Source organism: Neovison vison, chromosome 3 (genome assembly GCF_020171115.1).
Source record: "Neovison vison isolate M4711 chromosome 3, ASM_NN_V1, whole genome shotgun sequence".
Classification (NCBI taxonomy): Eukaryota; Metazoa; Chordata; class Mammalia; order Carnivora; family Mustelidae; genus Neogale; species Neogale vison.
This window is the reverse complement of record NC_058093.1, coordinates 147,561,867-148,138,582: the sequence shown is the minus strand read 5'-3', so window position 1 is coordinate 148,138,582 and position 576,716 is coordinate 147,561,867. Positions and strand designations below refer to the sequence as shown.

General features: G+C 47.5%; 5 protein-coding genes, 1 long non-coding RNA gene, 2 other non-coding genes and 1 pseudogene across 53 annotated transcripts; 4 read left to right on the top strand and 5 right to left on the bottom strand.

Annotated features, from left to right (window-relative positions):
• Positions 1–118,205: 118,205 nt before the first annotated feature.
• On the bottom strand, positions 118,206–148,535 carry ACAA2 (acetyl-CoA acyltransferase 2). The gene is made up of 10 exons (XM_044243016.1): positions 148,434–148,535; positions 141,593–141,759; positions 133,179–133,307; positions 131,565–131,681; positions 129,540–129,687; positions 127,390–127,565; positions 126,707–126,836; positions 122,237–122,307; positions 119,934–120,088; positions 118,206–118,614 (listed from the first exon to the last, which is right to left on the bottom strand). Exons 1-10 carry the CDS (start codon positions 148,447–148,449, stop codon positions 118,530–118,532), a joined length of 1,194 nt encoding a protein of 397 aa, XP_044098951.1. The 5' UTR covers positions 148,450–148,535; the 3' UTR covers positions 118,206–118,529.
• Positions 148,222–153,136, top strand: LOC122902890. Of its 2 annotated transcripts, none has more exons than XR_006383888.1 (4): positions 148,222–148,344; positions 151,187–151,260; positions 151,944–152,134; positions 152,959–153,136. It is a non-coding gene; the product is annotated as an uncharacterized LOC122902890 (long non-coding RNA). The 2 variants fall into 2 exon arrangements; XR_006383887.1 differs by lacking the exon at positions 148,222–148,344 and adding an exon at positions 149,048–149,170.
• LOC122903895 lies at positions 149,133–149,275 on the top strand. The gene has a single exon (XR_006384096.1).
• On the top strand, positions 149,353–149,435 carry LOC122903888. The gene has a single exon (XR_006384090.1).
• Positions 153,137–157,947: 4,811 nt separating the features above from the next.
• Positions 157,948–491,130, bottom strand: MYO5B (myosin VB). Of its 3 annotated transcripts, none has more exons than XM_044243014.1 (39): positions 491,096–491,130; positions 347,566–347,676; positions 334,923–335,094; positions 331,134–331,278; positions 295,916–296,072; positions 290,154–290,297; positions 288,729–288,810; positions 284,588–284,695; positions 280,512–280,621; positions 275,000–275,265; positions 264,473–264,554; positions 263,821–263,961; positions 257,307–257,429; positions 256,039–256,122; positions 245,805–245,963; positions 244,641–244,738; positions 238,866–238,952; positions 226,581–226,692; positions 222,326–222,537; positions 221,163–221,319; positions 218,898–219,137; positions 211,255–211,488; positions 198,318–198,402; positions 196,988–197,133; positions 195,785–195,904; positions 193,664–193,804; positions 190,160–190,225; positions 186,381–186,620; positions 185,236–185,336; positions 176,232–176,430; positions 175,878–175,971; positions 174,638–174,781; positions 172,302–172,453; positions 170,634–170,723; positions 168,704–168,854; positions 167,086–167,371; positions 166,318–166,492; positions 164,625–164,705; positions 157,948–158,304 (listed from the first exon to the last, which is right to left on the bottom strand). In XM_044243014.1, exons 1-39 carry the CDS (start codon positions 491,120–491,122, stop codon positions 158,152–158,154), a joined length of 5,475 nt encoding a protein of 1,824 aa, XP_044098949.1. In that variant the 5' UTR covers positions 491,123–491,130; the 3' UTR covers positions 157,948–158,151. The 3 variants fall into 3 exon arrangements, with proteins under 3 accessions (XP_044098949.1, XP_044098948.1, XP_044098950.1); XM_044243013.1 differs by lacking the exon at positions 491,096–491,130 and adding an exon at positions 424,123–424,164; XM_044243015.1 differs by lacking the exon at positions 491,096–491,130 and adding an exon at positions 387,793–387,867.
• A 25,793-nt stretch (positions 491,131–516,923) lies between these two features.
• On the bottom strand, positions 516,924–553,878 carry CFAP53 (cilia and flagella associated protein 53). Its single transcript, XM_044243012.1, has 8 exons — positions 552,793–553,878; positions 548,808–549,037; positions 547,915–548,088; positions 532,582–532,885; positions 529,497–529,715; positions 522,153–522,369; positions 520,272–520,374; positions 516,924–517,321 (listed from the first exon to the last, which is right to left on the bottom strand). Exons 1-8 carry the CDS (start codon positions 552,859–552,861, stop codon positions 517,093–517,095), a joined length of 1,545 nt encoding a protein of 514 aa, XP_044098947.1. The 5' UTR covers positions 552,862–553,878; the 3' UTR covers positions 516,924–517,092.
• LOC122902086 lies at positions 536,944–539,063 on the top strand (annotated as a pseudogene).
• On the bottom strand, positions 549,001–567,662 carry MBD1 (methyl-CpG binding domain protein 1). Of its 42 annotated transcripts, XR_006383886.1 has the most exons (19): positions 567,516–567,662; positions 565,973–566,107; positions 563,242–563,356; positions 562,985–563,151; positions 562,815–562,897; positions 562,611–562,651; positions 562,090–562,236; positions 561,857–561,985; positions 561,605–561,679; positions 561,347–561,466; positions 561,195–561,263; positions 560,462–560,629; positions 559,804–560,100; positions 559,573–559,710; positions 559,093–559,227; positions 558,945–559,006; positions 557,932–558,074; positions 555,728–556,022; positions 554,115–554,250 (listed from the first exon to the last, which is right to left on the bottom strand). XR_006383886.1 is itself a non-coding variant. In XM_044242995.1 (18 exons), the coding sequence occupies exons 2-17, from the start codon at positions 566,080–566,082 to the stop codon at positions 557,718–557,720; spliced, it is 1,896 nt and encodes a 631-aa protein (XP_044098930.1). In that variant the 5' UTR covers positions 566,083–566,107; positions 567,516–567,662; the 3' UTR covers positions 549,001–549,037; positions 557,686–557,717. The 42 variants fall into 42 exon arrangements, 41 of the variants coding, with proteins under 41 accessions (XP_044098930.1, XP_044098921.1, XP_044098937.1 ...); XM_044242995.1 differs by lacking the exons at positions 554,115–554,250; positions 555,728–556,022; positions 557,932–558,074 and adding exons at positions 549,001–549,037; positions 557,686–557,757; XM_044242968.1 differs by lacking the exon at positions 554,115–554,250 and having other exon boundaries at positions 555,047–556,022.
• A 1,082-nt stretch (positions 567,663–568,744) lies between these two features.
• On the bottom strand, positions 568,745–575,342 carry CXXC1 (CXXC finger protein 1). 2 transcript variants are annotated; one of them, XM_044242966.1, is made up of 15 exons: positions 574,212–575,342; positions 573,248–573,366; positions 573,047–573,147; positions 572,519–572,754; positions 572,251–572,427; positions 571,815–571,841; positions 571,492–571,737; positions 571,215–571,322; positions 570,856–571,040; positions 570,354–570,561; positions 570,165–570,275; positions 569,987–570,036; positions 569,744–569,840; positions 569,272–569,424; positions 568,745–569,188 (listed from the first exon to the last, which is right to left on the bottom strand). In XM_044242966.1, exons 1-15 carry the CDS (start codon positions 574,212–574,214, stop codon positions 569,042–569,044), a joined length of 1,968 nt encoding a protein of 655 aa, XP_044098901.1. In that variant the 5' UTR covers positions 574,215–575,342; the 3' UTR covers positions 568,745–569,041. The 2 variants fall into 2 exon arrangements, with proteins under 2 accessions (XP_044098901.1, XP_044098902.1); XM_044242967.1 differs by lacking the exon at positions 571,815–571,841.
• Positions 575,343–576,716: the final 1,374 nt, after the last annotated feature.

Sequence of the window (576,716 nt, the reverse complement as noted above, 5' to 3'; positions counted from 1 at the left end):
ACATGGGCACTTTTTCCAAGAAGGATTTCAATGCCCTTACCACAGCAGTGGACAGAGGAGCACCATGGCCTACAGGGGAGTCTCAGAGTGTATGGGGTTCCCATAGACTGCTCCACGACTGGCCTTTGGCTCCAGACTACCTTCTGAGATGGTAGGTGGAAGTCCCACAGGCAGAGCTGTCAGTGACCCTCAACCCCAGCCCCTGGGATGACTGTTTAAAAGATGTGACAACTCATACTTCATTTGTCTTTCCTGATTCTTTTTTTTTTGTCTATCTGATCTTCTGTCCTGCTGAATTTTTGAGACTCTCTCTCTGTTTCCCTGTCAGATCAACAGTGAATATGCATCCTGATGGGGCCAGTTCCAAGATGTTGCCTTTCAGATGAACACCCTGAGTTCATCACCCAACCTCCACCCCACCCCCAATCATGTCTTTCATCCTGGCCCCCTCCTTTGGCTCTTGTTAACTGGGGTAGGGAAGCAGACACAGACAGATGGGGTCTGCCTAGAGAAGAGGGAGTAGGGGATGCTCTTCCCTGCCTCCCTTGGACCTAGCCTCCCTCCTGCCTCCACTCAACAGCCCTATTTTCTACATCCTTTACATGTTCTCTGATTAGGACAGTCTAGCCTGAGTCCCTCTTGTACTCTAAGCCTTACATATATGGGCACAACCACTTTGTGAAGTCAAAGCTTCATGTGAGCACATTTCCTCTCCCTGATTAGATCAAGGAAGGCAGGGAATATGCTTCTAGTTCTCACTAGTGCCCTGCATGCTGATGGACGTCCAGCTGTTCTAGGTAACTGACCCCTCCTGCTCAAACACACCTGGTTTCCCTCTGCTCTGGAAGGCACTGGGAATAGTTTCCACCAGTAGCTTGGTCAATGAAAAGAAGAGCTCTCTTGTTGGGAAGAATTCTGGCTGTAGGAAGGAAACATGGCTCTGGCCAAAGCAATCCATTTCCTCATTCTTATGTCTTTTCATTTATTCATTCCCAGCAGAAACACCCAGTACAATTCTAGGTAACACAGGGTCTCTGGGAACTTACTGTCCTATTGGGGCTGTGAGGCTTAAAACAGACAACAAGGCAAATCAGCATGTGACTGAATGCCTCACATATTTGATTTGAATCATGAATTGAGGGGGTCAGAGAAGAGGGGTGGCAGGGCTGCAGGGGAGTGTAGGCTCTGGGTGGGGAGTGTTTTCCCAAGCTGCAGAAGCAAGAGCAGAATGTAGGCATGGAGTAGAGAGTGTGGGAGACCTTGCAAGTGGAGGGTACAAAGCGGAAGGAACTTGGTGTTTTGCACATCACAGGAAGTGTGCTGGGGCAGTGGAGGGAGCGGGAGAAAATGAACATTGGTTCCATGCTGCTTCCAGGACGTAGCAGGCAAACGGGCCCACACTGGCCATTCCAGGCCTTGTCTGGGAATCGCTTTGGTAACCAAGAATGTCTAAGAGTAGCCCGCTGGGGCAGCACTCGCTTCTTCCCATGGCCTGTAAGCAGGCCCAGCCGGGGCCAGAGGCCTCAGCCAGACCACTCTTGCCTCGTTCCAGGCGCAGAGGTAGCAAGAAAGGCTGGAAAGGCAGTGCTCTTTGATTTCCAAGGCTTTCCAAGCTCGCCAGGTGGAAGGCAGCCAGAGAAGCAGCAGCTGGTGACAGCCTGCCTAACTGCTTCAGATAGCAGGCAGCCCCTCCAGGGAACAATTGGACAGAAAGGGGGGTGGCAGGTCAGGGAACATGGGCCAGTGGAATTCTGAACAAGGTCAAAGTCCAATTTGGTACAGTGCTTTATTACCAATTTAAATCTCGTCTTTCCTCCTGGGGTGGCTGCCACCCCTGCAGGAGGAGGCCAGGGCTGCCTCAGGGGAAATTTGCATTTAAAGACTCCAAGTGCCTGGCACCCTGGGAAGGGCTGCAGTCTGGCCCGACTGTTCATCCAGCATCCAGGAGTCGCACACCGAGGATGCTCCTATTTCGTCTGTATCTGGACACCTGCTTGCTTGGAGGTGGGGGGGGAATACCAGACTCTTTGTACTTCTTCCAGTAGTGGGCAGGATCCCAGAATGTGCAGAGTGGGAGATGGTGGCGTCTAGAAGGTGGTCATGCTTTGTTTTTCTTAACTGGGGCCAAAAGGAATTCCTAAGGAAATGGTGGCGATCCAGGGCAGTGGGGATATTAAAGACCCCCACTATGGTGTGGGAGGGGGAGGCTATGGAATGTTGGCTAATGGGATGAGGCAAGGATCCAGGTGACCGAGAAGGTCTAGCAGGGGGATTCTACAGAAGTGGTGGGTGGCTGGTTCCTGGCACGTGGTTCAGTTGGAAGAAAGGCTCCTCTTCATGCCTCCCTCCTTGGGACAGGTGTTTGCCAGTCTTTGGTTTCATCTGGGGCATTTTCAGAATTACTCATGGTTGACTGCAAGTGCCCCAGAGATTCTGATGTAGCAAATCTACACTCTCTCTTATCCCCCGTCAGTCCTATTACCTCGACCACCATTATCAGCACCCCAAGGGAAAGAGATGGGCACGTTTCTCCTCACTGCCATGGGCTACCCTTCCTTGGGTTTGACTTTTTTGAGCCCCGTACCATGAAATCAACATATGTTTACTGGGAACCTAGGAGTTGGTAGACACTTAACCCCACAGCTTAAAATCTACTGTGTTTTGGTGTTTGATGCCAGAACTGTCTGTGAGAAGAGGGAGCATATGGTACAATGTGTTCGTGACATCAGGTCTCATGGGGCCAATGACCTCACAAGGAGATTTGCTTGTCAGCACCCTCGGAGGCAAAGCCTGTCACAATCCCTTGGCTGTTTGTTGGGCTGGGACATTAGATGTGGGTCACTCAACACCCTGTACCTGGGAGCCGCAGGTGTACACACACGAACCTGCCTCAGCCGCCTGGAGATACATTCGGTATATCCTACAGCTACGTCAACCTGTGGTCAACCAGGCTGGCCGGCCCTGCTCTGTCTGAGCACTCCTAGGCCTCAGAGAGAGCACTTAGGGTTTGTTGTGGGCCTCAGGGATTCCTCAGCCCTTTTCAGCTCGCAAATGGGGAACAGAGTTATGTGACGGGAGCCCTTGGTTGTCTCTTCCAGTCTGACTGGAAGAAATAAGGAATGCTGGGGATGAGCTATTCAAGGACATGTGGGCCCCTCCAGGCCTCTGGGTCATGCTGGGCAGGGTTGAAGGGCTCTCTGAGGCTCTGGTGACTGACCACGGCTGCAAGGAACTCTGGGAGAGCAATACTCAGAGGTGGGCACCAGAGGAACGGACCGCACCTCATCTTTACCGGGACACATTTCTCACGTGAAAACACCCAGCCCCCCTTGGGCCCATTTGTCCCTCACTTTGAAAGCAGGAGTTTTTGTGGGTCATATTCAGGGCCCCACCACAGAACAGAGATCATCAGCAGTTCCCGATACCCACAGCCTAAAGCTCAGAGGTCTTGGGGTGCCATCCTGTCAGCTTCCAAACTGTCCTGTTCTTCTGACCTTCCAACTACCTGCCTCTTTGCTCTCGCTTCAGATATTCTCAGACCGACCCACTCTGCCTACCTCACCTCCAGCTCCCCTGGGAGGTTCCATAGGCCACTGTCTATGCGCCAGTTGCACCACAGGTGTGGAATAATAACCTGCTTCCTGCTTAGATACTCATCAAAGTCTACCAGCCCATCTAGGTCCAATTCTGGGAAGTCTCCCTCAACTGGAAGTGATGTCTCTGCATTTCTCAGGGATGGCACTTTGCATGATTTATCTCCATATCTCCAGAGCACAGCATGATATGAAGAAGCTGAAGAGGACTGGGTTGAATAAACAAGTACACCTTGATGACCCAGGTCACTAATTTGGCACTCTGCCCTGGGTGTATATTTCCATGCACATACATTATCTAACTTATGAGCTCAAGAAGGCACAGATCTTGCATTTCCCATCTCTCTCTACACTCTGCAGCACATAGCCCAGAAGCTTGTACATGGACATGTTCAGAGACAGATGTGTTTTATTTTATATTTTTTAAAGATTTTATTTATTTATTTGATGGGCAGAGATCACAAGTAGGCAGAGAGGCAGGCAGAGAGAGAGGAGGAAGCAGGCTCCCTGCTGAGCAGAAAGCCCGATGCAGGGCTTGATCCCAGGACCCTGAGACCATGACCCGAGTCAAAGGCAGAGGCTTTAACCCACTGAGCCACCCAGGGGCCCCGACAGATGTGTTTTGATAATGAGGAAGAGAGACATGAAAAGTGGGTTCCTTTCTGCTCCCTGATAGGGGCCATATGTTCCAGCCAAAGCCATTTCTTCACTATCCCTGTCACCCACTCCCTGCTTGCCGGGGCTGTCATGTGTTTGCTCGTTCTGTTCCCTAGTTCCTCTCTTTGTCCCCCCCAAGCCCTTCCCATTGTTCTCAAAGTGAGCTTGAACCCCACCTCATTGATAATACCCACCTCTAGATCCTTTATACCTGGGATACCCAGTTCACCAACTCCAACGTGCAAGCAGTAGCATAGTTCTTCAATTCTAAAAAACGGCTTGTTTTAGTTAAACAACTTGATGGGGTTAAAGGAGGCCCAGAGAGCTGGTAGGACATTATTTCTGGGTGTGTCTGTGAGGGTGCCTCCAGGAGAGGGTAGCATCTGAATTGGTAGACTAGGAAAAAGACGTTCACCCATGTTGGGTGGGTGTCACCCCATCTAATAAGGGCTTGAATAGAACCAAAAGATGCGGGGAGGGAACTCACTCTGCCTGAGCTGAGACATCCATCTTCTCACACCTTAAGACACCAGAGCTGGGGGAATGTCTCTTTTTGCTTAGAATCTCTCAGAGTCTTACTTTCCTCATCTAAAAGGCGGAAAGAATGATATCAGTCTTGCCTAAATCAAGTTTTTATACTGATAATTTAAAAATATCACAGATAGAGAATTATATTCAAACCTTTGTACTTCTCAGGCCTTCTTAGTCCTTTGGGCTCAGACTAGGACTTAGATCATCTTCTCCTAATTCTCAGGTCTTTGGCTTTGAACTGCATTACACCATCAACTTTGCTGGATTTCCAGCTTATTGACGGCAGATCCTGGGACTTCCTGACCTCCATAATTATGTGAGCCAATTCCTACAATAAATCTTTGATATCTCTCTCTCTCTGTAATGTATATATGCATATATATCCTACCCATTCTGCTTCTCTGGAGAACCATGACTAATACACAGCTTAATACTGATTTCATCTCCCTGGCCTACTGGGCTGTGAGGAAATTCAATCCAAATCTTTCTTTGGTCACTATGGGATCCCCTACTGGGTTGGGTAAGGACCCCAGGCCACTGCAGCCGTGGGTCACTGGTCCCTGTGGCTCACAGTGGCATTGCCCCCACCCAACAGGTACCCTGTCTATGGTTCTGCTCGTCCGTATCTGTCAGATCACCTTTGGGTCACGGGTCGGTTTTCTGGTATATTTTTGAAATTTAATCTTTTTATTATGGTAAAACATATACCACATATTTATACATAACATAAAATTTACCCTTTTAGCCATTTTTAAGTGTACAATCTAGGAGCATCAAGGACATTTGCAATGTCGTGCAACCATCCCTACTATCTGTTTCTAGAACTTTGTCCTTATCCCAAACAGAAACTGTACGTGCTCTGAACAATAACCCTTCATTCCGCACCCCCCTTTTATCCCTGCCCCTGGTAACCTCTTCTCTGCTTTCTGTAGACAGTGCAGGTGGAAAAGTAACAATGAGGTTTTGGCAATTTGAGAAATTTGACTCTCAGCCATGGTTGGGCAGCATGGAGCAGGGGGAATGTCTGTTTTTGCTTAGAATGCCTCAGAGTCTAGCTTTCCTCATCTGAAGCATCGAAAGAACGAGACCAGCCCTGCCTAAATCAAGTTTTTATACTGATAATTAAAAAAGTCACAGATACAGAATTATATCCAAGCCTGTGTACGTTTGTTAGGTTTATAAAAAAAAAATTGCGACTTCATTGATGCTATATAAGTAAAACTGTACTTTATATGTCCAAGCGGAGTTGTCTTCTTGATGAAGTCCTATCTTTAATTATATTGTTAAGTGAAGGATGGTCTGCAAATGTGTCTGTTTGGATATTCAGTTTTTAAATCCCTCTTTCTTTTTTTAAAATTATTTTTATTAAAAAAATTTTTTTTTAAGATTTTATTTATTTATTTGACAGACAGAGATCACAAGAATGCAGAGAGGCAGACAGAGAGGGGGAAGCAGGCTCCCTGGGATCATGACCTGAGCCGAAGGCAGAGGCTTTAACCCACTGAGCCACCCAGGCACCCCTAATCCCTCTTTATTAGGAAAGACTGTCTTTAGGAAAAGTGAGTGGTCTGTAGAGAGCAGAGTATAGCTTCTCGGATGCTGGCAAACTGGTGAGAACCTTCCGTAGATAGTCAGGAGATGTCTTCTTGTTTTCCTCACACCTTCTCTAGAAACAGGATGGGTGACTTCGTCTTCTCCCTCCCTGAGTGGAGGTAAATGGATCTTTGCCAAGCTGTGGGGCCAAGGTAGAGAAAGCCACACTTTCTGGAGGCTCCGTGGTTTGTGGGAGCTTCTGCCAGGCCGTAGGGAGCTCATGGAAGCTTACACATGCTTACACCACAGAAATAGCTCCCCTGTGCATCTGGGCACCATGGGCCATCTTGGAGAAGCTAGAAGGACATGTGGACTATAGCCAGCCTAGGCGGCAGGGGTCTAGCTTGGGTAAGTCTGGGTTTGCTTTTTCTTCTCTGGAGACTTGTCTCCCTTTTATTTTTCCTCAAGACCCTGAGCCAGGGGATACCCCAAGAAGCAAGAACCAGGTCCCAGACACCAAGGTTGTGGGCGTGACCACCAAGAGAAATAAGGCTCCGTTCCTCTCACTGGTTGGTTGCTTATGTAATGGTACAAACTAGACCCCTTGGCTAGCCTAGTTTTGCTGTGGTTTATTCCACTCACATTGCTGCCTGCATCAGCTGTGGTTGTGGGGCCACTCAGCTCCCTGTGCTGGGCCTGGGCAACGTCAGGCTGTGACTACCCATACATAAACAACCAGCCACTTCTGGGCTGAGGACAGTTTTCCACTCACTTGGCTCCAGATTTCCAGGGTCTCTGTCTGTCTGTGTTTATGTCTTGGCCCTGTGAGTAGACTCTCCTTCCTGGGGAGGCCTGTTTTCAGGAGCCAAGACTGGTGGCTACCTACTCCACATAGGGAGCTGGGCACGCACACCTGAGTCCTTCAGAACATTCTAGACATTTCGAGAAAGGCAGCTAGGATCTGTGATCTGTCCTGGGCTAGAGCAACACTGGGTTGGGGAGGTCAATCATACTTCGGGCCCAGCAAATAATTCGTGGTGTGATTCAAGGGGATGCTCCCTTGTTCAAACACATCTACTATCCCCTGTGTTGCTCAAAATTCTACCTACGGGTGACTCAGATCAAAAAGTTGCAATAATAGGGCACCTGGGTGGCTCAGTGCTTTAAGCCTCTGCCTTCAGCTCAGGTCATGGTCTCAGGGTCCTGGGATCAAGCCCCGCATTGGGCTCCCTGCTTAGCAGGGAACCTGCTTCCCCCTCTCTGTCTACCTGCTTCTCTGCCTACTTGTGATCTCTGTCCGTCAAATAAATAAATAAAATATTTTAAAAAATTGCAATAATAATAATGACTATATTTCTTGTCTGAATTGCACTTTCCAGATCTCAATAGCCTGTTTAGTCTCCATGTCAGGCTCACAGTAGGTAGGCCAGGAATCATTCCCGCTATATTATCGATGCAGACACGGGGCACATCAAGGAGAAGCAGCAGGCTCTGGTCAGGGGTCAGGTGGCCTGGGTCCTCTCTTCATTCTGTCCCTGTTGCTTTGTCACTGTCACAAATGACACCTTCTCTGAACTTTCCTTATTTGAATATATTTTATAGTTTCTAAAATTCTCTTCATTTAAATATGACATATCTGGGGTGCTTGGCTGGCTCAGTTGGTGGAGTGTGTGGCTTTTGATCTCAGGGTTGTGAGTTCGAGCCCCACATTGGGTGTACAGATTTCTTTAAAAATACAATCTTTAATCAATCAATCAATCAATCAATCAATCAAATACATCAGTAAAAGTCGACTTTTATGTACTGATATGAAAGGGTATCCAAGATAAGTTGCTAAGTACAAATATGGAATGTGGGTATAATCTCCTACTGTTTGAGTTTAAGAAAGAAATGGCTATAGGTCCACGCACATGCCTGATTCTATCTGTGCCTCAACACCACTGGGAGGATATACAGAACGTGTTGTCGGCAGGGGTGGGTGTGGAGGGTGGGAGGAAGGAGGAAGTTAGGGGTGGAGGGGAGGTTAACTTTTCTTCATATTCCTTTGTACCTTTTAACTTTCTGCATTGTATAAATAAAATACAAAAATAAGCATTTTATATTGGAGGACTTCAGGTTTTCTTTTGGAGTCAGTGGGATGATGTAGATAATATCAGATGCTTTATGTACATCAGGGGCTTACTACCATCCCAGGAGGCACCCGAAAAGACTGTTATCGACCATTAGACTTGACAGCATTGTGTGCTGGGAAAATTACAGGCTAGAGAATTGAACAGACTCGAGTAAAACTCAGCCTCTTGCTTTCTCATCTAAAAATCTTGGGGGAGAAGGAAAGAATGACCCGCTATTACGCGCTATAAAAAATAAAATGAAAACATGAAATCATGGATGTAACAAAGGGCTTCTCCCCTCGCATGACTATGCGAGCAGGACTCTGGAAAATGGAAAAATGTTCTATGTTTCAAGTAAGTTTTGACATCAGGTAAATTCTCTAGGGCAGCACTCTCCAAGACATATGCAACGCAAGCCAAATGTGTGCTGTTAGGTTTTCTAGTGGCCATGTTAAGAGGAAAAGCACAAAGAAACAGGTGACACTAATTTTAGTAATATGTTTAAATTAACCCTGTCCATTTAAAATATACTTTGTGTGTATACAGTGTAAAATTATTCCTGGGATATTATATTTTTTCATACCAAGTCTTTTGAAATCATGTGTATTTTACACTTACGGCACAGCTCATCTCGGCCTGGCTCTATTCGGACCTCCTCTGGTCCATAGCTACCTGGGGCTAACAGCTGCCGTACCGGAGGGTGTGGGCTCTGTGCCAGGAATGACACCATGGAAGGCTCTCAATAACCCAGGGGCCTGGGGCTGGGGCTTAAAGGAGCAAGGTGATGGAGAGGAACCCACGTTTGTCCATTGCAGGCTGTGATTAGGTAACGAAAGCACAGAACATGCTGAGTAAATAAACAAGGGGCTGAACACGCTGCCCTACGAGGCTGTCCTCCCATCACCCTGAGAAAGGTCAAGTGCTTTCACTGCTATGGCAAAGTGGAAAGGGAACTGCATGGGAGGTGAGGACAGGGCTGGACATTGTCAAATGTGGGCGGCTTCCCCCCTACCCACTCTCCTGGGCTTCCTCAGTCTTTGCTGGAAGCTCTTTGTCGGCCCAGGCCCTGAATGTTTCTGCTCCTCTGGTCTTGTTCTGAGCTGTCATCTCCCCCATGCTGGGCAAGGCTCTCTCCTTATGGCACCAGATCTGCCCATGGGCTCGCTCTGCAGCCCTAAGAGCTCCCCTGAGCCAAAGTCTACTGCACTGAGTCCAGAGTCTTGCCCACATCCCCACTGGACCTGCCGTCCCTGCCTCCCCTCGCACGCCCCCTCCTGTGAGGCCTCCTTCCGTTGCCTGAGTCGTGGTAATAAAAAGTGACTCCTTTCCTTCCTCCTACTTCCAAATCACCACCACACCTTGTCAGTTCTGTCTCCCAAATAGCTATCGAATGTCGAGAGAGACTTCTCACTGTATCACAGCAATCGCATCCTAATGGGGTCTCCTGCCTCTCATTTTGTGCCTACCCAGTCTGCTCTCCCATTTGTACTCAGCATGTCTTTCTAAAGCTTCAACTCCATCCTGTAACTTTTTGGCCTAAACACGTCCACCTCTCATCTACACGCCTGGATGAAGTCTAGAGTCTGTGTGTGTCCCGAGCCCGGGGCTGAGAACTTGTCTCCCTCTATTTCTGCCCTTGTCCTCTGCAGTGGGCTGAAGAGTGAGCCCCCACATCCACGTCTACCTCGAACCTCAAAATGTGACTATTTTAGATAGGGGCCTTGTAGATGTCATTAAAGATTGAGATGTGTTTATTCTGGATCAGGTGGGTCCTCAATCCAGGGACAATTTTTCCCGGAGGGGAAAACACAAAGGTGCCCAGGAAGAAGTTGTCCACGGGAAGACAGAGGCAGGGATTGGGCTGATGGAGTCACAGACACCAAGGATGACTGGAGCCACCGGAAGCAGGAAGAAGCAAGGACTTCTGGAGCCACCGGAAGCAGGAAGAAGCGAGGATGCAGAGTCTCTCCTTGAGCCCACAGAGGGAATATGACCCTGGCGACACCTTGATTTTGGATTTCTAGCTGGTGGAAGAGTGGGGGGATACATTTCTGTTGCTTCACTCTACGAAGTCCGTGGTAGTCATTTCCGGGAGCTCTACGAAATCAACACACTGTTTCAGCTGTAATGAGTAATTGCATTTCTCTATACTTGACCTTCTTTCAGGGTCTTCCCCCTCCCTGCCTCCTTTCCCCTTCAGCCCGACTCCCGGAAGCCTCTTATGTGTGTTCCCAGCTGGGTGAGGTGCGTCACCTCTGAGTCTTCAGAGCACGCAGCACTCTGCGTACCAGTTGCCTCCCTACTTGCCTGCAGCCCCCACTGGACTGGAAGCCCCGTGGTGACAGGGACATCTTGGAGAGACAGCCATGATCCATGCCCCCCCCCCTCCCATGCCCAGATAACACCTGGCTGCAGCAGGTGCTGAGTACACATTTGTGGAATGACTGAACGCTCGCTCTTCTGTCAACCAGGATTCTTTGTGGGTATTATTTCTAGTTGTCCTTCCAAAAGGCATGTAAGTCTTTATTTTAATTTTTATTTTTCCCAATTCAAGACACAGAAACCAAGGCTTAAGGGCCTCTGGGGGCTGACCTGAGGGACATAAAGTTCATTCTATTTACAAACCTTTTCATCAATAGGAGTTTCCAAATTTATTTTGGGCTCTCCGCAACCTGGCTCTCAAAGCTATAGTTTTCACTGTTCAAAGTCCAAAAGTCACACTTCACTGACGAACGTGCTTATGATATCCGGGGGAAGCAGTGGAGGTCATCGTAATGTTGACTTGTACAGAGCTCCAACCTACATGTCCAGACATAGGAAATGTGTGGGAAAGTGCTTGGCCCCTGTCACTGTGATGCTTATGACTGCCACAGGGGAAGAATTGAGTTTGAAGATCAGAAAATCTTTACCATAGTCCAGGATATCCCTGTAGGCAGCTTTGTGTCCTCAGCATCTCTGGGCCAGCTGAAATTGCATTTCTAGGGGAGGGTCCACATCTGTGTTATTAAAAAATTCCTGTGCAGGTTCTGCGGCTCAGGGAGGTTTGAAAATAGAGGGAAGAATGGAAGCCTGGAAGCCTGGAAGCCTGGGGAGCTTAGATAGGAGAGGAATCCCCATGGGGAGAGAAGGCAAAGATGGAGAAGCTGCAGAAGATAAAGGCAAACTTGGCCGAGGTGTAACTGTGCCCTGGGTGGGGCGTGGGGAGATCTGTTTCTAGAAGAAACTAGCCCCGGAGACTAGTCCCCTGGGCCTCTGTGAACCATCCCACCTACCAAGCCCACTTCTTCCCCATTAGATGCAGTAGTGCCCAGCCCTCACCTTGGCCCCAGTGGGCTGTAGGCCTCGATGGGCACTGGGTCTTGATTTCTGCTGTCTGCTCCCTCCCTCTCCCATCTGCTATGTGAGGTCTGGGCACCTCTCACCTCCTGCCCAGAGCTTCCCTGCACCTCGACTCCACTGTTCTCCTGGAGGCAGAACTCCTTCCCCCTGAGTCTACACCTTGTACCGTTACCTCGTCCTTGTGGCTACACGCACATGCATTGTGTCTCTCGTGCCTGTTTCCTGCCCTAAAGAGCTGGGGCAGAGTCCCATAGTGCAAAGGGCATGGGCTTTGGAAGCCCACACCTGAAAGTGATTTGTCGCCTCGCAATGCACCTGGGAGCAAATGATTAACCCACAGTACAGCCTCCATTTCTTCGTCCATAAAATGGGAAAGATACCTTCCTCTTAGGCTCTTGTGAAGATAATGTGAGGCAACGTGTGGAATGTCCTTGGCATGCAGTAGGTGACTGATAAAACCATGTCGATTAACCAAGGAGCTGGGTAATCATTGCCATGGTTTTAACTAAGACTTCGGAGAGCACTTCCCTATTTTCACATTTAAAAAATCTTTTTCAAAGATTTTATTTTTAAGTAATCTCTCTACCTAATATGCAGCTCGAACCCCTAACCCCAAGATCAGAAGTCACATGTTCTTCTGATGGAGTCAGGCCGGCACCCACAGTCGGCCTGAGGGTTTTCATCACTCTCCTCGCTGCGGGCAGGGAGAAGGAAGATTCAGACAAGTAAGTGATCATCAAGGCTCACAATGCCCTAGAGGAGCACCTGTGGGGCTTTGAGGGCTTCTTGCCTTAGACCCTCTGCTTTCTCTTGCGCCTTGGGTGCACATGACAAGCATAGGGACAACTGTCTCTGTTTTAGCTCTCCTCCTGGGTGGAAAGCACAGTCTGAAAAGGCGCCCTCCAGGGTGTCAAGAGTTAAAAACAAAACAAAACAAAACCAAAAAACCTAAAGTAAAACCAATGAGTCACTGAAACAGTAATTGGTAAAAGTTTATCATGCTCGCCCCAGAAAGTCTGCAAACCAGGAGCACTCAAACCAAAAGAGGGAACGAGGCTCGGAAGTAAATTGCTAAAAGGCAGCTTACGTGGTGCGGAAGCAATTATTCTTCACGATGATGTGTTACAAATTTAGAATTTTCTTAAGGGGCGCCTGGGCAGCTCAGTCGGTTAAACATCTGCCTTCAGCTCAAGTCACGATTCTGGGGTTCCTGGATCGAACCCCGCATCAGGCTTCCTGCCCAGTGGGGCGTCTGCTTCTCCCTTCCCTCTGCTCCACCCCTCCCCAACGCTCTCTTGCTCACTCTCTCTCAGTAAATAAATAAAATATTTTAAAAAGTTTTTTTTTTCCCAAATGAAGGGGGAACTGGTTGGTAGTTGTTACCTCACATCAATTCTAGAGAACAACGTTAAGTTTTACTTACACAGTTTTCAGAGACATAAGCAAGAAGTGGCCCAGATAAAGTCAGCTTCTTCTGGCTTGCAAAAAAAAAAAAAGCTAAATTAAATTTTGCATGTGTGACTGAACTGGTTTGGTCTGCTCAGGGAATTTTCAAGCCTGGTCATTGCTTTTGATTTTAACAGGGGTCTTTTGGATAGAACTCAAGCGTGGACCGTGTGGCTGGTGCTCCCAGCTGCCGGGGATGTGGGAAGGACTGTCATGGTTGGCTGCAGCTCTGGTCATCTTGAAAGGGCCTGGGCTGTGTCATGTTTTGATATGTTGTCCTGTGTCACTGCAGGTGCAGCAATCCCACTCGTGCCATGGGGCGGCGGCGGGATCGGGCACATGCTCTCTGCTTCCATTTCCCCCTTGGGTCCTGTCCGTGCTGGGGCTGCCATCAAGGTCTGGAACAGCACATGTTTTATAGGGATGCATGTCATTTTAGGGAAGGGGTGGAGCTGAAGAGGGGAAGGCTGCAGAAGAGAGGCGGAGGCAGGGGAATGTTGGTGTTGGGAACTTTCTGGAAAGACGCTGAGGAGACAGGATCCCCCTGTGCTTCTGCTCTGACTGGCCTGAGACCATACTGATGGGAGACCAGCCAGAGGAGTCAACTCTGAGGCAGCAGAACCCAGAAAGGAGGCGTGGGCCTTGAGGTGGGAGTGGTGGGCGATGGGGCTGGGGGTTGCTGGTGCTGGGCTGGTGTTCCCCTCACCTGCAGACCCCGACAGGAAGCCTGTGGAGTTGTCAAGCGGCCATGTCTAGGCTGGGGCCTGGCTTCCTGGGCCAAAAGCAGGCAGCTGAAGAATTTAGTGACATATTTTCAGGACCTTGAACGGGCTCCCCAGGTTTTGGTCAGAGCTGCAGAAATGATCTCATGTGGGTTTTTTTTTTTTCCCTTTGAATTTTATTCTGAACAGAAGAGATGGCTCCCCCTCCACACCCAAATAGTGTCCCCAACCTCTTTTCCTCTCAGGCCCTGGCTGTGTCATATGGTGAATGGGGTCCACAGCACACCTCCTGCGGCTCCCCTACCCAGCTGAGGGGTGCGAAGGGAAGCCATCCAGGGCTCCCAGCCCCTCTCCCTGCTGCCAGCCATTCTGCTCCCGAGAGAGCAGCCGTCTTTGGGGGATACCTGCTGGCTGGAAGCTGGGGATGCTGGGAGCTGAGAAAGGGGGAAATGCCGCCAATCCTGGGCTTGAGAGAGAGAGCTAGAAGAAATGAGCCGGTGAATGAGGCTGCTGGGGACAGAGGCAGAATCCAGAAATGTCTTCCAGGACTCCTCCAGCCCTTCCAGAGTGTTGAACTGACAGTTTGCTTCCTCACTTCTGCCCTCCCCTTGCTCAGCTGGGCTGGTGTTTGGGGTGCCTGTATGCCCGGGGGCTCCTTCTGTGGCCAGCTCAACCCCTCACAAGGTCTCCAAGGCCAGAGAGAAGCTGGGAAGTGAGAGGACTCCGGCTCCGAATGGGGAGGAGGGGTGCCAAGAGAAGAGGAAGGAAGAGAGGAGGGTGGTTTGATCTGGTGATTTAATTTGTGGGGATGTTTGGCTGCCCAGAAACGCACACTGAATGAGGCTCAGCCTCTGACCTCTCACCATTTGAGGTCAAAAGGGTCAGTGGTGACCTAGGCACAAGGGCAGGTGACCAGATAGCCCTTCACACTGGTAACTACTGTTTGATGTGAGAGGACACCTAGTTACCAGGAGGAGAAATGCACTCTGAACTTTGGGGGTCGAACTGAAGGATAAAAGCACGAGCCTGTTTGGGGGACCCTCAGGGAGGGTCCTCTATGGGCTCAGCTGCGGCCAAAGGGAGAGGACAAGTGTCATGGAAGATGTTGGGAGTGGGGGCAGGGGCGTTAAACTCACAGGGTGTGGCAGGAGAAGGCACCTTCCCTACGTCGGTTCCTCAGATAAGGTCACTGAAGATCCTAAAACACTTTCACCGTCATTCTATCATCTCATCTGTGTATAGACCATGGTTTTATTTTTTTTTAAGATTTTATTTGGCACAGAGGGAGAGAGAGGGAGAGCGAGCAGGGGGTAGGGGCAGTGGGAAAGGGAGAAGCAGGCTCCCCGTTGAGCAGGGAGCCCAAGGAGAGGTTCCATTCCAGGACCCGGGGATCATGACCTGAGCCGAAAGCCAACCGACTGAGCCACCCAAGTGCCCCTAGCCCATAGCTTCTTCAGGGCAGGGCTGCTGTTCATAGGTCTTACACTCCTTGACATGCCTGACACAGATGTTGGCCCAGAGCTGCGTGAATGATCAGCTGAGCTGGGCGTAACGACAGGTGTGCGGAGACAGGAATCCCAGAGTTCTGCTGTGACTCTAGAGTCTAAGAACCACACCATGTTCTTAATTACACATTTTATCTGCATAGAGCTTTAGTTGTTTTTTTTTTTTCCCCTAAGATTTTATTTATTAGGGAGAGAGAGAGAGAGAAAGAGAGATAATGGGCAGGGGGAGCGGCAGAGGAAGAACCAGACTCCTCCCCGCTGAGCAGGGAGCCCATGCTCAGCTCAGATGTAGGGCTTGATCCCAGGACCCTAAGATCATGACCTAAACAGAAGGATGATGCTCCACTGACTGAGCCAGTCAGGTGCCCCGAGCGTTTCTTTGTTTCTTTCTTCTTCTTTTTTTTTTTTTAGATTTTATTTATTTATTTGACAGACAGAGATCACAAGTAGGCAGAGAGGCAGGCAGAGAAAGAGGAGGAAGCAGGCTCCCTGCTGAGCAGAGAGCTCCAGGGAGTAGGTCAAAGGTATGGGAATTGGGTCAGAAACAAAGCAGGAGGTGTAAGAAGGGTGTGTTTTCCGCAGGAGATTATCACTGCCAGGATTTATGACGAGAGGCTTTTGCTGGACCTTGTGCATTGCTTTCGGTATCCTTCCATGTGAAGTACAATCTAGCAGTGAGGCAGGGGCCCTGCTGGCCTCCCGTGCCAAGGTACCACAGGACGTGGATTGTAAATGGGCAAAAGGCACATCCTTGTGTCCTCCAAAGACCCACGACAGGCCCTGTGTGTCGTAAACGTTACTTATGTTACAGACATTCTTGCCTTAAATGGTTCGTGAGTGAAGGGATAAAGCACTTTACTACAAGACAAGAACTTAGATTCTGGTCCCAAATTTGACATTTCCCCTCTCTGGGTCTCACTTGTCTTTTGTGTCACAGGATAGAGCTGGACCAGGTGATTTCTGAGTCTACTTCTAGCTCCGACCTCCTCTCATTCTGGTAATGTCCATGATGCTTAAACAGCCCTCAACTCTCATATATGGTGGGCATGGAGAAAGCAGTACAGGCAGATGGCTTCCTCCAAGAGCACACAACCTGAGTGCAGAAAACATCAAGGATTTAGGGCCAGCTTCCGAGGGTCTGAATCTTTATGAGCTGTGTGATCTTTCCAGAGTTATTTAAGCATACTGTTTCACCATCTATAAAATGAACATAGTCACAAAATACTTAGTCACAGAATGAAGAATGTTCCTAGAACAATGCCTGCCATGTAATAAATTCTCATTATCTATCAGTTATTAATCTTATTACAATACACTGTGAGCAACATCATGGTAAAAACACAAACAAAATGCTAGGGAGGCCCAAGTGAGGAACGCTACCCAAGTCAATGCAGAAAGAATAGCCTGTGGCAACTCTGTAGCTCCAACCAAGGAAAAGACTCAGAAACCTGGAACAACCAAGCCAACCCAGTTCCCCAGCATTCCCCGTGGCTTTGCTGAGCCAGCCAGATGTTGTCCAGAGGTGGGGAAGTTTGGTTCCCCGCTGTGTCCTCCCCACTGTGGCCTGGACCCAGGCTCTCTTTGGGTCACTCCAGACTCATGGAGCTGGAAACAGCTGCTTTCAGGGAACAATCAGCTGTATGTTGAAATAATGGAATTTCCTAGCATTTTAATTGTTTATGGTGAACAAATGACCAGTGATTCAGAGAAATGATATCTACTACTGGTACTGAGCAAAACCCTGAAGTTTCTGTTCAGTCTTAGTGAAGGCAAAGTCATAACTGTCTTTCACACCTAGGCACAACTCAAACACATCAGATCTGGGGAACTGACAGAGCTGACCCTAATGGCAGGTCACCAACAGACATGCTGGTCCCGGAGAAAGGGCATGGGCACCCCAGGTAATGAATAAATCCTTAATTTCTCTTGGCTTTGGGCTTTCTTCTGGCTCTTCACTGAATGCAACTCTTAAGTGCCAAGACAATTAATAGGGAAAAGGACAGTCTTGTCAACAAATGGTGCTGAGTCAACTGAATAGTAGGTGTGATGGAATGACATTGGATCCTACCTCACACCATATACAAGAATTAAATTGGACCAGTGGTCTAAATTATGAGCTAAAACTATAAAACTCTTAGAATAAAACATAGGAGTAAATCTTTGTGACTTTGGAGGAGGCAATGGTTTCTTCAGTGTGACACCAGAAACACAAGTGATACAAGAAAAAATAGAGAAATTGGACCTTATCGAAATTAAACACTGTTGTGCTTCAATGGGATAAAATTTAACTGTAAAAAAAGGAATGAAGTGCTGCTAAATGTAAAAAGCCAGACAGAAAAGGCCACATATTATACAATTCCATTTCTCTATAATGTCCAGAATAGGTCAAAAGAGACAGAAAATAGATTGGCACGTTGCAGTGGTGGGGGTGGGGAGTGACCGTTAGTAGATACGCATTTTCTTTTGAGGCTGATGAAAATCATCTGGAATTTGGTGGTGGGGCTGGTTGCACAACCTGGCAAATATCCTAAAAATCACTGAATTGTATACTTTAGAAGGGTGAATTTTATGCTAAGTAAATTATACTGCAAAAAAAAATGTGGCTGTCAAGTGAGACCTTTCCCCCTGCCCACCATACCTTTCCGCTCTTTCCTTAGTCTTTTTTTATCTGCATTACCTCAAGCCAAGTGTATCTATTCATTTGTATTCATCTTTTTGCAGTTGATTATCTTTAATATGGCAGAAATTTATTTTGTCCTTGTTCTATGTCTTCTTGTTAATTTAACTCATCTCGGGGCACCTGCTGGCCCAGTCCACAGAGCACATAACTCCTGATCTCAGGCTCGCGAGTTCAAGCCCCAGATTGGGCATAGAGCTTACTTAAAAAAATAAAATAAAATAAAAAAAAGCTCAATTTTTCTATCCTTACAAAATCTTGAACATGTGATGCTGGCATATGCAAGTGATCTCCTCAAGTTACATAACATCCATAAATGTGACAAATGTATATCTTTCATTAAGACATTGATTATAAAGTATTGAATAAAAATTGGTCATCAGCAGAAGGAGACATTTTTCCTTAATAAAATGTATCTTGGAAATTAAAACAACCCTGTGGTATGTATGAGAATAATTCTGGTATCCGGAGTGACTGACAGAGTTTAAGTCTGTGTTAGTGGTTTCTGTTGACTCTCGCTCATGCTACCGTATTTCCTCATGTATTTTATTTTATTTTATTTTAAGATTTTATTTATTTATCCATTTGACAGACAGAGATCACAAGTAGGCAGAGAGGCAGGCAGAGAGAGGAGGAAGCAGGCTCCCTGCTGAGCAGAGAGCCCGATGCGGGACTTGATGCCAGGATCCTGGGTTCACGACCCGAGCCGAAGGCAGAGGCCCTAACCCACTGAGCCACTCAGGCGCCCCTCCTCATGTATTTTAAATTTTGGATTTTAAATGCATGTTTTGCAAAGTTGCATCTGTGAGATTTTTGTGTGGGGTCTGACGGGCAGCAGTATTGCATTTGAATCTCATGGTGCTTTCAGCCTGAGATGTTAATCTCTTACCAGAGGTAAGATGGGGGCTTACTGGATCATACAGATAATATAAACTTGAATGCTGAGTCTAGATAAAGACAGAGCCCTCATATAAATTATCAGGAGACATGCTTCCTATCCAGAGCCCTGGACAAGATAGATAAGCTACCATATTATCTCTCTTTGCAAGAGAGCAAATTCTTTTCCTGTCATTCTTTTTTTCTTTTCTTTTCTTTTTTTAAAGTAGGTTCCATACCCACCATGGGGTTCAAGGTGGGGCTTGAACTCACAACTCTGAGATCAAAACCTGAGCTGAGATCAAGAGTCAGATGCTTCACTGACTGAGCCACCCTGGGAACCTCTTTTCCTATTGCCTATTTATCAAGGGTATAAGCCTTGCAAATTCTTGGCTCTGTGTAGGAATTCCAGCTCTGGTACAGGCTTGCCTCAGACCCAGGGTCTGTCGCTGCTGTGGCCTTTAACCTGAAGCTCTTCGGGTACCAAGACTGGTCACCCTCCCACCCCACCTCCACTCCAAACAGAGAAGCCACAGTATTGGCCTGCTTCCTCCCTTGGTTTCTGTTTTCTCCTTTTTCTTTTTGGTTGCAGGATTTTCCTTTCTTTAGTAAAAGCTCAGTTAATACAATTGAAAGATACTCATTATCTTTTATCTAGCATTTCTAGGGGTTTTTACAGCAGGAAGGCCTGATACCATTTATAATAAATATACATTTGGTCTTGATCCGTGGTTTCTGGCTCACAGCTCCCCAAACCTTTGGAATTTCCTGAGCAACAAGAGCAATAGGAGCTTCTTTTATCAAATATTCCCTCCTTATCCTCAGTTCCTGAAGTCACTTTAGAGCCATAAAAGTGACATGGCTTATCTTATTATTCATAAAAAGGCCTTTCCTGGGGTCGCCTGGGTAGGGAGTCAGTTAAGTCTGACTCTTGGTTTTGGCTCAGATTGTGATCTCAGGGTCTAGATCTGAAGCCCTGTGTCAGGCTCCGTGCTCAGTGAGGAGCCTGCTTCTTTCCCTCTCTCTCTGCCCGTCCCCCAGTTCATGTGTCTATGTGCTCTCTCTCCCCCATCCTCTCTCTCTCAAATAAATAAATAAATCTTTAAAAAATTCTTTCCCACCACAGCTGGGTTAATGTTCATGAGAGGACTTTTAGAAAGATCCTAAAGGTGGGGTGCTGGTTGCCAGGGGAACCGTCCATGAATAGAGGGGTGGAACTTTCAGTCCCATCCCCCGACTCCTACAGAGGGGAGGAGGTGCGGGAGGTTGAGTCAAGCACCAATGGCCAATGATTTAATCAACAATCCAATGTAATGAAACCTCCATGAAGTCTAAAAGGAGGGGGTTGGAGGGGCACCCTGGGGACTCAGTCATTGAGTCTTACTCTTGGTTTGGGCTCAGGTCTAGATCTCACAGTTGGGGAATCAATCAGGCCCCACTTAGGGCTCCACGCCCAGCATGGAGTCTGCTAGAGATTCTCTCTTCCTCTCCCTTCCTCTCTCTCTCAAATAAATAAAATCTTTAAAAGGAGGGGGTTGGAGAGCTTTCAGGTTGATGAGCCAGAATGCTGCCCCATGCCACCATGCCAGCCCCAAAACGCCAGGGGGACAAAAGTTCCTTTGTCTGCTACCTTGCCCCAGGTATCTCTTCATCCGGCTGCTGATTCATAACCTTTTCTATTGTTTGTAATAAGCTGGTCATCTAGTGAGTAATGGGTTTCCTGACTTCTCTGAGCCATTCTAGCAAATCAGTTGAACTCAAGGAGGAGGTCATGAAAACCTCTGATTTATGGCCTGCCAGTCAAGGAGCATGGGGGAACAACCTGGTCTTGCAATTGGCTTCTGAGGTGGAGGGTGGTCTCGTAGGACTGAATACTTAACCTGTGGGATCTGATGCTGGGTAGACAGAGTCAGAATTGAGTTGAATCGTAGACACCCAGCTGGTGTCAGGGCATTGTTTTGGGGTGTGGAGAACCACCTCCCATGTTGGAGTTGGGTGCAGAACCCTTAGAAGTTTTCAAGTCTGCTGCACAACCAGAAATGCATGTTCCTATGGCACAATTTCTCCCTATTGACCTGGACAAGATAACAAGGGCATAAGCGAGGATGAGGGAAGGACTCACATGCTACTGGTGGAAGTTGAAGCTGTTACATCAATTCCTAAGGGAATCTGGCAACAGTAGTTTCATCTCTGGGAATTTACCCTATTGAAAGCATCATGGATATGCATAAAGTTTCAGCTTGAAGGATGTTTGTGTCAGTGTAGCATTTCCCAAAATTATCAACTGTTTAAATATTCCAGGCAAGAGGAAGAAAAAAGAAGGGGAAGCATCTATGTCAGGAAAGGAAAACTTTCTGAGAAATTCCCAGCAGATAAGGGCCTAAGGGCTCCAGAGACCAACCACATCTCCTGGCCATCCCTTGTTATAAGGGAAACTAGGAAAGGCAGGATTTTTATTTGGGTACAAAATCAAGGTATTCTTAATAAGAAAGAAGGGAGGAATGGACACTCTAGTGTTCTTCAATCTGTCCATCTATCTGTCCATTTGTCCATCCATTCATCCATCCATCTGTCCACCACTCTTATCATCCGTCTGTCTATCATCTGTCTATCTATCTATCATCTGTCTGCACCTGGAAGGATAGACATAAATTCATCAGAGTATATTCCTAGTTGGTAGAATTTTATTTATTTATTTTTAAGGTATTTATTTATTTGTCAGAGAGAGAGAGAGAGAGAGAGACTGCATAAGCTGGGGTAGCTGTAGGGAGAGGGAGAAAGCGGGCTCCCTGCTGAGCAAGAAGCCTGATGCATGACTTGATCCCAGGACCCTGAGATCATGACCCGAGCAAAAGAAAGGCACTTAACTGAGCCACTGAGGTGTCCCAACTCGGTAGAGTTTTAAAGGTGATTTTTCCTTTATTTTTATATATTGATATTCTATTTTCAGTGAAGATGTATTATTTTTTTAAAAGATTTTATTTGTTTATTTGATGGAGACAGAGATCACAAGTAGGCAGAGAGGCAGGCAGAGAGGGGGAAGCAGCTCCTCACTGAGCAGAGAGCCTGATGCGGGGCTCGATCCCAGGACCTGAGCTGAAGGCAGAGGCTTAACCCATTGAGCCACCCAGGTGCCCCAAAGATGTATTGTTTTTATAGAAAGAAAAATTCATTTAAAAGAGTTGACAGTCGAGGACGGGACGGCACATGGTAGAATTGGTACCCAAACCAGGTTTGGTGCCAGAGAAGCTGTTGAGAAACAGAGAACCAAAATATCTCAAGAAGAGTGTTTATGGAGACAGCAACTGTGGTTTGTAGGGCATTCTGGTTGTTCTTGGTGGGCTGTTGTTGAATTTAGGGAGAGTCAAAATCTTGCCTAATGTCTTTTTTTTTTTTTAAGATTTTATTTATTTACTTGAGAGAGAGAGAGAGAGAGAGAGTGTGTTTGCAGGTGCACAAAAGCCAGTGGGAGGGAGAAAGGGAGGGCACAAGTTGGTGAAGGGAGAAGAATAGGAGAGGGAGAAGGACAAGCAAACTCTGTGCCGAGCACAGAGCCAGGCACAGGGCTCAATCCCAGGACCCTGAGATCATGACCTAAACTGAAACCAAGAGTCAGATGCTTAATCGACTGAGCCACTCAGGTGTTCCAAAATATTGTCTGATGTCTTAAAGATGCTGCCTAACCTATTCAGAATTTATAGAACAGGAGGTAGGACTCTGCCACTGCTACAGGCTGCCCACTTATGAAGCTAAAACACCTTGTTATGCGTAGATTTTGCTAACACCCAGGTGGCCGTCTGACACTGCGTATGGTTCCTCATCTCAGCTCATGAGTTGGTTCACACTGTTCCAAGACCTCCTTACTGTGGTGTTCAGCCTCAGAAGACACACCAGAGGTGCCCTCCCCAAGAGTAGAAGGCCGTATGGCTATTAGCATCATAGCAACTGCTTGGTCTTGGACTTCTCTGGCCCCAGAAGGGCAAACAAAATGTGCCGGGGGCTCAGAGAAGCACTGTTCACCCCCTTTACCTGCGATGAAGCGGAGGATGACAGAACCATTGACTGAGTTTGCTGTATTTCCTCACCCAGTCCTGAAAACCACTTCACAAGGTGGGCACATATGAATAAGAAAACCAAGGCTCAGGCTGGTTCAATAACTTGTCTAAGATCCCACAGCCAAGAAAGCAGGAGAGTGACCACAGGTTGTCTGGAGTCCATGTTCACGATCATTACGTCCTCCCACTCATGATGTGACTAGCCACCTGGTTTGCTCTGGACAGTCCTGGCTTCAGCATTTAAAGCCCCCCATCTTGAGCAGCCCTTCCGTCTCAGGCAAACCCAAATGGTGGGTCACCTGGGCTGCTCTCCTTTCTCTCCTTCAATCCAACCCCTATCAGTCTGAAGCCCACTCCTCATCTTCCCTCTTCTCTGAAGGCCTTCCTGACCTCCACTGAGCCCTGAGTGTGTGTTCTTCATGCGTGGATGCCTTCAGTGCTGTTGAGGCTGGCTGTTGAGGCTGGCTGTTTTCTATATTGCTGAGGGCAACAATGGGCAACAAAGGAAAAAAATTCTAGTGGAATTAATGAGTGCATGAACTATTGCATCACCTAAAGCAAAGACTTGCAGAGCAATTGTTATGAGTCAGGCATGGTTAGGTGCTGTGGGAAATGAACAAGTGATTTTAATTACATAAACAGTGAATTAATGCAAATAACTGAATTACGTACTGGGATAGTGGCCTGTGCTGTTGGTGATGTCAATGAAGATTAATAAGGGATGTTGCATCACAGGCTTGATGTCTGGAAAAACACCAGTGCGACCGAGAGCAGCAACACCACTCTGCTTCAGTAGGTCCTCTAGTTTCTAAACTTCCTCACTCACATGATCTCATTCTTCTGACTCCAAGCAGGCATGGGAGATAAGCAAAGGAGACATGCAAAGCCCCGTTTTATAGGCAAGAAAAGCAAGTCAGAAAGCCACAGCCTGTGATCTAAATCCACAATTAAACAGTGGAGTTTTTCCAGGCCATGCAAAGCGCACTGTTGTGTTCTATGGTCTGTGTAACTTTCTAAATACTTGAATTCCAGGGCAACGTTTAAAGACTGGGAGATTTCACATAAGAACATGGATTTCTGGTTGGTTTGTTTGTTTGTTTTTAAATTTAGACAATTTTTTATTTTTATAAAAAACATATATATATTGTATTATTAAACATACACATAACATATTATTAGCCCCAGGGGTACAGGTCTGTGAATCGCCAGGTTTACACATTTCACAGCACCCACCATAGCACATACTCTCCCCAATGTCCATAACCCAACCATCCTCTTCCTACCCCCCTCCCCCCAGCAACCCTCAGTTTGTTTTGTGAGATTAAGAGTCTCTTATGGTTTGTCTCCCTCCCAATCCTATATTGTTTCATTCATTCTTTTCCTACATCACAATTCCAGACTTCAAGCTCTATTACAAAGCTGTCATCATCAAGACAGTATGGTACTGGCACAAAAACATACACATAGATCTATGGAACAGAATAAAGAGCCCAGAAATAGACCTTCTATTAGTTTATTAGTTGACTCTATGGTCAACTAATCTTTGACAAAGCTGGTTTGTTCTGGCAAATGGAAGGTGGGATATCCCTCATCAGTGACAATGGCTGTCACTTTGGATGAGTCATTGGCTCTCCAGTTCTTCCACTTCCAGGACCTTCTAGGCTTATGCCAAGGCCACTGAGGCATCAAAACAAAAAGACTGGACAGTAAGGACGGTATCTCCAGTGCAAGAAGTCTGTGGTTACAAGTAGTCTCAGTGTCTCCAACAGTATTGTCCTCCCTGGGGTTGTTCCAAACAATCAAGGACACATATGGGACTGGCCACATCTACCCAGGCCTCGGGCACACGTTTCTCCTCCAGGAATCTAGAAGCTGTCCTTGACTTCTGCCTCGCTGTTGTCATATTTTCCCCTCTGTCATCTAATTGGCAAAGTCATAAGCTGAACTTCTGATTTTCTTTCCCAGTTAGCATTTTCCATCAGTAAATGGCAACTTCATTTGTATATTTGTTCTGGCCCAAACCATGGAATCCATTCTTGCCTGTTTCATATCCCACCTCAGCAAACCTTGGCTCTGCCTTAGAAATAAATCCTGGAACTGCCTACTTCTTCTGTGCTCGAGCAGACCACCCTTCAGTGGACTGCTTGGACCACTGTAGTAGCCTTGTCATTGTTCTTCCTGATTCCACCACTACCCTGCTGCTGTCTTTTCTCAAAAGTGCCACTTCATTAAATTATAAGCGAGATAATATTCCTCTGCTCAAATCCCTCTGGAGTTTGCCAGTGGAGTAAATCTCCACTGCAAAGGTCCCTAACATGGTTCCCGGCTACTCTCTACCTTCATCTCCACTTTTCTCCTCCCTGTTCATTCTGTGGCAGCCATACTGCTTCTTGTGCCCGCCCCACTGATCTTTGAACACAACAAGCACATTACTGCCCGGCATCTTTGTACTTGCTGGTAGTTTCAATTATGTAAAGCAGTATAACAGATCACCCAACACTTAGTGGCTTTGAACAGTAATAATCATCCATTATCTCTTGGGATTCTGAGATGGAAACCAGGAGCAGCTTATCTGGGTGGTTCTGGCTTATGCTATTTCGTGAGGCTACCGTCAGATGTTGGCAAGGACAAGTCATCTGAAGTTGAGTGGGTTGGGGGGAATCTACTTCCCAGGGGGCTCACCCACATGGCTGGCCAGTTAGTGCTGGCTGTTGGTGAGAGGTCTCTCAGTTCCTTATCACGTGGACCTCTCCACAGGTTTGTAAGATGTCTTGAGGACACAGAGGTTGGAACCCTTCAGAGTGGCATAGCCAAGAGATCAAGGTAGAAGCTACAGAGCCTCCTGTGCCAGCCTCAGACAGTCACACACTATCACTTCTGCTGTGTTCTGCTGGTCCTGCAGGGCTGCATAGGGGTGGGCGCCCAGGAGGCGGAGATCACTGGCGGCATCTTGGAGGCTGCCATGATGCCAGTGTCTCTAGCTGTTGTGCTCTTCCTTCAGTAATTCCAGGGCTAACTTCCGTGTTCCCTTAAGATCTTTGTCCATAATAGTCCTTGTCAGAGAGGTCTTTACAGACCACCCCTTATAAAATTACACCCCTACCCCTTGACATTCTTATCCTGCTTTGCTTCTCTTCACAGTACTTATGATACCCAAAATGTTTTGTTAGGTCTAGTGTTTGTCTCTTGACGGTAGAATGAACCCCCAGCATGGACACCAGTGTGTGGTGCATGGAAAGTACTTGATATTCTTCATATTAATGAATAACCTCTAATGCATTAAATATTTGTTGAAAGAAGGAAATCTTATCTCTTTAAATATACTTCCTCGGGGCACCTGGGTGGCTCAGTGGGTTAAGCCTCTGCCTTCAGCTCAGGTCATGATCTCAGGGTCCTGGGATCGAGTCCCACATCGGGCTCTCTGCTCCCCAGGGAGCCTGCTTCCTCTTCTCTCTCTCTCTGCTTGCCTCTCTGTCCACTTGTGATCTCTGTCAAATAAATAAAATCTTAAAAAAAAAAAAAAACTAGTGAAGTGTTAGCAACTTCATTAATTAAATATACTTCCTCACTTCACATCAGGGTATACACGATCAACATGGTTTAGCACTATTGTTCTTGACCTTGATCACCTGGCCGAGGTGGGTTTGTCTGGTTTCTCCACTGCAAAGGCCCCAGGTTTTCCCCTTTCCCATTCTGCCCCCATCGGAAGGAGCTCACTATGTGTTGCTCATACGTCAGGGTGGGGGAGTTATGATGGTCTGCATAATTTATTTGGAATTCTTCTGCCAAGATTTGTCTCTTCTTCCTTATTTAGTTATTCAATCTTTTTTTTTATATCAGCATGGATTCACGGATATATATTTTATACTTTGGGTTATAATCCAATGATAGTTGATTTTATTGCTCAAACTGCTCCAGCTCTGGCCATAGAGAGCTCTTTCCGTTGACTTCTGTATTCCTTGGACATATTCCTATGCACGTGCAAGGGGTTTGTTTTGTTTGTTTTTGTGTTTTATTTATTTATTTTTTTAACATTTCCTTATTTTTTGGCACTGCAAGATGCTCTAGGCTCCTCTTGTTTATTTCTTGCCCCAGGCATAATGTCTCCAAAGAGCTCTCGTTCCTTTTACTGGAGCATAGTTATTAGAAACCAAGATGTGCGAGTGTCCTTCGGAGGCTCCTACCATTTCCTCAGGCCTAGTTCTTGCTAGACCACCGGCTCCCTTAGTGGTGCCCTGACCACCACCCACGGTATTGCTTCTACATTTGCTCTGTCCACCCTTCTCGTTCCTCCCTCAGCAGGCAGCAGCCTTCTACGTCATGCATCTGAGTGCGTAGAGACTTTATCAGACGCCATTGCTCTCAGGTTGAGGTTGGAACTGCTCTGCGCGGTGTCAGACTCCCTTTCTGACATGGCTCCTACCCACCTCCCGGCCTTGTATCTTCCCGTGGCCACAACCTGGAGGCTGCATCCAGGCCAACCAGAACTTGCTTTCATCTCTGTGTCTTTACTCTCTTCCGCACAGGATTTTCCCATGACTGGGAGACAAACCCTTAGCCCAGGAAGTGTTTGGTACTATTAAAGCATCTCTCTGTCCTTTCTTTTGTTTGGAATTGAAATATAAAAGGCCCCTATGATATGAAAAGTAAATATTTGGTCTTTTCCCCTGGCTCCTGGCACCCAGCTCCTAAATCCCTTGGAATTTCCCAAGTAATAGGATTGTCTTTTGTTCTAATCAGGCCACTCTTGGTGGGCCCCTGGGTAGCTTCAGGATCAGGGCTGGTCACCAGAAAGACCCAGGCATGATTAGAGGGTTGGAACTTTAAGCACCGCGCCGCCTTGCAACTTCTAGGGAGAAAAGAGGGCCAGGAGATTGAATGAATAACTAATGGTCAGCGATTAACTCAATCATGGCTACGTAATGAAACTTCCATAAAAACCCACAAACAGGGAGCCTGACCGGTTCAGTCAGTGGCGGGTGTCACTCTCAATCCTGGGCTTGTAAGTTCGAGCCCCACATTAGGTGTAGAGATTACTTAAAAAAATAAAATCTTAAAAAAAAAACCCCAAACCCATAAACAGTGGGATCTGAAGGGCTTCTGGGTTGGTAACATGGTAATACACCATGGTGCTGGGGGTAATGTGCCCAGAAAAGGGGGGCTGGAAGCTCGCATTCCTTGCCCTCCTCATCTCTTCCATTTCGCTGTAATAACCTTTATAGGAAACCAGTCAATGTAAGTAAAGTGATTTCTTGAGTTCTGTGTTCTGTTCTAGCAAATTACCGAAACGGAGGAGGGGGTCATAAGGACTCCTGATTCACAGCTGCTCAGTAGGAGGCATAGGTGACAACCTGGGATTTGTGGTGCATTTCGGGTGGGGGCAGTCTTGTAGGACCGCGTTCCTTAACCTGCGGGGTCTGCGCTAACTCCGGTAGTCTGTGGCAGAACTGGAATTGAATTGTAGGCCACCCAGCTGCCGTCTCAGGAGCTGGAGAATCGGATGATTTGGGGAAAACTCCCGCGTATTTGTTTCCAGAAGTGCTGAAAGTAAAAACAGTTCACCGCCCTGCTGCTAGTTTGCTGTGGTCCAAACTCCGTGATACGGTCTAGAAACATGTGTGTGCATGTGTGTGATTGTGTGCACGTGTGTGTGCATCTGTATGTGCGGCATGTGTGCGTGCGTGTGGTGGGCACGGGGCTGAGCTGGTCTTGCCTCTTACTGCCCTAGACCTGTGTCTCATGAAGGGGGAGACACTTGTAATCCTTATGGTGTCAGCATCTGGGCACGCCCTTGCAACACAGGAGACTGTCAAGTATTTGTTTCTTAAATCATTAGCAGGATGAATAGCTAAACCACAACAACAAAATGATTAAATGTAAGGATGGGTAAATGAACAGATAGATGAACTGGTTGTCTTTTTATTTTCCCTCTGGGTCAAGAGTGGTTTCCAGATACTGATTTTTTTTTTTTTAAGATTTTATTTATTTACTTGACAGAGAGACACAGCGAGAAAGGGAACACAAGCAGGGGAAGTGGGAGAGGGAGAAGCAGGCTTTCCGTTGAGCAGGGAGTCCTATTTGGGGCTCGATCCTGGGACCCAGGGATCATGACTTGAGCTGAAGGCAGATGCTTCATGACGGAGCCACCCAGGAGCCCCTCCAGATACTGACATTTTGGACACTGTTCAGGACTGAAGGGAATTTTGAACACCACAATAGTCCACGGGGCACATACATGGGCACGAACACTCGTGCACTGGTGGGCATCAGCTCCCCTTTCTCCACAGTATACCAGCAGGGAAAGTGGAGTGCAGCCTGTGAGAAGCCTGCATTAAGCTCATGCCTGGAGCGGGGTGCTTCTTGGGAAAGTGAGGTTTTCTTTGTGGCTTAATTAGAAGCAGTGCCTTCAAAGACCATACAACTTCTCAGATGCTGAGAAGGCATATGGGAGGACTGGGTGGGACTTTGAGGAGGACTGGGAGCAGTGCTGGGATCTGAACGGGAGGAGAGGAACGTGAGCGAGGCTGGGGGAGATGGTGGAGCAGGGCCCCAGCAGGGGCGGGAGGCAGGAAGGTGGGGTCTTGGGCCCTTTAGGAAAAGGCCTTGAATGCCAGGTGAGGAGCTGAAGTTTTTGCTAGAGAATTCTTCTATTTATTTATTTTTAAAAGATTTATTTATTTATTTATTTCAGTGCCTGAGATCATGACCTGAGCCAAAATCAAGAGTCAGAAGCCTAAATGACTGAGACACTCAGGCACCTCCTCCCCAGAGAACTCTTTTAAAACAGATCACCAACAAAGAAATACACCGTTATTTTTTATTTTAAAGTAATAAATATTAATTGCAAAAATATCGAATGCTATAGGAATGAATAAAGACTAAAAAATCACACGTCAGCTTCTGTTGATTTCAAAGGCCAAAGAATAAATTTCCAGAAACAGAAGTACTAGGCCAGAAAAAGCGATCGTTAGCCATTTGGTGTTTTTCCCTCCAGTAATTTTTAGATGCAGTCATATGTGTATGGTGGTTTATGACTTATTTTTAAAATGTAATTAATAATATAAAAAGAAAAACAAAAAAATTTAAAAAAATAAAATGTAATCAACATACACAAGAAACAACAGGAGTTGGCGAGGCTGTGGAGAGAAAGGAACCGTCTCACGCCGTTGGTGGGAATGCGAAGTCGTACAGCCCCTCTGGCAAACAGTGTGGCTTTTCTGCAAAGCTAAAAATAGAGCCACCCTACTGTCCAGTAATTGTCCTACTGGCTATTTACCTGAAAAATACAAAAACACTAATTCAAAGGGATACACGCTTTGTGTATAGCAGCATTATTTACAATAGCCAAACTACGGTGACCGCCCAAGTGTCCCTCGATAGGTGAATGAAAAAGATGATGTGGGATATGCGCAATATACAGTGGATATTGTTCAGCCATGAAAAAGAATGAAATCTCGCCAAGCGCGACAGCGTGGATGGAGCCAGAGAGTATAACGCTGAGTGAAATAAGTCAGTCAGAGAAAGACAAATACCATATGGTTTCTCTCCTATGTGGAATTTAAGAAACAAAACAAATAAAAAAGAGAGAGAGAGAGAAGTAAACCAAGAACAGTGTTTTAACTACAGAGAATGGACTGATGGTTATTAGCGAGGAGGGGGCTAGGAGGATGGGGGAAGAGCTGATGGGGACTAAGGAGAGCACTTGTTCTGTTTTGCTTCATTTTTAAAAAGATTTTATTTATTTATTTGACAGAGAGATACACAGTGAGAGAGGGAACACAAGTAGGGGGAGTGGAAGAGGGAGAAACAGGCTTCCCGCTGAGCAGGGACCCCGATGCCGGGCTTGATCCCAGAACACTGGGATCATGACCTGAGCCAAAGGCAGACGGTGAATGACTGAGTCACCCCAGCGCCCCTAAGGAGAGCACTTGTGACGAGCACTGGGGGATATATGGAAATGGTGCGTCACTATATCATACACCTGAAATTAATGTAACATCATATGTTAACTAACTGGAATTAAAATAAAAACTTAAAAAAAAAAGACATGGATGTGTTATTTTTTTTAAAAAGTCATACGTTGTGAGCATTTCCTATGAAGCAAACAATCTTTTAAAATGTGATTTTTAAAGGCTGCGTAGGATTCTATCTAAAATTTATTTAAATAATGTCCTATTAGTGGTATCTGATTTTTGTCAATTTTTCAAAATATAAATGATGTGGGACGCCTGGGTGGCTCAGTTGTTTGGGCGGCTGCCTTCGGCTCAGGTCATGATCCCAGTGTCCTGGGATCGAGTCTCACATTGGGCTCCTTGCTCAGCAGGGAGCCTGCTTCTCCCTCTGCCTGCCTCTCTGTCTGCCTGTGCTCACTTGCTCTCTCTCCCTCTATTACTGATAAATAAATAAATAAAATCTTAAAAAAAAATGATGCTTCAACGGCATTCTTGTATATGTGCATCTATGTGTACCTCTGATTATTTCTTAAGAATAAATTTCCAGATACAAATCAAAACCACAGTGAGATACCACCTCACACTAGTCAGAATGGCTAAAATTAACAAGTCAGGAAAAGACAGATGCTGGTGTGGATGTGGAGAAAGGGGAACCCTGCTACATTGTTGGTGGGAATGCAAGCCACTCTGGAAAACAGCATGGAGGTTCCTCAAAAAGTTGAAAATAGAGCTGCCCTACGACCCAGCAATCGCACTACTGGGTATTTACCCTAAAGATACAAATGTAGTGATCCAAAGGGGCACGTGCACCTGAATGTTTATAGCAGCAATGTCCACAATAACCAAACTATGGAAAGAACCTAGATGTCCATCAACAGATGAATGGTTACAGAAGATGTGATATTTATATATATATATATATATATATATATATATATATATATATAATGGAATACTATGCAGCCATCAAAAGAAATGAAATCTTGCCATTTGCAATGATGTGGATGGAGCTAGAGGGTATTATGCTGAGCGAAATAAGTCAATTGGAGAAAGACAATTATCACATGATCTTCCTGATATAAGGAAGCTGAGATGCAATGTGGAGGGGCTTGGGGGGTAGGAAAGGAATAAATGAAACAAAATGGGATCAAGTGGGAGACAAACCATAAGAGACTCTTAATCTCACAAAACAAACTGAGCATTGCTGGGGGGTCGGGGGGTAGGGAGAGGGTGGTTGGGTTATAGACATCGGGAAGGTATGTGCTATGGTGAGTGCTGTGAAGTGTGCAAATCTGGCAATTCACAGACCTGTACCCCTGGGGCTAATAATACATTATATGTTAATTAAAAAAATTAAAAAAATAAAAGAATAAATTTCCAGAAACAGAAGTACTAGGACAAAGCTTCTGTTGATTTCAAAGGCCTTTGGTACCTCAGGTCCTGGGGAATGACTGCAAGTTTTTGAGAAGAAGAGTGATCTGGGAAAGGTCTTCTTTTCTTTCCATGTTTGCTGATCACTTTCATCTTTGTGGAAGACAGTCCGGGGGCGGGTCTCCTGCCTGACCTGCACCCTTTTTCAGGAACAATCCAGTGTCTAGAGTGCCCAGGAAGAGAGGCCCTCCCCTTCCTGTTCCTCCTACACATGTCTCGTCCCCCTTCATCCTCCCCATTTCTGTCCCCACAGATGTCACCTCTCCCCTGCCCAGTAGTTCCCATCCCTGACCACACATGTTCTCCCGACCATCCTCCCTGTCCCTGACCATGACCTGTAGGGCCCAGGGGTGGCCAGGACTGGGCAGCGGCTGGGGCCACATAGAGCTGAGGCTGGGTGGGTAAGCCATGTGCTTGCTGAGCAGCACTCCCCCACCCCCCCGCCATTGACAAGATCCTCCTTTACCCCGTATTCTGGTATGGCAGACGCCCTCCCACAACGTCAGTGAATCCCCGGACTTATGGGTCCTTGAGTCACTCTGGCTCCAAATTTCCCTTTTTTCTGTCCCTTGTCTTTGACCCTCACCACCTACTCTACTGCGCAGGGACTCTGAGTGTCTTGTCCTAGAAAATGTAACTGGCAATTCAGGGATTTATTTTTTAAATTTTTATTCATTTATGTGACAGAGAGAGAGAGAGATCACAAGTAGGCAGAGAGGCAGGCAGAGAGAGAGAGAGAGGAGGAAGCGGGCTCCCTGCTGAGCAGAGAGCCCGATGAGGGGCTCAATCTCAGGACCCTTGGACCATGACCTGAGCCAAAGGCAGAGGCTCTAACCCACTGAGCCACCCAGGTGCCCCAATTCGGGGATTTTATATGAGGACAGTTTTATTGCAGTTTCAGACAGTGATTACTTTAAAGCCCAATATTCCTGTCTTTAAAGTCCCCGCCCCCCGCCCTCCACTCACTTCCATTGTTCCAGCCCCCATAGACCTGCTCCAGCCACCTCTCTCCCCTGCTTAACTCTCCCTCCCTCCCTCCCTCCCTCTCTCTCTCTGTCTCCCTCTTTCCCCTCCTGTGTTCTCTCTCCCCCTCCCCCACATGTGGAACAGGCATATGGATAAGGATTCCCACGTCACAGAGGCTGCGGATGTCTGTCTGTTCACATGCGGACTGGAGGCAGAGGCCACTGGCTCCCCAGCTCACTCTCGGTCTGAGCCGGCCAAGCCGGTGGCCTCCGTCAGAGGAGGAAGACAGCTCTGCGGTGTGTGGCCCTCAGAGGCTGCCAGTTCCAGCTTCGATCACTCTCTTGCCCCGTAACCTCGCTCTCCTGTTTCCTCGCCCGCCAAGTGCCCTGTGCACTGGGCAGAGTTGTTCTAAAGACAAGATGAGTAGCGGGTGATGATGATGAATCTTGCAAACTGGGAATAACCTGAGATCTGGTTAGGACGAGTCTTTAAAAGGTCCTTCCAGGGGAGGCAAACTACTAAGCCTAAAACAGTAAGAAACCAAAGCCAAGGTCTGGGTAAGAAAGAACTTTAGGAGGGTGTAGAGGTGTATCGTACACCGTAAGTTGTGTTTCTTGATAACCTGTTGGGATGTGGGTGGTTAGTAGGTTCCGGGCAGTGTGCTTCGAGGGGTCATGGCCTGGACAGCCCCCAGAGCCAGACCCTCTGCTTCAGACCCTAACATCGCCACTCATCAGTCACGTGACCATGGGTGGGACACTTAGCCTCTCTCCGCCTCCACTCCCTTCCCTGTGACATGGGCCTAATGATACCCATCTCAGAGAAGTAAGTGAATTCATTCATGTGAAGTACTTAAAAGAGCGTCCGGTACTTAATAAGTGCTCAGGAAATGGGCTCTCTCACGATCATCTGACACAGTCATCCTGGCCTTGTTCTAACTACTTGTGTGATCTTCGGCAGATGATTTCACATTCCTGTGAGGAGAGGACGTGTTGGACTTCTGGTGCAGTGGGCTTCTCAGCATTAGCACCATTGGTATTTTGGGCCAGATAATCCTTTCCTGTGGGTGGTGGTCCTGCTCACGGCCCACTCACTAGATGCAGGGGCCTAGTTGCCCCGGGTCGAGAACACTGGACTAGGAGCAGAATGCCCGGGCTAGGGGTCCCGACGATGGCTTTTGAGGAGTCTGTGAACCTCCTGAATATTGTATATGAACTCGTGTGTGTTGGTGTGTGTGTGTGTGCGCGCGCGCATGCCTGCTTGCGTGAGGCACACGAGTAAGCTCATGAATTCATTTTTCTCAGGAGAGATCCCCGGTTCTTATTGGTGTGCCAAGGCGGTCTGTGACCCCAAAGAAGCCAAAATTACCAGTCTTGAGCCCCATCTAGCTCCGAAGTTATGCTAGTCTATGCTCTGGGGCGAGGCAGGAGAAAAGGAGGTGATTTTTAGATGAGCACCACGTTCCTCTGGTCCCCGTGGGAAGCTCAATGGTTTTTCCCTCCGAGGCTTTCTGATAACCCTTTGCCTCCAACCCCCCTTTCTCCTCCACAAAGCTTCTTCTTACTCTCCCATGTCGGTGATTTCAGGGGCTTTTCCTGGAAAGTCTGAGTGTACCCTCCAAAGAGCCAGCCGCGCCATGCCGGCTCTCCCTCTGTGCCCTCTGAGCTGGATCCTCCTGGCAATGGTGGGTGGGAGGGAAGGAGGAGGAATAGGAATGAAGAGACATAGGAGGAGGGTGTCCTTGGTCTTATGCTGGCTTTGTTCATGCCCTTTCCTTGTTGGTGGTCCTGTCCTTGTCATCCTGGGTGAAGCTTGGAATGCCAGCAGCTTCTTGCCTGAGATGGCCCTCCTGGAGGACGAATATTTATGTTGCGTCTGGGGTAAGGAATGAACGTATTATGTTCTTTGTTCTCAGCCAGGCTCAGCCCTGGACCTCTTCTTGCCATGGTATCAGATTGAATACTCTTGAGTATTCCAGTAAGAATTTGGCTCTTAACCAAGGAAACCTGTTCTCCTTTTCCGTAGAATTGGAACCCCCATTTGGAGTGGATCAGGAGTGGAGGAAAGGGAAAGAAGGGCCAGGCACTCAAAAGGTTCCTGGCTTAAAAAAGAAAGAGGGGCGCCTGGGTGGCTCAACAGGTTAAAGCCTCTGCCTTGGGCTCAGGTCATGATCCCAGAGTCCTGGGATCGAGCCCTGCATCAAGCCCCGCATCAGGCGCTCTGCTTGGCAGGGAGCCTGCTTCTTTCCCTCTCACTCTCTGCCTACTTGTGATCTCTGTCAAATAAATAAATAGAATCTTTGGGGCGCCTGGGTGGTTCAGTGGTTTAAGCCTCTGCCTTCAGCTTGGGTTGTGATCTCAGGGTCCTGGGATCGAGCCCCACATCGGGCTCTCTGCTCAGCAGGGAGCCTGCTTCCTCCTCTCTCTCTGCCTACTTGTGATCTCTCTTTGTCTATCAAATAAATAAATAAAAATCTTAAAAAAAATAGAATCTTAAAAAAAAAAAGAAAAAAGAAAGAAAGAAAATGTTTCTGGCTGTGTCCTAGTTTAAATGAATGAATGGTGAGTAGGATGAGAAGAGCAACTTCATTCAAATACGATCCTGCTGGTGTAGGTCACCTTCTAAGGCGCTGGAGCCCCAAAGGCACGCTGCTGGGATGTTCCAGCTTCCTGTTCCCACAGGGAGGGAGTGGATGGAAAGCACCTGCCATTGTCAAGGCTCTTGCTCTCCCTTTTCTTCCCACTTTTGCCTTAAGGGATGGCTTAGAAGGACTGGTCCCTCCAGTGTGAGTCCAAACCTGAAGTATTTACAAGGCATTGAGACCGAAAAAAGGCAGATATAGACCGGGAAGGCTTGGGTGTCTGTCCGAGGCAGCTGGCCCTGTGATTCTCTGCACCCATTGTTGCTTTAATAATCCAGGGCTCTTCTTTCCACAACACGGTTGGGTCATGTAAGCATGGGGCAATCTGGATTTGCAAAATGGGTGAATAGAGGTGTGATTGTTCACTTCGCAGTTTAACCTTCACTGGTAGGAAAGTAGTTACTAAAAGGTTTTTATTTATTTCTTTAGTTGGTTGGTTGGTTAGTTGGTTGGCTTCATGTCCAGTATGGAGCCCAACAATGGGGCTTGAACTCATGATCCTGAGATCATCTGATCAAGAGTCAGATGCTCAACCAACTGAGCCACCCAGGAGCCCTATCATTAAAAGGTGTTTAAAGGCAGCTCCCTTACATGAACATTTAATAAGGTTTGATGTCCAAGAGTCCCAGTGCACAACATTCGTTACAGTGTGAAGACTCGGGCCACTGCAGCTTCCAACAGCATCACCACCCTCGACCAGGACTTATCAGATGCCTGAGGGATTTCCGAGGCTGGCGCTTCTGGAGTTTTCTGGGTTCACATAATAGGTCTATGGCACCTTACACAGGAGAAGGGAGGGAGCTATGCGGTGTCTGTCAGGCTTCCTTTCCCCTTGCCTGGGAAATTAGGGCAATGTGACAGAGCATGCCCAGAACAGTTGTTAGACTCGAAAGAGACCCTAGACATGAAAAGAGAGTTTTTCCATGGTGGCGTTCAAGGTGCGGCTAGAATAATACACAGATCGGATGGTACATGGTGTTAACTTATCCAAAAGGCTCAGTGCCACAGAAGAGATGAAGGGAAAAAACAATCATTACAGGGCAGTCAAAATAAGCATATTAAAGCTACGGAATGTTTTTTATGTGAGAGGTGCTATACATATTTTTCATATATATAAATACATATTTACATATGACAAGGCCTGTACAGACATAATTTCCTTTAATCCCCGTCTGTGACCTAGTCATTACCGCCACCGCTGATGGGAGAGGAAACGAAAGCTTGCATCCAGCTTACAGACAGGCATTCCAGAGCCCACGTGCACGTGCATACGGTTACAGGAACACAGGAACGCCCTCACTGCAGCCTGGATCCCCTCGGTACATTGCTTCCATGGTTCTCACAAGTTGGTAGCTGGGTCTCCAGCTTGCCGCAAACCAGGAGGTGGTGCAGAGCAGGGAGGTTGTGTGGTAAGAAGAGGAGGTCGACAGCCCCACAAGGGGTGCAGGGACAGCAGGTCTAGGAAAACAGGCCTAACAACCAAAAAGGCAGAGTGATCTGGGCCAGTTAGTGTAGGGAAGAGCCCTATCCCCTTCATGTCATCAGCCCTCAGGGGAGTCCTGTGTCCCTGTGTCCCAGGCCAGCACGACAGCAGAGGCTCATCACAGATATGCTAACTTATGCCGAACACATTTCATTTAGCAAGATAAGAGAGTGCGTGCACTCATCGACGAGAGTTCCCTGAAAGCTGGGTTGAACACAGAGGCTGCCGCAAGAGTGAGGGCTTTGGGGCAGGGTTAGGGAGAGGAGTACACTGGAGAAAAGACATAGCAGGGAGAGTCGGGGATGCGCCTTCCCCAACCCCACCGACAATGAGCCTCTGAGTTTTGCCAAGGGTTCTCCCTGAAGGTTCGATCTTTTGCTCACTTTACCCTCTTGCCTTCTCTTTTGGCCCCTGGATGACTCTGGGCTGTAGGACCTGGCACCATGATGTCTTTAGGCAAAGTCCATTAGTCAACACTTGGGGCTTCCTTGGTTCAGAATGGGATCCCAAGTTATGCTTCCCTTATTCTTCTGCCCAAACGACCTCCATGTCCAGGGAGGTCTCTAGGATCAGGCTAGCCCCACTCTTTGTGAAGAAAATGACTTACAGAGCCAATAGTAAGGTTCTTGTGAGGACAAAATGAGGTGATACATGCAAAGTTTCTAGCACAACGTCTGCCATGGAGTAAGCACCCGATAAAAACGAGTTGTTATTTTGAAAAAGAATAATTATTATTTCCAGCGGGGCTGAAGACTACAGCACTTGAGACTATACTGAGCAGACATAGCTAATGCGATTGTACCCTCTTCAGAAGTAAAGAAACTGGATAAGCAAGAGAATGTTGTAATAAAATGAGTATTTTCTGACCTCAGACTTAAGGAAGCTGGGGCGGCATCATTTGATGTCTATGACCAGAAAGCAAGGTTTATGTTCTCGTGCCAACCCAGAGATTAATGCCATAGCCTCGAATGAATTAGCCGTATCCCTCTAATCTGGAATCAGAATGATACCATCTACCTCCTTGGGTGGGATGAGAACACTGACTGTCTGGGAATCCAAAGCCTTGAAGATCCAAAGGGAGATTTGTAGAGTAGATATCTCTCCCCTCTGGTCTTGTCCACAACTAGCCCAGACTTGACCTGCCACCCAAGAATGAAGGCGATCCTACTTTGGGTAACCAGCAGAGTCATGAAGACTAACTGAAAAGTACTTGGGAGAGCAGGATTTGGGGTGAGTGAAAACTTGTATGGGATGAGAGCAGAGCTTTTGGATTTAAATGGTGAATCAGAGGCTTTGGGGGATTAGCTTATTTGACATTTTTGGTAAACCCACCACAACAAGACTCTGGAAGCCCCCATGAAAACAGGAACTAACTATGAATTAGGATTTTCCAGAGAAACAGAACCAATGGGATGTCTCTATCTCTGTGTCTGTATCTATCTTCTATAGAGGGAGATTTATTTTAAGGGACTGGCTCATGCAGTTGCAGAGCCTGGGGAGTCCAAAATCTGCAGGGTAGGCCAGCAGGCTGAAACCCCAGTGAAGAGTTTCAGTCTGAGTCAGCAATTCTGCTGGTAGAACTCATTCTTGCTCAGGAGGGATCAGACCTCATTTTATTAAGTCTTTCAATTGATAGGATGAAGTCCAATCATCTTATGGAGGGTAATCTGTGTACACAAAGTCTACCAACTTAGTAGTTCATCTCATTCAAAAACCACATTCACAGAAAAATCTAGAATAGTGTTTGACTAACTGGGCATTATGACCCAGCCAAGCTGGCACGTAAAATCCATCATTACAAACTGAAAATGCATGGCTCAAACTATTGGTCCTTAACTGGTGGTGTAAGGCTTGGAGATAGGATCGTAACCTCTGATGAACATCCAAAATGCCTCATGTTCATGCTTTCACGGGGTGGGAGGTAGGAGTACATTTTCTGGGTAAGAGTTTAGTCTCCTGCTTCTGGCATGTCCAAGTTCATGTTCTTTACTCTTGACTTGAGATGAGAAGAGAAACTTGAATCTGCTTAGTGATTTGTCTGTAAAGTTTCCATCTCTTTCCAGAACTTAAAAGGTACAGTCCTGGTGAGGTAACTTGGCCATTTGGCATCGAGATATTTGGAACAGATTTTCTCTGCCAATGCAACACTTGGCAACCATTGTACAATAATTTTATGCTTATGTCCAGCCTAAACTGTGAACAGTATAGTCAGTGTTATGAATTCATGAATAGAAACCCTGGCGCTTTAACTGCCCAATGCCCAGTTCCCAAGCATGGGAAAAGGAGCCCTTCTTCGGAGCAGACATAGGGGAACATTCTTAGCAATTCTACTCACAGACTTCAGGGTGAAATGTTGTCAATAGAAGGCAACACCATATGAAGGAGGTTCTCATGACCTTATAGCTCGTGTAGCTGGCTTGGGATGACCTCCCCCAGGGCCGCCTGAGAGTCCTGGGGAGCCAGGCAGGCGATTTCATAGTGAGCAGATTCCTGGCTAATCAAAAAGTTTCCCAAGAAGGCCAAAAGTTGTGTGTGAGAGACACTGAAGTAACAAGCATCCTATCACTTCAAGAGCTAGTCACGTAGCTGGGAGAAGAGCATCCAGCTGATGGTCTCCCCAGATGGTCATTTCAGTGAACACAGAGACTCAGCTTTGAGCTGAGTCCTTCAGCCTGAAGGTTGCCAGGAAATGAGAGGGAAAGTTCCCTTTCCCACCAACTCTTCCTCCAAAGCACTCCAAATAGGCTTGATCAGGCCACTAGGAAGTTCTCCTCCAAGACTGGTGTAGGGGGCAAGCATGCCCCCTGTGTTGATGGGCAATTCTGGTTATATTTGCAGAGTCACAGGTGTCCCGAGGACCAGGGGATTGTTGTAGCAACATACTGTGTGGAATCAGAAGGTGCACTGCCTATCCCCCGTGCTCACCCCTCATTGTTTTCCGCCTCAGAGGAGAATTTATAGTCCCCGACTGTTATACTCCAAAGGCTGTGCGTTCATCTGGAGCACAGGGAAACAATTCTGCTTCTTACACACAACCTGCCAGGGCCAAGAACTCACACATGCCTTATAAATATAAGTGCATTTTGCTACTGGTCAGCTAATTCCTTGATTATGAATGTTGGTCAGATAAATTGGCTAACAAAGTCTGCAAAAGGATAGAAAGAGATTAGATACTTTGGATCATGAATCTTAACAGACCCAGCATTTGGCCCACAGGAGGATAAGGGTCTTCAGGTTGGTGTGCTTGGTTACAGGAAATTCTAAATTGGCCGTGAAAGAAAATGGTTCTTTTGTTCTTGGGATACCACATGCTTTAAAGAATTGATCCAGGCCTATCTGGATTTGTTCTGTTTGAATTTGATCTGATTTTGTTCCGTTTGGTGAATTAAATTGTTGGACACCTGCTATTTGGAAGGGACAAAAAGAAAGAAAAGAGAATATGTTCTGTTTCTTTAAGGAGCTGATAGAATTATAAGAGGTACACCGTTGACACAGTCAACAGCTACAAAAAGTGCTTGACACCCAGGCACCCCAATGGTCAAACATTGAATACAAGCAGGAGAAGAGACAGATCTTTACAGAAGCATTCCACACAATGGACGTCAATACTCTCACTTTGGGGACAGGGGTGGGGCAGGGAGGAATTTAACCTATTCCTGTCCCTACCCAACTTGTGGACCAGACTTAGGGACTTGCTTCCAAAGACAGAGCGCAGAGAGGGGAAAATAGTAGTTTCACTCAGGGGAAATCTGGTAAACACCACCTTGATCAGGTGACCAAAGTTGTGACATCTCTGGTGAAGTTGATGTCATGGGTCCCCCATTTGTATAAGTCAGGCTTTCCAAAGAAATAGAGAAACAGAACCATATAAAATATGAGACAGAGAGATTTCTTATAGTAAGGAGATTTATTATTGGCTCTCAAGGTTATGGAGGCCAAGAGATTCCATGATCTGCCATCTGCAAGCTGGGCAAAGCAATGGTGTAATTTGGCTTGAGTCCAAAGGCCTGAGAATCAGGGTCTGATGGTGTGGGTTCCAGTCTGAGACCAAAAGACTGAGAACCAGGAGTGCCAATGTCTGAGGCAGGGGAAGATGGATGTCCCAACTCAAATAAAAAGCCAATGTGCCCTTCCTCTGCCTTGTTGTTTTATGTGGACCCTCAAAAGATTGGATGAGGCCCACCCACGTTGGACAGTGCCATCTTGTTTACTCAGTCTGCTGTTTCAAATGCTAACCTCTTTCAGAAACACCCTCCCATACATACCCAGAAATCATGTGTTACCAGCTTTTCAGGCATCCCTGCGCCCAGTCAGCTTGACACATTAAATGAAGCATCACACCTGATAGGATGGGATGTGATGGGAAAGACACTTTGCTTCTGTGTATTCATTTCAAAAAGCCTGTAACCCCAGTCCAGTTGTGAGAAAGCATCAGACAATCCCAAACTGAATGTATTCTGCCAAATACCTGACCGGAACTCCTCAACACTGTCAAGGTCATGATAAACAAGGAGAGGCTGAGAAATTATCAGAGACCAGAGGACCTGAACGAGACCTAAGAGCTTACACAGTATGGGACCCTGGATTAGCCCTGGAACACAGAAGAAAGCAGATTTAATGGAAAAACCAGTGGCTCCTAAACAAAATGTGGAGTTTAGTTAATAGTCACGCGCCATATTGGTTTCTTAGTTTTGACAAATGTATCGGGGGAAGGTGATTATATTAGGGAAACCAACACGGGACAAGCAGTGTGTGGGAACTCTGTACTAGCTTACAATTCTTCCATAAATCTAACTCAGTTCCAAGATAAAAAGTTGATTAAGAAAAAGAGGGCATTTTCCGTAGAACTAAGGTTTTGGAACTCTTTAGGTTTGCAGGCTTTTTCCCGTCCATGTGATGATGAGATCGTTGTGTTTGTAGCATCTGTGGGGTGAGCGAATGCAGATCAGCAAACAGCTGGAATAATGCAAGGCCCCGAGCCTACATACTGTGGTCAAATCCTGTCTCTGCCACCTACCAGCTCTATGGCCCTGGGCAAGCTACCTAGCCTCTCTGAGTCTCAGTTTCCCGTTAAGTAAAATGGGGATCATAACAGTAATTTTAATTGTACTACTCTCCTAGGAGTGAGTGAAATGAGTTGATCCATGTAAAGATCCATGTATCTTAAGACAGAGGCTGACAAAGGGGAAATACTATGTACATATTATTGTCACCAAAAAGTCATTCATTTTTTTAAGTGACCTTGCCTTTTGATCATAGCAATATCAACATACATTTAAAATTTAGGTGTGACACGTACTATTTATTCAGTCTGTGAGAAATATGGGTCAAGGATTTGTATGTGCAAGGATAGAACCAGGTCTGCATATGGTTTTTCAGGGGTTTTTGCAATAAAACTTTGCCTCACCCGACTTGCACCCCTGGGCTGGTCTCCACAGCAGCATGGTGACGTGGTGACATCTCTGGGTAGAGGATGTGGATATCCTGGGTCAGGTGCAGGATAATCCGGGACTTCAGAGAGCATTGGGTCTCAGTGGAGAGGAGGAGGATGCTGGTCAGAGCCTAGAGTGGCTCCCCAAAACAGTACCTGTATATTTGGCAAATAGAGCCCTAAGAGGTCTGAATGATAAGTACAGGGGAAGAAAGATCAGGGCTCCAGGACCAAGATTTTTTTTTTTTTTTTTTAACCACAAAGGAGGACATGGCCACATAATTCATATTTTGTCTCACTATGAAATGAACCAAGATCCACCAATAACCTCTTTTAAAAATTTCAGCTTTTAGCTTTGCATTCATGGAAACACATTCTCCAACCCGCATGCAAAGATTGCATCAAAAACATAAATGCCTTTCCCTCTTTCTGAGAAGTATGACCTGATCAAAGAGATCATGAGCTCCTGGGATGAATGCCCAAGTGCCATTATTGGCTCTACCATGTCCTGTGTCCCTTCGGGCAAGTTACTCAACCTCTCTGTGCCTCCATTCCTTCTTCTGTCAATTTAGGCTAATAAATAATAGGACCTTCCTCACAGGGTTGTTTTGATGATGAATTGAGATAAGAAGCGAGAAGACCTTAGAATGCTGCCTGCCATGATAAACTTAGGATAAACTCCAGGCAACAGTTCTGAGGGCTGGGGATGGGGTGGGGATAGAAAGCCAGACTGTGGGAGACAGGGCGGTGAGTGAACACACTTAGTTCCTTCACATTGTTTGCCTTTAGAAATTCTTTTTTTTTTTTCTTCCTTTTTTGAGGAGGGTAGAGAGGCAGAGGGAGAGAGAGAATCTTAAGCAGGCTCCACACCCAACATGGAGCTGGACACCAGGCTCCATCCCAGGAGCCTGAGACCATGATCTGAGCCAAAACGGAGAGTCAGATGCTCAACCAACTTTGCCACCCAGACGTCCCTTGCCTCTAGAAATTCTCAATTAATCCTCCTTTGAAGTTGGAGTGTTCTTTAGGGCCTCAGAGCACAGGCACACGGGATGTTCTGGTTTTCTTGTTGATCCTGTAAATCCTTGGTTCTGCCACCTCTAGGCTTCTCGTTACTTCCCCAGCTAGAGATGCCCAACTCCAGGCAGGGGACCCTGAGGGTCAGAAACTTCCCCACCACCTCCCTTCCTGCCTGGTCAGTTGTCCCAGAGAAACCAGCAGTGGCCCCTCATCCAGTCCCAAGAGCAGACAGGAAGGTGTTACCTCGTCTCTTAGCTCATTTTGATTCGGAACCCTGAACCTGTCTGGGAAGGCAAAGGGAGCCAGTGGAGGTGGCAGGAAGCAAAGGATATTTTCATCAGGAAGGAGGAAGGGAATGAGGAAAACGAGGCTGTTTTTGTGCCCTGAAAACGAAGCAAATTTTTCTCTCAGAATTCCCCCAGGCTTTAGGGACAGTCCTAGATTTTTCCTGGAATGATCCTCCAGGACCTGGTTGTTTCTCCCCTTGAATGTGGCCGAGTGGTGAACTAAAAACATGCCACCTGACCTGATTACAGAGGTTTGCAGTGTTGTTTATTTAATTTAATTTTTTATATTTTATCAATTTTATTTTATTTTTTATTAACATATAATGTTAATAAATGTAATATAAATATAATGAATTATCTGCCCCAGCAGTACAGGTCTGTAATTCATCAGGCTTATACATTTCACAGCACTCACCATAGCACATACCCTCCCCGATGTCCATAACCCAGCCACTCCATCCCTCCCATCCCTCTCCCCTCCAGCAATCCTCAGTCTGTTTCATGAGATTAAGAGTCTCTTATGGTTTGTTTCCCTCCTGACCCCATCTTGTCTCATTTTTTCCTTCCCCACTCCGTATAACCCCCTGGCCTGCCTCTCAAATTCCTCATATCAGGGAGGTCATATGATAATTGTCTTTCTCAGGTTGACTTATTTTGCTCAGCATGATACCCTCTAGTGCCATCCATGTCATTGCAAATGGCAAGCTTTCATTTCTTTTGGGACGCCTGGCTGTCTCAGTTGGTTGGACAGCTGCCTTCGGCTCAGGTCATGATCCCAGCGTCCTGGGATCGAGGCCCACATTGGGCTCCTTCCTCGGCAGGGATCCTGCTTCTCCCTCTGCCTCTGCCTGCCATTCTGTCTGCCTGTGATCGCTCGCTCTCCCTCTCTCTCTGACAAATAAATTAAAAAAAAAAAAAAAGATTTCATTTCTTTTGATGGCTGCATAGTATTCCATTGTATCTATATATACCACATCTTCTGTAACCATTCATCTGTTGATGGACATCTAGGTTCTTTCCATAGTTTGGTTATTGTGGACATTGCTGCTATAAACATTCAGGTACACGTGCCCCTTCAGATCACTACATTTGTATCTTTAGGGCAAATACCCAGTAGTGCAATTGCTGGGTCGTAGGGTAGCTCTATTTTCAACTTTTGAGGAACCTCCATGCTGTTTTTCAGAGTGGTTGCACCAGCTTGCATTCCCACCAACAGTGTAGGAGGGTTCCTCTTTCTCCATATCCTCGCCAGCATCTGTCATTTCCTGACTTGTTAATTTTAGCCATTCTGATGGGTGTGAGGTGGATCTCATTGTGGTTTTGATTTGTATTTCCCTGATGCCGAGTGATGTTGAACACTTTTTCATGTGTCTGTTGGCCATTTGGATGCCTTCTTTGCAGAAACGTCTGTTTGTGTCTTCTGCCCCTTTCTTGATGAATCAAAGAGGAGAGATCACAAACAACACCAAAGAAATACAGACAATTATATTATAATTATTCATGAGGATGACTGAATAATTTAACTAGAGTTAGGGTAAACTTGTGTCTCCCCAAATTCATATACTGAAGTCCTAAGCTCCGGTCCCTCAAAATGTCACCTTATTTGGAAAAAAAGATGGGAACTGATTGGAACTGATGAAATGATTGGAACCAGAACAATAACCACTTGAAATTCAAAATGATACAGAAGATGGTGTCACATTAGTCTTGTCAACTGTCCACTTCTCCGAAGTGTATGCTTATGTGGACATTCACCATGTCCCAAACTGGGCAAAATTTTGGGCTGCTGACCTGCTTGAGATTTTCCAGCTGTATGTGCCTCTGTCATTTGAAACTATCCCACAGAGCAGGCAGGCTGCTGGGCAGGTCTGAGGCTGACCCAGAACCCCTGTCAGAGTCTACAGTGTCTGAACTGTGTGCTCTAAGGTTAGTCAGGTGACCTCTCTGGGCTAGTGTTTTTCTCTGAACCCTGGGGCTTATGATACTTACCTTATGGCTTTTGAAAGGACCAAGGGAGGATCTGATGGAGAAATGCTTAGAGAAGAGTAAGTGCCAGCAAGTCGGATGGGCTGCCGGCTCTCTGCTCTGTCCGCTCTTCTGCCTCCCATGAGGTGGCTTGGCTGTGGGCAGAGATAAAGCCTGCTGGCTCCCGCCAGGAGCCACCCTGCAAGTCAAAGGTTTGCTGTCATTCCTGAAAACTTAATGACGTGGAATAGGACTGTCCTGTTGGAACAAGGATCCCTGGGCACTGTTCTGACTAGGACCTGCCAATCTCCAGGCTGGTGTTGTACCTACTGAGAGGGTGTTGGTCACAGAGAAGAATGTGAGTTGGGTAGAACAATTTCAGGGACATGGGGAAAAATATACCCCTTATTTGGGTCTCCTATCTGGCTTGATAGACTTTGAAAATGCCCACTTAGAAATGCAGTTCTTGGTTTCCACTGAAGCGTAAATCCCCTTGGAAGGAGTAATTGGATACCAGTGTGAACCGTATATGTCAAAGTTAGTGAGTCTGCCAGCTCTCTGCTGGTCCAAGAACCTGAGGGTTGGGGGACAAGAAAGAACAGGGAAGGGAAGAGGGAGAGAGGGGAAGTGAAATGCAGACCAAGGATAGAGGATAGGATTGTGCAGTTACAGAGGTTAGCACATTTCTGGTCTGAAATAAAGTTTGGGAATTGCCTGTGACTTGAAAATGGCTAAGATCTCCTTTCTCTTTGGCATCCAACAATTTTGAGTTAATTGAATTTATTTTGATGTTTTGCTATTTATCAATTAATAATTTAATTTCCAAGATAAATTTTTATCCATTTAGAGGAAACATCAGATGCATTTTCTCCTAAACGATCTACATGGGGCGCCGGGATATTGAAGTGGGTTGGTCATCTGACTCTCGGTTTTGGCTCAGGTCATAATTTTAGGGTCATGAAATGGAGCTCCGTGTCCAACTCTGCACTCTGTGCCAAGTCTGATTAAGATTCTCTCTCCCTCTCCCTCTGCCCCTTCCCTAGCTCGCTCTCTCTAAAATAAATAAATAAATCTTAAAAAAAAAAAATGAACTGGGCGCTAGTGGTTGCATGGAGCTTTAGCAAGTGTGACAGCATATTGACTCATGTTATCACACATTCTGCAATAACTCCCCAATGACTTCTCTGCTTGATCCCCTTGCCAGGTCTTTGTGGGAGTTCTTGTTCTTTTCCTGGAAGGGTGCTTTATAAATAATACATCTTCTATAATTTTTTAAGGTGGTAATGATGATGAGAATGATGGTGCTTTAATGAGCCCACCTCCTCATTTATTTTCTTAAACAGTCTCTGTCTCCTTGACCTTTTTTGGTAGCACACAGCAGGGAAAGAATGGGTCCCCCTAGCCCTCCCCAGCTTAAATCCAGATTACTTCCTCTCTCTGAGTCTTGGTTCCCTCATGTTAAAATGACACCAGTTTGGATGCTTACAGGGGTGAAGCAAAGTGAGTGAGGGAAATGAGACTGGTGGGGACTGTTGCAGGCTGGAGAGGCTGTGCTTGTGTAAGGGGTGGTGGCTATTGGGTTCCAGATGTTAATTCTTGTAAAAATAAAGACCCACTTCTACCAGAACACTTTCTCTTTTTCCAAAGAAATTCTGAAAGTCATATTTTTTTTTAAAAAACCATCTGATTATTTAAACGTTGGCAACGAATTCAGATTTTTTTAAAAGGGCTGCAAGTCAGACAGAGCTCAAACTGAGAGCCAACAACAGCCTGTTATCTCGGAATGGAACAATCCAGAAGGCCCCCCTCTGTAAGCAGCCTGTGGTTCTTTAGATAATGTTAATGCATGGTAAGAAGGGAGACTCTGATTCCCTTTCTAGTGTTAATGCTAAAGCTTCCGCAGCTGGAAGGGGCAGAAGTCTCCACCCTGGCTAATTATCAGAGTTACCCAAAGAATTTGAAAAATTACTCATCATGAAGTCCCACTGCAGACCCACTGAGCAGGGATCTCTGGGAGCAGCACCAAGACATTTTTTCTTTTTATTTATTTATTTTTTTAAAAAGATTTTATTTATTTATTTGACACATAGAGATCACAAGTAGGCGGAGAGGCCGGCAGAGAGAGAGGAGGAAGCAGGCTCCCTGCTGAGCAGAGAGCCTGATGCGGGGCTCGATCCCAGGACCCTGAGATCATGACCTGAGATCATGACCTGAGATCAAGGCAGAGGCTTAACCCACTGAGCCACCCAGGCGCCCCTATTTTTATTTTTTAGAAAGATTTATTTGAGAGAAAGGGAGAGCATGAGCAAGTGGGGAGAGGGACAGAGAAGAGACGGAGAGAGACAATCCTTGAGCAGACAGCATTCAGCATATTCAGACCACTCTGAGTACGGATCCTGATGTGGCCCCACTCGGGCTCCAACCTGGGACCCTGAGATCATGACCTGAGCCAAAATCCAGAGTCTGATGCTCCACTGACTGAGCCACCCAGATGCCTCAAGGAATTTTTATTTTTAAAAGGCTTCCCAGAGGACCATTGTTATAAGAGGTTCACAGTTTACGTCTTGAGAAAGACTATTTTGGGGGCTCTCATACTCTAATAAGATAGGCATGGGGGCACCTGGGTGGCTCAGTGGGTTAAGCCTCTGCCTTCAGTTCGGGTCATGATATCAGGGTCCTGGAATCAAATCCTGCATCAGGCTCTCTGCTCAGTGCGGAGCCTGCTTCCCCCTCTCTCTCTGCCTGCCTCTCTGCCTTCTTGTGATCTCTCTCTGTCAAATAAATAAATAAAATCTTAAAAAAAAAAGACACACCACATTTTTATTGCAAGAAGGAAGCAAGGAAGGATAGGATCTAGTACACAGCGTGTCCGTGGACAAGGAGCGCTGTAGAGGGACTGGATGTCTTTGGAAACTCTTCCTCGTGGGTAAAGCAGACTGAGTTCCTATTTAGTTCTAATTGTTGTTTTCCTCTCTCTCGTGAGGTGATTCTATTCTGGAGCCATTCCTGGCGGCGCCCTCCCACTACCTGCAGGTTCAGTTAATCTTGCCCCCGTGTTCAGATAATTCTTAGAATCAGTTTTGGAGTCAAACAGCTGAGTGGGCCTTGGGAAGGTTCTTAGTGTCTCTGAGTTTCAGTTTTCTAGTGTGTAAAATGGGGATAATCATACCACGTCGGAACACTGTGACACAGATTAAGTGCGATAGTATATATTAAAGAGCCCAATGACACCTTGGCATATGAAAATTCAGTGTATGATAGAGGTGACATTTCAAACTACTTGAGCAAAGACCTTTTTAATAAGTGGTGCAGGGGCAACTGAGCAAATACTTGAAACAAATAAAATTACATCCCTACTTCACTTCATACACAGAAATGACCAGCAGCTGCCAGGTACATGTGGTAGTGGAGCACTTGGAAGTGATTAGACTACTGGGTATTGACCCCAAAAATACAAATGTAGGGATCTGAAGGGGCACCTGCATCCCAATGTTTATAGCAGCAATATCCACAATAACAAACTATGGAAAGAGCCCAGTTGTCCACTGACAGATGAACGGATAAAGAAGATGCAGCACACACACACACACACACACACACACACACACACAATGGAATAGCATGCAGCCATCAAAAAATGAAATCTTACTGTTTACAATGACGTGGCTGGAACTAGAGGGTATTATGATAAGCAAAATAAATCAATCAGAGAAATACAATTATCATGTGCTTTCACTCATATATGAAATTTAAGAAACAAAATAAAGGATCATAGGGAAAGAGGAAAAAATAAAACAAGATGAGATCAGAGAGTGAGACAAACCATAAGAGACTCAATCAAAGGAAACAAACTGAGGGTCGCTGGAGGGGAGGCGGGTGGGGAGAAGGAGTACCTGGTGATGGGCACTCAGGAGGGTGCTTGATATAATGAACACTGGGATGATATAAAACTGATAAATCACTGACCTCTACCTTTTAAACTAATAATACATTATATGTTAATTAATTGAATTTAAATTTTAAAAAAGGAAAGGTGATTTGTATGAATTGAGATCTATCATAAGTGTAAAATGCTGGTATAAAAAAAAGCAAAATACGGATTACATGTTGAGATGATAATATTTTGGACATACTGGGTTAAATAAAATAGATTATCAAATTAGTTTAATCTGTTTCTTTTTTTTTAAACATGGAAACTAGAAAGTTCCAAATTACATATGTAGCTGACCTAGTACCTCTACCAGGCAGTACTGTAAAATTTTCCCAAGGCAGATCGTCTGCTATATGCAAAGGTTGCCCAGTGGGCTGTCTTGTCTGGAGTTTTCTGAGAAAAAAAACTAGAGCCAAATTTGGTGACAGGGCATGAAGATAATCTTCACTGATTTAAAGAGACTAAGGGTATTAACATCCAATCCTCCATTGGGACAACATGAAGAGGCTTTTCCTTCTTTGGGGATAAACTGAGATAGGTTTTTTACAAGGGCTCAATAAATATTATCAATTACAATTTTTACTCCTTTAACTTTGAGTCTTGTCATAATATTCCCTAGAAAATACTAGAATCATTTCTCTAAGATTGTTAACAAAGACTTGTCTCCACAACATTCAACATTGTATTAGTTAACCATACAACTAGATGAGAAAAATGAATTATCGGTGTAAGAACTATTTCTTTTTAAGTAAAAGAAATAAATTTTCTTCTTTAAATTTTTTTTGAAAAATATGTTATTTATTTATTGGAGAAAGAGTGAGAGAGAGAGAGCGTAAGAGGGGAGAGGATCAGAGGGAGAGGGAGAAGCAGATTCCCTGCTGAGCAGAAAGCCCAACACGGGACTCAATCCTGGGACACCAGGATTGTGACCTGAGCCAAGGGCAGACGCTTAACTGACTGAGCCACCTAGACGCCCCAGAAATCAATTTTCTATTTGCTGAAGATATGCTTGGGTATTTGGAAAACCCTAGAAAATCAATGATAAAACTAACTCAAACAATAAAAGAATTCACTAAGGTGGCAAGGTATAAAACTGATGTACAAAAATCAAGAGATATCATATACACAAATAATTCCAGTTAAACGACATAATGGTAGAGAAAATTCCCTTTATAATAGTGGAAGGGAAACTTAAATATTCTAGGATAGACTTTGTTTATTTTTGCTAGAAGCATACAAAATCTAAATGAGGAAAAATTTTAAAGACATCTGAAAAACACAAAATAGGTTTTAACAAATGGAAAAGACATTTGTTGTTGTTGGATATGATGACTCAACATAGTAAAGACATCAGTTTTCCCTGTGTTAATTTATACATTTAACACAACTCCCACAAAGACACCAATGAGCTTTTTATGGAGTTAAACAGTTTGATGGTAAAATTAACATTGAAAAACAAGCATATAAGAGTAGACAGGGAGGGGCACCTGGGTGGCTCAGTGGGTTAAGCCTCTGCCTTTGGCTCAGGTCATGATCTCAGGGTACTGGAATCAAGTCCCGCATCAGGCTCTCTGCTCAGCAAGGAGCCTGCTTCCCTTCCTTTCTCTGCCTACCTCTCTGTCTACTTGTGATCTCTCTCTGTCTGTCAAATAAATAAATAAAATCTTAAAAAAAAAAAGAGTAGGCAGGGAAACATTAAAGAAAAACTTTTGAGGAGGATAGGCCCCAGAGGCACTAAAACATACTATAATGTATCCATAATTAAAACCTCATGGTACTGGTGCAGGAACAGATAATTAAACTAAGAGAAGAGAGAAGAGAGACCATCTAGACCCAAGAACACATACAATTTTAGTATATGAGAGAGGTACATCTCATATTACTAGAGCAATGATCTTTTTCATTTTTTTAAAGATTCACTTATTTATTTATTTATATGAGAGAGCGAGCATGAGTGACAGTGGGCAGAGGGAGAGGCAGTGAGAATCTTAAGCAGACTCTGTGCTCAACGCAGAGCCCAGTGTAGGGCTCAATCTCATGACCCTGAGATCACAACCTGAATTAAAACCAAGAGTCAAATGTTCAACCAACTGTGCCACTAAGGTGCTCCTAGAGTGATGATTTAAAAAAAAAAAATTAATGATGCTGGGACAACTAGAAAAAGGTAAAATCAGATCCCTATCTCACTCCATACATGAGAATAAATTCCAAATGGACTTGAGATCAAAATGAAAAATACAACAATGAAAGTACTAGGGGAAAAAAGGAGTGAATTCCTCTTAACCTCAGTGAAGAGGTTAACTCAACTTTGAGTCAAAACCCAGAGACAATAAAAGAAAACACAGAATGATTTGACTAAAAAAACAAACAACTGCATGGCAAAAAGTTACCATAAACAACTCAAAAGACAACTGACAAGGGGAGAAAAATATTTGCAATATATATCACAGATACATGAAGAACTCCTAAAGGGACAAAGGACCAAAAACCTTATGGAAATACGGGGCAAAAGTCACAAACTTTTATATATATATAAAACTATATGCAAACACTATACTCTAGTTAGTAACTTTATGTCTCATTGGATATGAGATTCGGGTTGGCAATTCCGAAACTACTTTATGTCTGTACTAAGATTGAACAGTAAGTAAATAAATGATGGACAATGATAGCCAGGTTTTTTTGTAGTTAAATAAAAGTTACAAATAAGGGAAATAGAAGGATAGAATAAAACACACATACGCACAGATAGATGGATACAGAAATAAATAGTGTGGATGCGTGTAGGGTTTCCTAGGTCTGTCTGCAGAGGGGACCTAGAAGAAATGAAACCCCATTCACAATGAGAACAGTTAGTGTCAGATCTTGGTCTCTAAATATCACTCTCAAATAAAAGGAACCCAAGCACACTGGAGAAATGGTTGATTCCAGGGCTGGCCCTGGAAATATACATGAGCCTGAAACATCTTATGGTCCCACAAAATAAAGAAGTTGAAGAAGAAGGGGGGGAGGGGGGGAAGATAGGGAGGAGGGAAGGGGAAGTTGGAGAAGGGGAAGAGGAGGAGGAGGAGGAGGAGGAGGACACAAGAGACCATTGGAAGGAGTTCCTAATGCCAAAGGTGGAATAAGTTGAGTAACAATAATAATAATATTATATTATAACCCATGAAGTAAGTAAATATCCATTAGTACATATTATTATAAATAAACAACAAAATAAAGAAATACCGGAGGAGAAAGGACAACTCTGTCTTACAGAATTCCAGTTAATATCTGCAAAGGAATAAGGAAAAGAGCAAATCACCAGTGAGCGAACATCACACTAATAACTGTTAAAAGCAAGATCTGTCAATGGGTGCTTAAATCAGTGGGCAAAAGTGTGATGAGAATCAGAATGTTTGCATAGTCTAGAAGTATCTCCCCATAAGATATCCATTACTTACAAAGCAGAGAAATGGTTACTTCGTAGTGGAGCAACTTATCACCTTAAACAAGTGGTCAAGGCTAACCGGTTATCCCCAGTGATAACATCATGTACCCCTGGGACCACGCACAGAGAAAGGCACGGCGTCTTTTCTGTCGGGTTCTTGCCCAAAATGCGTGGTCTCAATCTAATCATAAGAAAACACCAAACCCCCGAACTGAGGAACTGTCCCAGACCAGAGGAGACTTCTGCAGGCATGAGGACAGCCTGCTTGTGGGGTTCTGAATGCAGTCCTGGGCAGGAGCAAGGACATTAGTGAGAAACATGTTGAAATCCAACGATAGTGCAATTAATAGTATGGAACTGATGTCAATTTCGTGCTTTTGTTAATAAGAGTGTTTGTCTTATATAAAGTATTCACATCAGGGAAAGCTGGGTGAAGGATATAAGGATATCCTACATTATTTTTACAAGTTTTCCATCATCTGAAATTACTCAAAATATTTTTTTGAAAAAAGCCTCCTACGTATTTGCCTGGTCAAAGATCTGGAGTCAGGTACAGACAGATGCCTCATGGCTCCCCATAGGCCCTGTTCCTATCACAGGGTCACTGAGCTACTGCATATTTAGTTCATTTTTTATTATATGTCCAGTCTGTAGTCTCTACAGACCCAATCCTAGAAGACCCAAGTTAAAATACCATCATGCATTAAAAGATTTATCCATGGCAGTGAAAACACCACGGAGGAAAACAGAATAAAAACCTGGGGAAAAAAAAAATAAAAGTAACTCCTGTTCTAACTTCTTTGAAGGTCAGTATAAAAAGAAAACGTGCTTCGGCATTCCTGGGAGACAGTGCCTTAGAAAGCCGAAAGAGATGGCGTGAGAAGAACTGAATCCCATCGGAATTATCTGATTCAGCTTGGTTTCCCTACACGTGGTGTGTAACTGATCCCTGCTTCCAGAGCTAAATAATTACTCCACCCCTCACACTCCTCCGTCCCTGTGAATCTACCAATTACGTCCCAGGGGAAGCAGCTTTGTCAGAATGAGTTGGCTGTAGCTAGGATGGGAGTAAACTAATGGAAAAAACAGAAAAAGGGAGAAAGGCGTGGGAATAAGAACCTGAAGGACCTTAGCTGAGAGCTAATGGTGCCTGGAGACCCACTCCCAGGAACCTGGAGGGGTTTCTGCAGAATTTCTGCAGAAATTCCTTGTATGGGAGGGATGGCCCCAGAAGGTGTGGGATGGAGGGCTACCACCAGCTGGTCAAGGGTGTTTCTGAAGCAAACAAAAACGTCAGGCACACATGAGCCTGTTTTTCTAGAGCATTTCTGGTCCGCATTTCATATACCTTTGCTAGTGGCTCCAAAGTCAGACAAACAGAGGGTGTCCGTGTCCTGTCTGGGGATTGCTTTGATACGGAACTGACTGGGAGCCCTAGAAGGGGAAAAACCACCATGGCTGGGCCACAGAATGAGCTCTAGCCTGAGGGATGCCACCATTCTGATGGCAAAGGCAGGTCCCAGCAGCCCAGCCCCAGTCTGTCTCCTAAGACAAGTCAGACCCACCAGCTTGTGCATACGTAGGCAGCCAACTACATGCTTCTCCTGCTCATCGGGGCCCTGATACTCCACATCACGGCTTTGTGCATTTGGATTAGTAGTGCATGAATGATGGGTGATGGGTATTAAGGGGTGTGAGGTGGCTGAGTCACCTTTCCTTCTAAGAAGTCAATTTTAGTGGGGCAGGGGGACAGGATGTCATAGGAATACGGCTACTGTCCCAGTACTGTCCCAGGTGAGCATCTTGGGGTGGGGGGGAGCTCTGAAGGGAGCACCGGGACAGCTTGCAGGTAAGCGGGCTTCGAGAAAGAACTGGGCATCCCTGGACAGGGAGGGAAGTTGCTGACAAGAACAAACCTGGCCCAGGTAGGTGGCAGTGACAATATCAGACTCTGGCAGGCTTTTCCAGCCAGGGGACTCTGTGGGGCCTTGTGGTGGCATGGCAGCTCCAGAGTCCCAGCGTGGGCAAGGGCAGGAGAAAATGCCTCTCCACTTCAGAGGAACCTCGAGGTTCTGGAACTGGGTGGGCAGAGGTCAACAAACCACAAGCCACAGGCTTCTTGTGGCTCACTGCCTGTTTTTGTGAATAGTTCCTCTGGCACACAGTCATACCTATTCTTGGACGTTTTGTCTGTGGCTGCTTTTAGGCTTCAGTGGCTGCCAAGTTGTTGTAACTACCTGAGCCCACACGGCCAGCAGAGGCTCTAATATTTATTATCTGGCCCTTTATAGAAAAGCTGTGCTGACCCCTGATCTGGGGTGCATTGGGTTCTGCCTGTGCTTTCTAAAAAGATAAAACCCTCCTCTAAAGAAAACCCCTCTTATGAAGCACCCCAGGTTCTGTTTTGACTGTTTGACCAAATGGCTCTAGTGGCCAAGACCCCACATTTCCTCCCAGCACCTAAGGAAGTCACAGCACTTCTGGGAGCACAGATCCCTTCCTACAGGGGCTGAAAATAGGGTCATCTCTTAGGACACTTTGGGGGATGACAGTCAACAGAAAAGAAAGGAGGGAGAGTAAGAGGAGTCAGGCTTAAGGGTTGGAATTCTGTGAAACAGCCAGTGGATGTGTACTATTTTTAATCTCAAAATAAATGTGTTTTTCCCTCCAGAGTGACAACTTTTGCTAACAATAACTCACTGCCGACAGATCCTCGGTGAGAGTGACTTATTTCTGGGGACGCCCAGAGTCCCAGGCAGGAGGTAAAGGCTTTGGGAAGGAAAGATGCGAGCTGACGTGTGGGGCAGCAGACCTCAGTGTTTCTGAGAGTGCAGAGCTGTGTCATAGTCCCCAAAAGGAATTACACTTCCAAACATGGCAAGCTCTTTCTAAATTAGACCTGGAGTCCTGGACAAAGGGGAATTATTCCAGCCTTCAGTAGCCACTGGGGACTTAGAATGCAAATAGTCTTCACAATTTTCCAAAAGCCAGTAAGATACACTCACCAGTCCTTGGCTCTAGATGGGGCCTAGGTTGAGCTAGGTATTAACTGGGATCTGAGAACGTTCTAAGACATCACTTCCTCATCAAGAGACATATAATCTGCATAAGAAGATACGTGTCCATGAAAAATAACAAAGCATTACTGTATATATTTGGGGTTAAGTTCAGCTATAGGTAACAAAAAACCTCAAGACAGGATAGAAAGTGCCCAGGTATGCCTTCAAGAGCTGGTGGGTAGCTCTGATCCATGGGCCCCTTAGCCCTGCACCATCTCTAGGCTCTGGCCCCCATCCCCTCCTCCGTCCAAGGCACTGCTGCATTCCAGGCAGCAAGAAAAAGGAAGACAGTAGAAACAAAGATTGTGGCTGTCATCAAAAAGACAAGAAATGACAAAGCATTGGTGAGGACATGGAGAAAAGGGAACTCGTGGGCTCTGTGAATTACCCTATGATCTCGGAATTCCTCCTCTGGGTACTTATCTGTAGAAAATGAAAACACCGGGCACTTTCGAACGCACACAATGATCCGTAGACTAGATAAATGCATGAATATTCCCATTAAGCGCGTTTTTCTGTCTTCACCTCTTTCTCTTTCTTCCCCTATTCCCTTTCTGATTCTTTCTTCTTCCTTCCCCACTTGTGCCCGGTGTTTTCTCAGACACATGGACATTGTATGGTCCTGCTGGACTTGAAAGATTACTGACCCTCCAAAGCCCAGTGACTCGGTATCATAAAATCCTAAGTTTTCTCCTTTTCTCTGCCTTTTCAAGAAGTGTGTTCTAATTTCCCTGCAGGAGTGGAAGCGATCAGGACAGTTGATATGTTTGCACAGGCAACAAGAGAAAAGAAGAGGGGAATTTGAAGGAGTGAAAGCAAACCTTCACAGAGGTTCTGACCAGTGGGAGGAAATTCAGCTTGTGCTCAAAGGCAATTTTGCCATTGATTGTAATTGTCATCAAGCAGGGTGCCAAGAAAAAAAATTTATGCTGATTTTTATTCATCAATTTTAACATCTAAACTCATTAATTCATCAATGAAGTGGGACTTCCTCATTTGCCTGTGAGGGACCTAGAGAAGGATGCACAGTTTATTGTTAATTGGAAAATGAATAAAATGTTAACAAATAATTTGTTTTCCCTAAAATATAATATCTAAAGTAGCACAGTGCCCTGATTACCACCCAATACATGCATTCAGGTTGAATGAGCTCAGTTTTAAGTACATGGGTAACAGCTGAGCAAGTGTATTTTGTAGCTATTTCGATATTAATAATAGTGGCCTCCAGACTTGTCCCATCCCCAGAAAAGAAACACACACACACACACACACACACGAGACTAGGAAGGGGCCAAGGGTGTAAAATGCCTGTCTCAGGGAAGGTTTCTGATAGCTGCCACAAGATAGTTTTGGTAACAACCCATTCACCCAAACTTCGACCACACCTGGCTGTATGAGAGGCTGGGAAATAGTTTTTCATCTGTATGACCACGTGACTCGCTCGAAATATCAATGACTATGAAAAAAAGTAGCGTGCTTCCTCTTTATCATGAAAGAGTTGTTTTTATTGTTGTTTTTGTGGGTAAATTCATTTTGTTTTAGGGACGCCTGGGTGGCTCAGTTGGTTAAGTGTCTGCCTTCGGCTCAGGTCACGGTCCCGGGGTCCTGGGATTGAGTCCCACATTGCATCGTGCTCCTTGCTGGGTGGAGAGCCTGCTTCTCTCTCTCCCTCTGCCTGCCTGCAGCTCCCCCGGCTTGTGCTCTCTCTCTCTCTCTCTCTCTCTCTCTCTCTGTGCATCAAATAAATAAATATTTAAAAAACAAAATAAATAAATTCATTTTGTTTTAATAATAATATTGTTACACTAACAGTCTTTTGATTAACATTTGCATGACATACTCTTTCCATTCCTATCTTTTTCAGCTTTTCTGAATGGATTCATTTAAGCCAAGAATCTTGGCCATAGCACGTAGCTGGATTTTATTTCCTTTTCTATTCAATCTGACAGTTCTGTCTTTAAGTAGGTGACTAAATCCACTACCTTTATTGTGTACAATTTTATTTTTGTTTTCTGTTTACTATCCACTTTTTCTTTATTTCTGTCTTTTCCATCTGTCTATGATGGATGTTGAGCTGAGTTGTATAGATCTTTCCATGCCCCCACGCTCAAAGGAATTCAGATTTGGTTGAGGAGCCCATGAAAGTCCCTGGGATGTGCTTATTGGCTCTGATCAATCCATCTAGTGCCACATGTATACTCCCAAGCCAGTCATCGCCACTGGGATGGGAGTGGGGGTAGGGGTGGTACTCTCCTTGGCCATGCTTGGTCATGAACCAGTTTCAGAGTCAGGTTGAGGGATTAGACTCACCCCATAAGAGAGATGAGACATGGAGGAGGGGTACTATTACCAAAAGAAGGGGGACTAGATGTCTGCCCAGGAGAATCTATCCTAAGTATACACTTACCTAACAACAGAGCTTCAAAATATATGATAGAATTGATAGGGCAGAAGGAGAAATATACACATTCACAATCTGTTGGAAAGTTCACAACTTTATTTTTCCTACAACACTGGAAGACTGGAATAGAATTCATTTTCTCTCACCTGCTTGAACAGTTAAAAGATTAATAGCTCCTTGCCCTCAAGGTAGGGAAATATATTTTTTTCTTTTGCTAATTATTCTGCCTTAGAATTTAATGAGCCATGGAGAATGGTTGTAAAAGAAAAAGTGAAAGAAAAGAGTGCCTTTGGGAGAAGCAGAGGAGAGAGGGGGATTTTACCCAGAACAAGGTCAAAGACGGGAGTAGGTCTGAGTCCAAAGCAGAGCCACATCCCATTCAGGGACACAGCCCAAGGAGGCCTCACCTGAATGACAGTAGGGTGCTCTAGGAAGGTGGATCTGCAAGCGCTGAGAGATGCTTTCCAAGGTTTTCTGTACCCAAGTGAACAAGTGCTGCCGGAGTAAAGGGAATGTGTGAGCTATGACAGCGGATGTCTAGGCAGTCATTAATGGAGACAGATTGCTTATGAAGGGAGGGGCCTCCTTGATGTCCTGGTGTGGCCCAAGACACCAGAACCTATGCAAAATCAGTAGGAAGTGGGTGGAAATATCTAGTAATGAATGAAACTGGATTATCATCATAATTAGAATTGAGCTTAGAATTGAGTTCATGCATTTCTTCCTTTTCACTGTATCTTTCCCTTTCCTTCCTTCCTTCCTTCTTCCCCTCCTTTCTTCCTTCCTCTCTCCCCCACCCTTTCCTTGCTGCAGGAAGAACTAGAACTTCCAGTATGATGTTGAATGACAGTAGTGAGAGGAGACATTCTTATCTTATTCTTGATCTTGAGGAAAAATATGTATATATACATATATATATATTCATTCTGCTGATGCTGGATGGAGTGTTCAAGAAATGTCAGTTAGATCAAACTTGGTTGATAGTGTTGTTCAGGTCTTTAATTTTCTTACTGATTTTCTGTCTTCTTGTCCTTTTGATTACTGATTGAGGAGTACTGAAGTTTTAATTTCTAACTGCAGATTTCTCTATTTTTCCTTTAGTTCTATTAGCCCTTGCATCATGTTTTATGATTCTGTTGTCTGGTACATATACCTTTATTTATAACTTTTTTGTCTTTTTGGAAACTTGGCCTCTTTATTATTATTTAAGTTCTCTTTTTATCCCTGATGTTCCTTGTTCTGAAGTCTTCTTTGTTTGGTATTAATATAGCTATTCTGGGTTTTTTTTTGGTTAGTGATGACCAAATTATTATATCTTGTACCTGTGCTTTTATACTTAAAGGGGATTTCTTGTGGAAAGCATTTATTTGGGCCTTGCTTTCATGTTCAATTTGGTAGTCTATGTCTTTTAATGAATTATCTAACCATACAAATTAAAAGACAGAAATTGATTATAGATTATTATGTGGTTAGATTAAAATCTACCTTATAGCTCAATGTTTTCTATTTGTTCCTTCTCTTCTTTATTTTTTCCTTTATATGTATCCTTTTGGGTTAATTAACTGAACATATTTTATGATTCCATTTTGTCTAATAATGTATTAACATTATTTATACTTTAAAATTTCTTTATGTGGTTACCTCAGCATTTACAATATACATCTTTAATTAATCAATGCATACCTTCAAATAATACTATATTGCTTCATGTGTACTGTAAGGACCTCATAACAATATATTCCTAATTTTCCCCTCTCATCCTTTGTGCTATTATTGCTATGTATTTTACTTACCCATAAGCTATAAAAAATATATTATTTTTGTTTTGGACAAGCCATATGTTTTTTACAGTAATTAAACTTAAAAAGATACTTTTATTTCATCATCATTTGTTCCATTTCCTTGCTTTGGATTCTTTGTGTAAATCTAAGTTTCAGTTCAATATCACATGCCTGAAGAACTTCTTTCAAAATTTCTTTTGAAAGACCTAGTATAGGTCTGCTGACAATGAATTCTCTCTGTTTTTGTGTGAAAAATTCTTTATTTCTCTTTTATTTTTGAAAAATATTTGTGCCAGAGATAGATCTCTGGGTTTATGGTGGTTTTTTCCTCCTCTTCCTTTCTGTACTTTATTTATTCATTTTTTGAAAAGATTTATTTATTTATTTGTGTGTGTGTGTGAGAGAGAGAGTGCAAGCATGCAAATGTATGGGGGAGGAGCAGAGGCAGAGGATCTTTAAACAGACTCCTCACTGAGCATAGAGCTGGATATGGGCTCAATTTCACAACCCATGAGATGATGACCTGCGCTGAAACCAAGAGTTGGACACCCAACCTACTGAATCACCCAGGCGCCCCTTTTTAGCACTTCATTATAACTGCCACTTCTTGGGGCACCTGAGTGGTTCAGTCCATTGAGTGTCCAACTCTTGGTTTCAGGTCAAGTCATGGTTTAGGATCCTAGGATTGAGCCCCACATTGGGGTCCACACTCAGCATGGGAGTCTGCTTGAAGATTCTCTCTCCCTCTCTTTCCGTCCCTCTCCCACTCATGCGCATGCATGCTCTCTCTCTCATAAATAAATAAATCTTTAAAAAAACCAAAACCTGCCACTCCATTATCTTCTGACTTGGTGGTTTCTGCCAAAAGAAAATAAAAGGAAATAATTTTGCTCACTCATGTTTGTGGATTGAATTTGTAACCACTGCTCATATAGAATATTGCCATTTGGTTTGTACCATCCTATGAGGTAAGGAATTACTATTCCCATATACAGATGAGATTCAGAAAGGGTGAGAAGAGGAGGTAGGATTCCATTTGGGTCCTACTGAATTGCATGGGACCACCACCCCAGGGTGCCTTCTGGGACTGTGAGGTGTGAGTGTGAGAATCAGGATCAGGACGTGGCACTGCCCATGCCCTCAGCCTGTGCTAAAGAAAGCTTTGAAGAACTGAAGGGGTTGAGGGGAACAGAGGCATTTAGGGTGAGGGGAAAGACCTGGCATGGCTTAGTGTGGACGGAGGCAGGGTGTGTGAAGCTGGTGGGCTGCCCACATGGACTCAGTAGGAAGCAGATCTTGGGGGAGAGAGTAGTAATGACTGGAGATGTGTGGCTTTTCCTCCTGTTCCCATGTGAGAGGGGGTGGACTGCTCATAACCCTGGAATGTGGGCCCCAAACCAGGGCAGGGGTGGAGTGTGTCCTGATGTTGAGGAATCCAGGCCCTGGGTACTGGGGGTGAAGGTGTATGAACGGGAAAGTGATGAAGAATGGAGCGGCGGAATAACAGCCCCATGACTTCTGCCCACTCAGAACTCACTCCCCTTCTTCAGATTCACCCCAGCCTGTAACTCCAAGTGGAAAGGATGGGAGGAGGGGGTTGCACCTCTTTCTTTTACACACACACATGCACGCCACCCCCCCACCCTGTACACAATCCTTTTGTGCCTTCCGGTAGGTTTAATTACATTCATTTCTTTTTTTTTTTTTTTAAGATTTTATTTATTTATTTGACAGGGAGAAAGATCACAAGTAGGCAGAGGCAGGCAGAGAGAGAGGGGAGAAAGCAGACTCCCTGCGGAGCAGAGAGCCTGATGCGGGGCTCGATCCCAGAAACCTGGGATCATGACCTGAGCTGAAGGCAGAGGCTTTAACCCACTGAGCCATGCAGGTGCCCCCATTCATTCATTTCTTTACCCATTTATTTATCAATAGATATTATTGCCACCCCTACCGTGCAAACTGATTTTCCTGAATGGGGGGTGGGGGTGGGCAAAACATGCTGCTGAGTGGCTCACAGTTCCCAGCTCCCCTCAGAGCTAACCCCGAGTAAGACCTGCAGGCGAGGCTCAGTTTTCTGGGGGCCCCTGCAGAGAAGAAATGCCCTGGTGTTATCTGGGCGGCTGGCCTGGCACTAGGTCTCTGCTGGGGCATGAGCAAGGTTCACCTTTGAGCCCACATCTCCATACATGAGAAGCTGCTGTTCTTCGCTATTCAATACATTGAGCGATTCGTCCTAACCTCCTCCCTTCCTCCCCTCCTTCCTCCTCCTTCTCCCTGGGGGACCAGTCTGCTGGACCACCTAGTCCCAAGGCTGGCCTTCCACTTGTAGGCATCCAAGACTTCTTGCCTCCCCGCTGCCCATCCATACCACCATGCCCTTCAAAGTCCTCCTTAAAGACCACCTCCTCCAGGAAACCTTCTGGGAATCTGTAACGGAATTTATCTTGTTAACCTCTTGGCTCTCGTATCAAATTGCTTTTACCTCTGTTCCACAGTTAACCTGGGTTGGTCTACTTTCAGTAGCGGCAGCTCCTGGAGAATGGATTATCCCTGTTCTTCCCAAACCCCAGGTGTGCTCTGCAATGTTGAGACATGACCAGGCCTTTCTTGTAGAAATGCTTCCGTGGCCTCCCTTTGCTCTGGAGATCAAGTACGAGCCTGTGAGTGTGATCTGGCCTCCCTCTCCCACCTCATCTGTAAACCCCACAAGAGCAGGGACCAGAGGAAACCACGCCGTGTGCCACTCATCCCAAACAGCTGGGCAGACAGAGCTGACCGAGCTCAGCCCCAGTCCCAGCATGGGGCTCCTGAGGGCTCTGCCAGGCTGGAGTGGCCTGGAGGAAAGATCCCCACTTTTCTTGCAAGAGTAGTGAAGTGAGGATGGGTCCCCAGAGAAGCCCTCCTCTTGCCACTTCCTGGAGCATGAAAGACACACAGGCATGCTAAGCCCTTCCCCTCCAGCCTTTCCTGGCTCCGACAGAGTCCAGGGCTGCAGAGAAGAATTCTCTGGAAGAACACTCTGCAGCTGTGGAAAGTCCCCTGAGTAACGCTTCCTGACCCCTTGGTCTAAATTGTCTGTGATGTCTGGCTTCGCAGGCTCTAAAAGAGAGGTCCGCATATTTGTGATATGATTCCATCTGATGCTAACCTGATATTTCTAGCAGCTTCCCTCCCCTACCACCCCAGGGAGGTGGAAGTCATGAATTGGAGGAGGATATGGTCACGGCTCTGGAATCCCAGGCTTAGAAAAGCACAAAGACTCAGCATCTAGTTCACCCACCTTGGAAATCGGGCACATTGCAATTTCAGTTTACTTCATCTATAAAATTATGTAGTAACTAATAATAACTAAAAAAACAGCTAGAAGGAGAGTTGGATGTTCCAACTCTTTTCCCATGGCTATGGAAACCTCTTTAAAAAACGCTGTCAGTGGAAGTGGCCGCATGAGGACATCCTTGGAGCTACAGCTGCATTGGAAATGGGGACAGGGACTCGGTTTCCAAAGTCCCTTCCCATTCGAGGGGCTCATTTGGGCTCTGTTTTACAAAACCATTGCTCTGACTCATTCATCCTGCTTCTAGGTATCAAGAGAAATGCAAATAGATCCACACTTGCACCCAAATGTTCATTGCAGCCTTTTTGGGACCAGCTCCAAACGGGAAGCAACCTCAATGTCCATCAGCAGGTGAATGGATAGGAGCAAATGATGCATTCGTCCAACAGAATACCTCTAAGTGAGGACAAGGCATGGATGAACTATTGACGTGTGCCAGACCACAAGAAGTATATCCCATACAGTGCATTTGTAGGAATTCTAGAAAACACCAAGTAATCTGTAGTGATGGAGACTGGGCCAGTGGTTGGTTGCCTGGGGGTGGACAGGGAGGGAGGGGGGCCAAAGGGCATAAGGAAGTCTTTAAGGAAATGCTCCATATCTTGATTGAGGAATGGTTTTAAGTATATATGTTCTATATATGAAGACATATCAATAGTACACTTTAAATACAATTTATTGTATGTTAATTATACCTCAGTAAAATTCATAAAAGGGAAAAAAAGGCCATCAGATTGTTGCATCTTGGACAACTAGCTCAAAAGCCACAAAAATTCTCACCGAATTGTCACCAAAGCTAGTCCTGGGGCCTTGTTCTCCCCAGAGCCCTGTGACCAGTGTTGAACCCAATGTTCATCCCGCTAGTGTTCCCCAGCTGGGGAGAGGCTCTAGAGATTTCCAGGAGGATACAGGCGAAGACCTCTTTGTCTTTTTGCTGGCAAAGAACACTAGAACCTGGAGTTTTCGGACTGTGAGTGGCTTCTTACAAGAGTCCCAGAGGCTCACTTCCAGCCCCTTCACAGGCAGGCCCAGTCATCTCCCATTAAGAGTGTTTCCAAAAATCCGGGCCCCCAATCTCCCTCACTGCCGAACTCCATTTTCCATGATCTTCAAACCACCTTCTTGGAAGGACTTGCTCCCCGCGGGTCTTGCTGAAGACAGGTGTCAGGTTTATGAGGACCTGTCCCCTGGGAGCGGCTTCTCCAGGAAAGGGGTCACCGTGTGGTCAGCGTTGGAGTGGGGTGCGGGCTATGGGTTTTCCAAACAGTGGAATGAAATGAAAAAACCCACACTCATGCTACCACAAGGTAGCATGAGAAGAAGTTAAGCAGAGAAGAAGGCAGACATTTATTTATGTCCTCTGCCAAGAGCTTCTCAGGAAAGACTCAGAAACGGAACACAAAAGTACTAACCAAGCAACGCGTGTTTTGGTTTGATTGTTTTAGTCTTTGCTTTTGACTGCTTTCCCGGTACCCGTTAGTGCTGGGAAATGCACGGGAAGCTCAGAAATGAGAGGATGGGTGATCCACTCAGAGATAAGATGGGTGTGAGGAGTGGAAGTGGGGGGGGTGTGCGACAGGGGTCATGTGCTACTTTGAGATGACCCCAAACACTTTCTAAATTTCCTTATGCCTTGAAACTGTTAGGAATTGAAGAAAAGAGAAATTCTTTTGGCCTAGGATTATCAGCAAGGAGGAAAAGGGGTTTGCAGAATAGAATGAAAGAAAACCATGAGGGAGAGAAGAAAGGGTAAGAAAGTCCAATGATAAAGCAAGAAATAAATGTAAAAGAGAGTAGAATTTCATTTGATTGGACACAATGCTGAATAGGGTCATAATTATGTAAAGATTAAATAAAACCCAGAAATACATTCATTCATATGTCTCTGTATATCACTGAAAATGCCCACACACCATCTAGAGGGATATGCTTCAGACCGTAGACAATGGGAGTGTTAGAGTGTAGGGTAATCAAGCAGGAGTTTTTGTTTATCTCTATTGTTTAAATATTTTATTATTATTCCCAAGACATCTGTGCATTTTTCTTTCATTATCTATTTTTCAACTTTTTTTTTATGGTGGTAAAATGTATGTAACATAAAATTTATCGTCTTAACCACTTCCAAGCACACGGTTCAGTGTCACCACTGTGCATCCATTCTTCTCCAGATCTTTTCCCTCTTCACCCCCAATGGAAACTCTGTAGCCATTAAACAGTAACATCTCCCAGACCCTGGTAACCACCATTCCATTTCCTGTCTCCTTGAAATTTGACTACTCAGGGGCACCTCATGCAAGAGGAAATATACAATTGTCCTTTGGGATCTGCCTTATTTCATGGAGCACAATATTTTCTTTTTTTAAAGGTTATTTATTTATTTACTTATTTGACAGACAGAGACCACAAGTAGGCAGAGAGGGAGGAAGGGAGAGAGAAAGGGAAGCAGCCTCCCTGCTGAGCAGAGAGCCCGATGCGGGGCTTGATCCCAAGACCCCGGGATCATGACCTGAGCCGAAGGCAGAGGCTTTAACCCACTGAGCCACCCAGGGGCCCCTCATGGAGCATAATATTTTCAAAGGCTGTGCATGTCGTAGCACATGTCAGAATTCCATTCCCTTTTAAGATGGAATAATATTACACCGTATGGATAGACTACATTTTGTTTAGCCATTCATCCAGCCATGGACACTGGGGTTGTTGCTGCCTTCTGGCTATTAGGAAAAATGCTCTGAACATGGGTGTACAAATATCTCTTTGAGACCCTGCTTTCCATTTTTTAAAAAGATTTTATTTATTTGAGAGCGAGAGAGTGAAGGGGAGGAGCAGAGAGGGAAGGAGAGTGAGGGGGAGAGAATCTCAAGCAGACGCTGTGCTGAGCTTGGAGCCCAAGGTGGGGCTCGATCCCACGACCTCGAGATCATGACTGAAGCTGAAACCAAGAGTTGGACACCCAACCAACCAAGCCACACAGATGCCCCCTTTGCTTTCAATTCTTTGGGTGTACACCCAGAAGTGGGATTGCTGGAGCCCACAGTAATCCATGCTTATTTGTGCTAGCAACCACTGTACTCTTTTCCCCAGCGACTACAGCCTTTTATCCACCAGCTGTGCATAGGAGTTTCAGTATCTCCACTTATTTGCCAACACTTACTACTTTCTCTTTATTTTTTTGATAACAGCCATCCTAATGGGTATGAAGTGGTAACTCATTATGGTTTTGATGCACATTTTCCTAATAATTAGTGATGGTGAGTATCATTTCATATGGATCTGTGAATTGTTTTTTTTAAGTTTATTTATTTATTTTTTAAAAATATTTTATTTATTTATTTGACAGAGAGAAAGCGAACACAAGTAGACAGAGAGGCAGGCAGAGAGAGAGGCTCCCTGCTGAGCAGAGAGGCCAATGTGGGGCTTGATCCCATGACCCTAAGACCATGACCTGAGCCCAAGGCAGAGGCTTAATCCACTGAGCTACCCAGGCACCCCTATTTACTTATTTTTAAGTGATGTCTACACCCAACGATCTCAGGAGCCCAACTTCATGACCTTAGGTCAAGAGTTGCCAGCTCTTCCAACTGAGTCAGCCAGGTGCCCCATCATGTAAATGTGAGAATTTTTTTAAGTAATAGAATATTCAGAAGATTTCAGCCTGAGATGTGACCTTTCTGCACTGGATGGAGGCTGCCCTCCTCTGCAGTGGTAGCTCGACATAGGTATAGGGGTCCGGGATGTGGGAAATAGGGGCCAGGGATGTGGGAAGGTCGAGGAGAGAGGGTAGGAAAGTACCAGCGATCAGCATATTAGATAAGGAAGTTACAGCCCTCCTGAGCAAATACACAGCTATTTCGCTTCTAGATGGGCAGAAACCAGCCCGTAGATAGGGCTGTTCAGCTGCCTTGTGGCTGAAAGGCAGCCTCTGCAAAAGTTAAGGGCAATTTGCAGGTGCAACAAGCTCATTCCCAAGTTGTGTGGAAGACACAGTCCAGGCAGGGTGCAGATGTGCTTGACCTCTGGAGAGTTTCTGGAAATGCCCGGGTAACAGCTGTTAATTAACCCACACAGTTTAAAGAGATTTTCCGAAAGGGTGTGGCAGCCTGGCTACCTTCACTTTATCGAGAGCTTCCCGTTTGCAGAGCGAGCTCAAGGATATTTCTCCACGTCCACCCACCTTTCTCTCTGGTCATCTCTGGTCACACGGGTTTCTGACCTTGGGCGGGGGGTGGATAGGCGGAGAATTGTGTAAGTGGCAGCCAAAATCAAAGTCAGCAGTAAGACTTCGTGGCTGAGATTTTGTTACCTCCGAGTTCAAAAGCTGAAGGCTTTTCAGTAATACGATTTGTCCTGGGTGTAACACTTTCTTAACAAATATTGCTCAAACCAGAAGTCAAGCTGGGTATTTGTGATTCACACCCTTTCCTGTCTTACCACATCCAAGCCTAATTCGGCTTCCTGGGCTTTTGCCGTGTTTGTTAGTTTAAAAATAAACAATCCTCCCCCACCCCAAAATAAACAAAATCCCTTTGACATTCCCACAAAGAACAAGTCACTGTAGTGGGAGGTTTGCAGATGGGGAAAGTGACCTAAGAGACCGGACTTACTCAAAATCTTGATGTAAGTGCAATTTAGTTAAGCCGGAAGGGCCCCCGCTCTGAGGGCCCTGTGCTCTACCATTCCATCTGGCAAATTGGCCCTTCCACCTGCCATCTTTGTAAAGCTTTTTTCTGCTCACCTGGGCAGTTAGAAACTCCCTCCTCTGGACTCATTCAGCACCTCGAGGGCACTTAGCGCATCCAAGTGGTGCCTCATGTAGACACTTCCTCTCTCCCATTAGCCTAGAACCCTGCGAAGTGTCCAGCACACAATAGGTCTTCTGGAATCTCTGAAGAGCCAAGCCTGCTTCAGCGTGGTAGTCTCTGATTTAGGCAGGAACCAGGCTGGACCAGGCTCCACAGTTTTCAGCCCCAGTTTCTACTGAGCACAGGGGACTGAAGAAGGCCCACCAGCAAAGCCCCTGGTGGGATCCAGGATATTCCTGTTCCCAGTCCTCAGGAGGATGCTGATCCCACAGCCAGCCCCATTGGGCTTCCCATACTCAGGGGGGGGAAGTGCGGGTTTGCTACTGAGAAGAGCCACAAATCAACAGTACTGAGCACTTTTCTAGAAACTTGAGCCTGACCCGAGGACAGCACCCCGCCAAGCTGCTCTGGGCCAGCTCCAGTCTTGGTACTTCCTGGGGAAGTACTCCGGAAAACATGGCTCCTCACTGCCAGTATCAGGCCTTCAGGATCTGGGAACTGCCAAGGGGCTGCAGAGCTGCCCAAGGGTAGGCTCGCTCTCTGCTGGGATAGTGGAGGGGAATGTGAATTGAGGAAATACCCATTGTGGAATGCCCTCAGGCTGTCTGCCCCCACCTCTGCCCGGTTCCTGTGCCTTGGGCCACTGGGAGCCCTTGGCAAGGTTTCTGGGCCAGATGCAGCAGCCCTGGGCTTTTTTGTTTTCTTCTGTCGCATTTGCTTTAATATGAAGGACTATGTTCCCCGCCACCCACCCTGCATTTGGAACAGAGACTCAGCAAACACTTTAACTCATCCAGGGGAACTTTAAGTAGCTTCGATGTGACTATTATGATTCTTCATATCTTTTGTATAACTTCTTTGTGTCCCTTCCATGCATTTATAATTTTTTTAAGTTACCGAAACAATAGAACTAGACAAGGAAAATCGGAAAGTACCAAAAAAGGGAAAAAAGCTGGTTTACTCAAAATCTCATCATTGAAACAGCCATTGAGGTATATTTGCGTTCTTTCTCAGGCAAGTGTCTCTGCTTAGCCAAAGTCAAAGTGAACGTGAAACACTGTGACTCGTTCTGGGTTTTCGTCCCCATTCACATGGAGCTGTGAGCAGCTTTTCCTTGAAACTCTATGTTCACCATAGATCGTTTTAGTATTTAAAGAATATGAAAGGATGGAATTTCTTTAAAATCATCCCTTACTTGTTTCTTGAAAAATTTACTTCTAGTGGTGCCTGAGTGGCTCAGTCGGTTAAGCGTCTGCCTTTGGCTCAGGTGATGATCTCAGAGTCCTGGGTTTGAGGCCCTCATCCGGCTCCACATCACGTTTCCTGATCAACTGGAGCCTGCTTCCCCCTCTGCCTGCTCTGCCTGCCGCTCCCCCACTTGTGCTCTCTAGCTTGCTCTCTCTGTCAAATAAATAAAATCAATAGGTAAATAATTTTACTTCTAGGAATTATTCTTTAAAAAATAATAAGTTGGCCTATCGTTGGCAATGCAAGCTGGAACTGGCAACCGCACTGGAAAACAGTATGGAGTTTCCTCAAAAAGTTAAAAATGGAACTACCCTATGACCCAGCAGTTACACTATCAGGCATTTATCCAAATGATACAAAAATGCTGATTTGAAGGGTACATGCACCCCAATGTTTAAACCAGCGATGTGCACAATAGCCAAACTATGGAAGGAGTACAAATGTCCATCAACTGATGAATGCGTAAAGAAGGTGTGGCATATATATATATATATATGAATACTATGAAAACACCAAAAAGAAAAAATCTTGCCATTTGCAACAATGTGGATGGAACTAGAGGGTGTTATGCTAAGCGAAATAAGTCCACCAGAGAAAGACAAATATCATATGATTTCACTCACATGTGGAATTTAAGAAATAGAACAGATGAAAATAGTAGAAGGGAAGGAAAAATAAAGTAAGGTAAAGACAGAGATGGAGATAAACCGTAACATACTGTTAACTGTAGAGAACAAACTGAGGGTTGATGGCGGGAGGTGGGTGGGGGATGGGTGAGATGGGTGATGGGTGAGGAGGGCACTGGTTGGAATAGCACTGGGTGTTTATGGAAGTGATGAATCATTAATTTCGACTCCTGAAACCAATTCTACACTATATGTTAACTAACTTGAATTTAAATTAAATAAAAATAAAATAAAATAAAAATAAAAATAAAACACATCTAAAAAAAATGTGTTGGTAGAAATGAACTACTGGGACTTCATCAAGATAAAAAGCTTTTGCACAGCGAGGGAAACAGTCAACAAAACCAAAAGACAACCAACAGAGATGGAGAAGTACATTTGCAAATGACATATCAGATAAAGGGCTAGTATCCAAAATCTATAAAGAATTTATCAAACTCAACACCCAAAGAAAAAATAATCCAATCAAGAAATGGGCAGAAGACACAACAGACATTTCTGCAAAGAAGACATCCAAATGGCCAACAGACCCATGAAAAAGTGCTCAACATCACTCGGCATCAGGGAAATGCAAATCAAAACCACAATGAGATACCACCTCACACCAGTCAGAATGGCTAAAATTAACAAGTCAGGAGACGACAGATGCTGGTGAGGATGTGGAGAAAGGGGAACCCTCCTACACTCTTGGTGGGAATGCAAGCTGGTGCAGCCACTCTGGAAAACAGTATGGATTTTCCTCAAAAAGTTGAAAATAGAGCTACCCTATGACCCAGCAATCGCAAAGATACAAATGTAGTGATTTAAATGGGCACATGCACCCAAATGTTTATAGCAGCATTGTCCACAATAGCCAAACTATGGAAAGAGCCTAGATAACCATCAACAGATGAATGAATAAAGAAGATGTGGTATATATATACAATGGAATATTATGCAACCACCAAAACCATCAAAAACCCAAATGTTTCCAACAACATGGATAGAACTAGAGGCTACTATGCCAAGTGAAATAAGTCAATCAGAGAAAGACAATTATATGATCTCACTGATATGAGGAATTTGAGACACAAGACAGAGGATCATAGGGGAAGGGAGGGAAAAATGAAACAAGATAAAACCAGAGAGGGAGACAAATGCTAAGAGACTCTTAATCTCAAGAAGCAAACTGAGGGTTGCTGGAGGGGAGAGGGGTAGGAGAGATGGAGTGGCTAGATGATGGACAATGGGGAGGTTATGGGCTATGGTGAGTGCTGTGAAATGTGCAAGACTGATGAATCACAGACCTGTACCTCTGAAACAAATAATACATTATTTATTAATAAAAACAAAACAAAACAAAACAAAACAAAACAAAACAAACAAACAAACAAATGCGTTGGCATTCTCTGCCCATGTCCAGCTCTTGATGTCCCATTCAGTTGTCTTTGTCTTGGTTTCAGTATCATCTAGGTCCCTGGAGAGTCTTTACCTCTTCAGGGCTCCTCCCTGTAGCTAGCCTGCTGGGAAGACACAAGCACAAGGAACTGCTGGGACTTCCAACCTGCAGGCCTCCTGCTCTTGTGTCCCCACGCTGAGCAGCGGTCAAGACAGTCAGACAGTCAGACCCATGGAATCAACACATGGCCCATTTCACATGGTTCCTGACCAGCGGCAGAGAAAATGTAGCCGGTCTGCATGTGGTCAGGCAGGCAGATAGATGATGATTTTTTGAAGGCCCCTGAAGAAGAAATGAAAGACTAAGTTAAAGGTCCCAGAGCAGCCTTGGCTAACAATTACAGGAACTGACAAAGGGCTGTATACACAATACCACGTGGGAGATAATTATTGGAAGATTTAAGGGATTTTCAAGGGCAATTTTTATTTGACTTTCTACTTTCACTCTGACTTTTGAACAAGACATGACTCCATGACTGTTGGGAACAACCGAAACTAATTTGGCGGCTTTTCTAACATAGGCCATGTTCTCTCGGTAACCTCCAGGAAGGGAGAAATGATAAAGGTCATTCATCCCCTTCCTCCAACTTCTCCATGTGATGGCATGTAACAACAAAAACAAGTCTTCTGGGGTGCCTGGGTGGCTCAGTAGGTTAAAGCCTCTGCCTTCAACTCAGGTCATGATCCCAGGGTCCTGGGGTCGAGCCCCGAATCGGGCTCTCTGCTCAGCAGGGTTTCTGCTTCCTCCTCTCTCTCTCTGCCTGCCTCTCTGCCTGCTGTGATCTCTATCTGTCAAATAAATAAATACAATCTTAAAAAAAACAAAAAACAAGTCTTCTGCCAAATTCTGCTAAGGGCACGCCTGCATAAAAGCTGTCTAGGTAACCAGTTCTTGTAGGGTCAGGGATGGGAGAGCCAGCCAGTGTTCCGTGTGTCCAGCAAAAGAGCCCTCCATGACGTGGGAGAACCCAGGACCAAGTAGAACGCAAGACGCAGGCTGTACTCCTGAGGGGTAAGCCTGGTCTTGCAATGGTGGTGTGTCTCCTAAGCTAACCACAGTGAGCAACGTTCATTGACCCAAGAAAAAGTTAAAACTTTCTTCTAACAGCCAGCCCTGGAGTGTGGATTCCTAGTTAGACTGTTTGCATTGTGAGGTGCCGACAAAGGTCGGCATACACCTGGAAACAGCCAAAACATCCACCGACAAGGGATTGCTTTCATAACATTGGGCATAATCCTGTAATGAAACCCTCTGCTACCGAAATAAAAAAATAAGGAAACTCTCTGGGAATTGGGGAAGCAAAGCTTCCAGAATGGAGGAATCGGCAGAGAGAGCAAAGTGCAGATGCACTAGTGGATAATAACCTCCATTTAGTGCACATGGATGTGGAGGGAAATAAGAGCTAATATTTGTACTTGCTTATAATGGCAAAAAGAGTCTCTGGAAGGATCCCCCAGGAACTAATGAGTTACCTCTGGGGATAGGGGTGGGAAACAGGTTTGGAAATGTGGCCAGTAGGCATAGGCGGGAAGCAAGACTTTTCACTGTAATATATTTTATACTGTTTTGATTTTTAACTATGTCAATGTATTACCTCTTCTAAGCAAATAAATATATGACTTAATTTTCACATGCATACATCATACGCTTTCTACCAAAGTATTTTAAAGTAAATTCTGGCACAGGCAATGCGACAGTGGCCATCCAACCTGGTGTCTCTTTAAGGCAGTGCTTCTCCAGCTAGGGGGCCAGGCACACAAAAACCACAGGACAAATATCTTGCCAGAAGATCTAGAAGGAAAACAGATGCAGAGGTATTCTGGAATAGAAGGTAGCTTTGCAGGGAACCCTCCTGGCTTGCTGCGTATAATCAACTATTGGCCTTCAGTTCTGTGGGGTGATGTGAACAGTAATCGGGGGATCTCTGTGCCCACCATGGTGTTAGGGTCCGCCCTTGGGAGTTTTCAGCTGTCTGGGGATTTGGGACTTTGTAAAGCAAATTTCATTTGGTTTCCACAATGCCTCTGAGAAGTAGTAAATACTATCCTTGTTTGACGCACGAAGAAATAGGACTCAAAGGCTATGAGATTGGATGAAAGTAATTCGACTACGGTACCTCTCAGATCAGGACTTTTATTCTGACACATGAACCGTGGCTCTGCCCTGTTAGCAATTTTACGTATATCTGGATTTTGTCATTTAAGACAAGAGCTATCATTGTCTTGCACTGGGCCTCTGTATTTTGTTTTGTTTTGTTTTTATTATGTAGTGTATTTTCCTGAGGGTTTCTCCAGGAATGTGTACATGCACACACCAATGAAGGTCCGGGGACAATGAGAGGAGGTAAAAGAACTTGAGGCCACGAGGCTTCCACCCCTGCAGCCGGAGGGTCACTAAAATGGCCTTGACCTTTCTGACGACCATTGCTGAAAGGGAACGCCAGCCACCCGTCCCAGGCTCGGCCCCTGGAGGAATGCTGGCGGGCCGTGCAGACCTGTGACAGCCACAGACTCAACATCTCTGTCCACAAGTAGAGAGAGAAAACAGAAGTCTGGAAGTGGAGAGGTTCTTCCTTACCCTTGGTCATTCTTACATGAGAAACTCCAGACCCGCTTCCTGGACAGGGTGAGGTGTGGGCTGATCCGTGATCACTGCTCCTTATCAGTGTTTCTGACTGTGACTCAACCACTACCAACACTCTGTACAGAGAGATTGTCGCCCTGCAAAGGGCAGGGCTAACTAGGGCCATCTCACGGTGCCATTTGCTCTCTGATCTCAATAGCATCTTGAGATCAGCTCTCTGATCTCAATGGCATATTCCTTGATGCTCGTGTAGGAACTAGGACGTGGCATTTCCTCACGTGATTCTGACAGGGGAAGACAGGGGAACCTCAATGCCTTCACTGTAGGAAAAACAAGACCTAGAAAAGAGGGTGGAACCAGGCCTCAAATCTGAGTCAGGAAATGCTTGTCTTCCAGCCACGACAAGTATCAGTGCAAAGAGTCTTGGGATCAGGAGCTGCCCATGCTCCTGGCCACAAGAGCCTGTTCTGGTCTACTGCTGTGTCTCCAGTGCCAGCCAGAGTGGCAACCTTGGCAGTCACACCGTCGTGTGCTCAGAAAGGCCCACACATGGTTTAATGTTCTGCTGTCACCACCTGGAAATCCCTGATAAATTTTGCCTTTAAAAAAAAAGAAAATGTATTGTGGTAAGATACACAGAATATAAACTTTGCCATTTTTAAGTGTATAGTTGGTTTCATTAAGTACATTTACAGTGTTACATGGCTATCATCACTATGCATTTCCAGAATGTTCTCATCGCCCCAACCAGAAACTCTCCCCATTCCTCTCCCAGCCCTCAGCCTCTAGGCGTCCCTATTCCACCTCTGTCTCTATAAATGTTACTATACTAGGAACCTCACATGAGGGGAATCATTCAGGATTTGTCCTTTTGTGTCTGGCTTATTTCACTCCGAATAATGTCTTCAAGTTTCATCCATGTTGTAGCGTGTGTCAGAATGTCCTTCCTTTCTAAGCCAGAATCATCTTCTGTTGCGTGACTTAACATATTTCCACGTCTAGCAGATCTGTGGGTTGCCATTTTGGTTTTGGCTATTGGGCACAACGTCGCTATAAACAGCAGCCTATACGTTGGTTTTCGTTTCTTACTGTTTTTTAAAAACGGAAGATACACTAGTAAATGGAGTGTGGTAGGTTCAAAACCTTCAAAACCCAAAGCCAGTGGGAAGAAAATAGCAAGAAGGATCGTGGGTGGTTAAAATATAGGGAAACTTGCTCAAGGGCAAGGTTGTTTCTTGGTTGACTTTCTTCCTTGTTCATTTGCGTCAAGCTGTTTGTCCTTAACCAGGGGTCAGACACCTTGTTGGTTAAATAATAGCTTTGGGTAGGGGGAAAGAAACATTAAATGTATCTACTGACTATAAATGGATCCCAATTTCAGAAATGCTTCACATGGATAATTATGAAAGCTGGAGGACATTCACCACACTGTGCTTTAACGTCTGAAATTTTAATAAGAAAATAAGAAATGATTTGGAAAATTTAAAAAGTGTATCTTGAAGGAGAGCAAAGAGGGTCCATCCTCTTTCCCGACTCAGACCACCGTTCCCGACGAGTCTCCATTGCAGGGGTTGGAAGTGTGAGACCTGGTTCCGGTCCGCTGGGTCCCGGGGGAAGGCCTCCCAGGGGCCAGAAGTTTTGTAAGTAAGTTGCCATGGAATTATTCCGCTCCTCTCCACGACTGGCCCCATACACCGAACTGAACTGAATTCCAGAGCAATTAGCCTCCTGGATGGAGAAGCAAGAAGAGGAGGGGGAGCCCCCAGCTTTGCTCTAGGGAAGGGATTCTGTCTCCTGCCACCCCAGGAGGGCCGGGAAGGGCGGAGCTGCCTGGGAGAGGGGGGCCCCACCTTGTAAACTGATGCTTCCTTCAATCCCCAGCCCCCACCCTTCCTTTTATTCGGAATTGTAACAAAAGAAGGAACATTAAACCAGATAGTAATACTCTGCCAGCTTTCTTGTGGTCCGGGAACATCTGCTTGAGAAACTACACACTGTGGGGTGAGTCACTGGGGTCCGGCCTGCTCATTGGCTGAGACAATCTCCTGATGCTGGAGGAAAAACTCGTCTTTCTCCCATTGGAAGGGAACAAACCCAGGGTGTCCTGCTACGGCGTGGCTCGGTGATGGTATCGTCCACTGCTCCAACTGCTGCCTCTCCGCGCCTCTCCAGCCCCTGACCGTGTGCAGGGCCTCCTGAGATCGCTAAGTTTGGAAAAGGCTGGGAAAACAAGAGACGCAGTTGCCGTCTTGCCAACAAAGTCTGTGCATGAGTGTCTGCTGCTTAAAGAACGGGCCCCAAGCCCCACGCCTGGTTTAAATGAGCCGTCCGTCCTGGGGATGTCGGTCTTGATGTGATTGAAAACCTGTGATGCCTTCTTAATCCTGCAATAAAAATCCCACTTTCCAAGGGAGCAGCAGCCCATTCCTGGTTTGGATCTGAGGACACGGGGCTGGCAGGCGGCTCCCCAAGCAGCTCAGCGAGGGCAGGGCTCCAAGACTGGAGTGTGGCTTATTGGGGGAAAGGCAGTGCCGGGCCCTGCGCCGCGTGGCCCTGGGCAGGACACTTCCACTCTTGGTCCTCAGTGTCCCCATTGGTGAAATGCTTGACTCTGAAGAACTCGTCCAGGCGAGAATTTTGGGGAGACAAAGCCAAAACACCGCTGGCGCTCTCTCTTCAACCTCTACAAGAACTGCCCCATTCTCTCAGGAAAAAAAAAAAAGCAGTGGGGGAGGGAGGTGGGAGGAACAAAATGACCCATGGTCATGGAATGGATCTTTGCTGGTCCGCATCAGGCAGGAACCTGGCAGAAAGGAACAGCCCTGCGCTGCCCTCTCTCTGCCCCGACCAGCAGCCTTCCAACCTCTCACTTCACATTCTGGCAAAATACAGTGGGTGGGAGCTTTAGGGGTTCTGAGTTCAGCCCTGGCCGTTGCTGTGCTCAGTCCCCAAGTCTGTCTGAACCGGTGCAGTCCCCAAGTCTGCCTGAGCCCGTGTTCTCACCTGTGACATGCTGGTGGGGGCGGGGGTGGGGGATGAGGGCAGGGGAGGTGGGGCAGAGCGGAACACTCCTGTGCTAATGGTATTGTGAGAATCAAATATGAAAGCGCTTTTAAAAGGATAAAGTTCCACTCCTGTTTAAAGGATTATTATTTACTTAATTCCTTGAAAGAAGATCACAGTGAGAACTTTCTCTGTTGGGGTGGGGTGGGGGCATGGAGTTTTCTGGGATAATCTCGACATCATCTGGTGGGACATTTACACCTGGCCTAGCTAGTCAGTAAACCTTTACCCCGGAGACATTTTCAGCCGGATCTCACTGTTCTGTAAATGCACCAGAATATGGCCTTAGTGTACTGGCCTAAAATATTTCCAGGTTGGTTTTTTACTCACAGCAGTCTCAGGCTGTTAGCCCAAAACTGCCAATGCCAAATTCAAATTTTTACACACCCAACTTCTTAAAATATAACCCAAATAAATATATTTTTAGCTACTTAGGGCCTACCTATTTTTCATACCCCATGAAACTGCACCCAATGTCTGCTCTCCACAAATAAGACAAATCCTGTGAAAGATCACCACATCGCAGCTGCCTTCTGGAACTCTCTGACCGGGAGACCACCCCCATTCTTGCCACCTGGGTACATAAGTGTCCTTTCTGCCCCCAGGAGTTTGCACGGTCTGGTGACCCTCTCGTAATGGGCTTCGTGCCTCTGTCTCTGGAAGGTCTCTGGCTGGGATAACCTTTCCTTCTGCTTCCGCATTGTCCATCCGAGGGCCGTCCAGTGAGGCTTGTTGCGTGTCACTGCTCTGTGGTCCTGTGTCTTCCTTGACCATCCCTGAATTCCTCAGACTTACCACTCACTCAGCCTGTTCCTGAGTCAGAAAACCTCAGACATTTTTCCAGCGGCTCAGCTTCAATGTTTGTGCAAACATCAGCAAACCTCCTTAGTCTGGAAATTCTCCGCTTGGAGCCATGCTCCTCCTCAGTGCTCAGGGCCTTCTGAACTGGCAGCAGCTCCTGAGAAACCAGGGGGCAACACCCCAAACCCAACCCAAACGTCTGGGCTTCAGGCATGCCATGAGACCTGTGATCAGACCCGCGTGCCTGGAGGTGGGCACGACTGCGCTCTGGGCAGGGATGGGGTTGGATGGGAACCTGGCAGGTAATTTACCCAAAAGACATGACTGAAGAAGGGGGAGCTGGAGCTGGAGGGCCCCAGAGAGAATAAGAGCAGCTTCATTTCACAGAAAGGGAAATTGAGGTCTGGGAAGCTGTGTGAGTGACTTGCGTGGCTCACAAACTAATTTCCGGCAGAATGGGGTTGCAGAATCCATGACTTTTCAACCACATGCAGCTGAATCTTGCACAGAGCCAGGCTGTACCTGTGGGCATGACGTGCCAGGAGAAGGGTGCCTGCAGACGGGCCGTTACTTTCCTCTTACAGCTCTAACATCTGAGCATCTCCTTCCCCAGCCCCCACGACTGGTTCGGGGCGAGAAGCATGCCGGCAGAGCCTGCGGTCATCAACATGACTTTTGCTGGAACAGTGGGAAGAGTGCGAGTGTTCTCCTAGCTAGCCACAAACCTGGACAGTGTGGGCGAGACCTGCCATCAGCCAACCCTTCTCTCACACACAGATGGCGAAGCGATTCCATCCAGAGAACAAGAGGTAGAGACTGAATCCTGGGAATATTGTTTGCACGCCTGGATGGAGCTTCACCTGAAGTCCTCCTGGGCTCTTTGGTCAGGAAAGACCTGGAGTAACTCTTTCCCACATAACACATTTGAGTCAGCTTTTTTACCCTTCTGAGCTCACACTGGGGTGTCAAATTGGCCATCTCCCTGCAGTTATTTTCTGCAAATATTCTTTGGCTATGGTCCTTCTGAGCACAGTACTCATGCTGGTGCATCTCCTGCCAGAGCCCACTGGAGATGTTCCCAACGCTCAGCTTAGCGCCACAGACATTTACTGGACTTTCACTGTCTGCCAGGCTGTGTTGTTATGCTTTGGGAGAGAAACAGAGATTAGAATACAGTTAGTGCTTTCAAGAAATTTATATATTCATGGGATGCCTGAGTGGCCCAGTCGGTTAGCACCTGCCTTCCGCTCATGTTGTGATCCCAGGGTCCTGGGATCGAGCCCCACATTGGGCTACTTACTCAGCGGGACGCCTGCTTCTCCCTCTCCCTTTGCCTGTCGCTCCCCCTGCTTGTGTTCTCTCTCTTGCTATCTCTGTCAAATAAATAAATAAAATCTTTTTTTAAAAAAAAGAAATGTATAGATTCGGAACTTGTTATTAAGTGAACCACAACACACAGTACTATGTGCACTTAGCCTAAGTCCACGCAAGGCCCAGGTAGAGCATCTAGAGAGAAGGAACTCTGTGTGGGAGGTGGAGGGGGCTATACGAACCGGACTCTAAATGAGGCGATGTCCTTGTGGTGTGGACAGTTGTTCCCCAAAATCAGTTGGCCCTGCAGTGAGGAACTGTAGGTCGCTATCCCTCATCCTAATGGGCTCGTTCTTTCCAGTGAATGATGCCTTCTGTAGAGAAACTGGGACCAAGTTCCTCCAAATGGTCCTGAGCTAAGGACCATTTGGCCATGTGAACCACTCCCGGGCTTTCAGGTTGGAGAAGAGATAAATACATTCAAATGTATATTTCGGGAGCTTGAAATTCATATTCGTTTACCTGAGGAATCATCCATGGAAAATAAGAAAAGAAGAGAAAAGGAAATAAGAAAGCATTGCATTTATTTGAGAGGTCTTAGAAACTGAGACAGGACCAAGTACAGGTAGACTTTACTGGATCTTTTCTTCCTAGGGCCCTGGTGAGCTGCCTCACCTTCCCTCCTGCCATACCTGCTTCCCTGACCCAGACACATGTGAAGCTTGAGCGGTACTGAACTGCTTCCTGCTTCCAGAAAACACTGATTCCCTTACCTCCACATTGTCCTTTTCTGCGAATGCCTCCTTCTTGGTCACCAGCGTGGGAACTTCTCACCCTTTACTCCCTACCTAGAACCTTCCCATCTCTTCCTGAGACACCTATGTATTCCTTCTCCCCTATTCCCACAATCCACTATACACCCTTTGTGGGGAAAAGGGAAGAAGGGTTGAGACCTTCCAAATCGGGAAGGTGTGAAACTGAGAACATCTCAATCTCCACAGGGCTGGGAAATCTTAGTCAGACAGAACTGGTCTTTGCTCCCCCGCCACTGAGCATCAGCGCTATCACCCACCCAGGCAGGGCTCTACTTAGAATGACATCACCTGTGTCCTGAGACGATGTCAAGGCCCTTCTGGCTTAGGACTTAGCTCAGTTGGACAACCCCTGCCTAACTGCTGAAACCATCCCTAAGCCACCTGTTACCGCAACATCATAGTCATCATTAGATTATGTTGTTATTGGCATCAGGAATGTTCCCCCTCTGGATTACAAGATCCTTAGGAGGGGGACTATGTGTTTTCATCTTTCTGTCCTTGAGACAGAGCACAGAACTTAGCTTATAGGCAGCATTCAATACATGTACACAGAACGAGTCAGTCAGTGAATAAACACAGGAATGAATGAATGAGTCTCTCCCATGGATGGAGACTGGTGATAAAAAGAAAAACAATAGGTTCAAAGCCTTATCTTCCTGACCTGAAAAAATGAGGAGAGTGCACACCCATAGCCATGCTTCAAAATAGCCATTCTAAGAGCACTGAACTTTCTTAGAATGTCAAGTTTCCCCAAGGAAATCTGCGCCTCTTGAAAACCTTTTAGTCTGAGGATTCCTGTCAGAATCCTGCACAGTCTAGAGGATCAAGCGCCGCCCCCCCGAACCCTTCTTAACACAAAGGCTCTTTGCATTGGGGGACCCACGCTAGTTAGGGAAGAGCTGGACACTCCATCTAGTTCTCTTTCTAGAAGACCACATTGCCCCATCACACTGACAATACCTGGAGGACAGCAGACGTTTGAAATATGCCAAGTAACTCCATAGACATGGGTGCCATTGCCAGCCACAGAGGAGACCGTAACTAGAGGGGATAAGGGAAGTCAGTTGAGCTCCCTGGAGATATAAAACCAAGAGACAGACTACTGGGACTTCTTGGAACCTGTTTGGGGTGAGAAATCAGAGAAAGTAAAAAATGAAAATGAAAGAAGAGAAGAATTTGAAGAGAGGTTATTACTAGAATCTAGCCAGTTGGTTTCCTGCCAGCAGCCATGGCCACGAAGTGGCTGTTGGCTGAGGAGGCTTGCTTGGGGGAGCCTAGGGGGATGGGAGGTTGGGCTTGTAGGGCTTGGGGTCATTGCTTTCAAAGTTAAGAGGGCAGGAGGCTATTTCTCCTCAATGTGAACTCCTAAGTCCATTGGACCCTGTTGAAGAACTGGTGGAAGAGGAAGGAGAGCTGCCCTGGAAAGATTCTAAAATATGGCGGTGTGCGACAGAGGCAGAATAAGTTTCAGCGTCCGAGAGGCCTGCTTTTCCACCTCATGATTGAGACCAGGAGCTGTTCTCAAGAATGCAGAGAACCAGAGAAAAATTTAGTGTCAGATGTTCACTCCAGAAATGGAGGAGTTTAGTTTTCCTGGTTCTGTGACCCCAAGAGATTTTGGTTACAGCGGTATTTTTGAAGGCATGTTTCTGTGGTTAGATGTTAGAATTCCGAGTGCAGAGGTTAAGCACATCTCTTTCAGGCTGCATGTGGCAGACACTATTAATTGGCCATCCCTCAAGGCTCTCCAAGCCCCTTCTCCCTTTGTTCTTTCTTGTAGGTGGGGGGGCATCTGACCCTGTTCTAGCCCATGAGATATATATGGAAGCCTACAAAGGTAGAAGCCGAGGGGTTCTGAGGAAGCTCAGGATTCTATGATAAACAAAACAGAGAGTCAACCTGGGATTTTCCCTTCCTCCTTCCTCTCCCTGCTGTAAATATAGATGTGATGGCGAGAGCTGCAGCAGCTAGCATGTAATTGTGAGGGGAGATCAAGAAAATGGCATTGACATCTGCTCTGGCATGACCAGTCCACTGAACCGAGGTCACAACCACCTCTCTCCAGGCTTCTTATTTAGAAGAAAAAAAAAAGGCAAAGCCCTATATTTGAGTTTTCTGCTTTTTGCAGTTGAATGCAATCTTAACTGATCCCCAGGACTTCTCAGTGCAGTTCATATGCCAGTGTGCATTGCAAATCTCCAAGAAGGGAGGAACATAGGCAGTAATTCCAAATGTATTTAACTGAAGTATTATTTTTTAAAAATAATTTTGGTGTGGGACTAGTATTTCTTTTTTTAAAAGATTTTATTTATTTATTGGACAGAGTGTGAGAGAGAGGGATCACAAGTAGGGGGAGAGGCAGTGGGGAGAAGCAGACTTCCCACTGAGCAGGGAGCCCGATGCTGGACTCGATCCCACAACCCCGGACCCCAGGATCATGACCTGAGCCGAGGGTAGCCGCTTAACTAACAGAGCCACCCAGGCATCCCAGGACTAGTGTGTCAGGTGTACCCTTTGGGAAACTCTGGGCTAGGCCTGGTGTGACAGACAGACCTGGTGTGATCACAGGCCTGGTGTGACAGACAGACCCTAGGGTCCCTGCATGTTCATGCCCAGCTTCATCCCCTCCCTTTGGGAGTGGGTGCCACCTGTGACTTGCCTCTAACCAGTAGTCTATGGCAAGTGATGCTCCCACGATGATGTGACAATTACGTAGAGAGGAAGTGTAATTTCTACTGTCCCACCTATCTGCTCTTCTGGAAATCTCACAGGAAGGCCTGTATTTTGAACGTCCTCAAATGAGGACGGAGAAGGTTGACAGATAACCAAAACAGCAGGGAACCGGCTTCTCCACTCTGAAGGGTAAAATCTAGTCTTTAAGAACATTGTCTGTACCCTGTAGTGAGAGGACAACCAGTTTGTTTCTCTCCAACCAGAGGAAACATGGAATGAACCGTCCATTTGAGGCGACTTGGCGTTTCTAATGACTCGAAGGTCAGAACAGCATGTGCTTGGAGCTGTTCCATTTGAGGGTTTCTATTTTCAAGCTCTTTGCTTGCTAGATTAGAACGTCTTATTGGAAGAAAAAGTCCTCACAGAGGGGCGCCTGGGTGGCTCAGTTGGTTACGCATCTGCCTTCGGCTCAGGCTATGATCCCAGAGACCCAGGATTGAGCCCTGTGTGGGCCTCCCTGCTAGGCGGGGAGTCTGCTTCTCACCCCGCTCATGCTCTCTCTCTCAAATAAAGACATAAAATCTTTAAAAGAAAGAAAAAGGAAATACCCTCGCAGAAAAGTAGGTGAGTCCCAGGGGAGAGCCCCGGCTTTATCAACCGTAGACCCTGTATACCACAACCAGCCTACAAGCTGGAGTTTTATCCTGGGAGCTGGCCCTTTCCCAGGTGTGTTTGTTTTCTCGGTAACAGTTAGCACAAACGCAGCATTTATTTTTTTTAAGATTTTATTTATTTGAGAGAGAGAGGAGCAGAAAGACAAGCAGACTCTGCACTGAGCAGGGAGCCCTACGTGGGGCTCAATCCCAGGACCCTGAGATCATGACCTGAGCCAAAATCGCATCAGATGCTTGGGACGCCTGGGTGGCTCAGTCCGTTAAGTGGCTGCCTTTGGCTCAGGTTGTGATCCCAGTGTGTTGGGACCAAGTCCAGCATCGGGCTCCTTACTCTACGGGGAGCCTGCTTCTCACTCTGCCTCTGCCTGCCACTCTGCCTGCTTGTGCTCTCTCACTCTAATAAATAAATAAACAAATAAATAAAATCTTAAAAAAAAAAAAAAAAGTCAGACGCTTAACCAACTGAGTCACTCAGGTGCCCCCCGAACACCGCATTTAAAATGACATGCACATTTATTATCTCACAGCTTTCATGGATGAGAAATCAGTACAGCGTGGCACGTGAGTGGCTCGGTCAGTTCAGCATCTGCCTTGGGCTCAGGTCATGATCCCAGGGTCCAGGGATTGAGCCCCGCATCAGGCTCCCTGCTCAGCGGAAAGTCTGCTTCTCCTTCACCCCCACCACCCGCTTGTTCCCTCTCTCGCTGTGTCTCTCTCTGTCAAATAAATAAACTCTTAGAAAGAAATAGAAAGAAAGAAAGAAAGAGAAAAGATCCGTACAGTTTAGCTGTTCTGCTCCGGGTCGGTGTCCTATGGCAGCAATAAAGTCAGTGGGACAGCTATGTTTCACCTGTGGCCTGAAGTCCTCTTCCAAGCCCATGTGGTTGTTGGCAGAATCCAGTTCCCAGTACTTGTGGGACTGTGGCCCTTAGCTCCTAGGGGCCACCATAGTTCCGGCCACGTGACCCTCTCCATAGGCGCTTCACAAATGGCAGCTTACTTATTCAAGATCAGCAGGAGACTCATTCCGCTCCTTGTGGTTCAGTCAAGAGACGTTCATGGAGCATGGTCCACGTGGCAATTCGTTCTGGCTCCTCAAGTTAGTCCTAGAGGAACAGAGCCTTCCTGCTTGTGAGTTTCCCTTCCTTGCCTTCCTCAGACAGCGGGATCCCCCATAAACCATTTCCATACTATTATGGACATTTCTGGGCTCTGCCATCACCATGAGGGTGTTTCTCTGATGTCATCCAAGACATTGTGGGCATTTTAAGTTTCAAGATCATTTTACATCCTTCAAGCATAGGAGTAGCTCCAATTAATAATGTCCAATAGCAAGGTAGTAAGTGTCTCTCAAATTGTAATTCCTGGGGCACCTGGGTGGCTCAGTGGGTTAAAGCCTCTGCCTTGGGCTCAGGACATGATCTCAGGGTCCTGGGATCGAGTCCTCTTCGGGCGCTCTGCTCAGCGGGGAGCCTGCTCCCCACCACCCACCGCCCCCGCCTGCCTCTCTGCCTACTTGTGATCTCTCTCCTCTGGAACCACTCCTGGAATTTCCACGTGTTCAACAATCCAGAATCTCTCTGGACTACTTCATGACGAGGCATGATTGATTAAATCATTGGCCACTGGTGACTAAATTTAACCTCTAGTCCCTTTTAGAATCTCTAAAACAAAGTTTTATTTGAGCTGGAGTAAGGTCAGCTGCCTGCGGGAAACAGGTCCTTCGCAGGGAAGAAAGTGCTCGGGGAAGGAACAGTTTTTACAGAGTTAAATACTTCTTCCCTCCTGTAAAAACTCAAAAGATTGTAGATTAGCATATCATAAAAGAATGCAAGGAGTGGGAGCATTGATTTATATCTCAAGGACGAGATGGGTTTCCCTCAGGCTACATACGCCGTCACAAGGAGGTTGTATGACGCTTGTGTGGGGCCATAAATCAGGCTTTGGGTTTGAGCAAAGTTTATACACAATTGGGTTGACTTAGAAAGAAATCTAAAATGGCTTCCCTTGAGCAGGCCTTTAGAGAGTTCTTCTGTCATCATAATCAGGAAGCCAAAGATTTAAATCGTGCCCGTGGTTGGGGCCACATTTTATGCAGGTCTTTATTTCTTCATATTGAGACCTGGTCACTACATATAGCCAAGTGGAAAACGGCATGGTCCTACTTACCTCAGACTGCATGCTGTACATCTATGACGGCATACGGTGTAAGTTATGCCTGAAGAACTTAGAGACAGAGAGAGGGTGTAGAAAGATGGTCACTGTAGCTCCTTCTGGATGGTGGGATTTGGGGTTATCTTGTTCTTCCCTTATGAAGTCTGAGAGATCAGCCTGTCCTCACCCCATCCTCACACAGCTCCCTGACAATAGCCCCTGGTCCTGCTCCCCTTCAGCTACCTGGCTCACCTGGTCTATGGGGGTATAGCCACACTAGGAAAGAAAGCCATTCAAAGGAGCACAATGGAGATTTTTGCCTATGGAAAGGAAAATAAAAAAAGTCACTCATTTTATTTTATTTTTTTTTAAATATTGTATTTATTTATTTGACAGACAGAGATTAGAAGTAGGCAGAGAGGTAGGCAGTGAGAGAGAGGGGAAAGCAGGCTCCCTGCTGAGCAGAGAGCCCGATGCGGGGCTGGATCCCAGGACCCTGGGATCATGACCTGAGCTGAAGGCAGAGGCTTTAACCCACTGAGCCACCCAGGTGCCCCAAAAGTCATTCATTTTAATACCAAAGAACCACCACCTTGGAAACTATGAGAAACTCCCTGGACTAGACTACCCTAAGAAGACCAAAGTTAGTCACTTATGTGGATTTTCAATATATATATTTTTTCCTTTTCTTTCTTTCTGGAGCATGTATCCATACCTCCCATTCCCTTAGATTGTGCTTTCAGTCTTTTTTGTTTTTTGGGGTTTTTTTCCCAGAATGAAAATTTTACATGCGCAACTCAACCAAACTATAGGAAGTGTTCTACAAAATGGTGTTTCCTTAGCACAGCACCCTCTACACCACCTGGACCAACCTGGAGGGGTTTGGTGCCCTTGCACATTTGGGAACAGGGAGAGTTTCTTCAACTTTCCATTCTGCTTTCTTGAAACAGCCGGGCTTCCTTAAACTGTGTCTCGATTGGAAAGTTTTATACAAAACAAAAATGAGATTTACTTCAGAATCAGTTTTATGTTTTGTTTTCCCTGGACCCAATATTCACTACAAGGGAAAGACTAAAGAAGAAAAAAGAAAAAGAAAAAAAAAAAGACATGTGAGTCTAGGGTTTTCTCTCAAGAGAGAAACAACTGATGTTCTAAGGCCTTTCTTCTGCTCAAGGGCTGGAAACCCCTAAGGATGTGGAAATCAGTGGGTGGGGACTCTAGTGAACTAGATCTTTTAAGGGGCAACCTTAGCGAAGAGTCAGGGTAACACCTAATCCACTGGGATTTGAAAGAAGGCTGAGATTAGATTTTCATGTCAAATCTCCTGATATGTAAATATGGGTAATTGATTAGAATATTTAAAAGCTATTGAATGAACTGAAGAAATAGAGCAGGAGAAACCCTAGAGATCATTAAATCAATCATTTTGGAGATAGAAATCTGAGGGCAGAAGAAATGACTCACCCGGATGACACCAAGAGTCTATAGACCTACGGAATCATGGTGTACTTTCATCAATGGATGGCTCTTTCAAATAACAAAAGCCTAGTTAGTTGGGTTAGTTCTTCTCCAGAACCCGCCATGTTTTTTCTCCCTCCCCCCTCTCCTCCCTCCTTTTTTTCCATTCTTCTATCCATTCCTGCCTGAATCGACTTTTTCATTATTTTCTGGACAATTTTAAATTGAAATTCCTCTGATCCAGAAGATATTCAGGAGTGTTTTTAATTCTAAGTACTTAAGACTTGTGAAGGTATGCTTTTTTTTTTTTTTTAAGATTTTATCCATTTGACAGACAGAGATCACAAGTAGGCAGAGAGGCGGCAGAGAGAGGGGGAAGCAGGCTCTCTCCTGAGCAGAGAGCCCGATATGAGGCTCAATCCCAGTACCCTGGGACCATGACCTGAACTGAAAGTAGAGGCTTTAACCCACTGAGCCACCCAGGTGCTCCTGAAGGTATGCTTTTTCATGTATTTTTAATTTTATTGTTCTAGGCTCAGGAAATTTGTCTTGTAAATCACCATTTTTTATATTTTGTGGAGGTTTTCTTTGGAGCCAAATATGTGATCAATTTTTATAAAGATGCCAAGGGCAAAATAAAATAATGTTTATTTTTTCATCAGTGAGACACTGAATTCTATGTATGTACTAAATCAAGCTTGTGGATAATAATATTCAGATACTCTATGTCATTTATTTCTGTTTTACTTGATCTGTCAGATTCAGAAGAAGACGTATTAGGGAATTTCACTACATAAACGTGTGTACGTGTGTGTGCATGCTGTAAATTAAGTCCTTGTATTTTTAGTAGTTTTGTTTTATATATTTTGTAATTATACTGTTGTGAATATCAAAATTTATCACTAGTATATTTTTATCCAACTGTACCTTTAACCATACTGTAGTATCTTTCATAATTCTGATGGATGTTTTTGACTTTAAATTCCACTTTGTCTAATGTTAATATCTGTTTTTTGAGTGTATCTGTTAGATATCTTTGTCCACTTTATTTTCCTTAAATATGCCATTATTTTAATATAAATGATGCACCTTATATTAAAAAAATTTTTAAGTACAGAAAAGGCAGCACCTGGGTGGCTCAGATGGTTAAGCATCTGCCTTCGGTTCAGGCCACAATCCCAGGGTCCTGGGATGGAGCCCCACATCAGACTCCCTGCTCTTGGCTTCCTGCCCCAGGCGGGAAGCCTGGATCTCTCTCTCCCTCACCCCTGCTTGTGTTTCCTCTCTCACTGTGTCCCTCTCTGTCAAATAAAAAAAAAAAAAAAAAAAAAAAAAACCTCTTCAAAAATAAATAAATAAAAAATAAAGTTCAGAAAAGTATGAAGAAGAAAGCAACAAATTACTAAAAATTCTACCTAAAAATAACTGATGATGAGCTTTGTTTGACATTATTTCAGACAGTTCTCTATGCACATACAGAACGAAAGATTTAGAGAAAGACAGAGACTTGAGACGAAGACAATCGTAAAAGGATGGTATCATTCTATATGTAACACGTTATTTGAAAGATAAATACAGCATTTAATTTAATTTTATTTTTTGTATTTATTTTTATTTTTAGTTTAAATTCAATTAATTAACATATAATATTAGTTTCAGAAGTAGAGGTCAGTGATTCATTACTCTTATACAATACCTAGTGCCCCTTATATCACGTGCCTTCCCTAAAGCGCACCACCCACTTACCCCATCCCCTCACCTCCTTCCTCTCCAGCAACCCTCGGTTTGTTTCCCATGATTAAGAGTCTCTTAATGGTTTGTCTCCCTCTCTGGTTTTGTCTTGTTTTATTTTTTCCTCTCTTCCCCTATGATCCTCTGTTTTGTTTCTTAACTTCCACATATCAGCAAGATCATATGATGACTGTCTTCTCTGATTGACTTATTTCAGTCAGCATAATACCCTATAGTTTCATCTACATCATTGCAAATGGCAAAATTTCTTTATATTTTTTTCTTTTTTGGCTGAGTAGTGTTCCATTGTATATAGATACCACACCTTCTTTATCCATTCATCTGTCGATGGACATCTGGGCTTTTTCCATAGTTTGGCTATTGTGGACATTGCTGTTACAAACATTGGGGTGCAGGTGTCCCTTCAGATCATTACATTTGTATTTTTGGGGTCAATACCCAGAATGCAATTGCTGGGTCATAGGGTAGCTCTATTTTCAACTTTCTGAGGAACCTCCATACTGCTTTCCAGAGAGTGGCTATACCAGCTTTCATTCCCACCAACAGTGTAGGAGGGTTCCCCTTTCTCCACATTTTCGCCAATATCTGTCATTTCTTGATTTGTTGATTTAAGCCATTCTGACTGGTGTGAGGTGGTATCTCATTGTAATTTTGATTTGTATTTCCCTGATGATGAGTGATAATGAGCATTTTTTCATGCGTCTGTTGGCCATTTGGCTGTCTTCTTTGGAGCAATATCTGTTCATGTCTTTTGCCCATTTCTTGATTGGATTCTTTCTTTTTTGGGTATTGATTTGATGGAAGGATAACTTCCAAACAGAAAGAGTTTGGAAGTTATCCTTCCATTTCTATTTTTCAATTTCCTTGCTGATTATGAGTCTATTCAGGTTTTCTTTTTCTTCCTGGTTCAGTTTTGGTACTTCATATGTTTCTAGGAATGCATCCATTTCTTCCAAATTACCTAATTTGTTACCATATAGTTGTTAATATGTTCTTTTTTTTTTTTTTTTAAGATTTTATTTATTTATTTATTTGACAGATCACAAGTAGGCAGAGAAGCAGGCGGAGAGAGATGAGGAAGCAGGCTCCCCACTGAGCAGAGAGCCTGATGTGGGGCTCGATCCCAGAACCCTGGGATCATGACCTCAGCTGAAGGCAGAGGCTTTAACCCACTGAGCCACCCAGATGCCCCACTCATATGTTCTTATAATTGTATTTCTTAAGTGGTGGTTGTGATCTCTCCTCTTTCATTCATGATTTCATTTATTTGGGTCCCTTCTCTTTTCTTTTGGATAAGTCTGGCAGGGTTTATCAATCTTATTAATTCTTTAAAAGAAACAGTTCCTAGTTTCATTGATCTGTTCTACTGTTCTTTTGGTTTCTATTTCATTGATTTCTGCTCTAATCTTTATTATTTCTCTTTTCCTGTTGTGTTTCGGCTTTATTTGCTGTGTTTTCTCCAGCTTCTTTAGATGTAAGATTAGGTTGTACATTTGAGACCTTTCTTGTTTCTTGAGAAAGGCTTGTGGTGCTATATATTTCCCTCTTAGGATCACCTTTGTTGCACCCCAAAGGTTTTGAACAGTTGTGTTTTCATTTTCATCTGTTTCCGTGAATTTTTAAAATTCTTCTTTAATTTCCAGGTTGCCCCATTCATTCTTTAGTAGGATGCTCTTTGGCTTCAATGCATTTGGGTTCTTTCCAAATTTCCTCTTGTGATTGAGTTCCAGTTTCAAAGCACTGTGGTTTGAAAATATGCAGGAGATGATCCCAGTCTTTTGGTACCAGTTGAGACCTATTGGTGACCCAGTATGTAAACTATTCTGGAGAATGTTCCATGAGCACTAAAGAAGAATGTGTGTTCTGTTGCTTTAAGATGGAATGTTCTGAATATATCTGTGAAGTCCATCTGGTCCGGTGTGTCATTCAAAGCCCTTATTTCCTTGTTGATCTTCTGCTTAGATGATCTGTCCATTGCAGTGAGGGGGGTATTAATGTCCTTTACTATTATTATATTATTATTGATGTGTTTCTTTAATTTTGTTATTAATTGGCTTATATAATTGACTGCTCCCCTGTTAGGGGCCAAAATATTTATAATTTTTAGATCTTTTTGTTGGACAGACCCTTTAATCATGATATAGTGTCATTCCTCATCTCTTAGCACAGTCTTTGGTTTATAATCTGATTTGTCTCATGTAAGGATTGCCATCCCACCTTTCTTTTGATGTCCATTAGCATGAAAAATTGTTTTCCACCCCCTCACTTTCAACCTGGAAGTGTCTTTGGATCTAAAATGAGTCTCTTGCAGGCAGCATATTGATGGGTCTTGCTTTTTTTAATCCAATCTGATACCCTATGTCTTTTGATTGGAGCATTTAGCTCATTTAAATTCAGAGTAACTACTGAAAGATATGAATTTAGTGCCATGGTATTATCTATAAAATGACTGTTTCTGTATATTGTCTCTGATCCTTTCTGGTCTATGTAACTTTTGGGCTCTCTCTTTGCTTAAAGGGTCCCTTTTTATATTTTTTTGTGTGGGGCTGGTTTGGTGAGGACAAATTCTTTTAGTTTCTGTTTGTCCTGGAAGCTTTTTATCACTTCTTCTATTTTGAATAAAAACCTAGCTGGATAAAGTATTCTTGGCTGCATATTTTTCTCATTAGGCACCCTAATACTGCATTTGATTTTAAAATAATTTAACAGAAACACACATGTAAATCAAACTTCTTTAGATAAGGGAAGTAAGTTCCTAAAGGAAGCAACTAAATTGTGGGATGTTTTTGTTTTTTGGGTTTTTGTAATTGTTGTTGTTTGTTTGCTTTTTAATGTGAGTTTCTGTATAGACAGGAGTAGCTGATTATGCCTTGGAAAAGATAAAGGTTAATACAGATATATCCTCCATGCTGCCCTCTCCTTCCTCCCAGTGGTGATAATTATATTGCTGTAATTTTGTTGGATTTCACATTTGAATCCTGCAACCATAATTATTTCAGATGTTTAACAGCATTTTTAAATGTCAGTAGAATCTCTGCTTCCACCAGGCCCATCTCCATGGCTTTCTGGCTTCAGAGAAAGAGGCCTCTTTATTTCCACTGAACATTCAGTGAGCAAGATTTCACCAAGTAGATTTTTCAAAAGGGCTCATAGATGCTGTATTTTCTGGGTCCTTTCATGTCTGAAACGTGAGATCCTGCCTTTATACTTAAGCTCCAGCTTGGCTGGGTAGACCTTACTTGGATCATACTCTCTTTTCCTTGTAGACATTCCTCTTTTGTTCTGGCACTCATTGCTGCTGGAAAGACATCTGAAACCTACCTTATTTTTCTTCTTGTATGTGAATTTCTTTTTGTCCCGAATGTGAAAAATATACATACTTTTTATATTCTAAGTTTAATAGTTTAGCCAGAATGTGTCTGAAGTTTTACTGCTATAGCTTTTTTCTATGAAATGAACTGTATTTTCAATCTTGCAGGTTTAGTCTTTATTCTCATGCTCATATGAGTTCACATTTTTAATATAGCTCTCTCATCTGTTTGGAATTTATTGTGGTGTATGGTATGAGAGATGGGTCCATTGTTATCTTTTTCCTAACAACTATCCAGGTGTAGTTCGGGGTATGGATTTGAATTCGAGGTATGGATGGAACATGCAGGTGAAGCTGCTTCTGGAATCAGGCTGGAGGGGGTCCAGGGTCCAGGTCCCCATTTGAGGGTCATAATAGTGATGTCCAAATGAGAGATGAATGGGATTGACAGGTGTCAAAAATCCAGAGGTAGCTAATAAAACCTACCCATCAATGACCACTACTTAGTTAAGGGTTTACTGTGCATATGAGAACAGTATACCCATGGGAACTTTTGAATTCAGAGATGACATGGTGCTGAGGGGCATGAGGTGAAAATGACAAAGCTATTTAACCTTTCCAATGACCGGTTATTACAGTGGGGGTTTCCAGATGGCAAGGGATTGGTTTAAAGTGGTTATCTCACATCATTTTTACAAAGAGGACATAAGTTTAGAGTTTTGCTTGTTTTGTTTTTGTTTTTGTTTTATGATTTTCTGGAAATTACAAGAAGTCGCCAAAGTTTACTTTTATTTGTTTTGCAGAATAGGCTAAATTAAATTTCACTTACATTGCTTAACTGGTTTCCTCCACTTGGGATTTTCAAGTCTGCTCTCCATTTTGTGTTTAAGTTTAACAACTCCCCCCTCTGGTCAGTAGGCTGAAAATATGATCAATGAAGTATAGTTACTCTCGGTTACCCCTGTTGAAGTCAAGCAGAAGAAATCTTCAGTTTGCTGCCTCTGCCATGGAGTCGACAGGCTCTGGGTCACATAACCACCATTCCCAACAGCTGCCTGGGCATCATGAATGTGGGGGGCCAGATTGTTGAGATCCTCCAGTTTTCTAATCCTGATGGATAGATCTAGTTGATGTGTGAGTAGCTGCAGAAAGACATTTAAAACCCTTAAGAGAATATACAGCATACTAGAGAGGTTAATAATGACAATTATAAGGACAGTAAAGCATAAGAATTAAAAAATTCCCCAGAGCAGGGGCACCTGGGTGGCTCAGTCAGTTAGGCATGTGCCTTTGGCTCAGGTTGTGATCCTGGGGGTCCCACATGGGAGGGGGTCTTTCTCTGCCCCTCCTCCCAGCTTGTGTTTGGTCTCTCCTGCTCTCTTTCTCTCTCTCAAATAAATAAATAAAATCTTTAAAAAATAAAATAAAATTCCGCAGAGCAGGGGCACCTGAGGAGACACAGTTGGCTGGGTCAGCAATTCTTGGTTTCAGCTCAGGTTCATGAGCTCAGGGTTGTGAGATGGAGGTCCCACATGGGGCTCTGAGCTCAGGGTGGATTCTGCTCCTGGGTGTCTTTCTCCCTCTCCCTCTGCCCCTCCCCACGACATTCTCTCTCTCTCTCTCTCAAATAAATAAAATAAAATCTTAAAAATAAAATAAAAAATAAAAATTCCCAGAGCTGAGATTCCCGGAAGCCAAGATTTAACCAATTAAATCAACCAAATGAGTTATAATCAGATTCAGGCTTTACCTTTCTAAGTCAGTCCACATTTCGGGGGATAGTGTTCAATCGTGTTTCATTTTTTTTTTTTCTGAGGCAGTTACATAGGCCTCACATGTAGTACAAGCAATCATGGGTATCCCTTGGAACAGACAGGAGGGACACAAGGGTGTTTTATTTCAGGAGGCAGTGTTGTAAGTGAGGCCACCTAATTCAGGTCTCTGCATGATGTGAGTGAGCAATTTAATAAGAGGCATTTCTATGGAAACAGAAGGAAAACAAAGGTTAGTCATTGGAGGAAATTATAAACAGTTTGAGTTTGGAGAGCAGCCAGTTGAGAAAATTTCTAGATGTGAGTTGAAAGCATCTTTAAATGATGGAACAGGGATGGCGGTTTCTATCTGATGGGCCTTCCTTGTTTGCATTTTGAGCATCTCTGATGATCCCCTTGAATGTTCCAGTGAACGCCCTTAAATGGCCTGACATCATCTTCTGTGGGGGTTTCTCTGAAGCTTACAAGATGACAAAGCCTCAAAGACTGTGGCTAGGAGGAGAATCTGGTTTTCTACTGAAACAAATTTTTTATAGTCATCCCACTTTTACCAAAGATAATTGTAATTATAATGAAGCTAATTTGTTTGTCAAAATAAGTCTAATCTTACTAAAATTGGCTTGATTGGGGCGCCTGGCTGGTTCAGTCGGTTAAGTGTCTGACTTTGGCTCTGGTCATGATCTTGGGGTCCCGGGATGGAGCCCCATATTGGGTTCTGTGCTCAGTGGGGAGCCTACTTCTCCCTCTCCCTCTGCCCCTCTTCCCACTTGTGTGCATGTTCTCTCTGTCTCAAATAAATAAATAAAATCTTGGAATAAAATAAAATTGGTTTGATCATTTATACAATTGTAGTAAGAATAATGATTCTATGTATATTCTCAAAATATGACATTCTAGCCAAATCTCTGGCAATATCCAAGGGGCTTTATTGGTTCCATAAAGTCAACCTTAGTTTTTCAAAACTCCCTGGTAATTAAGAATCTCAGATTCCATCTTTAAAAGTTTGTTTAGGCTGGGGCACCTGGGTGGCTCAGTCAGTTAAGCATCTGCCTTTGGCTTAGGTCATCTAGGATTGAGCCCTGCATCGCGCTCCCTGCTCAGCTGGGAACCTGCTTCTCCCTCTCCCTCTGCCCTGCCCCTCCCACTCCTACTTGTGCTCTCTCCTTCTCTCTCTCTCTCTCTAAAGTAAATAAATAAATAAAATCTTTTAAAAAGTATGTTTTGACTTAGAAGTCAAGCTAAGGACTTACTCAATTGTGTCCTGTTATAAGAAGATCAGAATCTTAATGAATTTATATAAATACATATATTTTCATGGAGAATAAGAATATTTGAGAATAGTTTCTGAATTTTGGAGGGATCAGATTGGGAGAAAAAGATAAATGTTTCAACTGTAGTTTATAAAAATATGTTTTACTAAATTGCTGTTAAGTTATTGACACCTAAAAAGAGAGGTCTATAGGGAGTTCTTTCATTCTGGAAAACAAGACATTAAAAAACAAGCAGTGTTTTAAACTAAGTCATAAAAATTATAATCACCTTTATCAGTTCTTTCATTCCTATGTAATGAATTCTTGTTTTGCCTGGTTTCGTGTTGCAATTTTATAAATCAATCAGCTTTCCACAGTTTTTGTCAGAATCATTTACATGAATCTCTTTGAAGAGGACATATTTTTACCTGTAGTTGATTGTGAGTGCTTTTAGAGAGGAATGAAAAGTAATATAGTAATTGTCTGTGAATGATGGCAAAAGATTAAAAGTGGCCATAGTTATAGATCTGATGACAGTTTACTAAAGAAATTTAAAAAGAAAAGAAAAAAATCAATCAATCTATCTATCTACTTACTTATCTATCTGCAATTGACAAGTAAATTTGGTTATTTCCATGATATATATTATTTTAATAGCTGGAATTATGACTGATAACATTATGCCAGGACATAAAGACTTTTAGGACTTTCATATAACTTCTGAATTACTTATATTAAAAATATGTACTCACATAAGTACAACCCAAGAAAGTTAAATATTACTTTTTAAAAATAATGTTTCCCATGCAATTTAACATACCAAATAAACCTAAATAAATTAATATTTCTCCTTTTATAAGAAGAGAGAACCCATCTTTGAGGTTATTCAGAGACCCTCTGGAAAAATCTCCAAGTCAGTTCAAGGTCAAAAAGACTTCAGGGGTACCTGGGTGGCTCAGTTGGTTAAGCATCTGCCTTCTGCTCAGGTCATGATCCCAGCGTCCTGGAATCAAGCCCCGCATTGCCTCCCAGGGTTGCTCTAAACTGCTGGGTCCAACCAAGGATGGAAAGTGCCCTGAGGGCAAAGAGGAGTTTGCAAACCACTGAAGACAGGTTTCCGGGTGAGTTGAACCACACCTGCCAGCCCGGCTGGCTTTCAGCAAACCACAGAACTAAGAAGAGAGGAGAGCATTTGCTAAGCAGATGAGCTTGTGATCTTCGCCATCATCATGCTTGCTACCCCTCCTGACCCTCGTGTGCCAGCATCGTGCAAACCCTTGATCACACAGTACATCAGCTGGGAGCCTGAAGACCTTGGACGGGCCCTGCCTGTAATCTGGCCACTGACCACCACCTCATGGACTCCAGACTCCTTCCCTCTGCCTCCATCACTGCTCTTGAGCCTGAGAGATTCCCCCATGTCTGTAGGATGTCAAGCCTCCCCATGCCCACCATTCCCGTGCCCTTCCTCCTGTCTGGGACTCTGCTCCCAGAAATTGCTATGTCCTGGGCCTGTCCCCAAAACGGTGCTGCCCACTCACATGGGCTCCCTTCACCTCCTCACCCAGCTGTACTTTTTTCTTAAGCTTATCAATATATGACACTGGAGCGTGTATCTATTTGTGATGAAGCTGCTTCCCCCGTTAGAACCTGAGTCATTGCCTTCATTTGAAATCCCAATCTTCCTTCCTGTCCCCAATCGCTAGGAATTTCCAGAATCTACAAGGATAGGATGGTGATCTCTCTAAGAGCACGTTGGGCTCTCTTTCTCTGCCTTTTAACCTGTGGTTTTTAATCTGGTGAATTGGGGTTTAAAATCGTGTGACTTTGTGCTCTGCTTTGCTGGGACTGGCTTGGCCTAATTCATGACCACTGTCCTGGCTCCCCTCTCACTCTCAGAAGGGTTCCTGTTTGAAAATAAAGTATGTGATCACCGTGGCTAAAAGGATTATCAAAGGCTGCCTGAGAGAAGGAAGAAGTCAACCAAGGGCAGTCTAATCTAGGTTTGTCCCACCGTTGGCCTTGGGCGGGCGAATGGATAGGGTCTGCAACCTATGAACTTCCTGTCCCTCATGGAAAGAGCCAGGCCCCCCTACTCCAGATCCCACCTGCTGCCTCCCTGAGCCCCTGCTGCCTGCTTGGTCAATCAGCAGCTCTAGCTAGTGCTACCCCAAGGTTGGGTTCTGACTTTGAATTAAATGCAGCTGGAAACACCGCACAGTTACTAGAAACAGAAGAACCTTCTTTCGGAGACCTTCTCCTCTTTGGCCTTTCTTGGGGATCATTTTCTCTTCCATCTTGTCTCCCTCTGCTGTGAATTGCTGCAAAGATGAAATAAAGCATTTGGGCGACCAAATCAAGCCAGTGGCTGACCGATATGTGGTCCTAGACGAGCCAGGTGAAGGGAGGTAAGAATCAATAAACTCGAGAGCTGGAGGCTGATTGGGAGGCCCCCTTGGGACTCGTCTTCAGATGAGGAGGTGACGTTCAGAGAGGTCACTGACCATTCAGCGTCCCTTTGTCAAGTGTCCATTGTTTGCCCGGCACTGTCTTTAGCAAGGGCGTTTAGTGGTGATGACAGTAGGAGCCTCTGTCCTCCTGGGCCTGACATTCTGGTGAGGCGGCAGGCCAAACCAAGTGCAGATAAGTTAGAAAGAATGCCGACCTTCAGGATAGGAGACCTTTCATGACGCAGTGGTTGGTGGCAGGCAGGTGGGTCATGGGTGTTCCTGCCGGCACTCCGATAAGGAGAAGCCAGCTGGACAAAGAGAGGGCAGCTGTCGGAGATTTGGGCATGTGGCCCAGGGCCCCGGGAGCAACGGCAGCCATGAGGGCAGCCCCCGGCCAGTGTCTCATGGGCTCCTCACACAGATCTGCCGAGGAGGCAGGGCCGAGGTTACTCAGCCCCTTTTCAGTGAAGGAAGTTGAAGTGCAGGGAGTGAGCTGGACCTGGAGTCAAATCTGGGCCTTTCCCATCCTGTCCGAGCGCACTCTGGGACCCACGCATGTCAGAGGATTTGGTTCGAATGGACATGGTATATGGCTTAGGGCTTCCAGAACTCACTGCACTGAGCTGGCAGCTCTCGGAGGAGGAGGTTACAAGCTTGCATGACCCGTGGCTTCCAGACGGACCTCCCTGACCTTGCGTAGACTGGTGGGTGCAGAGAGACACCCTCATGCCTGAGGGAACATTCCCCACAGTCCCCATCCAAAACAAGAGCACATTTGCTTAGATTCCCTGGAAGGAAATTACACACACATACACCTTGAAACTAGGCCAATATGAATGAGCCCTGGACCCACCTTCAGAGGGTTTCTGGCTGTCCCCACAAATAGCTCTGTGACTTGCAAAGATCACTTACCCTCTCTGGGCCTCAGTTTCTCGAACCAGCAAATGGCAACAGTGTTTGTCTTGATCCCCACACAAAGCTCTTGTGAGGATCAAATCAAGAAATGGATGTGAAGGAATCCTGCAAATCGTACAATGTAAGGCGTTTTCTCATTACTCAGGTACCAGATGGCACCGAGCCGGAGTTTTCTGATTCTCCCCACCCCCATCTCCACCCCTGCCCCCACCCCACTCCCCACCCCGGTTCCATTAAAACCAACTCAGGATCTCCCACAGGAGGATCTTGCTGCTTATTATCCAGAAGCCTGACTCGATCTTTTCTTCTACTGCCTGATCTGCTGTGTTTATCCAGAATGTAAACCGCCCACAAGCTGACAAGCTAATCAACAACAAGGGAGAAGGGGGTGGGAGACTGAATCAAACTTGTTAGGGATATGAGGACCCGAAATCTCGGGAGGTTTATGCCATCCTTGCAAAGCTTCCTTCTGCTGCTGGAAACGGAGATGATTTAAACATCCTCCGTGTTGGGCCAGGCTGAATTCTGTCGCTCTAGGAAGTCGTTCTCAATGTGGGTTCCCTTGGGATACTCAGCGAGAAAACATTTGATCCCTGGTCACATCCTTTTGGGAAATGGCTGCCTCTCATCCCCCTCCAGGTGACCAGGGAGCACCCAGCCTCTTTAAGGCTCTGAGAAGCCCTAAGTTTGAGAAACCATATGACTTGAGCTTGCTATTTTCCAAACTTACTTTGTCGTGAACCCCCGCCCGTCTTTCACCTCAAGAGCTGCCGCAGGGGTGAGGGGAAGCATCAGCCGAGGCCGTGCAGGCCACCTGCCTGCCCAGGATTGAACAACAGCCCAGCTTAGCTAGGATCAGACTTGTCTAGGAAATCCAGGCCTTCGGGGCTCAAAGAGCACATGATGGCCTCTCGCTATAAGGAGCTTACGTCTGGCCAGAGACCACTGACTTTCACATCAACTGTGGGGGCCTGTGTCTGGGTGCAGGGAGTCTGCTGGGGGTAGAGAGAGGGCTTGGAGTGAGTGCCCCAGGGGACAGCGTGTCTAGGACCAGGCAGGGGCTGAAGTGGGGGAGGGGGGGGTGTCACTGTGGTAGGTATAAGGGTCTTGGTGGCCAGTCTGGCTGCATAGTTCCAGTCCTGCCTCTATCACCATGAGCTGTGATGCTGGGCCTGATCTGAAAAATGGAAACAAGGATGATAATAATAATGATCCCTGCCCCCGAAGGTGGTGGGAGTTTGGAAGGCCTGCCGGAGGCCCTCAATAAACCTCAGCTGTTACTTACATGCGAATCCTTTTTCTTTCTCTCTTGCCTTTCAAGCTGCCTCCTCCTCAGGCGCCTCCATTACCAAAGTCAGCCCATCTGTGGAGGCTGAGGGAGACGCCATTTTAGAATTAGCGCACAGTGTGCTCCCGAAGCGAGTGTGAGGCGAAGGTTTACTCGGCCTCTTCCCAAACGGCTCCCGCGGCCCCTCGGAAGGCCTCGTTGGTCTGGTTTAGGTCACCTGTGATGTGCTGAGGTGTTGGCTAAGAAAGAGTTTTGTTGTTGAAAGCGCTTCTCACAGGCTTGAGGGTCAGAGGTGGGGCTGGGGAAGATGGAGCAGCCTCCCCTGGATGGGCTGGCAGAACCCACAGCCCTACCTGGACAGTTCTACACACACACACACACACACACACACACACACACACGCTTGCTCGCTCTCTCACTCCTTCCAGGGCCTCCTTTGCTGCCTGTTGACCAGTGGCCTGTGGAGAAGGACGCCAGGAGAATGGCCACAGGGTTCCTCTGTGGCTCTGGCAGCTGGGACGGCCCTGGGCTGAGGCAGGAGGAGCTGAAGGGGCCCAAAGGCTCTGTTGAGCAAAACATTCTTTCTTTCTTTCTTTCTTTCTTTTTTTTTTTTTTTTAAGATTTTATTTATTTGATTGGTTGAGAGAGAGAGAGCATGAGTGGGCGAAGGGGCAGAGGCAGAGGGAGAAGCAGGCTCCCCTCTGAGCAGGGAGCCCTGCCAGGGCCCTGGGATCATGCCCTGAGCTGAAAGGCAGACGCTTAACCAACTGAGCCACTCGGGCGCCAACCAAAACGTTTTCATGCAAATGCCCGGGATGCCCAGAATTCTACTGTTGAAAGACTCTTTGGATTAAGGCCATTGGGCCTCCAAACAGGCCCTCCGTGTGCTGGTATGTCCCTGAGGCAGAGCTGCAGGCGAGCACATCATCACGGGGACCCAAGCAGTGGTGGTGGTCGGCTCCGAAGAGTCGGAAGTGGTGGAGGCCCCAGAGGACGGAGCTGCTGGAACAGCCTGAGGCCAAGGAAGAGGCTCCGAGGCCCGCATCCTGGTTCCGGCGGGGCCGTTCTTCTGAGGATAAAAATGCAACCCTATGGGGCAAACGTGGGAGCCCCTCACAGGTAAACTGAGGCAGCAGTTTAGACTGTCGCCAGGGTCCACCGGTGATTTAGGCCTCACGAAGGACTGTCTGGGTTAACTTCCAGTTTTCCTGGTTCTTTGCTGCCAGAAGCGCCCAGGGTCAGCGAAGCACCACGGTGCCCTGCGGGGGACCGAGGGAAAGAAGCCTCCGAGGCCCTGGAGTCCTTGGCGTTGGGCCCAGTGCCGTCCCCACTGCCGCCACTGCGAAGCCCTGCCCCTCCTGGTGATGGCTGCGGGGACTCAGGTTTCCCAGGGTGAGCGGTGGCCCGAGGCCCAGCAGCCAATCTCCAAGCGGCTCCCCTCCTGCGCCTCCCCTGCCTTTCTCTAGGCCTGCCCTGCACCCCAGGGCTGGAGGGGAGCCTACCACCCTCCCCTGCTCACCCTCCCCTTCCTGCTCCCACACTCCCCATCCTGCCATAGCTCCCCACCCCTCGCCTGGTCACCATCCCCCTCCCACCCTGTCTGGGAGGCCCCACCCTCCCCCTAACCCCCACTTGGGCCTGAACAAGATGAAAAAGCTTAGGGAGATTGGGCAGGACATATGGCCGCTGTCCGAGAACCTCCCGGCCACCTGTGGGACCCGCCGCTATCCCAAGGGCCTCTGGGCTGTGCAGGGACAGTAGAGGGGAGTCAGGAGTGGGGGCAGGAGGACATCATCTCCCACCTTTGAAGGAGCAGTGTGCTCAGAGAGGGCCTCTGACTTCAGCCACTTTGCCCCCTCCCGCACAGAGGATGCCCCGGATGGGTGGCGCCTGGGAACCCTCACCTCTGCCCCCCACCCCTCCCTTCAGCACCTTCTCCCCTCTGCCTCCCTGCTCTCCTTGGCTGCTTTCCCCCTTTGCTCATCTCCCCTGCACCACCTTCAAGCCAGAAAACCCCAGGCCCAAGGTTTCCCTTACTTGTCCTGTCCTTACATGGGCGATTTCTTGAGTCCCTCCCCAACTCTGCTCCAGCTGCCCAACAGGGGGGGATGGCAAACCCCCTCTTCTGTCTGTGGGGTGGGGTTGAGGGGCCTGCTTTGAGAGGCTCTTAACAAAGCTCAGAATGTGACATGCCCTGAGTTAGGGACCACAAAGAGAAATCCACTTAAGCTTAGGTTTTCCTGGTGTTAAATAACAAAAACTCAACTAAGTAAATTAAAGACTAACTGGAGTTATTAATGGGTTTATGAATCAGGCAGTATCCCATTTGGCAAGTAAAGGGAGCTCCAACGGGCTGCAAGAAAGGATGTTTCTTAAATGTAGAGATGGAGAAGAGGGTAAAAAGGAAATTATTAGCAAAGAAACCATTATTTTAGGTGGGGTCTATCAGTGCCTAGTGCTGACCAGGAAATTCTCGGGTAGACTGGTTAAATGTTACATTTCAGGGGTTGAAACAGCAGTCAGGTTAGGTCCAGAGTTTGGCTTTACTGACATGGGGTCTCATCCTAAGTGATGCCACTTGGGGTGGTTTTCTTTTTAACATGAAGTTTCCCTGTTTTGATCAGATTCTCAGCTTTACTGAGAGAATCCAAATTTAAGGCCTTAATGCCGCTTTTAGCTGTGCTTCCTAGTTCTTAGGGCTTTTGGTCAGCTTTTCTGTGATACTCACAGGTTATAGCCCCAGGTTCAGAATTTTTAAGTCAGTTGTCCTCTTTGCTCCTCTTGTGACATTCCAGTCTTAGAGAATCTGCTTAATGGTTCGCAGCTGTGAAAGTGATTTCAGCTTCCGAGAGTGTATCCCGTGCACGGGGGATTATGATGATTACCGAGGTTCAGAGCATAATCAAATAAAAATAAAAATAAAAATAAAAAAAGTCAAAGAAAGACCCTGCTGAAGGAGTCACTCTTAGGCCAAGCAGGCTGCTCAGGGATATGGAATTGGGTTTCGGTGTCCCTAGAATTGTTAATCCAGGAGATAGCAGACGGCGTTGGGTAGAGCGGATTCCTCCTGGTTCCCCTACAAGACGATCAAGGGCTATTCCAGTATCAAGAACAACTTCGGCCAGAGAGTCTAAGGGGTCTTAGCTGGGCCGTTATTGCTTAGTTGTGGATTCTGCAATGATTTTAAGGATTCAAGAGAAGTTCCTGATCCTAGCCTCATTTCTGTTTATCCTTAATGAGGGAAGTAGGGATCTGCCCAAAGGGGTGGATTCTGAATCCCGAAAGCCCCTGGTGGGTCCTTCCCAGCTCAACCAGGTCCGTGCAGGGGAGTCGACCAATGAGAGGTCTTGTTTTGCTTTTCTCCTAGGCTGACCTAAAACGCTGTTCTGAATTCCAGAGGTCACTCCCCTTTAGCCAGGGCCTGGGCGATGAAGTTGAGGGTGTCATCTTTGCAGGCCAATGCCAGAGGAAAGAAAAGGAAAGGAAAAGCAGGAGAAAGGGTTTCATATTCAGTTAGGGTGAAGTTTCGATCTGTTGCCTTAGGCAGAAGCAGTCTCCTTCCATGTCAGCTCCTTCTCTTCTGGTTTGGAGGCTGCCAGCATCTAGAAAGGACCAGGTGTTAGCTGGAGCCATCCTCAGCTGTGTGATGCAATGGGGCTCGAGGGCTGTCTTCCTTTAATGACATTTTGCAGCAGTGTCAGGGGTCAGGAGCACCTGGTAAGATCCCTTCCAATGGGGCTCGAGGGCTGTCTTCCTTTAATGACATTTCCAGAATACCTAATTATAAGGCTTTAAACTGTGACCAACAGGATCCTTTGAATTGAGATCAAGAAGCCTTCTTCAACCTGATGATGATGGGTTTGAGCAGAAGACATTAGAGAGAGCAGCTGGTCATAGCAGCATGAGACAAAAACTCCAAGAAGTTTGCAAGGTTTTCATTGGGGGTTTGTCTGATTTGCCCAGTGAAGTAGATGCCTTGAGCGCTGGAGACTGTAGAAGGTCTATCCCAGATGGAAAACACATTATCTAAAACTTATTTTTTTCTGGGGCACCTGGGTGGCTCAGTCGTTGTGTCTGCCTTTGGCCCAGGTCATGATCCCAAGGTCCATATCGGGACCCCTGTTAAGCAGGAAGCCTGCTTCTCCCTCTCCTACTCCCCCTGCTTGTGTTCCCTTTCTCGCTGTGTCTCTCTCTGTCAAATAAGTAAATAAAAATCTTAAAAAAAAAAAAAAGATAATTTTTTCCACAGGGAGAAACTTCCACAGGAAGTTTCAACTCATCTAGAAAACATACAATAACAGAGACATCTTAGTAACCCGTACCAAGTGACAGTTGAATAAGGTGTACAAAGGTCCATAAGGAAGAGGTCTGAGGCCCCTGGGAACAAAAACAGGTTTCCCAAGATTGTGGACCTGACAAGGCAGCCACTGCCGATAGACTGTTTTTGCAATGTTATAGAAGTCTCCCCAGTAATGTCTATTTATAATTGGAATTGTCTTAAGTGCCCTATGGTGGGTGAAGGAATGTAGAAACCAAAACATGGGATATGCCAGGGAGTCAGGAAGAACCAAGCAGCCATCTTGGTTTTCCCATAGCCCAGACTTGTTCATTTAATTTACAGCCATGATTTACCCACCTTCCCTTCTGTGATGGCAAAAGTCTGGCGACCGGGGGCCATTTTTGCAGAAGCAAGATGGACTTGATCGGCCGTGACACAATCTTATGGATTCAGTTGTGCTGCCTTGACGAAAGCTTGATGACATATTAACGTTTTTCTCCCCACAGATTCCCTTTCCACAAGCCTTCTACAACTTTCAGATTTTGTTCTAAATGTTTCCTTTTTAAATAACTAACCTCCCTTTAGGACAAAATTACTTTCTTTTCCCTCAACAAAAACGTATGTCCCTCCCTCGTGTTTTTCTTACAGTAAACACAGATCCTACTTTTCCTGTACACAGAGTTGTTTCCCTTATGATTTCCAGTAGTCTTAGTTACATTTATTAGAATTCTTAACTCTTAGAAACCTTAATTTCTCATGAAAGAGAGTAAGTAAGCAGTTGTGAACTGTGACCCTAGCATTCTTTAGATTGGCAAATTTAGGAATTTCATCATTTCTAGAAATGTGCTTCTTCTTAATCCAGTCTTTCAACGAAGCATAAAACATGTTGATTAACAGACCCAAATTTATCTTCAGTTTCTCTGTAATAAGGAAGCCAAAAGTAGATAAACCCGTGTTCAGCAATGAATGCTTCAATATTTTGTCTGATTTGGAGGTAGTCTAGATATCTAATGGCTTTAACTTAACTCATCGCTGAACCTAAGTCAGGAAAAGTTTAAAAAGTTTCAGGTTACCAGGAAGATTTGGGAGACACTTTAAAAGTTTGCCCTTGGTGCCCGGCTGGCTCAGTCAGAGCAGGCTCCTCTTGACCTTGGGGTCCTGACTTTGAGCTCCATGCCGGATGTAGATATTACTAGAGAAAAGAAGTTTGACTAAAATTTTACTTTTATTTATATCTATTCAATCTACTTGTTTTAAAAAATTATGCTTAATTACCCATAAAAACTTCACAAGACATCAAAGTCAGTCATTCTCCCTAATGATTTTTTAAAAAACCTTTTGTAACAAAGAACATCAGCTTGTTTGATTTTAAGTAAACACAGGAGGAATAAAAGTTTAAACTTTAAGGCTGGTAACTTTAAAGACATGTCTATTGTAATTAAACAGAATTGTTTTTCCAGATCACATGAACTTGAAAAAAACATTTGAGTTAATTTCTATCTTTCTGAGAGTTTTCGAATGCCCTATCCTTTACAAGCACTTGCCTTCAAACCAACTAAATAGAGCTTTCACAAATTAATTTTAGCAATACCATCCAGAGGTAGAAAAATATCTCACTTTGACAACATATACATACAACATACACTATATGTACATTATACTGCATTACAACATACACCATAATATATATATTTGGACACACACATAAACACGCAGGCATGGAAAGACTCCATAGCCACTAATATTTGTGGAGAAGATTTTTCAGATTTGCATTTGCCCCAGGAATTAATCTTAAGGAAGTTGTACTGGAGTTTGGGTGCAAAGGCTGCCTTCCCTCTTTGGGCACTTCAATCTCAGGTGATTGTAGGCTGTATTTACATTTCAATGGCATGATAAGATTTATAACTTCAAGGGTCAGAGAGAGAGATGAAAGTTCAAGAAGGACTTTGGTTTCCTAAGGCCAGAACTGACACCAAACCGTTGGTGCTGAACAGAGGAAATGTGCGGGTAGGTGAACTTTGACCGCCTTAGAGCTGCCTGTCTCATTTTGCAAAAATTTGTAAGATAAGGGTCAGTTAAGTTGCTTTAAGCTCAGTGGGTTGAGCGGCTGCCTTCGGCTCCCTTTGGCTCGGGTCGTGATCGCAGGGTCCTGGGATCGAGCCCCGCATCGGGCTCTCTGCTCACCCGAGAGCCTGCTTCCTTCTCTCTCTGCCTGCCTCTCTGCCTGCTTGTGATCTCTCTCTGTCAAATAAATAAATAAAATCTTAAAAAAAAAAAAAAAGACATTATTTTCAATTTGCTTCTTTCCCTCTGGCTACATAGTTCTACTTTTAAATATTTCGGGCAGTATCGAAGAGCGCCCCCCACCGCCTTTGGTGTAAGAGGGGTCCCCCAAAAGGGTGCAAATAATACCGACTTAACCTTCCTAAATCTAGAGTCCCTCCCAATGAGAACCAAAAAGAGAACCAACAATGGGCAGGTCCTGGGCAGGCAGAAAGGCCAGTCTGGTTACGCAGGTTATACAAACTGGTAAAGCAAGAAGTCATTAGCTGACTGTGGGATAGAAGGGATCAATAGCCAATAGGTCTGGATTTGGAAAGCAAGGGACAGTGCACAGCTCTCTCTCTTCCTCTCCTCAACTACAGATAGATACTCAGAAGAGCGGATTCTGGTAAGAATTTTCACCCTTTGCTGGTTCTGTGTTCTACCAATTACCCCTTGGCTGTTTAAGGGAATAATGCAGCAGTGTACCAGAAAATTCTTGAGTTTTGTCAATTCTTTGAAAGTAGATATGAGGGTGTCTGTAAGGCTATCAACCTGGAGGACCTTTGTTGACAGGTGTGCAGTCTTCTCAGAGTGGGAAGCCAGTTCAGCCAGAAGAGCAGTAGAACGAGTGCTCAAAGGAGGAAAGTGGAGAGCAGTCGGAGTTATGTCCTGGAGTCTATTGTTTTCACTACCTCTTGCATCTTGAATTTTTCATTAGCCTTTTACCATAACTCTTTCCGTTTTCTGGAAACTGCTTTGGGATTTTGAAACCTTTTGGAGGCTTCAGCTTGCCAACTAAAACAGTTACCCTGTTCTGTTTAATCTGGGAAGGCTTGTCTCAAGTCTGTTCTGGAATGATCTTATCTAATTGGAACATTCCCCTTAACCATTGTATTGCTAGGTTATAATCCCCCTGAGGCTGGCACTCGTTTGGGAGGATCCTAGCTACAGAGGGAGTTAACCCACATTTCTGTCCAGCCTTATTTGGGGGCCCCCAGCCTGGTAGTCACCAAGCCAAGCTCTTCGGAGCTCTAGCTCACTAAAACAAGCTTAGAGAGATTTTGCTGTTGCTAGTGAGATACCCGCAACTTCCAAGACTCCAGTTCTTAGATGTAAACTAAGCAGAAGGTGGCCTTCTAAATTCTATATTCTTTTTTTTTTTTAATTTAACAGAGAGAAATCACAAGTAGACAGAGAGGCAGGCAGAGAGAGAGAGAGAGGGAAGCAGGCTCTCCGCTGAGCAGAGAGCCCGATGCGGGACTCGATCCCAGGACCCTGAGATCATGACCTGAGCCGAAGGCAGCGGCTTTACCCACTGAGCCACCCAGGCGCCCCTAAATTCTATATTCTTTAGAATTTAAGGATCCCATTAACAAAGACTTGGGGTTTCTTGGAGCCAGACTAATACCTACAAGGGACTGCCACTGGGTTGGCGATTGTGCCTGTTTTACGGTGTACCTTGTTGCTCAGAAGTTTTCTCGAGGCTGGCTGGGGACTAGTCTCAGTCCGACCTGTTTCACGACCGTCTTACCCATCAGGAGAGTCTTTGCAATGTGGTGAGCTCTAAGAGCCTCTAAATACTTGACCAGTGTCTGCCAGCTTTTTCAGCTTTCTGGACTCCGAGATTCCCATTAGCAGTAGCCTTTACACAAGATAAGATAAACACGCGTGCCTTAACAAACGGGCAGTAACCAAGAGATGTCGCTGAGTCCTGGCCATAAGAAGGTCCTGTGCATGTGGGCGCCCTTGAGTCTCCTGGAACCCTGGATTGGGGAAGGGATTGAACCAGCAAAACCCAAGGAATGGAGACTGTGGACTGATTCCAAATAATGTGGAGAAATCCAGCTGCCACCAACAGTTCCTAGAGTGGAATCCCAGGACAGAGCTGAGTTTGGGGTTTTCTGCCCCCCCCCCCCAGGAATTGTGGTCTGAAAAGCTGGGGGCTTGGCTCTGGTAGACCTTTCTGCCAGCTCATCAGTGGGGCTCTGGGCAGAGCCCTCTGCCAGTGCACGCTGACATGCCCTGTAAAGGAAGGCCGGTTAGATCGGGATTCTGAAGCAGAAAGAGCGGACCTCAAATCACCCACGGCTCTTGGAAAGGGCCAGCGAGACCGTGAACTGAGGGAGATTCACGGGGTACAATTCCCATGTTCTTGTTGTCCCCAAATGCCTCCAGGAAATTCATTTTGAATCTCATCACTGCCAACCAATCTGTGAAATAACAAAAATTCAACCAGGTAACCTTTAAAAATCTAACTCATGAATCAGTCAACATCCCCTGTAGAAAGTAGGGAGAGTTTCAAAGGGCTCCAGTAAAGGAGAGGGAGCAGAAAAAAAGGAATTATTAGTAAAGGATCCATTATTTTAGGCAAGGTCACCCTCCTATGGGGAACTGTCAGTAAAGGGGTCTGTCCGTAAATTTCTTAGTGCTGACTGGGACATTTCTATGTCAGCTGGTTAAAGATTACAATCCTGGGGAGTTGTAACTGCAGTTCTGCATCAGATCTTAGTTTTCTGACACGGCCTTAATCTAAATGATGCCATTTAATCAGGTTGACGTCTCTGGACAGAGCAGTATCTGGACAGAGCAGTCTCGTCTAGAAGTAGACAGACCTTTTTAAGGTCCTAATGCCACAAATCCAGAGTTCGCATGTTTGGGGAGAGGGGTGTCCCGGGTTGGAATGTTCTGGGGTGACGGACGTGGGAAGTTTCAGGAGTTAAGTCTCTGTAGATTCCTTTTAGGAACCTCAGGGGCTATATTTCAGCGTGTTTGGCCCAGCCGTAAAAGGCATCCTGGGAGGTCAGCAGATGAGCTTTGAGAATTTACAAAACAAAAGAGAAGGAGATAAAAACACCAGGCTGTGTGGGGCTTGACCTTTGGAACGGCATCCAGAGCTGGAGAGAACGACCTGCCTACAGCTGGGGAGTCAGGGCGCATGCCTTCTGCCAGCACAGCTGGTGATGGGAGCCACAATCTCGGGCAAACCATTTCCCGGCTCTGGGCATCAGGGTCCCCAGATAAGGTGGGGGTTAGGCCTGCAGGCTTCGAATGATGGGATTCCATGTGGACAGTAAGAGGGGGTTCTCCATTGTGCCTCTCCCGGCCAACCCCAACCTCTGCATCTGTGTGCCCGGTTTGTCCTCCTTTAGAATTAACTGATCTCATAGGAATGTTACTGATAATTACCCTTCTCTCTGTTTTTATTGTTACCTGAAGATATTCACTGAGTATTTGGAGAATGAGGCCTGGCAGATGTCCCAGACTTGGAGGGTCAGATTCAATGTTGCACTGAGCCCAGAGCTGGTTTCTTGTGGGATGTTGGTGCCTGCTGTGGGCACTGGGCCTTCCATCTCTGGGCCTGTGTGTTATGGAGCCTTCTGCTTCCTCCTAGGGCAGGCACTCAACCCATGGGCTTTGCCCCTGACCTGTGGCTGGGCAGAGGGGCTGCTGAGCCCCGAACTGTTCCCATCCTCAGCAGATGGAGCAGCCCGGGGGCTCCAGCCTGAAGGTGCCCAGAGGTAGGGAAGGCTCCAAAAGTGAGGGTGCAGTGGATAGAGGGTGCAATGGAGGGAGGGTGCAGTGGACGGACGGAAGGTGCAGTAGACAGATGGAGAGTGCAGGGGACAGATGGAGGGTGCAGTGCATGGCTCTCTGAGGAGCACACAGCTGTGGTGTCGGGTGCAGCACCCCAAGCAGAAGATAAAGATTTAATGACCATGGGCATCAGGCACTGCTCTAATCTTTTGAGGCCCATGTCAGAGTCGACCTCCTCTGTGCAAAACTGTGCAACTCAAAAAAAGGAAAAAAGGGAGGAAAAGCAACCCCTCCCAAGTTCTCAGCTGGAGCTTTCCCCGGACTCACAAAGTCCAGAGCAGCTAACCTAGGATTCTCTACTGTCTTGCATTTAATAATTTCATGGCTTTTTCAGTGGGTTCCCAGAGTGGATATGACCCTTCCAGGGACTTCATGTCCCCTGCGTGCAGGAGAAGCGAGAGAACCCCTCACAGAAGTACCGAGGGGGGCATGTCTGTGGATTAGGTGATGACACATGTCCACTCCCCATCGCCCTCCAGCCCTGAGAGGCCTGACCTGTGTGTCCTGCCCACCCTTTGCCCTTCTCTCCCATGTCCGTTGTTCCCAGTATGTGCCTTTTCCTTGCGCCACACGCTCAGCCTTTTCTTGCCTCTGGTGGCTCCTTGATGGCAGTTTTCATGCACAGAGACGTTTCTTCTCCTGCGTCTGCTCCTGGAGGAAGCTACTTTCTCTGCCGCCTGCCCTGCTGGAAGGATGCAGCGAGCCCCAGGAGACCCCAGCGACTTGGGCGAGCCCACAGGCCTTCAGAGACGCTCGACCTCTCTGAACTCGGAAATTAGAGCCTCCCTCATCATCCGGGCGCCAAGGCTCCTTCTGGGAGTATCTCTGAAGTGGGGATGTGTCATCTCTCATGGGAAGCCGGCTCTTCCAGAGAGGGCTGTGGCCGTTTTTTTTTTTTTTTTTTTCTTTCAAGATCATATTTAAGTTCAGGTTCATTAACATTGCAGTCCCTTTTGTTGGGCACCCGGGAACCACTTATAGGTCTGGGCTTCAGGGTTTTGGGTGCCCACGTGGGGGCAGCGCACGGACTGCAGACCCGTGCGGGGCAGAGCGTGTGGTTCACACTTTCAGAGACTTCTTCCCCTTCCCTCCGCCCAGTGACAGGGTTGAACGGAAAGTGTCCGTGTGTCCCTCACCGCAAGGCGGGTTCCTGACTTGGCCCCACCTCACGGAGCCCTGGGGTGTGCTGGCTTTACGCCTGTGAGAGGCGCTCCGTTATTTCTTTCTCAGGGACCCATGAAACGCTTCTCTTAAGAGTTCCTAGGCAGCTTTGATTTGGAAAAAATATGGCCTGTGGTTTATTAACCTCTGAACTCGTTTGGTGACCTCCAGCATGGCGGTGGTCAGCGGGGATTCTTCTGTGGACTTCCTACACAGCTTGCCAGACTTTAGGGGCCCGTCCCAGGCCACCCAGATGTTTTTTTTTTTTTTTTAAAGATTTTATTTATTTATTCGACAGACAGAGATCACGAGTAGGCAGAGAGGCAGGCAGAGAGAGAGAGGAGGAAGCAGGCTCCCTGCTGAGCAGAGAGCCCGATGTGGGACTCGATCCCAGGACCCTGAGATCCTGACCTGAGCCGAAGGCAGCGGCTTAACCCACTGAGCCACCCAGGTGCCCCCACCCAGATGTTTTTGAGTCTCCCCAGTGCCGCCGGGCTTGGTGGCTAAGAGCAAGTGCCATCAGACCAGTCGGACAGGGAGTGGCCACCCCTGGGCAGCCCCGGCCCCACCCGGACGAGGCTGAGGCAGAGGCGGAGGGGATGGATGGATCCGCTGCAATCTGTCAGGGAGCGGACACGCCTGGCTCACCTCCAGGGCCGGGGCGTGTCCAGGGTGGTGAGAAAGCTCTGGGAGGGGCCTCCGAAGCCACGCAGTCACCCACCCAGGGGTGGCCCGGCTCGTCCTGCTTTCACTTCTGCCTTCCGGCTTCCACTGTCAGGACCTGCTCCCCACGTGGCGCCCTGGAAGCAGGAAGTGGACTTGTAGGTCAGTGAGTCACTATCCGTGCAGAGGGTACTGACCGGGCAGCCTGCCCATGCCCTCCCGCCCTCAGAGCCACAGGCCAGTTTACCGATGGCTGCGTTGGCTTTGCCACCTATCTCTGGTCAGTCAGCTGTGACCCGGGTCACACGCTATGCAGCGCAGAACCTCCCGTGATCACTTTTCCTCAAGAAGGGCTGGTATCACTGCTCAGGAAATGGCTTCACCCTAAGGTGTAAACCCATGTCCCAGGAGGGCTCGTGCGTCACCGTCCCTGGGCACTGTCACCATCCCTAGGTGCTCTGAGTTGTAACTAGGGATCGAGTTCACCATGTGGACTGTTCATTTTTTAAGTTTTTTTTTTATTGAGATGTCATCAACTTATAACATTATATGAGTTTCAGGCATATAACTCTATATAATGACTCAATATTTGTACAGATGGCAAATGTGCTGTTCTTGTTCAGCTCTCCTTTTCTTTGATTTCTTTGGGCCCCTTGGCTGGGAAGCGACACTCCTGTAAATTCTATGGCGTCCACGTCCACGGGCATCTTCTTCACCATTTTGAAAAATGGCGTAAATGGCACCGTCATGGATCTGCTGTATCGGGCCCATGATCCACCTAGAACAACGCGACTCTGATGAGGGGTAGCCATGTATGTGTGGGGAGGCCCGGCTGGCCGTGGATGCTGGCCACTCCAGCTTCCTCAAATAGTCCTTCATCTACCCTTGGTTCCCTTTAAGCACCCACTCTGTCACAACCCATTAAGTGTAGAGCTCAATGGATTTTTACATATGTGTACATCTGTGTCACCACCACCCAGATAAAAATGGAGAACATTCTAGCACCCTAACGTACACCCTTGTGTCCCTCTCAGGAGCGACTCCCTCCAAGGGAAACCACTGTTCTGACCTCTCTCATCATGGATTAGTTCCACCTGTCTCTTGAACATCATGTCAATGGAATTATAGAGTATGCATTGTTTTTGGTCTTTTTTCAAAAACATGCTTGTGAGATTCACCTGTAGGTCTCAGAGGTTTGTGTCATTGCTACGGAAGGACTTCCGTTGCTTGTGTTATCTCCCCCCATGCCACCCCCGCCATCTTGGCATGACCACCACTAGCATTTTAATGGAATGACCTATCCATTACATGTCCTCTGCATATATATATATTTTTTTAATTTATTTGTGAGAGTGAGTACACAGAAGGGAAGGGGCAAAGGGAGAGAAGCCTTAAGCAGTCCCCACTCTCTGCATTCCCATTGAGTACAGAGCCTGCCTCAGGGTTCTGTTCCGTGATCCTGAGATCAGGACCTGAGCTGGAACCAGGAGTTGGACACTTCACCAACTGTGCCACCCAGGTGCCCCTGCCTATGTATTTTAAAACCTAGTTATAAGGCAGTGTGCAATAGTTTACAGTTGACATTTCTGGTCTTAAGGGCATTTCTCTTTTCACCCTCTACCATGTCCTGGAGAAGACTTGCTGGGGGCTCCAGATGACGGCGTCCTTCGTAACTTGGCTTGTCCTCACTTGGCCGTCATCCCTCCAGCTGGAGGTCTTGTTCTCTCTGCTGACCACGGGCAGTGGGAACAGAGTGGTGGGTCCAGGCTCATGCCCACGATGGGCACCCAGCAGCGTGTGGAACACAAGTCTCCCACCTGGCACATGGCCCTCACTCAGGGCTGGTTCTCCCTAGAGATGCGGGCCTAGAGCCCTGGGGGATGGTCGGACTGAGGTCCTGGCTCCCCCCATCCCATCGTTTCCCAGCCCCAAGCCCATGGTCAGAAAAGGACAGATCTAAGGACTGGCTGGGCTAGGTAGGAGTCCATGGGCCCTGTGGGCTTCAGCTGCTGGTGACTTTGCTTCTTCTTGCTGCCTAGATGTGCAGTGGGACGTGTGTGTGTGTGTGTGTGTGTGTGTGTGTGTGTGTGTGAGAATAACCAGCACAGCTCACTCCTTGCTCGCAGTACGGACATGTTCCCTCATTCTGTAGTTTCTGATTTTATCTTGTCTGATACCTGAAAGGCTCCTGAGAAACTGCACATTCAGAGCCCAAGGCTGGCATTTACTTCCGTCCGAGTTCCTGGTGTCTGCAGTGACTTCGGGCCTCTCGGGCATGTCTGCAAACACCCCCACTCATTAGTCCCCCTTGCTCTGACTTACCGGAACACGGCGCACGGTGGGGAGGGTGGGTGTCACGGCACCCAGACAAAAGGGGGCCTTGTCTCCTGCTCAGGCCACATTTCCGAAGAGCTTTGCCTCCATCAGATACCTGCTCCTCTACTGAGGCTCTTACAGCAGAGGTACTGCGGTGTGTAGGGAGTCCAAGGCAGCGCTCCTGTCCCTGGGGAAGCTAGGCCAGGGCCCAGGACACACAGCTCCCATGTGTCTTTGCTCCACGTCCCAGCTGCTCCCACAGCCCTCGGGCCACACTGGTTCTGGCCTCATCAGCTGAGGTCAAGGGTGGCAGAATGCAAGCAGCTCCCTGCAGCCCTTGCTCTCGGGGCAGCCGGGGTTTCTGGAGTAAGTAGGGTCTGGAGTGGGGATAGAGGAGCCCCGCAGGCTCCAAGTGTCCCTGAGGGTGCAGGGGGCAGGGACTACCATGGTTGCTGCCTCATCAGCTCTGCTGCACCAGACTCTGTCCCCAGCCCAGTCTCCCTGTGCCCCCACTGTCAGGGGCGGGGCTGGGGCAGGGTCCAGAGCCTCACAGAGCCTTGACCAGTGGGTATACCCCAGTTAGCTCTGGGGCTTTGCTTCTGCTGTTTCCACTGTGGAGCCATAAGGGGCAGTGTCCTGGGCCAGAGGGACTTCCAGATTCCTGCACTGGGACCCGCACTGCCAGCAGGTGAAAGAGATTTTTGTCCCCCACCTGCATTCCAAGGTTTCTTTACTGCTAGCTCCTTCTCTCCCTCTAGTCCCAGGAGGTGAGGAGGACCCCGAGTGGCGAACTTTGCTGAGAAGCATCTCCAAGAGGCTGCTGAGAAACAGACCGGGACAGCACAGACCTGTAGTGCCACCTAGAGGACAAGTGTCCCTGGGCTTCAGGCTGGTGCACACAGACTCCTCATTGCAAGTTAACCCAATTTACAAAACCCAGGATTCACTTGAAGAATAAAAACGGGGGTGGGGGGGGTGGGGGGGGTGTGCGCGCCTGGGTGGCTCAGTGGGTTAAGCCTCTGCCTTCGGCTCTGGTCATGATCTCAGGGTCCTACGATGGACCCCCATCGGCTCTCAGTTCAGCAGGGAGCCTGCTTCTCCCCTCTCTCTGCCTGCCTCTCTGCATACTTGTGATCTCTCTCTGTCAAAGAAATAAAACCTTTAAAAAAATTATTTCAGTTATTTCTCCTTTACAAAGGCATGCCTTTTAGAGTACCTTTAAAAATGTATGCTCCCATCCTACATTTTAAATGATGATTTAACAAAAAAAATTATAGTTTTTTCCCATGAAGGTGGGAAGAGATGGCACTTACTGTGTGGAGTGAGGAGAAACCAGGAACGCACTGGATCAGTCTTCAGAAAGGCAATGCAGAGATACTTGGTTTTACATATTATTCTCATTCTTCAAGCTTTTCTTTAAGTCATGAAAATGAAAACCAAGGAGTGTGTACAGGAGGAAGAACTGTTCCTCCCTTGCTTCGATCCATCCAGGGTAGAGGCCACTAATTCTTGATCACGTCCTATTTAAATGCCAGTGACTTACAGATCTGCCCCCCACCCCCACCCCACGCGCCAGACTCCTTCCCCCAGGTGCCCGTTCAGCATCTCCGCTGGGATGTCTGAACCAAACTTTCCCCTCCCCGCGGCTAGGAAGCGCAGGAAGCACGGGAGTCATCCGTGACTCTTTTCTCTCCCAACCAACAGCCAAGCCAGGAGGAGATCTCCAGTTTCCATCTTCAGAATATAAGCAGAGCCTGGCAGGTTCTCGCTGCCCAGTTGCCGCCTCTAGGTCCGACACCAGTGCTGTTGCTTGGCCTGGATTGCGGCAGTGCCATCCTGACTAGTCTCCCTGCTCCCCACGCTGTCCTTCCGCAGTCCAACTAGGCAGACCGAGGCATCCTTTCTGTAAGTCAGGTGACGGCTCTCCTTGACTCAAGCCTGCAGTGGGTCCGTTTTACTCAGAATGAAAGCCGAAGTCCCTACAGTGGCTTCTCAGGCCCACGTGATATGCACGCAGCTGCTTCTCTGCCTCCTCTCCAACCCCTCTTCATCTTGTTCCCCCGCACATCACGCTGGCTCTTTGCACACGAGGCCACGCCGGCTTTAGGACCTACTCTTCTCCCAGGTGTCTGCAATGATCACCGCCTCTGAGTGTTTGTTCAACTGTCAGGACAGCGAGCTGTCTACCCTGACCAACTCCTTTATAATCATCGAATCCAACAGTCCTACTCTAACAGTATCTGCTCAGCTTTCTTAACCTTGAGGTGGTCATTGACATGCACTTTGGTTAGTTCAAAGTAGGGCGCCTCTATGTCCCCATTTGTCTAGGATATAGTTCCAGGTGACACTTGTTGCCCCACAGTTACAATAATAACAATAGCATCCCCTTCACTTTCCGGTAATAAATATACCATTTATTGGTATCAAGACTTAAGTTCAGTAATTTGCTCCTTGGACATTCATCTCAGAATGAATTCTGAACATCGCTTAACAAAATTAAACTGGTTTTCAAAAAAAAAAATAAGAACTCAACTACATCAAAAAGTAAACGATTCAACTTAAAAAATGGGAGGAGGACTTAAAATAGACATTTCTTCAAAAAAGATGTAGGGATGGTCAATACGCCTGGGAAAAGATGCTCGACATCACGGATCATTAAGGAAACGCAACTCTGAACCACAGGGAGGTGCCCCGCACCCCCACCAGGATGGCTATTCTAAAAAACAGAAAAGGACAAGTATCTGTGCAGAACGTGGAGAAATTGGAACCCCTTGTGCAAGGTTGGTGAGAGGGTAAAAGGGTGCAGCTGCTATGGAAAACTGTCAAGTCCTAGAAATATTTCCACTTTGGGGAACATGCCCAGAACTAGGGCAGGGCAATGAAGAGATACTCATCACAAAAGCAACGCAAGTGTCCATGGGTGCATGGAAGGACAGACATCGTCTATACCTACAATGGAGTGTTCTTAGAAAAGGCGGCAGTGCAGACATGTGACAGCACGTGACGCTGGGTGAGATAACCCAGGCGCAAAAGGACAGCTCCTGTAGGACTCCCTTTCTGTGAGGGGCCTAGAGTAGTCTAACAGCAGCAGTAAGAATGGTGCTTGCTGGGGTGGCGGTGAGGGGTAGAGAGGGGGGCTGGGGAGTCTGTACTGAATGGGGCAGAATTTCAGCTCTGCAAGATGAAGCAAATCCAGAGGCTACCGGCGGTCGCACAACAGTGGGAATGTATTTGATGCCACTTAAAAATGGTTAAGATGGTAAATTCTATGGTATGTGTATTTTTCCTCAATTAAGAGATTTTTAAAAATCCAAGGAAGACATTAAAGGATCAGCAGAAGTTAGAGCAGTATTTATTCCATTTTCTTGCAATCGTATTATCTAAGGCATTTGTGGTAATTACATGGCAAGAGAATACAATTTCTTTTAAGGCCTCTGTAGTTGGACTTTTGTGCAGAAATATATCATATTTTGTATGCATTTGAGAAAACTTATTTTATTCATGAGAAATACATCTTTGCCTCATTATCCCTTAATCACACTCAGCCACTTGTAGTAGAGGGCACGTCTCATTTCGTAGCTGCTCCGAAGATCCCCTGCTTTGCTGTGGCCCAGCCCAGACAGTACGAGGGGGCCTCACTGCGTCCCCTGCCCCTCAGGCCATGCTCTCAATGATAACGGCAATGCCTTGGCCTCCGCCGATGCAAGCTGACCCAACAGCGTATTTCCCGCCCCGACGCCTAGAAGAGAAAGCAGTGGCTGAAATCTACTCAAATAAAAAACAGAACTCATTAGAAAATTAGAAGAACTAGAATTAATAATGACCACATCTGCATTATTCATCCTCATTCAGCTCAGTGTCTCAATCTTTTCTCCAGGCCTCAATACTGATCTATAGTCACAAGGTAAGGAATTCAGGAAACATTATTTTTATTAAAAGAAGTTGTTAACAAAGAAGAGAGAAGCTGAAACAGATCTAGAAGCTGAGGTGTGCTCTGAGAAAGGAGAGGGGCCAGGTCGTCACGGAGATGAAAAGGAAGCTGAAGAAGGGGCCGGCCTCTGATTTTTATATAGTCCAGATTTTCATGGCACAGGAGAGAAAGGGCAATCAGTGAAGTGTGCCCATGTGAACGGGTAGATAATTTAGAAGCATTTCTTGTCCCTTGCATAAAAATTAGATTCCTCTAGACCACGATCTATTCTCGTTCAATCCTAGAGAAACCACCTAGGAACTTTCTGGTGCACATTATTCATTTCGACTCCGTGAATTATTAAATGAGGGGCACCTGGGTGGCTCAGTTGGTTAAGCAATGATGACCTTCAGCTCAGGTCATGATCTCAGGGTCCTGGGATTGAGCTCTCTGCTCAGTGGGGAGTCTGCTTCTCCCTCTCTCTATGACTGCCACCCCCCTACTTGTGCGCTAATAAATAAACTCTTAAAAAAATAAAAAATAAAATGAAATGAAATGAATCCCATTTACCTTAACCTAACAGGAGCCAGAGTGATTCTTTTTTTTTTTTTTTTTGCTTGACTTACTTCGTTTTTTGCTTCTTCCTAACAGAGCAAAATGGCCCAAACTACATAGTACCAGAAGGAGGAGCTCTTGTATTAAAACTGAGAAGTATCAGACCCACAGAAGGGCTCTTCTGGAACCCTGGCACCGGTGAAGGAACACTTAGCTCAGACCCAAACTAGCAGTTTGCTCTGGTTTCTTAAATGACAGCACCTAGCTCAGAATCCTCCCAATATTGTTTGTTCTCCTAAAGAACCATATCTCACTCTTGTAACTGGCACGAGAGTGTAAGCACAAGACGATGAACAAGGCCTCGGCAACACGAGGAAGCGTGCACATCCCAAGTGTAGAGCCCTAACAGGTCAGCTGGGCCATCTACACTGCCAGCCGCAAAGGGTGTGGCCATATAACATGTTCCTGGTGAGCAGCAGTACATGGGGATATGAGGACGAATGAAAAATGCCGGACTGTTCTGAGGAAACCCAAATCCATGCATTTTTAACCAAAGATGGCAAATATGAAATGTAACAACTTCTAGCAAATACCTTAATTCGTGAACCAGGTGTGCCATAATTCTCGATCCAGATCCTCCCAGGGGATGGCCCAGGGCGATGGCTCCACCATTCACGTTGGTCTTACTTGGGTCAAGACCCAAACTCTTCTCGACTGCTAAGTACTGAGGAGCAAAAGCTTCATTCACCTAAACATAATCAAAACACAGATAAAAATCCTCGCTCATAAGTTGATTTTTAACTGAGAATGTCCAGTCCTACTGATGACTAATTTTGCTTTTTTTCCTATTTAAACTACCTTTTATCTTCAACCACTCTTTGTGAAGATAATCAGGTTTGAAAATGGGTGTAATTTACTAACCGATACTTCAAGTCAACTGCACCCCTTGGAGAAAAACCCTCAGCAACGTTGTAAATGGATACCTAGTGGAGGCAGTGGGAGATGGCCCACAGGTTTCGGAGCCAGAGGGATGGCTCAAATCTTGGCCGTATGCATGTTCTTTAAGCTCTCAACACCAAGGTCCCTTCAACAGTAAAATGTAACTGTAGTGCATCCTAGGAGTTACTGTCAAGGTTAAATGAAATCGTGGGTATTAAGTGTCTGGTGTTATTACCTGACACATACCAACCACTCAGTAGATGGTTTGTCCTATTATTTTTATTACTACTCAATACTACTGGCCATTCTTCTAAGAATAAACTGACACACAACCGAGGATAAAGCTGCAGAGCCAGATACGTAGAGGAACTGCTACCGTGTTGGAATCTAGCAGATCTGAGAGGATCACATTGTATTTACTCAGCAAGGTTGGCTATGAGAATTACCTTCCTTCAGGTTCATAGCACTATAGTTTTATATGATCTTAGAAAATTTTATAGGTAAAAAAACTGATTTTAAGAAAGGTAACTTCTACAGAGTCGAAATCAAAATCTAGCCTTGTGTTCTTTTCTACTGTATTTTGTGCTTTTCCAAGAAGGCGTTTTGTTTGTCCTTAGGTCCTGCATTATTTTCCCATTTTATATGGTCATGTTTAAGGTGGTACTAAGGGAAGTGGAATATGAACCAGCGAAACTAGGTTTCTGAGCCAAGGTAAAACTACCATGATCATCAAAAGTCCCAAAGACAACCCTATCAAGGTACTGAGAGCTATGTCCTTGAGCACATACACATCTATAAATGATTATGAACAGCTTCGCAGAGCTGACATATTTAAACAGAGCTTTAAGTGTGAAATCTAGAGTCAGAAATCCAGGAATATTATTTGTGAATATGATAATTAAGCAGCCGCCTTGAGGCTTTAAGAATGAAGAAGAGATTGAAGGATAAGCTGTTTGTCTAAAACCCTGGTTTCCTGGATGAGAGACAATCACACCTGTGCAGAGTGACAAGCCCCTTCTCTACCAATTTAGAGAGATTTCCTTTGTTATGTTAGTTATTTCCCAAAGTCAAGCAGCAAAGATGTTTAATTACCTAAAATTTTCAAATAGTCCCCAAATGTAAAATGTATATAATCCAGCTCTATTTTCTTTTCCACTCTTCCTTTTAATTGTGCTCAATGCTTAAGATGCCTTTGCTCAAAATGAACATTAAAAAAAAAATCAGGGGCGCCTGAGTGGCTCAGTGGGTTAAGCCTCTACCTTTAGCCCAGGTCATGATCTCAGGGTCCTCGGATTGAGCCCCACATTGGGCTCTCTCCTCAGCAGGGAGCCTGCTTTCCCCTCTGCCTACTTATGATCTCTGCCTGTCAAATAAATAAATAAACTCTTTTAAAAAAATCACCATACTTATAATAATAAACTTAAGTTTTCTATGCCAAAAATTATCACACCCTAAATCTAGTCACAACTATGGTGTAAAAGACAAAGGTAAGTCTGGGGGATGGAGAGTTTTAACTTGGTGCGAGGGCAAGAAACCAAGAAACTTCTAGATTTGGCACCAGATAATAATTTTTCTATTATGCCAATTTTTTTGCTTATATATTTTTTCATTTTAATGCATCAGAGGTCGAAGTTATTCTCCCCCATCTTATAGAATATTCAATTCAACAAACACACTGGTAGTCTAAAATGAAATATTCTTGTAAGGTCCTAAGACGTTTCCAGGAATTCATATCTTAGTAGGAGAAATCAGGCTATTTTAATTATCTGAATATACATATTTTAATCAGGTAGAGAAAAGTACCTATTCAAAGCACGTAGCGGAAGTAATACTTGGACACATGTAATCTGGAAAGGCTAATAGCACGGAAACAAAAAAAGCTAAAAAATACCAAATTAAAGCCATTCATGCTATACATGTTAGTAGCTTATTCATGTAAAAGAGTCTCAACACTTACCTCTACCAAATCCATGTCCTTAAGACTCCGTCCTGTTCTCTTCAGTGCCCCGCTGATAGCAGGGACGGGACCTACATAAGAACAAAATCAGTTCCATCTTATGTGGCAGTTATTAGTAGCCACAAATCCTACCACCTTAGCACATTATGCAATGATGGGACCATAAAAAACCGGAAAACAGAACTAAAGAGAAAAGATGGTTGTGCAAAAGTGCAAATGAGAGGCTCACATGGAGACTTCTGCCAGAAACAGCTTTAAAAGCTCAGACAGGGGCACCTGGGTGGCTCAGTTGGTTAAGTGCCTGCCTTCGACTCAGGTCATGATCGACCCCAGGGTCCTGCGATCGAGCCCTGCATTGAGCTCCTGCTCAGCAGAGAGCCTTCTTCTCTCTTTCCCTCTGCTTGCCACTCTGCTTACTTGTGCTCTCTGTCAAATAAATAAAATACTTTTTTTAAAAGAAGAGTTCAGACAGCCAAAGGCGATCTCTATGGGGTTCTGCAGTCATTGACAGAGTGTGCCTCCTACCGAAGGTCAAGGCAGACTGAGTGCTCTCCTGGGTCACAAGTAATATGCATTCCCAGTAGAGAATGACTGTGGCCACTCTGAATTTTTCAGGTCCATCTGGACGGAAGACAAGAAACGGCAGCTGTATCTCCACGAGGGCACAGCAAGACAGGAAACCACAAGGCACTTCAAAGAAAAGATACCTGAAGCAAAGAAGCGTTTCTATTGCCAGTGGTAGGCAGAGATTTTAAACAAAACCACCCCCATGGCAGAAATGCAAATCTACCTAGTAAGACTTCTGAAACTTTAGCTCCCAGATTACTGATGATCACCAACGACAGTTTAATGCTGCTCAAGATTTTCAAGTTATACTGGTATTTTCTCCTGAAAGGTAAAAAAGCTGGCTGAAGAAGATTATCTACTTCACTATTCTCAGAGAATGGAATGACCATGTCTAAAATAATTTGTGCGTTATGTTCTATTGAGTTTAAGTAGTCAGATACTCTGCAGCAAGTGTCATACATGTGCCTAAGGGAATATGGGCAATCGGTCTTCACAAGAAGAGCATGATGCAATCCAAACACAGTGTACTTCGTTTTGTCACCTAGTTAAAATGTTCCTTGGACAGCCGTCTGCTTACCGGTGAAGGGCATCCGGTTAGCGCTTTTCAATCTGGCTACCGATTTAACATAAAACCTAGTTCTAGATTCTCTTTGAATGTCTCAGGCACAAAAACAGGACAGTCAACAGCGGAGCCAGCAGTTAGCCAGCATGGCCGGGGATAAAGTTACAGGGGTCAGAGACACACGGAACCAAAAGCTGAGGGGCTAACTCGCTCTACACACCTCCTTGTCTTCATCTCCACAGTAAGCGTGACTCAGTGCATTCTTATTCACTCAGAATCATTACAGTCGATTGTTAAAAATACGCAGGTTCACAGTCTGACTTTTAAAGGTCTGTTCCCGTAACACTGTTACTGGACTTCACAGGGACCCAGAAAGTTGTAATAATCTTGTTGGGAAAAGGAAATCTCATTTCTAGTCCTGCCACTAATAGCTATGTGACGCTGAGTACCTTTTTTGGGCTGTAAGCTTCTCATCACAAGTGCTCTGAACTGGGTTTTAACCTTCCTTTTAACCACTGGAATCCTCTCTACAAATTAAGCCCAATAAAAGATAAAACCAGAGCTGCTATAGCTGCAGAGGTTCAAGGCTTCCCCCACCACTGCTGCCACGGGGGAGTTCCAGGGAACACTGACTGTCTTTCCGTATGTGTCCTTCCTGGGAGCCACTGCGAGTGCCAAGTGCCCGCTTTCCTCCCTTTTCTGAGTCAGCAGCTTCTCTGGAAAGGCTAAGGATTGCTTGATGTTGGATAACTACATAACCCAGGGCACCATTCTTAGAAACTGGAGTGATGAATCAATCCCCACCACTCAAAAACCACTCTCCATTGTTTATTCATTTGGGGCAATCCGTGTAGTCACCTTGTTTAATCCCACACAACAACCGACAGACAGCTGTTTAGTGAAGGGACATCTGACACTGAGACATTTGGCATTTATGGCTCTGCTTAAGCCCTGAGGGAAAAAAGCAATCCTTCCACGATGGTATTCACTGTACTGCAGGCGCCTCACTTAAAAAATACTAGTGCTGGAAGCTTTGTCCTATCCCGTCTGTACCCTCATACCCCAAAGAAAAGGCTACAAAGAAAAGGCCAGCATCCAGACCCTGGAACAGAAGAAAGGAAAACTGCATTTTCTTCTTTTTTCTTTTTCTTTTTCTTTTTTTTTTTTTAGATTAATATCTATCTAACAGAGACACAGCGAGAGAGGAACACAAACAGGAGGGGTGAGAGAGAGAGAAGCAGGCTTCCCTCTGAGCAGGGAGCCAGATGTGGGCCTCAACCCCAGGAGCCCAGGATCATGACCTGAGCCAAAGGCGGATGCTTAATGACTGAGCCACCGAGGCGCCCTGGGAAAACGATATTTTCTTCGCTATGTTAATGTACCAGAACCAGTGATATTAGACTGAAAAGAACTATAAAATAACTACTTACCTGTATCAAATAAATTTAATTGATCATCAAGACGAGCCAGGTACACTTAAACCCCATACTCCCCAGGCTTCACCCTGGAGCTACTGAAACAAAATCTTTTGGGGTGGGGTTATGGGTAGATTTTGATGATCATTTGGGGTCTGGGAAACCACTGTTCCAGACACTGAAGTGATAAATACCATACTGTTTAAAGCTACTTTCCATCTCTAAAGCAAAAGCAGCATTTTGGTGAAAGCAAGGAGCTAAAAGTTAATTAAGCTTTTAAGCCTGAAACATAGAAAAAACTGACTTTTAACAGATGGTCACATAGCTTATGGTTTTGGTTAAAGTAATCTGAAACACAGTGAAAGTGACAAAATATAAACAGATACAGTTGGGTATTTACTATGTCCCCAGTGAGCACAAATGCTATTACTTGAGAAGAACTTTGAGAGACAGACCGAAGGATCTCTGAGAACACAGGTCAGCAACAGGTCGTCCCCCTTCTACCCTGGATCCTACTTCAAAATCCAATTTAGTTGGAAAAGGCCTAACTGCGCTCACAGAAAAACTTCTGGACCCATCGAGAATCTGAATCTAGCCCGAGTAGCCTTTTCTTTGGGGTATGAGGGTACAGACAGGATAGGACAAAGCCTCCAGCACTAGTATTTTTTTTTTTTTTTTATGTATTTATTTGACAGAGAGAAATCACAAGTAGATGGAGAGGCAGGCAGAGAGAGAGAGAGAGAGAGAGGGAAGCAGGCTCCCTGCTGAGCAGAGAGCCCGATGCGGGACTCGATCCCAGGACCCTGAGATCATGACCTGAGCCGAAGGCAGCGGCTTAACCCACTGAGTCACCCAGGCGCCTCCAGCACTAGTATTTTTTAAGTGAGGCACCTCATCAATTCTGTTTCCTGGAGAATGATGACAGACATTACTAAAATTCAGCACATCTGAGGTTCCTAAGAGCACATCCAGCAAAAAGCTGTTTCTTTTCCTAATTTGTATCTTTCAAGCCAAAAGGAGCATACAGCAGGCCCTTGAACAGCACAAGTTTGAATGGAGCAGGTCCACTTATGTGCAGATGTGGTCAATACAGTACAGTACGATGAATGTATTTGCGTACAGTTTTCTTAAGAACATTTCCTTTCCTCTAGTTTACCGTGAGAACACAGTGTGTACTCCATGTAACATACAAAGTGTGTGTTAAAAGCTTATGATACGGGTCAGACTTCTGGGCAACAGGAGGCTCTTAGTGGTTACGTTTCATGGGAAGCAACAGTGGTACTTGGACTCCCGCTGTGTGATGGCTGGCACCCCTTGTCCCCACGTTGTTCAAGGTCAACTATACACACTTGTAGGGAGCTCTCTGCTCATCTCTGCCAAACTGAGATCTACGGGAATCCTTCATTTTCCTATGGAGTGGCAGCTGAGCCAGGTGGGCGTGACTCTGACTTCGGGGACAGCACAGTGCGAAGAGCACTGGAATTAGAGAGGCCCGGTTCCCATCCTGGCTCCATCACTTACCCGTCTGGAACTTGACAAGATAACCTCCCTAAGCCTCCATTTTCTCCCTCACAAAGGGGTTGTGGGAAGAGGAAAGGAGACACACCAGGGGCCGCATGCAGGACACCCAGCGTTCAGCTATCTCTGTTTGGCCCCAGGATCTCTCCTTGCCTCTTGTCTCCTGTAGTCAGCACCTTGTAATTCTTCTGTTATATGCTGGGAGCCAGTCTTAAATAAAGACAGTGAGATGTGATAACGCCCACGAGCAGTCTTGGTTTTCCTACTGGGCCCAGCACAGGTTTTCTAGATTTGTTTAAATGACTGATGACCAATCTTTTCTCCACAAGTGACCTTGATCTGGCTACTGTTTCAGGTATCTGAAGGCCAAAGTCGACTTTTCTCCAGAAACATAAACTACAAACTTACCAATACCCATGATGGAGGGATCACATCCAGACACGAAATAGCCCACAATTCTTGCCAGTGGTGTGAAGTTATGTTTTTTAACAGCATCTTCACTAGCTATGATAACAGCTCCAGCACCATCGGATACCCCCTTGGAAACAAAAACAGGAACACTGACTAGAGGGCAGAAGGACCCAGTTAATCAAGGTTTGAACTAATGCGGTAGTGTTAAGACTGTGGTACTATGTAAGAAACAGCATCACAATCTGGGCTATGATGAGGGCTCACAGTGCTCCAGGAACTGTTTTAGGCACAGAATCTAACCTCACCAAGGGAAAACAGGAAACAATGTCCAGGAAAAGATTATGTCCAGATATGGGGAGATGTAAGGAATCTGTTGAGTTGTATATATCAGAAAACCAACAAACCAACCAACGAACCCAGGAAAACTGGAATAATAACCAAGCAGATTTCCTTCTACAGTCCTTGTAGTATTTTGAAAAGACTAAGAAACTGGGAGAGTATTATATGCGATTAAAGTATTTTGTTTGGGACTATGAAACCCCCAATTAACCGAATATGAACGCTGCCAGTTGAAGGCAAACAGCTACAGACTAGCACGAGAAGCCTCCAAAAGACCCCACAGGACTACTTTGCACTGAACACGGCAGCAAGAGTCCAAGGTGAGCTGTGGCGTCACCTACCGAGGCGTTGCCCGCGGTCACGGTTCCCTCTTTCTTGAATACTGGGGGGAGTTTAGTTAACTGCTCCAGGGTCGTCTGGGGCCGAGCGTGCTCGTCTACCTGCATTGTCTGTTTCCCCTTCTTCGTCTTCACCTCAATGGGTGCCATCTCATTATTAAAGTAGCCAGCATCATTAGCTGAAAGAGGAGCAAGACCATCGTGAGAATGGGAGAAAAAGAAGATACAAGAAACTAAACCAAACACATCCTTCAGTTTTGGCTCTACCCTTTCCTCGCAGCCTACTTTAACATAAGCCTCTGTTACAGGTACAACTTACGCTGCCTCTCGAAGGACTTAATACACTGCCATCAATCTATGCAAATGTATTCTGCCTCTTTTTAAAATTGTAATTTTGATCTTTTTTGCTGTAATTTTTTTTTTTTTAACAAGGTATCACTAGATTATTAGCAGTCCTTGTCTGTTAGCTACAGATAGAATAGCACTAAGTAAACTTAATGTCTCATTTAAACTGCTCTGGGTGAGGTAAGAAGTAAATTGAAAAGTCACCAGGTCATACAACAATAACGTATTGTACACTTAAAAAAATTTGTTAAGGGGGTAGAGTTTATTTTAAGTGTCTTTACCACGGTAAGAAAAAAGAAGTTGTCTCCAAAAGAAGTTACCGATCTAGGTTACCAAGTAATCTATCACTGAAATTTAATGACAAGCAACCCAAAGAAATTCTATGAGCGATTACCGACACAGTTGTGAGTCAAACAGCTGACCTGCTTCCACCTCCACTGACCTCAATGGACCGCAGTAATCTACAGCCTCCAGAAAGAGAATACGCCAGGAGCGAGACCACCTTCCTTCTGATAGCCCTTTACAAGGGCAGGCTACACACTTCCCTTATTTGGTTTTCATAACTCTTAGGGGAAAATGGGAGGCAAATCTTCTTTATCTCAGTTGTACAGACGCCCAGTGAAAAAATGACTCGGTAGAGGTTGGTTAACTTGTTTATGAGGCAAAGGGAGACACAGAGCGGATGACTCCTGGCCTCCGGACCAGCATGCTCCCACTTCAATGTGTAAGAAAAACACAGACAATGAGCTGGCCGGCATCCGCTCCATCCCACTTCTCCCTCTGAAGAGCTAAGATGAACTTCATTCTCACTACTCCGAGTACTTAACGCCCCTGAAGTAGAGTTGCTGCTCATTTCTAATAGTTTAATTTAAAAAATCTTTTTCAAGAGACTAACAAATGTCTTCGACTCACCATACTGTCATGTTGCCCACCTTGGACTGGTCTGACAGTAGTGGGAAGTGTTACAGCAACGGCACCAGAGCTCTGGCCGCAGAGAGTTCTGAGTCTTCGAGTCAGCGCGCAATGGTTCTCAATTAGGAATGGGAGGAGGAAGGCGCACAATGGGTCCTTTCCAGACATGCCACCCCTTCCTCGTGAACAGGATATGCCTCACAGAGGAGAACACCCTCCCCGGGCCCGCAGCTTCCGGGAGCCATTGTCTCTCACAGAGTATCAAAGCCCTTGCAGCAGAGTGTTCTACGTGTTCTGCTGACATCAGAACCATGGAGGACAAAATTCAAGTGGCCAGATAAGGTCAATTAGCAATGCCACTTTTTATGTAGCATTACTGTATTTCAAAAGAGAAACTCCCGGTTAATTTTGCAATCATTCACAGAATATCTAGGCATCTAAACACAAAGGAATGATGAAAAAAAGTGACTTTCAAAAGGTACAATTTTAAATAAATATTATTATATGGCCATTATAATCCGAAAATGACCAAAATCTTCTCTATTTTTTTAAACCCAGGTATAACTGACATACAACATTGTATTAGTTTCGGGTATACAACCAAGCCATTCGGTATCTGTGTATACAGGACTGCACAGTGATCACTGCTCTAAATCTAGTTAACATCTGTCCCCATACATAGCTGCACCAATATTTTTTCTTGTGACGAGAACCCTGAAGACCTACTCTACTAGCTACTTCACGGACGCGCTCTACATTGTTATTAACTACGATCACCATGCTGTATGTTATATCCCCGGGATTTACTTTATTTTATAACCTTTGACTCCCTCTGCCCATTTCACCCACCCCCCAAGTTTTCTTCTGTTGACACTTGCAACATGCATCTCACTGACCAGCTTTCCACCTCTGCTGGGACTGCAGGGCGTACTTGTCACAGTCTTCTCTGCTTATGTTATGTTTTGCAGCAAGATTCTCCGCGGTGATCCCCATGGGGAGCCGGATATGCTCATCTGTTAATCCTGACCACAAAGCATCTTCCAGCTATTGAAAGACATGAATAGTAAGGTGATTTGTTAAGGTGTACCTTTTGAAAGTAATATGCTGTAATATCTTTATATTTAATTAATTGTCCCAATAAATGAAAGTAAAATTACGTTTTCTGATTATTATTATTATTATTCATCTTTGGTTCTGGGACATTTTAAAAAACACGCAATGCCATTATCAAATGCACGCATCCTCACTGTTCAGGGAGGGGACACAAGAGATCATCGTACAATCAAAAACGAAACGACCGGGGCACCTGGGTGGCTCAGTTGCTATGCGTCTGCCTTTGGCTCAGGTCACGATCCTGGAGTCCAGGGATCGAGCCCCACGTCAGGCTCCCTGTTCAGCAGGGAGTCTGCCTCTCCCTCTCTCACCCCTCCCCGTATACTCTCTCACAAATAAATAAATAAATAAATAAAATCTTAAAAAAGAGAAAAGGGGCACCTGGATGGCTCAGTGGGTTAAAGCCCCTGCTTTCGGCTCAGGTCATGATCCCAGGGTCCTGGGATCGAGCCCCGAATCAGGCAGGGAGCCTGCTTCCTCCTCTCTCTCTCCTTCTGACTGCCTCTCTGCTTACTTGTGATCTCTGTCTGTCAAATAAATAAATAAAATCTTAAAAAAAAAAAGAAAGAAACCCTCCAGGCTACATTTTTAAGAAACCTAAACCTAACACGGGGTCCTCATCCGATGTTTCCCTGTAGCCACCTATGACCCATGATTCTGCGCTCCGCAGGAACAGACAGGACCAGCTGGTTCTGTCAGCTACTGGGAGGTGGAAAACCCCACACAGGTTCCTTGAGGAACAGAAAAGTTACTTATTATCCAGTGGGTCAGTCTCTGAGAAGGGGGCCCCCTTGTGTCTTCTCCACTGCCCCTCATCATCTTTGAGCTACTGACCTGTCTTTCCAAAGGTTTTCTTAATGCTTGGTGTCTAAAATACTATTTCATATTTTCTAGGTCTTATTCTTTCCAACTTTCAAAAAGGCCAGGGGATGAACTAGGTGAAGTGTGAACCAATCATTGCTGTTGGAAAATGCTAACAGAGAATGTCATTAGCCCTTTCCCAGGGGAGGGACAGCACACTACTGCCCTCTGTCAGTACTGTCATTCCCATGCCAGAGCTCTCAAAGATGGGAAGGTCAGTTTTTGTCTGACTGACTCAGGACAACATCATCTCTATTCAAAGAGAATTTAAAAAAAAAAAAAATTTAAAGAGCAAAAAAAAAAAAAATCAATAAAACAGAGTAGGTTTTCTGTGAAGAAGATACCTATTCAATGGAGACTGCTCCAGGAAGAAAACTTCCATAAATCATGGTCAAGATTTAATTACTGGGTTTACCATTTATTCAGTAGAGAAATTAATTATTTCAACCTCTGCCTACTTTTTGATCTGCCTCCTCCTTTCTTCTGCCTCCCCAGTGTATTAATTCCATGATCAGAGGCGTGGTGAGATAAAGTCTATGTGGATTTTTAAAATGCGGGTTAGGATGTTAAAACTAAAACCAGACTGGGGTTTTGAAATAGTTTACAAATTTCAAGTCATTTTTGTATTTTGTCAATCCCCTATTAACGAAACTAGTTTCAAAATCTGTTTTCCCTCTCCCCAAATGGTGTTATTAAAATTATTAGCATGGGGCACCTGGGTGGCTCAGTCATTAAGCAGCTGCCTTTGGCTCAGGTCATACTCCCAGGGTCCTGGGATCAGGTCCTGCATCAGACTCCATGCTCAGCGGGGAGCCTGCGTCTCCCACTCCCACTCCCTGCTTGTGTTCCCTCCCTATCTCTCTGTCAAATAAATAAATAAAATTTTAAAAATATATATTAGCATAAATGCACGACAAATCATTTTTAAACATTTGAATGGTTCTAACCTTGAGATCTGATCCAAACTTGGTTCCAAAGCGTACGTTTCTGACACAGTAGGGGGACTGGCTCATGCTTTCAGTTCCTCCACATAAGACAACTTCGGCCTCTTTAACACAAATTTCCTATTGGAAAACGAATGCGCAGCAATAACAAAAAAACTTTTATTGTGACAGAGGTTTGTATTAAGCAGTAAACTAACAGTAAATGTAATGGTTTACAGTCTCAAAAGGAAATACTTGTCAAGTCATGGTAAAGCACATGCCACAGTACCCATCCCTAAGACACAAGGGGAGAAAAACCTAACAGACGTCAATTGTGTGTGCGCAAGTGACAAATTCTACCTATGTTTTGGCAAGGAATGGTAATTCTTAGCCTCGAAATAAATACTGAAAATCAGCAGAGATATTAATGCCTGGTATAATATATAGATTATCAGCGGAGGATAAAGAACAAATCCTTTAAAAAGGCGGAAGAATTTATCCCATTAATGCAGGAGTCTGCTGCAAGTAACAGACCACACACAAGAACTGAGTTAACTGAGGAGGATCAGAAAAGGAAACCCATTTCTTCCTTCTAACACCTCCCACTATTTGCATTTCTCAGACAAGAAGCAAGAACAAGCCTCCAAAGCCAGTATTCACAGTGACTGCTAAGAGAATCAGGACCACTGTTTCAGATACATTGTTACAGAAATAAATTAACATGAAAATTATTCATCACAATATGTCCACGTCCTTCATTCTGTAAGAAAATGAAGATCTGGACAAATAAAATTGGATTTCACTGTATCCCTTTCCCTGTGCTCACGAATCAAATGTATTTGTCCAAGTACCCATCCCTTAAAAAGGAATGCATTTCTTACCATCCCCTAAACCCTCCAACTTTCTTCCTAGCCTTATAGTCTTTATTCCGTGTTTCACAGGCCTGCGTTCAAGTTCTGTCTCTGTAACTTAGTCACCTTACTGATCAGTTTCCTTGTCTGTTAAATGCGAATAGTGATAGCTCCCGTCTTACCGGATGGTTGTGAAGCCTAAGTAAGATACTGAATGTAAATCTAGCATAGGTCAGGCACACAGGAAGCACTAGATAAAAGTGAGAGTCATGATTAACTTTAAAAAAAAAAAAAAAAAAAAACTGTGATAAAATATACCTAACTTCAAATTTACCCTTGTAACCAATTTTAAGTGTATAGTTCAATACGTGCATTCACAGTGTTTTCTGACCAAGCACCACCACTCATCTCCAGACGTCTTTTCGGCTCTGCAGGCTGAATTCAGTACCCGTTCAACATGAACTCCTCCTTTTCTCCTCCCCCAGCCCCAGCAACCACCATCCTCCTTTCTGTCTCTATGAATCTGACTACTCATATGAGGGAGATCATACAGTATTTGTCCTTTTGTGGCTCATTTATTCCACTTAGTATGTCTTCAAAGATCCGTGAACAGCTTTTAAGGAACTGTGGATTCTTGTATTCCTGTGTACTTTTCCAAGAAATATCAAATACTGACCTTGCCTACCGAAGCACTATAAAACAAAAGCCTAGGTGTTCTGCTGAAGTGGGGCATTTTCTCCAACAGCTTTTAGCATATTTTCAGAGAAGTAATAAAACGTTCCCATACCTGACATCCACTCACAATGGACTGGAAACCAGAGCCACAGAGTCTGTTGACAGTGAGAGCTGGGACCTCTTTTGGGACTCCCACCCGCAAACCAACATGCCGGGCCAAATATGCAGCATCTGAAGAACTCTGGAACAGAGGGAGAAGGCAAAGAATGTCCTCGATAAATCTTGGCAACAAGAAGGACAAAATACACAGAAATGGTGGCAATCTATCAAAAATAATAAACTACAAGGCTCTAAGCTAGGACACAATGTATACAGGTATAGCATGTATTTTATGTAATACAAGTGTTTATTATTTGAATAAAAACCACAATGTGGTCTGCTGGTTTTTAAACACACAAAGTCCGAGAAATCCTTATATTACTACAGTTAAAATAATTCTTGTATTAATAGAAGATAGAAATTTGTAACAATTAGAAATGTTTAAAAATAGGGGCGCCTGGGTGGCTCAGTGGGTTAAGCCGCTGCCTTCGGCTCAGGTCATGATCTCAGGGTCCTGGGATGGAGTCCCGCATCGGGCTCTCTGCTCAGCAGGGAGCCTGCTTCCCCTCTCTCTCTCTGCCTGCCTCTCCATCTACTTGTGATTTCTCTCTGTCAAATAAATAAATAAAATCTTAAAAAAAAAAATGTTTAAAAATAAAATGGGCTATCTTAAAATAGTATGTTCCTTCAAAGAGAAAGTATCTGGGCTGCCTGGGTGGCTCAGTGGGTTAAGCCTCTGCCTTCAGCTCAGATCACGATCTCAGGGTCCTGGGATCAAGCCCCGTGTCAGGCTCTCTGCTCAGCATGGAGCCTGCTTCCTCGTCTCTCTCTGCCTGCCTCTCTGCCTACTTGTGATCTCTGTCTGTCAAATAAATAAATACAAAAGCTGTAATTTTCAACCTTTGTTGCATACTGGAAAACCAGGACAGCTTGACATACGAATGCTTAGCATAATCAAACCAATGAAACCGGGAAAGCACAGGCAAGGCAAGGTTATCAGTAGACACTTTTAAAAGCACCCAGGGAGGGGCGCCTGGGTGGCTCAGTGGCTTAAGCTTCTACCTTCGGCTCCCATCAGGGTCTCAGGATCCTGGGATCCAGCCCCGCCTTGGGCTCTCTGCTGGGGGCGGGGGGGGGGGCTGCTTCCCCCTCCCTCTCTGCCTACTTGTGATCTCTCTGTCAAATAAATAAATAAAATCTTTAAAAAAAAAAATAAAAGCACCCAGGGGATAATGTGAAACTGAGGCTGAGACCTGTTGACCTAGGGAGGGGAGAGTTAAACAAGAACCTCAGGTTCCAAAGCAAAAGCGCTGGCCTGGCTCTGGGGTCCCAGAAGAGCAGTGATGGCAGGTGGTCTGCTACAGACTTACCAGCTGGTTACAATTTGCACTTCAGTGTTTTTATAGGTTTCCTACCCTATAACCCCAACCCGTGTATTTGCTCTGTGGTTTCGGTCTCCTGTTTATTTATTTGTTCTTTTTTAAGATTTTATTTATTTTGAGAGAGAGCGTGCACAGAGGGAGATGAAGACTCACCGCTCGAGGACAGCCTGATACAGGGCTCCATCCAGGATCCTGGGATCATGACCTGAGCTAAAGGCAGACGCTTGACCCACTGGGCCATCCGGGTGCCCTTGGTCTCCTGTTTAATGGCACACAAGTAATACTACCAGGTAACCAGAACCAGGTGTCAGTGTGTTGAGACTTTGTACTGTGTTTAGCATGATAGGAAAACTGTGAAAAAACACATACAAAAGATATAGTGGCATAAAATGCAGAGCTGGAAGCGGACTCCCAAGGAGTCAGACTTGGCGTGGGAGTGGGAACGTGTAACGAGCTTCTCACGCCTGCACGGATGCAGTCAGTGCGCTCAGCCTTTGGGAAAAACCTGGTGGAGTGGGTTCAGCCTAGTGTGACAAATAAATCGTAAAGGACAAAGGAGTAAATTGATACCATACACAGCAGTGCTAGCTCTGTCTGTATAAACAGAGAAATGGGCTGAGCCACAGAGGTTTAAACCATCTGCTTGTCCCACACAGTAACACAAACCAGGGCTTGGATGCACCATTGTATCTCATGTCTTATGGACTTCCAGGCTTTCCATCCTAGGCACTTTTGGACAAATCTTTGTCCTCGTTCAAGGCTTTGTTTTGGGTTTTGTGGGTATTTGCCACATTGCATCCCTCAGTTTTACAGGTAGACAGATGTGATTCAAAACTTGTGTTCTAAGGTGTTCCTTGTTGAGGGGTAATTGCTTACTTGTTGAGGAATAAGTCATGCTTCCCCACTAAAGGGGGTGTGGGGGTGGTAACGCACAAGACAAGCCATGCCATAAGCCACTAGAAGAGGGCGCCTGGGTGGCTCAGTGGGTTAAGCCGCTGCCTTCGGCTCAGGTCATGATCTCAGGGTCCTAGGATCGAGTCCCGCGTCGGGCTCTCTGCTCAGCAGGGAGCCTGCTTCCCTCTCTCTCTCTGCCTGCCTCTCCATCTACTTGTGATTTCTCTCTGTCAAATAAATAAATAAAATCTTTAAAAAAAAAAAAAAGCTACTAGAAGAACTTCTTTTTTTTTTTTTTTTAAAGATTTTATTTATTTATTTGACAGAGCGAGATCACAAGCAGGCAGAGAGAGAGGAGGAAGCAGGCTCCCTGCTGAGCAGACAGCCCAATGTGGGCCTCGATCCCAGGACCCTGAGATCATGACCTGAGCTGAAGGCAGCGGCTTAACCCACTGAGCCACCCAGGTGCCCTAGAAGAACTTCTTGATGGGAAATTTTAGCTTTGCGTTTTGTTGCTTTACTTCCTAAAATAACTTGGACATGTTCCTCACTGGTCCATCTGATGTGGGAAACAAAGGCAGAAGAAAAAAATATTAAATTTCCTTACTACTCACAGCTCACTGACAAGTCCTTGAAACAGATTGACAGTCCTCTAGGAACTCAGCTGCCTCGATCTTAATAGTTTCCCAATGGCAAAAGGCAATCTTAGCCCCATGCCCAGGATCCTGTTAAGCCTATTTCAACATATAAAAATTCCTTTTGCCAGGGTTTTCTGTTTTGGAGTCACTTCCCTTATAATACTCTAATGTCCAGACTGGCAAAACAGGTTGTTTTATAAAATCAAGCAGTAGTCTGAGGTAATACAAAGATTATTATTAGGTCAGGAGTCAGATCTGGATTGGAATCTAGACTCTGTCATTCACTAGCAGTGTGAACTTTGGTTTACCTAACTCTCAGTTCCTCCCATGGGAAATTATCTGCAAATGGATTCCTAAGTGCCTTCTTTGTAAATAAGAGTAGAGTAGTTACGCTTGAGTTGTTAAATTCTAGCCCAACTGACTGAATAAAGATAGTTTACGGAGATCGCGATAATGGCATACATACTTACTTGTATGGATATTTTGAATGTGGTCCTACCTGATGCTTAGAAACCAGATTATCTTTTACTTTGGCCACTATATTCCAGAAAGTAACTGATAAACTGATAATTTTTCCTTTTTTTTTTTTTTTTTAACATATTCTCTAAGTGCTCCCATGAAATGACTCTACATCCCTTTTAACGCCAAGATTTGTGGGAAGAGCTTAGTACAGGTGGAAGAATATTGAACCAGAAGTCAGGAGCATTCCAGCCCAGGACTATTACAGATCACCACTCCGCAACTCTGCAACTTCCCTGGAGGTTTCCTCATGTGTTAAGAGAGGCCTGGAGTTCTACAAAATCTCTAGGGTTTCTTCTGGCTTTTTAATATTCCATAAATCTTACTTGGAACTTAACCCTTTTTAAAAGTTCCTATTCCTGTTTTATTTGTCAACTGAGGTATAACTGACATAAAACATCTTAGTTTCAAGTGTACTATGTAATGACTCAGTATTTGTATAGGCTGCAAATGATCACAGTTAAGTCTAGTTAACATCTGTCATCACATATATGACGAGAGAGCAGAAGGCTAGCTGAAGACAAGACATAAGCTGGCACAGGGCAACCTCCCCATAACCCCCACCCTGGGATGGGACATGTGGGACAGTCTTCCAGGAATCTCCCAATTAGGTTAACATTAATGCCTTGCCAGAGGGAAAAACCACCTTAACTTGACAATGGCAAGGCCTCGGGTATCCTGTGTCTTATAGGTGGGTCTTCTTTAACATGAAAACCCTTTTGAAACTTTCCTTTTCCTTACTTTCCCCCACTTCCCCTATATAATAACCATTCCTCAAGACTGCCCACGGGTCCTGTCCCAGGGCTTTAATAAAACCACCATTTTGCACTGAAGACGTCAAGATTTCTTTCTTGGTTGCAGACTCTGGACCTCATCCTACCAAAGCTCACCTATATTCCAACACCACATTATATAGTTAAACAAAAAAATTTTTTTGAGGACTGATGTGAGGCTGGGAGCGAATGGTCAGAATTCTTGAGACACTTCTGGTGCAAAAAGGTACTTTTATTTAGGCACAGGGACAGGACCCATAGGCAGGAAGAGCTGCACTGGGGTTGTGAGTGACTGATTACACACCTTGTAGTTAGTGGGGGGTTAGGGATAGCGTTAAGTCCCTATGGAATTTGGAAGCAGAGCTTATCCAGGACCTTGAGGGGCTGGCTGCTGCTTAGATAAGGTTCTTTACTTCTGTCTAGTAAACCAGGAGTCTTGAGACCCTTCAGGTGTATGTAAGCGGCGACATGTCTGAAAGATGACTGCTCTCTAATCGGCGGAAAGATCAGTGGCAAGTAACAGGAGCAAGAACAAAGCTGCAGTGGTAAAGTACTAACCAGTCCTTGACGGGGCGGGAGGGGTGTACCTCAGGAATTCTGTCTGGAGACTACAGCGGCAGCAAAACACAGCCTTTGTTCCTGTTTCTCCCATCAAGGACTTTTAATACTTATTAGCATCTTTCAAATGCCCGGTACAGTATTATTAACTATAGTCATCACGCTGTTTCGTTACAGCCCCAAGACTGACCGACTGACTTAGAACTGGAAGTTTATACCTTTTTGACCTCCGTAACTCACGTAATTCTTTTCATGTATGAGAACTGCTAAGGACAGAATACTTTAATACCTTTAAAACCTCTCAAAACATCAGTTAGTCGATTCCCATTATTTGTAGATTCTATACTTGTGAATTCACCTACGTGTTAAAAATTTCTTTGTAGGGGCGCCTGGGTGGCTCAGTGGGTTAAAGCCTCTGCCTTCAGCTCAGGTCATGATCCCGGGGTCCTGGGATCGAGCCCCGAATTGGGCTCTCTGCTCAGTGGGGAGCCTGCTTCCATTCCTCTCTCTCTGCCTACTTGAGATCTCTGTCAAATGAATAAATAAAATCTTTAAAAAAAATTTATTTGTAACCCCAAAAGTAATACCTCCAGCACTTCTGTGGTTATTTCCAGATTATGAGCAGGTTGGAGGAACATTGAGAAAATTTAGTCGCCTAAAATAATATACACCTTCCTAGCTGAAGATGAACAAAGGGACACTCAGCCTTCTTGTTTTAGCTCTCATGCTATAAACAAGTGTCCTATCAGGGCGCCTGAGTGGTTCAGTCCGTTGAGCATCTGCCTTCCGTTCAGACCATGATCCCAGGGTCCTGGGACTGAGCCTCCTGTGTAGGCTCCCTGCTCAGCAGGGAGTCTGCGTCTCTGTCAGCCCCTTCCCCTTCCCTCCTGCTCTTACACTCTCTCTCTGAAGTAAATAAAATCTTAAAAACAAAAAAAAATCTCCTTTTTGTGGTCTATTTATTGCAATGTTTTTTGCATTTTTGTGCTTTTTGTTGGAGATTTTGCTGTTCAAAATCGCCGCAGGCATAGTGCCACTGAAATGCAGTGATCCACAGAGCACTGCGGAAGCACACACTGGGGACCTCATCTGGACCAAAGGAAACCGGGTGGTCCAAGAGCTAACTGCTGCCATCAGGGACATCTTACACAAACACTCCAACAAGTACGAAAGTACCAGTGCCACTCTAGTGTGAGAACTAGAGTGAGAACTAGTGCTGGATGAAGCAGACCCACGAGCAGCTATGATTTGGGTCGGGGCAGAGATGAGTTACTGAAGAGCTTCCCGGAGGGTTTTCCTGATGAGCCCAGGTGCAGGTCGCTCTGCTTCCTGCCACAGCGAAGCTGCTTCTCAAGCAAACACCAGAAACACAACAGCTGCTACAACAAGTCTTGAGTTTGACAACACAGGATTCTGATAAACCTGACCTTCGAGAGCAGGGCTATATTTACGGGCCTCTTCTCTCAACAGACCCTGTCACAGGCAAATTAGTCGTCTCGTGTGAGAAGCCACTGACCCTGAGACTGATCTTATTGTGCTAGCTCTGCTGGATGAGCTCATCTGCCACACCAATCTTTGGCCTTGGTGTACCATAAGCCTCCCAATGCTTTTGTAGAAGGAGTCATGGGATCCGTCGCAACATGTGCCAATATATCATGGGAGCACTGATGTAGATGACAGCCTTTGGCACGACCACTGCCACGATCTTGGAACAGCCTCAGGTTATCCTCTCTCAAGGTGACCTTCTAGACCTTCTAAACCTTGACCTCAGTCTCCCAGTCAATGTGCTTCAGGTGTCCTCCATAAAGATGGGAGCAGCAGATCTCCCTGGAGGAGGACTAGATGGGCCGGTGAGATGGTCTTTCATCCCATCCTCAGGGCCTGTAACCTTCTTTCCTCTACCTGCTCCCACTGGGGTCAGCAGTGGTCTGAATGACGTGTCAGCCCTCTCCATGGGACAGGCATGGGACCTGCTGGATGGGTGGTGCCTAAGGCTGTCTGGCTGCCTGCAGTAAAAAATAATGGTCTGGAGATTTCCAGGACATTTACTCACCGCCAAGGGCACACCTATGTGAAAATGAACTTCACCAACAATGCTGTGCAGCACATGACAGACTTTGTAATCCAGTTAAACAAGAGGAGCTTTGGGGTCATTCCCAGCACTCCTCTGGCTGACCACACACCACAGATGCCAAAGCAGCGTGCGGATGTCTCCCTGCCTCTGAACACCTTAGGTTCCTTCAGTTTCAGATTAAGGAAATGTCCATTAAATACTGACAGTTTCCAGCAAACTGCAAAACAGCAATGTTTACTGCCTCGCCAAGAGGAATGTGGAAGGGGAGGACATGCTGTATCAATCCTTGAAGCTCAATAATGGCATCTGGAGTTTGGCTGAGCTACGTATCCAGACAGGAAACCCACACAGCACGCTGTCGCTGAAGTGCAGAGCTCCCGAGGTCTCCCTGTGAGGTCTATGGCAGCATTTCTGAAAAGCTAATAGACGGGTCCGGTGCCCTTTGGCCATCCTGTGACTGGTGCAAGCCAGGAACTCTTAACTGGAAGAAGTCGTTTTGCCATGTAGACTCTGAACCCAAACATGCTGATGCCACACCGCAAGGTAGTGACTAGTCTAAGCTGTGCTGCCATCACGGCACAACCTGCTGCATAGTTTGAGCTTCTCATGAACATCTGTAAGCACTGCTTCAGTCACTTCCCACCTCTTGTCACATGCCGCTGCTACCTGTCCTTACTTGTGAGCTTCTCCACAGTGTGTCAACGGCTGGAATTTTTGAGCGGTTTGATATTTTGTAACTGAGAGCTCATTTGGAAAGCAGAAAAGGACAAAAACTATTAAAGGAAAAGTGTCACTGAAGAAAAAAAATGAATGAAGCCCTTCAGACTCCACTGCAAACAAAACTGGTTGTTGCTAGAAGTGAAATCTCTATGAGTCATGGCTCCGGAGCGGAGGTTGCGGGTGGAAATAATTGCACACCCGTTCTGGAGCCTCATCCCTGCCCCAAGAGCTGAGCACGTGATGGAGGTGGTGGCAGCAGCCTCCAGTCTTCTCGGCCTGCCTCTCCTAGTATGGAACAACCACTTTCTGAGCCAGCAGAACAGTGACAAGGTACTTGGGGTGGCAATGCACTCTGCATGGAGCTTCTGTTAAGCCAAGGGCCAGGAGGAAGAAGGGAGCCCCATCTCTTTGGCAATACTTCAAAGAAATATACAGCTTTCATTATCTATGAAATGATGTGATCTATTTTGTTGACCTCAACATAGCAATATAGAAGGTAAAGGAGTTTCTTATTTCCATAACAAATATTGACCAAGGTCCTGCTGGTTAAGAAATTATAGGGGATGTCTTACACTGACCAGGTTTTCTACCCTTCTTAGTTGGTAAACAGAGAGAGCCAACTAACTTTAGATAAGTCAAGGAAATGAATCTGATAGAGAAGCAACGAAATGTAACTCCAATGGGATAGATATAGAGCTTCTGGATTATATGGTGGCTTTGATATATGCCATCACTTCTAGAGTCAAGGATTACTTAAATCATAAATACATTTAACTATTAACTAGTTCACTATTAAGACATATTAAGTTATCTTCTTAATAACACGAAGCAACAAGAATGAATACCGACCTCCCTTCTGCCCTACTGACCTGGATGACATTGCCTACAATGACACTGTCAATGGTCTCAGGTGAGACCTTGCCTGCAGACAAAGCAGCCTTGGCAGCAAACTCAGTCAAGTCGGTAGCTGTGAAGTCCTTCAGAAGACCTCCGTACGCTCCAAAAGGGGTTCGCTTAGCGGCAACAATGAACACACCTGTAAGCAGAGACAGATTCCTCAGTGTCCCGAACATGCTTTAAATAATCTCACTATGAAACCTAGTACTAGGTACTGTTTTCAATTAGAACTTAGACAATTTTTGTCCCAGAACAGTACATGGAACAAGTCCCACTCACGGAAGCAATCTTTTAAGGAAGGGGTATCAGCTGGAGCAGTACCTACATGCTGGCCCCCAGAACTGCACGCTGCAACATAAATCCATCCTGATAGACAACATTCTTGTCCTCCGGTGAGCTACAAAGCTAGAAACATTTGTTTAAAACTAAAATACTGGGGTGTCTGGGTAGCTCAGTAGGTTAAGCGTCTGTCTCTGCCTTTGACTCAGGTCATGATCCCGGGGATTCCTGGGATCCAGCCCTGCACTGGGCTCCGTGCTCAGCGGGGAGCTTGCTTCTCCCTCTCCAGTTCTTGCTCCCCCTTTCCCCAGCTTATAAACTCTCTCCCTCTCTCTGTCAAATAAATAAAATATTTTTTAAAAATAAAAATAAAAATAAATAGATAAAACAAACGCTGGGACAGTTGGGTGGCCCAATTGGTTATGTATCTGCCTTTGGCTCAGGTCATGAACCCAGGGTCTGGGGATGACATTAAGCTCCCTGCTCAGTAGGGAGCTGCTTCTCCCTCTGCCTGCCGCTCCCTCTGCTTGTGCTCTCTAGCTCCAACAAATAAAATCTTAAAAAAAAAAAACAAAACACAGGGGCACCTGGGTGGCTCAATGGGTTAAGCTTACTCTGCCTTCGGCTCAGGTCATGGTCTCAGGGTCCTGAGATCCAGCCCTGCATTGGGCTCTCTGCTCAGCAGGGAGTCTGCTCTCCCACCCCCCACGCTTGCCTCTCTGCCTACTTGTGATCTCTCTCTCTGTGTCAAGTAAGTAAAATAAAAAATCTTTAAAAAATAAAAAATAAAACAAAAACAAAAACAATGCTTCTTCAATGTGCTGAAGTACATTTCCTAGTCACAGACTCAAAGAATCTCCAAATTAAAAGTTCTCTTGAGGTTTGAGGCCAACCACTCACCCTACAGAAAATTCCTGACACAAGAGACAAAAATTCCTCTGCTAGAAAATTTACAGTAAGGCACACTCCACTGTGTGAAGCAGCATGCCTATGAATGGACAACCTGAAGTATGATTTTTCCTCCTACATAGCTGAGCCAGCTTAGCCCGTCTTCCATCTACCAGCTTACCCAAATGTATCCCAAGTCTGTTTCTACAGGAAAAAAAAAAAAAGGAAAGAAAAATTGTTTCTAGAATTGATAATGTTTTGAATGTGAACTACATATGCCTTTAACTTTGGAGCCACAGGATGACTAAAATACAAATTTCAAATAATATGAACCATTCATTACCTTTTACAAAGTGGACTATCTTTTACACAGATAGCCCCTCCAGATCTAAAGTCAGCTAACCTGTAACATCTCCCACCTCTTAAGTAAATAAAACGCATTCTTACAAAACTTCTTTGACATCATTTCTGGTTGCTTTCTTCTGAAGACATTCTAGTTTGCCAATATCCTGTTAAAACATGTCTCTTAGAATACAACTAGATTTCCTGATCCAACCATAAAGAATATAGAGGAAATTATCTATACACACAGTAATGTAAATTAAGAGTAAAAGATTATGGTATCACTATTAGTCCAACAGATGTCCCGATGCAAATAAATAAATCGCTCCTAACTGAGGCACTCTACCGCCACCTCCCCCGAAAAAGGCTACAGAAGTCTCCAGCGCTGGGAATAATACTCTCTAGAGCTGTACAAGACAAAACTTGCACATCGGGAAGCAGCACCCAATAGAGCCCGTTTCATCCCACTAACATTTATTAGGCACCAACTAAGCACTAGACATTTTATCACTTTTCATTATCTAATCTTCCTAACAATCCCGCAGGTCAAAAGTACGGTGCATACAGGAGGCACTCAGTATGGGGCGGACCTCATGCTTGGTGCTTTGCATACGTAGGCTTCTCCCAAAACAATCTGAGCTCACATTTCCATGTCCTGCCAAGAAATGATGGGACTTTTAACAATGGGTTTGTGTCAAGATATTAACCTGTAATTGAGACCATACAAATATTATACCACGTTTGGTATTTAAGTACAATTCTCCTGATTACGTTAGTGGAGGCTATCTCTTTTGTGGAACAAACTCAACCTATCCTAAAAAAACCCAAAAAACAGAAACAAAAAAACCCTCCCAGAACCAAAAGAAAACAAAAAACTTCAGCTTCTCCTTTCATTCCTACTTTGAGAAACTCACAGTCTAAAAGAATTTTAGGAGGGGCACCTGGATGGCTCAGTCAGTTAGGTTAGGCATCAGGTGGTTAAGCATCTGACTCTTGATTTTGGCTCAGGTCAGAATTTCAGGATCCTGACATGAAGCCCTGCTATGGGGCCACTTCAGAGTCTGCTTGAGATCCTCTCTCTCTCTCTCTCTCTCCCCCTCTGTTCCTCCCCCTTCTCATGCACTCTAATTTTTAAAAATCTTAAACCCCCAAACATTAAAAGATAAAAGAATGCTACTCCTAACATATGCAATTGTAATTTAGAAGAGAACCAATTAATCTTTACAGATACAATATTCAGATATTTACAAGCCCATAAATATTACTTCAGTGCATTACATATCTTTTGTTCTGATAGATGGGTTTCTCTCTGGCACTATACCTTCCTCAATTTCTGCCAATGTCCTCTAAACTTCCTTGCCTGGGGCGCCTGGGTGGCTGAGTTGTTAAGTGCCTGCCTTTGGCTTAGGTCACGATCCCGGAGTCCTGGGATAGAGCCCCGTATTGGGCTCCCTGCTCAGTGTGGAGCCTGCTTCTCCCTCTCCAGCTCCCCCATGCTTGTATTATCGCTCTCTCTATCATAAATAAATAAAATCTAAAAAAATAAAAAATAAATAAACCTCCTAGCTTTAATATTTTACCTATTTTTATACTGGTATTTTATTTCGGTTTTCTTTCCCCTTCCCATGTCTTCTTCCTTATTTAATTACAGCCTGATTGTGGTCATGGCTCCTATCTGATCACCTCTCCTGCAAATAACAATGATGGTATAGAAAAATGACTACTTGACGGCCTTGGAAAATGAACAAAACTAGACAGGTATGGAGGAGATGTGGAAGAAGGGAACAATACAGGGTGAATGTTCAATTTATTTATAGCCTCTGACTTCAAGGCAAAAAGTCCACATTACGTGAATGGCTAGAACTCAGAAACTCAGTCTTACTGGCTTGAAGACTCAGAGAACTGATTTCATGGCAACCCCAGCCACTGGTAAATAAGAATGAAAGTGGGAAAGGAAAGGACCACAGGCAAGAGCCCAAATCATACACACGAACTCTGCCCAAGTATCTGGCTGGCCCTGTAACCATGATCTACAAACACCTTAGCTAAGGCTAAAAGAACTGAACTTAGATTTGAGCTGTTGTCCGCTCCCAGGGAAACAGTTTACCGATTCCAAGTTCAGCTGAATTAACTGCCTGCAAATTAAACAGCCAACCAACCAATCAATAAATTAACATGCTTTGGAAGAACATAACAGAATCGGGCTCTACAATGTTTCATATGCAATGTTCATGCTACAATCCAAAATTACTGCACATATGAAGAGCCAAGAAAATATGATTTTTAAAATTTTACTTATTTTATTTTTCTTAACATGATTCATTCTTAAAAGACAGTCAACAGAGACTAACCCCAAGATGACCCAAATGTTAGAATTAGCAGACAAGGATTTTCTAACTATGCTTAAGGATATAAAGGAAAGTAAGCTTGTAACAAAGGATAGGCCATCTCAGTAAAGAAACAGAAACTGTTAAAAAAAAAAAATCAAAATGGAAATTCCTTTTTTTTTTTTTCCAAAATGGAAATTCTAAAACTGAAAGGTATCTGAAATAAAAAATCCACTGAATGGGCCTCACAGAAGAATGGCAATGAGAGATTCAGTGACTTTGAACATACAGACACAGAAATTTTACAGTCTGAAGAGAGAACAAAAAAACATGGGCAGAATCTCAAAGTCTGACAAAGGAACAAAGGTAACTCAATGGAGAGAGGGCAGTCTTTTCAGCAAATGGTGCTGGAGCAACTGGACATCCACATGCAAAAATAAAGTAATAAATTAATTAAAAAATAAAATCTAGACGCAGACCTTAAACCTTTCACAATTAATTCAAAATGGCTCGCAGACTTAAATGTAAAATGCAAAACTATAAAACTTCTACAGGATAATATAGGATAAAATCTAGGTGACCATGGGCTTGGTGATAACTTTTTAGACTGAACACCAGAAGTTTGATCCATGAATGAAAAATGTGGAAAGGTGAATGTCATTAAAATTTAAAAATTCTGCTCTGCAAAAGACCATAGAAGGAAATGAAAGGAACAAGCTACAAACTGAGATTATTTAAAACACACTTATTTGATTAATGACTGGTATTCAATATACACAAATGATGTGGTTTTGGAATATAGGAAAGTTTTAGTGGGGTGAGGTCCAGAGCCAAGAAGTCTTTGGTGCAAAATAATGGTTTATTAAAGCACAGGGGACAGGGCTCTGTGCAGAACAGCTGCTGTGCCGGTGTCTTAAGGAGAGGCTGATTGGGGCACCTGGGTGGCTCAATGGGTTAAGCCTCTGCCTTTGGCTCGGGTCAGGATCTCAGGGTCCTTGGATCTCTACTGGGCAAAGAGCCTGCTTCGTCCTCTCTCTCTGCCTGCCCCTCTGCCTGTTTGTGATCTCTCTCTGTCTGTCAAATAAATAAATAAAATCTTAAAAAAAAAAAAATGCCTGATTATCCCCTTGGGAGTTGTAAGGAAGGAATTGGGAGGTTTCCAAAGAAATTTCCTATGCTAAAGAGGACTAACCTACAAGGTACCTACAAGATACCACAAGTTCAGGTTGTTTTCCCCTCTAGCAAGATATTAAGGAGATGACAGTTGGGAGATTCCTGGAAGAACATCACATAGGTCCCAGGAGTGGGGGCTGGGCGGAGGTTGTATGCTTCTTCTTCAGCTAGCCTTCTGCTCCCTCACCACATATACATCTTAAAATTCAACAGAAGAAAACCTACAACCCAGTGAAAAAGTGGGTAAGAGAAAAATCTTAACACACCCCACAAAAGATGATATAAAGATGGCAAATAGCAGTAAGAAAATATACACACCACATCCTACGTCATTGGGGACACACAAATTAAAATAACGAGAGAGCACCACACAACTATTAGAATAGTTAAAATCCAAAACACCAACACCACCAAATGCTGGCGAGGATGCAGGGCACAAGAAACTTGTTGCCGCTGGGAATGCAAAAGACAAGCACTTTGGAAGACAGTTTGGCTGTTCCTTAAAAAACTAAAACAAAACCTACCCTATCCACATGATCTAGGAATCACTGTTCCTATGCATTTATACAAATGAGCCTTAGACTCACGTCCACACAACCTGCACACGAATGTTTACAGCAGCTTTATTCTGAACTGCCAAAACTTGTAAGAATCCAAGATGTCGTTCAATAGGTGAATGGATGTGGCACAGCCATACAACACGTATTCAGCAATAAAAATAAATGACCTGTCAAGTCAAAAAAACACACGGAGGAAGCTTAAATGCATACTGGTAAGTGAAAGAAGCCCATCTAAAAGGGCTACAGACTATTTGATTCCAAGTATATGCCACCTGGAAAGGGCAAAACTATGGAGGCAGTATAAAGATCACTGGTTTGCCAAGGGACTTGCAAGGTGTGCTGATGTGACAGCACAGGAAAAAAAAAATCTCACTAGAATGCAAAACAGGAACACTGCCTTCCTGTCTGTCTCAGAGAAAATATTAACTTATTTAATTAGAGCAATGACACACAACAACCAGAACAAATTAAGGGAAACTGCTGCTACAGCATCCATTTCAGTTTCTAGATTAATTTGGCAAGCATACCTAGCTGCCTTGAAAGGATATACAAACAATCCCAAAAGCCAAACAGCAGTAAGAGAACGATTCCTTGGGTGCAACGGAATGCATGCTGAAAAAGAAAAGAAAAGAAAACAAAAGCCCCTGGGGTACTACTGTTCTTGTTCCTGAAAATTAAAGTTCTATTGACTGTGACCATTTGTTATGAGACGAGAGTTTGTAATTCTTTTTTTAAAAAGGTAGTAACCCTAAAATTTATGTACTTAGTGATTGCACTTTCCTAGAGTTAACTTAAAGTAATGGAAGGGAAAGGGAATAAGCTGGTCTTCCAACAGAATGCCACGAAGTATGTGGCGGAGCAGGTCACTGAGGCAGAAATTCCCCGGAGACCCCAAGAGACCGTCAGTGCGTCCCCACAAGATTCTGCATCCCAGACCTGTTTAGAGGCCGGGGCTCCTCTGCGAAGCACCCCCCGCCTCCCAGGCCGCCCGGTGCTTCCGGCGCCGCCCCAGTTTTCTCTAACTGCTGCAAACACCGGGCGCGGGCGGGGTGGTCTGCGCGAAGAAGGGAAATGACCTTCAAGGTCAGAAGCAAACCTTGGTTTCGACCCTCAGCTGGAACCTGCATCGGAGTCGCTGTCGCTAGTGCCTTACAAGTATGTTCCTCCTTGACCCGGGAGAATCCTTCGGGTTGGGCTTTCATCAATCCCCTCCCCCCCCCAAGAGAGGAACCACCGACGCTCACCTCTGAGCAGGGACATGGCTGCGAGCGGGGACGAACGCAGGGCTTCCCCTCCAGCGACGAGGAGGAGCCCCGGCCCACCTCCCGGCCTTAAAGCCAGGGGCGGCGACCCGCGAGGCCCCGCCCCCGCCCTTTCACCCACTTCCCGCCTCTCTGGCCGGTTGGTGCTCGTCGCCCCTGGGCGAGACGCCACCCGCTGAATGGGAACCCCAACCCTGCCCGCAGCCGGGCCTTGCAGAAGAGAGCGTTCCTTGCCAGCGCATTTCCTCCTCACTCTTGTCTTTAAACACTTTACCTCCCTTTTCCCTAGCGAGACAATGACTTGACTCTGCCCTTGTCCCTCCTGTCCCCGGCCTCTATAACCCGCTCCGTAATCCTGTACTGAACGTCCCCTTTCACCCCGCACCGGATCGCCTTAGTCACTGGACCAGGCGTCCCGACACCAAGACGCCCCCCATGTGGAAGGGACTCGAGGGGAGAGGGCGCGGGGCCGGAAGTCGGGTGGGCCAGGCGCGAGGTCGCCGCGAGGGGATTGGCTGAGCCTCTGTCGCAGGCTGCGCGGTGCGGCTGCGCGGAGGGGCCGAGGGCGGCGGGGCCGAGAGGGGCCTGGAGGCCGGGGGCCGGGTGGAGGTGGGGACGGGGCGGACGGGCGAGCGGGGCGGGGGCGATTGCAGCGGGAGGGAGTGCAGCGAGTGTCGGAGGGCAGGGAGTCCCCAGTGTATCCCGCACTTGAGCTCGCGGTATTTTCCTTATATGATCGGGCCCCATTGCTGGCGGCGCCGCTGGCCTGGAGCCCGAGAGGATTATGAAAACGCGTCAGGCGAAGGGTGGCTGGGGACCGGGGCGGGGAGATGAGGGGCAGCGGGCTAGGCTGGAGGTGAGGGAGAGTTAGGGAGGCCTCCGCCGCTGTGACTGTGAGCCCTGGTCGATGATGACGTGACCACTGCGCAATCTGAGTTCTAGGAACCAGGTGATGGAGTGTGTGCTGAGAACGGGCTGAGACCGGGCGAGCAGCGCGGCCGCGGCCGAGGCGCGGGGCCCGGGGCCGGGGCCGGGGCCGGGGCCGGGGGCGGTGTGTGTGCCTGCGAAGCTGCGGCGGATTACGTCGAGGTTTTCTGTGAACCCTCAGAACGTGCCTGCCCTAGACTCCCGCTTTCAGGCTCCTGTAGCCTTCTTGCAAGGTGTTAAGTCCGTCCTTTTCTTTATGAAAACATTTGAACATACAGAGAAGTGGAAACATTTCTGCAGAGAACACCCATACATCCACCACCTGTATCCTGCAGTTGTTAACGTTTTGTTGTATTTGTTGTATCACATCTAACATCAAACTACCTTATTTTCCTAATGCAGAAATTAATACAGTAGTCTCTGCCCCCCCACCCCTGAATGGGAGGGAGACATGGTCCCAGACCCAGACCCCTAGGGGATGCCTGAAACCAGATAGTGCCAAGCCCCGTCTTTTTTCCTGTATGTACATATCAATGATAAAGTTTATGATTTAGGCACAGTAAGAGAATAATAGCAATAATAAGAAAATAATATACCCTAATAAAAGTTATGTGGGGGGGCGCCTGGGCGGCTCAGTCAGTTAAGCCCCTGACTCTTGACTTTGGCGCAGGTCATGATCTGGGAGTGGTAAGATGGGGCCCTGGTTCAGGGCTCTTTCTCTCTCCCCCTCTCTGCACCTGTCCCCGCTTTCTCTTTCTTTCAAAAAAAAAAAAAGTTATGTGAATGTGGTCTTTATCTTTCTTTCTTTTTTTTTTTTTTTTTAGGATTTTATTTATTTGAGAGAAAGAGCGAGGGCACAAGCAGAGGGAGGGGCAAAGGGAGAAAGAGAAGCGGACTCCTCGTTGAGCAGGGAGCCCTAGGTGGGACTCCATCCTAGGACCCCTGGGGTCATGACCTGAGTGGAAGGCAGATGTTTAACCAACTGAGGCAGAAGCCCCAATATTTCTTGTACTGAACATTTTTATGAGGATATGAGGTGATAAAAAGCCTACCTGACGTCGTGAAGTGAGGTGACTGCCTTGGTATTGTGACATAGCCTTAAGGCTACTATTGTCCTGACACCTCAGAAGAATCCTTGGCTTCCCAGACCCTGCTTAGCTGCAGGTGACCTGGGTCACTGAAATGGAGGAAAGTGAAGTGGCAGATGAAAGGGTTAAGTTATACACTTCACTCTGGGAACACTTGGCTTGGGTCCTATTAGATATCAATATTTATTTCTGGTTTTTCTTAAGGCAGAATTTACATGTGGTCATAGGGTGAAAATCTTAAATTGGTTGAATTTCACAAGTGTATACACTCTTGTAACCCATTCTATCATCGGCTATAAAACTATAATTAAAACATGTCCATCATCACAAAAAATCACTTTATTCCCCTTCCTACCTTCTGCCTCCTCGTTGTCACCCATTTTCTTGTGATCTACTGCAATTTGACCCTTAGATTTATTCCTTTTCTCCTTTCTGTCACTTTAAATGGAATGAATGCAGGAAATGGATAGCTGATTTAATATATAGGTAAGCTCTGAGGGTTATTAACTTTTAAAAATATATAAACTACTTTCCCACAACGAGTATGTATAGTCAATAGAATTCTGACCGAGATCAAAGCTTCTCACCAGATGGTTTTTTTTTACCTGCATCTTCTGGATGATGAACAGAGAGTAATAATAAAAGCTACCATTTTTTGGATACTGTGTGCCCAGCATGTGCCAGGCCCTTACATATGGTGTTTATAAATTTTATACCCAGGTGTTATAAAAATCCTATAAAATCCACACATATTGGACAAATCCTGACTGAGGGACAGTTTACAACCCCATGAGGTAGGTTGGTTTTTTTTTCTCTTCTCATTTTATAAATGATGAAGCTTAGCCTCAGAGAAACCAAAGACCTTGCCAAGGCCTCCAATCTAGAAATTGCTGAATTAGAATTTTGAACGTGTGGTTCTCAAATGCCCAAGGCCTGTTGTCTTCAGGACTCAGAGGATATGGAAATATAGGAGTGCAGATAGAGAAGCTGACAGGTATCATTAGCTAAGGTCTCTGTTACACAAAAGAAAGTAGGTGAATGTTAAGTGAATCTTCCTTGGAGGAAGAAGTGAAAGTACTTGGGAAGAAAGCCTGTTAAGAATGACTTACTATATTTTCCAGTGTATGGTGGCTTAGGTTCTGAAGATTTATTTTCTTTTTTCTGCAGGGGAGGGTCTGTGGGGGGGGTGGGGGGGATAAAATGGTTTCAGGTAGGTGGAGAGGTGAGGCAATGTGTCAGCAGTAAATGTTCACACTTACCCAGCCAGAGTTCCTGCGGGAAACAATATGAGTAACTTTTTTTTAATCCTATCAAGGACGGTACAGAGCACGTACTATTCTAGGTGTAGGAATTAAGTTATTACATTATATTTAACGGAAACCTTGGACTTGATTTGGGTTTGACAGTAACTCAGTTCTAATATTTTTTTTTTGCCATCATAGTTGCTGTGTTAAATAAAGGCTTATTTTTCCTTTAGGGCTAATTATCACTTGGGCTGCTTTTGGCTGCAAATAACAGAAGACTTAAAATGGCTTAAACAATAAGGTTTTTTATTGTTCCACATAACAAGAAGCCTCCAAGTATTACCATGTCATCAAGTATCCAGGCTTTTGGTTGCTACAGCTGTAGGCATCATGTCTGCACGAAACCATGTTCAAATGGGGGAAGGTAGGTACTTACTGATGTGGTTTGGAGTGGTGGGGTGGTGGGGTGGTGGGGTGGTGGGGTTCAGAGCCCATGGCCAAGAAAGAATTCTTGAGATGTCTTTGGAGTGAAAAGGTGGTTTTATCAAAGCACGAGGACGGGACCCATGGGCAGAAAGAGCCGCACTGGGGTGTGAGTATATGAAGTTTTCTATCCTGTGGACGGGAGGGTGATGTTAGGGAGACTGAGTCTATAGGTTCCTAGAGATTGCTTTCTTCTTATAAATCACTGAGACAGTTGCAAACTGTTGGAGACTCTTATCCTGCTGACTGTGATCTCTATCACTTAACCATTTGTTTTCCCCTTTCCTTTATTGGAGGGCAGCCAGGAGTGCCTGGGGAATGTCACATATAGGGGTGTGGAGGGGTCGGGTTCTGTCTGGAAGTAGGGACAATCCTTTGGATGATATAATCCTATCTAGGAGGAGGCAGATCCAAGCTAGACTAGCTTGCTGCTGGTGAGGCTGCATTCACTCCTATTGGCTGGGAGAGGCTGGGTTGGAATCAAGTGGTTTGCCCGTGGTCTTGTCTCTATACTTAGACAAAACCATCAAGTGGTCTTCAGTCAAATGTTGTCTCATTTCATCATAGGCACAGAGCAGCCTTGCCTGATGTTGGTGTCTTGTGAGATTGGGCACCAGGGGAGGAAACCCTGGCCTGGCTGGGAGGGCCAGTTTAGCTTCTCATACCACAAGTGCCAGACCAGGTCCCTGATGTTGGGCTTCTTTGCTCTCTCAACTCTTAAGTAGTTAAGTGTGTCTTGTATGAAATTTGACTCTTCGTGGACAGTTTTCCTGTGGACGCCTTGATGGTAAGCCTAGACCTCTCTGGGTGTGAGGGGAAGAGTTTCCTGAAGAGTGACCTTATTCTTCCATCAGCCACCCAGAAGAGAGGTGAGTCCATCCTTAGGTAGGAGTTTTATTATTTTTTGGGGGGTTTTATTATTTTATTTTTTTAAGGTTTTTGGAGAGAGAGAGCACCCATGTGTGCATGAGCAAGGGGGAGGGGCAGAGGGAACAGCTGACTCCCTGCTGAGCAGGGGTCCCAATGAGGGGCTCCAGCCCAGGACCCTGAGATCATCACCCAAGCCCAAGGCAGGTGCCCAGCTGACTGAGCCACCCAGGCACTCCATGGAGGTTGGTAACTTTTAGAGGTAACTTTTTTTTTAGAGGCAACTTTTCTCCAACCAGTATTTCTGTATCATGAAGTGTTTCATGGTGGTTCCTAGTGACGACTGTTTAAGGGCACTATCCCTGGAGAAACCTTAACCAACCCTACTGGTGGGGTTGCTGACCTAAGTTTCAAAGATTTCCAGGTGATTTTGGTGTGTTCTCTTGTAGGTAAGAAACAGCCTCCCCGTGTTTCTGTATCTATGTTTAGTTTCTGGGCTCTCTATTCTGTTCCAGGGGATAACTGGTCTGTGCCATTTCTACACATCTCACATCTTAATTACTAAAGTTTTATATTAAGTCTTGGTACTTGTTGGGAAAGTTTTCTCTTTAAGGAAGGTCTTCCTTATCATTGGGTCTTGGCACTTCCCTATCAATTTTAGAATAAGTTTGTTGATTTCCCCCACAAAAATACTGTTGAGATTTTTTTTGGTTCTTTGTGTAGATCAACTTGGAGACAACCAACCACAGTTTTGGTATTTAAGTCTTATTATCCGCAAACGTGATATAATTTCTCCAGGCTGTCAATGTTTCACTTATGTTATAAACTCCATACAGATCTTGTAAATATTTTCCCACTATTTTTTTTTACACATATGCAAAGTTATACATGTGACTGAGTCTGTCCCTAGGCTCTGTGTCCTGTGCCATTGATCTACTCGTCTTTTCCTCTTCCAAACTACTGTGTTTGAATTCTGTGGCTCTGAGGTAATTGCTCAATAAGTCTGTTATTTTACAGGGAAAGTTTGCTCCCACCCCCTACCTACAGGCAGAAGTTTGCCAACCCCTGGTTTAAGTGATCATGATCCATGTTTGAATATAGGCCCCTAGAATCAAGTTTCTCAAGCAGGCATTAAAAATAAGCTTTTCAGCTGATATACAGCTGCAGAGTTTTAAATTTCATTTAGATTTGGCACACCACTTTCTTCAAAAGTATTTATTTCCACAAATTTTTATCCACAGCTGAATATTATAGTAACTAATACAAGCATCTTTTTCTATAAACAAAGGTGTACTTTACAGATTTGTTCAAAATGAAAAAATATTTTTATCAGTAGTATTTCTTCTTACAATGTTAGATTTACTCCGGCATATCATGTGAACCCTCTTAGGAGAAGCAGTCCTTCACCTAAATAATAGTTGCTGGCAAAATGTTATATCCAAATCTGGGTTATTCTGTTATAGTATCATCTTAGAAAGTAGCTTAAAATCATTTGATTGATTGCTTTATTAGAATTAGAAATTTCTTTAGGAAAACCAATACTTAGTATCAACCTAATAAAAGAACAGTCCTATATTTGTCATTGCCATTCACCTCTAATTTTTCTATACCCCCTAATTCTCTAATTATGGCACCAGCGTGTGCAAAAAAATGAATTTTGCTATTTGGCTCGTGCAGCAAATTAATTTGAGAAACTGCCTAGGAATACTCTAGGAGGAAAAAGGACAGGGACCCGCCCCCATGCTGTCACACTGTAGTGACTGCCCAGTCCCCTAGGCAGGAGACAAGTGCTTCAATTCCGGATACCCCTGCTGCCTAGAAGGAGGTCCCATGTATGACAACCGTTACCTATATTGTAGGCAGAAGAAATGAATTCTAATTTATTTCCTGTAATCTTGATGCGGTAAGGCTCTAAGAGTGGTGAATTGATGGTAGCAGGGTTAAATTTTTCCTAAGTGTTCCAAGTTCCTAGGTTTCTCTTTTGTCTTGTATTTACAAAAGCCTGAAAATTTTGAGTATAGGAAAATCAAGGGAAGGAGCTCCTATGGACATGCCGCATGGAAAGCGGAGAAACAACCCACATAAACTTTGGGTCTCATCTGCTGTTCAGCTGCCACAGAGCAAACTGCAGCTGTGAAGACCCAGGGAGAACGCAGAGAGGGAGCGCGCTTCCCAGCTCCAGCAACAGTGACTGATCTGCATTACCACCGGCAAACAGAGCTCCCCCATGATACTGAAAACACAGGCTGTTTATAAATATTTGATTCTTAAATAATCGTTAAAATGCTCTTAATGTTTCAAGAAACAAAGGAAAACTCCACCATGACGTCGAACATTAAAATTCTTCCCTTTACAACTCTTGTTTCCGAGAAATAATTGACAAGTCAGTTATCTTAGTAACTGCCCAAGGCACGGGGTGAGAGTGGGTGTCGACTAAATTTTAAATAAAAAGGAGAGACAGGTATCCAGTGTGGACTGAGGTCAGACCTTGGTGTTGACTTAAGTTACACGAAGTCATTGATTTCATGAAGTCGGAAAACCTTTAGCTTTAAAAAAGCAAAGAATAAAAATGCTAATAAGCGATTAAAGTTTCTCTAAAAGTGCTTCTTTTCAGTCTCTAAGTGTTAAGTTAAACAGGGCTGACCCACGGCTGACCCAAGCATTTTCCAGTCACTGTTATTTCTCTGTTGTTAGTACTCTGTTAAGTACAGCTCCAGTAAAATGCCCCTCTCTCCTGGAAAAGGACTATTCATACCCCGCTCCGCTGCCACATTTATTCTAATTGCCAAGCTTTTATTTAATGAGTCCTTCGCACCTATGATTAACGGTAACAGCAGTAGTGACCCATGGAGATGGAGAGAGGGAGGGTATAAGACAGAATGTAAGGACAGCAAGCTGTTGCATTTCTAGAATCAATGCTTTTCAAACTCCTCAACACTCTAAACAAGGCCATTTGGGGTTATCTTGAAGATGAAGGTCAGTCCTTACATGAAAGCTCAGTTTTAAACTGAAGTGCAACATCAAGCAAATTATACTTAATAAACGACTTTAAAAAGAGGTAGCCCCAGACCCACAGACTGGCCTTCCCAAGGAAGTCACTGTGTGGGCTGAGGGGGGTGCATTGTGGGTTTCAGAGGACATAGCTGTACCCGGCGAAGGGGGGACAGGCACAGCTCTGCGGATACCTGCGAGCGGCCTGCCATGGTTTCCATGGACGTGTCGTGCTGGGGTTGTAGATTTGGACGGGATGCTCCAGAGTCTGCCCAGGCGCTGGGCCCAAGAATGGCGGAGCAAGTGGAGCCGAATGGACACAGGACAATTCGGGTCTTGGGGTGTGCGGTGTTTCCAGGAGCTTTTGGAGTTGGCTGGCTGATGGACAGGTGGTGCTTACGTGTGTGTAAGTGTGTGCGTGTGCATGTGTGCGCATAGGGGGACGTTCTACCTGCCGTTCATGGGGTAATCTTGATGTCATATAGAGGCTCTTCTCAGTTTTGCAAATACCATCTCTTCTGGTCATGGGAGCAACATACTGTTATCTGTTAGAAATATGGAAAAAAATCACCAAAAAGTGGGTTTAGAGAATATGCAGGGTTTTCTAATTGAATGCCTACTGTTGAAGAGGCAAGGAAGAAACCTATGAAACCTATAAAAGCAGTGAACATAAAATTGGCTGTCATATTTCACTGAAAACTGTTTTAATCCTTTTTTCAAAGCAGAGGTATTTGCCGTGTTTATGTGGTAAATTTAAGAGTTGTTGAAAACGGATGCCTGGGTGGCTCAGTTGGTTAACCATCGGCCTTTGGCTCAGGTCATGATCCCAGGGTCCTGGGATGGAGCCCCACATCAGGCTCCCTCCTCCATGGGAGTCTGCTCCCTCTCCATCTGCTGTTCCCCCTGCTTGTGCTCTCTAGTAAGTGAATAAAATCTTTAAAAAATAAATAAAAAATAAATGTTCAAAATAACCTGAAAAGGGAGTGTTGACCTAAGCTACTCTCACTCTTTAAAAAGAATCTACATTTATACAAACATACAAACCCAAAAAGACTTTTGGATGATAATAATCCCTGAACTGAATATTTAGAAAAGTTTTTCAAATAATCGGATTCTCAAGTTCATTTTCTTTTACTGTTTCTGGTTACCTGGAATTACAGTGCATTATGTGATGTTCTTATTGGAAGTTTCATGGCATTAAGGGATTACAGGCTTTCATACTGACTTGTTTGGTTTTTTTATCTGTAAATAAAACCAAAGTTGGTATTCTTTTCTAATATTTAGATTACATAGATTTTTGTGAAAGTTTTGTGGACTCAGGAAGCACATGGACTAGCACCGGAAACAAACACTCTTTCCGTGTGGCTCACACTTTAAGTTTGGGACCGGAGCATTTTAAGCAGGACTCTTCCATAAACCCAAGACTATGCAAAAAGGGTTTAAGCATGGGAGGGACAAAGTCTTCTAATTTTGCTTTAGAAACCTGTCCTCAGAATGTTTGGAGGTTAGTTATACCACTGTCTCTGCATCACCAGGCTTTCAGAATACTTTCGAAAACTTCTCAGAAGGCCCAAGCCCTGTATTTTTGTTCTCTGAACATCTCCCCACAAACTCATTTGCACTGGTGGTTTGTAGACCTCAGGAGATGGCCCCACTGTGCGACAGCTTGTTATTAGTACCATTATTTGTTCAAAGTCCTTTGAAGGCAACTTACGTGGCATATTTTTCATATGATTTTACTTTGGGCGCCCTCCAGTTATATGCAAAGATCAAAACTGGGCAGTTTCCATTTTAAAGACTGACACCTTTTATATGGGCCATGGGGGCTGCTGGGTGGCGGGAGAGGATTTTACATGTATTCGTTTACACTGAAATCATATACTTAAAAAAAAAATCTTCCATACTTTAAGTGTTTTTATTCTGAGCAGTACGTACAAAAAAATAATGCCAAATGTGTCTTATTCCGTATCGTTCAGCACTCTGTACGGGCTCTCAGTCTTTTACAGATTTAACAGACCCCTCACTTCACCATACATAAGAGGCTTCCTTCTTGCCCTCACTGGAAATGGAGCCACGGGCAGGGGTGAGGGCTGTGCCTCGTCAGACCTCGCTGAGGAACTCCAGGTTCAGATAGGCCGGGATGTGGATTGAATCCATGGTCAGCGAGGATGGGTTGAATGGAAACAAGACGGGAAACATGTGCTTGGAGTCTAACAGCAGCTGCTGAGGGTCATTCCGCTCTTGTAGCTGTGCCTGTGAGGGAGACGACAACCACATGAAAGGCCACCCCCAAAAGAGCTGGTTTAGAGAAACTCACAAAAGTGAAGTAGCGTGTATCATGGAAATATTTTTTAAGACAATTAGGGTGGGCTTCGGGAGAACGTGGCCTCCCTGTCCCTGTGGCATTCGGCAGGGAGAGAAGCCCTGGTTTCAGCCTGTTGGAATCCAGATGACCTTAAGCTCTCCCCAAATTCTGGCAGTCTTTAAAATAAATTTTCCAGCTAAAGGAGAATAGAAAAATCCATTTCAGATGCAAATCGTGTGGAGAGGTACTATAGTGAAGGGCTTAAGACCATGGGCTCTGGAGGCAGACAGCCTGAGCTCTGATCTGGTGGGCAAATTCCTGAACCTATCTGTGCCTTAGTTTCCTCATCTGCAAACCAGAATGTGGAGAGTGACATCACACAAAATGGCAGAGTGAAAGCACTGGGCCTCAGTCCCTCCATTGAACCAGCCACTGAGCTGGAAAAAGCAATTGCTCTCAAATATCTTGGAACTCTGGAACCTGATTAGACACTCAGAACCAGCAGAAGCTGAAGAAGGGGGAGGTTGCTTATCTCTGCTAAGGGAGCAGTCTATGTGAACTGGCCACTAACCTAAGTCTCCAGCCCCTGTGTAGCTGAGGGACAGAGGCCCACACTCTGGGAGAAGCCAGCCGGTGCAGCAGGCCAGACAGTGGGACCTCGTCCTCCAAAATCTGAGTTCCTGCCCTTGCTCTCATGTTCCCTGATGGATGGGCACAGATGCCTGCCTTGATTTTACCTTCTCTTGGGATACAGTAGCTTCCTCCAATGGCATCAATTGGAAGATTTAAAGGGACACAACCCCTCCTTCCCCCCCACCTAATTTGGACCCAAACATTTTAGGAAAATTATAATAACTCAAATGAAACTTTTCAGTTCACTAAAGGGGTTCAACAGCAGACTTGAGCAGGCAGAAGAAATGATCAGTGAACTTGAAGATAAGGCAATTGAAATTATCCAGTTTAAGGAACAGAGAAATAAAATGGATAAAAGTAAACAGAACCTTAGGGACCTGTGGGACACCATAAAGCATACCAACATATACCTCATAGTAGTCCCAGAAGAGGAAAAGAGAAAAGGGCAGCAAAATATTGAAGACATAATGGCCGAAAACATCCAAAATCTAATGTAAGACATACACCTGTTCCCCCTCCCCAAGACTCTCAACTCCAAGCAGGAAAAAAAAAAAATCCAAATGGGATAAACATTCACACTGAGACACATTATAGTCAGATTATCAAAGCCCAACAACAAAGAGGGACTCTTGAAAACAGCAAGAGAGAAAGGACTCCTCACTTACAAAGTATCCTCAAGATTATGAACAGATTTTTTTCATCAGAAACCACAGAGGCCAGAAGGCATGGGGTAACCTATTTAAAGTCCTAAAAAAAACTCTTAACCAAAAACTCTATACCCAGCAAAACTATCCTTCAGGAATAAAGGAGAAATTAAGTCACTTCCACACTGACAAAAGAAAGTCCTGCAGGGCGCCTGAGTGGCTCAGTCGTTAAGTGTGTGCCTTTAGCTTGAGTCATGATCTCTGGATCCTGGGATTGAGTCCCGCATGAGGCTCCTTGCTCAGTGGGAAGCCTGCCTCTCCCTCTGCCCCTGCTTATGTTCCCTCTCCTGCTATGTCTCTCTCTGTCAAATAAAACAAAAATAAAATCATTAAAAAAAGTCCTGTAGGCTGACATGGAAGGACACTAGACAGTAATTTGAGGCTATAGGAAGAAATAAAGAACATAGCCAGCACTGTACTTCTGCTTGTAGCTCCTTCTTACATAATTTACATAATTCTTACATAATTTCTGCAGATGCAGAAAACAGTTAAGCATTTCTGTTAGTGGGAACATATGTACAGCAGATGTGGCAGTAACAACATAGTGGCAGAGACAGAGATAGGGGTATGTATGTAGCAGCAGAACATGTGTACTATTGACCCAAGTTGGGATTATTTAAATTAGGTGGTTCCAAGTTTAAGATGTTAGTTGTGATCAGCAGGGTGATAAAAAAGTACACAAAAAAGGAAAGTAGGGAATCTCAGTGGTACACTACAAAAACTAAACACACACAAAGGCAGTAATGAGTAACACAAAACATAGAAGGCATACAGAAAATAAGTGGTTCCCTAGCAGAGGTGATGAATGATAGAGAGTTAACAGGGTAAAGCAGAGAATGGTCTCTGGCACTAGGTGAGTCCCGTGTGGGCGGCTAACGCTCCTTTGTTCCTTCTGTAGGTTCACATCCCATCAACCTCTGAACTAGGAACCCAGGTGGAGACATCCTTACATGAAGGCCACGGAGACTAGTTAGCTATGAGTGTTGCGCAGAGGAAAATCAATACATGTCGATCTTGTAAAAATACAGGCCATCGCCTACTAGCTTAAGCTATCAAATTTTTTTTCCTCCTTAGGAAAACTCACCACTAGGCAGTGGTAACATTTGGTATGTTGTAACTTTCTAGAAGTTTCATCATTATACTGTATTAGCCAAAACCAACAAGAGATCTTATATGAACTCATTAAGCCTTTGCATGTCACAGGTGACTATTACTCATAATAGCTCTGCGTTTCTAAAGCCTTCAAGTGGGGCTGAGGTTAGTAAATAACGCAGGAGCGTTTGAAAAGTGCTGGGAAACAGATTTTTAGAACAAAATCTGTGTGAGCATAGGACTGTGAGTCGATTCTATAGTGGAATGCATAAAGGTGAACCTGGATAATAAATGGAAAAACTCTTTAAATTTCCAGTTGTCAAGTAAAAAACCTCCATGTGGTTGGTATCACATGAAAGGTGGGCCAAAATTTAATAAATAAATAAATATATATATATATATATATATATATATTTAGAGAGAGGGAAGGAGGGAGGGAATTGTGTATGTGGAGGGGCGGGGGGGGGCAGAAGGGGAGGGAGAGAATCTCAAGCGGACTCAGTGCTGAGCATGGAGCCCTATGTGGGGCTTGATCTCACGACTCTGAGACCATGCCCAGAGCTGAAATCAAGAATCAGATGCTCAATCCACTGAGCCACCCACATGCCCTGGGCCAAAATTTTGAAGTAATTTTAACAGTTTGAGAAAGTAGCTTGAAATAATGGGAACAGTTTAGCAGAAGAAAGGACATTTAGAGACACATAAGCAACTACTGTTACTAATTTAAGATACCAAATAGTGGCTCTGTTGAGAACCTAACAGAATGGTCTCTCCAGGACCACTGATGTCCAAAAGTGAACTCAGCTTGGCTGTATTTATTATTACAAACCTGGTCACACAGCCTATAAAGGTGTACATAAAATGTGAAAGGGCAAAAGGCTCTTAAAAATTGTTTTGTAGCACTTAAATGTCCTTTTATTTCTCAACCTCAGATCAGCAGGTTCTACTCTTTAAAGGGTTTGAAGAAATTGTAAGGGATTGAGAGGAGGGTATAAAAATTTAGAAAAGTTAATGCCTATATTATTTATAATTCAGCAGCAAAAGGTGCACATACTTATTTAAAATTAACAAGGTAGTCATCTTATAGGCATTATCCTATGAATCCTTCTGTGAGTTTAAGAATCCCCTCAAATTTACGTTTTTAAAGGTCAGCACGTTCTGCCCATATCACCCAAGCAAATGGTTTTAAGGAGCAAATAGTATTTTTCCCACAGTAGGTGTGTGCAAGTACAGGAAGTCGGCACAAATCATTCCACCCTTTCCTCTGTGTAGCTTCTGTCTAGGGAGAAACAGAACATAAAACTACAGCTGGCAAAAACAAAAAACAAACAAACAAACAAACAAAATCCCGAAATAAAAAAAAAAAAAAACCAGACCCCCCCCCAAAAACAAAACAAAACCAACAACAACAACAAAAAAAAACAGAAAAACAAAAACAAAAAAGCACCAGACAGAATTTTTTGATAGAGTCACCAGCCACTGAGGGTGGTGGCTGAAGCGACTCAGAACCTGATTCTGGCGCTGCAGAGACGATCTGACCAACCTCTGCTACCTTTTTTCCCTCTGCCCTTAATTCAACGCCAAAGTTTGATGTGGCAAAAATCCTTTGACCTTTGGCTTGACTTCCAACTCTTCTTCTAAACAGCGCCACTGTCAACCCAGCAGCGGTTCCAACTCTCCCTCTGATGTGTGTGCTAGTATTTAAAACCAAATAAGACTTTCTGAACTTGTACTTTGATTTGTGTAAATTATCAGTGCTCCACAAAAATCCGTGGGGACTCAAGAGAACCCGGTGGCTTTTCTTTGTCATCGAAAGGCTCCCTCTACTTTCAGTAGCAGATTGTGGCTGTGTCCGGACTGGATCTTTTCAATCAGCACCCCACCTTCTCGAGCTATCTGTGGTGCTCCCTCTCCGCCTGCTTTCCCTGTGCTCCGCATGTCACTGCGTTGCCTTTAGAAGAACGGCCTTCCACCTGACTTGGCATCCTTCCTTTGACCTTCAGCCTCTGGTTTCCCCTTAGACACAAGGCTGAAATGTTCATTTGTCCTTAGACACGGCTGACTTTCTCAATCTCTGGATCTCTACGTGGCCATGGTGTAAGGCGCTCGGAAGAGAAATCCCGAGACTACACCAGAGGAAGAGCGTCTCCTACCCGCTGTGTTCTCCAGGTTTTTGAGTGTCTTTTTGATAAAGCCTCATTTCAATTCCCCTTTTCCTGCCTCCTTGGCTCACTTTCGTCCATTTCTTTTGATCCTGGTTTCGTATGCTGGGATCACAGTGCATTGGCTGGCTAAGGAGGCTTAGGCATTGAGAAAGTGTTGTATCTCCTCAAGGTGTTCCCCACGGTGGGTAATGGGAGAAATGGTCACCGTCCTTCTGAGTCACCTGGACGTGGCTACAATCACACTTACAATTCTACTATTGCTACACCATTTGGAGCCTGGGAAATTTCCTCACATGTGTTGTTACGACATTACCGTTAACTCCTGCAAGGTCTCCCAATTAATAGGGGACATTTGTGATCCATTAAACATAACCAAGATATCCACTGCTATTTGAAAAACTGGTAATTGGGGGTCTTATCTAATCTATCATAATTTGGAGCCTAACTTGTTTCATGTTTCTCCTTTTGCACGTGCTGATGCATGAACCATTTGCTGGCCATTGTGCCCCCCTGGAGCCATACTGCAAGCCCCTGGACCGACTCCTGGATTGATTCCAACTGCCTCACAGCCCACCGCCCCATTTCAGCAGGAAGCAGCCAGAGTGGTCATGGCTCCAGTCCCTGACAGCGGTCCTTACTATTCCAGGGGGAGGGAGGAGGGAGGATCAGGTGGGGCGAGGCAGGGAGAGATAGAAAGGGGGCTATGTGATCAGGCTCACAGAAATCCCAAAAAAGTGGAGGTGTGGGGAAGCCAGAGAGAAGAGGACAAACCGGACCACCCTACCCTAAGGGTGTGAGGTGGGTAATGTCTCTACAGATAACCACTGTGACCAACAAAGAATAACCAGGCACTAAAAAGGAAGTAAGCCATGGAAGGTGTTCTCAATAGAGATGTTAAAAGGATTTAAGTTCCCTGGTTAGCTTTCTAGAAAAGACAAACCCTAAAGGCCCTCATTGGCAACCCAGTTAGGACCCCTCTCACTCTTGAGAGCTTTTTCTGTATCTTCACTTAATAAATTTCTATCACTTTAGTTAAATAAATAAATAAATAATATATATATATATATACATATATATGTGTGTGTGTGTATATTTTTAAGGCATTCAGCCAAATCACCTAAGGCTCAGCTTTAGGAAGCTCATCTTTTAAAAAAGAAAAAAAAAAATCCCACAATCTCAAGATAGATTTAAATAATCACTTCCCTAATACATTTTCTTTTCTTTCTTTCAAGCATGTACCTAAGGACAAATGTTATGAGTCTTAGAGGCAAGACTGAGAGCTCAAATTGTTTTCTTAAAATAATATTTCTTAGTTTAGTTCATGGGTGGGGATGATATTCTGCTGACTTTGTTAATTCCACTTGGCGCTCTAATTCAGTGATGTGCTAGTGGCAAATACCACATCTAAAATCCAAGCAGAGATTATAAAAGTTCAGTCTTTTGTGTATACAGCTAAGTTATTTATGTGTGATACAGTTAGTATTTACCCAAATGAAAAGCCTTAGGATGTAAGGTCTTTTGGCTTAGAATATAACCAGTGATTTATTAATACAGAGAAGCAAAGTTAAACTCTAAACTTTTATTTCCTTTATTAGTTTTAGGTGAGAGCTTTATAAAATTGATTCTAGTTTTGGACCAGGACTTTATAAAATTGATTAATGTTTTAAAACTCACCTGGATTGTTCGTATAAAGGCCACGGTTACCCGTTCTTCAAATTCATTCAGGGGAGTATAAAGGTTTAAAATTTTGACAATCTGTTGGAATAAAAGCAAAAGCTTAGCAAGACCTAAAGGAACATATGACAACTTTTGGATTTCAATGAATATAGAACACTCACAAGAGTATACTCTTCTTTACACAGGACCCATACCTTGGAGCTGGAGTGAAATAGAGGAGAGGAGCCTACACTTTGTAAACTACAGATCAGAGGCTTCGTCTGCTAGACCTGAGCCCTCTTACTCCTGTCTCCATCACGCCTCCCCACCCCCGCTCCTGGCTTAAAAGATAATGGTTCTAAACAGTGTGGAGATACCTCAAGAAATTGAAAGTGGAGCTTTCCTATGACCCTGCAATTGCACTACTGGGTATTTACCCCAAAGATACAGATGCAGTGAAAAGAAGGGCCATCTGTACCCCAATGTTTATAGCAGCAATAGCCACAGTTGCCAAACTGTGGAAAGAACCAAGATGCCCTTCAACGGACGAATGGGTAAGGAAGATGTCTACTGTATAGACATTTTAAGCATGGAGGACATGGGGAGATGGAGAGGGAAGGGAGTTGAGGGAAATTGGAAGGGGAGGTAAATCATGAGAGACTATGGACTCTGAAAAACAATCTGAGGGGTTTGAAGGGGGGGTAGGAGTTTGGGGGAACCAGGTGGTGGGTATTAGGGAGGGCACGGATTGCATGGAGCACTGGGTGTGGTGCAAAAACAATGAACACTGTTAAGCTGAAAAGAAAAAAAAAAAAAAAAAAGATAATGTTCTAGGAAACCTGCCTGAAACTCTCAGCCTCTTACCTACTAGTCATTTAAAGATTTCTTAAAGAGTACTGGAGATCTTATCTTAGATAATGAAAGTGTCATTTTTACCACACCTCCCTACCTCCTCCCACCCCCCAAATCACTTAATAAAAGGAACAATTTTTCCTAATTGAACAGAGAGGATAATCTTCTGTCTGCCTGCCGACTGTTGGGTGGAAGTAGCCTGCCCAAATGCAAAGCGAGGCCAGCTGAACTCTAGAAGTAAACTTCGGAAAGCAAAATATATATAAAAGGGGGATAAAGTTGGCAAACTTGCAGTACGTCTGTAGAAAGAAGCAGTTCTCTGAAGAGTTTGTCATTTCATGTTACAGTGGTTAGTGGGGAGGTCAGGAAAGGTAAATTTACAACACTGACTTTGGATTTTGTTCTTTAGGTGCTCGACAGGGAGAAGAAGGTGTATGATCTAACTTAGAAAGTCGGATTTGGGGGCGCCTGAGTGGCTCAGTAATTTAGTGTCTGCTTTTGGTTCAGGTCATGGTCCTGGGATCAGGTCCTGCATTAGGGTCCCTGCTCATAGGGGAAACTGCTTCTTCCTCTCCCTCTGCCCCCCCCCGCCGCTTGCGCTTTCTGTTAAATAAATAAATAAGTAAAAACTTAAAAAAAAAAAAAAAGAAGAAGAAAGAAAGCCTGATTTCCTTGTGCTGGTCTCATTTTGTGAGGCCGCTTTGTGCTGGCCCATTTCTAAATAGGCATACTCATGGTGGAGGGCAAGCCATCCCAGGTGTGGGCAGGATCCATCTTCTGACAGTCTGGTCACATCTCTGCAACCGAGTCCTGGTAGGAAGACAGTTTGCTGGGGGAAGGCAGGCAGGGCAGGGAGTACCTGCTGCGTGCTGAGGGAGGTGCACAGGGAGCAGATGGCCTCCGCGTCCTCCGGGGTTTTCTTCTTTAGCTGCAGAAGCTGGGCTGCTTGGATCAGGGGTTCCATGGTCTGGACAGCTCCGCTCTGGTGAAGGTTCCTTCCCCGAAGCCACTCTTCAAGTTGGCTTATGTTGTACCTTAGACACAGGTCAAAGGGAGCCGAGTTAGGCCGGACTCCTAAGGGCCAGGAGCGAGCACACCTGGCGGCAGGGCCTGTGGTACCACCCGGCTGCAAACAGTGGGCTCGTTCTCTTCACCCGCACGAGCTCACGCGGAGCACATCTTGAAGAGCACTTTGCTGAATGAATACAGCAATGAATGGGTGTTTAAAATCAAGCAAAGCTGAGGGTCGTGAAGTGTCTGTGAATTCGATCTACCGAACTGAAGCGATTGGTACTTCACCTTCACAAACATACTTCTACGTGAGCCTTCTCCAGCCTCTAACCTCGCTGGGGTTTCCCCCTGACCTACCCACACTGTCTTTACAGTCTTTTGAGTGCGTCAACGTCGTTAAAGCTCTGAACTCATTTGTTTCCCAGGTTACTGCCTTGGGGTGGAATTCCACCAACAAATGAGCAGGTGGTGGAACTGTGTCTCGCACTGACTGTGACAAGGACCAGCAGCTCGTTCTGGATGTCACTGTCAGAGACAAAGGCCCCGGGCTCCGACTCCAGCTGGCGGGGGAGGGCCCCTCCGGCCACGAGGCTCGGGCAGGGCGCCCCGCTCCTACCTGAGCTGCATGCCGGTGCTCCACGAGCAGACATCCTTCCGCAGCAGCAGGTTGTTGAGGGTCACGGCGTTGATCATGTAGAACAGCTGCTTGAACACCTGCAGGATGATCTCAGGGTCCAGGCCCTGGTCTCGCATGACCGTGTGGAAGGAAGTCATCTGGCGGATGACGGCTTCCAGGCAGTAGGAGTTGTCCCCGTCCACCATGCTGGAGGAGCGCTTCCGGTAGCCCGTTGGCTTCACACCAGAGAGACCCTGAATGCTCTCATTTTCCAACATGGCGGAGACTGAAAGAAAAGCATAGTTGGAGAAGCTGGCATGTTCCCCACGGAAAATCTGTTCTTGGACCACTAAGATCATTCAGCGCCTTGGGCTTTGGCGATGGCACCATCCACCGGCATACAATGTTGATGTGCTCAGAAACTCACAGCATTGAGCATCGGATTGCTAATGTGTTGGAGTCTATATGGAATGAGGTTTGCCTATAGAAATGTTGGACCAAATTTGTGCTTAAATTCATTAGTGATGGGACAAAGATAATGGGCACGTACCAACTCAGTTTTGTACTGGTTTCTGTGCTAAGTACAAAGTTTGAGACTTGAGCAGCTTGGGTATAATACCGGCCCAGCCCTTGACTTCGTCTTGGACCCTGAGATCATCCTACTCGTTTTCAAAAAGCTCTTTTCCATGAGCCACTGACCATATAAATCTCAGGTTAGCTGGTCTTATTACACTTATTACACTTTCTACTCAGTGTTTAACTATGTGCCTTTATACTCAGGATTTCTTTCCATCTCCCAATAACCCATTTCCTGGTGACAAAACTGAGGCACACAGAAGTTAAAATTACTTGCCCAAGGTCACACCACTAGGAGTCAGCAGGGCCAGGATTTGAATCCAGGTGTGTCCAACTCCAGAATTGTTGCTATTAGCCATCACATGATTCGGAATCACAAAGCACCCCCACCGTTCTCTATGCCCTGTGCCTCATAAGAAGGTTCTCGGGAATAACAATGTGGAATGAACCTTATGCTAGATAAGGTTCTGGATGGCATGGAGTGCTCTGTCCAACTTGGAATCTACATATAACCGAGCTGTGTTGTAAGAACCCTGGGGAAAGCTTTACAACACAGGCACAAGGGACAACTTCCTCCCCAGCCTTCTTGGAGCATCCCGAGTGATATGTGGATGTGTCACTCCTGACTCAAAAAACAACAGGCCTCTCATGTTTCAATTCTGATTTATTGCTAAGTGCCCCAGTCTACTGCTTTGGACAGAGTGTTCTGTAAGTACTTATTGTATGAGTACTTGCCACTGTGTTTCTTCATGTGCCCCTGCTTAATGCTTTTATTTTTTTTCATGAATAAAGTACACATATGGGCATGAGGATTATATTTTTTACTCTATATGCAATGATAACCTTTTGGATTTATACTTAGTACCTATGGAAGACTTCCTAGCTCTTCTGAGCACACAGCACACACCTCCTTGCTGCCTTCAGTGGGAAGGTTCAAGTTTTCTGGAAGCCACACCTAAGGTATGGGCTTTCCTGACAGCAGGCGGTGTTCACCGTCGTTTCTGACCCCACAATGAGTGCCGGAGAGCTGCTGCCCGCTTACCTATCATAGGCTGCAACACACCCTCGGCGATTTTAATGAGCTGCTGGTAGATCTGAATGGAAAGGTCACTCAGCACCTGGCGGTATTCGGTGAGGTCGAAGTTCTTAAGACAGTGCTCATTCTGCTTGGGCGTATTCTGAGTCATGAAGCCCTGCAGAGAGAAAGGGCATTTGAAGGAGGCTCGGCAGGACTTCCGGGTCTCCATCTCGTCCATGACACCCTATCTGTGGGGTTCCACCAGCCTCTGTTAACATGATGGTCCACAAGAGCCTGTCAGTTCCTTGAGGCCTCAGTGGGGGGGGCCCTTGAATCTGAAGGCAGAGCAAAACCTCAGCATGATAGAGAAGTTGGAGCTGTTTGAATTAAAAGGCCCGAATCACTTAGTCCACATCTTGAGGTGATTTCCCTGCAGCAGCAGACTCAGCTTGGTGTGAGCTCCAGGAAAAGAGGCCTCTGACCTGAGTCTCTGTCCATCTCTCCTAAAAGGCCAGGATACCTTACAGTGTGAAATGCACAGCCATGGAAGGAGTACGGCCGGGTCAGATGATGCTTTTATAATGGGAAATTTTACATGGATTCTATTGTTGGATATCAGAATTAATAGACAAACAGAAATGATCTCACAGCTACAGCACCTTGTCCCCTTAGCTTTCTACACGAACAAGAGGAAATAATGTTGTCAAGAGTTGCTAGTATCGAGAGGAGTCAGGGGACCAACAGCCCTTTGTATTCAGGCTGAGGTACACCAAGGGCAACCAGAAAGATCAAGTCTTCCAAAGAGTGACCATCCCCAGCAAAGTCTCTCAAACCAGGTCCCATTACAAAGCAGTTTTAAATAAAAACTAAAAAGCAGGTGAAAGAAGGAATCACTGTGACAGCTAAGATACATATTTTTCTCCATCTTTATTTACACTACACTGATCTGGCTATACTGTGCTTCGGGTCTTATGCCCCCGCCCCAATATATTATTTTGAATAAAAGTGAAAAAGGAAGGGCAGAAAGAAAAAGTGGAGGCATCCCCCGTCCAGGGGCCTGGGAGTGGTATCTGGGGTGAGGTGGAATTTTTACTGGAGAAACCAGAGTGAGGACATGGCCTGGGTCACCGAGTTACAGGGCTAAATGCAGAGCATGGGCACAGTTCTTTCAGGGACCAGTGTTGGGAATGGTGGGTTCCAGATGAAGCTGGGCTCTCGAGGGCCAGAGCAAGATAGGAAATAATGCAATCAGTTGGGCTGCAGGTCAAGGAATCAAATTTGGTTAGAAGTAAGAAGCTGGGCCTCCAGGTCAAGGTATAAAAATGTGGTCTCATCACATTGTGCCCCTTCTCGGCGTCTGCCTTAAAATGGACAAACTACTGGCTGGCTTAAAAGAGTCTCATACATGAGACAATTGACCGGGCTTTCTTCCGGCATTCAAGGAAACGGGGTTCTTCCACAGATGCTTCCGAAATTTAAGGTCACAAGGCTTTCCCTGGAGAGTCCCAGGGGTTCTCGGATAAAGGATGGGTCACGTAAACTCATTTCCCCACCAATTCTACTTATTTGATTCCAGGTGCTTTCTGGGGCTGCTGGGACCCTCAAGGCCACCTAGAGGACAGGTGTGCTGTGGCCTGCCTATCCCTGAGTCAGGTAGAGGAAGGTGTGCCCTGAGCCTGCCTATCCCTGAGTCTAGCTACCAGGTAGAGGAAGGTGTGCCCTGAGCCCGAGGTCCCAGAGGGTGCTGGACAGACCTGACATGCTCTCCTCAGGGTAGAACCGCGTTTGGACAGAGCAGGGCTGCCCTCCACGACAGCTCAGTCTCTGAGCTGACATCTGCTCTGAAGCAGGACACACATTGCTCTGTCCAAGGAAGCGAGTGTCTGGCGGGGGATCTGGGGTGCTTTAATGGTTTTTGAGTGCCCTTTAGGCGTTGGGTTATCTCAACACGTACCTCATCCCCGCTGTACTGCTTCAAGCAGTGAAGGAGGCGGCAGGTGTTGGATAACCAGAATGATGTCATCTCGAAGTCCTCGTTGTGCTTCTGTGGAAAGAAAAAGACATCTCTCATTAGTAGGGGCTCCCATCTGGTTAAACACTCACCTGCAACCTTTCCAGGTTTCTAGAATTACTCAGCATGCCCCAAGCAGACACGATGGCCCATCATGAAGAGGAGATCCACTGTCCAGGGGCTGTGTTACCATTCCTCCACTGCTGGGAGGGGCACAGAGGCCCCCACCCTGGTTCCCTGAGCAGTGGCGCACCTCTGTGCAGCCCTGGGCTGTATGCTGAGCTCTGGGCAGCTGGCCCCGGCAGGCTCCAAACCATCACCGATCCAACCCAGGAGATGGGAGGAGCACGCCAGTGAACTACTCTGGCACTCCATTTATTGAGAGAGCAGATGTCCAATGGGTTCAACCCTCTGGAAAATGACTATAAACTGTAATTTGGTGAAAAAGGCTGTTGCACAGCCCAAAGAGCTGAGACACAGCTTCTACCCTAAGGCCGATGACTGCACAGAGTTCATTTTGTTCAGTAACGCTGCCCGTTTAAACGTCAGAGATGGGAGCTTCAGTGGCAATAAAACAAAGGGGTCAGACAGAGAGTGACGGGTAGGGCTTGGCATGCCGGCAGAGCCTGGTGATTAGGGAGGGTTTTCCTGAGACAGTGACCTCTTAGGTCAGCCTTTGACTTGCCCAGACCAGCACAAGCCTCTGGACGAGCTCGAGTGAGGGGTCGAGGCAGGAGACTCAGACCCAAGAGTTGCCAGCGTGTCTGTTTAGAGCCAGGAGCGGATAAAATGGGGCAGGAGGTGCAGTACCTGAGACACAGCTGGCACGAAGCCAGAAGCTACAGGCTGGTGTGACACACTCCCAGAAGGGTAGGGGGGCAAGTGACAGCGGTCTAGATTCCGTGCTTCTGGGGATGGCTTACGCCGCAGAGTGGCAGAGCGGGTGAGAACGGGGGGCGGGCTCAGAGCAATGCCGCTTGGGGTGGGGGCCTGTGCTGAGTCATAAATCTCTCTTACAGAGCGCTGATCTCCCTCAAAAAGCTTACCTCTCCCCATAGCTTCTATGTGGCCCGGCCTCTCCCCTCCCTGCAGGCCAGCCTCCTTCTGCAGAGGCTGTCACTACACTGGTAAGGGGCCTCATGCCTTTAAGTGGAGTTCCTCCAGTGAGGGCCCCATAAGCAGCCCTGTCCTGCCCGGGGCCTCCTCACTTCGGAACCTGATAAATGTTTATACCCTTCCTTGGGCCACTGCCCTGCCTGGGCAGCAGGCACCCAGCTCCTCGGAAAGGTCTGGGAGGAAGTCTCTATTCAGGTTGTGTTCCTGCATGGCACTGCAGGGAAGGGTCAGCCTGCCCTGGAGTGGAGCACAGCATCCTCCTGGCACCACAGGCCAAGGCTTTTGAAAGCACCAGGGCTCCCTGGAGGCGGCTGGACAGCAACACTGGATTTCTGGGCGTCCCGCCGTTTCTGAGCCTGAGCATCCTGGCTCCGCGGGCGAGCTGCACCTTCCGAGCTGGAGACTCGAGGAAAGCCCAGACAGGGCCGAGCTATGGGGAGCCGTAGGCATCCCTCCGTCCGCTGCCAACCTCCACCTCTGGCGCGAGGCACCTACCTTCAGGACTTTCTTAATGCCGTTGATGGTGGAGGTCAGCAAGGAGTGCACCTTGAGGTCATCGTTGACGTAATCGGCATGCCTGATGCACATGTAGAGGACGTAGGCAGGAAGGCAGGGCACGGTGCCCGCCAGCGTCTGCGGCTTCAGCTCTGACAGCAACAAACACCAAGAGTTAGACTCTAGCAGATGCCTGGGGCTCTGAGAAGCCGGCTCTGAAATATTTTCTTTCCTCTTTTTTTTTTTTTTTTTTTAAGATTTTATTTATTTATTTGAGGGAGAGAATGAGCAAGAGGGCACACAAACTGGGGGAGAAACAGAGGAAGAGAGAGACCCGGACTCCTTGCTGAGCAGGGAGCCTGATGCGGGTCTTGAACCCAGGACCTTGAGATCATGACCTGAGATGAAGGCAGATGCTTAGCTGACTGAGGCACCTAGGCGGCCCTGAAATACAAGTATTTTCAATATTTTCCTGGAGCTCCTCTAAGAGTAACCTTTCAAGGGGCCGGGCGGCTGGAGGAGGAGTAGGGGAGAAGCTGTCAGGGATACACAGATACCTTCTGACCCCGAGTACTAGTTTTACAAACTAGTTAAAAGCCCCAAACTCACGAAAGCACATTCCTCATTGTTTGGCCAGAACAATAAGACAGGCTCCTAATGCCTGGTCCTTAGAACATGAAGGAGAAGAGCCTACAGGTAGCTCTCTGCCAGGTTTCCACACAGAGGGCCCGGGCCCCGGGCCAGCTGCAGGGAGGAGCCGGCTCCCCAGCCAGTGAGAGAGCTCGGGGCGCTTCCTGCTGCGGGCACACCGGACTCTCCCGCAGCGGACTGCAAGAGCAGGTTCCGGGAGAAGCTGGCAGACCGCAAATTTCCAAAGCCAGAGCCCATGTGCCAGGGCCCGGAAGGCCACAGGGACCTTTAGCCCACTTAACTGTCCATTTGGAAACTATGTACTTGGCAGCAGGTGCCTAGACCTCCTCAGAGCCAGGAATAGATCAAGTAGGCTGCTGAGTGGCCACGGCCATTCCCCACCCCCCAAGGGCCACACTGTGACACCTGTCTTGCCAGCCTCTCCACTGACGGGTGGCCTGACCTGCGTACAGCTTGTCCTTGTCCTGTCTTGGGCTGTCCTATCGTGACCTGAGTCCCGTGTCCTATAGACTCACTTGGTCTGCCCAGCTAAGTCTTAGCGTCTGGGGCAGGACCAACGGCTCGACACATCTCTATCCTCCACAGCAACCGCTTGTGCCAGGGACCCAGGAGGAGGTCAGATGGTGTCTTGGCATTTGTTTGGATGACGAGAGGGAAGGAGACTAGGTATGACGTGCAGGCAGCTTAGGGGGAGATGGCCTCGTCTGGGGCTGCCTGACTGGGACAGTGGGGAGGGCCCACCGTCTGCTGGCACAAGCAGTCCCGGTAGTTTCGGACTCTATGGTTGGGAAATTGGACTTTCATTCCCCAGAGATGAAAGGCTCATTCCTAGCAGCCTTAGAATCAGATGCAGCCTGCTGAAAGAAGAGGGGCTTCCCGTCAGATTGCTGGGCAGCTCTAGGGGGAATTAGCCTTTAGAAAAAGAGCCAAAGCACTCAGTCGCTGGAAATACCCAACGCAAAGAACAAGAACGGAGGGAAAATCTGCCCTAGGCTAGAGTCCATAGCATTTGGCCCTCAGCAAGCTGCTCAGCAGGGTGGGACTTTGGCAAACTCACATTTCTCTAAAACAACCTTGACCTCCTAGTTGACCACCCAGTGCCCCTGCAAAAAGCAACCACTTCATATTCATCACACTGAGAAGAGTCTGTGACTTCAGCATAGCACCTTCTCCAGTCATATTTCCCACGTCCGCATTTTACGGAACACCTAAGGCTCCAAGTAAAGGAGCTTGTAGCTCAGGGTCCAGAGGACCTTCTACCCAAGATTCTTCCCCTTTTTCACCCAGGACTCTCTCCTTCAAGCCTCCTCCCCCTACTCTGCAGGCAGCTGCTGGACTGGGCTGGGCTGGGCAGAAAGGCAGGCCTGGGGAAGCCAGGTGGAGCAGGACCAGACAGCAGTGAGCCGGGCCACGTGAAACCAGGCTGTGGCTCGGGGTGGCAAGGAGAGCTGCACCCAAGAGCCTGGCATGTGGTTGGTCCCCATAGCATCACAGCATGAGCATGGCCTGGGGAGGGGTGGTTGTTGGGAGCTGGTTAGAGAAGCAGCCATGTGAAGGGAGGGTGATGGAGAGCCAAGGATGGGTGGGAGGTGGCGGGGTGCAGAGTGGGGGGTGGGTTATGCTGGGTTGGCCACGCAGCTGGGGAAGGAGCTGTGTGGGGGTGGGATGCCACAGAGGGTCCCGACCTGTCACCAGGTTCCGAATGAGAAGGGCCTCGTCTTCCTTGTGGTACTCCAGCATGCCCTGGAAGTCCTTCTCCTTCCGTTGGACGGTGACCTGCCTGTTGAGCTCATGTCGCTTCCGCTCACTCTGGGTCAGTGCCTGGGCGGCTGGGCAGGGAAGAGACAGGGAGCATGAAGAGAGAGCTCCAGGCTGCAGGCCCAAGAGGCGGGGGTGCCTTAGGTCAGTGGTGCTTCGCTCTGGGGATCCAGCGTTCCAGGTTCTCTGAGCTCCCACACCCCTCACGTGGTCTGTCCTTGCGGCCCAGACCACACTCCAAGGAGCTTAGCACCAGGCCCTGGGGGCCCCGCAGGATAAGAATTCAGAAGAATGAATGACAGGTCTTCAAGACTGAATGAGAGAGAGAAGCCTGAAGCCGGAGAGGCCAGGAGAAGAACTCAAGGAGAGCAGAGAGATTCCGGGATGGAGAGGGGCTGAGCAGAACACGCAGCCTCTCCTCCTAGATCCTCCTCCAAAGCAGCAGGTGGGCATAACCAGGTGAGTAAGCAAATGACACCCGTGCTGGGTGCTGTGCCCGGAGGCACTTGGTATTAGGATGAGAGATGGGACTCAACCCCAGGGACACAGCTCTTGAGATGAGAGTAAAAAGATGGGGGGGGGGTCCAGGTGGTGAGGGGACCCAGAGAGGATTCCACACCAGGTGGCATGTGTCAAGAAGGACCGGGGCTGACAGATTTATAGCAAGGAGTCAGAGAAAGCAGATTCTGGATGTTTCTGGAAGAAATTTAAAACTGCCTGACCTCTCTGGGCCAGATTCAAGGTTAGAAATTTAAGGTCAGAAATCATAGGACTGACCCTGTTCCTTCCTGACTACCCGTCACATGGAGTGAGGCCCCTGTGGTCGGGGTCTGTGTGTTATGTAGCATTTTCCCCCACACCAAAAAGCTTTGCCTCCCAGCTCCCTTGAGGGCAGGGCCACAGGGCCACGGTCTCAGTGCAGAGCTCAGAGGAAGCACCCAAACATCTGCCAGGCTGACTTATCTTCATCCAGATCCCAGCCACCTGAGAACGTGTGAGCCTGTGGGGTCTGACTTGGTCTATCCCACAGCTGGACTGGGCACAGGCACCAGAGGACGGGGGAAGCAGGAAGAACCTGCAGAGGGAAGTGGGCCGTCTGTTCCCTTCCCTCACTGAGCGCGCGCGCACATGCGCGCGCGTGCACCCCCCCACCCCCATGGGCCTTACCTTCTAGGTCCTGGACCTTCTTCATGTAAATTTTCAGTTGTTTCTTGAGCTTCCTCTCATTCTTTTCCAGCTTTTCTACCAGTTCTTTGAGGTCCTAAAATCAGAGGGAAGCAGTGTGAGAACAGACTTAACCCAGCCCTGGAGGGCAGGGGCTAGAATCCTGCGGCCCAGGGTGGCCCTCGGTGGCCACCAACCCCAGTCCTAAACCCTTACTGAAGGGTGGTTTCTAGATTCTGTTCCTGATATGGGGCCAAGGATGGAAACTTGGCCCATTTAGCTAAAGGCCATCGCTGGCTCCAACTGTTTCCAGAACGTGACTTTCCAGAGTGTGATCCGATGGGCAACATCACTCACCAGGTTCTCGTTGGTCAGCCGGGAGATCTCCTGCTGGACACCAAACTCCACCTGGGCCTCCGGGGACAGCAGCAGCGTCTGGCAGAAGGTCTGCTGCTGCTTGTCCAGCTCCTCCTTCAGGGCTTCCACCTGCGCCTTGAGGCCCTCCACCTCCTCCTCGTGCTCGCGGCTCTGGGCCTGTAGCTGTGCCTCCAGCAGCCTGCACCAGGGGGAGGGGGGCCGGTGACCGTGGGGCTCAGGTCAGTACCCCATGTGAGGGGCCACAGACGGACACGCAATGGGGAGCAGCCAAGCACACAGCAGCAGCAACTGCACAAACCCAACGGGGAAGACGCCGAGGGGAACAGTCTGGCAAGCAGCCCAGCCCGTCCCGTCCTGTCCGAGGATAGGAACTCGGGGCCAAATGCGCACCCCTGGTCCGAGGCCTTTTCCTTGCCACCCCCTCCCCCATTCCGTTCCTCATCCTACACAGGCGATTGGTTTCGGACTGAGAGACTGTCTCCGTGTCAAAATGCCATCCACAGAAATAAATTTCTTACAGCATCATTTACAGAAAAGTATCCACATCTGCACCAGCTTCTCAATAATCTCCTTGTTAAGACAAAAGCCTAGTAGACTCCACTAGTGCCTGCGTATTTCCTCTATCCTAGATTATCTGCCCGTCTTAGAAAGGCGAAACCCAAGCGCCCTTCTTTTTCTCGTCACCACCACCTCCACTTGGTCTGCGGCCATAAATACACAAATTTTTCTCTAGTCAAAACAGAAATTAAGATTCCTGGCGAACCATCTGGGGGAAGGTTTCGGATCAGCTGGTGTCATGAACAGAAGCAGAAGAATCTTGAGAAGATCTGGGCGAGGTTGGCAAGAAGTCTCAGAAGACTCTGAGTCTGAAAGCTCCCCAGGCAATTCTGGGAGACGCCTGCTCCATCCGTCATGAGAAGGCAAGGGATTCTCGAAGCTTCCCAAGCAGCTTCCTCCTCCTCGGGAAGCACTAATGGGAACGAGGTGCTACCTTCTTGGGCTCAAGAGCAAATGTTCTGATTCAGGGTAGTGAACATCACATGGAAGAAAGGTAGGACGTCTGGATGAAAGGTATGCCAAAAGCTGTCTGACAAGACCCACATGATCGAAAATTCTCTTGGGTCTCTCCCAGGGGTGTGCCAAGACGGTGACCAGAGCTTAGAGTCAGGAACCTGGAAGTGCCTCAGAAATGCCAGTAAGAGTCCCCAGCTGCCCTGGAGACACCTTTTTTGTTTTGTTTTGTTTTGTTTTACAGTTGTGCTAGTTTGGCCACAAGAGAGGACGAACCAAGTTGCCAAGCGAGCGAGAGATGGGGAGTCTATGCTGTCAACGCCCCCATGGCTGTGCCCGTGTCTTCTGTAGCTCAGTCAGCTCCACAGTGACACGGGGGGGGCAATGCCTGACTCCCAGGGGCTTCTCAACAGATTCATACAAGTGAAGAAATGCTGGAAGTCTGACTGACTCACCCACGCCACACGCCGCGTCATCAGCTGAAAGCACTAATGACGTGAGGATTAGAGGGAAGAGCTCTGTGATTAAATAAGCATTTTAGAGGACACAGAATATTTAGAGAGCATCTTGGCTACAATACACTAAAAGCATCACCAAAAAGTTATAAACGTCTCAAGAGAGAACAGAAACCACTAGGTTCTAAGGACTCTCCCTCAGGATTCAGTTCCTGACTTGGGCTGTGAGTTTGTGCTGGCAGCTTTCTTATTCTCCATCTAGACTGTAGTTGGGTGGCTTCGGTTCTGGGCAAGATATGAGAATCCCTAGCCAAGCACCGGGCTAGACACACCTCCTCTGAGGCCAAGAGTTCAGGGGCCTCAGCCAGTGACGGAGCTGGTTCTAGAAGCCGGGTCTCCTGATAGATACATCTGACCTTTCAGTTTTGTTAATGCATTCATTTGCTTATTAAAAAAAAAATCCAATCTGCTGATAGAGAGCCACAAGGAATCACCTGGTTTTACACGGGGCTTCCCTCCCCAATAAAACAAACTTCTTGTTGGGGCAGGTCTTACTGAATAATGGCCATTATAACAGAAATGTCAGACAACATGGGTCCTGTGCTTACTACGTGCCAGGCACGTGCCAAAATGCTCCACCTGCCTTAACCCTATTCCTTAGAATGACTCTGTGAGGCAGGTCCCATTCTGATCCACATCAGAGCAGCGAGGGAAGAAACCGAGGTTGCCTTGCTCACAGGCGGTGGGGCCACTTAGCAACCTAGAGCCAGGAGGCACGCTGCCTCGAGGACCAGCTGATCTGGACTTTCTTCTCTCAAGAACAGATTCTTGCTGTAATGGGCCCTCCAGCAGGTCATGGGCAGGTAACACTTTGGAGGTAGTATGGGAGGGCATCGGGTTCCCACCCGGCCCCACCACCGCCAGGCTCAGGGGCCTGGGCCACCACGGGCCCCACCACCATGGCCTCTTCTGGGACACAAGCTTGTGGACCATTGCCGCTTTGGTTGCTGGGGGGCTCAAATGCGTCAAGCTATGCCACAGACCCAAAGGGCCACACGCAGGCAGCCAAAGTGGGACAGGACTATCACGTGGTGTCTAACCTCCCTTGGTAAACTGCTCACCCACAGCTCAAGGCCAGTGGCTTATTCAGATTCTGGTACCACATGGAGGGTTCAGGTTCTAGATCTTCCACTGAAGCGGCAAGTTCCTTGAATCCTGGAGGCATCAGTGAGTGTCTTGACCCCAGGAAGGTTCCCCTGAGCCTTCAGCTGCTGTCGCCTAGAACCCTATGAGCAGCTCCCCGGGCCTCATCCACACAGAGCCCGGACACAGAGAGGCAGCCAAGTGACCCCGAGGGGCAGCCCACGGCACCCCTGAGACTCGGGCCCTGGCCTCCACTCCGGGAAAGAGACAGGTAAGCATAGACACGAGCAGGCGGGACAGACAGAGCAGGCGCAGGCAGGAAGGCGTATGCGTGACCTGGCAACTTGCTTTAGGCCTTGGTAGGCCAAGCCGAGCTCTCCATCTTCATTCAAATATCCCCAATCCTCAGTCTTGCTAGAAATAAAGGACAAAAAACAGGGCATCGAGTGTAGAGGGAAGAGACAGGGAGGCAGAACGTCTAGGAAAGTGAGGCCAAGCGTTGGAAACCAAAAAACAAAAAGGAAATTCTCAAACTCCCAGCTTCCCTTCTTCCTTTGCGATCACCAGCCCCTGAGCACCTAAGAACATCCCTGTTCCCCAGGCCGGGTCTCAGAAGGGGCTTCGTGCGTTCTCATGGGGGATTGTGGATCACGATGGGAGCCAAAGGCTGCACTTGCCCCAGTACATTCTGTGAACAGCAGTGGTCCACCACCACCCCCTCAAGGATTCAGAAAAGGAAAGAGAATGAGGAGACCCGCAACCAGGGCAGGGAGGCGAGGCCCGTGCTCGGGGCCTTTGAAGAGGCGGCATCTGCTGTGCTCTGACTGGGGACATGAGGCTCAGTGACACTGAGGGAGACAGCTCCACGGGAGGGAGCAGGGAGATAGCTGTCTGCTTTTCAAGGCCGTTCTCCACTTTGTCACTAAGGACGCAAAAGCATCAGCTCACCTCACCTCCAGCCCTCATCGCAGTTGCGCAGTTGCACATAAACCATGAATAAAGGCCAAGCAGATGCCTGTGGAACTGTCTCTGCCACCCAGCCCTGGGTGGCATCTCTCTTATTCACTCAACCTGGAAAGCAGATGGTCAGCTGCCGTCTCCTTGCAAATCCTTTGACCCTCCCCAGGGGCCCAGTGCCTGCCTAGTGCCAGATGAGTCCCTCCTGGAGGTCAGGCGCGTGCCCCCCGTACCCCCAGCCATGTACCTCCCTGAGGCACACACAGGAGATCCTCAAGGGCCGGTGGGAGGGGACTGTGGGCCGCAGACTGAGCCTCTTGAACCTCTCGCACCTGCCAGGAGGCTGCCCCCGACACTCTGTGTGGGGATCCTCCTCGCGCTGGCTGGATCCCAATTTTCCTGGCAGGAATCCCGGAGGAGCTGCAGGCGGTGTGCCCACTGTGCCCGGATCGGCAGCCCCGTCCTCACAGCAGGGAGACCACCTTCCCCCGGAGGAGTGGAGCTGCTGTGTTGCTCCTGCTGGGTGCTGGGTGAGGTCTGGGGGAGTAGCTACCCCGTTACCCCCTCCCCAGAGCACGGCCTCATGAAGGGCGGCCCCAGGCCTCGGCAGGGCTCACACAAGCTGCTTCTAGAGGGAAGCGGGTCACGCGGCTCCTAGGTCTCACCCTGAGAAGCTTGAAGGAGAGGGAAGGGGCAGGGACCGCTGGGAGCATGCGGGCTCCACGCCTTCCTTTCAGGGCTGTGCTACCTCCCGCTGGGCAGCGAGCGGATTACTGCCAAGAAGTCCATCGTGGGGGCCTCTCCTCTTTAGGACTCTGGCTCCTCAAATGTCCAGAGCTCTCACGGAGGCCTGGCCTCCCCAGAGACTGTGTTGACTGGAGACCCAGTCCCCTTGTTGACTGAGCCGTCCCCTTCAGTTCCTAGCACAGAACTCACCTGTGTGTTCCACTTACCCCAGCAAATCCAAAAGGGACCCTGGCCATGTCAAGTGGGAGCTGGCAGCCTAGCGCCTGTCCCTTCTCAGCTCCTACCACATTTAACTAGGGCAGTCAGTAGCCAGTACTTTGTTCACCAGGAATGCGGGACCTTTTCCGTCACCTTGTTTACCATAAGTGAAGGGACCCCAAGAGGGAGAGGACCTGCCTGGCCCGGTCAGCCGCCCACCCGGCTGGCCCTCTGGATGCCCAGGCGGGGGGAGGGGGCTGCTGGCTCTGGCAGGGAGGGCCACGGTGTTCCTATAGTTCCCGTGATGGCACACGGAGTCCTACCTCTCACCCTCTGGCGGGTGCCTGTGCATTGCTGAGTTACACAGAGAGGAAGTTAGCATTAATCCCTGCTCCGAGGGAGATGCTCTCAGAATTCTTAATTCTGGAACAGGCCAGGCATGATGCACAAAGATAAAAGTAGAGACTGTGCAGGCTCAGGAAGTCGGGCACACCGGCTAATGAAAAAGTAGTCAGCCGGCTCAGGTCCGAGCCTTTTTCCTGGATGAAAGAGGACCGGTTCCTCCACGGGGACTCTCTCCCCTTCGTGGGCCCTCATGGGGGGAGGCCTGGGAGGGAGGGCCACCTAGTGGCAGGAGAAGGAAAACCCAAACGCCAGTTTAGGAGAATTTTTTAAAAATAAAGTACAAGAGGTCAGTGAACAAATCAACAAACATTCAAGGAGGATGGGCTATGTACACACCACTGTGTCGAGTCCCATTCCGGTGAGCCTACAGACACACTTGAGCAACCAGCAGGTAAAGTCTCCAAGTTGCTCCAAGAAGGCAGCAAGACCGCGCAGAGGAACCCGGCTGGAGAAACAGGCACCCCAAAGGCGTGGTCGTGGTTGTCGCCTACATGTCCTGGACCTGTTTCATGTGTAAAATGACTGCCCCGCTGACTTATCTGAGGTTCCTTCTAGATCTTTAATGACATAATCTTGTTCACTATAAAGCTCATGCAGCCGAAAAGGCGTGGGAGAGTCTTTGCTTTCTCTCTGTGGGCCCTGTCCACAGAGTCCCGTGAGGACTTTGACCCAACAGCCATCCCTCTGTCCTGGCTGGAGGCCTGCCTCCTTGTAAACGGAAACAGGCAAGGTTCCTAAGAACACGAAAATGGTCGGTTTCCAGTCTCTAAAAAACTGGAAAATGTCCTGCTCCATGGATGTCCTTATTTCTGTAGCTCAGAGCTGGATGTTCTGCCCAACTGCCCAGGACAATCCCCACAATCTCCGAGAATGGGAGGCCGTAACCCCAGCACCATGAATGAGAGAAATCTGAGCTACAGGCGGGGCCCGGGAAGGTGAACTGTCTTGGGATAAATATGGCCATGCCTCTGAATTACAGCAGACAGGAACTATGCTGATGGTTTGGGACCCAGTGAATTCTGGGAACCCTTATGAGGGAATCATCGCCCCACAGAGTTTCCAGCTGGGAACAGTGACAGTGAGGATTCAAGGAAGGGAGCTGGGGAGGCTGAGGCTCTCTTCTCCCTCCCTCTTTTGCTGTCTGAGCAAGACATCCCACAGCAGCTGGGGTTCAGGCTCAAATGAGCCATGAACGCCAAGCCTATCCTAAGAAATGTGCACACACCCTTTTCTGGTTAAACAGGATCTCCCCTGTCCCCAGCAGGTTCATTGTAATAACCCCGGCTTTGCCTGTCCAACAGGCAAAGCTACCTTTTGTGCCAAGGGCCTCCTGTTGTTTCCTGGAACCTGCTGGGTAAAGGGATGGCAAGGTTTCCTGGGACCCAAGCAGAGGTCCAATAATGCACTCTTAAGTTTCTCTTTGCAGTTCCACAGGCTTGAGTGGAAATAGCCAGTGGCCAAAGGTACACTGTTCCCAGAGCTAGACCTGAGCCCTCACCACACTCCTGCTCCTACCTCGCTCTGTGACCTGAGTGCACGCCTGGAGGGGAGCCTAGCCTGTTCTGCTACCCACTTCCCCAGCCCTTCCCCCCCTCCAACCCTCCAGACACCCACCTGTGTCTGCAACAGCCCATCCCCGAGGGCAAGGACCAGCTCTCTCTTTAATTTGATTTTGGCCACAGATGAAATGGTCATAATGTTGCTGATTTCTCTTAGCTCCCAGAACATGGAAATGAAAGCACTTTCTGGAAGCAGAAGAGCTATCCATCTTCCTGCAGTCCCTTCCCAGAACAGACCCTCATGACTGGCTTCTCTCCCACAGTGGAGAACAAAGAAAGAGGCACAGTCATAAAGATGAAACAGAACTCTATAAACTCTGGAGGTTAGCACGTGAAAAAAGTTCCAAACTGGGGAACCCTGGACTCTCAGAGGAGCTGTGATTGGGTGTGGGGAGTAGCCCTCCAGAAAGCTAAGCAAAATCCATTGCCTGGGAGTGTAAGCTTTTTCTAGGTAGAGGACAGATTTTTGTAACTCCTCCACCCCAAAGCACACATGCATTCATGCAACTTCTGTTCCAACCAGAACACTCCGTTACAGGGAAATTGCAGGCTGGGTCTTCGGAGCTCTCTTATGGGCAGGGGCTGCCCTTGTAAGAATTGATGGCCTCACTACCTGGGCCCGGGAATCGCCGTCTGCACCCCCTCTGCCCTGTATGCCCCCCGCGCTCCTTCCTCACTGCTGCGGTTACCAAACCTCGAGAGGCACAAACCCATCATGGTCTGGTCGGTCACTTTCCAGCTGTGGCAGGCACTGGGGACCGGGTTCTACAGGCTTCCCTCCATGAGGCAGATTTCTGTACCTAACCGGGGGTCATGGGCTGGGAGTCCCCTATTGTACCCCGGGCTTGCTGGGAGTGCAATTCTTTTAAGATATAAGAAAAGCTATTTTTACTTTACCACACCATGATTATTGCTGCAAAGGAAGACAAATCCACAGTAAGTAAGCAGCCTGCGGGACTGGATCCCTGACAAGCACTGGGGTGAGTAAGAAGGGAGCTGTCAGCGGCTGAGAGCCACGGTGCAGATCAGAAAGACCCGCACTCGTGCCCCCCCATCAGGGTCCAGCTCGCTTCCTTCCTTCCTCCCTCTTCCTTTAATTTCAAATACTACACCTGTGTTCTGTTCTCTTATGCAATGCATTTCTTCACTCGAGATATATTTCAAATGACTAAATCTCGACTCCAGTTTCAGCACCGAGAAGCTCGCCTTCAGTTCCTTCTCTCTCCTTTCGGGGACAGAACCGCAGCGCTCCGGGGACGGACTCTCCTCCTGGGGGCCCGCTAGAAGGCCTTCATCTTGTGATTACCTACACAGTGCGCTGGGAGCAGCCCAGCCCAGGATCAGGCCTTCCGGATCGTACCTTGATTCGGTTTCGGGCTGGCTGCGGGCCAGAGCCACTCACCCCTTCTGGGCCTCAGTTTCCCTATCTGCAGAAATGGGGCTGGAAGACCTAGAAATCGCAGCACTAAGTCTTCAGGTCATTTTGAGACGTTCTTGCTGAAAACATCAGGCTGCATTCCCAGTGACACCTACTGACATTTTCCTAGATTTGCTTCTGGTTTTCAACAATTCTGTAAAACGCTTAGTGACTGATGGGACATTCGGTTGAGGCGAGAGAGAAAGGCAGCCAGGAACAAGGCTGGCTCTGCTCTGATGAGTAACCACAGGGTCACAAAGAGGCAAAGACATTAATAATGGCGGTCAGTGTTCTCAGTGCACTACACAGACCAGCTCACATGGTCTTCTCCATCATCGTGCGTGCTGGGACTGTCCCCAGTTCAGAGGAGGAAACTGAGGCATGGAGCAGTTGCAAGTTACTGAGGGAGTTACTGCATAGCTAGTAAGCAAGTAGAGCCCAGGGTGCACATTTGCCAGGTGCTCTGCCACACTGCCTGGGCATCTCCTCCGGGCCCTGCCGCCTCCCCCGGTCACACTCTGGTGCCTTAACCTGGGGGAGCTCATCCTTAAAGAGGTACTAGAGGTTGGTTAAGTAAAATCCAGGGAAAACTCATGTTCGCCCATCTGGCAGTGGTCTAATTCTCCCGTCCGGCTTCTGGGGTGACTAGCTTGGGTTCCAGCTCTTAAATGCTGGGCACTGAGGCCCATCAGCTGGGTTGAGTCCGGCTGGTATTAAAGCAAAGAGCCACAGCCAGCCCCTCCCACAACTCTGGTGGGCTCATTTGGCGCAGGCTTCCCCCTCAGTGCAAAGAGCCACTCTCGCCATGTTCCCCACTCCTCCCAGGGAGGGTCCCTTTCCTCAGGCCCGTCAGAAGGTCTACCTTCTGGAGGCTCCAGCTGTGTTCTTGGAGTCTTGCAGAAGCTAACAAGTGGTTTCCTAAGGGCATGGGATTCAGGGAGTCTGTTCCTTCTTATTTGCCTCCGGTAAAAAGTAAACCCTGATGCTGAAGCACGGGGTCAGTGTCTGAGAAGCAGACATCACACAGCAGCTTGGGGAAGACCCCTTCCCATCACCTCCTCCAGGCAGAGTTCCCGTGGGGTGGGACTTACCGGTTTGTCTGGCAGACCCCGTGATAGGCCTCGATGGCGTCTTCCTGATCTACGTGCTTTTCACTGTTAGGCCAACTTGTTCTGGCATTAATGTTCGGCTCCTAGAAGGTCCCAGATTAAAATTACACTCTGGTAACATAAACAACTGTTATGAAACAACTTCATAAACTTTACATACAGAGGCACAAAAACAAGTTTTTTGGGTGTCGGGCTGGGGTGCCTGGGTGGCTCAGTTGGTTAAGCATTCCACTCTTGATCTCAGCTCGGGTCTTGATTTCAGGGTTATGAGTTCAAGCCCTACATGGGGCTCCCTGCTGGGCCTGGGGACTACTTACAAAGAAAGAAAAAAAAACAAACAAAACCCAAGCTTTTGGGGGAAAAAAAAAGGCCCAGGATGACCTCAAATAAGAGCAGTTAAACCCCGGCAGGAATGTGACTTCCAAAGGCACAGAATGATAAGACCTGGCTGTAAAAGACCCTGAATGTGGGATGGTGGTTGGGGGGTCATGGGGGATGACAGTGTCTCTGGAGGTGACAGCACCCCAAATCCAAAGGCCAGGGTGACAATCTGTCTCAGCATTGATCCTCCACACTCATGACTACCTAGGACTTCCTATGTATCCCCCATGTCACCCCTGGGCCATACCTAGAGTGATCCAGGTCCTCTAGGGTCCCTGTCCCCTCCCCCTTCCAGTCTCCAGTCTGTCCCAGAAGGTGAAACTATAAAGAACAAATCCTAAGCCGGACTTGCCCCACAGGGGAGGGCTGAGAGGAAAGAATTTCTCTACCTCAGAATCAAGGTAAACAGCAAGGGGCAAAGCATGAGGTGAAAAACAAGGCCAAGGGGGCTGCTCAAGCCATGGCTCTTGCTTCTCTAATTCTCTGCCTTGTTCTTTTTGAAACTATTCATACTGAGTAACTTCAGAAGATTCCAGAAATTTCCAGCAAAGTCAGCCATGAAAGGTCACGCTGAAAGGGCAGCAAGTATCCTGCTTTGCCCTTAGGGGAGAGACCCCTAGAGCAGGAGAGTTTGCTCTTTTAGGTTTAAGGTTCTCGTGGGTAAAGATATGAAAGAAAAACCCCACCTGTATTACCACCAAGGGTCACCCCCTCACCAGCCCGGCCGGGGGCTGCCGGATCGTTACCGTGCTCTTGCTGGCAAGTCGGCGCTGGTCGGCGCTGACGATCTGGGTCCTCAGGATGAGCACCTCCTCCTTGCGAACCTCCAGCTCCTCGTTGGCCAGCTTGAGCTGGTTCAGCAGCAGGTGGTAGCTGTCCGGGGAGCCGTGGGTGGAGTTGTTCTGGGTGGCTTGGTCGGCCACCGCTTTCCTCAGCTCATTCAGGTCATTCTTCAGCTTCTTGTTCTCCGACTCCAGCTCTTGCCTCTGGAAGACAGCCCAAGTGACACACTCCCTTTCTCCCTGGACCTCGGTTGGGGGTGGGGGTCTCCCCATGCCGTCTTCCCCTTCCACCTTCCTTAACCAACCTGCCCTGACTCCCAAGAAGTGAACAGCAGCCTTCTGGTTTTAACAAGAACACGCACCGTAAATGTTCTGACTGGCGAAAGGCCAGTAGTTAAAACTGGATTTGAATCCACAGCCCTAAGTTACTGGCGTGAAGCATCGCACACGAGGCCTCTATGATAGCATTCCCTGAAGTGACTGACAGTGTTCATATTTCTAAGTGTACTTGGCCATGAAACCCCTACCTATCCTTGTGGAAATGTCAGCTTAATTTTACAGAACATGCTTTTAACACTGGACTTCCTAGAACCTTAATACACTAATGCACTTGGTGACTTTCCAGAGAGCATATAGACTGCAGAATTTCCTAAACTTATCTCTCAAGAGATCACTGTCCACCTCCCCACTCGCCCCCCCCCCATTCTAAGGAGCACCACATGGACTAAAGTTTTAGAGTATATTTTGGAGTATACCAAGAATACTCTTTTGTTGGTTGGGTCACATGGAAAGCCACCAACAGTCTTGTGTATAGAGTAAAAAATACCACTGAAATTCAACTTTAGGATGTATTTTGAGTTTTCTGGGCATAACATTTAACTTGGTGTTGGACGAAATCAGACCATATATAGTTTGATGATCACACATATAATGCTTTTAAGGTCTTGCTGTATATGGGATTCAAAATTTCCCACCCCCAACTGCCGGCCCCCAAAAGTGGATAAGTGGGGGACTGGCTGCAGATTACAAAAACCACAGGACCCCAGAACTAGGAGACCGTATAAACAAACAATGTCTTTGTTTTCTGAATGAGGACAAGAGAACAGAGCTGAGAAGGCTCACAATAAAGAGGCCCTGCCAGGACTAGCACCCAGGATTCCCGATGCCTGGTCCAGGGAGTCTCACCTTCTAGCCCCGCTACATCACATCAGGCCTCCTTGAGCAATGCTCTGCGGGTGTGGTGGGCCTGCGGACCCTCCAGTCCCTCTTATCCACAGTGGGGGATGTCTTAGCCTGGAGCCCAGTACCCAAATGGTGTGCTTCTAGCCCCTTCACGCACTAGAGAAGGATCAGGACCATTTCCAAAACTCTGGTAGGGGGAATTCAGAGTATCAGCAAAAACCACTACTCATGGCGGGGAGCGGGGGTGGTTCTCCTGCAGTTGCCTCATCTCTCCCCCTGTAACTGTGGGCAGGTTTTTCAAACCCGGTTTGCTGAGGATTGGGTCAGAAAAGATGGCTCAGTAGCCAGGTGTGTAGACTCGCCATCTGCTCAGACCTCTGCTCAGGCCAAGTATACACTCTGAGAGGGCATGGTTGACCTCCCGCCCTCCATGCCCTCGGAAAGCAGCGGCCAGCTAGATATGGGTTGGCAAAAAGTCCCATTTTTCCTCCTTTCCTTCAAGGTCTGGGTCTGTTAAGTGAGAAGCATCGCAGCCAGCCTCACCAGCGTTGGTCTCTTGCAAACCCAGGGGTCCCCAGGGCCAGCCTCTGGGACAAAGGGCACAGGTTGAGCCCAGTCTCACCAGAGACAATGAAGGGAAAACCAGGTCTTATAATCTCAGAACCCTGGCCTAACAGAGCAGAGGGGTCATGGAGCTTCAAGAGTTTGGGACAAGTATTTGTTGAGGTTTCCGTGAGCCCAGCCCTGTGCTGGCAGTGTGATGCAGCCTACAGGACCCGGGGGAGCACCTTCCTCAGGGGGCAGCTGAGAGAAGGGGGAGATTTTGACCAGATTGGGAGATGGGAGCCCTGGGAGCAGCACTCTGTGCTGGAGTAGAGCAGTGGTTCTCAGGGTGGCGTGGGTAACAGAAACCTCACGACGGCAGGTGAAAACCAATGGATATGGCAGGGCTGGGCTGGGCATTTGCCTTTCTAGCATGTCTGCAGTGATGCCGTTCCTAGACCACTCCTGGACACCCCCCAGGCTAGACTGTCTTACTGGTTCTAATGCAGCCTAACAAGTTCGCATGCTCGGGGACGGCTGTGGAAGAATGGCGTGTGGAAGGCCCGTGCCACAGGCATCTACCACCAACACCCCCGCAGTGCTCTGAAGCTTTTAAGTATCACACAAGAAAAATAAGTCCGATCAATAATTCAGAAAAGAAAGCCCCCACACTTCTGTGGTTCCCGTTGTTCAAAAAGCCATGGGCACGATTCTGGGCTGTTCTCCTGGGGCAATGAAGCTGTTGCCAGAGATTTCCATGGTCCTATGAGTACAGCCAGACTGCCCACAGCAGAATGGATAAATTCCCAATTCCCAAGTCTCTGGGAATGGGAGGGGTGGTGGGGGAGTGCTCTGACGCCCCTTTTCTGTACATTCCCTCCCGGCCCCAGAGCCTAGTCCTCCATCACTGTAGTCAACATAGGCCTGCTTGCCCTGGGACCTTCCACTCTCTGACTTCCCAGCTCTCCCTCGGGCCAGCCCTGGGTGCATGGGGACATCTCTTCATGCAGGTCTAGATCATTTTTCAAAGTGAATTCATCCCATTGGTCACCTACGACTTTAACTGGAACTCTATCAGGTAGGTAAAGACATATGTGACATAACAAATACATATGTGGTTCCGACTCTGGTTCCTGGCCCAGAGCTTTGAAAACTCTTGTGATTTCTACTGATAGAGATGAGAGGAACAGCTTTCATTATATTTGGTCTCAGGGCCTGGTTCCGGACTCAGGGATGCTAAAACCCTTGGCATTTGTTCTAAGTCCTAACAAGCCCCTTTCCGCCCCACCGAGTTGATGCCAGCCACCAGGGGAACCAGCCCTGAGAGCACTGAGTCTTACCGCCCCACCCCAACCAACACCCCGAAAGGGAAAGAGGAGGGCTGGAGATCTAGCTAAACACCCAAGGCCAATAATTTTATCACTGGTGGCTGTGGAACGGAACCTCCACAGAACCCTGAGCAAGGAATTTGGAGGGCTTCAGGCTGGCGAGCACAGGGAGCTGGTGGGGGGCGGGGTGCATGCCTGGAGATGGCCTGTGAGCTCTGTGCCCCTTCTCATACACCTTGCATCTCTTCCGTTCGGCTGTAGCTGAGTTGTATCCTTTATAATCAACCAATAATGGTACATAAAATGCTCTCCTGAGTTCTGTGGGCTGTCCTGACAGATGGTCAAACTTGGGAAGGGGGTTATGGGATCCTTCGATTTGTAGCCAAGTTAGATAGAAGTGTGGGTCACCTGGGGACCCACCCATCTGATTGGCATCTGAAGCAGTGGCTGTCTTGTGGGACCGAGCCCCCTAACCAGTGGGGTCTGTGCTAACTCTAGGGAGCCACCCCTTCGTTGGTGTTTCCTATGCGCACAGACTATAGCTGCTTGTGGTGAATACACATTTCCTCCATTTCCGAGAGGAAGAGACCAAAGGGGGTCTGGTGTGCTGACGGCACCGCTCGAGAACAGACTCTGTCATCCATCCTCCGCAGGGGAGAGTTCGAGGATCTCCTGCGCTAACAGTCTTACCTTCAGACTATTGTAGGCTAGATCTGCATCCTGGTCCAAGTCTAGGTCATTCTTCACTTGCTCCCCCTGCACAGATGAGGAGAGAGCAGGTGAGCCGGACCACATGCAGGGTTCCGCAGGTATGTTTCCACCCCTGGTCCCCGAGCTTGTTTGCACAAGTGTCCATACCCGCTGCCCCTGCCACCCAGCAGGACCACCTCCTTCCCACCTCTAAAACACAGCTTACAGCTCCAGGCCACCAGGAATCTCTCCACAGATGACCCCTCCGCCGGCCCTCACTCGCTCTGTGACTTTATTCATGGGATCCTCATGTATACAAACATGTATACCCTCTGTTGTGGGTCGAATTATGTCCTCACAAAAGAGATATTAAAGTCCTAACTCGTGGTCCCTGTGAACGTGACGTGATTTAAAATGGGGTCGTTGCAGATCAAATCAAATCAAGATGAGGTCATTAGGACAGGCGCAAAAGCGTCCTCACAGGAAGAGAGAGCACGCACGCATGAGCGCACACACGCACGCAGGGAGGAGGACCGCCTGAAGATGGAGGCAGAGACTGGAGTCCTACGGCGCCAAGTCAAGGAACTGGAGCTGAGGCATACCCAGGGTTTCCAGCAACACCAAATGCTCGAGAGAGGCATGGAACAGATTCTCCCCCAAGGCCTTTAAGACAGTATGGCTCTGCTGAAACCTTCATTTTTGACTTCTGGCCTCGAGAAGCATGAGAGAAGAAAGTTCTGTTGTTTTGAGCCATCCAGTTTGTGCGACTTTGTTCCAGCAGCAGAGGAAACCAGCACCATAACACGTATGTACTTACTAAGAAGGTTAATCAATAATTTTGTCCTTATTAATGAGATCCAGGAGTTACTCTGGGGTGTTTTGGGTGTGTGTGCACAGGTGTGTTCTGTTTTCCCAGCTGCTCCCTCCATGTCCCCCTCCAGGAGGGGGTCCAGCAGCTGGCCCCTACAGCGCTCAGATGCTGCCTGACACTAAGCTCCGAGAGATGTGGACAGTGGCATCCGGAATGCTAGCCCATCAGGACTCAAGGAACCCAGGACTCCTATGGTTATTTGGCAGCTATTGGACTTGAACTGTCAATGAGAAGGGGCAGGAACACTCTCATAAAGGGGGTGCTCAGGGCGATTTCAAGCAGCGGGTGATGGTCCTTAAATAAGATAGGTTTGGGAGCTAAAACCTGACAGTGCTTCACTGTACTATCTGCGTGTTAGCAGCCTTAGGTCCAGGCTAAGGCCATCACCAGCCATGCGTGGATCAGGTGCACCCAGGCAGAGGGCCCAGGCAGAGCATGCCGAGCACCTCCCGAGGACGCTCCCAGGCTCAGGGTTGTGGCGCTGACCACTGGGCTCCCTGCCCCCTCGACCTGGGAAAGCCGCTGTCCAGGGTACCAGTCTCTGCCTAGCCCTCCCGCCTCAGCACTGGTCTGGGTCTGCTCCTCACAGGCTGCCCAGTGAGAGGCCTGCACTTGCGTTCCATGGAGCGGGGGTGTGACGCGTGGCCATGGATCACTGTGGAGTGAGTTTGGTTCTGGGAACATGGAGATCGTCTGCAGTCTGGGGGGATAGGTTAAGGTGGATTGGCAGTTATGTTTCTAAATGGGCAGCCTGTTCAGATCACCCTGGTGGCAAAGGTGACTGTGTCAGGCCTGGGGAAAGGGAGCTGGATGGACGGGAAGCCCAATAAAGGGGCAGCCCATTGGTCACAGAGGCCCCCTCCTCACAGCAGGCTATCACTCCCACGCTGATGGCACAGGTTATAGACATCTCCGTCCCTCCTCCTCCACAGCATGGCCTCTCTCAAGAGGCCACCCCACGGTGACAAGAGTTGACACCCTGAGGCACGTCTCTCCAGGGAAAAGACCCAGTGGCTTAGGATCCCTCTTGCAACCGAAGGCAGATCCAAGAACATGATCTTGGCAAGTTCAGTTTCAAGGTGCTCTAGAGGGATTCCAGAACTTCCATCCCCTGCTCCACTCTTGCCTTTCTTACTAAACTCTCAAAAACAAGATCCTTCTCCTTAAAGGAAGACCCTCAATTTACATCCAGGGCTGGGTGGCAAGCCTATGTTCTAACTCTAGTTCAGTGATTGCTTTCAAAGAAATAGATTTTTTTTTTAAATTTGGTATCAAAGAAAAATCCTAAAGCCAAGATTTTAGAATTATTTGGCATTTCTGTGATGGGTGGAAGTCCGGGGATAGCTGGGTGGGCCGGGGACTTTGAGGTCAGGCACTGTCTGGTGTCGTCGATGTGGCTTTTCATACATTTGACTTGTGCGGCCTGTCAGGGCGGCTTCTCTTCTAACGGACCGAGTCATTGGTAAACCTAAACCTTTCACTCTCCATTAGGAAACTAATCGATCTTAGAGACTCAAGTCCACCACAAGATTCACCTCCCCACTCAGTGCTCAGAACACCCAAGAACACGCTAGCGATACAGACCAAGGTCTGTATTACATCTGAAGGGAAAGGAAGCCAGGTGTTACCAAAAGGAGACAGGGTGCAGAGGTAGGAGCGGGGGCAGGGCTGAGATGCGGGAAGGGGGTCAACCCCATAATGGGAAAATCAGGCCTAAGAACAGAGCACAGGCCTCTGACAAAGCCACCAGGAGGTCAGCTAACGACATGACCCATGTCAGAACCGGTCTTCCGCCCCATCGGAACGGGTCCTTCTACTTCCCAAGACTCGTGCGGCTCCTCCCTCCGTGCCACTGCTCACTTCCGTGGGCTCTGTCCACTCCCACAGCACCAGTCCGCACCCAACCTTGCATGGGTTGGAGCGCTTCCCATGGTATTCTTTCTTTTTCACCCGTGTTATGCCTGGTCCTTCCAACCTGGATCACAAATTCCTGGATGGCTAGGGAGTTTTCTGACATCTTTTATGTCTTCTCCTTTCATAAGCATTTTGAAAACCTGCTATGAGCCCAGCGCTGAGTGCGGAGCAGGGGCCGAGTGGGTCCCGGACAGAGAGGGGACTAGATCGGGGACACTAAGGGTTCAGGCAATACCCTTTCGAGACGCAAGATACGGACGATCATCCAGGCTGAGCCCAGGGGGCAATCATGGGACAGCAGGGTGAGCGCCTGCCAACCTGGGCTTCCCCACCCGAGTGGGGCTAAACTCCAGTCCACGCCAGACTCCACATAAGGGGCGATCACTCTTCTCTGCTAAAATTCAGCTGTGGCTTATATTTATACTTGAGTCACACATTCCAGTCCTCTTGGCGAATAGGGGCCAAGGCCACAGCACCTCCCCCACCCTCGGCCCAGCCGCTTTGCCTCTGAAAATCCCTTGCCCTGGGGTACTTGGCAGAGCCTCCTCCTGTTCACCTGGGGTGGTGTGGGGGCACCGGCAGGCAGAGAAACTCAACAGGACATCAACAGAAGAAGCAGCTCTTCCTTGCTCCCCAACACCCGCAGGACCCCAGCGGTCACAGCCTGAGCCCCGGGAGGACGTGGGGCCGCCCTGCAGGCTTGCCGCCCCCACACGCACCTGCACCTTCCTGCCGTCCAGCTGCTCTCTCTTCTCCAGCTGCACCTGCAGCTTCTTCCGTTCCTGCTCAAGCTCGCGCACTCTCTTCTGCAGCTTCAGGAAGACCGTCATGTCCATGGCCGCCTTTTCCAGGCCAATGTCCTTCAGGGGAACACAGGGAGCCGGGAAAGAGGTTTCAATAGCACCAGTGCCTTAGGGGACATGCAGCCTGCCTCTCTCTGAGCTGCCTCTCTTGCCTCTCCGCCCAGACATCAATCCACGCCCCAGAGGCAAAGCCAGTGCCAACCAACCATCAGTTCTCCTAGTAAAGTTGGCACTCCAGGCTCATTTTCTGTCTCGATAACATCTGAGTCTTGGCCATTTATATTCCTGTGAGAGCCACTTAAGATAACCGCTCATACATTCCCAGAATAGATAAAGACACAGCCATTTTATTTGGAAGTTAAAAGAGCTCGCTTATGGAAACAGTCTCATACCAGAGAAACGGTAAAATGCAGGCTTTAATGCTCCCTGACCAAGAACTGATGCGGTTACCTGTCCCTGCAAATGTGTTGTCTAAACTCCACTTGATGGCACCTTGAGACAGAACCAATGCTGCCCGGCCACCGGACCTGTTTCTTCCACAGACTGTAGAGCGTCAGTTTCCCAGATTTCCCCCTTTTCAATTCAGGCCTGGCTTTGCCCTCTGGGTTCTGTTGTGTGCAGGTGTGTCTGCATGAGCATATCCATGTGGACATTTAAAGTCCACGAGCCCACACGGAGGACAACAGAACTCGTTCCATACGCATGTCAGGAGCGCATGGAGCTCACCGCTCTGGCTCATCCCAGGAACCAGCCTTAGTCTCCCTGAAGAGTGAAGTCCACCGACAGAAGCCCTTATATCTACCCAGAAAAGGCCACACGTACACCTGGGCAGCTCATCTGGAGCTCAAGTGGCCGAAGCCTCCGGGACCCAGATTTAGGCGATCGCAATGGTAGAACCAGGGGCCCCAGTGAGCATATTTAGGCACTTGCCAGGCATTCATGGCCAGCAGCCTGTCAGACCGCCTTCTCGTCCCAGGGGCCCCTTTTCCATCCTCCCCACCTTTCCTCTGTCACCTGCTGTCTCTCATCATATGCATCACACGTGCCCGCAGTTATAGTCCAAACTTCCCCTACCACCTGACTGTCCCCTGACTCTGCACCCGACAAGCCCCAAGAGGGGCCGTCTCTGGCTTGGTGACTGCTACTTCTCCAGGGCTCACCCGTGGTGCATGGCACCAAGACGTGCTCAGGGCACATTTGTGTTCATGACTGTCTCTCCTCCAGCTCTCCCATGTGCTCTGTAAGGTCTTATCTGCTTGTGGATTCTCTTCTCTTCAAATGCCAGAGGAAAAAAACTGTGTCTATGCACCCTTGACAAAACCACACACAGGTCACCAAGGCCAGTGAGTTGCACCGTATTTAGAGACAAAGATGTAGTCACTCAGCAAACATGTGTGGCTCCAAATACTCCAAATAATTCTTCTCTGAGTTTGATCCGCTTCTCGGTCAGAGAAAAAAAAAATTCTTGCATATGTATGGATATTCTGTATGTGCTATGATACTAAATAGGGATGGTAATCTCTATTTTAACAACTATGCTATTCCTTCTTCTTCTTTTTTTAATTTGAGAGAGAGAGGCACACAAGGAGAGGGAGAGAGAGAGAACCTCAAGCAGACTCCACGCCCGGCAAGGAGCCAGACATGGGGCTTGATCTCACAACGCTGAGATCATGACCCGAGCTGAAATCAGGAGTCAGATGCTTAACTGACTGAGCCCCACAAGTGCCCCAAAGCTGTTCCTTCTTAAGCCAGCCGCTTTGCCTCTCTGCCACGGGTTCTCAGTTTTATAAGAGTGACAACCAGGGATGTACCTTCTTTCTATCTTCCTGGATAGTGGGTAAGGTGAACAGTAATGTATCCCTTTTCAGAGTAAATATTAACTCCAGGGTCCTGTAAATGCACTATAGGCCAAGTGACGCCTCCATCAGGAAGAAACCCCAGCCAGCAGCAGAGGTTTACAGCTGGTAAACCTCCAACTTTGCCTCCCCCCCCACCCCCCGCCCCCTCCCAGAGCAGCCACTGTCCTGCCTTACTCACCTCCACCTGCTGAAGGGCGTCCTCTGTGTCTCCGACCTCAGATGTGGAGATGGAGGGGTAATTGGAGTCAGACTCTAAGCTACTTTGGTTTGATGGGTTCCGCCTGTGGCCTGGGGTTTGCTGTTGAAGGAGAAAAATGGGAGTGCTCATAAAGAACAAATGTTAACGAGAACGGTTCCTTTTCAAAGGCCAGTAGATCCTAGAATTGGACTTTTGCCTTATTTGCCAACAAGAGCAGGTATCCCTGTTTCTGGGAACAATGGCTAAATGGAGCTATTCCCACACAAACTTCACTGACATCCATCTAGCCAACAAAATGACCGTGAGAAGGGAACCCCGTGGCAGGACAGAACTCCCTAATGAGTCCCCTCATGACATCCAAATCCCTGACACTGGCCGATTTCTCTGAAGGTCCTGTGGAAACAACTCATCTCTCCTGGTCTTGCCCTGAAAGTGCAAACACACCGTCCTGTCATCGGTCCCCACCCCCCGCCCCCAACTGGCTCATACTGTAACTTGTGCTCCCCCAATTTTATGAAAAGAGTAAGCATATTAGAAATAGAGGTTACCATTTATACTGTTCATTTAAAAATACTTTTCCCCCCCTTGCATATGATTTGGCTTTGAGAGTAAAAACTGATCTTGGTCAGAAAATTCTGTATTTATGTATGTTCCTATTTAGTTTCTCTTCCTGGTTTCTATGCAATTAACTTATCAATCTTGTCTGAATACGCATTTTTGGAAGGAATGTTTACGTGAGGTAAAAAAGAATGATAAATCCTGAAATAGGACATTTCTACATCTACTGCGTTTCATCTAAGATTGGGAAAAATAATCAGACCCTGGGGGTCTCTCTGCAGTACATACCACTGACGCAGAGGTCAGAACTCGCCCCCACACCGTCACTGTTTCAACTCAGGAATTCCCCAGAACAGGGAACAAGACAGCATACACCTAGGTAGGATTTTCCTTAGGCTCCTGAGAACTCAATAAGACCGCAAAGCTGGGAAAGGAGCCATCCCTGGGAACGATCACCCGGCCCCGTTACTTCCATGCATGGCAACTCTCAGCAGGAAGGGGAAGGGCAGGGGCAGCGTGGTGGCCCGACGGCAGTGCGGGGGCCAGACTGCGCAAGAATGGCGTGCAGTGTCAGAAGTGGGGCCGGCTCGGGGCCGGGACCGGGGCCAGGACTGCCCTCCTTGCCTTGATGATGCTCATCTCATCCCGGAGGTTGTCATATCTCTGCTCCAGCCGCGAATATTCCTTCACGAGGTTCTGGTACCGGGAGCGCTCCTCCTCCAGCTCTCTCTTCATCAGATTCTCCTTGACAGAGTTTTGGGCAAATTCATCTGGAAAGCAAGCACACTAAGCTGCAGTTTGGCTTTCTGAACGGGGTCCTCTCACGCGTATTGATTGACTTGTGCTTTCTGATTCATCTCTTTTAAAAAGGCTGCCCATGATGAGCTAGCTCCTTTTATGGACCCCTGATGCCTTTATCCAGCAACCTCACCCACCGTAGAGCAAGGGGCTGCTGCTTCTGGTGGCGCAAGTCTTCAGAGAAGGGGAGAGCCCACCCTGCTTTCAGGAAAGTGCGGGAGAAGCAGACAACCTACATGACATCCCTTCACTTAACACCAGCTTCTCTCCTGGGACCACGGTCCCGGCAGCGGCTAGCGCTGTCCCTGGGAGAACCCAGGCTTTGTTCCCCAGTTTTGTCCCCATTCCTGATCTTCCGTGTTCTTGAAGTGTAGGGAGACTGACGAAGGGAAGGCAAATAGATCACATAGATGGGCTTTCCCCCCACCCAAATTTATTATTTATACCAGTAGAAAGAAATCATTTTAAAAGGGAAATTGAAAAGTTTAAGTTTTCAAGGAGATCTCAGGGTTCGGGTGGGGGACAGACCTAAGGATGGGAGAAGGTGGGTGACTTGCTTAAGGAACCCACTGAGCCAGGCAAGGACTGGGGTCTGCGGAAACTCCCCGTTTTTCTTAGGTCAGATGGCCCTGGGGGGTCAATGGTGGTGCAAGCTTTGCTGGGATCAGACCCCTGATTTCTCTTGCAGCAACATTAACAGAAGAAATCACAACATGCGTTATGGACGTTATAGTTAAAATCAGCAGTAATGAGTAATGAGGTGCTCATTATGGGTCAAACATCAAGCTAAGTGCTTCAGACGTCTGAGGTCTGTACTTTTATGTTCATTTCGCAGATGAAGAAGCAGAGGACTGCAGTTATTAAGGGACTTGCTCAAAGCCAGGCAGTCACATATGGTAGTCATTCTTCAAGTGCAGGCCCCCTGGGCTCCAAAGCCCATGCACTACTTCATCCATTATGTGCGCATCTCACCGCATTCAACTCTTGAATCCAAGAGTCATAGCAGCATCATGAAGATCACCTTCTTTCATATGCATTAAAGCCTTTCCTCCAGTGCATCATCTTGACCGTGTCCTTGTTAGGAGTCCTTGGGGGAAAAATCAGCGAGGAAAAGAAACTGAACTCCGAAATGAAAAATCAAGCACTTTGCACTTACCTTTCACTTGGCACAGGATTTGGTTATTAAGCTGTTCTTTCTCATCTTTTAAGAGAGCGTTTTCCTGCTCCAGGACTGCAACTTGCTGAAAGGAAGAGCAACAGGAGAAAATGTTTGCCCTGTGCAGCTGGGCAAAGGAAAGGCTCCTTTTGAGAGGTCTGAAGTTTACCTGGTATGTTTAAATGCTCTTTTTAAGAAAATCAAGTCAGCTGATATAAACGGCATAAACGGCCAACAGACAAATGAAAATATGCTCCATATCACTTGTCCTCAGGGAAATACAAATGAAAACCACAGTGAAATGTCACCCTACACCAGTTAGAATGGCTAAATTTATCAAGGCAGGAAACAACAAATGTTGGCAAGGATGGGGAGAAAGGGGAACCCTCCTACATTGTTGGTGGGAATGCAAGCTCGTGCAGCCACTCTGGAAAACACTGTGGAGTTCCTCAAGACCTTAAAAACAGAGCTACCCTATGTCCTAGCAATTGCACTACCGGGTATTTACCCCAAAGATACAGATGTAGTGAAAAGAAGGGGCACCTGCACCCCAATGTTCATAGCAGCAATGGCCACAATAGCCAAACTGTGGAAGGAGCCGAGATGTCCTTCAACAGATGAATGGATAAAGATGTGGTCCACATACACAATGGAATATGACTCAGCCGTCAGAAGGGATGAATCCCCACCATTTGCATCGACATGGATGGAACTGGAGGGGATTGTGCTGAGTGAAATAAGTCAAGCAGAGAAACGCAGTTATCATATGGTCTCATTCACATGTAGAATATAAGGAATAGCACAGAGGATCTCAGGGAAGGGAGGGAAACCTGAAGGAGAAGCAATCAGAGAGGGAGACAAACCATGAGAGACTCTTGACTCTGGGAAACAAACTGAGGGTTACAGAGCGGGGAGATGGGTGGGAGGACAGGGTAACTGGGTGATGGGCATGAAGGAGGGCACGTGATGGGATGAACACTGGGTGTTATACACAACTGATGAGATTACTGAACATCACATCTAAAACTAATGATGTACTATATGCTGGCTAATTGAATTTAAATGAAAAAGAAAAAAAGAAAATCAAGTCAGACAAAACTGCTTTCATTTCAAGGGGAAAAACAGACCGAAAGAAAAATCCCATTACAACAAGACAGATGAGCTCCCCACTCTTTATGGTCTTCCAGGGCCCACAAAAACCTCATGAAAGGTCAGCACCACGCTCACATGCCGTGTGCAGGAACTGACGATAATAGGCTTTCACCTCCTGTGTTTGATTGCTTGTCTTGGTAAATTTTGAGCTCTCAAGTCTGAGTGTCAGGAGAGCCCAGAGCTCCCAATGAAGCATCATCTCCGGCCTTCACCCACTTGCCCTCGCCTGTCTCACGGGCCAGCACACAACCTGGGTGCTGCAGAAGGAAAGGGAGCGCTAGTGTTTAGCTTCTTCCTGAGACCTCCAAAGGAAGCATGAAGTGAATAGTATTGAAAATGGCACAGGAAGAAGATAGTAATTAAAGAAAAATCCTCATCTGCTCATAGAATGAAGAATTAAAACCATGTGTGGCAAGCTTTTTTAAAAAATGAAAATTTGTGGCTATTCAGGATCGGGGCAAATATTTGTATAGATTTAAAAATGGAACAATGCAGATGTGTTCCAGGAGAACTAGAAATTATTAGTTGTCATCCAGGAGAAGGGGAAAGGGGTCCATCTCTTTGGTACCATGGGCGTTCAAGTGCAATGGCGCCACCTCTGCATTTTCTCTCAGGACCCCCCCCCCAGGGACCCACTTTGCAAAAGGGCACTGAGTTGTTTTCCCCACCAAGATTGCATCCCTGCCTTCATGACAGAGGCAAGGAGGTGAGCGCTGCAGAAACTGGACAGGAAGAGGAGGAGGAATACGTGCCCTTATTTCAGGCATCCAGACTTGAGTCCCACTTCCCGGAGGTCCTCTGAACCACTGCCAAGTCAGCAGAAAAAAGACCCCTGTGATCCCACCACCATCAAAGCACAGCAGCTCTGGCCAATGGCAAAGACCAGGAGCTTCTCAGCCACAGAGCACTCCCTCTCCACGCCGCGGCCCCCCCCGTGACATGGACATGGAAAGGGCATCTGAAGAAACCCATGACATTAGACTTTATGGTGAAACATAGACTGCCTTTTGCATCCATGGTCAGGACAAACACGAGGATGCTTGCTCTCGACGAAACCAGTCAACGCTGTACTAGAGATTCTAGGTAGGCAACTGAAGAAGAAAAACAGTTCAATGAGGAGAGAAGAGTCTTCTCAACAAACGGCTAGGACAACTGGATGTCCACACACAAAACAAAATTGGACTCCTACCTCACACTATATACAAAAACAAGCTGACATTGTATCAAAGACCTAAATGTAAGGGTTAAAAATATAAAACCCTTGGCAGAGAATATAGAAGCAAATCCCTGTGACCTGGGATTAGTCAATGTTTCTTAATACAACGCCAAACGCATAAGCAACCAAAGAAAAAAACATTTAAGTTGAACCTCATCCCAATTGGGAACTTCCATGCTTCAAAGGATACTATCAAAGGCAAAGGGCAACCCAAGTATGAGAGTAGATACTTGTAAATTATTTATCTGAGGTGGGACTTGGACCCTGAATATACAGAGTATTTACAACAGAAAAAAAGAAATCCAATCAAAAAATGGGGGGGAAATTGAATAGACACTTTTTTATGTGGTCAATAAGCACACGACAAAAATGTTCAAAGTCATTAGGGAAAGGCAAACCAAGGTCACAATGATTTATCACCTCACATATACCATGATGATAGGATACTAAAAGAGAATCACAGGTGTTGGTGAGGATGTGGAGAAACCCGAATTCTCGTCTCCCCCTGAGGCAACAGGAACCAGTGCAGCAGCTTTGGAAGCTCCTCAAAACTTGCATTTTAACTCTAGTAAGACCAACCATTCCATTCCTAGGTTTCCAGGAGGAAGGAAAACCCATGTCCACACAAGAACATGTACACCGATGGCTGCAGGAGCATTATTCAAAAGGGCCAAAGAGCGGAAACAGTTCAAATGTCCATCAATGAACCAATGAACCAACTATGGCGGGTCCCGGTGATGAAATACTTTTTAGCAATAAAGAGAAATAAAGGGGCACCTGGGTGGCTTGGTCGTTAAGTGTCTGCCTTTGGCTCAGGTCTTGATCCTGGGGTCCTGGGATTAAGCCCTGCAATCGCAATCGGGCTCTCTGCTCTCTCCCCCTCCTTCACTATCTATCTCTCTGTGTCAAATAAAATCTTTTTAAAAAAATAAAGAAAGAAAGAAAAATAAAGTACTGGTCCATGCTACAACACAGATTAATCCTGAAAACATGATGCTCAGTGAACAAGGCCAGTCACAAAAGTCACATATGGTATGATTCCATTTATATGCAATTTATATGAAATGTCCAGGACAGGCAGATCCATAGAGACAGAAGATGAGCAGTTGCCTAAGGCTGGGGTGGGGAGCGAGGGGGTTGAAGAGGGTGTGACTGTTAATGGATAAAGAGGATTTTTTTGGGGGGGGGGATAAAAATATTCTAAAATTAGACACTGCAATAGTTGTAAAACTATTTTAAAAATACTGAATCGTACACTTTAAATGGGTAAACAATGGGTTGTGAATTATATTCAATAAAGCTACTAAAAATTGTTCCACAAATAAGCCAATCCACTGAGCACAGTCCCCTGTGCTCAGCATGATGGGAGATGAAACGAGGAGTATCAGACAGCCTCTGAGGGACCAGCTTCTCCACAGACAGCCCCAAGACTGGTGAGTGATGCAATGAATGACCTCTTCCCCGGTTCAAGTCCTCGCCTCTGCCATGTTTGGTACATTTCATGATCTACCGGTGGTGGCGGGGGTAGGGGGAGAGGTTAGGACTCCTCCTGGCCTGTGTAGAAAGATATCCTTGGCACAACACCATGTTCACTGTAGCTGAGCCTAGAGGGTGACCTCCAGGGACCGTTGTCTAGGAGATAGGTCCCTGATGGACCCACCTGCATCCCCATCAGAGAAACACCTTTCAGACTCTGCCAGAGTCCTGTGGCAGTAAAAGCAAGAAAGGAGGTCCCAGGGATTCTGGCAAGGGGCAGAAACCTTCCTGATGTCTGAATTTCAACTATTTATGAGTAAATGCTACCCTCCCGTCCCCCCAGCTTTGAAGTTCAGCTTAAGGAGCTGGGAGGTGAGGTAAGAGGACAGCTTCGCCCCCCACCTCCCCTGAGATGCTCAGCATGGTGTGGGAAGGGTCAGGAGAGAATTTCAACAAGGCTGGAGTCCAGGAGTGGGGTCCCCTGCCCTCCTACCTCCGTGGGGTCTCGGAAGGCAGCAACTGTCTCAGGTGCGTCTGCTACTCTGGGGGACGGACGGATCCGCAGATGGCTGGCCGTCCACGGCTGCAGAAAGAACTGCAGATGCACAGCATCTTTGGAGACTTACAAAAAGCTCCAAGTACTTACTTCATCGACAGTCTTTTTACACAATCCAGAGCCTTCCAATTTCAGAGTTTTCAATGTCCTTCAACAGGTGGCTAAAAACTCTGTTCCAGGAAATTGTCCCTTCTCTGCCACACAGTGTTGCTGCTTTTTATTCTCTCTTCGTTCAGATGGACTCGGTTTCTAGCATGAGTTCTCCTGTGGATGCAGGGCTCCAAGCTCCAGGAACGAGGCTCTGCCCAGTGCGGGTCACCCTGACCCCTCTCTGGGTGTCTCACAGAGCCCACGCCCACCAGCCAGAGTATGAGCCCTTTCGTGGAGAGTCAGTGAGACGGCTGTGCCCTGCTGCCCCCTACCCCCACCCCAGGATTCCCAACGAGAAAAGGCTGGTAAAAAGACTGATGCATGTAACTAACGGCACCACACTCTTCTCCATCAGCCAGTTACTGCCTATTGTGATGAACACAGCTGATGTGTGTGTCTGCAGATACTGCAGCCTCCTCTGCTGGGGAGGGACGGTTCCAGAAGCAGCGGCTCCAAGTGACGCCCTTTACCGATCTGGGCGGCCGCGCATCGAGCCTCGTTCTAGCCCCCCGGGTGGACACAGGGCAAGGCGGTCCCTCGTCCATCAGACCCTTCCTGACATGACTCTCCGTGCCAGGAGCTGGGGAGGCAAAGTGAGCAACACTCCGGGTAGCCGCCTTCTGAGACCGTGTCCCTCGGCAGGAGCGAGGGACAGGTGTGTGGCAGCAGAAAACCAGGAAGGTCCGAGGCAGACTTCTGTCCATGGGGTTTCTGAGCCTCGGCACCATGGACATGTTAGGCTAGAGAATGTTTGTTGTTGGCAGGGAGTGCTGTGCTGTGAGACACTCTGCAGCGTCTTGGCCTCTACCCACCAGGTCCCGGTGACTCTGCGGCTCCCCTGCCCTCAAGCCAGCTGTGACCGCCGAAGGGTCTCCGGACGTGGCCGAAGGTTCCTTGTGGGCAAGGGACCACTGCTACAAGGGGATTTAGGATAAACGGAGGTCACAAGGAACAGAGGCCCCAGGAGATCCCCCGGGAGTTGCAGGTTGTCTCAATCAGACACGCGGGATTTGCAGGGAGCTGAGGGCGCTCTAGGTGGAAAGAGGACGTGGGGCAGAGGGACGGTAGCCATGGTTTGGGAGCGGAACGGCGCTGCAGTGCTAATGTGCGGTTTGGATGGGGGGGTGCGGTGGGTAGCTGAGAAAGGACGAGGCTGGGTGGGGAGCAGAAGTGAGAACTGGAGAATGCTTCACCCCCTTTGTCCTCGGGATAAACTCAACTCTTCCACACACCTCCCTAAAACGGCCCGAGCAGGGCCCAGCTTCTCCTGGTTCTGGTTTCCACCCAAGTGTGTCCCTATTCCCCCCGCTGAGTTCTCTTCCCCAGCCTTCCTGCGGGGGTTTCTCCTCCTTGTCTAGCTCTGGCCCCTGGTTCATTCTTCCGGGAAAACCTCTTATCCTGCAGGTGTGGGGCGAGCCCCCCAGCTCCATGCTCAGCTTACAGGGCCTGCCTGTCCCTCCAGAGACCCAGCCAGGCTGCTCTGTAGCCTCACCCACCTGCTCAGCCCGGGCCCATGTGGCGTGTCACACCCAACACGCCCGAGCCCACGAGGAGCCCTGCAGCTCCAGTCAAGGGGCCTGTGCTTCCCTCAGTTGGGAAAAAAAAGGTTCCTTCAGTTTTTGTTTGTTTTGTTTTGTTCTCAAATGAATGGGTTTATGGTCGATTAAAACATCAAGAACGCAGGCGCTGCCTAATCAAACGACTCAAGAGAAACACAATCTGGGGGAAAAAAACCATTCCTCAAGCACATCTGATTTCCTCTCACTGAAGACAGCTCACCCCATGAGCACGTTTAAGTTAGCTTGGCAAATCCTCAGAATAGCTTTCCCATTCCTCAACGCACATGCTGGAAACAGCCCTTGGAAGAGACCACGAGGGGCGTGGCGCGACAAAGCAAGCCTGGATGCCGCCTCACGTGAAGCTCCACCTGGCATCACGTCCAGAGGGCAGGACTCCGGTCACCCTCGGCCAGGGAACGAGGCACAGGGACGGAGTCTCTGAGTGACCCGGTTGAGTCACTGTGCGTCAGGTCACCAGCCTGCTTCCCGGGACTCACTCCCTGAAAACGCAGAAATGGCTTCCAGGGCACGTGGCCACCCGCGCAGGCGTCCCAGCTCCCTCACAGTCCTCATTTCCCCTTCCTTAGGGGCATCTACAGTCAGTCATCGTCGGCAAGGGAACACAGAAGTCAGACAGGCCTGGGCAAGACAGCGTGCCTGCCACCACCACTAGGTGGGACCCCCAAATCCCCATTCCTGGGAAGGTAGTCTCAGAACATGAAACTTTATTGCAACCGCTTATGATCAAGGAGGAGACTTGTGGGAACAAGCCACGGTCAACGGCATGTACCCTCTGACTTGTTCCACTGTGCCAGAGTCTCCTTTCTTCCCTCCGTCTGCCTCCAAGGCTTTGAGTCATGAAGGCAGGCCCCTGAGGACCCCAGCTTTGGTATTCTGAGCCATACATTACAGAGACAACTGGGAGCTTTGCTTTCTTCCTGCCTGCACAACTCCGGAGGTAGGCCCACGCTCCAGCTCTTCAAGCCCACACTCCGCTCCGCACCCGGGGAGGGCAGCGCGAACGCTTCCCCATCACACGTCCCCAGCTACTGGCCACCCCTCCGTCTTCCCAGCCAGCTAGCCCACTCGCAGGCACAGCAGGTGACAAACTTCTGCAGCTAAATGGCCTCCCTTCTGCCAGTGGTCAGGAATGCAGACTAGAGGGAAAGACACTGAACACAGAACCAGGCAGGTGTGCTCCCTCCAGCAGGATAAAGAATACCTTTGCTCGGGTTTGCGACTCAAACATCATTCAGCAGCTCCCTTTTCTCTTGGGCAGGGGCAGGGGGCGGGGGCAGGTGGGGCTCCGCGCTTGCGGGGCAGTGTTACCAGGAGGGTTTCTTCTACAGGGTTACTTGGGACAGTTCATCAGAACCAACGCTGAGGCTAAATCCCATCACCACGAGGCTAATTTAGTTCCTGCTAAGCTAAATGAAACAAATATCCCAGCTTCATGTTTAAGAACTGTCTTTACTAATTAATCTTCAGGGATATGGATTTATCTCTGAGCTTTTGATTTTGTCTTTTTCCGAGGTGAGTTAAAATTTAAACTGTAAAAAGGGCCAAGGGCAAGGTTTTTAGTAGAAAACCACGGGAAGAACTGGTTAGATGGAGCCTATCAGAAAAGGTTTCTTCTGCCCAACAATGAGTCGCGAGTCCCTGGTCCTCCCTGCCATGCACGAATCATCTAGTAGAAAGTTACAGGCACGGCCCTTGGAAGGGACGACACTTCTAATTCTGCAAATTCTTGACAGGGTTTCTTGTCTGTCCTGAGAGGAAGGTAAATGGCAAGCACATTCTAAGTGGGGAGTTACTTGGTCAAAGGGAAGGGGGCCTCAAGAGGGAAGAGAGAGGCGAGGACGAACAGACTCGCCCCAGAGGACTGTGCAGAAACACAGAGGGAGCTCACCTGGGACGCGCGGCTGTATCGGGCATGAACGCAGCGAGAGAGACGAAGCCACGGGGAGGACGCCCTCACTGTTAGAAGGAAGCGGCTATTCCACCATTCACACAAGAGCCCCATGGAGGCCCCAGCAGAGTCCAGAACCCCTGGGCCCTGCATCCTGGGTGCTCCCCCTGTCATTCAGCCTCCACTGTGCCAAGGCCTGGGCCAGAGGATGAGGGTGGGGTCCACGCAGGTTCAGGTAGGAGAGCACTACCTCCACACGCTACAGGCGAGGGGAGAGTGAACATCTACTGAGCTATTGCTATGTCTCGAGCACAGTTATAAATTGACTTACTACTTTGAGGTAGGTACCATCCATGTTTGGGCTTGTAGAGAAACTAAGGCACAGAAAAGTTAGAGACCTTGTCAAAGGCCACACAGCCAGGCAGGGGGTATAGCTGGCCTTTGCCCCGAGCAGTCTGGGTGCAGGCCCCGCAGTGAACCACTGTGCTACCATGTGTCCCGACGGTGCAGAAGGCCGGCGTACGAGGAATGGTGACGTCAACAGTCTACAGCAGGCCGCAGACGACGGGTTCCCAGAGGAGAGTGACAGGAAGACACTCAGGGCAGGAGAGAACTAGTGTGCACTCCAGGGCCTAGTGCCCAAGACAGAGCAGTTCTCTGTGGTTGCTCCATAGCTAATGTTGCCCTCAAGGTCAGGAGGTCCTTCAAGGTCAGAAGGTCCTTCCCAATCTGTCCTCCTCCTTCCTCATTCACTCTGCCTCTGCCCAGTGGCCTCCTTGTAGATCCTCAAAGCTGTCCAGCCTACTCCTACCTCAGGGCCTAGGCACCTGCTGATTGCACTTGTTACCTGCCCCTAGAAAGGCTCATGGCTCAACCTCAGAGAGACAGTCTCTGGCCACTAGAAGCAAAACCATACCTCTCCCTGCCCCCACAGGTCCCGCTCTATCCCGTTCACTCGGCTTTATTTTTCTTTATGGCACATGATAGAGAATCTGTATTTGGTTCCTGTCTGTACATTTTCTCATAGCCCCCAATATTTGAGCTCCGTAAGAATGACAAGGACTTTAAAAATATCATTTCCTTTTGCCCCAGTGTGTAGAACAGTCCCTAATACTCACAGGCACCCCAAAACTATCTGTTCAGTGAATGAAGGGCCTGGACTTCCAACCCGTCTTCCACAAGGTGATGTCCTTCCACGCAGTGGGCGTGGGATCCTCATTCTAACCACCACCAGCCTCCTTACACACCACAAGCCCTGGAGCTCTGGGAGCACAACTGTGTATCTCCACTGGCCAGAGAAGTCTTCTCCGCATCTTTAGGGAAAGAAAGACTCAAAACAACTCACTGTGAGAATCCCACTATCCCAAGTCAGCTCTCTCCCATTCTATTTGGAAAAACTCAAAACCTTGACCCTGGAACTTCCCAAGGTCCGTAACCAGCGGCCCACAGATCTGCGACAGATGAGGTGGTACAACTTAGCTCAGCTACTGAGCACCCAAACCTAGACGCTGTTCTCTGCCCCTCCCAAGCATCAGGGACCCTTGCTCAGAGCCAGGGCCCGCGCCCCCGCACTAAGCCAGGCCTTGCTGGCTCCACCAGGCAAGTGCTGGGGCCGATTCTGGATAATGAGTTACGACTGAGCATCAAAGGTGGCCCTGGGGGCCACATCTCTGCCATCACGGACACGGAACAGCTCCACCATCCCAGAAAGCACAGCTGCACACGATGGTCAGCACGGGGGTCACGGAGAGCTTTAGAAAATGAACCGATCACACAAGCTAAGAGGAGGGGAGGCTGACAGCCTGGGTGCAACTGCCCTGGGGAGAGGTCCCTAGGGCAGAGACCTTTAGTGGAGAGGGTGTGTGTGGACACGTGCCTGGGGTGGGGGCTGCCCCAGGTCTGCAGCCACAGGGGAGGAGGGGCGGGGAGGGGTCCTGCCCTCAGGGAGACCCAGCATCTCCCCCCTGGAGGCAGCATAGCCCTGTGGCCAGACAATGAATATGGTCAGTAGTGGGAAGCCCAAGGTTTTCCAGGCCGCCGGCTCCAATAAAGCATTGGCTGACGGACATATCATAAAAAATTAACATCTACCCGTGGTCGGCTTCTCACGGTGCTCTGACTGTCTCATCAATCTTGTTCAGGGCACAGCAGCCTCCAGACAAGCCTGAGAGGAAACCAACTGTCTGGTTATTCAGCATTTGTTAATATTGGACACGGTGCCTTTGATAAATATTAAACCCTGACCAGACACAAAAGACGAAGGGGGGTGGTGTGGAATAAAAGCTAGCCCCTCTCCCCACCCACTCTCCATGGCCTCCAGAATAGAAAGTTCTGGAAGACCCTGGAGAAGGAGGTCACTTTGCTTCCACTTTCTCTCTTCTTGGAGGGGGTGGACATTGCACCTCATGAATCATCTGGGGCCGGTTCTCTCTTATGTTCCCAGATGGGGATTGGTTCACATTGCGGAGTCAGAGATGGTGCTTTTCCTTCTCTGCCTCTGTGCCTGTTGTTCTCCTCCTTCCAGGGTCCTTGAATTGTTTTCTCTCGGCAGTTCCAAGTTCTCATTGTGTTTACAAACTAGCTCAACACACCCCCAGGAAACATTTTTGTAAGGAGAAAATGTTATGCTGTGCCCAGGAACAGTTTCCTATCACAAACCCTTAGGACAGGGCTCGATGCTGACATTTTTAGAGCACTGAGTCCTCAAACCACAGTGCCCAAGAGGAAGCAGGTAGGGAGGCTCGGTGGCTGAGGAGTCGAGGGCTCTCTGTGGCGTGGAGACAGGAGATACCCAGGTTTTTGTGGGTTCACTGGGTGAAGACTTCCCACATGCTTCACCTCAATCAGGGGCCCACGCAGGGAACTTGCTTTTGTTTTTCTCCCGGAGTCACTAATCTCAAGGGTTTCCAGTTCTAATCCTGGCATCTTCTCTGCCTTTGGATTCCACTGCCTTGTTTTTTCGTCACACGGAAGGGTCACCGTCCATCTGTTCCCAGAGTCAGTAGACACAGGGAAGAATTCCACGGTTTGTGGGTTACAGGCTTATAGCTACACTGTAATGGGAGCTTCCTAGTACCACATGCTTTCTCCCAAAGAATGAAGTCCACATCCGGCCTCGTGGTGGGTGCGCAGGCAGGTCTGCCTGGTGACACACGGGGGCCGGAAGCTCCCACTTTCCTTGGCTAGGCTGGCTGCCTGCTCCGGGAAGCCCCATGTGTCACTGTATTCATCACCCAATCCGCACATGGACCCCATCTCTGATGCTAGGGAAATCCCCAGGCCCGGGCAAAGCAGTGGCCAGTGGTCGGAAGTTTGGCCTGGGACAGGGAGACTGTGTTAGGCAAGCTCGCCACGAGCCGGCCCAACCGCTCTCTGGGCTTGCATCCACATGGCAGTCTGCGTGCTCCCCAGCCGGGCCTGAGGGCTCGGGCCAGGAGAAGGTAACGGGGCAGAGGAAGAGGGACGTTCTACAGAGCAGGGTTGGGGTCCTTTCTTCTAGAGCCCCCAAATACCGTCTCATGGAGTTGGCCAGTTAAATGTCCAGAAGAATCCTGAGAGATAATCTACACTTTAAAAAAATAAACAGCTGAAGGAACTAAGGCCAGTAAGCTTGCCCATGTGCACTTGGTAATGGCAGGACAGGGAGCAGAATCTGGCCATTTCAATGTCTACGCCTGAACACTTTCTGTGATGGCAGTTAGCCAGCTTTTCTTTTCTTTTAAGATTTTATTTGAGAGAGTGAGCACGTGAGAGTGAGGGGGAGGGGGAGGGGCAGAGGGAGAGAATCTCAAGCAGACACTGCACTGAGCACAGAGCCTGACACGGGGCTTGATCTCATGACCCCGAGATCATGATCTGAGCCAAAACCAAGAGTCAGACACTCAACCAAGTAAGGCCACCTAGGTGCCTCTTGTCTGCTCTTTTTATGAAATATTTGAGAAAGAGAGAGAGAGAGAGCATATATATGTGGGTCAGGGGAGGGGCAGAGGGAAAGAATCTTCAAGCAAACTCCCCATTGAGAATGAAGCCCAGGGTGGGGCTGGATCCCATGACCCATGAGATCATGACCTGAGCTGAAACCAAGAGTGGGATGCTTAACTGACTGAGCTGCCCAGGCATCCGCGGCTCTAATTCTTAAACACTCAGTTATTCTGACATTAGAAACACTGAATCCCTCCCTTTCCTTAGTTTCTCAAGCCCCATGACTGTCCAGTACCGGAGGCACGGAACAAGTAGGCAAGGTGCTATTTGGCCTGTGGGCTGCGGGTCACTGCAGAGACGCAGGAGCAGACAGCAGTGGCCTGCGTCCATGGGAGGCTCTCCGAAGAGCATGTGGCATTCCCTGGCTTGAACAGTTCGCCTAGTTGAGGAGAAGGAAATCTGACTTTTGAGTTAGGAAAGTAGGGATGAATCTTGGGAAGTTCTAATCTATGGAACACAGAGATAACCTAGAGAGCCCGCCAGCCAGAATGCGTGAGGCAGGCTGAGGCTATCCACACAAACTTAAGGCAAATACCCCAAGTATGATTACTGCGAGGTTGCCCTAATTCCTGCGATGTCAAGAAAAGCCACCAGCTCTGTACCGTGCCTCTTGCTTACGAAAACGCGGGCGACAGAGTTGACTCAGTGGCGAACTCTAGGCTATGAGAAGGATGCTCAAAACACATACAGGCAGTCCTTTTAGGGGATGCCACTGCATTCAGCTAACGGCAAAACTTGATCAACAGGTCTTAGGTGGATGAACACGAGCTCGTGTGGACTCCCCCAGCACGCGAGCACTTTACGTCTAAATGCAGAGAGAAGGTCCATTCCTGGGCACAAGCCCCAGTGAAGCCCAGGGCAATTTTAGAGGAGGAAGAAGAAACCGCCCTGAAGGGGTGCTGCCCACTGCCATGGCACTCCCTCCGGCCTTGACGTACCTTTTTCAGCTCGTCCTTCTCCTTGGTGTGGGTATCCTCCAGGATCTTGCGCTCTGAGTGGGCCCTCTGCAGCTCAGCCCGCAGGCTCTCGACCTCCTCCTGCAGCCTCAGGCTGCTGTCCCCGCTGTGGCCCTGCTGGTAGCGGGCCAGCTCCTTCTTCAACTTCTCTACCTCCATGGTGTGCGTGGAGGTGACCGCCGACAGCTGCTCTGACAGCGTCCTGAACTCTTTATTCTGTGAGTGCCCCGGCAGAGGAGGAGAGAGGAGAAAGAGCGGAGAGCAAGGTTATAGAGGCAGGCAGAAACCACGAAGGCAATTAAGGAAGGAGCTTCCAACGTGGAATTCGAGTTTGCAATCATGGCACGCTTGAGTGCTCTCCTGGCATCCCCCAGCAGAACTCTGTTGGGAAACTGGGGGCAAGAGAGGGAAAGAAAGAACTCACTGAAGGGACGTTCAAGAAGTGTCCGTGAGCAGTGGCAGGGCTGGAAGCTGGCTGATGGCAGTCAGTCTTGTGTGGCTGGACAGACCTCATAGCCCATTTTTAAATTGTCGGAACAATTTAATAGCTGGTTTCCCAGATCTGCAGCCTTTGCTTTTCAGGTTTTCGTGGTCTTTCGCAAGGGGCCCTCCTGCCCTTAGACTCACTGACACAAAACACTGCAACCTAATCGCTAGCTCTGAGACAAAGGACCCCTTCAGCATCCCCTCTTCCAAGGAGGCCCTCCATGGGGCCGAGGGATCCTTCTCGCCACCTGTCAGCTTGCCCTGGCGGACTCTGACGCCACACATGGAGGCCCCCGCAGATTCTGCCCGTGCTGTGTCCCCGCGGGCTGGACACGCAGACCAACAACAGGCAAGCGAGCAGCCCCCCAGTGTGCCCGGTGCAGATTTGGAAGGGGACAGCACCCCAGATGGGCTCACACAGAGGGAGCACGGAGGACCCAGAACCAGTGTCAACAGCTCGTGTCAACACGGGCAAAACCTCATGCTCCAGGAGGCGAGAGGAGAAGCTGAGAGTGGCCAGTGGGGACAGGGAAGAAGGGGTCCTCCAAGTAAGCAACGGATTGTCACTCATTATTCTTCACTGGCTGCTCTCTGGGGAGCTCCTTGTAGACCAGAGCTGTTGGCTGAAACACCAGTAAGCTGGGGCATCAGGAATGAAGCTTCATGGAAAAGCTGTGCAGAGTAGCAGAACAGAGGCTGGCGAACCCCGGAGGGTGCCATGCCTGCTGTGGGACCTCCAGCCCGAGACCTGCTGTGGGAGTTCAAGCAGAGCGTGGCCTGCTTTGAGACTGCAGAGAGAGAGATCCTCATACAGTCCAGGCACACCTTTGGTTACAGCCTGACATGCCCCTAGGTCTGTTCTGGCAGCCAGCCTTGCTGGAAGTAATCACAAGAAATCCAGTTAGAGGTCATCTGTTGAGAAAACTCAGTCCTGTCTGTACCTCCCACCCCAACCCTGGCCTGGGGTTGTACCTCCCACCCCTCCCCACCCCGGAGGCTGAAGGGTCCCTGCCCAAGGAGTGGGTTCAGGGAGAAGACAAGTCAGGTCAACTTTTCCCCACTCGGGCTGGGAGTAGAGTGTCACCTCCAGGTGGCACACTTGGGTCACATCACCGGGAGAGTGGCGCAGAGGACTGGGCAGTGAGTGTTTCTAGCTGGAGCTAGTGTGGGATATGGAAGGAGGCACAAAGTGTGGTGGTGGACAGGAGCACAGGCACAGCCTGCTCCTCTGGAAGAATGTCAGGGCGAACTATGTTCTGCAGACAGGCAGATAATGGCACCCTACTATGAACACAGAGGACAACCTAGGACCCCTATGCAAAGAAAATGTGTTCTTCTGGGAGGCTAGCTCTTTGTGGCTTCTGACACCCAGGTGGACACAGGACTCAGGACATCAAGGAGGTAAGAGTGGCTGGAGGCGGACAGACCTGTGTTCCTATGCCAGCTCTACCCTTGATCAGCTGTGTATGTCTGATCAGGTCCTTCCACCTCTCTGTGCCCCAGTTCCCTTGCATGTGCAAGGTGAACTGATAGTAAGTCTTTCCTTGGAGTTTTTACCCGGATTCAGGGAGATCTAGTGCTTTGCCGGTGCTTGGCACATAGTAAGTGCCCAAAAAACAGGGGCTGTCGCCTTCACTCAGTTCTGCAGGGAGTCCCGAGCAGAGGAGCTCTGAACACTCTGCTGGCCCTAACAGCAGCACCTGGCCAGCTCCTTAATTCATTGGCAGCATCCAAATATAATCACTGGGGACTCACTGCAGCTGCACAGTCCATGTCCCGGAGGTATGATTTCAGAAAGGAACACCCCAGAAGAGCTCAGCAGATCCCCCTCTTATCACGCCTGATGTCCATGTCACGTGTTCACAGCTATGCAGCTAAGCCTGACACGGCAGGTGGTGTGGTGCACCTTCTCCCTCACAGATCCCAGAAACCCTCTGTGCAATGGCAGGCTGAGCTCCTCAGGGCTGCCTTTGTTGGTGTGACCGGGAGACCCGGTCTGCTGTGTCCTGCACAGCGAGGGCCTGTTTCTAACAGCAGGACATGGGGATTTCCAGATAGACCCATATTCTTCGGCCTCCTCAAACATCCTAAGAGGATGTTCACTCTGCCTCTACCACTGAAGGACACAGATCTGTCCTCAACTGCCAACAAGGAACCTGTCTCTTGTTCATTACCTTCTCAAAAGCTCGTATTTTTTTTCCTCTCAAAGATTTGCTTGGTAAGATTTTTTACGCTTGAAATGTTTCCCCACCTGAAGGGGATGGCATTCACCTGTTCCTCTGGTCCATGGTCCTAAGCACTCTGCTGGGCCTCTATAGCACTATTGTATGAACCAGGAAATTCACCACCTCCAGGAGGATGAGCTCCACAGAGCTGCCTCTCTGGGGGAACATGGGCCCAGGGGTGCACAGCTTAGAAAAGTGGACACCTCTTCCTTAGGGTAGCAATGCTCCAGAGCTCACAGCCAGATGAGCAGAGCAGAGGATGGTCTTCGGCTCTATGTGTCCCCACAGCCAACCACACTTGTGCAGTGTACAACCTGCAGAACTGCATGGAAGAGGTTTCAAGTAGCTCCCAATCAATGGTCTACAGACCCCTAGGGAAGGGGGTGAGCGAATCATTGCAAGACTGCATCATGAAAAGTAATATGCTCCACACATGCTAGTAGTGGGCACTACCTGGCTGGCACTGTACTACATAATTCATATATACACCAACTCATTCACTCCTGAATATCCTAGGTAGTGCGACTGATTAAAATCCCCATTTCAGTTAAGGAAAATGAGGCACTGGAGGCCATAAAGCTGCAAATTATACTATTTTTTCAAATATATTTGGATGCTCTTGTGAATCAAAATATCGACTAATTTTACGTTTCTACTGAGTGCATATTAAGCATATTGAGTCAAACTGACTTAAAAGGCTACCAATTGAACCCAAAGAATGCTCTCATGATTTTTCTGACAAAATATTTAAATCCAGCATTGTACTCATAAAGGTCTAATAAACTTGACCCTCATTGTAAAAGAAATGGTAGACTCAACTGGCCTGGTCATTCTACATGTTGTGCTTGAGTAAAGCCAGAATGATAGAAAGCCAAGTTCACTGGCTACATCATTTTGGCTGAAACATGTCACAGCACAGGCCTACATCAGGGGCACCGTAAGAAATGGTCCCAGGAACTGTCACTGTATTTACTGCTGAAAGATATTAGGAAGGATGATGTGTCTTCTAAATACACAGATGACGAAAACCGCAGGAAAGATGTCTCAGCACCCGGGACAGCTCCAATCCTCCTAAACTGCTCTCTGACCACTGAAATGAGACTCTAATTTCCTTTTTTCTGTTTGCTTGGGAACTTGGTGCCAGTTTTGTGTCTTGTCACTTTAGCTAGGTGCACAAAGCCTTAGATATGAATTTTGGTGCACGCTTACCTTGGCTTTATTCTTTAGTTTCCTCCTTTGCTGACCTCTTGGCAGTGGGGACACCTCTTAAAAAAACAAAAAACAAAAAACAAAAAAAACTTCCCCCAGGTAATCCTACAGTGCAGTGCAGCCTAGAGTCGGAAGCACTGTTTTATCCACATCATGGTATCAGTGAATTTTTGAGCTAGAAGTTACTTTAGAAATCTTGGGCCAATCTCTTTGAAAGAACTCAAGGCCCAGGTATAGATTCGGCTGTAATCCCAAGCTGTTAGGTCTGGTTGCAAGTATAATGGAGAAGAACTCAGGCTTCCATCCAGCTGGGACTTTGTCCACTACCCCATGCTGTTCTGACAAGTACTTTGGGATGCTTCTGCCTCGCCTCTCCTTCTGGCTTAAGAACCTTGCGTGTCAGGAAAGCGTGAACAGAGTTGTCTCCAAGGCACAACAGAACAGAAGAACATTCAATTCCAAATGGCTAGCCCCACCAAGCATCTCTGAGGACCTGGGGCCAAGACCATGCTGGTGATCGTGCTGGCGCCTCCTCGCATGACAGAGCGCACATCCTTTGACAGTGGATCACACAGCCCTCTGTAAAAGGCCAACTGGGCCAAGGACGACACCATCTATATGCGAAGGACCCAAAACAAAACCAAGCCTTCCTTGGATTGAGGAATTCTCCCATGTCCAGAGAGTCTCCAAATGTGCAGGTAGCCTGCATTTGGTTGGAGGGGCCAGCATGTTCTCTGGAACCAGACCACCAGGTTTCAATCCCAGCCATGCTACTGCCCAGCATGTGGGCTTGGGTGGACTGCCTACCTCTGTGCCTCAGTTTAAAGTGGGAGCATTATCATCTCAACAGGCCACGGTGAGGATTAAAGAAATGAACATATGAGGATGGTGCCTGTTGCATATATCCAGGCAATGCGGGGAGGGGTATCAGGAAGCAAGCTCTAATCCCACCCTCCTGCCTCTTCTGCTCATCCTCTGCACAGAGGGCACCCCGCCCAGGGTAGAGAGCACCTGCCACCACTCACAGATGTTTGCCAAGCAGGAAGCTTAAGGCAAAATCTCTTTTTAAAAATAGGCCTTTTAAATCTGCTTCTCTTTGATGTTCTAGCACGTGGGTTGTAAAATATCAGATTTATTTTTAACCTCTCAAGTTAACTTCAGAAGTCAGCAAAGCCAACACAGGGCCCAACGGCTGGAAACCAAGGGCTGCGGCGGCCAGGCAGCGTGTGGGGCTCCTGGCGGGGAGTCCCTCCGACTACACTGCACTCAGTCCCTCCAACTAAACTGGGAAGTTTTGACTCTACAAATATCTTCCACGGTCCTTTGTCAATGGCCACAATAACAACAATAATAAATACCTAGGTCCTCCCTGGACTTGGCGTTTTTCAAATGGCCAGTTCTTCCCGCTCCTGTCCCCTGGGCGCTGTCATCGCGGGATGAGCAGAGGGTCAAGTACCCAGTGTCTCCCAGCCCCACACTGAGCTTCCACACTAAGGATCCCAGCCAAAAAGACACCCTGTGGAACTCACACAGGGAACACCAACTACCAGGACAGCACTTCTTCCTGGGAAGCCCAGTCTTTCACAAAAGCAGAGATGCAAGAACATTTTACTATGCTCTGGGCACTGCTTCTGGGCTGCTGTCTGGGGCAGGTGGTTTAGGTATAAAATGGATTATGTTCTTGTCCCTACTGGGGTTACGTGAAGCTTCCCAACTGTCTCACCGAGAACAGACGCGATACAATGGCGTGACCTCTGGGGCTATGCCTGCTGACTCTAACTCGAATTCTGTCTCCATGCTCTGCAGCCTGCTCCCGCATTCTTTGTGTTCTCTCCCTCTCCTTTCCTTTCTCAGGAAGCACCTGAAGCCCTCGAGGGCACTGCAGAAGCCTCCTCCTCTGGTTATCTTGCCACCCTGCATGAGCAAAGTGGCCGTGAGCCTGCTTTCAAGGCTGGGAACCCATCTTGGCAAGGACAAGACCCAGGGAAGTGCTCACAGTTTAATGATGTTGGGGGTAAAAAAACAAACAAACAAAAAAACCCAACCTAGTATCATCCTCCAGAGAAGGCAGCTGAATGCTGACTCTAGAATTTTCTTATTCTGTGACCTCAGCCCAGTACTTGATATCCCAGATCCACATTTCCTCATCTGTGAAGTGACCTCACAAAGCCACTGGGGACCAAAGGAGAGTGAACATAAAATGCCTGTCACAGGGCACGGCATGTGGGGGTGCGCAGGATGTCATTGGGGGTGAAGTGCTGTTGGCCACACTGGCAGAAGATTGTGCCCTTGTAACACAGCATCGAAGTGCGTCGGACTCATCCTCTGCTTGCCGCGCCTAACAGAGCACCAGCAGTGGTCAAGCACCAGATAAAGTTCCTAAGAGGAGGATGAAGGAAGACCGGCCACTGGAGCCACCAAAGAGCGGGCATACACAGAGGCCTGCCTCATCTTTCCAACCTGGTCGTGGGTACCCAGCGTCCTGTGCTTGGTTTGAATTCCCTGCAGTGCCCTGCACATACTGCACACTCACAGGGAGCTGACCAGTGAGCTGTCACTTGTGTGACTGGTGGGAGAAGGTGGCCAGGGTAGGAAAAGGAAGCAGCAGGAACAGAAGAGTGGTAAGCACCTCCTGAGCTCCCCAGGGCAACCAGACCCTTGGTGCATGTTCAGTCACTTGCTTGTCTTATAGCCCTAGCAGCCCCATTTTGTGGATAAGAAAACTGAGGCTCAGAGGGGGAAATCAAGTCACTTCACTTTAAAGCAGCAGCAGAGCTGAATTTGAATTAGAATCTTTCTGATTCCAAAGCAAGTCTTCTTCCTACCACACAGCACAACTGAGGCAGAAGAGCAGAGTGTGGGCTTTAGAGCCGGACCGGTGGGGTTCGGATCGCAGCCTTGCCACTGTTGCCCATGTGACCCTCACCTGTAAAGAGAGGAGGATGACACTATTTCCCTTCTGGGGCTGCTGTGAGGATTGAACAGGCTAAGAGAGATGAAGCACTAGGACGGTGCCTGGTGCTCAGTGAGCCCTCCCCAAACGTCCACTCTCATTACCACCCCAGGCTGCCTCCACCGGGGCAGGAAACCATGGCTCTGGCGAGTGTAGCCGCTTCCTCTCACTGCTGCCACAAATTACCATTAAGTCAGCGATATAAATCTATGGAAACACTACAAACCTTCTGACCTTACAGTTCTGGAGGTCAGAAGTCTCAACGGATCAGAGCAGGGCTGTGTTCCTCCTCGAGGCTCCAGCAGGGAACCCCGGTCCTGCCTGTTCTAGCTCCCAGAGGTGCCTGCGTCCTTGGCTCACGGCCCTGCCTCACACCAACCTCTGCCACCACCTCTCTTCCAAATCTGACCCTCTCGCCTCCCTCCCACGAGCATCCTTGTGAATATATGGTGTCCACGCAAATAATCGGGGCTCATCTCCCCATCACAAGACCCTTCACTCCATCACCTCTGCTAGGTTCCACTTGCATGTGAGGTCGCACAGTCACAGGCCTCAGGGATCACAATGCAAACATCTTGTCGGGGGTGAGCATTACTCTGCCGTAGTGGGTGGCCATTCTTGCTGACTGCGGTGACACCCTCAGGACATCTGTGCTTCCTCAGGTCCCTGGTGCACGCAGTTCCATGGGGAATTCTCTCAAACATGCCCCCCAGGGTGTCCCCCACCCCGGGTAGGGAGCTCCAGCTGCTGACCTGATCATCGATTTTCCGCTGCAGCTGGACCACCTTGTTCTCCATGCCCACGTTGAGGCGTTTCAGGTGCTCTGCAGAGCGGGCTTCGATCTTGAGGGCCTTCAGCTCCTGCTTGGCCTTGAGCATCCGGAAGGCGCACTGGATGACGATGGCCGCGCCCCGCAGTCGCCGAAAGCGCCTGCGTGCCATCCAGCCCCGCACGTGCTTCTGGAGGACGGTGGCCTTATGCTCCATGAGGACCTGGTGGGGGACAAGCAAACACCTGCTGGGTTTACACGGCAGGAAGAGCAGAGGCTCCTGCATGGCCCAGAAGAAGGGAGAGCCAAGGCCAGCCTGGGTTTTAGGAGATAAATAGAAAATATGCCTCGCTAAGACAGAAGGCTTCGGGGGCCATTTGTGGTAAGAACCAGTTTTAATGAAGTTCTGTAGCAGTCCATATACCTGCAGAGAATCAGCTGTTGAACTCTTGTTTTTAGTTTGTTTTCTGTTTTACTGGTCAGGGAACCACAGGGTTAAAAACCCCCAAGCTGGAGGGGCTGAGATGAACCGTGTTGATAACGCCCCATTCAGCAGATTTTGATCCCCGCCTGGTAACACTGAGCCAGAGAGACGAGTGGGATTCTCTAGTCAGAGCCCATTAATGAGCAGCCACAGACTTAGAGTTAACAAACTTGGTTTGGCAATCTTGTTCCTATGAGGTTAAAGATCGCTCGGAAAGCAAAAGCATCATTGCTGTGTCCACATTGCTATGTCAACACAGCATTTTATGTTATTTTATTTTACCCCGCAAAATAAATGTTCGTGCCATAAATGAATAAACGAGCAGACATGCCCAGTATGCCAGCTCTAGGGGAGCGCCAGGGTTCAAACCTTGTGCCCCCCACGTGTTGCCTGCCCCTTCCCTGATGACATCACACAGAAGTCACCGATCTCCCAGGAAAGCTCACAGAATGGGCCCCACTGACGAGGGTGTGCCCTACCCTGCTGTCTGACCACGTTTGGTTTTTCATGTTCCCTTCAGTGTTTGAGTTTTATTTAGAAAACCAAGCCTCCTCTGATCACAGAAGAGAGAAATGTTCCTTTTAGGAGCAAAGTGTATTTTTGACATTTCCTTCGAATCCATCTTCCCTCTCGGCTTTGAGCGTCAGCTGTATGGGGGTGAGAGGGCAGGATGGATATGCCCCGAGTCCTTCAGCTTCACTGGAATAATGGCCTGGCACGGAGGCCAGGGTGCCCCTCCCCTGACCTCACCTCACCAAGCTTACGCTCTTAACTCATCGAATGAGGGGGTAAAACCCGATGATGCCCACTATCGCCCCCTGCTCTCACGTCTGAATGAGTCCAACACAGGTCACCAGGCTCTGCCACTGGCTGACCGAGTGGCCCTGGGCAGGTGACAGCTTCCCCAAGCAGCTCAGCTGTTCAAGGGGCACAATGATGTGCACCCATCCTACCCATGATGGTTATGGTCACACCTGGACTTGACTGGTCTCAGGGTGCCCAGATTAAACACTCCTCTGGGTGTGTCTGTGGGGGTGTTTCTAGAGGAGAGGGGCATTTGAGTCAGTGCACTCCCCTCTCCAAGGTGGGAAGGCATCATCTCTCAGGGTCTGAGGAGAACAAAGGGCAGAGGAAGGAGGAATTCGTTCCTTTTCTCCTGCCTTGCTGCTTGAATTAGGACATCTCATCTCATTTTTTCCTGCCCTCGGACGGAGATTCACACCATCCGCCTCCCTGGGTCTCAGGTCTTCAGACTTGGACTGTATGACATCACTGGCTTTCCTGGACCTCCAGCTGGTGGATGGCTGACTGTGGGACTTCCCGGCCTCCATAACTGTGGGGAATTTCCTGAGAATCTCCACATATGTACACACACACACACACACACACACAGGCACGCACGCACACTCGCACGTCTCCTATGGGTTCCATGTCTCTGGAAAACCCTAATACAACACACCTCATGGCTGGAAGCAAAGGTGTGAAATCACTTAGAAGAAAGTTAGGAGCAGCCTACAAATGTTCATAGTGGTGACAATCTATTTGCTGCTGCTTTAGTTCTCTTTTTAAAAAAGACCTTATTTACGTATTTTTCAGAGTAAGCCAGCAGGAGCATGAGTGGGGAGATGGGCAGAAGGAGCAGCAGACTCCCGGAGGAAGATCCCAGGACCCGGGGGTCAGGACACTTGGCCGACCGAGCCCCCCAGGTGCCTGCGGCGCTGGTCCTCAGCCGACCGCCTGCAAGTCCCCCAGGCGGCTACCCACCTGCCGATAGCTTCTCCGCACCAGCATGCCACGGGTGAAGGCCTGGATGATGACAGCGGCCCTGCGCGCCCTCTGGTAGGCCAGGCGGGTCCTCCGCATGCGGTACTGCTTCTGGAACACGATGGCCGCTCGGGTCCTCCGCAGCTGCTCGGCTAGCCTGGGGAGGGAGAGGACGGGCGGGCCCCACTGAGGCAGGCTTCGTGGCCCTTTGAACTCGAGCCTCTCCCCATTCAGCCCCACCAGCTGGAAACACTCTGACAGGATGCAGCGACACCACGGCCCCTGAAGCTCAGGCTCTCGACAGCAGAACGAGCTTCCTCCACGTGGTCTCAGGAGTCAGAGTATGACCAACTCCATGATCCCCATCTGCTCCCTCACCTGCCACGAGCCCCTCACTCCAACCTGGGAAGCCCCTGATGACACTTTGTGTTTAGGCTTCTCTCTGTCCCCCATGTCCCCAAGAGCCATGAGTTGAAAGCTAGAAAAGCCCTCCAAAATCATCTAGCAGAGCCCCCGAGGAGGAAGGAGCCCCCCAGCTGCACCCTGCCTGCTGAAGGGAGTCGGTGCTGGGCCGGGGCGCTGGGTCAGGGCATTGGGCTCAGGCTAGGCCGGGGCACTGGGCTGGGGTGCTGGGCGGGGGCACCGGGCTTGGGCTAGGCCGGGCCGCTGGACTGGCATCCAGGCTCCGCCACTGGGTAGTTGTAGGTGTTCAGACAAGTCACACCCTCAGCACCGGCTCCAGTGAACGACTCCTGAACAGGACCTCCAGAGATCTTTCCAGCTCTATTACCAAATTGGCAAGATGTGTGGAAACCGGTGCTACAAATCATGACGGAGAGTGGAAGCCACGAAAGGCAGAATTTGTCTCTTTTCCTAAACGATTACCTTGGGATTTAGGCAAAGGGGAAATGGTGGCTTTGTGGCAAGTACAGCCAGTCCTAGGTGAGTGCTGGCAGGATGGGGACAGACTGGGGAACCAAGAGTCTTGGAACTAGACTTACTCCCTCAGGTGAGAAGGGCACGGGACACAGGTGCCCAGCTCCTGGGAGAAAGCCAGGGTGCAGACAGAACCACTCTAACTAGGCGGAGAGAGGCCAACCAGCTAAGCCTCCCCACCCTCCCTCCCCCACTCTGCTCTCCAGATGTGCCCCCGCTCAGCTCACCTGCGGGCCAGGTGTCCTCGGCAGAACCTCTGCAGAGTTAAGGTAGCCGCCTTCAACCTGCGGTATTTCACCTTCTGTAGCCAGCCGCGGACCGTCTTCTGGATCATGATGGTGGCTGCCCGGAACTTGTCGGCGCGAAGCTTCTCTAGGTAGGCCACCTGGCCTGCCCGGAAGAAGATCTTCGTGCGGCCAAACTGGAACTTGTCGGGATCCTTTACGAGGCAGGGAGGGGAGCACCAGTGAGGCAACACACCCTACCACCCGGGTTCTTCGGGGCAGAATTCCCTGCCAGAGCTCGTGTACCCCCGCTCTTGGATGCATGCTCACTCTTAGCATCCACTGAGCAGGCTAAGTTCCTTCTGTTAGACTCAGGGTGCTAAGGTGTCCAGGGCACAGCAGGTAGCAAGAAGCCTGCACTTAAGCAACTGACATCATGGTGAGAGCAGAAGACAGCAAAGGCTGAGTAAGTTTTCAGGGAGTGGTGAAGATTACGAAGACAATAAAACTGGGGACTTTATAGGTGGGATGGGGATGTTTAAAAAGGATAATCCAGGAAGGCATTTCTCTGGAAATGATATCTGAACAAAAACCTGAATAAACTCAAGGAGGCAGCCTCAGGAAAACGTAGAAGAAGAAAGTTTCAGAAGATGAGCAAAGCAGATGCAAATGTCCTGTGGCAGCCGAAAGCGAGGTGTGTTTGAGGAACAGGACAGCCGGGGTGGTTAAACGTGGGGGAAATGATGGAGGCTGGCAGGAGAAGCTAATCGCCAGAGGCCTTGCAGGCCACAGCACACAACTGAGATGCAGAGCCCCTGGTGGTGCTCTGAGCATGGAAATAACCTGCTCGGGTCATTTAAAAAAGATTATCCTCAAACAACCACCCTGTTGTATGCATAATTCCAGATTGCAATTAACCTTCCAAATTTTTGATTTCAGACTATTTTGAGATATTTTTGACATATAATTACTGTCTTAGTTATATTTATTTAGGTTCAAATTAATTACCCTTCCTCGTGCTCACCCCCATGGATAAGGAACGAAGACCCAGCAGTGTGCTCACGCACAAGCCTGGGACAGAACCCTTGAGAGTTAACCCACTGTAACTGTGTTCCCTTTGTAAATAAACTTCCTACTTTTATTCACTGGCATGGAGACCATAAGGAAGAAGGAACTAAGGTCTAAAGAAAACACACACACAGGAACATGCTTCAGGTTGACCAATGGCTCTGCACTAATGCTGAATCACTATTCTGTATGGGCTCCTTGCGCCAGGACGATGGGGCTGCCTAAGCTGTCTCTGATGGTCAACTTCACAGCCAGGCTGTAGGTGAAGCTGGGAGGGGCAAGGTGTGGACCTGGCTCTCATCCCTGCCTCTGCTCAGGGCCGTGCACCTAAAGGGCCCCAGCAGATGCTGTGAGGAACAGGGCTGGATCAGGGTGGGAAGCCTCCAGGCAGCCAAGGTCCTGTCCTCCTCACCACCCTGCTGGCAGGGCCGCTTCTCTGTGGAGCAGGGCCGAGGAGCAACGGGTGGGCGCCTCCACCCTCACAGTCAGAACAAAGCCTGGCCACTCGGGCTTCCACTGTGCCAAGGCCGGGGGACCCTGGTGCACCCTGGGAACCAGAGTACACACGTTTATTTCCTAGTCTGGAAAAGCCACCAGGAAGGGTGTGATCTGGTGGCGAAGCCACTGTTTTCACAAATAAGGATCCTTCTGAAAGTTCCACCACGACAACCGGTCACCATTAGCCCGATTGCCACGCTTGCTCAGCCTACGTCCTGAGCACACGCCCTACCCCGGATCTGCTTGCTCTAACCCCGAGAACGTGCGGACTCCACTACTCATGTACCAGGCCATCAGGGCTCCTTTCCCGAGAAGCTTCTCCCACAATCCCAAACTGAAGGAGAAAGGAATCTCAGCAACCATCCCAAGCCACCCTTTTTATTTCACAGATGGCAAAACCAGCATCTGCAGTGGTGAAGCGACTTGTTCAAGGTCTCGCTGAAAATACCGAGCCCCGGGAGTCCTGGGCAGCTGTCTCTCACGGCGCCAGGCCCCTTTTGTGACCCAGTCTGGTCTTCACACACTCACGGATGGAGTTCCCTGTGCTCCCGGGGTTCCCTGGAAGTCCTTGCTAGTAAGACTCTGCTCCCCCGTCATGATCAAGCTTCAGGTCCCCACGATCGGATTCCCTCCAGCGAGGTCTACAATCGCGTCCGGGATCAGTGGTCCCGGAGGGCAGGTGCACGCGTTGTGCTCTTCCTCTGGGGATCTCCCAGCCACCACTCCAGGTCAGAGCACATTAAGGATGCAATACATCAGCAGTGGGATTAAGGAACCAACTCACGCTGAGGATGAAGGCTGTTCGCCCAGCCCCTGTGGGAGGTGACCAGCCCTCATGAACACCCCACAAAGCAGCCCCCGGGCCCCCTCCCACGGACGAGGCTGTAGGCACCTGCTGCCCGGCCCCCACACCACCGGCTTCTTTCCTAACAACTGTATTCTAAAAGGCACTGGCACTTGCTTGGGGCTGGCAGGGGCCCTTCTAGGCTGCGGTGTGGCTTCACCATAGCAGCACTGGTGACTAGGAGACATGGCCCTGAAAAGGAGCGGGGGAAACAGATGAGATATAAGGTCTGTGGAGAAGTCCTGAAGCACTGATCCTGAGTCCTTCTCCAGAAAGGATAATTACGTGCGGTGACATTCATCGCTTAGACTGGCTCAAGGGGCACGGCGACCCAGAGTAGTTTGAGGGGGTGTGTGTGTTGAGTCCGTGTACGTGTAACACCTTGAGCAATCTTTACCAGCATTTTCCTCCTTAGTTCCCTCGTCTGTAAAATGGGGGAAATGATGCCTGTATCTTCCTCATGCGGCGCCGTGAGGATTAGCTGAGGCAGGTACGTGAAGCAGTCAGGAAAGTGACTCCTGGGTGCTTCATAACCACGAGCCACTACTGTCAGGCGACAGTCATGAGGGCCCACCTAGCGTGTCTCCCACGGAGCCACCAGCATGAACGCATAGCCCCTGTGAGAGCCAGTAATGGCACCAGGAACACACGGACAACAGGATCCCTGCCATTTCAGGGTTCCCAGTCCAGGGAAACGACAAACTCTTGATTGCAAGACAAGGGGACAGATGCAGTGATAGCACAGAGTGAGCACTGTTGGCCCATAAAGGTAGGGGTCACAAACTCCACCTGGGAGGTCAGAACCGGCTTCACAGACCAGAAGACATGCTAAGAGCCCAGCTGGGAAGGAGGGAAGTACCTAGGCAGACCAACAGAAGAGGGGAAGGAAACAGCACACGTTCATGTAATTTTTCATTAGGGAATTCACTTAGTTCATCCATTCTACAAACCTTCCTTGTGTGTAGGGCTCGGTGCTTCCAGCTAGGGGCTGGGGGCATTAACACAAGGATTGTCCTTGGCAATAAAGGATCTACGTGTCTCCAAACAGGGCACCATGCCCCAGGCTTCCGGTAGTTCAGTCTCAGGAAGCCCTAAGGTATACGCGGATTTTCTACTGCGGTGAGATGGGAGAAGCGGTACCCCTAATGCCCACATTGTCTGTGGGTGAGCTGTACTGGGAATTGGCCATGTTTTGGATGTAGTTCTCTCCGTTACACTACCTTCTGAAAGGGAAGGAGTTTGTTGTACCCTTCACTGAGACCACCCGGGCCATGCCCTGCGGCAACCCCGGAATACGGTGGAGCTGGTATTTCAGATCTGTCCCGCCAGGAGTCCACAAAGGAGCTCCAGAATCAAGACTCAGGTTTGAGTTCAGGTTGTTGTAACTGCAGCCTTTGCCTTATTTACAACAAGCATCTGGGGGAAGGTCTGAGGCCAGTTAGGCAGTGAGAAGATATGAGACGTGCACCTGTTTTCCCAACCGCTGAGGAGAGCTGTGCCTGGGCTAAGACTGGAGCCCCTGGGCAGCTGCGTGGTGTGGGCAGGGGCACGGCGGGCAGATCTACAGAGCCTCGGGCTCTGGAGAAGCCAGAGTCCTGGGCCAGCAGCAAACCCCAAGGGGTTGTGCAAACATTTTTTATTTTCTACATGTGCAGAGATGTGAAAAAAGGTAGGAAGTACTCTATACACATGAAGGAACTTCTCTTTTACAGTTGCTGATGTTGGGAAACAGACGAACATCTCAAACATTTTTAAGAGGAAGGATGAAGACCAGAGCACGCCGTTAAGCCCCCACTTCCCAGTTCTCTGGGCATTCCGGGTAAGCCTCCAGGGGCAAGCCTAGCTCACCTTGATGAGGTTCTCCAGGACAGACCTGCAGATGGCCTTTTTGTCTGTGTTGGCGAGCTCTCTCTTCTTGACCAGCACTCGATACCGGTTGAAGAAGTCATGGTAAGCCCACCTGGAGGGAAAGCAGGTGCATCAGGCACGTGTCCTGCCTCTCAGCCACACAAGGGCCTTGGGCCGCCACAGACCATGCCCGCCCCATGGGGTCACAACTCCTGGCACAAAGCTGTTCTCAGAGCAGCATAAAACATTCCAGGGCCTCGTCTTCCTTCAGTCCCTCTGAGAATTTCAGTGTGTGGCGGAATTACACGATCACGAGTGGAAGAGAGAAAGGGAGGCTTCTGCAGATCGCTCTGGAAGGACTGACCAGAGGCAGAACAACTTAGAGGGCTTCTGCCCATGCAGATGCGGGGGCACTCCACTACCCTGCTGGAGGAGGAAACTTGCCGGGAAGGCAGCCTGGTTTTTAAATGTTGGTTTTGTCTTACGACATTAATATTTCTCATTGAAAACTTCAAAAAGTGCAGAAAAGTAAACATTAGCTGATAAAAAGCTATATTCTAACCCTAAGCAACAACGCTGTTCACACAGTCTGGCATACCTTAGAAGGAACCCTTTTTCTCCCCAAAGTTATTTCCCTTAGGAGTCCCCCCATTCATTAGAGAAATATGAGCCTGCTGTGAAGGAGATGTTCAGCAACTCACATCCAAAAATAAATAAAAATTGAAGAGCTCGTCTAGTCCCACTACCTTTCAGTAAGTGTGCTCTGGTAGGTTCCAGAAGGGAATCTTCCAGAGGGCCTTAGGCCTGTCCCTTGGCCTGTGAGGAGAGCTCTGCTTAAACAAATGCAAGCTTTTCAATGAGTGAACTACTTCTAGTTCTAGAAAGGGGGTCCAGCCCCTTTCCCTTCATACAGATGTTCACGCTCTCTCTTTTGGCTCCTGACCTGGGGTCGGGGGAAGCTCACAACCGCCTCAGGTCAGCGCACATTCTGTTCCTGTGCTATGCTGCTCTGCGGAGCCTCAGCTCCCAATCCAGACCCCTGTGACGGGGAAGCCGGCCCTCCAGCCCTCCCCTCACCCCATTCTGCGTCCTCAGCAGAGGTGCCCCATCAGCCCCCGCTCACCCCTTTGGAAGCACCAGGAGGTGCGGCACACAGCCTGTCCCCAGGCCCACGTGCAGTCCTCGTTGCCCACTGAAAAACCAGTGAGATGCTGCTTCAAGGTTGTGCATCTACCACTTACCATCACCTGGGGCCTCGCAGAGTGACGGTCTCTCATTCTAAAGTACTAACTGGGAGTAAATGGATTGAACCCCTTCTCCCGGAGCACGTTTGCCTTTAAGGGGGGGGGGGGTCCTCTAGAAATTTCATCCAAAAAACTAAGCACTGGGGAATATTAGGTAGTCCTTGGGGGGGGGCACACCACGTGCCCGGGAGGCTGGTTCTTCCAGACTGCCTCTCCTTGCGCTCCACAACCACCTGCCAGTGTGGGCCTCGGGTCCCCCTTCCCTCCCAGGCCATTCTCAGTGCCCTGCCCAGACTGAGCTCCTGCCTCTCCGCCACCTCGGTGACCACTTCCCTTGGTTTGGTGGAAATTTCTAACCTAGCGATGGGTGTCAGAGTGGGGAGCATAAGAGCAAGTGACAAAAAGCATTCTCACTTTTTTCCACTGTGTAAGATGGTTGTTTAGAAGTTATGCTTTCTTTTCTAACCAGCTTTACTGAGATAACTCACATACCATAAAATTTACTTTTAATCTGGAAAACAGACTTTAGTATATCTCTAAAGTCATGCAACCATACCGAGTACTGCATTCCAGAATATTCTCATAATCCCCCACCAAGCTCCCAGGCCCATTATCAGTCATTCCCCATTCTCCCCTCAGACCCTGGGGACCACTCATATCCTTCGTTTCTATGCTTCTTACCTTTTAATTAATCCTGTCACACAGATAATGGCAGCCTCTACTCTGCTCAGAGCTGACTGGGCATTACATGGTCCTGCTCCCAGGCTCCCCGTGATGTGCTCAGGCACCTTCAGGAGGAGGGTCGAGAAGCGCTGGGAGCCCCCAAGGCCTCTGTTCCATGGCCTGGGAAAGAGTCCCTTTACCCACTGTGCTCCTGTGGCTTCCTGCCCCTCCAGTTGTGGGGAGACTATGAACCACACCCACTGAATTCCGGGCCATCTCTAATAGGTGGCTTTAGGAAATGGAAACATTGAAGGTTATCTGCCCAGCTGAAGGCTGCTTCCATTATTCCAGTCATGTGCGATAAATGTCAAGAAAACTCCCGAGGTTGGACCGTCTTAATTTTGGGGGCTTGGGAGCAGAGCCAGAGGTGATAAGCCACACATCAGCTGTGCGTTCTGTTTTTAAGGCATGGGAAGGCTACCGGGTTTCTCCAGAGCTCTTTCGGCCCCAACCCCCGAGCCTTAAACACAGGCCATTCTCTCCACTGATACTTCCACTTCAGGTAAGAGGCAAACAGAATGCCGGACACTGATCAAGGGCTTTGCAGGGTCCAAGTCTTCTCGGTCCTCACACCCAGCCGTCCACCAGTGGCTCCACCAAGCCACTGTTCCCGCCCGCTCAGGAAGGCGTGGGCTCTCCCCCAAAGGCCGCTCAGCACTTTCTGGGTGACTTTCCGAGGGCACCTCCCCTCCCTGCAATAGTTATTTGTGTACTTGTCTTATTTCTCCCAACGAGTTTGCAATTTCTCCGGGGGAAATAATCAGAGCAGCATTTAGCTGGGCTAAAAACCTTAAATGGTTCTAATTTGAAGACTTCTTACTGCTGACAGTTCCAGAACTCAGGGAGGTTACGGGCTCAAGGAAACAAGTCAGTAGGGAGATGCGACAGCACACATCCAGGCAGGTCCAGAACAAGCTTGGGGTACAGAAGCACGCAGGCCTCCTCCGACACGGCCCGGCCCTGTGACCTCAGGCAAGTCTTGGACTCGTCCCAGGTGGAGCTCTCTGAAATGGAGAGACCACCCCCTACCTCACGAAGTACCTCCTGCATGGTGGGGGCTGAGGAGTTCATGCATGTGGAGTGCTTAGAAGCTCTTCCCCCCCCCCCCAAGTGACCCTCCCTTTCTGCCTGATCCCTGCCCCTTTTCTTACAAAGGCTTCACTCCTCCCAGGTAGTACTGAGGCAGGAGGAAGGCAGCGGCAGAAGCCAAGCCATCCGCTGCAGGGCCTGGGGCGGGCTCTCCCTCTCGAGCCACCCAAGGAGCACACGGCCAGCATGGAGTGTCCTTCAGCTGAGGGCCCAGAATCAAATGGAGATTCTCTTTTCTGTGGGCCTCTGTGCATTTAGAGAGAAAGGCCTTGCAGGAAAGGCCCCATCACTTGTGAAGAAAAACCTCCCAAGTGAAGCTAATCAGAGTTTGTGACTGTTTTTCAAAAAAACTGAATTTCTTCATAAAACTTCCTGATTTGGTAGGGATATCTGGATGGAGATTTTTTGTGGCCATGTAAAAATTGGGGAAGACCCCTCTATAGGGCCACAACGTGTCCAGGATTTCCCCTGAAAAAACCCATGACCACAAATCTCTCCCTCCCGGAGCATTTTAATGATTCCCGTTTCCCTGTGGGATACAGAGCTTTATACCTTCTCTAAAAGCTAGCTTTCGTACATGTGTTAGCTTCTCCGCTCGGCTCTAGCCTCCTCTGGCTGGGCTAGGATATATTTTTAACCTCTCAGCCCCTAACATGGTTTCTTCCTACATAGTTACTTACATTTTAAAAGAATGGGTGTTTTCCTGACCAGTAAAGAGGTTGGAATCCCAATGTTGGACCTTTTCGTTCTACTAGTGTTTCTAAAAAAGGACACTATTGGCTTTGGAGGAGGACGATCCTTTTGTGCTCCAACGGACAAAGAGCCTCTTCAGACCATTCCTCACCACACCATTCCTTGGGATACGCAAACATGTTTGCAAACATCTGCAGAATGTTCCCTACCGAATATCGTTCTAGCCCAGAAAACCGCCATCTTGAGACCAACCAAGCATGCCTGCCATCGTCCTCCATCGTCGAAGTCCGCTGCTTCTGTTCGTGCTTTCCACCCTCCTCAGGTGGCCCTGGACAGGTCCTCTCCCACTTACACTATGGCTGTGTGACTCACTGGCCTGGACAGGTCTTTTAAGCCTGTCCTAGGCCTGGCTGCTTCTCCGTTCCGTATCACATTAACAGTGGGAGAAGAGGTCCCATTCTTAGTCTGTTACAGGCCCCAGCTGTGGCCTCGGCCCTGGGCTACATGGAGTCCCAGCGGCCCCAGGGACAGAAGGCACTCAGCGCCACTCTCCCTGGATTTGGACTCCCAGGCAAGGGGCTTGGCCGAATGTCCTGGACTTCAGTGCCATGTTTCCTGTGGAAACAAGGCCTGCATGCCCCCGGCCAGCTAGGGAGATGTGCCCATCTGGCAGAGTAGTCACAGCTGGGTGTGGGGTAAAAGCCCAGGGCCTAGGATCGCTCCTGGTGAGAATGGGGAGATCAGAGGCAGAGGCAAGGTCGGAAAGGTGCTTCCTTACAACAAGCTCCTCAGGCTCGAGACAGCATGTGGTGAACACAGCTGCTGTTGAGTGTGGAACAAACACAGTAGGGTGATGTTCCAGTTGACTAAGTTGCTATCTAGAGCCCCATAATGGACGTAACCATCTGCATGTAGGAACATTCTAGAGAACATGCCTCCCTGAGCGGTCCTCAGTGGATGGCTGTGAACAGATGGAGAACAGTCAAAGTGATTGCACTGTGTATTTCCCTTCTCTCGAATAGATTCCCTCATGCAGGATTGGCTGGAAAAACAAACTCTAAGAGTCCCCAGGAAGAACCCTTCAGGATGGTGGGTCAGATTATCACGAGGATGAAAACAGCAAGCATGCTTGCAATCTATCCGATAAGCAACTAGTATCTCGAAAATATAAAAAACTCCTATAGCACCAAAGCGACAAATAACCTGGTTAAAAAAATGGACAAAAAAAAACACCAAAACTGAATATATTTCTTCAAAGAGGATATACAAATAGCCAACAAGCCCACAAAAAGACGCGCAACATCATTAATCATCCAGGAAATACAACCAAAATCAAAATGGGATACCACTTGACACCCTCTAGAATGGCTCTAACGAAACAGACAATAACAAATGTTGGCAAGAATGTATAGAAACAAGAAACCACATCCATTGCTGGTAGAAACATAAAATGGTGCAACCACGGGAGTAACTGTCTGGCAGGTCCTCAAAAGGGTAAACAGAGTTACCATGCCAGCCGGCATTCCCACTCCCAGATACGTCATCAAGAGAAAGAAAAATGCATGTTCACACAAAAATACACACATGGATCTTCAGAACAGCATGATTCATACCTGCCCCAAAGCGGAAATAACCCAAATGTCCATCGATTGATGGATAAAACCCAGTGTATCCTCGCAACAGGATGGTATTGGGCAACATAAAAAAATAAAGTTTTGGTACGTGTTAAAACTGGGATAACACAAAAAGCCACTTATCATAGGCTTCCACTGGTTTGAAATGTCCAGAGTAGACAAATTTATAGAAAGAGAGAAAGTCCGTGGTTGCCAGGGCTGGGAGAAGAGGGAAAGAGGCCGTGACCACTAACAGGAACAGGGTTTCCCTCCCGGGTGATAAAACAGTCTGCAATTGGTAGTCATGGTTGTACGATGCTGGGAACACAATGAAAACCACTCTAGGACTGCCTACTTTAAAAGAATATGTTTATCGTACATAAATTATATCTCATTTTTTAAAAGTCAGTGTGATAGCAAATGAGATTTGGGGAGGGCCTTTGTCAGGCAGTGCATGAAACCTGGACTCGTCACCGATCCCGCGGAGGGGTTCCCAGTGCAAACGCGGCAGGGTGTGTGCCCACCATTCACAGCACTGCTGATTAGCCTCTACTTGTCTTCCCTGCTGTCCCCACGTACGTCCTGGGAAACACAGCCTCAGAGTCAGAGGTGGCCCCGGTCTGAAGGTCGCGAAGCTTTGCTGCCGAGGGAGGGAAACCTAATTCTTCCCCACTGGCTCGGAGCTGGGACCGAGTTACAAAGTGAGGAGCAGAAATCCTCCGTGTTGGCACTGCCCAGGGACAGCCACGGGGCTGCAGCTGACCCGCGGCCCACAGTCTCCTCCAATGGAGGGCTGCAAGACAGGGCACGTGTGCAGGCCAGCTGCCTGCGGGCTGGGACGAGCGGCCCCGCCGAGGACCCCGGGACAGACTCCAGCCCGAGGGAGAGCGCGCCGCCCTCGGGCACAAGAGCCACGATGAAGGGCTGTGAGGTCACGGGGCAAGAACGATTGTGCTCCAAAGTAAGCTCTGCGTTACTGGCTTGGTGGGGTTTTTAACAACAAGGCAATTGATGATGGGTCTTTAGTCCTGACTAAATGGGCAGGTGGACTGAGCAACTTCTCCAGACTCCACCCTCCTTCTACGGTCCTGTGTTTTGTCTGCGTGGCAGCCGAGGGATGGAGGCTGGCAAGTGATAAGTCTTTTCGGACTGTGCTGTTGAGTTTTACTGAGGTAAAGAGGAGAGCACGGAAGATTTAGGCGTTTAGTTTTTACATATAAACCTTGCATACTCAAGTCATCCTCCTACAACATGTGTGTTGTGGTTAAATGGAGTTTGCTTCACAAATCCTCGGGGACACAAAGCTGCGTTGAACACACCCCCCTGCCCCCCACCCCCCACGGGAGACCGAGCATGGCACAGGCACAGAACACAGGGCAGGGGTGCAGCCGGGAGCCGGGTGATGGGGACAGTCATGGTGGCCCAGCGGCCTTTCCCAGACACCGCATTCAGCACGGTGATTTCTGTGTGTGCTAACGGCCATAGTTCTTAGCTACTGCAGCGCATTTCAAATGGAATGATACATTTTCATTTTCAATCAGACTCACAGAGAGCCACAATTCTTAGGCAGATAAAAACAGACAAGCATAGAGCCTGACAGTGCGACGAGGGGTCTCCAGAGAGCTGCCGCTGGCCCGCCAATCTGTGTGCGTCCTCCCGGGCTGGCCGTGCTTGGGGGGCACTGGGCACGTGTTCGCTTCAGAATGGGGCTAAGTGTCCTGCGCCTAGGGCATCAGAGACTGGATACAGAAACCTGGCCTGAAATCTCGGCTGCAAAGGGTTGGCCTCTGTATGGGTTCCCGGGGAAGCGGCCTCCAGACATTTCATCGTGAGTCCCTGGGATCCCGGGCCATGCATTCTTCCTCTTTGCCATCTTCTTCCCTGGAAAGAGTTGGCATGTGCCCTTTGGCCACTTAAGTTGGAGAAATGTAGAAAGATGTTCTGAGTGGTAGTCCCGCCTCCTCAAGCCACTCGAGTTTCGTTGGGCAATAGCTCTGCAAAATCGTGTTACTTAACAAGCTAAATCAAGTGAAGTCACGTTGCTGTCTGGAGTCCTAGCACCATGGAGGCGAATTCTTTCTGAGATGAGCCCCCAGCCTGCTCAGGCCCATAAGGGCTCCCACAGGTCTCCCAAAGTCAGGCTAACAAAATGGGTGCTCGGCTCTACATTCTGAGGTTACGCTTTTGTTAGCTTCAAAAGCTAACACCTTGGTGGGTACAGAGTAGCTGTACCACCTTGTCTGGTTTATCCCCAGATACAGCAGACACCCCAGCCTCTGGGACAAAGCAGTAAGGGAGAGGTTCAAGCGGTGAGCTCCCTCCGTGCAGACGGGCAATGTGTCACAAGATCATGGGCAAGGTAGTTCTGCTCCCAGCCCTCTCCCCACTGCTCAGCTTTCAAAGAAAGGCCACCCTGGGTGTGTGGCTCTGGGAGAGGGGATTCGCATCAAAATGAAACAATATGGAGGATTCAGCTCTACCACAACACCTACAAAAGTGCCATAAAACTGTGTCGCCTCTTTCCGAAAGAGAACACTTCAAATGGCCATTTGGGGAGGGAATCCTCCCTCTGAGGCCTCAGCAAAATCTGCTAAGACAGCAGAGGTAAGGCAGCACTCTGGACCTAAGCCCAAATGTGTAAATCATAGCAGTAGGTAACATTTTCTGTGGAGCAGAAAATACCAGGGTTTTTTTCCCTTCCCTCCTTACACTCGCCACAATACTTGCAATTATGAAAACAAAAGGTATAGATGCCCTTGTGATTAGGTGCTAGAAAGAGGGGTGAATCGATCAGGGCGGCAGAAGGACACTCATCGGCTGCCCCCCAGGACATGGAGTCTGCGGACGCGTCAGCTTTGCTGGCGGTGATGGAGTCAGGTGGAACGCACGGCAGGAAAGGCTGTTTCCTATGTAGGTCTAAGGACCTCGAGGCAGTGTGCTCTCTCGGCAGCCAAGGCAGAGGAGGTCTGAATGAGGACACAAGTCAGTCTGGCCCGCTACAACTAGGAGACGGAACAGGAAGATCGAATGAAAACTGACTGGCAGAGAAGGTCTCTTCCCAGATTGCTGGGCGGGAGACGTTATCGTCCCTTCTGTGCCTGCACGTGGAGCTGCTTCCGGGCTGGTAGAATCTGCCCGCTGCCTCCTCGTCCACCCAAAGCCTCCTCCCCCGCTTTGAGGCCCATCTCAAACCTCACCTCCTCCAGGAAGCCACATTGCCTTCCAGACTTGGCCTAATTCTATGCTGTTCTGTTTTAGGTTTTTATCCCTTCTCCTGGACTGTGAACTCCTGATAGGCTGAGGTCATGACTTAGATCCTTGATTCCCTCCCGGCCATCGGCACAGAGCCAGAAGCTCCACAGGGAAGGAGTGGAGCAGGTGGCCGGGTTAACAGGAGAGGAGACATGGAGGCAGGCAAGACTTTTTCATTCTATAGCAGCTCAGGGAACACCATGGGAGGGAAATCCTGTCCCCCTTCCTCTTCCACTTCCTCCGACAGAGGATTCTGTACCATAGCAACAAACTGGCAGGAACGTGGGTAGGACGTGCAGTTACTGATTGCACAGCGAGGCTGCAAGCAAGTCGGGTGGGTGAGTCTGAGGTGACAGAGAGGCCCAGGGACCCTTCCCAGAAGCACAGTCTAGAGCTCATTGCATCAGACCCCGGCTCCTGGCTTTTGCTTGATGATCTCCAAGACAAGAGGTTCACACCCTCTGCAAAGCACCTGTCTATCAAACAACTCATTGTGTTCAAAGTTCTCGATAAACAGGAGCTCCTTACATCCCGGGATGGAGCCCCAGGGTCTCAGCTGCCCTAGAATAGCTCATTTTTCCCATGCTTCCCTCCTTTCCTCTCCCCTGGCGTGGCATGGTCCCAATGTTCATGCCTCCTGCCTGCCACGCCCCCCAGCAGCATCAGTTAGAGTGAGAGAGAGAGAGGAGCACCTGGGCTCCTCCGCTCACCCGGAGTCTCTGTGCTGCGCAGCACAGGTGTGGCTGCGAGGACCCATGATCCCCGAGGTTCTTGCACAAGGACCCTCAACAGCTGAACGTGGGGCATCTTAGTAATTCTTAGACCAACCTTTTCAATTCCTTGGAGAACTCTGGAAAGCACTTTTGAGGTGACCAGACACAACAGGTTTTCACAAAAATAAAGCTAAACATTTCTGGTAAAGGCCTGTTTAACCCCGTAACTGTATCCATAAGGATGCAGGTTCTTGCTTGTATCTAAGTGAGTGATAAACACATTATGGAATGTTTAAGTGCCTAGCACGGAGTGGGGGACTTTAGAAGCCTTACTTCACTATGACCACCTGTGATGGAAGTACTCAGTGATAAGGGAACCCAGGCTTGGAGATAGACTCGTTTGAGGTCGCCCAGCCAAGGAGGCTGAAGCTCTCCGCACAAGCCACGCCAGAATCCAAAGGCCAAGGGTTCAACCACAGGCTCCTCCGGTTCTGGCCTAGGCCTCGCACCATTGGGCAGTCTGCGCCTCCATGTACCGGCCGGAGCCGGCAGGGTGCAGTCTTATTCCAAGCCTCAGGTCTGGGCCCAGTTCTGGGAGCATGCAGAAAAGCCTACCGTTGCTATTCAGCCCCCGATCCCCGTGTGGATGGCGCCTCTCACCAACGCGAGCAGTCGGGTGCACGGCAACAAGCACACAGCTGGGCAGAGGAAGGGGGGCTCTAAGTCCTCACTCCACCACAGCGACCTTGAGCAGTTCGCTTCCTTCCGTGGGCCTCATCAGCAGAAGCGTGTTCCCACCATGACGCACCCATGTCTATATATAAAGCTGAAGGGAGGTCACACTCCAATACCCTTCCTACTGCAAATTGCCATCTTCAATCTTCCATCCTGGGTCATTTCACTAAATAAACAAGATGCCGGTCGTGACCCATTACGGTGATTTCCTGACCCACTGACGGCTGCAAAGCGGTTCTGAGAACCAGCGGACTGAAGATGACAGACTAAAGACCCTTTTGTGGGGAGGCTAACAGATAGGTGAGCCAGAGCAGGAGCAGAGCCTGGCTGCTGGGGAGCACGCTTTATAAAGCAGCGGCCAGGCAGCTCCCTAAGGCCCTTGCCACACTTGTAAGTTGTATGAACCACATCTGATCTGAGCGCTGTGTCTGGAGCAGCCACGGAGGGTTGATCCGATGTGCTAGACCACAGTGCCTCCAACTCCAGACACACCTGCTGCGCCCATGGCCTGAACCCGTCCCCTCAGTCAAAACACTGGTGCTGGGCCCCGCAGGGCAAAGAGAAGGCAGGCAGAGCCCTTGCCTGAGAAGGGCAAGCAGGGCTCACCTCCTTCATGGAGCCGTCAGCGATCTGTGTTCAGACCCGAGGGTGGGAAAAGGAGATGGAGCCCAGGACACTCCCTGTCTTTCTTCTAAGCTGGGAGAGACATGGTTCAAAGCAAACTGAAGAGTCTTCCTCTGGGGCCAGAGCGCACTGTTGGGAAGGATGCTCCAACCTGCTGGGTGTCGAAAAGCTGCCTGGAGGTTCCAGATCAGTGGTAGTTCTTGTACCCTTCGGGTCAAATGCAAACTCCTAATTCCATCACTAAGTCCCTTCCCAGGTCTAGCATTTGGGAGCTGTTGACGGTTACGTTGTTTCGCGGTCACTACCTGCTGCTAGGAAGGCATTCCTCCACTGCAGTGGCCAAGCTCCCGCTGGAGATGGCAGGGAGGCCGGAGGGAGGCCTGGCCCACTCATCTGCCTCCCCGTTTCCGGCTCCCTCCACCTCCTGGCACACACAGGGCTTCCAAGAACAGGGGCTGCTACACTGGCTCTGCTCAGCTCAGCTCAGCTCAGCTCCAGCTCACGGCAGAAGATGCCTAGACTGTGAGATGCTGGTACGCGGTACAACCTCACGAGAGCTCGCGGGTCACCATCCACACCTCCCTCCTACTGCAGGCAAGCCTCTAGAAAGGATCCAGGACTGACATGGCTTCAACAGGCTCTAGGTAGCTCGAGGACTCATCTGCAGTGCAAGTTAGATCTTGACAGTGGTTTTAAATTCAAAACTATACGTTCTGGGGCACCTGGGTGGCTCAGTGGGTTAAAGCCTCTGCTTTCGGCTCAGGTCATGATCCCAGGGTCCTGAGATCGAGCCCCACATCGGGCTCTCTGCTCAGCGGGGAGCCTGCTTCCTCCTCTCTCTCTGCCTACTTGTGATCTCTGTCAAATGAATAAATAAAATCTTTAAAAAAAAAAAAAAGACTATACGTTCCATCATGGATTTGATTCTATTTTAAAAGGTCTAGGGGTCCATTAACAAACGGACAGATAAACAAAAAGCTGTCTACATGTACAATGGAATAGTATTCAACCTCAGAAAGGAAGGAAATTCTGAGCCATGCTACATGGGGGAGCCTTAAAGACACCAGACTAAGTGAAAGAAGCTGGTCCCCACCACTGTAGGATTCCACACAGACGAGGGCTGCAGCGTCGTCAAAAACAGAGACCAAGTAGAATGATGGCTGCCAGCCGTTGGAGGGGGACGGAAATGGGGATTTAGTGTTTAATGGGCACAGAGTTTCAGTCTTGCAAGATGAAAAGAGTTCTGGAGATGAGTGCACAAATACGAACATACTTACCACCAAACAGTGCACGTCAAAATGGTTCTGACAGGGAATAGGTGTATTTAAAAAAAAAAAAAGTAAAGGGCACAAGGTGCGAGTAAAGGAGAAATCCCCTTTGCAGCTCTAGCTGGCTCCTCGCCCAGACCAGTGCCAATCTGAAATGGGAAAAGCTTCCCCGGAGGATGCCGCCGTGGACTTCCAGGCTTCTCAGGCCAAAAGGACGTTCTCCCCTCTGTCAGATCCTGCGTGGGCCCTCACGCAGGATGGGTCTCTGGCTGACAGCGTGTAAACAGGTTCCCTGGGGAGCCAGGCTCCGGTTGCCCCAGGAGGGCGTTACCTGGACGGGTAGCCGGCCGCACTGATTCGGATGGTCTCCAGCACCCCGCACGCCCGGAGCTGCTGCACCGCTCTCTTTGGGTCAAAGCTGCAAACACAGTAAGACAAGCTGTGAGTGGCCGTGCTGGCAAAGAAATGGAACTGGAGAGGGACAGACGACTTCTTCCTGCGCGGAGACACAGACCATCATGCACCTCGAGCACAAGGTCGGGGGCCAAGCACTGACTAAAAGGCAATGACTGGCAGGTGCGCGAGCCGTATCAGCACCCCGGTCCTGTGCGCATTCGTGTTCTCAGCTGGGATACGTCATCGTCTTTGTGGCGTGACTAAATTCTGTCTAGCTTCCAAGCCCAGGCCTCCTCCCCAGGGTCTTCCCTTATTATCTGCACCGATGGGGGTATCTGTGCTCAAAGGCCAAATCACAAACACTCACCACCATACTGCTGGCTGCCACCAGCAGCATGTGGCTCAGGAGTCAGACATGGTCTGGGTTTGAACCAGGACATGGTCACTCACCGGCTGCATGGGTCACCTAGGGAAGGCAACGCCACCTCCTCAGGCCTTAGCACCCTCATCTATAAAATAGGGTAATAGTAGGACCCCTTTTTTAGGGTTAGTGCCAAGATGAAACCTAATGGCCCGGGAGAACAGCTAGCCCAGCAGCGAGGACATCAGCACACGTGCAGGGTCAGCTGCTGTCACAACAGCTGCCCGTTAAGACTCCAAGACCGATCATCTGGTCTTCAGGGATATGAGCCACATCTTCAGCAACTCCTGTCCCCTCAACTGCTTAGCCCTGAAAACCCAGGATGTCCGCCAACATGTACATCAGGTAGCGCACTGTACAGTCAGCAGTCAGATATGGTCTGGGCTGAGTCCCCCCACCCTGGGAGAAGTGTACAGAAGCGCACAAAGCCATAGGTGAGAACCAAGATACCAGGGTGGTGAGAAGCCAGGGGGAGAGAAGCCAGGGTGGCCACGGCAATCAAAGGTGGGGAGCTTCTTGGGGAAAGAACTCAGTTGAACTAGAGTTAATCTCCATACTTTGCTAAGACCACTGCCCCACTCAGAGAAAGGGTGGGAAGTAAGTGTTCCCTTTCTTTCTGGCTGCTCCTGAGCTCCGTTCCAGCCCAGGACCATGCGTCTTGTGCTCCTTCTGCTCTGGGAAGTGGGTGGCAAGCGGGGTGGAGGCTCAGATCCCGGGATTCTGGGATCCCACTCACTGGCTGCAGCACACACCTCAGGAAGCCTGTGGACCCCATGGAGAGAGATGAGCAGCTTTATTTCCAGGACACCAGGGGGCACCCATGCCTGATGCCTCGCTAACAACCCTAGGAGTCTTCCAGCAGCCGGCCCCTCAGGATTCTGCAGGATGGGTCAGGAACCTGCCATGCTCAAATCACAGCTCTCCACGGGAGACTTATCCTGCCCTCCCACCTCTCTGCAGGAGCTGATCGGCTCCTAGTGCCAGCTGCCTTCCTACGCCAAGGACCCAGCAGTCCCTCGAGGCAGATGCACTGGGCCAGCGGGCACCTTCCAGGTGACTGGAGACCACAAGCTGACCTTGAGTCGGGACTCCTCTGCGTTCCAGGTCAGTCCTGGGGCTCAGTGTCCTGGGAGACACCCATACCCTCCTCCAGGCCTGTGCCCCCTCTGCCTTCTGCTATCCCCAAACTTGCCCAAGTCCTGCTACTTTGGATACCCAACTCCTCCAGGAAGTCCTCCTGATTACTCTGGTCCCAAGGCGCCCACGGCTCTCGAGTAAGGGACAACTGAGCACTCAAATCTGCACAGTCCTGAGCAAGCCAGTTACTTTAGGGGAGTTCATTGCATGTTTTCAGGTAGGCAGAAAGCTCCTCAGCAGAAGGTCTTTCAGGATGAAAGAAAACCAAAGGAGCATGCATGGGGAGCCTCCATGGTCCCCTCTGCACTAATTCTGAGGCATCACCGGGACACAGCACTGTTCTGGGGTCCCAGAAAAACTAACGCATGTGCAGTGGTACTGAGGAGTTTGAGAACACGGGGCATAAAGGATGCTTTTGACCCGGACTGACCCGAGGCAGCCTTCGGGGTGCAGGCTCGGCTGCTCTCGTCTTGAAGGCGGCCAGCTGGGCCCCGAGTTCGGAACACACGGTGGATGTGCTCACGCTTTGGGGAGGGTTTTCCGTGGGCTGCCGACCTCTCCCCCGAGGCTCTCTGCACCTGTGCTCTCCAGGTCTGAGTCAATCTGCTGTGTGTGCCGGGGACGGGCAGCGTGCTTGGCAAGGCTCTGTGACCCCTCGTCCTTCGTGGGCTGCGGGCCCACCCGCGGTCCTCCCCGCTCCCCTGCTCACACGCCTGCTTTCCTCCTGAGTTGGCCACATTCTCTTCTGCGCGGGATGGGGGAAGAGAGCAAGGGCAAAGCAGAAAACTCGGTATGGCCGCTAACAGCTTACACCACTGTGGGCAACACATCCTCTCTCGGGAGCTCCCTTTCCTCATTCATTCATCAGAGGCTGAGAGTATCTGCCCAACCAGAATTCGCCGGTTGGTCGTAAGGACTAAGTGGTCTCAAAGAAGAATACTATTAGGAAGAAGCAAGCAGACGCTCTGCCCAGCAGCTCTTGCCACCCTCTTCCCTGTTCACGGCCCCCGGGGGACGTGGAAAGCCAGCCAGCCTCCTGTATTTTCATCTTCTCTCTTCAACAGGAAAGAAAGCTGTCACCAGCGTGTCTCTACCCGCCTCCCCATGCGTGTTACCAGGCGAATCGGAGTGGAAAACCAGCTCCTCCTCGCTAATAAATTTTGGAGGACCACAGTGAGGACCAGTAACACTTAATTCTGGACTGAAAAGTCGCCAAAGATCTACAGGGACCGCTGAAACACAGGGGTGCACTTTCTCCTCCTGTCACTGTGCAGACTCAGCAGAGCCCGGAGCCAAGAACCCGGCCCCCTTGGCAGTCCCGCGCCACTTCCCTGAGTTTCGCACACGCTGCCAGCTCCCACCCCTCTTCAGCACCCCTCTGCGGCGTGCTGCAGTCACACGTGAGGACCGCTCAGGGTTGTCCGTGTCTGAGCTCAGGGATCCGTCCAGTTCCTCCAACTAGCGAACCCAGGCAGGTCACACTCCCCCAGGCCACCTCCTCCCCGGACACTTAAGCACCCCCGACCCTAGCAGGCTTCTCTGCTCCTACAGCACTCCCACGTACCCATGGACGGTCCCTTCTATGCTGCTGTCCATGACTAGCGACTGGCAACACCTTAAGGATGAGGGACATTTCTGTCATTCCACTTGTCCTCACCCAGTGTCCAGTGAACAGTGGGTATGATGGATGTTTTTGGAATAAAGGAAGAAGCAGAGGGAAAAAGACTTTTCTACGAGGGATGCTATCAAAGCATGTAGTGTGGGACAGCAGTCCTCCACAGGGGGTGCAATTGCGTCCTCCAAGAAACACGTGGCAATCACAGAGCACTTCTAGTTGTCACAGTGATGGGGATGCTACCAGCACACTACAGTGGACAGGACAACCCTTACAGTAGCATATTACCTGGCCCACAATGTCAAGGATGTGAAGGTCACGAAAACAGTTGTAGGGGATCAAGGGGAGGCATACAGAACTTTCTTTCTGGAATAGTTATATATATATATTTGTAATAAAATATTTTAAATAATGTTATATATTTTACTCATCAAAATTTTTGTGCCTCTCACAAATAATCTACACCATCTCCTTGATTTCTTTCATCAGGATGACCTGCGATGAAGAAAGGAGGCCAGCGGTATAGGGCTAGCTCGTGGAGCAGCCCAACGACTGGGAGTAGAGCCCAAGCTAGAATCCAGGTGCTCTCACCTCGTTCACTATTCTTTATTACAGAGATTTTACAGAGATTTTGGTCCTGAAGGCAAAGGAAAGTCTTAGAAACGTGGGCCATTAGGACGGGACAGGCATTCTGAAAGCCTCCAGCATCTCTTTTCATCTGGGAGGGGAGCTCCGGGAGAGAATCCGGCAGGTGGCAGGCACCAGGCTCTGAGGAACGAACTGCTCGAGTCGCAGCTGGCACCCAGCCCTTGACTCTCCTCTCCAGGGCCCCAGCACGCTGCCCCTGCCCTTCACGCATAATCCAAGTCTTTCACGCACGCTGCCCTTCTAATAGCCTCTCTTCTTCTGGAGTCAGCTGGTAAACAGATGTCACACAGGGGGAATTCCTAACCACTTCTTGGAAATTGGGAGGAAAGGAAAAGAGTCAACAATCAGCAGGCTTCAAAGAAGGCTGACTCGGTGTTGTCTTCCTGACCTTTTCCAGCACAAGGCCCACCTAAGTGCGGGTCAAGCTTTATCAAATAAGAGGAACGGCCAAAGGGAGTTCGGATATTCACTCTGACAGAGTTGCCAGAAGAATTTATTTCCCAGAAGGACGTTATGCTAGGACCAAAAAAGGAAGTCAGAATGCTGGGAATAAAGGGCTTTAAAAATTTAGAAATATATCTCCTATGACCAGAAGATAGAGCCTGTGTGCTGGCTCAGGGCGGTTGGAATAATGGGGTTACAGAGGTAAGTAAGAGACTGTTCTAAAGACTTAGGGCAGTATTCCAGGCAAGTAACAGAGTCTCAAACAAGGTGACAATGGAAGAGAAAAGGGAGACCAAAATAACACCCTTCCAAGCAGACTCCATGAGACTTTGACAATAACTCGACATTGGGGAGTAAGGACGAGGGAAGAATCAAGGCTTATGCCATCCAATATGGTAGCCATCAGCCAACTACGAGTATGTGAATATAATCAGAATGACAATTCAGTTCCCCAGTCATAGTGGCCACATTCCAAAGCCCACAGTAGCCGCACTTGACTTGTGGGTACCGCGCTGGACAATGCAGGTTATAGAACAGTCCTATCCAACACAGAAAGTTCTATTGGATAGCACTGGTTCAGAGCGACTCTCAGGCATGGTCAGTAACGAGCTGTCAGGAAGTGGTTATGCCATTTACTACATAAGAGACCAAAGACAGAGGAACCATTTTCGGGAGGGTGGGTAGGGACAAGGAGTCTGATTACGGACGTTGCTGAATGTAACTCAACCAACGAAACTGCTGGAGGCATTCAGAAACTCCGGAATCTGGCAGAAACTGGAAATGAACAAAGACACTGAAGAGTCACTGCCATACAGACTTGGGTGGGGTCAACCATGTGGGCATGGACGGAGTTGGAAGATGATATCCAAGACAGGGGTAGAAGCAGAATCAGACTAGAGGAGTGGGGTAGGAGAAGATGAGTGGGTATGAATAAACCCGGAAGCTCAATGGTAGAGGGGATGCAAGACACAGGACCATCTTCATGTCTCCTCACTCAACACGTTGTCTGAGGTCAAGTGTCCCCAGTGGAAGACGTCTTCTCTGACCACTCCAGCTATCCTGCCACCTCTTAATTGAGACCCAGGTACACCTACATTTCATGACACACTTTTATGTGGTTCTCTGATTCAGATGTGCATACTCCTCAACACCACTGTAAACCCCACAGGACGAGGGAACTGTACCCTCTCATCCTCTTGAATCCTTCTAGACAGCAGACAGGCAGAACCTGGTAAATGTCTGTTGGCCTGTATTCAGCAAGTAAACCATCTGTGAGGTGTGAGATTATTCATCCTGTTGCAGACCTCCCCCCCACCCCACACACATACCTCAAGGCTGTCCTGAGTCTCTTCCACATGAACTTGTAAGGAAAAGTGAAGAGACCAGGCTTGATCAGCCTGACCCCGGCCGAGAGGCAGCTGGCCAACGCCCACGGAAGCACTTACTGGAAGGGGAGCTTCTCGTCGTTTGGCTTGATGCAGCGCACGTAGTGTGGCGTCGTGGCATTCAGGGTCTCCATGAGCAGATGCAGGGAGGTGCGGAACTGGAGAGACAAGAGTCAGCACCTGGTTATTTTTCTCTAATGTGCTGCAGATGTGTAATTAACCAAGAAACTCCTGCAGACTGTGGGTTGCTGATACGGTTATCGTCATTATGGATCCAGAAGGACAAGACAAAACACAGAGACCTGGGGTCAGATTCCACCTGACCCGCCTGCCTGCCTTGCTGTAGGTCCAGAATTAAGGCCCTCCCATGTCCTGCCATCAGGGCTGTTCAAACTCAATGGAGGGAGCCCAGTGGCTAACACATCTGACTTAGCACAGTAGATCAAATGAAATAAAAGGGGCGGGGTCAGTGCTGGGAAATAAGACAGAAGTCATTACAGTGACTGGACGCTGACTATTGGTAAACCAGAGGCCTGGAAGCCCCAATATCCAGTGCCTGGGCATCCTGGAAGTTAGGACAGTAATGTGAAATGTCCAGAAGAGGGCGCCTGGGTGGCTCAGTGGGTTAAGCCGCTGCCTTCGGCTCAGGTCATGATCTCAGGGTCCTGGGATCGGGGCCCGCATCGGGCTCTCTGCTCAGCAGGAAGCCTGCTTCTCTCTCTCTGCCTGCCTCTCCATCTACTTGTGATTTCTCTCTGTCAAATAAATAAATAAAATCTTTAAAAAAAAAAAATGTCCAGAAGAGGCCAAGTCCAGTACAATGGAAAGGTTAGTGGCTTGGTAGGGCTCAGCAGGCACTCCCTTCTCTTGGGAGAGACACTGGACATAGACTCCCACAAAGACCCACAGAAGAGGCTTCAATTTTCCAAGTCCCCAGGCTTCTTTAACTCAACCTGCAGATTCTAGGACCCTCTTGTTTCTTCTACCAGGTGCCTATGATCCTACTAGGGGAACGAAATGCACTGGGGCTATACTCATCCCCTTTCTCTTTCTGGTCAGTTCTCTCTAGAGACGGTTTCCAGTGTCCTCCTTCAAAGAGCACATATGGGCTGAGCTGGGGGCTGAGGCTGCTCTGGGCCCCTCTGACCCTGCAGCCGGCCTTCAACTACAGAGAAGCTGGCCTGGCCACACACATCCTGACCCAGTGTCCTGCCAGAGGCTGACCTGGTGGCCCACGGTTTTCTTGTGCTCCTTATTGGATGCTTTCAGGGGGGGTCTGGCAGAGCGAATGTTGATCTTTGAAGACGACGAGCCCTTCCCAGATGTAGTAGCAGCGGGAATGGAGTCCTTGTCATCGTGAAACAAGTCAGCCACTAGTGGAAACTAGAAACAAACACAGGAAGAACACTGAACTCAAGATCTCTTGGACTTTCCAAATAGCTTTCTGGTCCATACCCAAGACAGCTAAAAACAAACATCCATACTCAGACTTGCGCACCAAAGTCCATAACCACATTATTCACAGCAGCCACAAAGTGGGAATAACACAAGTATCGATCAGCAGGTAAATGGACAGAATACGGCCGGCCCGTACCGTGGAATACTGCTCAGTGACCTAGAGGAATGAAGTACACAATGCCCACAGCATGGATGGGATGAACCCTGGAGATATAGCAAGTGAAAGAAGCCACACACAGAAGACCATGTTGTGCATGATTCCATTTACACGAAATGTCCAGGGAACAGAAAGGAGTTCAGCGGGAGCCAGGGGCTAGGGGAGAGGAAAGTGGAGCGACTGCTAACAAGTACAGAGTCTCTTTTCGGAGTTAAGCACGTTTTCTAGAATTTAGAATTTCTCCTCTCTGGTCATTCCAAGGGGCCCATCTCTCCAGGCCCAGCCCTGCCTCCTCCGTGGACTTTCCCTGGTCTTTCCCTCATGTCTCCATCATGCACTCAGGTACCAGCCAAGGTCTGTGCTGGGCCCTGAGCCCCATGCTTGCTGAGCCTACCTATGGCCTCCCAGCCTCCCCCTCGATGGAGGAGGAGGAAGGCCTGGGTAAGAATTAAAGGAGAACATCCACGTAAGCATGTAGTAGGGTGCGCAGCCTATCACAGACACTTAAATGTTGCCCAGTTCTATTATCTTTGCTGGGGGGATATACATGAAAAATCTGTCCACACAGTAGAAATTTTGAGCTACAGAGGAGACTCAGAATCATAGAACCTTAGAGCTGGAATATAAAGCATAAAGATCACCTCTTCAAGGGGCAGGTGAGGAAAGAGGAACTCAGGGAGCAGGGACCCTCCAGAATTCTGTTTCTATCTCCATTCCTCCCAGCACTGGCAATGGTGGCCAGTATCAGCTCACTAGGGGCTGCTGACTAGTGACTGAGCCAGGGCCTAAACCCCAGCTTCCAATGTCCAGGTCAGAGCCTGTTTTAATAGACAATGGTCTGGTCATTTACACCAGCAGTATGAAGAAACTGGAAATGCACTGGGTTTAAGATACGCTCTCTGATGCATCTGTTTATACCACCCATCAGCTCATCATATGGGTTACAAAGCAGTTAAACAACTCTGTATGTGCACACACGGGCATACATGGAGTCAACACGCGCTCTGGAAAGTTCCATTCACACTCTGCACTTTTCGTTGATCACAAACACAGCAGTCATCAGAAGCTCCCAACTTCCATTTTTTATTTTTTTTTAATTTTTTAATAAACATATAATGTAATATTAGCCCCAGGGGTACAGGTCTGTGAATCGCCAGGTTTATACACTTCACAGCACTCACCATAGCACATACCCTCCCCAATGTCCATAACCCCACCACCCTCTCGCTATCCCCCTCCCTCCACCCCCCTCAGCTTGTTATGTGACATTAAGAGTCTCTTATGGTTTGTCTCCCTCCCGATCCCATCTGGTTTCATTTATTCTTTTCCTATCCCCCAAACCCTCATGTTGCATCTCCATTTCCTCATATCAGGGAGATCATATGATAGTTGTCTTTCTCTGATTGGCTTATTTTGTTAAGCATGATACCCTCTAGTTCCATCCACGTCATCGCAAATGGCAAGATTTCATTTCTTTTGATGGCTGCATAGTATTCCATTGTAGATATATACCACATCTTCTTTATTCATTCATCTGCTGATGGACACCTAGGTTCTTTCCATAGTTTGGCTATTGTGGACATTGCTGCTATAAACAGTTGGGTGCACGTGCCCCTTCGAATCACGACATTTGTGTCTTTAGGGTAAATACCCAGTAGTGCGATTGCTGGGTCGTAGGGTAGCTCTATTTTTCAACTTTTTGAGGAACCTCCATGCTGTTTTCCAGAGTGGTTGCACCAGCTTGCATTCCCACCAACAGTGTAGGAGGGTTCCCCTTTCTCTGCATCCTCGCCAGCATCTGTCATTTCCTGACTTGTTAATTTTAGCCATTCTGTCTGGTGTGAAGTAGTAGCTCTTTGTGGATTTGATTTGTATTTTCCTGATGCTGAGTGATGTGGAGCACTTTTTCATGTGTCTGTTGGCCATCTGGATGTCTTCTTTGCAGAAATGTCTGTTCATGTCCTCTGCCCATTTCTTGATTGGATTATTTGTTCTTTGGGTATTGAGTTTGCTAAGCTCTTTATAGGTTTTGGATACTAGCCCTTTATCTGATATGTCATTTACAAATATCTTCTCCCATTCTGTCAGTTGTCTTTTGGTTTTGTTAACTATTTCTTTTGCTATGCAAAAGCTTTTGGTCTTGATAAAGTCCCAATAGTTCATGTTTGCCCTTGCTTCCCTTGCCTTTGGTGATGTTCCTAGGAAAAAGTTGCTGCGGCTGAGGTCAAAGAGGTTGCTGCCTGTGCTCTCCTCAAGGATTTTGATGGATTCCTTTCTCACACTAAGGTCCTTCATCCATTTTGAGTCTATTTTCATATGTGGTGTAAGGAAATGGTCCAATTTCATTTTTCTGCATGTGGGTGTCCAATTTTCCCAACACCTTTTTTTTTTTTTTAATGCAGTGATCTACATGTAAATAAAGGTGGTGGTTCTTTAACTCCACGGTCTGGGTTTGAAGTTCAGTCTAAAAGCTAAAAGCACAGACTAATGACTGTAAGGCCAAGGATCTCATCGGATAAGCGGCTCAAGCCCACCCTCACTGGTGGCTCCTCGGGGCTGACATCGGCTGGTGACACCACGAAAGCACTAGGAAAATCTACCATATTCCTGAGTAAGACACGCCCCCAAAACCCCTGTTGGAGACCCTGGTCATCAGCCTATGGCTTGGGAGGTCACCCAATGAGGTTAAAGACGTCTCCTAGAGGCAAGTGCCAACAGGTGACGAATCGGTTCCTATTTCAGCATTTTGGAAACCGATCAACAACTTCCGTCCACACATGGGATTTCAAAATCATAAACATTGTCCTTCTCTGGGGGTAAGTAATGTGGCTGTCAGAAGAATAAAGACGACTCAGAGAGGATTTTAAAAATCTATGGCTAGGGACGCCTGGGTGGCGCAGATGGTTAAACAACTGCCTCCGGCTCAGGGCGTGATCCTGGAGTCCCGGGATCGAGTCCCACATCGGGCTCCCAGCTCCATGGGGAGTCTGCTTCGCTCTCTGACCTTCTCCTCGCTCATTCTCTCTCTCACTGTCTCTCTCTCTCAAATAAATAAAATAAAATCTTAAAAAAAAAATCTATGGCTAAAATGGGCACGTGCCAACATTATAAAAATGATACATTTATCAACTCATCATTTCCATGTACTTGCAAAGAACAGGAAGTAAATATTAGGTCCCTGAATGTCAAACAACTAGATGGACTGGGTCGCTCATTTACTCAACAACACTTAACTGACTGCCACACATCCCACAGAGAAATACTGTGCTCGGAGCTGGGGACATAAATATGAGCAAAAACAAACAGAGCCTCTTAGGTATCATGGAGTTTATGATCTAGCATGGAAGGTGAACTCTTACCAATTAACCCCATAATGAAAAGCTTAATGACAAAAGATAATTTCCTCAAGGAAATAAACAGATGCACATGACTGAATGAGGACCCTGGGGTAGCAATCAGGGAAGGCTTCTCTTAGGAAGGGATGTTTGAGCTGGTGGGTCATTGGAAGGGGGGCGGTTAGGAAAACACATCAGCAAGTATCTGCATCTTCAGGAGCTAATTTGAAGGCACTACAGCTTTGGTACACACCCTGAGGGGGAAGCATGAAAGCCCAGCTTGTGCAAAATCCTCTTTATTGTAAAGGCAATGTGAAGCCATTAAAGGTGTTTTCGGTGTGCCTGTTTGTGCAGGGCAGGCGGGGGGTGGTTTAAATAATAGCAGCTAACACTTATGGAGCACTTAGAATGCACCAAGCATAAAATTCGTTCAGTTCTCCCAATGACCACTTGGTAGGCCATCCCCTTTTACAGATGGGGAAACAGAGGCTCAGAGCCCTAGATCACAGAGCTGGTCAGCAGCAAAGCGAAGATTTGCACCCTGACAGCCTGGTCCCACAGCCCACGTAATGGAGGGCCACAGAAGGGAGCAACGACCAGGGATCTTTCAGGGAAGATCGTGCCAGGAGCAGCACGACCGAGCAAAGTCCGCCGCGCAGGAAGCTCTGGGGTACAGCAGTATAGAGAAGAGCCCGCAACCTAGCAGGTCTCTGGAAGATACGGTGCTACGGGACCCACACTAAGTGAGGGTCATGAGACATTTTAGATCCAACTCTGCCACTGAATTAGCTGTGTGGCCCATGGCAAGCTCCTAACCTTATTAGATTTAAAATTTCTCATCTGTAAAAATGAGGGAATTGAATAAGAGGATTCCTTTAAGTTTGATCTGGACTCCTGCATTTTCTCCTATCTGTAATCTCTCCCTGTTCGTAGATGCCCTCCCTTCAACACACAGCTAGGTTCAAGTTCCTTCCATGCGGGGCCACCTCCTGGTCCAGCCATATCTCCCTGTGCCACGTCCCCCCGCCTCCCCACTCCGGCCATCTCAGGCAAGGCATCCGCGGACACCACCCTGGGTCACCCTTTCCCGACCCCTCCCCAACACAACATGTCATGTTCTGCCCCACACTGCCTAAACCCGCCCTGAGAGTGCCTTCTGGGGAACGACCCTACTTGCCGGATCCAGTGGCTGCAAGTGGTCCAGCTTCACTCGCGGTCCAACTTCTGGTTGCTGAAGGACCCAAGTCCCTCCCTGACCGGGCAGCTCTGCTTCCCTTCCCTCTTTCCCGGCCGCTCCCACGGGCCCATCTTCCTGCCCATCTCCCCGCAGTGCTGCTGTTTCCCAGGACAGCATCTTCGCCATGTATCTTTTCTAACCCTTGTTCCCTGCACCGTCTCCTTCACACCTGTGGCTTCCACCACCCCCTTCAAGCCGGTCCCTCTAGTCTTGCTGTTCTTCCATAACCAATGATCTGCTCCGTGCCTTCCTCCCTGTGTGAGTTCCACTGGAATCTCCAAATCTGACACGGCCTACACAGCCCTCACCTCCCAACTGCCCAAATTTGTATTAGAGATCCTGCCAACACCCTACTTCTTAACCCCATATCCCCAGGTTCTGTCCACGGTTAAGTTCCAGGAGTCCTGAATCACCAGAACGCCGCTGCCCCAGCTCAGGCCTTCCCGAACTCTCCCAGACCACTGTGTGTGCTTAGAACCTAAGAGTCCAGCTCCAGACACACCTTCGTCCCAATGTAGCCTATGCGCCAGCCAGAGTCTTCTCCAAATACAAACTTATCCAGCCACTCCTTGTGTAAAGAAAGACTCGTGGATCCTCCTGGTGTGGGGCAGAGAGCCACCATCACAAATAGTGAGTGAGAACACGGGGAGCGGCAGAAACAGGAGTGAGTGGGAGGCGGGGAGAGACGGCCCGGGCACAGGAGGGATGGGGGACTGATGGCAGAGGCACGCGCGAGAAGGGTCAAGTGCCCAGACTGCAGCTGAGAAACTCCCCCAGGGGAAGAGCCAGAGGCTCAAGGCAGGTTCGCATTTTAAAGACCGTGATTCATCCAGTCTGTGGTGTCTAAACACAATGCTGACTAAATTGTAATTCACTTACTTTCTAAAATGGATTTCTAAGACATCTGAGTCAAGGGTAGAAGTTATCACATGCATGATGATACTGTTTCGGGAGTCTAATTTACAGAAATCATTAGTAGTGGCTTTTTCTTTGAAAAATCTATTAACTTCTAAGGTCAAGAGAATGTATTAAAGCCACACACGGAACTTTGAAATCAGGTTCAACAGTAAGACGACTTGTAAATGGAAACCCCTTTCTCTTGCTTCCATCAGACATTCCTCCCCAGGCCCCACTCTAGAATGTGGGAAAGAACATGGCCAAGGTGTAGTCTGGAGAACTTGCGTTTTATCTTAGAAGTGAGGTTTTAATTCTAGGTCTCGGCTATTGAGACGGTGCTTGGAAATGGCAGGATATCTGGGGTGGAGAGGGAGAGGACTTGGTTGAGACCTCACCTCGAAGAAAAGCAGTAAAGAGAACAGTCAGGAAATACTGATGACTGTACCATCCTACCCCCCTTCCAGCCACTGGGACATGGCGCCTGGTCTAGACAGGGACCTCCTGGTCTCAGCAGGGTTCCAACCATAAACTAACCTCAAGTCTCAAGGAAACGTAGTCACACCCAGTTCCTGCCGGACTAACAATTCCTGCAGAAGAATGAGCATTCGAGAACGTTTTTTTTCTTCCACTAACTCCAGTTACGCTTCCAAGGCACTGGGAAGTCTGTCTCTGAGCTGAGTGACCAGGAACGCAACGACTCCAGCTCGTCTGGGGGCAGCAGCCCTGGCAAGCAGCGCCCACGGGGCTTTTCTGAGGATCTGTCCCCTCCAACCATGAAGACACTCAGTATCTCCAGACTAACCAAGCCCTTGCCTGACACTGCTGGTCATGTACTTCCAAGTGTCCAGTGATAATGGCTTTGGTACTCTCTGCTAGTCGGGGCTAGAGCTAAATTTTTAAAAGCCCGAGGCAAATGTATTTGAAGAGGGATTAAGACAAGTATGAAAACGCTTTGTGAAGACCATGCGACAGTTGAGAAATGTCCATTACAGCTGTATACATAGCTGTTACCTTGGAAATCATGCCTGTTCACTTCTGTAGGAATATAAGACACCTTTCCTGTAAAACAGACGCATGAAAGCAAAATAAAGACGTGCTCAAAAAAACCATTTGATTGGAATCTCTTGGCCAGAATCTTATCCATGAAACCTCACTGCACACCTACTAAAAAATACACTTTTTGGGGTGGTTTTCACATAAGAACTGCTGCCCTTTGGGGAAAAAAGCTCCAATTTTTAGTTACAAAATATTTTGTTTAAAGGGTTTTAAATGGGCTTTGGAGGAAAAGTCTCAGCACTTCTTTTTTTGTTGTTAAAGACAAAATTGGACTTTCCCGTACTGGAAAGGGGATGATACAGTTTTATTGACTAAAGAGTTCTCTCTTCCCTAGCGACTTCCAAATACAATCGGAAGCTTTTTAACTACCAGCGCCGACTCATCTTAAACAGGAAGTACTTCGAATGCCCTTGAAAGAGTTATGCTGTGTGTCAATTATATCTTCAAGTGGTTCTATGAAAAATAGGTTCAAAATACTTTTTAAATTGAAGTAGGATGAACGGCGGCATGTTAGTTTCCGGTGTGCACAATGAGGGTTCAACAATTCTACGCGTTACTCAGTGTTCGACATGCTAAGTGTCTGCCCGATCCTTTACTTCTTCCCTCCCCGTGCCCACCCGCTGGAGAGAGGGGATATCTGCAGGCGATGGGGAACTCAACATCAAAAATAATCGATTTAAAAAACGTAAAGATTCAGAGAGCTTGAACAGACAACTTCCCAAAAACGATGCACAGATGGTTAATGGACACATGAAAAGATGCTCAGTATCACCTCTCATCAGGGAACTGCAAATCAAAACCACAACGAGGTATCACCTTCCGGGAGAATGGCTAAAATTAAAAAACCCAAACAATAACAAGGGCTGGCGAGGACGATGACCTGACAAAAGGGAGCCCTTGCGGGCTGTTGGAGGGAAGGCAAATTGGTGCAGCCACTGTGGAAAACAGTACGGAGGTTCCTCAACAAATTAAAGTTACCACAAAATGTAGTCATTCCGCTGCGGAGTATCTACCCATAGAAAATGAAAACATGAATTTGGGAAAAAAATACTTTTTAAAAAAGCAGATGTATTTGCTCAAAATGGAATGGGTCTGTAACCTGTAAGAAACTTAGGGGTGTGGAAACAGACACATGCACAGTGTCGTTCCCTGAGGAACGGAGGTCGAGCCGAAGTGGTAGAAAGGAGACCCAGAGCACACGCCCCCGGGCCTTGTCTGAGGTACACCACTGCCAACTCTTGGACCTCAGGGATTGCCACGGCCCAGAGTAGGTGGCCTTGGCCCAGTATGGTCTCGTTGACCTCTGTACCATATCGGTCCCGAGCTCCCGTCTGCTGGGATGAGTGAGGAGCCGGCCTCGGGACTGCCGGCCTGGGAAACAGCACCCGGACGACCCTGGCTGCCCAAGGCTTACAGACAAACCCATGGGTGTGGCTCAGGCACTGGAAATCTTAAATATGTGCTCCTTTGGGATTTTTTTTTTTTTTAAATACTGTTTTTTTTATAATAAACACTGGGACCAAGAAATCTTCACTTCTAGTACCTAAAACAAATCAGTCTGTTAAGGACTTGAAGTAGTGTTTTAAAGAGGCATTTCCCAAGTCTCTATTTATAGCTCTCCAGTAGCTGAGAAAGCAATTAGCCACATTATAACCTCTCAGGCGGTATAACTGGCTTTACTAATTGCATTCTCATTAACACTGTTTTATTTCACTGCTCTTGGTGGGAGGGCTTTAAACATCCCTCTAGCTGGTAGGCTACACGGGAGTCTTCCGTCCCATCCTGCTTAATTATTCATAATGATTTCTTAATTTCTTATCAGGGGTGCCACACGAAAGAAAAAAGCTAGTAGGTGACCCATAAAATAAAAATGCTCTAAGTAAAATTATGGATTTACATATGGGATTTGAGATTTATCTACGCTCAGAGAGATGGAAAGTAACACAAGAAATGGGGCACTAACTCCATGCCACAGAGCCTTAGGTCTTTATTTTACATGCTCTAACACAGAGTTGGAAACACAAACCTCGTAAGACTTCTATTAAAACAAAGTTTTAGAGATGACAGGGGCTCAGGGAACAAAACTTCAAAAACGCCACCAAGACAGGTGCGGCCAGACATGTCCACTTGTCCAGAGCATTTAAAGCCCAGGGAGAACCACTCTTCGATGCGTAGCTGCAGTCTGGTCGGGCCCATTTGCAGGTTTATAGGGACCCAGTTTCGAGCTTTGCTTTCTGCTCTCTGGGATGTCCGCAGTGTGTAGATGGCAGAGAGTGTACTGGGCTACACTCACCCTTCTGTCCTTGGGTCTGTTTTGCCAGGTGTATTTTCTCCATTCCGGCACCTTGCCCTGTTACATTCATCTGAAGCTTATCACCGAGAGCCATTAATCTGCAATTTCTAGCGTTATCAGGCCCCTGCAGCCAGTTCAGGGGTAGGAGGTCCAGAGAAAGCCTCCCCAAACCCTGGAGAGTCCCTTTCTGGGTTTTCTCCAAAGGGCTGCAGCTGGCCCCTGGGAATCGTGGTGCCCAGACTACCCGCTCCCCAGCTGCCGGGCCCTCTCCCCACGCCTCCCCACTTTTCAGCGACCGTGTGATTATGAGCCACTCATAGCCCACGAGGATGTGAGCACCCGCAGGGCAGAACTGGTCTAATCCACCTTTGCGCGATGCTGGCTGGGTGTGGGGCAGGGCCTCACAACACAGGCACTTACTCTGTGCCTAGGTCAGTCAGTGCCTCGTGTCCTCTGCCGGGAGAAGGGACACACTACTTGCCATCTTTCTGTTACGCTCATGAGAAGGAAATAAATTCTAGAGATAAATCTGTTTTGGAATGTTAGCTATTAAGTGTCCCTCACATCCCACACTCTGTTCCATTGAACTTTTTGCTTATAGGAGGCTCTGTGGGCACCGCACAGAAATGAAGTGCGTAGGTACCAGGATTTGAGGCGTCTGAGTTATCTACCACCTGCAGGAAAAGAGGTGACAGATGACACAACGGCCGCAGTAACGTTTTCCTTGCTACACTTGCTGCTGTCTCCCTTCCTGATGGTCACCTCTCTCTGCGTCCCCCGCCCCTCACCGTGTCCTCCTTTCCCAGTCACTCCTGTCCTTCACCATCTTCTGCTCTCTCCCTTCCACTGGGCCATCCTCAACTGTTTTCAGATGGAAATAACCCACAAGCCCCCTCACAGTCACCCTGCCTGGCATCTCTGCCTGGCCCCATGCTCCAGGCTGGGGCCAACACCACCCACGCCCAGTCCTCTGGGTCCTGCTGTGCGCGTCCCTGCTCTAGCACCCCTCCTCTGGTCCCCTTTACCTTGCTGGCCTTCAGGATGTTGATTTGCTCTTCATACACCGTGTCTCTGTTTTTCTCCAGAAAACCATCTGAGAGGTACTCCACCTGGGGCCCCAGAGGGAAACAGAAACAGGGGTCAAGTGCTTCAGCCTGACCCGGCACCTCCTACAGCAACTTGATAACCTGAGACATTTCAGCTCACCCATCCATGTTTTCTGACGAGTGGTGAGTAGCTGGTAAACCCACAGTTGTTCCCATTTAAAGCGCAAACCCAAGATGTGATCAGGATTTATACAGAGGAAGTTGAGTATTCATTTTGTGGAAAAACATTGTTTTAAAAAAGGAATTGCCATAAGAGGACCTAAGGCCTCCTTTGGGGGTTGAAAGGGCCATCAAATTAGAATCTGCATTTTGGGGGGATGCCTGGGTGGCTCAGTCGGTTAAGCGGCTGCCTTCGACTCAGGTCATGATCTCAGGGTCCTGAGATCGAGTCCCACATTGGGCTCCTTGTTCCGCAGGGAGTCTGCTTCTCCTTCTGCCTCTACCTGCCACTCTGCCTGCCTGTACTCTCTTTCTCTCTAACAAATAAATAAATAAAATCTTAAAAAAAAAAAAGAATCTGCATTTTGTCTTTGAAGATTTTAATTTGAGAGAGAGAGCATACATGCAAGTGTGTGTGCAGAGGGGAAGGCAGATAGAAAATCTCAGAGCCCTTGCTGAGCCCAGAGTCCGACGCGGGGCTCGATCTCACAGCCCTGAGATCATGACCTGAGCCAAAACCATGAGTCAGATGCTTAACTGGCTGAGCCACCCAAATGCCCCTGGAGTCTGCATTTTAGGGCGACCCCAGTGACTTATGTGCAGATTACTATTGGAAAGCAAGGGCTAGGGCAAGCAGAACAGAAATTGATGTAGGAAAATTCTGTGTACACCAGGTGTGGGAAAGGAGCCAAAGAAGAGCGCCTTTCTGTTCTCACGCCTTCCTTCTCCCTCCGGGGTAGACTCACGACTGTTTTATGGGCTCCTGTCCTCCCAGGAGAGACGCTCAATAAATGTTTGTCAGCCACATGGCTGGCGAGCTGCAGCGCCCCCCGCCCCAGCAACTGGGGCTCTGCCAATGTACTGACAGTTTGATGTATTACAGAGGGGGCTGGGGAAGGAAAGAGAGGGTAGACAAAGCCCCTAAGAGACTCTCGGGTCACTTGAATTCAAAAGATCCCACATTCTCTTAGCCTTGAGTCCCTGTAGGGTGGGGCTCACAACACACCCAAGCCCACGAAGAAACTCACCTTGTCAGCAAAGTGGACGACAATGAAGGCCGTGTTGGACATGCGGGGTTTCTGGAAGTGCTGGCTGCCAGAGTGCCGGTCATAGAGCTTCTGGGCCCAATTCTGGTCAGTTCCTTTGGGGACCTGCAGAAACACGTAAGAGGACAGAGTGCTCTGTGAGGAGGAAAAAGCAAGCAGAGAGCCATGGCAGAGGGAGATGGAGCCCACCAGTAAGTCGATCTCACAGGGGCCGGACTCATTTAATCATCACAAGATTCCTATCAGCTAGGTACTATGTTTATACAATTTTACAGATGAAGAAATGGACACAGAGAGGTTAGGTAACTTGCCCAAGGTCACACAGTTGGGAAGCAGCAGAGCTGGGGTTCAAACTGGGCCAGGTTGACTCCAGAGCAAATGCTTCCCACTACTGCGCTTTCCTGCCTGACAACAGAGAATCAAAAGCAGCCACGAAGATGGGGTTAGACGGAAGGCACTTATCTCCAAAAATGATTTGAAACAAGCACAGAAGAAAGCAAATCTTATGTTTTGATAAAATCTGGGTTGTGGGATCAGTAGCTCTGGAATGCTGAATCAAACCCTTTAGAAAATACTACATGTGGCTTCATGCAAGTGGCCTTCCTCTCCTCTCAAAATAACATGAAGAGCCTGGATCCGAGCTCTGTCCTCATCTACATGAGGACAGTCCCTCAGAGACCCAGTCCCCCTGACCTGCAGGGTTGGCCACTGGTCAGATCAAAAAGTACAGGTTTGAATGCATAGGAAATGTCCGGAATAGACCAATCTTTAAAGACATTAAATAGATAAGAGTCTGCTTTGGGTGGTGGAGGGAGTCTGGGTGGTGGGGGGTTGGGGAAGTGGCTATGGGGGAGGGAAGAGTGACTAGCAGTGGGTTCTGCTACTGGGGCCCAACTCCTAACAGACTGCCGACCAGAGGTTGTGTACTTTAAATGAGTGAATTTTATGGTATGTTAATTGCATTTCAATAAAGCTGTTAAAATGCATTAATGCATTTAATGATTTTACTCTTTGTTATTGAAACTTTAAAATTTAAAAAAATAAGGAAGAGGGAAGAGGGTGAGTCCTCAGGCTCCCCTAGCCCCTCTCCCCCATCAGCCTGCATTTCAAGCCCAGGGGCTAGGGTGCTCGCTGGCAGCTAGGGGCAGAGACAGGCTCCTTCCTCTGCTCCTGGCTGCCATCCCCAGTGCCGGGTCCAGGATTTTACTTTTCCATCTTCACAAAATGCCCCTCTGTGTGCTCAGCAAAACACTGAGGTGGGCCGAGTCCACAGGTCAACAACTCCTCTTTCCTTCATCAGGTCCTGCTGGGCACTTAGTACCATTCCAAAAAAAGTACCGTGCCAAATAAATAAATAAATAACCACCATCACGTTTACTGAGAGATGCTACCTCTGCAGAGGAGGACACTGTGCCCAGATAGAACTGGGAGCTGGCCTCAATGACCCCCATCTTTTCATGGTCTTTGACCTTCCCTGTCGGCAGGACAGCCATTCCCCTGCTTCCTGCCCTCTCCGCCAGCCCCCAGGCTGCCGCCTCCTGCACAGGACTCATAATCATCTTCATGGGGAAGCAGAGGAGCCAACCAAGCAGGACCCCAGAAACGGAGCATCCACACGGCCCCGCCCCCCCCCACCTCCCGTTGGAGGGAGCGCTTCTCCCCACCAGGGTCCTGTGCACTCACCGGCTGGCCTCCTGCAGCCATGGCCTGGGGAGGGGGGTGTCAAACTTGCCGCCTCTGCTGCCTCACCTCATCCTCCCCACAAAGTCGCAGAAGCCAGGCTGCTGCCCGGACAGCTCCCTGACCAAATTCTCTAACCCACAGGCTTGCTGCCAGAGGCGGGGCCCTGTGACCCTCTCTGTGCTCTCCTGCAAGTCTTTTGTCTTCCCCGCCTGGACAAAGGAGAGTAGGATGCCTCCCTGCTCCCCTCTCTCCTGTCTTGCTCTACCTCGGCTTCCCCACAGTGGCCGGCGACATCCGTAAGAAATGATCACACCTGTCCCTGCCTCCCAGCCCTGCATCCCTAGAGCCTTCAGAGTCTGGTCCAAATGCCCTCTCTGGACAGAGCCTCCCATTCTGATCGTTCTCACTTTCCAGTTGCACCTGCCACCACCACGGGGTCCGGACAGGTCGGACCACTTCAAGTTCTCCCAATGTGACACTCCTTTGACCCGGAAGGCCACCTCACTCCCGACTTCTCTTTGTCATCAGCCCTTTGGGGGCTGCTTCTCCCCACACAGTCACCTCCTCCTGAACGTTCCCACCCTGTCACCGTGGTGATGACGGCAGCCCTGGCCTGACCCCTTGAGGTCCTGTGTGAAGGGCAGGGACTTGGTGGCAGGAACAAGGGCTTCACTGGGCAGGTGGACGAGCAGAGGTGGGAAGGCCCCTTCACCTCCCTCCCTCTCCGGTTTTGACCTGTTTGCAAACATGCGGGACAAGGAGACCTCGGGGGCAACAAAGCACGAACCCTTGAGCTTAACACTGAGCAAGCTCTCCTGAGAGCAGGCTGGCCCCACGTGAGAAGCAGGGGGCCTTCAGGATGCCATCCCTCCACTGCCTCAACAGGGAGTTACGGAAGATCTGCTCTTTGCCAGCTTTTTAGGCCGGCCCCGAAAATGGAAGAACCCACTCCCCAGAGCAGAGCCTGCTTCTGGCCTCGGGACTGCCCTCGAGTCCCCAGACTCTGCCCAGACTGAGTGCCTCTGCGGTGTTACTCGCAAGCACTGCTTCCAGGGGTCAAAGCCTCACTTTCAGAAAATTCCAGCTGATGCGAGCAGGTCACTTACAAGGAAACACGCTTTGACTGTCTGTCTTATCCCATCAGCCCCAACTCGTTGCTCCCCCCGAAGACAGAGGGCAGGGAATGCCGCTCCAAATATGGCCTATATCGTGCCCCAAAGCAGCCTTAGAGAGCAGTCAGTGGGCACCGAAGAGTTTAAAGAGTAGCCTGGAAAGAAACACCAGCTGCAAGCAGAACCCCCTGTCCTCCCCCCTGGTTACTGATGGAGTGGCCTGGGGCAGACGGACCATGGATCAGGATTGCAAGAAGGCTCTTCCCCCTGGGGAAGGAGCCCTGGGAGACTTCAGTCACTCCGTGAACACCCCTGTGGCTGCAGGTACCCATTCCGGGCTCTGGGGGGAGCCACCCCTGTGCTGCTCCTATAAATCCATGGTCACCCCCCTGCCAATTTCTAATTTAAATGCCAGCCTGCTGGCTCTGCCTGCCGCTGTGTGTCTTCTCCAGGAAAAGCGATTTCCCAGTGGCCACTTTTAGAGCAGGAGTCTAATCCTTCATGTGGCTTTGTGTCCTGTCACATGGGGGTCACGGTGCAATCCCATTCTTTCTCATTCTGTGGCGTGTGTCTGAGCGGCAGTGGAGGGGAGGGACGTGGTCTGAGGCAGCTCCGCTGTTCCACGGGATGGTCCCTGAGGGACACTGTGTCACTGGGGTGCAGCCAGCTCCAGGGGGACTCCCTCCCCCGCTCAGGCTCACAGCCAGTGGTGCTGCCAAAGCGTGCAGCAGGCCCCCAGCCCCCGTTTTGTGGAGTTGGGTGTGTGACGGTAGGCTCTCCCTACAGCAAAACACACCCTGTCAAGGCACACGAGGCCTGTGAGTTCTGACAAAGGCACCACCTGTCGGTTCACCCTCTGCCTGCTCACGTCAGGCTGCACTGAAGCACCCGCCTCAGCAGGGAGGGGAGGGGGGAAGCTTTCCACACCGGGGTTTTGTACTCCTCCTTAAAGAGGTGCTTGTCTTGCCCGCCCTGCTCCTCTTCACCCGTGTCCTCAGCCACCACAGAGTTTCACCAAGTCCCGCTGGCAGGAGTGACACCCTCTCAACACCAGCTGGACCGACCGGAAATCCGGGTTCTCCTCAGACCTGCCCCTCCAAGGATCCCCGGGCACAGGGAAGCAAGGAGACCTAACAGAACGGCCCTCTTTCTGCATCGCCATCACCGTCCCCTTCCCTTGATTCTGCTCAGGTCTTGCTCTGTGGCCCTTGGGCTGTGGTCCAGGCCTCTTCCAGCCTGCTCTGGGCCCAGGGGGCACTGGGCCTTGCCCACAGCCCTTCTGCACCCCCCCACCCCCACCCTCAGAGCACAGTCCTGTACCTCTCCACCCCTACTGGCCAGTACGGAGAACGCTCCTCTCCTGAGACCTGACAGACGGCAGGCGCAGGACATATTCGGGGATGTAACATATATTCAGATGGCAGGGGCAGAATTCAGGCAGATGCAGTCTTCAGCTGAAATCAACTAATTTTTAAGAATCTGACCCAGTCAGAAGGCTCTACAGAACATGAAGGCAGAGATCATCCACCAAGAGAGTTTCCATTAGCTTCTCAAAGTAAAACAGATTCCGCAGGGAGGCCGCAGGTGGTTTGCACTTGGTAGGGAGACAGCACTGGAAATATGCAAGGCTGCAAAGTGTAGGGGTCTGGGCTGTTGAACACGGCTTGCAGCCTGAGCCTCCCAGTGACCACTCTGCTTTTCTGCTAAGGATCTCCCACCACCCTGGGAATCACCGGCTCACCAGGCCCATAGGACTCTGGTTTCCCCTTACTGGCTTGGTTCCCAGCCTTGTGGACAGAGGTCTAAGGTCTCTGCACCTGTGTTCCTACCACCCTGACTTGACCTTCCTGGGACCTGTTCCCTTGGGTAGTGGCACCTTTCATATCCTCAAACCATAAGCCAGAGCAAACCTACCTCTATCAGTCTTTGTCTGCTAACCGCAGATAAATCACTGGAAATCAATTAGGCAGCTGCTTGATCCAGAGAATCCGTCATCCTGAAGCCTTAGGCGTTTTTCTAGGTGTGTGTACCCAGCAAAGGAGAGACCATGCCCCAGGGCTTTACGTCTGAGCTGCGCGTCTAGAATTGCTGGGTAGAGCCACGCAAGGTAAACCACCCACTTCAAGGGCCTTCGCAGAGCCCATGGGTCTTAACCTTCACCCCGGGAGGGCCCTGAAGAGCTGGAGTCCTGGAGCCAGGGCCTGGGGTGGACACAAGGACACGGTGGTGCCTTCGGGGTTGGGGTGTGGGGCAGGAGGAGAAGGTTACGAACAGGAGCACACACCACACGGGAGGAGGGGAGGAGGGGCCCTCTGAGCTGAACCCAAGTGAGTGAATGGTGAACAAAGGGCTGGGGGAGGGGAGGAACGACACTGAAGAGTTGGCGCCATGACTTTGGTCATCGAGCCAGTGGCGCTCCACGCAGGAACAAGTGTCCTATCAGCTTCACCGCTACCTCCCAAGCTGAGCAGGCCCAGACACACACCTTACACACTGAGGAATCAGCCCTGCCCAGAGCTGATGTGGGGCAAAGCCCACAGCTCAGAAGAAATGCTGCAAACCATTAGGAGTGAAGATGTGCGAGCTGTGGACTTTGGCATATCTCCCTCCATCTTCCACAATTCCATCAACTACTCCTTTTCATTGTCAGAGACAATGACACTGGGAGCACCCTCCGGGAAGGGAGATATCTGCCTCCTCTAAACCATCCAGCCATGCCCAATCCTTCACAGGCAAGATGTGGGAGGCCAGGGAGTAAAGGAAACCAGGTATTTTCCTTGCTATCCCAAGAATTGTGTGTTTCTACACATTTGGATGAAAGTTTCCACTGCTCGAGGAATGTTACCCTTTTATCAGCATCCACTGAACTGGGTGAAATTCTGAAGATCATCAGATCCAAACCTTCTAATCCACAAAGCAGGAAACCAAAGGCCAAAGCAGTTAGGTGATCAATAAGACCCAGATTCTTGGTGCACCTAGGTGGCTCAGTTGGTTAAATGTCTGCCTTTGGCTCAGGTCATGGTCTTGGGATCTTAGGATCAAGCCCTGCATTGAGCTCCCTGCTTAATAGGGAGCCTGCTTCTCCCTTTGCCCCTATGCCCCCACTCAAGCTCCCATACATACAATATATACACACATACGTACATATATTAAAAATAAAATAAAATAAAACCCAGATCCTCCTAAACCACATTTTCAAGGCTGCCTGTCTTTGCCCTTGCTGGCCACACACGACATTGCTGTCCTACCAAGTAAAAGCCACGAAAAGCTGGATGGGGGACCTATGGACCTCACCTGCCACCAAACTTGCAGCTCCATCACTCATAATGCATCTGGCCTGACAAACATGCCCCTGGGCTCTTGACCTTCACTCTCAGAGGATGTCTGTCTAGATGTGAGGGTCTTTCTCTCAGCACCTAGAATATCGGGGGCACCAAATCCACACCACCATTCTAAGGTGCCAAACCATACCATCCAGTCTCTGCCAAGAGAGGTACACATTCACCTACACAGTTAGCTTCTAGCGTGTAGAATGGACATCAAGTCTTCTCTCACCACCCTACAGGTGGGCTAAGTGCCCATGAAATCCCCGCTCTGAGACCTCACGCACTCCCTGCAGCACAGAGTGTGGGCTCTGGCAACCCCCACCCCCACCCACCCCCGGCATCGAACTAACACAATGAGCATGTCATCAGTCTTACCTTACACTCTTCATCCAGCAGATCCAAGATGCCCAGCTTGGCTTCTATGAGGTCAATACAAGGCTGGTTATCATAAAAGTCAATCAAAGTCCAAGGGATCTGCTCCTTCATATATTCTTCTTGCTCTAGTTTGAATACATGCTAGGGTAGGTGAAAGGTCAAGGTTAGTGAGCTGCAGGCACATCCCAACATTCATCTCCCCTGAGCTTCAACCACGTGAGCTTGGAGTCCCAGAGAAGGGGGCATGGATGTATACCCATCAGAAAAGGTTTGAGCACTAAGTCACAGTCGTGACTGCAGAAAAGGAGCTCAGTTAGGTGATCCCCATTCCCACGTGAACCCTTCTCTAGAATATTCTAGTAATCAACTGGCTTACAATCCAGCAAATACCCCAGAAGCCTAGAATCAGGAGGTGGGGGAGTCAAAACCAAGGGGAGGATCATTTACCTTCTCAACCCAGTTGCCCCATTCCTCCTGACCAGCAGGGAATGCCTTCCCAAAGCTGGGGCACCCCCCACCCAAGACACTAAGAGAAGGCTGGGGCAGAGCTAGAGCCCACTGGCCCTGGATGGAAGAGAAGCGCCCCAGGTTGCTGCTCGGAGGGCGACAGGTTCCCCCCACCCCACACCCCGGGTCCAGGAGCCGAGCCTACCGAGTTGAACTGCTGCTGCAACTTCTCGTTTGCATAGTTGATACAGAACTGCTCAAAGCTGTTGACCTCAAACGTCTCAAACCTGCAGAATGGAAAGGGAGGACAAAGGGGCATTCGTCTTACCAAAGGAATCACTGGGACTTCCAATAGGCTACTCTCATCTCCTCTCTCCCCCCATCCAGCTCCATCCTCAACTCCAGCACAGAAGCCCATCACAAGCCTGGGAAGGGGGCTTTCCGCCCAGAGGGGGTTTCTTTTTCCAATTCACACAACAGCCCCTCATGGGCTGGCAGTGGCCCCCACCGAACACAAATAAATCGCAATTTAACCAATCCCCTATTAGGCAACGTTTTGTTTCTTTTCCTGATTTTTAGCTGCTATCAATGCTGGGGCAAATGTTGTATATGCATCTTTCATGGTTCTTTCTGTAGGATGCAACCATCTTAGCAGAATCACCGTGTCAGAATATGGTTGTTTTTTTTTAATTATTTAAAAAGATTTTATTTATTTATTTGAGAGAGAGAGAGTGAGTGAGAGAGAGAAGAATATGGTTTCTTAAAAGGTAGAAGGAAATTAACTTCCAGAAAGGTGGAACCAACTCATGCTATCACCCCTCAACCACCCCAGCCTCCCATGCATCCAACTGTCCAGTTGTCCTAGTACTGGTTAAAGTTTTTTTATTTTTTTTTTAATTCATTTCCATGAAGTTCAAGTTTACACACAATTCGAAGACAATCAGATGTGCAGCTTAAAGCTGGCAGGAGGGTGGAGAACAGCTGATTTGGGGGAAGCTGTGCAAGACCAGAGGCAGGAAGTCAGTAAGGCAATTATTACTGCAGTAGTGATCCCAAAAGACCAATCGGGGCATGGCGTAAGCTGGTAGTGACCGAGTAATGATAAAGGATCAAAAGACAATAAGGGAGGGACAAATGAAAGGGCTTCAAGTGACCAACGGGGCACGGAGGCAAGATTCACCCCCACAACCAAACGGACATGGTAAAGCTCGCCAGGCCAGAACGGTCTAGCAGAATCAGCAGCATTAGCTACAAATGAGTGGGGCCATCTTGCACACTGGGTAGCATCATCGGGCTTAGGCAGTGGCGGGGCAGAAATGTAGGAGGAAGAGGAGCCATTTTCTCATTCACACCACTGGCTGAATGAGCGCTCGGCCCCAAATGCTTCAAAAGCTCCTCCTCACTCCATGCCCACAACGATTCCATGCTACAAGTGGAAGAAATGAAGGCAGGGGAGATGAAATCTGGTCCAAATCAGAGTCCGTATGCAGAAGAGCCAGTATGTGAACCCAGGTAGTGATTTCTGAGGCCCCATTCTTAGTTTAAGAAAAGTTTCACTAAGAAAAGGAGGGAAAGACTGGGGAAGGGCAGTGGACAAGGATACTTCCCAGAGCAGGAGTGGGAGTTATCAACAAGGGACATGGGGTGGGGGGTGCACAGGCTTCAGCCTTCCCATAACCTTACACTTTTACCCCCTCATTCTTCAGTATACACAAGTTTCTTAATCTTATATAAAATTATGCCAGCCTTCCCCAATAGACTGTACTCCCTAATTACCACTCCCAATTAGAAATGTCAGGGTTGTAGGCTGGTGATATCGGAGAGGCAGCATCAAAGAGAGAATAAATGCATCAGACAGCCAACAGGGCCACAGCAGGGCCCAGAAAACATCAGGCTTCTCGGATCTACCTTCCCCACCCAAAATATAAAACATGGAGAAGTGGAAAGTCCTTCTGAGATCAAAGGAGTCAACTGTTTGGAGACAGCCATATTAAAAAACAGCCTTCGGTCATGCCCACATAGGAGAAATAATTGTAAGTTAATCAAAGAAGACCAAGGATGGGAGCTGCACTCCCGGCTGTGTGGGGGTGGGGGGCTACTGTGCCTTCCAGTTCTCCTGCTGCCCTGGGGCCCCCTCAGTCCAGGGGATGGCCCTAGACATGGAGTTCTGTCACTTAGAACCTCATTTCCTCCCCCGCTGCAACCGTACCCCAAGACAGGCTGCTGACACCGTCAACCCCCCAGAGGAAACTTAATTAATAAAACCTACACAGAAGATAAAGGACCCGCCCTAGCAAATGGCCAGAAAATAGCGATCGGGTGTACATGCAGAGCTAACTGAGCTCCACAGATAAAGGATTTAAGTATCTCCCACTTGTCATTTGTTAAAGGTTTATGTTGGTAGCACTCCACCAAGAACATTCTCATTAATTTGAGATGGCCTAAAATTAGCTCCTAATTCCCCTATTTCTAAGATATGATCTGGTAACAATTCCTCTGCCATCTAGTGTAATTACTGTAATGCCGCTGTAAGGCCAGAGATGAATGTGGGGTCTGGGTAGCTTGGAAAACGTCTAAGAGAACTGACCTCAGAAAGCCTCAGCCAGGGAGACAGGGCCACTTCTCTACAATAGAAGTCTATCTGTAGCAATTCTTCCCATCAACAGAGATGATTTTTTAAAATAACCACAATGGATCAATTTATAGTTCACAGCATTAAACTGTCACAAAGAAATTTATATCCTAGAGGGCATTGGATTTCTCCTGTATAATCAATGTTGAGAATAGTTAGACCAGAATCCTTAGGTGGGAGGAAGGTCAGAATGCAGAATAAGACTTGATGCTGAGACCCAAGTTCTGAATTCATGGTGGTACAACCATCACCCCTACCTTCACTAGCCTCTTCTTCCTGAAACGTAGAAGAGGACAGAATTTCCTTCTGGTTCTGCTCCAATTTCAGGGTGTGGTAAGGGCCACAGAGGTCTCTAAAAATAAGGTAGTGTCTGCTGGAAAGTGAAACCACAATGAAAGGACATCAACCAAGCCCTCTGAGTTCATTACTAACTTCCACAAGCCCCTTGGTGCAGAGCAGAGGCCAGGCAGGGCTTTCAAGGCTGGGGAAGACTTCTTCCCCTGGAACGTGGCTCAAAGGAACCCAACTTCTTATCTCAGTCTCCTTTCTTTTTACCAAGATCTCGCTCTAGCCTTCTAACAAAGGCTAAAGGAAAAAATATGCATTGTAGGTTGGATATAGCGAGAGGGCTGTCAGGGAATGGTTATTAAAAGTTAGACAAGTCCCCTCAAGGTCTCTTTCCCTCCTGAACCCCAGGAAACCTCACAAGGGCACCCTGTGGTCTGTTCATGACGCCAACTCCTCTGATCTCTTTACTCAACCATCTTGGGATGCTGGCTAGAACACCAGGATTTGAACTCTGTTCCTGTGCTTCTCTGGGCCTACATGTCCCCACACAGGATTTGGCCTTCAGGGAAGGCGCAGTACTAGGCACTGCTCACATCCCAAGGCCAAAAACAGTTATTCTTCTGGAGGACCTAAGTCCCAAGTCCACTTACTCCACAGTGTGCTCCAATTCCCTGCTCCTCTATGTGCCAGGAACCTCAGTGCGGGACAGAAAAATGCCCACTGTATGGAAACCCTCTCCCAGCCCATCAGTCAACTGCCTCAAGGATTGCAAGGTCTGCAAAAGAGCTCTCAGGAAGACCACAGGAATCTAGTATACGCAGCCTTCCAAGAGATTTGATGCATTTATAGGACTTGAATGGCGGGTGAACTCAGAGGGGTGACGGCAAGGTCAGAGAGAACTGTGACTTTATCTGAACCTTAAGAGTATGAATGTGTGTCTGCCTCTAGGCACAAGCCCAAGAGCTGTGTAAAGAAATTCTGGAAGGTTGAGATGGACTTTAGAGCAATCTGAGTTACAAGGTTCTCCTGGGAGACTCAAAGATTCCAAGGCAAACCCAATGGCTTCAGGGATCTGTTAGATCTGACAATACTGGGGCCAGCCATGCATGTTTACCCGGAGGATGACATGCCCAGGGATTTCCTGAGCTGCCCACGTCTGGTCCACTGTTTATAGGCTTGAAGGAAAAGGCCACTGTTTTTTCACCCTCCATTCACCATGAACCCTTTTCATACTAGTCAAAGACGAGCTAGGTAGTCTTCTCTGAATAACTAAATTGGAACTGTAAGACCAACTCCAAGAAAATAAAACATCCGTTAAAATGAAGGTAGGGACGCCTGGGTGGCTCAGTTGGTTGGACGACTGCCTTCGGCTCAGGGCGTGGTCCTGGAGTCCCGGGATCGAGTCCCACATCGGGCTCCCAGCTCCATGGGGAGTCTGCTTCGCTCTCTGACCTTCTCCTCGCTCATGCTCTTTCTCACTGTCTCTCTCTCTCAAATAAATAAATAAAATCTTTAAAAAAAAAAAAATAAAATAAAATAAAATGAAGGCAAACATTGGACCTAAGAAGTTTACTTTAAATAGATCATTAAAGGCAACTTATGTACAGTAGGAAGTATTTGCAAATTATATTTCTGATAAGGAGTTAATATCCAGAATATACAAAGAGCTCTTACAACTCAACAACAAAAACCAAATAACTCAAAAAATAGGTGAAGGCCTTGAACATTTTTCCAAAGACAATATATGAAATATGACCAACATCGCTAAATATTAGAGAAATGCAAATCAAAACCACAAGGAGAGATTACTTCATACCTATCAGGAGAGCTATGACCAAAAACCTCAAAATAACAATCGTCGTCAAGGATGTGGAGAAACCAAAACCCTTGTGTGCTATTGACAGGAATGCAAAATGGTACGGTCACTATGGAAAACAATCTGTAGGTTCCTCAAAAAATTAAAAATAGAATTGTCATATGATCCAGCAACCCCACTTCAGGGCATATGTTGGAAAGAATTAGAAGAGATATTTGCGCACCCTCGTTCCCTGTAGCATTGTTCCCAACAGCCCACGGGAAAAAGAAGCCGGAACATCCATCAGCAAAAGTGGGTAAACAAAAGGTGGTGTGTACACACACTGGAGCATTACTCAGCTTCAAGAAAGGAAATTCTGTCACGGGCTGCAACATGGGGGAGTCTTGAGGACACTGAGAAGCCAGTCACATAAAGACCAGTGTTGTACGATTCCCCTTACGTAGGCATCCAACATAGCCCTAAGTCACAGAAACGGTGCAGAGTGGTGGTTTCCAGGGAAACATGGGAGCTGCTCAATGGGTGTAAAGTTTTAGGCTTCCACCATGAAAGTGCTCCAGAGTTCTGTTGTGTAACAATGTGAGTATACCTACCACCCCTGAACCGTACATTTAAAAATGGTTAAGATGGCAGGGGCCGGGAGGTGGGTGTACCTGGGGGCTTAGCCGGTTAAGCGTCTGTCTGCCTTTGGCTCAGGTCATGATCTCAGGGTCTTTGGGGTGGAGGCCTGTGTCAGGCTCCCTGCTCAGCGGGAAGTCTGTTTCTCCCTCTCCCTCTGCCCCTGCTCCCATGCACATTCTCTCTCTCTCAAACAAATAAAATCTTTAAAAAAAAAAAATGGTTAAGATGCTAAGTTTTATGTTAGTGCTTTTCGAGCTACAGTTTTCAAAAATTATTTTAAAAAACTGATATTAAAAAGTACTGAGTAGAGATGGGTTCTAGTTTAAAGTCAGGAAATATCACAAGAAACAGAAAATAATGTGAGAGCTGAGGACAGAAAATCCCAGCAAGCATAAAAAATGACTTCTCGAACACTGAAAAGAAATAAAATACAATTTAAAAGAAAAAGAAAGAAAATCCCAGCAAACCCACTTCCTTCCTCCTGGGTCCTGCCTGCTCCTCTCCACTGGCCCCCTCACCCCTGCACCCTCTCTTCCACTGTCCCTCTGCATGATGCCCAGCTCTCCTCCTCCCTCCACAGGTCTCCTAGTCCAACTGTCCATGTCAAGAATGGGCCAGGCCCGGATGCATGGGTGGCTCAGTGGGTTAAGCCTCTGCCTTCGGCTCAGGTCATGATCCCAGGGTCCTGGGATCGAGCCCCAACATCGGGCTCTCTGCTCAGCGGGGAGCCTACTTCCCCTTCCTCTCTGCCAACTTGTGATCTCTGTCAAATAAATAAATAAATAAAATCTTTAAAAAAAAAAAAAAAAAAAAAAGAACGGGCTGGCCGCAGCCAAAGCCCCTGCCACCCTGGCATGTCGAAGGCTCAAATCAAAGACAAATAACTAACTGCCTTTTTCCCAAATTGAAAATTGAAGCCAACCATTTCTTTTTGCCGTGAGGAGGGGAGAGGAATGAAGGATTACAGTTACAATTCCTCAAGCCTGGAGAGGCAGGCGCTGGTTAATGTAACATGAAAAGGAAAGCCCGGCCACAAGCTGCCTGGCTCTGTCCTATTCATTTCCATCCCCTGCCTGGTAAGAAACACCCGCAGGCAGGGAGGCAGCCACGTCACGGACCCTCACTGAAGGGACAAGCCGGGCTCAGGTTGGCTAAACTGCTGCATGGGTATTGCTTGCTTTGCACTTTTCGGAGCTGAGGCAGGGGAGCAAGCTAGGTGGGGAGCCATCCCTCTTGCCAGGACACTGGGGGCCTGGGGAACCTGGGGACCTGGCCTCTGAGCAGCGGCTCCCCACCGTTGTGCCCTTTATGTCGGGGTTCACAGCCTTTCCTACCATCCAGACCACCAGTCAGAACACCGTGTTAATGGCGGGGTGCCTACATATGAGGCTGGTCATTGCACTGTTTTCTTACCTACAAAGGAAGGAGTATTCGCTCTGGCAGCGGATTCTGTAGTAACATTTTAAACATTTACAGAAAATTCTGGAGCGGCTCACCCACCCTACAGAACTCTTTTCTGTTGTTTCCAGAAGGAGCTTGACTGGTGAGCCAATAACTCCTGAACAGGAGCTAGAGTTCATCTGGGGACAGTTACCCCACTAATTACTAATTAGTGTCTCCCTGTTGGGGAGGGGGTGGCAATCCCACTCTCATTGGCTAGCTTCGCACATTTCTAACCTGATTAAGAGGGAGATAATTCCTTATCCCTTTCTTCTTAACGAATGGGGCTTAATATATTCAGAAGCACATCCCCACCGTCCTTCACATTCTTTCTAGCTTCCACCTGCCGCCGTTTTTGCTCACAGATGACAAGAAAGAAGACAATCAAAGACTTTAGGTCATCCCAAGGGCATCTTCTACATGCACCACGTCTCCCCCGCCTCGGGCTGAGACACAATGAGACCATGGAGAAATGCTCTCTCCCTCTCCAGCGTTTGGTGGTCAGGGATTTGGATAGAAAGCTCAAAAAATAAAAAAAATCATGCTGGACTTTTCTGAAGTCATGGAGGATGATAGTCCTTAGAATCACTTCCCCTAGTTACATTATGAACGAAGCATAGACAGGAATCAGTTTGGCAGTTGGGAGGGGGGTTGGAGAACACGACAGGTGGAAGAGTGTCAGGTGTGACATCCGACCCAGATAGCGGAGGGACGGCCACATTAAAAAAAGATCCAGCGGCTTTCTGTAAGATATCTGAAAGTCCATCAAAAAGGAGACAGATACCAGGATTGCAAAAGGGAGAGGACAGTAAACAGCTCCATTCAAGGTCAGCCCAGACTCCCATCCATCACTGTCATTTCCTTCCAGACGAAGAAATGATGTCTCCGACCAGACAGAGCAGACACAGTACCACCGGTCCAAGTGATCTGCTTGCTGGGGGTGAAGTTTTTGGTTCTAACCTCCTAAGAGTTCATTACATGCCTTCTGGCCAGAGAAGAGAGCCTCGGCCAGCGCAAACTCTTAACAGCAATTTCTCGGCAGACTCGCACTGCTGAGGAGCATGCTTACGGACATTCAGGGAAAGTGTCTAAGTGCTTTCTTGGCAACAGATGGCCCAGACAGCCAGCCAGCTCGCTAACTGTGAGCCTGCCCCAGCTCTAACTTGCCATCTCGCGCTTTGCTTCGAGGGCACGAATGCACCATTCCATGGAGCATGTGTGTCCGTGTCCGGCATTGGACCTCTGCGAGCGGAGGGTGCCTCGCTCTGCCAACAGGACTACTTTGCAGCACAGTGTGGAAAACGAAGTGAGCTCCTGAGAACAAGGACTTTAAAAAGAAAACAAGACGGTACAGCATGTCTGAAGGAAGCATGAAGAGTAGGAAACTTCTTAAGTAGCTGGCCCGTGGCCCTACCGTGGAACCCCGAGGAAGCCAGGGCCACTCCAAGAAGAGAGGGGAACGCACGGGTCAGGAGACTGAGTTCTCGGACCCCCACCTCATCACAGGCTCGATCTCCTCAAAGCACAGACAAGCCTTCCCTGAAATCAATTTCTCCCCGCTGGGCAGTCACAGGACTTAAGAAGAACAGACTCAATGATAAAAAAGGTAAACAGCAAATAGAAGCACAAAATCCAGCTTGCCCGAGGCCGGTGGCGTCTCCAGACCCAGGAGCGTAACAGGCCAGCAAGGAGCAAAGCCTCTCACTGCGGATGCCGGGGAGGGAGGGAAGGCTTTGGTGCCACGAAGACAGCAGGGGACCATGACAGTAGTGAGCAGCGGTAGCACACAAGTCACGATGTTTTGTTTTGTTTTTTTAATGTTCAGTCAGCCAACACAGAGTGTCCATCATTAGTTTTTGATGTAGTGTTCAACAATTCCTTATTTGAAGTCACGATGTTTTCCCATGCTATTCACAACACTGAGCCTACCTGTTCGTCTTCCCTGATCAAAAACACAGTAAATTAGATTCCTACCTAGGTAAAGTCAGGGAATCAGGTCAAATGCTGTGGCCTGGGTTTCTCTGGGTCTTACTTCAGAAGGGAGCATGAAAGGTCAGATTTTCAGGGGAACCCAATTTCCTGAAAATACTCATGGTGAAGAGAATAATGGAATTACTGACAGCAAGGAGGCAGGTTCCCAGGGTAGGAAATGCTCCATGCTCTCCACAGAGAAATGGGAGGGGCTGAGCCCAAAGCAGGCACTCAGTGGCCAGGAGAAATGGTCTGGACCCAGCCACTCAGATAAAATCCCAAACAGCCTGGAGAGGACGCATCCGCCTTCTTCCTGCTCTCGGTGATGCCCCACTGTCGTCTCACCAGCTAGGAGGCTTCCCTGCCACACTTCGCTTTTTCCCAACATCATGACAGTGCTCCCGGGTCCCAAAGCTGCTGCCCCCACCTCCCGTATTTTACTCCTTCCCTTTAAAAGATCCAGTTCAAACCCCACCTTCCACATAAAGCTTTCCCTGACGGTGCCAACGAGCATGCCCTCTCCTGCCTTGACACTCATCCCACACTGAGTGCCCAAACCTTCAAATGGACTCTTCTAGAATTTCTTCGGTTGTCTCTTGTATTATGTGGCTCATGTATGTGCATTAGTTCCTCAGCACGAGGCCTTTGTGATGCCAGAAATCAAGTCTCCTCCTTCCATGTGCTCCACACCCTGCAACACAGTTCAGTCGAAAGCCCAACCGTGAACAAGTGCAGCAGAGCTCTAACGAGGACAGCCAATCTTTGCATGGGGACGTGGCCACTTCTAGGAGGTTCCCTTTGCTCTAGTCTCAACATAAGCCCATCAGCCCACTAAGTAGTTGTTTCCACCAGAGCAGCCCTGTTCTTACAACTCTGCACTTCCAGGGGTCTGAACTTCTATTTTAAGACAGAAGCCATAACCTTCTGTGATATAAACACCCAGGAGAATTCAATCTATTATTAGCTTAAAGAAGGCAAGACATTGATCATAAAAGATGTGCAAAGGAGGTTGCAGATCAGGATGCAGAACTTCAAAGAACTCTAGAAGAATCTGGAAAGGACCTCAGAGAGACTGTGGCTCAATGCTTTCCCTCCAGCTTGGGAAACAAAGGACCAGAAGGAGGCTGTGAGGTGGGGAGTGAGCTGGGGCCAGCCATGAGTCACCACCCCTGTCTTCTGACGCCGAGTCAGGGAGATTTTCCGCTGAGCCATGTTGCCTCTCCCTGCAGAAGATGCTCTTATAAATAACAGTCCTTGCCGTTAGGCTAGAATTCTGAAAGGAAGAGAAGCCTCAAGAATGACCACACACGAGTCTTACAGTGCTGGGCAAAATTGTGCTATGATAATAACCATCTTGATGGGGAACACAGTGAATGAGGTCAGATGGTAGATTTGAATAAAACAGCTGAGACACAAAGCCTGAAATTGCATTCAGAGCAGCTTCCTGTCCAGTTCCGGGCAAGACCCTTTGCTCGCCAGGCCTGTTTCCCAGTTGTGAAGACGGATGTGTACAGGGCTTCTCCATGCAGGAGCTACTGGGGTACTGAAAGGGGTCACTCTTCCTTGGAACTGTCTTCCATATCGTCAGACACCTAGCATCCCCAATCTTAGGCCACTAGGTGCCAGTAGAGACCCCAGTCGCTGTGACAACAGAAAATGCTCCCACGTGTCACACTGCCTGGATGAGAATTGGGAAGCAAGGTCCCCTGCCAACTCTGAGATGCTCGCAGGAAGACACAATCAGGGCACCTGGCTGGCTCAGTCAGTTAAGTGTCTGCCTTCGGCTCAGGTCGTGATCCTAGGGTCCTGGGATCGAGCCCCACATCGGGCTCCCTGCTATTCCCTCTCCCTACCCCCACTCGCGTTTCTTTTTTGCTCTCCCTTTAAATGTTTTGCTTGTTTGCTTGTTTAAAAAAAGGACGACACAGCCATCAGGCGGCGGGAGAGGAGGCCGGGAGCAGGCCTACCCGTAGATGTCCAGGACACCAATGAAGGCGTGCTGCTTGAGGGCGGTGCGCAGCGCCTTGTTGACGTGCTCCACGATCCAGCCGAAGAGCTGTGCGTAGATGTGCTTGGCCAGGGCGCTGCGCGCGTTGGCCACCTGCTGTGGGGACATGGTCTTCACGTAGGTCTCAGAGGTGGTGACCAGCTTGCGGTGGCAGAGCCAGTGCACCATCTGGCTGTGCTCCACCCCCAGCAGCCGGCAGAAGTCGTTCAGGTGTGCGTCCTGGGGCTGGAAGAGACGCGGAGGAGGGCTTCAGGAGGGAGCGGAGGGTAAGCCTGCCACCGTACCCTGCCCATCACCACCCCCAGCCAAAAGGAGCCCCTCCCCCAGCACCGCGGACCCACGACGCCCCTCGCCACGCCTTGCCGCAGCAGCAGCAGGCTTGCACACTCCCACACCACTAAGCGGAGGGACAAGCAGGCCCCCAAGCATGTTGGTGCAGTGATCGTTACACTGAAGGATGAGGGCTTTGCAAGACAAAAGCTTTCCCAACTTTTCCTCTGCCCTCCTCCTCGGCCAGCCGGCTGCCAAGTCACAGGCTGGAGAGAATTCCTTGAGTGAAGGGAGCAGAATGAGAACTGACAGCTTAGGGACGGATAAATCCATCAGGAATAAGGAGCCAGAAGGCAGCAGGAACCATACAAAGCAGCAGATGCAGAATCACGGTTAATGTACGGTTTCCATCTGCAGAGTCCCACGTGCAGGGCTGAGCCCACAGCCTGGAAAGACATCCTCACGGGCAAGCATTACCTTTGACCGGCTGCACCCGGTCCGACAGCTGAATGTTCTGGAACGAACACAGAGCTGAGCCAATGGGACATGCTTCCCCACATTAACACTGCAGTGCTCTGAGCAGACTTTCCCGCAACCTTAGCCTCAGGGATAGTAAGTAACACACACTTGGTGTTCTACTCTTAGAACCCTTGCTGCCTGGGGAAAGAACCCATTGATGTGGAAAGCGAGGACAAATAGCAAGAACAGAGAACAAACTTTGACTGGAGAAGAGCCACTTGGAACATTGCAACTGGTAATACCACCCTTTTAGAGCTGGAGAGAAAACTAGGAATTCCTCCTCCTGAAAACCCTTCTCTAGAGAGAGAAGCAGCACCTTCCACCCAACATACCCAGCTGCCTCTAATCTCGACCCTCATTTACCCAAAGTACCCATCATACCACCTGGCCTTGTGGTCCCCAGTAAGCACGCCCTCCGCAGGTCTTGTCTTCACTTTACCCCCATGTGTAAGTCACATACTCCTTGCTCTGCACTCAGAGCACCCCACAACCCCCCCCCTGTTCTTTGCTCTCTCATCTAAATGCCCTCCCCCCACCCGGAAAGCGGATAACCAACCATGAGCTTGCCAGATTGCTTATTAAGTCTCAAGCAGAAAGGGAATCCTTCAGAACACGATGTTGCCACCTTCTATAATGGCCCTAAATTGCCTTTGCTTGTGGGACTCATTTTCTGATGAGGCTGCTGTGGAGGATCTAAATGAGAGTTTGAGCGTTCAATGAAAATTAATGCAGATAACTGTACCATTTCCTCCTTAACACCATTTCCCCAGGCCAGCTTTTTTTTTCTTCTTCTACAGATACTTAAAATCCATCTACCCAAAGCAAACACAATTACAAAATAACAGAAAGTCAGAGTAGGAAAGAACCTCCCAGTAAGGCCAGTGTTCTTCCAAATACGATCTGTGGAGCAACAGCTACAAAGCACTTTAATGGGCTTTACCTAACAAGAGGGGCCCAGGGATGCTACCAGGTTAGACACAGCTGAAATGGTGCATTAACGAACCCTGAGAGCCCCAGGAGACATATTTTATGCAGCATTTCCTGAACTTAATTGACCAAAGAACCCCTAGCTTCTTAAGAAATTGCCTAGGGCTAAGGTTCCCAGGAAAATTCCTTGGGAATCATCATTCTAACCTAATCCCTCTCATTTTTCAGGTAGAGAGAATGGGGGGTGGGGAGGTAGGCCTGACTGTAGCCCAGAGCTCCTGATCCAGCTGGGAAAGAGAGTCCGTTTGGACTGGTGGAGAAGACGAGGCCCTCCATCTTTTCACACAGCAGGCGGGGCTGCCACGGCTCCCTGTCCCGATGGACAGCATCTCTCTTGGTGGCAGCCTGCCTGCACCTGCCCACCTCCCCCTGCCACACACCCTTCCCAAGAAAGCCACCCGCAGTGCTGGTAAATGCCTGGGGACTGCCTGGCAGGCAACAGGTTCGGAGGTGGCGAGAGCCCAACTTCTCAATCTGACCTACTTCCAAGGTGTTCTTAATTGCTTGGCATAGCATTACCACTGGATTCCCTGACCTGTAGATGGCCTCCCAGCAGCCGACAGGGCGGTTCGAGGCCTGCCCCCTGGAGCCCTGACTCCCCCACCCAGCACCTCCCCGGGGAACGCAGTGGAGACAGAAGCCCATGTCCTGGCACTGTTTGATGCTCGCCTCAGGACAGGCTCCCGGCTGTGCGGTGGCATGGGGCTTGTCCCTCTGTTACCCCCTTCTGCCTGTTGATGAAAGGTGCTAACTGCGACTGACTGAACATCACGTAATTACATCAGGCTTAATTAAATGATGCTAAATCCATTAAAAATGGCCAGCATCATAGGTAGATTGGGTTTTGTGGGCCCATATTGCCAAACTCAAGAAACAAATTGCCTCTGGTGCCCAAGTAATTGCACTCTGTTGCCTCTCCAAGGTAACTCTGGCAGTCGCAAACACAGCTTAACGCTTTAATTAAAAATCAAAACTCCAGAGCAGAAGGCATACTCTGTCTGGACAGACAGCCTTTCCAGCAGGAGGCCCACCCTCTGCACCAGAGGAATAAACCAAAATCCATCCGAGAGACTTTCACCAGCAACCGCTTCATGAAGACTTCCTGCGCACACCATGTGCCCAGCTCTGGGCTTGGCACCTGCTGGAGAACCCTGGCCGGGGAAAGTGGCCCAGCTCCAGGATGGCAGTGGTTCGGGGCAAACGGCACTGGCTGGGGCCCGACATGACCATTAATAGTCATTAAGGTCTTTCTGGGCCTTAGTTTTCCCCACCCTGTGAAGTAACAGGGATGTCCATAAGGTCCACTCTGCCTCCAACAAATTGCTGGGGATGAGTCAAGAGCGACGGGAGCCCCGGGCTCCTGTCATACCAAGGTCATATCAGCCCCCACTCCACAGATGAGGAAGCAGACTTAGAGGGGTTAGCTATCAGGAAGCAGCAGAACCAGGATTTAACCCTTGCTGTCCTGACTCACAATGAGTTCTCTGCACAGCCTCTCATCGGAGAACAACGTGAGGCCAGCCTAAGCCAAGTTCCTGTGCTCAAAGCCCTGACTTCCTGGGGTGTCTGGGTGGATAGGGCCCTGCATCGAGCTCCCTGCTTGCAAGGAGTCTGACTTTCCCTTTCCCCCTGCCCCTCCCTCCCACCCATGCTCACTTGTGCACTCTCTCTCAGATATATAAAATCTTTAAGAAACAAGCAAAAAAAACCCCTGACTTCCTGTTATTGAGAGACGGGGCCTGCTGCCCCATTTGGTAGCAAAACCTTTACCTGTCAGCTTCCTCCATCTTCTCCCTAAAGCACTACCCGTGCCCTCTGTCCAGTCTTCTCCAATTTGTGTCTTGGTATTCACCTTCATATAGTCTTTACAGAAACACTGGTGGGTGCCAATGTGTGTCAGGGTTGGAAGGTCCCCCTGCCAGACAGGATATGGCCTCCTACACCAGACACACCCTAGAGTTTAGTGGGGAAACCAGCACTGAGCAAAAATGCACTCATCAGGCACCTACCAGGGGCTGGGCACCGACCGTCCCAGCTGCTGGGGTTACAATAATTCACCAACAGTAGCTGCCTTCGTAGATTGTGATGTTTCATGAGGGGAGAGATGTGCAATACCCCCCCCCAATGGAAAATGTAAAATTACAACCAAGCGCAGCACCATGGAGAACAGGCACAGGTGTTGTAAGAATCCACAATGTGGTGGGGTGGGGGATTAGGGTTTGGGTGAGTTGGAAACCCAGGGAATGTGTCACCTTTCCTGTATCTCAGGACCCAAACCAGGAGTTTCTCAAAGCACACGTCCTTAATCTCACCTGTCCCTGACACCAGGACATACATGGCTGCCTAAGGAAGCAAGAGGCATTTACTGGGGTACGCATGGGGGTTGGGCACCCTTAATATGCCTTCCTCACAAGGAGAAAGACATGGGAGCAATACTTCCCTGGCCCGAAGGCCCACTCCCCATCCTACCAGGGCCCAGGATCTCCTCGCACAACACGGGCTTTCTCTTAATACCGTCACTGCCAATCTCCCTGCCCACCCAACACACATACCCAGCATTGTCTGTGGTCTCCCACACTGCTCCAGCTCCAGCATGCTTTCGCACTGGGCCCAGGCACGTGAGCCTCAAAGCTCTCCTCAGGTAGCAGATTCCATGTGGAGGATGCCTTGATGGGCCCAGGAGACCCTCTGCCCCTAAGACCATTTCTTTTTCAGGAACAATATATGGGGCAAGGGTCTTCTCTCTAAAGGCAGGACTGGTTTCAACTTCTGGTAAGCCCTAACTCTAGGCAAACAGCAGGAGGTTAATAAATATGTGTTCAATTGAAAAAGCATCAGTTGTGAGTGGCATTGACACAGGCCCACGTTTATATGCTACAGTACTGTCTTATGTCTTTTCCCAGAGTACAGGTTTCTAAATTCTAAGTCTTTGGCAACAAGAATCCTCCTTTGGACCTCCCCAGGATGCAGCCACTAAGGGGCACAAGAGAAGTGTCTAGTCAGCAACCACAGTCTCACATACTCAAGGTGGGAACACCAGGGCGGACCTAGCCGGACACACACAGTAGAGAGCACACCCCAGCCGCTGACTATGGGACCACACATCTCCACCATCTCCCACATCTACCCATTTAGACATTCCGTACCTGGCACATATCTGATGCTATACTGGGCACCAGGAAAGTAACAGTCACTGTGAGCATTAATGGAATCATTCACAATTTGCCATACTTTCATAAAGGTGTCTCAATGTTCTGCATCGTACTGCCAGAATCTTGCCAAGCAGGGTTGTCTTTTGTCTACCCAATTACACTGCAAGCTCCGTGGAGACAGTCACCAAATATGGTGTCCAGCTGCGCGGACCTCAGTGGGGAGCTCAGAAAGTACTCATGGATGGAGAACACTTTGTAGAATTCCATGGACCTCAGGGTCCTTGGAAAAGCAATCCATAAGATAAAGAATTTATTCAATAGCCACTAAATTCCCTGCCCTTGGTGATAGAAATTTGATGGCAGCTGATTTGAAAAGGACTTGTTCTTTTAAAATATTATCAGCAAGAGAACAGAAACCATTACTGTTAAGAATAAATAACCTACGAGTGTCCTCTGAGTGTAAAGACACATTTCAGTTGTATCAAACTCTAAGAGCAGAGTAAATTGTGTATGTTTTATCTTGGGGGCTGGTGTGCGACTTACTGATACGCTACAGGAATCGCCATCACGCTCAGCCTGAATCTCCACGTTTCCAAGGTGCAGGATAGAAGCAATTATCTTAAAAATGCTTATCTGATGGGACTCTCTCACTCCTGGGGGGAAAAAAAAGGAATGAATGACACTCAGCATCCCTGGTAGGATAGAAAGGACATTTTACCCTTTTTAAAAGGACTTTTAAAAAGTTTGATTTTTCCTTTCTGGGCCAATGACTCCTAAAGTGCTCCGGCTCCTCACCACGTAATTACTAGTCATAGTAACAGCTCCGAGGGCAAAGGGGCTCCCTGGACTAAAAGGGAAATATCCTCGCTCTGATTGTTCTGATCAAACCAGATGGGTTATGCTACCATTTTAACTTCTCCAAGAGCAAAGGAGAAACAGCAATCATGCAGACTCATTTTAAACTTCATTTCAACCAAATACTTTATGGATGTTTTTATGAATTTAATAAGAATGGTCATTTATCTGCAGTCATTTCTCTCGGAACATAATAACCAGCAAACATCTGTGTCCCACATCCAAATGGCCGACGGGGGAGGAAGAGGAAGACCTTCTGGGAGCACTACTGGAGGAGCTGGACAGCCAGCTGGCTCTCGGCCACCGCTGAGCAGAGCCACGCTCCACGCCCCCTCACGGGTCCAGACACATCGAACTTCGAACTGCCAGAGCCAACACCTGATGCCGCACTGACTTGAGCATGGGAGTCATCAATGACACGGACCGTCTCTTAAAACTTATGTTTAGGGGCGCCTGGGTGGCTCAGTGGGTTAAGGCCTCTGCTTTCGGCTCAGGTCATGATCCCAGGGTCCTGGGATCAAGCCCCACATCGGGCTCTCTGCTCAGCGGGGAGCCTGCTTCCCCCTCTCTCTTTCCCTGCCTGCCTCTCTGCCTACTTGTGATCTGTGAAATAAATAAAATCTTAAAAAAAAAAAAAAAAACAACTTATGTTTAGCTTTAAGACATAATCATTTCTTTTTGAAGTACAAAAGACCAGACCTACAAAAAAAGGCTGCAGAGTAACAGAACACCAGTCAACCTACCACTCAGTTTAAGAAATAATACAATGGTCTCCCACATTTCTCTCCAGATGCATTTATTTTAAAGGCAATAATTTACACAGCCTAAAAAATGTGACACCTATAGTAACTGGGAGGTAAAGACGGACTATGCTGGGATGAAAAACTATCCACAAAGTGGACAACCCAGACATGAACTAGACAGATTCACTCTAGACTTCACCAGTGACAAATGACTATTACACTGTGTAAGTGTCATAGGGGCTGGGATTTACTTTTCAAATTTTTTTATAAAAAGTTTCAAAATAGACAAAGAAATAGCAATATAATGAATCCCTGTTCTTGCCTTGGCATACAGGTGCTCAGAAACACGAATAATGGAACTGAACTGACGACAGGTACATAGATGGCAAGTATTCCCAAATGTCTACAGAGATGTACGAGTCACTGAATGTCTGGCTTTGTTTAACCTAATTAAAAAGAAAAAAACAAAAAACAAAAAAGAGCTGGAGGCCAATAAATTTAGTGTAACTGAGTAAGGACTGAAAAAAACGAAGACAGGTTAAAGCCAGAGGTTGGTATCCTCAGACAAGATGGGGGCTTGGTGGTAGTTCACCCACACAGGGAGTAAAGTCCTGGGCTTTCAATCCGAGCTCATGCATCCTGCTCTCAACTAGGTCCTACTAGTCAGGAAGTGGGTTTTGGACCATCCCAAGAGGGACAGATCACTTCTCTCTCCTTCACTCACTCTTGGAAACGAATGCTTTGTCCATTGTCAAAGCCTTCACTGCACAGTCATGGTAGGAATTTAAGTAGTAGATATTGAAGGACTATTGAATTCTAACAACAGTTAGGATCACTGCACTATACTGACCAGAAAGCCCCTTCTTTATAAACTATCCTAATAAGCGGTACTCCACTATGACAAGCAGAAAACCAAATATCAGAACTGAAGGAGTAAAGCAGGGGCTGCCAAGCTATGGCCCACGGCCCACGGCCCACAATGTGTTTTTATAAATAAAGTTTTATTGGGAGAGACATGCCCACTCATTCACGTTCTGTCTATGGCTACTTCCCACAACAGCAGCAGAGCCGAGTAGCTGCTTCAAAACACTGCGTGGCTCCAAGAGCCCCAAATATTTATCATCTTGTCCTTTAAGAAAATGTGTGAGTAAAAAAGTAGATGTGTTTATTGAAAAGTAGGGATGAAAGGCTTATTTCAACAGATTTTCCTGGTGCCATTTTCTTTGCGAACGACAGCACCCGGCCTCCTTGGAGCCTTGGAGGGAGCCGCCTGCTCCTTGGACCCGCACCCGCCCACTGCTCACAGCAGCCGCCAGTGGCGGCCTCCTGCCTCTGGCCAACAGGGCAGACTGGTCTCCTGCTCAGCAAGTCCCCTCCATACCTGCTCCCCAACCGAATAAAGTGATTCTGGGACACTGGAGAAGTCAAGGGTGTGAGTCACCGATCTATATCTCTAGGTCTCAAATCCGCCCCGCTGTGGGATACTGGATCGAGACCTGGTGAACATTTTCCCTTTGCCCACCGACAGAACGGCCAGCTTGGCCAAAGACCTCCGCAGTGACCGAGCCATGCAACAGCAGCAAGAGGACATGTGGGTTCTCAGTTCTTGTCCTCCACCGTTCTGATTCATCGCGGCAGCATAGCCAGGCCCCAGACGAGCCACTGTGGTGCCCTTAGGCCATGTTCTCTGCATTAGCAGCTGCCTCTGAGAGCTTCTGGTCCCAGCACGTGCTGCGGCGAATGCAGGCTGCCTTGCAGACCAGCCGTGGTCCACGGCCTCCAGCAGGATCCCTCACGGGCAGGCTTCCTGATCCTGCAACCACAGGCTCCCGGAAGGGGCTGGAATGTCCGCCCGGCAACAGTGCCTCTATCTGCTGCTCTGCCTTGCTCTTTTGCACCTGATACTTCTGCATCCCTAAAGTCGTCTTAAACACCTTTATCATCATCATCAATTACTGCTCTAGCTAACTGATATTGTTCATCGGAATAACCAGCGTGGCTTTTAGGTCATTATTTCGTGGGTACTCGCTCAGATTTCAGCCCACAAAGCCCTGCTTCCACTGCACAGAGATTAGGTCATGTCCGGTTTGGACAAGTTTTACTTGGACACTGGGTGAGACCACCTGGATTCCCACCAAAGGACCTAAGAAATGCAGCTCTGAAGTAGCCACACGACTCAGAAACCAGATGTCTACCTCGGTCACAGAAGGGGCTGGGGGAACACAGGGGCCGTTCTGAGCCGCTCCCTGAGCTTCAGGCTGAATTCCCAAGCTCTGTTTTCCTGGTTGCACGTCCCAGGAATTAACTCATTCAATTTCCCCATGAAGAAAGGCTTGCCTTCCACTCTGCCACTCAGGCTCCTCTTCCTCAAAAATGGCAAAGGGGAAAAAAAAAAAAAATGGCTGGGGAGAGGAGTTTTCTCTCACGAGTCACTGAAATATCTGGCTTGGGATATTCATGCCCAGGAGGACACTTGATGTTATTAGCCAAAAGGCCGAGGAGCAATACCAGAAGAACAGAGAGCTCTTGAAGAATTCCACTAATGCTCTCTATAGAAAAAGTGGTGAGAGAACAGCACTGTAGAGGAGAGAACACTACCAGACCCTCATGGTCTGCTTCCAGCTTGGATCCCAGGACTGTGGTGCATGGGTTGGTTTGGTCCTAAAGACATGCTCTTTCTGCTAGAACACACGGTCTAACCCCAGACCACGGCACAAGAAGATGTGGTTCTTTTCCATTTTGTTCCACTGGCTTTGGTGGCCTGAGGAAGTGGAAAGGGCCATTTTGCAGTGCCTAAGAACATGACTCTCAAATGCTTATTTTTAAGACAGATCAACAAAGGTACAAGTCTTAAACTCTGGAGTCTGAGAGTTGGGATGAATTAAGAGTAGGACAACATTCACTGAGGGCAACAGGGCTCCTCGTGGGCTTACGAAGTTTGGCAAAGTGGGACACTGTCATGCTTTTCTACTCTCCGTGAAGTCAATCATCTGGGCCTTTCCCCACTCAGAAGCTGCTTACCCAGGAGTGTGAAGGCTTGTCGCGTCTTCTCAAAGTCCTCAGCATCATCAATGCCCTCGATGCGTGTGTCTCCTCCCTGTGATGTGTAGAAGAAGTCCTCTGCGCATGCTAGGAGAGGCGAGGAGGAAAAGCATCAGGCATCGGAAAGAAGCTCGATCCCGGTTTACCCACAGATCACGACCCATGAACAAAAACAAAATTTTATTCCCAGCTGAATGTGCAATCCTTATAAAATATCATCTTTACTGACAATGGCAAATGGAGAGAAAACTGGGTAAGGAGCCACAGAGCACTACACTAACAGGATGCATTGCTGTGTTTGTATAAAACGAGTACACAAAAACACGTGACCATAAAAAGTCACAGGTGGTTCAGATTTACCACAGATTTGCTTTTTAAAAGGATCTGAGTGGGGGGCGCCTGGGTGGCTCAGTGGGTTGGGGCCTCTGCCTTCGGCTCAGGTCATGATCCCAGGGTCCTGGGATGGAGCCCCACATCGGGCTCTCTGCTCCGCGGGGAGCCTGCTTCCCCCTCTCTCTCTGTCTGCCTCTCTGCCTAGTTTCTCTGTCAAATAAATTAAAAAAAAAAAAAGAGAAAAGAAAAGGATCTGAGGGGCGCCTGGTTGGCTCTTGGTTTCAGCTCAGGTCATGATCTCAGGCTCGTGGGATTAAGCCCTGCATTGGGCTCTGTACTCAGTGCAGGGTCTGCCTGAGATGCTCCCTCTGTCTCCTCTCTGCCCCCCACCCCTGCGCACACTCCATCTCTAAAGTAAATAAATCCTTTTAAAAAGGATCTGATATACAGTGAGAGCTACACGCACCCTAGAATCACAGACTTCCAGGACCGTTGATAAGCTGACTGTGACAGCCTCATTTGACAGAGAGGCAATGATGTGCCCAAGGTGACATGGTTTTTTTCTACTGAGAAAAAAAAAAAACATTTGTTCATTTGTCCTACCGAGTTGGGGCAACCCTGAGCTCTTCAGGCACACAAAGAGATGAACCTTGAGATCCTCGTGTGTTTGATCTCACCTGCGGCTCGGCTCCTCTCAGTCAGGCCTCAGAGAGCAGCCTGGGACACAACTGGTGAGAAGTCCCAGGTCTGCCTGAGAATTCAGAGCCAACCCTCTGGGCAGAGGACTTCAGCCTCAGGCTTGCAGACAGCCCCAGAAAAGGCAAATGGTTATGGAGGGAGTCACAGCAGGTCTCTGTGGAAGGTGGTAAATTCAGCTCTTTTCTATGGAATCCCCCCTGCGAGCTCTGGCACAGAACAGAGGAGTTTCAAAGGCTTAAGAAAAGCATCATTCTTCCTTTCACTCGCCTTTCAAAGTACTTCCTTTTTTTTTTTTTTTTAAAGATTTTATTTATTTATTTGAGAGAGAGAGACAGTGAGAGAGAGCACGAGCGAGGAGAAGGTCAGAGAGCGAAGCAGACTCCCCATGGAGCTGGGAGCCCGATGCGGGACTCGATCCCAGGACTCCAGGATCACGCCCAGAGCCGAAGGCAGTCGTCCAACCAACTGAGCCACCCAGGCGTCAAAGTACTTCCTTTGATGATTTTTGCAGGGGCATGTTAGGATGACTGAACATATTTATTCCTATTTTTCAGATGGGTAAACTGAGGAACATAGGGCTGGAGCGGATTACCCGGGCTCCCCCAGACTTTGGCCGGCCTGGGAGCCCATTACCTGACCACCCTAACATGGAGATGGTTGTTTACTATATGGCTTTCCCATAAACACAACCTAACTCGTTATCGAAATCTATCAGCTGACACATCAGAAAAATACGCAGGATACCAGACCTCTCTGCTGGAGGAAAGGAAGCATTTTCAGTGTCTACTGAGACCCTTCATTGTCAAAAGCCAGGGCCCCCCTTGCTTATGTTCTGACTCAGACTGACCGCCCACCTTCCCTGCTGCTAGTTCCCAACCTCGGGCCCCACAGGAGAACTTCCTTGGGCTGGGGCTCATCCCTGCCGGGCCCACCGGGCTCAGTCACAGCTTCACTCTACTAAATGACTGAATCCAATCGAGATGATCATCTCTCAGGCGTGCAATCAGCTCTGTCACCGTCAGACTCCAGACCCTCATAAACAGGAGATAGTCCCCTGCCATCAGCTTAGCGGCCCTGGATCCGGGCTCTCCTTTCCAGCCCGTGAAGCCAGTGCTGACTGTCCCGTCCCAGAGCAAGAGCTCTCCTCCAGTGTGGGTCTCTCCTTAGTTCACATTTCCAAGGAGAAATACTCCACAAAGCCCCCAGTAACTGGCTCACCAGACAGACACCGAACCGTGTACAGCCCAGAGGAGGCGTGAGGCCAGTGCTTAGAGTAGGGGACCATCAGGGGCCCCGCTGCGGGCTGGTTCACCTGGGAGGCTACACTCCAACTGTGCAAAGCAAGAAGGCTGTTCAGAAGACTATCAACATACCCATGGAAGAGAAAAATAAAGAATTTACTCCTTACTACCTGAAGGCTCTATGTAAGGAAATAAAAAGCCCATTATACTTCTTTTTACCATGATTTATTTACACTTTGACCCATGATTCATGGGAGTATTGTTTTTTAAAATCTCATCCTCAGGTCGTTTTCATGCAACAGACCACCATCAACAGAGGAGAGGGAAGTACGGACAGAGTGTCCCTCCGCTCCCCCTCGCTGGGCCAAAGGGTCCCACAGGGACTTCTGCTCAGTTGAGGAGCATGTTCTAGCTGAAGGGAAGGGGGAAGGAGGCAAGGCGGTCTATCCACTAGGAACCCCTGGCTAGTCTTTCATTTACTTCGTGTTTCAAACCCCCAGCCATTATCGTGGAACTGTCAGGCTTCAGAGCTCACAGCCAACGCATCCATGAGGCCAAACACGGCCTCACCCTGAGCCCGAGAGCTCATCAACGCAAAGGTCTGCATTCCTGGTCACTTATGGCCATAAACCAATACCCGAGCCCAAGCTGCCAGCTCCGGGAGGGACGCATCCAACAAGGCTTGTGCCCGTCCCTCCCAAGGAGTTTACAGCTTCACTGGGGGAGAGGCAGACTTGCAAACACGGAGTACGGTACAGCAGAAAAGCAGCATAGCATGCCCTCCTGGGCTTCCTCCTCTGGTTCTCAATTTCCTTCCCCTGGGAACCTTCCACCCACCTCGGCTCTGCTTCCCTCAGCCCAACCTTCCCACCCTGCACGGTCACGGGCCATGAGCTCAGCGAGGGCAGGCCCCACAACGGGTACACTGAGCGCTGCATCCCCGGCGCCTCACACCACGTCTGTAGGCGTCCGTGAATGGACCAAGGACCCAGTGCTGACGACCCAGGCACTAAATGTGGCAGGAATCCATAAGTAAAGCAGAGAGTTAGGAGGGCAGTTAGACCAAAGTTGGAACTACCTGGTGTGTGTCAGCCTTGAGGGGTATGGGCTGGGGCTGTCAGAGGTCGATCTGGCACTGGGCCCTGAAGACAGCTAGGATCTGGGCCGTGGACAGCCTCAGGGGTCGGTTTCTCTCACAGACACATAAGGGTCAACTGACCCCTGTCTAGACACCCAGCTTTTCACACCATTGGCTACCACAGCAGCGCCCCCTCCCCCAGCCCCCGCCGGGTGCCAACCGCTGCCACCATGCCCCACCAGCTATGGGGAGGTCTGCACACCCTGGGGCCTAATGCTCAGCAGCCCCTTTCCCCCACCCCCTCGCCCCGGGCCAGCCATCTTCAGCCTGCCCCCAGCCGCTCACCCCCTCCTTTCCTTCAGCTCTATCCTTGAGTAGGACTTAAAACTCCCCGGCTACAATGACATGAGCTGCACTGGGTAAATCTCTAGATCCTCATGGTGGGACGGCCTTTTTATGCTGTCTGAAGTGTGATCATTTTTCAAAATAATGCATGGAAATTCTTACGTGCTCTGTAAAATACTATCCCGCCTCCCCCTTCCCCTCTCAAATGGTTTTCTGTGGCAGGCTGCCTGGGGACAACTGGCCCGAGTTTATGGATTGGGGCCAGATGCTCAAAGAGGTCTGGACGGGGACATACTCGCATGGGAAGCAGAGCTGGGACAAGAACCCAGGACGGAGGGCTCTGTGCAGAGCCCCCCCACCCCGGGGCAGTACCCCGTGGCCACACAGCCCCTCCCCGAGGACAGGCACACCCACATTTGCATACTTAGCGCAAGCTCTTTGAATTCTGGAAGGCTGGCGGCAGCACAGAGCTGGTAGAAAATGTGGTAATTCCGCTCACCGTCCGCCTGCAGGAGGAAACAAGTCCAGCAGCTTTAGGACAATGACCCCAGCGATCGTCCCCTCACTCGCTCTCATCCCAGCGTCCTGTGGGTGACAGTGGTCAAGACTTGTGCTCACGTCTTCCCTCACAGCTCTGCCACCTTCAACGCCCACCCCTAGATGTTCCATTCACGGTTATGTTCCTTCTTCGAGCTTGAGGATTTCTAGCTCTCTCCTGTTTTCTTCTCGTTCTCTGCTCTTCCACAGTGGTGGGCTGCCAACTCCCACACACTCGTATGGATGTCCCTGCTCCCTGGCTCAAGCCACATAGACTGTCACTGGCCTGTGGTAGGCTCCCTGTCCTCTCTGGGAGGCTGGGAACTAAGTCAGAGCTCTGCCCTTGCCCATCACGTCAGTCTGGGGCAGCCATGGAAGGTCCTAGACAGAGGGAAAACTCACAGCGGACAGTCGGGCTTCACCAGCCTTAAACTGGCAGAGTGGTGGTGGGGCGGGGGGAGGGGGGGTCAAAGAGTGGCAGGGGGCGGGGCTTTAGGAGGCCTGGGCAAAGGAAGAGGAAGGCTCGAGGGGTGTTCAGCAAAGACTCTGGCCAGAGCCACAGGCAGCCCTGACCGGCACCCAGCACAACGGGGTGTTTGCTTTGCTGCTGTGAGATGAGGATTTGGGGCCGTCGAACCAAATTTGGGAGGTGGGGAGAGATCCTGAACTGAAAAACGGAAAAACAAAGCTGGTTAAAAAATTCGTTAGACGTTTGTTAAGCACCAGCCTGCAGAGGGACGTCTCTGAGAAGCAGCTGAAGCTGTTCAGGATGTCCCCTCTGCAGGCAGTTGAATGTCAGGGTGTGGGGCCACCTCAGACCGGGATGTGTGCCATATCAAGTCGTGGACAGGACACTAAAAGGGGGCTGGAGGAGGACTGTTTTTGGGCTAAGTAGATATCCTAGCAGTGAGCTTTCTTTTGTTTAAATAGGACCTACAAAGTAAGAAGGTTCCTGGGGAAGCTGAAGCCCACAACCTTCCCCTAAGACTCTCAAATCCACAAAGAACAGGACTATCTCTTCCCTGTGTCTCCGGTATCACGCACAGAGCTGGTATGTAACAGGCACTCATTAGGTTTGTTGACTGAATCTAAAAACAATACCCACTTCAAAACAATACCGAGCAGATTTCCAGGCCTGATGTCCATGGCCTTCACATGAATAGTTTTCAACATAAAGAGAGAAAAGCTAAAGGTCAAGTGTATCCTAAAAAGGAGATGTTCTCTCTGGGCATAGGGAGTGGGTGGGTCAGGGAGCAAGTGAGCAATCACTCATGGGGAAAAAGTACAAAAACGCCCAACTCCTGCCACTCACCTGGAAGACCACTCTGGACTTCTCCAGCAGGTAGGTCCTCATGTTGGCCCCAATGATGTGGTACCGCTTATCAAAGCCGATCTGAATATACTTTCCAAATCGGCTGCTGTTGTCATTGCGAGTCGTTTTGGCATTTCCGATGGCCTGCAGAGATCACACAAGAGGTATGCAAAACCAGGGAAGCTTGCTTGGTTTCTAGGTGGTGTGTGTGCGCGCAGCTCTCTCTCCTCTTCCATACAAAGCCCCCCTCCACTGCAGGGATGACAATGAGCAGAGCTAAACACAAAACTTCATTCCATGCCTCCTTTACTCCTAAGGATGGCCAGTGAGACTAAGGAGCTGACTGGTAGACTCTTTCCAGTGATCCAACCTGGAACGTGCGTAGTGATGGCTGCAGCTGGAGCAGTCACCTTGGGACCATGAAGAAAAGGTCTGGAGAATCACATGCTGACAGGCTTGAGCTTACCAAACCAATGCCAGTCTTTGAGAGCTCTCAGCTTGAAGTGAGAAAGGCAAACTTTCCCGTGCTTTAATCAGATCTCCATGACTAAGCAGGTAAATGTCATTCCTAACTGATAAATGGTATTTCCGAGAAAGAGACCAAGGTCCACACCAACCTCATCACTAGATTGTATCAGGAAGCCCTCACCCTCTGGATACCTTTTCTCATGCAGCTGCAGGGGCACAGTTCAAAACACCTGATGAGAATTTAAAAAGTAAGGGACTAAATGGCTTGGCACAATTATTCACTTTCTACAAAGCATCGCATTGCTAATGGATCGGTAATGAATATATTACCTTTTTAACTTTAATCCCTTTCACACGTTTACATTTTTAGGTGGTTGAAACGCTTGAAAAAGTTGTCTATGAAATTTGAGGGACGCAGAGGCTGAAAGAAGATCCAAACCCAGATTGTGCTTCCACCCTTTCTCAGCCGGATCCAAGCCACAGAGCCACTAGTGCCTCCCGGTGTTCCAAAACTACACAAGCTTAGCTGGGATCTGTTGTAACAAGGCAAACAGGGCAGCTGAAAGCAAATCCTTGCTTAAAGATCCCAATAACACATCCTCACGAAAATGCCCCATTCCCATTCTTGAGAGGAGTCCGGCGAGACCCTGAGTCATGCAGCTGCTCACTCCCAGAACCCCAAGCCTAGCTCTGTACTACGGAACGCATCTGGTCTGAGGGCGCCTGCACTCTACACACCCACCTCTCATCCAGGTCCCCCTGGTGTGATGGCCCGAACGTTTGCCAAAAATCCAACCTTAATTTAATCAAGCTTCTGAATTTTACAGCCCTTTTACAGGAAACACAGAGGACAAAGGAACACGTTAATCAGCATCAGGAAGATACAACCGGCAAAGTCTGGTTTGTGGAACATTCTCAAAGACCATCTAGTTTCAACGAATACAATTCAATGCAAAAATTTCAAAATATCCAAACTCTATAATTCGTAAAATGGCAACAAGAGCCTTTGCCATACCTATCTAGTAAAACGGAATACACATGCACCTCACAGTTCAGCAAGTCTACTTCTACATATTACCTGGAAAAACAAGTAGTGCACACATGAGTGAGCACAGAAATCTCTGGCACAGGTTGTAATTACTAATAAAAAAAATTCATTCTCAATGCCCACTAGTAAGGGAATGGATAACGTGTAGTGGATTCACACCACGGGACATTATAAAGCCAGTATAGGCAAACCAGAGCATGATTCGTGGATAAATTTAAAAGATGTTGAGGGAAAGAGTTGCAAAATGACAAAATACACTTCCATTCACACAGTACATAAGAGAACCAGCTTCTCTGTTGTTCATGCACGTGCACAAACATAGGAAGAGCAAACGGAGTAGTTTCCGTATCATGAGGATTATAGAACAACGAGGGACGTATCAACGGGTGGAGGCGCAGAGCAGGGAGCAGTTACCCATGGCCGGCAGCACGAGTGGCTCGGAGGGGTGTAAGCTGACAAGGGTCTTAAAGGGGGAGTAGAGTTTTGCTAGTGGGGAGGAGGAGGGGTTCCAGTTACGGCCCGGCCTGGGTCAAGGGCGCACGTGCGGAGCGGCGAGAGTGTGCTGCACGTGAGAAGAGACGTGCTGCGTGCGTGCGTGTGGGCACAGACTCTTACACGAACAGGCGGACAGCTGCAGGCCTGCTTTCTTTAGCTCTAAAGGAAAAGCCTTAAATCCCCGAATTACATAGTAACTGGTCTTAGTTTAGATGACTTTTGCTCGCTGGACCCTCACAGTCTCCTCCTTCTCCCGGGATGGGGGCATTCTCGGGCTCCTTGACTTGTGTGGTGTAGACGCTGGGCACCCCAAGAAGCCACGTGACCCCTCCAACCTGGGCTTGGTTCTGCCTCTGCTCTAACAGCCTCTCAGCCAGCGCAGACATGTGAACAAACCACTCCCGGAGGCTGGCAAGCTCACACGGAGCAGGGTCTGGCGCCGAGAATGAATCATCCCAACCCACCCTCAAGTCGCCTTTAATTCAAGCCACTGTCACTTAGTGCAGCTCACTGGGGATTCCATTTCCTTGGACCGTCCTCGACGGTCTCCCTGGGAGGCGGCTGCGGAAAGAAGGAGATGGCGTGGGAGCATGGCGCGGGAGCACAGCGGACTGCTTGGTCGGGACGGGAGCCGGGTCATCAGGAACTGGCTGGCCCCCGGGGAAGATATGCCTGGTGTTGCCTCCAACCTTCTGAGGAGCCACAGAGCTGACTGGGCTTCCTGACACACGGGCCCGCCTAGACCCCTAAGCTGTGAAGAGGCAGGCTTTGGTGCTGCAGAAGCTGCTCTCTCTCGGCCCAGAAACACTTTCTGACCCGCCCAGAGTTCTTCTTGGCTATAATGCTTCCTTGCCATGTTTCTGTCCAAGACTTCTCTCAGAGAGAACACTTAAAAACTCAAGGCACACTCTCCATGATGACCAGATTCCATCATCTGACAGAAGGAGCCCTAGGGAATTACCCACAGAGTTTCCAAAGTAGCACCTTGCACAAGGTAGAAATTGAATGTCGCGAGCCCAAACCACTGCACTGTTCCTTTACGTGACATCAGGCTCGAGGAGGTTGCTCCGTGCACACACTCCTCCTCTAGACCTTAGCAACTGAACCACGTCTTACATGTTTTGGGGTGTCGTGTTGTTCCCCCACCTCTCCATGCCAAAGGACCCCGAATCCCCAGCAGTGCACAAGTCCATTCACAATGTAAGAGCTACTGAACATGTTAGGTTGTTTTAGACAGACTCCATCATTTGAAAACCACCCCCAAAGCTGGGACTCATAGGCTTGCCTGCCATTGTCCAATGGCCTTGTTCACACCAGCCAAGAGGTGGAAACCCAAGCAGTTCATGCAGAGAGGGATGGATTAACAAAACATGGTCTTATCCACACAACAAAGTATCATCCGACCATAATAAGGAAGGGGACACTCCTACATTCTGTAACACACTTGAACTTTGAGAACATTAAGTAAGCCAGACACAAAAGAACAAATACTGTATGATTCCATGTATATGAAGTGCCTAGAACAGGCAAATTCTTGGAGACGGAGAGTAGAATAGAGGTTACAAGGGCCTGGCAGGGAAGAACAGGGTTATTCTTTAATGGGTATAGTTTGGGATGATTACAGAGCTCTAGAAATGGATGGTGGGGATGGTCGCCCAATGTTACGAATGTCCTTAAGACCCTTCAAGTGTTCATTTAAAATAGTGAAAGGGTAAATTTTATGTATGTTTAAGCACAATAAATCAATTAAAATTCCTCTTGTGTCTTGTACATGTTTAATAATGGGGTGATCTACCTTCATTAAATTCTCATCTCGACTTAAATTACTTTGTCCAGTCACTGAAGATGTAACAGATTTCTTCCCTTCTCTGTTTTGCCTGGAAAAATTACCTTCTTTATTTCTTAAAAGAGGCAGCACTCTGGGTCTTTGAAACATTACCTTAAAAATGGCCTGAGTTTTGAAACTCAGGGGCAAAGGAGAAGCTGAGAGCCTGGTTTGACTCCCATTTGAGATGAAACACGATGCTGATCGTAGAGCACAATCTTAACTGCCTCCGTTTAGGTGCATGGATGGTCTCGGGCAGGCCAGGGCATGGTCCACCATCACATTCTGAATTGAGGCCATGGCCAGGCCCCAACCTTGGGCTTAGAATAAATGCTATGAACAAATGGGCTACTAACTAGTTGCAGGTCTGACAATATTAATATATTTGCTGCTAAGAAGGCAGTTCATAAAAAACCTCAATGATACAGAGAAAAGGCTTATGACTATAATATTCAGTGAAAAGCCTGTAAAGAAACAGACCCAAATATGCAACAATTATCAGTAGGCTGTAGAAAGACAAATTGGGGGTACCCAACCCAGACCTTCTAAATCAGCAACTCTGGGGGGACTGGGGCCCAACAGTCTGATTTAACAAGACCTCCAGGTGACTTTGATGCACTTAAGTTTAAGAACCATTATAAGAGAATAAAAGTCTTCTTGCTCCTATCTTTTCAGTAAAAATGCCTGCAACTGTACTAACCGTTCTCCAATCCATGTAAGAATTCCATAGAATTCCAAGTTTCCATGAACTTGCTTTTGTTGAATTGTTAATGATTATGTTATGTCCTGTTAGTCAACAGAGAATCAAAGTTCTCCAGATAATCCAACTGTGTAGGCAGATTACACCCACAAAAAACAATGAATTCCTAGGAATTGAGGCTCAGTCTTTAGTCATGCACTTGGTAAAGGAAGGGGGTGGGGCGAGAGAGTGATCTAGGAAGGTCCTGGCAAGTTCTCGTTTCCCTCAGCTCCAAAATGACCTGAAAGACTAACCACCTTGGCGACTTGGGTCTTAAAATGACCTGGTCCAAGGCACTGCAGAGAATCTGATACTATCTTGGCAGCTTTTGGCCTCAACTCAATCTCTTCTTCCTAAAACAAGGAGCAGCCCTGGGCTGCCGGGGGTCCCACCAGACCGTAACCCAGACAATAACCAAGGGCCTCTACTTCAGAGGCAGGAAATCAAAGCTGGCCCAGGGACTGCATACCCATTTAGATTTACTTTATCAGAATTAAGCTTTTGTGGAGGAAAGAGAGAGAAAAAGAGAAATGGAGTTCCAACCCTGACACCCGGGGAGTTACAGCAAGACTGAAGTTTTAGGAAACATCTCTGGCCTTGTACCTGTACTGACTGCTCTGGAGCTGGGGTGTTGAGGAGAGACAGAAGGCCCCGGCCGTTCATGCCGTCCAGATAACTGCTTCCCGAGGATCAGCAGGCTCCCTGCTGTTACAGAGCTCTTGGCTCTACCTTTCCCCCCACCCAGCCTCCCGTGCCCATGCGCATGGCCCTCCTGATCCAGCAGGCCTTCAAAGTCCCGGATGGCTGGGGGGAAGCAGGGACCTGCTGACACACGATGGCTGGTGACAGGGGAGGGAACAGCTACAGAGGTGGAGGCAGGATGGAAGGACGCTCACTCGAGCATCCGCAGAGTCTGGGGACAAGGCTGGCATGAAAAGGACACTCCACTCGGTACTAGGGACCTGAAGGAGGCTGCCAGGAGAGATTACCTCCCAAATATGTGCTCTCACATATGTTCTTTCCTTACTGGGAGACAAAGGGTTCTGCAAGAACGGCAGGAATGTGGACCCCATAAGCTGCTTCCACGGACTCTGGTGGGTGACCGCATGAGGCAGGTCACCCAGCAGTCTGGCTGCCGGACAAAGAAGCTCCAGCCAGAAAGGCCAAGTGTGTTTGGAAGGCTTTACCTCCATGATGGGGCTGGACGCCAGGACCTTCTCTTCGATGTTGGTGTCACTGGCTGAGCCACCCACCGTGGCGAAATAGCGCATGGCGTACTTGGCTGACACGGTCTTGCCGGCTCCTGACTCGCCGCTGACTATGATGGACTGGTTCTTCTCATCTCTGGAAGGGAAAAAGCTCTGGTCAGTGGCTGGCTGTGGAAGGGCTCTGTTGCCGTCCATGGACTCTGTGGACAAGGGCCTGAGCTTGATCAAGATCATCTCATCTTCTCTGAAGGAAAAATATGAGGCACAGCGTTAAGACAGTCTGCCTTCCCTCCCATGCTTGCAGAAGATCCCCAAGCAGGAGAAAGGAGAGTTCGGAGAAGGGCTTACAAAAGGCACACGTCCTTCCTACGGGCCCTCGGCAAGGGGGATGGGGCCAGCTGGTCACACCCACACTCCCCTGGGGAGGCAGTACCCCCTCACCCATTTCTTTATGTGCGCGTATACACACACACACACACACACACACACACACACAGCCTGAGAATTCACACATGTGCCTTTGCAGGTACACAGTCTCACTTCTGATTCTGTGGCATGCCCAGCCAGAGCCACTGTGTGAGTTACAACTTTTCAAAAACAAGGATCTCTTCCTCTCGTGTTTCAGCCCAGCGTGCCAGCAGATAGTTTCAAATTTCTTGCTCATATGTATGTCTCCAAAAAGGCATGCTATTAACCACCAGAATGATCTTGCTTCAAGTTTATCAGAATTAGATAAAACAGCTATCCATTGCAGTGAGAAGGATTTCAGTAAGACTAAATGGAAGGCAGAAAGAAGATCCTCTACACCAGATAAAAATGCATCTATATTTATCCCTTTAAAACAGACAGCAGAAGGACAGGCAGGTAATGCAGAGAGCAGCCTATCAGATCTCTAAGGAATGTGCGTGTTCAAGCATGGGGCGAGAACACATGTGGGGGGCGGGCACAGGTTTGGCTCACGAATCGCTCGTAAGGGTTATAGTCAGCCACCTACACCCAGCTCACAGATCCGCTGCCGGGAAGGCCGGCTCCTGCTCTCATCTCCAGTCCCTCTAACAGTGCAGGGACTACCCAGCACCCCCTCCCAGCTAAGAAAGCCTCGGAGCGTGGAGGTGGGTTTATGACACAGCCCTCCTGGCCCCCGCCCACTACTACTTACACCAGCTCCTGGGGCTTCCTGGGCGGAGCAGGCCAGAGCAGAATGAACAGAGAAGCCACCACTGGCCGCCTGCCCCACCCTGCTAAACACCAACACAGGTAGACTGTGGCTTATCAGCACAGCGGAAGGAGTGTTGGCCCTTCTTCTGATCTGGGCTGACAGCCAAGACGTAGGAAAGCAGCGTGATGACACTGATGTCAACTAGGAGAGGACTAGAAAGATAGGAGAGATCCCGGCTGGGGTGGGAGCACTGGGCAGACTCAGCTGTGGTAGCTGGGCTGAAGAACCCCTAACCGAGAGCCACTGTTCAATGTCAGCAAGGGGCAATGTGGTCTTAGCCACAAACCATGGTCTCCAGCTGGGGAGGGATCAGAATAAACACAGGGGACTAGTTCCCGGTTGAAGATGGGGAAAACACAATGGATCTTCCCAACTGGCTCCACAACCAGTTACCTAAGAACAAAGGCAAATCCTGCCTAGTATCTGGAAGAGTAAGAAGTGGCTTTCCGAGATCCCTTGTAGTGCCAGAAGCCTGTGGACAATGCTTGCATTTCCCGGGTTCACTCGTTTTCATCGTACACATCCACCAGACCATGGTGATCGTGACAGGTGTCGCCTCTCAATACTTCATCATCAACCCCCTAGAAAAGAGCTCAGAAGCACAGCCCTCCTGAATGACTCAGAGTAACTAGATGGACCTCCAGCCCTGGACCGTAGACTTCCGAAACAGGCCTGCGCCGGATGCCAGCTTCAGAACGCACCCGTAACCACAATAAAGAGAAGTGAATTGCAGGAGCCACACGCCCAGTTTGGCTGAAGTTTGGCCGCAGGCCCCTACATTCGACCTAAAATCAATCAATAATGAGCACAGCCTGCGTCTGTGCCTTACTCCTCAGCAGAGGGTCACATGGAAAGCAGAAGTAGAGACTGTCCAAGGAATTCAAGCAGGCTCCGCGGCAGTACCACAGGGATGCTAGGGGAGTGTGAATGGGAGCGGCGGGGGCCAGGGGTGACACTGTCCAGTTCCCTGCGGCAGCAGCGCGCACGGCAGACTGGCCTAGGAGAACACAGCTGGCACAAATAAGAAGGCACAGACCCAGGACACGGGTCACTTTTCACTGCAGTGTCAAGATGGGAACTGCCCTGGGCATCACTGGGAAGGGACTGCAGAAAGGTCAGGCACTGGGCTCCGGAAGGAGAGCAGCTCCTGCAGGAGGCAGCGAAGTCTGAGGAGAAGCAGGCCATTCTAAGGCAAGCGGTCAGGAATTCAAGAAGGGGGGCTGGCTGACAGGACAACAACATGTCAGGAACTCAAAAGACCGAGTCAAGGCGGGGAAACGAGATGGGCAGGATGCAGAGGCGAATTCTGATGCTCTGATGAAAATGCATGCATGTGGCCGAGATACTACAAGAGTTATAAATCTCCCCAAGTTTTAACAAGTCTTTGCATTCAAGGCTGTTGAGCCTGAGGAAGTGTGGGCAATGGCCAGGAGCACTAACTGCGGCCTAATTTGATGGCTATTAGAGGTGATGTTGACATGTAGGATAAAGTCAGGTAAATTTACCTCTTCTCAGACCAACAAGTACCTTCTGACACCTTCCCCGACTTTGACGATTCTCAAGTATTTTTAACTGGAGAACTTTATGTAGCTTCCCTGCACTTCTGCATACACGATCCCCTCCCATCCCTAATCCACTGGTGGGCTAGGGGCACAAAGGGTACAGTACACACATACACTGTTTGGTCACAGCTTGTAAGCTGGCCTGAGGGATGATGGACAGCAGCACTCTCTTGTTCTATGTATATTAGCTTTGCTTCCAACTCAAACACCTGGCAACCAGAACATGGGCATTAAAAACCAACTGGGACCTCATTTGCAGTAATTAGCTAGCTGACATTGGCCAAGGTCACTCACTAATTTGACCCTTGATTATCCCAGCGCAGTCCCTCATGAGTAGGAGGCTCAACTATGCTCCTGTTTGTCTTTGTGGCCACCCTGAGGTAGGCACCCAGGCCTCTGATGCATCCCCCCACTCCGGCCTGATTGCGCAAGCTAGCTCGCATCAGGTTTCTCCCACTCAAAACAGCAAAAATCTTACTGTTTGTTGAATCAAGTCCGGGCCCCTTCGTTGAGCATTTGCAACCCTCTCCAACGTAAGCCCCAACACAAAAACCCCTCACAAGGGTGGCAGATGGTGCTACAGATAAAACACTGGGCTTTGGGGCACATGGATGGTTCAGTGGGTTAAAGCCTCTGTCTTTGGCTCATGTCATGATCCGGGGGTCCTGGGGTCGAGCCCTACATCTGGCTCTCTGCTCTGCGGGAAGCCTGCTTCCTCCTTTCTCTCTGCCTGCTTGTGATCTCTGTCAAATAAATAAATAAAATCTTTAAAAAAAAATTTTGTTTAAAAAAAAAAAAAAAACAATACACTGGGCTTTTAGTCTAAGGATCTGGCCTGAGCCTGGTTCTGTGATCCATGGGCTCTTGAAAACCTCACACCACACTGCAGAGCACATACCCACTTCCCCGACTCACTGCTCACCGCAGGAGATGCTCTCTATACCTTCCGTGGGATGACAGTACTGGAGTTCAGCCCAACAAGACTGCCCATCAGTCTCTAAAATCGCATGCTTTCTCAGCCCTGCCATGTGTGCTTTCCCTCTACTGACCTCACCTCCACCACGGACCTTCTCTCCTAAAGCCCTGCTCCACACGAAGCCCACTCATGCGTCAGGCAGCCTGGCAGGCCGGTACTCCCCCATCTTCTAAAGCCCACATTGTTGGCTTGGTAGCCTTTTTAAGATGCTATTGCTTTCCATCTTATACTGATATCAGTCCTGGTCATTTTACCGTGTGACTTTGGGTCATTTCTTTCTTCTGGGTCTCTTTCATTACTTCTAGAAGACAGGCTGTGACTTGGGACCCTCCAAAGGATCTCCTCCATTTTGGACACGGGAGGATTCTACCCCCAAAGTCCTCATAGAAAATATGTGTGGGGAAAGCTCTCTGTTTTGAATTCTGGTTATTTGGGGCTGGTTTGGGGTTAGATGTTTTTAAGTAAGGAATTCTACCCAATATCCTTCAAAACCATATCCCATATACAGCTCTGTCCAATCAACCCAAAGCTGGCAACGTGGGCCAATCTACTTTTCAGTGAATTGTTTCCTCTTAAGTCTAGCAGAATTCTCTTTAGAAAAAGAAAACAATGGCCAAAGGCTTTCATATCCAGCTGTTACTCAGGTGCCAGCTGTCTTTCAGGAAAGTCTGCATTACCCCCAACAGGAAAAGCCCCTCAAAGGCCTGTACCTCGGGCAAGAGCACAGGTTCCTAAGCCTCTAGCCATCCTCCAGCATCTGGGAAGAATGATGACAACCACGAGACAACCAGCCAACACACACACACACACGCGCGCGCGCGCGCACACATGCACATGGCCGCTCCTCCATCTCACACCGGACCCCCTCCTCTGCTAGCCAAGAGGCAGAACGATTGCTAAACCACCTCTTGCAAACATTCCCCACTGAACCCCCACAGGGCTTTCTGCTCCTTGAGCAAGGTGATCCCCAGCCCCTCTCCATTTTGGAGCCCCCCAACCGTCCCCAGGAAGGACAGTGGAGGCAAATGGCTGTTAAGGCACCGGAGGTTGCTCCACTAAAGGAAAGCCCTGCTGATCAGCCAGACACTGTGGGAACTTCAAGAAACCCTGCTGAAATGTTGTCTTGTTTGGGTTTCCTGCAGAGAATGACTGGTCCCCTGTGGCCTCCCAATCAGCAACGTCCCATAGAAGGCTGTTCCAGGTGAAGATGCCGTTCTGTTCCAGGTGACCCTGATGGAGAGAAGCCCCAGAACAGCTCCAGAGCAACCAGCCCAGCTGTGGCAGGCAATCCCAGGTGCCCCACCCGTGGACTTGTGTGGCACCTCTGTCCTCACACGCTGCCCTGTGTTCTGGCAGCCACAGTCCACTCACACACTAGTCACTGAACTGAGGGCGCATGGAGGGCAAGCATTCACTTTAACCTTGAATCCCCAGGGCTCCTGGCACCCAAAGCCTCTCTGTCCCTGTCCCTCCTAGAGAGCCTTCTCCATGTAAGGGGCAACAGCCTCCCTCCTGATGATAGCCACACACCTTGGAATCACTGTCCCTCACTTTCCCCCAAGCTCCACATGAATAAGTCCTATCACATTATCTGCCAATGCAGACTGTCCCCTTCTCTGTACACCTGGCCATCACCACCTGGGACGTGTGTGACAAGGTCTGCCTTCTGACGTCCATGCCCGCCTCCCCTAGCACGCCCTCCTCACGTGATGTCCTGTACGGGAATACTGGCTCACGTCTCTCCTGGCCCTTCAGCCCTCGGTGCTACCCTCTGCCCTCAGAGAGCCCAGCTCTGCTGTGTTCAAGGCCCAGCTTTATCGCAGTCACTCTCTGTTTGCTACATTCAAACCACAGAGAGCTTCCTTATCCCCTCCTGCTGTATAGTTGCCTGAAGATTTTCTAGCTCAAACTTCCTTTTATTTGACTTCACAACTCTTAATGCCTGGTACTCAATCACCCTCTGGCTTTGGCAGCTCTTGCATTACTGCTTTTCAGTGCAATTAATTACTGCCTACTCACATCACACCCAGGTGGTATGCAAAACCGTTGGCCATGCACCCTAGGCTCAGGATTCATAAGTCTACTGGGTGCCAGTCTTCCCATTTTAAAGAAGATGAAGCTAAAGTTTAGAAAAGCCAAGAAATAGGCCCTGAGTACTCAGCTAGGGAGACACCAAGGCCAGACTCAAACACAGGCTTCCACGAGTCCCCCCAGTTTCCCAGTGGGCTGTGCTGGGACATTGCTATCATTACACCCTTGTGGGAAAGAGCATTCCTTAAGGACTTTCCCCTGGAACAAATCTAGCCTTAATATAAGAGATCAGATGTGACTCGGCAGAAGCCCTTCTCTGACCACGTTGCCTTCAGTGCGTTCACTACACAATTTACTAATGGTTTACTCCCCTACCCAGCGCTGGGCTCACCACCACCGTCTCTTCCACCAGAAGTTAAGTCCCACAGTGGCTGACTTCAGATGCAGGGGCCTGGATGGGCAGGCCAGCACCCAGACTGTGTGAGGACCAGAGCCCTAGCAAGGACCATCACACAGAGCGGTCCATACAGGCCATGCTCAGCCACTGGTGCCCCCTAGAGGTGTGCAATTTACTGCTCACAAAACCAAATCTGGTGGTCTCTGCCCTGACTCAGCCTTCTATGCTCATCCATGGAAAGGGGACTGCAGGAGACAGTCTCAGGTTCAACTCTTGACCTGACTCAGGCTTTCCCTGAGAGAGAAGGAAGAGACAGGAGCAACATGTGTTAAAACTACATCCCCCCCACCCCCCACCAACATAGCACCATCATTGAACGGGACAGGGGGAAGCCTGGCTAAGGCACAGTGGGAAGGACACCCTGTCTCTGTACACATCATTAAGCCCCTCCATCGTTTCCTCCTCTAGTGACAAATCATCCAAAAATCTGGGTGTCAGTAGAATGCATTCTGTTCACTAATGGGATAATCAATCTCCTGTTTCTTGCCTGTCGGTCAGGTCTCTACATTTTCAACAGCCTCATCGCCACACAGATCACCTACCACTGTTTAAAAAAACAAAACAAAACAAAACAAAGCTACACTAGAAAATAGGTATCAAAAAATTTTATAATTAAGAATTTTGGTTTGGAGCACGTGGGTGGCTCAGTTAAGCGTCTGGCTCTCGGTTTGGTCTCAGATCATGGTCATGGCATTGAGCCCCACATTGGGGTCCGCACTCAGCACAGAGTGCTTCTCCCTCTGTCCCTCCCCCACCCCCGCTCATATGTGCATGCTCTCTCTAAAATAAATAAAAATCTTAAAGAATTTTTGTTCAGCAAAGATACTGGTATCAGTTCCATGTACAGAGTTAACTAGGAAACAAGCAAAGAAAATTCCAATGAATCTTACAAGCAATGCGGACTAAAAGTATGGCCAGAGTAACACGGCTTACGGTCTTTAGAAGCTCAAATGCAAAAAAACAATCAGTGTTTAGTGCTACACACAATTCTATTAAAACAAAAATGACATCAAAACCGTAGAGTGAAGAAGTTAAGTGAAGTCAGGTGAAGGACAGAATCAGGTTGGGGGAACAAAATGGGTTCCGTACAGAACTGAGAGTAAGGCCAGAGAACAGATACATTCAGACTGAAGTTATGTTAGGCAGGAAGTACACAGAAAATTACAAGGAGGCGGATTTGGACTCAAAACAAAGCCACACACTCTGAGTCCATGGTTAAAGCCTTCCTCCCAAGGTGGGGGCACTGGAGAGAACATTCTGCTGTGACAAGGAGCTGGCCCAAAAAGCTCCAAGCAAGAGATTCTATGAGCCCTCCCACCAAGAAAGCCAAACCTCAAAGTGGGAAGGCAGACATCCTGGGCACCTGGAGGGAACACACCTGAGGGGTCCTATAGGCCCAAGGCACCCTTGGTTTCTAGAGTGAGGGGGGCTGACGAGCATCCCTGGGTGCCTCTGCCATCAGGCACAGATTCCTTACACCACACACCCTCCCCTCCATCAGGCAGGGCTGTGTGCTCTGGTTCCGTCTACAACTCAGGCCAAGTCATTCAGGAAGGCTGTCATAAATATTCATGAGAAACCGCTTAGCTCATGTTCAGCAGTTAGAGTTCTAAGTGTCTCCTTGGAAAGATGAAATTGAACCTTCTGACAGTGTAGGAGGAGTGCTTAGCGCATTTAACATCCAGGTATCACTTCCCCACTCCAGGTTCACAGCAGCCTGCAGGGGCCGGAGATCTATTTATAAACTCCGAGGCGTAGCACGTTACGATGCCAAAATGACCCCGTCCCTTCCACTTGCTGGCTGTTCCGGAGAGAGGCGGGCTCCCCTCCCACAGGACAGCATCCCAGAAAGAACCTCAGGGCGCTTAGCCAAGCCCAACCCTCGCTAGCCAGAGAGACCAAAAACCGGGGAGGGGCTCCTCAGGGCAAATGGGAATGTCCCCATGTCTTTGCTCTTAAAATAAGGGGCTGGAAGGGGTTCCCTCAGACCTGCTGCTTCTCCCGCTCGCACGGCTGGGCTGCAGATGCGTTCTCCATTAACCATAGTCACCTACTGACGTCGAACATCTTGGAACTCAGGATCCCGGGGCTTAGTGGAGGAAGAGCACCAGAACCAGAGGCTTTCAGTGATTTTATACTTTATAAACTTTTTTGGTTAAGCTACGTCATTACCTGGGGTGAAGGACAATATACACGTGCTTGTGCCCTCTAGCGCCAAGTAAGCATGCCTTTCCAAACCCTTTCATTTGGTTCTGGAAACAGGTTCTCAGTGAACACACACACTCTAGTATTAAACTCCGTTACACGGTTTCTCACGGGTCCAGCGGCCCCCGAAACGAAGCGTGTGTGAGGACCCCAGTCTAGAGCCCTTTCTCTCTGTACCGCGCACACACTTGGCCACGCTACCAGGAAGATTCAAGGTCTTTGACTTTACGTAGATGCTGCTTTACTCACTCATCTTGTAGATTTCGGGCACCTGTGGAGGTCCATTTCAGCATCTCCTCTCACTTCTCCAGGCTGCCTCCAAGGCTATCTCTTCCCTTGTGACCCTAACTGCCGCTTGGACACAGCTCCCTACCCAGGTGGCTCTTGCGAGGCCAACACAGGCACACACCCCTCCCCGCCCCCACTGCACATGTACACGTGGAGGCTGCACCGGGCTTGGCAGGCCTGTGGGTCCAAAACAGAGCTCTCCAGCTCCCCACTCTGCTCCTGGCATAGAAGTTTGGTGCTCCACACGGCAACAAGCAGGGATCTTAGGAGTGGCCCTTGACTCCTTCCTCTCCTTTGCCTCACCAGGCAAAGCTGGTTATACCACCTTGATTCTTTCTCTAATTTAGACCCAGATCCTATTTATCATCCCTCCCCTCCTGATTCCACCCAAAGCATGGTAGTTGGTCTTGTGCTAATTCTACTCCCTCCATTGCCCTCACTGCAGCTGGTATACGATTTCTAAGAAACTCCTTCGAATGTGCCTAGGCCCTGCTCGGCCTGTTGCAGGGGACAGTGCGGCCTGAAGGACACAATCAGCATCTTCAGCGTTCCAGGCGCTTCATGATCTGTTCCCAGAGACCATTCCAGGCAGAGGCATCAGGCTGTGCAGAAGGTGGAATGCACGATATTCAGGAAAGAGGCGAAGTTTAGGACGATCAGATGCCAATAGGCAAGCCACGATCTTTGGCAACACTTTGCAAAGAACCAACGTTTGTTCACCAACCCTGACTCTTAGAAACACCTGTCCAGCTTATGAACTGACCTCGCTGGATCCCACACCAAACCAGTCAGGTCACCACCTATGGTGGTGGGGCCTGGGTATTTTTTGGTTTGAATTCACACGTGATTCTCCTCTCAGCTACATTAGTCCTGCTAAGGTTAAGAACCACTGCTACAGACTCAGCAGCTTAATCAAACGGGTCACTATATAAACATGTTCAGGTACTAGCAGCAACTCACATACCCTGTAACTTACATCTATCAATATTAGCCTGATACAGTGTTTAACAGTGAACTAAAAAGAAAGCTTAGCGATCAGAGTCTTAGCCATCCTTCCTGGGGGCAGACAATGGAAGGCTTTACACTTAATGCCCGTACTCTGGCAAATGGCTTAGGGTAAGTCACCCAGAAACCACAGCGGTGTCTCCTCCTTAACTGGATTCTTGTTCAGGGAATCAGCTCTGGAGGTTAGAAACCTACAAAGCACATGCTGGTGCCTGCTAATGCCTGCAGCGGAGAAGAACAAAGAGTTCCATACCACCTTCTGTGTCGGGGGTTCCTGGCCTGAGCCCTACTACGTAGAATTCAGACAGTTCCATACACCTCTTGTGTTGGGGGTTCCTGGCCTGAGCCCCACTATGTAGAATTCAGAGACTCATGAACTTCAATGAACTAAAAACCACACCTTCGGTTTTACTAAATTCTAACAACTTTGACATTTCCTTCAGTTGAGACTAGAGCAAGACAGCAGCTTCACAGACCCTGTGGGCTTTGACACCCCATCCCAGCTGCTGCTGCTCAATTTTTACACCCATCACAGCAATAACCATTAGGAGATCAGTCACTAACAGTCATAAACAATCCCTCATGTCTGCTGGATCACAATTCCCCCCAAATATTTTGATAACTTTCAAGATAATCTGTTTCTTCTGTAACTGTATATATAGTCAATATATTCAAATGCATCATGTGAAATAAAAAAGGTTTAGAACACCTGAACATTATTTCCAGGATTCCCCTCTACCCTCCCAGTGCCCAGTTGCAAAATCAGGCCTCTTTACACAGCACAAGTGACACCAACTTTTAAGGAGACCGTGTTTACGTTTCTTTAGACCATTTCCCAAAGGCCAGTCAGAAACATCATTATCTGTTCTGGTGGAGGCAGGGTGGGGGGAAAATGTCAGAGAACCCCAGGATATGGGGCAAGGTTCTTCCCACTGGGAAACAGCTTCAGCCATAAAGCTGGTATGTAAACTTCCAGGTCTTGCAACAGAAGCCCGCCAGAAGCTAAAGGACACAGTCATATAGTTTGCATCTTATAGCCCTCAGTAGGCTGATAAAGTCCCTTGAGAATGCAAACATTTTCACATGTACTTCCCCACAGTGCTCATCTGGGCACCTTGAGAATCACTGGATGAGATTTCTCCATCCCTTTGCTGCTTTGACATTTCAGGATTCTCTTCCTTGGCCATGAAACCCTAATTCCTGTACCTAAAGCAGAACCTGCCTTGGCTGTTTCAGGGTGTCTACTCTGCAGGGTAAGAGGCTGGCTCAAGAGAGACCCTGCACATTGACCCGGCCCTCCATCCCTGCTCTGGCTCCCACACGCCTCTATTCAGAGAGGCTCCCTGGGTCACGTGTTCACCATAGCCTTTCATCCTAAACACAAGCAACCCCAGCCTCCTGGCCTAGAGACAGTCTCTTCAACCCTTCAGGTAGGAGCCATTCAGGACAGGGTAGGGGTGGGGATCAGGACAGGTGCTCAGCACTGGGGGATGGTGGGAACTGAAGGCCCTAGGACATAGTGTGGACCAACCAGAGTCTGGTGCCCAGTTGCTCAATAAATATTTCTTGATGAATGGACAGGGATTATAGGTGAAAAGAGAACTCGGTTGGACTATGGGAAGGTACTGCCCACTGAGGTCACTCATGTCAGCAATGCAGCATTTACACCTCAACTATGTACTTTCGTGATTATGAATATCAATCAACATCTTAGGCTAATTTTGCTGCGGGCTTTGATTACAAAAATAAATGTTCAACCCTCATAGTTTTGCTTATATAGCTTAAAAAAATTAACTCCTACTTGCAGGCACAAATCCGCAGACCCGAAACACAAGGCAGCTAACGGCCTCAGCAATCTCACAGGCGACTCCATGTTCTGGCCACTGAGGCCGGTACAGGAAGTGGAACCGTGAAGGTGCGAACTTGAAAAATACATGAGAGCCTAAGCAATAATGAAGTCCAACAGCAAAGTTTCTAAGAAAGAGATGTGTTAAGGAAATAAGGGAAGAAAGTATTCGCAACTTGATTTCTCTGTCTTTCCGTAACAAACCCGACCAGATCAGAGGTTCCCGCAGATGAATGAAGGCTCTAAGAGATCTCAGATAAGGGATCTGACTGGCGTAGAGGATTCGTGCCTCTCTTGGGGCAGAAGTCCATCGAGAGATGAGTAGCAGACCGGGGAAGCTAGCACAAGGAAGTTCGAAGGTCAATGTCCATGTTCTGGTACTAGATCTGAAGGGTAGGAGTTTAAGTTTCTCCCCTCTTGGGGATACTCAGGTTGGCAAGAAGTGTCTGTTCAGAGTTTTTAAAAGAACATAGAATTGGAAAACAACGGGCAGCATTTTGCTTTTCAAGCGTGGGTGTTTCGGACATCACGCAGTAAGACAAAAGAGCAGAGTCTCCACAGTACCCAAGGCACTTGAACCATTTCCACAACGGTCTCCAGGTGACAGAAAAGCAGACTCCTCACGTGTCAAGTTCTCCTGACACCGTCCGCTCTTCCAGCTTCTACCACTTCATCCCCATCCCCCCTCCTGCGTCCAGCTCTTAGTTACCGCACGCACGCGGCCCAAGGAGGGTGTATAGAAGCAGAAGGTGAGAGAGAACGTGCCACGGGAAGGCCCTCACTTGGCCAAAGCTTTCCCCGAACTGGTCAAGTCCAGCGGCCACGGGGAGCAGCCAGCCAGCTGCGCTCGAGGTAGAATTCCCACAGAGCTCCACGGACTCGAGCCTCACCAGGGACGGCACTGCGACAGACTTGCCCACGCAGGCTTGTGAGAAGTGGGAGCCTAGGAAACCAGGTGTTTGAAGCTGCAAAAACTCTGAGACATCCTGGGGGGTGGGGAATCAGCTCGACCCCATGAGCTTCAACCACCGCCTGGGCAGAGCGAATACCAAGGGCTGCAAATCACCAAGAATCTGTCGTCAGAGCCACGTGACAAAATCATAGCAGCTCCAGTCCAGTGGGACCGTCCGCGCACAGCCACACTCAGCCACACGCTCTTCACCCTCCTTCCTGTCATCTTTCCGTCACACAGAATTCTTCCTTCGTCTCTCTCCTTCAAACTCATGTTCAAGTGCCCCCCCCAACCCCGTGCCTGTCCACCCGCACCCCCTCAGCCAGCTGGAAATAGGTGCTCCTACCATTTTCCTTTTCCCACAGAGGAAACAGGGCAAAGACACCACAGGACTTGTTGAAAGCCCCTCCAAGCCACAGAGCCCCTCCTGGGCATGCCGCCCTGGGCTCCTCCCTCCAGCCAGGCCAGGGCCCCCAGACCCATGATACATGCAACCAAAGGAGGGGCTGCTTCGTGGAAACCCCCGCTTCAGACTGAAGGTGTCCATGTGAAAACAGAACCACCCCTAGGGCTTCGTGGACGAGGCGCGTAACCGCTGTGCTCAGCAGATGCACGTGGAGCGGAGGACTCGAGTTAGCGACCAACAGCTCTCCTACATTCCCGATCTCTTCAGCACAAGGTCCCAAGTCTGGATTCTGAGATAGAAATGAATTATACCCATAAGGTCTCAAAACTCAGACTCACTTTAGTGGGCTGGAAAAGAATAATGGAAAGCCAATCAATCCTTCATCAGGCTGTCAGGAAAACTTGCTGACTCGCAAACATCTCGAGCAAAACTAAAGTTGTAGGCTACTCCTCCCTTCTCTCAACACACAGGCCTCAGACACGGTCTTAGACGTGCACCATCTGGGAAATCTCACCAATGTCTGTGCGTCAACCCCCTCCTCACAGCATCTGGGCTGAGGTCGGCCAAGTCTTCATCCTCACCTGCACGCACACCTTGAGATTTTAAGCTTGCAAATGGATGAAACCATTTCAATAGATGAAAAGACCATACTTAGGTCAAGCCTTGAACTTCTACAACAGCAGCCTCAGTCCAAAAGCAGACTGCCTTCTTGAGAGATCACAGGATCTTTCATTACTTGGGCTGGGCAAGAGAGAAAGGAAGATCTTGGTTCTAACAGACAGTTCCTATTAATCAATAGGAACCTCCCTGCCCCTACCAAGTACATTTTTATATAGCACAGATATAAGCAGCCAGGAGTTAGCAATAAAATAGAAGACCTAAGTAACACGCATCATCAAAATTCACAGTAATCAATATCAATTCTAGCCTACTACACGGTTGCGTGGGGAAGCTCCGTTTAACATTCTGCTCGTACTGTGAGGCAGGTCAGATAAGACTCCTCCCCCACTCTGCAGGCACAGTAACCAGTACGAAGCAGAAGTGATTTATTTAAAGCCAGGGTTCCCTTCACAGAGGCCAGCATTGCTCCTTCCCCTTCCATGGCCAAGCACAGCAGAGAATGTGGCACTGAGTACTTTGCATAGGTTACAGCCCCAGTGCCCTTGGGCATGGGTGGTAGGTCAACATGGACAGAGAACCCAGAAATGAAGTCCAACTTGAGTGCCTACAACCCTCTCCACATCAAGATGAGAAGGAGAACAGACATGACAAGGGAGACCCAGTTGCCCACCGGTCTCATGGCGAGTCTTTACTGCCCACCTACATGGGGTAAAATCTTGAGCTTATTTCTAAGTATGTACGTGAAATTACTCCCATGAGGGGCTCACACTCAAGAAAGGACATCTAGCACACCTAAAACAAAAGGCAGGGTTTGTGCAAAAATACCTATAAAAGACCAACAGCCTAAAGCTGAAGGAAACCTCAGAGTGGGTGGAGATGCCAGGGAAAGACTCCAGAGGGCTGGATTCCACATTGACCTTAACAGCCCTAACCTTGACCTTGACCAAGACTTACAGGTCCCAGAGATGGGAATTTGCTGTGCAGTAGGTTTGTGGGACAGGGACCAGAGAGCGGAACAGAAGAGTCAGAGAAGTTTTCTCTGGTCTTTCCTGTCACAGCAATTTGGGGGTACAAACATAATCATGTAATGACCTTGTCCCCTGGGTAACAAAGAATCCCTGTCATCACAGACTTCCCCTTTTCTAAAAAATTCAACAATGCCTCCCTATGAAACAGGGACTGTTTAATGCAGATGACTGACCACACCTTTGGAAAGACTTGGGGTTCTGAAGCTCTGGGGAGCTGGGTAATGTAATTAAAGCATTCCTCGAGTATTCCCAGGGCCAGAATCAGTCCTTCCTGTTTATCTTTAAAGCCTTTTTAGACTTTCCCTTTAAGTCCCTCTTTAGTTGTAAAGCCGCAAAGCATTTTTGTTTTGTTTTGTTTTTAGTGCTCAGTGTCACTTAGCAAAATCCACAGTTTTTTATTTCACAGTAAGACATATTCTCCCAAAGCAGCAGGTGTGCCCAGGGTAAGGGACACTGGACCTTGTGGGAGGTACCAGTTCTCTTCCCCGAGAGTACATGAAGTCACACTTCGGTGGGTCATAGCCCAGAGCCCTGCTGCTGCAGCTCACAAGGCTCCCCCTCTCTGGGCCACTCACCGAAGAAAACTTCTCCTGCTAAGAACATCAGATCCTCCTAGGTGCTCTCTGCTGTGAGCACTGTGACTGGAGTCCTCCTTGTGCTTGTCTAACACTGATCTGGAACACAGCAAGAATTTTGCCGGTACCCCAAGGGCTCTCCAGGCCTGGTCTCCTGGCATCCCACAGGCTCCAGGGCCGAACCGGGAAGCTATAGTCGTCAACCAGCTGAACAACCACAATTTCGTGGAGCATTTTGCTGAGCCATGTTTTGGTTTCCTGACTGGTGAAGAAGGTACAGAGAAAGGAACAGTGAAAGGGCCCAAGGCAAGGTATCAGGCAGCACACCTGCCTCCAGAACCCAGGAAAGCAAGATCAGAGAGCTGTGCAGCCTGCCACCCAGTTGCAAAGATAGATAGATATATCTATCTAGATATCTAGATAGATATCTAGATATATATATAGATAGATAGATAGATAGATAGATATTTTTTTTAAACTTTTAAGAGTGCATGAGCAGAGGGAAAGAAGAGAGAATCCCAGGCAGGCCTCATGCCCAGCACGGAGCCTGTGCAGAGCCCAAAGTGGGGCTCGATCCCATGACCCCTCGACCATAATCTGAGCTGAATCCAAGAGCTGGACACTTAACTGACTGAACTACCCAGGTGCCCCGGAGGTTTTTTCTTTAATCCCATTCTCTTTTTGCTTTATTTCCCTGCTGTGCTGGACTACCAATGCCACCAGATATATAACAGACCAGACCTAGTCCTAGATGAACCCAAGACCTAAGGGCTCATTTAAATTCTATTCCATTTAAATTCTCACTTCAGATTTAATAAAGCTTAAAGATTAGCTATGATTTGGAAATATCCTCTTAAATAAGATAGATACACAGGCGTACTGGTTAGCATGTGTGGTTCTGAATTCTTCTCAAGGTAATGCATACCTACGGACACACCAGTCTTCTGTGGGTGTGATTCTTTACAACAAACTCTTCATACCTGCCTCCCTGCCCATATCCCACTTGTCTCAACCCTATTTTATCACTCCTAGGCTCAAAGGATACTATCTAGGAAATGTAGTTCCTGTCTGCTTTCTCTAAAATAGCACCTCTAAATCTGCTACCACCTTTATCATGGGGGTAGGTGAGTTTTATTGCAATGTCACTCAAATACCATATGATTCACCCATTTTGAGCAAACAATGGTGTTTAGTACATTCAGGGTTGGGCACCATCACCCCAATGTCAGAACATTTTCATCACCTCCGAAAGCTACCCTGGGTGCAATACCAGCCCCTTACAAACCCCCTACCCCATTCCCTAATCTACTTTGTCTCTCTAGATGCCCTAATTCTGACCTTTCATACAGATGCCATCACATGATCTTTTGACCGGCATCTTTCATGTAGTGTGATGTATGGCTGAACAAGAGAGTATTTCACCGTACGGATATCCCACTTTTGTTCATCCATTTTTCAGTTGATGGACGTTGGGGTTGTTGCCACTTTCTGGCCAGAATGAGTAAATATAAATATTCATGTGCAGGGTTTCGTGTGGACATGTTTTAATTTTTCTTAGGTTATAAACAACTTTGTGAAGCTTGAAGTAAAATGGATTTTCAGTGCCTATCAAAAAGCTATTCCATCAAAAGGTGAGACATAGCCTACTATTTAGGAAAAATTCCAGTCACTTTATTCCCCCCAATAAGCTATGTTTGGTGACATTTTAAAGCAGCCAAGCTAGAATAGAAATCCCCTAGCTTGAAGGTATTTTATTGGGCAAAATAAATACCCTCCATTTCAAAGGTTTATCAAATGTTTAAATTGTCATACTCCTTCCTAGTAAACAAATGCATTGGACTTTCCTGATTCCTAGAAATGCCAGTTAACATTACATTTTATTTGCTCAGAGAAATTTTTTAAAAATCCAACCACCCCTCAACAGAGAATCCCATCTGGGGATTTCGTCATGACTCTTCAGGCATTTTGTTTCTGTTTCTTGGATCTGACCTCGAATAGGCATTCAGGTTGGCTGGGTAGAGTGTGTCTTCCCTAGTCTCCCACATCCCTTTGCATGCATGACGTGTATATCCTTTCTACTCTTTCCTTAAACTGTAAAGACCTTCACATTCCTTGGATGTACTATATTTCTCTGCATATTCTGCTTCTTTTGAAAGATACTGAAAACCTATCCACATAAAAATCTGCACAAAGGTGTTTATTAGCAGATTTATTCGTAACTGCCAAAAGTTGGGAGCAACCAAGATGTCCTTCAGCAAGGGGATGGATAAACTTTGGTAAATTGACACAGTATTATTCAGCTCTAAAAGCAAATGAGCCAGCAAGCTATGAAAAGACACAGAGGAACCTTAAATGCCTACCACTAAATCAAAGAAGCCAATCTGAGAAGACTGCAATCCTGTAAAATTCCAAATATGTGACATCTTAGAGTCAAAACTTTGGAAACCACAAGATAAATGGTTGGGAGGGGCTGGGGGTAGGGAGGTGTGAGCAGGCAGAGCACAGAGGGCCTTCGGGGCGGGGGCTACCATTAGGATCCCATAATGATGGGCACGTGCGATTTATCATACACATTTGTCCAAACCCATAGAATATACAACATCAAGCTTGAACCCGAATGTGAACTATGCATCTGGGGTGATTATGACACGTCCTTAGGTTCATCCACTGTAACAAACGTCCCACCCTTGTGTGGGAATGTCGATCATGAGGGACGCTACGCAGGTGTGGGAGCTGGGGGCAGGGCACAGATGGGAAATCTCTGTACCATCTGCTCAGTTTAACTGTGAATCTAAACCTGCTCTAAAAAATTAAAGTCTTAATTTACAAAAATATGTATTTGTATATACATACAAAAGATGTTAAAAATCTTAACTTCTTAGACCATTCATTCTTTGCATCCTACAGAACTCACTGTAAAAACCTGTGTAAAGACACATTTGAAATCTTTAAAATATCAACGTAAAGCTACTGTTTAAAGATTGGGTCAACCACGGAATGCTTCAAAAAATGTTAGCACCTAATTCTCCTGTAGCACCTCCTGCAAACTGGCATTTTCCGCACGTCCAACAACTGATCCTCGGAACATTGCCAGGAATAAGGTCCTCTTCTGGCCATCCCCACTTTAGAGAGGAGGAAACAGACACTGAGCAGGAGGACTCAAGTCACACAGCCACTGAGAGGCAGCGGGAGGCTCGGGCCAGGGCAGCTGGCCACACGGCGGCCTCGGGGACTTGGGGGGGGGGGTCTGCGGCAGGGCATCCTGATACCACCGGTTTCGTGGGTAACCACTCCAACCACCCATCTCAGGCTAGTAAGTGGTGGGTTTAATAAGTAGTTTCAAATTATTATAAGAAGGGAAGGAGCGAGAAAAGGAGGTAGAAAGGCACCTCAAACTAATTAAAGAGGTGACACGGTCCTCCCGCTGGCTCAGACGTCCTCCACCCCAGCCTGCACTACTGCGCCTGCCTGAGAGAGACCGGCGCCTGAGAGAGACCGCCGTGTGGCACTCCATAGTCATTTATTCTTTACTGGGAGAGGAGGCAGTAAAGCAAGCACACACAGGCTCCCAAATTAAACCTGGTGGACATTTGAAAGAGTTCACAAACACGCTTTTTAAAATACACTATCATCAAGGTGTTAGTGGAGGAACTGTAGCTCAATTACATAACTGAACCTTTTGACGTCACAGTAATAACATTCTCCAGGGGGACTTGTGAAAGATGCGCTGAGGGGCTGTTGCCAGCCTACAAACAGTAGAAACTGCTCGGAGCTCAAATCTGCCTCTCCTACCCTCCTGGCCATCTATCCAGATCCTTCCAGAGCCCCACTGTGTCTGCCCTTCTCTCACGGGCCACTCCCTATTGCCTCAGAAGACGCTACTGTCTGCTCTGGAGAGATCCTGCCCTTCCCTGCTCACTTCTCTGGGGTCCTGCCCCTTCAAGGCCAGCATTCAGCCAGCCACTGCTTTGAAGAATGTCTCACAAACCACCTCACTCAATGTGATATCCATCTTGGCCAAGGCGCCAGGGGGTTGGGGCCTGAAGTCTTCATCCTTTTGCATCAAGATACACTGAGCAGAACTGTGAGGGTAGGCAGGGGGGATCCTGACTGGGGCCCAGGGAGCTGGCCTTTCTGCTGATGGTTAGGAGAGGAAATGAACCAGGGGGTGGGGGACAGAGCACCCTGGGGGGCTCAGCACAAATTCAGGGCAGTGCCTAGCAAGTCCTTGCTCTCCCTGTTCACACAGTTTTCTCCTCCATAAAATAAATGAGCTGAACAAAAATCATCTAGGGATCCTCACAGCTGTCAGTGTTGGGAGTCTCTTACACACTCCACTGCACCTTTGACAGGTGCAAGGGAATCCAGGGGAGACACCGGTTCTGGCCGCGGGCCAGGGCAGAGGGGCCAGGTCCATGAGGAGAGCACACCGGTGACTGTCTTCACCACTCCAGCTCCCAAGACCTCCTGCCACAGCATCCTGGCCATCCTCTCCAACACCTGTCCCACAAGAGACACAGCCCCGTCACCTGGTCACCCCTCTGCCTCTGCAGCGACCGTGCACGAGCTCCCAGCTTGCCCCGCACACTCGGGTGGTCTTCGCCCCAGACACATGTGACTTATTCTCACCAGCGATTTTCTGGGGATACTTCCAGTGTGAGAGACATTTGAGGAATCCATGCATGATTCACCCAACCTGTATCTGCCCCCATGCTAAGACGGGAATCCTGCAAATCGAGGGGGAAGACCTGGAACAGTTGGACCTCCTGCCACCACCACACCTCCCAACCTTCGTGCTTCACCAGCATCCGGCTTCCTCTGCCCCTTTAGCAGGAGGATCCTGACTTCTCCCAGAGGTAAATTCCACCATCTGAGCCCGAGGTCCTGCTCCCCCCCCCTCTCACACTCCCCCACCAACTTGTTATCACCTTGCTTCATTCCCATACTCTGCCCCCCACCCCCCACAAAGTCCCTTCTCCCTGCCAGCATTTTAACAACCAGAAACCCTTTACTTTACAGCAAACACACACAAACACCCCTCCTTCCCAGCCGCACACCTGGGAGTGATGAGAGACGTGGTCACGATGAAGACCGGTTCAGAGGCCGCAGGAGTGACCCACACGCAGATGAACTCAGGCGGCAGGGACATTTTAATTATTTGACTACCATGACAGTAAAGATAACTTTGTTGTTTTGTTTTTTTAAACTGTGATGAAAATCCGCTTTATTACTAGCACATTGTCCCACAGATTTTATTTTTTAAGATTTTAATTATTTGAGAGAAAGAATGAGAAAGAAAGAGAGAGAGAGCATGAGAGGAGGAAGGGCAGAGGGAGAAGCAGACCCCCTTGCTGAGCAGGGAGCCTGAGGCAGGACTCGCTCCAGGAACTCCAGGATCATGACTTGAGCTGAAGGCAGTGGCTCAACCAACTGAGCCACCCAGGTGCCCCCATCCCAAGGACTTTAAACAGAACTTCATAATGATCCTCACAGGGAGACAGATCTTTATTGTATCCTATCATTGTATTTCTTAGGCTTTTCAATGTTGACAATTTAACCAACGATCAGGGAAAATACACCCGATCCGCTGACACACCCTGGTCTTGGACTTCCAGTCTCCAGCACAGTGAGAAATAAGTGTTATTTAAGGCACGCAAAGACATCTTCAATTAGTTCTAAGAATATTGTCTCATCAGCCCAGCTCAGAGAGAGGGAGGAAAGAGCCCCAGAAAGCAGGAAAAGCTGGGTGCCAACACGGACACTATCACTCAGCTCGGTGATCTGGACGGGGTCCAACACACCTCCCAATGGTATTACACCAAACCGTGATCTTCTGTGACTGCAATGCAGGTAAGAAGCGTTATTAGAGTTCTTTGGGCGACTCATTATCAACCACCTCAGCAAGAAGCTACTGGTAAATTTCTACTAATGCAGCCCCCGAAGATTCAGGTTCTAGGAGAACAGGAGAGGACCCCGGTCTCCCCTCTTCTGGTCAGACAAGACTGAATGGGCATTCCCAGACCAGCCTGTTCTGGCAAGCTGCTCTAGGAGGGAAGCCCTAGGGTGAGACTGAGGGGAGACAGATGTCTCACATCTGTCCCACATCTAAGAGTTTTAAACAGTGGAATGGCCGCCCTCTGGGGAGACGAGAAGTTCCTATCCCAGGCTGGGTGTCCTAATCCTAAAGACGCAGAATGAAGAGCCCTGTGATAGACGATTCAACCTCCAGCTTCGAAGAAGGGAAGTTTCCGTCACCCCGTGCATTCCATAAACACCTACTCTGCAAAATAAGATGCAAGGCGCTCTACAAATAAGGGAATAAAATGAGCAGAGTCGTGGCAATGACAGCCTCACCCAAACGGGAAGAAAAATCTCTGCCTGGGATCGCTGAGCTAGAGTTCGGACACGTCGGGTTGTCACGACAGATCGATATGGGCAATGACAAATGGGATAAAACTCTAGGAGCCCCGTGACCCAGCGAGGAAGCAGAACTGGAGCGAGCATATATTGATCCCTAACCCCCTGACGAAGACCGCTGCCCAGATTCAAACCAGCGCAGCTACACTCCAAATAGTTCACGCACCTCTACTAACAGTCTCCACAGTCTGTCAGCAGCACAAGGGGAGAGGAACAGCTCCTCTTAGCTGGTAAGGCGGCCAGTCAGGGACGTCACCAGGATCACCCCCACACTCCCTCTGCTACTGGGTGCAAGGCATTGTCTGAAAAGACACCCCATAATTCTAAGTACTCGCTCTTCTCAATTAAGGCAGGTCGTCCCTTATGGGCATTTTATTCTCTAATTCTGGGAGTACAGAGGACCTAAATAATCTCCATTATTTTGGGCTATAGGTGCCCCTCCTCTGGCTTCCAAGATCATTGATCTACAACGGGGGCAGGAGCCAGGCAGGCTCAGGAAGAACTTGATTTTAGGTCCGTCCACCGTGCTTCTAAGGGGCCTCCACACGCAGCTTCCTCCTGCAGCCTTCCTGCCGCACTCCTAACACAGGGAAGAGCAAAAAACTCTGCTATTGGCACAGACCGGGCTGAGTTCCTGGTCACACAGGTGGCCCTCAGTGAAGCCCTCAGCCCCGTCTCACACCGACGAGCACCTGCCACACCTACAAAGTACGGCCACTGCAGCATCGACGGACTGAATCGATTTCTGCGGGCATGGCCAGGCCGGCGGACAACCTCCCGAGGATTCTCACCAGAAGGCAGGGCTGAGCAGCCCCGCAGAAGAGGCCAGACACGTGCCCTGCCCCCGGAGGGTCCTCTACCTTCGACCAGGCTTTCACATTCTGTAACTTCTTTCTTTGATTCAAACCCGCCCTCAGATCCTCAATTCAGGCTGAGATGTCAGAGGTTAAGAAGTGGAGCAGTACTCCTCTGTTCCACAAGGTCCCTAAACACTGGTCCAGAGACTTTGCTCCTTTCTGAATCCCTTGTAGAGCTTTAAAAAAAATAAAGGATTTGGTCCCACCTTTGAGATTCTGATTTGGGTGTGGGGCAGCAGTGGAGGAGGTGGGGAAGACAGTGGGATTCTGAAACAGAACCATGTAGGGGAACCTCTGCTTACCCTACCCATGGGCAAGGCCAGACCCGGGCCGAAAGCAGGATTCAATTCCAACCATGCCCATGATACAGGGCTTCCCTAAGGCGCTCTTCTTTGAGCCAAAATGCTGTCCGCTGCTGTAGACTCATGAGATAATGTAATCAAAGAGCTACTTAATCAGCCACCTGTCTCTCCTTCCTTCCTTCTCAACACACTGAAAGGCAGCGGCAGGGGGAACCGGGTTCCTCTGTGGGTCAGGAACTAGTCGAGAAGTACTGACTTTAGACACGGGCTTGGATGCTGGAAGCGTCTGGACATGTAGCCGTCAGCAAAGAGAACGATGTGTGACTCGCCCTCCGTTACTGGCCCGGACCACACGCCTCGTTAGCGGCACCGGGCGGGCAGGCTCACGACTCCCCACCACCACCACCCAAGTGTTTGGTTCCTGCAGCATCATGTATTTCCTGCTGCGTAAGCTTACAGATGCCATCGCCAAAATGGAACTGCCATCATTCACTCAGCCCTGAAGGTACTGCATGTTCTCTGAGGCCGACTACGAAGGGACGACCACTCTGCTCCGAATTCCCCTTCAGACGCCAGGATACACCTCTGCCCCCAGCATGACCGCCATTGCCGCCACGATGCTGGATGCCGACCCAACACTTCTTTGTGCCAGCAGCCATTCTAATAACTTTCCATTGATCAACTCCTTGACTTCTAACACACTTGGGAGTTAGATGCTGCACTCTTCCCCATTTTAGAGATGCGGGCACCGGTGCAACGTGAGCTCAACTTAAGGAGTTCACCTAAAGCCACACGGCCAAGTTTCATGAAACCTGGCAACCCCCCGCCCCTGCCCCTGGCCGCCAAACCATCTTGCTTCACAGCCTCTTCCTTCCCTACTCCGCTCCCACATGTTGGCAGATGGTTTACAGCTGCTCTGTCCTCTGGGATATAAATGTAAAAACACGCAGTTAGAAATGAAAAAGAAAGAGTGGTTAACATGGCGTGAAAGGCATTACTACAATGTAAATAGAAATGCCACCTCATTGTGCTAGGCTTCACATTTTATTAGCTCTTACTGGAAATTATTTCAGACACCTTGATAAATGAAATCTATTCACACGTCACCACCACTAACAATTCCGAAAGAACCCCATGTGAGGTGCTAAGTTTGACTCTGAGAGCAGGAAAAAAAATCTACATAACAAGAAAGGTGTGTAGAGATCGGCAGCAGCTTGGGGCCACTGGGCACTGCCAGGTGCAGAGTCCATGCATGACAGACTGAGAAGGGGAGTACATACATGTGTCCTCTCGTCCCAGCTGAGGAAATCAAGGTGCATTAAGTGTCCTTGCCCAGGAAGAGGCATGGGAAGGAAGCAGTGAGGACGGGAGGCTAAGTAGGGTCTGGAAGCTAGCCCACCTCCTCACATGGGAGCATTCCACAAATCACATCCAACCAACCCATGTGTGCAGGTTTTAACAAGATTTAAAAATACAGGTAAGCCCGTAAGTACATTTTCAGTTCTCTTAAGTCATTAGTATCTAAACATTCTGGGAGCATTTCTCTGTCAACAGGAATCCACCCAGATTAATTTTTCTCAATCAATGGGAAAGAACAGGTAATCAGCTCATTAAATTTGCACATGTGTCAAGCTAGGGAGAACTACCATATCAGATGCGAAAATCAGGATTCCAAAGGATCTACTCTCTAGCATGGAATGCAGGTACAATAATGAAATTTCACATCTGTAACTGGATTCATGCTCAGGACCTAAGAAATCAATTGTGCAAATGTGGAATGAGGGCAACATATCTTAAAATAAGCTTTAATTTATAGTGACAGAAAGCAGATCAGTTACCTGGGGGTGGAAAGTTCAAAGGAGCAGTAGGAAACTTCTGGGAGTTAAGGAAATGTTTGTTATCTGAATTGTGATTTTGTTGGTGTGCACATATGTCAAAATGTGTCAACTTGTTCATGCGGTTTAATCTGTAACTGTGTTTTTAAATGCATCTACTTCATTGCCAGTCGATTAAATCTAATTAAAGTTGTAATAAAATAGTTCTTGTGCCTGTGTGGGCAGGTGAGGGGAATGAGGCATAGAATTTTAGTGGTTTGCAAACTTATTAAAATTCAACAAAATGGACTCCAGGAAACAGGGTTTAAGAGGGAAGAGAGTGGGGGGATGGGTGAGCCCCGTGGTGGGTATCAAGGAGGGCATGGATTGCATGGAGCACTGGGTGTCATACACAAACAATGCATCATGGGGCACTGCATCGAAAACTAACGAGGTACTGTACAGTAACTAATAAAAGAAAAAAACCTCAACAATATGAAATGGCTGCCAAAAGCCAAAGCAACTCTAGACTCCTCCAACTGAAATTGTGTGTGAAAATTAGCTCTTCATCTCGTTTGGTAGACCACATCCAACGAGCACCAATATCAGAAAGACCGGATGGGATCTAAGGGTGACCGCCCCGGGACAGGGTCTGAAAACCACACTGCCCAGGAATGGCTATGGCACCTGGGATCCGGCCCCACACTGGGGAGAGAAGGGACTTCCAGGGACTGCCGTGTGGAAGGAAATGGCCCTCCTTTCCTGTACAGCTTCCTGCAGCTCAGACCCACAGGGAAAAGCAGATGGAGAGCAAGCAGAGCACTGAGTGTAAGAAAAATTTCTGATAATGAAAGCAGTTAAACAAGGACCACATTCCGGAGACACCTGTACTAGGCACGTACAGGCAGAGGACCCAGGCTCTAGCGTTCTGACAGCACAACCGAGTTCTTACCCCCCCACACCCCAGACTACAGGCTCTCTCCTTTCTAACACGCTCGGACGGGAGCCCACATTCCTAAACTGAAAGATCTTAGCCCTGTGATTTTTGATACGGGCCTTAACTCCACAGAACACACTGGAGACACCAGAGACGGACACCTGACAACAGTCATCACCCCTGTGGCATCATGAGCTAGACAGAGTCCAGTCCTGTTCTTCTCTAAGCTCCTCACTTTAAAAGCAGAGGACAGTATACTAACATACTACCAATTTCTTTTCACACAGGGAGGTTATCAGCCACATTCAGCACACATTTCAATAACTTCCCGTACACTCGGAAATTTAAACAGCTGAACTAGAGTCTTAAACATGACAGATAACAATACAAAGAACTGAAGAAATCTAAGGTTACAAAGGGTCAAAAGGTGCTGCATATCTTAGTGCCATGGTGGCCCTTGGGGAGGGAGATGGGCGTGTGCTGACTGGGAAGACTGGGCAGGAGGGAACAGAGTCGGCGAGTCGGGGAAGAGGGGCACAGGTGAACAGCGTCCAGACGCCCCGAGCATCTCCCAGAGCTTGTCCTACAGCAGCCTAGTCCTGACTGGTCCCAATTTGAAGCCATAATGAATGAGAAGGAAAACCAAATTTCATCCTTCCACCAGGGTTGACTGAAATGCTACGTTCAAAATTGATGGTAAAAATTCAACAAGTCCATGCTCCTGAATTACTGGCCTTCCCGGTGATTCTGTCACTCATCGTATTCAATCAACAACAGCCAGCGAACTTCCACATTCACATTCCAGAATTCGCAGAGCTCAACAGCACCATTTCTCACAGGGCCCAATGTTCTTTTAAACTGGGAGGATACCGGGAGCTACAGAGGCCCAAGCATCTGTCCGCAGACATGTAGTAGGCAGTAAACCACTACCAGAGGGCAACCCCCAGAACCCCCATTCGGCAAAGAGCTTACGGTGGAACAAAATCTGGCTCTGGCCTCATCATCAGGACCATGTACTGTGAACACATGAGCCCAACCCCAAAGTACTTCACACCCCCACACCCCCCCCCTACAGCACAGAAACTCTAACAAGCCACCTTACATCATCAAGTAAGGAGAAACGGATGTCACTCTAAACTCAATCTCAAAGCAAACTGTGGCTTAGATCACTTGTGCATAATTCTTTTTCTAAATTACTTTCCCCAATGATCCCAGTTCCCGAGTCTGTAGCTGAAGGGATCCTGCAAAGGCCTGCGTCCCTTCTCAGGTACCCAGAGTTCCCCACCCCAACGACCAAGAAAAGTTATCAAATCTACTGTTTTGACCTCCAGAAATGGAAGACGCAGAGCCGACTTCCTCTCTTGTGCAACACACACTTCCAGCCTCTCCCTTCTCCTCCTACTGTTAGCCCTTTAACTCCTCCTTCTTCTTACCTGAAAGGCTTCTAGGTTTCTGGGGCCCCTTTCCCCCATGGATAGTCATCTCCACACTGCATCCACAAAAGGCCTTCAGATGCTCTACAAACTCTTTGTCCTTCTAGGAGCACACATCCACCAAGATACCCTCTCTAGGGACCCAAGCAGAATTTACAAATTAGATTCCTTCTCCCCACTAAGCACAGGCTTTCTGCTCTCACGGAGCTCCTCCCCATCTCGGGGAAGGCTCCCCTGCCCCGAAGTCTGTTTCACTCACCCACTGGCCCCCTGCCACGAGTGGGCCCACCTGTGCTCCCTCTCCCTGATCCCAGGCAATAGTAGTCCCATGTTGCACTGCCAGTCACGGCTTGGCAACCCGGTAGAGCCAGATGGAATTGTGCACGCTCAATTACCTTGGCTACCTGAGCAAAGAAATTTGTTTTGCAATGTCTCCAGTCTTTCAGAAAAATAACACAAACAACTCAAAAAAGCGATCAGACCTGGCCATCCCAATAACAGATCCCACATCCAACTAGAAAGGGCACTGAAACCCCAGTCTCACTGTGAAACCTTAGATGCTTTTGAACTATGAAGGGGAAAGGTCTCTCCTTTGGCTTTCTTGGAGTCCTAAGGACCCAAGTTTGTTCTCCTCTCAAAGACCATCTGGACCAGTAAGTATGCACCACTCAGGGAGGCAGTAAGGCTTCTCGGCTATTCAGGGGGCTTCAGGGCAAACTCACCAGGCCTGGCTTCCAGCATCTCCTGTTTACTATCTTCATGACCTTGGAAGATTATTCAACATCCTCAAGCCCCTATCCTTTTATCCTATTATCCCCACATAGTGGGGATAATAACTGATAATAATAATAACTGATCTCAGAGAATATGTTGATTCTCTGACAGTTACTTAGGTTGTTTCCACCTGTTGAATGTTGATTCTTTCTATTCTCCTTTGAACACCAACTATAGGCCCTACGGCAAATGTTAGTGATACTAGAACATGACACCATGCCCCAGTGTCTCAGACTTGGTAATTCCTTATCAGTCTCCACATGGAAATCATCTACAACAGACAAGTTATATACACAAGACCTAAGCTGCTCACAAGATGCTCCCGTCCTCAGAAATAGTATAGGAGGGGGCGCCTGGATGGCTCAGTGGGTTAAAGCCTCTGCCTTCGGTTCAGGTCATTATCTCAGGGTCCTGGGATCAAGCCCCACATCGGGCTCTCTGCTCAGCAGGGAGTCTGCTTCCCCCCACCCCGCCCTCTGCCTGCCTCTCTGCCTACTTGTGATCTCTCTCTGTCAAATAAATAAAATCTTTAAAAAAAAAAAATAGTATAGGAATGTGGAGAAAGAAAAGATTGTGAAACAGGACCCACCAGAGGAAAAATGTTCTTTGAACATTCTTTGCATCCTACTACTTCCTTACCTAATAAGCTCTGAGATGTCTCCATGCTCTAGGCCAGCATTTCCCAAAGAGCGACAGCAGTCCCTTGAGATAATTCCTGAAAATCCTGTTGTTCTAGGTCTGATCTGCAAACCCAGTCTAACACGTCCCCACCTCGGAGACTTGTGGTGCACGTGGACATCACCGCTCTGAGCAGCTCTGGGTTAAAGTTGCTTCATTCTGGATTAACCCAGGATTTCCCAAACCTGTTTGGCCATCTTTATCCCTCTGATAATAGCAAGTGCCCTGTTTTCCTAAAGTTGACCCCAGCCTTCATGGGTCTCCAGTCCAGCCCCTCATTGTCCAGGCCACAGCCCTACAGACCCTCTCACCAGTAGGTTACACTTACTGGGGTACTGGCCCCTGATCGTACCTTCTGGTTTTAATAGCTTGAAATAAAATTCCCAGAACACACAATTCACTATTTCGAAGTATACAATTCAAAGGGTTTTAAGTAAATCTGTTTAATTGTACATCCATCACCACCACCAATTTTAGAACATTTTTAACTCCTTCCTCCACCCCCAAAAAATAACCATAAGCAATCTCTACCCATTTCACCTCTAACCTCAAGCCCTAGACAAGTAATAACATGTTCTAGATTTGCTTGATCTGTGCACTCTTAAATGGAGTCACACAATATGTGGCCCTGTGTGCCTGGCTTCTTTTGCTCAGCTGGCTTTCAGGTTCATCCACATGGTAGCACGTATCAGGACTTTGTCCCTTTTTGTCCAAACACCAGTATATGGATGTACCAGGTTTCATGTATCTATTCGTCAGCTGACAGTTACTTAGGTTGTTTCCACCTGTTGGCTATTACGAGCAATGCTATTATGAACACCTGCATAGAAGTTTTTCCATGAACACCGTTCCATTTCTCTTGGGTATATATCCAAGAGTGGAATTGTGGAGTCATGTGGGTAAGTGTCCTTAACCTCTTGAGAAACTGCCGAAGTATTTTCTAAAGCAGCTACACGTGTGACGTTCCCACTGGCAGCACAGGAAGATGTTCATTTCTCCACAACCTCACCCACACTGTCACTATGTCTTTTTGATTTGACGTCCCAAGGGGCGTGAAGCAGTAGGTCATCGTGGTTTTGTGACCCTGTCTTTGATGGCCCACTTGTGAGGTGATGATCGCTCCATTCCAGGCACCCAGCTGCCTTCTCACTATGCACCGTATCAGTTCGTCAAGACGCAGCTTAAATCCCACAGATTTCTTGGACTATCTGTGACCACCAGGACTCCAAGCTCGACCCCAGTGACGCCATGCATGTACACTTCCTGCAGTGGCAGGTGTTTTGGCTGACTAGGGCTTCTCTCCCCAACCAGACTATGAGCTCCTTCAGAGTCCGGGAACGTTCTTCCGTTTTTCAGTGCTCATTCAGCAAGCCGTCTGTCAGATGGCTGCTAGCACACAAATGCCTGCAGGTACAACTGAACACAGGAGCTGAGGCGGAGGTAGGTAGGCTGGAAGAGTGGGCACCCTGGGTCTTGGACTAGGAGGAAGGAACAGAAGCAGCAAGTCGTGGAGGTGACTACACGAATTACAGGTTCTCGCGCAGAAGCTAGAACTAATGAATGTGAGGTTTCATACAATTTCAACCTTTATTTTTTATTTGAGAGAGAGTGTGCATGTGTGACGTGGGGGTGGGGGAAAGGGGAGAAGGCAGGGGGTAGGGGAGTGGGCAGGGGGTAGAGGGAGAGGAAGAGAAGGAATCCCAAAGCAGGTTCCCATGCTGAAAGTTGAGCCCAATGCAAGGCTCAAGCTCATGATCCTGACATGACCTGAGCCAAAACCAAGAGTCAGATGCTCGGAGCACCTGGGTGGCTCAGTGGGTTAAGCCTCTGCCTTTGGCTAAGGTCATGATCTCAGGGTCCTGGGATCGAGCCCCACATCAGGCTCTCTGCTCGACAGGGAGCCTGTTTCCCCCTCTCTCTCTGTCTGCCTCTCTGCCTTCTTGTGATCATTCTGTCAAATAAATAAATAAAATCTTTTAAAAAACAACAACAGTCAGATCCTCATCCAACTGAGCCACCCAGGCACCCCTAACCTTTTCTTTACGTGAATCACCATTTATTCTCAAGTCTAACTTTGCTGAATTCAATAGGGGTAGGGCAATGACTAGTTGCTGGCTGTTTTTGTGTTTCTTCCTTCTTCCTTCCAGCATGGCAGAACTCTGCAGCAGCTCTCAGGATGGGGATGATGGTCTGTATCTATCCCTCTGAGCTTTGACAGGATCCCCCAACCCCCTCAGAGCATCAGGAGCTGGAAAGTCTCTGATGCGAGCCACATCAAGAAAGAAAATCTGTAGGGTCAATTGAGTGTAGATAAAGCAGGAAAGAACAGCCAATGAAAGAAATGTTTCTTCAACAAATGGTGTTAGAAAAATTGGACAGCAACATAAAGAAAGAAACTGGACTACTTTCTTATACCACACACAAAAATAAACTCAGAACAGATGAAGTTCTAAATGTGAGACAGGAAATCATCAAAATCCTGGAGGAAAACACAGGCAGCAACCTCTTTGACCTCGGCCATAGCAATTTCTTACTAGACACATCACCAGAGGCAAGGGAGACAAAAGCAAACACGAACTATTGGGGGGGCTCCATCCAGATAAAAAGCTTCTGCACAGACAAGGAAATAGTCAACAAAACTAAAAGGCAGCCCACGGAATGGGAGAACACATTTGCAAAGGACATATCTGATAAAGGGTTAGTATCCAAAATCTAAAAAGAGCTTATCAAACACAACACCCAAAAAGCAAATAATCCAGCTAAGAAATGTGCAGAAGACATGAACACTTTTCCAAAGAAGACATCCAGATGGTCAACAGACACACTAAAGATGCTTAACATTACGTGGCATCAGGGAAAGACAGATCAAAACTTCAATGAGATACCACCTCGCACCTGTGAGAATGGCTAAAATCAACAATGCAGGAAACAATAGATGTTGGCGAGGATGCGGAGAAAGGGGAAGCCTCTTGCACTGTTGGTGGGAACGCAAACTGGTGCAGCTACTCTGAAAAACAGTGTGGATGGAGGCTCCTCGGAAAGCTAAAAATAGAACTACCTTATGATCTAGCAATTGCACCACTAAGTGTTTACTCAAAGGATACAAAAATACAGATCTGAAGGGGCACCGGTACACCAATGTTTACATCAGGGTTATCAACAATACCAAACTATGGAAAGAGCCTAAGTGTCCATCAACTAGTGAACAGATAAACAAGATGTGGTATAAATACAAATACACACACACACACACACACACACACACACATAGAGGAATATTACTCAGCAATCAAAAAGAACGAACTTAAAAAGAAAAAAAAAAGAACAAACTCTTGCTATTTCCAAGGACAAGGATGAAGCTACAGTATATTATACTCAGCAAAATGAGTCAGAGAAAAACAAATACCATGTGATTTCACCCCAGTGGAATTTAACAAAATGAAACAGATGAACATATGGGAAGGGGAACAATAACAACAAAAAAGGAAACAAACCGTAAGAGACTCTTAATAGAGAACAAACTGGGAGTGATGGCGGGAGGTGCGTGGGAGATGGGCTACACGGGTGGTGGGCATTGAGGAGGGCACTTGCCATGAACAACACTGGGTATTATATATAAGGGATGAATCACTAAATTCTACTCCTGAAGCCAATACTATACTCTATGGTAACTAACTAGAATTTAAATAAAAACTTGAAAGAAAAAAAAAGAAAAGAAAATCAAATCCCCAGTGAATCAAGAGATACAACTGCTGAATCCAAGGCCAACGGAGTCACAGTCTCCCAATACTGCAAGTCATTAACTTTGGTTTCTTACACTGATTATTTCACCCAGCTGTTCCGGAGATCAGATGCAAAGCGCACTGTGCTAAGCTGTGGCTACTTGAACTACAACATTATTTCAACAGCTACTAATGAATCAAGGAGGAACTCAACCCAGTCAGGAAGTATTGTTTAATGAATGTGGTCTAGCATCTGGAAATGACAGACAAGGTCCATACTGGAAATACAGCAAAAACTTTTCTGCCCAACAAAGATTCTGTTGAGGCTTCCAATGTGTCTCTCGAATCAGTAAGAAACCCTAAGCTGCTGACACCAGAACATTCAAAAATAGCTCTCTCCCATGGCCACACATGCTGGACTTAATGCTTCTAATGCATGTTCATGAACAAAAACTGCATAAGAATGTCAGCAAAATTATTTGGCTACAACCTAGGACTCAGTGAGTAAAATGAGTATAAACTTTAAAACCCTGAAGGAAGCAATTCCTGGTCCAACTTTAACACCCAAACCCCTTAATTGTGAAATTCATAAACCTAGGGCAAGGCTGTATCATCACCACCCTGTAAAACTGCATCCCCTTCCCTCTGGTGAATGTGAACATGGACCCAAGCAAATGAAACAACCCAAGTATTGAATAACCATGCACCCAACTCCAGGCATGGAAGGGAAGAACGGGGGCAATTAAGCAGGAGGATCTATGGTGTGGAGAGCTCCGGAGGCTAGGAGACTCTCAGAGCTATCAGGGCACCCCAAGAAGTCTTCAGTAAAAGAACCCCAGCAACTTCTGATACATCTAAGTGCAACTGGGTAAGAGGAGAATGGGACGGAAAACAATGATAAACGACATCCATCAAGTGACGAGTCAAAGAGCTGCTAGAACTTTTAGTATAGTAGAAAGTCATCAGAACCAAGCCACACTCACCTCTGTGTGTGTGTGTGTGTGTGTGTGTGTGTGTGTGTGTTTTAAGATTTTAAAGACAGAGAGAGAGTGTGTGTGTGTGTCATGTGCATGCATGCTTTTGAGTGAGGAGAGGGGCAGAGGGAGACAATCTCCAGCAGACTCCCCACTGAGCAAAGAGCCCAATGTGGGGCTCGATCTCACAGCCCATGAGATCATGACCTGAGCCAAAGCCACAAGCCAAACACTCCCAACGACTGAGCCACCCAGGCGCCCCTCACCTTCTGTTTTATAACCACAAAGAAGACATCCTCCAAAGAAAGGAAGACAGTTGAAGACTCAACACAAGTGATTCTCCCAAAGCATGGGAGCCTGTCCCAATCCCAGGTCTTTCTCCACTTTGCCATACTCTTGACCTCCCATAGTTACACCTGAGTGGGGCTGCGTACTAAAACACCGAAGCACATTAAAACCCATTCTTCTCTCCACATGCCCTGACCATGAACCATGCTTTCCATCAGGAGGCTTGCGTCAATAAGTTATCAAGCTAAGTGATTTCTAGTCAAGCCCTGAAGTAGATTAATACAGTACGTGGTCTTCTTTATGGCATTAGAGTTGTCAAAGGTAGAGACCATTTTAGCCCCCCAGGTGCCCACCACACTTTAGAGAAATAAAATGGTTATGGATCATTCTGTTTGTTGAATTGCTCATCCCTCCCATTACTGCTCACGTTGAACATGGTCAGTAAATATCCATAAGGAAGCAGAAATTTTTCTACACTGAGTTCTACAATCAGCAAGGAAATACTAAATCAGGAGAGAAGTCTACAGAACAGCCTTCTTTCACAGAAACTTTCACATACCCTGAAATCCACTGAAACACAGATCATCTGAAATGGGATTCCCCTCTCACTAAATAAGCCAAAGCAGCCCTCCTCCCCACAAAGGACTTCCCTAAGTTTGCTAGCTCCATAAGTTCTCCAGAGATGCAAGAAAGATTTGCTTGGAAAGATCCAGCATGTTAGCATTAATAGGAATATGCATTTCTACCAAAACGTAGGTGAATCTATCTAACCCCACCTTACGCCTGAATAGTTCAAGACCATTGGTGTGGTGATTAGTTTTACATGTCGGCTTAGCTCGGCCATAGGACCCCAGTATTTGGTCAAGCAGTAGTCAAGGTAGTGCTGGTGAAGAGATGAGCATTTCAATTGGCAGGGTGTCTTTTTTTTTTTTTTTTTAAACCCATGACCCTTCATAATGTGGGTGGGCCTCAACCAATCAGATGAAGACCCTAAGAACTAAAAAAAAAAAAAAAAAGTTTACCCTCCCTGAAGATAGAATTATGACAGCAGACTGGACTCAGACTTGAAATACAATATTCACTCCTCCGTAGGTCTCCAGCCTGCCAGCCTGCCCAGTAGACTGCACAACCACAGGAGACCATTCCTTAAAATAACCCACAGACCCCTCCCCCAAACACACACATTCTCCCTCTCTTTCCCTGCTAACTGGTTTGTTTCCCAGCAGAACCCTAAGAGAATCACCTAGCCCACTTTCCAATGAAACAGACCTGTACCCATCTTTCAGAGCTTAAAAAAGGGGGGGGGGCAAAACAGAGGAGATTGACTTAAGTCTCTAAAGAGAACTCTAGACCCACTATACATAACCCCTGTTTTGAAATTCCCATTTCAAATGCTTGGTAGCTCAGGAAGTTCTCAGAGTCCTGGTTCCTTCAAAGGGAGCAAGGCTTCAGCGGGATCTGTGAAACGCATGGTGAGCTAGCATGGTGAGGCTAGAAAATGAATGTTACCCCAGGAGGGGAGGCAAAAAATCTAAAAGGCAGGCAAGGACAGAGGAAATTCCAAGGCATTTGTTTGTCATTTCTCAGAAAAACTGAACGAAGTCTTAGGAGCCCCTGCTCCTCAAGGAGAGGTTCAGGTTCACAGGATGACAATGACGACAAGGGGAAAGGCAGAGAGAACTAGAACCTGAGTTGGATCTGTCCCCAGTACTTTCACGCAACCCCAGAATCACCACTCGACCGCTGGGCAAAAGCAGCCAAGGAAGGCAGACACTTCCCTTTCTGCCCTCCGACTACCCAGAAGGACCGCCGGGCTGAAGTCTTTCTTACCTGGCCATCTGCTTGTAGGCTTCTTCTGCCACAGCAAAGATGTGTGGGTCCATGTCCCCCATGTTTTGGCCGCTGTAGGCATAGATGACATCTTGACCATAGATTGGCAGCTGCTCATAAGGATTAATGGCAACCAGCACGATCCCTGCAAACAGAGAATGCAGTCAGATTGCTGACAGCAAGACGGCCGGCCGGCACAAGTCTTTTAAAGGCCTTGTTTATATACATCAAAACAAAACATGGAGTAGGAGAATGAATCACAACCAATCACTCAACTAAATCAAGATGTGTCTGAGGCTCCACCAGGCACTGTTCTAGGCTTCAGCGGAGAAAAGAAAGCTGGGCCTCCAAATACCCTAGAGTGCTGAATAAGCACGTGTGCGTGCACATACACAGACACTCAGCAAACAGCCCTCCTAAAATACACGTGAAGTGCTGCACAAGCAAATCTTGTCACAACCGGTGTTAACTAGGGGACGCTGGTGAATTACTTAAACTCTAGGTGCCTCAGTTTCCTGGACTATAAAACTGGGAATCCTAATTACCTTCACTTGCTTGTCTTGCAGGTAATGATTAATAAAGAACTCTTGGACCAGCATCTTGCATAGCAAGCACAGAATGTTAGATTTTTATTAGCTCACATCATTTTATATCATGTATTATTTTTCACTTTTTAAAAAAATGTTTTGTATCTCCTGAATGTCACAATGACGGACTCAAATACATGTTGCATGAAGAGTCAGCAAACCATCGAACACCCCCGATCTTTCATGGAAAGGCAAGGTAATATTGGAGAACATACAAAGAAAAATGAAATCCCATCTTCAAGAAATTCATGCCTTTTTCTTTCTAATAAGAGCACAATCTGGATCTCAAGAGAACCACTGACAGAGGTACCCAAAAAATGGGAGCTTTTCCAGTCATGTGGGAAAGTGCAAGAATGGAAAGGTCATTGCCAGGACGGGAGAGCTCCTACATGGTGTTCCCCTCTGGTGTCTGAAAAGGTACACGAGTCAAGAAAATGAGAAGAGAATGGGGAAAACATCTGCCCCAAAAAAAGGATCTGATAAAGGAGTAATATCCAAAACCAATAAAAAGAACTCTTAAAACTCGAGGATCAGAAAATGATCCATCTGATAGAAAAATGGGCAAAAGATCTAAACAGAGACCTCACCAAGACCCAGAGATAGCAAATAAGCACATCACATTACCACCAGGGAAGTACAGATTACAGCTCTAAGGAGATACCGCCACACACACATTCAAATGGCCAAAACCCACAACACAGACAACACTGAATGCTGGTGAGGATGTGGAGGAATGAAAGTTCTACTTTGTCGCTGGGGGAGCACAAAATGGTACAGCCACTTTGATGGTTTCTTATAAAACATGCTGTTACTGCAGAATTCAGCTTTCACACTCCTTGGTATTTATCCAAAGACGGTGAAAACATTCTATGACACTAACACCTGCACGTGGATGTTCACGGAGGCTTTGACAACGGCCAAAACTTAGAAGCAACTACGAGTGCCTTCCACAAGTGACTCAAACTGTGACACACGCAGATAATGGACTGTTAGTGTTATAAAAGGGGGTTTATCAAGGTATAAGAAGACATGGAGGAAACTGAAACGCCTGTTACTAAGTGGAAGAAGCCAATCCGGAAAGGTCGCGTGATTCCAACCCTACGCTAGCCCACAGAAGACAAGATGATGGCGGCAGCAGGAAAGATCAGTGGTGGCCAGGGACTGGGGGGAGGGAGGGATGCACAGGTGGAGCCCAGGGGATCGGAGGGCAGTCAAAGTACTGTCAGGGTACCATCGTGGTGGATACATGCCGTCATGCATGTGTTCAAACCCACAGAATGTCCAACCACCATGACTGAACCCAATGGAAACGAGAGACTTTGGGTGATAATGATGTGGGTTCATCAGTTGTAACAAACGTATCGCTTTTGAACAGAATGTTAACAGGAGGTGAGGCTGAGCATGTGTGGGGGAAGGGGGTGTTATATGGGAAATCTCTCTCTCGTACTCATTTTCGCTGTGAACCTAAACACAGTTGCTTTAAAAAGTCTATTTTAAAAGGAAAAAACATACCAGAATACTTGGAATCATGTGGTGTACTACATTTCAGGCTAAGGGAGAGAAAGACACCCACCAAGTCTTCAAATGGAAGTCTGTCCAAAAAGACAACCTGGACCGAAAAGTAACACCTAGAACGGATATATTTCTCCTAAAGCTAAGGACTTGGAGGAGTCTCTCAAAAACAGCCTTAACATGGGGCGCCTGGGTGGCTCAGTTGGTTAAGCAGCTGCCTTCGGCTCAGGTCATGATCTCAGCGTCCTGGGATCGAGTCCCACATCGGGCTCCTTGCTCGGCAGGGAGCCTGCTTCTCCCTCTGCCTCTGCCTGTCTCTCTGTCTGCCTGTGCTCGCTCTCTCTCCCTCTCTCTCTGACAAATGAATAAATAAAATCTTTAAAAAAAAAATAAAAATAAAAATAAATAAATAAATAAAAAACCAGCCTTAACATGTTGTCCTGCTTGTTAGAGGGCTGTATAAAAGTCTAATTCATGTAGCATTTTGGTATTTCAGTATTATACTCCGAGGTCACATGTTTTCCTAAAATGTCTCAGCCACTTTCAGAGCCGAAAGGAGTGCTTCTTGAGGACTCCATATCCTGTGCCATGTTGGTCACTCTGAACAGTTGACACCGGAGGGGCCAAGGGACATTTGGAGAATTAGGTACAAATACCAGGGGCTATTTTAGAAAGGAGGACTTTAAAAAGTGAAGCTGATGGTTTTGTTATTGTTGTTGTTTGGGGTTTTTTATCTATTTATTTATTTATTTTTAAAGCCCAACTTGTTGAAGTCTCTGATAACTGATGGTCTTTTTCAAATAGGCTTCTCACCAGCAATCAGGTTGAAGAAGTTTTTGCGAAACGACTTCTCAAGCACTGAAGTCTAGCAGAAAAGCTCACGGGAACTTAGGAGACAACCAACCAATTCCAAACCGAAGTGGAATAATATCACAGTGCAAAAAACTGTGGTCCTGAAGCCTCCCTTGTGATCAACAGAGAAGACCAGGGCTCGAAGCACAGCAGGGACGACCCCCACCACTCCCCCGCAAAGCAGCCACAGCCTGACTGCTCAGCCAGACCCCAAAATGGTTTGCTCCTCAGACAATCATGGACAGGCCTCTGGTTTTCACCATACCACTTCATACTCACCAAAAAAGAAAGAAAGAAAAAAATGGAATGCAGGAAATTGAGAAGTTTCAAGAAAAACAAAAATGGGAATTTATGGACTTTTGTTTTAAAGCATTTGTCATGTTTTCTGCTCATGAATTCGACAAATATTCATCATGCACCATGTTTGTACACGGCAAGGGAGAGGTCAGACAAAGACAGACTATCTTAGGCTAGAACAGAAGCCTGCCGGGCATCGGTTTCCGGGGGTGTGCCTGGTGAGGACACAGACACCCGAGCTAGGACCCTAGAATGCCTCTACTGCTCTCCTACAGACCCCAGACTACGCTGAAGTCAGTCAAGCCACACCGTGTGGTCCATTTCATTCCTGGTTGAGCTGTGATTAACACCAATCGTCCCACAGAGATGCAAGGTGGCCTAATTAAGCCACACTCTCTGATTGCAAACCCTTCAAGGGTCTCTGATGAGAGGTACTTATGAGAATGCTAGTAGGATTCCTAACTATTAGAGCTGAACACGTACAGTCTGAAGATCCTAAGTCCTTTCAAACCCATGCAGACAATAGACGCACACCACTTACCACAGTAAGTGTAGATATGGTTCGACTCCAGGAAACGGACCTTTAAATTATGCAAAACTGCAGGCTCGTGTAGGTAGCTAAGGGCGGTGAGGTCATTTTCTCCCACCAGGATATCTGGATTCCGCAGAAAAGGCAGCTGGTTGCTTTGGACATCAATGGGGTATTCCCGAATCTAAAGAAATGCGTGTAATAGACACAAAAAGGCAGGGTTAGGAAGCATGTAGCCGGCATTCGCTGTCCTGTCGGCTAGGGTTACTGCGCTCACGTGATCCTGAGTGATGGAGACCAATAATCGATCTAAAGAAGGGCCAACTGAATGGAATGTTCATCTTGCCATAAGAGATGTCGAAGACTTGCTGGTGACATAATCCCCATGTATTGAGATAAAAAATGAATGGCACTAGAGATTTGGAAACACAATGAGATTTAATGACATATTCTACTGGCTTGTCGAGCTCCTCCACAGTGGGTCTTTAGTTGTGGTTGCAATAGGAGTACTGCTCCTTCTCCCACGCAGCCAACCTTCTTTGCTCTCATTTAAGGCTCTTGCTTTCCTCCCCTCATCCACTGACCCATTCACTTTTTATTGGGATGGCCTTACAACTAACTGCGCTACATGAATGCCCTCGAGTTGTACATCTGCTGCGCGACAGGCTGACTGCAAGCCACTCCAGGAAAATCATTTCACTTTGACGTGTGTCACCAGGGAGTCTCAAAGGCAAGGAGCCTCCTTGTGACCCTAGAGTGACACTTAGATGGGAGTACTCCAAAGATGTTTATTGACAGGACCGACTTATAACTGACTTGTGTATATAAATATTCTATGTAATAAAAGGATGATGTTCTTTAGTGTTTAAACAGTAGACTCTTGGCTTGGGTTACCATGTTTTATCTAAGTTTTTTCATGGTGTTCTTTAAAATCTAAAAGCTTGTAAAAAAAACAGTTTCTCAAACACTACTTATGTGTAGGCAGAGTCTGGAGTGAGACCCAGGAATCTGAAATAAAAAAAAGAAATCTACAAGTAGCTCTGCAACAGGTGGTCTATAGATATTTTAAGAACCACTCTTATATAAGCCTTTCAGGAAATTCTATGGGCATAGCCTCAATTTACTGGAATAAAGTTTTTTTTTTTTTTCCCGAAGAACATAAATATCAATGTTCTCTCTTGCCCCACTTTTAGATGGTCTTGCACAACCAGATCTTAAGGTGTACTATAGCCAGCACACATAGGAATGGTGCGAAAATCGGCAGACAAAATCTAATAGCAGATCCAGAAATAAATGCAGGCACAGAAGGAAAATTTGTTCATAACACTGAAGTTATTAAAAGGAATTTTCCTTCTAATTGCCGCAGGTAAACTTGAAGCTGTTTAGAGAAGAAGAACTGAGCTTGTGTTCTAGTCTCATTCCCTCATACAAAGTAAGTTTTAGATAAAACAAAAGAATAAGACCAAAGTAAGAAAGAAAATGTAGTCCGGTAGTTTTAAAACCTTCGGAAGGAAGTACTTTTAAAGAATGATGGGAAAGTCCGAAGTATGTTGCAAATTTTTGTATTCTGACGATCAGTAGAATTCTTAAGCCATCATAAAACACACCACTTGCAGAGTAAAATGAAAGAGGGGGAAAAGGATCTTGCATTACATAACAGAATTAAACTTAGTAACCAAAGTTTTAAAGAAGTCAAAAAGAAAACTAATACCCTGGGATACCTGGGTGGCTCAGTCCATTTAAGTGTCTGCCTTTGGCTCAGGTCATGATCCAGGGCTCCCTGCTCAGCAGGGAGCCTGCTTCTCCCTCCCACTGCTTGTGCTTTCCTTCTAGCTCTGACAAATAAAACCTTTAAAAAAAAAAAATACCCCAACAGAAAATTATGTATAGGATACAAGCCACAAAAAAAAACTACAGACCACATGAAAAACTATTCAATGGCCATTAACCAAAGAAATGCAAATAATAGATCAAGAGCACCATTATCCACCACATAAGCAAAGGTATAGAAACTGGTAAGACCTTCAATAGAAAGGATGTGACCACACAGGTGTACTGTGCCCAGGTTCAGATGGACTGACCTTTCAGAAGGCAGCTGGCAACAGCCTGTCAGACCCTTTCATGAATAGACTCTTTCTTGGCCTCAGGAGACAATCTCGCAAATGGGCAATGATCTCAACAATCTATAAATCGTGAAAGTTAAACCTGACATACACCTGTGTTTACAGGCAAGCAGCTACCCACAGCATCCTGCTGAATTTATGAAGAGAATGAAATACAGCAACATCCCCACAAATTAGCAACAGTTAGCCAGGTTAGTGAGGTTTTCTTTGTAAACGTTCCTATTGGGTGGGGGTATGTATGTGTTGGTGTGTCTGTGTGTATCAAGGCTCTTCTTTTTGTGAAAAGGTCTTTTGTCAAGTTTACTCCATAGAGGAGAGCAATAAACTAGCTATCACTCCCTAGCAGGATACAGAATTTCTAGAAGATGGGCAACAAGGGGAAATGGAGTTGAGATTTTAAGTTCTAGAGGTGATGGCTCCCCCCCCCACCCGCCACCCTTTGCCTCTAGCTGGGATCCTAACCGCACCCTCCCTCTCCCTGAGTCTGTCTGCAGACCTCCCAGCAGAGATGTCCCTGCCCCTGGAGCGGCAGGTCTGCTCTGCATGTCCTGTGTGGCTCCGCACCCCACCCCCAGCCCTGGTACGCAGCCCAGGACACAGCCAAGTACAGAACCACAGGGCTCCCCTAGCCCAACCCCTGGTTGTTCAGATCAGAAAGCAGGGACCTGAGCTCTGAGTCTTTAAACCCTGAGACAGAAATGCTGGCATTTCATTTTTCCTCAGATGGAACACTCCCTCGAAAACTCTCCTCCAAGTGCACAGAGGGAAATGCATATGCAGTTTTGTGAAAATAAGGTCCACAAACAAGCCAGCGGTGCCGGTTACGGGAGGACTGGAAAGTCAACATGCCCAGAGCCACAGCAAGGCTGGAGGAGGTGCGAGTTCAGCATCCAACAGAGCAGCGTCTGGGCTGTGAGTGCATCCAGGGGGAAGCAGGGAAAGAGAGACTTAGGGGGTTTTCTTTAATAGGATTTAATAGGATTTTGATTCTAACACTGCTGTTAGTATTGAACGTTCACGGCTAACATGGTTTTATTTGAAATCTAAGCATTCAAGATGTGATCAGGGACCATGACAATTTCCTGGCACAAAAGACCTCACAATGTAATAAGTGGGGCCATCGTAGGTGAAGAGGCAACCAAACTTTAACACTCGTGACAAGTCACCCTCCCATAATGAGCAGGTCTGCTCTGCATGGCTTCGCACCCCACCCCACCCTGAGATGAGGAACTGATGGCCATCTCCAACTGGTCCTCACCTAGCATATTCGGACTAGTAAAAACTTGAGAATATAGAGGAAGTGGTTAGGGGATTGGTCCATACTTGCACTTTCCAATAGGCCAGCACGTGTGGCTATTGAAATTAAATTCACTGAAATTAAACACAATCAAAACTTCAATTTCTCAGCCCACATGAGCCCCATTTCAAAGGCCCAGTGGATACCTGTGGCCAGTGACTACCACACTAGCCAATACAGATAGACCACAGTCCACCGTACCAGAATGTTCTTCTGGAGAACATTGGTCTAGATTGTTCTATACGCTATGGGTCTATGGTTTTAGGATACTTAGTAGGTGCTCAAAAATTATTAGCTGAATGGAACACTGGATTTTTTCATGACCTCTCTCATATCAACTCATACCCATGTTATACAGAACTACGTAAAGAGAACATAATCCTAGAAATACCCTTGCGTGACAACTACCAACACAAAGATTTGGGGCTAAGAAGAAGCATATATGGTAGATAAAGCCAATTTCTTTCTCCTACTCTACCCAAGAACTAAGAGATCCAGAGAAAAGGAAGCTAGTACTAATACGGGTAACAGCTGGCAGGGGGTGGGTGTTGATCCTGAAGGGCTACACATAGCGTACTCTGGCACCCAACTAGAGAAGTCAAAATGGGCTCAGAACCATGGTGGAGCTTTTAGGTATGGTGTCTGCCACGGTACATGTTCCTGGTTTGAGATGTCGGCAAGAAACTCGGAAGTAGGGACTCAAGGGGATTTCAGAAAGAGTATGCATTTAGGAGGAGTATAAAAGGTACGCTGGAGGTAGAGGCCAGTATGTCACCAAGTTGCTAATAGATTTCTAAAGAAAAAAAAAAAAGATTTCTAAAGATTCCTGGCCTTGACCTTTTCATTTTCTAAATCCCATGCTTACCTATGTATTAGATTCATGACAAGTCAAACCAAAGCCCCAACAAGGGTACAGACGGGCTGTTTTCACTGCTGCATAACCAGACCCTGGCGTATCACAGCGCAACTGCCTTTAATGAATGGTGAATAAATGGTGTAAAGTAATTAAGGAAAGAAAATGGCCATAAAGGAAAACATAAAAGTTATTTTAAACAAAATGACGGCAGCATAAAAATCAGAGTCCAAGTTAATCTTTTGATTCCAAATTAGCCAGAAACACAGCTTCGACATTCTGTTGGAATCGTGGGGTCCTAGTTTGGCTTTTGACTAGGTGGGTCTCAGCAAAGAAAAATCCAGACCACTTCCTCTATGGGCTTAATCCAGGGTTTACTCAACCTCCACACTATTCACATTTAGGATAGAAAGTGGGGGTGTTGCTGGCTGCCCTGGGCATTCTGGGGTGCTTAGCAACATCCTTGTCCTCTACCTGCCAGACGCCAGTAGCAGACCACCCTCCTTAGTTAGGACAACCCGAAACGTATCCAGACACTGCCCAATGTCCCTGTGCTTGGTGGGGTGGGGAGAGAACAGGGAGCAGAAATCACTGCCTCGACCATTTCTGAGCAGAAGCAGCCAGGCAAAATGTCCTAACTGATGGAAAATACAGCAGAGGGATACAGCAGAGGAAAGGGGCAACGGTAACAGGACACAGATCCCTCCAGAGATGGATTCTGGCAGTGATCTCACAGCAGCGTGAGTGCCCTTAATGCCCGTGACGGCACACCTCAGAAAATGGTGAAGACGGTCATTTCTAGGTTACAAGTATTTTACAATAAAAATATTTCCATTGGAAAATTATAGCCTACTTTAGGTAAGATAACTAATTTCATTGGTAACAATATAACTAATAGACCTTTATGTGCCATTTGTTCTATAACTTTAAACGTTTTTTTGTATATGTACAACATAAACAGAATAAATACAGTCTTCCATTATCCTTGCCATCTGAACAAAGACAGTCTCAACTGTGGATTACTGAGCTACTGGAGGCAAAAAATTATTAGGTGACCAAACAAATATGAAAAGAACAGAAATAACCGGTAAAATGAAAATCACTTGCACTAAGAAGTTCTACTGGGACAAGCGTATTGACCACTCTCAGCTCTTACTTCGCCAGCTGTGCACACAGCTGACACGTCCCTAAACTGCACTGATGAGCCCTGCGGACATCCTCTAGGTGCACAGGTCCGAGGGCACCGACGGTCAAGCACAGTGGTCCAGTTCTTCGGCAACATTTGCTTCTTGGCATAAAAAACAAAGCTGGCCATCTCCTGGCTGTAACAGCTTGCGATGTTTGGCACCATCCTCAGACCTGAGGAAGAGGGCCCCTTCCCTGGGCCCTGCATCTTCAAGGGCTCCATCGTTTTAAACACAAAACAGAAGCTTATGAAAGAATACATGGTCACTCTGCCCCTTGGCATCAGGCTTCGGTGCTGACGCAGTGAGATCTGCAGCCCTCGGCACACACTCCTGGGACTAAGCCATTCGGCCCCAGGGAAACGCTCCTGCACACCTCTTGCTCCACGTTGTCAGGTAAGACAATGGCCGCCAGGTCCTGGCAGGCCTGGGGACTCTAACACTGCCAACAGCAGAGACAGACAACGCTTCCAGGCGTGGGAAGGAGCTGGGCAGTCAAGATGCTTAGAGTAAATAAAGCAAAGGCAAATTAAATTAGCACATTAATCCTGCCTTTCAGAGGCACAACTGCAAAGAAAATTCACACATGGAAATACTAATTACCAGGCCCAGTGTCAGGTCCACTTCCCCACAGGCTCGGGGCTCCCGAGGCCCTCACTAATTAGTACAGTGTTTGCAATCACGGCAACATGACAAGAAGGATATGTTGCAATACTCCGTGATTCATGTTCTTCTGCAATTTCTTTACATACAGGTAAAGGCACAACATGCTTAGATAGCATAACAGTTATTTACCCGGCAGCCAGATGGAGATGGAGGAGTAGAGAGTTGCAAACATGTTTTTAATATATTAGATGTTTTCGTTTTCAAAAATCAGCAATGTGGGTTTCACGTGCCTGTTGATGAAGCATGTCTTTACTGGCAGAGGCAGGCTCACACCCACCCGCTTGCCTTGGCCCCACCAATGTTCAAGGGCTCGGGTATGTGGAGACACAGGTAGGATACGAACACTGGATACGAACTCGGGCAGGAGACACGCAGGGATGGATGGAACATACCCAACACCATAAAGGCCATGTGTGAAACAGCCACAGCTAATGTCATCCTTAACAGGAAAACCAGAGCTTTTCCCTGACAGTCAGGAACAAGACAGGGATACCCACTCTAACCATTACTATTTAACATAGTACTGGCAGTCCTAGCCTCAGTAATCGGGCAACAAGAGGAATAAAAGCCATCCAAATCAGCAAGAAAGAGGTCAAACTTTCACAGACAACATGATATTCTATTTAGAAAACTAGAAAGCACCAAAAAATTGCTCAAATACATGAATTCAGCAAACTTGCGGGACATAAAAACTGACATATAGACATCTGTTGCATTTCTATACACTAACAATGAAGCAGAAGAAATCAAGGAATCAATTCCATTTTGCAACTGCACCAAACACCATAAGATACCTAGGAATAAAACTAATGAAAGATGTTAAAAAAAAAAAAATCTGTACTCTGAAAATGATAGAACACTATGGAAGAAACTGAAAAAGACATAAGGAAATCAAAAAACATTAGATGCTCATGGATCAGAAGAATATACACTGTTAAAATGTCTATGTTATCCAAAGTAATCTACAAATTTAATGTAATCCCTACAAAATACCACCAGCACGAATGGATAAGGAAGATGTGGTCCATATACACTATGGAGTATTATGCCTCCATCAGAAAGGATGAATACCCAACTTTTGTAGCAACATGGACGGGACTGGAAGGGATTATGCTGAGTGAAATAAGCATAGAGAGCAGAGATAGAGCCAATTATCATATGGTTTCACTTCTTTGTGGAGCATAACAAATAGCATGGAGGACACGGGCAGATGGAGAGGAGAAAGGAGTTGAGGGAAATTGGAAGGGGAGGTGAACCATGAGAGACTATGGACTCTGAAAAACAACCTGAGGGTTTTGAAGGAGGGGGGGGAAGGGGGGGAGGATTGGGGGAACCAGGTGGTGGGTATTAGAGAGGGCACCGATTGCATGGAGCACTGGGTGTGGTGCAAAAACAATGAATACTGTTACGCTGAAAAGAAATTAAAAAAAATAATAATAATAAATAAAAAGATAAATGTATACTGAGAAAAAACAAATACCACCAGCATTTTTCACAGAGCTAGAACAAACAATTCTAAAACTTGTATGGAACCACAAAAGACCCCAGATAGTCAAAACAATCCTAAAAAAGAAAGGCAAAGCTGGAGTTACCAGGAAAGTATGGTACCGTCACATAGATCAGACACACAGATCAATGGAACAGAACAGAGAACACAGAAATGGCCCCACAACTCTCTGGTCAACTAATCTTTGACAAAGCAGGAAAGAACATCCAAGGGGAAAAAAGAGTCTCTTCAAAAAATGGTGTTGGGAAAACTGGATAACACGCACAAGAATGAAACTTTCTTACAGTACACACAAAGATTAATTCAAAATGAAGGAAAGACCTAAATGTGAGACAGGAAACCAAAATCCTAGAGACAAACATAGACAGCAACCTCTTCGACCTCGGCCACAGCAACTTCTCCCTATACACATTGCCAGAGGCAAGGGAAACAAAAGCAAACGTGAACTACTGGGACCTCATAAGATAAAAAGCTTCTGCACAGTGAAGGAAACAGTCAACAAAACTAAAAGGCAGCCCACGCAATGGGAGAAGACATTTGCAAAGGACATATCTGATGATGGGTTAGCAACCAAAATCTATAAAGGGTTTATCAAACTCAACACCCAAAAAGCAAATAATCCAGTTAAGAAATGGGCAGAAGACCTAGACACTTTTCCAAAGAAGACAACCAGATGGCCAACAGACACATGAAAAGACGCTCAGCATCGCTCATCATCAGGGAAATGTGAATCAAAACCACAAGGAGATACCACCTCACACCTGTCAGAATAGCTAAAATTAACAAGTCAGGAAATGACAGATGTTGGTGAGGATCCAGAGAAAGGGGAACCCTCTTGCACTGTTGGTGGGAATGCAAGCCAGTGCAGCCATGCTGGAAAACAGTGTGGAGGTTCCTAAAAAGTTAAAAATAGAGTTACCCTATCACTCAGCAATTGCGCTACTAGGTATTTACCCAAAGGATACAAAAATACAGATTCGAAAGGGCACAGGCACCCTGATGTTTACAACAGCATTACCTACAATAGCCAAACTATGGAAAGGGCCCACGTGTCTACCAACTGACGAATGGATAGAGAAGATGTAGTATAAATATACAATGGAATATTATTCTGCCATCAACAAGAATATTTTACTATTTACAACAACATGGATGGAGCTTAAGTGTATTATGCTTAGTAAAATAAGTCACTCAGAGAATAATAAACTTCAGGGCACCTGGGTGGCTCAGTCAGTTAAGCATCTGCCTTTGGCTCAGGTCATAATCTAAGGATCCTGGGGTCAGCCCAGTGTTGGGGTTGGTCTGTGCTCAGCAGGGAGTCTGTTTCTCCCTCTCCCTGTCCCCCCCGCCCACCACTACTTGGGCTCTCTCTCAAATAAAATCTTTAAAAAAAAAAACAAAAAACACAACAAAAACAGACAAATTCCAATGATTTCACTCATACGTTGAATTTTTTTTTTTTTTTAAGTACGCTCCACACCCAGTGTGGGGCTTGAACTCTTGACCCGGAGATCAAAACCTGACCAGACATCAAGTGTTGGTCGCTTAACCGACTGAGCCCCCAGGCACCCCACCACATGTGGAATTTAGGGAACAAAATATATGAACTTACAGGAGGAGGAGGAAAAGAGAGGGAAGCAAACCATAAGAGGCTTAATAGAGAACAGACTGAGGCTTGATGGAGGGAGGCAGGCAGGGGGATGGCTACACAGACGCTGGGCATTAAGGAGGGCACCTCTCATGATAAGCACCGGGTGTTATATGTAAGTGATGAATCACTGAACTCTACTCCTGAAACCAATATTGCAATGCTCGCTAGAATTTAAATTTTAAAAAAAAAAAAAAAAAAATTAAATGCAAAACCGTGGAAATGGTGAGTTTCCCCTGCCACTAGAGGGCAGGAGTTACAAGGGAGGTGGAGGCAAGAGCCAAGGGCTGCCAGATTCAGCTCTGCCGCAGGCAAACAAGGAGGGAACTTCGCATCCCCACTGTTTGCCAACTGGCACAGAGATGCCCGACCGCGTTTAGAAGCAGCACAGCGATAAGGGTGGGCACACCTGGCTACTCCGCACCCATCACAGCCGCGGGGAGACAGAGAGGACACTCTCCTTTTCCAAGAAGTTTCCCATTGGCTTAAATAGAAAGTATCTTACATTGTGCTCAGGGAAACAAGCCAGACACAGGACAAATACGACAGAACCCAGAGCCGTCAAACTCAGACCCCAACAGTGTTACCAGTACCTGCAGGGAGGAGTGGGGAGTTAGCACTGAATGGAGACAGAGTTTCCGTTTCGCAAGATCAAGAGTTCTGGACGAGGATGGAGGTACAACAAAGTGGAGGATGGAGGTACAACAAAGTGGAAGTACTTTACGTCACTGAACTGTGCATTTAAAAATGGCTAACGTGGCCAGTTTGACGTTTTGTGTATTTGACCACAACTAAAATGATAAGCGACAACGAAGAAGAAACATCTCAGAGGAACACTAAGAAGCCGGACCACCTTGAGCTGAGCACACAAGTGAGCATAAAGTAGAAGCTGGGGCGGGTGGGGGGAGGGGAGGAGGACACTGTTGTTCCAGAAAAGAATGAACATATCTTCGTCCGTCGCCACCACAGGGAAACCCGCACTCTTGGACTGAGGTGGTGAGAAGGGTGGGGAGTACTGCAGCTGGATTCCGGCCAGCCTGGTACACGAGGACACTCTCAGCTACAGAGCAGAGGCTCTTCAGGCCCGCAGAGGCCAGTGCTCCAACTTCTGCCCTCCTGCCTCTGGGCCACCGCTCGCTCAGCTTCGTCGCTCCCAGTGACCACTTGGTCCAACAGTGGCCAAACCACACTCTGCAAGTGACCCGGACAGAGCTGGAGGTTCCAAGGCCATTATTTCTCCAGGGCTGCTAATGTGCACCCCCAACATCCCTCTGATCACACGCGGACTGGCCACATAGCAGGTGGGGTGGGGTGGGGGGGTCCGGGGCAGCTGCCAGGATTAGTCACACTGGGCAGATTCTCAGCTGGGGAGGCAAGCATCTGCTGTTTTAGCAATGCGGCAGGTCATTCCTCACTACCTCTGTACAAACCTTTAAAAATACCCACCCACTTAAAAGATCATCTAAAATGAGATATGTTGGAAGAGAAGTTACACCACTCAAGTGGGTGAACTAATTTTATTTTGTTTGGGGCGTGGGGTGGGAAGTTATTCCATAGAGTAAACATGATTCCATCTGTCGAGAATTTAGATTCTCGCCTCAAAACCAAGAGGAGGCGAGCCAAGTCCACCTGCCGAGAAGGGGAAGGTGAGGCGTGCACACCTTGGTGTGAACATGTAGCTCAGTGTCCCAGTTTTACCAAGTGATGAGCTTGAGGGGATGTAGACAGATGTTAGTAAGCGGAACTGTCCCATCTTGCTGCCGACCCATGAATTAATCGCCAACCACGGTAGATACTATGTGAGCAAAGGCGAAGACAAGGTCCATTTCTCAAGTAGGTCATTGCTAATGAGAAAGACAAGATCAAGATGCTTGAAGGAAGGAGGAACAACAAGACAGTCAATGATCAAAGGCTAACTGGTGTGGTCCCAACTTTGAGGGCTACTGCAATCTCGGGGGGGCCAGGAGCTCCCTGGCCTTCCCTCCACCCAACTCCTGCCCCACGGCAGCCCCCTCCAACATAACCCACCCTGAGGCCAATGCTTGCTTTCCTCCTGCCACTTCCCTCAAAACCTGTTTCTCAATATGGAATCGAGAAAGAAAAAAAAAAAAAAGTCATTTCCCGTGGCATTCATCTTTCTCAGGAGGACTTATTTCACGGAGCCCAATACCCACACAGCACAAGGCCTAACCTTGTCGAATCTCTGTGCTGTGTGCCTGAAACTCATCTAACACCGTGTGTCAACTGCCCTCCCGAGTTTTGGGCAACGCCTGTTTCTCCCGCAGTCTCTCCCCACCGTAAGGCCTGCCCACATGACGTGTACCTGCGTCCTCGGGCCGCCTCTCTGACCCCTTCTTCAGAAGGTGCCTCGGGACACAGGCCTCCTTTCCTTCAACATGCAAAGGGAACACCGTGCAGCCTCAGAGCTTTGTCACACACATCCACCCCTGCCTGGGACACTCAGCACACGCATTCCGCCATCCTGAGTCCTCAATGGCCAGCTCCCTTCCACGACCCCTGCAACTCCCTCAGCACCTTCCCCTCCTCAGCCTGTCTTTTCTGTCCTATTCCTTATCCACCTGCCTGTGCCTCATGCAATGGGTCACAGCACTCTGCTGTCCCTCTGTGCCCCCCACAATGGCGGGACCACGTACACCCCCAAGACCCCGCACAGTGCAAGCATTCAAATATTTGTGAAATGCACACTTCACAGGGAAGGCTAGTCACAAAAGCTCGTGGGAAAAAAAAATCCGATGGTGCCAGAGGAAGAGTTCATGGTTAACTACTTTGTCTTCCCTTTGACTGAAGCCACTTGAAGGGCAGCTATAAAGCCATCTCGCTACAGCAGCCCACGCACAGGGAGGGCTCACATGCTGGGCACTGTTCTAAGCACATGTCACAAAGCAACTCCTTTTTTTCTCAAAAGACCCCCAGACAAACCATCAGTCGAGTGGAACAGATGAAGTAACTGGTACAGAAGGACACTACCTCGCCTGAGGGCACAGAGCTAGCAATGGCTGGGGGTCCCAATCCCCAGACAGCTAGGTCCAGAGCCAGGGCTCCAACCACTCTCCTACGCGCTGTCTGTCCCGGCACCTCGTGCCTCTCCTCCCACTGACGCCTCAGCCCCACGAAGGGAACCCTCCCTTCCCTTCCAAGAAGATCCTTGCTGTGGTCATGAGAGATCTCTCGGTGGCCAACACCAGTGGGCGTGGATTTCTTATGCTTTACCACTTTCACATGCGTGATCGACAGCAGCAACAAAAAGATGCCAGGGGCTCAAGCAGCTCTACTCTGTGGGGGGAACTCCAGCCCGCGGCATACCACCCTGCCCCGGCTGGCAGACCCCCACGCGCCCCCGCACGGCCCGCACTTACCGTCCCATCTTCCAGTCTGAGCTGGAGGCTCTTCTCTCCCTCCTTGTAGTCCTTGGTTAACTCAGCTGAGCGCCACACTTCATCAGGGTCAGGGATCCAGACCCTTGTGTACTGGAAGATTAAAATGAGAAATTCAGAAATAAAGCTTTCACGTGTCTACACAGGTATTGCTATCTCAGAGGGGCCCTCAGGAGAATTTATGAAGCCATCTTGACACATCTTCCTCCCTTCTCATTTCAAAACACAAGGTGATCTAACACCCTGACAAGTGAGTAACTCAGAGGACTGGGGACAGAGGGCACTTTCCAGATCCTAAGAGAATGCCACAGATCAATGTAATTATAATTCTGCCAGCAAGACTGCCAAGCCTGCGTCTGGTGACGTCCACCAGAGCTGCGTACCATAGTCTCAAGGGACAGAAGAGCAGTGCCGGAGGGAACATCTAGTGAGCTAAGATGAGGAACAAAACCACACATGCCAAAGCTGAGACAGAAGAGACCATCCTCAAATCTTGGGAACCTCTGCTCTGACCTGCTGCATTCAGGGACAAAGCCATTTTCCTGCAGAAGCGAAAGAAAGTGTAAGCAAATTGTAAGTGTGTTTACATATTCCTGAACTGCCAGCAACCTCAATTTACTTGTGCATTCTTTAAGCCCAAACACGCCCCCAAATCCTGCTCAAGCTCTCCCAGCTGCTATGGGATTTGCATGGTTGGGAAGCCGGCCAACCCCTAGCAAGGAAGAACATAGCCCTGGGGAAGTAAGGCCTCCCGCTCTAGCTGGGGGCTGTCGGCCAGGACTGCACACTGTCCTCACCTGAGAACGTGACAACACGGAGACTGAGTTCCACCTCAGCCCGACTCAGAATCCGAGGGGACAGAAGAGCTTCCACGGCGAGTGTAATGTACAGCCGGGAACCCGCAGCTCAGGGGCACAGACCAGCAGCATCGGGCCAGCGGGCCGGCGCTCTGAGTGCTCTCGGCAGCGTGCCTTCCATCTGTCCAACACACTTCTGCATTTTATAGGTGTGTGATGGGCACGGGGCCTGGCTCTGTGTGCACACGCGCGCTCACACCTGGTTTCACGGCCACAGAACATCCTCAGCAAACCTGAGACTAATAGCTCTTACGACCAGAAGGCCAGCCGGGACACGAGTCTGGGTCCATACAACCGACCTGCCTCAAGGAGCGGCTGCTCCAAGTCCAGAGCTGGCCCCGTCCTCGGCCTGTGCCTAAGCAGCCAGCGGGCTTTATTGTGGTCTTGCCTTTTCACAACACTCTCCTCCAGATGGTCACTGCCCTTTTAAAAAAGCAAGCCCCTGACCCTTACTGCACCAGCCTCGAATTCACCAGCAAGAGGAGTAAGTCACGAGGCAACAGACTCACGACACTCATTAATGGGAACGCAAACCACCCCCAATTTGCACCCCTGGAGCCCCGATATCCCAACCCAGGATACGCCGCCAACGTCGTTTTTTGCATTCTGAAAAACCAAGTTCACAGGATCACCTCCCTCCCTCTGATCTGCTGTAATGATCGTATCTTCCCAGAAGATTCTCTACAGCTTCACAGCGCCTCAGCACTTCGGCATAGACATTAAATGCTCTGAGCCACCTCCGTAGAAAGCTCTGAGCCTCTGCCAACCGGAACTGTCAACGTGGCTTCTCCCCTCGGGTGCCCCTCCTCCACTGTCCTGTAAACCGACCTTCCATCAGCTGCAGTGACTTTTCAGATCTTGCCCCCCTGCCTCAGGTGAGGGACCTTTCCTCAGCGACGCGACAGTTGTCATCCCATCGCGCTCACTCCTGGGATCTCCTGTCCAGGCCGAGGGAGCCTGGCCTACCCAAGAAATTGTACGCAAAGTCTCCACGCTGTGTAAATGGAGTTGGAATGGCTCCAGGGAAAAGGGACAAAAAGAGTAAGGGAAGTCCCAACAGGAACAGAGTGAAGAGAAGGATGGTATGCGGACATGGTCACGATGCTGGACATCCTGGAAGCCCATGGGCCCAGTCCTGGCTCACCCGGGGGCTCCTCTGGGCAGACCCCTGTGGTCCACGTGCCCCTCACTAACCTGTTAACTGCCCCAGCACCGGAAAACCTCACTGCCCGACACTAGCTGCTTACTTCTTATTCCGCGAGAGTCCATCTATCTGCTTAAATCAATCTCTTATCTCTCAACAGAATGAAAACAGTTACTGGCAGGAAACAGTCTCTATTTTCCCACAGAACTAAGCACAGCATCTAGAGCAGTTCTTTGCTGCTCCAACTGAGAAGCTGAGGCTCACCATTACCTGCAAGCGTGTTAGGAGCAGAGACCCCCCTGCCTCCACCTGCACCCACCGCATCCGGGCATCCCCAAGTACTTGCTCTTCTGCTGCTTCAGTACGTGCTCATCCTTCCCTCTGTGCACAGCTCAGCAAACCAGAGCCCTGGCCAAGTCTAGTGTGCCCCTTGCTTTTGTGCAACCCAGGATGTAAGTATGATCTTCAAGTGTTTAAATGGCTATGGGGGAGAAAGAATGATATCCAGACGACAACATGTCAATTACAGGAAAGTCAAACTTTGGTGTCCGAGAAGTTGTACTGGAACACAAGCTCACACTCTGCTCACATACAGTCTACGGCTGCCCCTGCACTTGGATGATGGTCGTGTTGTTGTGACACCCCGTGGCGCCGAAAGCCTGAAAGGTTTCCTATCTGCCCATTACAGTGAAGCTTTGTTGCCCTTTGTACACGCTGTTTCAGCATCTCAGAACACCCTTCCCTCACTCGTCCATGTGGGAAGAGTCAGAGTCCCAGGCTCCTGTCCTCACTGAACCCAGACCTTCCCTGTGCCCTCCCGGGAGTTAGCCCTTACTAACTCTGAGTGGCAGCAACCCCTTCTTCTATGATTAACTTCACGGTTTTGCACGCATTTCTCTCTTTTTTTTTTTAAGATTTTATTTGACACAGAGAGAGAGATCACAAATAGGCAGAGAGGCAGGCAGAGAGAGAGAGGAAAGCAGCTCCCCGCTGAGCAGAGAGCCCGATGCAGGGCTCGATCCCAGGACCCGGAGATCATGACCTGAGCCAAAGGCAGAGGCTTAACCCACTGAGACACCCAGGCGCCCCAGCAGGCATTTCTTTCACATCCATGTCACCCCACTATCAACAGGTCTTTCAGATACGCTATTGCTCAGTCTCCCTGGCATACAGATGCTCAATAAATGTTTTCTGAGACAGGAATCCATAAACAATGCATTTATGAGTTCTCAGGTTTCCATGTAAAACACACTGTGATATGTACCATGTAATCAAGTAGAAACATGGAGACCAATCACCTGACTATATGTCAGTTAGGTGGGCAATTCACATAAAAATACACTCTAAGTAATGATGGGACCAATTCCTACGAACAGTAACAGCTATTCAGCAGGGACAGGCAAGTCAAGAAAAGGGAAGGCAGCCACAATTGATGCCAACTGAGGACACAGATGGCCAAAGGCTCCCATCATGTTTTAAAGGACATTGTGTATTACACACCTGGTCAAGCAAGTTCTAGATTCCAATCAAGGAAACATTTCAGCACCTACTATGTGCCCACCGTGCTAGACGTTGTCCTGTTTTCTCCAACCCCACAATAAAGACACAGGAGGACATGTGCTGAGATCAGAGCAGTTCACGCTTAGAGCAGCAGTAAGTCAGTCCTGCACTGTGATGATATGGGATGGGGGACATCTGCAGATAGGCCTCCCTGCAGCTTTCTGCTTCCCCATCTTTATCCTATTTCATGGATTCTCAGCTTAAAGTGTCTACAAATTACCGAGCAGAACTGTTTACCCAATGTCATGCACGCACAGTTGATGAGCAATGGACAGGACTGCCAAGGGCAATTTTAACCATGATCAAATTTTGCTTTACATGCTGACTTAGCCAGCAGCCCACCTTCCCTTCCCTCCCCAGAGCTACCCACCCGAGGAAGATCCATTGCCTCTGTAATCCCAAACAAGGCAGGACATGATCGATGCAGAGTAAACAGCCAAGAAAACAGGCTAAGAAGGGAGAGGGGAGCCCCGCAGTAGCCAGCAAAGACTGGAGGCAGGCAGGCAGATCGGAGCTGGGGAGACTCGCAGGATTTGGAGGGAGACTTCCTTTGGATTGTGAAAATGATCTGTAACTAGACAGAGATGTGGTTGCACAGCACTGTGAATGTGTTAAATGCCACCGAGCAGTTGACTTTAAGTAGCTAATTTTATGTTATGTGACTTTCACCTCAATTCAATAAAAACTGTTTTGGTTTGCAGAGGATGAAAACAGCACTGTACACTCCACTGGCATGGGTTCTCCTAATGTCTGAGGAAACAGTGAAGTATATTCTTTTTAACAGAAAGCTATCAGTTCTATAGGCCAGATAGAAACTCTCAGGAACCAAGGTTCCATGTTGCCTCTCGTTGTCTCACCTTCAAGGAGTATCTTCTAACAAATCTGACCTCTACACCAGCTTTCCTTGGAGGGAGATTATAGGAAAGACAAGCCTGACCCTGACCCATATAACCCAATCATAGAGCCACTCAACTTGTCACCCACACCCCCCTTAACAGCGCTTAACTCCATCCTATCTAAGGAGATCCAAGTGTGACTTGATTATTAAAGAACCTGTGATTTGTCGTTTGGAAAGAGCCCTGTGTAGTAACTGGAGAAGGCAGAGGTCTTTGTGAACAGAGACGCATCAGTATCAAGAACTACTCTCGAGCTCCCAACCTCCAGGGGCCTCTCCTCCCTGTCTGCAACAGCCTGCAAAGGCAGTTCTCGGCTGGAGGGAGTGGCTGCCCAGGGCGGGAACGCTCAACCCTGGCTGCAGGTTAGAACCACCAGGGGAGGCTTTAGCTTCCCCGTGCCACGTAATGCCGCACACCGATCACATCAATCCCCGGGGCCTGAACCAGGCAGTTCTGTAGCTGTACCCAAGTGCAAGCTCATCTGGAAGACAGCAAGCTTGCTGTTTCACCTGGTAACTGACTGGCAGGCACCGTAGACTTTTACTGCCTGTGGCTTAGCATGAAATTCCAGCCTGAATAGCCTTGACCCTGAGCTAAAAGCATCATCTCCAGAAAGCCCCTGCTCTAAAATGTAAATGTTGTATCAAGAAGGGGGCAACATTTGCCTATTTGCACTCACCACCATGCAGCAGAGTGTGGCTGAGCCCGTGGGCTCTAAAATCAGGCAGCCTGGGTCAGAATTCCCACCACCACTTACTAGCCTGGGTAAGCTGATGAGTAAGGTTCTGAGCCTCTGTTTCTTCAGCTGTACAACATGAGTAAAATTAAGATGTGTCTCACCAGGCAGTCCCCCCAGAACGCCATGCAATCCCACATCATCAGAGCACCATAAGCATCAGACAACGGTCACGACTGCGGGCACGGTGTAACCTTGGAGGCAGGATCCGATGGGATCTTGCAGAGAATCAGCAAATGGAAAAATCAAAAGCCTAAGGCATTTGCAGGTTACTGGGATCCTTTCATTGTCCTGCAAATCGTTGTTCACAGATAGCCATGCCTTGCCCAAAAATCAATATTTGGATCTAGCCTACTTTGACTTCAAAACGCTGAGAGAAGGGATTGTTAATGCTGGCTGGCATTTAAGAATTATCTGATCTTAAAAAAGGAAAACAAAAACAAAAACAAAACCAATGCCCGTGTCCCACACTTGGGTAATTAAGATGAAATCTGAGTGGGGCCCAAGCACTGTATTTTTTTTTTTTAAGCTTCAGATCAATGTGCCAGACTTAAAAAAAAGAAAAAAGAAAAAAAATCCCCGTTTCAAGAAGGAGCCTCAGAATCAAAATTAACTCTAGACAAAGGAGAACAGGGACACTGGAAGCATTCAATTCCTTGAATAACTGAGAGTGTCACCTCTACACCTTAGACTAAAATAAGTAACTTCAAATACTTTAATCATTTCATCTTCGTTTAAAACTCAAGTTAAGATGAGCAGGGTTTTCGCTAATCCATCACAGAGAAGAACACTGAGGGTCGAAGGGCACGGAACAATTTGCCCAAGTTCACAGTAAGGGTCAGAGCCATGACCAGACAAAGGATCTGTGACCTCAAGTCCTCGCTGTCTCCCCTTCGTGGAGAAACAAGAACTTCATTACAGTAGCCCAGGACCCGCTGAGTGTGTATTTTACACAGGTAAAGGGTCTCATAAGCACACATGGAAAAAAGGGCCAACTGCCACTTACAATGACAGGCCAAACAAAGCCACTAGGTACTGTAAGAATCAGGCCGACTGAAGACTGGGTTGCACCATCGTCTTGACCTAAAGCACTGTCCAGGCACTGTCCCCTGGGAATGGACGAGAGGGGAGCCTGTAGCCTGACCTGGTGGCGCACTCCATAAATGGCCCGTCCATTCCTCCCCAAGGTAGGGTGCGAACAGAAGGCCCACAGTCCACCTTGTTCACAGACGTACCCTTGGCATTGCCGTGATGCTGCGGTTCGGTGGGCACGGAGAGCTCCGCTCTGTAACTGAAAAATCAGGGCTCTGGTTCCAGGGTGCAAGAGGAGCCCCTTTTGCTACAACTGACAAAGCAAGCAAATAGCATCTCTCAGGACATGAATTATGTGCTAGAACTTGAGATCCAGTATCACGTTGGTCAGCTTCTACCCTACAGGCAAGACAGAAGCCACCGAATTTCCCCATCCAAACCAGACCATGATCAGTCAGAGACAGCAGCATCAACAAACAGTCGGTGACCAGCAGTGAAGTAAGTGGACAGGCTGTGAGTACCAAAGGAAAACAATTGTTACAAGGCAGGGAGGGGAGACGTGGGACACAGATGTCACCCGAGGCAGAAAGGATCACACCAGCCTAGGACAGCAAGCGGCTTCCCCAGCCCCGCCTGCAGCCCAAGCGTAACATGCCAGGACGGTAAGCGGAGAACTAGAGCCAGGAGACTAGGGAGCTGTCCAGGCCGGAAACACGTGTGCCCCTTTTCGAACACACCGCGGCATTCACCGCTCAGCTCTTTAAATGGGACTCGGAAAACACAAACACTTTGCAAAGATGTCCTAAGTGATGTCCTCTGTTTGGTGTAAAGGTCCATTCTGAAGCAGTACTTTTATGGATGGGGAAGAAAAACACTTCCAAACTCAGCTGGCCGTTTCTTCCCAGCACCACCAGGGTAGCCGTTCCCAGTGCGTGGTACTTGGCAAGCACGGCCAAGTTGTAGAAACCACGGGGACATCTTAGCTAACTGCCCTTACGGTAGGAAGTAGGTCACGTTTCGTTCTTCTGCATAATGCGGTCTGGAAGACAAAGACTAGATATTTTTGCTCATCTAAGCAGGACTACCCACATGTGAGGACCTCCACATGTGAGGCCTGAAGATCACATTCATGGGCCCAGACACAAGCTGCATCCTAAAACCCTGTGCTGATGATCAGTCTCCCAAACTGGGAGTGGGAGTGGGGGTGGGGTGGGGGGTAGAGTAGCTAAATAAAGGCTATCCCCACCAGTATGCTGCTGGTCACCTTCTCTTCCTTTGTCCTGGGCTGGAAAGCAAGGAAGTTAAGCTATCTGAGGGGTTAACATCCAAAATATATGAAGAACTTATAGAACACTTAAAAGATGATTAAAAAAATGGATGGAGGGCCTGAGTAGTTTTCCAAGAAGACATCCAGGTGGCCAACAGACACCTGAAAAGATGCTCAACAGCATTCATCAGGGAAATACAAATGCAGACAACAAAGAGATGACCTGACACCTGCCGGCATGGCTATAACCAAAAAGACATCAAATAACAAGGGTTGGTGAGGATGTGGAGGAGGAGGACCCAACACAGTGAGTGCCACCCGACACAGTAAGGGCTCAGCAGTCATCGTCAAGTGCAGCAGGAAATGGGGCCCGGGGCATGAAGACGTGGAGACACCCCTCTCTGGGGGAGCACGGACACAACCGAGGAATCCCAACAGAAGCACAGGCACACAACGCATCACGGGACACACACCGACCCCTCTGATTGCTGTCCTGTATTTAACTCCTCTTCCAGCAACAAGTCCTGCTTCCTGGTTTCCCTGTTTGTTCGTCCTGTGAAAGCCTTCCTGGACCCGTAATAACCTTCCCATTCCCCCAAATGCTCTTTACTGGGAAGCTCTCTGTAACTTACATTCTGTGTGTCCAGGCTGACAAGTAACTTAAAATCCAGGTATATGCTGGGCCGTCAGGTAATTCCTGAGCCCCAACCCAGATGTCTGCTGAACTTGTTCCATGCTCTTTCCTCACTGAGAGAACCAAGCTAATCCGGATACCAGGAAGAAATTTCCACTTCAACCATAGAGACTGGGATAGGAAAAAAGCCACTTGGCATCCATGGAGTAAAGGAGGATGGGAGAAAAAAAAGGCAAAGAAGTGAGCTTCATTCTGGAGTAGCAAAGTGACCATAAAATCTAATATTTCCTGTTATTTAAATGAAATAAAAGTCAAATGTCAAAAAAGGAGATGTATCTATACCTGGCCCGAGCCATCACAATCCCATTTTTGATATCTGCCTTCTGACATGCTTGTAGTACATCATCTAAATCCAGCCTTTTGAGCAAAGACGACTCAGAAAACCTGATCACGTCATCAGTCACGATTCCGTCTTCTTCTACATGCACTATCTGTGTTTGAAGCTAATGAAGAACCAAGTCACCATGTGACTGGTGAAGGCAAACTTCACCTGTCTCCTGCCCTACAGATATTCATAGGTAAGTCTGTACGTCCTCAAGTGACAAACCGACACCAAGACGGCAAGTGCCTGGCGTTCGGGAGCCCTGCTGAGCCATTTCATCCAGCGGTGCGCTCGACAGGAACTGCAGTTACACCGGAAGCTTAGAAATGGTTATGAGGGGGCACCTGGGTGGCTCAGTTGTTAAGCATCTGCCTTGGGCTTGGGTCATGATCCCTCAGGATCCTAGGATCAAGAGCCCACATCAGGCTCCCTGCTCAGCGGAAGCCTGCTTCTCTGTCTTGACTCCCCCTGCTTATGTTCCCTCTCTCACGGTCTCTATCAAATAAATACATAAAATCTTGAAAAGAAAACAAACGGTTATAAAGTAATGTGTTCTTGTTGAAGTTTTGGGAAGACTGCAAAGTCCTGCGTGTGGCTGGCCAGTTGGGGTTGTAAGGCTGCAACATCACACCCACTTAACCTGTTGCTGAAGAGGCTAAGAAAGGTTTGCTCAAAGCTAGTACCTTTCACCCAGTTAAATACATGCCTAGACCTTGCCAAGCAGCTGAAGCTTTGTTAAAATCCTACTCCCAGCAACATGACTGTGGTTCCTGGAACGGGAACTCTCCCTGTACAGAGAACCAACTATGTGAATTAAGAAATCCAGTCGCACCACACGTTTAAGTCATTTGAGACGGTCTGCGGGAGTACATCTTCGTTTCCACCTAAGCTCTCTGAAACACTCCTTTTCAATTCCCTATGTGACATCATCGCTGGAGAGCTGCTTTCCTCTTTTGTTGTATAAATATATACTCTTGATTGCTAGCACAAGACTAGCACAGTACTCGCCCCAGAGAACGAGTCTTAATTTATAATCACCATCACAGTTATTAGAAAGTCACAGCCCTAGACCAAGTCAGGAATAAATTTGTTTGCTTCCCTCTTAATTTAAAACCTGCTCCACTCTATGTCCTCTGTAAACAACTAAAGCCAGCACTGAAGTCATTTTGAGCTAAGTTCTCTCCTGCTAACAGAAGTTGCTGATCTACTGAGAAAATGTCCAGGAACAACCACTCTTTTCTGGAGAAAATTTGGGGAAAGGCCCCCAGCATGTGAGTACATTGAGCTGTTCTTGCTTTGCATGTAAGAAATCATCTGGGAACTAAATGCCTGACACACTTGCCTTTGGGACCAAAGCCAGCTCTCAGTCTTCATTTCATAGGACGAAGCATGCCGACCTCCCCTTCCTCCCAGGATACAAAGACGCCTTGAGACTGTTCAACAAATATTCCACTGCTGCATGTTAGCTAAAATAACTTTAAGCTCCATAAGCTTAAAGTCCTGTTAGCAGGAAAATGGCCTCTAGTTCATTCATTCATCCATGAGTATTTACTGAACACTAGGCAAGGTGCTGGGACACAGAAGGCGGGCGGGGGGAGGGGGGAGACACGCCCTTATCTTCAAGGATCCCCAACCACATCATGCAATCAATCCTGCTTCAATGGTCGTAATTTCTTTAGCAGCACAGACATCCCTAGCACACAACAGGGGACCTCACCTAATCCAGGCCATTGGGAAAGGCTTCACTGAAAAACAGGATCCCAGGTGAAACCTATAAGAACAAGGGGTTGGCTAGGCACAGAGGGGAGAGAGGAGGGTTCTGGGCTGAGAGGTTAGCTGAGAGGGAACCTCAAAGCCATGCCCCTGATTTCTATCCTGGGGTGGAGAGGAATCATGGGGTGGCCGTCAGCAATAACACATCCTGCCTACTTGTCTAGCTGTAGACAAGTCTGGGGCAGGCAGGAGGAATGCTCACTGGAGAGCTGAAAGCCAGGCAGTCCACAGTGGGGATGGACTCAGTGGGAGACAAGCAGGAGGTTCTTGGGAGCCTCCTTACAGGTTGTTCATTTTATTCCACGGCCAACGGAAAACTGTACATGGGTTTTAAACATGAAGAGGGAGATGATCTAACTGCAGAATCAGAAGATTGGTACTTACACCTGCAGATGGCCAACAAACACATGAAAAGATGCTCAACATCACTAATCATTAGGGAAATGCACATCAAAACCACAATGAGAGGTCACCTTAAACTTCTCAGAATGGCTAGAATAGGGAAAAAACAACAGCTGTTGGCAAGGATGTGGAGAAAATGGAAGGCTTGTGCACTGTTGGTGTGAATGCCAGCTGGTGCAGCCACTCGGGAAAAACAGTATGGAGGTTCCTCAAAAACTTTAAAATAGAAATACCATATGATCCAATAGTTCCACCACTGGGTACCTACCCAAAGAAAACAAAAACACTAATTCGAAAGGATACATGCATCCCTAGGTTTATTGCAACATTATCTGCAATAGCCAAGATGTGGAAGCAACTTCAGTGTCCATTAACAAATGAACGGATAAAGAAGATGCGGTGTCCACACGTGGGAGTGTCACACAGCCACAGGAAAGAATGAGTTCTCACCATTTGTGACAACACAGAGGGACCTAAGAGGGCGTTACGCTAAGTGAAATAAGTCCAAGAAAGAGAAATACCGTATGATTCCACTCATAAGTAAAATCTTTTTAAAAATGAACAAAAACCAGAATCAGACTCAGGAATACAGAGAACAAACTGACGGTTACCAGAGGGGAGGGGAGTAGGGGGTCCAGCAAAATGGGTGAAAGGGAATAGGATGGGCAGGCTTCTGGTTGTGGAATGCGTAAGTCATGGAGTAAAAGACACAGAAGGAATACAGTCAGGAACAGCGATGTCCCGGGACAGGAGCCGGCAATGCTTGTGGTGAGCACAGCATGACGGATAAACTTGTCAGATCACTACGTCGTACGCCTGAAACTCAGGTAACTGTGTGTCAGCGCTGCTCAGAAGAGGTCCACCCTTATGGACTGACACTATAAACGACAACAAAGCCTTCCAGAGGAGCACGGTGAGACCTTCTCTCAGGCATCCTTCCTGGCTGTCCTCGCGGGAGCACTCACGGGACAAACGCAATTAATAAAAAATAAATAAAAATTAAATTAAAAATTTTAAAAATTAAAAATCACACAATAAACATTGTTTATTCTGTCCCCGCCCTTGAAAAAAGAGTGTTTGAAATACTTCTCCTGACTATTCCTCTTACCGCCTCATTTAGTCGGTACTTTGCCATTCCAGACCACTGATACCCCATTCCCACCATACTTCAGTGCTCCTCATAGGGCTTCTGAGTCCTCTTAACTCATATAGTTCATCCTTATCCAGCTCTTCCAACGCTCTTCTATATTTTTCCAATATGGAGCTTATTTATGGTTTTAAAGAGCAGAGAAGTTTGACTCTGGAACGTTTCGTCTGCATCCATCAGCAAATAGGCACAATAGCATCTTTACTGCTGGGACCTTGGGGGATAGGGGGCAAATGTTCCAGAACCAACACACACACTCTCGCTGAGTAGCAGCCATGAAATGGACTCTGACTTCCGAGTCAAGAAGGTAGATGGGTGTCTGCTGCCTAAAATCACCATTAACCAAGGACCTCGAAGTGATGTCCCTGATTTCCATCCCGGGGCGGAGAGGAATCATGGGGTGGCCGTCAGCAATAATGCATCCTGCCTACTTGGAACTGCACCATTTTTTCAATAGTAACGCTGGATAGAACGCTCCAACCAAATCTGCTGTCAGATGGCCACAGATGGTCTAGGATGATCATAGCTAGCTCACGTCCTCTATGCCAAGTGATTGTGTTTTAGAGACCGATTTAGATGTGGTATCATGCTGAAATGTCACTTCAGGTCCAGCTGAAAAGTGGGAGTGCATCTTGGAAGAAGAGCTGACCTGAAACTCTGTGTGGCCACCCAGCAGACTCAAGAGGTTCAGAAAAAGGAAGAAGGACAGACGAGATTGGTGTGAAACCCTCCAAAAGATTATGGGGTCGGGGAGGAGGGTGGTTCATCTCCATGGGAAGAGCTAAAAGGAGAGAATGTAGGTTCATCTTCTCCAACTAAAACTGCCCTCCCCCACCCCCGCGCAGGCAGCACAGAAAACCATTTGAGGAGGAAGAACGAAATGAGGGGATCAACGGTGCTTCCTGTTGAAAGTAGCAGGTTACCTAACGCATTGCTGGACCTCATTCCCGACAGGCTGGTGGGAGTCTCTGCTGCCCCTTCAGTTCACCCGAGCAGTGCGAACACACTGTCCCCATGAGTCCTGCTGCTCCGGAAGGCGATCTTTCAGGGTCTGAGTGATCAACAACCCTCCAGTCTTGGGCTTTTCCTTACCAAGTATCCAAGCATGTTCTACAAATCTTATGTACACAATGCCTTTGATCTGGAAACATTTCAGATCCGGAGTTGCTCTGAAACGGGGACGATTAACTGCAATTCCTCAACAAATTCCCAACCTTAGGCAAATGCCTTACACATTAGATAACTGGTAGGCTTTGAGCAAATGCATTGGTTGGTGAGTGGAGGATGGATGCATCTTTAACAGGTGCATATCCCAGGTACACCTACAAAACGTTCAGTCATTCAGGTTCTGGACGAAGCCTGAATCACATTTATTCTACCCATGTCCACTTAGGTGTTAACACAGGGATACACCCAGGTCTACGGCCCTTATCACTTCCCTAGGTCCAGCACAGCACAGACAAGAGCCTGGGGAAACACCACAACAGAATGACCACAACACCTCCAACAAAGGTTAAGTGATCCAAGCAGTTACCACTTCAATAATCAAAGTGCACAGAAGGAAAGAAAAGCTGTGCCCAGCTCTGGACACAGGTTGAGGCATGTTTATTCTTTTCAAGATGACTGAAAAACGTGGAGCTAGAAATACTCAGCCAAAGGCAACCACGTCTTGGTGTGGAAGATGTGTTGGTCTGGAAGGCAGGTTATCAAGGGGGTGCAGACCTCCCTCGGCACCCAAAGAGAACTTTCCTGGACAAATCACTCAAATTCCCTGGGCCTCGGTTTTCCCAGTGAGCAGGCTGGACTAAAGGAAGTTCCAATATGGTGCCTGCATCCATCATTCAACCACCTCCTTGCTTCCCAAGAGAGCTACCCCGTGGCATAGATCTTTTTGCACTGATCCGTAACACATCCATAAAAAGAGACTGGTTCGTGGCTCATCAGAAAGGCCTCCCCTCTGACCCCAGGTTCTCCCCTTTAGGTGAGGGAAACAAAACCCCCTCTCCAAAAAAATCAGTGCCTCACCCAAGGCTCTCTAGAGTCAAAAAAAAAGTATCCCGGGAAACGGATGAAAGGAGAATGTTCTCTGTGGGGGAAAATAATCGGATGTTTAAAATAGACCACTTCTTGGCCATTCCCTCTCCTGCTGGATCCACCATCTGCTTGTGTTTAACACGGCACCTTCATATTTTGGTTAACGCTGAGCTCTAGAGTCTGTTTTTATTGCTGACAGAAGGACGGAGAGCAGCATCGTGTTGTGACAGAGACCCACCCCTCGCAGCGGAGACGTGAAGCATCACAACACCAGCAGAGCTCTCCCTGCCAAGTCCCAACGTCCCATCCCCACGTTCAAGGGCTTCATGAGCTGAGTGTTGTCCAGCCTCATCATCCGCAGGCCCGCAGCTGGAGGCGGCGCACGGCGCACAGTCTTCCTTCTCCATTCATGTCTTGCATATGCTCGTCCCCCTGCCCTCACTCCTAAGTGCTGCACAGCCAAAAAGCACGATTCATTTAGGAAGCTTACAACCGTTTTCAACCCGCAACCCACAACCCTAGAATTCTGTGGGACGGAAAGAATAGATTTCTCATATATTTGGTCTTTGTCCACAGTTCCTGGCTTACAGCTCCTAAAACCCTTGAAATTTAAGTAATAATAAGATAAAGGTGTCTCTTATGTTAGTGAGGTGATCTGTGCACACCACCTAAGGATGGGGCCTTGTGGCCAGAAGACCCACCATGGGATTAGAAGGTTTAAACTTTCAGCCCCAGCCCTAACATCAGGGAGGGGAGAGGGGCTGGAAGTTGAATTAGCCAATGGCCAGTAACTCAGAAGCCTCCATAAAAATCTCAAAGAACAGCTTTTTGGCTTTTTGTTGGCAAGCTTGCCTGCTTGCAGAACCCTAATGCTCCCTTACGTGGCACCAAGCCGGGACCCAAGCTCCTCTAGGACAGAAGCTCTTTTGTTTGGGATCCTGCCCTATGTTTCTCTTTACCTGGCTGCTGATTCGTGTATTTCGTCATACCCTCTGATAAACTCAGTGTACCCGATATTCCTTCAAGTTCTGTGAACCACTGCAGCAAGTCAATGGAACCTGAGGAGGCGGCCACCAGAACCCCCTGTCTGCCACAGGCAGGCAGAAGCACAGCTAACAGCCTGGGCCTTGCAGCTGGCACCCTGAGTCTCGTATGACTGAGCCCTTGATCAGTGAGATTCGTGGCTAACTCTGAGTTCTCAGACACCCTCATGGTGTCTGAGCATTGCTTAGTGTTGTGTGGAAGGCTGGAATTGGGTCCAAGAACACTTTAAAAGACAAGTGTTTTGTTTAAGACAGCTATCCTTATAGACACACTGCACATGTGAAGGGCCCGGAGATCCGGCCAAGTTCAGGGACTTGGCCAACTCAAGCCCCCAAAAAAGAATGGACCCAGAAACAGAACTTACTCCCTGTCTAGTGTTCCTTCCGTCCCTCCAAGCCCTATCCAATATTCATAGCCTCACCTAAGGGTTGCAGTCAGTCACCAACACAGACTCGGCCACATTTATTCAGGTGCCTGGAACCTGCCGGAGACGGCTGGTCCTTCCCTTGGAATTAGAATCTCCTCTCGATTCCTGCTCTGCTGTCTCAGTTCGGGACTTCCTTTGTGTCAAGTATGACAAGCAGTTCTGAATTGGACTTCTTATCTCCAGTTTCTTCTTACTCCAACTGATTTTTTCCAGACTGCTCACTTCTGGAACAGCTCTCACTGGGAGGGTGGGCGGCAGCAGAGCAGGGAGAATGGACAAACTAGTCCCCAGGGACATGTGACAATATCTTGATACCTTTTTGGTGTCCCAGCTGGGTGGGGATGGTGGCGGGGAGGCGCGCTATGGGCTTCCAGTAAGTTGAGGTCAATGACGCTGCCACACGTTATACCACACACAGAAGAGCCCCCATGACAGATTATCGAGCTCCAAGTATCAACAGCGTCAGGGTTGAAGAGCGTTGTTCTAGAGTTATCCTCCAAAACACAACGACAGCCAAGAACAAAAAACAAAGCCTCATCTCTCATGAAGTCATTCCCCTGCTTAAAAACATCCATGCTGTTCCAAGATAAAGTTCATACAAGACTTCAGTTAGGCCCAGGTAACTTTTCTGGCCACATCCCCAGCCCCTTCCATTCCTCCTATTTTTCCAAAATACCTCATGAGCTTTCCTATCTGTTGCCCGTGCACGTGTTTCTTCCTCTGCCTCAAACATCTTCCTCCTTCTTCCCACTGCCCCACCGCCAGTCACCTGCTAAGGTCCAGCTGAAATATCGCTTTTTTGGTTAAGCTTTCCTATTTCCGCTAGCCCAAGCGGTCCCCCTCCCCCATTTTCACTAGAATACCTTTCAATTGCACTATGTTCCCTTGTATAGAGGAATCCATAGGGTAGGAATAAAATACGGGTCTTTAGGTCCCATGCATGTAGAAAGGGCCTGCCAAGTGTTTCGGGGTGTGTTGGTTTAGCGGGTGAACGGGCGCGGGCAGACTCCAACACTGTAGATTCTTGCTTCTCCCAGCGCACAACTACAGCCTCTCCCCTGCCAGAGCTGCTAAATATAGCACCATCTAGATAGCTCACCAGCACAGGGCTGTCACCAGCTTGGGAACACCTGGGCAAGAGGACGAGCAGCTTTGTCTTTGAACTCCTGCACAGAGGTCTGACGATGCTGCATTTCTATGGAGTTAGCACACCTAGAGCTCATCTTATGGGCCAGAACTCCTGGTTCTTTCGGATTTCTGGATCCTGAAAACTCAAACTTGGATGGCACAGGTGTGTTAAATGTGGTGTTTAGTGCTTCTCTAAAGCTAAAAGGAAGAAGGCCCAGGGCAAGATCCTTAGCATAGGAGTAGCAATCATAAGGGAGTATCCACCGAGACTTTCCACCAAGTCCTGTCCTGTCAACAAGGGGGAGCTCAGCAGCTAGCTTCCAGAATGTTCTGTAGGAACATCAGTAGGAACAAGCAACTTTTATAAGACTTAGGCTAAAGGCAAATAGAAGGACCTAGTCAACACTGAGGTTTCCTTGGCATGACCAGGCCATGTTAATTCTGCAGAAACACCTCTCTTTGGCTTCCAGAAAACACTGATCTCAGCCTTGTGGGAACTCCTTGCCATGAAGGAAGGGAGGAGGCAATTGCCTAGGCAAAAATTAGCCAGAATACAATTGTAGCTTACATAACCAGAAACCAATAAAACAAAACAACAAAAAAAAAGGGCAAAAGAGTACTTCTAGTATTTGCCTGTAACCTGTGAGGATCCCATCCAAAGTCTATCGTGCATCTTTGCAGGTAGCAAAGGTAGGAGAAAATAGCCAACAGCGAATGGTTTATGTGTTCAGGAACTCTAGTCTGAGGGAAAGTTGGAAACCGGGGGGCTGGTGGTCTGAATGTTGGTCCCAACCTTGTCCCCAACCACTATGTGACTCAGGACAAACCACCTCCTTGCTTCTTTCCTCAGCTTCCTTGTTTGTGGGAACTGCCTGTCTTACCTCCCAAGGCATCAAAGGACAGTAACTTCACCCAGACCGTAAACCCCTCGCCAGGAGCCCAGAGGACACTGCCAGGCACCGTGGTGGGATGCAAGTCTTCTAAGACAGGTTTGCCCTTGGAAAGCTAACAGCACAGTTAAGAAAAAAAGAAAAGTAAACATTCGTCACCAATTAAAAGAAAGAGGCAGGAGCGGAGTTCCCAGAGATGAGCACGGGACTCAGTCTGCAGAGCGCTCCCTGCCTTGGGAGATGCTGAAATGCGAGCTCGCCGCAGCTTGCAATCCAGGAGGAATGAATCCTGCAGAGAACCTGGCCCTTGTGACCAGACACGGGTGTAAAACCAGGGCGGCTGTTCCAGGCAGGAAAGTGCAAGGCCATCCGCTGGGCTGAAGCCAGGGGCATAAGGGTTTGTGTGGGGAGAGGGAAGTGCAAAAAGACAGGCTGGAGTCGCATCCCAGCAGAGGACACAATTCCTAGCGAAGGGGGTTCTCACCTAGTCCTTTCACCAGGAGAAGGCCAGCAAGTCCAAGTAGCTGAGCAAGGAGCTTACGAGAGAGGCCAAGTGCAGCCTCCGGGCATTGTGCAAAGGCTAATTGTTATCATTGCTATTCTTGGCACCTAGGGCTGAAGCCCGGCATCCTGCACAGGGTGCCCAGATGGCAGAATAAAAACATTAAGAGACAAGACAGGCCAGTGAATAATTTATATCAATTTAATCACTTCACAATACTCGGTACCCGGATGGAACTGGCAAGATAAGCCGAAGATCTCTGGAGGCTGAGCAACCGAAATCCAACCAAAGCGAGCTTAGAAGGAAGAATCTTCCTCTACACAGATGTGCAGGAACAAGCCAGCTTTCCGAGACATCTTGGCTTGCTTGACGGCAGTCCTGCTCATCTTCCTTTCCCTGGCTCTCCTCCATCCAGCCATAAGTGACGGAGCGGCCCCGGCTTCTCATGTAGCTCTCTGCCCACCACCACATGTAATGCATACACACACCCCAGTGGGATCATGGGATGAACTCCCATATGCAGAACAGTTCTGACCTTTCCACTGAGACCTAGACCCATAGCTCCGACTTCAGGTCTTTGACACCGAATGTGTATTAAAAATTGAAAAGGCGTAACAGAACTCTGGGATCCTATCCCTCCCCTGTTTCTTTCCTAAGTCCTTTCCATCTCCAAAAACACCACCTCAAAATCTACTGGACTGCTCAAGCCGAAAGCCTTGAGGTTGTCCTGGCTTCCTTTTCTTCCATCAGATCCGCACCCAAGCCAGCAGCACAACCCACAGCCCTACCTCCAGAAGGGAGTGTGGGTCAGGCACGTCCCCACTCACCGTACCACTTTCCCTTCTCTCCTGGGCTGTTCCTAAACCTTTACCTGGTCTCTCCTTCTACATTCAACTTCTAACAATCATTCTCTCAACAGCAAAATACAGATCATGTCACTTCCCTCCTTAAAAGCTTCCACGGCTTCAAGACTAAAACCCAAACCCCTCATTAAAGCTGTCAAACTCTGCCTGTTTCCTCCCCACCATCCGTGCCGCATTGCCCAACACACAGCACTCCAGCCATACACACCTCCTCTCTTTCCTGGGATTTTTGAATTTGCAACCCTTCCCCTTCCTCCGTGGCTCTGCCTGGTCATCCATCCCAGCTTAAAGAGGCCCTTCCTGAAGAACCTTCCCTAACTTCCGATTGACTCTTTCCTATCACTTTCTACCATACCACTGATGGTATTTTCTTCTTTGTGTTTATCTGAAATGAATGTGTTCACCTCTTGCCTGCTTCCAGTTCATAAATAGAAGTTCTAGTAGGTTAGAGACCTGTTTGGTTCCCTGTTACATCCCCCGGGCCTGATATTTGACAGGTGGTCAAATATTTGCAGAGGGACCAAAGCTGAAAAGATGCTTCACCTGTGCAGGAAGCAGCCACATTCCAGCTGTTTCTGCCACAGTGCTAAGGTTCAGAAGAGCAAGACGTCTCTGGATTCCATGGGTCTGGGAGGCTTCACAGGGAGGAGGCAGGATCGAGAATGAGATCTCAGGTGCATGCCCAGACACTGAGGAACCCCAGTTTTAAGCATCTACTGGATAGTGAAGAGGAGGAATGGGGAGGGAGGCTGACACACAGGAGCACCATTAATTTCACAGCATGGATTAGTCTACCATTTCCCTTCTTCAGATTTTTCAAAGGGAACTTCTGAGCACCATAGTCATCACACCAGGTATTTTCTATCCATGGTCATTTAATCCTCTTAACCCTTCCCATGAAGCACTACGTCCCCAACTCTATAAACGCGGGGGCTACAGCCCGTAGAAGGCATGCAGCAAGGGCAGAGATCCTGGGATGTCTGAGGTCCTGCCTTTCCAACCACACTACACTGCATTCCCCACAAGACAGACCAAAAGCTCTAGTCTTTTGGATTCAGAAAAGTAGCACCAAAAAGGAGATGACCACAGGGCAGGGAAGACCGAGTCCACTGTAAATATGCTGTTACACTCAGTTTGGCTATAGGAGTGACAAGCTTTTATCTGTAATATGAGCATGGGGCCAGAAACCCAAGCCAAAGTCTTCCAGCTCTCCACACTCCTTCCTGCCACTACTACATGTTTCCAAAGATAAAATATCCATGCCACTGTGTGGCTCTACCAGGAAATGCACACCAGGCTAGGGCATGCCACACTGCAGAATCATCAGGACTGGACTTGGGCTCAGCATGTCTGAATGCTCACTGCAATCCACATCCAAGAGTGCCTCAACCCCGATAACCCCCTACTGCCCTCTCCAGGATGATCGAATTTGAAAACCAGTCCCAAGTGCAACCACAGCTGGGAGGGCAGCAGGAGGCAGGTTTGGCAGGACGTTTCTTTTCTTTAATTGCCAAAGATGTGCCAAAGAGTAGCCCTTAGCCAGCAGCAGAGCTCAGACTAAGATGCCAAGACTCACTGCTAGGGTCCTTCCTTGAGCTGTGGGAAGTGAATGGAAAGTGAGGCCAGTTATGAGCTTGTGCCCTTAAGGCGGCAGCAGTGGGTATCATCCCACGTTCCCTTCCGACCCCTTGACAGTGAGGGGCTCTAAGTACCGCAGAGGTAGGACCTGCCTCAGAACAATAGAGGCAAGAAGAGGAAGGAGGGAAGGGAGAAGCAGAAGGAGGGGAAAAAAGGGAAGAGGAGTAAAAGTAGGGGAAATTACATTAACTCCAAGCAACAGCATACTAACCAGAGGTAACCTCCCCCTTTCTCTTCAGAAGTGAAAAACCATGGGTTAAAACTACAGTGAGCTACCCTCAGCCACCCCTTTACTTGGGTGTGAACAGCCTCTGCAGTAAGCAAACAAGCACTAAGGAGAGGAAGAAAAAAATCAAGGGTAGGCAATGACCCAACCCAGGATATATTCAGTTCTAATGCATGTCTACACGGCCAATTTTGTAGACCACCCAAGGGGAAAAGGAAAGTATTAGGCACACACACGTGCAGTCAAGGCTCCCAAGCTTCTCAAAACTCTGACCTTGTCTGGACACACCAGACATCTGCTCTACCCTTCCCATCCCCATACAACACAGCCATAAGCTACTCATGTTCCTCGAAGTAAATAAAGTGGGATTCGGTAGGTGGTCCAGATAAAACATTTCCAAAAGTTGGCCATGACATGACGCTCACGCAGTGTGGTACTCTTTTCCTACCAACTGGCGTGAGCAGGAGTGTCTGGCTAGCTTGAACCATAGTACTCCACAGCCCAACATCTGCGCCGTTGTCCCTGCCAACTCCTCCAAGAACAATCCGATAAGCAGTCAGAAGCTACTGGGATTTGATTTTCAAAGTTCAGCCAGAATATTCCCAATTAAATAAGTAGCTTGGCAATAACTGTGATAGAACCAGTCAGGACATTAATGTCTCACTTTGTAGTACATTGCAAAATAAAGCAGCCCAAATGGAGAAAACTCACGTTAAAAAATAATAATAATAATACAAGATAATACCACAAAATAATATTTTGGTCATTCTTATTCATTAGAAGCATTCTTAAAATACTCCATTCCTATGCCTATAAGGATGCCAACTGTCTTTATATGTGAGGGGCTACGCTCTATGTAGAAATTATATCCCTAATGAAGTGTCTTTTAAAGAAAAAAAATGGAGACAGTCAATGGCAGTAGGATCTCGTTTGTTATAGTTAGTTTATCTTGGCCAAGTTGAAACTACTACCCTACACTAGTGACTGCCGCTCTTGTCATCCATTTGTTCTGAGTTTTTTACGGTTTTTACTCATTATGAAATGCAGTTGGGGACCATTCTTCTATGGGTAAGGTTTATAACTTCTTCTTACCCATTCTTCTGTGAGTAAGGTTATAGCTCAAAGCATAACTAGGGTTCTAGGGGTGCCTGAGTGGCTCAGTGGGTTAAGCCTCTGCCTTCGGCTCAGGTCATGATCTTAGGGTACTGGGATGGAGCCCCACATAGGGCGCTCTGCTCAGCAGGGAGCCTGCTTCCCCACCTACTTATGATCTCCGTCAAATAAATAAAATCTTTACCCCCCCCCTAAAAAAAAGTAGGGTTCTAGAAACCAGAGAGGTTTGTTACCTTACTGCATGCCTAACTACAACTAGGGAACTATTTTCCAAGAGAAATGAACCTATAAACTCGAAGTGGTCCTGGATCCAGCCCCTTACCTCATGCAACCCATGAGGTGCTAACAGGTAATCAAGAATATGAAGTAAAATGTTCAATGGTCAAACACGCCAGGAATATTGCATGCCCCACTTATTTTAAATAGATTCATAATATTCATCTGCACGTTAAAGGTTCAACAATTTACAAAAATATGTTTAATCAGAATTCTCAATTGTACCTAAAAAGATGGATTTAAAGGAATGCAACACCCTAAAAAACAAATAGTCCAGTAAAGAAATGGGCAGAAGACAAGAACAGACACTTCTCCAAAGACATACAAATGGCTGACACATGAAAAAATGTTCAACATCACTAGCCATCAGAGAAAAACAAAACCACAATGAGATAGTGCTTTACACCAGCTAGAATAGCAAAAATAAACAAGACAAGAAGCAAATTGTTGGCGAGGATATGGAGAAAGGAGAACCTTCTTATTGTTGGTGTGAATGCAGGCTATTACAGCCAATCTGGAAAACAGTATGGAGCTTCCTAAAGATGTTAAAAATAAAGCTACCCTATGACTTGGCAATTGAAGTATTAGATATTTACCTCAAAGATGCAGACATAGTGAAAAAAAGGGGCACATGCACCCCATTGTTCATAGCAGCAAAGTCCACGTTAGCCAAACTACTGTGGAAGAAGCCGAGATGCCCTTCAACAGATGAATGGATAAAGATGATGTGGTTCACATATACAATGGAATATTACTCAGCCATCAGAAAGCATTAATAATTACCATTTACATTGACATGGATAGAAATGGAGAGTATTATGCTAAGTGAAATAAGTCAAACAGAGAAAGGCAAATATCATATGGTTCCACTGATATGTGGAACATTAGGAATAGTGTGGAGGACCAGGGGAAAAGAGGGAAAACTCAATGGGAAGAAATCAGAGAGGGAGACAAACCGTGAGAGACTCCGGTCTCTAGGAACCAAACTGAGGGTTACAGAAGGGAGGGCTGTGGGGGTTGGAATAACCAGGTAATGGGTATTAAGGAGAGCATGTGACATGATGAGCACTGGGTGTTCTACACAACTAATGAATTGTTGAACACTACATCAAAAACTAATGATGCCCAATTGAACGTTTACACACACACACACACACCCCTCTGGAGAAAGATCCCTGTTTCATGAAATACATTTTGGGAACAAATACATGGAGGAAAGAGAAATTCAACAGAAGTCAAGTACCCTCTCTACCACCTATTTGCTCTGTGACCTCCAACCCCCACCCTAAGTTTCCACATTCCTACCTATATGTTTCCTCTTAGGACTACTTTGCTGGTCCCTACATGTTACAGTAACACAGCTATTGTTCTCCAGTCAACACACACAGAACTGGAAATTCCCATGACAACCATATACAGGACTGGACAGGAAAAGACGTGCTCACGGTAGCACAGAAGGCGGCATGGCCTGGACTTACAGGGAGAGAAAACGTCAGAGAACCAAGGTAACAACATGGGAGCTTGGCCAATAATGGAGTTTTAGACAAAGTGGGAGCAGTCCCTTTACCCTAAGTCAATCCATCTCTTCATGGTCAAGGGAGGCTATGCCAGAGTTTCCAAGCTCAAGTATCTGGTTCTGATCAAACTTCAAATCCTGCAGGAGGTCCTACAGGTGGATAGCACTGATGAATGCTTGGTAGCTTCTGAAAAGTGACTTTCAGGTCCCTGAGCATCTTGGGAAGCAAGTTTCCCTCCGGGTCCCTTTGCCCTTTGCATCACACTAGGCACATCTGCACGTGCCATTCCGTCTCATTACACCATACCGACACAAGTGTGAAAGCATGCTTTGGTAGGTGTGAAAAGGTGAACATTTCTATTTCATGTCCCAGAATGGGATTACAGTGTAGGTGGACACTACTGGCCCATTAGTATTATCCACCTCTATATCACATAAGAACTTGAAAGAGGGCCCAACTCTAGTCATCAGGGAAATGCAAATTAAAAACACAAATTAAAAGCACTCTCCTCCACCAGGATATACACAGAGCAGAACAGCTAAAACAAAAGCAACAAGCACTGCCAAGGATGTGAAGCAATCGGAGCTCTCATACACTGTTCCTGGAAGTGTAAACAGGCACCACCACTTTGGAAATGTATTTGGTAGAATCTATGGCTGAACAGGACAGCCCCTAGCACACAGCAATTCCACTCCTAGACAGGTACCCTAACACACATGCATACGATTACCAAGACAGGTACAAGATTATTCCCCATGGCATTTAATTGCCACTAATTGGAAATAACCCAAATACCCTTCATTTGAAGGGGCAAATAAATTCTAATATATTTACTTTATAGTATGCCATATGGCTACAGTAATTAACAAACTGCAACTAAATGAAGCAAAGATAAATACCAAATATAAGGTTGAGTAAAAGGTAGCAGATATACAAATACATACTCAATTATTCCATTTATATAAATGTCAAGAACAGGCTAAGGCAAGCAGTGGTGTCAGAAGTGAAGACACACTCGCTCTAGGAAAGGGTAGAGTGACTGCAGAGGCAACAAGGAATTCTGGGCGTACTGCTAAGTCTCGGTCTCCATCAGCACTGATCATAGGTGGGTTCAGTAGGTCACTGTCATTAAGCTGTACTCTTACTTGTGTTTTCCTTAATAGGTGTTTCCATTAAAAGCTTCATAAAAGCAGCTAGTAAATTTTATATCTGTTTTAAAACCTCTTCAATATTTGTGTCTCGACTATTTCAGTCCCCCCTCCCAAATATCTAAGATTCGTGTTCCAGGAAAACATGCCACACTTAGCCTACAGCCGTTCTTCCTCCCCAGGATCCTGTCACATACCCCCAGGGCGGAGCTGGTGGTAGCAGAATATACCTCCCACCCCAGACCACTCCCACCCCAGACCAATCACAGTCTTTCTACCTCCACTTGAAAGTTAGCTCTGCCTGATGAAAACCCTCTTCATCCCTTCCCTCTGGGCAGAGCTTCTTCTCCAGCCCTGGGATGAGCAATCTCATTCTCTTTTAGACACCTGCCAGTCTTCCCTCCAAAGCCCACTAATGGATACCACTTAAATGCCTGCCACCTCTTCTCTAAGGACATTTGTCACTCACCCAGGTCCCTAGAGAAGCCTGGCCCCAAGAGGAGGCGTGGGATAGGCATGATTTTCTGTTCGGGCATAATGAGACTGTGTGGGGCAGAGCACCTGCTATTTCACCCTTGGGGAAAAGGCCCAGCTGGGGAGTCTCCAAGGGCATGCCTGCTTTTCATTCTGTGTCGTCTGTGTTGGGGCAGACAATCCTAGAGAGAAATAGAGTACAGGGCCGTGTCCCAACCAGCTCTTGAAGTAGCTCAACACTATAATGATCTGATACCAATGACTAGGTTAATGACCCACAGTTAACTGCCTACTAGAGACCGAACGTTTGTGCCCCCCAAAATTCATGTTAAGTCCTAATACCCAATACGATGGTATTTGGAGGTGGGGCCTTTGGAAGGTGATCAGGTCATGAGACTCCACGCATGAGATGCGTGTCCTGACCCTAACGGAGCTTCCTCGGCCCTTTCTCCACAGGACATTACAGCAAGAAGACTGCCAATTAGGAAAAAGGCCCTCACCAGCCACCAAATCCTGACTCCTTCATTCTGGACTTACCAGTCTCCAGAACTGTGATAAATCAGTGTTTATCACATTAATAAGCCGAGTCTAGGATATGGTTACAGCAGCCTGAAAGGGTGAAGACACGACCCTTTCTCAAAGGCCCTGCATCTAGGTATAAGGAGAAAATGTGAAGGAAGAGGCGGCGAACACACAATCCCCTCCCGGGCGGCCCCTCCAGGCCCTTACGTTCACCCAAGCAAATGGAACACGGAGCCCCTCCTCACTGCTACACCCATTTTCCCACCTGTCTCTTGAGCCAGTCTCAAGGGCTCTTGAGCCACAGCTTGCTCCCAAGCAGACATTTTTATCAAGGATGGCGGGGCAGGCAGAGACCCAGCCTAACTTGTCCCACAGCTGCCCCCGAGAGTCATGGTTTATAAGAGGCCCACAGCCCCCCGCGTGCCTTCATAGGCCAGCCACATTCAGAGGGAGCCTCCTGAAGGAGCAGGTGCTAGATTAAGACCATGGGCAGAAAGAGAAGCTGAAAAAAATACTTCACCCAAAGCCTGCTTGGAGTCGTGCTAAAGAGTAACAAACTGTGGAATATTTGTTACCTACAGAGCCCCACCCAGGTACTAGGGTGAGCCACATTCTCAGGCTAAGAGGCCTGAGCAGGTGCAGAGGCACAGCTCTCCTGCCCAGCATGTTGGAGTGTGTGTGCGGCCCAGAGAGGGTCTCTGATGGGGACCTGGCAATTTGAGTCCACTGTCTGCCCATCCCATTCTGTCTAAGGGCCTGCATTTCAGGTCGGAGGCTTCTTTAAAACACCGAAGTTCATTAAACCTAAAATGACCGGGAGCTAGGGGCTAGGAAAATCTTTTTCAGGACTCTAGGAGGCAAGCCGAACTTGGAAGAAAGCAAGGAGTCAACTGAGGTTCAGTCATGCCTTCCAAGGAAGCATCTCCTGTGTTCTCAAGCGGCTCTGCCAGTACTCCCTTCATCCTCCACCTTTCAACACACTGACAAGGCCTGCATTGACGTCAGCCTCTCCAGTGGTTCCCCTCCCTTGACTGGGGTCAGCAGCCCTGGGGATAAATTATCCTGACCCATGGTCATCAGCGGATCGGTGGGCAATGCTGGGTGAAGACGCCCCAGCCCCAGACCCCAAGGGACTGTCTAGCCCATTCTCCTACACAGGAGGATCCTGAACCCTTGGGAAAACAAAGATCTATTTTTAACTTGCTAACAGCCAACAAAAGCTAACTGATGGCTCAGGAGGCTGCTAGCTTTTCACATTCTCTACACACAGGTGATTCATCCACAAGTGACTGTAAAGGTGGTGGGAAAGGGGCAAAAACACCATGAGAGAAGAACATCCCCATTGTCAAAGTGTACAATCCCTGTACTGTGACAGAGAAAGCACTCTCCAATACAAACTTACCCTACTCGGAGGCTGGTTTAGGAGTTTGGAAGGGGTCAATCAGGTACCCTGAGATACAAAAGACTTACATAGAAAAAAAGTCTTATTTCTGGGAAATGTTTTCAGTGCAACTCACACTTGCTACTGTGATTCACATATGCAGGCTTCTCTATCCTCCCTCCATTTAACCTCTGCTTGAGGGGAGGAGGGGGACCAACCTGGATTCCAGAAATTTTCCGTTGTCTACTGAGAAGCAGCCACAGAAGGAAGAAGTGTTTATGGCTAGTCAGTGGCTCTTCCTGCCCCATCAACACCTACTTCAAAGTCCTGGTTAGAGAGCTTGAACTTTTACCAGAAGGTGATGTATTTAGTTTAGCAATACTCCCTACTAAAAACGCAAATACACCTCTATGAACGTGGTATGCTGGCAATTCACACCCTTACAACAAATCTGTTTACGGCCATTTGGAGGGAAACAGAACAGTTGAGAGCCGCTACAAGGAGGAAACGTCTTTAACATGGTCAAGCCAACCTCAAAAGTGATGAAGCTCTGGGCCTATGAAGGAACCAAGGGCCAGAGGAGGTTTGAAGAGAGGGCAAACGTAACAGGAAGCAGGCAAAATACTAGATAGCACCATCCCCTCTAAACCACAAAACACATCCTATAGTCAGTCTCCAAGACCCAGGTGTCACTCAGCCTCACAGAGGAAAAGTATTCTAGCTCAGGTGCACAATGGACCAAACAGGTTGACCAAGAAAGAACCCCCTAAAGATTTCTAGAAGATAATCCCAAATACATAGTTAAAAATTTTTGTGAACACTTATCAATATTATTAGAGGTCTCTTACACTTAAAATGCATTCTTAAAAACTCACACTAATTCAAGATCAAGAGCCTCGCTCTGGACTCGGCTTAACGCTAGGATTGTAAGCCAACAGATGAAATACACAACTTCTAGATCACCAATCCTTTCTACCTCAAGAGACACTGTCTGGCCTTGTCACTGTAGGAGTGGAACCTAAATTTCACCCAGATCCCCTCCCCAACTGCTTTGCCTCCTACGAGCTCAGCCCTAACTCATGGACACGCATTTCAGTTTGGATATGGAACTCAAAGCTACCCCCCACCAATACCATAAAGACTCAGATTAGAGGAAGAAGGTGGCAGCTTAGCAAGCAGGTTGCTGAGGACACAGGAACACCAGAGGACCAAAGATACGAAGACAAAGTGGAGAATTCATTGTTTGGGGACATGAACCTCACTTTCAATCACACCCTGGAAGGCTTTCCTCCATCTGGCCAACCGTTCTGAAAATGTATGAACTCAATTACAAGGTTGCTCCCCAAGGCCACATAGCCCTGATGGTGAGGTGGGGGCACCCCTCTGTGCAAGCATCACCCCCCTTCGACCACAGAGATCAGCAGCAGTCTCTAACTCTTCCATCCCCCGGCACCCCGCTGCAGTCCTCTAAAAGGGTGATTTGCAATGTAAAGCGAATTACAGAGTATGACTCTGTCATTTCCCTGAACAACTGCCACAGAAGTGTCACAGCAAAATGACTTCAGAGCCAGACTGTCTGCCTCTTTGCTGTGTGGCTCAGGCTGGTTACATAACCTCCCTGGGCCTCTGTCTATCATCAGGTCCCTCCAGTGGTGTCAATGGGAGGAGACCAGGCCATAGAGTGCAGCGTCCTTAGAACAATGCTTGGCATCGCTTAGCTAACACCTAGTGGCAAATTTCATCCACTCGAGCCTCTATTTCCTCCTTTGTAAAGGGAGAAGGTGGGGGGGGGACGCACAGAATGCCTCTGTCCCCTTAGTCTTTCATCCAGGATGAATTCTATGTCAGTTCCAACAGAGCAGAATAGTTGTCCTCTATTAGCTTTTTCTTTCTGGGTTATACTCCTTTTTTTTTTTTTTTTAACCTCCACGTTAAGCATTTTTGTCATCATCTCTGGACCATTCTGTTATCTGTCCCTCACAGTGGATTGGTTGATAGAAAAATGTGCTCACCAGGAATCTAAAACCCACCATCCAAGACAGGGACAGGACCCTGGGAAGGAACCACCAACTCCCTTTCCAAATCCGTTTTTTAAAAATCTCTGGCCGAAAGAGGATGATTGGTTTGGGCTTACATACCCTCAAGGCTGGGGAACTCATCACTCACAGCTGGTCTGGCTGGAGGCTTCCAGAGTTCTCTGCTCTACCTTCTGGGAACTTGTGGCTGGATCCATACTACCAGAGGACCTAGATGCTTGCTGCGATGGACTGACAACAGAACTAACTGGCTTAGGTTCAGAGGACCTTAAATCTTCCCCTGGCTTGAACAACCCCTCTAAGCAGTAAGTGGGGGTAAATATCATTCCATCTCCAGCAAAAGGAAGGGACCGAGGAAGCAGGGCTCTGCAAGTTTAAGGGACAGGCTCACTTGTCCTGTGCAACTGCAGCATCAGGACTAGAACCCATATTTTCAAACTCACTCCAGGCAGGGACTGGAAACTCACTTTCCAGTCATTTCCACCGCCCCCACACCACCCAGTTCAGAGCCACGGCATGCCCACACTACCCCCTGACGTGATGAGAAACATCACCGTTCTCCCAGCCCCTCCTGCTGCTTCCGTCTGCAGCATTCATCGCGAGTGGTCAGCGGCCACTTCCCAGCACACGAGCGATGCAACGTGTTAGTTTAATTAGAAAAACCAAAAGTGTATCAGGAAAAGCACGCACACATATTTTTTAGAACTTCATAAAACCCCAGGCTGTAACACCTAGAGTCCTCACTAGCTAGTGACCAGCCCATCTCCACTCCCAGGCTGAACAAAGACCACTTTGTCCACATCCTTTTCCAAAGTGGTACCAGCCACTCACCCATCACCGCCGTCTTAAAATTACGCATCCTGTGACACGGAGATAACCAAACTGGTTGAAACTTTAAGTTACAGGGCGATGTAATCACCCTCTAAAGTGCTAAGATCATTTAACACGCGTCGGCCGTCTGTGACAGAGCTGTGGCCCCCGGGCAAGGACAGCCCCTCACAGAACAGACGCCCGCCTTGCTGGAAGCTCCGGAGAAGCTGTATTTCCCATCTCAGCTTGGAGCCTCATAACAGTTAACACAGGCATGGCAAACGGTCAGAGGACACAACTATCTTCCCCATTCGCCTCTCCTACCCCACAAATTACCATGTCTCCAGAAGTGTCTCCATCCCCCTTCTGTGGGCACAGAGTCCCCTTCACTTGCCCCAGGTTTTGGGACGCTGCCGTCTGATCTGACCCTGAAGTACTTGCCATCACAGTGGAGCGGGTGAACAGGCGGGGAGCCCAGGGTCAAGTGTTCCTAACGGTGCAAGGAGAGAGGTTGTGGCCACCTGCCCTGGGAAGATGAGGAAAGCAGCCACGCGTTCGCACCAGCGCACGGGGCTCTGATCAGAACTTCAAGGTCTCCCACCAAGAAACCTCCCCAGCTGCTCCCAGGAAAACTCCTTCCAGGTGGAAGGTTTCTTTCCAGGCTCTTGGTTATTACTTTTTAAAACTTAATAAATCCTTTTTAACTCTCAGCATACAGAGAGAAAGTCTCATCCCCATCCTGATTAACAACGCCACATTAATAAAACATTCTTGGATCCATTAGTTGGAATAAATATTTAAGCACCCATGAGGCAGGTGCCGGGACAGCCGCGTGGACGATTAAGACAGTCCAGGCACCAGTGCAGTGGACCAGGCCTTCCCAGGGCTTGGCCAGGTCTCCTCAGCCCTCTGGGGTCACACAGTAGTCTCTTTGGCAGGGATGCCTATTCAACAACGTCGGGGCAAGTCCCCATCCTTACAGCAAAGCCAACAGAGATTCTCCTTCCAGAAAGGTAAGGACACTAGTGCAGCAAGCCAGGCCCCAAGCATTATCTTGCTGTGCGCCCCAAAGAGAGCCTAATGAACACATACCATAGGCAGCCACCCCCAATGTGGCTGGAAAGTGGTCAATTGTACAAAACTTTCTAGGTTTGAGTATAATGCAATGACATGGGAGAGTGGAAAAAATGAGTCAGGTGAGAGCCAGGTCATCGCGGGGAGGGGGCAGGGGGGTTCTGATCTCTGGCACAGAAACGTGACCCATCAAATCCCGACTACTCATAGAGCCTCACTATGTTTACTGTTGTGAACCTCTAGCATATCATTGTTATTAAAAAAAAAAATTTTAAATAGGGTGCCTGTGTGGCTCAGATGTTTAAGCCTTTGCCTTTGGCTCAGGTCATGATCCCAGAGTCCTGGAATCGAGTCCCACATCGGGCTCCCTGCTCCTTGGGAAGCCTGCTTCTCCTATGCCTCTCTCTCTCATGAATAAATTAAATCTTTAAAAAAAAAAATTTAGATGGGGTGCCTGGGTGGCTCAGTTGTTGGGCATCTGCCTTTGGCTCAGATCATGGTCTTGGGGTCCTGCGATTGGGCCCCGCATCGGGCTCCCTGCTCTGGAGGAAGCCTGCTTCTCTTCTCCCACTCCCTGTGCTTATGTTCCCTCTCTCATGGTCTATCAAATAAATAAAATCTTTAAAAAAATTTTAGATATAAAATATTGTAGATTTTTATTGTAGATATTTGTAGAGGAGTTAGAGAAGACATCCATATTCCCAACATACAGTTCTAACATTTTACAGCCTATGCCTACTCATGAACCAACTGAGCCACCCAGGTGCCCCTAGTAGGGGTTGTTTTGCTTTGTTGTTATTTTTTTTGGCTTTTTGTTTTGAGGGAGGGTGTGCACGCGTGAATGAGCAGGGAGTGGGGAGGAGGACGGGGAGAGAGAGAATCCCAAGCAGGCGCCCAATACGGGGCTCAATATCATGACCCTGAGATCAGGACCTGAGCCAATATCAAGAGTCAGATGCTTAACTGACTGAGCCACCCAGGTGTCCCCATTTGGTTTTTTAAAAACAAACAGGAAGTTACTGTAGGGTTCTCTCCTCATCCCAGTGCCCTCCCTCTACCCAGAAGATCGCCATGACCTTGACAGTGGACTGACTCCCTCACATCCGTGTCAGTGCACCATGACTGCACACATACCCATAAATGCACACTACAGGCTGGCTGTGTACTTGAGACAAACGGTAGCATACAGGACACAGTCCGTATTCTGTCCACTCACCACCGGTATCGCCCTTGTTACACGGGAACCTGAGGCAGTCGTCTCAGGGCCCCACGGGGTCTGTGTGCGCCACGAGTTGTCCAGCTCTCCGGCTGCTGCGCCTTGACCGTATCCCAACATTACTTAGAACCTACCGTGTATGCCACACACTGTGCAGGTACTGAAGACCTAAGAAAAGAAATTCTGTAATACTCGCCTGTGGGCCAAAAAGAAAAGAGCTCCCTTGTGGAAATGCCAGTGTTGGAGGAATCGTGCGGACCACGCCAGCAGCCGTGGGTCTTTATGTGTAGAGCTCAGGAAGGAACAAGGCTTAGGAAAGGAGCCTAGAGGTCTCACGTGGATAGGTGGAGGCCAAAGCCACAAGCACAGAGAAGCAGGCCAACGTAGCATGTGACGAGTCAGTCCACAGCAACACGAAACCTAAACATCGTTTTATGCCACTAAATGGAGCAGCTGGTATACAGCAACAGAGAACCAGAAGAGAAGGTCACTCTATAACATCCCCAGATCAGACCAGCCGGGGTGATGGTCCTCTCCAGCAAGTCCTGCAAGAGATCCGCAACCATGGCAGGTCTAGTATGTCTGACAGCTGTGAACGTAAGCACAGTTCATTGCCAAACACCTTAACTGCATGTGGCCAGGGACGCGGCCAGGATTTCAGCCTTCTCCCAGCATCCCAAGGGCGCCTTCCTGAGGCTACAGCCAGGTAGGATTCTGAGGTTTGCCAGCAGCTGCCTGTTCATACCCGAGCTGCTCTGGGAAAATGACCTTGCATCGAACAGGTGGTTGTAAAGCCAAAGGGTAATGGAATTATATCATGCTCGTCCGCATGTGTCCATCAGCTCTGCGGATCTCAGCAAAAACCATCACGTGAGCACGTGAGACCAGCCACAAAGAGGCACAGGTGTGTCCTAGGGCGGGCGGAAGGGCCGGGGAATGACGCGCAGGGTACCCAGCCCTGGTGGTCAGCTCAGCCCAAGGAGGTGCCTTTTGCAGCAAGGAAGGCCTTTTGTGAGGAAAACAGATGTGATGCTAGGTGTACAAAAACCAAGCACCAGCTTTATAGTGGGGAGGAGGGAGAACTTCCACGTAAACCCACCAAAGAGAAAGTACCAAGGGCGCCAGGAACGTAGGGGACGGCGTCACCGACTCAGACAGCGATTCCACCAGCTGGAGAGGTAAGAGCAGCTCTGATGAAAAAGTAACACTGGAGGCAAGCTTTAAAGGGCCTGCAAGGACAGGAAACAGGCGTCCTGGGAGGGGAGGCTCACGTAGGACACACAGCAGCCAGGCTGGGGCGGACGGGCCCGCCTGAAGGCCGCTGTTGGTTTGGCGTACAAAGGACAGTAGGCCTCGGTCCGAATCCTAGCGAACCGGGGAGGACGCTGAGTGCCACGCCGAGAACGAGGACTTCACAGCCTACACAGCTCCTCCGCATCTGAGCCAGATAGAGGGGCGAGCAGAACGGAGCCTCCGGAAGCTTCACGCGGCAGGTGTCTGTGCGAAGAGCTACCAGACACACATGCGACGCGCATTCCTTTTGTCACCACCCCAGGCGGCTTCAACAGAGGTGGCAACAGCGGGGAAACCAGAGGCAAAGGATTTCAGGCAGCTTGAACATCCTTCTAACAAAAAAAAATGGTGTTGTTCTCTGTTTAACTCCAGGTTAGCTCATGAGGAATAGAAGAGACAGCAACGAAATTCCTTTTAAAAAGCTACATTTTGTCACATCCCTCTTATACAACCCTGGCCCTGCCCCCTTTCAAGCTCAAGCCTGTACTTCAGAAATTGTTCAGTTTCCCTAATTACCTGGATCACACATTTGAGCACATGGTCATTTAAAATGTATGCATTCTTGGATGTATAATTTATACTCTGCTGCTTCCAAAAAGGACTTGTGGCAAAGCAATTCATTTCACACGGTCTTTGCCAGTCCCTGTTCCGCATATCCATCTCATCTACCCATCTCCAGAATAAACTTCTTGGGAAGGGTGGTGTACTATACCTGTTGGGTTTCTCCCAAATGCTCACCGACAGACTCTGGTACATTGATTTCTCTTGCCTCGGTAATAGCGATTGGGGAAAAAGTGTCTATTATGTCCATTATTCCTGGCCAGCCAGAGGCTAGTCAGCTTTCTTTTTAAGTATCATTTATTCAAGTTCATCTGAAGCTCACACTGTAGGAACTCTTCTTCAGGGGTTCGAAATATGAAAAACCAACACTTCCTCTGAGGAAAACTTATTTGTCCCCCCCAAATTATGTTGAAACTTAAGCCCCAGTGGGACGGTGTTTGGAGGTGGGACCTTTGGAAGGTCATCAGGTCCCGAGTGAAGCCCTTACGCAGGGCTAAAAAGACCAGAATTATCCCCCTCCTGCTACATGAGAAAGCAGTGAGAAGACTGTCTGGTCTGGGCCTTAGCAGACTCTTGGACTCCCCAGCTTCCAGAATTTGGAGTTTACAAGCCACTCAATTTGTGGGATTCCGTTACAGCAGCCCAAATGGACAGAAACAGAGGGATTCTAGGAAACACTATCTATAGGATGTTGACTAACATCCCTCATCGGGTTTGCTTCTTTATCCATCTAGAACTCAACAAACAACCTCCATATGCTCCACAAGCCGCATTTACATTGAACTGGGCAATCACCATGACCCTACCATAGGGGGGTTTTCTGCTGTACTCCTGCTCCCTTTTTAAAAATCTTTGTTATTTTAAACCAAGATTTCAAAAAAAAAATTTTTTTTAAATCAAAGCAGAGAAGCCTCCTAGCATTTTATGTACCAAAGTCTTCCTACAACTGACCTGGCATGTGTTACAATGCAACACCAGGGAGTTACTACCTCTTGGATCCATTCAGAAAGAACCACAATGTCTCACCACTTCCCCTACAACACAGTCCCACATCCTTCTACAGCGTTAAGTGAGGTTTTCTTTATCAACATGCAAATAAACTGGTTCTAAGTTCTAAATGTGGAACTCAGAATTCACTTTTGCCATAGAAACCATCCTAGAAGAAATAGGTTCCTAGGACAGCCCACACAACCTACATACCCCAAACAGAATAAGCCTGCTTCTGCAAAGAAGGGGATGTCCAATCAGCCCACAGCAGATACGTGCCACTCTTGTGCCACCTGCATAAGGAAATGGTCCTAAGAGGGGGCCCTGCCTGAAGACATGGAAGAGCACCAGCCCCACGTCTGCCGATGGAAGCACTGCAGCCACTCGTCCCTGGCCAAAGGCAACAGGCCTGAGTCCTCTAGTACTCAGAACTGGCGGTTTGAAGACGAGTTGTTAACTATCTGGCAGCGCCCCTCGTGGCAGCTCTGATTCACCAGGGAGCATTTGGCGAATGTATGGTGCGTGTCCCCCCCACCCTCCCGCTACACCAGGTCACGGTTCTGTAGCACTCCATCGGCTCAGTCCCCTAGGGCATTTACAAACATACGCGTTCAACTTATTCCCATAACTGCCCTTTCATTCTCAAGTTCAATTCCCACAAATATGAAAGGCTATCACTACCATTTACAGATGGCACTTTCATAGTATTCAACGTACACTCATCTCATCCCTTAATTCCCATGACCATCCCGCAAAGTAGGTATACTCAGATTAAGGGGTGCCTCTGCAACAGAAGGCGACTGGTAGCCCCAAACTTCAGCCCAAATCTAGCTATTCTTCTGTCATCTTTCTAGGGGTACAGGCTGTGGCTTTCCTGGTACAGGAAGCCCTCGGGGTCCACAGGCCACCATTTGTTTGTCAAATTAGCCACAGGCCCAGAGCCACCTGGCTCACTGCTGCACCCTGTGCTGCGGGGCTCAGGAGCCTCCGGACTGGTGTTCGGTGTCTGCTCACAGCCTCTCCCCATTCAAACTCCATTTACATACAGGTTTGTACTAAAAAGCTCCCAAAACTTCAAACACACTAAAAGGGAAAAAGGGAGGAAATTAGACAAGGAAAAGCAAAGGTCTGGCCAAGGGGAGGATGCGCTTGAGCCATCCTCAAGTGCCTGAGAAACAAGAGACCCAGTCAGGGCCGCCCCCCGCGGGTGCATGCGGAAGCACAGCGGAGCCCGCCACCAGGAGCCTGGGGCTATTTCGAGCCCGTGACTTCATGAGGCTCCAGCATCTGTGATGCTTCTGCAGGTTTCTAATTTCAGCTGCAGAGACAGAGTCCAGGAAATGAGGCAGACATATCTTAGGGCCTGCAGAAACAGAAGAATCCGAATGAATAACCAACCGCCTGCCCTGAAGGGATTTCAAATAAGAGGCTCAAAAGATGGGAAGAAAAGATGAGCAGAGGAAGTGGTAGTCAAGGAGCCCAGAGGGACGGACACAGCCCTGAGCCGAGACCCTGAAGAAGCATGAAGCCAAGTCACAGTGACGGGAGAGGCAGGAGAAGGCATCACTGGGCCTTCCGTCTGAGAAATGAGAAAAGACACAAAGAGCTTCAGTGACACGCCGGGGATTCACACAGTGTAATGGAGAAGGGAGATTAGAGAGCAGAGCTCCTGCTTTGGTCATTGTTCAAGCCTGAGTAGAGCAGGTGCGTTTGAAGCCCATGGTGTGGGCCCAGAGTTAACAAAAAAGCACCCCGTCTGCTCAAAGAGCTCTAGAAGGGTTGTAAGGTGCCATAGAAACTGTGGGGTTCCTGGAAGGACTTGGTCAAACGCTTAGCTGGTCCCTAAGTTTGAGCTTTCCAACAGGGCGATATTCAATTTTGTAAAAAGCCACCACTGTGAATGAATGCCAGTGACATGGTGGAGCTCAAATGGAAATTAAGGGGGTAGGAAAGGGTACTGGAGTCAATAGGAACAGAACCCATGGAGCAGACACTCTAATATTAGTTGACTTACTGAATCACTGAATAAATGTCAGGACTGTTAGGCTCCAAAAATACTTTACTTTCAAGAATTTGAAAGCCTAAGCAGGACATAAAATTCAGAATCCATTAAGGAAAAAGACTGACATATTTGACAGCATTCATTATTTTTTAAAGATTTATTTTAGAGAGACAGTGCATGTGAGCAGGGTGGCAGGGGAGGGGGAGAGGAGAGAGACAATCACAGGCAGACTCCCCAGTGAGCGCACAGCCTGGCACGGGGCTCCATCCCACGCCCCTGAGATCAGTACCTGACCCAAAACCAACATTCAACCAACATTCAACCCACTGAGCCACCCAGGCACCCCGACAACATTTTTTTTAAAGACTCTCCACAAACAGTTTTAAGATCAAATGGCAGAAGAAACATTCACCAACTGACAAAGGTTTACTATCCATTATTTTTGAAAAGCTCCTTCAAATCAGGTACAAATTATGAGCAACCTAGAAAGAGACGACTCCAGAACTACAAAGAGCCAGTCAACGTACTAAAAGATACCCCACCTCCACCATGATTCAAGAAACGACCATCAAAGGGGTGCCTGGGTGGCTCCGTTGGTGAAGCGGCTGCCTTCGGCTCGGGTCATGATCCCAGGGTCCTGAGATTGAGCCCCTCACCCAGCTCCCTGCTCAGCGGGGAGCCTGCCTCTCCCTCTCCCACTCCCCCTGCCCGTGTTCTCTCTTGCTGTGTCTCTACCAAATAAGTAAAATCTTAAAAAAAAAAAAAAAAGAAAGAAAGAAAAGAAATGATCATTAAAGATGCTGTTTTTTTTAACCTATGCATTTGGCCAAAAAAATTTTAAAGCTGATAATACCAAGAGGTGAGGAAATAGCAACACGCCCCCGGCTGGCGGAACCGTAAGAGGAGGACACCCGGACAGCCGGCAGCACCTGTACGGGATGGAGTCCGCAGGGGTGTGGCCCGCAGCATGGTCTGTTGTAAAATTGGAGAACTGACCTAAGTTTGTCTCGACAGTGGGGCGGGGGCTTGGGGTTTAAGAGCATCATGCAGTCATCCCTGTGAGTCTCACAGTCCTGAATAGTAGAGAAGCACATGCGATTGAAAAGATAATCGAGGTATATTAAATGGAAGATGTAAGTCAAAAACATATGGAGTATGATCCTTGTTTTTAAAAAAAAAGACACCTATGGAGACATGGTCTGTGTATGCAAAGGGCTGGTCTGGGAAGTGTATACCAAAACTTGAATTTCTCTCTGAGCAGGTGGGATTAGAGGGGAGGAGAAGTGTTGAAAAGGAGGGGAAGGTTAATGAGGATACTCATCTGGTTTTCTTCATCTTTCCTGTTGTCTATCATACTCCTGAGCTCTCTTGGAAGGAATGCAATCAAAATATTAAAGATTCCATAATGAAACATCTGGAAAATGGTGGTTCATCCTGAAGGGAAGGAATAAGCCATCCAGGGGAGACTTGCAGAGATGACCCCCACCCCCATCATATACTCCTTCCTCGTGACAACACTTTGTGCAAAAAAGAAAAGAACTACCAACAGATCATTGTTGATTTTATCAAATATTTAACACAGACCGAGTGTCCTTAGACTTCTTCACCCATGCACCTGCTCCGGAACACATGATGCCGCTTGATGCAGTACTGTTAGCATTGACAGTTAACTATTAGACCAACAAAAACTGAAGCCAGGGCTCGCTTCCTATGAACCTGCGTAGCAACAGACACCTACAGGTTTTAAACATTTCCTGCACAGCCTCTCCCCCAGTGGGACCCTCTTCAGCACACCCATTTCAAGAATAAAAATAAAAATGTACTCTCACTAAACTAACTTCTGCTGTCATAGTCTGCCTGTCAAAGCCATTTATGTTCTGAGGACTGATGCCTTGGCACAGCCAACAATTCGGCCCATGAAACAGAAGTGAGAGGAATTACTTGCGTATTTCCCTCTTCAGCACACCGTGGCCTACATTTAACCCATGGAGTCAGGGGCCTGAAGGAAGACCTTTTTAGTATCATGACTAAAAACAGCTTGGGGTGCCTGGGTGGCTCAGTCATTGGGTGTCTGCCTTCAGCTCAGGTCGTGATCCCAGGGTCTTGCAATGGAGCCCTGTGTCGGGCTCCCTGCTCAGTGGTGGGCCTGTTTCTCCCTCTCCCACTACCCCCTGCTTCTGTTCTTTCTCACTGTCTCTGTCAAATAAATAAATAAAATCTTTATTTAAAAAAAAAAAAAGACTAAAAACAGCTTTATTCCAGTGGTATTTCTGCTTCTCCACTGGATACAGAATGAATCAGGCAGGCATACACACAGGGCTCCATGAGTGAGGACAGGCGTCCTCACTGAGCCACAGACACGCCCATGTCTAGCCTCCTTTGCTACTAAGGCAACCATCTGTGAGGCTGGCTGACTTCTTCCAAAAGGATCTACGATCATCTAAGAGACAAAGTTAAAGAATGAACCCCGTGGCCTTGGCTGACGAGCTACTTGCTCTAACCACCTCCGAGGAGTGTTCCTCGGTACAGAGGGCCTTACATCAACAGAGCCGCCCGAACCCACACGCCCCGAAGTGAGTCGTGCCATTCAAAGCAGTCTTCCAAAAGCCCAAATGATGGCTGCTACAGCTCCTAAAAAAAACCTTCAGAGGCATTATTCTTGAGTATTCCCTCAGGGGTAAAAATGTTGTCTCTTTAGTGACAATGGATCATGTGGAGGTGTGAGTAGGTCCCAAGGTAGGTCCCACTCACCTCTGAATCCTCAATACTCCTACTACCATCCACTCTCCTGGTCACCAAGCTCAGAACCTTGGAAAGGACTTTCCTATGCCTCCACACTCAACAACTAGATGACCAAGTCATGTCCTGTCCAAACATCTGAGAATGAAGGGAAGCATTAGGTTGAACCATAAGAAATAGCCCCCACTTGGCCATTTCTGACCTACAGAAAGGCAGCTTTCCAGGACTCACCTATATCAGGTCAATATGCATAAAGTAGGCATTTCTGGGACCAAAAAGGACCTGTGGTCACCCAGCATCAAAGCCATCACCAAATCCTTTCCCACCTGCCTCCCCCACCAACTCTCCCCTGTCCCATGGGAATCTTCTTGGTCCAAACATTTGCTCTGTTCCTTTCAGTATAGATTGGTGACTGGCCCAGTCTCTCTCTAACCAGTCCTACCGGCAGCTAGTAGATGTATCTTCTTCAAACACCCACCTGGTGTTGCCAAGGTTCAGGAAGGATCAGTGCTCCCAGAGGCCCTTTGAGACCAAACATCCTAGGCTGTTTTTCAAGGCCTTCTGGACTCAGACTCTCCACTGGCCATGGTTTCTTCTCTCTCAGCCTGACCTTTAAGTCCTTTGTCACTGGCCTGGGCACACTGAATAGCCTTCAGAAAAAAAAAAACGGAAACAAAGACAAAAATTCCAATCCCCTCCCCACACTGCCTTGCTTTCCTGTTCCTGCCGGGGCCCAGCCTTACACTCTATACTAGTTCCTCAGCATGCCACAATATACCAACTACAGTCAGACACGGTCTGCTCTCTGCTCCTCTGGGAAGCCCCACGGAGCCAGCAGACCCTGTGGCCTCACCTGGCACCCACCCACGGGGCCAGTGTGACCAGGCACTGTCACTGCCCCATGTAGTTAAGAGAATCAAATCAAATTACTCAATTTCCTGGACAAGCCAAGTAAATTTCAAAATCCTGCTGCTGATATGGTTCCCTCTTCCTGGAATGTTCCTATCCCTCCCCCATCTCATCCTCTTGAAATCCTCCCCGTCCTTCTTAAGCCTTCTGATTTTCCTCCCACACCCATTCCCCACAGATGAACCTTGCAAACCCATCCTGCCTATCTCGGGGCATGCCAACGCATCTGGCTGGACCCAGAGCTATTCATACACTTGTCTCAACCCAACTGAAGGCCCCAGGAAAGTAACCCTAACCACTCTTTTGATTCCCAGAGCTAGGACACTACCTAGCCCAACCAAAACATTCAATAAAGACTGAGTGATACAGCCGAAACCTGTCCGGTCCATGTGCAGCTTATAAAATGTTTGGAACACAATCCAAAGAGAATTTCCAAAACTTAAGCAATAGCAGTGTGGTGAGAATATTCCTAAAGTTACTTAATGCAACAATAAAACGTATCTAGACATGCAAGTTCTGGTCTGTGTGTTAACAGTTCCCTCGCTGTACAGTAGCAGAACGTGGGGCTTATTTCTCAGGCAATGAGCACGATGGCTATGTAGACAGAATAGGCAAAAAGCCTTGGTTCCCCATAATGTATCATCAAATGACACAAGCCAGGTATCAGAGGAGGAGAATCCTCTAACACAGGTCCCAAGACTTCACAAGGCCTAGAGGCAAATCCATGACAGCTCATGAAGCAGGTACAGCTGTCAGAGGACCAGGTGCCAACAAAGAAGCCAGGGCAACAGACCACAGACCCTGGGGAAACTAACATTCAAGAAGCACAGAGAGGGCACAGTGACAGCAACAGGAAAGGAGACAGTAGGACTTGGGATGGCAAAGGGACATCATGAGCCAAGAAATAGATATGCAACCTTAAACAAAGGGGAAACTCCATACTGTTTGTGTCAAAGAGGTTAGTAGCGTGAGCCAAGAAAAGACAAGACTGACCAGCTTCCAACAAGTCCAAGGAAGAGACCACCTCTCAAGATCAGAGTCAATGACTCGCTGCAGTGAAGATATTTCACACTCCCCCACAGGGTAGTTTGCTTGTATCTAACGTTCTCCGTCAAGCAAGACGATTTGTTTGTTTACTTAGGACTATCCTTTGAGTTAATACTCAGATTCATGGAGAGAAATGGACTTCAAGCAGCATACTAGCTCATAGGTCCTCTGCTCAAACGGTTTCAGGACCAAGGTGGCCACTGGGAATTACTGCTTCAGAGTTACAGGCTGCAAACCCAGGCGCCATGTTCTCTGGATTCCAATCAAAGCAGAACATTGATGTTAGATGTCCCAGTCAAAATCAGTGGTGATACAACCACCAAGTACCAAACTAGTCGTCATGAACCCAGAGACGAGAGAGACACGAGCCTCACTCCAAGTAGCCCATAAACCACAACTTAGCTTCAGAAACGCGGGACTATTCAACTGCGTGGCAAAGACTGGAAGTGTGATAGCACGGGAGTGTGGCAAAGGCTTCCAGAGGTGGCAGGACTTGAACTGAAGAAACAGGCAACAAAAGGCTTAGAAACAGGAAGGAACTAATGTCAACGACTACACAGTAAGTGCTCCCGGAGGATCCAAGCAGGGAGTGACAACTGCCTGCTCTTGGGCCACAGGTAACTGAGGTACGAACAGAAGACCATGGAGGGGTGGCTCATGGAGGAGGGCAGGTCAGGCCCTGCACCTTGGACTCCCAGACCAACTCCTGCCATTCAAGCAAGCCCCCAAAGTGCCAAGGCCATCTGCTCCCTCTCCCAGCACCCAGCTCTTCATCCATATTGCCCATCTTCATCCATATTGCCCATCTTCACCCTCCCCTGAAGGAGAGAGAGCAGCGCCCTCTGTAGGAGCAACCCCAGCATGGCGCGAAGAGCAGACTGCTCTCTGGCTTCAGTACAAGGTCCCCGTTTCATGTCCATTTAACCCATCTTCTCTGAAACCAGCAGAGACAATCCACAATCCCAGCACGTCTCAGTCCGGAGTTCCTTAATGAGGTGTGAAGCCACGCATTTCCAACTCAAGACCCTCTTTTGTCCATCTTTGTACCTGCTGCTCTGAATAAAAACTCAAAAGGTGGGGCGGGGGGGGGGCGCTACCTCAAGCCAAAAATGCATGTCAAGCAATCGTGGGAAATGAGTTTGGACAGAGAATATGGAGGCTTCTCAACACAGGACAGCATTAGTGATTCCAGAGCAGGTCAGGGACACGTGAAGACTTTGTTTTGGGACACTTTGTCGAGCAACAGTGGCACACACAGGAGAACCCTGAGAGAACACAAGTCAAACATGGTGCCCCGCTTCCTTCCACTCCCCAAGGTCTGGTCTGGCTGCAGAGCTTCCTGCCATGCCTCTTAGCAAAATGAAACGAAGGCAGCTCTTGGGACGCTCGGCGCCAAGTGCTCACACCTGGAACACAGCAACCACGCTAGAAGTAAGCGGTTCTCAGCCAGAGATGATCTTGACCAGGAGACGGTGAGCAAGGTCAAGACATTTTTGGTTGAACTGTGAGCGGCTGTTAAGCGGAAGGGATGGAGCTGAACATCCTTTCAGTAACCGTCCCAAGAGCCTTCACAGAAGGAGCAGCTGAGAAACATGAGGTATCTCCAGTTACTTCTCCCTGCAAATCCAGTTGGCTTCATGGATACTAAGAGACACCAACATTAGACAGGGTATCCTACCCTCTACTGAAAGGTAGAGGGTACTCATTAGCCATATGTGCCTGCCGTGAGCTTATATGCTCGCTGAAAACACTGGACAGAGAGGCAAGCCTCCCTAGTCCACGAGCGTCCTAAAACCACCTTCAGAGATTTACCTCCCACAACCTGTTTGTCATCTTCCAAGCTCAGAGCCACGATTCACAGCCCAGGTGTTTCCTCATAGCCGCCTGCGAGCTGCTAGAGAGTAAAAACACCACATGCAGGGGTGGTCCAATGACAGCACAGAGCTGATTTTCTATCTCCGCACATCTGTTTGGATGTTCACTGGAGTAAATTCTTAAATGACTAATTCACAGTTTCACTTTGTCATGGTTAAAGCGAAGTATTTTCCGTGACATCTGCTTCTGCTAAATCAGGATCTTTTTTTCCTCCTGAGTTGTCACACTAAAGATGCTCAGTGTGATGCCTCACCCTGGTTCTGTTGCTCGAGCGAGGTGAGGAGAGTGCACCCTTTCAGGCCTGGGAATCCCAGCTTCGCTGAGCATCTAGGAAGTATCTACTCCTATAGCAATAGGCCCACTACCAACAAAATCCCAGATCCCCGTGCAACAGAGCTATCCTAGTCAAAAATGGCCGGCATGCTATGAAGAGTACCAATCACCCTCCGGTTCATGCCTTATTCTTCCCCCAAAGCGTGGGACACTGACTGGTTAGACGCCAGGATACAGACTACGACCAGGGAGGGCATGGCCACTGGAGTCCACAGCCCACACAGTGCTCTTCCCTGCTCTCCGCCTTGTCTTCCAGGTCTAGGAATCAGTAAACTCAGCCCAAGCTAGAGGCTTCTCAGTGCCGGGCCCTTCCTGCTCTCCTCACTGTCTATGGATAAGCCAGAGCGCAGGAAGACCCCTCAATAAGGATGTGGCCTGGGGGAAGCTGGGGCCAATTAAGGCCCCAAGAAATGATTGCTCCAAACCCAGAACTCCGCTTTGGAAGCCAATGCCCTCGGGCTCATAGATGTAGTGGAACTTTGTTGACTATGTGGCAACTGTTCCTTAAGAAGACCTGAGGGAAGACAGGTACTTAGTGAGCAATACTCAGGTACCCTTGGGTCCTTATCTATCATCTCTGTACCGTGTAATCTTCACCTGAAGTCCTAAGGCAATCTTCATTGCCGTATAATAAGGTTTAAAAAAAAAAAAAAAAAAAAAAAACAAACCCTGAGTATTAACCCCGGGGAAAGGAGATAACTCAGAGCAGGACTGCAGCCCAGCTAGAGAGAAGCCAGGTAACAACCGTCCCCAATAACCCAGCATTACACAGACCCACCAAGAAGCTGGAGGAGGAGGGTGGCAGCAAATCAGGAACAGTAAGGCAGAGGAAGAGTCTGCAATTAGCAAACACCCCTGATCCAGGGAAGAAGCTGCTCCAGCCCAGTCCAGCATGGCCAGCAGGAAGGATCTGAACCCAACTCTTCCAAGTAGAGTCCAAAGACTAGGAACAGCAGTGGCCCCTAGGAGCTGGTCTGAAATGCAGAATCTCCCATCCCGATGTAGGAGGATCTCCAAATAAAAATGTCCACAGATGTTCTGCATGTGCATTAATATCTACTCAGCTACCCAAACCACCAGGGCAAAAGGATTACATGAACCTATGACAGCCAGAGTTTCTCAAATTCCTTTCTTCCCCCTCCCCATTTTCTGTTTCAGCTCCTAAGAGACTCTTCTGCCCTCTCCAGAGAGTAAGGAAGTTCTTGGCATAAGCCCCGAAACTCATTTCCCCCCACCAGAACAGCAGCATCCAATCCAGTGCCCTGGAGGTTATCAGCAGGTGTAGTGATCATGCACTCAAAACAGGCTCTGTCTTGTCCTTTCCTTCCTGTCCCTGGGCTCTGCCTGGGCTCAGGGTTGCAGGCTTATCCTGGGCTTCCAGCCTCTTCCAGTTCCCAGACTTGCCAGCCCGCTCTTTGGCATAGAGCCAACTTGGCATTTCAACAAAGCCATGACCTCAATTTACCCAAAGGACCTGAGTTTCACAGAGAAAGGGTGCTGTCTAGCCATTCCCTAAGCCACTGACACCTTGGTCCCCCCCATTTCTAACTCGTTTGCATGGATACTCTGTCAACCTGAACCACGGAGGCAGGGAATGGCCAAAGACCCTCCACAGTTCAACCCTGCCTGGAAGTTACATCAACATCTCACAATCTTATCCTGTTTAAATTCCTTAGTGTGGTCTAAATACCAATCTTTTTTTCTTTATAAAGATTCTGGTATAAGCACCTGGGTGGCTCAGTGGGTTAAAGCCTCTGCCTTCGGCTCAGGTCATGATCCCAGGGTCCTGGGATCTAGCCCCATGTCAGGCTCTCTGCTCTGTGGGAAGCCTACTTCCTCCTCCCCCCCTCTCTGCAGGCCTCTCTGCCTACTTGTGATTTCTCTCTGTCAAATAAATAAAATATTAAAAAAAAAAAAAAGATTCCAGTCAAACCCTAACAACTTTTTCTAACATTATGTCAGATCTTTTTGAGATTTAATTGATCCTAATAATTTGCCATCAAGAGCATGGAGTTCCAAATGAGTAGAACAACCAGGAAGCATCATTCCGGAACAGGGTTTATACGTTATGCAAAATGTACTGACAATCTCCTTGAAAGTACCCATTTTGGGGGATAAAAAATGCTTTGACTTCATTTAGATCACCACTTCAAAAGGTTATATAATTCCGTTGTTCATATCTTCGTGGTGGTTCTTAGCTTTCTTTGGGATTAAGAACAATGCTCAAGTAGTGTAGGCATCAAGACCAAAAGATATTTTGAGGGTGTTTAACAATGGAACCACTTCCTCCCTAATATCATTAATACTACTAACAATGAACTTCTGACCATGCTCTTGTAAGCTACAGCTAAGTCAATATAAATCTCTGTAGCCTTTCCCAAAGTTTGAAAATGACAAATACTTCTCATCCTTTGATATTCAACTTTTTTGTGTAGCATTAGCATTTTGGTCTTTTTACCTGGCTCCCCATGAACATATTCCAAGGATCCTCTCCACTGAGTGGGCATCTGTGAGCAGGCACAGACAGATACCCTTCAACTGCTAGGACATCCCCAGGTCTCCAGCCGTGTGGAACCATCACAAGCAAGTCTAGAACTTCTGAGGCAGCGAGGAGCAATGGAGATTATTCTTCCTTCTTTGCCTCTCTTCTCAATTCCAGTCCACTTGCTTTTGCATTCTGCAATTACTCAATAACCTTGATTCCTGGTTTCCCTGGAAACCAGCTTACAACCAGAGAAAATGTTAGGGGTATAAAAGTATTTAACATTTCTGAATAGAGGCTGCAGGCTCCTTGCATACTTCTCAGAGGGCCACACTCAGGCAAACAGGGGCCGAGAACAGAGGTGGGCAGTGGCAAGCCACCAGACCCTAGCAGGAGAGCCAAGAGGCTTTCCCACATGAAGCTGTTACTCTGGAGTCACTAGCTTGAGCAGCATCACCTCCAAGAGACTGCATCTGTGGAGTCCAATCCTGACTCTTCCCAAAAGCGGCACAGGCCTGAGGAGTTGCCCATTGCGGAAACAGGTGGCACCTAAGGACCCGGGACTTGCGGAAGGAGGAACGGAATGAAGGTACTTGACTTTTCTGGACAGCTAGGATTTGAAAAGAGAGACAGCAAGAAGGCAACCCAGATGACACGCCATGTTTGAATCCTATACCTGTCAGTGGAGATGGTGCTTTTTGGCGCCAAGAGGTGCGGCTTGAAAACCAAGCCAATACGGTGACAGGCTGTCATGTCATCAGCACACCAGGCCTCTGCAGGGCCCTTGGGGTCAGTTCTTACTCAGAGACTGCACAGATGTGGACTCTGCAAGTGCCGTCTAACCTTGTTAACCTTCAAGCTGGCAGCATGTGGCCCAGCGCGCCGCCGGACCGCACAGTCAGCGCGGGCAATCTCAAAAGCCAGAGCCACGCCACCTGCAGGCGGGCTGGGACCCGCTGAAGAAACAAAATGGAGCCCTCTGCCACCACCAGCACTCACACCAGACTCCCATCAGGAGGACTCAAGAAGGGGTCCTCGAGGATATCTGGTAACAAGAAGTAAGACTCCCTTCCCTTCTGTCGTTTAGGAGAACGTTTTCATTGCAGAGGAAGGATACAGAAAGGCCATCACAGTAAGAATGTGGACCAGGATGAGGCTGTTGGAACCAAGAAGACAAAGACCAGTCACTAGCAGTTGGGCATAAGCACGGTGAGAAGCAGCAAACAGCTGCTGGGCCCAGGGCAGAGACCGGAGTGGGGTGGACAGCCAGGAGGGCAGAATTCAGAGGGACTCTCAGCTGCAAAGATCAGACAGACGTGGAAGTCAGAATGTCATTGCGGTCTCAGCCCTTGAGCAATTATTTTCCCTGAAAACAGTGTGACCATGAACCACAGTCTCCTTAACCTGAACACTCTGGACCAGTTACACCAAATCTAAGAAATATGGGGAAACTTACACCTTAGTCCACCTCAACAAGTTGCAGGATTCCCTTTTTTTTTTTTTTTTTAATGTTTTATTTGAGAACAAGGGAGTGCAAGAGCGTGAGCAAGCAGCAGCAGAAGAAGCAGAGAGAGAAGCAGACTCCTTGCTGGGCAGGCTTCCGGGCTCGATCCCAGGACCCTGGAACCATGACCTGAGCCCAAGGCAGATGCTTAGCAGTAGATGCTCAGCAGACTGAGCCACCCAGGCGCCCCTGCAGGATTCCATTCTTACAACATTCTTGAAAAGGCAAAACTATAGCGATGGAGAACGGATAAGAGGCTGCCAGGTTAAGTAAGATCATTACCAGCGACTGTGTTTGCAGTGTGCATTTTTCTGAAGGAAAAATGGTTCCATCCAATTTTGAAGCAATATGTAACCCCCCAAAATGGTTAAGAAAAACCACTGTATTAGAATAACGAAGGCACAGGGCCTCACATAGGCCACTCTGATACGGAGCCCTGTGGGGTCCATCAGTTAAGGGCAAGCACCACCGGAGGCCTCCCATGTCAGCTTGTCCTGGCGATTCTGGTAGAACAGAGTGTCCGGCTGCCTCCTTAACTGGCCTCATTGCCACCCTCTCCAGCTTTTGTTCACAGAACCAACTGCAGAGGTAAACCACCATCCTGTTTTCTCAAAATACTCTCTGGCTTCTCTTTATCACTCGGCCACTTACATAAGGAACATCTGAACGACCAGGCTGAGCTCTGTCTATAATTGAACTTCATCAAGTTCGCACTGTTTTTGCATCTTGCCACTTTTCCTCTGCATAAACGGCGATCTGTTCATGGCACTGTGTGTAGGTCAGTTTGTTCATTTCAGCCGTTGTGAGCTAGTCCCTTGTATAAATACAGTGTTTCGATCTACTTTAAATATTGAAGACTACTTCACCCATGTTTTAACAACATCGAATCAACCGAGTCCACTTGATTTCATTAGGGTTGTAATGAAAATATGTGCACCAAAGACAGAAACTGACAACTCCTCTAAGCAGCCTTCACTAGCTTGATGTTTCTAAAAAGCTCAGAAATGAGAAACTGTGCAGATGGGCCTCCTACTACCATGAATCTTCAATAACCCACCCCACTGCTTTAGTGGGCATATAGCAATCGTCTAGGGTCCTAAAAATAGTCTTGCTCTTTGCTAATAATCTGAATCAGTACTGCTAATGATACTAAATATGTCAACAGAAATCGTGAATACCTTCCCCCTAATTAGCTCTGAATTACTCAAGTCTAACATGAAGCTACACATGCTGCCTCTAGTAAAGCTGAGCTGTGGGTAAAACACTGTCCTCTCATGCAATACAGTTCCTGACTTTCAATGGTCCCATATGCTAGGACTTTGTCCTTTCTGACCAAGGCTCCACGAAGAATAAAATCACTGGGCTGATGAGCCTGAATGTTGCTACATGCCCCAAGGCTAACAGATTACTAGCACTAGGAAGACCCTAGAAATCTGGCTCGCCCCTCGGGCTCCCAATCCACAGCTTTCTCTATGCTGTAAGAACAATGAGAAAGTTCCTAAGGCCAATACCCTAAGGAAGGGCACTTGACAGCCCCATCACAGTCAAATGACAGACCACAGACCTGCTCCACAGAAGTAGAACTTGTTACAGGAGAGAGAGAGAAGCCATGAATGCTAAGCTGGACAGCCAAATAGGGAGAGGAAGAGCCATAAATTTTTGAAAACTACCCCCTAAGAGTTAAGAAGTCCTGTATACCATGCACCCCAGATCACTAGCTCGCCAGCCTCGCCCACACCTCTCTACTGGTAGGGACTCGGGCAGAGGTGGCAGTGCTCCGGGGACAGAAGCATGGGTCCCTACTCCTACCAGTGCTAACATTGCAGAGAATTGTGTCAGAGCACCTGCTGCATGTCACATGCCCTCCACACACCAATGTCAACCCCCGGAAGGTTCTTAGAGGCATCAAAGAATTAGAACAGGTAGTGTCATGGTCCTGCTCACAATTTTCCACTGGCTCCTGTCCAAGAAGTCTAACACCCTGCGGTAGCCTCCACAGCCCTGCACAGTCTGGACCCCTCTAACCAGCCCCTGACATCCTACTCCCTTCAGCTCAGCTCCCGCCGCAGTCTTCCTATGTTCCTCACAACTGCCAGGCCTCCCCTGACCCCTCAAGCGTGGGCACTTGCTCCCTTTGTCTAGAAACGTCCTTCTGCTAGAAGGACAGCCATGCTGCTTGCTCCCTCACCTGCTTCAAGGGTTCAAGCCTTTGCTCAGAAGTCAGCTTGTCCACACAGCCTGAACTACTACCATCACCCTCTTCCCACACTCCGAATTTCCCCTTCTCTCCCAGCACTCCACAGTGTCTCCCCACAAATAAAGACTATCTTGTTGGTCTCCTTCACTATTCCTTCTAGGAGCTCTGTATGGGCTAGAGCCAGCCCCCACCATCTGCTCCAGGCACCCCCAGCAGCTGGTACGCACCCAAGTATCAGAGAACAATAGTGCCTCCTCTCATTTTACCCAAGTGGGGGTACTTACAGGGCAAGATCAAGCACTTCTGCTGACCACATGTTACTGAAGATTTCCAGAGCCAGGATTTGATGCTAGATCTGTGGGATTCCAAAGCAGTGTTGAATGCGCTCAGCCTCTCAGGACAGTTAAACGTCCTGGGTTTTTACAAATTTTTTGTAAGGTTTTTGTTTTGTTTCAAAGATTTTATTTTTATGTCATCTCTACACCCATTATGGGCCTCAAACTTAAAAACCTGAGATTAAGAATTCTATGTTCTATGGACTGAGCCAGCAGCCGTCCTGTGAAGTTTTTATTTTAATTCCATTTAGTTAACATACAGTATAATATGAATTTCAGGTGGACAATATCGTGACTCGACACTTCCATACAACCCCGTGCTCATCACAAGTGCACTCCTTGATCCCCATCCCCTATTTCTCACACAAACTAACATACACACACACACACACACACATACACACACACACACCACCCCTCAGTTCTCTATAGTGAACAGTCTGCTTCTTGGTGTCTCTCTCTTCTTTCCTCTGCTCATTTGTTTCTTAAGTTCCAAATATAAGTGAAATCTTTTGGTACTTGCCTTTCTCTGACTTATTTCACTCTAGCTCCACACAGGTCACTGCAATGGCAAGCCCAAGTGTCCATCAGTCGACGGGTAAAGATGTGGTATATCTATGTCGTGGAAGATTATGCAGCCATAAAGAAGAATGAGCTCCTGCCTTGAGAAATGTTTTCTTATCTCTAAACATGTGTCCCTCAAATGATCACACACTATAAATGCAGAACTCTCAAATACAGAGTCCAGAAGATGGAAGGAACTGAGCTCTTACTCCATTAGTCAAGAATTTCCAAAAAGATATTTGTAGCACGGATTGAGGAGAATAAGTTTGTTTTAAGGGCTATTAACCACCTGAAAGATCTTAGTGTAGAATACAGATCAAAAAATATATATAAACAATACAGTTAACAGACAAAAGGTAAAAACACAAAACCAAACACGAGTTCAGATGAGAAAATGTCTTACTAAACACAAACATCAGAAAAAGATCCTACATGATAGTGCGCTATAAACAGAATCAGAGCAGATATGAGAGCTACTTTAAAATGGTCACAGTAATGAGATTTCTACAATACTGAGATTTCTTTTTCAGGATTATGTCACATTCCCTCTGGAAAGGTTCTGTTAACGTTTTCATTCTTTGGCAGTGATCACTACAGAAACGGTGGGGAAATAAAGCATAAGAAAAGAAATACTGCTCAAATTTGATGAGCCCCACGATTTCTAAAGAAGTCAAGGCTGTGCCTTCTGTTCTCCACATTGTTGACCCCGGGGTTTAACTGCTACCAATTCATGAGTCTGTCGTGAGGCCACCGCTAAAGGTGTCACTAGTGCCGTTTATAATCAAGAGCATTTCTTGCTGGAGAAGTCCAATAAGTTCAACCGATTCTCTTACTGAAGCAAATTCTATTCACAAAACTGCCAAGTTCATCTTCTACAAAAGGCACTGAGCAGTTAATTGTTAGTCACAGACCAAAACAGGTATGTACCCAACTTCAAGATCATGATTCAAATCAGTAGGCAGAAGACCAGACCCTTCTGGGTCTCATTCTCTTTGTACACTCCAAACAAAGTTCTCCAGACAGAATTCCTCTTTCTCTCAAATACAGGTTCTCTAGATGAAACTAGTTAAGCCAGAACTCAAAAGAACCAGAGATCGGCTGAGAACTTGATCTTCCTTCAGGGGTCAGTCCTAAGATCTAGAAAAAGGCCATGATGGTTCCTTCCATTGCCACCTGTCTCACACCATATGGCCATTACCACCAGTAATTAAGGTTCTGCAGTTTGTGCTAATCAGGTTAGCTCATGAAGGTCAAACTAAGTTTACACACTGAACATAGGATGTTGGCATCAAAGTCTCAGCCTTCTAGGTCATCCCTAACCTTCTCAAAGCCTGCCTCCTACCAACTCATCCCCGCTTCCTAAAGGGCAACTTGAGCACACCCAAGAGTCATTTGGAGACATGTTTATGCAGCACCTACTATATGCTGGGCAGGTCCTAGGCACTGGGGTTGCAACAGAGGAAGAGTCAAGGTCACTGCACTCATGGAACTCATGAATGGTCAAGGGGACAGACAAAATTAGGCACAGGAACCTGCTGCAAAGAATAGTAAAGTGTGTGGGTTGGAAGCAACCCAAGAAGGGGAACCCAGACTGGGGCTTTAGAGTAGTCAAAGGAGGCCTCTCTGAAGGGTGACCCCTGAGAAACAATGGAAGTGAGGAAGCAAGGCCTGTAAATATTGAGTGGGGGAAAGCTTAGCAACAAAAAGATCGGAAGCTCTTCTCTAGGAGAACTGGGATGGGTCTAGGAATCCATGTTTTTAATAAACCACCAACACAACTGTATCACAAGTGGTTTCAGAGCCTCATGTTGAGAAACCCTGCTACAGAATAAACATGGAGTTCTCTGTACACAGTGATGACAATATTGACCCAAATTACAGTACGAACACAGAGACATCCCATCAAGAGGTAAAGACAGGGCTCCTACGAAGCCCACCATCCACCCAACACCCACCAAACCAGGTTCCACAGGCAGACACATGGTAGGGGCACCCACGGCCCTCAGCTTGGAAACTCCACGCTGCCTGAGCAGCCAGCCACCACCAGCCAGGTCTTCCTTTGAGCACCCACTATGTGTGGTACCTGACATGGTGGATCCCCCTTGTGAAACTCTCTCTCTGCTCCACATAGCCTCAGGCGCTTTAGGTCCCAATATACCCTGCGTCTATCTTCCATTATGGCAATTAACACCTTCACACAGGCACGCATCCACACACTGAAGGTTTCTAAACTAGCACAAAGTAGGAGCCCAGTAACTTTTTGTAATAAACAACAATGACTAATGATGATCTTAGAATCCCTTGTTGGAAAGACTTATGAAAATGAAGCAATTTCCAACACCCTCCAGTGTAGCGACTTCCTACTTCCACTACCATAAAGTTGTATTAAAACAAACTGGGTCATTTATTTCAATGAGACATTCATTAATGCAAGACGATCATCAAATCTCCAACACCGAATCCTATCACCAACATTAAACTTTCAAATAGTTTAATTAAGGTTACATGGAATCTCAGTGACTGCTTATGAATAATGTACCTCTAGAGCCTTTTCCCATCACCAGGATTCAATAGTCTCCCCCGCCCCAAAGATAGAGGAAACTGATTCAGTGGTCCCGTTCGCCCCCTCCCCAACCACCCACACTGAATATAAGTAGGCATTTTTGAAAGCTCCCATCCACAGTCACCAAAAAAAAAAAAAAAAAAATCTGCTCACCTCTGGCCAGCCTTATTCTAAATACTGGGCACAGAACCATGAACAGGGCACAGAACCATGAACAGGGCACACAAAAACACCTGTCCTTGGAAAATTTACCATTCTAGAGCATTTTTAAGAGGTACTTTGACCTAAAACCAGAAGCCTGATCTGCTCTCCCTCGAGTCTCTGATGCCTCCCTGCTAGAACTTTTTTTTTTTTTCTTTTTTACCAACTTTACCATGGGACTCACCATGATTTGGAGGCAGATAACTACGTTTCATGTTTGTGCTAAAGATTAGGGACAAGTGAACAGAGACAAGCTCATCGCCGGGCCATGGTTTAATTATTCAAGTCAGAAAGCTGCTATTTCCTTTTCTTTATGTCTGGACATCAAGTGTGGCCTTGCAATCAGGCTCAGATGGGGAATTGTAATTTGTTTCCGTACATTACAGAGTGTTGGAAAGAGGGGCACCTGGCTGGTTCATTCAGTAGAGCGTGCAACGCCTGATCTTGGGGTAAGGAGTTTGAGCCCCACATTGGGGGTTAGAGCTTTCTTTAAAAAAAAAAAAAAAAAATTAAAGAAGATTCAAAGATTGTCCAAAAAAGCACCGACTACCCAGAGGTAGGTACCTTGGGGCCTGTGTGGGCAGAATCTGTACAGGGCTTCGCTCACGGCTGAGTCCTTCAGGGAGCAACTCCTAAAGGCCCATCCTGCCCCCACTTCCCTTCCAGGCTTCCTCCGTTATCCTCCGCAGGAGCAACTCAGGCTGCTCTTATCTCCCAGGCATCTCAAATGCTATTTTAGCTTCAAGCACATGAGAGTTTAGCTTTTGTCCAAAGCCTAAAGAGCTGCGAACACCAATGAAAAAGAGAACACGCAATTAACTCCTTTTATCGATTTCCCCAGTTAAGTCCCGAGACTGAACAAATGGGATCAGATTGCAAAAGATTAAACTTCCACCTCATGGCCCTGTTTCTATCATCAAGATCTCTCCGACACCTGAGCTGGATCTCATGGTCCTTTGCCTCCTCTTTGAGGCATCCAGCTTGTGAGGCTGACTTCATCTGGCTTGAGGTCAGCCTGACAAAAAAAAGGGCAGGAAGAAATTGTTACCACCATGTTACCGATGAATAAGCTGAGGCATAGGTAGGAGAAGAAAAGGACAGAGTTCGGTTTTCTTTTAAAAACACTATATTAAAAAAAAAGAAAAATCAGTAGGATGCCTGAGTGGCTGGGCCGTTCCCTTCGGCTCAGGTCATGATCCTAAGGTCCTGGGGTTGAGTCCCACATCGGGCTCCTTGCTCAGTGGGGAGCCTGCTTCTCTCCCTGCCTCTGCCTGCTTATGCACGCTCTCTCTGTGACAAAATCTTTTTTAAAAATCACCATATTTTAATACTGAATTTGTGTTAAAATTTGGACAATGCACAAAACATCAAGTCAGAGCTGCCCAAAGAGAAAGGAAAGCCCATGTCTCAAGTAGGGCCCAGGAGCTCAGCTAATGAACTCCCAGGCAGCCTTTACACCCATCCCGCCCTAGTCCTGGGCAGGTCCAGCCTGACATGCCACACACGGACAGAGGGGAGGAGCCTGTTGAGGCATCAGGAGGCAGGAAGGAAGAGTGTGCCAACTGCTATCTTTAATAGATGGGCACTGGCAACTATAAAATTCATTCCCTCGGTGGATTATTTTCCCCAAAACCCTCATGCTTGGCACAAGGGATTACACTGTGACCAAGAAAAATAATGTGTTCAGTAAGAATTCAGGCCAGCTGCTGTCATTTAGACCGAAAAATAGTCTTCCGACTGTAGCACATTCCATGAGCACGAGCCAGGGAGGCAGAGAGGGAAGAGGAAGACCCAAGAGCACCAGACGGACACCCCTCCACCCAGGGGGTGCAGCGCAGGGCGGGGCCCCAGCCCAGGGCCCGGAACAGAGCTGCTCACCAGGCTGCTGTCCTCCTCCCAGACGGGCTCTGGACGCTGAACCCCACAGCGGTTTGAGCAGGCCAGGCTCTGAAGGCGGCAGACCTGAGGTCAAGCGCCGGCTCCTCTACGTCCTGCCCATCTGACTCTGGGGAAGGGAAGGGCCCTGAGGCCCGGACTCTGCGTCTGTACAACAGAGATCCCAGAGCACTCGTGTACTGCCCTCTCAGGGGCACTGGAAGTGACTAAATGTTTAAAGCGGTCAGCAGAAAGCCTAACACGGAACATGTGCTTTCCGTGTTAACTTTTTATTTTTTTTTAAAGATTTTATTTATTTGACAGAGAGACAAGTAGGCAGAGCAGCAGGCAGAGAGAGAGGGGGAAGCAGGCTCTCTGTTGAGCAGAGAGCCAGATGCGGGGCTCGATCCCAGGACCCCGAGATCATGACCTGAGCCGAAGGCAGAGGCTTAACACACTGAGCCACCCAGGTGCCCCTTAACTATTATTACTAAACAGAATAAGGCTTTGGAGGACTTCTCCCTTCTCTATCCTTGGTAAAGGATATTAAATTTCCAAACTATCACAAATCAATGATTTTGGAAAACAGTAAGAATAAAACAATACAAACAGAAAACAATCCCCAGAAAAATTGTGTGCTTGACAGGCCAAGCAACGTCAAATTTATTTCTCGTGTAACTTCCAAAGCTGCTCTAGTTCTCCGAGGTCCCCATGACGGCACTTAGAAGTCTCACCGTGTGAAAGGTACCCACGTAATCCTCAAAGAGCCCAGAGGGGCAGACAGGCTTCCAAGGGCTGCTGGCTTCTAATTAAGGGGTAACTGAGGCCTCGGGGAGAATCAGGTTTATGTAATAAAATTATATAACCCCGTTCCCGATTCAGACATTTGTCTGAGCTGGTCAAGCATGTTCAAGTGTCAGCTGATTCCTTCAGAAGCTTCAACTCACACTGCCCTAGAGGGAATTTGGCAAAGACATGAAGGACCAGAACAGAACAAAGAGCTCATCCTTCTACTCAAGGGCTGGTGCCACCACACCCGGGAGCAAAAATGCAGTGGTCGTAGAAGGGTGGGAGGGGCTAGGAGACCAAGTCTGGCATTAGGTCAACAGGGGGAGGGTATGCTTGGGTGGTTGTCTCTCCAGTGAAGCCCATGGGGGGGCTTCCCGAGATCTGGTTTATGTAGAAACCTGCCTTTGCAGAAGAAACCTGCCCACGTCTTTCCTCATACCCAGGAAGCACCCAGACACTCCACACAGTATTCTCGAAGTCACTCACAGATGTAGTCGAGAAAGAACGGGAAAGCCCTGAAGACAGACGGGTCTGGGTTCTCCTCTGGGCTCTGCAGGTAACAGGCAGTTCGGTCTCGAACAAGTCCCATTCCTGCTCAGAGTCTCCGATTCCTCACGGTACAAAAGGGAGCAAAGCTGAAATCCCTGTCCACCCCAGCTCCATGATTTGCTGGCCCACTCAAGTGCACCTTTGTTTGCCCTTGGCATTCACAGACACCTGACTCTCCACACCTGCACCTGTGTCCTTTGCTCAGTCATTCCTGCCCTATTAGTGACCATGGGTCACCACTGTTCCTGCACCACAAGGTGGGATAACAACCTGACAGCTAGCTCTCGCCGCATCTCAGCGTCTCACTTACCCTGCAAGGTTTTCCCCACCCCCGCCCCCCACATACATACACATCTCATAATACTCAGACAGGAGCAGGCCCTTGGCTTATCTTCCAGAAAAATTTCTGTGGAAATGAGTCTTAAGACTAGACTCAATTAGCCTTATGTAAGGAGGCCTACAGTTATGTAACTTCTACTTGAACTTACATTCCCAAGTTACCCAATATATATAGGGCACCTACCATGGCCAGGCCCCAAAAGTGTCCCCCCAAATCATCCCTGTCCTCAGCTGATGGTTTACTACTTATTCATTAGGTCCACTTAGTATAAGAGGTCTAATCATTAGCATGGCTTCAAAATCAGCTTCAAAATCTTACAGAACAGTCTAGAAACAATACTTTTTAAAATTTTTTTTAAAAGATTTTATTTATTTGTCAGAGAGAGAGAGAACGAGTAAGCGCAAGCACACAAACAGGCAGAGCGGCAGGCAGAGATGAAGAGAGAAGCAGGCTCCCTGCTGAGCAAGGAGCCCTATGTGGGACTCGATCCCAGGACTCTGGGATCATGACCTGAGCCTAAGACAGTGGCTTAACCGAATGAGCCACCCAGGCGTCCCAGCATTACATGTTTAAAGCCCCATGATCAAATATCTGTACTTGTAACATGTTGGGGGATTTTTAGGAGCAGTGAGTGACTATTCTTCTCTTGAGAGATGTAACTATGTGAGGTTTTGGGGGTTCTACTACTTTTTAAACGTAACGTTTAACTGTTTCCCTGTCACTTTTGAAACAAGCGGCTTGGAATGTTTCCAGCTACAACTAATCATAGATGATAAGACAAAGAAACAAGTAACAGCATTACTCCTCCTTCCATCTACCCAGTCCTATCCAGCTTCCCCATTTGTCCAGGACTTAGACACTGAATTAAAATACAGTGATTTTCCGGGGCACCTGGGTGGCTCAGTGGGTTAAAGCCTCTGTCTTCGGCTCAGGTCGTGAACCCAGGGTCCTAGGATCAAGCCCCGCATCGGGCTCTCTGCTCAGCAGGAAGCCTGCCTCCTCCTCTCTCTGCCAACTTGTGATTTCTGTCAAATAAAGAAATAAAATCTTTAAAAAAAAATACAGTGATTTTCCAGTTAAGTAGCTACTTTCTTTAAAGATTCAAATAGCTTAAATTTAAGAAATAGTGAAGAGTCCAGGATAGACTCCCCCAAATAATCATGCCCTATGTCCCTTTTTTCCCAGAAGATCAAAGCTCTTAGCTATAGGATGCAGCAATTACCCTTACTCCGAAGATGTAGCTACTTTTCTTTTGCTCTCGATCCTCCCAAGTAACATGTGGAGAGATTTATCCCCTTACCAGCCTTCTCCTAGCTGCGCAGATGAAGAACTGCAGGTGCACAGTTCATAAGTTTCATAAGTTTATGAAGTACACACTTCGTAAGTTTCTAGTCAACAGCCATCATCTAGGGGCTCAACAAGAGTCTCCAGAAGAAAAGTTCGCTGCTATTAAGTGAGTAAATGTGCAACAGGATGCTGGTTTCTGAAAATCCAAGAGAAAAGCTCAGACAGGAACCACATCCTTTGGGCAATAAAGGACACGGGCTTGGTATCACTGACCCATGCTGGAACTGGGTCACTTTTGTAGCAAGAGGCAGCTTCAGCTCCAACTCCCCAAAAAGACTTGAAGCATTTATTAGGTTCACTAGCATGTCAAGTTCTTGATTAGTACAGTGGGAGACAAAGGCAAGCCAGTCCCTGACCTCAGGGAACTTAACCATTAGTCCAGTTAGAACAGTGGTTCTCAAAGTGTGGTCCCTGGATCTGGAGCATCTTCTTCACCTGGGAGCCTATGACAAGTGCACAGCCTCAGATGCCATCCTGCACCAGCCAGATCAGAAGCTCTGGGGCAGGACTTGGGAATCTGTTTAACAAGCCTTCTGGGCAATTCTGGGACACACCAAAGTCTGAGAACCGAGGTACCAAAAATAGAACATACAAAGTCAATGACAGATAGCATCAGTATCTGTGATGTCCTTTAGATACAAACACATCTCATACATAATCCCCAACCTTTCTGACAGTAACACATCTGACTGCTACAAGCATTTACGTGTTAAGCCCAGCAATCTGACATGTAAGACAGCATTAGTCCTGTCCTCTTTGAGAACAAGCAATCTCTGAATATTCATTTGTGTATTTGGAAACTCATTTCAAAATGCCCTCCGTTAGACTGTAACAAGAGATAAAGAAGAACACTATATATTAATAAAGGTGACAACCCAAGAAGATAGAAGAGTTGTAATATTTATGCACGTAGCATGGGAGCACCCAAGTGCATCAATTTAAAGAAAAACAAAAGAACTAATTGATAATACATTAATAGTAGGATTTTAGCACTTCACTTGCACCAAAGGACAGATCATCTAAACAGAAGAATCAACAAGGAAACACTGGCTTTGAATGACCCACTGGAACACTTAGATTAACAATCACACTGGAACAGATAAATTAACAGATGAATCCAGAACACTTCATCCTGAAACAGGAGAACCCATTCATTTCAAGTGCACATGGAACACTGTCCACAAGCATCACACATCAGGCCACAAGACAAGCCTCAACAAATTCAAGAAAATCGAAGTCCTACCATGCACGTTTTCTGACTACAACTCAATTAAACTAAGTCAACCACAAGAAAAAATCTAGAAGACCATAAATACATGGAGGTTAAATAACATGTTACTAAACAATGAATGGGTCAACCAGGACATAACATAAAAAAACAAATGGGAACAAATGAAAATGAAAACACAACAGCCCAAAATGTTTGGGATGAACCAAGTGCATTCTAAGAGGGAAGTTTATAAATATAGGCCTTCTGCAAAAGGCAAGAAAAATCTCCCACAACCTAACCTCACACCTAAAGGAGCCAGAAAAACAAATGAAGCCTAAAGCCAGCAAAAGAAAGGAAATAAAGTTTAGACTAGAAATAAATGCTATAGAAACTTTAAAAAAAATTAGATCAGTGAAACCAGGAGCTGTTCTTTGAAAAAATAAGATTGATAAACATTTAGCCAGACTTATCAAAAAGAGAAAAGGACCCAAATAAATAAAATCACAGATAAGAGAGAACAACCAACACCACAGAAATACAGGTTATAAGAGATTATAGGAAACTGTACACCCACAAATTGGACAACCTAAATGAAATGGATAAATTCCTAGAAGCATCAACCTGAAATAGGAAGAATTAGAAAACTTGGACCACTGACCAGCAAAGAAATTAAATCAGTAATCAAAAAACTCCCAACAAACAGAAGACTAGGACCACTAGGTGGCTTCATGGGGGAATTCTACCAGTCAAAGAAAGGTTACTACTCCATTCTTCTAAAGCTGTTCTTAAAAAAAAAAAAAGAAAGAAAAAGAAAAAGGAAAACTTCTTAATTCATTCTATGAGGCCAGCATTATTACCCTGATACCAAAACCAGATAAAGATACCACCCCGCCCCTCCCCCCCCCCCCAAAAAAAACAAAAAAACACCTTACAGGCCAATAGCTGATGAACCTAGATACAAAAACCCTCAACAAAATACTAGCAAGCTTAATTCAACAATACATTAAAAGAATGATTCACGAGGCGCCTATGTGGCTCAGTGGGTTAAAGCCCCTGCCTTCGGCTCAGGTCATGGTCTCAGGGTCCTGGGATCGAACCCCACATCAGGCTCTCTGCTCAGTGGGGAGCCTGCTTCCTCTCTCTCTCTCTGCCTGTGTCTCTGCCTACTTGTGATCTCTGTCTGTCAAATAAATAAAATCTTTAAAAAAAAAAATCATTCACCACAATCAAGTGGGACTTACTCTTGGATTGCAAGAGAGGTTCGATATTCAAGTCAATCAACATGATACATTAACAACAGAAAGGATAAGAACCGTATCATTTCAACAGATGAAGAAAAAGCATTTGACAAAGTACAACATCCATTCATGTTAAAGCCCTCAACAAAGTGGGTTCAGAGAGATAACACCCAATCTAATAAAGGCCATATACGAAAAACCCACAGATATCATCATTCTAAATGGAGAAAAACAAAGCTTTTCTTCTATGACCAGGAAAAGACAGGGCTGTCCACTCTTACCAATTCATTCAATATAGTACTAGAAGTCCTAGCCCCAGCAATCAGACAACAAAAAAGGAAAGGCAGGGGCGCCTGGGTGGCTCAGTGGTTAAAGCCTCTGCCTTCAGCTCAGGTCATGATCTCAGGGTTCTGGGATAGAGCCTCACGTCGGGCTCTCCGCTCAGCAGGGAGCCTGCCTCCTCCTCCTCTCTCTCTCTGCCTACTTGTGATCTGTCTGTCAAATAAATAAAAATCTTAAAAAAAAAAAAAGGAAAGGCATATGAATCAGCAAGGAAGAAGGCAAACTTTATTTACAGATGACATGATGCTATATATAGAAAACCTCAAGGACTCATCAAAACAAAACAAAAAACCAGAATACACATATTCAGTAAAGTCACAGGATATAAAAATCAATGTCCAGGAATCTGTTGCATTTCTATATACCAGTAATAAAGCAGCAGAAACAGAAATTAAAGAATTAATCCCATTTGCAATGTACAAAAAACCCTAAGATACCCAGGAATAAACTTAACCAAAGAGTGAGAGACCTATACTCTGAAAACTGTAAAACAATGATAAAAGACACTGAAGACAACACAAAGAAATGGAAAGACATTCCATGCTCACAGACTAGAAGAACAAATGTTGTTAAAATGGCTATACTACTCAAAGCAATCTACACATTTAAGGCAATCCCTACCAAAACACCACCAGCATTTTTCACAGAGCTAGAACAATCCTAAGCTTTGTATGGAACCACAGAGGGCCCCGAATAGCCAAAGCAATCCTGAAAAAGAAAAGCAAAGCAGAGGCATCACAATTACAAACCTCAAGTTTGTTATAAAGTTGTAGTAATCGAAACCGCATGGTAGTGGCACAAAAATAGACATAGTTCAAAAGAACAGAGAAACCAATATATATACAATGGAATACTATGCAGCCATCAAAAGAAATGAAATCTTGCCATTTGCAATGACGTGGATGGAACTAAAGGCTATTATGCTGAGCGAAATAAGTCAGAGAAAGACAATTATCATATGATCTCCCTGATATGAAGAAGTGGAGAGGCAACGTGGGGGGTTTGTGGGGTAGGAAAAGAATAAAGGAAACAAGATGGGATTGGGAGGGAGACAAACCATAAGAGACTCTTAATCTCACAAAACAAACTGAGGATTGCTGGGGGAAGTGAGGGAGGAGGGTGGTTGGGTTATGGACATTGGAGAGGGTATATGCTATGGTGAGTGCTGTGAAGGGTGTAAACCTGGCGATTCATAGACCTGTACCCCTAGGGCTAATAATACATTATATGTTAACAAAAAAATAAAAAATTAAAAAAAAAAAAAAAACAGAAAACCCAGAAATGAACCCACAATTGTATGAGCAGTTAATTTTTGGACAAAGCAGGACTGAAGGGAAAAAACAGTCTCTTTAACAAATGGTGTTGGGAAAACTGGACAGCAACATGCAGAAGAATGAAACTGGACCACTCTTTCACCCTACACAAAAATAAATTCTGAATGGATTAATGAACCTAAATGTGAAACCTGAAACCGTAAGTCTTTGAGGAAAGCACAAGCAGTAATTTCTCTGACATCGGCTAGAGCAACTTCTTTCTAGATAGGTCTCCTGAGGCAAGGCAAACAAAAATAAACTGTTGTGACTACGTCAAAATAAAAAGCTTCTGCACAGTGAAAGAAACAATCAACAAAATTAAGGCAACCCACAGAATGGGAGAAGACACTTATAAATGATGTATTAGATAAAGGTTACCAACCAAAATAGACCAAGAACTTACACTATGGTGAGTCCTGTGAACTGTGTAAGACTGATGACTCACAGACCTGTACCCCAGAAACAAGTACATTATATGTTCATTAAAAAAAAAAGTACAGACCTCCACACTCAACAAATAACCTAATTAAAAAAGGGCAAAAGACAAAGATATTTTTCTGAAGAAGACACAGACACTTGGAAAGATGTTCCACATCACTGATCCTCAAGGAAATACAAATCAAAACTACAGTGAAACATCACCCCCCACACCTGTCAGAATGACTAAGATCATTCATGGGAAGATGCTGGAGAAGGATGTGGCCAAAGGGGAGCCCTCCTGCATTGCTGGTGGGAATGCCACTCTGGAAAACAGCAGGGAGGGTCCTCAAAGTGCTAAAAATAGATCTTACAACCCAGCAACTGCATTACCGAGTATTTACAGAAAAATACAAAAACAGTAACTCAAAGGGATACATGCACCCCTATGTTTATAGCAGCATTTACTTAAAATAGCTAAATCATGGAAACAGCTTAAGTGACCATCCAACTTATGAATGGAGAAGATATGATTCAGAGGAATATTATTCAGCCATAAAGAATGAAATCTTGCCATTTGCAATGACGAGGATGGATCTAGAGAGTATTACGCTAAGTGAAATAAATCAGAAAAACATACCAGGGCGCCTGGGTGGCTCAGTGGGTTAAGCCGCTGCCTTAGGCTCAGATCATGATCTCAGGGTCCTGGGATCAAGCCCCGCATCGGGCTCTCTGCTCAGCAGGGGGCCTGCTTCCCTTCCTCTCTATCTGCCTGCTTCTCTGCCTACTTGTGATCTCTGTCAAATAAATAAATAAAATATTTTTTAAAAAAATAACATACCATACGATTTCATTCATATATGGAATTTAAGAAACATGAGCAAAGGGGAAAAGGCAGAACCAAGAAACAGACTGTTAACTATAGAGAACTGATGGTTACTAGGAGACCAGGAGGGAGGGGGGGGGATGGGTTAAATACGAGATGGGGATTAAGGAGTGCACCTCTGAGGATGAGGACCGGGTGCCATACGGAAGTATTGAATCACTATTATACTGTTGTTAACTAGTATTATACTGTACGCTAAAGAACTGGAATTTAACTTTTTTTAAATGCCCTTTGTTAAGGCATGATCAAATACATTGTTTGGTCCCAATTTGGGAGTGAAAAAAAAGGACTTAAGTGAGGATGGTTGTAAACAAGTTCCTATAAAAAGCCAGCAGTTAATTTCTACAATTAAGTCCAGGGAAAACCTCAAGCTCCCCAAGCCCACCCATGAATCGTAAGCTCTGAGCTTTTCCAGCACAGTCTTTCCAGAAGAGCCAACATCCTACACCTCCACCTGAAGGCAGTCTCCGAAGGCCTGGGAAAGCACTTCCAGCCCCACTGCCTGACCAAGAACAGGTCTCCATGAGCTCTAAGCACATACAGCACATAGAAGACATCAGTTAAACATTTTTTTTAAGGTTTATTTATTCGACAGAGAGAGCAAGAGCACGCACAAGCAGGGGGAGAGGCACGGGGAGAAGGAGATGCAGGCTCCCCACTGAGCAGGGTGCCCACTGGGGCTCAAGCCCAGGATCGGGACCTGAGCCAAAGGCAGATGCTTAACTGACTAAACCACCCAGGCCCCCACCGTTAAACACTTTAAGACTAACTGTGAATTATATAATTCTACACACCATACCATTGCCCCTTTCTCCCTGGGAGTCTGGTTTTCTTCCTTTCTAGAACTAAAACCTATATTCTGGAAAATAGGAGAATTAATACCTAAGTGCTCCTTACAAGCTCTGGGAAGTACAGACAAAGGAAGTGCATAAAGAAACAAGGCCATTATTTTCTGTCTGTAGGCCCCAGCACTGCCCAGCTGAGCAGGAGAAGGAAAAGCTACACTTTAACAATGCCCAAAGAGCTTCCCAGCTTCAGCTCCTGAACAGGGCCAATTCTATTGCTAAAAAATCCCCTCCTCTTTCAGACTACCTCTGCTGCCTGGGGACTGAGCCCACACACCAGTCTCTGGCTTATGTAACTTCCCTACCACGTGGCACACAACAGGCCTTGCGTCCAAGGGGCTCACCATTCAGTACTCTAACCATTTACTGTACAAAGGAGCAAAAATTGGGCCTGCCCATCCCATCTCCTCCTGCAGTGCCAGGTTTCACGTGGAGAAGAAAAGGGTAATGGATTCAAGTGGATGACAGCCATACATTACCCCACACTTAATGAAAATGGCCTTTTCATTACTGCCTAGCCTCCTACACTCAGTACAATCAAGAAAATGTTTGTCAAATGATTGTAACTCAATAGAATATAATCAACCTTAAAAAAAAAAAAAAAAAATGCTGAGACCAGCCAGGAGGACCAACCGTCTCATTTTGTCCAAGACTTTTCCAGTTCAACCCTCGAAGTCCCTGGTCTGGAGAAACCACAGTCCTAGGCATCTCAGGACCATCATTCATCCCCAGACCATCAGATCCTAGCCTGTGACTATAGGGAACGTGTGCAGGCAGCACCACGTTTCCAAATCTGAATCCCAACCAATCTCGGAAGGAGATTGAGCACCTTAGAATAAACAGCTCCGGGTGTGAGGAAAATGCAGCTAAGAGCTGGCAGCCAAGGCTCGTGGCTCACACCATGGCCATATTTGAGAATCCCCCAGACGGCTTGCTAAACATATCCTCTCCCCCAAGATTCTGAGCCATAGGCCTGGCACACATGCATGTGCGTTTCTGACAAGCTCCCAGGTGCCCCTGATGCTGGTCACAGACCACACTAGAAACCGTGATTGTGTAGCCCACCGCTCATCCTTTAACTTGCTAACAAAGCTCGAGTCAAGTAGGGACCTCCCTGATCATCCTTCGGTACTCGGTACCGAAGCTCTCCTCAAACGCTGGGTTTTCTCAATCTCTCAAGTCTAGCATGAAGAACCACCTGGAAGGCTTGTTAGAACAGACTTCTGGGCTCTTGCCCACTTATTTTGATCCGGCAGGTCTGAGGCAGGCCCAGGGAGGTGGGTTCCGGCAAGCTCTGGAAGCGTGCGGATGCGGAGAGCGCTGCTCGCCAACACACGGGGCCCCCGGACAGCATTCAGATCCACTGCGAGCATGGAGCCAAGGAGCAATTATGCTACAGGCTTTTCACATCTTCCAGCTTAGTATTTTTTTAATCCTCAAATTCTATTTTCTCTCCTGACTCATTACACCAACAGCTGCATTCCATCTCCCCAAACTTTTGGTCTGCGGATTCGCAGATTGCTGTCGCTGCAGATCCAGCCTAATCCCCTGGGGCTGGAGAAGTTCTGTACTCAGTGGGCTGCCCAGTTCCCACGGCAGGGCCAGAGAGAAAAGTCCGGCAGTAAAGGACGGTCTCTGCCCTCTAAAGAGGAGACGCAGAGATGCAAGGGTTTGCAGAAAGTTCCAGAGTCAGCAAAAAGAACTCGTGCTCTTCGTCTGCAGCAGGAAGTATGTACAGCGCGTCCCCTCCCTCACTCAAGGGAGGAGGCGAGGAAACAAAACCCACTAACATAAACCAACCCAAATTGTTCTACTCCCGACCTGTCTCAAGATTTCCTTCCGGGGCTTCATAGAAAATTTGTAGAAGAAAATACAATTAGCTAGAAGGGATCTTCTAACAAGAAAAATTTTTTCTAGTTTGCTTTAGATACCTTCTAATACATACAAATATCCTAAAATGAGATGATTAACTAGACTCTGCCCCCACAGTAGCCTAAGAAGAAGGAAGCCTGGGGGGAGTGGGCAGGGAGAGAGGAGGTACCAGCCTTCTCATAAGTCTGAATGGTGGCTTTGCCAAGAAGAGTATTCTTAAAATATCTACCTTCCAAGCTCAATGGGACATTCAGGAAGGTATTAAACAAGAAATACCACTATGTACTCCACAAACAGAATACTATATACACACACACTTGCTAAATCTCAAGAATTTAAGCAATCCACTTCAGCTTTTAGGATACTGAGAAGAAACAAGGATTCATTGAATGGTACTTCTGTCGTTTCCTTTGGGGACAGCGTACCATGTCTGACGCTGGTCAGCTTCCCCACCTTCGTGGTACGTGTTTCTTCTTGAGGGAGCCCTCAGAGTCTAAAAGGTGGAAAACACTTGAGTGAGGTTGAAAGCTAGGTCTGCTCAAGACTAGCTTCACACAGAGCCCATGCTCCATGGGGTCACACGGCCGGCTACCCAGAAAGTCCCTCCTCAGCCAAAAAGCGAGAGGATTCTGGAGTCCATTTCCCGAAACCCTTCCCTAACTCATGAAGAGGCAAGCAGAAGATGGGAGCAGCAGCAGGGAGAGCCCTCACTTCTCTGGGCAGCCTTATTCTGTTGCGGGGACCCACAGAACCCTAGGAGGTCCCCACCAGTCCCCACCTAAGCAAGGACTCCTAGAAAGTGGAGCCATCAAAGCTGCCAGGAGCCCTGCTCCCCACCAGGGGAGCAGGTGTGCCGCCTCGCTGGGTCTAGCCATGGCCCTCCTCCACAGAAGCTGTCCTCCCGCAAGCAAGCCACTCTGCACTGGAGCCTTCATTTCTTCTCATGTGAGGCGGAGAGAATCCCTGCTTGGTGTGGTGTTGGAGGACGCTTTGCACCAGGGTCAGGGGTTGTCCTTGCTCCTGGGGTGTAGGGGGCGCAGGGGGGCCCACCTTGCCAGTTTACACCTTGCTGCTGGTCTCCCTTCACCTTCAGAAGTAGTTTCTGAGCACTGCGGCCTCCTGGGTAGCTGGAAGTGGTGAAATCATACCCACACCCTGCTTAGAAGTCCTCATACATTCCAGGAGCTTCTCAGGCCAGACTCCACAAGGGATCTCTCTCATCCACCTCCAACCTGCCCTTCAGCCAAAAAGCCAGCCAAGTCCAGCAACTTACTGGCAATTCAGCAGCACTTTCCTCTGAGCCTCTGCCTACACTGCTCCCCATACCTGAAATAGTTTCCCTTCTCCTAGCTTTTCAAATTCTTCCAGGCCTTGTTTGAGTCATCCTCTGCCAAGTCTTTCTCCTGAGCTCCTTCCCTCCAAGCGGCTTCATGAAGCTCTCTGTCAACTCCTCCCGAGGTACCATAAACCCCAGTGTGCACACCCCTACAATACCTACACGGTCTTTTATAGTTTGCCTATCTGTCCCTCCTTCCAGATTTAGAAGTTTGGGGTTTTGTTTTTTTGGGGGGGGGTAAGATTTGAGAGAGAAAGAGAGAACAGAGGGATAGAGAGGTGGAAAGGGGAGAAGCAGGCTCCCCGCTGAGGAGGGAGCCCAATGTAGGGCTCGATCCTAGTACCCTGAGACCATGACCCGAGCCAAAGGTAGACACTTAACCAACTGAGCCACCCAGTTGCCCCCAGATTTAGAAGCTTCTTGAGGCCTCAATTACTTCTTCATCTTGTCAATTTCCAAAGAGGCTTAATAAACAGTGAGAGAATACAGGAACTGATCTCTATACAATAAGAGTTACAGACAGTATCACGATTTTAAGTAGATTTTCAATGCTGGTACATCTCACACTAAACTAACCTAATACAGGAAAGCAGAGGGTTATGTAGAACAGAATTCATCAAAGGACTTTTAAACATCAGGTTACTGTGCAATTAGAAGATTCAGTCTGTTTTTTTTCCAGAATTTCCACCCAATTTGGTTCACCCAATATTTACTGAGAACCAACTTGCATCACTAACAGAAGGTGTTCTTCAAAATTCACTATAGCTAGGGGTTGCCCTGTGTGCTTCCTCAACCTCATCATCGTTTAATGCAATTAGAAAGTCTTTACTTTGACACTGGGACAAGAAAGAGACCATGGGGTGCCCCCAGCAGGAGGCAGCACTTTGTCCTGGAGCCGCCAGCCTGGGGAGGCACGGGCTGCTGAGGCCGGCTCACAGGGGTAGCAGCGGACACCTCAAGACTCCAGGACCTCAGACGAGTGCCAACACCTGCCCTTCTCCATCACCATCTGGGAAAGGCTTTGCTTTTTTACTAAAATATTCTAAATGGACAGGGTTCTTTTTCCCTGCTGCCAAGATTCAAACTCCCCAAGGAAAAAGCATGAACTTTTGGGGGCTTTTGCAGTCAGATGAGTGGCCCTGAACGGAACCCCAGGGCTGCTGGCTGGCAGCCACGCAAGCTTACACATGTCATTTAGCCACTCCAGGTTCTGTTTCCTCACACGGAAAACGCAGAGTGGCTGCAGAATGTAATGCACAGAAAACTCTAGAAACACTGGTACAGAGAAGGCATTCACTCAACGACAATTTATCACCGTACCACCTGCCTCCTGATCCTACACATTTCACTTCAAAGTCACTCCTTCCAGGAAGTCTGCCTTTAGGAAAAACAAAGTTGTTCTTGGTGTTGCCTAAAGACAAGTCCTCAACGGCAAATCAGATCCACAGTGAAATACTGCTTTGCACCCACAAGAACGGCTAGAATCCAAACAGAAAACAAGAGCTGGCAAGGACGTGAAGAGATTATTACCATCACCCATCCCAGTTCGGATGTCAAATGGTGCACCGCTGTGGAAAACAGCTCAGTGTTGCCTGACACGGCTAAGCACAGAAACACCATGATTCAGCAATTCTACTCCTAAGCATGTACCTGAGGGCATGGAGAAGAGGCACCCAAATACTTTCCCACATATGTTCATAGCCGCACTATTCACAATGGCTAAAAACCCGGAAAGGCAGAAATTACCCGAGTACTGATCAGCTGAGGAACAGATTAACACAATGTGGTAGAGCCACACACTGGACTAGTACTCAGCCACAAAAAGAAATGAAGTTCTGGCATGTGCTAGAATGCAGGTGAAAACGTCGTGCTTTATTAAAGGAGCTAGACAGGAAAGGTCACATCTTCTAGGATTCCATTCCTGCGAAATATCCAGAATAGGCCTATCTATAGAGACAAGAAGCAGCCTAGTGGTTACCAGGACCAGAGGGAGGGAGAAATGGGTAACGGGGCCTCCTTTGCAGGTGGTAGAAACATTCTGGAACCAGAGTAGTCATTGCACAACAGGGTCAATGCACGGAGCGGCACTCGTTGTACACTTTGTGAAGGTCAGTGGTATGTTATGTAAACTTCACTTCGAGGTTTTTGATTTTTTTTATTTTTATTTATTTATTTGACAGATCACAAGTAGGCAGAGAAGCAGGCACAGAGAGGGGGAAGCAGGCTCCCTGCTGAGCAGAGAGCTCGATGCAGGGCTCGATCCCAGGACCCTGAGATCATGACCTGAGCCGAAGGCAGAGGCTTAACCCATTGAGCCACCCAGGTGCCCTCAAGTTGTTTTTAATGGGCTCTACAAGCGACTGTAAGACAGCCGTCATCAGACAGTGAGGGGCAAACGCGTTCTGTTATTGCTCACAAACCCACTGGAAGCCTGCTCTGTGCTTCCTGCTGATCCTTGCCCTCAGGTAGCTTATCACCAAATGGACAGCTGCATCCTCGAATAGGGTTTGTTTGTGCATATCCACAACACCCAGACCCACACCATGCACACAGCAGGTGGTTCCTCCAAGCAGTCCTGCGAGTCCCTAACAGGTCCACGAGCTACAGAGAGTCCACTTCTACCACCGCATGGACCCTGTGCTCGTGCTCTCGTTAGATTGGATGGAATTGCCACCCAGAAATTCAGCAAAACCACCCTTTAACGTATGATTAACAGGAAATTTCCTTCTATTGTGTCTGCACATAGCAGACACGCCCTCTGCTCACACTGCTGGCCCCGGGTTTGAGTTAGGAGCTGCGTGCTAGCTACTACAGTGCTCCGGGGTCTGAGTTAGGGGCCGCGGGCTAGCTACTACAGTGCTCCGGGGTCTGAGTTAGGGGCCGCGGGCTAGCTACTACAGTGCTCTGGGTCTGACGTAGGGGCCGTGGGCTAGCTACTACAGTGCCCCGGGGTCTGAGGTAGGGGCCGCTACTGTAGGGCTAGCTACTACAGTGCTGTTCTCCAAGCTTTGCCGACTTCACCATAAAGCCACCAGGTTCTTTAAGAGTTTTCCAACACAGGCGAAAACATCTTCATGATGTGCTTTCTTTAGTTGAATAGACACATTCCGACGGGGGAGATGGGTCTATGTTGTCCCGAGCCTCCGGGTCCCTCCGCACGCCCTCGGTCACGGGTAGTGCCGTCCCCTACAGCAGCCATCATCGTGCTCCCTCTTCTGTTGTATTAAAGCCTCAGGGGAAGTGCACATTTTTTTCTATCTCAGCTTTCCTTTCAAGTCAACATTAAAGAAGAAAAAGATTCTTTCAAAGAATAGGAATACCACAGAACCAGAAAATGCTTTGGAACCAGAAGATACAGATGTATGAACTACACTGAATCCTTGTACAAATGTCCAGTATAGAAAACGCATAAAGCCACGACCTGAGCTTCAAAACTTTACCACAGCCGCCTTCTCACCGTTAACTCCACGGCACTGCTTCGGGATCTCTCTTCCGCTGCTCAGGAATTGAGTAGTACATGCTATTTTTTTAAAATATTTTATTTATTTGACAGAGAAAGAGATCACAAGTAGGCAGAGAGGCAGGCAGAGAGAGAGGAGGAAGCAGGCTCCCTGCAGAGCAGAGAGCCCCATGCAGGGCTCGATCCCAGGACCCCCGGATCATGACCTGAGCCGAAGGCAGAGGCTTTCACCCACCGAGCCACCCAGGCACCACAGTACATGCTATTTTTTAAGGCAAACTTCAATATTAAGTATTACTGAAAATGTTACAATAACCCCCCTCCCCCCAATAAACTGCAGACATCCAAGAAAGCATAGAGAGAGTCTTACTTTAACTTCCCCAGACTGAACAGACAGAGGCATCACCATAAATAAAGAGACCGCAGCACTGGAAATCAGACTCCGATGAAGGAGCAGCGAGCGGCAGCAGGAACAGAAGTCTCCAGCAGCTGTGCCCCCACCCTGACCACTGCCCTGAGGCTGCAGGTGTCTGCCAGAGAGGTGTCCCCATGGGAGTAGGGCCCAGGGATGTCCAGCCATTGGGGTGGGGCCAGAGTGGAGCCCGAAGCTACCATTAGAGCTCCCCTTTCTCAAGGAGTACTAGGCCATACACTAAATATTAAACTAAATATTAAAAATTAGATATTAGACAACATCTAAATATTGAACTAAAAAGAAGTGGTCTGAATTGAGGAGTCCATTGACACAAAGACGCCTAGAGTTTTATTTTTACTTACCAAGTATCTAGTGTTTGCTATGTGCCAGGAACCGCGGAAAGGGTTTTGTAAGGACCAGGCTACTTAACCTCTAGGATTATTCAGCAACTCTAAGTATATACCCAAAGGAATTAACAGCAGTTTTTCAAAGATACTTGCACACCAAAATGCACAGCAGCCTCAGTCACCAAAGCCAAAAGGTGGAAACAATCCAAAATGTTCATGGACGAATGAATAGGTAAACAGCGAGTAGTCTATACATACAATGGAAAATTATCCTAACTTAAAAAGGAAGGAAATGCTGACACAGGCTCTACTCTGGGCAAGCCTTGAAGACATTATGCTAAGATAAATAAGCCAACCCGAAAGGACCAATACATATTCCATTTACATAAGGGCCTAGAAGAGGCAAATTCAGAGAGAAAAGGCAGAATGATGGTGGCCGGGGGAAGCGGAGACGGCCGTAAGGATTTAGCGTCTAAGGGGCAGAGAGTCTTACTTTGGGAGGCGGAGACTGGAGATAGACGATGGTGATGTTTGCACAACGATGTGAATGTCATTAATGCCACAGAACTGTAGTGAAAAATGGTTCAAATACTGTTAAAATAGTAAGGTTCCTTTCATGTATTTTACCACAATAAAAACTATTACATAGGTCCAACATTGTCCTGCTCAGGCCCCAGGTGTGGGCCCCCTGGCCAGAGGCCACACCGGGCACGAGGGACAAACAGTGAACCAAACCACCTCTGCCCCTACCTTCAAAGCGTCTACACTCCACAGAGCATACTACCACCAATGATCATGTAGTTACAGCACAGGCCACAAAGGTGATGACCTGAGCTAAGAGGGCAAATCACAGGGAAGCTGAAGGAGGGCCTGTCTGGGAAACACACTCCTCGGTTGTCTGAAATGTGGGTAGTGAATGCAGCATGTCACTCTGGTGAGCAAAGGCACTGACAAGGGCTGCTGTACACATTCCTGCTCTCAGCTTATTCTCGGTCCAGGCCTGGCAAACTCCCCAGGGAACTGCAATCATGCATTAGCCTCTGAAGGGCCTGCTCAAATGGGTCTTAGCCAGAGTTTGCCAAGCTTCCAATACCCTTCCCACACAATCTTACAGCACACTCAACGGTTCAGAGTGTGCACTGTGCAGCCAGCCCTCCCGGGTTGGGAAGAGGCAGCCCTGCTACTCTGACTTTATTAAGGCTCTCTGAACTTCAGTTGCCAAATCAGAAAATACGTACTTCAAAGAGCTATAGAAATTAGATGAGTTGACATGTGAAAAGTGTTTTAAGAACAATGTCTGCCATATATAAAAATAAAGTTAGCTATTATCACCTTAATCCCACCTTCACAAGACCCAAGAGGCATATAGGGCAGGGCCAGTTAGCTCCATCAAAAAGATGTGCAGCAAAACAGGAGAGCAAGTTGCTGGAGATTCACAACTAGCCGGAGTCCACTGCTCTCTCCACCATGCCAGGGAACCTCAAACAATCCAAAAGCATTTGATGAAAATGTCAAGCATCTTGACAACACTTGGGCACTTACTGTACACCAAATACTGGCTTGCCCTTTCTCTGGCTGCCTGTAGGAAACAAGACCCGGGTTCTCCAAAGCCATCACCTTGGTCTGTAATCCCAGGAGCCAAGTTCGGTATCCTTCATTTTATCCACTGAGAAACTGAGCTAAGAAAAGATCTTATTGATCCAGCACTCTATCCCATGGGAGAGGGAAAAATGGTAGAAGTCCTTCAAACCTAGTGGGGGAGGCAATAGGTACTTGGTGAAAGTAGTTGGAGAACAATGTGGAGACAATACCATGAAGCGCTGAGCTCTGGTAGAACCACCAAGTTTAAGAAGAATGCAGCTAGGCTGAGTCCCACGCAAGCTGATGTAGTCCAGAAAAACACTGGGACAAGTGGGATTTAAATGGGGCTTTAAGGATCTCTGCCGGTCATAGTTAATGTATGTGCCAACTTTACAGAGTGCCCAGATGTCTGGTCAAACTTTCTGCTCTGCCTCTGAGGAGGCTTCTGGGGGAGATTAACATTTGAAGGGTAGAGTGAGGAGGACAGCTCCCCTATTACGGGTGGGTCTTGTTCAATCAGCCTTGTTCAATCTTCTGCCCGCCTGCAGGCTGGGACACATTCTTCCCCGCCCTTAGATTCGAATTCAAACAGGGCTTCTTCTGGAGTCTCAACTTCGTACCCTGAATGCAACCCATGAGCTTTCCCGGGTCTCCAGCTTGCAGACAAGAGTCATAGCAGTGCTCGGCCTCCAGAGTCCCACAGGCTAGTTACACATGTGTACACACATACCATAACACACACATCTCACACACACACACACACACACACACACATGCCCTCCAACCCAGTTTTATTTCTCTGGAGAACACAGACTAATACACTACTATTGGCTTGGCAAAAAGGAAAGGGGGAAGTTAGATCCTAGAAGTCTAAGAAATAGAGTGAAGAGACACCAAGTGGGCAACAAATGAATGAATAAGGCCATGAGCAAGTGGCTGTGAAAGGGGAAAGAGAACAGAAGAATAAGGATAGTGAGGTAGACCGGGTCATCGGAGGCCCACTGATGGCTTCTGAATGTGACCCTTCCTGCAGGCAGCCGGCCAGAGTGCCTGGTCTGCGAATCACACAAAAACAGAATTTGAGGAAAAGGAATCCTACATGATAGGAGTAGAAAAGGCCGGAGCAAGGAGGTTACTGTTCCTTGTCCAGGCAGGAGACTGGGGTATGTGTGTGAGAGGGCAGTGGAGAGACACATTACCAGGAAACCTCCTGCTCCTCAGACAGCAGAGCATGCCAACAATGCACCCCCACCCCCAACTCAGTCAGCAGCTCAGGGAACACCTCGACATCCTGGCGGTACAAAGGGCAAACAGCTTAGGGAGAAGGCCACGTCCCAGCACCTGAGAAGCTGATCTTTAACATTTCCTAAATCCCCTCACTTAAACCCTCAGTTTCCCTGTCTGGGAAATGGAGAACCATGATGTTTACCTCACAAGGACTGTATGGATACCATGTCAAAGCACACTAAAGCAGGAGTGGCCCCGTGACAAGGTAGGCCCCAGTGGAAATGGCCTTGGTGTGAAGCCTGAAAATACCCAGTCAGGCTGCCGTCCACTGGAAAAACAGGCTTTCCACTTACAAACGCTGCAGAGGATTGCTTCCATAAAACATGCCCGGAGCCTAATTAAAGTCACAGTAAGACAATTTGCTACGTTGCAGTGATGAATCACTACAGAACACCACCACCCTCTGCACCAAAGAAGGAGAGGCCCTAGCCAGCTCCCGTGGCTGGACCAAATGCCCAGGTCTGGCCCGCGGTGGTAGAGGTGGAGACTGAGGAACGGGGAGGGCATGGGAGCCTGAGCCAGCGCAGGATTCTGGAGAAGCCAAGACCTCCACACACTTAGGGCCCCTTAGTTACAGACCCCCCCGCCCCGCCCCCCGCTGCCCATATCACGCATTCCAGCTCACACATGGCAAACCCAGGGCACCCCTTCCCGTTCTGGTCACTGTCATGGGCAACTGTCAGCCTCCACCAAGGCTGCCAGGCGCCACCAGTGTGACAGAGACCCCTCCGGACAACCCTTGCTGGAAGGCCAAGGGAGACAGGAAAGCCGCACCAGGAAAGCACAAATATCCTGACTGGAGCCATCATCCTCTGTTAGACAGGAGGGAAAGCAGACAAAGGACCCAGAAGCAGGTTAATGTTGCCAAGGTGGTAACAGCTGCGCTCTGAGCTCGCTGGGTCCAGTCCCATCTCCTAGTGCCCTTCGTGCTGTCGCCTCCGTGACCGCACAGCCCCAGGAGAGATTCCCTCCGCTCCGTGCGGAAGCACGCAGAGGGGAAGGCGGTCGCCCCGGGTCCCCAGGACTAACAGAGCTGCCCCTCGAGCTCAGGCAGGAGTCTGGCTCCCAGGTCTTTGCCCTTCCGATCATGCTCACGTACGGCCTGATACTGACCACCTTCCACCTCTAAAGGGCAAAGAATGGGGCTACCGGTGCGAGACTCCGCATGGCACAAAGGTCACGAGACTGGCTCTGTTTGGTCTCCTGACTTCTGAGTTTCCTAAAATGAACACGATGTGCTTCTTTCAGCACAAAAACCAAACCAAACCGGTTTTTTTTTTTTATGATCTTCCCCCAAGACACCCCTCCCCGGCAGCCCCCAGGAGACAAGCAGCAGTTTCCCAGCCCACCTGAACTCTCTGCCTGTCCACAGCAGCTTCCATGAACTCACTCCTGACAAAGAACACGCCCGTGCAAACACAGAGGCTGAGGGCCAGCTACCTAGTGAGCCGGTTAACGAGGGTTGGTTAATACTGGGAGTGCAGTTAAAAATACATCAGCCCCCATCTTAAGCAAAAGCAAACAAAACAAAACAAAAGAAAAAAAAACCTCTAGTGACTTTTTCTAAGAACTTACTCAACAAAGTAGAAAGTTCTGCTGGTTAATGATTAGCCAGCAGAAGGCACTTGGAGTGGTAATTAAGTCTTTTTTGGAAAAGGAGAAAACTTCCAGGCTGCCCTATAGAATTTGCTGGATTAGAGTCAGATGGCTTAAGCCTGAAAACATCCTTAGCATTTCCAGAGGAGGGACGGACATCCTCCAGGGAAGTTATCCTGGGTAAGGGTACACATGGTCCATTTGTGGGACTGCTACAGAAGGTCTTAACTGGCCATGGGCAAACCCTCCTTTAAAGGACACAGGAGGGGTGCCTGGGTGGCTCAGTTGGTTGGGCAACTGCCTTCAGCTCGGGTCATGTTCCTGGAGTGCGGGGATCAAGCCCCACATGGGGCTCCCTGCACGGCAGGGAATCTGCTTCTCCCTCTGAGCCGCCCCCCCCCATCTCGTGCTCTCTCTCAAATAAATAAAATCTTAAAAAAAAAAAAAAGACACAGGAATGGAAACCAGTAGTGTCCAACTGGTGGGCATGGGTACAGAAAGCACACAATAAGCACCCTCAGTGGCTTGTGATAAATCGTGAACGCCTAGGAGGGCACATCTGTCCTAGGAAAGCACACACAGTGTGTTACCCTCCTACCCAACTTGTGAAAATTTTCTGTGCCAGTAAGAAAAGGGGTACAGATGACCGTCATCTACATAGCATGCCACCAACTCCTCCCTGGACAGGACCTACACAGGAATGCAAACCGCTGGCTCGGGGAGCTTACGTGACGTGCTCTGCACTCTAACACGCTCCAGAAATCCCAACTGAGTTCATCTGTAGAAGGGTTGAATATAGCTTCTCCAGGACTCCTGAGCCCTGACCAGGCTCCTCTGCACATGCCCCTTTGCCCACTCCACCTGATTCTGGTGGCCCTGACAGCCCTTGCCCCCTGACGCCTTAAACTCTAGGCATCACTTCTCCCACGCAGAGCAGTTCCATGGCAGAAAGAGCTATGGCCCAGACATCAGCAGCACTGGACTGGCTCAGTGGGAAGAACATGTGACTCTCAATCTCAAGGTTGTGAGTTCAAGCCCCATGTAGGGTGTAGAGATTACTTAAATAAAATAACAACAACAAAAAGCACCGGGCTCTGGCCTGAGGCCTATCCTGTCCCATCTGCGGAGTATGGGGCAAACCTCTGCCTCCAACCCTCAGTCCTTTCAGTTGGCCCAGAACCATGTTCTGCTCTGGTCACAGGACTTTTTGTAAGAATCCAATGGTATGACATATGTCAAGGCACTTTAAAAACATCAAAGCCCTACAGGAGGCAGTATGTGTCATTAATTGCCCTGAATCATGGAATGGAGTTAATTGAAACTTAGATCTCAAGGGAGACCTAATGCTTGCTAAAGTCATTTACTAATTACAGCTCGGGCTGCAGGAGACATAGAGACGGTCTCACCGAACAAAATCCAACAGCACTGGATGAAGTCAGAGGAGCCTGTCTAGGGCCAACGTTTATAAGGGTTATGAAGGGGTTTTAGGTACCATCCCTCTATGATGACCTCCACCTTCACCTGCAGACTGGGTAATGTCAGGAACACCACTGCCAACGTTTATCCAACATTCTGGATAAGTGACCCCGTGTCCTTCTGGGTAACAGGCATGCCAGGATTTATCCTCAGTGCCAAGGACTGGACATGAAATCAGGCTTTCTACACTTGCCTGTGACAAACCCTAAGAAGCTGGAAAGGCATGCAATGCTGCCTTTCTGTAAAATACTTAAAAGTTATAAAACAGAGTACTGAAAAGATCCCAGTGTTTAAGTCATTCATATGTTACATGAAGATACGATCAACCAGTTGATATGTTGCTGTTAACTGATTAGACCCTTCTCTAAAGGACACCCCGCTGCTCAGCCTGGGCAATGATGCCCAGTCCTCTCATACTGACCCAGGGGAAGTCACCTCTATTTAAAAAGGAACTGGGGGGAGCCTGGGTGGCTCAGTGGGTTAAGCCTCCACCTTTGGCTCAGGTCATGGTCTCAGGGTCCTGGGATCAAGGCCTGCATTGGGTTCTGCTCAGCCGGGAGCCTGCTTCCCTCTCTCTCTCTGCCTCTCTGCCTACTTGTGATCTCTTTCTCTGTGTCAAATAAATGAAATCTAAATAAATAAATAAATAAAGGAATTGGAATGCACTGGATTATTCCAGGCTCCATCCTCTTCCCGCCTCCCACTGGCCCCAGCCCACCTCCGCTCAGGCTGACTTGTTTCCCTATTCCTCCAGCCAGCGGTACACTGATGGCCTCCTCCTCCTAGTGTCCCCTGGAGCTGCTGGAGGATTTCCCTGAGGCCTCATTACTTCCCAACTCCATATCACAGGAGCAGAAACAGGAATACAGGACAATGAAGGTGGGAGGAGCGAGACCAAGTCCGCAGGCCAGCCTGGATTCCCATCCCAGCACACACATTAGGCAGCTCGGTGATGTGGGGCAGGTCCCCTCTCCTCCAGCTGCAGCGCCCCTATGTCTAAGAGGGATTGGTAAGCTAACTCCTACAGTTCTTTCCAGCTCCCACATCACAGAGTTCCGAGACTGGAAATCCTCACTCTTGTTTCTGTCTGGATTCTCAACATGTTGGGAGTTCCACAGTCAATGCCATTATTCCATATTTAAAAACCAATCCCCCCGAGAGGAAAGTGCTCGCAACTATCAGTAGCAGGTCAGCCCTCAGTGAGAACTGCTGTAGGGGCTGCGGCCAGATCAAGAAATCTCAGCAAATCCCTGTCAGACAGCATCTTCATCCCTAAGAGGGCCCTCAGGTGGAGCCCATCAGGCACAAAGGCCGTAGATCCACAGCACCACGTGGGACCACCCCAAAACCACACTTCGAGCTTTCCTGTTTTCCATCCTGTCTTCGTCTGCACCGTGAATTCTTATTTCCTCTTGGCCAGCCAAGAAGAGCGAGGTGAGCGGAAGATAACTGTTCTGAAAACTCCAATAGGATCAGGATAACGGTCAGTCCTCTGCTAGACATCAGGGCAAACAAACTCCAGGCACTGTCAGGAGGTCCTTCTTGGCAGGCGAATCCACCCTCTACTCCCTGCCCCACATAATCCCAAACACCCTCTGCCCTGAGCCGAGTCCAAACCCTTTCATTCCCAGCCTGTTGATGTGGTAGTGAGACTTCACCCTGGACCTCAGGGTCAACTTTGATTCACGGGCTCACTTAGTCACTTGCCACGATCTGCTTGACGTGCTCATTACCAACCTCAACCGTAAGCCTTTCTCCTTATACCTCCCAGGCAGTGGGCGCTCTGGAGATCCAACTGGGTCTTGGCTCAGACACATCTGCAGGGACTCTCCACCTGCTCCCTATGCCCCTACACACTTCCTACCCTGTAGCCTCCTAGAGGACCCTAACGGAGAAAGGAAAGATGCCTACTTTCCCTCTTGGTATCAGGGTCTGGTAGAGCCCCAGCATCCTGGTACTCTACCTGCTTCCCACCGTTTTCTAGTGACCAAAATTTAGAGTTTCATGTGTGACTATTTACAACTGATTACTGAGTCCCCAGAGTGAGACAAGACTGAACACAACTTCTTTACAGCAGTGCCCCAACTCTCCCCCACCCCAGACAGCTCAATGTCAGTGAGGTTCACGGCTTCATGGGCATGACACTCTTACAGGCACTGCCGACGTAGCGAGAGCGAAAATCCCAGTCATGGCTTCAATGCTATCCCACCCACAATGTCTCAGAAGAGCATACTAAAATGTACGTGAGTACCATGTTAAAGGGAGGACACTGGAACTACAATACTGAGACAAGAAAAAAGGTACCACTGTATTAACAATTAGTAGAAAGCAATTACCTGAGCCATTCCTCACCACTGATCACAATACATTAATGTTAAAAATCATCTTTTCCAACATGATACTCCACAGAAAACTCAAAAGACACCACCAAAAAATTGCTAGAACGGATACAGAATTCAGCAAAGTCGCAGGATATAAAAATAAATGCACAGAAGTCAGTGGCATTTCTGTACTCTAACAATGAAACTGCAGAAAGAGAAATCAAAAAATCAATTCTATTTACAACTGCACCAAATGCCGTAAGATCCCTAGGAATAAACCTAATCAAAGAAGTAAACGATCTATACTCTGGAAACTATATAAGACGCATGAAAGAAGTTGAGGAAGACGCAAAGAAATGGAAAAAGCATTCCATGCTCATGGACTAGAAGTATTATTGTCAAAATGCCTGCACTATCCAAAGCAATCTACGCATTTAATGCAATCCTTATCAAAATACGAACAGCGTACTTCACAGAGCTGGAACAAAGAACTCCAAAACTTGTATGGAACCAGACAAGGCCCCAAATGGCCAAAGGAATGTTGAAAACAAAAGCTGGGAGCATCACAATGCCTGATTTCAAGCTGTTACAAAACTGTGATCATCAACACAGTATGGTACTGGCACAGGAACAGGCACAGATCAACAGAACAGAATAGAGAGCCCAGAAATGGACACTCTATGGTCAACTGACCTTTGACAAAACAGGAAAGAATGTCCAATGGAAAAAAGTCTCTTCAACAAATGGTGTTGGGAAAATATACACACACGCACACACACACAATGGAATATTATTCGGCCATCAAAAAGAATGAAATTTTGCCATTTGCAGCAACATGGATGGAACTAGAGAGTCTTATGCTAAGTAAAATAAGTCCAATACATGATTTCGCTCATGTGGAATTTAAGAAGCAAAACAGATGTACATAGGGCAAGAGAAGGAAAAATAAGAAAAACAGAGGGAGGCAAACCGTAAGACACTGAACCCTAGGAAACAGAGGGTTGCTGAAGGGGAGGTGGGAAGATGGGATAACGGGGTGACGGGCATTAAGGAGGGCACGTGATGTAATGAGCACTGGGTGTTACACGCAACTGATGAAGCACTAAATTCTACCCCTGAAACTAATAACACACTCTATGTTCACTAAATTTAAATAAATTAAAAATAAAATAATAAATAAATAAATAAATAAAAATTAAGTTAAATAAAAAATAAAAACTTGTTTTTTCATGCTCCAACCCTCCCTGGGTTAACTGCCTCCCTAGCATTTCCAGGCCTGGGCTGTATTTCACTCTGCTCAAGCACACTTTGTACCAGGGATCTTTGAACAAGTCAGCAGGACTGTAAGAGAGGCAGCCAAGGCCCTGTCGGAAGTGGCCTTAAACCCCATCTACAATCAGAGTCAATAGAACAGCGGTAGGTACAGAGCCCCCTGCCCACCTGCGACTTCCTACAAACACACAGGACACAGCCCTTTCTGACACCGGCGCAAGCATTTACATACTGCGCGGCACTTGGCACAGCGCTCCACTCCCTGGAGCGGAATCAGCATCGTCATTGTTACTCTTTGATTGCAAGGTAGGCTGAGCAGAGCGTTAGAAGCATTTGTAGCTTGAAAACCTACGGCGCAACAGGCAGTTTGAAAGCATTTAGCTGGATTCAGAGATCAGTGCAAAAGCCTATTTGTCACCGTGACAGGAGGTGATAATGGGACATTTCACAAGTTTCAAAACAGCAGGGGAAAGCTTTGCCCTCTATTATTTGGGGCAGCGCTGGACTTCCAAGCACACTCTCTGCGTGAACCCAAAATCACTCTAATTATTCAGCAGGCTGAACGGCACACCAACTATGGCCCGCCGTCCGATCTGTACTCAACTTTTTGTGAAAAGAACTTTTCTAGCCTTTGTACCTGCAGTTTCCCCCATCACCAGCATTTCCCTCCACAAAGAATCTGCAGAACTCCGTACTGAGAGGGGTGCCCGCTTCCACAGTGGGCACTGGCAAGACATACCGCATCTATTTTCTCCCCTTCCCAAGCACGCCACTACGTCCCCTCTGCACTTCAAGAACAAAATCAGAGACTATCAACCCCCAAAGAACCCTCATCCACTCTCTGCAGTGGCCACCATGCTCCTTTAAGGAGCTCCCAGAAATGTAAGGACAGGGGACCTCAAAATACGCCTGCTGGAACAGAGTAGAGTTCACGTATCGTGCGGCTCACATCCTGGTCTGCGGCTTCCTAGCCTTGTGAGCTCATCCAAGTTACTAAACCGGCAGCCTGGACCTCCCATTATGTAAAGAATAAACTTTCCTTCCATAGTTCTAAGGAGTATGAAGCCGGCATATGTGTCAGGGACTGTGATAGGATTTACGTCACGATGGTCCCACGTTAGTAACTACCTCTTCCCGAGACTAAATATTAATGGTCATTCACTGTACCCCAGGGAGACGCTCCTCTGGTGAGCTCTACCCGCCCAACCTTCTCTACCATCTTTGTTCTTGGGACTGGGGGGTCTGCCCCGAGTCCGTCTGGCGACCAGTTAGGGTGGCTGGCATCAAGTAAATGGCAAGAGCAACCCGGCACTAGTTTAAGTTCCAATGTTAAGAAGTAGGGGCATGAATTAAGAAGAAGTAGGGGCATGAAATTCAGAAACTTTAAGTACCTCAGCAGAAACCTGAAAGACAAGTAAATTCTATACACACCATTTAATATCATATTGCCTATCAGCTACAAAAGAGGTCCGTTTAGTAAAAAAGGCAACTTCAAAGACCCAAAGGACTTCTAAGACCCTAAGTCTAAAAACCCCTGATGACCAGAAAGCACCATGTTTCCTTCGCACCCCATGCCAGGCCTGCCCCACGCTCTGCACAGAGGTGTCTCCAGTGTCTGCTCAAGGCCAGGAGCCCCTCGGAGCTGCAGGGACGGTGTGAGCCGTGCTAACCTGCCACGGCACAACCCACCGGAAACCTGGACTAGTCACTCGGGACGGACCAAGTGCTCCGCTTCAGCAAAGTCCCGACACTTCTGCATTTTAGGTATATTCCCCAAGTTTCCCATACTCCTTAAATAACGGTTTCTTCCTTTTTCTACCTTCTAGTTCCTACAAGCCACACGAAAGAACCCATTTGGGCAAGGGCAACCATTCCCTCTGAACCCTGCCCGGGGCATGACCGCACAGGCAGTGGGACTGACGCTGCTGAGAAAGGCAGACTGAAGGACGGAAGCAGGGAGGAGAGGTGGAAAGAGGCAAGAGACACCAATGCACACGCTGTGCGCTGGAGAGACCCACAACCCAGAAGCAAAGACAGGTGCAAACACAACTGTAAAAACTGCCAAGGAATGGTGTCACTTGCCCTGCTCCTCAGAACCAAGAAGCAAGGAAAGCTGCACGAATTAACGCGTCACTCCAGCCCTCCCTACCGCTGCCCTGGTGTGGGACACCCCAGCTCCAGAATTCTTCCAAAACCTTCCATCACCAAGGGCTGGGTACATCGTCCAGCAAAGCCACAGGACGGTTTACCATAGAGCAGGGGCTCTCCACTCTGGGTCTTAGCAGAATCAGTGGGCAACGTGGTCAAAAGGCCCAGGGCCTGTCCTGCCCCAAGAAGCTGGAGTCTCTGTGTCCTCTACCAGATCCTCAGGTGACTCCACACACAACATTTAAGGACCACTGCCACATAACCATAAAAACAAATTCTTTATGGGGCACCTGTGTGGCTCAGTGGGTTAGGCCTCTGCCTTCAGCTTGGATCATGATCTCAGGGTCCTGGGACCGAGCCCCAAATCGGGCTCTCTTCTCAAAGGGAGCCTACTTCCCCCTCTCTCTCTGTCTGCCTCTCTGCCTACTTGTGATCTCTCTGTCAAGTAAATAAAAAATCTTTAAAATAAACAAATTCTTTAAACAACGAAAGGAAATGATCTTCAAGGTAAGTTGTTACAGAAGAGCAAAATGTGTTTAGAATGCTGCCAAGTGCAGAAGATGGGGGAGAGAGTAGGGAAAAAAAGGGGGAGAGGGGCACCTGGGTGGCTCAGTGGGTTAAGCCTCTGCCTTCCGTTCAGGTCATAATCTCAGAGTCCTAGGATCGAGCCCCGCATCAGGCTCTCTGCTCAGCAGGTAGCCTGCTTCCTCCTCTCTCTCTGCCTACTTGTGATCTCTGTCAAATAAACAAAATTTAAAAAAAAAAAAAAAAAAGATTCCCTCTCCCTCTCTCTCCACTGCCACATGACGGTGCTCTCTCTTTAAAAAAAAAGGGGGGGGTTAGTAAGACCAGCAAATAAGTCATTATCTGTCATACCCCCGTATCCCCACCTCCCCCACACTTCTGCAGGGTGGCACCCATCCATGGACAAAAGGGCCTTTTGGGGAGCTGTGGGACCCAGCAGCATACACCAGGGGATCTGGGAGTGGTCTCACCCTACCCACACCCTGGGGAACAGGCCCACAGATCTTGGTCCTGGCTGTGGATCCTAGCCTGTGAACTAGCTCCAGCCCCTCATGGCTACAGTCCAGAAGTCCCTGGAGAACATGGAGTTAGACCATTACCCAGAGAAGAGTGCTTCTGTGGAAGCAGAGACATTCCAACATACCACTGGAGGGGAAAAGGGAGGGGGAAGAGTTTGGACACCTTGGAGAGGGTAAGTAAGAGGAACAGTTTGACTTTACCAGCATCATCCTTCCCTTGGGGGCCACAGCTCAAGCCAAGAGACCTTCTCAGTTCATGATTTCTCTCAGCAGAGACTGAGAGCCCGGGAGGGCACGGCTGGCTCCCTAAGCTGTGCAGGACAATGCCCAGGAGGCTCATGTGGCTCCTCCCCCACCGAGAATGTCATGGGCTACACAGCTGGGGGCAAGAAGAGGCTGGAAAAGCTGCAGATAGGATTGCTCAGAGGGCATTACAGGAACACGGACTCCAAGAAGCCCAGTCCCAAGTTTCTGAGGACGCTACCTGTGGATCCCGCCTGGCCCATGAACACCCCGAGCACTGCACTATCCTGGCCCATACTCACCCCACCCCCACCCCACAGCTAGCTCCGTGGGCACCCCCAACAGCAGCAAGAGTGAGCTGTGGTAGATGGCTGGTGAGCACCCTCAGTGAACCAGCCAGAATCTGCAAGCCAGAGACAAACCACAACCCTGAGCTCTAGCACCAGTCCTGGGAAAGCAAAAAGGAAACCCCACCACCACCATACCCCGCCATCCTGGTGTACTGCAGATCAGAGGGAAGGTGTACAAGCTTAAGAATTCTGCCATAAGAGAAAATACAGAACATGTGTATCCACAGGTCTGAAAAAGCCTCAATCCCTACAGGACTGATAGAAGGTATTCACCTATGGATGTCAGGAAAGACAGGAGGAGGGGAGTGCTACTTGGAATGCAAAGACAGCAACTTAAACTTCAAGTAATGGGGGTGGGAGGGATGGCGCAGGACAGGACACCAGCAAAAGATAATAATCCTCCAGTAACCAACCCCGAAGACATGAGTGTCTAGTTTGCCTAATAAAGAATTCAAAATGACAGTTTCAAGATGTTCAGAGAGCTCCAAAAAACAGTTGAGGCAATGACATCAGAATATCAATACATGAAAATGAAAAGCATATGAGCCAGAACCAAAGAACCAAAAAAGAATTCTGGAGCTGAAGAATAAAATGAAATAAATGCAATAGAAAGCATGAACATCAGAGTAGATTAAGCAGAAGAAATAAGTACAAGAATGAACCTGTAAAACTGTCCAGTCAGAGGAGAACAAAGAATGAAAAAAGAGAATGAAGAAAGCCTGTGTGAACTGCTGGGCTATACCATCAAGAAAAGTTGTCTAAGGTACTGAAGTCCCAGAAGGAGAGACAAGGATGGAGGGGACCAAGTTTACTTAAAGTAATCATGGCTGAAAACTTCCAAATCTGGAAGTTCATGAAACTCTTAATTTCCCAAATTCAATCCAAAGAGATCTTCTCCAATACACACTGTAATAAAACTGCCAAAATCAAAGACAAAGACTATTAAAAGCTGCAAGAAAAAAGAAGCTTATCACTTTACAAAGGAATTCCCATAATGCTATGGGAGGATTTCTCAGCAGAAATCTCATAAGCCAGAAAAAAGTGGGAGGATATATTTCAAAGTGCTCAAACAAAAAACTGTCAACCAAAAATACTTTATTCAGCAAAGTTATCCTTCAGAAATGAAGAAAGATGTTCCCTAACAAAGAGAAACAGAGTTCATCACCACTGGACCTGCCTTACAAGAAACAGTGCTATAGGAATCAAAACACTGTAGTACTAGCCTTAAACAAACCCATCAATAAACAGAACTGAGAGCCCAGAAATAAACCCTTGAACATACAGTCAACTGATACTTGACCAAGAAGCATAAAGTCAGTAGGTAAAGGAGAGTTTATTCAAGTGCATTGGGAAAACTAGATAACTAGAAAGCAAAGAATGAAATGGACTTCTATTACACCACTCATAAAACACAGCTCACAATGGATTCGAGACTTCAAGACCTGCAACTATAAAACATTTGGTAGAAAACCTGAAAGGCAAGTCCCTTGACATTGGTCTTGGCAACAATTTTTGGATGGGACACCGAAAACAAGCCAAGAAAGTGAGGCTACATCAAACTAAAAAGCTCTGCACAGCTTTAAAAAACAAAATGAAGAGGCACCTATGAAACAAGACAAAGTATTTATAAAATATCAGTTAAGAGGTCAATATTCAAAATAAAAGGAATTCATACAGCTTTAAAGAAAAAGGTCCATAATCCAACTTATAAAATGGGTAGAGAAGAGAATAGATGTTTTTCCAAAGATGACATCCAGATAGATGGCCAACAGGTACATGAAAAAGTTACCATTAATCATCAGGGAAATGCAAATCAAAACCACCATGTGAAACTGCCTCACATCTATTAGAATGAAAGGCTATTACCAAAAAGATAAGAAAAGTGTTCTCAAGATGTGGAGAAAGGGGTTTTCCTGTGGGGGCAAGGTAAATTGGTACAGCCATTACAATAAGCAATATTCAGGTTCCCCAAATTAAAAATAGGACTATCATAGGATTCAGCACTCCCACTTCCAGGTGTAGATCCCAAAGAAATGAAATCAGGATCCCTAAGAGCTGTTTCTACTCTCCTGTGTTTGCTGCAGCATTATTCACCATGACCAAGATATGGAAACAACCCGAGTGTCCCTCAAGGGAGGACTGGATAAAGACGACGTGGTCTATACACACAATGGACTAACATTCAGCCAGAAGAAGGAAACTATGCCATTTGCAACATATGGATGGACCTTGGTGGCATAATTTGAAGTGACATATACCGTATCATTTATGTGTGGATCTAAAAAAGTGTGAAACTCAAAAACAGTGGCAGTTGCCGGGGCTGGAGGTTGAAAGGAATGGGGAGATGCTGGTCAAAGGGTGCCAGCTTCCAGTTACAAACAAATCCTTTCTGAGGATCCAACGTGTGACATCATGACTACAGTTACTACCCTGTTACATATGTGAGCGCTGCCAAGAGAATAGATCTTAAATAGCCTCAGCATACAAAACAGTTATGTGAAGTGATGAAGGTAGTCGTTTGTCAGTATCTAAGCACCTCAGCTCATTTTGTACACCTTCAACTGTCCTGTCATGTTAAATGTTGGAGGTCAATTAGATCTCAAAACTTGGGAAAAGGGAAAAAAATTTTCAAGGATGGGGAGAGGGAGATATAAACATGCAGTTGTACACATATAAATATCCATATATACATAGACCTACATCATCCATATTTTATGAGCAATATAGAAAATAGACCTATATGATATATTTTATCTATATATAACATCTAAATCCACAAGAAGTGGATAATACCAGTTGCTTCCAGAGAATGTAAATGCCTGATTGGAGATAAAGGTAGAAGGGAAACCTATTACAATTATTTTAATCTCTCGAATTTTGAGATAGGTCAATTCATTACCAAAGAAATTTGTTAGCGTAGTTTAAAGAGGATTTGAGCTGAAGAGACGGAAAGGTATTAGCAAAGTAAAGACAGTGATTCACACTCCATTGCACACCTGCAACTAGTATTACACTATATGTTAACTAACTGGAATTTAAATAGAAAACTTAAAAAAACAGAGTAGGGGATAACCCAACACAGCAGCTTCCAGGGTTTTCAGACTTTTTTGCACACAAGCTCCCTTCACTTGGGCCCCGGGTCCTGTGGTTCAGTGCCTGGGGATGCCGCATGGGCTCCACAAGTCAAGATGGGGACAATCCCACCGCCGGTAAGGGGAACAGCAGCCTGGAAGCTGCTCCAGAGGCACCTCTCATTGTCCTTGTCCTGAGTTTTGTCTCCCATGTCAACGGTAAACTCTCCCAGTCAAGACTGTTCCTCACCTCAATGTCTCCATCAACGGTTTGAATCAATTCATCAGTGCCTACAGCACCGCCTGCCTAGACATCTTTGCAGGAGATAAGACAGCCACTTAGAGACAGACCTGCAGCTTTGGAATTAAGCTCTGAAGGCTGCTTTGAATAACTCGCCTGATTCTAAGATATACATTCCTCTAAGACAACAGTGCCCGCCCCCTTCTTCTCAATCTACATATCTGGACCAAATGTACAATCTACATGCTGGACCAAAGAGAACAACAGTCTTTACTCCTCATGACCAAATTTTCAGCAAAACTCGGGCCCATATTCCTGAAACAAACTGCAGAGTCTCATTCTTCTACTCCACGGGGAGATCAAAATGACCATGCTTCCTCCCAATTTCACTCCTCTCCTTTCAGGAAAGCCTGTGGAGATTTTTCAAGGCAAACTAGTTGATAGGTGGGTCCAGAAGATCACCTACAAAGTACAGGGGAAGCTCAAAGATCAGTTGTGTAATGATGAAAAGGTAACAGATAATCCAACAAACAAAGAATTATGATCAACTCTTTGCCAAACTCAGAAATCTTTAAAGCTGACCTCATTCCATCTGCATAACACACACACCTTTCCCTCAACAGCCTGGCACCCACCAGGTGAAAGGACTCTAGGCTGCCCCAAAGCCACCTCTCTGCACTTGACAGCATTAACCATTAAATTTGGATCAATCATTCCCACCTAGTAGAGAATGTCTGTATTTGAACTGCTTGCGGACTTATGTTTCAGGAATAAACAGAAAATTCCCCAAGTGGGGATGTTAAAGATAATGGAGATTCCTTGTACTCTCAGTCTCACTATTGTCAAAAACAAGCTTCTGAATGTCTTGATCCTGTCGGAGTATTAGGAACTGCTAGTTAATCACCTGGACACCTTGTCCATGAACTTGGAGGGAAATGCTGCACGGAGCTAGGTGCACCATCTGCACAAATTATAAGCAGTCAGTTTTATAGTGATGTTAGAATTTACAGGGAGACTTTCAGGTCTTTACATCCCCCAACACCCCCCTGGGACAGATAATGCTCATTATTCCATTTGATGGGTGAGAAATCCAGAAGTGAAGTAACTTGCCCAGAGTCACCCAACTTGAAAGCAGTAGATGCTCAGCGTCCGCGCAAAGATTTCTGCACCACAACATGCAGCCTCTCAGGGATAGAGCTTTGGAGCCCTGCGAGCTTACAGGACCACTAATTCAGGAACCATCACAGAGGATGACATTCTAAATCGGGGATGCTGCCAAGGTCACAGAGCACATCCACGGAGAAGCCTTCCTATGATCTTGCCATTTAACTAGAGTAACCACTTCGACTGGAACACCAAATTCAGGGGCTGAGAAAGCTTTATGCCCACATTATCACCTTCAAAGTCTGCTTTCAGACTCTGAAACGACAACTAGGTCTCTTATTGTGGCATCTATGCAAATCCATGAGAAAGAATCCGATGAGGCTGGGACTATAACATTGGCAAGGAAGACACGAAGGCCAGCTAGGCATCTGCATTGACTTCCCCACCCCCACTAAGAAGGGTTTTGACCCAATTTCCATGTGTTCCAATCTAAATCATACCCCAAAGGCTGAGCTCGAAATGGAGTTCCAGAAGGCCAGCATGGGCACGTGAGGGCAATGCAGTTCCAGGTACAACCAGAGTAGGTAGGGCCCAAAACAGAGCCTCAGACATCAGAGTTCAAATCCCAACCTTGCCTCTTAGTGGCTCTTTGGGAAAGTAGTATCCTCATTTCAATTCTAATGTCAATAAGAAGGCAACTTCTTACCTTGAATTATAGCAAATATCAAAGGAGCTAAAAGCCTCAGACCCCAGTACAGTGCCTGGCACATAGTAGATATTCAGTATTTTACTATTAGCTCCATTAACCGTCTAACTAACCAACTCCACTATGATCTATGTTCAATTGCCAAAATAGTCAGAAGCCCCAGCAGAAGCATTCATATTACAGTGACTGGTGTCAACAGCTTATCTGCCCAAATACATAAAACCCTTTGGGAGGAAGGCTAATTCTTACTTTTATGTTTCCCACAGCTTCTTGTAAGACGGTCCTGACCATAATAAAGGCTCCAATATTTCTGAATGAGCTAATTCAAAGTAACAGTTTTCAAGCAATTATAAAACACAGTGGCCACAAGCTTTTGCACATATACACACCACTGATAATAGGGGATTCTCAGTCCCATCGCCCAAAAGGGAAAATCCACGCTGCTGTTCTCAAACGTTCTTTCAGCGCCTGCTGAATGACAGAACTGTGCAAGGCACCAGGGTCCCCAAGATAACTAAGACAGAGACCCCGCCTTTGGAGCAGCCCGGCATAATGGAATAACCTCAACTAATAAGGCCTTGTTCTGTCCACCCATCTCCATCAGAGCCTCCACTAACTCAGCTAGAAATGAAGAAGTTGAATAGAAGTCACCTCCAGAGACATGAAAAACGAATGCACATTTCTAAACATGACTTAGGAATATGTAACTGTTAAAAACAACGTTTTCCATAATGAAGCTGAAGGACTGTCCCTTCAAACCGCACAAGAAAGAGATCGGAATAATCAAGGTTCCTGCCATCTTTCCCACCCAGGAAACAAAGTGATCTTGGCAAGGAGCTGTGGGTGAAAAGGGAACATGTGAAATATACTCACAAGGAGGGATGGGGGCGCGGGGTGGGGGCACCCAGCATGAGCCACGCGCTCCAAGCAGAAACACAGCCTGCAGCAGTGGGCAGTTTGGGAAAAAGGAAATTAAAGAATGGTTCATGAATAGAGTGCTATACTACTCTGGTTCCATTTAAAAAGGGGAACCGGTGCCTGGATGGCTCAGTTGGTTAAGTGACTGCCTTCGGCTCGGGTCATGATCCCAGGGTCCTGGGATCGAGCCCTGCATCGGGCTCTCTGCTCAGCGGGGAGCCTGCTTCTCCCTCTCCCTCTGCTGCTCTGCCTGCTTGTGCTCTTGCTTTGTCAAATAAACAAATAAAATCTTTTTTAAAAAGTCTAAAAAAAATTTTTAAAGAGAATTTAAAAAAATAAATAAAAAGGGGGAAAAAAGGCCCAGCCCATCCTCAGACCCTGGTGGAATCCCATAACAGACCACACTGAATTACTAGTTTTTTGTTGACTCCCAGGTCTAAGAAAATACAGTGGAATTACACTCACTAGCCTCTATTTGAGAGATCCTCCAAAAATCATTTATGAAGCACTTTGGTGCTTACACAATTAAACCATCAGCTATCTGCAAAAGAACCTATTCCTCTGAGTCACCAGGAAGCAGAACCAAAATTTCCCTATATTTGATGTGTTTGATAAATTGGTTATCAGTGCCCAGCCATCCTCCCTTGGAGATGAACATTCATGGGCCTGGGAGGTCCATTCTGAGCAGTAAGGACCAGGGTCTCCTGGGAAGGGGGCCTTAGGCCACTATCCCCATGACACAAGGGCCATGCAGGTTGGACCCACAGCTCTCACCTTCAACAGGTACCACCCATTTCCATTTTCCCAGGGCTCTGTTCTCCACCAATAAACAAGCTAATGCAAGCTAATAAATTCCTAGTAACCCTGTCCAAGCCGCTGGTCTAGAATAATGTGCAAACATTCAGCTGACCTGAGGAATGTCAGCAGCACTTGGGCGGGCCAGAGTACAGGAGGTATTTAGATCCAGGGGCCGTTAGGAAACCCATTCTCAGAATCCCGGTGCTCCTGCCATCTCCTTACTCTCCGGGACAGTGCTAGTCTCAAGAGTACACAGCGTACAGAGGGATCACACCTGTAGCCCGGACTCTTCCCTCACTTTGCACAGTGTGCAGCAGGGGACATACCGCACTAGAGGAGGTGGCTCAATTGCAACCAGTGGGGGGCGTGGGGGGGGGGAACCAATCCCTTGGTCTGAGCCTTAGCAGGGCACAGGCTCCTGCCCTAGGTTCCCCCACAGTCATCGGTGAACACCAAAATACAGGATTTCCAACATTCCTTTTGTCCCAATGACTAAGAAATTCTAAATAGACCCTTAAGCAAACCTCGGCTTTCACGTTACTGGCATTTTCAGCAGTGGTCTCCTTCCTGGTCCTGATCTGGGTACAACCAAAACACAGGCTGTCTGTGCAGATGTAGGCGAGGGACGGAAGCGCCTTTGAGAACAGTGGTGCCAGCATTTTCTGTCCACAGGCACCATCAGTAACAAGGGCCTCAGATTTAATCGCGGAACCACGCTAGTCCCTTCCACGCAAGCGTCCTCACTCCATTTCCTAAGACGCAGCAGCAGCTTCAGTCAAGCGGGAGGCTCCGCATAAGGCCCACTGCTCCCCACATCCACCACTCACCCCCACCTTGACTTAACCCATTGTCGTCACAGCTCCTTCAACTGGTTGCATCAGTGTATCATATAAACAAGTTTAATACATTAAACACCATAGTCGATCAGCACGAATTCTTTAGCTTCTCCATTAGAAAAGCAAACTCAGCAAGTTCCATTTTTTAAAGTTCGAACCACCCTTTAGGCGGGGGGAACCTAAAAAACTAATCCGCTTAACTAGTAAAGAGGCACCAACATTCATTGATTGGATGCATAATTTCACACTTCTATCGTTTGCTATGTGTGACATTTAGGTCATTCTTTAAATCTCACTATAATTGGAAGAGATCCAACAATTTCATGTTCGGGTCTAGACAGAGGATTTAAGATGACTCATGCTGCTTGCTCTGGACTATCTTTGTTAGTGTCCATTTTGGGAAAAATCAGCACTGCTAGCTTGCTATCGCACCATACCCAAGAAAAACACCACATGTGATCTCTTTCAAATTAAAAGACAGCAACTCTCCCCAAACACGGGGCAAAGTGGGTGAACAGAGAAGAAAACCAAAGGGATGCCTCTGGGCACAGGGATTTCTGACTGACCGGAGACAGAAGTTTCCAGTTATTGGGGCTGCTGAGCAACAAGGAGGGAAATTTTCCCAAACAGGGCTGATGGTTCCACAGAAGACCGGGAGTTGTGGGGATGTCTATTCACATGCCTACTGTAGGATGGAAATCCTCCAAGACCACAAAAAATTATTCAGTCCTTCATCTCCTGCATTTATGACCAAAGTGGCAAGCAGCCTTCAAAGGAACGGCAACCATTTCTTTCCATTCAGCAGATAAGTAGGAAGAGGATCTAATGGACTCAAGAGCCATGAAGGGGAAGGGGGTGGCGCTAAGTGGTAGGGCTAACTGTCCAGTGCAGGGCACACAGTCCACTTGACACTCTCACTTCGGAGGACAGTCCCGAGCTCAAGGGTCCTCAGGTTCAGGAAGTCACTAGCAGAACCCACTGCAAGCTGGGATCCCCGCTGCTAGGTTCCTACCAGTGAGAACACACAGTAAGAGCAGCCAAAGGAAGAGACCTGGGCAGAGTTCAGAGAAATAACCATGCCACATTCCTGGCATCAGTGTGTGACAAGACATCCTGGACAGTCACCAGGGACGCTCATCCAAGCCTCAGCTTTCAGGGTTTTTATTGGGGCTCATTAAGTATGATGGACTTCTCTGAAGTAGTAAAGATATATGTTGGTTTCTGCCCCTAGTATCTGATATTTGGTCTTTGACCCTGGTTCTGGACACAAAGCTCCAAAACTCAGATTCCACAGCAGTGTCTGACACAGATCCCTAATACAATTTTTTTTTTAAAACTAATGAGGGGATTCTTGATGGGATCCTGGATGGGAGCGGGTGGATGAAACGACCAAGCCATGATTAGAAGCTTGAACTTTCGCCCCATCTTCCATTCTGCGTCTGGGGTTGGGGGGAGGAATGGAATTACACCTACATGATGAAGCCTCCATAAAAACACATAAAGCACAGGGTTCGAAGAGTGTCCAGGTTGATGAACACATCCACGTGCTGAAGGGTTGATACAGTCCAACGGTGAGGACAGAAGCCCCAGTGCTCAGGAACCCCCCAGACTGTACTCTATGTCTCTATCTAGCTGTTTGTCTGTACCCTTTATTATATCCTAACAAAACAGTGAATGTTCCCCTAAGTTCAGTGATACCTTCTAACAAATTATGAAACCCAAAGAAGGGGTCATGGAAACCCCAACTGATAACCAGTCAGAAGTCTAGGAGACAACCTGAGACCTGTGATTTGAGTCTGAAATGGGGGCAATCTTGGGGGACTGAGCCCTTACTTGTGGGGTCTGAGACTAACTCCAGGTAGATGGTACCAGAATTGCATCACAGGACATCAAACTGGTATCTGAAAACCGGTTAGTATGGGAGGAAAAAACCTACGTGTCTGTTGTCAGAAGTGTTGAGTGCACTAGTAGGAGAGGAAAGGAAACTTCGACAACTGCAGACCAGGCTGGTCCTTATCTCCTTTCCAGGCACGGCCCGCACCCCTACATTACAACGGTTACCTCTCTAGCAGCGCCCACTTCATTCTGCAGTGTGGCCAGCTCCTACCACACTGTTAGCCTGTGATGAGACTAGACCTTTCCATAGACAAGTGGACTTTTTTTTTTTTTTTTAAATACACAGGAGGTAAAGGATGACACCAAGCATCATTACATAGGATCTGCTGGCCCATTAACACAGAGCCAAGGTCAGCCAGCCTCCCAGAGCTGCAGCCAGCCCATTCCCCTCTACGGCATCTCTTTAAAGATTATAAAAAGGCAGTGACAAGGGGTTGGAAGTCTAAAGAAAAAGATAAAGTTCACATACAATTTCTTCTTTAAATAAAGGATAATTTCTCTGTAGGAAATTTGTGTTTCCAGGACCCATGGGACTTCATTTGCTCCAATTCCACCAAATAATTCCCAGCTAATCCCTTCTGGGTTCAGGCTCCTACTCCTGCAACAGTCCGGATGACTACAGTGGGGTGGTAGGGGGAAGCTTGGCAAAATCTGTGCCATCTGAAAGGTCACAAATGACTTCCATTCATATCTCCTTGGCCAAACCAAACCTTCTGGTTATGGCCAAGTTCAGCAATGCTACAGGTGGCCAGAGGATGACGACCAGCAGACACTGGTGAGCAGTCAGACCCCTGCCACACCCATGTCCCCCAAAACAACAGAGCAGTCTCTTCATGTGCCTGATGGGAGATGAAAGGCTTCTGATGAGGGATTTAGGGGTTTGTGCTTAGTCCCCAAAACTAAGGTACAACGTAGGAGAGCTACAGAATAAAGGCTTTCAGTTTTACACATCTGCCGTGCTTGGCTTTCAGTTTTACACATCTGCCGTGCTTGGCAGTGAGCACCCACGCCCCCAAAAGACCTTTCCAACCTAACAGCCACAGCTGGACCAAGAGCTTAAAGGGTAATCTGGATTTAACAGGCAAAGATGAGGGGCACTTAGGTTCACCTTCACCTGCAATACCAAGTATATAGATTTCCCACATCCAATCACAGCATCCCTTCTAGCTATAATAAAACACATTGGAGATGAGTGTTATTAAGACAAGATAGGTGGGCACCTGGGTGGCTCAGTCGGTTAAGCATCTACCTTTGGCTTAGGTCATGATCAGGGGCACCTAGGTGGCTCAGTGGGTTAAAGCCTCTGCCTTCGGCTTAGGTCATGATCCCAGGGTCCAGGGATCAAGCACCGCATCAGGCTCCCTGCTTGGAGGGAAGCCTGCTTCTCCCTCCCCCACTCCTCCTGCTTGTGTTCCCTCTCTCCCTGTCTCTATCAAATAAATAAAATCTTAAAAAAAAAAAAAAAGATTAAAGACAGCATAGGAAAACTTTCTCAAGAATGGAAGAGTCATGGACACTCCTGAGAAATTACCAACTCAGTTCAGAAGGAGCTCAACGAAAACCCCATCAGTTCTTCAGACCTCTGTCCAGCCCACGGGAATTTGGAAATTGCATTACTGTTTTAACTTAAATGGAGCATTTAACATTTATATTAAGTTTCATCTTGCTTGTTCCAATTCATCAAGGTCACAGCATCTAGCCCTGAGCACTACCCATTAAGGTTATTGACAAACTAGCAAGTACTCACAGGAGGGAGAGAATAATAAAGGGACTGTTAAATGAGCAATTGCACTGGGGACACAGACATGGCTATTTAGCTTAGAGGCCCTGGGAAAGTTGTGTTAACATCTGAAGGGCTGTCCTGTAGAATACAATAGGTTTCTCTCAACTCTGGAGGGCAGAAGCAGAGTCAGTGGGTGGAATTCTGGAGAAAACCCTCCATTATTGAGAGCAAAAACACCTTGTAACAACGGGAGTGTTCCTTGGGCTTAGAAACTAAGGCCTTCTGCCACTGGGAGGGGTCAGTCAGTACCCGGTTAACATCAGGGGAGTGAAGCCATTGACCTCTATGGGTCTAAAGATTCTAGGTGATTACACTGATATTTATCTGAACACATGAAAGCTGGGAATAAGAATTTAAAAGTTCTAGAATATTAGCACAAGATCCAGAAAACTTTTGAAAGCCGTCTTAGAGGGGAAGATCTTCTGATGGGCACCAGGGGAACGACACAATGCAAAGTCAGAGCCCAGTGTGCAAGGAAGAGAACCTGCTTCCCATGCAGCCAGCTTCATCCGTCTGGTCTACACAGTACACTCTGCCCTTTTCACTGCTCTCACAAAGGTCCTGCTTTGGGCTGAGCACACAGTAGGTGCTCAACCCTCCAGTCAGATGGTATCACCTTCTCTTCTAGTCTTTGGGGTTTACAGTAAGGAAGCAGACAAGGGGCCCAGCTCTCATGAGAACTCAGACACTTGTGACAGGCGTTTTTCACTCTCCCATCCAGAAACCGGACTTAAGTGGAAAATAGAAGCTTCCAGAAATGCTCTCCATGAACTATATACATGGAGGATAGTAGCAAATAAACCCAGAAATGGCCCTCAAGAGACCTGAGAAAAAGATAAATTTATTCTTCCGGGAGACAAAGCACTGTTTAGGAGCACTGCTGTATTCCACTCAAATGAAGATACCAGCATGGGTCTACAGAGAAGACATGGGTTATAAATTCTTAAAGCTCCCGGTCTCACGGAGGACAGCATGTAACAGAAGCACATGGCTCATCTCAACCCCACCCTCCCACCCTCTCCTCCCTGCTACTGCATATGTCCAGGCTGTCTGAGTTCGAGCCCCAGGAAGAATTTCTCGCAGGACTCCTACACTTTCTTAAACCCCTCAGTGTGTCAGGGACACATTCAAGTTCAATTCAGAACTTTCCATTAATCTGCTAGGTACCCTGGAACAGGGGACTCCAAGAGAGACAGCAGTAAAACACCTCCTATCAGGACAGTCTCTGAATGGATTTTTCGGGTCTTCCTCAGCAAAAGGAAGCTGAAGCTCCTGCCCAGACGTTGAAATTAGAATTCCTACAAAGTGACCTACTTCCAGGTGTCTTTAAAAGTTCTAAGAGCAGCAATCCCCTCAGGATCACCCCAAAAAAGGTGAAGTATTTAAATAAAAAATGCTGATGGAAAATACTTTAAAAATGTTTCATTCACCATAAAGTATTTTCCATTAGTTTAAAAAATACATATTTCCAACAACAAAATCTTTGAAAAGATTATCTAACCAGCATAACTCAAAGTCCTATGAGATTAGAATTCAACTTACCACGGTAGCCCAGAAAAGATTTCTACAAACAAGGAAAAAAAGTCACCTGAAGGAGACTGTATGGTTTTCCATTAAGTTAGTGTTTTAGGAACTCAAAAGCCCTAACTAAATTTGCAGACTTGTTACACCAACGGCCTTCACTGGTGCCTGTGACATTGATGGAAGAAAACATTTAACAAAAAGTGATACACTTCAAAGCACTTTCTGCTATTTTCATTTTTTAACTTTTTGTTTTGTAAATTAAAGGGGCAGCCTTTCCCAATACACAAATTACCACACCACTTCCCTAGAAGGTAGAAAAGGTGGCTAAGACAGCAGCTCAGTTTAATTATGATTTGAGGGTGAATCCTAGAGCATGAGGTCTCATTTTTTTTTCAGTGTCCCAAAATTCATTGTTTATGCATCACACCCAGTGCTCCATGCAATACGTGCCCTCCAAAATACCCACCATCAGGCTCTCCCTACTCCCACTCCCCACCCCTCCAAAAGCCTCTTTATTTCTCCCAGTCCAGTCTCTCATGGTTCACCTCCCCCTCCAATTTCCAACTCCCTTCTCCTCTCCATGTCCCCATGTCCTCCATGTTATTTGTTATGCTCCACAAGTAAGTGAAACCATATGATAATTGACCCTCTCTGCTTGACTTATTTCACTCAGCATAATCTCTTCCAGTCCCGTCCATGTTAATACTAAAGTTGGGTTTTCATCCTTTCTGATGGAGGCATAATACTCCATTGTATATATGGACCATATCTTCTTTACCCATTCGTCTGTTGAAGGGCAACTTGGTTCTTTCCATAGTTTGGCGACTCTGGCCATTGCTGCTATGAACATTGGGGTACAGATGGCCCTTCTTTTCACTACATCTGTATCTTTGGGGTAAATACCAATCGTGCAATTGCAGGGTCATAGGGCAGCTCTATTTTTAATTTCTTAAGGAATCTCCACACTGCTTTCCAAAGTGGCTACACCAAATGAAGTCTCTTTTCAAAAAACCTTCATGTTTTATCTTCAATCTAACCCCCCACAGGTACTTGGGCCAGGTATCATGAAATACTTCTGGCAGATATAGTCCAGGCTCCTCCTTTTGCAGATGGGAACAAAAGCCCAGAAAGAGGAAGTCATCTATACAAGGTCGCACAGCCAGTGAACGGTACAGTCTTACCCAGCCAGGTAGGAGGACCTTGGAAAACCCTCTCCTCACAGGGGATACCTGTGGCTAGAGGCAGGCCAACAAGGACCTTGCTGCATCTGGAGTCCTGCTGCATCGGCCAGTTTTGGTTCAGCACAGCCAGGAGACCGGGCTTGCCTGTTCAACCTCAGTGAAGAGATACATACCACAAGACTAGCAGCAGGTAAGAAGGAACCAGGGAGCAGAAGGTTATGCTCTCTACCCTGTGTCCACATAAATTCAGTAAAGATGCACAGACACCAGATAACCTAACCCTTACCGTTTTGAATAATGATTTTTAAATTCTGTACTTTAATCAAGAGCTGTTAAATATGAATTCAGTCCCAACACTACATCTGTATTTTTATAGGATCTCTTTAGGTATTTTTCTACATGAATCATATATGTTTATCATTGAAGGGGATGTTCTAGAAGCCAAATGCATCTGGGTAAAAGTGAGATGCGTATGTATTTAGGCTTAAACACACAAACCTGCTAGAAGGATATAGGATAAAATGTTTTCTGCTGCTGCCCCTGGGGAGGGTAGGAGGAAGGAAAGGGAAGGGGCAGACTTGACTTCACACAATTCTGTACATTTGAATTTAAACAAGAGCACGTTTTACCTGCCCTCCATCCCCTGCACAACCTCTCTGCTCCTGGTGCCTTAAGCGTCATCATTTCAGAGGCTTCCATTGGGGGCCACCACCTTGTTTCCTATATACCCAAAGAACTGACAGCTTACAGTTTTCATTTCTGCCTGATCCCCAGTGAACTTCTACATCCCCATTTCCAACCTGGAATGCCTTTTTGGGTTCCAGAACTCTATGTCCAAACATTCATAGGCCAACACTACCAGCTGTTCCACAGACTTTTTTTTTCTGAACCCAACTTGCCCCTAACAGAACTCACCATCCTTCCTTCTTCCTCACCCAGGGTTCTTCTCTCCTTCAAAGCATCCACGTCATCCCCCATCCTTTCCCTTCACTAGCCACACACGGGGAGACTGTAGGTATTCCCAGAAGCTCTCAAAGCAGGTCTCTCCTCTACTGGGCACGATGGCGCTCTCCCAATTCACCCGCATCACTCTAGTCGCCTCCGGATTAGCACTCCTGCTTCTGGTACTTCCCACCTTCAATCCACCACGCAACACATGCATAGATTCAATACACAAAGCTGATAAAATTCATGCAGTCTTCGCTGAGCAACGAGTATTGGCCAGACACCATTCTAGGCCCTGAGGATACCAGCTGTCAGGCCAACATGGTCCCCATGCTCACAGACATTCCATTCCATTCCAGTGATGAAGTTGAATTTAAGAACCAGTTAGGACTCCCCAGTGCTTCAGGTAAAATCCAAACATTGTAGGTAGCGCACAAGGCCTCTCCTGAACCCAGCCCCAACAACTGTCACCACCCCTCCCCCACCTGCTATCACCCTTACTATTTGTTGCTCCCCACCCCCCAAGACTCCAGACATTTTTTTTTAAAGATTTTATTTATTTATTTGACAGAGAGATTACAAGTAGGCAGAGGCAGACAGAGAGAGAGGAGGAAGCAGGCTCCCTGCTGAGCAGAGAGCCCGATGCGGGACTCGATCCCAGGACCCTGAGATCATGACCTGAGCCGAAGGCAGCAGCTTAACCCACTGAGCCACCCAGGTGCCCCAAGACTCCAGACATTTTGACACACTTCTGGTTCCCTGAACACACAGTGCTTTCTCCCACTTCTGCATACGTTCCCACCGCCCAGCATGCACTTCCCTTCTCTACATCTCTAAGTGGCACCTCCTCCAGGAAGCCTTTTCTGACCTGATTTACCGGAGTCCCTGCATAAGCCTCTGTCACAACACTTCACACACAGTCCTGTATTTGTGGACTGAATAGCAGAAACTTCTTTGTAAGAAGGCCCTACTCTCTCAACTCTACAATGACTGGCACACTGATAAATATGAAATATTAAGAGATCTTCTAAGAATGTCAGTAACTATGTTTCCAAATCCTAGGATCTCACAAGGAAGAGAGGCAGGAATGGTTACCAGCATTGACAAATAGGACAAGTCGGGCACAGCCACGTAACCAAAGGTGAAACTGCATGGACACTTCTACACCGATGTCCCCTGCACCTTCCTTCAGGTGTTCTCCAATATACTGCACACACACGGCATAGTGACGGCCCCTAGCAGGCTCACAGCCATTAGCCAACACACCCATCAGATTTTTCATTTTTCAAGTCCAGGTTTTAAGAGCCTGCCTTCCATCCCAGGACGCAGGATGCCTGCTTGGATGCCATCTCTTAGAACAAGCTCCTGGTCCTCCCTGAGTGTGTTTCAGAGACCTTAGCTCCCTTCTGACTCCAGGGTTAAGTTTTGCTTTTGTCTTTTTCTTTCTAGTCTCCTCACCTTCCTCCCAACCCACCATACTCCTAGCTTGCAGTGAAAAGTACTCCGAAAAATAAACATGCCAGTTTCCTAGTTCGGGGTTAGCATGCCAGCCTTCTCCTCCAGTGACAAAGAATTTCCATCCTACTCTAAACCACCAGGAATTGTTCCCGGGACCTGTGGGCTGGGCAGACTCTTCCCCAGCTTCATGACCATCTTGGAGAGGATATATCACCTTGAGGACCTCAGTCCCCCTCAAGAAGGGTCAAAATTCCAAGGATCACAATTCTAAGAATAGGATCTTCAAATTCTATTATCCAGGCCTCCTGGATTCTGAAGTCAGATCTGAAGTCAGATCTAGTTTTAAACACAGGCTGCATGCTTGAGTGACCTCCGTGCTGCTGTTCCACGTGCAGATCACACTGTGAACACCTCCTGGGCCTACTCTTTTCAAGTGTTTTAGTGTGTGGCTTTTCCTTTTTGCACGATGTGACTTAAGACTATTAGTTTTCCTTTTTGTACAGTGTGTTTGTTGATTTAGTTATCTTTCACTGTCGCAACTGTATATGAAGTCTGTGAAAAGATTTTCACTATCATAAATAAATGAATACAGGCTCCCCCTCATTTGTAAAAGTGAGAAAAACTCCAGGACATCGTCCTGTGAATTAAGTAGGACCATGCAGGAAAGACACTTGGGTCTAGTAAAATTCTAATACACACTAGCTTTTCTTCTACAACCTTGATTTGTTTAAAAAGCCGGGACATAGCGAGGATTGGACTTTGTCAGAAAATCATTTGGGGCCACTGGAGTACATTCTTTTATTTTCAAGTGACGACATGGGGGTGATCAGCCCTCTGACTGTGACACTCAACGGCATGATGACTTGCCCAGTTTCTCCAGGGGAAAGGTCCACCCTGAGATCCTGCCTCCTGGGTTCCAGCTTTCTCACTCTACCATTCAGTTCCAGGGGTGCAGAAGTCCAGCAACCCAGAGAGCTGCGTCCCAGGGGTACACCCACCCAGCTCAGAGCCTCCCTTGCCTCTCTTCTCCTATAGCTGGAGACACAGCCAGAGCAGTAACTGGAACAAAGAACTATGCAAACAGAGTGCAGAGTCATCACAAAGAGGAAATCCTCTCCAGACCACAATTCCTCAGCTCAAGACCAATGCGTTATACAGCAGCTCAACTTCCAGGCCTTCATGGAAAGCAGAGGCTGCCCATCCCGCATCCCAGTTGAGCCCGGGTGTTTCCTGCTGAGGTGGCAGGCAGGTAATGAAAGCCACCAGATTAATCCTACAGCCTAAGCAGCTTCAGGGTTTCAGAGCCTTCCCTGGGTGTTTAAGGGCTTAACCCACAGGCAGGGCACTTCCTGGTGGAATGTGAGCAGAGCCTTCAGGGGTGAGGAGTTTGGGTTGAGGCACAGAAGGCATCCCTCCTATAGTAAGACCGATGAAAGAGGACCAGTGCATCCTAGCAAGGGAGGTACCACAGCTTTCAATAGGATTCTAAGCACAACTTCCTGGTGATTTTTATTCCAGAATTTACTAAAGCACTAAGCAGTGGGAGCTTTAAAGCCTACTCCATTATCCTGATCACATACAAGATCGACCACGGGTATTGACATCTCAACCTTCTCCAGGAAGAACTAGAATAGGAGCAGGTATCAGTTCACAAAACCACCCTCAAGCCTAAATGATCAAGGAAACCTGCCGAAGAGGTTTTAGAGTTTATATGTTAAAACTCAGAAATGCTAATATAATCGTTTCCTTGGTTCTGACACTGGGGGTTCTTAAAACCTACAGAGTGGTGGGACAAGACTATCGTATATTATTTGATGTTCATCAAAAGGAAAATGTATTCTAAAAAACTAAAGTAGTATTATATCAAAAAATAACTCATAGCCCTTGTTCACACCTTTGTGAATTCTGGATTCTATCCTTGGACAAGCAGCAGCCAAAATTTTCCCTATGAAAAATGCAGAAAAACAAACTTGAGTCACTGCTAGTGGCATACTCATGCAGAGTTAAAGTGGCTGTCCCCAGGCACCCACGTGGCTCAGTGGGTTAAGCCTCTGCCTTTGGCTTAGGTCCTTGGTTCCAAGGTCCTGGGATGGAGCCCCGCATCAGTGAACCTGCTTCTCCCTCTCCCTCTGCCTGCTGCTCCCCCTGCTTGTGCTCTGTCAAATAAATAAAATCTTTAAAGAAATAATAAAGTGGTTGTCCCACTGTTGTGGCTATAGTTTGTTTTCATTTAGGTCTTTTACAAGAATACCCATGTCCTAGGACATAAATTCATCACCCAAGTCAGAGGTCAGCTTACCCAGTAGGATGGCACAGCACATTTGCACTTTCTACACTCCAGGTACAGTGAAAGTTAGGGTCCTGGTCAACAGCTAGGAGACTAACAGGAGGTCTTGTGTAAGGTACAACACAGGGCTCCAAAATCGTGACTCCCAGGCTACAGGAGGGAGCCTGTGAAGGAGGACAGAGCCCATCTTAGCAGTAACACAGGGCTTAGGATCTAAGGCACACCTATCAGGAGGTGTATATCCTGGCAAATTAGGAGCAAAGCAGCATGAGAACTGGGAGAAAGATTTCATTTTTCCTGTAAAAATAAGAACAGGGTAGCCCATGACTGGGACTTGAGTAAAACTGGTGTCCAAAACCGCAATGGCCTTAACCTCCGGAGCGTCAGAAGACATCTCCTGGACCACCTGCAGTTTCCCGTCGTCAGGATGCATGCGATCAGCTGGCACAGCAGGAGGTCAAGGAGGCCCAGGACCCCGTGCGGACACACACAGGAGCAGGGTCCTGCGAGCAGAGGAGGCTTCTCAGTCATGGCCGGGACTCGATGGGTGTGTGGTCGTCTCGCAGAGGGCCTTCCCCACTCTGCACTTGTATATAGACCCTCTGTGCCTCTAGAAAGTAAGAGTGGCTACCTCTGCCAAAGGGAAAAGAATGAGAAAGGTGGGATAAAGGAATGGGGACTTCCGCTGCTAATCTAGAGATCAATACTCCTATCAATCCTGTGAATTTGAAGCTTACCAAAGTAGTCAACCGGAAGAAACCTCTGACAATCCAGTCCACAGCAACACAGAAGTCTCAAGAGTCCTCTTCGCATGCTAAGCTGGGCTCTTTTCATCCTAAAAAGCCCAATGGTCGGTGGCCCACCACCATGCCTCCTTTGGTCAGTAAAGGCGATCGAAGCCCAAGAGCACATCGGGGAGGGGCAGGTGGGGCTTCCTGGGTGCAGTCGGAAGAGCTGGGGAACAGCCCTCAGTCATCTTAGTCCCTGAGTTTCTGGCCCACAGCAGCCTCTGGAGTCCTTGTTTGTTACCTATCATCTGGAAGCACCAGAGGCGGCTTCTTCGCACAGGATTAGCAAGCAGAAATACCGATGAGTCACTGGCTTGTTCAACAAGCACCGGTCACTGGGACCCGCCACACGGAGGCGGGAGTGATTAGTCTTGGTCGTCGGGAAGCCTTTGCACAAGCGCCATCAAGGCCCTGGGGTGAATGGCCAGGGGAGGGTGCTGAAGCTTCCTTCTCCTACATCCCATTACAATCAGGTGGATTCTCACGTGTCCAAGTCAGTTCTACTGGAGCCCTGCCCGGCGGCGGCTGCTACACCAAAGGCAGGCTTACAAGCCTTGCACTCCCACCTGCCTTCCAGGCACTTGCGTGTAACAGAATAAAAAGGGAGCAGAGCGGATTAAAAAAGGTCCGCTGTAGAGCACACACTTTAATCCCAATTGCAACCCTTTTAAGTGGCTTTAACTCTCAGACTACCCCCCCCAAAAATATAAGTTAAACTTGTTTGAATTTATAGATCCACGTGGGTAAGGTTTCCCACACAAGAGAAGCTGCAGAAACAGCAGCACAATCAGTCCAGGCAGGAAGCAATCACGTGGCACAGGCGACACCCCATTTCAGGTAGGTACGGGGAACCATGACTCGTTTTTCTCCATTAGAGTAGGTCTTTAAAAGAGTTCATTGATAGAGCTTCACTTGAACCAGTCATCTTACCATCATCTTTAGAAAAAGATAGTAAGACTCACATTAGGGTAAGATTGCAAAAACTTACAATGCTTATCATCAACTAGCTACGAATCTCGGCAATCCCTGAGTGGAAGATTTCATCTCACCCCCGATGTTTTGAGTTAAAAAATCTTCCTCACGTCCGTACACCCATCCCTGCAAATCGCCTTCACGCAGTTAGTCCACATGCTGACGAAAGAGTGTCCCAGCTCCCCAGTCCATCAGAGACGTCATTAAGGCACTTCGCCAAGCGCTCCCCACCAGCACACGGGGAGTTCTACCACAACAGATGTAAAAAGAAGAAAAAGCAAAGTGTGCTCACCTAACACTTGGGAACTGTTGTTTTGTTTTGTTCTCATCAGGAAAGTCGATCCTCTGAGTAGCTTTTGAGAACAGGAATTTCTGGGTATTAAAAAGCTCAATAAACACTACAAACTAGGGGTGCCTGGGTGGCTCAGTGGGTTAAAGCCTCTGCCTTCAGCTCAGGTCTCACAGTCCTGGGATCAAGCCCCACACTGAACTCTCCGCTCAGCAGGGAGCCTGCTTTCTTTCCTCTCTCTGCCTACTTGTGATCTCTGTCTCTGTCAAATAAATAAATAAAATCTTTAAAAAAAAAAAAACCACTACAAACTAAGATATAAAAATGCATTATAAAAATAAAGAAGATCGGGGTGCCTGCGTGGCTTAGCCCACTAAGCATCTGCCTTCAGCTCAGGTCATGATCTCAGAGTCCTAAGATCAAGCCCCAGGATGGACTCCGTGAGTAGCTCAAATGAAGAAAATCTTAAAAAAAGAAAAGAAAAAAAAATACAGAAGATCAGCATCAAAGAGGCCTTCAACGTCAGTTTAATGTCTTTCGAAACATTAATGTCCTTTAATGCTAGTAGGTCAAAGACGTGAGCTAGAATCTCTTGTTCCAGTTCTAGGATCACAAGGAGAAAAACAGCACTCACTCTGGTCATGTGCAAGGGAGTCCCAGTGAAAGCTCCCGCCTTTCCTGGGGCCACGATCTGTAAGAGCCTTTCCTGGGGCCACGATCTGTAAGAGCCTTCTGATTGTTCCAGGTTAAAGTCAAATCTCAACCAGGACCCAACTAACCAGAACCAGTGCAATGGCCAGTGCAATGAAATATGGATTAAAATATATTCCTATTTAAAATCAGCTTCTAGGGGACTGACATCAGTACTCATTCAACAATCTCCTATTCCTTCCCCCCCAACACCGCCGCTGCTTTTTGAAGACGTCTAGAGTTTTACATTTACAGCAAAAAATTGAGCAGAAAGTAGAGTTCCCATATGCCCCCACCCCATGCCTCCCCCCGCCGATTACCATCCCTCTCCAGAGGAGTACATGTGTTATAATCCATGTCCCCCAACATGTTATTCCAAGTCCACAGTTGACATTAGGGTTCATTCTCGCTGTTGTGCAGTTCAGATTTTGACAAGTAGGAGAGGACTTTTTCCCATCACTGTATTAGCATACGCAATGGTTTCACTACATTAAAATCCATCCCCTAACCCTCGCAGCCAATGATCTTTGTACTCCCTCCATAGTTTTGTCTTTTCCAGAATATCATGAAGTTGGAATCACAGAATACAGAGGTTTTTTAGATTAGCTTCTTCCACTTAGAAATACACACTTAAGGTTCTTGCTGGTCCTGGCAGGGATTGGTAGCTTATTTCTAAGCCCTGAATATTATTCCACTGGGTGGATGTACCACAGTTTGTATCCATTCACCCACAGAAGGACATTTTGGTTGCTCCCAAGTTTGGACCATTAAGAAATAAACCAGAGGACGTCCACCCTAGTGAGCAGGTTTACGTAGGTTCTCACTGCCTTTGGGCAAATACCAAGGAGCATAACTGATGGCCAAAGTATGTTGCATTTTATTTAAAAACAAACAAACAAACAAAAAGCCCACGTGGCCAAACACCTGTCATCTACAGAAGAAGTATGGTAAATTTTGCTGTTTCGTGATGCAAAGACCGACAGGCACTAAGTCCTGTCTTTAGCTCTACTTATCTAGGTATTGAAGTCGTAGGAAATGTATTACTCTAGGAATCTCACCATCATAGCTCAGCACACGGCATTCCCACTTTGATATGGAGCCAAAAGCTAGAAGCAAACCGGGACACCCCTCCCGTCACCTCCCCAGCACACCTCCACGTTCTAGCACTTCCGCCAAAGTCCACAACACCTAAGCCAAAACAGTTTCCCTATAACCGATCTCTCCACCTCAACTCCTGTCCCCCAAACCATTTGTCTTCCACATGGTAACCAAAATCATTAGACCTAAGTTCAGTTGTGTCACTTCCCTGTTTAAAAATCCAACAGTTGATTGCCTTAAATTTAGGATAAAATCCAAAATTCTTGCCTCATCAAAAGGCCCTGTGTGACCCTGGCCTACCCCTCTATCCTGCTCTCAAAGATTATTACTTATATAATATAGGGGATTTATCCCCTAATATTTACACTTCTGACCTTTATTGTGTAGTTCTTCTAACCATACATCTTTTCTTGCCCCTGGACCTTTGCACTGGTTTTTCCCTCTGCTGGAAACAGACTTTTCTCCCCAGCTCCAATCAAAACCTTTCCCCTAACTTTGTATCTTTCACTTTCTCCAAAAACTCATGCTGATCTCAAATCTAAAATTATTTTTCACCACCTGTTCTGTTTCACTGTAGCACCTTTCCAACTGCTCACTTCACCTTTATCTTGCAGTGATTTAGTATTGGCCTCTCCCACTACAGCAGGAACTCCAAGGGCAAAAATCATGTATGTTTTGTTTACAAATGCATACCTAGTGCCCAGTATAAAGCACGCCCTTAAATAGTGGTGGAATTACACAACAGACTGAACAAATACAATGCTATTTTCATAGGTGGAAACAGGACAGTAGGATGAGATCTCGTGGAAAAGGGCACTGAAAGCCATTTCCCTGAGAACAGGAGTTGGTAATAGGGATCACAGAGTAATGAGGTCAAAGACATCAATATGCAAGTTGTATTAGTTTTATATAAGGTCTTCTTGGGGTCATGCGTCTAAAGCACAGTGTCTGGCATATTACAGATACTCAAATACTTATATCACAAAAAAGAAGAGGAGGAAAGATTCCTGAACCTCCCAGTTAATGCTTTTCATCACTAAGGACAGCCTCAGCCCCCTCAACCACATCTGTCCCTTTTCTACACCTAACTCCTCCATTGGGCAGGTGAGCCCTGACTCCCTATTTTTATACACATAGACTTTTCAGTTCCCTCTCTACCTTCTTGGCAAAGCTGTTTCTGGCCATTAGGACCCGCAAGTACTTTCTCCTGGTGTGAATTACTAGCTGTTACCATCTGGACTGTTCAGGGACTTACAGTTACAATAAGGCCTCTTACATGGACAATCACAACCCTCCAATATGAAGGTAGCTAGAAGACCCCCTTCAAGGTCATCTTGTCCAAACGCCTCATTTCCAAGGGAAAATCCTGAGGCCCAGGGAGGGATCAGAGTCCACTGGTGAGAGCACCGAAGGGGAAATGCCAGTTATGCCAGTTCCCTGGCTTCTGGGGTAAACCCTGTCTGGTCACAGTCTCCCTGGGACATTCTGAGGACCCAACTCTGGTGAGCGGCTTCTTGGCACCTGGGAAGCTGGTTGACGATTTGGTGATGGAGTAAAAATGGTGATGTGTGTGAGTTGCTGGCAAGTTCCCAGGTTAAACACAAACCCGCCCCTGGCACCACCACGGCACGATGTTTGCTGTTACTGTTCTTAGTGGGCATTTCCAAAGGAGAGGTGGCTGCACAAAGTCCTGGAAATTCTACTGCTCCTCTCACGCATGAAGACTAACAACTGTGAAAGGAAGAAGCTGGAAACTCCTTACCCTTGGTAGACTCCCAGAGAAGTCAGACAGGTTTGTCTACAGCTGTCAGAGTCTACTGAAAATCAACAGACTCTAGCAGAGAAAGTACACAGTCTCACCACCAGGTTAATCAGACCCGCACAGCTAACCCCCAACAGATTCTCCCCAGACCAAAGAAATCGGGCCCAAGTTTCGGTAGGACACCGGTTTACCCCACCTCCCTGTGAGGTCAAAGGGAGGAAGTTTTCCTCCACTTTCTGACTAATGTTTACGGACTTAATTCCCACAGAAAGCTTTCCATATGGACCAACCCGCTGGTATTTCCAGGGTGCTTTCCCATGTTATCTTCTTTGATGATCAACCCCCTTCCACGGCTGGGCCCAAACTTACAACCCAGGAGACTTAAGCTGAGAGCGGCAGTGACCTGCCCAGTCACCCGGCCAGAGAGGCGAAGAGCCAGGTTGCTGGCTCCTAGGCTCTCAGCTCCCCAGACCATCACACCCCCTGGCTTCTCACGCTCAGTGGCTCCTCTGCCCCATCACGTCAACAACCACCTTCACCTCCCCTACACAGACGTCTCCTGAATCTTCTACTCCAAGAACAAGTCCCTGCACTGTCCTCTATCTCAGGCCTCCGTGTTGCTCCATACTTCCTAAACCTTCTCCCACTGTCCATTTTTCAAGGTCTTCCAAGTCTGTTTAGAATACTCTAGGTCATAATGGCCGTATCTCCGGCATCCTCCTCAGCCCTCACTCACCTACTCCATATCCCATCTGCCTCTACCTATATGGCCACCCTAATTCAAGGCTGAGCTTCAGATGGTGGATCTCTTCTGCTCAGCCCTCATGCCGCCAAGCCGCCTCCCACCCCCGCCACCCCCGCCACCCCTTATAGAACTAGGACAAGCCAGTAGGTGAGTGAATGAATGTAATGAAGTCTGATTCATGGAGCACCACAAAGCGAATGGGATTTATGGAGCACCAGCATGGACAGGAGTAAGGGCTCCAACATCCACGGGACACATTTTCGCAAGCACAACGTGCCAAGGTCAACAATTTTTAATTAAGGAGGAAAGATCAGGCATGGAAGGAGATGCATGGAAGGAGAACCAACAACGGGATCTGCCAGGGGTACACCCACATCCCTAACTTGGGATCAATCCACAATAACTGCTCTCCTGAATTCCACTTTAAAAATAAAACAAAAAGTCACAACTTCCATAAAGTTCAGCAGCTATCTACAGAGAGCAAGGCTATGTGGCGGGCTGTGTAAGCATTACCTGTTCAGAGCCGTATGTCCCTAAGTGTGGAAAGGGGCCTTATAGGTAGGTCTTGGGCAACAACCTTTTTCTCTTAAAGAATCTATAGACTGACTAATTTTACTTCACTTCAGAGGCCATGACCAGCATTCTTCAAGAACAGACATTGCAGGGGCACCTGGGTGGCTTAGTCAGCTAGGTATCTGCCTTCAGCTCGGGTCACGATCCCAGGCTGGGATCGAGCCCCACATTGGGCTCTCTGCTCAGTGGGGAGTCTGCTTCTCCCTCTCCCTGCTGCTCCCCCTGCTTGTGGTGTGTGAGTGTGTGTGTGTAATAAAATCTTTAAAAACAGATATTTTAATCTCCCCCAAAGTAAACACTACCTCAGGAAAGAATGGTCCTTTAACTCAACACATTCCTGTGGCCAGGCCACGGAGCAGGCACACTCCACATGGAAGGTCCAACAGTGGGAGCTTATGGGGGCAACTCAGCGGACCATCCTAGGTACCTGAAATTTGGGTCTCTAAACTGGGATGGACTCGCTTCTGGAGAGGTTCACCCATCTATCATACCTGTGACCTCAGGGAGAGGAAACAACAGAACTGAAGGACGAGCACAAAGTAAATCCTCAGTGACATTAACTCCGTCTCTCCCACTCCACACTCAGTTCTGTAACACCGAACTCACAACTGTGTGGAGACAGTGTTCACGTCCACTGCCCACCCTCCAAATATGACTAAACCATATCTGAACACTTCTCTAGGAAAAGCCTCTGAAACACCTCCCCCATTTCTCTCATGTTCTGGTTTTCTGCCTCCCTCACCATCCTGGCCATTCTCCCTCAAGCTATCCCTTAGTCTGTGTCCTTTCAAGCATAGAACTCCTCCTTGTTGAGCACAAAGCACAGAAAGTCATGGTTGTCCCTCATGGAACTCACAGTCCAGCTCCCATTAAGCTGAGAGGAAACCCCTTGCCCCAAAACACCTCACAGCATGGATTTCTGTGAGGAGACCACAGACAGTGAAGGGATTTGGAAGGAAGGGATGATAGTAAGGGCTGGGGCTCCAGAAACATGAGAGGCGCTCTCTTGTCATAGTCCACCGTCCCCTCGAGAGGGGAAGTTGTAGAACCTGAGCCCAATGTCGGTTTCCCACAGCCCGAGATAGGGACCTGGGTGACTCCACAAAGCATCCTTACAGACAACCAAATTCTAGACAATCTTCAGTGTGGGACAACCAGGAAGCTAGGGCCAAGTGTCCTAGGGGTCCTGAGCAATCATACAGCTCAAGGTGCAGAAGTCCACACCCCACTGCCAAGCCAAAGGCAGAGGTAGAGAGTTTCTAGAGGAAAAACAGGATGAGGTGGATTTTGAGGCGACTGGGCTTTTAAGAATTCAATTACGCCTCAAATCAGGAAGCTAGGAGGCTGCGAAAGCCAACCATGGGTAGGGCCACCAGCTATTGTCTAAACCAGTCTAGGGTTTGGTTTGCTTTTTGGTTTATGAAAATTACTACATGCTAAGTCACCTGAATGCAGAGCAGGTGACCAACAAACCACTCTTTTAATGGTCGTATTTCCTAGTACACAGAAGTTGCCCTTGCTGCAAAGGAGGTTTCACTACATTCTCGAATTCCTCTATGCTTTGATCTTGCAGGAAAAGGGCTATTTCTAAAACTGTTCTGTTTGGCCCAAATTCTTTCTCTGAATCAGGTTCTAAAATTTATTTCTGCATGTTAGCATTCTTCAACAGCAACAACACGAGAAAAATAACCTTCAGAACATTCCCCTCACCTCCCTACCCCCCAAGTAAGCTCCTACCAAATGCTAGCATACAGCTAAAATGTCATGACCACTCAAAATAGGAATCCCTGCACCCAGTTTTCGACACCCCAAGGATAGAAGAATGTCTCATGTGTTGTTAAACAATGTAGAAAGATCATGCTTCTCTACTAGGGACATCAGGCCTTCCGTAAAAGACATTTGCCTTTTAAAAGCATATTTTCTATAAGATTGACAACACTGTTCAGACAGTTCCGACACAGCTTCGTGAAACCAATGAGAGGAGGTGAATGCCAGAATGTCAGATCATCAGGAAATCTGTGGCACGTTCTAGAAGCCAACTCAGGACCAGCCCTGAGCTCTCTACCACATCACATTAACTCCTTACACACATTCTACCACCACCACCCTCGCCGCCACCAATGGGCTGATAGTAAAGGACAGGAGATTGGGTTACGAAATGTCCACAGACTCCTAGGTCCTCTACCGTGCAAACCTTTCCCAGGCAATGTCATCTGCAGCCCCAAGGTCAGCACAGCACAGCCTGACTGGCAGATGTAGCTTTCTGCATCTCTCCACTGACCCTATCCCATCCATGCTGGCCCTGTCACAGCAGCTTCTCTGGCTCACATTTTGTGGTCATAATGAGCAAAGTAGAGTGCCCTTGGCAGAGACCTCCTTTTACAAACTCAGAGGCAACCACGTTTTACATTTGTGGGGGTTTTGTTGGGTGATCATGCAACTGTAGCAAATAAAAATGATACATGGAACCCAGTGCAATCAGCAGATCTTCTGAAATGAATATCAAGGCTGTCCACCTTCCAAGACACAACAGAACTCAAGACCTTGTGGAAAAAGACCGCCAGTGATTCAGTCCAACCAGGCCCACCTGTATGTACCCCTCACCCTGCCACAGCTCATGCACTCCTCCGCAAGAGGGGAGGAGTCATGGATAGAAATGAATCCCTCCTGGGCGCCTGGGTGGCTCAGTGGGTTAAAGCCTCTGCCTTTAGCTCAGGTCATGATCCCAGGGTCCTGGGATCGAGCCCTGCATCAGGCTCTCTGCTCATCAAGGAGCCTGCTTCCTCCTCTCTCTCTGCCTACTTGTGATCTCTGTCCAATAAATAAAGAAAGAAAAAGAAATGAATCCCTCCTGATGCCAAACTTGCAGTGGGTACAGAGACCAGCTCCACTTCTTTCAGGGTGGTCTTTCTTCTCCAGAAACCGGTAAAGGAGGGCCCGTTTCCCACTGCCACAACACAGGCCCAGCAACATTTTGTTGGCAAGGCCATTTTGCTTTTTCTGTCTGTCAACTTAAGGGACAAGGCAGGGACCCCCAGCAGCAGCTCTAGGCAGAAATAGGAACACTCTCCCGGGACACGTCATCTTAGCTTCTCATCCTTTCCTATTTCATTAACTTCAGCCATCATCAGCAGCACAGGTGCCTCGTGCCACAGGAAACACCTTGCGTTGCATTTGATAGAGACGGGAACACCTTCCAAATGAAGAGCAGTCTCCAGTCCAATCAGCAGCTCCCAAAGGCTAGCTGGGGAAACGCGGCTCCATTCAGCGGGGACCAGGCGCCCCCGAGACCATGCGACCCCAACAAGCTGCAGCAGGATGAACGAGTGACTCGCTGAGCTGGCCCTCCCGGGCCCGGCTGGACCCCCGAGGAGGGCTTTGCCCCTGGAAGAGAGGTGGGTGGCACGGTCGTGACACTCTGATCTGCTCCGACATCCCAAAAGATGGAGTAGAGGGCCTCGAACATCCCTTCACAAAATTCCCATCAGCCGCACAGGCAGGAGCAGAATCCTACGTTTACCACAAGTGGCATCACAGAATAGTTCAAGCTAGTGGAGATGCGACATCCCAGACAACGGAAAATTCAAGGAAACGAAGGGTCTCTCTTCTGCCTGAAACCGCAAGCTAGTTGCCTGTGATGGGCTGAGGCAAGGCAGCCCGAGACTCGGACTCCAAGACCACAGAAGCCGGTCCATACCCAGCTTGGAGTTCAGGGTATCTGGTAACTCGCCACTAACCCAGGGCCCCCATCATGTCACACTTGCATTCCCATGATTTTTACATAGTTCCTTAGGCCTGAAACAGGGTGAAAAAAGACCTCAAACATATCCTTTGAGTCCACACGTTATGGGTGGTACGCTCTTCAGCTAGAGCCTAACAGGCCAGCCTGACCCAGGGCACTACTGTCGCGGCCAACACACCGCCCCTGCCGTTAGTGAGGGTCTGAGGAAAGCAGGTGGCATAAGAGACCACTGTGAGGGGAACCCCCTCTGGCAGTCGTTGAAGGAAAGGCCTCCCTGATCAGGTACTCAAATACATCATGTACTAGGTCTGTGACCCTAGGCCTCCTACAGGATTAAGTCTACTGAATTCAAGGTATTCAGATTTTTTTTTTTTTTTAAAGGACTTTCTACCGAGAAATCCACTCCTTCCTGTTGAAGCCACGGCAGAGTTAGGAAGGGTTGAGACTGGGAGTCAACTTGGCATTGACGGATCATGAACTGCATACGGCTTTGTGGGGGTCATCCCCCCTCCCTTCTAGCAGGAGGGTCCGGCTCCCTCATCTGTTTCCAGGGCGCTGGGCATGATCCCCACCTTGCAGGGGTTGGCTGCAGGGTTGAAGACCCAGGGAGCTACCTGGTGACCAACTCAGGGAGAGACCAGCATCTACCCGACCACCACTAATAAGCGTTTATAGTTACATGGCTGGGAGCCAGGGCCAGGTTCTCCATCACAGGTGCCCACTCAGTAACAATACTACTCGATGGAAGGGGTCAGACAGTTCCCTCACGATACAAGGCTGACGGAGGGCCTTCCTCCCTCCCAAGGTCTGGATGCTCCATTCACCATCAAGCATTTGCTCTCTCCCAAAATGGAGAAACTCCTGCTTGTCCCTGTCCTCTTCCCAGTTACTCAAAGAGTTGTCACCCTATGCCCGTGACCAGGAAGAACGCCACTCCTGTCGTCCTCAAAAGGCACACTGGCCTCGGGACTTACTGCCACACACAGGGCGTTACTGAATTCACCTAACTGACAGGTAATATTGGTGAGACAAGCCCAAATTATTTCTCAAATGGTCACGTTTACTTTATGGTTAAGCCACAGAAAGTACAGGCATGAACAGATTAAGTCTTTTGCTTAAACATCAGGTCAAAGAAACAACAAACCTGGTGCATGTCGGTTACAGGCTGTACAAAGCTTCAAGCATTTTTACTCCCATTTGTTGGGACTTTAAGAGCTACAAGTTCATTGCAAAACAACAACAAAAACAACCACCAAAAAAAACTTCTATACACAAATCTAAGATTTCCTAACTCCTACTTCCTGTCCCCATCTACCAAGAGAAAAATCACGGTCAGTTCAGAGTTTTAAGAGTCCTCATCAGGAGATTAGGCTGAGGGAAGGGTGTCCCATGAAGACACCACTGATAGGGACTCGATGCAGGACTTCAATTTGGGTCTGGGGTTGGGGGGGGTAGTCTTAGCAGACTGGCTACCCTGTGTTCTACCTGCAAATGGACCTGGAGAGCTTGTTTGGGGGCTCTAGCAGGGAAGGGCAGCTCCTCAATGTGCTTGACTAAAGAACATCCTCCATCAGGGAAGGTGGTCCTCCCCCACCAAGTGCACAGCTCTGGGAGGGACGCACCTAGGACTGTGAAGAGGGGGACACTGTCAACCCCCGATCAATGGGTTGACATGTCATGACCAGATCACCCTCCTGTCCTCAAAGCATGACGGGGGGCGGGGGGATGTTCAACACTGCAGCTTTCTCCCCAGTGTGACCTACTGCATTTCCATCTTCAGGAAAGCCAAGTGCAAGTATATATTTTATGAAGAGTAGTCTTAGAGATCCATTTTTATTTCATTTGGAAAGAGTTGTCACTCTTGAACACATACACTAAATCCATGGTTTCAATCCTATAAGTGGCTAAAAGGTCAGAAAGTTTTAAAGAATCCCCTGGAAAGGATATTGAAGACTTACACAAGTTAACTGAATCCCCCAAGAATATTTTTTTTTTAAGATTTTATTTGAGAGAAAGAGAACATGAGAGGGGAGAAGGTCAGAGGGAGAAGCAGACTCCCCGCAGAGCTGGAAGCCCGATGCGGGACTCGATCCTGAGACTCTAAGATCATGACCTGAGCCGAAGGCATTTGCTTAACCAACTGAGCCACCCAGGCACATACCCCACCCCCGTGCCCTCCCCCCAACCCCGTCGCCAAGAGTATCTTTTATCAGTACCATCCAGGCAAGCACACCCTAGTTGGAGCCGTTTGGACAAACATCAGAGTCTGTCCCGTAATTCCTAAGGAAAATCCTCGCTGTGCACCACACGAGGTTCCCTGTTTTTGCCTCCTTGCACGCATTCACAATTCGGAAATTCAAAGACCTCACTGAGCACCTCCTGTCTGAGGCAACGTGCATGGATGTCTTCACTGATGTCACATGTCTCCAGGCACTGAAGATGGTTGTTTTTAAACGCAGGAGGTGATGACTGACCCCCGAAAGGACAGGACCAGTTACACAGGTGGTGGGCTTAACCTTCTGACTCCGGTTTCCTTCATCCTCCCACAGCTCCACACCATTCAACCCCCCGCTGCAGCCTGGAGATTTACCACTGGTCCGGCCTCGATGTGGTGACCAGATCTCCAGCAGAAGAGAACAAAGTCACAGGAAGGAATGGCGGTGGCGATCAGAACTGGATTACCCCATGAACAGTCACGATTACCCTCCTTGCTGTCCTCTGGCCCACATCCCATTGGCTCAAAGATCTGGTTTAAGGCCCGTCACCCTCTGTGAAGCCCCTTCATTCCCTCCCTTCCCAGCTGAGACCAGCAATGATCTGTAGTTGAGAAATGATGCCTGATGCCTAGGGCTCCTTTTGCCGATTTTTTAAAGCTATATGTGTAACCTGAATGCTCAAATCTCCAAAATAAATAAGCCCAAGCCCATTTGCCATCTGGCCCCACATGTGAGGCAAACACACTTTATCATCATGCATAGAAACCTGTGTATTCAGCATAAAGGCCACTGCTGCCCTGGGGGCCTACAGTCTAGTTACCCAACTACTCCGAAATAACAGGCCATTTGAGAAAGTTGTAAAATTTTACATAGGGCAAGGTTCTGGGCTATTTATATTGTACTTATAAGAAGTACCACATGGGGCCTTGGCTGGCTTTTTGTTAATTCTAAATTATTCAGCACCACAGTGATAGATTGCTAATTAAAATGCTAACCCCTAAGGCAAGGGCCCAACAGGGAACAATTCTCTGGGCTTCACTAACTCCCTCTCACTGCATCAGTGGCAGACCTCTCTCCCTTTGCCTCCCTCCCCTCAAACAGCCAAAGCACACCAAAGGGCCTTCATCCTTACAAGTCAAACATGTTAAACAGCTAAGAAAGTAAAGTGGAAAATCTAGTGACAAGGTGATTTATGAGCTCCTTTCAGAGGCCTGCAGTTTCAGAAGACTCAGGACAGTTCTGACAACTGGCATTTTAGAAAATGGGCTGTCTCTTCCTTGAATATGCCTGAATTCCCTTTGTCTCTTGTGCTGGAAGGCCCATGTCCCCGATTCTCCTTCCCACCACAGTACCCTAGACAACCCAGGGCGTCCCCATCACTGCTCCCCAAGCCTCACCGGTGCCATCTGGAACATCAAGTAAAAACCAAGGAAATAGGAATAGAGTATGGATGTTCACTAAGACTGTGCTCATATTTTGAGACTGTGGACTCTGAGAAACAAACTGAGAGGGTTTTGTGGGGGGTTGTGGAGGGTTGGGGGAGCCTGGTGGTGGGTATTATGGAGAGCATGTATTGCATGGAGCACTGGGTGTGGTGCATAAACAATGAGCCTTGGAACACTGAAAAAATAAATTTAAAAAAAAAGAATGTGCTCATATTGGTTTAACACATGCAGCATACTAATAAGTTAACAGGAGAAAGTGGGAACAGGGATGTGGAAACTGTACAACCAGGTTTTCTGTCACTCCGTTTTTCTGTAAACTTCTAAAGTTAGACGTTTTTTAAGAAAATGACAAAATGCTGAGGGGTATGGAAACATGAGATCACTCATACACTGGACAGTTCCTTAAAAACTAAACATGAACAGTAAGACCAAGCTTCTGCACTTCTGGGCATTTATCTCTGAGAAACGAAACCATATTCCTACAAAAGCCTGTACACCAAAGTTTACAGCACCTTTACCCATGACAGCCACGAGCCGGAAGCAACAGACAAGTGGTCAAACTGTGGTACAGCTGCCCCACGGAATCCTGCACAGCAATAAGGCATGCGTTACCATGCAACGGCCGAAGCTGATTTTCAAACTATATGCACGAGAAAAGTCAATTCCAGAAGGTTACGTACTGTATGACTCCATATGTGTAACAACTCTGATGAAATTCTATAAATGGAGAGCCAATTAGTGGTTGTCAGAGGTTAAAGAGGGGGTGGAGATGGGTGTAGCATAGGAGAGGTAAGAGATCCTGGAGACGGAAATGTCTGGGTCTGAACCGCGTCAGTGACAAAATCCTGGTTGTGACATTCTGCTGTAGCTTGGTAAGGTCTTACAATTGGGAGAAACAGTAAAAGGCCTCTGGGATTGTTTCCATATTGTTTCCGTACTGTTTGTCACAACTGCATGTCAATCTACAATTCTCTCAAAGAGATGGTGTTTTAAAGCCAGCAGGTGGCCTGGAGGAACAGGTGGGGAGACCCAAACACAAGCGGGATGCGAGTCCACCAGTGAAGGTGGGAGACCCAGCACACGGCATTGAGACCACGGAAGCCAAACCCTCAGAGCATAAACGTGGAGGAGGGAGGCTGGCCTGAATTAGGTGTTGGCGTGAACTTGTATTTCTTTAGGCATTTAAAAAAAAAAACAAGCATGTATTTATGTGTACAAGTATAGGTCTATACACAATCATTTCCTAGCTCTGTCCACACAAAGAGCTTGAGGGCAACAACACTCCAGGGGCAACCAGTAACTTAATGCCCAGAAACTGGTTTCCAAGTACCTCTCCACTAGAAAGAATTGGGGCTCCTTAGGAGAAACGGATTCTGGGCTGGGGCAGAGAAATATAAGACGCATCTGGAACGCTGTGTCAGGGTCGAAAATGAGCTCATGTCAAGAGGGCATAGAAGTCCACTTAAAGGGTGCCCACCAACCTGATCTGGAACAGTTTGATGAAAATAAGTGACCGTCACATATTATAACTCATTGAACAAAACTCCTGAGCTCACATGGGTAAGTGAATGGCTATATATGAGGAAGAGAAGGCATTTCCTTATGATAGAAGTAAACAGAGAGCAAATGGTGGTCACGAGTCACCCTGTGGCTATCACCGTATTAAAACCAAATCTAGGTACGAAAACATCAGAGGATGCTTAAATTAGATAAAAAGTCGGGTGAGAAGTAGAAATTTAGATCCTCAAAGTATCTCCCTACAAAATATTGCAAAGAAGAGATAAAAAAGCAACTTCACGGAGGAGAAATCTGGCAGACACGCCTGAAATGAGCCACGTTGCCCCCACCCCCAACAGGCCGGATGAGGCATCACTAGCCTTCCCACAGGTGGCAACAATCATCACAGCATCCGGCCAAAAACTTGCCACCCAAATGGAGAGCCTTTCTAACAGTGCCGGGGCTAGAACCTTCAGAAGTGGCCGCATCAGCGAACTCCAGGAAAGACCAAGGCATTGCTGCAAACCTAAGGAACTAGAGCCAGGCCAGGCAGGCGGCAGGTGGCACCATGAACCAGAGCCTTTCTGACCACGGACAGCTCACCAACAGCTAAGCGCAATTCGAGGAAATACAAATCGCTTCAATGATTCTTGCAACTCTCTTAAGTTGGAAACAGTTTCAAGATGTTTTAAATAGACCATTTTTGCTGTCCACCACCTTTCTGCCTGGAATGCAGGCGTGCCGACATGGGGATGAGGTCGCAAGGTAAAGCTGGCAGGACAGCCAAATAGGGGCTGCAGCCCGGTCCCATCATCCCGGATGGCCCCCCTCAACCATCCTCTTTCCGTGGAGGGAAAGCAGTCCCTTGATGGTGTCCGGGCCCTACAGTGGGGCTTCCGGTCACGCACGACCAAAGCAATCATAACATTACGATGTAGGCAGAATCCTGCATTCCGGGTTGTCATTACCAACAGAGAAACCCACCAAAACTGGAGCACAGGCTTGCTCCAGGGCCAAGGTAGCAAAGGAGTGGTAGGTTTTGTGACGTGACGGCCATTAAAAAAGAAAAAAAGAAAGAAAAAAAAAGGAAAGAAAAGCATCTGGCCAGAAACATGAACAGGTCCCTCTCCACTGAGACTCCGGGGGCTCCCCCAGGGCAGGGGACGAGGAGGAACAGGAGACAGGCCGCCGGTGGACCGCTCCTTGAAGGGACAGAAGTGTTTGGCGGCATCTTCCCGGAGCAGCAGCACCTGCTCAGGACACGAGAGCAGTTAGACCCTCTCTCGGGTGTGTTCCCACCGCAGCACCACTTAGAGCACGGTCTCCAGGAGAAAGATTCTCAATGCCAGCGGATACGGATTCAAGGTCTGTGTCCTCCCGGTTCCTGCTGAAAGCCTAACCCCCAGAGCGACAGCATTAGCAATCAGGGCCTTCGGGAAGTGAGTAGGTGAGGAGGGTGAAGCCCTCAGGAATGGGATCATGTTCTCATAAAAAGGACACTGGTGGGGCATATGGGTGGCTCTATCAGTTGAGAGGCTGACTATGGATTTTGGCTCGGGTCGTGATCCCGGGGATCCTGGGATCAAGCCCTGTGCTCAGTGGGGAGTCTGCTTGAGATTCTCTCCCCACTTCCCTCTGCCCCTCCTCCCCTGCATGATCCAAGATAAATCTTTAAATAAATAAATAAGAGAAAGGGGCACCTGGGTGGCCCAGTCAGTTAAGCCAGTTCCTTTGGCTCAGGTCATGATCCCAGGGTCCTGGGATCAAGTCTGGCATCGAGCTCCTTGCTCAGTGGGGAGCCTGCTCCTCTCCGCCTCTGCCTGCCACTCTGCCTGCTTGTGCACTCACACTTTCTGACAGATAAAAACCTTTAAAAATAAAGAGAGAGAGAGAGACACCCTGGAGAGTTCTCTGGCCCTCTCTGCTGTTTGAGGAAGCAAAGAGAAGACCCCCAACTACAACCTCAGCAGAACCGAACCACGGTGACACCCTGACCCTGGACTTCCAGCCTCTGGAACCGTGAGAAAGGAGTGTGCTGGGCATGAGCCCCCTCGTCTGTGGCACCTTGTGACAGCAGCCCAGAAAGACGACGACGTGGCGGGACTTTCAGAGTACAACCAGTCGGTAACCTGGGGGCTGCCGGAAACCGCGCTCTCGTTCCTAGGTCTACACTTTCTTAGGCAACTTTTCTTATCACGATGCATTTCCAAGCTTCTTTCGCACCATTATGTTCATCCTCCCTCTGAACGGTACTGTGAGGTAAATCCAGTTGTTTCTATTTAACATGAGAGAAAACCGCTGAAAACATTCAGCCACTCGCCCAAGTCCTCACAGCAAGGAAACGGCATCAGGGGACCAGAATTCTGAGCTCCCAGTCCTGCAGGCTTGTGCCTCAGCCACCTAGAATATCCTTCCTAGCATTGCCAATGTTTAACCTTTCCGTCCCTGCTTTAAGATTAGTGTATTCTACATCCATGGCTGGAACAAAAGATCGGAAAACAGTGAATAGGAGGAAAGACGTGTTTTACCTGACCCAGAAGAATGGGCAGGAAGTTCAGCATTCCATCTTTCTCTACTTGCTTGCATTTGTTTTTGTTCCTAAAATGTAAAATGTGGTTGCCTGTATTTTCCAGGCCCTTCAAAAGTTCTGAGATGGGGCGCCTGGGTGGCTCAGTGGGTTGAGTCTCTGCCTTCAGCTCAGGTCATGATCTCAGGGCCCTGGGATGGAGCCCCACATCGGGCTCTCTGCTCAGCAGGGAGCCTGCTTCCCCCCACCTCTGCCTGCCTCTCTGCCTACTTGTGATCTGTCAAATAAATAAAATCTTAAATAAAATAAAAAGTTCTGAGATAACCAGACTCTCAACTGTTCAGACCAGCAAGTACCAAGTATCTATGATGTCATACTCGCTGGGCTCTTGGCAAGGTCTCTGCCCTGGAGACCTGTGGAGCTGAAGAGACAAGCCAAGAGATAAGGCAAGCACGTAGAGCGTTAAGCCGTCACCTGCAACATTAGTAACAGTACAGAACATGACCGACGCGAAGGCGTAAGGGGAGAGGAACAAATGCTGAGACCAAGTCATGTGCGCACAGGACCTGCAATAACCGCTTCCGAGCATGGAAACGGATTTCCCGAGGCTGAGGTGCTCAGGGAGGGTTTATAGAAAAAGCTAACACTTACCCTTGGGAATGAACTTAAGAGAAAGAAAATATTCTAGGTAGAAGCAGCATGGGCACAGACAAGCTCAAGGCACATCAGGAGAGGAGTGGACATTCCACCAGTGGGGGAAGAATCGGTCACACGAGATTGTCATCAGCTGATAATCAAATGGAGCCGTCCTGACACTTCGGCCGGAAGAGAGCTTCAAGCTGGCATCCACAGAAGGAGTCCTTCTCTCTCACGTGACAAGGAGCGGAGAAGGCTCCTGAGTTCTAGAGTTTCAGCATGAGACACTGGTGCACAGGAGGGTGTCCTGTCAAGAACTCAGGAAGGAGCAGATGGTCCTGAGTGGGGAACGCACCACCACACACAGTCGCCTTCTAGTGACTGCGGAGCCACGCGCGGTCCCGTCTAGCTCACCCTGAAAACAAACCTGGGGGAAGGCACACAGCCAGCAGGGCCCCTGCTCTGATAACCAAGTCCAAAACCAGCTTTGGAGATGCAGCAACAGGTCTTCCTCCCTGTGCTTATTTACCAAAAAAATACTTGTGTGTCCTCGAAGGAATCTAGCCAGAGTGGCTAGTCTATAGGTCTAGAGAAAAAAAAAAATTAGTGGAGACCTTCGTTCTAATGACCACTGGGGACTATGTTCACCAAAGTGTAACTGTGCAAGGGCATTCCCCAACACGTGAGCGTGAATGAGACCATCCAGACCGTTTTGTCTGATAGGATGACCCAGAAGAGAAAGCACACCAACCCCCAGGCCTAGGGAATCAGAATTCCCAACAGGTTCCTGGTTCAGGAAGCCCTATGGTGGTGAACTCTGGCCAGGCTCAACCAAGACTCTCCTACTCAGTGACAGGGTGTAACTCCCTCATTCTAACGTTAAACACCTAAAATGCGGAGGGGAGCCTCTCCATACCCACTCCATCCGCAAGCCCTGGTGATTCATCTTCCACGTACCCCCATCTTTGCTTCTTGCTGGGCTCCCTCCTCTGATCCAACCAGCTCAGCCTCCGGCTGGCTAATGGCAAGTCTCCTGAGCGGCTTTCCTGCTCCTTCCCTTGTCCCCTTCCAGTTTCTTCTCATGGCAGCCACATCAGTCCCGGAAGGTGCCCATTGGATTCTGTCACTCCTCTGCTTGAAACCATCCAGCTGCTTCTCTTTGCTTTTGGAAGAAAACCCAAACCTGTGACAGGCCACTAGGACCCCATGTAAGCTGGCCCGTGCGGACCGTGACCCGTTAGTATCCCTGTTTTCCTCACTTGCTGGCTGCTTCCTTGCTTATGCCGGGAACCTGCTTCTCCCGCTCCCACTCCCCCTGCTTATGTTCCTGCTCTTGCTATCTCGCTCCATCAAATAAATAAATAAAACCTTAAAATCAATCGATCCTGGATCTTGCTCTTACTAAATCAGGAATGGGGAGAAGGTGGGGAGAAGTATGAAGAGCATTTGGTCTAAACTTTTGCAGTGAGGCGGCGCCTTCTGGCAACGTACGCACCTTCACACTGATCTACCTCACTCTACACAGTAAGACCACAAAGGAGAGAAGCAGCTTTGCTCTTTTTTCGACATACACATTGTGACTCACATTAAGAGCCACTTTTACAGAATCAGAAGGAGCTAAGTTCAGCTTCCAGGGCATTATGGGGAGCGGATATCTTAGGGGCAGGGAGCCAAACTGGGTCCCAACCAGCTCTCAGGGGATCTGATCCCACTTCATTGCAGCAGCCTTTCTTCTAGGGCTGAACCAAGTAACATTCTGTGCAATTGGGTCCAAACCAGCAGCAGAGCCCCCATCCTGCCTCCCTACCTCTGTACTTTCTGTCTCCTCTATCTGAACTGCCCCTTCTCCCTCATTCCTTTTTTGCCTGCATCCAATCTTGCAACCTATACATACCTTCATCCTAAAGGATCTTAAACTCAGCTGAGGTAGAAACATTTTTCTAAGAGAAACCATAAACCAATTTAAGCATACTTTTATAGATAAGTATAATCTCCAAAATTCTTACTTCCCTTACCATTTGAAGTTATTCCTTTTCATCTTATTTTTTTCCCTTCCTGGTAGTCCTTTTTAGCCACTTTTCAGGTGGGTGAGCAGTTTAAATCATGGGGGTCAAATTCCCTTTCTGAGGCACTGCCCTGCAGCATGCTTGCTGGACCGTGCCCAGCCTGCTCCAACACCTGCAGAGCTCATTCAGCACAAGGCAGCCCAACTTGGGGCAGGAAGACCCTCACCGGCCATGAGCTTCTGTGCACCAAGCTAAAGGTGCCCCCTGAACATATGCCCACTGTTGAGCACTCTGACCTTTGGAAGAACTCAGAGGAGACACACCATCCTGCAATACTTTGGGATTATGGTTTTGTTTTTTTTTTTAAGATTTTATTTATTTGACAGAGATCACAAGTAGGCAGAGAGGCAGGCAGAGAGAGAGAGGAGGAAGCAGTCCCCACGCTGAGCAGAGAGCCTGATGTGGGGCTCGATCCCAGGACCCCAGGATCATGACCTGAGCCGAAGGCAGAGGTTTTAACCCACTGAGCCACCCAGGCGCCCCATGGTTCCTTTTCTTTGACTTGTAAACCCCGCAGCCCCAGCTGTTCCTTGGATGCTACAGTCTTCAGGCATCTACCTCTGAATGAGCTCCATTTACTGAGATCCCTCAAAGTAGGTCATCAATATCAGAACATAGTTGAACAAAATCAGGGGCGCCTGTGTGGCTCAGTGGGTTAAAAGCCTCTGCCTTTGGCTCAGATCATGGTCTCAGGGTCCTGGAATGGAGCCCCGCATCAGGCTCTCTGCTCAGCAGGGAGCCTGCTTCCTCCACACTCTCTCTCTGCCTGCCTCTCTGACTACGTGTAATCTCTATCAAATAAATAAAATCTTAAAAAAAAAAAACATAGTTGAACAAAATCATATTTGGGGGGGTGTCAATCCTAAAATCAATAATACAGTAAAAGTCATGGAGCACCAAAATTACCTCTGAAAATCCCTTATGCTGCTCCCACGACAGATGCTCTCACTCCCACAGGCTCCAAACTGCCTAAGCAAACAGATTTCCCCTCCCACCGCACCCTCGCCATGGGGCACAGCCTCACTAAGCACGGCAGCTAACACCCTAAGCTGTTTTGGTGGGGTTCCGTGGTTGTCTCCTCGAGACTGCTTGCTCTCACCAGCACAGCCCGCTGCATCCCCCACCTTTCAGTGCATCCGTCTAGGAGCCAGGCCAGCTGAGGAACAGCACTGCTGCTCATGCTCTTCAAAGAGCATCGCTCCTCTTTGGGTCAAGTTCAACCTCCACCCCCTCCAGCCGCGCCTCAGTCCGGGTCAACACCTCACAAGAACCAAAGAGCTGCCACTGGGCAGAATTCACCTGAGAACGTTGCAAAACTTCCATTTTGAAGTCAGTTTTGCAAAGCATGCTCTGGATACAATAGAGGCCACAAGGAGGTTCATGTGATAGCAATCTCACTATAATACATAAAATCAAGAGCATTACCCTTTACTAAAGGCTGCAGTCATTTTTATACCTGTAAGACAACTGTATGATCATTGTCATTTATCATCCCAAGTGAAAGTTAATGGCACAGGTTTCTTGCCTGTGTGTTTTCCTGGTTGTATCTGAAGTCCCCAGAAGTCACGTTAGCACAGCACTAGACAAACCATCTGTAATATCTATTTAGAATAAAAAGTGATACTTTAAGGCAAATTCTGAACACTGGGTTTCACAGAAAACCTTCCTAGGACCCCCTGTTTAAAACAAAGTTGAAATGGTAAAACTAAAACAATTATATAAGTTAAGATAATCCTAATTTTACAGAAACAAAGCTATCTTCAAAAAAAAAAAAAAAAAAAGTTGGTACTAATCCAGGTTTATCCTCTAGAATAAGCTTCAACATCTGCCTTCGGCTCCAGTCATGATCCCAGTATCCTGGGATCAAGTCCCGCATCGGGCTCCCCACTCATCAGGAAGCCTGCTCTTCTCCCTCTCCTACATCCCCCTTACCCGTGCTTGCATTCCCTCGCTCTGTGTCTCTGCCAAATAAATAAAATCTTAAAAAATAAAAGAATAAGCTTCAACAAAGGACTGCCTGGTAAGATTAGAGGCCCAGCTCAGTGCACTGGAGGTCGCCTTGCAAAGACTCAAGCAAATGATTTTCCATGCTTTGCGGGCATTACTGTATTCGCTAGAGGACTTTATTTTTTCTGGAGTACTTTTTAAAAGGGTATAGTAAATCAATTCCCATAGCCACTTACAGTCATTGTTTAGAGTTTTATATGCTCCCATCTTTGACAGGAATTTTTCATAACCTTACCTGACGTCAGTCTTAAAGGGCAATGCAAACAAAACTTCAGCCCCATCCCGCCCTACCCACCAAAGCTGTCAACCCTACATCCCACTCCCAGTCTTGGAACCTGGGGCTGGAGAGAAAAGCAGTTTTCTGGACGAAAAAAGGCAGGGCTCCCTTTCTAGTGAGCTCCTGTGAACAGCTCAGAGGAAGAAACCACTCTGGAGGCCGGAAGCTCCCAGGCGACAGGATTCTGATCATCCCCACGTGTGAACGTGTCGTTCTAGACGGGGCACCAACCCTCCTCAACCCTCGAAGGCAGGAGAGAAGGGCACACTGAGGAACCAACAAGGAGCGAGAGGTGAGACTTCCTCTCAAACCACCATCTTCAAGGCAGTCACGAAAGCCAAGGAACCTCGACTTCCCATTGAGTAGGAACCACACTCCACCACAGCTGTGGTCTCGGTAAAATGCCTCCTTGATATATGATTCTCAGACGCCCCACTGAGTTCAACTGTTAACTCCTTATTAAGGAGGACTAGCTCTTAGGCACCTGTTATGCTCTTCCCTGTGCCGGATTAAGAGTCTTAAATATTTGCATCTGCTACATAGCTGTCCAGCCCACTGAGACGAAGACTGGAAGACATCGCAGGTGTGGGCCAGGGCAGCACAGTGAGCTGATAATGGACATCTCTGCAGAACGTTCCAGACTCACCATGCAGTTCACAGCCCAACCAGGCACAAAGGAGAATCAAGAACACTGTCCACCTGCAAAACACTGGTCAGGCAGGACTGGAAACCACCAGCTTCCCCAGTTCAGCGTCGCAAACTAGCTCAAATACTAGCCACGGTTTACCACCGTGAGTTAGTAGTATGTGAAAAATTACCACTTCTGAAGATGTCTACCTGCACAGTAATTTAACAGGAAAGATACTTGCAATGCAGAAGCCTCGCTCAGCAAAGGTGTGCTACCACAGAGGCCCGGCAAAGCCCACGCAGCTAGGGCAGAGTTCAAAGTCCAGCACCAAGGGGACTGAGTGAGTGAGATCAAGTGGAAGACACTTCTGGCCGGACTAGCCAGTGGGCTAGCGCTCAGTTACAGCACCTGGACATGAGTTGCGCTCCAGGGCTGCCGGGGTGCTCACCACCCTGGACGCGGCAGTCCAGCCAGCATTTCGGCAGTTTCTGATTTGAGACGGCTCACACTGCAGCCCGAGCTCAGTTCAGATGGACACCCCGAGCGTGCGCCCCACTCAGTGAAAGCGCGCTCCCCCGCTGCGGGCTGCGTAACCCCAAGGGCCCGTGGAGCACGATTCTGTTCCAGGCTGCCAGTCAGATGCCAGGGCTGTGAACAGTAGGGGACCCCTGGAGCCTTTATTAAGGATGGATTAAGGTTAAGGACTGGGAGGTGAGGAAGTGGAGGGAGACGCAGGAGGAGAGCCTTAAAGCACTTCAGTAGAGGAGATGGATGAAATCCAAGAAGAAAGCAGTTGCCATGGGACTATTTATAATAGGTGTTAAGACCCACATCCCAGCACTGTTTTTAGGGCTTCCTAACAGGTTAGATGTGGAAGCAGCATCAGAATCCAAGGCAGGGGCTGCTAATCAGAAAACCCGATTACGAACTCAAAAGAGACGAGTACCATAGACAGCCAGAATCTAGCACGAAAGGAATCCAAGCACCAGACCGATCTCCCAAGTCCTGTTCTACAGGCTGAGATGCAGCAGCTCTATTTTCACTGGCTCTCGGGTCTCTGTTACACTCCAAGTGAGAAAACTCCGCTCTAGTAGCTGCAACACCCGCAGCCTCTTCGGAGGTGTTCCCAGGGACCACCATCTTTGAAAGCTCCTTGGGCATAGAAGGCCAAAGACCCCTGGGCCAGGCACCTGCCCCAAACAGCCACTCAAGGGGCCCCTTTCTAGAAAAGCTTCCGAGCTCCTGTCGTTAGCGACAGAGCCAACAGCCAATCTGCGGCAGCCGTCACCACCAATCCCAACTGGGATTGAAGATTCAGAAAGGGGTACTTAATCCAAGCCAGAGGGGAGAAGACAGGAGAAAAAAAAAAAAAAACAAACAGAGCCAAGAGTAATGGAGTCCTGCTGATGGCATCAGTGTGGCAGAAAACGCAGGCCTGTCACCACGGACAGGATAACCTGGTCCCTAAAGCCTCAAAGGTCATGGCCATCTTTCTGGCCCCCGAATCCTACACTGGCATGTTAAACTAGGACACGCAGACCAGCTAAGTCCAACTCTAAAGAGAGCATCCTTAGGATAGAGGCAACATCTTGAAGTACCCTGCAAAGAGGCAAATATGCCAAGTGCCAGCGAGGGCTAAGACGGGCTACTTATAAGTACCCCGTTAGCAGGTCAGGGTGGGGTGCTCTTCTCCGTACAATCTGGGACAAGCCCCACGATCGTAAGCTACAGAACAGTTAGGTCTGGCCCTTTAGGGTTGAGAGGATAGGTGGTCTTCAAAACTAAGACCTCCAGGCTACTTTTGTTCCCTCCCCACACCTGAAAAAGATGCCGCAGAGACATAGCCCTAGTGCCTGTCCAATGCCAGGGTTTTGCGAGTTTGGGACCCACTTCAAGGCTGGCTGCCCCCTTCAGAGGAACGGGAGCCAGAGAATCTGCGCCGCAAATATCCTGTAAGCCCTCCCACACCTACCCCTACATTGCCCTGAACTGCAGCTTTCCAGAAGACAAGACCTTCTCCTAGCAACTCCTATTACCGTTCACGTGTTCTCACGGTGTCTCAGTAGCAAGTTTGACGGTTGTTCTAGCTTCTTACCCATGTCACAGGTGACAAGCCTAGAGGTTGACCAGTCGCCAGAGGTCACACAGCTGGCAAACAGGAAACCAGGGCTCAAACCCGGGTCTAGCCGGTCCACCCTCTATGTTCCCTCTTACTGCCCCCAATCTGACCACGGTAGAATACCTAGGAAATTTACCACCTTCACCTTTGAGTGCACGGTTGGGTAACGTTAAGTGCATTCACACTGCCATACAGCCATAACCACCGTGCAGCTCCAGAACTTCCCACCTTGTAAAACTCAACCTCTGTACCACTAAAACCACCCACCTGGACTCTCCCCTCCCTCCTGCAACCGCCGTCCTCCGTGGTCTCTAAATTCGCTTCATCCAGGTACCGCTCACATACGTGGACTCCTAAAGTCCATTGGTCATGCCCTTGAGGTGCATCTGTGATGAAGCACGTATCAGAACCTCCTTAAGGCTGAAAACGACTTTATGGTCTGGATCTACCAGTCCCTCATCCATTCATCCAGGATGGACACTGGCTTGTTCTGATCTTTTGAGCATTATGAATAATGCTAACCGCCCCCTCCTTTCTAATACCAAGTGTCCAATATCCTGCCTGATGCTAAGCAGTGGGAAAGACGCAACAAAGAGCATTTTGGGAAATTAGGTGGAATAGGCTTTACATTTTTCAATCAACAGATAATGCTAGTACACTTGTCCTAACATTGAGGCAATTATGCCCATGTATGGGTCATATTAATACACATATATTTAAAAGGGACTAGAAGTCAGTATAACTACAAAATCCAATGAGACTTCAGGGTTTTTTTGTTATAGGGCTCCACACCCAGCACATAGGACTTGAGCTCACAATCAGATCAAGGCCGTAGCCGAGACCAAGAGTCAGATGCTCAACTGACTGAGCCACCCAGGCACCCTGAACCTTTAAATTTTTTTTTTTTTAAGATTTTATTTATTTGAGAGACAGAGATCACAAGTAGGCAGAGAGACGGGGGAAGCAGGCTCCCTGCTGATCAGAGAGCCCAATGTAGAGCTCAGTCCCAGGACCCTGAGATCATGACCTGAGCTGAAAGCAGAGGCTTTAACCCACTGAGCCACCCAGGCGCCCCCCGAGCCTTTAAAGTTTTAACCAGACAGACCAGATGCAGAATGGAATGGCTCCATTCAAAGGAGTCTTTCATTGACAGCCATGGAAGCTCTCTGCTGACCCACCGAGATCATTCCAAGTCCAATGCTAACCCTGGAGGATGACAGCAGGGAGGCAGCCACATAAAACAGACATCAGTACCTTCAAGTCACTTAGTCTGTAACAGAAATGCAGCTCAGCGAACACCTACCTTACTCAACCAAACTAGTTTTTTGAGGAACTCCTGGATATAACCAGAAAGGCCTACCTCCCAGGCGTCGAGAGATTGCCACCACACAAGGGGAAACAAACACATCAGATCTGAAGTCAGTCTCAGGACAGGCGTTGAGGAGCTCCAGCTTCCTGGTGCCTCAGCAGAAAGACCACACCCAGCAGCAAAAAGCACGCGTTTGCCTAGATCAACTGTGACCTGCAGCCAGATCCTATCACATCGTAAAGGCATTCTCCTCACTCTGGCGTGCACTTTGTATGTGACACAGTCACACACATGTATACACACACAAAACAACAAAGGAACAAGCAGCTCGACAGCAAAGAAACTCGTTCCTGGCTGAGGAAACACTCATTTTCCTCATTTTATAAACAAACATTAGCCCTCATTAGCGAGTATAAGCAAATCGAAAATGATTAAATGTGATGAGACAAAGCAATTTATCTCCTTTTAACATACTAATACCTTCAAGCCCATTCATACAAGAAATGAACCACTAGACTGGGAGAACCCAAGGTCAAAAGACACTTTTGCAGGAATGGGCTGTGACTATATCCCAGCAGGCAGAAGGTACCCTGAACACTCGCTGGCTTAGTGATCAATCCAAAGGGATCAATCTTCAGATGTAGACGGAGGACCACCTGTGTGAGGGAAGACTCCAGAAACCGACTCAGTTGGATTTTTCTTTCCTGACTTAGCAAGTCTGTCCGGCAAGCCACTGGCTTTGTCTGAGCTCACACGAAGGATGGAGATCAGGATTTGCCCCCAATCCCCGTAAGGACTCACGGGCATCTGCCTGAGATGGTTAATCAAGTTGAATTGGGAATAAACAGGAGATTAGGCTTTTAATGTAAGTGACAACCTTAGGAAAGGCAAAAAAAAAAAAAAAAAAAAAAAAAAATCTGTGATCATAATTGTTAGGATATTATAGGCTATGATATAGGATATCATGATAGGTTAGGCTACTCAAAACCAAGGCAGTTATAGGAGCTTTCCATGTCCACAAACGTTACTTTGCTATTATTCCACATTCACACCTTGTGCTGAGCCTTCAGGCACAGTAATAAGAAAGAAAAACAACGTTTAATTATCTCCTGACAGGGGCTCCACATTCGTAGGTTGTTGAGGCAAGTGCCAGAGGAAACAGATGGGCCTTCCACCGGGTACCCGAAGCCAAAAGCCAAAATGACAGGAGAAAACGTTACAGTAAAGCTGGCTCCTTAGTGGAAAAAAGGCCTTTCCTCGAAGTGCCATGGCCTGGAAACAGGAGGGCAGTTTAAGAGGCTTTAAACTGATCCAACAGCATTCACGGAGTTCCCAAGTATGCAAGAACTGTAACTTGGGAACGAAGGGATGGGAGAAGATCCAACCTACACCTTGAATGAGAGGAACCGTGCAGATATGCACACTCAACCATCAACTACACACACGTAAGACATCCAGGCTATGTCAGAGGTTCATAAAATCTGGTTTTGAAAACATCCCATTTTCAGCAGAAACAGTCGGATAGGTCACTGGTGAAGCAGAGTAACAAAAACCTGTGAACTCACCATGCGATCTAGCAGTCTGCTGACAGTCCCACCGTCCCCCAGGTCACCACCATTCTGGTTCCCCCCCCCACTCAGTTTCATTATATACATACGTCCTCCAACAACATGGTCCATTTTGCTAATCAGAAACTCCTAGCTGGTGGTAGCATTCTGTCTGCATTCTCTAAAGCACTCAACATGACTAGTGGCACCTAAACTGGAGACGATAATATAAGCATGCAGCCTGTCCTCGGCAAGACTGTACTAGGCTCCAGTGGCCAGTTATCAGGAGATTAAACTAAAGTCCCCAGTGAATGACCAGGGCACACAAATAAGTAGCCGAATATAGTACATTTTACCAGTTCAAGGATCTTTACCTTGTCATCTTCCCCAAAAAATGATCAGTTCCGAGGTCAGAATACAAATGGAAATGGAATTCTGCCCAGTAGGTTTACCTATAGAGGCTGGTCTCTAAGCCGGGGAACCGGAATTTGGTGCAGAGAACACTGGAAGGGAAGTGTTTGAATTCCATGCAGAAAACATCCGATGTTTTTGTTCACTCAGGATTTCACATCACCACACATTTTGGCAAAAGCTCTCTGGGAAAAATCATTAACTTTCCCTGATGAGCCTCTTCATTCCTTCCCCAAACTTCAGCCAAGGAGAGAAAAGCCTCCAGGGTCCACGTCGGTATCCGAGTCACTCAAACGAGGGCAGGAACTTATGAGCCAGTGAATAAATGTTAAGAGGAGCATTATGAGCTATTAACTTGGACCTCAGATTTAGAGTCTTCATCATTCCCACAGCAAATCAGCAAGATAGCACCAGCACTCACCCTCTCCAGGATCCAGACAACGTGAGGACCTCCCTCCTGTCCCACCTACAACGCCCCTGCTTGCAGGGGGCTGCTGAACCGCTTGGACAAAGCCCCGGTGAAGCCCCTACAGTTACAGTCCTGGCTATCCCTCTGGAAGGTGCCCTCCTCAGATGCCAAAGAGAAACCTTGCATAAGAGGCCCCGGACTAAATGAGCAGATGGAAAAGAGCTTCCCAGAGGACTGTGCCTGCTCTCCATTCGTTCTTAGAACAAGAGGCTCACTAGATACCAAGTGTGGCAAGAAAGATGATGTTCTTGCTGTGCTATTGGGGGAATGGGGGACAGAGCCAGGCGAAGCATCTGTAAAGGAGTCAAAATGGTTACATTTCCAGTCCCCCAGATTGACACTGCTTGAGTGTCTTACATCTTCTATGTTTGGATCTTCAAGAGGTGAACTGTTTTGGGGGCCACGGAGAGCGAAGGAAAGCCAAAGACCATTTTGCCTGCATTTGGGACAGTGTGACAAGGCACCAGGATGCCCGTGGGGTTGAGGGTTGTGGCGGCAGAAGGATGAAAAGCACTAAGTTCCTAAAGAAAGGAACTCTAGGGTCTGACCATCTGCCCACCTTTCTGTATTCAGACCATCCTTCCTTCCTTGTCCTCTGGGAGGATTCTCTGCTGCTGGGGGACAGGGCAGCACTAGGTAGAAAGCAACCTCCGTGTGCCAGACTCTTCTGTACAGATGTTCTACCATCAACGGAACAAATCTTCGTGGAAGGCAGAAGCCAGCCCCTGGCCAGACACCTGGGGGTCCTACTTCCTTGGTAAGAGAAGTACAGCTTCTGGCCAGTCCATAAGCCGAGCTCCTCCAGTTGTAATGGGAAGGAGTTACTAGTAAGTGAATTAATACACAGCACTTAGAAATAACCTGGCTCAAAAAAGACTCCGTGAATGATAGCTATCTTAGCTCCCTGAATCAGGGTTTTCATTTTCTCCGGGTAAATACGCAGTATTGGGATTACTGGATCATATGGTATTTTTTGAGGGACCTCCGTAGGTTTTCCATAGTGGCTGCACCAATAGTGCAGAAGGGTTCCTGTCCTCCACATCCTCTATCTTGTTAATTGTGATTCCATTAGAAGAGTTAGCTATTGGGCACCTGGGTGGCTCAGTCCATTAAGTGTCTGCCCTGATACAGGTAACAGAAGGAAACCTACAAATGAACACATTAAACATATGAAGAGAAGCTCAATCCTACAAGGGAAACCAACTTTAAGTCAAAAATGAACCTGGTAGTAGAAATTTAAGAGGAGCAAAAACAGCCGGTGCCAGGGAGAGGTGAAGAAAGTTTTTTGGAGGCTACTGGTCGTATTGAGGACAGCTAAACATACATGTCAACAATCCTACTCTTAGGAATATATCCTAAGTGAATAACTGGAAAGAGGTTCCAAGAATGTTGTGCAACATTTTCCACACACACACACAAAATTATAACAATTCAATGTTCATCAAAATTGGAATAGTTAGGGGCACCTGGGTGGCTCAGTGGGTTAAGGTCTCTGCCTTCGGCTCGGGTCATGATCCCAGGGTCCTGGGATCGAGCCCCACATCGGGCTCTCTGCTCAGGAGGGAGCCTGCTTCCTCCTCTCTCTCTCTCTCTCTGCCTACTTGTGATCTCGATCTGTCAAATAAATAAAATGAAATCTTTAAAAAAAAATTGGAATAGTTAACATTAAGGTAAATCCATAATATGCCATTTTATATGGCCATTGAATGGTAAAATTACCTTTATACGCCACAGAGTTAGGGGAGCACAGTAGCTTAAGATCTGGAATAGTATCTATGGCATGATCCCATTTTTAAGTATATTATACTGGGGCACCCAGGTGGTTCAGATGGTTAGGTATCTGCCTTCAGTTCATGATCTCCAGGTCCTAGGATCAAGCCCCACATCGGGCTCCTTGCTCAGTGGGGGAGCCTGCTTCTCCCTCCCCCTGCTTCTGTGCTTGGTCTCCCTCTCGAATACATAAAATCTATAAGAAGTGTATATTGGAAAAAAAAAAAAAAAGAAGTGTATATTGAACCATGCATCAATAAAGCAGTGCTGCTAACAAACTACATATGGAGTCTTAAATTTTTTTAGTAGCCATGTTAAAAATAGGTGAATCAAACACTTTAGCCCAATATATCCAAAGTATTTCGACATTTAATCAAGAATAGCAGGAGGTATTTTACATTCATCTTTTGTACAAAATCTTTAAAATCTGAGTTGGGTTTTTAGGGGGTTTTTTGGTCCTTGTTTTTGTTTGGTTTTGTCTTTCACACCTCCAGCTCCTCTCCACTTGGGCCAGCCGCACTAAGTGCTCAGGAACACCCTATTGAACAACACAGGCCTGGAAACTATACGTAAGTGATTAACAGCAGCCGTTTCTGGGAATGAGATTAGAGCCTTTGCCCTTCCCACATTGTGGGAATTGTTTCAATAATCGTTTGCATTAACAAAAAAACAACCAAAAAAAGGCATTGTGAAAAGTGTTTAGATTTCCCTTAAGAACTCCAATGAAAGGCCAGAAAGCACAGCTTTAATTGAAAACTTCCTTCAAACTGCTCTTGCCCATTCCCCAGGGGGGCAGGGGGAGAGTGGAACCTCCAAGGCCACCCACCACACAGCATGACGACTCCAGGGGGAAAAAAAGCTGATCACCAGTTAAGCCCATGCAGTGCACGAGGCACTTCACAGGATAAAGCATGTGATCATGCAGGACTCTGAAGACGCAGGTACCGTCCCAGGTTCAGATGGAAAAAAAAATTAAATTTTTTTTTAAAAAATCAATCCACTTATTCCAAAGCATCAGAGCGGAGCATTTAACCACATACCCAGGACAGTCCTTACCAAGATCATGACCAGAGGCCAGGACTGCCCACACCAAGGTCATGATCTGATCTTTATTAAAATCATGTTCTAAGACTGGCATGCTTTAGAGAAAATCCTACCCATAATTTTTATTTGCAAGAACCCCCAGATCCTAACATGTCTCCTTTAAGCTCATATATCCTCAAACATCAGTTTATATAAGTGGAAAGTATCACCCCAAACTGAACAGGTTTTAAAAAAAAAAAAAAGTATTGAGTATTCCTTGCCCCATTCCAACTTTTCTGTCCACCCTCAAGCTGGAAACTTCAAGATCGGATTTGATGACTCCTGCCCTTGTTGAATTTTAGGCTCAATAATCCCTAAGTGGCTAAAAAACAAAACAAACAACAACAAAAAAAAAAAAAAACAGTGTAAGTGGGCTCCTGGGTGGCTCAGTCAACATCTGTCTTTGGGTCATGTCAGGATCCCAGGATCCTGGGATTGATCCCCACATCACCCTCTGCAGCTGTCTCTCGTGAATAAATCTTTAAAAAAGATACTTAGCACCCCATATCTTGGTGTGTAAATACCCCTCAATAAAAGGAAACAGACATCACTTTAACCAAAGGATCGAAGGGATACCATCAGAAATGGGACACGATGATAGCACAGCTCTCTTGATATGGTGCCCTAAGAGCAATTGATTTCTCCTGATGTTTTCTTAGCCAAAATTCATAAATGCCACGTAAGCAGAACACACCAGGGTTATCCAAACTGAAGACGTTTCTACAAGATAATGGACCCATACTCATATTGCCAATGTTATAAAAGAGAAGAAACGGAGAAACAGCCCCTAACCGGAAATCAAAGGTGCAAAGATGCTAAACAATGTGGAATCCTAGAAGGGACCCTGGCCCAGAGAAAGGTCATTAGTGTTAACACTGATTAGCTTCAGTAAGGTTCACAGACCAGTTAGTTCCGCATGAAGTTTAATTTCCCTGTTTCAACAACTGGGCTGTGCTTACAGATGGCATTAACACTGGGGGTATTTGGAATAAAACACAACTCCATGCCCCTTTTTTTTTTTTTTTGCAACTGTTCCAGAAGTCTAAAATTTCATGATCCAAGAGCTAAGCTATTACTATGGCTGCCATCCCCAATTCAGTCTCGCTCATCCCTCCCCCCCTCCATGCTTCCCAGCCCTCTCCCATCGCCTCCTGATAATGCCCTCCCCCTTGCATCCTCCATGTCTATTTAAATCCTATTCACTCAAGGCCCAGTCACAGCCCACCACTGCTAAAGGAAGTCCTACCCCACCCCTTGTCCCCCTGCCCCCCACCGCAGCACACCCAACTCCTGCTTCCACGAAACACCCGCAATGGAGTATCTGTGTTCCTCCCATAACACAAGGGTAATGTTGTATCATTAAGGACACACGGGTACGGCTGTATTAACTCCGAGCACTTCAGGTTCTACTGCCCAATGACAAGGCAAAATGTTTGTGCAGACAAGCCAATCCGAACAGACGTTCCACTCTTAAATGAACTGCTTTTTAATGCTGTTTCTGGGGAGCCTACTGAAATGTATGATGGGCCAACTATTTCAACTAATACAAGTCTACCTTGTAAACTATGTATAGTGAAATACACTACCATTCAGGGAAGGCTGTATTCGGACTTAAAGGTTTTTAGCCGTATACCTTATAGCTGACCATTACAACACAAAATATTTAGGAATAACAAAAATCTCTTGCCAGGTCATAGAAAATGTATTTTTCACTTAGAGGTGCCTCGGCCCTCCAACCAGCAAGTGGATGCCATCTCTCTGAACAATGTAAGTACAACGGTATATGGAGAGACTCTGACCAGACCTGGAGTGGTCAAGAAGCCTCTCATGGGGGTGGGTACCTTGCAGTCAACTGAACTATTCGGAGCACATTAACCAAAAGGAAACTGGAAGAAACTAGCAGCCAGAATGCAAGCTTTCCCAAGAGGCCCGAGTGAGGAGACATGGTGTCAGCAAAGAGCTACAAGGAAATTCCAGGAGTTGGGGCAGGGGGATTTGGGTGGGGGTGGGGGGATGCGGGGACAAGCTCATAAGCAGCTCTTCAGTACAAGGCACAATGCTAAACACACTGGAGGCTCCAAAAAAGGTTTGCTGTGTTGTCTCTTCTCTAGGTGTGCTCAGCCTGGGGGAAGGGGGTGGAAGGATGGGACAAGAACTACTGACAAGGGGGTTGGGGCGGGGCACGCTCACTCAGTGCATACCTGTAATAGGCAGAGAACATGCCCAGAACTGGGGACAATCTGCATGCAAACTTTGGAATTCTGATGCTCCCCAGCAGAGCCAAGAGCCCACTAGCTTTGCAGGCCCATCTGAGGAAGGGAGGCAGACAAGAAGTGGGAACTAGGGATGGGAAAGGCAGCAAGATGCAAGGCAGAGAATAAGGCAAGAAGGAAGGGGTGGGGGCACACTAATGGCCTTTGTGCTTCAAAGGACCGCAAGGAAGCCAGAGCCCTTGAGTTTCTCAACATCTCCTCGGCCAAGCCACCATGGTTCCCAGAATCAGATCCTAAGATGAAGATTCCTGTTTAAGTGACCTGTTGGGTGGTGCTCCCAAGACCGGGGGAGTGGGACAGGGAAGAAGGCGGCAAGCAGGGGTGTGATATTCAGCAAAATCCAAGAAGTGAAACTTGGGCTCAATTTGCACAGCTCTGGAAAGAGCAGGGGCCTCACCCTAGGGCAGTCCCGTTCCCAAGGCTGGGGAGTGTGGAAGGTACTTTATAACTAAAGGAGTTATACTCCCTTTAGTTAAAGGACTGTCCCGGGGGAAGGGGTGTGTGCTCAGGCTGCAAGAACCCTGGACAGAAACGGGTGCCATCGGGAGTGAACAAGCACCAGAGAAGAGTCAAGGGCCCCAGGAGCACTGCCAGCATCTGCTACCACTTACGTCTCTACCGGCACCAGTTTTTTGAAATATCCTTTGGAGCCAAAAGTAGGAGTGAATCCTTAATGCTTCCAAGGGTGGCAGGTGGGGACAAGAGGCAGGTGGCTCCTGCTGCTTTCCAGACGGACACCCAGGAGACACCTGCATACCCGATGCATAAGGAAAGCAGAGGACAAAGCCCCCATTAACATACACAGGGGGGCTCCACCAGTAAATCAGCAGCAAACAATCCCGGCTAGGACACCATTTATCAATTACGGGGGGGGGGGGGGGGGGGGATATCAACCAGAAAAGTGTTTGAAGGTACTTATTTCAGTCTGCGACTTCTGTCACTCTGCTGGCTAGAATCCAAACAGCCTCCTGAAAGACTCCTCTGAAAAAACAGTATTTATAAGAAGGGTTATTCTGAGGAAAAACTTAAAGTCAGACTATTTTCTGCAGTTATCACAAATTGTATTTCTAACACTTCCGCATGCTCAGGTCTCTTCCTGGGACCTGTGTGAATCAAGTTAGCCCATACCTCCAACCCACAGGAAAAGCAGGACTAATTGCCACATACATGCACTTTGGGACACGACCGCTGCTTGTCAGCTCCAGGTTCCTGTGAAGAGTAGAGGAGGCTGCGGCACCTTGACATCACCCTTAAAGTGCCTGGCATGGACTCTAATTCTCTTCCCTCCAAGAAAAGTCTCACTAGAGAGCAATTTCTCAAAGATGAGGTGTTGGGTCTTCTGAAAACAGACATTCCCTTGTTGATGGGAAGCTGGGAAGTGACCATCATCAAGGACTAAAAACTCAAAAAAAATTTTTTTTCACATAGCATAAGAGCATCCAGTTGGAGTACAGCTAGCTAGAAAACAGTAATGTGGCAGAGGAGGGGAAAAAAAATTCTTCTAGAATAAGTAGAAATAGAATAATATGTTTTTACCTGAAACTGTACTTTCAGAATAATTTATGTACTTACAGTTCTCCTTCCAATAATATCTTCCAACTAGGTCACTAAAGCAACAGGTATAGTCCTAAAGGGCTTTAGTATTTCCAACCCACTTATAAATGCTGTTGACATAATGGATAATTATTTCCATCATGCATAATACATTACAGTGCATGCCTGTATCCAGCATTCATCACATTAAACTAGTCTAGCAAGTTAAAAGGGAGAACATGAACGGTTTTAACACACTGAAATGAACAAATCATCTCCCTAAGAAAATGAATCCGAGTAGCAGGCACGGTTTCTCTAAGTAATTTGTGATTCATATGCATACTGAGAATCCAGCCTAGCAAGTAGGGTAATAATGGTTAGAAACAATGCACCAGCTTCTCACAGTAAAGCTTAAGTCTAACTCGAAAAACAACTGCTCAAAATTCAATCTGGAAGCTACTGGGTGAGCCACAGAAAGTCTGATTTCAGATTCATCTACCTAAAAGTGATTAAGAACTAGAAACCCCCCCGAACACGATCAGGTCAAGTCTCTCAGCCCTGCAAAGACATTCTAAAACCCTGAGTTGTGTCAAACCCTCAATATCCATGAAGCCAATTTAAGTGACTTGTGTGTTCACTCAAGACCCTTTTCTTAGGATAGTTTTGTCCTTACCACAAACCCAGAAAATTACTCTCAAACTTTGGCTCGGACTGCCGCTAGGGTCCATTTCTAATAATTAACATGCAATTCACTCACTTATAATATACTCGTTTCTAAGGAGAAAAATCGAGTGTTTTCCCCTGGAAGTATGGTCTATGAAAAGCAATCCAATCTTGTTTTAAGATCAGGGCTTCAAAATTACAGGTTTATTCAGTTATCCATTAGCTTCATTCACCTAGTAACCACATGACCTGATGAAGGACTTTGTGATACATGGCAGGCATAAGCCATTGAGGCACTCGTTTTATTTGGCAGTCGAGTAGGGTCTCCGTGCACTTCTGAGTGTTAACAGAACTTCAAGTCTTTACATTCCAGTTCAGGCGTCCCCACCCCCCGGGGTTCCAGCTCTAGTCCAAGTGCCTGACAACCCGCTTCGCGGAAAAACTGAAAGCCAGGGCTTTGAGGGCTCCTCCCAAGACGCACAGGGGTAAAGCGTGGGGCACTTTTCAAAGCCAGACACGCCAGAGATTTTAACCGAACCGCTCTCCCCCAGCCTTCCCCCTTTCCCGAAGCAGTCACCCACGCCGGGAGCCCTGGTGGGGGTGGAGGAGGTGTTGGAGGCTGCGGTGACCCCACCCTCTACAGCCACCTCTTGAGTGTCCTCCCAGCTCGGCTCGCTCTCTTCCCAGGAGAAATTAGAAAAACCGTCCAACGATGCAGCCAGCCCACCCCGCCGCAGAGCTCGCCCACGCACGGGACAGCGGAGAGCAAGAGCCAGGTGAGGACGCGGAAGTAGCTCTTCCTCCCCGCCTAGACCTGTTGGCCGGGGCGGGTCTCCTGCAAATCGCACACCCACGCGCGCGCACCCTTCCCCGGGCCCCGCGCGCACACACTCACCCGTGCACGCACACGGACGCACGAGCCACTGTCAAACGGGTCACAGCCCCGGAAAAGACGGAGCGTGCAAGCCTCTATAACTTACTGAAGGGGGGAGGGGCACATGCTTACAAGCCCGGGCCCGTCGCGGTCCCCTGCCAAGCTGAAACCCGAGCGGGGCGCGGCGGCGGCTGAGCGGTCGTAGACGCTCGGGGAGGCGGCGGCTGGTCCCGAACTTTAAACAACTGCCGCGGAAGCAGGGCGTCTCCACCCAGCCGCACCTGTTCCCGACCGTGGGGGCCGAGCCCCGCACATCCCTGCTGACCTTGAGAACATCCCGGAAATCCAAACTCCACCCCCAGGTCAGCGTTCCTCCGACCCCCATCCCATCGGTAACTGAAGCCTTCTTGGTACCCACGCGGAGGGGCCGCTTCCAGCCTCCCCCCGCAAATTAAGAACTCGCTTCCTTGGGGTCTCTGCAGATCCTTCGAGCATCTCACTTCCCCCGTTGCTTATCTCCCCTTGCCCACCCTAGCCATCAGCCCCTTACAGCAGGTTGGGTCCCCTTTTCTCCATCCCGAGTGCTAACATCCCCTAAGTGCGGGCTTCCCCCACTGGTGCGCTGGAGCTAAAGGAAGCCTTACAGGGACGCCCTTGCGAGCTGCTTTGCAGAGCGGCTGGAGCGAGGTCCACGGGCAGGAGAGGGGGCGGCAGCGGGGCTGTCCCCACGCCCCGGGCCCCGCACTGGCAGCAACCACCCCCCCCCCAACGGACCGGGAAACTCCGTAGAGCCAGGCGAGGAAAGCGACAGCAGGGCGTCGGTTTGGGGGCGACAAGCCCTGGCCGGAGGCAGAGCTGCCGAGCGGACGCCACCGGGCCGCCGGGAGCCGCGGCCGGTCAGCGCAGGACGTTCCCGGAGCAGCCAAACTTTCTCTGCCTCCCGAAGTTCTGGGCGCCGGGGAGCAAGCAAGGGGGAGGCTGCCGGGCAGCTGCCGGGCCCCCGCCCGCCTCCAGGGACCGCAGAAGAGGGCGCCCCCGAGGGCCGCGGCGGCCGGCAGCGCGCCGCCCTCGCCCTCACCTGGGCCGCCGGGACCGCGGCGCGCGGCCCGCACTCACCTGGCTGTAAAGCTCGCCGACAGACATGACCCTGCGGGCCGGCCCGCGCCGGGGCACCGCGCCTGGCGTGCGGCCCTCGCCCGTGCCCCGCCGCGCGGCGGGTCCCGACTCCTCTCCGCCCGCCGGCTCTCAGTCCACCGCCGGCCCTTCTGGCGCCATCTTCCCGGGCCGGCCCAGAGTTTCCCGGTGTCTAGCCGCTCGCCCCTGGACCTGTCCCGCCGGCTTCCTGGAGGCGCCGCGGCTGGCTCGCCCTCGGCCGGCGCGACCTTTACTCCCGCGGTGGCGGCGCAGCTGCGGCCGGGCAGGAGTGGCGGGCGGGGGAGGAGGCGGCGCGGCGCCGCTCCCCGCTCAGGTATGGGAGGAGGTGCGGGCGCCCAAGGGGGAGGGCCGAAGGCGGGGAGGGAGGGCCGCGGAGCTGGGAGCGGGTGCAGTGCGGCCGCCGCCTTTGAGCCCTGTGGGGGCCGGGCTGGACGCGCCCTCCCGCGCCCCCGCTGCAGCGGGGTCCACGGGGCCGGGGGCGGGGCCGGGGGCGGAGCAGGCGCGGGCCGCCCCCTGCTGGCCGCCAAGGGCACGCCGGCACAGGTGCGCGCGGGTGCTGCACCTGCCGCGCCACGCTCCCCGTGCCCTCGGGAGAAGCCGGGCAGGGAGAGTGGAAACAAGACGGAGAAGCAACAGACGGCGAGGCGGAGGGAGAGAGAAAATAGAGGAATAGAAGTCTATGCCTGAAACCTCCCATCATTTCCCCCGAACTTCACGTGGCTGCGTTCAACATTCTCACTAAAATTCAGTTCTGTCATGGGAGGTTATAAAAGGGGACTTAGCTATACCAACGACGGTCTCCGTCAAACTGACCTCCCTGGCCTAAAGTCCTTGCTAAAGAAGTGGATTCGTAGCTTCTCTACTTGTTTTGCCGGTTTCACCCACGGCTTCCGATTAGGCTCCTAACCGCCGTCACCCCTATCAGAGGATTATAGTTAGCTTTTGCGGAAAGTCTGGCATGTTCTTCTCTCTTACATGCGCACTCTCCATTTCTCTGCCACTTTCTACCTCATTTTTGTCCCGTCCTCCCGCCCCCCTCCCCGCTAATGGCATTTGGCTGCCTGCAGTAGCTTCTGTCCTCCTTCTACCTGTAGTGGAAAAGGAAACTTCAGCCCAAAGGAAGGTAGTTGGCAGGAGTTGGTGGAGGGAGAGCAAATACTGTAGAAGAAAAGGACCTTGGTTCATCTGAAGGTGGCATTTGTCCCTAAATGAGGAACAGCCTCTGAGGGTAGTTCTCAGCTGCAGGGTGCGTCCATCCCCGCTGCAGAAATAGTTCTGGAACCTCAGACGCTGGATGGGGCTTCTTAAACTCTCTGCATTTAAGACCTTCCCACGTGGAATCCAGGACCTCCATTTAATTCACCTGCCCAGCCTTTCCCAACTGTGCCTCCTCAATGAGAACGGCCTAGGGAGCTTTACCAGATCCAAGGAAGGAACCCTACCCTCAGGAATTCTGATTGGTGAACTAGGTGACCCTAGTGTCTGAATCTTTAAGCTCCTCCATAATTCTAAAAGATCGTACTTCTGAGGTTAACAAATGCAGTGACCAGAGCTTGGAGGACTCTCCTTGGATCTGAAATGGAGCTCTTGACATCACCGGCTGGAATAGAAAGGAAATGGCTCCACCACTGATCTCTCACTCAAAAATCTGTCTGCCTGGTTTCCTTTCCTGTTTTCTAGTAGTTCTCCAAGTGCAACCCAGGGCTATCAGCATCACCTGAGAAGTTTAGAGCTACAGATTGTCAGGCTTCAGACTTGCTGAATCTGAAAGGCTGGGAGTGGAGCCAGCACCCTGTTTTCACACCTAAGGGATTCTCCCCTTTTGGGTAAAGAAACCCCCTTGCTACAGCTTAGTCCCCATGTCTGCTCTGGACATTGGCTTCACCACCATTCTCCATCAGGGGTCTCGTCTGTACCAGCAACTCTTTCTCTATTCTCCTTTCCTGCTAAACTTCAGGTAGTAGCTTGTAACAGCTGGCTCCACTTAAACACAGTCCCCCATAATTCACGGGTTCTCAACATTTTCTGCACCTTTATAAAAACAAATGCCTGATGTCCACTCCCAGAAATTCTGATTTAACTTGTCTGGGGTGCTGCCTGGGTAAAAGGATTTTTAAGAGCTCCCAGGTCATTCTAATGACAGCCAAGGTTAAGAATTGCTGCTTTAGTCCCTTCCTAAGTGACTGCTCACCCTGCATCTTACTGAAATTGTTTTCTTCCTCTGAAGCATGGGGTAGTAAATGACTCTCCCCACTCAGGTTCAACCATCTTCTTCTTAGCACCTCTCATTTTTCTCCTCTTGTTTTCCCAGCCTCTCTAAACATACCTTCGTGGTGTCATTTTCTTTCTTTCTTTTTTAAGATTTATTAATTTGATAGAGAAAGATCACAAGCAGGCAGAGAGCCAGGCAGAGAGAGGGAGGAAGCAGGCTCCCCACTGAGGAGAGAGCCTGACGTGGGGCTCGATCCCAGGACTCTGAGATCACAACCTGAGCCGAAGGCAGAGGCTTTAACCCACTGAGCCACCCAGGTGCCCCATGATTCCCTTTTCTAACTCTGTTTGCTGGTTCTTCAATAAAACTGTGGCCCATTTCCCAAATCTCGTCTTCTCATCCACAGTTCCCATTTTGCCTCTCACTGCATTGTTAACTCTCAAATCTAATTCTAACCTTACTATAGTAAGGTTATACCCACCTTTCCATCTGCCTGGTAGACAACACTAGCAGTCCCACCAGGACCTAGCATTAACCTGAAACTCATGTGTTTCCATCCTTCCTCCCCATCCCCTCCCTGCCTCCAACCTTCTAGCTTCCATCATACCTGGCACAGATTAAAAGCTCAGTTCATGCTGACTGAACCAAATTACCTCCCTGAGGAGAATCCTACTCTTGGCCAGGGCTTTGTGAATTTCTAATCTCACAATCAGATATGGTCTTTCCCTCTTTGAATAATAATACAGATTTGTTAAAACTCACTTTGTGCCAGGAAACTTGCCAACTGCTTTCCTTCTGGGATCTTGTCTGAACCTCAGAACAGCCCTATAAAGGAAGTTTAAATAATGAATCTATTTCACAGATGAGAAAGGTGAGGCCGGTGGGAGGAACATTCTAGAGCAGGCCTTCAACTACACTCTGTCTCACTCTAAGCCCTTGTTTTTGCTCTGGGGGTTCTTTACCATTAATGTGTACCAGGCCGATGGGGTACCAGGTGGTGCTAATTCTGTTGGTCCATGTGTGGTCCACGAATCTGCTTGTTTAATAAGTACCCCAGCTGGCGTAGGGTCAGTTCAAACTTAATTCTCCCAATAGGTGAATGAGTGAGAGTGGAAGTGGATTCCTTGCTAGTTGAGCCTCCAGACGGGACTTGAAGACCACAGCCCCAGCTGACATTTTGATCGTAGCCACATGAAGCACCCTCAAACAGAGGATTCAGAAACGCTGTGTCTCAATTAAAGAAACATAATAAAGTCTAGGGACCTGCAGAAACTGTAGGATAATAAATGAGTGTGGTTTGAAACCCCTGATCTTTGGGGTGCTTTGTGATGTACCAAACGATGACTAATAAAATCACATACAGAAAGTGTCCTGTGATGACTGGCTTACTGGCAAGAACTTTGTCCCCACAATTTCCTCTCATCCGCTTAGTGGCAGATTGCTTTCCCGAATGTTCCTACTGGCAAGGCAGCCATCTTCTTACTGGGGTGGGGGGTCCACCAATGTAGGCCAAGATATTTGAAGGAGTTCTAGTCCATAATCTGTTTTAAGGGAGTCGGTGTCCAGATCCTCAATCTCCATTCGCCCTGGCAAATCTCAACACTGATTTGCCAACAGACAGGACAGCAGTAAAGGGGAGGGGGGAGGTCTCGTTATCAGATCTCCCTCCTTACTGCTCAGAAGAAAGATGCTTTGTTTGGGGAGCAAGGGCCTCCAGGACACCAAACAGAAAGACAGAAACTTTGGTGTTGATAATGGGAGTGACTCTCCTGAAGGGGCCATGTACCCTGTGCAGGACAGGTAGATTCCAATTCTGTTAGCAACAAAATTGAAGGAGGACCCAAACCCGCTGTCAGCCAGCAGATTATTGTCTTTAAAAGATTTGTGCATGTGATGGGGGTGAGGGGGTAGTGAGGAGCAGAGGGAGAGGGAAAGAGAAGCAGATTCTGCTGAGCACTAACTCAAGGGAGCTTGGTCCTAGGACACTGAGATCATGACCAGAGCCAAGATCAAGAGTCAGACACGTAACCCACTGAGCCACCCAGACACCTCTGTCAGCTGACAGATTATTAAAAATAATCTTCTGATGAATCACTATGCGGTTTTTGGCAACTCTGAAGGAATTCAAAGAATGGAGGGACATTGTTCTATTAGAACTTCCTTTCCCATCTACGAATGTATGTAAACAAATATAGCATCTATGTCTAGAATGAAAATCAGAATAAATTTTGAAGTTGCATAAAAACATCATCTTTTGTTCAGGATAATGTTAATACTAGACCACTAAAAATGGTTTAAATTTTGTTAGTCTATGTACATACTTTTGTTATACGTAAGTATTGTAGGGTGGTGGTTTAAAGAGTTTTTAGCATAAAAATGGACTAAAATTCTGTAGAGAAAATGGAATGGAACTTCAAACTGAAGAAAAAAACCGAATGTTTAAAGAACTCATTTGCGTGTTCTCTTAACGAGCAACAGAGGGTATCAAATTGCTGTGGCAGTGAGAACCCATTGAATCCATTTAAAAGAGTTTGAGCTTTATTTTAAGCTGACAATATGTACAACACGCCAAAACTTGCATCTGTTGCAACTATCTAAACTTATGAAAATTTTAGTTATTAAACTAAAAACGTGGGGAGACATAACATGGTTTTTCAAAGTCCCTTTGGAGAGCCTGAAAGCAAGAAAGCCCATTAGAGCAAAGGGCAGCCTCTTGCACAAACTACCAAATTAGACTTTATTGGGAATTTAGGATTTAAAATGGCATTAACGGGGGCACCTGGCGGGCTCAATCCGTAGAGCACGCGACTCCTGCTTTCTGAGTGGCGAGTTCAAGCCCCTCGTGCGTGGGCTTCGAGCTTACTTAAATTAATGATGATGATGATGATGATGGTGATGGTGATAGAAGTCATCTGGGTGACTCAGTCGATTAAGCGTCTGCCTTCCATCCACTCAGGTCATGATCCCAGCGTCCTAGGATCGAGCCCCCAATCAGGTTCCCTTCTCCGTGGGGTGTCTGCGTCTCCCTCCCCCTCTGCTGCTGCCTCTGCTCATGCTTTCCCTCTCTCTCTCTCAGATTAAAATTAATTAATTAATTTTAAAAATGGCATTAACAGCCTTGGTGCTGTGGAATGCTTTCAGCTTTGTGGTTTCTTCAGGGTCATCTCTGAGTTTTTCTGAGGGCAATGCAGATTTATTTTTCTCCTGTTCTGTTTTTTTTTTTTTTAAAGACTTTATTTGTTTGACAAAGAGAGACAGCAAGAGCAGGAGCACAAGCTGGGGAAGTGTGAGAGGGAGAAGCAGATTCCCCACCGAGCAGGGAGCCAGATGTCCCAAGACGTCTAATGGCTGAGCCACCCAGGCGCCCTTTTCCCCATTCTAAGTTAGCGCTCAGCCGGTGAGGTCTTCAGCAGTGAATTCTGTTACCCTCCGTATGGAGGAGACCCTGACACCGAACCCAACCTGGATTCCTGCACCCCCAGGTGGCGAGGAGTGGTTGAAGATGCTGGTAGAGGGAGGTGGGGGGGAGAAAGGATGCAGGGAGGGCCCTGAGGAATGTGGGGGGCTGGGTACCCCAACCAGAGAAATGGGGACGGCATAACTGTTTTCAAATACTTGAAAATCTGTCCTGCGAAAGACAGATTAGGCTGGTCCTGCCTCGTGGAGGCCAGACTCGGACCACAGGGAGGAAGTTAGAGGACAACCACAAAGATCAAGTACATTCTAATCAGGAAAACTGCTTAGCAGAGAAACGGGCCTTTCATGAGGAAGTGAGTGTGCTGTCCTGGGAGAAATTCAAGCAGAGGCTGGATTATGACTGTCAAGGTTGCTGTAGGTTCTGTGACCGGGTGCAGGTGCGAGGCTGGACTGTACCAGCCCGGGGCGGCAGGGCGGAGGCTCTGGTCGCTGTCTTCCACCCACCTGGCTCCGGACGCCAAGGAGAGTCTAGATGTGCTGTTGCAAATGTTATATTGAGAACCTCATGGGGAGGAAAGCCCCATCTCAAAGCTGGCTCCTGGGAAAGTTTGGTATCGGTTCTTTGCAATCGGTAAGACTGTAAATCCTTTGTTCTCTTCAGTGGGGGTTTCATTTAAAGCTTGGCTTTAATCCCAAATGGAATGAAGGGTTTTGCTTCCTACGAGGCACCCTGACTGCTGCAAAAGGGTTAGATTCTTTTCTTGGGGGAAGAGCCAGAGAAAAAAGTGGAGTTTACACTTCCCCAGAACCCCCAAAATCTCTGCTCACAAGCTGTTCGCAGGACCCAGGGCTGTTCTATAAATAACTGTAATGACCCCCAGAAAGAACCGGCATAGCTACTGGAGCTTGGAGAAAAGGGAGCTAAAAAAATAAACTGGTGTGGATCAAAGAAAATGCAGGGTAAGAGCCTCCATGCCACAATCTACACATCCTGCAAAAGTGACTCTGATTCCCTCCGCCCAGGTACCCGCACCCCACCCCCAGCCTCTGATCACTGCCCTTGACGGAAGGCTGCTCTCAGGGAACCAGAGACAGGATCCCTTTGCAGAGAATGGCCAGGACCCCAGCTAATTCTATCACCAGGATCTTGCGCCCTCTTCTGGACACTTTTCTCAGCAGCCAATTTTAGTTTTGCTTTTTCTCTCATTTTCTGTATTCCATAATTCCCTGAACTTTGAAAGTCATAACTGGAAGGGCCTCAAGGAGATCAACGTCCAACCTTCTCATGTGACAAGTGGGAGCACTGACGCTCAGAGAGGAGGTGGGACCTGTCCAGAGCCACAAAGCTGGTTGGCGGCCCAGCGGCTCTTGGCCTGGACGTTTTGGGGAAGAACTAAGAAGTGGAGGCCCAAAAGCCCTTCCTGAGGGACAGAGAAATTCACTCATAATCTCTCCCCACTTGCCTTGCTCAAAAAGCACACTCTCTGTCCATGTCACCCATTAAGAAATCAAATCTGAACCATCAAACAGACATCTTGTTGTGGGACCCAAGTTTCTCCCTGATTCCAGATGAGACTTTTCTCACATCCTGAGATAAAGTAAGGGGCCTTCAGAGCCAGAGGCTGGATTTCAGGGCTTCTGTTAATTATACAGTCTAGTCAATTAATACAAACTCTTGGTGACACATACAAGTGACCTGGGAATTGCTTCACAAAGCCTGACCCCTGTGTCTTCACTCAGAAGCCCCAATTCACCTGTTCTGGGGTGTGGTCTTTAAACACGCCCCAGGTAATTCTAGGGCGGAGCCAAGGTCAAGAACCTCTGCGTTAGAACTTCCCCTGTGTCCCACCTCCTCCAGGAAGCCTTCTGGCACTGCATGGATGTGTTTCTATTCTATTTGGTACCAGAGATTGATGATATCTATAATACATTTTGGAATACTTCAGTGTACAGTTAGTTTGAGCTTTAATTCTAGGGGTGGCCAGGTAACCTCCTATTAGGAATTTACATTCCAGGGTGCCTGGGCGGCTCAGTGGGTTAAGAAACTGCCTTCAGCTCAGGTCATGATCCCAGGGTCCTGGGATCAAGTCCCAGCATCAGGCTCTTTGCTCAGCAGGGAGCCTACTTCTCCCTCTGCCTGCCACTCCCCCTGCTTCTGCACACCTCTGCTTATATGAGTACACTTGTTCTCTCTCTCTGACAGATAAATAACTTTTTTAAAAACAAATAAATAAACACCCACTATGTTTCAAGAACCCTGAAAGAGACTAGATGTTTAGAAATAAATACAAATGTGCTTTGGGGACTCAGCTCAAACATGCAGCTGCCTTCTTTACTTTTCCACACAGATGTCTCAAGATATCTCCAACTTAACCTGCCTGAAACAAAAGCCTTGATTTTCACCTGCCACACATGTTCTTCCCCAAATCTTAGCCATATGGATGTAAAGTACCACTGCTGAGTCATAGAAGAGTTTGAAACCACAGCATAAATGCAGCCCCTATATGCATGCTCTCATATATATATATACATATAAATATATAATTTTTTAAAATTTATTTGACAGAGAAAGAGAGCACCAGCAGGAGAGAAGCAGGCTCTCCACTGAGCAGGGAGCCCAAGGCGGGACTCAATCTCAGGACCCTGGGTTCATGACCGGAGCCATAGGCAGATGCTTAACTGACTGAGCCACCCAGGTGTCCTCTCATATATTTTTTAAAGGTTATTTTTTTCCTCAGAACATGAAAGGAGTAGGTAAGGATTGAAAAATCATAAAGTACAAGTATTAAAACTCACATCATTTTATGTTTAAATCTCTTATTTATGCTGGGATGAGGGCTCTCCCAAGACCACCTTCAGGTTTGGTTCTTCCCCAGAAGGACTCACAAGGACTCAGTGGAGCTGTTATATTGTTCATGGTTTGGGTGTATTACAGTGTAGGGATACAAAGTAAAATCAGCAAAGGAAAGAGGTGCGTAGGGTGATGTCCAGGAGAGGGCTAGCACAAGCTTCCAGCTGTCCTCACCAGTACACTCAAAAGGGCAGCTCCTACATCTCTCAGCAAGGATGTGTGACAACATGACATTCCCTGTCCCTGTTTGGCAATAGCGAAGGCCACCCAAGCCTCCCGGGGTTTTATTGGAGGTCAGTCATCCAGACGTGAGTCCCCACTGACCAACCCTAATTACCCAGTCCTGTTCCTTCCACCCCCAAAGTGAAACTGGCAGAGCACCATGGGTCCCAGGTGACTTAAAAAAGGCCATCAACACAAATCACATTGACAGTATAAACTCTCTGGTGTGGCCCTAAGCCCAAGCCACGGAAAGACACTCCTAGGGAGGATCCCAAAGACTTACAGGGTAACTCCGAGGAGGTGATCAGGAACCAATTCTTTCTTTGGAATGCAAAGGATTTGAACACCCCAAATTTGCTGAGTGAACCCTTTACAATCCAATCCTCCAAACAGAATGTAGGACCATTTTATGTATTTGCTTTAATGAAACAAAAGCTATCATCAGTAACATTTCCAAAATCAATTTGTGGGCAAAGTTAACCTAAAGAAACACACTAAAACATATAAACAGGGACACACATTTTTTTCCGTTGGCCTCAGGGTCTGATATGACCCATCACAGCTCTTGCCAGATCCTGCCTTTATTTAAATTCTGGATGTTTTGTTCCTCAGATGTTGGGTGTGAGTTTTTATTTTTTACCCATATTTTTTATCTTGATTACAGAGTTTTTGGTACCCCCTAAAGTTTTGCACCCAAGGCTAGTGCCTCACTCGCTTCCCCCTAGTTCTGGTCATGAACCTGCTTCTCAGTTTCCTAAGCTCAAATAGTAGCACCTAATCAGAGGGATTTCCTTCATCCGCCTGCTTACGATTGCACTCTCTCATTTCTCTCTCCATTCTGTCACATCACACTCTGAAATCCCTTATCCATATTCCTGTTTTTCCTGTCTAGCCCTTCTTCCAACCACTCTAAGCTCCAGAGAATCAGAGCCCTTGTCTCTCTTGTCTGTTCTTGTTCACTAGGGAACTCCGAGATCTCAGGAGAATGTTATCATATAGGAGATGCTCAATAAATGTTAGTTTAGCTGCGTTGAGCCTCTGCCTAGAGACTGAAGCCCGTGTGAGGGTCTAGACACCAAGAGCAGGCGAGATTGCTTCTGGTATAGTTCATTGCCAAGCTCTGCTCTGTGGCTGCGGAGTGGGTAAGGGGGTCCAAAGGCAAGACCAGCAGACACAAACCCAGATAGAATACTAGAGTTGAAAGAAGCTGCTAGCTAGCCCTAATTTTTCCGATTTCACAAGAGCTAGTTACAGAGAGTAGACAAGTTGCACTCAAGTCAGAGTGCAGAAAATTCCTTGCATATTCAAACTTGGCCTAATTCAGATTAGCTACCTTGAAACTCTCCAGCCTGTCAGAAAACACCCACTTACCACTGCCTCTGAGCTTATTAAGAGATACTTTGGGGGTGCCTGGGTGGCTCAGTAGGTTAAGCCTCTGAGCTCTTCAGCTCAGGTCATGATCTCAGGGTCCTGGGATCGAGCCCCGCATCAGGCTCTCTGCTCGGCAGGGAGCCTGCTTCCCTTCCTCTTTCTGCCTACCTCCCTGCCTACTTGTGATCTCTGTCTGTCAAATAAATAAATAAAATCTTAAAAAAAAAAGAGAGAGAGATACTTTGGCCTATGGCTCTGATCTGTTTTGGGAAATTGATTCATTCTTTTTCAGTGGCCATGTATACTTGTAGGCATCTGTCATTCAAACACTAACACCCCTAAAGAGAAAACACATGGGCAAAGTCATATATGAAGGTTTTATCTTAGCACCTTTCTTCTAAGTCTTACATTGTTTTCTTGTTCCTGCCCAGTCATAACCAACCATTCTCCCCGGAGCCTGAGTGCTCACTGGTGTGGCCCCCATCCTTCAGCTCCGGCCCCAGCCCCCCACCCCATACCCATGCTTCCTAACTCCACAAACATTTCACTGTCTATGTCTAGGATGTCTTTTTCCCATTCCCTAGATGCCCCCGTGGATGAACGTCTGAGGTCCTCTGTCTCCTTCAGCCAAAGTCCTCGCAGTGGCTTCAGCTCCACTCCCTGCACGCACTCCACTCCACTGGCACCTCGGGTCCCTCACACACCCCCAGGCCAGTCCCCAGGGGGCCTTTACCTTGGCTCCGAGGTGTCCTCCCCCTGACCTCCTCAGGGCTTTTCTCCCTGTGGCCTTCCCTGCCTACCTCACTGGAAGTCACATCTCCTCCTGTCACTCCATGTTCCTAGACCCCTCTGTTTTCCCCATGCCATTATCACTGTCTAGCATAGTCTATCTTTTCCTTACTTATCTGTGTATTTTTCCCCTCCCCTTGTGAGAACATAAGCAGTTTGGTTCTCTAATTCTTAAGGATGTCCTCATCACAAGCATAATTCTTTCCAGCAGGAAGTAGGGGCTTGGGTGATCTATTAATTCTCTGGGGCTGCCACAACAAAGAAACACAAACTGGGTGGCTTAAGACCACAGAAATTCATATATCATGGTTCTGGAGGCTGGCAGCCCAAAATCAAGGTGTCTGAAGGCCATACTCCTCCCCGCATCTCTAGGGAAAGCTCTTCCTTGCCTCTTCCAGCTTCCAGTGGTGGCCGCCAATGCTTGGGGTCCGGTGGCCGCCAATGTTTGGGGTCCCTTGGCTTAAAGCCGTGTCACTCCACTCTCTGCCTTCGTCGTCACACAGCATTCTCCCTGTGCATTTGTGTCTCTCTGTGTCCTCTCCTCTTTCTATAAGGACACCGGTCATATTGGATTACGGGTTCACCCAGTCCATCCAGTATGACCCCTCTTGTCTCATTACATTTGCAATGAACTTATTTCCAAATAAGGTTACATTCTGAAGCACTGGGGGTTAGACTTCAACATGTCTTTTTGGAGAGACGTGATTCAATTCAGTACAGGTGACATCTCAGGATGTCCTTGTCCGGTGACAGTTCTGTCCCACCAGAAGAAAAATATGGGGCTGGTGCTGCTATTGTTTATGCAAAACAAAGTCTTCCTTCTTATCTTCACCTATTTGCTCAACACGCTTTTACAAGAGCTGGGCATTGCCTAGGCACCCGAGGTAACAAAGTGACAGGCAAGCCCCCTAACCCAGGGAGAGCCAAGCTCCTGCTCTGGCACCGCGTGGTTGGTACTGTGCCTGCGCATGCGCCAAGGAGGCTCCTCCCCTCCAGGCCATCCATTAGCAGCCACCTAATGGTGCCCCAATAATGTTTGCATCCGCTGTCTTGGCAGCTTTGGATCGTGGGGAGGCATATCATTTAGCATTTTATTTTTGTGCTCTAACCGAAAGTTTATGGTCAGCTTCTATTTCAACATGTGTTACTCCATAAATCAGGCTGTAAAATTCTCACAAAGTTGTCTTTTGCCTCAAGCGTTTGGCCGTTCCTGCTCCAGCTGGTGTTAAGGCTCGTTCCACAGGTGGTCAGGGCAGTAATGGTACAGCCCCCGGCTCCCCACTGCTCACACCTCCAGTACCACCCACAAGGAAGCTCCCCCTCCCTGGGCTGCAACCAGTTTTAAGTCCAAAGTCAGTCCACTGCCCACATGGGTTTTGAAGCTTCTTTGCCCTGAACCCCAGTTCCAGTCACTGGGATCCTGCTTTACTCCTTGCAACCATGTTTAAAGACATGGTCACCTCTGGCTATAGGACCTGAACCACCCTCTTGTCCTGGTGCCCTCCTCTCTGTCCTATGCCCAGTGGCATACCCAGATTTTTCTGGGAAAAGCCTCGGCCACCCCATCACAGTCTTCCCCCGGTCTCTGGTCCCATCTGTAAGCCCATGTCTCATGCCTTCGACCCAATTTTTGCAGCACTTCTTCCCAGATGCCTGGACCTGCCTGTATCTTGCTTCAGATTCTCAGTGCTGTGATCTACTCACCTGTCAGGATCCCTGGGACCCACTGCTGGGACCCACCACTGGGACCTCCCCAGGCTTCGTGCTACCGCCAGGAGATCTGTTTGGTTGGAGGTCAGTGGATCTTAATAGCCATGAACGGTCGCAAGTGGACGACCAAACTATGACTACAAGGTAACATTTATCTGGGGTATGACAGGGGACACAAGCTTTGATGAATAGAATGTCCTTTGCTTTGATGGAGAGGTAGGAAATGGGGGACCCCGTTTGCTGGCACATTTCGGGCTGAGAGAATAGGTGACGCAGTCAAGCGGTCTGTCCACAGGCAGGACATCAGCGTCTTGGGCCAGCCTGGGGGCTCGTCCAGACCACACGGGGTGCTGAGCTGTTGCAGGAACGTCATGTTGTGATCACCTCTGACTCGGTCTGGCTTCAGACATTGCAATCCTTTCAGATGTGCCAACAAGTTTTCTGATATTTGCCATGTGACTTGAAACATACACAAAACAGTTGAAGCAACCTAACGGGGGTTTTTGCCTTCCCAGCCCTGACCTGCAGCCCTCCATCAGCCCCTTCTCTTCTGAAGCTGATCAGTAGCCTCAATGAGGATATCGCTGCCTGCTTGACAATTGTGATCAAACATTAAAATGCACATTCCCATTGCCCCAGAAATTCCACTTTGGTGAGAGTTGAATAACAAAAGCCGGGAAGCCACCTAAAACTCCATCCCCAGGAGTCTCCTGGTGGTAGGAAGCCCCCAAGCAGGATTGTCCCATGAAGATGTTGGCTCAAATCAGGGTCATAGCAGTGTCAGAAATTAGATTTCCTGAACATTCTCTGGTGAGGGCTGGGTGTTGCACACATCAAGAAGAGATGAGTTGGAGTCAGAAAAGAGAGGAGAACCTGCTGTGGGTGGGGAGGAGGGAAAGCCATGTGTCTTCATGGAAGAAAAAGGCCTGAGAGATGGGGAAGTCAAGGAGGGGAGTCCTGGTCACTGTGTGCTGGGCTGGGAGGAGAGAGAGAGACGAATGTCACAAGGTGGAGACTGGGGTTCTGGACGGAGACACAAGAACTGCCAGAGATAGAACCTGATTTTTATATTTTTTACCATTGTAACCTGGGTGGCTTGGATGACTCTCTTACAGGAAACGTAATTTCTCTGCTAAGCAGTAGAAGAGTCTCCCTTCTCCTTGACAGTGCGGACACCTCATTTAGCACACGTTGTTGGGAAAGCACCTTCAACCTGAATGATTACCTCCTTTGCCTTTTTACTGCACATAAATTTCTCTGGCTCTTGGCCCCAGACTTGGGATTTGATTTGCAGCATTTACGATGAAATGATTTGTTGTTTTGTGTTGTTGCTCTAAATCCTTGTCAGGATCTAGTTCTCCCACCCCAGTTTCCCGCACGTCATGACCTGTCTCCAGTGTCTCTCCCCAAGTCAGGGTCCAGAGCATGGCTGCTTCCTGGGCGGCAACAAGACCAGCAGTCGGTCCTTTGGAGAAAGAGCTAGAGAGGCCACAACTGGTTCCTGATTGGCCCTGGAAGCTGGGGGCCCACAGGAACTGAGCACTGTGCCTCAGTTTCCAGTATAGGGAGAGGTGCCTGTATGCATAACAGGGCTTTCAGGTGTCATTATGATTAGTCACATGGTAAATTTAAACACACACACACACACACACACACACACACACACCCCACCCCCCCCACCCCCCGAACCAGCCAACTACAGGCAGACCACTCTGTAGGGAAAGAGTGGTACTTCTCTCTCCCCCAGCCTTGCTCAGGCTGTAGCTATAAACACTGAGAGTTGAGAACTGAATCCATAACCTCAGGACTCCTTCCATACGAACCAGGACCACTAACCATTTATTCAAAGCGTACCGCGGGCTTGGCATTCGCTCTGAGTCTGTACCTCATTTTCAAGTGAGAATTCCCAACAGCTTAAGGTTTTTATTTTTGCTTTTGCTTTTTGTTTTTGTTTGAACTACTTATTTTCTTCAAGTGATTTAAGATACTGTAAGTCATGTAGTTCAAAGTTCTGCAACCTAAAAAAAAAAAAAAAAAAGCTTCAAAAGTGGTTTGCCTCACAATGTAGGTTAGAAAGGGCTCTGGATTGGGAGGCAGATGACTCAGTTCAAACCCTGACCTTCCAGCTGCCCGACCTGAGGACCTAAGGGACTAAGCCACTTTGGACCTGGATTCCTTCATTTGCAAATTTTGTTTAATAATCCCTGCCTAGGATGCCTGGGTGGCTCAGTGGGTTAAGCCTCTGCCTTTAGCTCAGGTCATGGTCTCAGGGTCCTGGGATCCAGCCCCACATCAGGCTCTCTGCTCAGTGGGGAGCCTGCTTCCTCCTCCCTCTCTGCCTGCCTCTCTGCCTACTTGTGATCTCTCTCTCTCTCTGTCAAATGAATAAATAAATTCTTTAAAGAAAATAATAATAATCCCTGCCTAGAAGAGAATGGATAAGAAAGTTCTGGTATGTTCATTCAGTGGAATACAGCCCAGCAGTAATAAAAACCAAACTCCTGACATCCACGTCGAGGGGAAGAGACCGGTCACAGAAAAACAGAAGATACGTTCTTTTTTTTTTCCTTAGAGTGTGTGAGGTGGGGGGAGTCCAAGGCAGGGCACGATTTCATGACCTTGAGATCATGACCTGAGCCAAAATTGAGAGTCAGACACTCAACCAACTAAGTCACCCAGGGGCCACACAGAAGACTACATTTGGCACGAGACTCCATTTCTGTGATGCTCCAGATCAGGCAAAACGAATAGGGTGTGCTTCACGTCATAGCGGTGGTCACTGCTGAGGGGCAGTGGCAGGGAGGGGGCACAATGCTGGCAATGAGCCAGGCATGGGCCGGTTCACTTATACAGGAGCAAACACAAAAATTCACCACACTGTGCACTTCACAAATTTTACTGTGTGAATGTTGTACCTCAGAGGCGAACAGAAAAATTTTCCTCAATTGGGGCGTCTGGGTGGCTCAGTGGGTTAAAGCCTCTGCCTTCAGCTCAGGTCATGATCCCAGGGTCCTGGGATCGAGCCCCGCATTGGGCTCTCTGCTCAGCGGGGAACCTGCTTCCTCCTCCCTGCCTCTCTGCCTGCTTGTGATCTCTGTCTGTCAAATAAATAAATAAAATCTTTAAAAAAATTTTTTTCCTAGATAGACTCATCCATAATAAACTTCTCCCTTTTCCAGAAACCCAGAGCAGCAGTGGCGTGGCTCCAAAAGGTGACTTGGGCGGTACCACCCTCCTCCCAGTCACCAGAAGACCCTCTGCCAAGTACTCTAAAGAAACACAAAATCTTAGGCGCCCGAGTGGCTCAGGGAGTTAAACATCTGCCTTCAGCTCAGGTCATGATCTCAGGGTCTTAGGACTGAGTCTGCATCGGGCTCCCTGCTCAGCGGGGAGTCTGCTTGTCCCTCTCCCTCTGCCTGCTCCCCTGATCATGCTCTCTGGTTCCTGCTCTCTCCCTCTCCCTCTCTCAAATGAATAGATTTTAAAAATCTTTTTAAAAAATAAACACAAAATCTAAACAGAAACTGTGTGCCACGACTCCATGCACCTTCAAAACATGCTCTCTATACCTGACTTCCAACTTGGAAGCCTCCTCCTGGAGGCTTCATGGAAACTCTGTAGCCTTTAAAAGAAAGATAGGCAGGAAGTCTGTCCTACACACTTGATTATATTTAACACAGCACTATTATACGCTGTGTTGTGTTCTTCACATTTCTTTCTTTCCCCAGGTCTTGCTCTTGGACAAGGCTAACCTCCCCAACGGAAGACGCCATATCAGGCTTCTTTGCTCCATTGGGTCTCGCAGGGGTTTAACGTAGCCGAGAGAGCACTAGTCACCAAAGACGTGGAGTGTTCTGCGAAAAACAGACTCAACTCTGTATATTCAGCAAGTTAACTTTATCCTATTATTTATAGGAGTGTGCCTGCTAGTCATACAGAATAATCGTGGGTGCTCTTGTAATTGCATTTTTATTGATTTCTCCAGTTGTTAAAGGCAATTTATAAAAAGCCAATTGGACTGTAAACCCTACCACTGCTGTTTTCCACGGTAATACTGTACTTTCTCATTACTTCTTTAAAAAGTGTACTCAGCACATTTTCTAGGCTGAGGAAATCAACTTCTCGTCCAGAGCATGTATATCAATAAACATGTTTTAATTCCAATCACACATCTCCCCAGCGTAGGACTAAGTTATTTCTCATTCTGTTCAAATGGCAATTGCGGTTTATTTATATACCAGATAATTAGTGTTTGCCCTGGTCTTCCTGAGGTTGACAGCTGTGGGGTTGGGATTAACCCCTGATGCAGCACGAAGCCACAATCCTTTATCCAAAATCCTCCGGGCCACTTATGGGTTGCTGGGGTTTTTTGTGTTTTTTCTTTTTTCTTTTTAAGATTTTATTTATTTTTCAGCAAGCAAGAGAGAGCACAAGCAGAGGGAGCAGCCAGCAGAGGGGGAAGCAGGCTCCCCACTGAGCAGGAAGCCCGAGACGTGGGGCTCGATCCCAGGACCCCAGGATCATGACCCAAGCTGAAGGCAAACGCTTAACCCACTGAGCCACCCAGATGTCCCAGTTTTGGAATTCTACATCTTTTGGAGTTCAGAAAGGTAAGTAGATTCCTTTTTTTTTTTTTTTAAGATTTTACTTATTTATATGACATGCAGAGATCACAAGTAGGCGGAGAGGCAGGCAGGGAGAGAGAGGAGGAAGCAGGCTCTCTGCAGAGGAGAGCTCCCGATGTGGGGCTTGATCCCAGGACCCTGGGATCATGACCTAAGCCGAAGGCAGAGGCTTTAACCCACTGAGCCACCCAGGTGTTCCAAGGTAAGTAGATTCCTAAGCCACAGATTTTATAATACTCCCAGAGGGAGAGTTCCCAGTAATCAAAAGCAGTAGTCGTTGTGCGGTAAAACATAGTGAGATCATCTTAAGTAGTTTTACACTAGTGTGGGTCAGGTTTGGTTTTTTTTTCCCATTAGTTTTTTTTTTTTTTAGCATAACAGTGTTCATTATTTTTGCACCACACCCAGTGCTCCATGCAATCTGTGCCCTCTCTAATACCCACCACCTGGTACCCCAACCTCCCATCCCCCCCGCCGCTTCAAAACCCTCAGATTGTTTTTCAGAGTCCATAGTCTCTCATGGTTCACCTCCCCTTCCAATTTCCCCCAACTCCCTTCTCCTCTCTAACACCACTTGTCCTCCATGCTATTTGTTATGCTCCACAAATAAGTGAAACCATAGGATAATTGACTCTGTCTGCTTGACTTAGTTCACTCAGCATAATCTCTTCCAGTCCCGTCCATGTTGCTACAAAAGTTGGGTATTCGTCCTTTCTGATGGAGGCATAATACTCCATAGTGTATATGGACCACATCTGTGTGGGTCAGGTTTTGTTGCTAATGAGGGTTAGCACCAGGCCTGATTTGCAAGCTTTTCAGGAGGTGCAGTTGGAGAGGAGTGCGGGTGGACTGCTCGGTCTCTACCATGTTCCTGGAGCAAGCCACGGGGTCTGTGAGACCATCCAGACCCTGGGCGCCCTCGGCCCCACGCATCACTCATTCATTCACACGTTGCGCTTCCGTTTCCCAAACACCTGCTGAGGAATTGAGACGGGTCGGGCACCGTCCTACGTGCCGTGAGAGATCCTCAGGGGAGTAAGAGGGCTCCGTATCACTCTGCCTGGGCTGTCTTCACGAAGTACCACGAGCTGTCCTGCTTGAACCACAGACATTTATTTTCTCACAGATCTGGAGGCTGGAAGTCCACGATCAAGGTGTCCGCAGGCTGCTGGGTTCTGGGGAAGCCCAGGGCCCCCTTTTGGGCCTGAAGAGCATCACCTCCCCACATCCTCACGGGCTGCCTCTGTGCGTGATGATAGCGGGTGAGCTCTGCTATCTCCTCTCTTCTTATCAGGACTCCAGTCTTATCTGAGGAGGCCCCCACTTGTGCCCTCGTTAAATTTAATTGCCTCATAAAGGTCCCATCTCTCCATAGTCACACTGGGGGGCAGGGCTTTAGCACAGGCTAGGGAGACGGGGACACAACTCAGTTCCTAGCTGGGTCCTTCCCCCAGAGAGCTCCTAGTCCTGTGGTGGGAGACAGCCCAAAACAACTGTGACTGAGTGAAGCCCTGGGGACGTGTGTGGAGCTGGATGGCATCTCTTTAGGGACTAGGGATCCCTGACGATCAGTTCTGTGTAGCTGGGTTCTTGGTGCTCGGAGAGTTAGAGGAAAACAGCCCAAGGTGGCCTCTGTGTATTGGCCCCTGAGCTGTTTCTTTCTACAGGGAAGGCTGAGAGACCTGCCAGTTCAAAAGCCTTCCCACGCGAAACTCAAATCTTCCCACATCTCATTATATTAAAAATAGTCCAAACAGTGGGGGCGCCTGGGTGGCTCAGTGGTTAAAACCTCTGCCTTGGGCTCAGGTCATGATCTCAGGGTCCTGGGATGGAGCCCCACATCGGGCTCTCTGCTCAGCAGGGAGCCTGCTTCCTCTTCTCTCTGCCTGTCTCTCCATCTACCTGTGATCTCTCTCTCTCTCAAATAAATAAATAAAATCTTAAAAAAAAAAAAAAAGAGCCCAAACACACAAAAGCTTAGGCAATTAGCAGACCTCCTGCTTTGCTTACCCCACGACATGCCCCCCCCCACCACATGCTGTTACTGAGAAGGGCCTTGGTCAGGCCCCACGCTGCCAGAGCCCCTTTAGAGTTCTTTGACCCAGAGGCTTCCCACTGGGCTCCTGAGCAACATCACCTAGACCTGTGAGTCCCTCCCTGATCGACCTCTCCCCCAGGGCTTCCCTTGTCCTTCACTTTTTCTGGACGGTGACAGCCTGACCTCCCTGCTGTCTGGGTCTCCTGCCGTGAGGGATGGGCCTTTCCTGCAACCCCGGCCAAGCCGCGCTCCACCGAAGCTTGGGTGCGCTCCTGCCATCTCGAGGTCCTATCTTCTTTCCTTGCGCAGGCCAAATCCGCTGAACCCCCACAGAGAGGCAGGCAGAAGCCTACCATTGGAGTCGGGACCTTTACTGAGTAACCAGAGACACAAAGGGGCAAAACGCCTTTCATTTCCACCCCACACTCCCCACATCCATCTGGCTGACCTGCCCCTGGGTAGTCCCTCAGCGGAAAGCCCGCATCTGGAGACGTGACAGAGCAGACCTGTGCCAGGATCAAGATGTGAGTCTGTGAACATTCTAGCTCTCCCGGTGAGCAGAGGGAGTGCAAACCTCTTGCACAGCCTCTGGGAGCCCTCTGCCAAGGGCTGTGGCTACCGGAAGCTCCAGGTCATTTCCTTGTCCAGATCTGGGAGCTGTAGAATGCTCAAGCCTTGCTACCTCTGATGGCCTCTCCCGGCTCAGTGACCGGCCCGGCTGCCAACCTGCTTCAGGCCTTGGCCGCTTCACGTCAGGGCTCTCTGCCTCCTGTCGGCTCGAGCCGGCTGCTGGCCCTGCCAGGGGTCCTCTGGGGCTTGTCTCTCTCAGACGCGCTTCATCCCATGGCAGCCTGCTTGGCCCTCTTAGGTCTGGGTGTGGAAGAATCAGACAGAAGCCTCCACGGTCACCCTGTCACTCTGCTCACTGATCCTCCCTTTCTTACCCAAGAAGAAATGAGGAAATATTTTCTGAAGGCTTGCTCTGTGCAAAATCTCATGCTGAAAGCTTGGGATCATTGGAGCTGTCTAAGATTGGTACCTGCTTCAAGCAACTCGCTTGATAAATAAAACCAGATTCCAGCAATGGTTCCATCTGGGGCTCCAGCAAACACCTCGGAGGCATCCCCCACATGGCTCTGCTTTATCACCCAGGGCCTTCCCACAGCCTCCTTAGCCTCCCAGCCACCGCAGGGGCAGCCCTCAACGAAGGGGCCAGAGAGGGGCGAGAAGTGCCCCAGCTGCCACCTTGGGCAATACATACCTGCGAGGCTTTCTACACGGTTCCTCAGAGGCCCCCAGGTGGAAATGGGACCCAGTGACCAGCAGTAGTGACCACCCCGTAGCACGTTCTCACACGGGCTGCTCCTTGCTACTCTGCCCATCCCCAGCTTCTTCCCAGATCACCTACCAAATAACCTAACGGCAGCCAAGTCCTCATAGTCCGGGTCTCTCTCGCATCTCTACCATGAAGGGTTTGGTCTAGATATTCCTTCAGGACCCTTCCAGCTAGAAGCACCTCGGTTTTTAAAGTTGTTTTTATGTTTAAGATTTTACTTATTTATCTGAGAGAGAGAGAATGAGAGAGCATGAGAGGAGAGAGGTCAGTGGGAGAAGCAGACTCCCTGCTGAGCAGGGAGCCTGATGTGGGACTCATCTTGGGACTCTAGGATCATGACCTGAGCCGAAGGCAGTTGCTTAACCAACTGAGCCACCGAGGCGCCCCAGCACCTCGGTTTTTAGACAAGAAAAGGACATCCCAGATAGTCCCCCCAGAACTCACTCTGCTGATTAATGACACACAGGGCAAGAACCCAACATGAAACTGTCTCGTTATGTCAGCTTTCCCAGAACCTCATCTATAAAGTCATTTCAAATAAAAGTCCCACATCACAATGCTTGGAAATAGTAAGTAAAGCCAGTCTCTATCCAAAACACACATCTTAGAACTTTAGAGTTTATATCCAGGGGCAATTTTTGACTCCTAGAGCTCTCTCCAGCCAACCGCTTCTCCGGAGGCATAAACAGAATCACATCTCTTTATTGTGACTTTTCCCTGTTATCTCAGGGATGTCCCTATGTAGGACTCTATCCTTTTTATTGAATGAAGTTCTCATCTATATTCTGATTCTGTTTGCCCAGTTTATATAAGGTAATCAAAGTATCAGAAGGATGCTTTATAAAAAGGAAAATAATCATGCCCGTTTGTAATTTATGGAGTGTGTGTGCATAAGTATTCTTGATGGATTTGCACCCAAATGCTGTTAGCCCACGTAAGGTGTGGATACAGGCCACAGCGTGATAGAAATAGAGTGAAAAGAGCCTCATGCTCCGTATTGCCCCGACAGCAAGCCGGGAAGGGCATCCTGGTTGATTAAGAGTGCTCTGATAAATTGGGTCTTGGTAACAAATCATGATGTTATATGAAGAAAAGTGCTGAGCCAAGAGACAGGAGACTTGGAGGGGGTTTCTGTTCTACCATCTCCTAAAGAAAACTAAAATATTCATGATGGATTCTTACGCTGTACAAGTCTGTCCTTGATTGATTTTGCCAGGACCACCTGTTGTGGGGAGGCAGCGAACCAAAGAAACGGAAAGTGCAGACTCTGTATTCCGTCAATGTTCAAATGCCAGGACCACCACCCCCCTGCTAACTGGGGGGTTTCCCCAACACCAACAACCAATTCTGTGATTCTCCGACCACCGATGTTGAACAGTTCAGTTCTGTGCTGACGGTCATTATCCGGAGTTAGTGCAGATCTCACAGACTAAAAGCTCAGTCCCACAGGACTGCCCCCACCCCATTTCTGAGGCCCGTCGCAAGTCCTGGGACACCTAGACTTCTGACCGACCAGCTACGAATTGGGAATTCCTACCATCCCTCCTCCTCAGGTTCAATAATTGGCTAGAAGAGCTCACGGAAGTCAGAAACACTCCGTATTTACATTTATAGCTTTGTTATAAAGGATATAACTCAGAAACAGCTGAGCAGACAAGCCGGGGAGGGCAAGGTATGGGGGAGACGAGCGTCCGTCCCCGCTCTGGGTGTGTCTCCCTCCCAGGTCCTCCTTGAGTTCACCAACCAGAGCTCCCTGAGCACCGAACATCGTTAGTCATGGGTTTATATGCAGCTTGTTTATAACAAGCAGGTAGGGCCTGCCAAGGACAAGACAATTGTGCCTACATTTTTCCAATTGAATTTGGATGGTGGGTGCCCAACTATGACCTGCATTAAATGAAGTATGATGCAGCGATTAAAGGAAGTGGTGGTCCCACTGTATTCGGCACTGCAGACTTCTTCTGGGCTGCTTTTATCTGGTTCTGAGCATCCTGTTTTAATACAAATCTGGGAAAATGACCAGTGACCACTAGAGGGCAAGGCGATGATGAAGGGTCTGCAGTGCACGGACCAATGAAACATTTTGACCTGGAGAATAAATGGCAAGACACATGCTAGTGGCCTCCAAATATTAGTTTGTAAAGATCCAGAAACCAGCTTCATGACCAATGGTAGCTATTTCAGAAAGGTTGTTTTTTCTTTTTAACTCAGTGGAAGCCCAATACACATAGAGAAAACTGCACAGATCTTAAACGTGCCGCTTGAAGAATTTTCTCGAGGTGCGCACACTGAATCACCATCACTCAAATCAAGAAACACAACGTTAATACCCAGAAGTCCTTCTCCAGGAACTCTCCTCCAAAATGGTAATCACCTAATTTCTAATACCAAAAATTAGTTCTGCCTGCTTCTGGGCTTTTCATAAGTGGAACGCCATAGCACATCCGACTTATTTTGCTCATCATCATGTCCATGAGTTTCATTGATGCTGTTTCATGCAACAAAGTTCATTCAGTGTCATTGTGTATAGTGTTTTCCATTCTACTCTGGATGGGCATTTGGGCAGCTTCTGGTTTGGGCTATTATGAACGGTGCTGCTATGAACAATGTCGTATATGGCATTCACCGCATATGTGGATGCATGGGGTCAATACCGAAGAGGGGAATTTCTGGATCACAGGGTACATATATTTTCAGCTTTAGCAAATACTGCCTCATAGTATCCCAAAATGATTTTTAAAATTTATATTCTTAGCGTCAGTGTAGGAGAGTTCCAGTGGCTCATGTTCCCGATACTTGTTGGCCTGTCTTTCTCTGTTTACCCATTTCCCGGAATGTGTAGAGTTATTCGTTGTGGTTTTAATTTCACTTCTTTGGTGAGTAATCACACTGAGCATCTCCCCATCTTCTTATTGCCCATTTTCTTATTCTCTTTTGTGAAGTGTCAGCACAAGACTTTTATCCATTTTTCTACTGAGACATTAAGTGTCTGCCTTTGATCTGCCATGATCTCAGGGTCCTGGGATTGAGTTCCACATCGGGCTCCCTGCTCATCGGGATGACTGCTTCTCCCTCTCCCACTCCCCCTCTTTATGTTCCCTCTCTCACTGTGTCTCTCTTGTCAAATAAATAAAAGCTTCAAAAAAAATTCCTCTTTTAGGGCGATGGGTATTAAGGAGGGCATGTGTGGTGATGGGCAATGTGTGTTATACGCAACTAATGAATTGCTGAACACTACGTCAAAAACTAATGATGCGGGATGCCTGGGTGGCTCAGCAAGTTAAGCCTCTGCCTTTGGCTCAGGTCATGATCTCAGGGTCCTGGGATTGAGCCCTGAATAAGGCTCCCTGCTCGGCAAGGAGCCTGCCCCCACCCCACAGCCTGCATCTCTGCCTACTTGTGATCTCTCTCTGTCAAATAAAATCTTTTTTAAAAAAACTAATGATGTATTATATGTCAGTTGATTGAACATAATAAAAAATAAAAATAAAGTAAAACTCCTGTTTTATTTTTAAGGCTGACTGGCTTCCTAGGGCTGGCCCTCTGTCCTTACGGTGTATGCTCAGTGAGTGATGAAGCTAGTAAGGCTTCTACCTTTTGCTGTGGATTTGTGTGAGGCTTGGGGAACACATTAAAAATTTAGGCCAAATCTGCCCCAGTTTTGACTTTCTGTATGTGCAAGCCCTCACATTTGGCCAAGGATCAGTAGACTGCTAGGACCTGTCCACTGTCCTTTATGAACAAGCATGTAGCTGTCTGTCCACACAGCCTTCCTGAGTACAAAGAATATGTGGAAGCCCATTCAAATACCAAAGCCCATTATGACTGTCATGTTCCCCAGATCTTACTGTAAATTCTGGCTATTCTGCTTGTCCCAATCAGTATCACAACCTCAGGCTAGTTGTGATTGTTGCCCTTCTCTGACCGCCACAGAAACCACTATTATTTTGACAATGCCCTAAGCACGTATTTTGCTGCTCCCAGTCAAGTCGGCCTCCCCTGGGGTGACGTTGCAGGTCCTCACAGCCTGCCTTGCCCGGTGGAACTGTGGTTCCATGTAGCTGAGGGGGATGTGGCAGCAGCTCCTGGCCAGGAGGCCATAGATTCCCACCATTCTCACCAAGGTTTTGTAGATTTTCTTGAATACATGCTTCTCCATCTGTTCCATGCCTTTGGTCAATTTCCAGTGCTGAAATGGCTGTTTTTGACGGTTTCCCATTTTATTATTGCCCTTTGGGGAGGATTTCCAGAGCTCCTTACCCGGAAGTTCCCAAAGTTCCCTCCCTGCCATTTTTAAGGAGGCTCTCTAAAAGAGGCAAGGGGGTATAAGTATCTTATGATCACACAGGGTAGCCATGGTTGAGGGTGGAAGGGGATTGCACAAGGACGGAGATACAGGGAGAGGATCACAGGGACTGTCGTGGACGCTGGCTGCCATGCCATCCTCACCTCTCACCTGGGCTACTATGATCGTTCCTTAACTCAGTCTGTTTTTGTCTCCCCAAAATCTGTTCTCGGCCTTTATCTGCAGCCAGCAACCCTCTTACATCTAATGTCACTCTTCTGCTCAAAATTCTGTAACAACTTTTCATAGCCAAGGAAAAGCTAGTCTTCACCATGGCTCCAAGGCCTTACATCATTTAGCCCTCATTGCCTTTCTGATTAATCTTTTACCACTTTGTTCCTCATGCTACTCTGCACAAATGCTATGCCTCAAACACACTAAACAGACTTCTGCCCCAGGCCCCTTGCACTGGTTCTTTCCTCTGGCAGGGATGTTTCTGCCCAGATAACCATATTGTTGGTTCATTCGAGTACCACCTGCTCAAACTGATCTTCTAGTACTCTTGCCATTTCCTGCTTTATAGTACTTAATACGTTATCTGGTTTCCTCTCCCAGGACATAAGCTCCACAAAAGCAAGGGGTTTGCTCTGTTCTTGCCAAAGTCACATGCAAGGAAAATATTTACGTAATAATTAAATAAGTGGGCTAATGAAAGTGGCTGTTAGGCCCAGCTCTGCCCTGTTGATAGGGTGATTTATGTATAGGAGACAAAGCAATTATGTATATGAGACAAAGGCTAAAGAAAATGGGCATTTGAGTAGGGGGGTGGAGAAACTGTAGCTATTAATAAATGAGCAAGAAAGGGAGGTATGGGGGTAAGTCAGGAAAATAACTATATGTTATGAAATAAATTACTCACATATGTTAAGTCTATGAAGTCTAAAAAAAGGCACGAAATTTAATTTGAAGGAATAACATTATGTAGAATTATAGAAACTCAGAGAAATAAAGGAAGTTTATCCATGAGTTGAAAAGAACAGACAAGTATACTGTAGTTAAAGACATGAAAAGACTGTGAAAAAATATATTAATGTCTATGAAACTACGGTGGGAGCTTATCAGGGCATGCCCTCCGCATGGGATGAATGTTTCGGGGCAGCACTTGATGGAAAGACAGGATCTCCCTGATCTTGTCTTGGCAAATCTTGTTTGCTGCTACCCCTGCTTCAAACTCTCTGCGTTCCTCCTCCTTCTGTGCTTCCCGGGCCTGCCGCTGGTAGGACATTTGCATCTGAAGCTGCTTTCTGTACTCCTGGGCCAAACTGGAGCGCCTGCGGTATTAGAAATGTCAAAGTACAAAATTGTAAAAGCAAGCATTTGGATTCATTTAGAGCATCATCATTAAAATGTAACTTTTGAAGTCAAATTAAAATTCCCATTAAAATCAGGGTGATATAGGAAAAAATAGATGGGAAATTCAATAATGTGTTTATTTACACAATAATAATTAAGATAAACAGAACAAATATTGATTTTAGGGAGGGAATACTTCTGGTCCCCTCACAACATTTCCTGCTATCTAGAGTGAGTCCTTGGCCTCTCTCCAGCCCCCTCCCACTCTTCTCTGAGAAGAAATGACTTCTCTACTGGTCAAACCAGGAACAGACTAGTCTGCAAGTTTTCCACCCTGCTGTCAAAGGGCCACTGGCCTGCGGGAGAGAGCCGGAGCAGGCTGACATTCCTGGGGCCTGGCGGGGTGAGTGTGCCTCATTCTGTTCAGCATGAACTAGACGATTTCCTCCGCACGTAAGCCACATGTTAAACATATAAACCACATTTTAAATTTTATAGTGTGTTGTTTCATTTTGTTTTGTTTTTACTGTGGTAAAAAAAAACACACAACGTAAAATTGACCACTGACGATTTTTAAGTGTCTAGTTCAGTACATCCACGTTGCCGTCCATCAGTTCTCGGGGACGTGCTCATCTTGCAAACTTGAAACACTCCACCCATTAAACAAGAGCTCCCTTTTTCCCCTCCCCCAAGTCTCTGGCAACCACCATTCTATTTGTTGTGTCTATGAATTTGACTACTCTAGGGATCTTGTATAAGTGAAATCATACAGTACTTGTCTTTTTGTGACTGGCTTATTTCACTTAGCATAATGCCCTCAAGGTTCATGCATGAGGAGGCATCTGACAGGATTTTCCTCCATTTTAAGGCTAATATTCCGTTGTACGCGTACAACATTTTTGGTTTATCCATTCATGTGCTAATGGACACCTGGGTTATTTCCACCTCCTGGTTATTGTGAACAGTGCTGCTATGAACGTGGCTGTGTCAATATCTCTTCAACATCTTGCTTTCGATTATTTTGAATATACACCCAGAAGTCGGATTGACGGATGACATGGTAGTTCCAGTTTTAATTTTTTTTTTAAGATTTTATTTATTTGTTTGAGAGAGAGACAGAGAGAGCACAAGCAGGAGGAGAGGCAGAGGGAAAGGGAGAAGCAGACTCCCCACTGAGCAGGGAGCCCCAAAGCGGGGCTCTATCCCACATCTTGGGATCATGACCCAAGCTGAAGGCAGACTCCCAACCAACTGAGCCACCCAGGCTCCCCTATTTTTAATTTTTTGAGGAAACTTCAGAGTGTTCTCCACAGTGGTCAGCCATTTTATAATCTATAAACCGCATTTTATAAATATCAGCTTTTATCAGAAAAGAAGGCATGCACACGCCTCTGTGGCAGAGTCCATTTTCTAAAGATGGTCACAGCAGCATCTCCCTCCCATGCGCTCTCCTGCAATGTGGACCTCTATTCCCCTCATCAAGAGGTGGAGCTTCTGCTCCATCCCTTGAATCTGGATAGCCCTGGTGACTATTTTCATGACCAACAGATTATGACAAGTGATGCTACACCGGTCCTAGGGGCAGCCCTTCACTGGCCTGGCAGCTTCCCCATCCTGTCTATTGGAACTCTCCCTGTCAGAACCAGCCACCACACTGTGAGAAGGCCCAGCACATAGAAAGGCCACATGAAGTTGTTCTGGGGGGCAACACCGGATGAGTCCCCATCTACAGTCAGCATACGCTGCCAGCTATATGAGTAGGTATCTTAGGTGTCCAGGACGGTTGAGCCCTCAGATGAATGTAGCCCTGGCTAACATCTGACCTGAACCAATGAAGGATGGCAAGGAAGAATCACCCAAAGGAGCCCTGTCAACCAGAGAACCATCAGAGATAATCATAACTCACCTAAAGGCACACATCGTGGGGGTTTCTATTATGCACCAATAGGTAGCTATGATACCTTCCACACATACGTTTTCCTTCTCTCAGTTGATTCAGAAGTTGGGCAGGGAAGCCTATTGCTATTTATCAGGTGCCCCTCACATGTCCAACAATAAACTTCAAAAGTGAGAATGAAAGACCTCCAGAGTGGAGGCAATAGCAGGAAATCAGTAGGATAGGCCAGAAATTATTGTTAGTCCCCCCAAACACTAGGCTCACACTAGGCTCAGGTACATAAACCAAACTCTTCTCTAGAATGAAAAGAACTCATGTCTATATACCAAGTATGTGTGTCATGGGACAGGGCCAAGGGACAGGAAAGGGGAGCAGCAATTAGAGGAACCAAGTCACCTTCCTCCACCACACTGGTCATCTGAATTGGGTATCCTGGTCATCGGTGGGAAAGAGGTGCTATGGTCCAAGAAATGCTGCCAGGACGGATCTGCCGATTTCCTCCACCAGAACCTGGTGGTGGCTCTCAGAGGGGCCTTGTCAGAGGAAGGCAGTGGTATTTCCCAAAACACCTAGAACATTTCAGTTTTCCAGCCCAGTGAGGCTACAAAAATTCTCCTGAGGACATTTTGTATGGACTCCCATTTTCAGAAGCCATTTCTGCTACTTCAACTAATCAAGCCACACTGAGTTTCAGGGTTCATTTCGTATGAAAGAATAGTCTTCTTGTTATTTCATTAGGATTTAATGTTGGAGCCCATTTTTTAAAAAATCATTAACTTACTTTATTTTTTAAGGTATTCATTCATTTTAATACCTAATGTCTATAACCAGAATGTACACAATAACAATAAAATTTAATTTTACCAAGATGTTTGGTGTTTATTTTTATATATTTTGTAAAGTGACTGGAGCTTTTAGGACAAATGTAATACTGATGTAAAAAATGTCAGTAATGCATGAGTGATGGCACATTGTCCTCTCCCTTCCCCCTTTTTAGGCAGTAAACAATAATAAAGGAAACAAAACCATACCTTGCAAAATTCTCCTTCTCTTCACGGTTAAGCTCTTTCAGGCCTTCATTTATGCGTTCCTGTTCCATAGCACGTTCTTCCTGTTCTTTTGCCTTTCGTTGTACTTAAGAAAAACAAAAGTAATTTTTGGTAAATGATTTTCTTCAGACAAGGCTTGTTGGCAATCCCTCTGGGCATCAGGGTCATCCTGTCTTTAGAGAGGCAGAGCCTATAATCACTGGACTGTGTCTAAGGTCGATAGGGTAAAAGCAGTCCTCTCCATCAAGGGAAGAAGAGGATTTAGGTTTGAATGTGTGTGATCTACACAGATTTTACTCTCAAGGATTTTTCACTGAAAAATCTATGATCAGCCTTTTTCAAGCCACATTATCACTATTAGAACACTTCTTACCTTTCTCATCTCGAGAACAAAAAGTTCTGTTGTCATTTATGTTAGAAAGAATTTATGACAAAATAATTAGAAAAGGTCTGAGTTTATAATATGTAAGGCATTAATAAATTAAAATTTAAAAACATAAGCATCCAGTAAGGGTGAAAAAATAACAAAGAAACCAGAGTTCACAAAAGAATAAATACAGTCAGCAAAAACACAACTGAAATGTACAACTTTGGCCCCCACATCCATTTATAGGAACTTTTCTTAAATAATCATATATAAGCCAAGAAGAACTATGTACAGAGATAGTAACCTGCAATTCTAAAATAGTAGTAAAAAGATTAAAGACAATCTGTAGGTCCATTAGTTGTGTTTAGATGAAATAAATCATGGTCCATTTTTATAATAGATTTCTAGGCAGCATTACAAATTTTATAATTGAAAAAAAAAAGTGACCTAGAAAAATGTTTATGGTAAGTGGCAAAGGCAGGCTATAAAACAATGCTTTCAACATAAATCCCAATTTGCCAAATACATAGTAAAAACACTAGAAGGAAATAGATGAAGCTGTGAATAGTAGCTATTTCTGGGTGGTAGAATTACGGTTGATTTTGTTCCTTTGTTTAAAAATGGCCCCAAATACTTAAATTTTCCATGTTGTCTCAATATATTTTAAAATATTTATCAGGGGTAAACAGAAATCTTTTAGTTTATAGACTTTTTTTTCTCATTTTCTTACAACTCCACCCAATACAGGCTTATTAATTTTCAACAGCTGTCATAATTCCTGGAGTAGAGAATACATGAGTTTCTCTTGCAAAGACAACTAGAGTGAAGTCTAATAGTACCTGAATGGTAAAGGTGTCTATCTATTGCCTTTCTGGTCCACTGGGCTGGACATGGAGCAGTGGAAATCTGAAGGTGGCAGTTCACCCTCTCAACAAGTATTTCCTTTCATGACCAAGCACGGTTTGGAGCTGAGAGCATACAAAAGTGTACTAAGACAGGGATGTGAGCAAGCCACAGTGAGAGTCCTGGAAAGAGGATTTATTAAGAATGAGGGACAAATTTGAGGAATGAGACATCTGAGCTGGCCTTGAAGGATCTCCAGGATTTCTCAGGATCAAAAGCATCATAAGCAGAGAAAACTACCCAAGTAAAGGTATGGAGGTATGGAAACACCTGTGGAAAGAAAAGAGGGACAGATAAAAGGGAGGAGGGAGGTGTGTGTTGTGCCCTACCTTCTCACTTCCCTTTTATAGTCACTAAGGTGCACAGACCATTCAACGCACATGATTCCTCAGAATCTACTAGGATATGAAACTCTTTGTAAGTTAATACTCCAAGGATTAAATTAGATACGTTCTGCAAGGCAGGGGTCTTGCCTTAATCCTTTTTACATCCCTCATATCATTTTACACATAATACCTACTTATAAATATTTTGGTTACTAATTAAGTTGAATTAAGGCCCAACTATATTATTATTATAATTCATGTCCTTACATTTTTCTTGAACTTGAAGTTTTCTTGTACACATGACCTCATTCACAAGTTGTCTCCTTGCCTCCTTTTCAAGTCTCAGCTCCTTGTCCTTCTCCGCCAACTTCTTTTCCTTCTCTGCCTCTAATATTCTGTCCAGTTCTTTCTCCTGAGCTCTCTCCTCCTCACGCCGCTGTGCCACATACTGAAGATATATCTCCTGTTCTCTTGCCATCTCTTCCTACAAACAGAAGAATTACCTCACGTGGTTAAAATTGTAGGATAAGTTTTAAAACACTCTTTTAGAGCTACAATCCCAATTTTTTAGAACTACATAATGAGACATTTATTGATGAAATATTCTCTCAGGTTTAGTTCAAAATATTCAAGAGTGGTGGTAGGGAATGGGTGGGGCACACACATAATACAGAAAAGCCGTTAGCTGGTGGCTGTTGAAGCTAAGTGAAGGACATATGGGCGTTTATTGTGCTATTCTTTGTACCTGCGCTTTATAATACATTTTTGAATAAGTTACTTCAAACACTTTCCCAAACTGTTTTTCAAAGCAGTGTCTGGATAATTTTCAATTATACAGCTTTATCTTCATTTATTTCCATTTAGATAGGTTATGAAATTGTAATCTGATAAACAAAGTCAGTTATTATTACTATGACAGCACTGCTTCTGACTACAGGATGGTCACTTGATACTTTGATAACAGACATTCTCAGTCTTAGCTATACTCTGGAATCACCTGGGAGCTTTAAAAAGCACCAAGGGCTGAATCTCACCTTGAGAGTCCGTTCTAAGGAACAGTGTTTAAGTTCGCCAAGTGATTTTAATGTGCAGCTAAGACTGTGAACTGGGCTTTGCAATGCTGGTGTCTCTGTTGTTCATGGTATTATACTTGTGCCATTCCATCCGATCTCTGTTCTGACTGCTTTTGAGAATATCATAAATCTGGGGGAGGACTGACAAGGTCTGAACTGTACCCTCAGAATGACTTGCATTCATAGTCTCATCTGTGGGGATAAATTTAACAAAAGAAGTGTAAAACTTATACTCTGAAAACTAAGAAACTGAAAAAATAAGTGGAAAGACATCCTATATTCATGGATCAGAAGACAATACTGGTAAAATGGCAACTGTCTACATTTGGTCTACAGATTCAAAATAATCCCTATCAAAATCCAAAAAGGTTTCTATGCATAAATCCACAAGCAGATTCCAGATTCATATGGAAATGCAAGAGAGCCAGAAAAGCCAAAACAATCTAAAAAGAACAAAGTTGGAAGATTCACATTTCCTGATTTCAAATTTACTGCAGAGCTACAGTGATCAAGGCATATATATATGTGCTACTGGCCTAAGGATGGACACAGATTAATGGAAAAGAATCAAGAGTCCGGAGCTAAGCCCTCACATTCACCATCAACTGATTCTGACAAGTGTACCAAGACAATCCTATAGGGGAAGAACCATCTCTTCACCAATGGTGCTGGGACAACTGGGTATCTACGTGCAAAAGAATGAAGTTGGACCTCTACCTCACAACATACACAAAATTTAACTCAAAATGGATCAAAGGCCTAAATGGGAGAACTAAACCTATAAAACTTTAAGAAGAAAACATAGGACCACCATCTTCTTGACCTTGGGGTAGGAACTGATGTTTAGATATAACACTAAAAGCACAAGCAACAAAACAAAATGTAGATACATTGGACTTTATCAAAATTAAAACTTTTGTACTTCAAGGGATACCATTAATAAAATGAAAAGACAACCCACAGGATGAAAAAAATATATTTACACAGAGTTTATGGGTAAGGGACTTGTATCTAGAACATATAAAGAACTATTACAACTCAGTAATAAAGTCAAATAATCCAATTAAGAATTGGAAAAGGATTGGAATAGATTTCTTGAAATTTCGAAAGGTTCAAATAGATTTCTCCAAAGAAGATATACAGATGGTTGATAGGCACAGAAAAAGAAGCTCAAGATCATTACTCATTAGGGAATGCAAATCAAAACCACAATAACAGATCACTTCAGACACACTTCAGGATGGTTAAAATAAAAGAGACAATAACAAGTGCTAACAAGTGTGTGGAGAAATCAAAACCTGCGACACTGCTAGTGAGAACATAAAATGGTGAAACCACTTTGGAAAACAATTTGGCAAGTACTCAAAAACTTAGGGTTACCTTAGGACTCATTAATTCTACTCCTAGGTATATGCCCAAGAGAAGCAAAAACCTAGGTCCAAACAAAAATTTATATGAGAATATTCACATAGCATTATTTATAATAGCCAAAAAAATGCAAACAAATCAAATATCCATAGGCTGACAATGAAACATGGTGCATCGGTACAGTGAAGAATTATTCAGGGGCGCCTGGGTGGCTCAGTGGGTTAAAGCCTCTGCCTTCGGCTCAGGTCATGATCTTAGGGTCCTGAGATCCAGCCCCAAGTTGGGCTCCCTACTCAGCAGGGAATCTGCTGCTGCTTCTCCCTCTGCCCCATCCCCTGCTTGTGTGCATTCTCCAACCCTCCCTCTCTCTCTCAAATAAATAAATAAATCTGAAAAAAAAAAAAAAGGAATGGGGGCAAGGCGTGGGGAAGAGGGAAGAGTGAGATAATAAAAAGTTCTAAAATTGACTATAGGGACGCCTGGGTGGCGCAGTTGGTTAAACGACTGCCTCCGGCTCAGGGCGTGATCCTGGAGTCCCAGGATCGAGTCCCACATCAGCCTCCCAGCTCTATGGGGAGTCTGCTTCTCCCTCTGACCTTCTCCTCGCTCATGCTCTCTCTCACTGTCTCTCTCTCTCAAATAAATAAAATAAAATCTTAAAATTGACTGTAGTGATGGTTGCATACTTATGTGAATATACCAAAAAGCCGCTGAATATATATTTGAAATGGGAAAATTGTATGAATTATACCTTAATGAAGCTGTTAAAAAATAAAATAAAATGATCTCATGGAGAACAAAAAACTCAATAACAAAAAAAAAAGAAAGAAAAAAAAGAATCCAATTAGAAAATGGGAAAGAAATATGAGAAAACATTTCACTGAAGAAGATATACATATAGCAAAAAGCACATGAAAAATTGATCAACATCATTGGTTATTATGGAAATGTAAAATAAACAATGAGATATCACTCTACATCTATCAGTAGAGCTAAAGTAAAGAAGAGTGCCACCAACCAAATGTTGGTGAGGATGTGGAGAAACTCAATCATCTATTCATTGTTTGTAGGAATGTACCATTACTGATCACATTTGGTAAAGCTACTGTGAAAAACAGCTTGGCAGTTTTCTTTAAAAACAAAACAAACAAGCAAACAAAAAGCCAAACGTGCAATCACAACTAACCTTCAAGGCCTTTTTCCCATAGAAACAAAAATTTGTGTTCACACAAAAACCTGTACACAGGTAAATGGTAAAAACAGACCGTGGTACAGTCTTACCATGAACACTACTTGACAATAAAAATAAACACTACTGATACATTCAATAACATGGATAAATCTCCAGAGAGTGACGCTGAATGGAAATGTCAATCCCCAAAGGTTACATACTACATGATTCCATTTATAGAACACTCTTGAAATGACAAAATTGTGGAATGGAGAACAGGTAAGCAGTTGCCAAGGATTAAGAAGGGGATGAAGTCAAGAGGGAAGTGGATGTGGCCAAAAAAGGATTCTTCAGAATCCTTGTGATGGGAATGTTCTGTATCCTGACAGTTCAATGTCAATATCCTGGCTCTGATATTATACTATAGTTATTCAAGACATCATAGAGAAAAACTGAATAAAAGGTCCATTGCATCTCTTTGTATTATCTCTTTGTATTATTTCTTTCAACTGCATGTGAATTTATAATTATCTGTAATTATCCCAAAATAAAAAACTTAATTAAAAAAATAGAAGATTCCTAGTTTCCAATCTGGTATATAAGGAGCTTAGAAGGGGCGCCTGGGTGGCTCAGTGGGTTAAGCCGCTGCCTTCGGCTCGGGTCATGATCTCGGGGTCCTGGGATCGAGTCCCGCATCGGGCTCTCTGCTCAGCAGGGAGCCTGCTTCCTCCTCTCTCTCTGCCTGCCTCTCTGCCTACTTGTGATCTCTGTCAAATAAATAAATAAAATCTTTAAAAAAAAAAAAAGAAGAAGGAGCTTAGAAGGTGCCACTCTGGCATTCTGACAACAAGCAAAAAGCTTAATAAATCAGCTTTTAATTTTAACTTAATAAATTAACAATCTTGGGGCACCTGGGTGGTACAGGCTGTTAAGCGTCTTGGTTTCGATTCAGATCGTGATCTCAGGGTCATGAGACCAAGCCTTGTGTTAGGCTCAGTGCTCAGCATGTTCTCTCTCTCTCAGAAATTAAAAAAAAAAATCAATCTTAAAAAGAAATCAACAATCTTGGTTCCATATGAGAAGTGAGGTCACAGGGCAAACCACTGCCCCCAGACTGGAGAGACAGACAGGTAAATACAGACAATCACAAATTACCATAGTGGAAACACATGAGCAGAAACTTCTATGGGAACCAGTGCTGGGATAGGAAAACCTGCAACTGATGAATTGCTAGAGGTTCAGTGCAGACACATCTAAGAGTTAAAAGCTCTTAAGGGGACCCAGTCATGAAAGGTAAAGGAGACCACACTTTTGGGAGTTTTACCTCCTGAAGCTCTACCAAATTCTCACAGTGAATATCAGAGAAAAAGCCTTTCATGCTTCCCACAGCAGAAGAAATGGAATCATTTTGAAATATACCACCAGAACATGCTGTTCTTAGGTTTGCTCTCAGGAGCAAATACTTAACCAGAGCCTAACCTGCTGCGGTTTTCATCTGAGCCTAATTGACCTGAGAGGAGGGAAATCCCAACTCCAGGACCCTTGTAGCCTTCCATGTGGGAAAACGGAAACACCATAATCAAGGATTCCAATGACGAGGGAGAGTCCAGACCCAAAGGCACCAGCTCTGAAGACAGAGGGAGAATCCCTTCCTCCGCTGGCCTGGATTTTTATGGCTTGGAGCGGACCTCACCCTACTATTGTAGTTATTACCACAAAGGCTCAAAGCTAGCAGAACACACTAGATGAGGCCTGAGTCCTCAGTAACACTGGTGTGGTCCAATGGGTCTATCACGTCTCTGAGCATAGCAACCCAGAGGACCCAGATTTTATCTCCAGTCTTGAAGAGGCCCCAGTTGTCCATAAATCCAGATAATTCTTCTTATAGACAAACCCCCTCCCAAATTAACAGGGCCATGTGCCTCCACTTTGTGGGGACCTCCCATACTATTCAGCAGGCACTGGAAGGAGTAAACTTGATGGCACCCCATGAAAGAGACACTTAACTAGACTCCCAGATTTTATAATACCAAGGCAGCCCACAAGCCCAAGGCTAGCTTTCAGGTGCCAAGCCTGCAACCCACCCTGTAGAGCAACCTTCCTGTCTCCTGGTCCTGGAGCTCCCATGGAAATCTGTCAGGAAGCAATGTCTGAGACATTTTAAATAGCAGGGAGCCTTGTACTAGCAGCTCCACCAATTGGGGGTGCCTAGCAATTTTATATTGAGACAAATATGAAGTAAGCTCCTCTCTTTAAAACAAGTGATTACCTCACTACAGAGCCCAATGTTAATGTCTCAGAGGCCTTCAGAGATCCCAAGGCTCCCTCTCTCCCAAACAACACCCCTGACAGCAGGCTTGACAGTCTCCCAGAAAATGACCCTAGGGATTTGGCAGTTCCTCAGAGCTTGTCCCATCTGCACAATTGTCCACTTACGACTCTGGTGGCCCAGGGGGACAAAGGCAATCACCAGACATTCCTGGCTCTATTAGACACAGAAGCCCAAGTCACAGTGATTCTAAACTCAGTCATGGACACCATGCATTCGTTTCCAAGGTGCACCCCTGGCAACTCCACAGAGCTCACTGAGATCACTCAACTAGCAATAGAGCCCATACCTGGAGTTCCACCCTGGGCCAGGCCTCTAGTATGTACGGTTGACCCTGACTGTGGAAATGCAAAATGCTACAGCCACTTTGGAAGACAATTTGGCAGCTTCTTAGAAAACTAAACATACTCTTACCATATGACCCAGCAACTACACTCCTTGGCATTTACCCAAATGATCTGAAAACATACAGCCACACAAAAGCCTGCACACAAATGTGTATAATAGCTTTAGTCATAATCACTAAAACCGGAAGCAGCCCAGGATATCCTTCAGTAGGTGGCTGGATAGTCTGTGCTCCATCCACACAATGGAACATTATTAAGAGTGAAAAGGAAATGAGCTGCAGAGTCAGGAAAAGGTATGGAGGAAACTTAAATGCACAGTACTTGGTGAAATAAGTGAATCTAAAAAGGCATCATACTGTATGATTCCAACTTGATGACATCCTAGAAAAGATGAAACTGTAGAGACAGTAAGAAGATATGCGGTTTCTATGGGTTTGGAGTCAGGGAAGAGGAATGAACCAGGGGAGCACAGAAGATTTTAGGATAGTGAAATTACTGTATGATACTTTCATGGTGGCTACATGTCATCTTACATTCATTCAAACCTATTGAATGTACAAAACCAAGAGTAAACCTTCACGTAAACTATGAACTCTGGGTGATAAGGACAGGTCGATGTGGCTTCTTCAGTGGTAACAAATAACAACTCTGGTTGGGGGATATTGGTAGCAAGGGAGGCTACGTCCTATGTAGGGGCAGGGGGTACATGGGAAATCTCTGTATCTTTCACTTAATTTTGCTCCGAACCGAGAACTGCTCTAAAAAATAAAGTTTATTTTTAAAAAGAAACAAAACAAACAAAAAAATAGTACCTATGGGAAAGGCACAACGACCTCAAGATTTCAATACAAATTTCAAAAGAACAGATAACAGAATACATACCCAACGCTTTTCTCTACTCTCTGCCTGACAAAACTTTACATATCTTTCAAGGTCCAACTCGAATACCACTTCTTCAGTGACATTTTTGCCAGCTTCACGGCATACTTAGTTGCCCACTTCCTTCTCTCCCATCCTGCTATCACAATGCCAACTCCACCTTATAGGAGGGCTCCAAATTCAATGGGCATCAGAATCCCCTGGGGGAGCTTGTTGAAACAGATTTCTTGCCCCTGCCAAGATTTTGATTTGGAGACTGATTCTGGAGGCTATGAATTTCTACTTCTAACATCCTCCCAGATGATGCTGACGTTGCGGGTTCGTGGACCTCACTTAAAAGTAGCATAGCATGGTTCACATGTGGCTGGCTCCTGTAAGACTGAAAGCTGAGCGAGCTATCTTGTTCGGCACATAGTAGTAACACATTTTGAACAAACATCTTACTCTTTTTTGCTTCTTTTTATCAGCATCTTCCTGTAAGTCTTGAAGGGCCCTTTGAACAAGCTTCATGTCCAAATCCTGTTCTTCTCTATATTCCTGCTGAATATGTTCTATCTTCTCTTGGAGGGCTTTCTGCAAAGCAGTCCTAATTTCCTGTTTTGCCTTCTGTTTCTTTAGCTTATCCTGTTCATTTTCAAGTTTCACCTGTGCTTTGTCATTTTCCTAAGGCAAAACAATAATGAAGATTATGCATTGGTACAGCTGGACAAAACAAAACAGAATGTAAATCATTTCACTTAAGAGAATGAGAATCAAGTGTCTCTTGGAGATACACACACCTGAATTTAGAGGGACTGTAAGATGGAAAACTTGACTTTTCATTGCCAAGTCAGGAATAGCACTTTGTGCCGTGCATGATTATGAAATAACAAATGGTTGTGGAGTTCAAAATACAGAAAAGTATAGAGAGAAATCACCTTTAATCCTAGTACCCACCACCCACTACCACACTCAACATTTCAGTGTATTGGCCTTCTAGACGTTACTCTTCTATGTACACCTGCAACATCCAGATATGGACACATTATTAAGGAGCTATGGGAGCCCCAAATTGGAAATGTGCCATCAGCTACATATACAAAATTAAATTGTATGCATTTTGTCTTTTAAAAGCATTACCCCATTCCCTTCATTTTCTTATCTTACTGATCCTCTGAGGTGGCTTAACTGCCTGGCCAATCAAGCAGTTTTAACTAGGGCACCAATATTGTCAGGCATTGTAGGTTTGCTAGAAAATCTGGGTACAGTATAAACTGCAGCATTAGTCCTTGTTCCAGAGGCAGCTGAGCAGGAGTCCTGGAAGGAAAAGTACTTGCCCAGCTGGGACAAGAGATGACATGGCAATAGTGAGGATGGTATACAATTCCCAGTGTGATTTAACTGAGATTCACAACAGCCACAGTCATCATGATCACTGGTTTGTGAGAAGACAGTTACGTGCTAGACTTTCCTATTAATGTCATGAATAGTAAATCCTGAATTGTGAGGGTCAAAAGAAAACGTGAAAATCCTCTGCTACATCTAAGGAAAAGCAATGGCTATCAAAAATGAAAGTCAGTATAATAGCAGGCCACCTTTTTTTTTTTTTAAAGTAAGCCTGACTACACCAGGACGAAGCAATCAGGCAAATCCCCATTATGAGACATGGGGGAGATAGGATAGGACAGGAGAGAAGTGTTCAAGATTAAGAGACCTAAAAGCAGTTGATCATGTCTTGATTTCTCTGGGGTAGTTCTGACTGTGCACCTGTTGTGCTAATGTAAGTAATTTATGGCATCCTTTTCAACCTCAATTGTGCCTTACTTTGAATAAGATAGAGTCCCCCTTTCTAGAGAGACTATAAGAACATGTTTGATTCTGATTTAAATATCTAATAGTTCAGACAATGACAGAAATTTGGTATTGATTTTAGATAATAAAAAGGAATCACAGTTAATTTTTTTAGGTCTGATATTGGCATGTATAAGAAAATGTCCTTAATCGTGTCATTGAAACACATACTTGACATGTTTTTAAGGGGGAAATGACATGCCTGAGGCACCCCAGCATCCCAGTAAGACTATCTTTTGTACCCTCATGTAATGACTGGTGGTGGGAACCCCTACATAACTTCAGGTTGGGGCTGGTAACCAGAAAGGCCAAACCATATGATTAGAGGGTTAAAACTTTCAGTTCTAGATACCCCTCTACCCCCAGAGAAGAGAGGGGCCAGAAATTGAGTCCAATCATCAATGGTAAATGATTCAATTAATCATGCCTATATAAGAAAACCTCCATTAAAATGCCAAATAATAGGGTTGGTGAACACATGGAGGTATTGGGAACACAGTATGCCCAGAGAGGGTGTGCAAGCTCTGTGTGCTGCCCACCATCCCTTGTCCTATGCATCTCTTCCATTTGCCTGTTTCTGAATTGTACCTTTTACAATAAACCAGTATATAGCGAGTAAAGCACTTTCTGGAGGTGTCTGAGTTATTTTAGTGAATTATCAAACTTAAGGGGAGCTAAGAGAAACTCTGATTTTGTAGCCAAGTTGGACAGTGGTGTGGGTACCCTAAGGACCTACCACTTGTGACTGGTCTCTGGAGTCTTCTGGGACTGAGCCCTTACACCTGTGGAGTCTAATGCTATCGCTGGTAGCTAGTGTCAGAATCCAATCAAACTGTAGGTCACCTAGTTGGTAGGGCCCATGGAGAATTACAGAATTCTTTGATGTGAGGAAAAAAACCATACATTTGGTGTCAGAAGTATTGTGAGTAAAAATGACTCACTAGGTATCTTACAACAGAAGTAATTTGGGGGCCACCATTTCAATTTTCTTAGAAAAGCTAAAATAGTTAGACATCTTCAAACTCTCCAAAAGAAAATAGTCTCAAACCCAGGAAGATTTTTAGGGCTCTGAAGTATCTTACCTTTAGCATTTCTTATGGTTCTAAATTTCAATACTTGGGACTTCCCAGGAAAATAAACATTTTTCCTAAATTTGGTTGACATTGAAGTACTAGTTGCTGGAAGCTTTATATACATATAGAATTGCTTCTTTTTTTAGTGCTTTCATACATTTCCAGTGACAGTTTTAATTTCTCTATAGTAGGGGCAATGACCTTGTTGGAACAAAATGATTGATTTTGGTGGCTGGGGCAGAGGGGCCACTGTAGCTGTTGCATAGCACTTTACATAGGATTTGGAAACTGTCATTTATCCGTATCAAAGAATGGGGGGATGTTGCCAAACTGCCACCAGCCCTTCATGGTACTGCCCATGATTATCACATTCATCCTCACAACAAAGACAAGTGCCTTTTGCCTCATTTTTTTAGAGAAAGAGACCAAGTCGCAGTAGTGAAGTAACTTGCCCTATGCGATGGGATGGCACTGTTGACTGGGCCTTGGAATCCAAGGCTCTGACCATAGTCGTTGCCCGGGGAACTATCCAGGCCATGAGGCAAAGGGCATGGTAGCAGGCCTACAAACTGCATACTATGCCCATTGAGTGGATCATCCCACAACAAGCATCATTAAAGGCCCACCACAAAGCGTGCCTCCTCTTCCTTCAGCTGCTGTTCGGCCTGCCTCTGCGCTTTGATGCTCGTGATCTGGGCATTAAGGCCCAGGCGTGTGTTCTCCACCAGCTCTTTCTGCCTCCTCGCCTCTTCAGCTTCTCGTTTTTCCTTGGTTAATCGGTCTTCCTCCCAGAGCTTTGAGAACATCTGCTCTTCCACCCGTTTTTGCCTTTTCAGCTCTTCATTGAAAGCTACCTGTGCTTTCCGCTCCTCGCTCACTTTCTTCTCATGGATACAAAACAATTCAGCACGGAGCTCCTCACACCGTTCTCTGAAAGGAGAATTTTTAAGAGGCAAAACCCAGCCTCTCATGAGACACTACTCTATTTATTTAAGCACACATCTGCCCAGACACTGAAGTATGAAAAGTGAAAGACCCAAAGGTAGGCCACCAGAGCAGAGAAGACATGTGAGGGGCAGCAGGGAGACCGGAATGAGGGCACAGACAAAATACAGGCACCGAAGTCTGGCCAAGCAGACTTTGAAACCGCGATCTGACATTTCTGTGTGACCGTGGATCAAAAACTCGACCTATCTGAGCCTGTTTCTTTATTTGTAAAACAATTCTCTTTCAAGGTTCTGGTAAGGATCAGAGAAAATGGATGAAATTATCTGGTAGATAACAGAAGCTAAATAAATGGTAACTATTATTATGATCGCCAAGGAAACAGAAGAGGCATGGGTCCCTGTAATATTACACATAGATTAAGGCTTTGGTAGGAAGAGGCCCTGAAAACCTAGAAAAGAGCTAAGGGTCAGCATAGCACGGTAAAGCTGCCCCAGTGCCCCTGGATTCCTGGTGGGACCCATGTCACTGATGGGGTTTCTGCCAGAGCTGGGAAAATAGCCCAAAAGCTACCTTTTCATATCTAGGCTTATGTCACCATTCCAGAAGAAATGCTCTCTCTGTAAGTGCTTAGGCTTCGTCCTTCTGTTCAGTCTTAGTAGAATTTCCTCAGAAGTTCTTCCTTGAGCCTGTTTTTAGTTTAAGGGCTATGATATTCAATACTGTCCACACTTTAGAATTACTTATAGGTATCTTTAAAATCCCACTCTCCACTTCTCCCCTCTGGTACTCCCAGTCCAGACTAGTTAAATCAGAATATCTGGGGGCAGAATCTAAGCACCTATATTTTTTCAGAGCGGCTCAGAAACTTCAGGCATATAGTCAAGTTTGAGAACCTCTGATTCAAAGTAATGCTTATAAAACACCAAGTTTTTCTAGTTTCATCAAGTTCAGCACCAAGAAGCTGAAATTTGAGAACTGGCTCAATAAAGAACTTCAAAGAATTTTAGTTGCTAAGGTTGAAAGAAAGGCTGATGTCTAAAACTACAAGCATGGTCAATACACAGAAATTGACATTTATCAGATATGGTTAAGTATTGCTCAACATTTGATGAGGACTAGTCTCATTTCCCTGACTAAAGGGGAATCTCTGTGAGGGCTGGGACTCAGGAACATATTTCAGGAATATATTCCCCATACTACCTACTCAATGTCCATTAAATAACTGTTGGTTAAATTGATATACAGTTATGCTTATTAGCAAAATAATGGTAACTGCAGTTATCTATATTCTGTGGAAAGCTCAGAAAGATTACAGAAGCTGAAATTGCTAGGTTATCAAAAACAAACAAACAAACAAAAAAACCACTTTAACACCGAAAAATAAATTTATCAGTGAAATTCTATTAGAATTGGCCATGACAACAAATTAAAGTCTTTCCTAATCCTATGACTTATACTCTGGAAAAGTTGTTCAGTTAATGAAAAACTGAAGCCTAAGAACAATAAGCATGGCTTATTAAAAAAAAAAAAAAAAAACCTTTCTGGGGTGCAAGGGTGGCTCAGTCGTTAAGCGTCTGCCTTTGACTTTGGTCATGATTCCAGGGTCCTGGGATCAAGCCCTTCATCAGCTCCCTGCTTAGTGGAGGGCCTGCTTCTCTCTCTCCCTCTGCCTGCCGCTCTGCTTACTTGTGTTCTCTCTCTGTCAAATAAATAAATAAAATCTTTTTTAAAAAAAACTTTCTAGGGATGCCTGGGTGGCTCAGTTGGTTGAGCAGCTGCCTTCAGCTCGGGTCATGATCCCAGTGTCCTGGGATCGAGTCCCACATCGGGCTCCTTGCTCCGCGGGGAGCCTGCTTCTCCCTCTGACTCTGCCTGCCATTCTGTCGGCCTGTGCTTGCTCTCGCTCGCTCTCTCTCTGACAAATAAATAAATAAAATCTTTAAAATAAATAAATAAATAAAACTTTCTAATTACAAAACTAATACATGCAGAAAAACTGGAAAATACAGAAAAGAATGAAAACAATAAAAATATGCTTAATCCCTCTCCCCAGAGATAACTGCTTTTACCATGTTAGTGTATTTCATTCTAGTCTTGTGTGTGTGCATTTTTATTAGAATTGGGGTGCATTTTTATTAGAATTCTGTATATCTATGTACTTATATTGATATCTCCTTATATCTTAATTTTTCCACCTAACATTATTTTGGGAATGTCTCTTCATGGAATCTTCTTAAAACACCTAACCTCAAAACTTTATTATAGTTTACTGAACTATGTAATAGAGGCTAGCGCCTTTAAATATATCAATTTGTTTAAATATTTCCTTATTTGATGTATGTATAGGTTACTTCTGACACTTATAATAATGTTGCAATGAATATTTATAAATGTAGCTCTTTCTGCTTATCTCTGATGATTACCTAAGGTATTCCTTTCCTTAATAGAAAATCAGAGTACAGGGGTACCTGGGTGGCTCAGTGGGTTAAGCCGCTGCCTTTGGCTCAGGTCATGATCTCAGTGTCCTCAGATCAAGTCCCACATCTGGCGCTCTGCTCAGCAGGGAGCCTGCTTCCTCCTATCTCTCTCTCTGCCTGCCTCTCTGCCTATTTGTGATCTCTCTCTGTCAAATAAATAAATAAATAATCTTAAAAAAAAAAAGAGGAAAACAAACAAACTATAGACTAAGAAAAAAAATGTTTCCAAACCACTTATCCCATACAAAGGACTCATTTCTAGAATATATATAAAGAACAGGGGCACTTGGATGGCTCAGTCAGGTTAAGTGTCTGCCTTTGGCTCAGGTCATGATCGCAGGGTCCTGGGATCAAGCTCCCTGGCTCATCTGGCTCCCTCAGTGGGGAGCCTGCTGCTCTCTCTCTGTCAAATAAATAAATTAAATCTTTTTAAAAAAATAGAATATACAGGGGTGCCTGGGTGGCTCAGTGGTTTAAGCCTCTGCCTTCGGCTCGGGTCATGATCTCAGGGTCCTGGGATCGAGCTCCATATCGGGCTCTCTGCTCAGCGGGGAGCCTGCTTCCCCCTCCCTCTCTGCCTGCCTCTCTGCCTACTTGTGATCTCTCTCTTTCTATCAAATAAATAAATAAAAATCTTTAAAAAAATAGAATATACAAGAACTCTAAAAACTTAATAGCTAATCCAAATAGAAAATGGGCAAAAGACATGAAGAGACATTTCACCAAAGAGGATATACAGATAGCAAATAAGCACATAAAAGTAGTTCAACATCACCAGCCATTAGGGAAATACTGATTAAGATCTTGATGAGATATCAGGGGTGCCTGGGTGGCTCAGTGGGTTGAAGCCTCTGCCTTCGACTCAGGTCATGGTCCCAGAGTCCTGGGATCGGGCCGCACATCGGGCTCTCTGCTCAGCAGGGAGCCTGCTTTCTCCTCTCTCTCTGCCTGCTTCTCTGCCTACTTGTGATCTTTGACTGTCAAATACATAAATAAAATCTTTAAAAAAAAAGACCTTGATGAGATATCAATACATACCATACTTCTGTTCAAATAGTGACAATACAAAAATCTGGCAAGACTATGGAAAAACTTGGTTTATTATACATTACTAGTGCAAATGTAATATGGGACAGCCATGCTGGAAAACACTTGGGCAGTTTCTCTAAAAATGAAAGACCTGGCAATAGCCCAGGACAATGATCCTAGAGATATGAAAATTTACAATCACACAAAAATCTGTATACAAATGTTCATATTAGATGTATTTATATAACAGCTAAAAAGTAGAAACAACCAAAATGTTCTTCAGTAGTGAATGGTTTGCACAAACCTAAGTACATCCATACAAGGGACTATAAAGGACCAACTACTGACACACGCAGCAACTGGGATGGACCTCAAAAGCACTATGTTGTGTAACATAGTGCATCTCAAAACCTCCTATGTTGTATGTAACACTCTTGACATGGCAAAATGATGGAAATGGAGAAGAGATTAACGGTTAGCAGAGATTGGAAATGGTGGGGATGCGAGGAGTGGGTTGGACCATAAAGGGGTGGCATGAGGGACATCTTTGCGGTGATAGAAGAGTTCTGTACCATGATTGTGGTGGCGAGTTACATGGATCTACACAGGATAAAATGACACAGAACTGTGCACACATGTATCACTGTCAATTTTCTTCATATTGTGCTATAGTTATATTAAGATATAACCATGGTGAGAAACTGGGATAAGGGTACATGGCACCTCTACTATCTTGACAATTTCTGTGAATGTGTAATTATTTTAAAATTTAAAATGAGAGAAATCATTGGCTGTCTTGTTATTATTATTCATTTCATTTCATTATTACTGAAAATAATTTTTCTGTTTAGAGGAATGGAACATTAAAAATGACCCATTCCAGTCATCAAATATTCTAGGTACCTAACAGAAATGAAAGCATGTGGCTACCAAAAAACACATACAGGCATGTTCACAGCAGCTGCAGTCATAGGAGTCCCAAACCAGAAATAACTGAAATGCTTATCATCTGGGAAGTGAATAAATTGTGGCATATTCATACAGGGGGATACAAAAAGGAGGAGGAGGAGATAGCAGAGGAGGAGGAGCAGCAATTTCATCTTGCTCTACATATGTATTAAAGCTCCAGTTATATTTTCAATAATGGGACCTTATTCATTCAGTCATTTATTTATTTATTTACTGCTGAACTAGCATGATCTTTAAAAAGATTATTTGTTTATTTATTTGAAAAAGAGGCAGAGAACATGCAAGCGGGAAGAGGGGCAGGTAGAGAGGAAGAATCTTCAATCAGACTCCATGCTAAGCCCTACATCAGGGCTCAATGCCAGGACCCTGAGATAATGAATGACCTGAACTGAAATTAAGAGTCAGACACTTGACTGATTGAGACACCCAGTGGCCCAATGGGCCTGATTTAGTTGGTCAAAATTTAATCCTCATCCTTCACTCTCATAAAGAATTACAACTATGTGTGATGCTCTGTATGGAAGAACTGGCAATATTACATTAAAAATACTAAAACAATTTGTTTTTAGATGAATTATAACACTGTAGGATACAACTGTTTCTTCAAAAGCCTAATAATTTATCTACTTAGCAAGTTATACAACTTCTCTATGAAGCTGTGTTGAACAACATTTATCAGGGAGTGGAAAATATATGAATGGTCATTGAAATTCCCTTGCCAGTGTCCCCGTTGTCCCTCCCTGCATCTTCTCCTCCAGCACCCAGTAGAGAGTGTCTGAGTCCTACCAAGGACAGTGGTGAGGTTACACTTTACATAGGCTAGAAAATCCAAGTGTAATTCTGTCTTGGTTACTACAAGCTTTAAGACTCAGGAAAAGTAATACCTGTGGAACTCAAGTTACCCATTTTCTAGATGAAAAAAGTGACGAGTCACTTCTGGCCCTATGCATTGCTACTCTGGTTTTCTTCACTGCCCTCCTTCAGCAGTTCCCCAAGCCCTGGAACTTTCCATTCCCTCAGTTTGAGCAGTCTAATTTACTGCTAGCTCAGCTGTATCTGTAATTTGTACACACTACTCATTGAAATAGCTTACTTGTCCTCTGGGCCTCTACTAGGAGGATTTAGGGCAGTCTATATGATTAATAACAACTTCGTAGCAGAGAGAGAGGAGGTGGCAAAAGCTCTGCCTTTGAAACCATATCTTAATCCTCTACACGCCTGGCTTTGCTGCTTCCTTGAACCTGTTGACCTTTAGATTTCTCATCTGCTCAAATTTTGCATGCTGTATAAAATGAACTCTTGTATTCCTTCTGAATTGTGCTAGACTTTTAACTCGGGGTTTAAAAAAGCCCGAGAGAGATGTTCTGAACAAGTTCAAGATTTTACCAAATGTTGCAAGGACTCTGGAATCCTTATGGTAGTAAAATGCCAGAAAGAAAATTCTGCATTGAAAGAATGCCTAACTGCTCATTATAATGATCCAGACTTTTATGAAGAATGCAAAATGGAATACCTGAAGGAAAGGGAAGAATTCAGAAAAACTGGAAGAAAAACTGGTAGCCTTTCCTACCAAGAAAAGGCAACAGAAGCTTCTCACAAGCATGTAGGCAAATGTTCAGATACTTAGAAGCTCTGATACTCACGGAAATCATTATCACCTAAAATAATGGACTCAAGGAAGTGTTTGCTTTAACCTAAATTATGGAAATACTAATTTTATCTGAAATAAAGTTTTTTTTTAAAGAAACATTTACTTTGTTATGTTACTTTGTTACATTATTCTGTTCATGAATCCAGAATAACATAATATACAACATGCCCAGCTCACATTTGGTGACTTGATAGCCTAAGTGACACTCATTTTTTGTTGTTGTTGTTGTTAAGCCAATCAACCTATTATTTAATTACAGAATCTGGCACAAAGTAGGTGTTCCGAAATATTTATTTAATTATTGAATGATAATGGCTATGCTTGAAGCATTTCCAGGTAATATGGGAACTTTAAAGATCCATTCTGAAGATAAAAATTTTAATCAGTTACTCCAAAAATTAAGACACCGATAAAGTGGATAATCTGGAGCATTGCATGGGTTACATCATGTGATCATCACTACATTAAGAAACATGAATGAGGGGCACCTGGGTGGCTCAGTTGTTAAGCGTCTGCTTTTGGCTCAGATCATGATCCCAGGGTCCAGGGATGGAGCCCCGCATCAGGGACCCTGCTTGATAGGAAGCCTGCCTCTCCCTCTCTCACTTTCCTTGCTTATGTTCCCTTTCTCGCCGTGTCTCTTTCTGTCAAATAAATAAATATAATTTTTTAAATTAAAAAAATAAAAGAAACATGAGTGAAAAGAGGAGGCAAAATCAACATATCATCCTGAGACATATAATAGTAATTCTTGATGTTCACACTTTTATAAAGCATTATTAGAGGCACTGGAAATATAACTGAGGACTTACATATATAATGAAATTATAAATATGTAAGTATGTCCTTGCTCTAAGAGCTGAACTATTCCCAAAGTTATCAGAAGAAAGGAAATAGCGAAGATTAGAGCAGAAATAAAGACTGAACTATTCCCAAAGTTATCAGAAGAAAGGAAATAGCAAAGATTAGAGCAGAAATAGAGACTAGCAAAATGAGAAAAACTGAGACTTTTTTAGTATACCTTTGCCTTAGAGGTAATGCATTTCTCCATTTGTGAAATTAAAAGCCTTTGCCAAGCTCTTCATGATACAAATCATCTCAGAAGATCACCCTCAGGTACTTCCATGCATATTTTCCTTCTTATAAGTACAGGGTATTGGAATGAAATGAGGGCATAGACTCAGGGTATCCCAAGATGGGAAAGGCAAAACAAAAGGTACTGATGGAGACAACCAAAGAACTGAACTGAAGACCAGGGATCTGAAAACTGAGAGTCACTGTGGTTATGAGTCAGGAAGTGGATCAAAAGTGAAGGTGATCAGACTCCAAGGACCAAGAGACCAGGCAAGGAAACAGTAAAGAAGAGGGAACCAAGAACGTGTTCTGCACTGGTGGAGAAGACAGCACTAGGGACAGCGAGGAAAACTCAACTCTACCGAAGACTTCCTGTGACAGGAACTTCCTGCCAACAGTAAGTCTGAGGTGAATATCTAAAATTCAGTAACAGAGCGGCACCTGGTGTGGCTCAGTGGGTTAAAGCCTCTGCCTTTGGCTCAGGTCATGATCCCAGGGTCCTGGGATCGAGCCCCACATCGGGCTCTCTGCTCTCTCTCTCTGCCAGCCTCTGCCTACTTATGATCTCTGTCTGTCAAATAAGTAAATAAAAATTAAAAAAAATAAAATAAAATTTAGTAACAGAATCTCACTTGGTACTTCCATTCTAATTGGGAGACAAGCACAGAACACTAGAGCACAGAACTTCCACAAACTCCATACCTGCATGAATGGACATGGGCAATGTGGTAGACTACGAGTTTTCTACCATTATCCTCCCATAGAATCAATATTGGTAGTTGCCCACCGATGAGAGTACCTTTGTGGGAGTCTAGGAATCCCATGGGGAAGGCACACCACAAGAGCCAAAAATCCAATAATAGACACATTGAAGGAGTAAGAACAGCTTCATTTTTATCCATGTCACCTCTCCCCTTAGGTGGCAAAATTAGTGCCAAGAAAGATGTCCCTCAGTCCATGATTTCTCTCAAGGGAGAAAGTGAAAGCATGTAAGTAAGCATTTGACTTCTTCCAAAAGGTCCTGCTTCTTTCTCACCCCACCCAAAATACTGAGGTGCATGGCTGAAGGGTTGGAAGAGGCAGTGAACATAACAACCAGGGCCTGGAACTCATCAAGGGACATGTATCCTCCTAACTGCCACATGAACTCCATCAGAAAGCCTGCTTGTAAGCCACTGGCGACATCTTGCCTGCTGACACACCCTATGAACACCCCTGTTACTCCATGGCACACGCCCTGTGGCAGCTCCCTTCATGTGTTCCACTAGACAATGAGTGTGAGCCTTTGCAGATGGCAAGCCAGCATGCACAGAAAGCCAGTCCGACTCTGTGAGGCTGAGAGAAAGTACACAAATTTAAGCATTTTGGGGCACCATATTAGGGAAAACAAATGGAAGGCTCACAGCATCTGGCCTGGCTTTTCAGGATTTGAGAGAAGGCATACAATCTTAAAAATCCTCTCCCTGAAAATAAAGAACAAGAAGTGAGGAGCAGGGACAACTGTAAAAAGGTCTGAGAAGGCCTCAGAATTCCTAGCTAGGCTGACTGATGAAGGTATTTCTCTCCTGAAGCAATCCAGTAAAGACTAGAGGAGGTAACTGCTTCTTTAAATGTGAAGAGAGCAATACAAGACTTCAATGAACACAAAAAAAATCAGGAAAATATGATGCTACCAAAGGGACACAATAATTTTCCAGTAACCAATCCTAAAGAATTCAAAACAATTGTTCTAAAGAAGCTCTGTGGGAGATGCCCAGGAGGCTCAGTTGGTTAAGCATCTGCCCCTGGCTCAGGTCATGATCCCAGGGTTCTGGGATCAAGCCCCATGCTGGGCTCCCTGCTTAGCGGGGAGCCTGCTTCTCCCTCTACCTCTGCCTGCTGTTCCCACTGCTTGTGCTTTCTCTCTGTCAAATGAATGAATGAATGAATAAATAAATAAATAAAATCTTAAAAGAAGAAGCCCAGTGAGCTACAAGAGAACATAGGCAAACAAAATCAGGAAAATAATACATGAACTAAGTGAGAGTTTCAACAGAGAGATAGAAATCACAAAGAAGAGCCAAACAGAAATTCTGGAGCTAAAGAATACAATGGGTGAAATGAAAAATGCAAGAGAGGGTATCACCACCAGATTTGATCAAATAGAATAAAAAATCCAAGAATCAAAGATAGGAAATTTGGAAGTATCCACAGTGGCTGAACAGAAAAAAAAACAACAAAAAACAAGATCCAACTATACGCTGCTTGCAAGACATTCACTTCAGCTTTAAGGACATATAAAGCCTGAAAAGTGAAGGGATGGAAAAAGTCCATGCAAACAGAAAGCAAATGAGAAGGGGTAGCTAAACTTAAATCAGACAAAACAGATTTTAACTCAAAAGCTATTAAAAAAAAAAGACAAAGTAGGTCCCTATGTAATTATAAAGGATCAATTCATCAAAAGAATATAATAATTATATGTATATATATATCTAACACCTAAATATATTAGGCAAATATTAACGGAGTTGAAGGGAGATATTGCAGCAATGCAGTAATAGCAGGGGATTTCAATACTCCACTTTGAACAGGAAATAGATCATCCAGAAAGAAAATCAATAAGGAAACACAGAAGTTGAAGTACACTTTAGATCAAGTGGAACTCACAGACATATACAGAACATTTTATCCACCAGCAGCAGAAAACACATTCTTTTTTTTTTTTTTTAATTTTATTTATTTATTTGAGAGAGAGAGACAGTGAGAGAGAGCATGATCGAGGAGAAGGTCAGAGAGCGAAGCAGACTCCCCATGGAGCTGGGAGCCCGATGTGGGACTCGATCCCGGGACTCCAGGATCACGCCCTGAGCTGAAGGCAGTCGTCCAACCAACTGAGCCACCCAGGCATCCCCAGAAAACACATTCTTCTCAAGCACCTGTGGAGCATTCTTTAGAATATATTATATGCTAGGTCACAAAAAATGTCTTAACAAATTAAAGAAGATTAAAATCTTATCAAGAATCTTTTCTGACCACAATGGTATGTAACTAGAAATTAATAACAGGAAGAAAGCTGGAAAACTAACAAATAATGTGGAAACTAAAAAACACACTTCTGGACAACCAGTGGGCCAAAGAAGAAATCAAAAGGGAAATCAGAAAATATCTTGAAACAAATGAAAATGGAAACACGACATACCACACTTACAGGATGCAGCAAAAGCTGTTTTAATAGGGAATTTTATAGCAATAAACACCTATATTAAGAAAAAAGAAAAACCTCAAGTGAACAACTAACTTTACTTCAAGGAACTAGAAAAAGGACAAACTATTCCCAAAGTTAGCAGAAGAAAGGAAATAGCAAAGATCAGAGCAGAAATAAATAAAATAGAGACTAGCAAAATGATAGAAAAAAATCAATGAAAGTAAGAACTTGTTTCTGGAAAAAATTAAGAAAATTGACAAACCTTTAGCTGGACTAAAAAAAAAGAGAGAAGACTCAAATAAATAAAATCAAAAATGAAAGAGCAGACATTACAACTGCCACTTCAAAAACATAAAGGATCATAGAAGACTACTATGAATAATTACAAGCCAACAAATTAAATATCCTGGGAGAAATGGAAGATTCCTAGACATATATAACCTATCAAGACTGAATCATGGGGCACCTGGGTGGCTCAGTGGGTTTAGCCTCTGCCTTCAGCTGAGGTCATGGTCTCAGGGTTCTGGGATCAAGCACCACACTGGGTTCTCTGCCTAGCAGGGAGCCTGCTTCCCCCGAGGTCTCTCTTGCCTGCCTCTTTGCCTACTTGTGACCGCTCTCTCAAATAAATAAATACCTTTTTTTAAAAAGACTGAGTCATGAGATACAAAAATAGAAAATACAGAAATACAAAATAGAATACAAAAAATAGAAAAATACAGAAATACAAAATTTGAAAAGACCAATAATGAGTCAGGAGATTGAATCACTAATCAAAAAATCTCCCAATAAAGAAAATGCCAGGACTACGGTGGCTTCATTGGTGAGTTCTGCCAAACATTTAAAGAATAATTAATGCCAATCCCTCTCAAAAGCTTCCAAAAACTGAAGAAGACAAAACACTTCTAAACGCATTTCATGAGGCCAGCACTATCCTGCTACCAAAGCCAGAAACGGACATACAAGAAAAGGAAATTACAGGCCAATATCCCTGATGAACATCGATGCAAAAATTCTCAACAAAATACTAGTAAACCAAATTTAACATCATTTTAAAAGGATCATACGCCAAGATCAAACAGAATTTATCCCTGGGATGCAAGGATGGTTTAATATATACAAATCAATAAACATGATACACTAACAAAATGAAGGCTAAAAATTGTAAGATCATGGCTATAGAGGCAGAAAAAAAAATCTGACAAAATTTAACATAGTTCCATGATAAAAACTCTCAACAAACTAGGTACAGAAGGAATGTGGCTCAACACAGTAAGGGCCATATATGAGAAGCTCCCAGCTCACATCATGCTCAGAGGTAGAAAGTTGAAGGCTCTTCCTCAGAAATCAGGAACAAGATATGAGTGTCCATTCTTGCCTCTTTCATTCAGTATAGAGGTGGAGATCTTAGCTAGAGCAATTAGCCAAGAAAAGGAAATAGAAAGTGTCTAAAATGGAAAAGAAGCAAAACTGTCTGCACATGAAAGATCTTATATATAGAAAACCCTTAAAACTCCACCAAAAAAATAGTTAGAACTTATCAATAAATTCAGTAAAGCTGCAGGATATGAAAACAACATATGGAACTCAGTTGCATTTCTATACACAAAAAATGAACTATCTGAAAGAGAAATTAAGAAAACAATCCCAGGGGCGCCTGGGTGGCTCAGTGGGTTAAGCCGCTGCCTTCGGCTCAGGTCATGAACGCAGGGTCTTGGGATCGAGACCCCCATCAGGGTCTCTGCTCAGCCGGGAGCCTGCTTCCTTCTCTCTCTCTCTGCCTGCCTCTCTGCCTGCTTGTGATCTCTCTCTGTCAAATAAATAAATAAAATCTTAAAAAAAAAAAAAAGAAAACAATCCCATTTGGAAGAGCATCAGAAACAATAATATATTTAGGAAAATACTTAATCAAGGACGTGAAAGATTAATGCACTGAAAACTGATGAAAGAAACTGAAGACACAAATAAATGGAAATGAATCTTTTGTTCTTGGATTGAAAGAATCAATATTGTTGTTGTTTTTTAAATATTTTATTCATTTATTTGAGAGTTCACAAGTAGGAAGAAAAGCAGGCAGGTGGCGGGGCAGAGGTGGGGGGAGCAGGCTCCCTGCTGAGCAGAGAGCCCAATGCAGGACTTGATCCCAGGACCCTGAGATCATGACCTGAGCTGAAGGTAGAGGCTTAACCCACTGAGCCACCTAGGCGCCCCAAGAATCAATATTGGGTTTTTTAAAATATTTTAAAGATTTTATTTATTTATTTGACAGAGAGAGAAATCACAAGTAGGCAGCGAGGCAGGCAGAGAGAGAGAGGCGAGGGAAGCAGGCTCCTCACTGAGCAGAGAGCCAGATGCGGGCCATCCCAGGACCCTTAGATCATGACCCAAGCTGAAGGCAGTGGCTCAACCCACTGAGCCACCCAGGCGACCCAAGAATCAATATTGTTAAAATGTACATACTATGCAGTAATCTACACAGTTAGTGCAATAGCCACCAAAATTCCAATGAAATTGGAATTCCAATGGAATTTTTCACAGAAATAGAAAAAACAATCCTAAAATTCAGATGGAACCACAAAAGAGCCAAAGCTATCTTGGTTAAAAAAAAGAAGAAGAACAATGCTCGAAGCATCACACACTTGATTTCAAACTATATTCCAAAGTTATAGTAATTAAAACAATACAGTACTGGCATAAAATAAGATATATAGATCAATGAAACAGAATAGAGGGCCCAGAAATAAATCTGAACATACATAGTCAACCAATCTCATACCAGGAGGCAAAGAACACAAAATGGGGAAAAATCTCTTCAATAAGTAGTATTGGGGAAACTGGATATCTATCCACATGAAAAAGAATGAAATTGGAGTACTATATATACCACTCATAAAAGTTTACTCAAAACAGATTAAACACTTGAACACAAAAGCAGAAACTGTAAAACACATAGGCAAAAACAGGGAAAAATCTCTTTGACATTGGTCTTGACATTATTTTTTGAATATGACACCAAAAGGAAAGGCAACAAAAGCAAAAATAAACAAGTAGGACCCATCAAATTAAAAAGTTCTGCACAGCAAAGGAATCAGTCAACAACATGGAAAAGGCAATCATGGGATAACTTAACAGATAACTATGTATCTGTTAAGGGATTAATATAAAAATATATAAGGAACTCATACAACTCAGTAGCCCCAAAAAATAGGATTAAAAAATGAACAAAGGACCTGAATAGACATTTTCCCAGGGAAGACATACAAATGGCCAAAAAGCGTGTGAAAAAGCACTCGATGTCCCTAATCACCAGGGAAATGCAAATCAATAACACGGTGAGATATTAACTCACACCTGCTAGGATGGCTATTATCAAAAAGACAAGAGATGACAATTGTTGGCCAGGATGTAGAAAAAAGGAAACCTCTGTATGCCGTTGGTGGGAATTTAAGTTGGTACAGCTATTATGAGAAACAGAATGGAGATTCCTAAAAAAACTAAATATAGAACTACCATATGATCCTACAATCCCACGTCTGAGCATATAGCAAAGGAAATCGAATCAGTACCTTGTTATCCACAATCTCATGTTCGTTCCAACATTATTCACAATAGTCAAGATATGGAAACATTCTAAGTACCTAATGTTATGTGAATGGATAAAGAAAATGTGTGATCATATACCATGTATATATATACATCTATGTACACATGTGTGAGAAATGGAATATTAGTCAATATAAAAAAGAAGGAAATCCTGCCACTTGAGACAACATGGATGAACCTAGAAGACATTATACTAAGTGGGTTGAGACAGAGAAAGACTGTACTTTCACTTAAAAAAAAAAAAAAAGGTTGAATATATGGAGACAGAGAGTAGAATGGTGGTTCCCAGGGACTGTGGGTAGGAAAAATGAGGAGATGTTGGTGAAAGGACACAAATTTTCAGTTATAAGATGAATAAATAAGTTATGGGGATCTAACAGAATATGGTGACTATAGACAATAACACTATATTGCATATTTAAAATTTGTTAACACAGTATGTCTGAAGCATTCTCACTACAAAACAACAGCAAACCAATTGTGTAAGACTGATGGTTCATAGACTACCTGTACCCTTGAAGCAAATAATACATTATATGTTAATTAAAAAAAAACTCCAATAACTGAAAAGCCAGGCAGGTAACATAAATGTGCAAAGTCAGTTGGAGGCACACTGTGATTAAAACAAAACAAAACAAGGGTGCCTGGGTGGCTCAGTGTGTTAAGCCTCTGCCTTCAGCTTGGGTCATGATCTCAGGGTCCTGGGATCAAGGCCCACGTCGGGCTCTCTGCTCAGCGGGGAGCTTGCTTCCCCTCTCTTTCTGCCTGCCTCTCTGCCTACTTGTGATCTCTCTCTGTCAAATAAATAAATAAATAATCTTTAAAAAACAAACAAACAAAACAAAACAAAACCAGCAAACCTTCAGTGCCTGCATTATCCAATGATGTGTATAATTACTAAGACTTAGAGGCACAACTACTGGGAATACCATCTCAAGGCCATAATTTCCTATAAATTAGTATTCCTAAATCATTTTTTCACACATCAACTTCAGATTCTGTGTGCTTTTCCTGACATCATTACCTGAATTGCTGGTCTAGTTTTTCAGCCACAAGATCTTGTCTCTCTTTTTCTTTCTTCTCTTTCAATAATCTGGTTTTATCTCTCATTCTATCTTTTTTCTCCTTAATTGTTTCTTCTTTCAACTGCATTTCAGTTAAATACCCACTTTCTTCTGATGCTAAAAGTTCACGTAGCCTGAAAATAATTACAAAAAAATTAAAACCGTTATGCCACATGGACCATTTTACTGTTTTTTATTTACTTTTATTTATTTAATTAGCACGTTTATTTTTATGTTTATTTTTATTTTTTAAAAAGATTTTATTTGAGAGAAAGTGTGAGCACATGTGCATGGGCGTGGTGGAGGGGGCGCAAAGGGAGAAGCAGACTTTCTACTGAGCGGGGAGCCAGACCCAGTTGGGGGGCGGAGGATGTGGGCTCAATCCCAGCACCCTTAGATCATGACCTGAGCCAAAGGCAGACACAACTGACTGAAGTATCCAAGTGCCCCCAAATCATAAATTTTTCAAGGAAAAAGAATCATAAATTTTGCAAGGAAAAAAAATCATTGCAGTCTTCTATAAAACAAGTTTAGTCCTCATTTAAAGCAACAGAAACTGATGTGCCATATTTTATTTGATTTCATACAAATTAGATAATGTACATCTTCAGCAAAAGAATATGAACAGATTTTAACTAAAGTAACAAAATATTAAACAATATATTCCTTAGCTTTCTATCAAATGTGGGTTATCACAAGTGAAAATACAAACAAACAGTAGCTACTGATTTGGTAAGGGTATGAATATCTTGGCTATGATCCTTACTATAAAAATTCACTTGATTTTTTATCAATCTCACATCAGGATCTTGGGAATGTTTTATAGTCTGAAGCACCAGTTTGTGAACCTTACTTATTTCGTCTTTCTTCAGTGTTGATGATGAAACCTTGCATGGCATCCTTGATTCTTGCTTTCACAAGACTGTCCACAAACTTGCGATCATTGTGCTGGTCCCACTCAACTTTCAAGCGATCTCTCTCCTTTGACTTAATAGAAGCCAAAATAGCATGATGTTTCTGATGGCTGCGTTGGATTCTTTCCAGTTGTTGCTCGGCCCCGTGAACTTTGGGAGGCTTGGCTCTCTGAAAACAAATAATTATCACTTACAATCGATCCAAAATCGATTGCATATTTTCAAGTAATCATAACCTCCACCAATACTAAATACCATTGGTTGTATCAAAGTAATACATCCTGCTACAACTGCAGATAGCTGAAGTGCCTGAGGTTTAACATGTTTGATTCTTTGAGCCTGTACTTAAGATGTCATCAAATCAGTCTCAAATATTTAAGTGCCATTTGAGTAAAAGTGCATGGAATTATAAAGTTTGAGCATGACTCTAGTGATTATTTAGTCAAACTCAGAAACAGTAAGTGATTTGTCCAAGGTGCTTCCAATAGTCAGGGCAAAACTGTATAGAACAAAAATTAGAGGTCTTCTAATTCCTGACCATCTTGTCCCCCCACATTGCCTCTCAGGGGTAGACAACACAGTTACCATCAAAATACTTTCAACTAGAAGAGGCTACTCTCTAAGTATATAGGATATATACAATGAGCTGTGACAATTAAAAAAAAAAACCCCTATACTGAGAAGGGAGAGGGTTTGAAAGGGAAAAAAAGAAAAGGAAAAAGGAGAAAAAACTGATAATAATGTTTTCTTATTTTTCTTGTGCCCAGTTTAATGCAAGGGCAGTACTCCTGACATTTTGGGGTAATGAATTTCTAAATTTTTTTAGACAAACTTCCACTAAAAAGTTAGAAACACACAATTTTGAATACATATTGACACATTTAATAAAATCATGTGAACAGTCTTTCTCATTTCTGTATTCTTAGCATTGAAGAATAATGCCTTACCACTGTTGGTTCTCAGTGTGAAGGAAAGAAAGAAGGGAAGAGGGTAGAGAGGAAAGGGGGGAAGAAGGAAACATTTCTGGGTAGGCTTGACGCAATTTCTACTCCTCCCGGGGCCATCATGAAATCCACGGTCTCGAGCTTTGATTTCAGCCAATTTTATCAAGTCAACCTTAGGTGAATAGGGAGACTCCAGGATGCTGATTTACAAGTAATAAAATTCTTAACTCATATGGCAGAAAGTCAATCTGATAATATACACTTCTAACATTATACTAACATCACTGTCAGGATTACCAAAATACTAATGTTAGGTCTTGGTAAAGTAGTCTTCTAGAGAAAGAAAATCAACATTTGCAGATAGCTTGATGAAAAGATTCAAGGTACGCAAAAAGGTACTTTGAATTTTAGTTGAACAAAACAGGGCTGAAGTGGGTTGGAGACAGATGATGTTGAGGGTTATATGGTAGGTAGATAATCCGTATCATAACCATTTAGAGCCTAGAGCCACTTAATTAACAAACTACCATCTCTAATATGTATGGCATTTTATGAATGAAGACTCAATGATAATGAAGTAGAAAAGGGTCAACACTACACCTTGTTCAGGATACACACAGGAATTCAGGTTCTCAGTAGACGTATGGCTGAGAACCAAACACCAAGGTCATCAAGAATCAACTGTCTTGAGTTGTCAGAGCAGGAACCTGGTTCTGAGATACATTTTGATTGAAAAGGTGAATGAGGGTAAAGGGTAGTGAGAAACACCCTGAGCAGTAGCCAGGGGTCAGGAGCCCCTTCAAAGCTTGGGGCATACTGTACATGACTCTGTGGTCAGGAAAGAACAAGAATCCGGAGGAGTAAAATATGAACTGGAGTTCTCTAATAAAAAAGTGATACCAGGTGAAAAAATAATGAATACTGTTTTTCTGAAAATAAATAAATTGGGAAAAAAAAAGGTGATACCAATCCACGCATAGTTTCAGTATTACTCAAAATTCACTGTTTGACATGAATATAATGTAAAACAGATCCATACTTTAACATTTTCTAGTAGCTGCATTTTAGAAAGTAAAAAGAAACAGGAAGTTAATTTTAATAATATTTTATTTAACCAATATATTCAAAATATTGTCATTTCAACATGTGACTCTAGGCACATTTCAAGTGCTCAAAAGCCATGTATGGCTAGTGGCTACCATATTGGACACTGCAACTCTAAACCATGCTAAAGGCAGGAAAACATAGGATTTAATCACTACCTTGTGTTTCCAAGGTCACTGAAGGGTCTGTTACTGTAACATGTTAAATTACAGTTTCTAATGATTGAGTTTACAGTTTATATGTCTTAAAGAACAATGTTTTACAGTCTAGGTTTGATTCTGGCTCTACCCATTACAACTATGTGATTTTAAACAAGGTACTTAATCTCTTTGAATCTCAGTTTTCTTACCTGTCAAAATGAGCAAAATAAATGTGCTCCTAAAAAACTATTTTAAGAATTAAATAACTGGGTCCCCAAGCAGCACTCACCATGTAACTGTTCCTTTACTTCAGACGTTACATCATTTATTGCTTTCTCCTGGAGAAATGCTTTAGCTTCAAGTCTCATCCCTGGTGGCTTTAATTCCTCCCCCACCACAAGTGTGATCTCTAACATCCATACTTCTTATCACACTCTGATTTCTGAGATATACAACACTGACTTTTCCCTTTTCCTCTTTATTCTTCTATAAGCTCAAAGTATTCAATTGGCCTGCTTCTCTGGTTCGGTGGTTTTTTTTTTTTTTTCATGTTCTTTATTAGTTCCCAACACAAGCAATGGCACAATAGCCCAGTCCCTGAGCTCTGTGATGGGATACAGAACCCAAAGTAGATCAGGTTCTATCCCTCATGAAACCCTGAACTCTACAGTCTGTAGAGGCCTCCAATCTACTGATTTTCAGACCCAGAACCTACAGTCCTTGGACCCAGAAAAGAGGGAGCTGGTCTGTAAGTGGACTGAGAATTGCTGTGTGTACTGTGGTGCATAATAAAACCGTATCCTTCATTATTGCTGGTATTTCTGCCATAAAATACCATCACAGACAGTATAGCACATGATTATCTACCATATTAGCCTTTAATGGTTTTACGCATGAACAAACTATTTCTGCAATTAGAGAATAAGCAACAGGAAGGCAGGGATCAGACATTTAATGAAAAATAAACCTCTCAGAGTCAGTTTTTACCCCCATATCTCCCGAAGTGCTGTGGACACAGCAGGGGCTCAAATAATATCTCTATCATTGTCTAATTACACATGAAGGCTTTCTAGCCTATAGAAACTAACTTGTAGGAACAAAGGTATCTAGGTGCATAAACCAAGTGTCTAGGGTTCTGAGCAAGACCCATCACAAATTCTGCAGCACACAGCATTCTCCTGGCCTCCTACCACCACCCCAGCCTTAGAGGCAACCAACCACCCTATTGCCAGGCCTGCAGGGACACTTCTGTTACAGCTGAGTTGACACAGGAAGGGCAGTATAACTGCTCACAACCCCTCACAGCCCAATCCTCCTTCCTCATACATTTTCCCTGGAATGCAGCACCAGCCCAAGATCATACAGCTGAATCACCAGTAGCCCAGACCCGATATCCTGCCCTGCCTGGGCCCAGCACTCTTTTTGTAACAGCCATGCCACATCACAAGGGGACAGACTTCTTGGGAGTCTTGGAGACTGAAACTCTCAGTATCCCAAGTGGTGATTCTACAGATACAGAATCTAAATATAACTGGTGCGAGGTGGGGGGTTGAGGAACAGAGTACAGGAACTAAGTGAATGGCCTTCTCGCTCCTCCTTTCAAAATCCAACCCACTGCACAAGACACCTACTCCCCTTGAGAGAGCCACCGCTTGGGCCAGGTTGGGCTCGGCTAGGCCCGAAGTGCTGGGAAATGCAGAAAGCAGTAGGGTCCCGCACACACATCCCGTGCTTACCACGATCACCACTTTGGGAGTGGGGCCCTTAACCTCCCGCTGTACGATGCCAAATCGCTGGCTGTACATTTTCGAGTCCCTCGGGATGGGGGCGGCGTCCGCCGCGGTATCCCAACGGCGAAGACCTGCGCGACCCGCTTCCGCAGTGCAGAAGTCTGGTTGCCATGGTGCACCCAGCAGGGTGAGGGGCAGGTGGGCGGGGCCGAAGTCGGTCCCGTCACCATGGTGACCATAGACGCCGGTGCTCCCAACTTCCTCCCGGAGCCGAGGCGCTGAGTCTGCGCAGTCCTCACCCAGCCCTTCGCCATGCCTCCAGCGACCTCGCTCCCTTCCTTCCTCTAGGGTTCATCAGAATAGCAGAAATAAGCCTCCTTAACCTGAAGTGAAGGCGAAGATCTAATTGCATCCAATTGACTTTGCTATTTATATCCTGTAATCAGCCTAAAAGCATGAGGAAAGTTAGTGGATATTCTGTGGGAAGGTTAAATTTTGTGGGCATTTCTAGGTAAATATTGATGATAATATATAATCATCACAGGACAACCACCCTACATTTGTGTAGTTCTTTTAGGTAATTTGCAAGGTATTTTCAGACATAAAGCCTTTGGGCCTCACAACTATCTTAGAGCGTTGATGGACAGCAGGTATTCTCATCTTCCAGCTAAGACAAGGCCTAGAGAGCCTGTCTGGTCAGCCCACCCAAACCAGTAATGATAAATTTGTTAGTAATAAGATCTTCCTATTGCACTGGACAGAAACCAGAGCTGACTCAGGGAACCCCAGGATGGGACAAATCAGATGGGCTTAAGAGGGCAATGGCATGACCTGACTGGGCAAAATAAAGACCAAGAGTCTGAGGTACCATTCACAGTAAACCAGGGTCAGGGCATGGATTGGAAGCGCAGGTAAAGAGGCCCTAAGAATCCGTATCTGAGGAGGCGAAGAGGCAACACAGGTCCAGGGACCTAGAAAGAGCCTTAGGCAGAGGTGTAGCCAGGGCTGTACTTCTGGTCAAGAGCAAGGTGGTAGTAACTAAAAGCCAATTAAGAATGACGCTTTGGTACTCTCCTTCTCAAGTGCAGCGGGCAGCACAGAACACTAGACCACAAAAGAAAATCAGAACCTAGTCAGTCACTGACATCTAACAATAACCAAAGTACAACTGCTGTGTATACCGTCGTAAGGCCGCAATTTACTGTAAATTAGCGTTCCTTAATCATTTGTAATCCACCCACTTCGGATTTTGTATGCGGTACGTTTCTAGATTTGGATTCCATTTCCTGAAATGCTGGTTCAGCTTTTCAGCCACAAAATAATGTCTCTTTTTTCTTTTTATAATCTCTTTTAATAATTCTCATTTTGTCTTTTTTTTTTTTTTCTCTCTCCTATAATGCTTCTTCTTTCAATTGCAGTTCGGTAAAATACTCATTTTCATTTACTGCTAAGAGTTTACGTAGCCTGAAACAAACAAAAAAGAAAGAAATTAGAGGTCGTCTCGGTTCCCTGGGCAGAGTCCTGAGGGTCAGTTCCTTGATCTTCATGTCCCACCGGCAAGTGGCCCACCAGTTGGTCTGGGTGGAACCACACCTCACACCACACCCTTGGGAAAGAAGGGAGGCAATGAAAAGGCCCTCAGTCAGGCGCTGGGTTTGGGAAAAGCAGCAGATACAAGAGAGTGCGTCGGACACCCAAGAGGTCGTACAGCCCGTAGGATCCTGCCGAAATGAGTTCTGCGACGGGAAAGCCGACCCCTGGTGACACTTTGCTGTCCTCAAACGTCCCAGCGTCGGTCGAGAGCTCGTCCTGCTGCACCCTCCCCTGGGCGCATCCCGTTAACTTAACTCCAGTTGTTTTTGCCCGTTTCTACCTCTAGTGAAGAATCGGCTTTCTTCCCAGCCTGGCCAAGGATTTTTTTGTCTCGGCCGGGCGGAGGCCACGCCCCCGGGCCGCCCTGGCCAGGGGTAAGGGGCTGCGTCTTCCCAGAGCGGTGGTGGGATGACCGCGGCCCCGGCGCCCCCTGGCGGGGGCCTATTAACAGGATGGAGGGGCGGGACCCGGACCAGCGGAGAGCCTCCGCCTTCAGCCAAGCCCCAAGGCCTAGAGAAGTGGTTGGCCCAAGGTCCTTCGACAGAACCTGACCTTGATCTTGCCACCCACCATCCATCCCACTTTCTCAGAGTCAACACTGTTACACCATCAAGACACTCCCCAAAGAAACACTAAATATATGAAACAGTAAACGGGACAATAAAAATCATTTTAAAATAATTTTTAAAATAGAACAGCTCAGAGATAGAAACTATTTATATTATTTCCAATTCCTATTGTGCCCCAAGGTTCACGCAAGGGCTTTCCTCCCGACAGTTTCCTGAATTCTATATTTTCACCATTAAATTCCATGATAAAGTTGGATATCCATTCACCATTTGTAATACATACTTATGTTATTTAATAAAATTGCATGGACTGTATCTTTTTCATTCCTGTATCCCAGTATCAAGTACAGTGCATACCATGGGCCCGGTTCTCATTACTTGAATGAATGACACAAAAATAGCCGAGACCAGCCAGTTTTTTTCTGGGTGGGCTTGACAGTATTTCTGTACTTGCTGGGGTCACCATGAAATCCATGGTCTTCAGCTTTGCATTTCCAGCAACGTAGCTTTATCAAGTTATCCTCAGGTGAGCAGTGAGACCCTTGGGAGCTGATTCATGGCAGGGTGGCTTTGTAATGTGTCACCTTGACTAGGCTACGTTTCCCAGAACTCCCTTCCCTGTATGCTTCCGGTTAGGATGGGCCACAAGAGACAGTTTGCATGGTAACTGGAGGACAGAAGTGAAGCAGCAGCATACTGTTTTTACACTCGGAAGGTTGGTGCAGACGCACCAGGCACTGTTGCAGTTCACACATGTTGTCACTTATCTGCTGGCTCACCTCGTTGGTGTGGGGCAGCAGTCAGGCCTGCAGCCAGGCCTGCAGCTGCTCCACTTTCCCTGGGATCTTCCTTCTGCTTCTCTAATTCCTGGGCCAGAAGAGTATTTAACTCTGTGATGAAGGGCACCAGCTTCTTCTGCAGGACACCCACATTATCGCAGTTGGAGATGGTGAGACACTGACATGGGTTCTAGGCCATCCTCGCCGGTTCCAGCTCTTGCTCGTGCACGCCAAAGTGTCCTCCGTCTCCCACACTTTACATCCATCTTCCCTTCCCGATTGCCTGCCCTGCAGACTTCAAGCTCCAGCATTAGATGCAAAGACAACAGCCTCAGAGACTGTTTAATCAGCTCCCACTACTGTATAAGCTCAAATCCCTATTAAGTCCCTTAAAATATACATATATATAATATATATATATATACATACACACACATATATATACATATATATATAATATTTACATTAGTGGTACTGCTTTTCTGATTGTATTGTGAATCACACTGTAATCAGACTCTTACAAGTCTGAATGCCAATCAAATTTCATTTTAGACATTACAATACTAGGGTGAGGTGCCTGGGTCCTGGGAGGAACAAAACAATACCAGAAAATTAGCCAGTCTTATCTCTGGCTCAAGAAGGTAAAGCAAACGAAGGGGCAAAGAAGGGTAGCAGAAAGGGTTAAGAGCATGGAAATGTCTAATCTACATCTGAATTATCTAAAGCTGCAGGGCTGGGACTAGAATAAGGCAGGGGAGATACAAAGGCTACAAAATTTAAGGAGGCATGCACCCTGTCACAGCCCTATCGAGCTGGCTATGTAATGAAGGACAGGTCTAAACTTTTTGGCACTTTACGAAGAATGGGGAAGTGAGGCAGGACTGAGTCAAGACTGGCCCTTATGCAGGACTTGAGGCAGGAATTTGGACCCCTCATAGAGAGGGACCAAGGACAAACTAAGCAGAGAAGCCATCAAGGGACAGGGGAGGCAAGCTATAAGCAAAGAAAAGCCAGCCTGGCAGCTTTACTTCTGAAGACTGCTTTGGCTGAGGAGAATGAGGGCAACAAGCAAAATGGACAGTGAACCCTGGAGAAGGATGTCCATTAGTGTTTGAGGAATATTATGCCACACCCAAGGCCTCAGAAGAACCCAGTCTCTTGAATGCATGGGTGCTGTGACAAGGTGACCAAATCCACGCAGCCTTGGCACTCCCTAAACCATGCTAGAGGCAGCAGTGTAAACAATTTGTTGTGTTTAGGGTAATCCACCTTGTTTTCAAGGTCACTGGAAACTTACTATAATATTACACATTATCGGATATAGGATTACAACTTACAGTTCGGTGGCTTAAAGAACAAGGTTTTTACAACCCGTTTTGTTTTTTTTTTCCTAGGCTTACTGATACTAGCTGTCTGTCGGACACTGGACAAGTTATTTTATTTCTTTGAGTCTGTTTTCCCATATGCAAAAATGGGCAAAAATCATTGTTTCCCTAAAAAGATTGGAGGACTAAATAGATCAGTAGGAAGAACTAACCAAATAGTTCCTTTCCTCATTTTTTCACATTACGATTTTCCAATGCTGTCTCTCTGAGGAAATGGAAATGTTCAGAAACACTGCCAGGTCTCATCCAGAAGCCACTGAAAAATTATTCACGAAGATGGCTTGTACAGGCTGTTTTGTGGCGGCTTTTACAGCCCCTCTCCACCCCAGATCTCCCACCACAGCTTATCACAGTCAAGCTCCTGGGATTTGCACCAGTTGGAGCAAATGCAACAACTTTTTCTTCCTTTCCTGCTTACTTCCTCTTTAAGCTCATTGTACTGAATAGGCCTGCTTCTCTGGTTTGGTGGTAGGTTTTTCCAGTTCCTACTGAATCCTACATAAGCCCCTCGGTCTACGGTCCAGCCTCTGAGTAGATCAGTGTTCTCTCATAAAGCCAGTCTGTAAATATCACCTTGAATCCTACAGTCTGCAGAAGCCTCCAGTCTACTGCTTTCTAGCTCCAGGTTTTTTAAGGTCCTTGGACCTAGAGAAGAGGGAGCAGGTCTGTATGTTGAATGAAGTCCGCTCTTTGCAAAATGGAGCATTACAAAACCATTTCCTAGTATTCTGTGCACACCACCCATTTCCCCATAATTATCCCTTCTCTCTCTTCTCGCTTTCAAAATACTCCATTACAAACGAGATAACACATCATTACCTTCTCCATTAACACGTACTGATTTCACACATAGGGAAACTGTTTCCTCACTTAGATGGTAAGTTTCCTGAAGGCAGGAATCCGAGTGTCTCCTGAAGGATAAGCCTTCCAGGGTCATTGTATTCCCCACTGGAGCTCTCACACTGCAGTGTGCAAGGTGACACAGCAGGTACTCAATCAGTACCTCTGTCATTGCCCAAGGCAGATGAAGGAGTTTCTGGCCTGCAGAAACTAGTTTGTGGGAACAAAGGAATCCAGGTGCCTAGGCTACCAGTTTATGTTGCCTTTGTCTGGGGCTGTATGGTACAGCCTGTGAACATCCTGCAGAAGGTAGCATTCCCTTGTCCTCTTCCTGCCAGCCCTGTCCTCAGGGGCAGTTATCCTTCATCCTATTGCCAGGCCTGCAGGGACAGTTCTTTGGAGCAGCTAAAATTGTATTAATAACCTCAACAGGCTCAGGAGAGGCTCAAGAAACAAGCCCGACTCCATCCACAAAGGATGTTCTAGGAGGTGAAAGACAGCCTGAGATTCAGCAGTTGCACGTGGCCCCAGATCAGAGCTATCTCAGGGCCCAGACCTGCCCACCCACCACTGTCCAGCCCACCTGTCAACTCCGGAGGCCTTCAAGACCCCAAATAAAGATTCTCTGAATAAAAATTTATATATTAAACCTGACCCCTTCTGGATTTCCTAAAGAAGATATGGACCAGGCTTTTATATTTTTCCTTCAAATCTCATTGCAGGGCATTAAGTCCTCAACCTCCATTGACCCCTGTCCCTCCACCCCCACCCCCCGCCCCGCAACATACACACACCCAAGGAAAACCCTGACCTGAACCTCAGGAGAAATCTCTAACGTCCTGCACATAACCCCTCACTGATCATAATCAACAAGTGATATGAGCCTTTACCTCCCACTGCACCACACCAAATTACTGACTCTACTTTTAAAACTCAGGGCCCACATCTGACCAGCACCAACCCCATACCATCCCTCACTGTGCGGGGCACACCTTGGCAACCAGACCGCTGTGTCCCGGAGGCGGGTTCCACCCAGGCTGAAAATCTCCGTGATCTGGGGAAGAATTAATATCATGGGTCATCATGGCCAATGGGACTAAAGCAGGGTCAAGGCAGGGTTAAGTGTCCCCCAGCACTGACCACGGGTGTGCCAGCCCCTCCTGCCTCCTCCTCTGGGGCCAAGTCAGAGGCGGAGTCTTCCTTGCTCTCTTCCTCCTTGTCCTCCTCAGGGTCCAAAGGCTCTTGCTTCACAGGTGGCAGGCCTGCATCTAAGGCCTGGGAGAGGTGGGAAATAGGCATCAGTCAGAAGGGCAAGGCTGGCCTAAGGCAAGAGTCTCTTACCAACCAACCTGACAAATTTGTGCTGACAAATCTCACTTCCAACACACTTCAGCCCAGAAAACTCATCTCTCAACCTACAAACCTTTCCCCTTCCTCAGAGAATTCCTTTTTTCTGTTAGCTGGACAGCAAAGCAGGCAAAGTTAGTTGCCTGGGGAAGGTGGGGCATTTGTCAGACAGGTAGGGAAACTTTATGGTGAGGCTGCGATCAGCCCATCTATTGCTCTGCTCAAAAAAACCACCATCATTCTGCTTACAGACCACCCATCACTGACCCCCACCTTGCTGGGGCAGCCAGACAGCAATACAGGAGAAGTCAGGATGGCTGTGCCCGGTGTCCAGTCTTCCTGGGCATCCACCTTCTCTTGCTTCACCTGGGGTAAGGCCACAACCCAACTCAGGCCTGGGCACTGGGCCTCCTGTGTGAAGGAGGATTGCAGCAGACTTGGTCCCAGCTTCCTGGCACAAGGCTGGATAGGGCTGGGGAGGGCAGGGTAAGATGGGACCCTCACCTGCAACAGGGCTTCTGTGGAAGCTGTAGCAGGGCCAGGCACCTGCACAGGACTGCTTGCACCTTCCCGTAAGAACACAAGGTCAGTGCCAGGTGGGGGTAGCACAAAGCCACTGCCCGTTTCCTGTTTCATTGGAGTTTGGGCACGGCCTGATCTGACTGTGGGTGTGGTCAAGGTCTTCAGTATCTGGCCCAGACGTGGCCGTCGAGTAGAGCCAGGTCTCTTTCGACGAGAGTACGGTGGGGGCGGCCCTGCTCCATCCTCAGATCCTGCCCAGACACTAGGCAGCAGCCGCTTCTGAATAAAGACAAGGTGTTACAGCCATGTGGCAGTGACCAACTCCAATATCCACCACCCTGCCCTCACCACTGTGCCTGCTAATCCCAATCAGTTCTAGCACAGAACCTCACAAAGGAGGCCCTCACCATTGAGCCTGCTGGTCTCCTATTAGCAATGCCAGTGCCACTCAGATTCTTCATTTGCCCCAACACAATATCTGGTAATCTTTGGCTGAACATACTGCCCTGCCCACTCCTCTGAAGATGCACAGCCCATCTGGCCTGTGCCACCCACCTACCAGGCCTTTCCCACTACTCCCAGGCACTGGGGGCCCTGGATCAACTTATCCCACCCACCTGATCCTTCCTACCCCACCCACCATGGCAAACTGCAGGCACTGGCGCCAACGACACTTCTGGCGCTTCTGATTGCTGCCCCCAAATTTCGGCTTGTCACAGCAGAAGTCGCAACGACCACAGTCCATCCGGCGCAAGCAAGCTGCACAGGCCCCACACTTACGGTTCTGCCGACGGTTCGTGTAAGGCTGCTGGGGGACAGGCAAGAAGAAGATGCTATTACGGGCACTATTCCAATGCTGCTCCTTTACTAGCCTCAGCAGAGGGAACCAGCTGTGCACTGGTCTTGGTCACACCTCAGCACCTGCTAGTCCAACACCAGGCACTATCACTGCAGTGGACAGTGCCCAATACCATCAGAAGTGTGGCTGCTCCAACGCCTATCCATCGTGTCATTAGCTAGACCAGTGGCTACCAAGGTCTTCGGCCCCCACCTCAAGCAGAATTTTGCTAAGTCTCCACTGTGACACTCCACTGCACCTGCTGAATCTGCTCAACCCATGTGAACTCCCTTCACTGTGCCGACTTTTCCTCTATCAGCCCCACCAGAGCACCGGTTCACCTGACATTAGCTACCGCTGCTGCACCTGTTGATCCCATGTTGGTCCCTCCCCCATTCTCTGCTCACCCCATACTAGTCCCCATTACTGTGTCTTGCTGTTTCCCTATTAGGCCCATTGGAGCAGCTGCTTCTTTGGGCTTAACCAAGTACCCTGGGAGGGTCTAGGTTTGTCCAAGTAGGGTGGAGCCACTCACTAGCTCGTCCTCGTCTACACAGTAATAGATGAATTCGGCAGGTGGCGAGGGGGCCAGGGCTCTGGGTTGCTGCAGAGGCAAATGGGCTGGGGTCAGGGCAAGTGCTGGGTAAGATTAGGGTTGTTCCTTCCCCCGGCCCACCAGGGCCTCACCAGCTCTGGGGACGCTGGAGGCTGTGATGGGGTAACTGGAGGCAGTGGCTGGGTTCGTGGGGGGCGCCGCCGGGCAGCCATCTTGGAGTCACAGCCTCCTCTGCGGCGGCTACGTTTACCCTGGGAGAAAGCCAGAAGAGTAGTTTAGGCTTGATGGCACCAGGCAGATACAGGATCCCAACCCTCATGCCCACCCCCAAGAAAAGTGCAGAAAGCATGCATGGGACAGGCAGGCAGAGTGTGGGGTGCAGCACTCACAGCAGGGGGAGCCACAGCTAGGGGAGGGCGTCGTTGACATCGCTGATGGTGGCGACGGAGACGGTGGGCAAGGTGCTGGCAGATAGGGGCAAGTAGGTGGGACCAGGGAGTTGAGCATGGGGTGAGGGAGAAAAGAAGACATGAGGTGGGCAAGACTGGGAGGAAGCAGCAGCAGCAGTAGCAACTTTAACAGCAGATGAGTTCTGCCCCAACCCTGGCCCCAACAGCGCTGGCCCCTCCAGCCTAACTCACCCGTAAGCAGCGCCGCTGGACACACCTCCATTGGCGCCTGAGACCAGGGCGGGGAGGGCGAAGGCAAACTCGACAACGGCCACAGTCCTCTCGGGTCTGACAGCCCCTGCACACTCCACACCCTCGGCTCTGTTGGGGGGATGGGAGGGAGCACAAGCATGATGCATGTGGCCAGAGCTATGAGAGCCAGGGGCTAGGGTAAGCCTTTGGCCCACCCCACCTGCCCAGCTCACCCTTTCCACAATCCGGAGGCACCGTCTCCGCTCACACTTGCAGAACAGCCCCGAGGCCACATCATGGGGCAACTGCAGAAGGCATGTGGAGCAGGCCCCGCAGTCCTCGGTTACCCGGCAGGCTGCGCACTCCCCGCAGCCCACACGCTGCCAGGAATGGGTGGGGCGAGGTCATAGGCCCAGACAGAGTAGCTCCAGGTGCACTGCCCCTTACGTGTCTATTATTATTAGCCCCCACAGCCACGTCTAGTAGTCTACCACTTGCCTCATCACTGTACCTAACAACTATTGATTAGCGGCCATCAGAGGCTATCCCCAAGGTCTACCAGTGCCCTGTTAACCTCATTGCTGAAACTGCTGATACCCCAACGACCCATTACTGTCTGCTGCTGGTAGCTAGCTCCCTACAAAATGACTCTGACACACTGTGAATCCAACACCATTCCTTCAGACCCTCCACAAGCCCCCATCACATCCTGCTCCCACCACACAATTGTGAGGAGGAGGCAGGTCGTGCTTACCTTAAACATCCTTTGCTCCCGGTTGAAAGCAATCCTCTGTGCTGCAGAGGGAAAAGCAGAAGTGAACAAGAAGCATCAGATATCTACCCTCACGCACTGCCACTCCCCTGACGTCCACCATTCAACCTCCAGCCTGACAGTGGTGTCCTAACATGACATCAGACTTGCTTCACTTCTGTGTCCCAGGGCCTGGGGGCCACTCACCTCTGCAGTCCTTGCATAATGTCTTGAGCCGCTGTCTTCGGGTACCATCCCCTGAGAAGCTGATTCCACAGTTCTCACAGCACCTGGGATGGGAAACATGGGTGTGGGGCTCTAAGTGCACCCTCAACCGCAACCCTCACCCTCTTGGCTCACTTTAGGTCAACACTCACCCAGGAGCAGGCAGTGAAGCTGGGGCTGTGTCAGCATCAGCCTTGGTCTCATCCCCTGGGGCCTCCTTCCTGACCTCACCCTTCTGGGGTCCAACCTGACGTTTCCGAGTCTTGGCTGGCCGTGAAGGCTTCTTCCGCTTTCTGCTAGGGACAGGTAAGGACTGGGGCTGCAGATGAGAGGAAAAGAAGGAAGAGATCAGTGGGTGGGTGTTAGGTGGCTCAGTCATCCCTGCTGGGTACCCCACACTGTGTAGTACCTTGGGGGCTGGATAACACAGAATGCCTTGTTTGAAGTCGAAGAGGGTGAGGTCACACGCAGGGCCCAGGTATCGGGTCAGCTCAACTTTGCTTCGGATCCTGTCTCCTGTGGGGCTAAGGATGGGCCAGGATGGGTTGGTACCTGGGTGAAGTCATGGCCACTCCACCCACACAACCCTCCTACTGGACTGGTGAACAGGCCTGTAAGGCTGGCAGGGGATACAGGAGGTAGCTTGGGATTGGCATGTAAACCTTGACCAGATCGTACCCCAACTAAGCCTGCATAGCAGAAATATTAAGATGTGTACAAATAGCCGTGCATATGCATATATAAGTAAATAATATAAACGTAGATACGTATGTACTTTTGTCATATGTTACTACTTAGTCTATACAGTCAAAAGTACCAATCCCATCTGTTAAGTAATGTCTAAGTGTGTTAATATTACATACTAAATATTTAAAAAAAAAAAGATAAACACCTGCTTAAAAACATACACACAAATGAACAAGCACATAAATGTATATGCAAATGCATGCATAAACATACAAATGCAACTACATACAAAACAAAGCAGGCATAAGCAATACTGAAAGAGAATACTCCATGGGTCTCCAGCATTTTTGCATGTCTTGCAAGAGAGGCACTGATAGTCCTTTGTTATGAACTATCTCTTCAAGGATGTTTGTACAGCAAACAGCCTTGGAAGATAAGAGATAAGTTCTCCTTCCAGAGCAGAGGGAAGGCATCCTTACGATCCTAACATAAAAGACTAGATTCCTGAAGCTCAAGCAGTTCCTTTCCTACAACCCAATGCATGGGCAGATGCTAGATAGCCCTCTTCAGGTCATGATGTGGGAACTGGCATTTGGGGAACTGACAGGAAAATAAAGACATTCTGAATACTGCTATAACTGTGAGTAATAAACTGTCTTTCATCTCTGACCCAGGAGTGTTGTATATCCTACACCAGCATCCACAAAATTGTGACATACTTGTTATCTTGCCCTAATTAGGACAAAACCTCTAGTCTTTTACGGTTCTTTTTTCTTTTTCTTTTTTTTTTTTTTTTAAGATTTTATTTATTTATTTGACAGAGAGAAATCACAAGTAGACAGAGAGGTGGGCAGAGGGAGAGAGAGGGAAGCAGGCTCCCCGCTGAGCAGAGAGCCCGATGCGGGACTCGATCCCAGGACCCTGAGATCACGACCTGAGCCGAAGGCAGCGGCTTCACCCACTGAGCCACCCAGGCGCCCCTCTTTTACGGTTCTTGATGACAACACTTAAAAATAAAAATTGTGACAGTTTCAGATACATTATATGTGGATAAATATACAACTAAGTATGAATGAACAATTATATTTATGATTTTACTATATTCCTCCAGGAAGACAGCAACTTAGATACCAAAAAAGTTCAGAAAGAGTGAACTTCAGGAAGTTCAGGAAGAGTAAATTCAATAACTGCATCACTAATAGATCCTGAAACACCTTAGGTCCTTAAATGCAAATAGCACACAAACATGTATATTCATGTATTAATAATGGTCAATTATCATTCGTGCTTTGTTGTATAAAGTCACATTAAACACTGAACTAGTGAACATAGAACCTCTGGTCCTAGGGAACCACAGGATAGCTTCCTGCGAGCCTCAGATGATCAATGTGTAACCTCTTTTAATGTATGGCCTTTGAATGATTTAAAGCCAGGAGCTCTGGAGTATTGTTATATAGATACTTTCACCAAGGCCCTTGTAAAACAAGCCAGCCTTGCCAGTATTGAAAACCTGGTCTTCTACATGACACATTTCCCATGTAACACTTAACGGGGATTTTAAAAATTCCTCTCCAAACTCTTGATCTGCAGACCTACCTTGTATGCAAATTTAACATTTTTTACAGTATGTCACCTTCTGAAACACATAAGCCAGTCAGCACTAAGATAGATTCAACATTTTCCTAAACAGAGGTAACACAACCATGAAGTCCTTGGCGTTCGGCCTCTCCCGATGCCCACTACGCTTTACTTTACTGGTCATATTATGGATCTTTATTTAGGCTTAGCCCTTTTCCCACCTTTTCCTTAGGTTCAGCGTTACTTTAGCATTTTCCAGAAATTGAAGTTGGACAAATTGGAAATTTTCCTTCTCTTTTTCTAGATGTACCAAATTTTTGATTCACTGACATTGCACTCACTCCTAACAGCTCTACAACTCACACCTGAAATTTATTTAATATGTATTTTCTCCTTGCAGCACATCACGTTTTTCTCCTTGTAGCCCATCAGACTTCTTACACTTAGAATACTAGATAGCAACTTCAGCACTATGCTGAGGGCCATTCTAAATACTAAAATCACCAATAAAAAGTACAAAAATGTGAAAAACATGGCACTAAGTAGGCCATGAAAAGGACACATGATTACAGTAAAAGAACTGAAATAAGAAAGTCACATTCAACCTCAGCTGGGAATGCCTGTATCAGGCAACTTAAATTTTTTGCTGTTCTGTGCATGTCTATGAAAGACCATGAAAGTACAAGGAATATCAACTTTAAGAAGACAAATTCTAGCAAGCAAACAAATTAGCAAATATGAAATACACAAGTAATAAGAATGGAATATATATGCATAATTTTAATCCACCCACAAAATTAAACACACCCCCTGATTTCACCCTGCTCAACCAGACTCAGCCTTACCCATGACCCTGTCCACAACCCACCCAGTACCTCTGGTAATAGGTGTCTGAGCGTCCACAGGTGGCACCTGACTTTCGAAAGACCTCACGACGTTTCCAGCCAGGGCCCAAGGCTGGGCACTCCAGCCAGTCCTCAGCCATGGAAGCCACGGGAAGGAGTAGCGGCCTGCAACACGGAGTGTGTAATGACGAAAACTGAGGGACTAGGAGAGGACGTGTTGTACCCTAGCCCCCCAAACTGCTAGTATGCTTGTTCGAGACTTGGTACCTCCCACAGCCAACTGGCCAATACAAGAGAAAATCTTTCCCAACTCATTCTTCCCTGTCCTGAGCCCAGAAGCTTGTCTTTCCTCCCCCTTCCTGACCTGGAAGCCCAATCTTCAACTTAAGGGTCCCAATCTTCAACCCAAAGATCCCCATTCCTTACTCAATGTCCTGATTCCCACTTCCTCCCTTTCCTCAGCCTGAGAACCCATCACTTCTCCCCTCTGCCAGCCTAAGAATCTCTTTTCTTCCAGGAGACACTGTCTTTAACCTACTGGTCTCTACGCCATCCCTTTGTCACCCTGAAACCTCCGTACACCCCATTCCCCGAACTGAGAGGCCCTATTCCTCCCATCATCAGCCCAAGAGGCCCCCATTCTGCTCATCCTCAGACCAAGGTCCCAGTACTCTATCTACCTCAGTGTTCTGACCTCCCATTCACTTTCATCATTGACCCAGGAGTCCTCAATTTCTCTTTCAGTCTTTTAACCCTCCCACTCCTTCCCTTTCTGATGTCCTCTTATCATGCTACCTCAGTGCTACTGCCTCAGTTTCCTCCGTGTCCTTGCCAGAGAGCCCCCAGCTTCTCCATCTCTTTACCCTGAACAGGCCCTCACTCCTGTTCCTCAGCCTGAAAGCCTCCTCCTCCCTTGTTTTCCCTGTCAGTGCTCTGAGACACAAGTCTTCACCAATATCAGTCCCCAAACCTTATTCCTCTCGTCTTCAGCTACAAAGTTTCTTCATTCCTTCTCTTTAGTGTCTCTTATTCTCCATTCCCCTCATCACCCTGAGATACCCTTCTTTCCCCCCTCAACATTCTGAACCCACCCCTCAATCCTCCCCGTTTTTGTCCCAAGATCATGCCATCCCTAACTCAGCATTCGGAACCCCTATTCCTTCTCTTCTCCATAGGAGTCCCCGCCGCTCCTTTTCAGCCTTTCAATGGCTCCATTTCTTCCCGTCATCAACCCGAGACCCCGCTTCATTTCTCCCTCTCAGCGTTCTGAACCCTCATTTCTCTCCTCAACCTGAGAGGCACCAAGGTCTCCCCTCGGGGTTCGGATCCTTCCCCAACCCTCTCCGTCCTCGTCCAGACTCCCAACACGTCCACCTGTCAGCGCTCTGAGCCCCAATACTCCCCGTCCTCAGGCAAAACCTTCCCATTCCTCCCCTTCAGTATTCCGACGCCGCCATTCCTCCCACTCATCGGCCCGAGGGCCCTTCATTCCTCTCCGTCAGGGTTCTGAGCCTCAATTCTTCCCCATCCTACGCCTGAGCGCTCTCCATTTCCACCCCCACAACTGTCTCACCAGCTCGGCACCAGGCCGGTAGCTTCCGCCGCTCTAAGTCCGCGGACCCATGGCGAGGGTCCCGCCTGTGACTCCCGCCTTGCCCTGCTCTTCTTCCTCCTCCGCAGACGCTTCCTCTGAAGCGGTAGCTGTCGCTGCCGCGGCCGTTCGTTGCTCCCGGAACCGGAAACCCGCTGGCCCCCTCTAGGGCCCCGCCCCCGGCAAGACGCCTGCGCTCTAATGCTCCTCCGGCGTTTGCCCTTAGTAGGGAGGACCCCCCGCGCCTGCGTGCTCGGTCCCACAGCAGCGCGCTCCTCTTGCCCGGAACCTACTGCGCCTGCACCGTGACGTCCAAGTACGGCTCGCACCCCTATCGGAGACTTGCAGCGCCGGAGCCCCTCTCTCCCCCAACCGGCGCTCTCCCCGCTCCGCCCACCTGGCTTGCGCCTGCGCTCTCCCAACCTAAGGGGGCGTGGAGGGTTGGGGTTGGCCCTACGCTGTTCCCCAGGCGGTCTTCACCAGCGGTTACCGGGAGGGAGGGGTGCCCAGGGCTGAGGTTGTGTCGGAGGGGTCCTCTCCCACCTCTCTACGTCGCGCCTGTGCCGTGCGGTTTCCCGAACATCTCCCCCAGGACTATTGCGTCCAGCTCTCTCCGCTCCGCCGAACAGTTGCAGGAGCGCGCGGAGACTAGTCCGGCCGCACGCTAACCCCAGTACTTTCCACCGGAACTGGAGAAGGGGGCGGTGCCGCGCAGCAGGTAAACAGAAGGGCCGTGCAACGGAGACCGGCGGGGCCCGTCCTGGAAAGGCTGTGCTGTGGGGGATCAGTAGCCCCGACGACAGGGCGGGACGGGGTTCCCGTACTTCTGTTACACGCGTGTCGCAAAAGAGGGGTTTGAGGGAGAACGAGACCTTGTGTCCATCATCGAATACATTTCTAGTTCGGAGAATGTCAATGCTGAAACAGGGGTGGTAAGTCAACCACAATACTGAATTAGTGCCAACTGTATACCCATTGTTTCAAGATGAAATGCTGAGAATGTAGGCCACTGGGCTCTCCTTCGGCAAGGCATATGCCACCGCCCGGGGGGGGGGGGAGTTCCTGCAGAACACAGAGTAGGTGCCAACTGTATACTTAAAGCTGTGTACTGCAACCCCTTCTGAATACAGGTGTGTGCCACAGCTCATCTACCCATGGGGTTTGGGAATGCGGTTGCAGCTGGATAAATGTAAAATCCTTCAGTAGTAATCTTTCTTGATTCTTCAAAATTTTATTAACAAAACCAGGATAGGGGAGCCAAGAGTGAGCGGACTCCACTGTCCCACCCAGGCACAGAGAATGGAGAGACAGAGGGACAGACAAGGACAGGAGAAGATTCTGACACCCTCTGGTAACGGCAGCTGGGTAGTCAGATGGTGGATGGGCACAGGGAGAAACTCAGGGACCATTGGAGAAACATATGAATGGCAGAACAGACAAATGGGAGATTCAGGGCAGCTCCTTGGCCTGGAATGCAGGGTGTGAACACTTCTGGGCCAGTGTGAGGTTCAGCGGTCAGCACTGGAGCGCAGGTCGGTAGTGAGTGGGTCATGTTGGATCGTTTGGTGCAGCATCAGGGCCAATAATCCTGCCCGGTTAGTCATGGCTGTGCGTACATTTCGCTCCTGCTCAAACAGCTCATCCAGCTTGTACCACTGCCAGGGAAGCAGAAAAGAGCCGTGAGAAGGAGCTCTAGAAGCCCCACCTGACCCCAGCCACATTCAGCATCAAAACCTACCACGCGCACACGCTCCAGGTCCACTTCAGCACGCCGCAACTTCTCCCAGCAGTAATGGCGGTTACACTGACGTTTGGGCAGGCGGCAGAAGTCACCCGTGAGCTCAAAGACATCACGTACAAGAGGACACCCACATACCTCATCTGCTGGCACCTGCAAGGAGAGCGGGGGTCAGGGATGAATGGCAGCGGTGAGGGAGAAAAGAGGACAGGAATGGGGAGTGGGCAAGAGATAGAAAGGAAGGAATAGAGAGTTCAGGGAGTAGAAAAAAATGGAAAAGGAGAGGAACAGGAGATAATGAGACAGGAGAAAGGAAAGGAATGAAGAGTGATAAGGCAGGCAAAGTGAGACTTATGGAAGCAGGCAAGTAGGGAAAAGGGAAGGAAGGAGGGCAAAAGAAGCAGCAAGGGATGAATGTGGGCAGTGAGAAGGAGGAAAGGACAGAACGGGGCGAGTTGAGGGCAAAACTTACTTTGGGGTCCCGTGAGTGCTCCGGGCACAGCACCTGGAGCCGCTTACAGTAGGTCTTGCTCTGAGGATTGTAGACATCACAGAAGAGTCGTGTAGCTCTGGAGGTTTACAGTAGAGACAAGGCAGTGAAGGCAGAAAAGGGGCACCCATCTGTTTTTGTCCACGCCTGTATCCTGCCCCAACATGCCACTTCCAACCCAGCCTTAACCTCCCTGCTCTAACTGCACGGAGCGCCCACACTCACCCCTCAATGCGTGTGGGGTACATGGACCCAAAGGACGTCTGGCTCTCATACTGGAGGGATGAGCACAAATGGAGGGAACTGTGGATGTGCGCTGCATGCCCGCCTGAGACAACCCCCAGACAATACATCTGTCCCCCCGTGGACCCACGGATACTCCCCCTCAGGGTGACACCCTGACCTTGGCATAGCAGCGCTCCATGTGGCGCAAGGCAACACGTGGGTTGATAGGGTGCCCGCAGGACACGCAGAAGATCTGCAGGTCTGTGTCATCACTGTCCCCCTCATTGCTCTGTGTGGAGTGGAAGAAACGATGAGGCCCGGCAGGACCAGGCACGGGGTCCCGTGCCGCTGGGCCTTGCTTGCTCACCTCCTCATCCTCACGGACAGCCTGCTGCTTGGCACGAAGAATGATGGCCTCGAGCTCATGGAATCGGCGTTCCATTTCCTGAAGGCGGGTGCGGGCGCTCTGCTGCTCACGGCGAATACGTTCGAGCAGCTTCTTCCCGTGCTCCTCAGCAATACAGGGACTCTGCTGCCACTGCTGGATGCGCTGAGGGAGGATCTCGTAGATGCGGCTGCAGGGTAGGCAGTGGGTTAGGTGCAGGCAGGAACGGTGGCAGACAACAGAAAAAGTAGGGTGATCCACAACTGGCAGAACGGATGGCTGACCAAATGGCGAAAAGGATAACTGAGTGAGTGGAAGATAAATAAGCAGATGAGCACTTGAATGGTAGGTGGATGAGGGATGGAAAGAAGGTGCTTTGTGGACTGGCGAGTGGGCAGATGACTGACGGGAAGACATACAGAGCGCTCTGGCCACACCGTATCCCGTATTCCCTGTTCCCTTAAACCTCTCAGGAATGACTCACTTGGCTGCCAGCTTCATGCCACAGTCATCGGAGCAATACTTGGAGCCAGGCTGGGCAGGGCGCACACAGCCGGGTCCCAGGCACTGCGGTAGGGATGCGGGGTCCTTGGCATCGGCACGCTCTGGGTGTTTCCATTTGTCCTTGTGCTTCTGTTTCTGCCGATGCCGCTTGTATCTCTCTTCCTTCTGTGGGACGACGCAGGTTAGGTCAGGTTAGGGCACAGTTCAAGTCAGCCCGAGATCCGTGTCTCCCCGTATCCCACCCCCTTCTGGCTCTTGTCTCATCCAGCTCCTGACCTGTGCCTCTCCCTCCTCTCCCTGCCCGCTGCCTTCCCACAACCATTTCACCCTCTCCATCACCTTCTTCTCGGATTTCTTCTCCCGACGCTTTACATGCTTCACTTTCACTGCCCTCTTCCGCAGCGCAGGGTCCAGGAATGGAGACTCCTCTGTGTCACTCATCCAGGGCTGCAAGTGAGACAGACACTGCCCCACGTGCCCCACTCGTGACTGCCCGCCACGACTCAATGCCCCCGTCAGCTTTCCATACTCTGCCTCATCTTCCATCTCTCCTTATCATGGGAACTCAGCTTCTGTAACTTCTACCCTTCCACCGTGGGACGCTCTGGCTGCTCACCAGGCCATGGTCATCAAAGGCCCCCGCACAGAAGTCCTGGTAGAGGTCAGGGTCCAGCGGCAGGTCCTCATCTGAGAGTGGCTCAGGTGTGGCCGTAGCCTCAGGTGGCTCCTTGACTGCTGATGATGCCACTGCCCCCTCGTCCTCACGGATGCGCCCCAGCTTCTGTGATGGCTGTGGCTGCTGCTGGGTGGGCAGTGGCCTTCGAGGCCGCGGCAGGGACTCTGAGGGCGTCACTGGCGAGAGCTGCAGGGCAGAATCTCAGGACTGGCCCTGACCGCCCTGCCCGCATGCCCCGCCCCGCCCTGGGGGGCTGGACTCACCGAGGAAGGGAAGTACTTGTACGATTCCTGTGCCGGCAGGAGGAAGGCCCAGGTCAGCCCCAGGTGGATGGAGGGTGGCCCTGCCCTAACCCCTCCCACAAGAGCCTAGCCCCGCCAACTGGCCCCGCTTTGCCTCCCCAGACATACCCACTACCCTCACTTCTCAGAACCAGGACATGCTCAGTCCCATCCCACCGGCCCCGACATGCCTGGCCGCCTTGAAACATCTGGCTCTACACTGCCCACCTAGGGTTTGAGGCACCCCTGCTAGCCCCGCACACCTGATCGTGCCCCATTCATCTGGACAGGCTCCTTCCCACCTGTCTGCAGGCAATCAGGCCCCACCTCACCTGGCCCACCCCTCCTGGCCTGAGTGAGCCCTTCCTGGACATACTGCCACCCCCACCTGGCCCTGCCCAGCTCTACCCATGCTCACCCGGGCCCGCAGCTGGCACTGACGCAGCCGGCACTTCTGCCGGATCTTGTTGGGGCCCCCAAACTTCTTCATGTCCCGACAGAAGTCGCAGTGGCCACAGTCCTCAGTGCGCCGGCAGGCCTCGCACTCGCCACACATGCGGGCTGACCGTTTGATCTGCTGCTGCTGCTGGTGATGCTGAGGAGAGGGGCCCAGAACAAGACTCAGGAACTCAAGTTGGGCCTGAAATGGGATCCCCGTACCCACCCCAACCATGGCAGCCACTCACCTGGCTGGGTGTGGCCACCAAGGGCTGTGGAGAGGATTTGTGGGGCGAAGCAGAGCCCCGAGCAAGCATCGCCCCAACCCCTGTCCCTGACCCCGCCCGACGCTGCAGGTCTGGATCCGGGGCAGGCCTCTTGCGCCCTCCACCCTCATCCCGGGGCTCACTGCCGTCTCGCTCATTGCTGTCCCGCTCCCGTGACTTCTTGTGCCGATAACGGATTTCCAGCTTGGGGTCTTTCTCTGTGGGGCCAAGGCGGGTGGACACTGAGAAATTTGGTTGATCCCAGAACTCCTTCCTCTTTTTTCTATCCCACCCACCTTCTCTGTCCCCCTACTCCAGAGCACAGCGACCCCATCTGGTGGGACCCTGTATTTGGGCTCACAGTGGAGTCTCCACTCCAGCTCACCACAAACCAATAATCACCCACAGACACATACCACCACTCCCGGAGACCCACCCTCCCTTCATGGCTTCTCCTCCCTCGAGGCAGATGGATCTGCCTGCCCTGCCCAGGCCACCCCCCCCCCTCACCTCGGCACTCCCGACAGTACCACTCCCGGATGGCCTTGGCCATCTTCTCAGTGATCCGGATGCAGTCCCCATGGAACCACTCATTGCAGTTGTCACACCCGCTGCAGAGGATGGGGTGAGTGGTGCAGATGTGAGGGGCCGGACCCATCAGCCTCACCCAACCTTGCAAGTGTCAGCCCCGCCCGCCTCTCCCCGGCTCACATCATGAAGCAGTTGATGTCTGGTTTGCGGCAGATGCAGTAGATGGGCGCATTCTCCCCATTCTCTGACTTGCTGTCCTCCCCAGCATCTGGAGGCTCCGGGTCTGAACCATCACCCTCCTGTGGGATTCCCCCCCCATCACGGTTCCTTAGAGAACCCCCAACGTAGTGCCTCATCCCTTGTTACAGCTCCACCGGGGCTCACCACAAACCCCAACATTCTGCCAATAGACTTTCCATCACAGCTCCTCATAAATCTTTCCATCACAATCCCCACAAGCCCCCCACCACTCACCCCTGACATCCCAGTACCACACTTACAAATCCCATCACTCTGTCTCAGACTTTCCATCACTTAGTCCGCTAACGCTCTATCACTCAATCCACACACTTATAACTTAGTTCACTCGACCGTTCATCTCCTGCAGCTCCCATCGTGACTCCTCACAGGACCCCCTCACTTCTCACAGACACCACAGGGTAGATTCCGGAGACGGAACATGTATTTCCATTACGGTTCCCCGCGGACCCCCCGTTATCTACCCCACAGACAACGCGCCCCCATCACGTTTCCCCACCGGTCCTTTGATACTGACTCGTCGCGGCTCACCACATACTAACCGGTACCGCTCATCGCCAACCCCGTATCACTCTGCCCAAACAATTTCCCATTCGGACCCCCGCGGAACTACCGAAAGGGATCGCCACCAAACTTCCATTACGGACCCCCACAATGGCCCATCACAAAACTCCCAGACGGCTCACACATCAAAAAAAATTCAGAATATCAGACCCCCAACATTCTACCCACACACCCCTGTTAAGGCTCACCACAGGCCCCCACCATACTGCCCTCAGTCTCCTTACGGTTCACCACAGACCCCCAAGAGTCTGCCCACGGACCACACCACTACCACCACCCCGCTGACCTCTACCGCCGACCCCCTCCCCGGACCCGTACTCACCATCTCTCCGCTCTCGGCGCACCCCTCCGCAATCCCCGCCAGCGATCCGCGAATCCGTACAGACCTCTCGGTGGCGTCCGCGGCCGTTGTAAAGGCGCCCGAAACTACTTCCGCTTTGGTCGCGCCTCCCGGGCACCGTACTCTTATTGCGCAGGCCTAATGCGTCGGCTCCGCAGCAAACAAGTAGATCCGCCGCCTAGAGCCTCTACGGTCTCTCAGGCGCCACCATCTTGATTACTGAGACCGTACGGCCGCCAAATCCGTAAGTTTGCAGGAAACATGGCCGCACCTATACGGCTGCTTTCCCGAGGGCACCGCCACCTTGTGGGCTAAGTCCGTACGGTGACCGCTTGTACGGACACAACCTTGCAGAACTATGGCCGCGCCTGTGCGCGACTTCCACTCAGATGCCGTCATCTTGGAATCTGATTCCGTAAGATGGCCGAGTCCGTACGTTCACAGGCAATACATGGCAGCGTCCTAATCGCCGATTCCAGGATGGCGCCGCCATTTTGGCCATCGATTCCGTACTCCAGCGGTTTGCACTGCGTAGAAGTTCAAAGAAAGAGTGGCTCCTCCCGAAACACTACCTGTATCAAATTACACTCACTCTTCCATTCAGTCACTTTCCCCTTCCACATGTATTAATTGGGCGCCAGCAGACTGTGTGTTTTAGCGCTGCGAAGGAAACCTTTCCCCCTGTTATGTCTCCGATGTCACCGTCCACCACTCTTTCCCGCCCTCATTCCTCCTTCCAGTTCCCTCAGCCAGCCCTGGCACGGTTCATGGAAACAACCATGGAAGGCTATAAACGGTGGTGAACTGACCGCCTCTGGTGAGAAGTGTCCGAACCAAAGCAGATTTCGAAATCCGAGACAGCTGGCTTCACCAAGTCTTCCTCTGACCTCCGGCCACCGCCAGAATGTGGATTTGCTGGGTTCCTGGTCGTGACGTCCATTTCAGTTCTCTGGTTTCATACATATTCAGTTCTCTCCTATAAAGTTAATTGTAACATTTTAAAATTAGATCATGTACAATAAAAAAAAAAAGTTTTTGATCGATCAGAGAGGTAGACGTCCCGTTAGGATAATGATCTAACTCGGGCAACCACGAAATCAAATGAGAAACTGCATATCAGTGCCCCCACCAGCCCAAACCCCACCCGATGCGCGAGTCTTGGTCGTAGTAAATGTCCACATGTCCACATTCAGAATCAGAACGACTTGATTCGGGTTGAGGAGAGAGGCCTGAAGAAAAAGAACCTTTTTCCCCTTTGCTGATAATTCTTCTGGATTTCTTGGCTCCCAACGTATAGCAACTTGTTTGCTACTGATGATTCTCCTGCCGGTGGTTTCGGAAGTCTGGTTTTTGTTTTCGTTTTCTTCACCTTCTCTAAAGATTTTTACTTCTGGCCCCTCCACACCATCACAAACAACCGAAGACACAGGAACTGCAACAGGGATTCAATGACCCTCTCTTCCTAAAACCTGTTTTTAATCCACAAAGCGGACCTTCCGGTCCAGACTTGCCTCCTTTTTCTAATTCATGTTGAATTAATCTTAATTTGATTGTAATTTATTTAAATTAACATAATTTAATTCTTCAAATTTAGTTGTTCATTTATTGTATTAAGTTAATTTTAGTTAATATAAATGAATATGTACGTGTTGGTAAGGTACTGATAAATTTAACATCAATTAATGAATTTCATATTATTCAATTTTAATTTAATTACAATTTGATGTAGGAAAATAAGTTTAAGGGAATATAATTCAAGTTTAACTTAAATTTACTCAAATTTAATTTAACATTACTGACTTGATTTACTAAATTTAATTTGGTTTAAAATAATTTAATATTAAGTCAATTTATTCATTTCAATGTTGTGTATCATTTAATTTCAATTTAATATTGTTTCCTTTGTTATATTACATTTTATTTAATATGATTTCAATTTAAGACACTTAAATTTTAATTCAAATTCACCTAATTCATTACCTTTTAAAGTTACATAACTAAGTTGAATTAATTAAATGTATATTCAATTACTGTAATTTTAATATATCTTATTAAATATGATTTAGTCAATTGAGAAAAAACAGTGGGAAATCAAATTACTCACCTCTTGAACGCAAAAAGAGCCATCAGTACAGATCTCACAGACATTAAAAAGAGAATTTTTCACACATTTATACCAGTCTAATGCAATATCTTTGACTACTTAGATAAAATGGACAAATTCGCTGAAAAAGACAACTTCCCAAAACTAACACATGAAGAAATAGAAATTTTGAGTAGCCAAGCAGCTATAAAATTATTTGAATTTCTAATTAAAAAATTCCCCCAAAGAAAACTCCAAGCCCAAAAAGCTTCACTAATAAATTCCATCAAATATTTAAGGAGGACAAAAGATCAATCCTATACAAAGTGTTTGAGATAATAGAGGAGGAAAGAACACTTTCCAATTCATTTTCATAATCATTTCCCTGCTACCAAACTAGACAA

What these genes read in the sequence shown, in the direction of transcription:
- ACAA2 (XM_044243016.1), bottom strand. An exon ending in CCATTGTGAGTGGATGTCAG is followed by an intron (nt 131,682 to 133,178) that starts GTATGGGAACGT and finishes GTTTTCCAATAG; the next exon opens with GAAATTTGTGTTAAAGAGGC. An exon ending in AGTTTGGATCAGATCTCAAG is followed by an intron (nt 129,688 to 131,564) that starts GTTAGAACCATT and finishes GTCTTTCAATAG; the next exon opens with CTGGAAGATGCTTTGTGGTC.
- MYO5B (XM_044243015.1), bottom strand. Translation starts at nt 387,852, where the DNA reads ATGTTTGGTCTCAAAGGGCCTCTGGGAGCACTGATCCTTCCTGAACCT. An exon ending in AGCGGAAAATCGATGATCAG is followed by an intron (nt 211,489 to 218,897) that starts GTCAGCAGCTGG and finishes GGGCACTCACAG; the next exon opens with AATAAAGAGTTCAGGACGCT. An exon ending in AGCACCGGCATGCAGCTCAG is followed by an intron (nt 166,493 to 167,085) that starts GTAGGAGCGGGG and finishes CCTGTGTCTAAG; the next exon opens with GTACAACATAAGCCAACTTG.
- CFAP53 (XM_044243012.1), bottom strand. Translation starts at nt 552,861, where the DNA reads ATGTACAGCCAGCGATTTGGCATCGTACAGCGGGAGGTTAAGGGCCCC. An exon ending in AAGAGGAGGCACGCTTTGTG is followed by an intron (nt 529,716 to 532,581) that starts GTGGGCCTTTAA and finishes GTTTTGCCTTAG; the next exon opens with GAAAATGACAAAGCACAGGT. An exon ending in GAGAAGGAGAATTTTGCAAG is followed by an intron (nt 517,322 to 520,271) that starts GTATGGTTTTGT and finishes CTAATACCGCAG; the next exon opens with GCGCTCCAGTTTGGCCCAGG.
- MBD1 (XM_044242968.1), bottom strand. Translation starts at nt 566,082, where the DNA reads ATGGCTGAGGACTGGCTGGAGTGCCCAGCCTTGGGCCCTGGCTGGAAA. An exon ending in TAGCTGTGGCTCCCCCTGCT is followed by an intron (nt 561,467 to 561,604) that starts GTGAGTGCTGCA and finishes GCTTTCTCCCAG; the next exon opens with GGTAAACGTAGCCGCCGCAG. An exon ending in CCACAGAAGCCCTGTTGCAG is followed by an intron (nt 559,711 to 559,803) that starts GTGAGGGTCCCA and finishes TCCTTCACACAG; the next exon opens with GAGGCCCAGTGCCCAGGCCT.
- CXXC1 (XM_044242966.1), bottom strand. An exon ending in CCTTTGATGACCATGGCCTG is followed by an intron (nt 571,323 to 571,491) that starts GTGAGCAGCCAG and finishes TCTCACTTGCAG; the next exon opens with CCCTGGATGAGTGACACAGA. An exon ending in TACCCCACACGCATTGAGGG is followed by an intron (nt 569,841 to 569,986) that starts GTGAGTGTGGGC and finishes GTAAACCTCCAG; the next exon opens with AGCTACACGACTCTTCTGTG.